Source organism: Sminthopsis crassicaudata, chromosome 6 (genome assembly GCF_048593235.1).
Source record: "Sminthopsis crassicaudata isolate SCR6 chromosome 6, ASM4859323v1, whole genome shotgun sequence".
Taxonomy (NCBI): domain Eukaryota; kingdom Metazoa; phylum Chordata; class Mammalia; order Dasyuromorphia; family Dasyuridae; genus Sminthopsis; species Sminthopsis crassicaudata.
In genome coordinates this window covers 172,417,740-172,994,455 of record NC_133622.1, presented here as the reverse complement: position 1 = coordinate 172,994,455, position 576,716 = coordinate 172,417,740, and the positions used below count along the sequence as shown (strand labels likewise).

The following is a 576,716-nucleotide window of genomic DNA, read 5'->3' as shown; positions in this document are numbered from 1 at the left end:
CAAAACAAATTAATACTTGAAAAAAAATCTGGAATTATATGCAATATAATGTGTGCCACTCCCATGTATTCAAAAGAGGGAGTTATTTTCTTTTACCTTTTCTTTGGGGCCAAGCTTATTGTTTTGCAATATTAATTTTCCATTATTTCATAGTTGTTCTGTCTGTTCTCATTGCTAAAATCATTGTGTAATTGGCTCTGTTTTCTTTCTTCTGCATCAGTTTATATTAAATTTTCCTATGTTTTCATTCACTGTTTTTATCATTTCTTATAACATGGTAAACATGTATGTACCATGATTTGTTTAGCTGTGCCCCAACTGATATGTATTTTAGTCTAATTCTTTTCCACCACAAAAAGGGCTATTATAAATATTTTGGCATATTTAGTCATTTTTCTTTTCATCAATAACCCTTTCCTTCCAAACTCCCCCAAGGTATATATAATTAAAAATAGAATTTTCTGGATTGAGGGACATAGTAGATATTTTGATCATTTAATTTGCACAGAATGATTGTACTAATTTACAATTCCATTGACAATATATGAGTGAAACACTATAAATCAAGCTTGATGTCTTTGGACACTGGGAAGGAGAGGCCCCCATCTAAAAAGCACTGCTTACTTTTCAAGAGACTAAATGTACCCCAATTTCTTCCAAAAGAGCTCTTTATGAACTGAAAACTTTCTTAGGGAATCGTTATTCAGATTGCTTTGACGGTAGGTTGAAAATATGTATCTTCTCCAAGTATATCAGCAAACTTTCCCTCGGGGGCACCATTCATTTTGGACTTAGAGAGAGGGAGGTGCCTAATTCTACAACATGGTGGGCCAATGGAAATGTAAGGGAGCAATCATCATGATAGTGAACTGATCAAGGAAGAGTTCTTGAAGTAGCTGAGTTTTAATACAGGACTTTAAAAAGTTAGTACAATAGAAAGAGGGTTAATTTTGTAATCAGTGGTCTGGATTCAAATCTCATCTCTGAATCTAGTTAGCTACCTGTGTGGTCTTTGGCAGTTTATGCCTGACTTGGGCTTGAGTTTTCTAATCTTTAAAATGAGGGGATTGAATTGTCTGATTTTGAATATTTTTTCTGGCTTTCAATCTATGATCTATGACATATTGGCAGAAAGAACCAGTGCAGAGAAGCTCAAGTAAGGCATGAGATAGAATGGAGCAAGACACATTGGGATGTTGGGGTGGGTTGAAATAAAGATGACATGGTAAAGAGATATGGTCTACTGGAAAGAGAGCCTAAAAAAATCTCTAGAACTGGAAGAACCTCACATACCATCTAGTCCAAGCTTCAAGTGGACAGATAGAGAAATTAAACCATTATGAATTAAAATAACTCACTTAAGGTCATTCTTGGGGAACACTGAAAAAATCAACTTAGATATAAATAGAGAGGGGAGAAAAATGATGACTCAAATCTAATATTTGACTGAGTAGTTTAGATTTGATCCAGCAGACAGCAGGAAACCACTATTTATGATTTTTGTTTTGTTTTATGAGTAACTTAAAAAATTCTTTTTTACATCACGGTCATTTTCCTGTAAATCTTTCTTATGGAATCCTCTCTGTCAACAAAGAAAATATTTAACCAAATCCAAACAACCAATAGACCCTATGTTTCTATCAAAAACAAGAAAAGAAGCCCCACAATTCCATTAGACATGATGGAAAGTGACATCCACATCCAGAGAGAGAACTATGGAGACTGAATATGGATTTTTGTTTTTTGTTGCTATTACTGTTTTTGTTTGCTTGTTTTTTTTCTTTCTTGTTATTTTTTCCTTTTTGGTTTGATTTTTCTTGAGCAGCATGATGAACATGGAAATTTGTTTGGCTTATAATAGATTGTTGTCTTGGGGAGAGGGGAAGGGAAGAAGGGAGAAAAATTTGGAAAACAAGGTTTTTTAAGGATGTATATTGAAAACTATCTTTGCATGTGTTTAGAAAAATAAAATGCTATTAAAAAAAGAAGAGGGAGCCCCATTTGATTCTTGAATAGACTAATCATATCGTGAAAATTGATTCACCATTGTAGGATGAGACTCATGTTGGATAAATATTTATCTAGAATGTGAGAATAAAATATATAAAGGCCCATAAAGCTTTGATACCACTCATATTCTCAACCTCCTCATTTTCAGCAGTTTAGTATGGCACTGACCAAGTTGACTAATTTAGGTAGAATTGTCATTTTTATTATATTAGCTTGGCCTATTCCTGGGCAAGTGATATTTTTAGCTTGACCTATCTAGGCACAATTGATATTTTTCCATTCATTTAGATTTGACTTTATTTGTGTGAAAAGTGTTTTGTAATTGTGTTCATATGGTTTCTGGGTTTGTCTTGGCCAAATATTTTATGTATAGTTATTTTAAATAGCATTTCTCTTTCTATCTCTTACTGCTGGGCTTTCTTAGTAATATATAGAAATGCTGATAATTTGTGTGGGTTTATTTTATGTCCTGCAACTTTGTTAAAGCTGTTAATTGTTTCAAATAGGTTTTTGGATGATTCTCTAGGACTCACTTACATATACCACCATATAAACTGCAAAGAGTGTTTTTATCTCCTCATTGCCTATTCTAATTCCTTTACTTTTGTTTCTTTTTTTAACTTCATTTTCTAACCTGAAAATTTATCCCATATTCCTTGAAACAATATAGAGATGAAATAATTTGCATATTTCTGGGAGGACAATTTTATAAAGCATTTATAAATATTATTTATTAATGTTTCATATACCACAACTTAACTATTTCCCTATTGATGAGCATTCCCTCAATTTCCATTTTTTTGTTCCCAGAAAAGAGCTGCTATGCATATTTCTATAATTATAGGACTTTTTCTTTCTTTTACTAAAATTTCTTTGGGGATATAGACCTAATAGTGCTATAACTAGATCAAAGAATACACATGATTTTATAACCATTTGGGCATAGTTTCAAATTGCTTTACAAAATGTTTTAAAAGTTGTCTTTGACTGGAAAATTATTTTGCCCCGTCCTTTCATGGGTTTTCCAGTGCCAAAAGTTGTTTATGGCATTATTTAAAGGAGTTTGGAAAGGTTTAGGGAGAGCTCAGGCAAGGTAGTGTTTTTTTCCCCCATCTTGACTCCACTCCTCAGAATGTTGGATATTATATAAAATCCTCCCTCTCCCCCCCAAACATGTTGATTATCTTACTTCTTATTCTTTTAAGGAAAAGAAAAAAATATTTCAGATAAAAAAGGCTGAGAACATGGGAAGTAACAGACAGAAACAAAACTGTATGAGCCATTTCTTTACTGTATTTTATGTATCTTTATTCTGAAATCCTGTGTGTAATGAATGATTTATTATATTTGGAAATTTTATTATACTATTTAAATCCAACTTTATGTGATTAGAAGTTATGTTTACCTAGAATAAACAGTTATTCTCCAGGAATTCTGGAGATAGCTACAAGGTATTTTGGTTTCTCTCAGATCCTGAATCCACCTAAAGCATCTTATTTTGGGTCCCTACACCCAAGATTTGTTTTGGGTTCCCTTCATATGATTCATGTGTGGCTTGTTTGTAGAAACCTTTGTCAAATTCAAAAACTTTCCAAAGCCTAGACTGAAGGGAGCCACTCCTTTTTAGCTTGCTGAAAACTAACTAATGAATGAAAAAAACTAATAAATTTCTTTCTAAAACTATTTCAGATTTTTGGGTTGGTTCTCATGAATAATGGATAACCATATATCAAATATGAGTCAGAACAAATGCAGAAAGTCCCAAGATCTTTTCAGCATATGGCGTCAATGCGCTTATTTCATGTGGGTGAGGCAAGATTTTCTTAGTGACGAACACAAGAAAGGCAGTCTGTTTGTTTGGGGTTCCACCACACTCCATATAGTGAGGACATTACATTTATAGTGAGTGTATTTACGGGCAGCACCAGCCACTATCATGGGAGGAGGACATATCAGAGACTTGCCATGAGTGTTGGATTGGGGCAGAACATAGCCATCTAAGAAGACTGTGAGCAAACAGTTTCTTCCATTGCACTGTGTCTGAACCAATCCAGTTATGGTTGGGTAAGTAAGCACAATAAACAACTCACCTTACTTTAGTCTAGAACAGTTTAAAAAATATATATATATGATATCTTTTGTTTTTACATCACCTAATTTCCTACTGTGTGCTTCCCTCTCCCTCTATGAGACCATCTCTTATAATTAAAAAACATGAAGAAATTAAAAAGTTAAGCAAAAGTATGTTTAAAAATCTAATGTAATAGGCAATATTCTATTCCCATAGTCTTCCATCTCTTCAAAGAAGATTTTCCATAAGACTTTCTGTTATTTCATTTCAGCAGATTAGGTATTAGAGATACAAAGTAAAAATGGAAGAGTCTATCCTAAAGGAGCTTAAGTTCTACTGGATGATTTCTTAACTTGTTAATTCATGATACTTTGAAGAGGGAATGAGCCCTAACAGTTCCTTGTAGGGTGATCAGCTAAACTCTGTAAGAGTTGGAGGGGAAGAGCGAGTGTGAGAAAGAGATGGTGAGACGCTGTACAGAAAGGCAAGGAGGTGAGAGATGGCATGCTGGCTGTGGAGAAGGACTGGAACAAGGGGTGTGTAATGTGAAAATAGCCTGAGAGCTGGAGCCAGAGTTAGGAACTTTAAATGTGTCAGCCAAGTCATATGGGACTTTAATTGTCAGAGGGAGGATTGATATTTTATCCTGGAGGCATTCAGGAGCCATTAAAGATTCTTGGGCAAAACAGTGTCATAGGATGGAGGTGTCCTTTCAGAAAAATGGTTCTATATAGGTTAAAGGGTACACATTGGGGGGGAGAAAATCAAATCAGGAGATTAATTAGAAAGCAGTTATACATAATAGTTCAAGCATGAAAACCCCTGGATTGCCTCTTTTCTCTAATTAGGTGTATTCTCATTTTCCATAGGTTTGATTTCTTTTGGGAGCAACTAGTTGATGCAATGGATAGAGTTCTGGGCTTGGAGTCAGGATGACATCTTCCCGAGTTCAAATCCAACTTTAGATACTTACTAGCTGTACAACTTTAGACAAATCAATCATTTAACCCTGTTTGCCTCAGTTTTTTCATCTGTAAATGAACTGGAGAAGGAAATGGCAACCCACTTCAGTGTCCTTACCAAGAAAATCCCAAGTGGGGTTATGAAGAGTTGGACACCACTGAAAATGATTGAACAACATTTCTCTTGTAACATGTAAGCTTTTTTGAAGGCAGGAACTGAGTTCTTTGTATAGCATCCATTTCACACTGGCTAAAAACTCACAAGATGTCTGGAGTATTCTCCCTCCTCCCCTAAGCTTCCTGGTTTCCTTGGCTTACTTTAGGACTCAGTCTAGATGCCATCTGCCTGTACAGGAGGACTTTTCCAAGGCCCCTGGCTCTGGGTGTCTCCCCTCTAAGGCTATTTTGATTCTATGCTATCCAGATACAATTTATTGTTATTATTAGTCTCTTATAGACTGACTTAGCTATCCACATTCACCTTGTTTAAGATGCGAACGCCCTGAATCAGAGATTAGGTTTGCTTTTTCTATTTCCCAGGATTTAGCTTGACTCTTCACAGTCAGTCAATCAATAAATGCACATTGACTGAACATGGAGATACTGGACATGAACATGAAGAATTATATGGCTTTCATAAATATTAGAAGATGCTAAAAGTGAAAGGGATCTCAGAGATCATCCAAATGCCTCATTTTAAAGATGAGGAACTTATGATCCTATAGCTTGAGCCCAGGTATCCCAAAGTTTCTATGGGTGACCCTGGTGTCACATGACCTAAAGACCCCTGCTGTATTTGTTGGAGTCTGAAGGGAGGGAGACTGCTCATTGCTCTCCCTCCCTCATAAAATACACTTACTCTATTGATCCACTCTAGTTGCAGAGTTAAGACCTGGGTTTAAATCCCAGCTTTGCTTTTAACTGACTTTGAATCTGGTCAAGCCCCTTAATTAACCTCTCTGGTCCTTGTATTTTTTTCTGATCAATGAAGATGGATCAGTGATGTACCTTGAGTGACAGAATCTTGACCAAAAGAGTCCAGGGAGAATGAACAATACACTCCACACTCTTGAAGATAGCTACAATCACTTTGAACACAAAGAGATCAGCTATGGCTGATTTCACAAGGCTGAATGACTTGTAAAGTCTTTTCCATTTTTGGCAAGGCAACTGGGGTTCGGTGACCTGGCGAGGGTCACACAGCTAGTAAGTGTTAAGATGCTGAATTTAAACTCAGGTCCTCCTGACTTCAGGGTCAGTGCTCTATCTACTGTGCCACCTAGCTGCCCCTAATTCTACAATCTTATATACTAATAGCTGGCATTTAAATAGCGCTGTGAGCTCAGCACTGTACTAAGTAATTTACAAATAATATATCATTTATTTTCACAATAACCCTGGGAAAGTGGTGTTGTTATTATCCTGCCTAATTTATAGATGAGGAAACGGAGGGAAACAAGGGTAAGTGCTTTGCCCAGGGTCACATAGCTAATAATGTTCTGAGGCTGGACTTAAATTCAGGTCTTCCTGAGTTTAGACAGTGCCCTTTGTTCACTTAGAAATTGAGCCCTTTAAAAAAAAAAGAAATTGAGCCCTTTTTTCTATGCCATGATGTAGGGATCTACTCCCAAATTCTCAAGCACAATAGTGGCTAAAATATTTTGAAATTGTGCTTTAAAATCTCAACTTCATTCCATTAGTGTTACTAAAATTAATTTTAAAGTCCCAGACTCATCTTGGACTTATCTGTTGAACATGAAAAAAAATTCAAGAGAAAAATCCTTATGGAGTCAGTTTTTGAAATTCACATGAAAAATCTCTACCCATCTATGTTCCATAGATTTTCTTCACATTGTCATGCTTTTGTTTGTTTGATTGGTTTTTGGAATGAAACCTTTATATAGCATTAATCACTTTCGAAGTAAAACAACATTCATTCTTGTCATTTCAAGAATTATGTTCTCATCACTCATCACTTATGATCTATGGTGTTGTCACAGAAATGATTATGTCCAAATTGTATATAACATTCTGGACCTCTTTACCAAAGGCTGAGGACCATCATTATTTTCTCAGCATGGGAATAGCACCATGAAAATTTGTATACTGTCATTTGTTCACTTCCTCCTTGTAATACAATCTTGTCACTGATTTTATTAACTTGATTGTCCCCAAAATGGAAGGCTTAATTTAATTAGCCTTATTTCCCCTATGATAAATGGACCATTAAAAAGAAAAAAAAAAAAAACACAAGAAATACTAGCAGGAAGAAGAATGATTGAGGAAAACCTTTAAAACCAAAATAGCTAATAAAAGGCATATGGAATGTAAATATTTAAATAGACCAGACAAATATTGTTGGGCCCCTTTTTGAATTTAAAAGGAATAAAATATAAAGATATATAAATATAAATATATTGATAACTATAGATACATAGAGCCATACATATATACTACAATGTACATTTTCTATTTTCTTTTTGTTGAACTTCCTGTGTGGCCAAGTCCAGGGTACTAATTGCTATGAATGATGTAATGGGTTAGCAGATAATTTATCAGTGAGGAGATCTTCTAAAGTATTAAGACCCATAATTATCTCTTGTTTCACTTTGAATATACAAATGGAATTCCACTCAGATAGAAAGTAGAAAAAACTGAAGGACATGCATAGGGTCCTGAACATCAAAGAAAAAGGTCTATGGCCAGGAAATTCAGGACTGAAGTTGCTGGGTTTTTTACTTCCCTCTTCAAATTCCAGCTCTGTGATTTCATACCAATGTTGCCCTCTCTTACCTTCAGTTTTTTTGTGTTTTTTTTTTTAATCTAGAAGATGGGTGTGTATGGACTCAATGATCTTTAAGGTCCTTTCCATTTGAAATCTGTGATTGTGCAAAGTTTTTATTATTCCCATTTCTGATTCAGGAAGTCAGGATGCAAATAACCCAAAGAGGTCCCTTGGAGTCAAACTCTCCCAATCCTCTGAGAGAAGGGGTGGGGTGGGGTGGGAGGGTGGTAGTTACCTGGGAAATAATATATAGTTTTCTAGAACATTTCCTTTACATGTTTTTTGTTAAAGTTGGAAGGAAACATTGAGTCCCTATTTTTTTTTCTGAATCAGAATTATTAAGTACTATTTATCCTGCTTCAGAGAAAGGGCATAGAGATGTTAAGGATCTGCTAAATCACTTTGCATTTATAAAACTTTTAGAAATTTTTGTATCATCTGGTTCTGTCTATTGGAAACATTTCAAGAGTGTAGGTGAAAACACTGGAAGTTGCTGAATACCAAAAGGATATTATGTTACCTCTTAACTCTTGATATGTCGCATCCTATTGAACTAAAAATTAATGAAATGATAGTAAGATGAAGCTACAATTTAATAATTTAATGGTTTGTTTTAAAGTATGTGTTTCTGGTTTATCTAGAAACAATGTGTGTGTGTGTGTGTGTGTGTGTGTGTGTGTGTGTGTGTGTGTGTGAAAAAGTGACAGAAAGAGACATAGAAACAGACACACACAGAGAAAGAGAGAAAGATAGAGACAGAGAGAAACAGTAAGAGAAGAGAGGGAGACAGAGTGAGACAGAAGATAGAAGGGAGAAAGAAGGGGAGACGGACAACAGACAGAGATAGAGACAGAGAAAGATACACACACACAGGTACAGAAAGACGGAGAAAAAGAGAGACAAACAGAAACAGAGACAGAGATCCCCCCACAGAAACATAGAGATGAGAGAGAGAAGGAGGAAGAAGAGAAGGAAAGGAAGAGAGAAGGGTTGGAAGAGACAGAATCATAGAAACAGAGATAGAGCAATGTTCTGTAGCATCACTACAGAAATTATTTCTTACAGGCAGAGGACTGCACTTATCAATCAGATACTGTGTAATCTTGATCAAATGGCTACCACTTTCTCTGAATCTGAGTTTTCCTTTTGCAAAAATGAGAGGGTTGGATATGAATGGAATGGAATGGCAATGCACCATAAGAAATCATGAATATGAAAACTATAGCATAAATGTAGGAAGATTTGTATGAAGTGATACACAGTTCAGAAAGCAAGTTTAAGAGAATACTAGACACAATGACTAAGATGAAGTAAATGCCAATTATACTAACAAAGAAACTGATGAATTGTGATAAGGAAACTCAAGCCCTTTCTCTCACCAGAAAAATGGGACCTAGGGATGTAGAATACAAAATATCCTGCCAGATCTGGGCACTGTGTGGTTGGCTTTGTTTGTATTTCTCTTATGTGAAGAGGAAAAGGATGAGGAAGAGGAGGAGGAGAGGGATTTTCTTGGCAATGATACTGGAGTGGTTTGACATTTTCTTCTCCAGTTTTATGTAAGCAGAGGTGAAATGACTTTTCCAGAATCGTACAGCTAGTAAGTATCTGAAATCAAATTTGAACTCGGTCCTTCTGACTCCAGACCCAACTACTCTTTTCACTGTTGCTACCTGGCCATCCCATGGTATATGTATATCTATCTATCTATCTATCTATCATCTATCTATAATATATAATATATTGTTATATATAATATTATATATAATTATGTGTATTTGATTTCAATCACATATAAAAAATAAAACATCAAAAAATATATAAATTTGATTTCAAACACTTACTAGCTGTGTGATTCTGGGCACTTCACTTTACCTCTGCTTACATAAAACTGGGGAAGAAAATGTCAATATATATAACATATATAAAATAACATATTATATATTATAATATATTAAATATAATATAAATACATATATATAACTACAATATAATATTCTATTGCATGTCATTATATATAATAGATATTAAACTAAAATTGATAAAAAGCTACTTGAATAGTTAATTTTTTGAGTAGTATTTAAATAAATAACTAAATAGTTGAATAAACTAATTAAACTTAGGATTATTCTTACAGAATTTATATTTTTGAGGGGTTATTGTAAGAAGAAGACCCAAAATTGTGAGTGGGATTGTTGCATTAAGGCTTGAGATTTAACAACTTACAACTTTAACATTTTACAGAGATGGAAATAGGTCCAGTGATGTCAGAGGATCTATGGGACTTAGAACCAGCAAGGATCTTACAGACTGGCAAGTCCAGCCATCCTATTTTACAGGTGAGACAACTGAGGTCTAACAAGATGAGCTAACTATAAATTGTAAGTAGCAGGTTTGAATTGCGGTCCTTTGATTCTGGGGACAGGACTCTTTTCATTGAGCTGTATTGCTGAAACAAATTGCTATTATATTTAAAAGATTTTAAAATTCTTTCTTATGAGATTTAGTGGGGAAAGTGTCTTGCAGTTTTCTTGGGACGGGAATCACAGAAGCTTGAGATGGGATCAATTGTTAGCTGCACGACATTGCATAAGTCCCATAATTTTTTGAAGCCTCAGTATCCTCTTCTATCAAATGAGTATAAGTGTAATGGGGTCCTTTCACTGCCCCCTGAAATCATCACAAATATTTTTTTTACCTAAGGACTATCTTTTTTGCTTCTCTTTCTACCTCTAGAACTTAACATAATATCTTGCATATAACAAGTACTTAATAAATGTTTGTTGATTGATTGATAACTGGAAGCCACATCTTTTTTCTACGAGTTGTGGCATCTTGGATCTTATGGTATTTGGCTTAGTAGCAAATTAGGAGACTCATCAGATGAATCATAGTGGTCAAAGCTGGTCTCTCACTTCTCCCACTAGAAACAAGCTATTATGTCTAAAAACTTCTAAAAAAATTTAATGTTGTTTGTGAAACAAGTATAATAATGCCTACACTTATTACATGAGATTGGGGTGGGGGAAGGCAGAATTGAAGAATAGGAGAGTGATGATAGAATCATAGATTCTTGAAGTATGTAAGTGAACTCCCCAGGAACAAAAGTCTACAAAGAAATGAAAATAAGTCAATAGGCTAGGTGGTATGCTGGAAAGAAGATGATCCAGAAGATGATCAGCAGATCCAGCTTCAAATCTTGAAGGGAAGAGCCTAATTAAGTGGCTAATTTTCTCATCTGGAAAATGAGAGTGTTAAACTATTTGACTTTTATAGGCTTTCTTATATCAAAAAAGAATATAGGATGACTCATAATAGGTCTGCATAGGCTGCAACCTCAACCCAATGAGGAACTTGGAAAAATTGGAGAATAAGATGCCATTAGAAAAATACATGATTAGAAAAAAAGATGGACAGTCATGAAGTTGAATGTGTAGGATACCAGATGGATCACCAACAAACTTGACTGATTGTCAGGAGAAAATGAGGAAGGCATCCAGTATACTGGTTTGAACCCTTTGGGATGAACTTATGAGATGATGTGGGCAAGAGGAATCTCAGATAGGAGAAGGAGGGATACAAATGGATTGTGGCCCACCCTCCTGATGGGAACCATGAAGTTATAGAATCATGTGAGGAAGAATTTGAAACTATTTGAATATGAATTTTTTCCCCACTTTGAAAAAGACCTGAAAATTCCTTTAAAAGAGAATGATGAAGATTATGAGAAGTGTCACATTATAAAGCAGCAAAGGGGCATTGATATTTAAATACCTTTATATGAGACAGTGAATTATGCAGATCTGAAATATTAACACCTAATACTACATAATACTTGCTTTACATATATTATCATTAAACTTCACAACAACACTGTGATATAGTTACTACAGATATAATCATCTCCATTTGACAAATGAGAAAACTGAAACTCAATGAGATTTTTGTGACTAGCACATAGTTGTATAGCTGGTGAGTGCAGCAAAAAGGACTTGAACATGCTGGCTGCAAGCACAGACCTCAGCACTGTGCTGTTTGGCAAACTACAAGGTGCCTTGCTTACATGTACCAAATGGCAGTTTATTGAACAGGATCAGCAATGAAAGGCTTGATTTTTTCCCTATGAGGCACACCTGTGGACTTTCCTTACCTTTGACGTCTCATTCATCCTTGTGGCTTATACAAATATTCTCAAATGTTAGGCAAGTTCTAATTCAAAACCAGTGGCTAAGGAAGAAGAGAAGTCCTAGAATGATAAAGGATCTTTGCCTCTAAGGTTTCTTCATTTTTCTAGTAATTGAATAATAGGATTCAAAAGCATTGCTAAAAGGAATGCTTTAAAAAGCAATCTGACGGGGGGGGGGGGGAGGGGGGGGGAAACTAGATAGCACAGTGGATAAAGCACCAACCCTGAAGCTGGGAGGACCTGAGTTCAAATTTGACCTCAGACAAGTCACACTTCTTTAGCTGTGTAACCCTGGGCAAGTCAAACCCCAAATGCCTCAGGAAAAAAAAAAAAAAGAAACAAAAAAAGGCAATCTGCCAGGTGGATTAAATTAGTCAATTCCTAGAGAGATAGCTAAGGAGTTGGGAGGAAATCTTTTGATTTAAAGCCAAAAAATATGGGGTTGAATCCAATCTCTAGTGATCTTGGACCAGTCAGTTTCTACTTTCTGATTTCCACTTCCTCCTCATTTGTTGGGGTAGAGTGAACTCAACCATTTCTAAAGTTTTCAGCTCCGTAGCTGTGATTATGTTGGTCATAAATGTGCATTAGGTTAGTTAGGAGTATGCAATTATCTTTCTCCAAAGTTTCCTTACTTCTCACAGTCCCTATTTCTATCCATGGTACAATATTGGGGTTTTTTTTCATTTTTTATTAATTTTATAATTATAACATTTTTTGACAGTACATATGCATGGGTAATTTTTTACATTATCCTTTGCACTCCCTTCTGTTCCGAATTTTCCCCTCCATTCCACCCCCTCCCCTAGATGGCAGGCAGTCCCATATGTGTAAAATATGTTATAGTATATCCTAGATACAATATATGTGTGCAGAACTGAATTTTTTGTTGCACAGGAAGAATTGGATTATAACCTGGGAAGAAAAACAAAAATGCAAGTTTGCACTCATTTCCCAGTGTTCCTTCTCTGGGTGTAGCTGATTCTGTCCATCATTAATCAATTGGATCTGAATTAGATCTTCTCTTTGTTGAAGATATCCACTTCAATCAGAATACATCCTCATATAGTATTGTTGTTGAAGAGTATAATGATCTCCTGGTTCTGCTCATTTCACTCAGCATCAGTTGATGTAACTCTCCAAGCCTCTCTGTATTCCTTCTGCTGGTCATTTCTTACAGAACAATAATATTCCATAACCTTCATATACCATAATTTACCCAACCATTCTCCAATTGATGGACATCCATTCATCTTCCAGTTTCTAGCCACTACAAAAAAGGCTGCCACAAAATTTTGGCACATACAGGTCCCTTTCCCCTCTTTAGTATTTCCTTGGGGTATAAGCCGAGTAGCAGCACTGCTGGGTCAAAGGGTATACACAGTTTGATAACTTTTTGGGCATAATTCCAGATTGCTCTCCAGAATGGTTGGATTCTTTCACAACTCCACCAACAATGCATCAGTGTCCCAGTTTTCCCACAGCTCCTCCAACATTCATCATTATTTGTTCCTGTCATCTTAGCCAATCTGACAGGTGTGTAGTGGTATCTCAGAGTTGTCTTATTTGTATTTCTCTGATCAGTAGTGATTTGGAACACTCTTTCATATGAGTGGATATAGTTTCAATTTCATCATCTGAGAATCGTCTGTTCATATCCTTTGACCATTTATCAACTGGAGAATGGCTTGATTTCTTATAAATTAGAATCAGATCTCTATATATTTTGGAGACGAGGCTTTTATCAGAACCTTTTACTATAAAAATGTTTTCCCAATTTGTTATTTTCCTTCTAATCTTGTTTGCATTAGTTTTGTTTGTACAAAAGCCTTTTAATTTGATGTAATCAACATTTTCTATTTTGTGATCAGTAATGATCTCTAGTTATCCTTTGGTCACAAATTCCTTTCTCCTCCACAAGTCTGAGAGGTAAACTATCTCATGTTCCTCTAATTTATCTATGATCTTGTTCTTTATGCCTCATGGCACAATTAATGTAAAGACACTTTTGAAAGACTTAGGAACTCTGACCAACTCAATATCCAACTACAAGTTCAAAGGACTCATAATGAAACATGCTATTCATCACCAGATAGAGAGCTGATAGATTGAAGTATATTTTATTTCTTTTTTCTTTGTTCCTTCCTTTGTTCCTTCCTTCCTTTATTGGGTGAGGTGGGGTGAGGTGGGGTGAAATGGAATATGAACAGTGAGAGAATTTGTTCTGCTTGATTATACATTCTTGTAATAGGTTTGTCTTTCTTGCCTTTTCAGTGGGTAGGGGAGGGAAAGAATTTGGAAAATAAAATAAAATTGAATTAAAAAATAAAATCTCATCTTCTACAAGAAGCCTTTCTAAGTCCCTCTTAATTGTAGTACTGTGTATCTGTTGATTATTTTCAATTTATCCCATGACCTTGTGCTTTCTAGTTGTTTTTCTTACACAGGTATATATGTACAAGGGTTTGCCAAAGTCAGCAGTTGTATATTTGAAACCAAGTATCTGGTGACTTTGTAGAAGATGCAATTTTATTTTTAATATACATTATATATATAAATATATACATACATATGTATTTGTGAAGTACAGAATAAAATTTCATACACATATATGCAAGTACATTAGTGTGAATATGCATTATGTAATATATTATATATGCATAGGAAATATGTATATAAACAGTGAATATCTGAAAATATATACATATGTATGCATGTGAGACATATGTGTGTGTAGGAGTGTGTTGGAGCCAGTATGCTTAGACTCCTGAAAGCCAATTGTTAAATTTTAATGGTATTTACAAATCAGCAATCAGAAAATGTTTCAGATTAGAACTTGTTTTATTGTTTGTTTGTCTAGAGTTTTAAAAATTGATTTAAAATGTTGATAATATAGATTATACTTTAAAATGTCTATGTTTCTTGAAAAGCTGGTTGTAAAATATTTAACAGCTCACCCCCTCTATGTGCATGTTATCTATATCTGTGTTTATATACACATAGGTACATACATATATGCATATGGAATAATCTGAGGTCAGAGAGTAATGGTTTGAATGGACTTTAGAAACATTTTGGGCCAACCTTTCTTTTTTTACAGATGAGATGATTGAGACTCCAGCAGGCTAAATCTTGCTCAGGGTTACAAAACAAGTTTTCTGTTTGTTTGTTTTGTTTTTAGCAGAGCTGGGATTTGAACATAGGTCTTCCAGTTCCAAATCCCATGTTATTTCCCACTGGACTACATTGAAGAAACAAAGGTGGGGAGGAAGGAATGAAGGGAGGAAGGAAGGATAAGAAAGGAAGGAAGGAATTGGTGAAATATTTTAAAAATGTTCAAAGGAGAATAAAAGAAGGTTCATAAGGAGACAGAGACAAGTAGGAGAGCTTTGAAATTAACATATTTAATTATCAGTGTCCCAAATTTGGGAAACCCTGTATAGTTCGTTTAAAACAGAACAAAACACAAGTACATGTAATAGAAAATCATGGTTCCATACATAATTCTTTGGTTTCATTCTTTAAATGTGGAAATATTTGTATATTTTTGTATTTGCCTAGTTTGGAATATAAAAATATATGAAATATTAATAAGCATGTAATTAATATAAATTAATTTATTTTATTAATTATTTTAATCAAGTTAATAAACAAGCTAATAAGTAACATGTCAAAATGAATAAATATGAATGTGTGGAGGACAGGAATTGCTTTTTCATTTTGATTTTTTGTTTTTATATCCCCAGGATCTAAACCAGTGGAGTGCTCATAGTAGTGACTTAATAAGTATTAGTTCAGTTTGAGTTAAGTAAAATATTGAAGAGTATACATTAGCATATTTTATCAGTGGTTATTGCCTTAGCTAAAGAAGAGTAAAAGGAATGATTCAGCATAGAAAGTTGAGGTCAGGTTTAGAAATAGGCATTCTCTCTGAATCAAAATGTGCAAGTTTTGTGGTTACTGTTCCGGCAACATGAGACCATTTTACTAGAAAAAAGCCAAGCTGGCCTCTTGGTTCATCCTGGAAAAATGTCTCTGTGTGTGTTTTTAAAAAACAAATTGTTAGTTTTCATGTGATTGCCTTTTTTAGTATTTAAAATACTCACCATAAAGAATACACCATCTTCCCAGTCCCTTAGATTCAAAACCTAGGAGTCGTCCTGGATTCCACATCATCTCTTGCCCGCCATGTACACGTTGTTGCCAAGCTTGTCTATTTTTTACCTTTTCATTTTCTCTCAAATATGACCTCTTCTGTCCTCTGACATTTCTCCCTCACTGTGGCACAGGCTCTTATTACCTCATGTTTGGATTATTACAATAACTTTCTAGTGGTCTTCCTGCTCAAGTTTTTCCCAATTCCAATACATACTCCATTTAGCCACTAAAGTGATCTTCCTAAAGTGCAGGTTCAATCAATTTGTCATCTTCTACTTAATAACCTCCAGTGACTCCCTATTGCTTCCAGGATCAAAAACCAAAATGCTCTGTTTGACTTTTAAAGTCTTTCACAACCAAGTCCCTTCTTACTTCTTCAGTCTTTATCCTATTTCAAGTATCCTATGATCCAGTGATCTTTGTTTGAATTCCATAACACTCCATCTCTTGTCTCTAAACTGGATATTCTTCCTGTTTAGAATACTCTCCCTTCTCTGCTTTTCCTCCTGGATTCTCTAACTTCCTTCAAGTCTCAACTAAAATCCCAACTTCCACAGGAGAAATTTCCTGTCCATACCATTGTAGTCTCTTTCCTTTGAGATAACTTCCCATTTACCATGGATTGATCCATCTATCCATCCATCCATCGAGAATATGTGTGTACATATATATGTACAAATATACATACATATGTATATAAATACAATACATACACACACATATACACTTAAATATTTGCATGCTATTTCCACCATTACACTGTGAACTCTTTGAAAGCAGGGACAGTTTTTACCTTTCAGCATGTGGTAAGTACTTAATACTTGTTTTCTTGACTTAAAAAAATACAGATTTCACCTTTTTGCTCAATGAACAATACAGTGAAGTTTCTATTGTACTAATCTCTAGTTAAGACACTTTAGAAGCATTAGATCAGCCCTTTCCTGAAGAAATGAAGGGACCCTAACTGGAACCTGAGAAAATTCTTTGGCAGAATTTTCAGATATATGGAGGGTTACTAGGCATTCATAATAGATAATTACCTCGTTTAAGTGGCATTCCATTTTCAGTGGTGCCAAGGTACTTTATGGCATAATATCTGAGCCACATTAGACATTGCCAATGACAGATACTGGTATAAAATGTCCTCTTCCTTCCTGATTTGGTTAAAATATGACCTTTGTAGAATGTAGCCATGATGGTGGAGAAAAGAACTCACCTAACCTCTTCCAAATTCTTCTCCAAACAAATTAATGATGCTTTGAAACAAATTCTGCAGTGGTAGAACCTATAAAAGGATGGGGTGAAACAATCCCCTCACTTCACCAAGACAACATAGAAGGATGGCAGGGAGATCTGTTGCACTGGGATGAAGGTAGAGTGCAGTCCAGCACATAGGGTTTCAATGTAGGACATACCTCTACCAGCCAGAAGTAGAATTTGAGGGTGACTGAATCAACAGCAATGACTTCTGGAGTTCTCTGCCCTCAGATGGCAAGGGAGTATGACAACAGCTTAGAGGGAGATTACAGGGGTTCCTTTTCTTGCACCGGTTGCAGAACTCTATTGCATTGTTCATACATGGATCCTGGGTTGCAATCCAGGAGCAAGGAGGAACACTATCACACCTAAGCTGGAGGTCACAAGGAAGCAAGGACCCTACTGCATTTCCAGGGTGAAAAAGAATGTTTGTGATCACTCACAGACTAGAGTGCAGGCTAGGAGAGGAGTAAAAGCAACTCTCCTTAGGCCATACCATCTTGGAAGAACTGAAAACTTACAGACTCCCAGAACTAGTTCTGAAAACGGCTTCATGAAAAAGAACCCTTAATCTTAGGGCAGTATTACCTCCACCCCAGGAAAAGATCCCAAATTTAATATCAAGTCAAAAATCAAGAAATAGGCTGGAAAAAAATGGGCAACCCCCCCCCCAAAAAAAACCCCATAACCCTATCCTACTTAGTTACTATGGTGAAAGGGAAGATCAAAACTCACAAGAAGACAACTAAGTCAAACTGCTACATAAAGAGCCTCAAAGAAAAAATAAATTGATATCAGATGCATAAAAAATTCCTGGAAGAGCTCACCAAGGATTTCAAAAATCAAATTAGAGTGGGAGAGGAAAAATTGGGAAAAGAAATATAAGAGATATAAAAAATCATGAAAAAGAAACAATAGCTTAGTAAAGGAGGCACAAAAATATTAAAGAAAATAACTTAGCAAATGGAAAAGATCAAATTAAAAGAAGTACAAAAATTCAGTGAAGTAAATTCCTTAAAAAACAGAGTTGTCCAATTGGAAAAAGATATACAAAAATTCACTTAAGAAAAGCCCTTAAAAAGCAAAATTGATTACCTGAAAAAAGATGTTAAAAATTCACTGATGAAAAGAACTCTTTAAAAATACAATTGGTCAAATGGAAAAGGAGGTCCAAAAATTCACTGATGTAAATATTTACTTATAAATTAGACTTGGGCAAGTGGGAGTTAATGACTTTATGAAACATGAAGAAATAATAAAACAAAATCAAAAGAATGAAAAAGTAGAAGAAAATGTGAAATATCTCTTTGAAAAAACAACTGACCTAGAAAATTAATCAAGAAGAGATAATTTAAAAATTATTGTATTACCTGAAAGCTATGATTTAAAAAAATAGTCCAGATATTATCTTGCAAGAAATTATAAAAAAAAACCCTGTTCCTATATCCTAGAACCTGAAAGTAAAATACAAATCGAAACATTCTATTTATTACCTACTGATCCCAAAATGAAAACTCCCAGGAGTATTATAGGCAAATTCCAGAGCTTCCAGGTTAAGGAGAAAATATTATAAGCATAAAGAAAGAAATTATCTACATTAAAGGATGAAACAATCTCACATAAAAGAGATGCAGAAAGAGACTTTACAGTGAAGGTGAAGATGGGAGATTTGGGGGGAATACCTGAAACATACTCTCCTCCGAAATAGATCAAGGAGGGAATAACAAACATACTCATAATGTTTTTTTTTTTTTTAATCAGACCTATATCTATCAGTTTGGTTAATATAAGGAAAATAATGTTGGATGGAACGTGGAAAAATTGAGACACTAATACAAGGTTGGTAGAGTTGTAAACTATTCAACCATTCTTTAGAGCAATTTGGAATTATGCCCAATGGGCAATAAAATCATGTATACCTTTTGACCCAACAATACCACTACTAGATCTATATTCCAAAGAAATAAGAAACAAAAAGTAAAAGGCCTATATGTACAAAAATATTTATACCAGCTCTTTTAGTAATAGCAAGGAACTGGAAATTGAGAGTATGACCATCTGGGAAATTGCTGAACTAATTGTGGTATATGATTGTGATAGAATACTAATGTATTATAAGAAATGACAAGCTGGTGCTCTCAAAAAAAAAACTTAGAAAGATTTACATGAACTGAGGCAGAGTGAAATAAGCAGAATCAGGAAAATACACTATAATAGCAAAATTCTATGATAATTGATTGTAAATGAGTTAGCAATTCCCAGCAATACTATCATCTCAGATAATCCCAAAGGATTTATAATGATAAATATTATCCATCTCCAGAGAAAGAACTGATGAAATCTAAATGCAGATAGAGGCATGCTTTAAAAAACAAACAAAAAAAACTTTCTTCTTTTTTCTAGTTCTGATTTGGTTTTAGTCTATGTTTTCTTTCACAACATGACTAATTTGGAAATATGTTTTGTATGACTGCACATGTATAACCTAAATCAAATTGCTTGTTGTCTCAGAGAGGGGTGTGGGGAAGGAGGGAGAGAATTTGGAATTCAAAATTTTATTTTATTTTATTTTATTTTTTTATTTTTAATTTTTTAAGATGTCATTAGTAACTTTTTTTTAAATTTTATTTATTTATAATTTTTTCACAGTATATATGCATGAGTAATGTTTTTATAATATTATCCCTTGTATTCATTTTTCCAAATTATCCCCTCCCTCCCTCTACTCCCTCCCCTTAATGACAGGCAATCCCATACATTTTACATGTGTTACAATATAACCCAGATACAATATATGTGTATAAATCCCATTTTCTTGTTGCACGTTAAGTATTAGATTCCGAAGGTATAAGTAACCTGGGTAGAGAGACAGTAGTGCTAACAATATACATTCACTTCCCAGTGTTCCTTCTCTGGGTGTAGTTGTTTCTGTCCATCATTGATCAACTGGAAATGGGAACTCAAAATTTTAAAAAAATGTTTAAAATTGTTTTACATGTAATTAGGAAAAATAAAATATTAATATGCACTTATATACATATACATGCATATGTATGTATATTTGTATATATTTAAGTATGTTTAATATATATGTATATTTATATTAAATATATTTTAAACAATGGCTAAAAAAATGCCTGTGCTTAGAAAGCTACTAGTCATTTTAGTTTATGAGGATGTGTCTATATGAAATATTTGAATTTATGGAAAGAAAGTATAACTTAGTGGATAACATTATAGATTTGTTATTAGGAAGTCATGGATTTAAATCCTATTTCTTACTCCTATTAGCTATGGAATGTTCCCTGACCTTATTTTACTCATGCAAACTCATGTTTGAGATTTCTTCCATTTCTAAATCTGTGATCTAATTATCCTATAATAAGGGGAAAATTTCTTCAACTTTCTGAGCCAGTTTCCTCATCCGTAATATGGGGACAATAACACCTATACCACCATTCAAAGTGTGTTGTGAGATTTAAATAGCATTGTCATATGCTTTGCTAACTTTAAAGCACTACTTAGATTCAGTTACTATAATTATGTCTGATTGCCCATTTTTTGATGTTTGTGAGCTAAGAGGAAGAAGCCAGAGGACAAATGGAAAAGGTATAGGGAGGGACAGAGTTGAGCACAGTTCTGGAGAAGGATTAGATTGTAAAGAAGGACAGGATGAGATTTTTTTATCTTCTCAAACTTTCTATGATTGTCAGTTAAAAGTTACCTTTTCTTTTTTCCTTTTTTCCATTGTATAATACAGTGAATTAAGAGAAAAATCAGGACAGTTAGGTCGGAATTAGATAGAGCACTGGGCTTGGAATCAAGAAGACTCATCATCATGTGTTCAGATCTGATCTCAGACTTTTTTTTTTAACTCTGTGACCTTGGACAAGTCATTAACCCTGTTTGCTTCAATTTCCATAGCTGTAAAATGGTCTAGAAAAGGAAATGGCAAACTACTCCAGTACCTTTTCCAAGAAAACCTCAAATGGGATCACGAAGAGTCAGATATGACTGAAAAAATAATTGAACAATAACAAAAACTCCCAATACTACTCACCATTCATATTTTTTTTTTGCCCTGACAGGCAACAGAGAAGAATGGAAAGAACTCTGGAGTTTAAATTAGAAAACCTGAATTCAAACACTGACTCTGATATTTACTAGCTATGTGATGATAGGCAAACCACTTAAACTATCTTCAGTTTCTTTATCTGAAAAATGAAGAGGTGATATTAGTTGACTTTAAGAGTTTCCCTTCCAGCTCTGAATCTATGCTTCTATGACTTTAGAGCTAAAAGACTTCCCCTAAAATATCTAAAATATCCACTCCCTTAATTTTACAAATAAGGCAACTGAGGTTCAAAAAATTATTTTCTTAAGGTCACACTAATGAAGGGCAGAGTTGGGTGGAAGAAGCAAGTCTGCAAACCCCAATTCCTTGCTTTTTTCCCATGTCAAATTTAGAAAGAGCATTGTCTTCTGTAGTCAGATCTTTATTACTTTTTAGAGATTTATTAAATCAGCCACATGACTCAATGAATAGAATTTTGAGAAAAATAGTGTTTAAATCTTATCTTAGACAATGACTAGTTGTGTGACCTAGAATAAGTCACTTAATCTTTCTCAACTTCAGTTTCCTTATCTGTAAAATGGGAATAATAACAGTGCAAATCTCTATTGTGAAGAACAAATGAAATATAATGTATGTAAAATGCTTTGCAAGCCTTAAAGTGCTATATAAATGCTGGCTATTATTATCTTTAGTTAAAATGTTCATGTTTGCTCCAAAATGTTTCCACTACCTTCATATTCCTGCCTTCTCACTCTTAGAAGGTAATATTGCCTCCCATTTTACTTAGGGACTTGAATCTGTAATATATTTGCTCTCAATTTCTTCTTCTTCCCCATTCTTTGTCTACTGCATTCTTCTTTTCTTTCTCCTCTTCCTTCTCCATCTTTTATCTCCCTCCATCTTTCCCTGTCTTTCTTCCTCTCTCTTCCCTTCTTTCTCTCCCTCAATTTCTCTTACCCCCCTCTACTTTTCCTGGCTTTCTGTCTTTGTCTCTGCCTCACCATCTCCTAACTTTTCTGGCTTCCAGCAAGTCCAAATTAAAATCCCAACTTTTATGAGAAGCTTTCCCCAGTCCCTCCATCCCAATGCCTTCTCTCTTATTTACTTCCTATTGATCCTATATATAGCTTATTTATACATAATTACTAACAATCTAGTGTCTACTCCCCTCAGCTTACTTGAACTGCTGCCTTGGAGATGACTAGGGGCTTCCTAAAACTCCCTCTCACCAAACACATGCTATGTGAGGGCTTTTGACTAGATGATGAGGTTGGGAGGGGTTTGGGGGAGGAAATTCAGACAAGTGAGAAATAACCCTCAAGTTGCTGGTGAGAGGGACATGAACTCATGGTTTCTTGCCGTCCTGTGTTTGAAGATACCCATCTCACCTTAAGACCAGCCATATAACAATGTAACCACATCTTAAATTTAGCCACACCTGTATAATCTCAGATTGTGCAGCCTTCCTGTCCAACTGCCTCCTGCTTGCCACTGCCACGCTCCCTACTCCTACAGATGAGCATGACCTTGATAACAACCAAGACAATGAGGGTGGTGGTAGTGCTGTTGGCTGTGTAGAGACTCTTGAGGATGTGGAATGATTTGATGGCAATATTTTCTGAATTGTCTCCACACCTATCACCATAAAACATTGAGGCCAATAGAGATCTGAAGGACAACAACTTGAGTCCTAGACTTTCCCTCATCCTTCACCCTTCATCAAAAGTTACCCGTTCCCATCCCTCAAAGGTTCACCTTTTAAATTAATGATGAAAGTCTTACCAGTGAGTGTTTGATTTTGTTAACCAGTAAAGGGTTTAGCATTGGGTCATAGACACTGTGTTAGATTAGTTGAAAGAGATGTGGGTTCAGGGAAATCTTTTAGAGCCTCTTCAATAATGCTATAATAATGGTCTCTTCTTGGACTCAGACCTGTTTTCCCCTTCCTAAAGTCAGTCTTAATTTCCATTGTGCAGTTCAAAGAACTGATGATGAGATACGCCAGTCACCTCCAGATAGAAACCTGATGAACTGAGAGTGCAGACTGAAGAATGGATTTTTTTTCTCTTTACTTTTCTTATTTATTTTTGGGAGGGGGAGAAATGTTTTACATAACTTCATATGCATTATGGATATCATATTTCTTGCCTTCTCAATGGTTGGGAGAGGGGATTGAGACAGAAAGATTTGGAATTGAAAACAAAAATAAAATTAAAAAATAAACATAAATAGAGAAATAGACATTTCCCCATTAGTAGTTTTTAAAAGTAGTTAAGTCAGGTAAAAAAAATATCATTGTGAAAAAGAAAACTGAAATTACTATCTTTACTGCTCTCTGAATTCAACAAGAACTATGTTTTATCTGAACTTTATTTCTCCCTTGGTGTCTAGTGCAGTCAGAATTCCTCATATCATTGGAACTTGATATACTTTAAAAATTGAATCAAAAATATATTTCTCGAATTTTCATCTTTATGCAAAATATTTTCCACTTTCCATCCTACAGCGTGGATTAAGGTAGGTTTTTTTTTTCCTCTATAAGTAGGCAAATTGTTCTCCACAATTTTATTGGTCTTTTCTGATCACCCAAAGACATAAACTCTAGGTATGTGGAGTCAGAGCCCTTTGGATTTGGCAGATTGCCTAAATCTTTCAAAATTACCATCCCCTGCTCTGATGATCAGATCTATCTCCATATGGAGATCAAGTAGTGGTGGATACCAGTATCCACCCAAGGTAAGTGCTGGAACATCCCTGTTAAGTATTTTTTCTAAGCTATGCTTAAATAAACTTCCTTCTATTAACTATTGAATGACCTATGACTGACTCATTTTGTTCCCTCATTTAGGTTAAGCAGATACAGGCTCAAGTTGGGTCCACCGCTAATACATGGCTTAATCAAGACCAAATTATGCTAGACTAACCTTATTTCCTTTTGTGAGAGGATTACCATACTGGTGAGAAACATCAGAGAGAAAGCTGGCCTCAAAGCCAGGAAGAATTGGATTCAAATCCCATCTTTGTTTATGTGTGACTTTGGGCAAATAATTTTAATTCTCAATTCTATAGACAACTCTTGAAGACTATATTACAGAGAAGATGCATCCTGCATTGGTGGAGAGATTTTCTTCTTAGGAGTCCTTAAACCAATTCCACAGACCAAGTCACGATTCCTTATTTACCAAACTGGTGGGTTAGCACTACTGTAGATGGAATTTACCAATATCAATAAATTCTTTGGCAAAATCTCTCATGCAATCTTTGTGCATGGGCTGACGAGGTATGTGCTTGATAGTTAGATAGATTAAAACTGGTTGAAGAACCTAAGGGGCTATTTAAAAGTTTGATATTCCTGTTAAAGGAAATTATATGGAGGGCTCAAGGAATCTGTTCGTGGCTCTAGATCTTATCAGTCATTGTGACAAAAATAATAGCTAGCATTACATAATACTTTTAGGTTTGCAAAGCACTTTACATATATTATGTTTCCTTAACTATGTACAAATTTTTAAAAATTCATTTACAAAAAATTTGAATTCCAAATTCTTTCCCTCCCTCTTTGACTCTTCCTCCCTCTTTGAGAAGTCAAGAAATTTGTTATCATTTATACATATAAAGTCACATAAGAGATTTCCATATTAGTCATATTGTAAAAGAAAACACAGAAAAAAGCCCAAGAAAAATGAAGTTTAAAGATGTGCTTCCATCTGCATTGTGTTCTTCGGTTTTTTCTATGGAGAAAGATAGTATTTTTCATCATGCAACCTTGGGAATTGTTTTGAATCATTGTAGCTAAGTCTGTCATAATTGATTATTGTTACAATATTGATGTTACTGTATACAATGTTCTCCTGATGCTGCTTACTTCACTTTACATCAGTTCATATAAGTCATGCAGGTTTTCCTGAGAACATTCTGCTCATCATTTCTTATATCACAATAGTATTCCATCACAATCATAGACCACAGCTTGTTCAGTTGTTCCTCACTTGATGAGCATCCCCTCAGTTTCTAGTTCCTTATCAAGTAGTGTGGTAATAAATTCATGGCTTGTGGTACTCTCCCCCACTTCTCTTTCTTGTTTTGTTTCAATGAACTTTAGCAACACCTTTGGCTTTCGCCTTTCACCCAACTCTCACCTGTAGCTCCAAGAAGCTGTAGCAAGTGTGAAAATAAGCAGCTGCTAAAACAGTTTGGACAGATAGACTAAACCAGGTTGAGGGTAACTGACAGACTTTATATTCATCAGTGAGGAAAATGGCTACTCAAAGTGTGTGAAGATTTCTCCTAGTATAATGTTTGGATAAGAACAATTTGTTCCAGTGGCTTGTGGCGTGCTTAGAGCTTGGTCAGAATAGAGTGCTGGGTCTGACCTCAGGAAAACTTCTCTCCCTGAGTTCAAATTCATCCTCATACTTACTAGTAATATGATTTTTGACAAATCATTGTTTTCCTTAGTTTCCTCAACTGTAAAATGAGCTGGAAAAATGAATGGCAAACCACCCACATATCTTTGCAAATAAAACTCCAAATGGGGTCATAAATACTTAGACATGACTGAAAAACAAAACCTGAGAATTAAAATTAACTACCTCAGGGCTTGAAATCTTTGAAAAAACTTAGATATCTATTTATCAGGTGCTAGTTTAGATTAAATTGTCATATAGGTCATTTTGACTCAGGCTCTGAATTTCTGCTACTAGCTTTAAAATGCTTTATAAGCTATAAAATGCAATGTAATTATGAGTTATTATTATAATCATTATTTTAAGTTCATTGAGGGCTGGCATTTGTTGTAACTATCCTTATATCATCCATCTCCTCTTAGCCCATAGCCGGCCCTTAAAAATGTTTATTTGTAAGAATTAACAAGGGGCAGCTAGATGGCACAATGAATAGAGCACCAGTCCTGAAGTCAGGAGGATCTGAATTCAAATTTGACCTCAGACACTTAACTCTTCCTAGCTATGTGACCCTGGGCAAGTCACTTAACCCCAGCCTCAGCAAAGAAAAAAAAAGAATGAGTGAATGAAAAAAATCCCTTAGATTTCTCCATCTGCAAGGAAAATATTCTGTGCTGTTACTCCAGCAACAAGCCAATCAAAAAACTAATGATGACATGGTAGCTCTTGAAATATTCCCCTGCTATAGGGATACTTGCTTAAATCACTCTTGGTTGATCTCACCAAGTTTCAGAATAGCAAATGGGAAATCTTTAAATGAGCAAAATTTAAAAATTTTTAAATGAGCAAAGAAACCTATTGCTCATTGTTACCATCTTATGAAAAGGAAAAGGAGGGATAGGTTTTCTGAAGCATCCCCTTTGTGTGATGGTCCTTAATGCTCCCTTAGAAAGCTCCCATTCTGTCCCTCTCCAGCTTTCTTGCTCTTCATGAATAAAGCTGACTCCCCAGCTCAGGGACTAGAATGCTTCAGACTGAAGGATAAAAGGGTACAGCAGCATCAGGTTTTCCATTTGCCCCTGGAAGGTGCTTGGTTTCCATCTCATTGTTTGACCACGATGGAAGTGTGAAGTCAGTCACATTGTTTACCTGCTGCTAATTGACGCACACAACGTAGTTCTAGAGGAAATTCTAGAACCAAGGTCTTGTCTTTCAGAAGATGCTAGTTCCAAATAGACATAATTGACAAGGTTTCATTGGATCTAATTTCACTGATGTGTACCCCAAAGAGAAAGTGTTTTAGCACTGGTGCAGGTAGGACGTGGTAGAGCTAACTTTCGAATCCAGCCTGATAGCTAGAAGACCACAGCAATGGCCTGACCCTGTCTGCTTGCCTCATGCTCATCACATCCTGCCCCCTGCTTAATTAACTACTCTTTACTTGCTCCTTCATCAGTCACATTGGGTGAAACAGGTTGTCAGTTAGCCCTCATTACTCATTAGAACCCAAGTCCCCGTGGGTGTAGCCCTGTGATGATTAGTCCTCTTTTTGTTTACAAAAAAGTTTCTAGTTGAATAAGTAACAACAGGGACAACAAATTCTTAGATAACTTTAATCATGTATCTGGAATCAGAAAACATGGAAAACACTCCTGATGGTTATCTATGTGACATTGGACAAGTCACCTAGCTTCGATGGATAGCAGTTTCCTCATGGGTAAGATGAGGGGGTTGGATCAGATGGGTGTCTGACAGAGCAAAAGAGAAGAATGAGAAAGAAAAAAAACAAGCAAGCACACAATCTTATGATTCTTTGATCATCTAACATCTAGATGGCACAGTGATAAATTGTTGGCCTATAGTCAGAAAGACCTGAATTCAAATGCTACTTTAGACATTTTCAAAGGGACCCTGGGCAAGTCAGTTAACTTCTTCTTCCTGCCTCAATTTCCTCCTCTGTAAAATGGAAATAATAATAACACCTATTTCCCAGTATTTGTTGTAAGGATAAAGTGAGATAATATTTGTAAAGTACTTTGCAAAGCTTAAAGCTCTATATTAATAAAAGCCATTATTACCTAAAGCAAAAAGATCTTTTTTTATGTAATAGCATTTTATCTTTCAAAATACATGCAAAGATAGTTTTCAACATTCACCCCTGCAAAATCCTGTGTTCCAAATTTTTCTTCCTCCTTCCTCCCCGCTTCCAGAAAGCAAGTAATCAAATATAGGTTAAACATGTGTAATTCTTCCAAACATATTTCCACATTTATGTTGCACAAGAAAAATCAGAACAAAAAAGAAGAAAACTGAGAAAGAAAAAAACCAAGCAAGCAACAACTACAATAAAGGTGAAAATACTGTGTTGTGGTCCACATTCAAACTCCATAGCTTTCTCTCTGGAAGCAGCTGGCTCTCTCCATCATAAGCCTATTGGAATTGGCCTGAATCACCTCATCGTTAAAAAAGAGCCTCGTCCATCAGAATCGATCATCATATAATCTTGTTGCTGTGTACAAGGTTCTCTTGGTTCTACTCATTTCACTTAGCATTAGTTCATTTAAGCCTCTCCAGACCTTTCTGAAATCATCCTGCTGATCATTTCTTATAAAACAATAATAACTTATTCAGCCATTCCATAACTGATGGGCATCCACTCATTTTCCAGTTCCTTGCCACTACAAAAAGGGTTTCTATGAAATTTTATGCACATGTAGGTCCTTTCCCCTTTTTTATGATCCCTTTGGGATATAAGCCTAGTAGAGACTACTGGGTCAAAGGGTATACCCAGTTCGATAGCCCTTTAGGCATAGTTCCAAATTGCTCTCCAGAAATGGTTGGATCTGTTCACAACTCCACCAAGAATGTGTCAGTGTCCCAATTTTCACATATTCCTTCCAACATTTATCATTATCTTTTCCTTTTATCTTTGCCAATCTGAGAGGTATGAAGCAGTACCTCAGAGTTAACTTAATTTGTATTTCTCTAATATCACTAGTAATTTAGAAGATTTTTTCATATGACTAGAAATGGCTTTAATTTCTTTGCCTGAAAATTGTCTGTTCATATTCTTTGATCATTTATCAATTGGGGAATCATTTGCATTCTTATAAATTTGAAGAGGGGAGAACAGAGGAGAGAGGAGAGGAGAAGAGAGGGAAAGAGAAGTGAGAAGTGGAGACAAGAGGAGGGGAGGAGAGGAGAGCTGTAGTTTCAAACTCTGACTACTCCTTACTACCTATGTGACCCTGAACAAGGCACCTCCTCCTCTGGACATCAGTTTTCAAATCTCTAAAATGATGGGGGGAATAATAACTCAAAAGCCCCAATGTTCTTTTTTTATTATAGCTTTTTATTGACAAAACATATGCATGGGTAATTTTTCAGCATTGATATATACTTCAACATATTTAATATGTATTGGTCTACCTGCCATCTAGGGGAGAAGGTGGGGAAAAGGAGGGGAAAAGTTGGAACAGAAGATTTTGCAAGAGTTAATGCTGAAAAATTACCCACGCATATGTTTTGTCCCTTCTTTAAAATCTGTTTGGGATATAAGCCCAGTAGTAACACTCCAGTCCCAATGTACTAAAGGAAAGAGCTTTGTGAACTCTTAAGACCCAAGTACAAATATCAGCCACTTCTGGAAGTTGGCTAATTGCCTTTCATCTTTTCTTTCTATCTCTAGAGCCCAAGAACATGCCTTGCACAAAATAAGCCCTTAATCCATACTTGGCTAGCTGAATTCATGCAACTCCACATTTAAACTATTCAGGGCAATTAATTCTATTTTTGGTTAGTTTCTGAAAAAGTTAATTCTACAACTTTCCTGGGGTTTTATAACCTAGTTTGAAGCTATGGAAGGAGCACCAGACTTAAATTCCAAGTACCCAGGTTTGGATTTTGCCTTATTAGTCTTCTGGCCTTGGGTAAATCACTCCCAGATGGTCAGTTTTCTCCTTTAGATCATGAGGAGGTTGGACTGGATTTTGCCCACAGGCCCTTCTACTCATCAGTTCTTCAGTTGAGCACTACTAAGATAATCAGAAACGCTAGGCTGTCTATCTCTTTGATGCTATCCTGAAAAAATACTATTAGAAAAAAAAATGAAGCCCTCAGTTTTACCTTTAGTCAGTTTTGATTTAATCAGCATTAGAAATTCAGAAAAAGAAAGTTCTTGACACTAAAGTCCTTGGTCTCATCATACAGTTTAGCATCAGAGACTGATAATGATTTAATTAACGGAAATGACAGTACAAAAGATGGATTATTATCTGCCTTGCAGCCACACCCTAGGTACCACTGGCCCTTTCTATCTGACTAGCTGCTGAAATCTCTATATGTATTGTGTCGATACGAATCTCCAGTGCTTTGCACATAGCAAATAATTAATAAATGTTTTTAATAAATTAATCCAATTGTTCATTGTTTCAGTTCTGATTGACTCTTCACAACCTCATTTGGAGTATACTTGACAAAGATACTGGAGTAGTTTGCCATTTCTTTCTCCATTTTATTTTACAGATGAGAAAATGGAGACAAACAGTGTTAAGTGGCTTGTCCAGAGTCACACACTTAGTAAGCATCTGTAGCTGTATTTAAACTCAGAGTTTCTGACTCTCTACTGGACCACTTAGCTGTCCCTATCCATCTATTACTCTTTTTAGTATAAGGAAACAGAATGATATTCTGAAAAGTGTGTTGTATTTAAAGTCAGGAGAGGACCTAAGTTCAAATCTTGATGCTTTTTGGTTGTGTGACTCTAAACAAAACACTTAATTTTTTCTAAGACTCAGTTGTCTTATTTGAACAAAATGGGTACAATAATACTTCATCAGAGTGTCAAGGGATTATGTTTCTAAGCCATTGTATAACTATGTGCTATCTACTGGTGTTCTTTAAGTTTTTATAATTGTTTCTACCAGGTAATCTTACAAAAATGTGTATATTTTGGAGGAAGAGATGCTACAAGATTAATATTATATTTGTAGATTGTATAAAGAATTTTAAGTACCAAGTATTCTTTTCTTTTGATGCTTTTACCCAACAAAATATAGATTAAACTTTCTGCTTTCTAGATCTCTGTTTACTATTATCTAATTATATATATATACATATATATTTATATATATATAGAAAGAGAAAAAGAGAGAGAGAAAGAGAGAGAAGAGAGAGAGAGAGAGAGAGAGAGAGAGAGAGAGAGTTCTGAATCTAGAGAGAAAGACAGATAGGGATGAAATAATATTCTTTTTAGATCAAGTATATTTGTACTTAGCAAAAAATGAGGAAAACAGATTCTTTTACCTTGGGAATATATTTCAAATAATATCCTATTTTAATGAACAGAAAAAATAAGATGGCTACAATTTTATTCAAATCAACCAATATCTCTAAATTCAATTAGGTTTAATGGATGGGGCTTTGGACTTTTCATCAGGAAAACCTGTATATCCTGCTAGAGATACTTATTACCTATATGATCCTGGGCAAATCCCTTAATCTCTCCATGACTCAGTTTCCTCTGCAAAACAGAAGACTTGGACTCAAGGGAATACTTAGATCCTTTCTAGAATCTGTGATACTGTAAAAGGAAGCCACTGCCCTAGATACAAGAATGAAAGTGACACAATCCACTGATTACACATGCAAGAGGAGGGTAAAGGATATATCCAGGCAAAGTGCCCAGGAGAACTTGAGGAGGAAGAGAGCTCTAATGGTGATTAACTAGAATTAACTCATAACAACTTGACCCTTTCTCTGTCTTTCCTCCACCCCCCTCCCCAGATCAAAAGATAGACCAGTAGTAGGTTTAGCCCTAATGCTTTACACAGCTCACATCCCACCTTTTGCTAAATAAAATAAGGATACCTCCAAAGTATGTTTGAAGAAGGCTTCAGCTTCTCTTGTCTGCCAAAAGTCATTTTCCATTCTTTTCTCCCAGAGATGGCCCAGAGCCATAAATCTGACCCTTGCAGATTCTCTGAACATCTTGGGTAGCTAATAGGATCATAGATTTAGAACTGTAAAAAGACCTTAAAGACCATGGTGTCTAACCTCATAATTTGACAGATGAAGAGATTGAAGGAGAACGTTAAGTGGCTTAGCCAGAGTCATGTGATTTTATAACAGGATTTGAGCCCAAGTTTTTCTAACTCCAAGCCCAGTGCCCTACTGACTACGCCCAACTAGCCTATTGATACATACAGTTCCTTAAAGGTGTCTGCTACAAATTGCCTTGTGTTGCATTCTGCTCTAACATGACCTCCTTTTTCCTGCTTCCCCAGGCTTTCTGTTCTTTGAAAGCTTGAAAAGGTTCATCTTTGTTTGCCTCTTGTTTGAAGGGGAGGCAAGGCAGGCTGATCCCACATGATTCTGGAAGCTTTTCATCACTGGCCAGAAGGAAGGAAGAAGAAGAGAGGGCTAAAAATGAATATCAATGGCAAGGGTGGGTGATACAGAAAGGTTAAACCAGAAACACACATCCCTTTAAGTGGAAATGACCTGCCTTAATTTACATCATACTTAGCCCCTTCCCCTTTGTATGTGACAAACTTCTCTCCCATGTGGTTTATTTGTTTTTCTATTTTGGTTGCTGTCCTTGTGCTTAAATCAAAGCCTTCTGAAATCTAACTCATTAGGATAGAACTTTTACTCAAAGCTTCAAGAACAGTCAGATTGAACCAGCTACACTCAGCGAAAGAACTCTGGGAGATGACTAGGAACCACTACATAGAATTCCCAATCCCTCTATTTTTGTCCTCCTGGATTTTTTATTTCCTTCACAGGGTAATTGTACACTATTGCAAAGTCTGATTCTTTTTGTACAGCAAAACAACTGGACATGTATACATATATTGTATTTAACTTATACTTTAACATATTTAACATGTATTGGTCAACCTGCCATCAGGGGAAAGGGGTGGGGGGAAGGAGGGGAAAAGTTGGAGCAAAAGGTTTTGCAACTGTCAATGCTGAAAAATTACCCATGATATTATCTTGTGAATAAAAAGCTATAATAAAAAAGGACAAAAAAAAGAACAGTCAAATCCATAAATTGTATTTTAATATTGTAATAATTTAATTATATAATTGTGAAATAATAAAATAATTGTAATAATTTAATTGTACTTTCTGATTATATAATTAATTATACAATTGAATAATTTTCAATATTAAGATATTGAATTCTATTTCAACATAACTGGGTTCCTTTGTAATTCTAATTTTATTTTATGAATCAAAAACATTATTCTGAAAAGGGATCCATAGGTTTCACTAGGGGGTTTAGAACACAGAAAAGGTTCAGAGCTCTTGATCTAGAGTCACTGCTTTGTCCACTGTACTGCCCAATGAGCATTTATAAAATTCTTACTCTGTGCCAGGAACTGGCCTGAGTGCGGAAAATATAAAGACAAAAGTAAAACGTCCTAATTTCAAAGAGCTTAATGTTCTAGAGGAATGGTGATTAGCAGACACACAGATAAGTAAATACAAACTCTGTGTAGCAAAAAAAAAAAAAAAAAAAAAAGTAAAATAATCTAGAAAGAAGAACTACTAACAATAAGAGGTCAGGGTGTTGGGTAGAGGGGCTATTTCTTCTCTTAGAGAACATAAATTGAAATTATGGAGGCTTCCTAGATGAAGTTTAGGTTGTTTAACAATAAAGACAAAGGTAAGTCTGTTCAATCTTAGGCTATTGTTGTTTGTCCTTCTTTCTCAAGGAAGACCAATGGCAACATGAGGGTGATGTCTTTACTTTTGAGTGAATTGGATTTAAGAGAGGCAGAGCTGCACATCAGATGGCAACATTCCCTTATGTTGTCTGCTAAGACAATTTTAGGATGAATTGGTTTAAATCAAACCTGTTTTAAATTATTGTGCCAAAGAGATGAAGGTTTTTTGGTTGGTTTTTTAGTGACTTTCCACTCAGATAAGTGGTATGTTTTGTCTTTGAAGTCAAGAATGACCAGGTTGTTTAATCTCTCAAGATCCAAAGCAATGCTATTAAGATTAAAGGAGAAATTTGACATCTGTATATATGGAGGATATTTTCTTATCAGGAGTTCCCTATAGAAATGAAATCACAGGTCTAGGCTACACTCTCCACTCTCCATTTCCTCAAATATAGATATAATTTTAAATAATAACAAAATGAATTAAACATTTACTTATAAATCTATTCATATTTATGTATTTTTCCTTTTAATATGATCATGGTCTGTGGGTACTCTTGTCCCTACTTCTTCATGTTGTTTCTTATAAATCTTTCTAGATTTCTTTATGTTCCTTATACTTATCCATCTAAAATCACATTACAGCAACACATAGACACACATACATACATACACATACAATACAGCTACTCCCTAAATGTTAGGCATTTTGGTTGTTTGCAGTTTTGTTTTTGTTTTTTGTAATACATAAAATATGGCAACTAATTCTTTGAATATATGACTTGAAAATACTAGTTAGGATATATATATATGTATATGTATGTGTATATATGTATATATATATATTTAATGATAGGATTACTAGGTCAGTTGAGTATATTATTTTTGTTAAGTTTCACAATGTAGCACCACACAGCTTTCCAAAATAATTCCACTATCTTACAATTCTAACATAAGTGATTATTTCTCCATAGTCACAGCAATATGTAGTTTTGTTATTTTATTTTTACCCTCTCAACTTTTTCCTTCCTTTCTTCCCTCCTTCCCACCTGCAAATTTCAGAACGACAGTCAAACTAAGGACTGTGATAATCTATTTCTTTCTGGCCCCACTTAATCATCTTGGTAATTTTCTGGGCCAAAGTCACTCTCTTTGACCAGCACTACTCTATTTGCCTTGTGGAAGTCTATTAGAATGTATGCTTCTTAAAGGCAGTTACTATTTTCCTTTTTTATTTGTATCTCTAACTTAGCCCAATGTTTGACACATAGTAAGTACTTAAATGCTTTTGCATTCGTTCTTTCATTTTGATGGGTAAAGGGTGATATTTCAAAATTGGTTTAATTTGCATTCTTCTTTTTCAGTCTCTCAGGCTTGCAACCTCAGAGTCACCTTGGACTCCTTACTATCTCTCACCTCCTCTCCATCCCCTATCCAGTATCGTTTCAGGGCCTGCCAATTTCACTTTTACAACATATCTCTGACACAGTCCCCATCCTGGTATGGGCTTTTATCACCTCAATTTAACAACTCTTCTCCCCAACCTATTTCAGCTAACTCCAGCACTCCCTCGTCTTGGTGTGGATTTATATATCATCATCAATTAAACATTTATTAAGTAATTAGTATTTGCTAGGCACTATTTTCAAAAAAGAGGTAAAAGACAATTGTTAACCTCAAGAAACTTGTAATCTAACAGGGAAGACAAGATGCAAATAAATATATATAAATTAAACACATCCATTGTTCCAACTGTTGAACCATGGCCAGGATAACCTGTCTTCTGAAGGACTCCAAGGCTCTATCTTTGACCCTTCCATCTTCTTGAATGGTTAGCTCCCTGCTAGCCCCCCAACAAGACCTGGTTTCATGCCCCATTTACTAGAGATTTCATTGACATCAGTCCCTGTCTCTAGCACCTGGTCTCACCTGGTCACCATCTCTTTTCACAGACCCCTTTCAAAAGGTACAAGATTTTGGCTTGCTCTCTTGGTGTAGCCCCAATGACTGAGCTGAAATTTTTTCTGACTTTGTTTTTCTCTAGCTACAATGTCCACAGGCTTACCACAATTTTCTGTTACAGCCCTGGACTGTATGGAGGAACTTGTGGGTGTTTTTTTGTTTTAGTTTTATGGAATGCTTTTTTAATTATTATAGCTTTTTATTTACAAAGCATATGCATGGGTAATTTTTTAATGTTGACCCTTGCAAAACCTTCTGTTCCAACTTTTCCCCTTCTCCCCACTTCCTCTCTAGATGGCAGATAGTCCAATACATGTTAAATCCTTTATTAAATGTTTGATTTGTCTTTTTTTCATCTTTACCAAGATGTTTCTTTGGAGCTGGATTAGGCTCTGCCATCTAAGCACTAGGACCATCCTGTTGTGTCCCGTTCTACTTCAATTTAGAAGTAGAAGTAGCACAGACACATTTCTACACTACAGCTGCTTCACGATCTGTCTTTGAGACAAATTTTGAACTGAGTAAATTTTACTAATAAAAAACTCTGGTAAGGCCCTCTTCTAGGAAAGAGAGAGAAGGGAGAGAGAGAAGAGAGAGACAGAGACAGAGACAAAGAGAGAAGAAAAAAAGATTTCAAAGAACTGAAAATAACAACCAATTTTCTTCTCATTTCAAAAAATTGTAAAAACTACTCTTTAAGGAGACTGACATGCCATATTTTACAGCTCAGTTAAAGAGTTCTTTGATATCCTACAATTAACCATATGGTTTGATAGTACTAAAGAAGTCCAGGAAACTTTTAACATTATGAAGTTTTTATTTAGATTTAGAGTTAGAATTGGAAGTGACTTTAGAAATCTAGTCCTACTTATTTTACAGAAGGGGAAACTGAAGTCTGAAGAGGGAAACTGATGATGTTCATGGACAGAGAGACAGATGGATAGACAAATAGATAGATGGAGGAAAAAAAGAAAGGAAGGAAGAAAGAAAGGGAAGAAGGGAGGAAGGAAGGAAAGAAAGGAAGGAAGGAAAGAAGGAAAGAAGGAGCAACCACTACTGTCATCTCATACTCATAGTCTACCATGTTTTTATTGAGTGGAAAATTGTTCCAGCATTAGTTATCTGAAAAAAAAATATTGGTCACCAAATTTGATATATATTCTGTTATCTCGATAGAGCTAATCTGTTGCTAAAGTTTATAGAATTCACTTTTGGACCTTTTTTCATCCATCCCTCCTCCTCTCCTCTATCACTGCTACCACTCTGATGCTGGTCCTCATCACCTTACACCTGAACTATTGCAATAGTTGCATGACTTAAATCAGCTTGCCTTAAATCTTTCCACTGCAGACTATTCTCCAATCAACTGCCAAAGTGATTTTTCTACAGTAGATCTGATCATGTTTTTCCCCTTACTCTATAAATTCATTCACTCCCTATGGCCTCCAGATGCAAATACAAACTGCTTCATAAGCCTTTCATAACAATTCCCTTCCTACTTTTCCAATTTTCTTACATCTTACTTCCTGAAACATACAGTTTGATCCACAGTTAACCTATTCTCATCAATTTAGAGCCTTTCCATCAAATATGAGTTATTAAAATGACAATCATAAATAGCTAGTTTACCTATTTTCCATGTGAGCAGTAAACGGAAATGGTAGATATAATGGTAAATGAGCTCTTCATCTGGGAATAAGATAAGATTTTAGCTCAATCAAGAGAATGCTTTCATTAGGAGTCTCCTCTTAACAACCAATATGGTTGTAGAGAGTAAAAATTACAAGACATGTGGGGAGCTTGTTTTCCCACATGCCTCATGCAGCTTCAGGAATTTTCTAGTTCACTATTCAAAAATTCACATTAAGCATCTCCTGACCTCTTTCCTTTGATGTGTTTACTCCTTGAGTTGGTTTGCAGCATCATTGTCTTAAAGGTCTATAAACCAAAGGGGATCATATCTTTTCTGAGGTGCAGTAGTGGAAGCACCATAGGTCTGACCTTGTCATCGCTCTACTCAAAAATATTCAGTAGATCTCTATTGTCTAACTTTCAAGATTTTCTATTATCTGCCTCTGTTCTTCCAGATTTGTTTTATTTTCTGCTTCCTCATTGGAGAAAGGATCAGGAGAAGGAAAAAAGAGGTGATTAAACATGTAATTGTGGTCAGAGATTGACTTGGGGTGGGGGAGAAATTGGGAGAAATTAAAGCAAACTTAAAGAAAAATAATCTCCAGATCTGTATATTCCTCCAGGTTCTACTTATTGTAATGTTCTGGTTTAACTTGTTGTAGGTCTTTGGACCAGCCTTCATTTCAGCAGAATAATTACCATAAGAATAGTCAGGTGATAAAGGTCAAAAGTCTTTATTGTCTCTTTCACAGTTTGTCTTTTTGCCTGGGGTCTGGCTAGCTTTCTGGAGACCCTTCAGATGAGCCTTGGTCTCAATGGAGAAATGAAGGAGGACAGGCTAGCCCCCATGGGGGTGGGAGATGGAGTGAATGTCTCTCGTCCAGTCCTTGCTAGCTCTTATATACACGCTATTATAATTATATCACTGTAGGTATGAATTTCTTAGAATAGGTATCTATCTTGTAGAACTATTAAGTACTAAGTACATGTACTGAATTAGAGAACTATTAATCACCATGCTAAACTAGATAACCATTGTATTATCAATTCCTCTGAGTTAACATCTTGAAACAAGATGCTTCTCCAGAGTTTGGCTCATTACATATGCTTTCTTTTGTTTTAGAATATAGGTGGTCACACCTTCTCAGAAAAGGGGGTGAAAACACCAAAAAAGGAGGTGATCACACCCTCCCTGATGTCTCAGGAAGGGAGCTGAAAGCACCAAAAGGGAAATGGGGAGTCAAACCAGCTTAGCATATTTCTGAAGGGTCTCAATTGAAACAGGTGTACATAAATCCATCAACATGGGAGGTATAGCAATACATTACAGGCTAGTAGTGATGTAACAAATGACATGAATCCACATGAGGAATTATAAGTCCTAGAGATAGTCCAAAATCAATACATTGTCCATTACTTCATGTGTCAGAGAATCCAATGATTCCTGCAAGTTTTGAAGTCCTGCAATAGTCTCATCATATGTCTGGGAATCCAATGATTCCTGCAGGGTTTGAAGTCCTATATCAGTCTTATCATATCTCAAGGAATCCAATGATTCCTGCGAGTTTTGAAGTTCTGAAACAGTCTCATTGTCAGCCATGCTTTTTCAGCGTCAGATGTTTCTTAGGTCTTTTTTTTTGGTTTGTTTCAAGGTTTTTTTTCTTTTTCTGTCTTTTTCCCAATGGACAAGGTGAATATGGCTCGTTGGCACCCATCTGATTAATCACCATGCTAAACTAACCATTGCTTATCAATTCCACTGATTTAACACCTTGTTTAAATCAATCATCCTGCCCTTTACAACTTATGGCTTCTTTGAGAAATTTTTACAGGAAAAATGTTAAGGAGAATTAAGAAGAATCTTGGAGAAGTAGGACCTGAGGAGGAAGATTCAAGAAGGAAAAATAGAAGGTAGTTGGCAAGGCAAAGGAAAATATGAAAAATAAATGGAATAATTGGAGGGTAAAGAAAATGAATAGAGTGGACAAGTAAGGTAGATGAAGTAGATAGGTTTGCTACAAAGGGTTAATATAATAGAATATGGATTGAGAGTTGCTAAAAGTAATGGAAAGGAAGTTGAGTGGGGTAATAGATGATAATCTACTAATTGACTAAAAAGTTTTGACCAAGTGCTAAAAACTGAGGTGTTACATCCTAAAAAGTTAAAAAAAAACAAGACTGAACATCTCAACCAATATGGAAAGTAGGGGAAATTATACAACAATTTGTACTAAGTATGTGACATTTATATTTTTACCACAGTTGGGTGGCTATATTATTTATGTTACAAATATAGACTGATCTTCCTAAAGAAAAAGAATAAAGAGGAAAAAAATTATCATTTGCCAAGAGGAAAAAAGAGTGGTATTACAGGGAGAAGAAAGAAAGGGAAATAAAGCTTGAGCTTAATGAGAATTTGAGGCTTTTCCTGAAGAGCTCATTCTCCAAAGACAGAAGTATAGAAGCTCTGAGGTGAGAGATCAGAAACAGAGGCAGAAGAAAAGAATAGTTGCTGATACTGAGGAAGTTGAATTTTGATCTGATAACAATAACAGAGTTCTTTGTTGACTTCCTATATCAGGTATCCAAACATAAGAGGGAACCTCTCAAGTCTTATTTAAACAAATGGCTCCTTCCTACTTCTGGTGATACACATGAGTAGAATGATAGTGGAACTTGACAAATGTCAGATTACAAAAACTTGGACAAGAAATTGAAGACCAAAGCAGTTCTTCCATCTTGTCCATCAAAGACAAGGAATATAAAAAAGGAAAATTGATTTGAAAAGGGAAGGGTTGATCCATCTCTATCAATTGCCAACTAATACAGAGGCAGGCTAGCCTAGCTGAAGCAGCAGGGTATCCTGAGGGGATGCTTGGAGGCAGCATGTGCCAGACAAGTCTAGCCATCCTCACCGTCACCACTATCTCTCCCCAAATGGAACTCAAGAATCTTGGAAATAGTTGTGCTTCCAAATCTAGTGCCCACAGCCATTATTCTAAGAAGCAGCCCCTGTAGAAATGCAGCCTGGTCACTGCTCAGGCAGGAGCTAAAGCCAAAGTGACTGAAAACTCACACACATGATGCTCAAATATATTTGTTCACCCCAACCTCTCTCCTGCCTTGGATCTAGTCTATGATCCAAAATTTCTTTTTGGATTTCTCAAACTTAATATTTTAGACATCTTAAATTTAACATGTCTAAAATTGGACTCAGTATTTTTCTCCAAAAACCCTCTCCTCTGCCTAATTTCCCTGTTACTATTTTTCTTTTCTTCCCCCCTTATTACTGTTGAGGGTACTACCATCTTCCCAATCTCATAACCTAGGTGTCATCTTAGATTACTCATTCTCTCACCCCCCCTTCCCATCCAATCAATAGCCAGGTTCTGCCATTTCTACTTTTATAATACTTCTTATATATGCCTCTTTTCTCCCTTATTACATTATTCCCTGGACTTTTATAATGGTCTTCTAATTGTTCTCCACGCCATAAGTTTTTGCTTTTCCCTCCCTTTCCTTCATGTTTGGAATGCTCTTCCTCCTCATCTCTGCTTCCTTCAAATCTCATTTTAAGTCCCTTCCTCAAGTCTTCATAGACAAGAAATTCTTCCTATTGAATTAGACATGGTTTTGGGATCAGCCCAGTCACTTTTCTCTGTGCTCTTTAAAATATATTTGCCCAAGGCAGAAGCATATACTCATGTTTCCTACTTGGCTTTTTTGCAGTAATGTGATTAACATTTTCTTTATATGGTTTGAGGCCACATTTAAACTGCTCCACATTGGTACTGGCTAATCCTACTGCCTGTTCTAGGTCATAAAGCCCAGTCCCAGCCATCTCTTGGGGCCTTTAATCAGAGAACACCCACTCCACTTTCCTTTGGTATGCTTGCCTAGTGGGACTGAGTTGCATACAGGGAGCCTTGGCAGTTTTTACTCTCTTGAGCTGTGGGTAATAAACCTTTACTTCTAGAATTCAGTGTGTCTTTTATTTTTTAAAAACTTTTCATTCTTTTGATTTTCTTTTGTTGTTTCTTGATGTTTCATGGAGTCATTAGGTTTGACTTGTTAGTACTATTTTTTGTCTTTTTTTTAAATTGATATTTAATTGATATTTTTCTTTTTTTAATTAAAGGTTTTTATTTTCAAAACATATGCATAGATAATTTTTCAACATTACAAAACCTTGTGTTCCAAATTTTTCCCTTCTTCCCCTACCCCACCCACTTGATGGCAGGTAATTCAATATATGTTAAACATGTTAAAATATATGTTAAGTATAATATATGTATACATATTTATACTATTATTTTGCTGGCTAATACTATTTTTAAGAAATTATTTTATTGTGAGATTACATTTCCATTTGACCAATTATATTTTATGGGATTTTTTTTTCTGTAAATTTTTGACCATATTTTCTTTTTTTAATTTTGTTTGTTCAATTGGCCAATTTTGCTTTTTTTTTTTTTTTAAGAAAAAGCTTTTTATTTTCAAAACATATGCATAGATAGTTTTCAACATAAACCTTTGCAAAATCTTGGGTTCCAAAAATGTTCCCCTCCCTTTCCCCTATCTTCTCTCTTAGATGGCAAGTAACCCAATATATGTTAAACATATACAATTCTTCTATATATAATTCTATATTTATAATTATAATTATAATTTCCATATTTGAAAGAAATATAGTCTTAATGATCATTGGAACAAATTGTTCCCACCTACCCATTCTACTAGGGACAGTCTGTCCCTATGGAAATATGCTTAAAAGAATTGCACATATTTAATTTATATTAGATTGTTTGATATTTTGGGAAGGGGGGATGAGAAAAATTTGGAACACAAATTCTTATAAATTGAATGTTGAAATATGGTAGTGACACTATTTCTGATGATTCTTTCAATGGTTCCCAAGTTCTTTCAAGTAGGTAGGCTTAGACTATGGAAGAAAACTGTACTCTGTGTTTTAGTCAAAGACAGATTTAAATATACAAACATTCCTGATTGGAGAGAGGTCCAAATGGGGAAGAACTTCTCCCAGCTCATTTGAATTCTCTTTGTCCTAAATGATTTCCACATATCTTATAGTAATTTCAAAACAAAAGACAAAATTCTACAGCAAATTAAAGCAACAGTCCATATTTATGACAATAATTAAAGTATTAAATGCTTTCTATGTATCAAGTACTGTGCTAAATGCTAGGAATACAAAAAAAAGAGGTAAAACAATCCAAGTTCTGGAGAAGTTTACAAACTAATAGAGGAGAAAATATGCAAACATAAAAAAAATCCATCTATATGACAAGATAAATAGAGGATAATTAAAAGAAGGAAAGCTCTAGAATTAAGAAGGGTTAGAGAAGGCTTCCTGTAAAAGATGGAATTTTAATTGGGACTGAAAGGAAGCCAGAAAGTTAGTAGTCAGAGCAGAGGAAGGAGAACATTCCAAGCATGGGAGACAGCCAGAAAAAAATGCCCAGAGATGAGAAATGGAAGGAGTTTTTGGTATCATAGCCAGGAGGCTGGTATCACTGGATCAAAGAATACATGTTAGGGAGTAAGGTATACGAAGACTGGAAAGGTAGGAGAGAGCTAGGAGATGAAGAGCTTTGGATGCCAAATAGGATTTTGTATTTGATCCTGGAGACAATAGGGAGCCACCAGTTTATTGAGTAGGAGAGGTGAGGTTAGATTTTTTTAAATTAATTTCTGAGACTAGTCATATTAATTACTATTAATGCTGAAGCTATACCTTTGTTTTCCTGAAAAATTTAAAGGGTTCCCTCTTTAGATTAGGTTCATGGTAAACAAAATGTGATCTGTCTTGATTTGATCCCTGATTAATTAAGGGACACTTTCTTGGGTTAACTGAAGAGCATTTCCTCTATTGTATTACTTGTTCTGATCTTAATCTGAATGAAGTAACAGCCTCTCTTGATAAGCACCCTGATTCAAAGGTGCCAAGGAAGGTGAGAAACACAAGACAAAAGACACTGTTACCACTTAATTCTTAATATTTTATAACACAGCTGAGGCCTTAGTGCATAGCCTCCAATGGGGGCATCTACTGTTTGTTTTGTTTTTTTCTCACTTAATAGTATTTTTTTTCTAATTACATGTAAGCATAGTTCTCAACATTCTTTTCTATAAGATTGAGTTCCAGATTTTTTTTTCTCCCTCCTTTTCTTTCCTTCTCCCTCTTTAAGACATCAAGCAATGGGATATAGGCTTTACATGTATGATTATGCTAAACATATTTTCATATGAGTCATTTTGTAAAAGAAAAATCAGGACAAAAATAAAAACAAAAGAAACAAAAAACAACAAAGAAGTGAAAATAGTGTGCTTAAATCTAATCCATAGTTTTCTCTCTGGATGTAGATAACATTTTCCATCACAAATTTATTGGAGTTGTCTTGGATTAATGAGGGAAAGGAAAGGGGGAACCCCATTTCTCGGCACATAGATAATCCCATGAGGCGCAGTGTCCCCTGTAAAATGAATTTACAGGCCTGAAAACCTGGATTGATGAATAAAAAGGTTTATTGTAGGAATTTGGAAGTAAAGCTCAGTTAGAAAGACGCCAGGGCCAGAGGTGGCCGCTGGGCAGGCAGGAACCCCTACGTGGTCTGAAGGATACCATGTGTTGGCTGGGAGGGCTCCTGCAAAGAGGGCGTTCCAGCTCACCTCTTTTATACCCAAAAGATTGTGGGCGGTACCCCTAAGTTCTCGGCGGGCTTTTCAGTTAGCCCACATCAGATGAGGGCTGGGGGAAGCTGAGCTGATAGTGGGGGCTGAGCCTGGATATTCAAAGGGTGCCTTTGACCAGGATTTGTGAATCAAGGTCAGCCATGGGTTGGGCCATTAGAAAGGAATCTCAACCCCCATCAGGATCACTGCATTGCTGAGAAGAGCTATCATAATTGATCATCACGAAATGTTGTGATAATTGTGTATAATGTTCTCTTGGTTCTACTGACTTCACTCAGCATCAGTTCATGTAAGCCTTTCCAGGTTTTTTAAAAAAGAAATATTCCTGTTCATTATTTCTTATAGGACAATTGCATTCCATTATATTCATATACCAGTTGATGGGCATCCCCTCAATTTCCAATTCCTGGCCACTACAAAAAGGACTGCTACAAATATTTTTATAGATGTGAATCCTTTTTGTATGGTCTCGTTGGGATATAGATTACTAGTGATATTGCTGGATCAAAGGGTAGGCATCTATTATTAAAGGACACTTTTAAAAATGTATTAAAATGTATTTTTAATACACATTGCTTTATGAATCATGTTGAGGGGAAATCAAATAAAAAGGGAAAAAGGGAGAGAAAAAAAACAGAAAAATGAAGTAAACATAGCATGTGTCGATTTACATTCAATCTCCATAGTTCTTTTTCTGGATGCAGATGAAATTTTCTGCCCAATGTCAAAGAACATCCTTGAGCCGAGCTAAAGGATGAAAAAATTGCCAACATAAAGCTGAACAGAGTGCTTATTTCATAGTGGAAAGTACACTTACTGTCAGTTAGTCAGTCACTCAAAAAGCATTTATAAAGTGCCTACCAAGTCCAGGAACAATGCTATGCCCTAGGGATACAAAAAGAGGTAAAAAAGCAATAGTTCTTCCTCTCGGGCATCTTACAGTCTAATGGGGGATAGAAATATGTAAACAATTAAAAACAGGATAAATAGGAAATAATCAAGGGGCATTGAGAAGGAGGGATTTTAACTGGTATTTGAAGGAGTTTGAGAGCTCTCACTTACCATCTGTGTGACTTTGGGCTAGTTATGTCACTTCATTGAACCAGTTTCTTCACTTATAAAATGAGAGGATTAGATTAATTGATCTGTGAGGTCCTTACCAGCTTTAGATCTGTGGAACTATGATCCTATGACTTAATTGCACTGAGGGATTGAGGTCTGCACTGGCAAAGGGGACACATATATTTATAAAAACGTATGGCCTTCAAGTGTTAGAGCTAGTTTCAGCTGGCTCAAGAGAGCCAATTGTTAACTTTTCAGTGTGACCATTTACATGTTGGAATTCACAAATCAAAAACTGGTTAATTGCTTTGTGGATTGCCTAAACTTAAGAAAATTAGAAAGAAAAAAAAAATTTTTAATGCAGATTAAACTTTAAAGTGCATTGGTGATGAGGGGTGGGGCTTTATTTATCACTGCATCACTGACTCTGAAGGAAGAGTAGAAATTACTTGTTACCGTTGTATGCCTCATACTTAGCCCTGTGTACCATAGAGTGGAAAAGATGTGGACTTGGGAATCATGTATGTGGATTCAGATCCTGCTTCTGCCACTTCTGAAAAAATGAGCTCGAAAAAGTGAACTAGATGGCTGCTGATCCTTCTCCTTGCTATAATCATCACCATCACCATTTATTTTAATTATTGTAATAATTAAGATAGTTTTATTGTAAATAGCTAGTCTTTTTCTAATTTGCAATGTAATTTATCAATATTACCTCATTTGAGCCCGCAATATCCTGAGAGACAGTTGCTATTATTTTTGCCTTTTATTATTATTATTTATTCCCATGAGGAATCTGAAGCACAGTAGTAATTAACCTGCCCAAGATCACATGGCAGGAAGTGTCTGAGGCTAAATTTGAATAATTTGTCTTGCTAACTCCAGCTCTGATGCTCTATCTACTCTACCACCTGGATGCTTTATATTTATAATCGTATTGGCAAAAAATGTTCTACTGAATCAATTTCCCAGACCATTAAACATTCATAAAACCCCAACCATAATTATAAGAAGACATTATAAAATCAACTGCAGTGAATGGAGATGATCTTGTAAAAGATCAGCCTCTCTCTCTTGCCAGCTGTAGGGATCAGAAGATTGGGAACTGAGGAGCTTTCTCCCATAAATCAATAGATCCAAGGAGATCAAGGAGGAGTCAGGACCTGTTAAGGCCATGAAAAAAGATCATACAATCAAAAGATCTTAGTTCTAGAGCTGGAAGGTTCTTTTCCTCCCCTTCACCATTTTCATTCAATTCCTTGTTAAGGAAGCAGGCAGAGAAATTAAATGGCTTGATTTGAACTCAGGTCCTCTGTCTCCAAAGCCAGTGTCTTTTTTCCCACTAATAGTATTTTCTTTTTATAATCACATATAAGATAGTTTTCAACATTCATTTTTGTAATTTTGAGTTCCAGATTTTTTCTTCTTCCCTCCCTTAGCTCCCCCTCTCCAAGACAACAAGCAATATGATGTAGCTTATACATGTATTAATATTTAACATATTTCCATATTTGTCAGGTTGTGAAAAAAAATCAGGACAAAAGGGAAGAACCATGAGAAAAAAATCAAATAGAAAAAAGGTGAAAATAGTATGCTTCAATCCTCATTCAGTCTCCACAGTCCTTTTTCTGGATATGGATGGCATTTTCCATCCAGTCTATTGGAATTATCTTGGGTTTTGCAAGGGTCAATGCTGAAAAATTACTCATGCATATATTTTGTAAATAAAAAGCTATAATAAAAAAAGGACTCAATGGATTGCTGAGAACTAAGTCTATTATAGTTGATCATCACAGTCTTGCTGTTACTGTGTACAATGTTTTCCCAGTTCTGCTCACTTCACTGAGCATCAATTCATGTAAGTCTTTCTCTTTTCTGCTTATCATTTCTTATATAATAATACTATTCCATTACATTAATATGACAAAGCTTATTCAGCCACTCTTCAAGTGAGGGACATCCTCTCAATTTCTAAGCCAGTGTTTTTTTCACTAGAGGAGGCTAGGGATGAAAGTAGACACTGCTGCTAAATAAAACAAGAAGAGCTCCAGAACTGGACTCAGAACTGTGAGAGCCATGTAGAACATTGCAGAGCCGCAAGGTGGGATGCAGCCTGGGTCTGTGGATGCTCCAAATCGGGGTTTCAGGGAGATTATTAGCTGTGTCTGTCTTCTCCTGTAGTCTCTGTCCCTCTCTGCCTTTTTGTATGGAGTTTGCCACTGACTTCTGGGGGTAAATTACAGGACCACAGATCAAGAGCTAGAAGGGACTTTACAAGACATCTAGTTACAGAGAAAGAAACTAAAGCTTTTGGAAAGGAAGTGACTGGCTTGGGCACACAGCCACTAAGTGCCTTTTAGGTAGGTCTTCTCAAACTGTAAGTGAAATGGGATGCCTCAGAAAGTCATTGGTTCCCCTTCACTGAAGAGGGACTCTAGGGCACACCACCATAGAATAGCACACTAATAATTTATGATGTAGGAATTCAGGTAAATGGCTTGCTCCAAATCTTTTTTAAGCTACTCCCATTATAACCCTTCTTAGAGTCAACATTCTAATACCTTCCACTTAAGGAATTGTAATAGTGCTATCTTACATTTGGTTATAATAACTGGGCTTAATGGCTCAGTCTCCTGTTATAATAATAAAAGTCCATATTTTCTTATAAATGAGAAGCAGACACATGGAACATTTTACAAATATGTATTTATTTAATATCTTATTTTTTCCCAAATACATGTAAATTTTTTTAATATTAATTTTTAAATTTGGAGTTCCAAATTTTCTCCTTTTCTTCCCAATCCCCTAAATGAGAAAGCAAACAATTATACATGTGAATATTTCCATATTATTCATATTGTAAAATAAAACATAACCTAAAAAAATTAGCCCAAGAAAAAAAAAGTTTAAAAAAAAGTATGTTTCAATTTGGTTTTGGACTTCATCAGTTCTTTCTCTGGAGGTAGATAGCATTTTTTATCATGTCCTTCAGAGTTGTCTTGTTATCATTGTACTGCTAAGAATAGTTTTAAGTCATTTATAGTTGATCATCTTACGATATTGCTGTTACTGTGGTCAATGTTCTTCTGGTTCTGCTCATTGATTTTGTATCAGTTCAAGTAAGTCTTCTAGGTTTTTTGGAGAGCATCTTGTTCATTGTTTCTTTCAGTATAATAATATTCCACCACAGTCATGCACCGAAATTAGTTCAGCCAATCCCGAATCAATGGACATCTCCTCAATTCCCAATTCTTTACCACTAGAAAAGAGTTGTTACAACATTGTTGTGTAAATAGTCTCTTTTCTGTTTAGTTTTTTATTTCTTTTGGGTACAGGCCTAGTAGTAGCATTTCTGGATTAAGGGCATGCATAGTTTTATAGACCTTTGAGCTTACTTCCAAATTGCTCTTTAGAATAGTTGGATCAGTTCACAACTCCAGCAATAGTATATTGACATATTTATAAGACACATGGAATCTTCACACTAGGAAGGACCTTAGAGATCATCTTGTTTAGATAATTATAGGCCATGGAGATTGACAAATTGGAAAGGATCTCAGAGAATATATAATCTAGCTCTTCCCTTAAAAGAATCTCCTCAACACTCTGTCCAACAAGTGGTCATACAGCCTTTGGGTTTTCCTCCAGAGAGGCTTACTCCATTCTATCTGTAAAAGAGAGAATTTTCTATTTTATGGAATAACTCAAAGTTTTAGAAATTCCCCATCCCCCACTGCAACATACCCAGCATACAAAATCTATCTTTCTTCAATATTTCCCATTGCTCCTAGTCCTGGCCTTTGAGGCTGTCAGAACAAGCTATGAGTTCATAGGATCATTGACACACAGCTTAAAGAAAATCGTAGAGGGCATCTGGTCCAATGTTATAGAAGAATCAAGGCCTAGACAGGTGAATTGTAATTTGCAGGGTTCTCAAAATCCAGAATAACCCTTCAACTGTAGTTTTTTTAATCTCTTCCTCATGAGAGCATTTTGAATTCTTGAAGACAGTAATGAATTCTCAATCCCTAAGTGTTCCGTTCTCTAGATTAAGCATTCTAGTCCTGCTAAGTGAAGTGAGTAAAACCAGGAGAACATAGTACATGGCAACAGCAAGATTATACAATGATCAGTTCTGATGGACATGGTTCTTTTCAACAATGAGGTGATGCAGGCCAGTTCCAATGGTCTTGTGATGGAGAGAGCCATCTGCACCCAGAGAGAGGAGTGAGGAACTGAGTGTTGGATCACAACATAATATCTTAACTCTTTTTGTTGTTGTTTGTTGCATTTTGTTTTCTTTCTTATTTTTTCCCTTTTTGATCTTATTTTTCTTGTGCAGCATGATAATTGTGGAAATATGTAAAGAAGAAGCAGACGTGGTTTAACCTGTATTGAATTGCTTGCCATCTAGGGAAGAAGGTTAGGCAAAGAAAGGGAAAAATAATTGGTACACCAGGTTTTGCAAGAATGAATGTTGAAAATTATCTATCATATGTTTTGAAAATGAAAAAAAAAGCTTTAATGATTAAAAACAATTTAAAAAATTCTAGTCTCTTCAGCCAATCTTCTGTTTTTGAAGGACATTGAAGTCCTTCACTGCCCCCAAGTCCCTTGTTTCCTTTAAAATTTCAATTCTGCTCCACCCTCTGCAGGAAGCACAAATGTTTGCTCATCCCTCCAGTACTGGTTAATACCCTCTCCTCAGCAATATGCTGGTAAATGTTTTACAATTGGCTCTCTGGAAAAGATATGTATATTCATAATATACTCTAAATTTTTTCTCCATCACTTTCTTTGGTCTAGACACTCAACAACTTTATAGACATTCCAACTGGTTTATACACTTCCTAAAATATGGATGTGATAAGATTTACTCAACATTATCACCCTTAAATGGAGAAACTGAGATTCAGAGAAATTAAGTCACTTTCCCAGAGTCACACAGCCAATATCTGAGGATTTGAGTTCTTGTTTTTCTGGCTCCAGTTTCAACACTAGGTTATGATTTTGTCGAAGAACAGGTTCATGGATTCAGAACCAGAAGGGATCATTTAACTCACTTTCTCATATTAGAAATGGGAAAACTGAGGCTCAGGAAAGGATTTTTTCAAGATTACAAATCAAGTGCTTTTCCTACTACACTATGGTTGGCGAATCACTTTGGATGTGAAGACATTCTCTTCAATATGCCCTGGTTCATTGTCTTTACAAGCAAGCTTTTGCAACCCTGCCAACACTCCCTGGTATCCTACACATCTAAGCACATTTCAGTTAGACCCAGGTCACACCATTCATGTAGACTCAGCAAGTTGTTCATCTATGGGTCTGTGGTTACATTAATGGAATATAAGAACATATGTAGGAGGGCACCTTGTCAGCACTTGTACCGGACAGGTCCCATAGGGTTCTAGCAAAGGTGTCTACAGTTATTTGATAGTGTGTTCAGTGCACATGCAAACATTTCAAAGTAATGAAAAAAAAAAGTGAAGACAAAAGCCCTCTCTTAATGGATCATTCATTAATATCTGAAGTGCAATCCCCTTACATAAGGGGAAATTCTACTCAAAATGGTAGCATTTTTTCTCCTGCTCCAGCTATCAAGTTTATTAGAGTAACCAATGATGCAAGCTAGATCATCCTCCATGCAGACATTCATTGTGCCCTCATGTGTTGAGCTGGCCCATCTTCTAAGGTCTTGGTTGTAACCCAAAGCTTCTCTCTAGGCTTTCTGGAAACTGGAAGCCATGTATGGGACTCCCTCCTGGGGGGGAATACTTCATTTTGGAGCTGCCCATTCTCTCTGAAGAGAACCATACTGGACTTTCCCCTTTAGATCTAGTCATGGAAAAGAGCAGTAAATGGAAACTTAGGGAGACTAAGGCTTACCCAAGGTTACATAACCAGTAAGTACCTGAAGGATTTGAATCCAGGTTTAGTTAAAAATCCCACCAAAAATTAGAAGTTCAAAGTCAAGGGATTAATGCACTCTTCAAAGGATCATAAATCTGGAGCTGGAAACTCAAAGGATGGCACGTCTAACCCTGCCATTTCACAGAGAAGAATTTTGACAGCCAAGAAGAAAAGTAACACTCTTAGATTGCTCAGGTGGTCAAGTGTTGCCTTATGTCACCATTCCATTCTGTTCAATTCAACCCAAAGTTCTTTAGCTTTTATTCTCTGTAAGACCCTGAGCCAGGATATTCAGGGATGGCTTCCTGCAGGAGCCGGCATCTGACATGTTACCTCAAAGGACATGAAGAGGACAGAGGGGCAGAATGTGGGCCAGTTTGATTGGAACATGGAATAAAAAGTAGAAGACAAAGCTTCATCAGAGGTGAAGAGGCACAAGATGGGCTGGAATACCATGGTCAGAAATGGGAAATTGGGAATCTCTGAAGGGAAGAGCTGGGTTTGGAGGGCTGCTTTGTGGAGGATGAACCGAAAAGAGACCATTGGCAGGAAAGTCTGGGAGGTAGCTGTCACAAGAGCCCCAGGCAGGCTCTGAAGCAGAGTGGAGGGTTATGGGAAAAGAATAGGAGGTGGGGAGACGGCATTTAAGAGATACCATGGAGGTAAAAATGACAAAATTTGGCAGTTAACTGTTTGTAGTGGGGGAGGGGAACCAAGCATGCTGCCAAGTAAATTATGAGCATAGGAGCCTGGGGAGAATTAGAGGGCAGGACATAGACAGAAACAGGGAAGCTAAAAGGAGAGGCAGCTTTTAGTCAGGGGAGGCAATGGGTGCTGGCAAGGCATCCCAGCAGGAATATGGAAAATGAAGCCCTGAGAATAAGTTTGGGGATAAAAATCTAAATGCTGAAGCCATCTTCACTGAGGTTCAGAATGTGTGGGAGCTAGCTCTTAGCTTTGGAAAACTGGTAGATATTTTCTGTGGTAGCATTTATATCACGTAATCAGCAAAAACTACACATCCAGGCTTGACTTATTGTTTTGTGGATTGTCTAGACTTAAAAAAGTGATGGAGAAAATTACATTAATAATGTTAATATTTAGATTAGTAATTAATACTGCAGATTCTTATGTAACTTTTTTTTTCTTACACAGCTAGTTGTTAAACATTCACCAGCTCAGCAAACCACTGGAAATGGTTCATGAAATCATAGAAGGGGATTGATGAGAGGAGAGATACTGAATAGAGATGAATCTTAGGGTACACCCCACTTGGAGGGCCCAGTCCATTACCTTTCTTTAACTCTCTTCTCTACTATCTCCATCTTTTTCTCTTTTTTCTGATTACACATGTAGATTTTTTTACACATTTCCTTATACATCATGTGGGGGAGAAAAATCTGAATATAAAGGAAAAAATCGTGAAAGGAAAAAAAAAAGTGGACATAGCATGTATTGATTTACACTTAATCTCTATAGTTCTCCTCTCTTTTTAAAAGACCTTAGGAGTTGCACTCCCCAAGACACGGTTTCCACAAATCGTGGTCTTGCTGAATTCTGTTGAGTAACACAACAGCCTGAGGTTCTTGTGTGACTCATCAAGTTGGGAGCTGGCCGTTTCACAGGCCCAGAGCAAGGACCGTGTACTTCCTGCAGTTCCCTTGTGTAGGTGTATGATTACCAGAAACTTGACACAACTCCACATAGTCATCTGTCTCTGCTTCTACTGAAATGACGAGGATGAAAGAAAAGGAAGATTTTATAACAAAGAAAAATGGGTACTTTTTTATGTTTGTTCAAACAAGGAAATCCTTTTAGTGAAGAGAGAATGTGCTGCTCAGAACAAACATTTAAACCAATTTTTGACTCATTGTCTTAAACCTAAAGGGATGGAACCTGACTGAGTTTTTGGCAGATCCTCAAGGCCTGACTATAACCATTATTCATGTTTTCACACCTTCCAATGGGATAGATAGATTTAAAACAAAACAAAACAAAACAACAATCATGTACCTAATACTGGGAAGAATACCCTATCTTCTCCAAGTGGGGGAAAAAAAATATAAATGGCAATCAAAACTCTTCAAATAATGAAATAACATTTAAAAAGGTCTTAGCACCGCTCCTGTTATAAAATAGGCACTTATTAACATGTGCATTCCTTAAATATATTACAGATATTCTGTGGGTAGAAAAAGGGGAACTTAGAGGATTTGTCCTGATCCCAACTCCTCCTGTTTCGATACTACTTTGCCTTGGCCCAACATTCACACAGCTGTTCACATTTTTATGTGAACACAGTTTACAAGCAACTTACACTTTCCAAAGTAGTGTAAATATGATTACTCTTACTTTACAAATGAGAAAGCTGAGACTCAGAGAGAGTAAGTGAACTGGCCAATGTCATGAGTCTAGCCAGTGCCTCTCCAGCTCTCCTAACTGCAAGATCTCACTTTTCTATGTTATACAGATTGCTTTCTCTTTGACATCATACTGAGTCAAAGTGAGTCATAAGTGAGACTGATTGCAAACTTGAACTACAGTTATTTCTTCCATATATCATAGGTTGGAGTAAAAAATTAAATGGGAATTTGGGGGAAGATTTCTGGAAACTGCAAATGAAACATAAGGGTCAGCAGATGACAGAAAACAAATTTAGAAACTCAGAAGAAATCCAGTAGATCAAAGTTCCAATACTGCCTCAGATACTTGGGATCTGTGTAAGTCGGAGTAAGTCACTGTTTCTTTCTGAGCTTCAGTTTCCCCACATGTAAAATGAGGAGGTTGGACTTGATGGCCCCTAAAGTCCCTTCCAGCATTTACATCCATGGTAACTGAGTGAATAAATTAATGAATGGGGGGGATGTGGGTGGAAGCAGGGCCAGTGCATGGAGATACGATACTATTATACTCTAACAGTATTATAATACTATTACAGAGTTCTTAAACATGCCATGGACACATTTGGCAGTCTGGTGAATCCCACAGACTTCCTCTCACTAATCTTCAATCTCTCCTTCTTGATTGGCTATTTCTTTGCTGCCTACAAACCTGATCACATCTTTCCCAGCCTCAAAAACCTCACTTAACTGTTCCAACCCCAATAATTAGCCTCCTGTATCTCTCCTCTCTTTTATGGCTAAATCCCCGAGAAGATCATCTACGACAATTCTATCCCTAACTCACGTCTGGCTTCTCATCATCAGCTGAACCCATTCTCTCTAAAGTTGCTAACAATCGCCAAGGCAATCCAACCTCCCCTCAGCTGTCACATTGCTCTTCTTAAAGTCCATCTCTGATGATGCTACTCCTATTTAATAAACTCCAATGGCTTCCCATCAAGCGATGGATTTGAATTCAGATTAGCCTGATTCTAAGTCCAGCACATTATTCATTGTTCTGATTATCTACAAATAAGCACGCTTCTTGATCGCATTGAGATATGGACTTATATTAATTGCTATAGTTGATTTAAATTAGATAATAATAATTTCATTATATTTTTGATAATCAGAAGAAAAAAGAGACAGTTTAAATATATTTTACACACAAACATATGCTTAAATATATAGGAAATACATAGGTATATTACCATGTATATAGATATATACATATGTGTGTGTTAACAGAACGTGAGTTAGGGATAGAATTGTCATAGATGATCTTCTCGGGGATTTAGCCATAAAGGAGAGGAGAGATACAGGAGGCTAATTATTGGGGTTGGAACAGTTAAGTGAGGTTTTTGAGGCTGGGGAAGATGTGATCAGGTTTGGTGAGTAGCTGGAGCTGTACAAAGCAGGCTTAGAGATGGTTTTAAAGTTTAAGTAGTAGTTCAGTGTGAGAAATTCAACGTGCAAATTGGAAATAATTCTTAAGTGATTGTTTCAAATCATGGGGGCCATTACTTGGTGGGGACAGGACCAGAGTCCTGTGATGGGAACAGGTTCTGCAATCTTTGATTCATTTCACTTAACATTCACTTAACAGGAGAGCTTTGCCAAGAATTGACTGATCATTTCAAGTTATATTCTAAGATTGACTCCTAAGCCAGAAAAGGCAGTTCTGAGAAATCTAAATTACCAGTATTATGCACATTATATTGATAATTATGATTTCCCTGCATATTTAGGTATCTTACATGTGCATAAATGTATTATATATGTATATATGAGACATAGGGCTTTTTCATCTTACTTATATTGATCTATATATATCTGAAAGTTTCTACATATGCATATATGTATATACATTTATGCATATACAGGCATATGTATACCTGCACATGCAATTCATGTATAATAGCTCTATAATTGAAAATATGGGGCCCAGATCCAAGTACTTTCCACGAATAGAAGGCCCCAAAGTTACAGAGAAAGGAAAAGAAAAGCAAAAAATGAAGAGGGGAAACTAGGAATAACGAATAGACAAAAACACATAACATCTTGAAGTCAATTTCTAAATATAAGTAGATGTAACCATGTCTTTAATTGTTTTTTTAAGGTTAAATGTATAATAATTTAAAAAATACAAATCATGTTACGAAAATCTTCCTTTCTTATAACTATAAACTTGTTAAGTATCAACAGAAATGAGTATTTTCCTAGAACAGAAAAAAAGGGGCTGCTCATGAAATTGTTTATCTCGACTACCTACAGTTTGGGATTTTTTTGAAGTACATTTCAGATTGAACATATTAACTTCAAATTTCCTTGCTTGTCTATTTCCCTTTCTGAACTTCTTTCTATTCTCAAAACAACAACGTAACGCTACTCTTTTCTTCTTTTTTGGTGAGGAGAGGGAGAATCACTATTGCTACCTCAATACAACCTCGTATTTCCCCTTCTCCTCTAAAAATAAAAGGTTTTATTTGTAACAAATAAATATAGTCTATCCAAAGAAATGCTTAACATTGCTATATCGCATAACCTTTCTCATTATGTACTTAAAATCTATCACCTGTCTGAAAAGGAGCAGCACTCATTAGCAGTTTTTTATAGTTGTTACTGATAATCAAATCATTCATGTTTATTTTCCCTTTCAATGTTGAAAAATAATGAAGTCATTGAATAAATTGTTCCCTTAGTTTTGCTTACTTCACTCTGCATCAATTCATACAAATCTTTACACATTTTTCTCAAAATCACTGCTTCATCATTTCATATGGTAAATGATATTTCTTTATACCTACATACTATAATTTGTTCAGTCAAACCCTAACTTTATTTCATTTTGTTTGACACAACAACAAATCTCCCTAATACTGCTATAGTTATTTTTGTACTTTTAGATCATTCTAATTTTGAGCTTTCATGGAGTAAAGAAGAGGGCAGAGTTAGAAAGCTAGTAGCTACTAGATCCAAGTATACAAGTTAATTATTTGAGGATAAAGTTCTAATTTTTTTTCCAGAATAGTTGTACCATTTTGTAGCTCCAAAAATAATGCCTTAGTGTGATTGTTCTCATATAGCCCTTCCAACAATTGTTATTTGGGGCTTTTTCCTCCTCACCATCTGAACAAATAGAATGAGTGTGAGATGGAACCTGCATTGTTTTAATTTGAATTTCTCTTATTATTAGTCATTTGGATTTTTTTGCCTTTATTCTTTTGGAAGCTGCCTTTTATGTTCTTTGACCATTTATTTGTATTTGAATCAGTTCTTTATATCACAACGTTATCTGGAAAACTTGCTGCAAACATTTTCTGCAGTTAATATTTTCCTTTCTAATTCTAACTGCATTGATTTTGTTTGTGCAGAAACTTCTCAGTTTGATATACTTTATCTTCTGTGATTCTCTATATACTTTGTTTAAGAATTCTTCTTCTAGGGCAGCTATATGATGCAGTGGAGAGAGTGCTGGCCTTGAAGTCAGGAGGACCTGAGTTCAAATGTGACTTCAGACACTTAACACTTGCTAGCTGTATGATCCTGGGCAAATCACTTAATCCCAATTGCCTCAGGAAAAAAAAAATTCTTCCTCTATCCATATTTGCACCTCAAATTTGTGCATGAAATTCATTTTTATCTCTAGATCATTTATCCATTTGTATTTTTTTTTTATGTAGGATGGGATTCTGTTCTAAAAACTGATTTACTATTACTAAAACTGCTTTTCAGTTTCCTAGCAGTTTTTTTTTGGGGGGGGGCATCAATTGCAGAATCTTTATTTCAGTAACTACTGACTTTGAGTTTATTGAACATTGTGGTATTATGGTCATTTGTTTCTGGGTCTTGTATGTCTGATCAGTTCTACTAATCAACTTCCATTTTTCATCTAGTGCCAAATTATTTTGATAATTACTTCTTTTGAAGAGATCTAACAATATTTGGCTCCTTTCCTTCCCATTTTTTTTTCATTATTTCCCTTGAGATTCTTGATAATCTCTTCTATCAGACAATTTTATTATTTATTCTAATTCTATAAAGAAACATTCTGGCAGTTTGATTAATATGACATTGAATTTCTAAATTAATTTAGGAAGTAAGTATGCTGATACTTATTATACTATCATTGCTTAAACATGGACATGAGCAAATATTGCCTCTCCAGGTATTTAATCCTGACTATATTTCTTTAAAGAATGTCATGTAGCTATGTATATACCTGTGTGTATGTATACATATATGTATATGTACACATATGTAGTGTACAATCTTGATATTCATTGATACAGATTCTTAGGTAATATTCTATCAATATTTTTATATCAATCTTCATTAGCAATATTGGTCTATAGTATTTTTTCCTGACTTATTTCTCCTTGGTTTAGCTATCAGGATCATATTTTCTCATGAAAGGAATTTAATAGAATCTATTATTTCCTTATTTTTATAAACAATTGCTGCAATGTTATAATTGTTTTTTGGATTCTCTTGTAAATTCATCTTTTATTAGGAAAATTTTCTTTTGGAGTTATTTTATGGTTTTTTCATTTTCCTCCCCCACGCTAGAGAAGAAATTATTTAAACTTTCTATTTCACATTCCATTAATTTTGGTATTTGACATTTTGTAAACATCCACCCCTTTTATTTATGCATTCAGCTTTAGTATATGATGATAATGTATTATATTACATTTTTTATATATTTAATACAATAGTTTCTAATAGTTTCCTTTGTTTCTTCATTCCTCATGAGTTTTTCCTTTTTCATATTGGCAATTTGATCTCTTTTCAGATTAACTCATTGCTTATCTATTTTTACTAGTTGTTTTTCTTTTTTTTTAAGCTATCAATTCAATGGGGTTTTTGTTATTGTTACTATTTTTGTTTTCACTTCTGTTAATCTCTTCTTTAATTTTCAGAATTCCTATTTTTATTTTTGGTTGAATTTTAAAATCTTTTTTTCTAATTTATTTTACTTACATTCCATATTCATTTTTTATTCTTTTGGTTGATGAAAATGTTTAGAGCTATGAATGACTGGTTTGTCTTCATCTCAAAAGTTTTGATATATGGTCTCATTGTTGTCATTTTCTTTCATGAATCCTTTATTCAAAGGTCCTTTACTGATTATAATATTTATTTGCTTATGTTTAGAAAGAGTATGAGTTTAGGAGTTCTGCTTTTCTGCATTTGTTTATGAGGTTTTTATGCTTTAGAATGTGCACAGATGATCCTGAATCCTTTGTATTTATATTTTGTAAACATTATAGATCTATCATATCATCTAGTTCTTCTAAAATTCTCTTCAGGACCTTAACATATTATTTATCTTTTGTTAAATTTGTTTGGGTTTGAGAGGGGTATTATTGAGTCTCCAGATGTTATCTTTTTGCTGTCTAAATCTCCCTCTAATTTGATGAACTATCCTTCAAGTACAGAGATACTATTATAGTTGGTGTAAAGAAGCTGGAAAAGGGTGACAAAGTGAAGAACCACTAAACAATTGGAGTTGGGTAATAGATTTAATATTTTTTTTCCTATTAAGGGGAAGCTGGCTAAGGAATGATGGAGTGGAGCCATGGATGTTATCCAGGGAGGGTTAGAGGAGGAAGTAATAAGCACTGTTTGGAGACTCACTGTTGAGAGCTACCAATCCAGCCATTTGTGGGCTTGGGATTTACAAGCTAGAGGTCTGCTTTTGTTTGGGCACATATAACAGGGATGTGTTGGAGAACCTAAGAGATACAAGGGATACTCTGTAACGAGCTGTCGTCTCCAGAAGCTGCTGGATCGCTCTCTGGGAAGAGATCTGCTGTGTCTACTCAAATCTCTCAGACAGATTCTTCTTCCTGTAGTGAACCGTTGTCTCCAGACAGTTGCTGTTAACTCTTGTCCTTAGAAGTGACTTCCCTTCCTGCAGGGAGCCCCGTCAAGCCTGATGCAATGCAGAGTCTTCTTCTATCTCTGGGAGTCCTGGCTCTGAATCTCCTCCAGCTCTTATCCTTCTCCAGGCCGATCTGCTCTCTGGGCCCAATGCTGTCTCTTTTATCCTCCCAGAGAATGGGCGTGGGATAATGCAAGGGCTTCTGGGAAGAACCACTTCAGCCAATGAGCCTGCTCCTTCCATCAAGTCATCTTGAGTTCTCACCTTGTAATTGTCCAGACAACCTGAATTCTCACCTTGTCACTGTCCAGACAACCTGAGTTCTCACCTAGTAATCCTAACAATACTCCCCAAAGGAACCTAGAAAGTATTGCTAGGTATTCTTGATGACTATCAATGGAGGTAGAAATCAAAGTGATATTGCCATTTAAGAAACCAAAATGGCTTTAGCAGATGTATATCATGCTAGAATAATATTTTCATTTTTATGATAGTTACTAAATAGATGAATTGACATTTATCCAGTTTGCCTAGTAAAGCATCTAACAGCATCTCATACATATTGTGTGGGGAAAATGGAGAAAAGTAAACTAGAGAACGTGCTACTGGTGTGTAGAAGGGTCACTGTCGGAACACTGGACACAAAGTGTAGATTCCCTGGCATTTTCACAGGTGTTTTCCAGGGGCATGGCCTAGGTGTCTGGGCTTGGTCCTGTCTTGTTTATCATTTTTAGCACTGACTTGAATGAAAGCTGAGAGGGATCCCTGTCAGAATCAGTCTCCAAGATCTTAAATAAAATCAAGATGAAATCAGATTCACGAGTACAGATGGGGGAGATGTGGTAAGACAGCCATTTGTTGAAAGAGACCCGAGTATTTCAATGGATTGCGAGAGCCAACTGTGAATAAGCAGTGCGATATGTCTACTAAAAACCATGTACAGTTTGGGGCTTCTTGAAGAGAGGCCTGGCTTCCAGGAATAAGGAAGTAATGGTTCTTCTGTACTCTGACCACATCTGAAGTACTGTGTTCAGCTCTGTGTATCACAGCATCAGGAGGACATCGATAAGCCAAAACACATCCAGGGGAGGCTGCCAGCCATTAAATCTATATTTGAAGGGCTGTTCAGAGAAGACTTGGGGAACACGTGAGTTGTGCTCAAGTACTTTATGGATTGTAACATGGAATAGGACATTAGACTTGTTCTGGCCCCAGGCAGTAGATGGCAGGAGCAAAGAGGTAGAGGTAGGAAAAAAATCAAATTTTGCTTCCTCAGGAAAAACTTGCTAACAATTAGAACTCTCTGAAAGGATGATTTTCCTTAGGAAATGGCTTCTTTTCCTTGAAGGTCTTCACACAGAAATGCTTGGCCACTTGTCAGGCATGTTTATTATAAAAACTAGCCTAGCCTAGACGAGACAATTCTTGTGAGGTCCCTTTCCAATCTAATTCTAGTCATTCTGATCCACTCTCTGAGGATTCTGTGAAGTGCATTGTTGTTGGAGGGAGTAACTGTTACTCCACAGGTGGTTTTTTTCACTATGGTACTCTGTGCTCAACACTAATCATCTGTATTGTTTTAATTGGAGTCTCAAGACTTAAACCATCCTAGTCTGGACGTAATCAGACGACTTCCAAAATAAAGCACCTCATCTCCCCTAGTGCTGCTCCATAGAACCCTCATTTTTTTTGTAAACTGCAATAGTCAAGTCCATTAGAGAGTAAAGAAGGGTGCCTATCATTATGAGATTGCATCCCTGTTCATTGCCCTGGAGGACTGGAAAACAGCAAACCATTCATAAAGTTTCTCAGTCCTCTGGGCATTAATCTTCAGGGATGCCTTCTGAAGTTTCACCAGAACCCCAGCTGAAGAAATTCTTAGATTCCTGCAATTGCAGTTACATTTGCATGAAATAACCTGTTAAGGGCGTGCAACATTTGTCATTTGATGATATGAGACGAGACAAGTGGGTAAGAGGCACTGGAGTCAGGGAGACCAGCATTCAAATCCTGCCCCTCAAATGTCCCAGGACCCCAGGCTACTATGACAGTACTTATGAGCTTCCAGATTGTACCAAGGATGGATGTTTCCATACTGGAAATGCCCTGTACAAATCAAATGCACAGGTCCAGACCAGTATGTATGTTTTGTGTGTTTCCAAGTAATAGGCCTTGGACCAAATGAGCAGTCATCCTGAAAATATAACTTCTGAAGTCTAGATACAGTCATTTGGGACCAGGTAAGTGTATACGGCATAGTAAAGAGGATACAAACTGGAATGATTTATACTACGAATTCTACCAAGTTTGACCATCATATTCACACTAATTGGGCCCCAGCTGTATGCCTATATCTACAGGTTCCCTATACCAGTGAAGGCACAGGTGCAGTTGGACTGGTTCTCCCAGATGAGAAAACTCCCATTACCTATGTAGGGCAACACTTTTTCTGTGACTACTCGAGTTGTCTAGATCTCTTAATATGACGACTTTCCTCGAGTCACACAGCCAGGATGTGGCAGAGGACTACTGGAACCCAGATTTTCCTGCTCAGAAGCCAGGTTTCCATTATCACAGTCATGCTCTGATAATTCCTTTCAGATTGATATTTTCCTTAAGCATGTGACAAGGTATTTTATAGATGAGGAACCCCCCATTCACATTTCTCCAAGATGGGATTCCAATCCAGGTCTATACACACTTGCCTTCGATGTGGCTCCTATCTAGCTCGTTTTCATCACAACTCTAAAGCTTGTTGCTTGGATTTCTGAGATCTACCTAGTGTCCCCAATTTCTCTGATCTAAGTCACGCAGACCAGCCCCCTCATTTTGCTAGTATGAAGATGAAGGTAGGTGACATGTCCAAAGTACAGCTGTGTGTATCATTTGAACTTAGATCTCCGGCACTGCTGGCCAGCCTGAACATGAACAGAGAATGATGTCACCTGTAAACAACCAATATAGATCACTGAGGAAAAAATGGAGAGGTAAATAAGGGTGGAAAAAAGAGCCTTGTATCTCAAAGCAATTTATAAAACAAAATCATTTGGAAAAATCAAGCTTTGTGAACTTGGATATAGTGAAGTCCTCTACTGCCTTCATCTCTTAGGAGCTCCCACAAATAACAGTGCCTGACATTGACCGCCTAGTTATATGACTGTAGGAGAGTCAATTATCCATTCTGAGACTCAAATTCCTCATCTGTAATATTTCAGATATGGCTATAAAACATGTCAAAGGTTCTTTGTAGTCTAATATTTTACAAAACTAAGACAATTGGCATGTTTTCTCCTATGGAGAAAAAGTATATGACTGAACATCAGTGCTTATTAATGTCCTTGCAGAAACTGGAAACTGAGTGGATGCCTATCAGTTGGAGAATGTCTGTATAAGTAATGCTATATATGAATGCTACGAAATACTATCGTTCTGTAAGAAACAACCAGCAGGATGATTTCAGAGAGGCCTGGAGAGACTTACAGGAACTGATGCTGAATGAAATGAGCAGGACCAGGAGATCATACACGGCAATAACAAGATTATACAATGATCAATTCTGATGGCCGTGATGATTCAAACCAATTCCAATTGTTTAGTGAGACGAGAGCCATCTATAGCCAGAGAGGGGATTGTGGGAACTGAATATGGAATACAACACAGAATTCTCACTGTTATTTGCTTGCATTTTGTTTTATCAATTTTTTTTCCTTTTTCTTCCTCCTTGATCTTTCTTGTGCAACAAGATAACTGTATAAATATGTATACATATATTTCAACATATTTAACATGTATTGGAGTACTTTCCAGCTAGGAGAAGGAGTGAGGAGGGGAAAATTTGGAACAAAAGGTTATGCAAGGGTCAATGTTGGAAAAATTACCCATGCATACATATTCTTTGTAAATTAAGAAAAAGATTATCCTTGCAATAATAGTTTTATTTCACACACTTTACAAATGGACTACTATTTTTAATGAGAACAAAAAGATCAGTGTTTACTTTTAAATTTGTGCAAAGGAAAAGAAGTGGAAGTTCATTTATTACTTGGGGAATTTTGTTTGGAAGTCTTTTCTGGCCAGTTAGCACTTATAACCCTGAATCAGTGAGATGACAAAAAGGGAAGAAAGTTTTGTATCTTTACCGGAATTTGAAAGTTAGGCTTTGCAATTAATCTCAGGTCCAGTCAAATCTTCTTATGCCTCCAGGGCTAGCCACAAAAGTAAAATGCTGTTGGGAAAATCTAAAAACTGAGGTGGTCAACATTTAGGGATTATAGAACAATAAAGATGTAACATCCTTTTGGACACAGTTACAAAAGAATTAGCATTAATAAAGAGTGGTTTTTTTCATCATCCTCAAAAACTCTTGCTCATTTATTTCTCCGTCTCCATCCCGATCAGCTTCATCCAGCATTTCCTGTAAAACAAAGGCTTAATTTCAAAATCTGAAATACAGCTGGGTCAGCCCTGGAGTCCCATAAGCTCAGGACTTGGCTCTCGGGCTCCCCCTCGTGGCTCTTCATCATTGCCGTTACCACCTTGTCTCTGGACCCTTCCCAGCCAACGCCACCCGACTAGACAAATACATGGGCCTTTTCTCCTTTTTCTAGGAAAGAGCATCCTTTCATAAGAGACAGACACGTATCTGGGTACATATAACACACATGGCTAGACGCATGCATACGGGCACACACACACATGCCCTGACTCTCTTTTTTAGGTTTACTAAGGGTTAAAAATTATTTAAGTTTGGGAGGAGAGAAGGAATCAAGACCTGTGACATTCCTGCCTTGAGGTTTACATTCCTTAGGAATTTAATTTAATTAATGAGATTTAATTCTGTTTTAGGAAGGCTTTATTCTCCAAATAAGCTCTAATTCTAGCTTGATTTCAGACAAATGGATCTCTAAAGAACAAGGATATGTGGCTAGTGAAGGAAAACACTTACTTGAAGTTCATCATCTGATAAGTTTTCTCCCAGTTCCTTAGCAACCCTCTTAATATTTTTGAGAGTGATACTTCCTGTACAGTCATCATCAAATAATTTGAAGGCCTTTAAAATTTCTTCTTTTTCATCCTTTTCACTCTTTAAAAAAGAAAAGGTAATCAAATAAGAGACCTAAATCACCAGAACAATGCTACTTGTCCTTGCTTTAGTTCAGAAATATGCTGGGCTATCACAAGCGCAAAGCACAGAGAGGGTAAAGAACCAATTCTGGCCTATCTTGCTGAGCCCTGACCATTTTAGTCTCGTACTCACTCCCCCTTCCCACTCCTTTCCTTCTCAGGGCTAGGCGGAGGGGTGGGTTTGTGGGTGTCATCAGGAGGTTTCTATTCTAGGGCTGGCACTTAGGAGCCTGAGACTTGACTTGTTGAGGGACACGACTGGTAGGTTCCTGGAATACCAGATACCGCTTGAGCCATATCCCACCCATCCTATAATCTAGTCCATCTCCCGGATATGTCTTGTGTGTCTATCTGGTCTCCTCCATTTAAATCGAAGTGCTTTGACGGCATGAATCCTTTTTTGCTTTTTAGCAGAATGCCTGGCACATGGATAGCAAGCTTGTTAAATTAACTGCTTGATGTGCTGTGCTAGATCACAGGATAGAGACAAAGATAAACAAAGTCCAGTGGAGTGTTTCAGAAAGAAACAAAGACCACAAATGTGTACAAGAAGATCATTGCAGCTGCATACTGACTTTGTTCAAAAATGGAATATTGTCTAATGATAATTTTATTTACTTTATTAGATATTTCCCAACTGCATTTTCGTCAGTTAGGGCCACACTTGAAGGGTGATAGGCCATATGCATGCTTTAATCTAGATCTACCCTCAAGGAGATTGACATCTAATAAGGATGGTAAAACATGGAAAACAAGTACATAGCACTCTGATTAGAACCAAGGGTATGAAGAACAGAAAGTGTGGTTTCTTATTTTCTCCATTTTTGTTATGGGGCACGTGAATAGGAGCATAGACAGCAGAGGGAAGGAATGATCCAGGATTGAGGGTTGGCAGCCAAGATTGGAGATAGGAGAAGAGGGACCAGGGAGCCAAGAGCAGAGGCCAGCCCACAGGGGAACCCAGTCACTGAAGTGTCAAAATGAGCAAAGGAGGAGAGCTCCCAGTGCAAGATGACAACCTGGGAAAGAACTGAGGGCTGGGGAGGGCTCAGTGAAGACAAGAGTCGGGGGTTGCCAGAAAGGGGGAGAAGTGGGATAACAGCTGATTATGATCAGATAAGAAAACCTCAGTTTGAAAACATGGAAGTGGAACATTTGTGGGGGAAATCAAGAGTTGGTTTTTTTTTTGTTTGTTTCTTTCTCAATGGTAAGAGGTGGGAGGAATAGAAAATGCTTATTAATTTGAAAAACAAAAGAGAGCAGAAGGCAAAGGAGACAGAGCAGAGTTACAAAGATTGGGCAGGACTCCAGATGTGAGAAGAGGAGGCACTATTATAGAGTCAAAAGGGCCAAATTGGGCTACCCCTGTTGCACATTAAACAATAAAATAGGTTGGAGGTGATGGTTGAAAAAGTTCCTTAGATTTGCTAAACTGGAGGTCAATGGTGGGTGCAGGGACACAGATAAGGGCCTGAAGAGCTAGGAGGCTGTAAGGAAATGGAGGAATATTATGAAGAAACTTCTAGAAACAGGAGCAGAGAAAAGGAGAGTTTGAAGGGAGGAGATTGGGAAAGAAAGGGGGTTTGGTTAAATGGAGGAGAATAGGGAAGACCCAAGATGGAGGGGAAATTGTCTTTGGGGAGGAGAGATGAACAAGGAAGGGATACAGAGGCTCCAGAGGAAAAAACAAGATCTGGACATCTGGGCTTCTGGGGCTGAGCCAGCATCATTTGCCCTGGCCAGCCAGGAGAGTCATCTCAGAAAGGAGAGAGGTGGTGATGGGTATGGATAAACCAGCACAGAAAAGAGGGAGTCCAGAAAGCACTTGTTCTGATGCAGCCTTGACTGCAATAAGGAGGCCAGCTCAGAGTCAAGTCTCTCTTCCTAAGGACAATAAAGACTTGATTCCTCTCTTCTAAATACCATACTGGAGTAGAAGGTTGAGACCTTGTGATAATCACGGTTACTATGTCAGGCATCTCTCAAAAACTCATCTAAATATATAATCTTTGGGGTCCTGTCCTCCCCAAATATAGTTACTTCTGGAACAAGCATAGATTTACTTCTTACAACATTTATAAAATTTAAGGAGAATATTTTGTGAATTGTTTTTATTTCTTCGTTTGAAAATAGTGTTAATCTTACCATTTTCACGCTCATCATGGCGAAAAAGTCTTCAAAGTTAATGGTGCCAAATCCTTCTCGGTCAATCTCTGCAATCATTTTTTTGATTTCTTCTTTCTTTGGCTCAAAGCCTAATGCCCGCATTGCAATCTGAAATGAGAAACAAATGGCTGTATTGAATCATATTTTTTTGAAATTAGCTACTTAATTGCCATAACAATCAAACTGCCAAAAATTACTTTATAAAGCTAGAAAAATATAACAAAATTCATTTGGAAGAACAAAGGATCAAAAATATTTTAAGGGAATTAATGAAAAAAAATGCAAAGAAAAGGTGGTATGGGCTGTACCAGACCTAAAATTATATTATAAAGTAGTAGTCATTAAAACCATTTGGTTTTGGCTAAGAAATAAGAGTAGTAGAGTAGATTAGTGGAAGAGATTAGATACACAAGACACAATAATCAATGACTATAGTAATCTAATGTTTGATAAATCCAAAGATTCCAACTTTTGGGATAAGAACTCACTAACAAAAATTGCTGGAAAAATTGTAAAATAGTATGGCAGAAGCTAGGTACTGACCAACATCTAACACCCTACACCAAAATAAGGTCAAAATAAGTTCATGATGAAGACAGAAGGGGTAATATTGATACCTCTTGCCTGTTCAAATTAGCAAATTGGGAGAGCAAGAAAGAGTCTACCTGTCAGATCTTTGGAGAAGGGAGAATTTATGGCCAAAGAACCAAAGGACATTATGAAATGCAAAACGGATCATTTGATTATATTAAATTAAAAAGATTTTACACAAAAAGCAATGCAGCCAAAACTGTAAGGGAAGCAAAAAGCTGGGGGAAAATATTTTACAAAGAATGTTTCTGACAAAGATCTTATTTCTAAAATATATAGAAAATTGACCCAGATTTATAAGAATACAAGCCATTCTCCAAATGATAAATGGTCAAAGGGTTTGAACACACAATTTTCAGATGAAGAAATTGTAGAGTCATAGGGAAAAAATGCTCTAAATCATTAGTGATTAGAAAAGCACAAATCAAGACAACTCTGAGTTACTATTTCACACCCCTCAAATTGGCTAAGACGATAGGAAAAGATAATGTTGGAATGGATGTGGAAAAACAGGGACTTTAATCCATTGTTGAAATTGTGAAGAGATCCAACCATTCTGGAGAGCAATTTGGAACTATGCCCAAAAAGGCTAAAAAGTTTTAATCCAGCACTGTCACTACTGGTTCTATATCCCAAAAAGATTTAAAAAAAAAAAAAAAGAAAAAAAAGGAAAAGGATCCACATGTGCAAAATGTTTGTCGTAGCCCTTTTTGTAGTGGCAAGGAGTTAGAAGTTGAGTGGATGCCCATCAGTTGGGGATTGGCTGAATAAGTATGTGAATGCAGTGGAATGTTATTGTTCTTTAAGAAATGATGAGCAAGCTGATTTCAGAAAAGCCTGGAAAGATTTATATGAACTGATGCTGAGTGAAGTAAGCAGAATCAAGAGAACATTGTACCTAGTACAAGATTATGTGATGATCAACTGTGAAAGACTTGGTTCTTCTCAACAATGTGGGGGTGATTCAAAGCAATTTCAATAGATTTGGAATGGAAATTGCCGTACGCATCCAGAGAGATGGAAACTGTGGATTGAACCATGGTATTTTCACCTTTTCTGTTTTCTTTTTCTTGATTTCTTCCCTTTCATTTGGTCTGATTTTTCTTGTACAATATGGCAAACATGGAAATATGTTTAAAAGAATTACATGTTTAACCTATATCAGATTGCTTACTGTTTTGGGGAGGGGAAGGTAAAGGAGGAAGAAAACAATTGAAACACAAAGTCTTACAAAAATGAATATTGAAAACTATATGTTTTGGAAAAATAAAAATACTATTAAGAAATAAGAGGAAATGGAAATTACCTGATTTTTATTGACTTGAAATTATTTTTCTCTTTAAATAAAACCTTTGCAGACAGAGGTACACTCAATGTGGTCTTGTGGATCTAGCATTTTTCAGTTGTTTTATCAATAAACAACTCCTTCACCCAAGGAGATGATGATTTCCCCTCTAGAGCCCAGGAGTGGTTGTAGCCAAACATATATCATGCTAGATTTTACTTAGCAATGATGCCTATTCTAAAGTGTCTTACTTCAAAGAGGTGGTGGTGACAGTGAGTCCTCAAAGTATGGCAGCAAAGCTCTGGTGTGTTCTACTAACTGGGAAAAGATTGAATGATGAAGTCTGGGACTGGATTATTTTTCTGACTGAGGCCTGGCCACAGCCATTGAGTAATCATTATTAACTGGATCTAGCTCAAGATTAAAAAATGGCATGAGTCAACTTGGATACTAGTTCTAGTCTGCCCCTGCTTTACTCAGCTGAATTTGGGGAGAAATCATTGAGCTCAGGATAGATTGTTCTCACCTGTGAAATAGGAAAATAATGTCAAACAGTTTCCAGGAAGGCTGTATATGTTAAAGAAAAAGTTGCCATTAGCCATTAGGATTTCAACATACACATTTGTAATGTTTAAACAATAAAGGTAGATTTGAAAAACACTACAGTTAATGAAAAACTTTTTCAGAATTTCAGGATAGGAAAAAAATTTCAAAACCTTCAATTCCTTCACGTCAATGCTTCCAGATCCATCAATATCAAATAAGTCAAAGGCCTCCTTAATTTCTTGTTTCTGTTCCTCAGTCAATTCGACTTTTATATTAGGCTTCTTCCGCTGACCAGTACTTGGTCTATAGTTAGATGCCTATTAAAAAAAAATACATAGGAATTAAATTTAAATCAAATTCCCTTCATTAGAGATGCATGAAAAAGTTAAATAGTAAAAAAAAAAAAAAAAAGGTTCTTTATAAATCAAACAAATAATGTTCAATGATCCCTGCTTCTATCAAAAAGAATCACTGTTGGAACAGGATTCCAATTTAAATTAATTTAAGTGTTAGATTACTGACAATGACACTACTCCCACATATCTATGCCTTTGGGACATTCAGAAGATCATTTAGGAGAAACTAATGAGGGTATCCAACCACCATCACGTTGATTCTTCTCACAAGTGACACATTTCAACCAAATAATCAAACTAAGAGGAGATAGTGAAGAGAAAGGAAAATGGAGAAAGAAGATTCTAGGATTCTCAAACCTTTTCTAACACTTCTCACTTGGATCTAAATTTCTGTCTCTTGCTTAGATTGTTGCTCTATGGGTAGAGCTTCCATGTTTAGTTCTGGTTAACATGCTGTTCACTTAGTACTTAAAAGACACTTTGAGACTGAAGAATTGCCAGGTTGCTTCAGGCAGTCCCTGTGTGACTCAACAAGGAAGGATTCGATGCTGGGGAGAGGAAGGAGCTGTTTCAATTTGTATTTATTTAATAATGATTTAGAGCATTTTTTTCATGTGACTATAGATAACTGGTTTGTCTGAAAACTGCCTAATCATATCCTTTGACCATTTATCAATTAGGGAATGAATTGTATTTTTAATAAATTTGACTCAGTTCTCTACATCTGTGAAATGAGGCCTTTATCAGAGGTAAATTTTCTGTTTTCCATATATTTTTTATTATATGATATTGCTTATGCAAAATCTTTTTTAATTTTATATGATTAAAATAATCTATTTTATATTGTGTAATGCTGTCTTCATTCTTCCTAAATCCTTCCCTTATCCATAAACTCATGTTTAAACTATTCCATGCTCTCCTAATTTGCTTATGGTATTGCCTTTTATATAAAAATCGAGGACCCATTTTGACCTTATTTTAGTATATGGCTTGAGATACTGGTGTATACCTAATTTCTGCTATACTAAGTTTTCCCAGCAGTTTTTCTCAAATAATGAGTTTTTGTTCCAAAAGCTTAGGGGTTTATCATGTAATAGATTACTATGGTCATTTACTATAATATAATTTGCACCTAACTTGTTCCACTGATCAACCAATCTATTTTTTAAGTACCAAAGTTTTTAAATTACCAGGCTTTGATAAGAGTAAGGTTTGTTTTGCCCAACATCACCCATATTCCCTCCTCATTATACTAGCTCTTTCATGCCTTTTTTATGTGGGATAATTTACCCCATTCAATCCCCTCTTCTTTCCATACAAATTTCTTTCTTACCCCTTTATTTTGTTTTTGGGGTATGAAAGATATATTTTTTTTGGCAGGTGATTCTTGGTTGTAATCTTAACTCCTTTGCCTTCTGGTATAACATATTCTAAGCCCTCTAGTTTTTTAAAGTGGTAGCTTCCAATCCTGTGTAATCCTGGCTGTGGTCCCACAGTATTTGAATTGTTTCTTTTTGGCTGTTTGCAGTATTTTTTAATCCGGGAGCTCTGGAATTTGGCTGTGAAATTCCTGGGAGTTTTTGAGATTTCTTTCAGGAGGTACTGGTGGATTCTTTCAATTTCTATTTGGCCTCTACTAATAGGTCAGTTTTCTTTACTATTTTAAAAGATGTTGTCCCAAGTTTTTTAATAATAATCTCATGTGGATCTGTTTTGTAGGTCAGTTTTTCCAATAAACAATTTTACATTTTCTTCTATTTTTAATTGTTTTTATTATTATCTTCTTGTCTCAGATTATTAGATTCTACTTGTCAATTTTAATTTTTAATGTTTTATTTTCTTCAATGAGTTTTTTTTTAATGTCCTTTTCCATTTGGCCAATTCTGTTTTCCAAGGAGTTATTTTCTTCAAAATTTTGTTTATCTTTCCCATGCTACTGACTTTTTTCATGATTCTTTTACATTACTCTCATTTTTATTCTACTTCTCTAAATTTACTTTTTTTAAATCCTTTTTAAGTTCTTCCAGAAATTCTTTTTGGATCTGAGACCAAATTACCTTTTCCTTTGAGACTCTGTATGCAGCCATTTTGATACTGTTATCCTCTTCTAAATTTATCTTTGAGACTCTGTATGTAGCCATTTTGATACTGTTATCCTCTTCTAAATTTATGTCTGCTCCTCCATAGTAGCTTTCTATAGTGGAGTTTCTTTGCTTTTTGCTCATTTTTTTTTCTACTTTTTTGGTGACTTGGTGTTTTTATGAGAGTTCAGGACTCTGATCCTGCACTCTTCCAATATTTCTGTCCTAAAGCTCAGGGTGTTATTACTGCCTTTCACTGGACTTTAGGGCTTAGCTTCTTGCTCACTTTTACTAGAGGTAGATTTTCCTTCTGTCTTGTACAGGGATGGACCTCCCTGTAGGTCTCCCCTTGGTGGGGGGCAAGAGTAAGCTACTGACCTGCTCCAGGGACTTTGCTACTGGGTTGCTATGGTAACAGTTTCTGGTAGCTGTCCCTGGAGAAGGAATCTTGTTTCTGGTCTGGCCCGAGACCTACTGCTTGGTTGCTATAGAAACAGGGCCTCTCTTCTACCAGACCCTAATCTTTATTGCTGGTCTTTCTCAGGGGTGGATTCCCTGCTCCTTGGTTGCTATGGAAACAGGATCTCTCTGCTGGCAGGGAGGTAGGGCCTCCCTGTTGACCAGTCCTATGGCAGGGCTTCATTACTGGTCAGCAGTGGGGTCATGGAATAGCTGGTGCCTTGTATTGGAGGTGGGGCCTTGCTGTGCTACACAGCCGGCTCACTTGCCTAGAAGGCTGCTGGTTTGCAGGACGATGGGGCCTTGCTGTGCAGGCCTCTTGCTGTGAGGCTTGGCTGCTGTTAATGCTCTTGGACCTTGATCCCCTTCTATCCCAGTGCAGACCTTTTCTGCCATGCTGGTAAACTGCTTCTCTAGTCCTTAGGTGGTTTTCTAGTTTTTTGGATGGGAACTTGTGGCGGGAGGGCTTCAGAGGATTCCTTTCTCACTTTGTTTACGAGAACTGGAAATTCTTGGTTTTTGGTCTGTGCCAGCTTCATTTATTGCCATGCTCTTGGAGAAGACTGTTACCAACTGTTAGGAGATAAGAGTCAGAGATTCCAAGGCCTCTGAGTTCAGCAGACCTGGAAAATGTATTCTGATGATTTTAATTCTCTATCTCCAGACAGAATACCATTTATTAGTTGTGCTCTTTATATTTCTGTGATGAGCATGTGGGAACCTTTTGAAATTAGCATTCTAATACTTGACCCATCCCTGATTTGCATTTTACAGGTAGTGCCTTTCCCAATTTGGGGGAAACCCTAGACTTAGAGCAGAACCTAATCTTGAAGTAAACCTGGGAAGGGGACAGGGAGAAAGACAGAAGAAATGGAGCCGGACCCCAGTTTTAGGCAAGCAGTCAAGCTCTTCCCCCACCCCCTGCATGACTAGCTCAGGAAGAGGCAAAGGTATAGTGTAGTAGTGGTTCTTAAGATTGAATTCATCAAGCTAGGGCTGGAAGGGACCTCAAAGACTACCTAGTCTTGCTATTTCATTTTGCACTTGAGGAAACAGCCCCAGAAAGGGCCTTCTGTTTGGCTGGGCATAAAGCACTGGGGGAGGATTGGGACCTAGTTGCTCTGTCACTAGACACTGCTCCGTTCAGTCTCTTCTGGTCTTCTTAGATCCAGTGACACCATCTGATAGTCAGGGCAGACTGGGCACTGAGCTCCTTCCCTGATTGTTCTTCTCCCATCTGAGGTCCTGCAGGCCCCATCGAATTCTCCTCTTGTGTCCTGATTGTTTGTGCTCCTGCTGTCTCTCCAATGACTGCACCCTTCTCTTACTATTCACTCCCTCTAAAATAACCTGCGGATGTCCTCTGTCCGGAGCCCCTGTGCTTCAGGTGAAAAGTCCCTCCCTGGGTCCCTTAGAGATGTGTATGTGTGTGTGTATGTGTGTGCCTGTGTGTTTCTCTCTCTCTCACTCACACACAGGCCCTTGACTCTGACATCCCTCTTAGAGCATGGACTCCAACTTCAGGGGCCTTTACATGTGCCCTGCAGCCCCTAACCAAGGCTGGCCCTCCATGGGTACAGCAGTGTTGCCGACCCTCTAAGTGTTCTCTTCTGCAGGCTACTAGCTCCCGGTGCCTGCACACGCCCTTCCCTGTGCCTTCTCACCCTCCCTATAACACTGCACCCAGACGAGATACTGGGCATGGAACCATTTCATGCTTTCTAGGGCCACCCAGCCAGTGATTGAGGTAGGATCTGAACTAGGGCCTCCTGGACTCCAGCACCCCACGAGCACCAACGCTCCAAAAGTAGCCAAACACTAAAGGCTGGCTTTGGGGAAGGAGCTGGAGGCCCGAGTCCAGCCCCGGCCATAAAAGGAGGGACTCGGGACAGCTGAGTCAGGGACACCTTCCTGAGTTCAAATCCCGCCCCAGACACTTGCCAGCTGCGTGATCCCGGGCAAGTCACTTCCCCTGTTGGTCTGTTTCCTCACCTGTCAAGTGAGCTAGAAAAACAAACGACAAACCATTACGGCGTCTTCGCCAAGAAAGCCCCAAAGGAGAGTCGATCGTGACTGAAACGCCCCCCAAAAAGGAGGGCTCTTCCCCGCGCCCGGACCCGCCCCCCCGGGCCTCAGTTTACCCGCTTTCAGGTTTTTCCCAGCTCTGGAATCCAGAGACACCACGTTGTGGAGGGAGACGAGACCGTGTCTGACTTAAGTCCTGCCTCGCTTCCCTCTCGTTGCTGCCTCAGTTTCCCCTACTCAACGCCTTCCCCCCCAGTCCCCCGCCCCTGGCTCACCATGATGCAGGAGATTGAGCCGGGCCCCGCTCAGAAGCGGCTCCAGCCACAGGCGACGCTGCCGCCGCCGCCGCCGCCGCTGCCGTCTAGTCTGCAGAAGCGCCACAACCGTTGTCAAGGCTAGCTCCTTCCTCGGCCCCGCCCCCGAGCTCGCGCGGCTATCATCGGGCGGTCCAATGGCAGGACGTCTTCTTCCTCGGTCCCGCCCCCTCCGCGAGATCTAGACTAATCGAACGACCGTTCCTCCGCCACCTCCCACCCCCATCCCGGGAGTTAACCGACTCCGTAGAGTAGGGGCGTCTCCCGGTTGCCTAGCGACGGCTCTTCTCCCCTGGACACATGCGCAGTTAGAACCTAGGGGGTTGGTTGCTAGAGCGGTGGGCCTGGCGGGAGAAGGGACCGGGCTGAATCTGGAGCTAGCGTGGGTAAGGTCACCCGGGGACACAGAGGGAGAAACGCTGCGTGACCTCAGGTCTCTGCCAGAAGAGGCCTTGGGGAGGCCGAGGCCTTGGCAGTGAGCACCCGTTAGGCTCTGGCTGTCTGGATGTGCCCATGCGCATGTGTGTGCGTGTGCCCCGTGCATGCCAGACCTTAGGGAACCCAGGCGGGGGGGGGGGGGGGCTGCCTCAAAGGGCTGCCAACCTGCGGGCAGCGGCACTGGGAATGGACGTGTAAAGAACCAGCCTTGTACAAAGTGTGCGTGCGTGCGTGTGCCCCGTTCATGCCAGACCCTGGGGAACCCATGCTGGAGGGGAGGGGGCTGCCTCAGAGGGCTGCCAACCTGCGGGCAGCGGCACTGGGAACGGACGTGTAAAGAACCAGTCTTGTACAAAGTGTGTGCGTGTGCGTGGGGGGTGTGCTTGCGTGCGTGCGCGTGTGCGTGCGCGTGCGCCTTTTATGTATGTGTATCAGTCTTTCTGGCTCCCTTTCATCTACCTACATATTCATCTAGTTACCTATCTACCTACCCCTATCCACTTCCATCTCTTATCTGTTTGACAAAGAAATAAACTGAGGTACAGGGAGATTAAGGCCTTAGGGAGACCAGGGTTTAAATCCCTTTCCTAGCTACTATTTTCCTGGGCCTAAGGAGATTGATCGTGCCTGGGATATAGTAGTCATTCAGTAAATGTTGATTGATGGATTGGGACAAGTCACTAAATGCCTCTGAACATCAGTTTCTTCATTTCCTAAGTAAGGGCTTAGTCCAGATAATCTTTAGTCTCTTGTAGTACCGTATGTGCATGTAGTCTCATGTATGCATATGTAAGTAGACATAAACCTAGCTCCTTCCTCGGCCCCGCCCCCGAGCTCATCGGCGGTCCAATGGGAGGATGGCTTCTTCCTTGGTGACTAATGTCATGTAGGAGCCAATGCAATTAGCGGTTTTTCATGCTCATTTCCTCTTAGTCCATTGATTCATTTGAATTCATTTGAATAAATATTGAATAAATATCTTTACTTTTCCTTTACAGAAAAGAATATTTCACCAAAATGTAATCAAGTCTGCTTATTGAACCCTATCAGTGGAAAAGACTGTCCTGTGGAAGGAGCAGTGTACCAGCAAATTGGTGGAGCATAAGATAATAGCGTCTGCCATATGTGTATTCACATTGTCAGCAGGATCTTAGCTGCTCCAGACAATGTGAAACAGCCTGTTTTATAACGAGCATTAACATTGGTCGAGGGCAAGGCGTGGCTTTTATTTCATTGGGAGTTACTGAATCATGGTCATGGCTTGCAGAAATATAAACCGAAGGAAGCATATCGGACTTCAGCAGCTTTCCTCATTAACAGAAACAGGACGAAGTTTCCTAGGCCCTATAAAGTCATCCAAGTTCATTATAGGTGAAAGATCTCATGAAAGTGTGTTAACCTGTTCCATATTGAGGCTTCTCGAAAATCTGGATTTAAATAGTTCTGTGGGACAACTTCTTTATGAAGCAGTGCAGTCACAGAAGAATGCATACGGCACTGGGACCAACACCCTCTTGTTCCTTGCTGGCGCGTGGAGCGCTGCTGCCCTAGAATGTCTGCAGCAAGACATCCCTATTTCAGTCATAGTGTCAGTGATGTCAGAAGGCCTGAAGTCCTGCAGGAAAGAAGTTGTTTCTCTTCAGATCTCTCTACACGATATAGTTGACAACACTGGAGACACAAAGAGATATCCTTTTCTTGGAACCCTGAGTATCATTCCCAGCCCCCTCGTGCAGATTCCAACAGAGATTCCTTGGATACAAAGAGAGCAGCTCATGAAAGATGTGTCCTCCACTCCTTCATTTTCTTCCAGGCCTTCTTCTGAATTTTCTTTCAGGTCTTCTTATTCTCAATCTGTACCTAAAGTGATGTTGCAGGCTCCCCAAACCAATCTGCTTACAAATAGGTATACCAGCAAATCAAGACTAAGCCATAGCCGGCATTTCAATAAGTCAGAAAATATGTCTCATCAGACAAGCAGTGAAGAACATCAGAACTCTCCTATTCATACATGCAGTGATTTGGTGCAGCTGGCGGTGGGCCTGAGTCATGGAGATCATAGCAGTATGGCATTAGTGGAAGCAGCGGTCAGATGCCAATATCAGAATGCACGGATGAGGAAGAATTCTACGGTGCCATTTAGATTTGATATTTCAAAAATTTCCACTTGCTGTTTACCAGGCATACCTGAAAGCTTTTCTAGTATCTACTCTGGATATATTACTCTAATATCAATAAACTATACAACTATAGTCAGAGAACTCCAGAATCAGCCTTTGCGGGTAGTTCTTATTGATGGTGACTTCAAAGAGAATTACCATCACTTAGGATTTAATGGACTGGGGAATGTTAAAACTGAATTGGAAAGTGTGCCATATCAAGAGAAACAATGGGTGGACTATATTTTGGAGACATTAATTCAGTTAAATGTAAAACTAGTCATGGTGCGAGGAAATGTGTCAGAAAATTTAATGGAAAGATGTATGCATAGTAACTTGCTGATAATTGGGCCAGTGAGTCAGCATGTGTTGCAGGATTTTGCAGAGGTCACTGGGGCAGTGCAGGTCACCTATGCTACACAGCTGAATGAAGACTGCGTGGGGAGTGGCGCCATTGTGAGCTTGTGGAGAGCAGGCCAACTGAACTCCAAAGAAGTGAGCAATAAAGTCACTGTGATAATAAAAGCTGAAGGAGTGCTTTTGGCTACAGCTGTGCTCACTAGCCCCATCATAGCACAGATGCAAGCCAAGGAAGATCACTTCTGGACTTGTGCTTATCGCTTGCACCATGCTCTAGTGGATGAGAAGGTCTTTCTTGGAGGGGGTGCCGTGGAAGTCTTATGCCTTTCTCATCTTCAGGGGCTGATAGAACAGTCGCATAAAAAGGCGGACCCGGATTGTTCAGCACAGCTTCATACGACTTCGTGGGTGGCCTCTTCCCAGGAGCTTTATAGAACGGCTGTACTTAAAGCCTTGGCGGGGGGATGGCACAGGTACCTTTCATCAGTTGTGTATAACACAGGCACTTGCTCTTCAGAGAGTGAAGCCAGCACATTCGTTCAAGACTTTCTCCAAAAAATCACAGGCTCAGGTTGTCCCCTATTATACCTTCAGAAAGAATATAATAAAGTGACTAGTGGTGTTTTAAATTCAGGTATTCCCAGTAAACTGAAGGAACTTTCAAAGGTTTATGATGTTGTTACACCAAAGATGGAGGCATGGCGCAGGGCATTAGATTTGGTGTTGCTAGTGCTTCAGACGGATGCTGAAATTATTACTGGGGCTGAGTATACACAGTTAAACTCACAGGAGACTGAAGAATTGTTGTTACTGTAGTTCTGTACCATGAGAAAATAATAATAAACACCTTTAAAGAAAATCCAGGATTCTCTCCAAAAGTAAATAGTAGCCACTATACCATTCTATGTTGAATACAGATGTAATAAGTACCAAGAAGAAAAAAAAATTAATGCCTTTCTCTTCCTAACAGTAAACAAGAAATTTGAGATACTTTTGCTGCTTAATATTGAAAAAACATTATCAGAATTTAGCTAAATATGTTCTGGACCTGGATCTTGCCTACGTGTTCTATTAAAGAACTTTTCAGATTTTAGCAACCTACCTCCTATACCAGGAGTAAGACAAAAAAAAATTTTTTTCCAGATGAGAGGCCAACATATGCTGGAAAAAAAGTAATTGGCTTGTCAAAATTTTCCTTTTATTTGGAGAAAGAAGAAAAGAATGTATATGGTTCAGTGTGACAAGTGAATTTGTCTTATTTAGTGATGGGTTTAAACCTATGTCATGTGAAAAAAATTTACACATTTCATTAGTTTAACTTCATTTCTTTTTTTTTTTTTTTTTTTTTTTGTTGTTGTTTGTTTGTTTAAAGATGTAGAGACAGAATATTATGGATTAAAGTGGTTTTTGAGAGAAGGTCTGCACTTTTTTGTATACACTCAGATTTTGTTTTTTGGTAAAATATCCTTGAGATTTTATTATCTCTAGTATTAAAATACATTTTACTTTGTCGTACATAATGTACTTAAGTATTTATAAGCTGAATTTTTAAATTGCATCATTACATGTAATAAGAGAAATCACTATGTAAAAAGTCTATTTGGTATAAAAAAATCTCCCAAATTTTAGATTTTATAAATTCGCATTTTTGTATATTGGGTTTATATGCCAAGTTATCTGTATGTTATTAAGATATTTTCTAAATCTTAAAGTTATTGAGATAAATTTGCTTTTTAAATGTGTACAGTCACAATAAATTTGGTCTTTATTATTTAGATACTAATTGTTGTCAAGACAAGGAAGATGATCTCCAAGTGTCTCTCCTTTTTGACTACCTAGTGAAGACAAAGCTTATATATAGGATCTTACAAGATTAGGCTATGCAAGCACATAGAGTACAGCTTGTTCAGTAAGTTCTATAAGCCAATCAGTTCATACTTCCTATCAGTCCCAGGGCAGAAAAAGCAGCTTTATAAGATATATTCCAGATGTTGTTGGTCATTCCAGTTCTAGGAATTACCTCAGAATAAAACTTCCAAACAAGATAAAGCTCCCTCCACACCAAAGAAAACAAACTGTCCTTTCTGTAAAACATAGATTTGGTTCCAATTACCCCCCATTTATGGATCTTGTTCTTATCACTAATATCTAAGCTTTTGTACCTCTCTAAACGAATATGTAAATCCAAAGTTTTGATATTTTGAGTGGAAACCTTTAGTAATCTTAATCCTGACATTCAGAATATATGGAAGATAGAACATTTGAACCTGAGATGCATCAATGTATTGCATTTTCTTTTTCTTTTTTTTTGGGGGGGGGTTAGTGTTTCATCAAATTCATATCATATTTGCTCACCTTTTCGTTCCTGGGCAATCAGTGGACATGAGGCTAATATCTTTATTAGCTTAAAAACTGTAACAATGCATTACATCACAACCACCCATGCTTCCCAGTGAAGAAATTAAATTGATTCCATATAATTTTATAATTGATTCTACTCTAATTGATCCTATTCTGTATTGCTGACCTATTCTGTGTGATTGCTCAAATCATAGCTCTTTAACTGTGAACTAAGTTTAGAAGTTTAGTTCTTCTGCTAATCACTTTTATTTTTGCCTCAAAAGAAATCTGTTATCCTTGAGCTATTCAAGTGGACACCAGGAAATCTGGTCTAGGATCTTTATATTACCACCAAGCTCTTCAAGATGGCTGGTTATATAAAAAGTCTGATCCTTTATCTCTGAATTTGCTGGTAGACTCAAACAACAACTATTTCTAAGTCACAGAAGAATGGGATTGTTGCTAGCCCCCCATTCCTAATTTCTAACCAATAATACTGTCTTCACCCCCATGAAGCTGCTAGCCCTGTAGCTAATTGCATTAATTTCCTCACCTATCCAGGTTCTTTATTCTATGCTTATGTAAAGGAACTGTGCCTTCTCCTATGGGTCATTGGCCTAATTTGTTTCCTGCTATTAAATTGATGAAGCTCAGAATTCTGCTCCTCAGTTTACCTTTATTAAATTCTATTGAGCCCCTCATGCCCAGGTGGTTAAAGTTTGCATTATTTCCCTTTCATCGTGGGTCTTGTAGGTCCTCTCTATTATTTGGTCATTCTTTAGTCATCAAGCTCAGTTATCAGTAACCTGAGTTTCTTATTTACCAAATTTTGCTAATAACCCATGATAAAAATACAGAAAATATTATTCTTTTTCCCCATATAAATTGCTAAAGATAAATATTGGATAATCCATAAATCAACATTATGAAAGAAAAAAATCTGTAGTCAGTACTTCTTTTAAACTCAGTGCCTCTTATGTCTCTAAGACACGTGCATAACCACTTGGAACTAAAGTTGATGAGTAGAGACTTGTCATTCCTTAAATTATTCAATTTCTAGAATATTTACATATGATGAAAACACCAGACTTCTTGCTGCTATCATCCTGACCTCTATTACCACAAAACTTGGAGATGTTGTTTAACTGAATTTGGTCTCTGATCAGCAAATAATGCATAGAAGGTACCATTCCATCAGTTTCTCATTAAAATTGATTTCCAAGAAGGAAAAAAAAAAGTAAGAAAGGAAAACTTAACTGGCTTTTTTTCCTCAAGTTCAATTCCCTGGGCTATTCCTTCCAATCTACTTTTCAGCACTCATATTTTGCTTTTTCCTTTCAGCATTTCTTTAGTCAGGACTATTCCAGATTTCTGTAAGTGTCCTTTACTTGATTTAATGTGGCTGCAATTCTGCATATCCAATCTTCAAGGGAGAGAATTTTTTAAACTATTTATGGTTACCTTCCAGAGTATAGTGAACATGTTAGGATTTTTTTAATTCTCTGGCTTTTGATTTTTATTCACTGCTACATTAATCAATTTCTATTCCCCTATCATTAAGTTCTCAGGCTCATGACTGGAGAATATGAATATTTTTAAAATTACCTTGTAGAAAATAAACATCAATTCTAATTGATATGACTGGCTCATATATGAAATATAACTGATTTTTCAAATTTCATCTAATATTTTCTTCCCCCCCAATTACATGTAAAAACAATTTTCATCAACTATCTTTTAAAATTGAGTTCCAAATTCTTTCTCTTCCCCACACACCTCTATTTGGTGTGTGTAGTCATACAAAATGCATTTCCATAATATTCAAATTGAAAAAAAAGGTTCAAAATCATGACCCAAGAAAAATAAAGTAAAAATTTTCTTTAATCTGTACTCAGGATTCATTAATTCTTTCTTTGGAGATAGGTAACATTTTTCCTCATAAGTTTTTAAGAATTGTTTTAGCTGAATATCTAAGTCATTCACAATTGATAATCTTACAATATTGCTGTCAGTGTGTACATTATTCTTCGGGTCTACTTAATGTCAATTTGAATCAATAACAATTTTTTAAAAGTCAAGAATTCTTCCATTAACCTTTACTATTTCTGAGTATTTTTGTTCTCTTTCTTGGAGAGTCATCACTAATCCACCAAACATTCTATCACCTCTTCACCAGAATCCCCACTCTTTCCCCAGTCTTGAGAATGGCTAAATGAAGTCTTTTAGAAAAATGTAAAGTTGTATTTCTTTCTCATTATTTTCAAACCTACCTTTCCCTGGGTAATTCTTGTGCTTCTGTTTGCTTTATTTGATATTTTCTTTCCTCATGAAAAAAAATTGCTTCTTATAGCTGTAGGTATTCTCTTCACAGAATTCTGTATAATGATTGAAAAATTGCTGATTATTCTACTTCTTCCCTTGTATGTCTTCAAGAATTTGGTTTCAGATTTCTGGTTAAGATGAGAATGTGGAAGGTCCTGGCTGAGAACACCTCACTTGACAAATGAAACAATGATTAATAATCAATCACTATGCTCCTTCATCTATTTTAGGATTACACAAGAAGATGGTATCAGGGGGACAGGAAGCCAAGCCTGATTTGGAGCAGGCAAAGCTTGAAGTTTAGCAAAAGTTCAACTCTAATCTCCTAGATGGACAGCAAAAGATAGAACTATCTTCTGCTGTCCTTCCAGCAGGTTATTGATACCTAAGTGGGTCACCACAAAGGTTGAGCATCCTTCAAGACACCTGAAACTTCAGGAAGAAAAAAGGCCAGCTTTCAGTGGGGGGATGCATGAAGCTCAGCATCCATGTTAGGTTACTGGGAGACAGAAGAAGTCATGATTCAGGACGGAGGATAGGTCCTGGTTTCTAGTCATCTCATTTAGAACTGTGTCAGAGCCTCAACAGTGGCATCCACATTTCAGAGAGGATTGGAACACGAAGTATCTCCCTAATGATAGCTGAGTGTGTGTGGGGGAAGCAGACTGGTCCTTGCACAAATATACAGTCTTAAGAACTGGGCTTAGAACTTTGAATAAGCATAAGAGAATAAATATTGTGGTTTAAGAGAAGCCCAAGACCCAGAGGAGAGTAACTACACCATAAGAACAAGTAGAACCTGAGAGACAAAGACACACACAGAGACAGACTCAGAAAGACAGAGAGAGACATACAACTGACTCCAAGAGTTGTTTGGAAGGTTTTTTTAAAAAGAGTTCTTGAGGGGAAAATGAAAGACTAAATGGCATAAAAAGGAGGGAAGCAATCAGAGTGGATTTCCTGAAAAAAAATAGAATAAAGTGAACAGAACAGACAAGAAATGTTAGAATAAAGGCTGAAAAATTAGAACAGATAAGGTATAATTTTAAAAAACTGACTTGAAAATGAAGTGAAAGAAAAATTGGACTCCTTGGAAAATAACACCAGGAAAAAAATCTATATACTATATTTCAAGAAATGATAGGGGGAAAAATTGCCCAAATCTATTAGAACAAAGAATATAGGGAATCCACTTGTGATATCCTAAAAGAAACTCTAAATTGAAAGTATCCCAAAATATTACAAAGTCCAGAACTTCCAAGTCATTTTTATGTATAAGAAACATACAATGCATAAAGATTCACAATTAAAATGAAGGATTGAAGTTAGAACAATCTCTCCCTCTCAAATAAAATATTAAAAATTCAATAATCTCTATCTTGCCTCAGTTTCTCCGGCATTACAAAAATAGGTGCTAAAAGATATAAACAAGGAAACTATATCATGTTTAAACATCCCAGAGACAATGAAATACTACATATTCAACAACCATGACATTTAAGTGCTTAGAGGAAAAGATAATAGAAGACAAAAATAGTAGCACATACTTTTTATACCACAAAGCAGAAATAAGACAAAAAGCAGAAATGAAATATGTATTATGTACATATGCACAATTATATGAAAGAAAATTATGATGAAATAGCCAATCAAAGTTCTGGGATGTAATCAATGTAGTCCTCAGAAGAACAATCCTACCAACATACATTGGCAAAATATAAAAATAATAGATTAATATTTATTTCATTAACTCTTATTTTTGTATTTTGCCAATGTGTTTGTACACACAAGAAGTAAAATCTAAAATAAGCAGAAAGGAAAAGAAAATTAAGAATAAACATTTATCAAGTACTTATTATGTGATAGGGCACTTGGAATGCCCTATTGCCAATCATTCTTTTCCAAATCTCAAACCTGAAGCATCTTTAACATTCTCGGTTCCTAGATCCCTGAATAGCAGTGGAGGAAGCCACACAACTGTGCTAATTCTACCCACTGCAAAGGGATGTCCACTGGACCCTTAATGTTACAAACCAATTCTTTTTTACCTGTTGTCTTCAATCTCTGTCCCAAATCTATCTTTCTCTCCTTAAGTCTCCCACACTACCGTCTCCTTTTTCCCTCTCTGGAGAATGTTTCTCTGAAAAAAAAATTGAGGCTTTTGGGAGTTCTCCCCAACTCCACTGCAAATTACTTTGACATTATCACCAACTCTATCTTCCTTCCTTCTAGTTTCAGAAAGTGATGGCCATTCTCTTCTAATCCCCAAGATCTCCACTTGTGCCCATTATTTCATCTTCTCTTGTCTCTTCTAGAACTTTGTCCTTTTCATCATATTTCTTTTCCCGGTTTTTAATCTTTATGCACCAAATCCTTCTCTATTGCTTACAAACATTTTCAGATCTCCCCTATTCTTAAGAAGCCAGACCCCTTATCTCTTCAGCATTTGAGTGAAAACAATGCTGTAACAGAGAAGAGGTCTTCCATCCTCTTTATCTGAGACTGGCACATAGCCTATATATACACGCATCTGTAATTTTCCTCTTTCCATTTGTTTGGTCCTATTTTGGACTGAAGAATGATGAAGATGGCTGCAAACATTGAGAACTTTGAAAGGTCAGAGAATGAGTCACCAGAAGTCTGGTAGCAGAATTCATGGTGAGATTTCCTTTCAGCCAAATAGTGATGCCCAAACCCAACCCAGGTCAGCAGAAGCAGAGAAGCATGCTCATCTATCCATTGGCCATGCCACATTTAGAAGTGAACTTTGTGAGTCAAAGACAACTTAGAAATTGTGTTAAGTTTGAACCTATTCTCCTTAGAGGTTGAGATAGTTTAGGGGAGAGTGTGCCCCAAGTATTGGGGGAAGGGGAAATATTTACATTTATGTTCTTATTATCTTTCTACACTAAAAAAATGTTAATTGGTTAAAAGGTAGTAGTGCATCAAGCACTACTAGCTAAAAATATTGTGTTGGGATGGATGGGGAAGGTGGCCTTCAAGAATGAAGGCAAACACTCCCAAACCATCAAGGATACCTCTAGGATGCTGAGGAGGAAACAACCTCTCTCATTCTGGGAAATTGAGCTGGGAGTCTACCAAAGAGATATCTTCAGCCTCCTCTTAGGATCAAAGCTTCGAAGGATCATAGCTCTAAAATTCCAACTTTCATTTACAGAGAAGGAAAATGAGTTTCAGGAGGTTACCTAAGTTGTCTAATAGGGACACTCAGATTCTAAGTATCAGAGGCAGTATATGAACCAAGGTTGAATCTATTCAATGGTTTTTCCTCTTTACTGCCTCAGTTGTTCATCACCAACTGCTAATCTAACATGTCCACAACTAAACTTATTTCTCTTGCCCTATTCCTAAATTGTCTATTTGTGTCTAAGGCCCCATTGTCCTTTCAGTCACTCAGGTTCATCACCCGAAGTGATCCTGTTGTCTTCCCTTTTAGTCACCGCTCCCATCCAATTAAGGCTCCGGTCTTGTTGATTCAATCTTCACACATGTCACTTCCATCTCCTCTTTACTCACATGACAGCCACTCTAGTTAAAGACCTCCCCATGTATATGAATGAAATAATTCAATTGAATCTGAATTTCTTGAAAGCAGGGAGAGTTTTCCTTTTTCTTTATATTCTAAGTGCCTGTTATATAGAAGGTGCTTAATAAATGCTTAGTGATTGATGGATCTATCTTGCTTAGACAATTATAATACCTATTAATTGGTCTGTACCCTACTAGTCTCCAGTCCATCCTGCCCCCAACTTTTCAGTTACACAAGTCTGTTCACACTTCTTCTCTTTCTACTTCTGTGATACTATTATTATGCTGAGAATGACTACCTTTCCTAGTTTCTTGTATATTACTTTACTTCATGCATTCTACATTCCAGTAAAAATTACCTAATTACTGTCCTTCATATTCAACATTCCCAGTTCCATCTGTGTACTTTTGAAGAAGCTGTCCCCCATGTTTGGAATGCATTCCCTTCCACCTCCATCTTTCAGAATTCCTTCCTTCATGAAAAGCTTTAGAAGTAAACTTTGTGAGCCAAAAACAACTTAGAAATTAAGTTAGGTTTGAACCTAGTCTCCCTAGAGGTTGAGATAGTTTAAAGGAGAGTATGCCCTAAGTATTGGGAGAAGGGGAAATGTTTGCATTTCTGTTCTTATTATCTTTCTACAGTTAAAAAAAATGGTTAAATGGTATTAGTGCTGCTTCCTACAGGAAGCTTATTCTAATCTAAGTCACTATTACTCCCCCTTCCCTTCTTCTTCCCCCATCCTGAAAATTACTTTGTATATATTTTGAATTAATTTCCTTGTCATTTCCTTAGGAAATAAAAGAGTAGAAGGAAAATCTCATTAGAATGAGCAAGAAGTGAGCAAGCAGGATGACATTTAAATTGGTTAAGCCCATGACAAGACCACAGTTTGGGGTGAGTCAAGAAGGGGACTATAGAGACTGAATGGGATTTTTTAAAAATTTATTTTTGTTGTTGTGATGTTGAAGTATCATGGCTATTGTGATCGCCTGCCAGAATTCTGTGGGCTTCAGCTGCCTCTGCCTTTGGAGGCCAGATGGGACAATTTAAGGGGTCGGCAAAGCACAGTCAATGACTCCTATCTAGCCTCCGTCTGTTTTTTTTTTTGTAAGGAGAGATTAGAATGTTTTTTTACATTTAAAATACATTTATTTTAAAATGTAGAAATCATTTTAGCTTATTGAGCAATTTGGGCTTCAGGCCACAGTTTGCTGACCCTTTGATCTAAGGCACCACATGTCTCGCCTCCCACTATCCCCATCCAAGAAGGAAGATACCAATTCCAAAGTTTTCCTATTCTTTAAAATTTGTTCCCCCTTTCAGTTTAATCCAGATTAATGCTGGCTAGACACAAATATGTCGTCCTGTTTCTTTCTGTGCACTTCACTGTTATGAAAGGGGAAACCTTTTTGTGTATTGTCACCCAGGTATACAAAAAGGAGTGAAATGGGACCAAAAGCAGAGACTTTAATTCTTTGGAGTTCTATCTCAACTGGGGGTTTCCTGATTTAAATGAAAAAGAATTTCATTAATTGCTATACTTTGATGATTTCCTTTAAAATAAGGAAAGATCAGATGGTCTTATGGATCTGGTCCTCTTTCTTCCTTATACTAAAACTGGGCTTAAAAATAGCTCTCTAGTGAGGCTGGACTATCCCTTCATTGTTCCTTTCCACTTAGGATCAAAAAGATGCTTCTTTCGGGTGGAGCTAAGGGAGGTATTAGAAAGTAGGTCTAGACTGGTAGGGGAAAAGGGATTGACTGGAAAAGACTGGTGATGTCCACATTCCAAAACTGGGAGCCACCCAAGAGGGAGTGGGTGTCTATCCTGTTGACCTTATATAGTGAACCCTCAAAGACAACCTGTTACAAAATGGATTATTATTTTCTTCCATTTCATTGTATTACTTTCTATTTTTCCTCCTCTTCGGTGCTTACAATTTATTAACAAGATTTTTATTCTTAGATTAAAAGATTTTCACTTGCATCCAAACATTGAGAATTAAGTTCTTTTGTTTTTCTCTGGATAGGTCAGTTTTGCCTTTGGCTTTCATTATCTTTATCATCCCTTTCTGTACTCCTTAGTATTAGACGATGATGACTTTTCCCAGAAGTTCACCAGTGGTTCCAACTACTAAAATTAGTTCCTGAAAGCACAAATGTCTCTTACAGTAACCCATTAATTAACAATTATTTCTCTAGCAAACAAAACAAACTCCCCTTGTCTTTTTTAGTTTAAAATGCCTTCCTCTATCTTTTAAAAGGGCTGCAATGTGATATAGTGCATAGAGCATTTGGTTTAGAAGATTCATCTACCTAAGTTCAAACATGGCCTCAGACATTAGTTCTGTGATCCTGGGCAAGTCACTTAACCCTATTTGCCTCAATTTCCTCCTCTGTAAAATATGCCGGAGAATGAAATGGCAAACCATTCCAGTATCTTTGCCAGGAATACTCCAAACAGGGTCACAATAAGTCACATGACCAAAAATGACTGAACAACAACAATTCTTCGCTCAATTTCCTTAACTAATCTAATACTATTACTATCTTTATGACTCTGGAAAATTAACTTTAATTCTTTAGGCCCCAGTAACCTTGATTGTACAGTCCCTGTTCTGTTTATTAGCTATGCAATTTTGGGCAAGTGTCTCTGAGCTCAATTTCCACATCTGTAAAGAATAGAAGGTTAGACTGGATGAATCCCAAGACCCCATCCAGCTCTATAATTTATTTGATGAAAAATAATTTTCTAGACTTCAGTGTACAAAGTAGGGAAACTTTCACTGGAAAACAAGGTCTCTTAAGGAAAGGGAGACTGGACAAAGAATAGAGTAGGTTAGGGAGCCAGATCCCCTCTTTTCCTCCCACTTTTCCAAACATAGGTCCAATAATATTAAACAGATGGGGAAAAGTTGATGAGCCCAGAAATCGTCAGTGCTATGGGTGCAAAGCCCTTGTTGGGATCCTGCCAAACTTCCAAGTCTGAGTAGAAAAATAAAATCTGTAAACAAGGGCCAGATAATGAAACTGTCTGTGTACTAAGAATTATTTTCCCGTTAATTTATCCTAAATGTCATTAAAACATCCAGCTAAAGTAGAAATCATTTTGTATTCTTATGAAAATGTTTAAAAGGCACATAGTCTAGCCAAATTGGATGACTTCCCAGTTATCCTCCTCCACTGTGCTCTCCTGCCTCTGGATCCTAACTGATGCTGTATCTTCTAGAATGCTATCCTTCTCCCTTTTTTGGTTTTTCTTTACAGCCTAGGCCAAACCCCATCCCTTTTAGAAACTTTACTTGATTTACTTACCCTTCCTTGGAATCTTGTTATAAACTGTTTTATTTTTCTCTAATGCACTTAGTATTATAATTCTACTCCATTAACTTATTAACATAGAATAAATTAAGGCTCAGAGAGACACAGGGATTTGTCCAAAGTTATAGAGGTATAGGATAAAACTATACACTTAAAGGGAGTGGGGAGTGTCTGAAAATCTTTGACATGCTCTTCGACTATCCAGAGTTTAGGGGAAAATGGGCTTAAGTTTGGGGAGCACATTTATCAAAGGGACAGCACAACTTTGAAGCCATTTTATTGGAGTCCTGATGGTCTTTCCCTTAGGAATGATGTTGCTTTTCTGCTAGACTTCTTATTAGAGACTCAGAAATGCCTCTGCCTCTCACAGCCAGTCTAGTTTATCTATCCCCAACTCCCAATGTAGCTATTGCTATCAATGTGGCTGTTGCCATCCTGGAGGAGCTACTGAGGCACCAATGGAAGGAAGGTCCAAATCCTCTCATCCTCCAGAGTTTATGGGATTCTTCTCTGACCATAGGTAGAAAGACTGAGGCTGAGGTGGAAGCCAAGGCAATCTCCCCCTCTCACCTGGGCCTGAGTTAGAGCTTTCTACCAGGAGGCTACAAATGCTCGGATCCTCTCTTCCAGATCAGCTGGTTAAAGGATGTGATCAGATAGTTCATCCAATACAAACAAAATTCCTGTCATATTTAGGACTCGTTTACTTTGTGAGCAAACAAAACTACTTTCTCACCTAATAAAGATATCAGATATTTTGTCACTGTAAGTGGACTGAGGTAATTTGATTGGCTAAGTCAATTTCATATATATATATATATACATGTATGTATGTATTTGTGGTTGTTCAGTCGTTTTTATTCATGTCAGAATCTTTGTGACTCCACTTGGGGATTTTTGTGGCAGAGACACTAGAAATACATATACACACATGCACAAATGCATAGATATAAACATGTATATAAAGATACATGCACACATTTTTATGTCTCCCTCATTAAAATGTAAGATCCTTGAGGAAAAGGATTATTTTTATTTTGTTTTTGTATGTAAAGCATTTTATACAGTTCTGAGAATATAGTAAGTGCTGAATAAATGCATGTTTATTGACTGACTGATGAACTAGCCTATCTTTCTCAAAGTTAAAAAGCTTGATGTAATCACTGGCTTCACTTAGTCTTCCTTTGACAGCTTCTTTTCTCTAGGCTCTGTGAACATATCTAGAACTCAGCCAACAATTCAGCCTTCCTTGGCTGGCCTAATAGATATTTTATTCATATTGAATTTTGCATTAGTTCCTGCAATATTTTTTCTTCCATGGCTTTCTTAGAATGATGGTTTATATTTTTAGGAAAGTGACAGCAACAAGAAAGTGATATCTGCTCTTTACATCTAGAAATGTGACCTCATATTCTCAACTCACTTTAATCAGTCTCTTTATTAAGACAGCCAGGGGGCACAATGGATAGAGAGCTGGATTTGGCATTCAGAGTATCTGGATTCAAACCCTTCCAGAAATATTCATTAGCTTCATGACCCTGGGCAAGCCCAAAAAACCTCTCTACATCTCACTCTTCTTATCTGTACAATAGAAGTCATAATAAGCACTTCAGTTTTTGTATGGATCAAATGTTTGGTAAAGCACTTTGCAAACTTTAAAGCACTATATAAATACTAGTCAACCAGTCTTTGTTAAGTGTATCATATGTATTAATTACCACTATACTAAGAACTGTAGCAAAAAAAAAAAAAAAAAATTAAGTTGCCGACCTCATAAAACTGATGTTTTAATGGGGAGGAAAAACAGATCACGGCATACAGGCGGCATATTGGACCAGGAATCAGGAAGACTAGAGTTCAAATTCTGCCTCAGACACATATAGGATTCTTCACAAATCACGTAATCACTTTTTGTTTGTAAAAGGATTGGGTGGTCCAAATACAATTCTTCCTTTGCAACAACAACAACAAAATTCGGTTCTGCACATATATATTGTACCTAGGATATACTATAAGACATTTAATATATATGGGAATGCCTGCCATCTAGGGAAGAGGGTAGATGGAAGGAGGGGAAAAATTCGGAACAGAAGGGAGTACAAGGGATAATGTTGTAAAAAAAAAAAATTACCTATGCATATGTACTGTCAAAGAAAATGTTATAATTATAAAAATTTAAAATTAATTAATTAATTAATTAATTTTAAAAATTACCTATGCATATGTACTGTCAAAAATGTTATAATTATAAAAATTAATAAAAAAGAATAAAAGAAAGAAAGAAAGAGAAAGGATCTTAAAATTAAAAAAAAAAAAAAAAGATGAGAAAGGGACCTGTATGTGCCAAAATGTTTGTGGCAGCCCTTTTTGTAGTGGCTAGAAACTGGAAAATGAATGGATGTCCATCAATTGGAGAATGGTTGGGTAAATTATGGTATATGAAGGTTATGGAATATTATTGTTCTGTAAGAAATGACCAGGAGGAGGAATACAGAGAGGCTTGGAGAGACTTACATCAACTGATGCTGAGTGAAATGAGCAGAACCAGAAGATCGCTGTACACTTCAACAACGATATTGTATGATGATGTATTCTGATGGAAGTGTGTATCTTCAACAAAGATAAGATCTAATTCACTTCCAGTTGATCAATGATGGACAGAAACAACTACACCCAGAGAAGGAACACTGGGAAGTGAATGTAAACTGTTTATCTTCGGAATCCAGTTCTTACTGTGCAACAAGAAAATTGGATTTACACACATATATTGTATCTAGGTTATATTGTAACATATGTAAAATGTATGGGATTGCCTGTCATCAAGGGGAGGAAGTAGAGGGAGGGAGGGGAAAATTTGGGAAAATGAATACAAGGGATAATGTTGTAAAAAAAATTACTCATGCATATGTACTGTCAAAAAATTATAATTATAAAATTAATAAAAAACCCCACAAATAAAAATTTGCAGTATTCAAAGGGAAAAAAGTTTTTGCTTATAAAATAAAGTTTGTTAATTAAAATTAAAATTATAAAGATTTAGTTTGAAAAAAAAAGAATTGGATAGAACTTGATGATCTCTAAGGTACTTTTCATCTGTAAATCTTTGATTCTCTGTATATAAATAAATTCACCTTTCTGATGTTATTGGTCCTCTTCTAGAACAAAGGACATACAATAATCTGTGAATAGTAGTAGCTGCCCAGTCGGATCCCAATAGGCCAGTTCCAATTGGGCAATTCATCCTCCCTGCCCCTCTCCCTTCCTCCCTCCCTCCTTCCTTCTCCCCTCCTTCCTTCCCCTCTCCTTCCCCCCTCCCTCTCTTCCTTCCTTCCTCCCTCCCTTCCTTCCTTCCTTCCTTCCTTCCTTCCTTCCTTCCTTCCTTCCTTCCTTCCTTCCTTCCTTCCTTCCTTCCTTCCTTCCTTCCTTCCTTCCTCCCTCCCTCCCTCCCTCCCTCCCTCTCTTCCTTCTTTCCTTCCTTCCTTCCTTCCTTCCTTCCTTCTTTCCTTCCTTCCTTCCTTCCTTCCTTCCTTCCTTCCTTCCTTCCTTCCTTCCTTCCTTCCTTCCTTCCTTCCTTCCTTCCTTCCTTCCTTCCTTCCTTCCTTCCTTTCTTCCTTCCTTCCTTCCTTCCTTCCTCTCAGCCGTGCACATGGGAAATCATGCACTTATATGTGGGTGTTCTGCCCAGGGGAAAGTAGATTTCTTGAAATAGAGTTGTGGAAAAATTAGGCTTTGGTGGAGCTATTTAAGTATTTCTTAAGTCCAAATCACTCTGGCTGTCACTGGTTGGCCAATAATAAGTTCCACCCCAAACCTCTGTTAGCCATTGTGTGGTTCACAGTGAGTATAAATAGTCATAGTTTCTGTTTTGGTCAAGAACAGTGAAGGCCTTCCTCTCCCAGACGGATTTTTTTAACTAGGTAAAAGAGTCTTTTGCTTCATTTCTTACCTAGCCTTAGTCAGTGAATGTCTGTTGCCTCAAACTGAGACTTAGGAAAGATCTTAGCTTTAAAAGGCAAGATCTCCCATTTCATTTGGGGCCATCTTTAATCATCCTGATCTATAACTTGCCATGGACCCAGATGGAGGAGAGAATGAGTCTATTACCTTTGCACATACCTGCCTCATTTAAATCCAATTTGCTTGATAGTTGAGATATTGCCTTTCTGATGTTATTGGTCCTTTTCAAGAATGAAGGACAAACAACAAAGAACAATAAATAAACTCACAACTAATTGAAAGTCTCTTTAGCATGGAAGGTAGAAGGGATGGGAGGAGAGAGAGAGAGGTCTCTGGCAGAAGATGGAATTTGAACTGAATCTAAAAGAAATCCAAGGATTCCTAGAAGCTGATGTGAGGAGGAAGGGCACTCCAGGGAGAGGGGACAACCAGTGCAAAATCATGGAGGCAGGAAATTATGTGTCATGTGTGAGAAATAGCAAGTATGCCTTTATGGTCTTACCTAGATGCTCTGTTTTAAAATTCTTCTTGGAGATGCTTCACCCTATCACTGATCTCCCAGAGTTGCCTTCTTGGCCAGCCAGTCTTCTACTAACTGAGACTTTCATTTTCTTTTCTTTTTTTTATGGTTACAGCACATTACTGTCAAGCCCTAATACACAAAATCACCTAGTCATCCTCACTTAGCCAACTGTCTATATATTCTTTCTTAAGTCACTTAGTCATTCTTTCCATACTCTTGAAATAAAAATAAAAAATGACCGTGATGGCTCAAGAAGAGAAAGGAAACATGGCCTTTTTTGAAAATCCAGCAATGTATTCCTAGCTTCCTAGAACTGAAAGAATTGGTTCTAAAGAAAATCACTCATCAGGAGAAAAACAATAAAAGGCAATACATACCCACAATTTTGATGTTGCTCTTTTTCATGCAGATGGTGGATCTGCCCTTTAACTGTATTATGATCATAAGACCAATGTATATATCAAGGGTGGAAAATATGAAGAGGCCATGGAAATTTTTCAGAGTCCTAGAGAGTTTACAAGAGGAAAATGATATACATCTGATTTCTCTTAGCAGTTCTGCAAATAATGGTTTAAAATCTACAAATAAGGGTGGTGACTTAGTAACCACCCCACTTAGAGAACATGAGAGGGCAGAGAGAGACACTAGCCAAAGCTTATAATAAATGAGTTGGAGCTCAGATAGCAGCTTCCTTTAATAAATGTCTTCAGAAAACCTTCAGTTTTCCCTTTTCTTCCCATTAAGCGTGATTCTGGTGATATGCCAAATTGATGCCCTTGCTGGTCACACATATACAGTGTTTATTTTGACTTGAGCAAGGATTTCCTAATCGGTAAGTGAGGGACCTTTAATTAGTGCTATTTTTTCTGAATCTGTAGGATTTTTTTCTCTGAAAATGAAAAATTGAACAATTTTTCCTATCTGCCATTGATGCTGGTAGCAAATGCCTCTTCAAATGAATGATTTTATGAAAAATCAAAATCCATACAAAAAAGGAGATAATTTATATACATCCAAGCTTATATATTCAAATTAGTTTTGCTAATCAACTGATACCCTTGGCATCATTGGGGTGATGGTGATGAGGAGGGTGGGTAGAAATACCAAAGATGTTTTCTCAGCTTTCTTCTCTTTCATGGAAGAAAGCTCCTGGTTCTTGGAGGCCATGAGGTACGGTAGAAAGAGAACTGTTTGTTGGTCCTTGTTTTCAGTTGTGTTTAATTCTGCATGACTCTCATTTGATCATTTAGGGTTTTCTTTTGAAAAAATACAGAATTGATTACCATTTACTTCCCCAGTTTATTTTTACAGAAGAGGAAATTAAAGCAAACAGAGTTGTGACTTGCCCAGAGTCACTTTGCTAGTAAATGTCTGAGACTAGATTTGAACTCAGGTCTTCTTGACTCCAGGCCTAGCATTCTATCCACTGAGCCGTCTAGCTGCCACATCTGACACATAACAAATACGTAATAAATGCCTATTGATTTATTAGTTGATATTCAGTATACAAACAATTCTACTAACAACAAAATTAAATCACATAAAATGAATTGTGTCATTCATAAAGTAGCTGGTTCCGATACAATTCTTCCTCTGAATTTTGTAATGTTTTAGGAAAGTTAATCCATTTTCATTCACTTCAGAAGCAATGATCCTTTTAGATTAAAATGGTATCTCTTGCTGGATGGTTACCACCACAAAGAATCAGACTTAGAAGGATTATAAGTGGCCCCATACTCCAAACCATAATTGAACATTTATCTTTTCTATAGTATTGCCAAAAATGATGATCCAGCCTCTTCTGAAAACCTGAAAACTCACCAGTGTGTGTGTGTGTGTGTGTGTGTGTGTGCGTGTGTGAATAGTGTTCCAATTTTCTTCTTCTCTGAAACACTCAAAATCATTTCTAATTTTGTCCACATATATTTCATCTTTGAAAGAGATCCCATATCTATTCCATTTTCCTCCAAAGTTTTTTCTTCTCCAGGCAAAACAAATCCTAATATGGCATGGTCTCTAGTCTTTGTTTCTCTCCTCTGTACACACACTTTGGGCGGTCAATGTCCTAAACCTCAATGTCCTTCCTTAAATATCCCAGGCAGACTCACGAGTTACAGAATTTCAGATGATACCTCCAGGGCAGGACTTCTACACTTTCCCCTTCTAAAAACACTACCTTTCTTAATGTAGTTTGTTTAATATTGAGCTTTTTGACTACTAAAAGTCCTCATATCTTTTTCATATCAGCTGTTGCCCAGCTATACCTCCCCTCCATCCTTTACTTGTTCAACTAAATTTTTGAAAATGTCCCCAAAATCTCTGATCAACTGTGATGGAGTTGGCTCTTTTCAACAATACAATGATTCAGTCCAATTCCAATAGATTTGTGGAGAGAGCCATCTGTATCCAGAGAAAGGACTATGGGGACTATTTGTTGTTATTGTTTGCTCATTTGTTTTTGTTTTTTTCTTTTTTATTTTTTTCCCTTTTTGATCTGATTTTTCTTGTGCAATAGGATAAATGTGGAAATGTGTTTGGAAGAATTGCACATATTTAACCTGTATTGGATCACTTGCTGTCTAGGGAAAGGGGGGAGGAAGGAAGAAAAATTTGGAATACAAGGTTTTGCAAGGGTGAATGTTGAAAGCATTTTTGAATGTATTTTGAAAAAATAAAAAGTCATCATAATAATAACAATAATGAAAAAAGAAATGACTACATTGATGAAGTGTCATTGATCCTCTCTGACATCATACCCTCTTCTCTCTTCTTTTGGTTCTCCATCTGAGTGCCCCTTTTTGATTTCCCTACTAATTCCCTACTAATAACCATAGCTCTTCTTTGGAGCTGTGATTTGGAATACTTTTTCTTCTTCTATATTATTTCGCTTGGTGATCCCCTCAGCTTCCATGGATTCAATGATCATCTCTATGCTGATGAAAATTTACTTACCCGGGCTCTCTGCTGACTTCCAGCCACATCTCCAACTGCCTACGAGATATTTTGAACTGGATGTCCTGTACATGTATTAAGTGCAACATGTTCACATCTCTATTCATTATCCTTCCCACTAAACCTTTCTCTTTCCTAGATTTTTTTTTCCTTTTCTGTTGAGGGTACCACCATACCCACAGTTCCTCAGGTTCACTTATTGGATGTTCATCAATAAATGTAATAATATCAAGTACTCATAATCTCCTACATGGAATAAAATACTTTCAAAATATAGAGAATAAAAAGAGGAGATGATGCGTTGTCATAGTCTTGGGGGTGACCCAGTGGAGACAATGCTGGACTTAGAATCAGGAAGAGTTCAAGTTCAGATAGTTATTGGCTATATGACCCTGTCTTAGTGTCCTCATTGGCAAAAAGAGCAGAAGAAAGACATGGCAAATCACTCTGTGTTAAGAAAGCCCCAAATGGAGTCATGAAGAGTCCAATATGACTCAACTCAGTGACAACAAAAATTTCTATCTGAACCCCAATAAACAAGATAATAATAGCATAATATATGCTTCGTATTCTCATTGCACATGAAATAGGAATGAGACCCCACCTGCAATGAGATACTTTTCTTACTTGTAACAAGGATTTTTTCCCATCATTCTCTACATGTCACAATCATGATAATTTTTTCCCTTCTTCCCACTGATCTAGCCACCTTCTCTCCTGAGCACATCTACCTTTCTAGCAGCAGGGGGCAATGCAGGGAAGAGCAAAGTCAGAAGCCCTTTCTTCCTGCAGTCAGTTCTTCCATGCAGCAGGTGGCAATGTAGACTCTGAGGTCTCTTCTGAGATTTGATTGAAGGTCTATTCTGAGATCAGCTTTTGAGTAGAATTCTTTTAGAATTGAGCTGAATTGACACTATCAGTCCAAGGATGGGTCACCCACTTGTATCTCTTGACGTTAAACCAGAATCCTCTGACATCAATGACATAACTAGGCAATATACACTTGTCCCATAGTTACCAAATAATTCTAAAAACTGGTTTCCTGGATATTGACTTGAAATTGACATGTTAATTGTATGCAAATTAGATGCTGAAAAGACAATATAAGAATTTTGTTTTTGAGGGGTTCTTTTTTTTCTGTGTTTTTCTCACAATTACTGTTTATTCTGCCCCTTTCCTTGACCAAAATTATTCATATCTGAAAAAGTTATGTTGTCCCTGCCCATTAGAATGTGATCTCCTTGAAAACTTGGGCCATCTCAATTTTTTTTAAGTATTCCCAAAACTTAGTACAGTACATACTGTACATATTAAACATTTAATAATGCTTTTTCTATGTTATTGCCTTTATGCTCAGAAGCTGCCTAGAGTACAAAAAAATCTAATTAATAATCAACACTAATTTATATGGACTAGAAAAATTCCCTTTTTTCCCCTGAGGGGGTTAAGTGACTTGCCCAGGGTCACACAGCTAGGAAGTGTTAAGTGTCTGAGACCAGATTGAGAAATTCCTTTTCCAATAAGATTTCCCTTTTCTCTTGGTTTCCAATCTAAATTTGTAATCTTAGACAAATACCAATATTATTAGGCATATTATTTATTTAAAATAATGAACAGCAAGTCAGGGGGTACAGCTGTGGGATAGAGCATTTGATAGCAATAACCAAAAATATAGATACTTTAAATACTTCAAAATATTTTTAAGCCTTGACATTAACTATGCAGACCAGTTAATATTGACTCAAAAACAGAATAATTCAAAATGTTGGCTGTGAGAAAAGGCACAGCCAGTTACCTTTCACCATCAGCAGTATCTGCTTACATCTCTCAAAACATCAGAATCTTAGATGAACAATTCTGTTTTTTCAAGTTAGATAAAGTTTCTTTGGAATTCTTATCTTTTCCAAGAACTAGAATGAAACTCAGTCCTCTCAAAATCTCTCTTCAAATTCTCAATAATAGTCAACTATCCAAGTTTCCTCAGGAAACAAAAATTCTCTTAGGGATCTCAGTGCCTAACATAGACTAGACTCCTTCAGCTGTGGCAGCTACCTACCTCTCCCCCCAAGGTTCTATTCCCTTTCTTTTGAAATTACAATAATAGAGGGGGCAGCTAGGTGGCGCAGTGGATAGAGCACCAGCCTTGAATTCAGGAGGACCCGAGTTCAAATCTGATCTCAGACACTTAACCCCAGCCTCAGGGGGAAAAAAAAATAAAAAAGAAATTACAATAATAGTAACCCAAGTACCTGTAAGAAGGGCTATATAATCTAAGTTTATAATAGTTAACTTTATAGTAATAGTAATGCTTTAATGCATTATATCTCAAAAACCTTGTAAAGTAGGCAATATAATAATATTTTATAGCATTTAAGGTTTACAAAGCACATTACAAATATTATTTCATTTTGATCTAAAGTTTCTCGGAGGCAGGTGTTATTATGTTCCTATTTTTACAGGTGAAGGAACTGAGGCTAACAGAATTTTTGAAGGTAGGTCACACAGAAGCTGAGGATTTAATTTAGATCTTACTGATTCCATCTCCTTGATCCAGGCACTTTCATTGGTTGTCCTTCTTGCCTGAAATTTTCTCAAATCACAAATAAAACACCACTTAAAAGAGAAACTTTTCCCAATCCCCCTTAATACTGATGTCTTTCTTTTTTTTTTTTTTTTTCTTTTTTCCCTGAGGCTGGGGTTAAGTGACTTGCCCAAGGTCACACAGCTAGGAAGTGTTAAGTGTTTGAGACCAGATTTGAACTCTGGTTTCCTGAATTCAAGGTTGGTGCTCTATCCACTGCGCCACCTAGCTGCCCTCTACTGATGTCTTTCTTCTGTATAAAGCTTGCATATACATGGTTGTTTGCCTATTGATTGCACTATTCTTGAGTTTAGAGACTGTCTTTTGCTTTTCTTTGTATCTCTAGCACTTAGTTTAGGGCCTGGAGGATGATAGACATTGAATAAATGTTGAATGACTGGCTGCAAGTTCAGTACACCCTCCACTATACTCCCTAGCTGCATCATCATTATTTTTATTATTATTATTCCCATTTGATAAATAAGTAAAATAAGATTGAGTGATTTTTTTCAAGATCTAAATTTTGTAGTAAGGATTTTAATTCAGTTTTCCTAACTTCAAATCCACTATTCTTCAAAGAAAAAGAGTATTTGAATTACATAAAAGGGTTTGGGGTTTTTTGAGTACTTTTTTGAATCGTGTACCCCTTTTATAGTTTGGTGAAGGCTTTGAACCAGTTCTCAAAATTGTATTACTAAATATATAAGATAAAATACATAGGTTTACAAAAGAAACCAATTATATTGGATTACAATTATTAAAATGTATTAAGTTCATGGACCTCTGATTAAGAACCCATGATTCAAGGGGATTATTATTTTTCACCCTGTCATGTAATGAAGTCATTTAAAAATTAGTTTTTATTGATGTATTCTATTTCTTACATCATTCTAGTTGTTCCAAGTAGCTTTCTCCCTCCCTGTCCCAGAGCACCATCCCATATAACAAATGATATTTTTAAGGAGGAAAAAAATCAGTACAAGATTATTGATATATTGAAAAAGTCTAACTACATGTGCAATGTCTGACACCTGTTCACCTCCCGCATCCACAAAGGGAAGGTTGAAAATGTCTTATCATATTTTTTAATGAAGCCATTAAAAACACCATAGTGGTCTCATATTATATTTTTAATTAAAACATGGGTATCCTTCAGTTCTATGGGACAGCTAGAAGGCACAGTGGATAGAGTTCTGGTCCTGGAATTAGGATACTTACTACTTGAATAACGTGGGCAAATTACTTAACCCTGCATGCCTCAGTTTCCTCATCTGTAAAATGATCTGGAGAAGCAAATGGTAAATCATTTAAGTATCCTTGCCAAGAATACCTTAAAGGAGACATGATTGGACATAACTGAAAAAAGGCTCATTAAGAAAAAAAAAAGTTCTTCACTGTCACCTTTCCTATGATGGACTGTTGGTTGAAATAATTGTGTATCTGTGGTTGAAAGAATTATGTATCTGTATGTGAAAGTGTTTTAGAGTGTCCAAGTAGCAAGTATATAATTTGAGCTACACAGTAGCAAGAGATTTGACATCCCTCATAGGACCTTCTGCTTGATTCCATTGGTCTCCCTTTTTAATTATGTTTTTATTGTGATTTGAAAAGCTATAAATTGTGAACTATGTACACAATTCTCCCTTTGAGTCAATGTTCACACAAATATTAATCTACCTAGTTAATTCCCAGGAGCTCTGTGACTAAAAATATAAATAGCAGAAATAAGAATGAAAAGGAAAAGTATTTTGAAATGCAAGGTGACTAAATCATTAAGCAGAACTTGAGGTGGGGGTGAGAATGAGAAAAGGAAAGGACTGGATTACCTTAGCTATAGCTCTATCAATATATTCGGCACTTGCTGCACAATCCAGGGGGAGTGTATGCAGAGACACATATAGGAGGTTAAAAGCTCTAGAACTTCCTGAAAACTTTTTAAAAGAAAAATTCATTCTCTTTTCAACCCCCATTACATAGATGACAGAACCATCATCCAACAATCTTATCCTTCTTTTTATCCTCCTCTCTCTTCCTAGCCATTAATGCCATCCTTCTGAGGTTTCCTTCTATTTACTCTATAAGTATCTTTTATGTTTGTAGCTGTTTGTATTTTGGCTTTCCGTTAAACTATGAGATCCTTTAGGACAAGGACTGCGTTTCTGCCTTTATATTCCTTTAGGGACCTCTGTCAGTCATCTTGACTTATGTTTTGCCACTGAACTCCTATGATTCTGGAAGAGTCAGATTGATGACTTTGCACAGCTCTGTCTCACTTAAATCCAATTCATATGCAAGTAAAGACATCATCTTCCTGATGTCATTGGTCCTCTTCCAGAGGATGAACAACAACAATATTCCTAGTTCTTAATACAGTGCCAGACATACAGTAAGTGCTTAAAAAATTCTTGATTACTGATTGACTGATGACCACCCTTCAAAAATACTTGAAGACAGCTAGCTGTCCTCCCAAGAATCCTTTTTTTTTCTCCCAGGCTAAACATTTCCAGTTCTTTTAGTTGAGTGTCATATGGCATAGATTCCAGACTTTTCAGCATCATACCTCTGCTAATCATTCTCCTCCCTAAAACGTGGTGTCCAGAAAAGAACTTATTATTCTCATTGTGGTCTGAGCAAGTCAGCAATCCTGGAGCTGTCACCTTCTTTCTTCTTTACTTTGCTTCATTTTATTTTTGTACTGTGATCATGGTGGGTGAAGAAGGGGAAGGGAGATTTTTTTATTGCTATGAATCTTTAAAAATGAACAAACCTGAATATTTCCCTATGCAAATGTAACCCACATGTAACACAGATGGGAAGCATGAGAATGGAAGGAGTTTCATGGAACATCCATATGATAGGCAAAGTCCATATTGTATTTGACCAACTCCACATGTAGAAATAAATAGAAAAAGAGGAATGGAAAAGAAATGGGAATGCAATGGGGAAATCCCTTCTCTTCTTTCAAACTGGACTTTTGCTCTCCAACAATTATAAACTAGAATTATTTAAGGTAGGCTCCTTAGACACCTCCTATTCCCAGTGGTCCATGGTTAGATTTCAGGAGATCCATAATCTTGACACTTAATATTTTAATACCTGCATTTTATCATAGTTGACCAATGAAAAAAACTAGAGGTAAACCAGTAGCCTGGAAAACACTTCCTAGAAGTAAACATAACTAACTGACATTAGCAGATACACTTCCTAGAGCACCCAAATAACATACAATCATAAAAAATCTTGGTCAGAATCAATGGATTTATTTGGTTTTCTTTATAATCATATGTAGTTTATATTATGCATTTAAAATATTATTCTGAGGTGAATGCATTCCCAGAATTCCAAAAGGAGTGCACGGCACATAGAAAAAGGTTATGTATCTCTGGTGTAGGAGAAACTTGTGGTAATTGAGGAACTCAAGTATATTCTAGAGCGTTTCAAAACTACACTCCTATTCCTATTAAATAATTCAGTATTTGCCTAGAGGAAAAGTCTATGATTTTCATCAAGTGCCTAATCTAGTCTGATTGTTTGGATGAGAATTTTATGGCAGAATTGGAAAATAATTTGGGGCTCAGCATTGTATCTATCATATTACCTAGCTTTCTTTAAAATCCATATGATAGTAGTGGTGCAATTTGAACCTACTTCCACAGAAAATGGAGCTTAAATCCAGTACTTAGGGTTCTCAGACATATTACCTCTTTGAGAATATCTCTACCAGGTAATTAGAAATTAGGAATCCAGATTGATCCAATTATTCAGATCAAGACATTTTTATGGTTATGTGTTATTTGGGTGCTCTAGGAAGTGTATCTGCCAACCTTTTTTTTTTTCTAGGAGATGCTTTTCTGGGCTACTGGTCTACCTCTAGTCTTTCATTTGTCAACCACAATGCAAATATTTATATCTTGTAAAAGAACACTGCTATCTCAGATGGGAAATGAAGTTATGATTTCAGCTTAGATAGCTGTGAATTAGTCAGGGAGTCATCAAGAATCAAATCTTATAAATTCTTCTAAAACTGAAAGTCTCCACATGGTTTGTCTTATTTTCCTTGCCTAATTTTTCTGATCCATCCTGAAATTTACATTAATTTTTTTCCTACTATAACTGTACTGCTGACCTGGGATGATGCCCCAGGGGAGAGAAAAGTGTTCCCTTTGGTCCAAATCACTCAAATTTACAAGGGATTACTAGACTATAAACTTCTTGATAATAATTATCATAGCCATCATTTATACAGCACTTTAAAGTTTGCAAGGCACTTTGTAAATACTATCTCATGTGATCCTGACAACAATACTGGAGGTAGGTTCTATTATTATCTTCATTTTACAGACATTGAGGCACATAGAGTGTAAGGGACTTTCCTGGTCATATGGCTAGTAAATACTTTAGGCCACATTTGAATTGAGGTGTCCATTATTCCAGATACAGCACTCTAATTGTAGTAAACATCAAAGGCAAGATTTTAATGTCATTGGTGCTCAAAGAATGTTGGATGTAAACGCATATTATTATAGTGGAAAAATACTGAACTTTTAGTCAGAAGATCTGGTTTCAAATTCTGTTTCTACCACTTGATACTCTCCTGACCACTAAATAAGTCATTCCCTAGGTCTCAGTTTTCTCATCTATAAAATGAGTGACATCTCAAAATCTCTAACAATGTTTGGCTTAGTTTATTCAGTACATCTGTGGAAGGGTGGTTCAGTAAAATGGAGAAGGAGGAGGAGAGGGAGGAGAAGGAGGAGAAAGAAAAAGAGGAAGAGGACAAAACTGAAAATGACTAAACTACAATAAAAATATATCAATATATCATACTGATATAAATATAGGATGCTCTCACATGTAATCCAAACTTCTCTGAACATTTCTCTGAAATGAAATGTGTATGTAATGTTTCAGTCAAATAACAAAAACCAAGTACCATGCAGACAAATGATTTATTTAGCAGTGTGTATGGTTTCAAAACAAACAGGATTTAAAGCTCTTGGTAACTAAGGACCCAGGACTTTGTTTTTAACCCAGCTAATATGCAGTTTGGAGGGATTAAAAAAAAAAAAGTTGATGCCATCTAGGGGAGGGAATGGGGGGAAAGGAGGGAAAAATTTTGGAACACAAGGTTTTGCAAAGGTGAATGTTGAAAATTATCTCTGTATGTGTTTTGAAAATAAAAAGCTTCAATTAAATAAAAAGCAAGTTGAAAGGATTAAGACACCTCTATTTTTATTGGAAGAGGAGATTTTTAGACAATGAAGTGAAGGGGAGGATTGACTGGAGGGATTTGAAAGAGAATCAGGAGATACTGAGGAGAGAAGGAAAAAGGGTCGTTTCTTTAAATCAAGTAACAACAAGTTATGGCTGGGGGAAGGGCAAGTAATATTATGATTTCTCCAAACTCAGTTGACTTTGATACATTAGTTTCACAAAATAGTGAATAAAAGCAAAATGGAGTCACTAATGATAATTCAATATTACAACATATAAAATATATGTACATAGGTATTATAACCTATATAGTATAATTTTAAAGCTTATAAAGTTTGCCTTAAGAGAGTTAAGATTTAAGTCATATATTTGAGCCAAGAAGAGACTTAATGGAACCCATACTTAGTCTAGAAGTGATTAGTGCAATGCTGAATAAAATGATAGATGGCATATATTTCTTCTTCTTCCTCCTACAACCTATGCTGTAGTGTCAACTAAACTATATATATGCAACAGAAGTATTCTTGTGTCTGTATACATCTCTGTCCACAATAGCTTCTATGTTTCACTCCCCCTCCATATATATAAATGCACACAAATATGTGTATATGTAAATATATACATTGTTTATATATGTATGAATATATGTGTACATAGTTTTATATATATATATGTATATATATATACACATATATACACACACACACACACACACACATATATATATATATACCTTCTTATTTTGTACAACTTGGTGATTTATTGGTGATTTATCCATGTAATCATTAGTGTATTTGGCCAAAGAGGTTAAAAGAAATCCTACCTTTCCTGATGATTTAACAATCTTTGTACATGTTAGACACATTTATTATGGAATTAGACAAGAGCTAGAATTCAAGATTAGGGACAAGATTAGGGACCCATTGGAAACTGACCAATCAAAATAGCAAGTGACCTGAACTGGCTGGTGTTGTCCTTCTGAATACTTTTTCTTCTAGAAAAACTAAAAAAAAAAAGGGCAGCTTTGGTCTCCTAGACCAATACAGTAGCATATAGTGAAAAATAGGTAGACAAATTACCATTTAAATAAATATGTATTTGCTATGAACCTTTTCTATTTATTCTTTCAATTCAAATAAAGATGATATGTTTATTTTTATCATCATTATTTTTTTCGTTTTCTTTGTTGTTCACTGGCTTTTTTCCAAGCTGCATGAGAATATAAAGTGCCATCTTTTTTTGAACCAATATTATAGTCACACCTATTACCAGAACGACATTTTATTTAACACATTCTACTTATTGTAGTTCCAAAGTCATTCATGAATAAAAAAATCTTTTTTAAGATTTAGGTTAAAACTTAGATTTTCATAAATGGATTTTTATATTCTTAGTAAAAACACAGCTAGCTCTAGTGGAACACTTTTATTGTTCTGTCCTACTAAGAGTTCACTTTCACAGCCCAAAGGGTTCTTTAATTTTGTATGAAGTGAGGTAAAATGATCTGATCAGAACCAAAAGAACAAGATACACAATGACTACAAACATGTAAAAGGATGACTATTCTAAATGACAATAAAAATGACAGATAAGGATTGTACATTCATTCTTTCAAAAAAAGGAAAACTACTAAATCATAAGCTTCCATGTACAACTATCCCCATTATTCTTCTTTGTTATTTTACCTCTTTTCGATTTTGGTGGATTTTGGTGGATTTGGTGGAAAGCATGACTGAAATTTGTATGGCATCTTCAAACAAAATTTAGCAATAATTTTTTTAATTCAAGGAATTAATTGCTTCCTGTTTCGTTCTTTATGCATGAACAATACTAATTGACTGCAGAACAAATCCACTTACAAGTCTTTTTTTTTTTTTTGTTATTTAATTAAAAATGTGTAATATGAAAGCTTTGGGATCAAGCTGATTCCATTCACTGACTCCTACACACATCTGAAGTCATGATCTTACTTGATTTATGGGTGTCCTTGTAAATTTTCCAGCCTTCTCCATCTTGTTTCTCATCTCTCCCTTTCCCCGTCAGGGAATTAACATTCCTTCAGCATGGAGAAAAGATAGATTACTATCACAAGTGTGATGGTTTCTTTACTTCTAAGTGTAGACAGGACCTCACAAATGGTGTGACTAATGCTTCTTTGTAGATTTTCTGCTGCCCACACACTGATGTCATATGCAGAACCTAATATCAGTGAGGTGAATGTGAGTTCATATTGATGCTGGTTCCAAGAAGAGTGGAGCTAGAAAGTGGAATTAGAAAGAAAGGAAGGAAAGAAGGCAACTTTTGAATGGGCTACATAAAAGGAAAAAGGTGAAGTTCAAATTCATTCCTTAAGAATATAATGGATAAAATAAGATAACATATATCAAGTGCTTTACAAATTTTAAAGTGTTGCAAATAATTAATAATAATACAGCTAGCATTTATATAATGCTTATTGTTGTCCGGTCATGTCTGATTCCTCATGACCCTGTGGACTATACTATCCATTGAGTTTTATTGGCAAAAATATTAGACTGGATTGCTATTTCCTTCTCAAGGGGTTAAAGGCAAACAAAAGCTAAGTAACATGCCCAGGATCACTCAGCTAATAATTACCTGAATCTGGATTTGAACTCAGGTCTTCTTGACGCTAAATCTAGCACTCACTCCACTGAGCCATCTAACCTGCCTTTATGTGGTGTTTGCCACTATCCTAAGAATTTTACAAAAAGTATCATATTGAGATTCTTACAACAAATCTGGGAGGTTGGTGCTAATGTATTTTATTCATTTTACCATTGAAGAAACTGAGGCAGAAAGTGGTTAAGCGACATGCCCAGCATTACACAGCTAAGAAATGTCTATGGTTAGATTTAAATTTGAGTCTTCCTGACTCCAGCCCCAGCATGCTATCCACTGTACTGTCTAGCTGCCTCAATCCTAGCATTCTTGTTTGTTATTATTATATCAATCACTTCTATTTCTAACTCTTTTTAATCTACATAGCCCAACCAAAGGCTAAACTTAATGTTCATTTTCAGAGCAAGAAAGAATATTCAAAAAATTATTATTGGGTTTGGGATTACATATCCATTTCTAAAATGTATTTAGGTCAATGATTTTGTTTTTATCAGAATTATCAATAAGTAGAATTGGTAAAAGTAGAATTAGGTCATGAATTTTACAAATGCCAGAAACCTTCCTATTTCAGGATAATTTGGATAAATAAATAAAAAATAGTTGGACCAATTCAAACCTCCATCATAGATCCCAGTTCATTAGTATACCTATTTTCCCCTCATTCCTGCCAGCATTTGTCATTTCTGATATGTGTGAGGTATACTTCAGAATTGTTTTAAATTGCATTTTTTCATCAATAGTAATTTGGAGCATTTTTTCATATGACTTTAAGATGGCTTCAATTTCTTCACAAAATTGCCTGTTTATATACTTTAGCCACTTATCAATTGGGAAATGGTTTTTGCTTTCATAAATTTGACTCAATTCTATCATTAGTTCATATTTGAGAAATGAGACTTTTATCAGAAAAAGTTGCTTTAAATTGTTTTATATTACTTTATTACCCATGGAAACTTTCAACAAAAATTCATTTTCCATAATTACCCTTTTATTAGGTCTATTTTTGCTTTTGCTTAATCTGCCTCTCCCTTTTTAACTTCATCTGAACCCCTTATTTTAATGTTATGTGTCTTTCTATTTCAGGTGTGTCTTTTGTAAACAACAGATTATTGGATTTTCTAATCCTTTTTCCGCTTCCATTTTATGAGTGTGTTCATTCTATTTACATTCACAGCTAAGATTGCTATATACTTCCCTCTATCCTATTTTCTTCTGTTCATTCCTCTCACCTTTTTATCCTATTCCTCCTTAAAATCTGTTTTACTTTTGACCATTGCCTTTTTAAATCCATTCTCTCTTTTCTCACCTCACTTCTTTATTCCCTTCCCCTCCTATTTTGCTGCTGAGCATGTAGGATATTTTTCTCCTTTTGAACCAATTCCAATGAAAGTGAGGTTCAAGCATTGCCCAACACTCCATCCATTTCCCCCTACACTGTAAAATTTCTTTCTTCCACACTTTTGTATGTATGTATGTATGTGTGCGTGCATGCTTGTGTGTGAGATAATTTCCCCCATTTTTCTTCTCCTTTCTCCCTTCTCCCAATACATCCCACTTTTTTACCTCTTCATTATTTTTTGAGATCATGCCAACATAAGTTATTCACTCTCATGCCCTCTAACTGCTCTAATAATGATAAAGTTCTTAGAAGTTATAATATCATCTTCTCTTAAAAGAATATAAACAATTTAATTTTATTGAAGCCCTTATGATTACTTTTTCATGCTTACTTTTTTGTACTTTTGAGTCTTGTGTTTAAATGTCAAATTTTCTATTCAGTTCTGATCTTTTCTTCAGAAATGCTTGAAAGGCATTAAATATTATCCCCTCCCCACCCCCTAAAGGATTATACTCGGTTTTGTTAGATAGATTATTCTTGGTTGTGATCTTAACTCTTTTGGCTTTCAAGAATATCATAGTCCAAGCCCTCCATGCCTCTAATGTGGAAGCTGCTAAATTTTGTGTAATCCTGACTATGATTTCATATTTTTTGTGGCTTGTAATATTTTCTTTGACTTGGGAGTTCTTGAATTTGGCTATAATATTCCTAGGACTTTGTATTTTGGAATCTCTTGCAGGACATTGCATTGCAAAGCCCTTCATCATTGTTTTAAAAATCTTTCATGTTCAAGAATATTTCCGGAATAAGATTAATCACATTAACCCACAGCTAGTAGATTCTAAATTCTTTTTTTTAAGTAAAAACAACATTTCTCCAATTCTGCAGTACCTCTAATATATTTTTCACAATCTTTCAAACATCACCAACCTATATATTAGTAATCACATCCTACAGTTCTTTTCAATAACCTGAAATATAGTCATCTGATTCTGGCAAGTCAAATTTATTTTTCTATATCCTCAGCCCTTGGCACGGTGCCTGTTACATAGTAACCACTTATTAAATGCTTATTGAATTTATCTAATTGAATGTCGGTCAATTAAGTGCTTTCTTACTATTTATTTAGTTTGGTTTTTAATTTCTTAGTAATCACCTCTGTTGAAAGGCAAGACAGTGCAGTGAAAGGTGTGCTAGATTTGGAGTCTTAGAACCAGGTTTAAATCCTATTTATGCCAATTATTGTTTTTGTGAATCAGGGCAAATGATTTAGTTTTTTAAAGCCTTAGTTTCCTCAACTGTAAAATGAAGAGAATTGACAGATGACCACTAATATACCTTTCAGCTCTAAAATCATGATCCTATGATTCATCTCTGTTCTTTCTAGTCCAAAGGTGATGATCCCCGGTGGAAAAAGTAGAAGCATAATGAAAGTTGATAATTTTGTCTTCTTTTTATCTCTATTAATCATCATCTCATGAGTCACAGACAGAAGATCAAGCCTATTCTTGATTCATATATTTTCCTCAATAAAGTTTATTCTAATACTTTTTTGTCTGCCAACATCAGTTTATTCCAAACCTTCACATCACTAAAAATGGACCATGTCACATATTTATATTCATTCTCCATTCCATGCCTTGCTTTCATATTTTGTACATATATGTATATATTACATTCTTAATATATAATGTATTTCATTATGAACTTGACAGTCTGTATCAATGAATATGAACATTTTCAAATTCAAGAGATAAAAAGAGGATTTCATATGAAACTGTGAGTCTACCATATGTTGATTGTTTCTGTGTGTGCACATCTATCTATATATATTTATATCTGTATATCTGTGTATCAGTATTTATAGCTGTATATCTATCTATCTATCTATATAGGAAGAGATTTATATGTATATGTATATATGTATATATATGTATGTAAGTGTATATTTGTATATGTATATATATATATATATCCCTTCCAATGTGGTAGCAATAACACTGCCTTTTTTGTCTGTGCTAACTTCTGAACTTCTTTGTGCTTTCTTCTGAATTGAGGCAGCCAGATGGACATAGTAGATAGCATGTTGGATTTCAAATCAGGAAGACCTAAATCTGAAATTGTGGTAGGCTGTGTAATCTTGGGGGCCCCTGGAGCTTTCTGGACCTTAGTTGCTCATCTATAAAATCAAGGGATGGACTGCATGGCTTCCAAGATTTCTTTCTGCTCTAATTTATGATCTTGTGATTTTTTAATTTGTTTGCCAATGAGGCCATGGTCTGAATTATGTATATTGTTTTGGAGATTTTAATAAATGGAACACATCTTCCTTCTTTACAGAAGGTAATATAGTATAGTGAATAAAGGCCTGGCTTTGGAACCCAGGTTTGAGTACTATATCTGACATACATTGAAAATGTGACCCTACATAAGTCACTTAATTTCCCTGTGTTTTAGGCAAATCCAAAAGAGGAAATATTGATAGAAGGTGAAGATGTCCTATACCAATGAAATCACAGATCTAGTCCCCACACAAAGGATGATTTATCTCTTCTAAAAATAATGAGGATTTTAAGTTCTGGTCAACCTTGGTTCCACTTTTTTTTTTTTTAATAAGTCTTCATTTCTTAATTTGTGGATTTTTTGTGTGAAATTCTAACTTTGACAATAATTGCCATGAAGAGAATGTTTCCATAGCTCAGATGTTCCTGGGAAGGTCCTCCTGACCACACAGATGAAATAGCTCTTTACACCCCAGTGGGCTGATTGCTGAAGGTCAGGCTCAAGGTCAGTGACTAGAGGGAGGGCGGAAACAAAGTCATGGTCTGGCTGAGTGCACCGTCCACTTTGGCCCATCAGCAGCAGCTAATGCTTCTTCAGTGACGAATGAAAAAGGACTCATCTCACTCCTTTGCAAACAAACAAGTCTTAGCTGAAGTCTTCTGACCTTTGCAATCAGATTTATGTAACTTCTAAGTTTAGTTCATACTGTTGTGGGTGCTGCCTGATGTCTGCTCAGGAAAATTCTCTGGGAAAACACCCATCTTTTAATAAGAATTAGGAAAGGATCAGAGAATCATAGGACTGGGAAGAATTTCAGTTTCACAAATATTGACTTTAGTCATCCATGATGCATAAAGTACTAAGGAAAGAAAAAAATAATAGCCATTTTCAAGGAACTTACATTCTACTGGAGAATGGGAAGGGGAGTTGTTGGTTAAAAAAATGAGCACAAATAAATATGATGAAGGTGAAAAAGGAGATCCTCAAAGACCCAAAATAACCCAAAAGAAGAAAAGGTCAAGGATCTTTTGGCTCCATCAGGTTATTTTATGGAGCAGGTGACACCTGAGATAGGCATTGAAAGGGAGGGATTCTGAAAAATGGAGATGAAGAGGAAATAACTTTCAGATTCTCAAAAGGAAGTGGTCAAAGGATATCAATAATCAATTACATTGGGGCATATTGTGGAACCCTTCTAGGCACTGGAGATTCAAAGATAAAAAATAAGCAATCCCCATTCTTAAGGAACATTCTATCAAGGGACACACCATATGCATTCATAAATATATGTAGACTAAACAGAAAATAAATTCAAAGTTGTTTAGAGAGGGAGGACACTTGCAGTTTTGGAAGGTTAGTAAAGATTTTGCTAATTTAGAAGATGGTTTTGAGCTGAGCCTTGAAGAAATTCAGGGATTCTAATTAGATGGTAGTGAGGAAGGAGATCTTTCCATATATGATGAACAGCCATAGCAATGGCACAGAGATGGAAGTTCTAGCTTCTTTTGTGAGGAACAAGAAGCAAGAAGACCAGCTAAGCTAAATGTTAGGTTGGGATGACAAAGGAGAGGGATGATGTAAATAGTGAGGGTAGAAATATACATTATAGCAGCTTTTAAAAATCAAAAGACAAGATTTATATTTGATTCTAGAGACAACAGGGGTGGGATGGGGGAATGGAGTCTTGAACAGAGGAGAGGCATAGACATATATACTTAAGGAAAATAACTTTGGCAGCATTATGGATGATGGATTGGAGATGATACTTTGAAGTAAGGAAATCAATTAGGTCAGTGCTAATGAGAGTTTGAAGTAAGGTAATACCTTTTTCCCTTTATTGAATCAAAGTGACAGAAAATTGTGTCATAAAATGGAAATGCTGTTTAATTCTTATTTTCAGTAAAGTAAATGTCTGGGACAAAATTTGAATTCAAATTTTTGTGATTCCAAGTTCAACACTCTCTTACCTATCCTATCTAGCTGCCATGATGACCTCAATAGAAGTAGAGAAATTTTGAAGAAGGGTGAGTTTAGGGATTTAATGAATTCTGCTGTGTACATATTGTTTGAGAAGACTGTTATTTTGGGACCAGGATGCTTTGATGCTCTATACTATGCTGCCTCTCTCACACAAAAAGCATGGAAAGAGTGATTCATAAACCTCATCCCTGGAGAGAATTCAAAAATTGATGAATGTATGGATTTACTCCATATTTTAATATTAATAAATGCTATTGATGGTATATGGAATAAAAATATCATGCCAGAAACTTCTAACTATGGTCATAGAAACACAGATTTAGTACTAGAAGTTTCCTTGGAAGGTTTTGAGTCCAATCCCCAAATTTTAAAAATGAAGAAATTGAGGTAGGAAATTGAAAGGGGCAAAGAGACTTGCTTGACTCACACAGATAGAAGTGCATGGGGTAAGACTTGATTACAGTCCTTTCTGACACCTCAAAGGACTGACTTCCTCAAAAGGAGCAAGTAGAGTAATACATGGATTCCACAGAATATTCAAAGACTTAAATATGTTGGACTTATCATATAATCTCTGCAGAGGATATTGGCCAAAATCACATGGGATGACTTGTGGATCAGTCATGATCTTCACCAGTGGAGCAAAGAGGCTCATTAGAGAAAGTACTGATTTGGAGTCAGAAAAGACCTCAGTTCAGTTCAGTTGTTTTTACCCTGGTCAAGACACTAACTTTGTCTGCCTACATTTCAACTATAAAATGGGGATAATACCAGTACCTATTTCACAGGGTTGTTGTGAAGATTATATGAGATAATTTTTGTAAATTGCTTAATAAATGCTTGTTCCCTCACTTTCCCCTTCTCTGCGTTGACATCTTGGACCTCTTCCCTGATGAATATGAACTATGTGTCTTTTAAAGCAATGTGTTGGTCTTTTACATGAAAAAATGAATGATGTAAACCCTGGTTATTTGATATTCTTTCAAGAGAAATCTCAGAATAGGATTTAACATTGAAATAATCAAATCCTAAAATTACCATTGAGGAAACTGAGGTCCACAAAGAATAAATGACTTTCTTGAGGTCAGTAATAGAGCTGGGGTTAGAAGCCCTGTTCTCAGATTTTTGAACCACTTCTCATTTTATTACAACACCTATTAAAAATTTTAGATAGGATTTTGTCTGTGAGATCGAGTGAAAACATGGGAATAAATGTTTTCACTAGTCTCCATCTGTACATTTTTCCCATATTAGAGATTGGAACTTTTAGAAAATAATTTTCCTTTTCCCCTAATTTCTCTCTTCTTTGCTCCTCCTCTTAAACATCATTTTGTTTAAACAAGAATCACTGGGCCATGTGGGATGAGCAGAACACATTTAAGAGAAGCAGTTTTTTGATACGTCATGTGTGCTATTGTAAACTAAATATTTAATAAGTGATCCTAGTATCTGAAGGTAGGAAACAAAGTAATCCTATATCCTAAGTTTCCAAAAGATTTTTTCTAGGTTTCTTTTTTTCTCCTTTACATTAATAACATTAAAAAAAGTTAAATCTACTGCACTAGAAAAAAAATCAAGTCTAGTCCTAGAGAGAAAATTCCAAACTTTTTGGTATGCCATGGATCATTTGGATAGTCTAGAGGAGCTTATGTTATCTTGTCAAAATCATTTTTCTAATTAATGGAAGGAAATGCTCGGTTTCCTGAGCTAGAAGTTAGTGAAAATAATGATATAATTTTTCCCATTCAAGTTGATGGATCCCCTGAAATCTCTCAGCTGAGCCACTGGGGTTCATGGACTCCAGATTGAGAACTTCTGTTCTAGTGCATGTGTATGGGCTAAAGGAGGACAGAAAGTCACATTACCAAGGCAAATTTAAAGACAAATTTATAGAGAATCTATTTCAAGATAGAAACATATATAAAGTCATTCATTAGATTATAAATTCCTTGAGGGCAGGGACCCTTTTTTGTATCTCTGGAACTTAGTAGAACTGATGTAGTTGTTCAGTCATTCTAGATATGTCTGACTCTTCATTACCCCATTTGGGGTTTTCTTGTTACAGATATTAGAGTGGTTTGCCATTTCCTTCTCCAGCTCATTAAACAAAAGAGGAACTGAGGCAGACAGGGTTAAGTGACTTGTCCAGAGTCACACAGTAAATGTCTGAGGTTGAATTTGAACTCAGGTCTTCCTGATTCCAGGCTCGATGTGCCACATTCAACAAATGCTTGTTGAATGATTTACTGATTATGAAACTAAGAACAAAAGAACAAAGATCTCAATAGTCTGGTACAAAATCACCTAAAGAACAGCATAGAAAAAAAAAGCATAATGAATGGACACATGACTGATGAGTATTCCCCAATGGGGATGCAGGACTAGACAAAGAGTAGTTGAATTTCAAAGAATCAGTATTGGAAAGTGAAGTGAGTGACAGGGATAAAATTATCCTTCTCCCACAAAATGATCAGAATGACTCCATAAACAACTAGATAACAATAATTTGATTCTAAAATATTATCATCAAGATACAAAGAAAAACAACTATTTTCTATCATCAATATGAACAAATGCCCGACAATGGGACAATGGGACAATGCACAGCATGGTTGACTTGGAGCCAGCTCTAGACAAGTCACTTAATCTCTGCTTCAGTTCCCTTATCTGTAAAGTGGAGATAATTAGAGCACCTACTTTACAGGCTTTTTGCTACAAATTGGCTAATATAACAAAAAGGAAAATGATAAATGTTGGAAAGGATGTGGGAAAACTAAGACACTAATGCACTGTTGGTGGAGTTATGAACGGTTCCAACCATTTTGGAAAGTATTTTGGAATTATGCTCAAAGAGCTATAAAACCGTGTATACATTTTGATCTAGCAATAATAGCACTCTTAGGTCTATTTCCCTTAGGTCTATAAAAAAACAAAAAGGAAAAAATATTTATAACAGTTCTTTCATGGTAACTAAGAACTAAAAATTGAAGGGATGCTCATCAATTGAGCTGAACAAATTGTAGTATATGATTATGATGGAATATATTATTGTGTCATGAGAAATGACAAAAAGGATAATTTCAGAAAAACTTGGACAAACTTACAAAAATTGATACAAAGTGAAGTGAGCAGAACCAGGAGAACATTGTACATAGTAATAGCAATATTTTTTAAACGAATTATGAATGGCTTAGCTATTCTCAGAAATATAAGAATCCAAAACAATTCCAAAGATCTCATAATGAAAAGTGCTATCCACCTCCAAGGAAAGAACTGACGTTTTCTGAATACAGAAAGCATACTATTGTTAACCCTAAAACTTTTTTTAAAAAGAAATTTTGAAAACTATTTTATACATAATTGGGGAAAATCAAATCAAAATGAAGACCATTAAAACAAACCATCAAAGCAAAGCCCATTAAGGTGCAAAACTTTAAAGCACACTATAAAATGCTATTATCAGTATTAGTAGTGTGGTTATTTCATGCATTCAAGGGGAGTATTATCTTATGGCTCATAGGAAGCCATATTTATTGGAAAATAAATGATGGAATAAAGCTTGGATATATTATCAAAAAATGAAGCAAGATGAAGGTTTTTCTGAAAAAATTTGGTATTAAAAGATTATTGGAGAGACTTGGTAATCAAATAAAAACATGCAAAAAGGTATCACATATGTACACACACACACACACAAACACACACACACACACACACACACACACACACACACACACACACACACACACCCCTATAACCATTTATTCAATGGCTGTAGGCTAATGATGTTGTAGGAAGAAACAGAAGTGATCACTCATGAAGGCAGATGTTATTCTTCTTACTTTATATAATATTACTTTGCAGATTGTGATGTGAACATGGGGGGTAGAGAGATGTCCTCTCAGAATCAGAAAGATCTAGGTTCAAATATGGAGTGTTCTAAGCAATCCCATGCACCTATAAATAACAGAGAATTAGTCATTAACTTATATGAAGTGTTATTAATATATTATATTAATATTACATATTATTATCACCCACCAGCATTAATAATATAGTTTCTTCAAAATAACGATTTAGCCTATGACTTCTCAGACCACCTCTCTTTACTTTGCCCTATGCTGTTATGGGTAACTTCCTCTACCATCTCCCACCTCTCATATTTCTCTTTGTCTTTCATTACTACAATATAAGCTCCTTGAAGCCAGGAAATGCCATTTTTGGTTTGTTTGTTTTTAGTCTCATGCCTATTACTTAGCACAATGAAGAAATTACTTAGCACACGGAAATTATTCTATGTTTTATTTGTGTTGGTTTATGTTATGTTATATGTAATATTAATATGAATTTGATGCACCCCTAAATGGTTTTCTGGGACTGAAACTGTAACACCAACTCCAATAGCTTCTCCCAAAGATACAATAAATATTGTTACACTGAACCACTAAGATTCAATGGAATCTTGGACAGTAACAGTTTATCATTTTATAGAAAGCTGTCAGAGGAAGATAGAGTCATTCTAGAGGAAATGTTAACAGTAATGGCTCAGTAAGTAAAATGAGATTGTTTCTTTATACAGCTCAATCTAACTCTTATCTTTTAAAGAAACATGAAGAGAATTTTCGATAAAGACCTTAACTGTCATTCTGACAGAATCAAATGAAGAGACTGGGATTTTAGAATTGAAAAGTCAGTGATTGCAGTGAGGATGATTAAAAGTGATTTTTTGTTGTGATCTTTCTCACAGCTTACAAAGTTCAAATAATTGTTTATCTTTTTTGTTGTAGGTCATTCTGTTTTTTAAAAAAACAGCCTGACCATTACTTTGATATTTATTTAAGGTTATTAGTAAAATAGGGATTTTGAAATAGGAAGATATATTAGAAAAACTATGGGAAAAGATTTTTTTTCCAGTTTAATAAAAAAAATTACCAAAATAGAGTGGGGGCTCCAAGCTAATTTACTAATGTGACATATGTTACAATTTTAATAATCAATGAAAAAATATCAGAATATGTCCCTGGATTGCCTTAGAATTCAGTATGTAATACTGAATAAAGAAATAGCAGCAAGAGGTATAATCAGCCCCATTCGACTCTACTTAAAATATGCAGTCTTAAATCCCACTTCATGACATTTTTCTTTTTCTCCTTTCCATGGTAAAAATACTGAAACTTCAGCTGATTTTCAGAGTTTTTCTCTTGGCTCACTGTGGTCTAGGGAAAGAAATCTTTATTTGGAGTTAGAGGACTTGATTTTTAGTTATTTTACTTTACTACTTTGATTTTTGAGCACGTCACTTTACATCTCTATATCTGTTTACTATCTGAAAAATGGGGGTAATAATAGCATTTAATTGCCAGATGATTCCAAAAGGTGCTTTCCAGCTACAAATCCCATTGTTCCAGAAGCCCAAGAATTTTGTTCACCAATATGTCTCTGTATCAGCGGATTGTTTTGAAGGAGAGGATTTCAGGACAGACTTCCAAGGAAAAGCACTCCCATCAAGAAGCTTCTTCTAACCCAAACATTTTTAACCGAGGTCTACGAATTTCCAGAGGTCTGTGATTTGGCCGGAGATGGGGGGGTTACCTCTTTATTCCAATATAATGGATTTCCTTTGTACCCTCTGTATTTTGTGCTTTGTATTTTAAAATGTTATTTTGAGAAAGGTACGTAGATTTTATCAGACTAAGAGTTCACGATACGCGTACACACATTAAGAGCATTCTGTTTTCCAGATGGGGAAATAAACTTAGCCAAGGATAGAAGCAAACACCAATAGAAGTTCCTGGAATGGATCGCTGAGGGCCCTGGTATCATAGCTTAAATGCGTGTGTGGACAGCAAGGAAATAATTTCACCTCTCAAGTGTAAAATGAAGGGAAATTTTAGGCTGTTCTGTATCTAAGGCTCAGTTGGGCAAGCTCGGGCTCCTGCCTATCCGCGGAGCAGCTCCGCATCAAAGTAGCTTCTCTGAATTGAAATAGAGGGGAGAAAGACGCTCTGGAGCGAGATTGGGTTTAGACTTTCAAGGCCCAAGGAAAGTTTTAACCAGTGGACATAGAAGTGTACTCCAGGCGAGAGGAAAGGGGAAAGGGGGCCAGAAGAAAGGGGTCGTCTTTTTCTTTTGTTCTTTTCCTGCAGTGTCCGTGCTCCCGGAGCTCGGCCCGCAGACGTCCCGGGGGCAGCGCAGGATAGCGGAGACTGGCGGGGGTAGTAGCAAGGGGAGCCGGGCGGGGGGCGGACTGACGGGTCCAGGGGGCGGGGAGGGAGGAGAAGTGACGCCGCGCGGCCGGCTCGGGGCATGGACACAGCCCCGGGACAGCCCCGAACCTCCCTCCCTCCTTGGCCGGATTCACTTTGCAGCTTGCGGTGGGTGCGTGGAGCTGGAGCCGTAAGCGCGCAGGACCCCGAGGCCGCTCCGGACCCCCATATCTCAATAGTCTCAGTTGACTGCTCACTCAGCGGGGAAGGTGGGAACAGAGAAGCCAGGAAGACGCCACGGCGGGCTTCTGGGGACTGCCGAGGGGGGATGGCGTGTGTCTGAGTGTATCTTGGGCCGTATGCTCTTAGCTGGAGGGCGTGACTATGTTTCTGTGAGTGGGCTAACCCGAGTTTTAGGGGGAGTGTCGCTGGGAGGGTGTGTGCTAATTTTAATGTGTTCGTGTATATTAGTGTGGGTTTCTCTGGTGGGGGGAGTGTGTAGGCAGTGTGTTAGCCTGAGTGTGTCAGGGTGAAGGTTGGGGTGAGTGTTAGCGTAACTGTTACTGAGTGGGTGTTATTCTGAATGCGTTAGCTTCTCAGGTGGGCAGTGTTAGTGTGGCTGTGAGTGCGTGTGTTGCCGTAGTCTGAGTTCCTATAGCTCAGTGGGGGAGAGCGTGTTGAGGTGTATGGGGGGGAATCGGGAGTACTGCGTGCCAGTATGTTAGTTTGAGTGTGTGGGTGTCGGTGGGAATGAGTTGGTTTAAGTAAGTTCGCGTGTGTGCGTGTTCCGAGTCCGAGGCCTCGGGGCCTGCGTGCAGGGGGCGGAGGAACCGGCGATCTTTAAGCCGAGAGCCAGAGCGGGACCCCCCAGAGCCTTAGTACAAGCGTAGTGGGCCTGGGAGGGAGGCTGGGGGGCCGCGGACAGGGCGGGAGCCAGCTGGCCGCTAGGCTGGGGGGCCGCGGGAGGGGCCGCGCCCCTCTGCGGCTGGCAGCTCGGGGGACCGGGGCCGCGGCGCCAGGCCCGTCCCGCGGCAGCGGCATGGCCGCGGGCAGCATCACCACGTTGCCGGCCCTGTCCGGGGATGGAGCCAGCGGGGGCGCCTTTCCCCCGGGCCACTTCAAGGACCCCAAGCGGCTGTACTGCAAGAACGGAGGCTTCTTCTTGCGCATCCATCCTGACGGTCACGTGGACGGCATCCGCGAGAAGAGCGACCCGCACAGTGAGTGCCGCCCCGAGTCCCTGCCTGCGCGCGTCCCTCTCCCTTGGGCTCCTTTCTCACTCTCTGAACTCCCGGGGATTTCCAGCTTTGAAGAGAATTTAGGGGCATCTAGTCCCCATCTCAGTCTTAAGAGGAGTAAATTGCGGACAGAGAAAGAAAAGAACTTAAGATCGCATCTACTAAGGGAGCACGACCTACTTTGGACTTAAAATTCAGTGCTTTTTTGCTTCTCCATCCTTTCTCCCCTATTTTTTTTTCTGTTTACTTAACCGCTATCTTTATTCTCTCTCCTGCCCAGTTTGCTCTCCTCCGTTATTTACTCGCCCAATCATCTCCATTTCACTTTCCTCCTGAACGATATGTGATTTCTTTCCTCCCAGACCTTCGGGTTTTCAGGTTCACCACCTCCCTCCCCCTTGGTGGCTGGGTTAGACTGCCCCTTCTGCTTTGTGGTGTGCACCAGTTTCCCTTGGTAAACCAGTTTCCCAAGTCCCTGGAGCCCAGGGCAAACTCAACTAACCTCAGCTTCTTGGAGACCACTTCTGAGGAGATTACCTGTTGCCTTCAGGAATATTCCCAGTTGATTATATCTCACCAAGGGGGTAGCATGCTGCTGCTTTTTACTATCATTTTCTTGGGTGGTCCATTTCCCAAGCCTGTCTAAGTTCCTAAGCTTTTAAAGAAAGGAAGATCTCGATTTTTTTCTTCATTGGAAAAATACTTTCATAGTTATCGTCTTTTAAAAACACTCTGAAAGTTGAAGCCTTAAGGAATTGGCAGCCTTGCTTTGGTCCTTGTACAAGTGATTTTCTGTTTCAAAGACAGAGTAAGTTGATGTTGATTCCTAGCCCTGTCTTTTGAATTGTTGAAAGAAGAAAGAAAGGGGTAGGGGGGAGATGGACTGTGATGGATGTGCACACTTTATGTTGTGGATTTTTTTAAACAGAAAAACCATCTTTCATTAACGTCCAAGAGATAACATTACTCTAAGGAGAAAAAGGAAAAGAAATACGTCACATTGTTTTTGGTATTGATGTTGTTCAGTCCGGACCCTATATGGAGTTTTCTTGGCACAGATTTTTGCCTTCTTCAGTGGGTTAGGGCAAACAAGTTGAATGACTTACACAGGATCACAAAGCTATTGTCTGAGGCTGAGGATTTGAACTCAGATCTTCCTGACTTGGAGTCTAGACCCATCTAGCTACTTCCTGGTATTGCTACTGGAGTAGGATTTGGGTAGGGAACTATGTATGGAAGGTATATATATTGGCCTGTTAGCTAGAGATCCTGCTATTCCCTGTGGAATATCTCAAGTTTTGGGTGAACTTTTTTTTGGGGGGGGAGGTAGAAAAACCAAACATGTTCCCTACATTATCACATTATTAAACAATAGAAATAAGTTTTTTTTCTTTTGTCTGTATTTCTTATTTTATCTAACTTCTCTATTACCACCATTGCAAGTCAGCTATAATTTATATTTTAAAGAGCTGTCTGGGGTAGTGAGAGGTCAAGTAACTCTAGTTCCTTTCCCTTTCCCCACTCTCCTCTGAATCTCTTCATTTTCAAAGTGGAAGAAAGTTCAGGGGACATCTGCTCCCTATCCCCTTCTTTTGGTAAGATCAGTAAATTGAGGAAAGGGAGAGGATAGAACTTGCTTAAGATTGCAGTTTATCATTAGCACGACCTGCGGCTCACTCTAAATTCAGTATTTTTCCACTTTGATCGAAGACTTGACTTCAGATCCTCTTGACTACTTGGCTCTCTATCCACTACATGGCATTGTCTTTTAAGCCACATAAGCTTTCTTTTGCATTTGTTCCCTCCCACAAAGATTTCTGTTTGGGCTCTGTTTCTAGAAGGAAATTCTAGCAGTGTGAGAAATCTGCTGCCATATTGGTATCTGAAGAGTCCTTCAAAGGTCAAGAAATGCTTTGTACTCGAATGGATGCTACCAACTTCTATGGAAGTTTTATAGGAGCTTTATTATTATTAAGGAGCTGGCTCTGGATTAAAATCTTACCTGTAGAACTAACTGAATGCCTTTGTCCAAATCACTCAATACCCTTGGCTTTAAAATGTCAAAAATGCAGAGTTGGAATAGATGGTCTTCAAGGTTTCATACAATTCTGTTCCATGATAGTATGATTCTGCTAGGGATCCTGAGCTGTGATATATTTAAAGAAAAGGATTCTTCTCAGTGAGATCTTTATTATTTCCAAACTTACAGCAACAAAGATATTTTAAAACAAATGTTTTATAGATAACTTTGCATGTTAGTTCAAGAATGTCTGACCTCTCAGAACTTTTAATATCTTATCTTTTTTAATTAAAGCTTTTTATTAACAAAACATATGCATGGGTGATTTTTCAACATTGACCCTTGCAAAGCCTTCTGTTCCAAATTTCCCCCTCCTTCCCCTCTACCCCCTCCCGTAGATGGTAGGTAGTCCAATATATGTTAACTATGTTAAAATATATGTTAAATCTAATATATGTATACATATTTATACAGTTATTTTGCTACCCAAGAAAAAATTGGATCAAGAAGGAAGAAAAAACTGAGAAAGAAAACAAAATGCAAGGAAACAATAACAGAAGGAGGGACAATGCTATATTGTAATCCACTCTCAATTCCCATGATCTTTTTTTTTTTTAACCAGCTCTATGAATAGAAATGGTGCATATAATATAAGCTTGAGAGTTTGCTAATTCCTTATTGCTATCAGTCTGTCTTGGCCAAGTGTTTGATGCTAAAAGAGCATGCTGCTAGGGTTGCAGGTCCCATCCTAGCATGAGACATTTAGTTTTGTTTTGTTCTACACACTGACCAATTGTTTAACAAAAGTATGACATTTATCAGAAGCAGTAATCAAGTGAGAATATGTAAGGTTTAGGGCCAACTCATCACCACTACTAGGAAGAATTAAAACCTTTTCTTTGACTTGTGATTTGTGATGCACTGATACTGATATCTCTGCAAAAGAAGGACATACCTTTCTTCTTTGAGATTTGCAAGAGTCATAATTTTCCCAGATATTGGATTAGAGAGAATAAAATTGACCCAATCAGCCCCCTTCTTCCTTTCCTAGTCTATAAAAAAGACCTTGTTGAATATCTCTGATCAGCTTGACCTTGGTTCTCATTGATGACTAGTTAACTTTAAAATATATATTTGCTTCCTAGCACTATATCAATCATTCCACAAGCATTTATTGTATTCCTAACAGTGGCCTGGCATTGCATTAGGTTGGGGGTACAAATATAAAGTGAGACAACCCTTTGCCCAAGGTGATGAATGATATCTGGCTAAGGGATATAGCATATATCAGGACGTAGTGACCAGGGAAAGAAACTTTAGTCTAGACAGACATATGAATGGTGACTGCAGAAATGGGACAGTAGGTTTTTACATCCTTTCTAGTAGTAATAGTAATATTGATTTGATTAGTATTCCTTGAGCAGGAAGCACAAAGTTAGACCAAGAAGAATAGTCATGTATAGGTGGACAGAGGGATAATATAACTATTCTAGCAATACTATGGTAGATGCCTAGATAAGATGAGGCATGATAAGGGTTGACTAGATATTAAGGGGCAAAGTGAGGTTTGACTCACTCACTCTCCAGTTTTTGTTAGCTACGTCCCTGGGAGAATCCTAAAGCTTAATGGAATGATGCTCAAGAGTCGAGGTAAGGCAAGGCTAAGTGAGGAGGTGATCAGCTATTTGTTACCAGTGAGAAGGGAGTAGCAGCAGAACTGAAGACAAGAAACTGGTGCTGGCTAGGTCCTGAAGTCTTGATAGATATGAATTTTTATCAACAGGAACGATGAATGATCATAACACATTTGAAACTCCATTTATTTCCTTGAAAACTCAAGGGAAATTACAGAAATCCCTCAGCACCTTGAGTAGTACCTTATGAGAGGCTATGGCTGCATGGATGAGCTGAATTTCCCTCCCTGGGATCAAAATCACAGATCCTCCTAGGCATATTGTTTGTTTTTCTTTTATCATGGGATCATCAGTCTAGAGCAGAGAGAAGGGACCTAAGTGCTCATGTAACTCAGCTTCCTCGTTTCACAGATGAACAAACTGAAGATGGAGAAAGACAAAGTGACTTTCCTTAGATCATTGGCAAGTGGTAGAGCTGAAATTTGAGACTAGCTCCTCTGCCTCTAAACCCACTGTTCCTCCTAATGCACATATAGTCACATGGAAGAAAAATTAAACTTGGTTTTGCTTGGCCCTAGAGGGCAGAGCAGTGAGTAGAAATTGCCAAGAGGCAAATAAAAGCTTAACATCTAGAGGAAAACCAACTTCCCAACAATGAGAGCCATCCCAGGATTGGAATGTTGTAGGAAGACTTCCTTCTCAACTGGGGTTGGATTGGATGGCCACCAAGGGCTTGACTAGCTCTGAGATTCTATGCTTCTTGGTAATTCTGGGATTCTCATAGTAATCAGATGACATAATTCATGCTAGTGGTGATCCTTATCTTTACAGGTTTGTGGGAATTACAGTGGGGAGAAGGGATGACCCTTCAGAGACCATGTAATTGAACATCTTCATTTTTCAAATGTAGAAACAGACACAGAAAGTCCATAGAGAAGGAAGGATAGGGACCAAAGGGTGGAGGGAGGCAAAGATGGGTAACATAGGGAGTCCTAATAAACACAAACACCCTGAACTTCATTTTCAGAATTTTGCCCAGGGCCAATTCAGCTTGGCTGTGGATAATCCAGTGAGCTCTTTCCTCTCTGGGATCAGGTCCCAGCACTTTCCTCTGAGGCCTCAAGAAAACCTGGCAGGTTGACTTGTGAAAGCCTCAATGAGGTTATTAAGAGGGGTTGCCAAATCCAGGTTATTTCCCTGAGTATAACAGTCTACTTTTATTATGGCCTTTCCTACGTGGTCTGCATGACAGCCAGGGGAAGTAGCTTATGCTGAAGTTATTTACATCTTTTTTGCACAGATGAGAAAACTGAATCTCAAGTAGTCAGTCATTAAACATTGAACAAGCATTTGCTATGTGTCAGGGGCTGTGCTAAACATGAGGATTCCAAGAATGGCAAAAGCACAGTATTGTCAAGAAAATATCTTTCCAAACATACAAAGAGGAAGAAAGATAAAGAGAGAGGGAGAAAGAAAAAGAGAATGAGATAAAGAAAAGGAGAGAAATGGAAAGAAAGAGGAGAGCTATGGAGAGAAAGTCAGAAAGACAGATTCGAGAGAGGAGGGAGAAAAAGGGGGAGATATAGTCAGAGACATAGACACATAACACACCATACACACACACACACACACACACACACACACACACACACAGAGAGAGAGAGAGAGAGAGAGAGAGAGAGAGAGAGAGAGAGAGAGAGAGAGAGAGAGAGAGAGAGAGAGAAAATAAAGAAACAGAAATAGCTAGGGAAAGAGAAAGATATAGAAAGAATAAGAGAAAGAAGAAGGAAGGGAAGGAGGAGGAGGAGGAAGAGGAGAAGGAGAAGAAGAAGAAGAAGAAGAAGAAGAAGAAGAAGAAGAAGAAGAAGAAGAAGAAGAAGAAGAAGAAGAAGAAGAAGAAGAAGAAGAAGAAGAAGAAGAAGAAGAAAAAAGAAATGGGAAAAGACAGAGGGAGAGAAAAGAGAGACAGAAACAGAGGGGAGGAGGGGGAGAAATAGAGGAAGGAGAAAGAGAAAAAGAGAGAGAAAGAGAGAGAAAGAAAGAGGGAAAGAGGTCACTATATATTAGGCACTGTACTAAACTCTGGGGAAACAAGAAGCAAGCTAGTCCCTAAGGAACTTGCTTTCTAGTGGGAGAAAGGGAAGGTGAAAAAGGCAAGGAAGGAGTGAGATATCCTAGTTTGAGAAGGCAAAAGACTAGGCTATCTAAGATGGGAGATGGAGGGAGCTAGAGGATGCAAGCTAAGACTGGAGTCCTGATTCCTGGTGGGGTGGGGTAGAAATGGTTTAAGGGTGAGACCCCTGTGGGAAGATTGCAGAACGCCCTCCTTCCAGAAGCATGGAAGTTGTGGCCTTTCCTGTCCTGGCAGGTCTCTTCCAAACACATATCAGTTTTATTAATGTAAAATATAGCACTCCTTCTGTGTCCTAAAATTTCAAGTCACATAGAGCCATTCAAATCAGAGAACATTTTCTTCTCACCAGCACGTAAAACATGCAGTGACAAGGGTAGTAAATGAAATGTGTGCTTTGTGTGTGTGCCTGTATGCACGTGTGCACATGCACATGAGGGGAAGTTGAGTATTTAATGTGTTCCAGATGTCCTTGTTTAGGAACAAATAGAGTCAGTAAGAAATGCTGAATTAGTCTTTGCACCTCTCCTGGGGAGGTACCTAGGGACCCTCAGGAGTGGAACTCATGTCTATGCTAGAGCCTTACTGCATGTCCAGACTTTCTAGCATGTGCTCTCGGCCTGTGAAAAGGGCCCAGATCTGCAAGGTCCTTGTCTTGTAGGGTCTAGAGCTACAATGAAGTCTAGATCTCAGCAATCAGCTGGCTTTTAGGGTTGATAAAATTCCCAAATTCCTGTGTATTTTTCAAGATGTGCTTGTGCCTTAAAAAATCCAGTCTGGTTTGGGACTCTTACAGGGTAGCATTTTTTGAGTTATTTTGGCTACCTCCTATGACCTCTGAAATCCAGCCTGATCTGATTGGGTGTTCATTTATGCTTGTAGATCATATCTTCTGTTCAGAAGTGAACCTCTGACTTCTAGTTCAGAAGCCCTTTCCAAGGGGTTCCCCTGGCACTCCCTAAACTATAGAGACAGGCCATTTATCATCTTTGCTATGAGAACTTTGGTTCTGTCAATGTCCCAGCTGCAAGCAGTCCATTGCACTTAATAGTTCCTAGTGGTTTCTTTAATTACTTCCTTCTGAGGGTTTTGCACTTAACAGAAACATGAGAAATGAATCAACTCTGCTGGAGTCCCCCACATCCTATTTAATCCCCTATGAAGAACTTAAGTTTCAAGATCTCTGAATAAAATTTTAAGTTAAAGTTCTTCATCTCCAGCAAGAGAAGGCAGAACAAAGAATAGCAAAATTGATGGGTGGAATTTTACTCATGTTCCCTCTGTGTTTCTGTGATATTTGATTGGTTATTGTTGACATTGTAGTTGCATGAAAGCAACCATCAAAGGTATCCATGACTCCTGACTTAAAGCTTTTGCCTTTTAGCTCATTGCTATTGTTACTGTTGAGCTGTTTTTGTCGTATCAGATTCTTCATGACTACATTTGGATTTGCTGTCAAGTAAGAAGAGAAAAGGAGTTATTTGCCATTTCTTTCTCCAGCTCATTTTACAGATGAGGAAACTGAGACAAATAAGGTTAAATGACTTGCCCAGAGTCATACATCTAGTAAGTGTCTAAGGTCAGATTTTAATTCATGCTCTATTTACTTCATCACTCAGATGCCCCCAGGGTTTTCATAGTGCTTTATAAATCACTTGATCCTCACAACTCTTGAAGGAAGGTGCTGTTATCAACCCCATTTTATAGATGTGGAAACCAAGGCTGAAAGGTCACAAAACTAGTAAATGTCTGAGATAGAATTTAAACTCAGGACTTTTTAAATTTCAGGTCCAGTGCTCTGAGCCACGATAAATATTTACATAATTACACAATACATATTCATATACACATATACATGTGCATATACACATGCACATACATATGTACACACTTGTGATGTGTGTACACATATACACACATCAATAATTGTCTCAATGTGACTTAAAAAGGGGCAAGAATAGACATCTCTAGCATCTCCTCTCTCCCCCCCACTTCCCACTCTTCTTCAAGGGAGACTTTGATTCCTATCAGAGAAGAGAGGAAGAAGTTTAGGGCCTGAGGCTAACCCCTCTGCTCTCTTCAAAAAGAAAGGATATGAGGCTACAATTATATATATATATATATATATATATATATATATATATATATATATATATATATATATATATATATATATATATCTTCTCTCTTAAATATTAATAGTTTAGGGCACATTATTTCAAAGTTCATACTAACTAAATCACTCTGACCACCATTATATAATAAGAGAGGAAGGCCTTTCCTATCAAATACCAGTTTCACAATGAATACACATAGTATATGGCAAAGAAATTCAATTATCTAAGTCAAAAACGAAATGGAAATCAGAGAGAATACACACATGAGAATATATATCAGACAATATACAGATAAATGAGCTTTTCCATTGAGGGTAAGATAATACAATTCAATTGAGGGAGATCCAGTTCTCTATCCACTAAACTACTTACTATTTTCAGATTCTTAATTTATAGCAAGATGGAAATGACCAATTGCAATACCATTTAGGGAGATTTGAGTAATTACAAGCACCTAGGAGCAGGACTTCCTTGGTGGATGAGAGAGAGAAAATGTAAGGTAGAGTTTACCCATCCAAGATGGTGGCTGTTGTTTAGTTACAGCAGATTAGGAAGTAATCTTTAAACAAAAGTTGCTGGATAAACTCATTGAAAGCATTGTAAAGGAAATTCTGAGAAACAGGTGAATTGAAAGGATCAGATCTCAACCCAAAGAGAAATTCCTTGAAGTCCCTAGTATAGCAAGCTAGGAATGGAGACTTCTGACTCCTGTCATATCAGTTTCTTCCTGGAGTCTTTCCCTCCCTTTAACCATCAGAGGAGAGATTGACATCACAGTTTGAACTCACAAAGATGAGTCTCCTTGACTCCAGACTGAGCCCTCTATCCATTGTACACTTAGCTGCCCAGCCTAAAACATAATGAGAGTGAAATGCTATTGAAGAAGTCCTTTCCCTCTCTGAAACCTGCTCATGCTTCTCACCTGGCTATCCTCTGTTTAATTCTGATCTCCTTTCCTTTTCTATTAGCAACATTCCAGAGGAAACACGAGATGCACAAAGTTAGAAGCCCCAAAATGTCTATATGAACAAACTATTTGTGTCTGATCTATGACAGAGCATTCCAAGATTGTATTATTCTGATCAGTCACAGCGGACACACTGGACCTCCACTTTAATATAGTGATGTCATTTTGGTCCTCTTCTAGTATAAAGGACAACAGATCAACCATTAATAACATGGAACTGCTTTTTCCTGGCTTCATTGACCCCTCCGTGTATATGTATAAATGCACATAATTTTATTGTTGCTCTTGTTGAGTTATTTCAGCCATGTTCTCTTCCATAACACCATTTGGAGTTTTCTTGGTAGAGATACTGAAGTGGTTTGCCATTCACTTCTCCAGTTCATTGTACAAATGAGGAACTAACCAGCAGTATTAAGTGACTTGCCCAGGATAATATAACTAGGAAGTGTTTGACGCCAGGATTTAGATCATCTTGTCTCTGGGCTTGGCGGTCTATACACTGTGCCACCTAGCTGCCCTAAATACACATAAAATGCTCATATATACGTATATATGCTTATTATATGTATGTGAGAGGTGAAAACATTAGAAAATTGGGGAAAACCTAGGACCTCACTTCTTTGGGATCAGCATGGCAACCAAACCACCACGAATGCGTCACAGATATTGCCACACCTTATGTGCGTTAGAAGGGAAGTTTGATGCCATTTCTTAGCTGAAGTCACTTGGCACATTTCCGCCGGACACACCCTGAAGTGCTTTTGTTTTGCTTATAAAACCTCCCTGAGTAATTATACTCAAACAATGGTGAAATAGAATGGCTTCACTTTGTTGTCTACTGCCATTTAAAAATGAATGTTTCTTATTTTGAAATTTAATTCAAGAATAAAGCCTTTTGCAGCTACTGCAGGGTTCAGATCCAAGTGCCATAGATTATTACTATCATAAGATCTGAATAATTCCGATTTAATTTATCTCCACTTTAATTCTCAGTAACTACCACTCATTTATTTTTTATCCAGACCTTTGATTTCAATGGTGTGGGGAACTAATTCCCAGTGAAAGGATTCTCTCCATCGATGCAGATTTTTTGTTGTTGAATCATTTCATGACTCTTAGTGATTCCATATGGAGTTTTCTTGACAAAGGTATTGCAGTCATTTGCCGTTTCCTTCTCCAGCTTCTTTTACAGATGAGGAAACTGAGGCAAACAGGATCAAGTGATTTGCCCAGGATTACATAGCTAAAAAGTGTCTAAGGCCCATTCGAACTCAGAAAGATGCATCTTTTGCGGGTTCCAAGCCCAGTGTTCTATCCAGTGTGCCATATAGCTGCTCATTTGATGACGGTTATCCATTTCAGCTATAATTCTCTTCCTTAAGGACATGGAAAGTCCTAGGACCTTGAGAGGTTAAGTATCATAGTTTCACAGATAGTATGGGATAGTGACAGAATTTGAACTCAAGTCTTCTTAATAGAGGCTAGTCTTCTATTGATTGTTAGGTTCTCTTTGAGTTATTACTCAACTTCCTAGTAATGGTTCACTAGATAGTTGAAGATAATTCTCAGCTGAATAAGCCTTCTCTCAGTGTTATCTTTCATATACAAAATGGGAAGCAATTTGACAAATATTTATTAATCATATGGTCAGAGCTGGGGGAGACTTAAAAGGGCATCTAACCAACTCCCTTCATTTTGATGTTTTCTTGGCAAAGATATTAAAATGGTTTGCGATTTCTTCTGTAGCTCATTTTGCAGATGAAGAAACTATAGCAAATTAAGTGATGTGCTCAGAGTCACACAGCCAGTGTTCAGAGGTTGAATTTGAACTCAGGAAAATGGATCTGACTCAAGGTCCAGCCACTCTTTCTATTTCATCACTTACCTGCTGTACCAATTTGTTACTCAATATTTTTCAAACTCCTCTTTACATTCTTCCATTCATATTTTCCTGGGACCTTTGTTTGGACAATGGCACACCTCTTTAAAAAAACTGTCAAAGATCTAGAGCAAAAAGGAAACCCATATGCCTTTCCACTAATTTTTACTGAGACCCAGAGGCTTACTCAAGTTCATACAAGTCATAACATACGAGCTGGGGTTTGAACCCAGGTCCTCTGGTTCCCAAGTCAGTGGTCTTTTCTCTGTACCAAGTAGCATGCCCCCACAGGCAAGGCTGGTATTTCCCACTTCCACAGTCTGCTCTCACAAATGGGGTCTTGCCTACAGTTCCCAGGAGAGGAGCCTTTGAGTTGGCATTTGTAATGTTCTTGAATTGTGAGGGTCTGGTAGTCTGCTCAATTATAATCCTTCTCTGGGAGGAGATCTGTAAAAGCTTTTCCTCTGTGTGCAGGTTTCCTGGGAGCTCTGAATCTCCTCCAACTCTTGTCCTTTCTCAAATCAGACTGGTCTCCTTTCAGCCTGCCTGGCGTCAAGACTTTATCCCAGAGTCGATTCTCTCAGACCCAATGCTGCCCTTCTTTTATCCTCCCAGAGAATGGGCGTGGGATAACTCAAGGGCTTCTGGGAAACATTACTTCAACCAATGAGCTCGCTCCTCCTAGAGTTCCTAAGGTGTTAACTCCCTTTAAAGGCCCGAACCAAAGGTCTGAGCCAGAGAACTGTCAAGTCAACCTGAATTCTTACCTTGTCACTGTCCAGACAACCTGAGTTCTCACCTTGTAACTATCCAGACAACCTCAGTTCTCACTTGATAATGCTAACATCTCCCCCTTTCTTTTGATTTAGAACATAGGGTAGTCATGACCTTGAAACATAAATCCATCAATATGGGAGGTATTACACATAAGTACATAAATTACATAAGCACATAGTAACATAGTAACATAACACATGCTAGAAGTATATAACAAATAACATGATCAAATAATCATAAATTGAAAATTTATAAATGTCCATAAGTCCATTGTCCATTAGTCTTATCTTGTGTTAGGAAGTCCAATGATTCCTACTGGTTTTAAAGTTCTTTAACAGTCTTCTTATTAGCCATGCTCTTTCAGTGTCAGATGTTTCTTAGATTTTATCCTTTGTTTTGAGGTCTTTCTCTTTTTCTGTCTCTCTCTGATGGACAAGGCGAATACGACTCATTGGCACCCATCTGATTCCTTCTCCATCTGTGGAGATACAAGCAAACCCTCTCCCCCAGGCAGTTAACCTATCTGGTCCCTTCCATTCACCACTTTCTGGGTCTCTCCACATCACCTGGCAATTATCTAAGGACAGTGGAGCTGCTCGCACTGGACACTGCCCTTCTGGTGGGTTATAAAACCTGTCTGCCAGAGCCAGTGCATCTTTGTCAAAAATTTAAAAATTAATGGTATAGAGAACTAAATTTAGAAGTTCTCTAGGGTTACCCGTGGCTCCCCCTTTCTTTTGTTTTTGGAGGAGTGTCTTAATATCTCTGTTTCTTCTCTCTACTATTGCCTGCCCTTGAGGATTAAAGGGTATGCCCGTGGTATGTAAAATCTTATATTGTGCACAAAAGTGTGTAAAATGTTTGGACCTATATGCAGGTCCATTGTCTGTTTTTATTGCTTGTGGCACACCCATAATTGCAAATGCTTGTATAAGGAATTCAGTGACCACTCAGGCTGTCTCTTTTGCTGCTGGCATTGCAAATGTGACTCCTGAAAAGGTGTCTACCACGACATGAATAAAAGATAGACGACCAAAAGATTTATAATGGGTCACATCCATTTGCCAGATTTCATTGGGTCTCAAACCAGGAGGATAATCCTAACAGGCATTCATAATTAAAGCCATTCATTTTCTGGGACAGGAATGGGACCCTACAGGGAGCCTCCAGGCTCTTAGCATAGTTTCCTTCACCAAGTAACTACTCAGGGATGTTTATATAAACTTAAGGGGGAAAAAAAAAAGTTTCCCCTATGAGACTTTATTTATATTCTGAGAAGCTGACATCAGAGTGATGGCCCTTTGTTGGCTGGGCAGAGGTTAGCCGCTCTCCTCCCCTTCCTGTTTCTCAATGCCCTCTCTTGGCAGTGCTTAATCTTTGTGTCACCTCTGCCTTATTTTCCTCATGCAGTCACCACCGCTGGCAATTGAGCCCCCCTAACCCAGGAGAAGGGTCACAGAAATCCAGCTGGTTCCCAGCAAACCTCACCCATGGAGGTCTGAGGCATCAAGAGCCAGCCCCCTTTAGCTTCTCTGAGGACACATGTATGTCTCTATGTGTATATATATACACACATATATATCTTTAAGATTTTCTTTCCTAATTATAATAGGAAATATACATGTATATATGTATATGTGTATACATGCATGCATATACATATATATCTTTAAGCTTTTTTCTAATAAAATAGGAAATACATACATATATGTATCTAAATGTATAGATATATACACTTACATATATCTTTAAGCTTTTCTTTCCTCATAATAATAGCTAGTATGTTTTCTAAGTGTTAATGTTTTCTAAGGTACTTTACAAATACTCTTCCTTTTAATTTTCATCACAATCTTGGGAGGTAAGAGCTATCATCATCCCCATTTTACAGATAAAAAACAACAACCTGAGTAGAGGTTAAGTGGCTTGCTCAGACTCATATAGATAGTAAATGTCTGGGGTGAGAATGAACTCAGATCTTCCTAATATCAGGTCTAATATTCTGTTCACTCTGCCCTCTAGTGCCAGGGCAGGGTCTTTCCATTATCTCCTCCAATACCAATTCTCCCTTTTGAGCCAATAAACATTGAGGGTTTGCCATGTGTGTACTCTGATAAATGCTGAGGACACGTTTTAGACCTCTGATGTCTTGGTATGGAAAAGGCCCAGAAGAACAAAATTCCTCATCTTTATAAAAGATAAGGCTTCCATTTCTTGGCAATATCTCAGCCAGATTTTCTTCCCAAAGAAGAGTGATTTAGATTTTCCAGAAAGGGAGAAGAGTAAATCTAGCATATCAAAAAGCAAGTTCTATTTTTTCTTCCAACCTGACTTTGCTCCAATGGTGTGCTAGATCCAGCTCTTATGTGGGGAGTTTTCAGTGTGAACAAAACCAGGGTATGATTTGTTGTTTTGTTGATTGTCTAGACTTCAGTTGATATAAAAAATGCAGATTAAACTTAAAGTCTCTTAAGTACATTTATTTTGGAGATCTAGTTGTTTAACATTTATTGACACATCCCTGTTTTCCTTCCTAACTTCCCTTCTTCTGGTATTGTTTCTACCATTCTCCTTTCTTTATGGATCTTAGAATTCAGTTTTTCTCCTCTTTTTCCTGCCTCATGTTCTACAAGCTAACAAATTCTGTTCATTCTGTCTTTGAAATCTTCTATGCATTTGCTCCTTCCTTTCCAGTGCCTGGGTTGTCACTTGGGTTCAACTATCACCCCTTAATGCCTAGATTACTGTAGCAAATTTGTACTTTAGCACCCTCCTTTTAGCGTTGCCCCCTGGGTCATATCCTGTATAACACTGCTTGATTAATCTTTGTGGATGACACAAAGAGACATACATAGACTTTTAAACAGTTATTTGCAAAAATTTACATGTAGGGTTGACTGTTACTTACAATCTCAGATGAACTTGCCCTTTCAATGTAGAATAAGTATGCTATATAATTTATAAATTCATACATTTTACAAAAATATTATAGAACTAGATTTTTCAAATTATGATCATTTTCCTAAAATTCTAATGTACTTAAATTAACAATAATGATGGTGATAGTGATGATAATTACAATAATCAGCATTTCTATAATACTTTAAAAGCATTTAAAAATGTTAACTCTTTTGATCCTCAGAGTAGCCCTGTGAGATAAAAGCAGTTTAAAGATAAGGAAACTGAGGCACAGAGAGTTTAACTTATTTATCATACCTAGTAAATGTCCTGAGGCTGCAAACATACTCCTGTCTTCCTGACAGTGACTGCATTGCTCTATTTAGAGTTAATGATAGATTTTTGAAATTACAATTCCAAAAACATTGAAACTTCAAATAAAAACTGGCAGTGTTCTGAAGGAAATATGTACCCCCGATAAATAGTACACACACATATAAGTATGTCATATATTTCCATATATATTCCATACATGAGCAGATACATGTATATACATATGAGTATATCCATGCATACATATATATATGTGTGTGTGTGTGTGTGTGTGTTTGTAGATTTGTAGATGTATATCCACACATATATACATATCCTGTCACTACCACATATACACAAAGATGTCATCAATTTAAAGCATGTATCATAAGTAACCAGCTTATAGCTAAAATACAACTCTAAAATCCTCTCATTTTGTGAATGATGAAATCTATCTCCCCATGAAGTCCAGTACTTTGTGGTAATAAATATGGACAGAAATGGCAAAAATCATGAAGAAAACCCACAATATGCCATCATAGTTTACTACATACTTCTCTGATTGCTCTTCTTTTTTCTTTGCTAACTCTCCCTGCCTTGTTCTGTCCCTCCCCAAATTCACCTTCTATCCCACATAACCAATGTATTCTTCCATCATTCAATCCTGATATGTTACTCTTTATATCATTGCTTCTGTAGCTCTTATTCACTCCCACAACTATTATTTTTCTATTTCCAAATCAATCTATCAATCATTCAATCAGCAAACATTTATTGGGTGCTTACTTTATATCAAATCAGTCTTCTGGAATTGTGACTAATCATTGCATTAACCAGAATTCTCTTGTCAATGAGATCGTTAGAAGTACTGAATGCTTTAAATTTGAAATCATTTATCTCTGAATGCAATAAAGGGAAGAAGAAATCTTCTTATTTTATATAACAGTGAGATTTGGGGCAGAAGAGAACTGTACTGATAAAATCACTTAACTTTGAGGACATTAGAAAATAAATAATGGAAATGGGGGAAAGTTCTCAGGTTTTTTAAAGATGTGTTTTTCTTGATGATATTATTGTTTGGTTGTTGTCCTCGTTCTGCTCACTTCAGTCTGCATCCATTTATACAAATCTTCCTAGATTTCTTGGCAATCATCCCTTTCATCTTTTTTTTAACAAGACAATAGCATTCCACCACATTTATATACAATAGCTTGTTCATCCAGTTCCTAGTAGACAGATATAACAAAAATATCCAGAGTATATTGATTGGGTAATCACCAATAATTAGCCAGAGATGTAAAGAGATGTAAAATTGCAGTTTATTCAGAGTGACATACCATCAAAGTTGATTAACTTGTCTTGAAATTTGGTTGATGATATTTATACTATAATTTTTGTTGTGATTTGTCCTTTCCCAAAGAGAGCTATGACATCAGGGAAGTGGTGTCATGTCACGCAAGTAAATTGGATTTAAGTGAGGGAAAACTGAGCAAAATCGCCAGATCCTCTGTCTCTTTCTGTCTCTGTCTGTTTTCTTGTGTGTCCGTAAAACAATTAGAGGCCAAAGGGAATTTCTGGAGAGCACAGCCTGATGCAAATTGATCCTGGGTGTAGCAACCTAACAAAATGGAGTTTGTCATGACAACTCTCAGACTTAGCTATCCAAATTCCCCTTTCTATAGCACCTACTTCATTGTTGTTTCTTTGCTGTAACAACAAATGCTGCTATAAATATTTTTGTATATGTAGGTGCTTTCCCTCCTTTAATCTTTGGGCTTTTAGTCAATGGCATTGCTGAGTGGAAGAATATGTACAGTTTGGTGACTCTTTTTATAGTTCAAAATTGAACTAAAAAGTTTCCTAGAAGTTGAACAAATACACAATTCTACCAATAGTTTATTCATAGCTTATACATCCACACATCTATAAATGATGAGGAAAAAAAGGCATCAAGAGTGGTAAATAGAAATAGATTCGGGGGAACAATAAATTATAAAATGAATATTATATAAAATTAGTACAAAAGAGATTCAGTTCACAATATGGAGCATCTATGACAAGACATCCGTTACAAATTACAAAGATTTGTTACTTATTATGTGAATTAGCAAGAGGGAAAGATGAGTTTCCTAATGGAATTCACAATTAATGAGGAAGAAGAAGCCATTAAAGGGATGAGTTATGAGGTGTCCACCTCAAAGCAGGCTTAGTCTGGAAAAGGAGTTAGCAAGGAAGGGGGTGCTATTTATCTAGGTAAATAAATTCACATGATCAAGCAGTTACAAGGCAGAATCATAAATAAATTAGCAGTTTACATTTTGGAGTATGCAACTTTTAAAGTCTTAGAGGAGCAGAGGCAGGATTTATGCAGTAAGGAGAGGAACCAAGGAAGAGTTTGCTAGCTCAGAGGAAGGGATCAAAGAGAATCTAGGGGGAATCCACTTGGCTGACCAGGTCCCAGTCCTGTTTAAAGATATGATTCTCAAGATCTCAGAGATTATTTAAAGATGCTAATAGTCTGTGAATATTATGGTAATAAGACATATGGGAAACTAAGTTCCTAGAATGAGAATTTTAGCATTTCCTGGTTAAGGAAGAGAATAAGCTGGTTTCAGAATTCATTCAATAAATATGTATTTATGTATGCAAAATAGATATTAAATAATTTGCCTAGAGTCATGTAAGCTTCAGGTCTTTCTAACTCAGACGTCAACTCTGCACACCACACTGCTTTTCATATATTTACATCTACATTTGATTAAAGTATTAAAGAGAAGTTAATGGTTTACAGCCACATTTCCAGATGTGTAGCATCTGTAAGAGGAACTAAATCAAACACTGTTTTTGTGGGAGGAAATGGAAAGGAAGTAGGAAACCATGGATGATTTTTTAAAATATTGATTGATGTGGATGATGTAGATGCTAGATGATGATAGGCACTATAAGTTGGGGTTTGGTCATGTGAAGAATTCACAATGGTCATTCTCTTTGGCAAAAGATAGATTTATTTGGGGAAGAGGTTACAGACAAAATTAAGTTATACAATAGACACCAGGAATGGTGAATATGAAATAGAGTTGGGAGACCATAGAAAGACAAGTTCCTCTGTGGAATTTATAGTTTATCCAAATAAGTGGGAGTATCCCATGAGGTTGGGACATGCTCATAGCTGACAGGCTAAATCCTGAAAGGGACTAACCGTAAAAGAATTAATTGTAAGTAGGAGAAGTGGGATTGAGAAGCATAGTGCAGTTAGGAGAGATAACACATGGCATGGGGGAGGGGTAAGGAAAAAGACACCACAAGGCAGAATGTCCTGTTGGACTGATCTAAAGGAAAGCAGCAGCCAAGAAATGGTCCATAAATAGATTTTATAGAGAAAATTTAACCTCAGGGACCTAACTGGGTTTTTTGACAGAACATGGCAAGGTGAGACTTCTCGAGAGTCCTATAGGGGGTAGATCTCAGGGGTTGGACATAACTTGGATTTCTGACTGGACAACATCTCCAGAGGGCGAGACTGTGTAGCTAAACTGATCTCTATCAGTGCCTTCTCCCTGCCTGCCTCAGAGATTAAGTTTTTATTATTTTCTCTGCTAACCATACCCAACACTGAAGACCTCATCCTTGATGACTTTTTATTTCTTTTTTTTTTTTTTTACATTTTTTTATTATAGCTTTTATATACAAAACACATGCATGGATAATTTTTCAGCATTGACCCTTGCAAAAACTTCTGTTTCAACTTTTCCCCTCCTTCCCTCTACCTTCTCCCCTAGATGACAGGGAATCCCATTCATGTTAAATATGTCAAAGTATATGTTAAATACAATATATGTATACATATTTATATAGTTATCTTGATGCACAAGAAAGATAAGATTTAGAAAGAAGGTAAAAATAACCTGAGGAAAAAAAAAACAAAAATGCAAGCAAACAATAACAGAAAGAGTACAAATGCTATGTTAGGCTCCATACTCATTTCCCAGTGTTCTTTCTCTGGGTGTAGCTGGTTCTGTTCATTACAGATCGATTGGAACTGATTTGGATTCTCTCATTGTTGAAGAAGGCCATGTCCATCAGAATTGATCATCATATAGTATTGTTGTTGAAGTATATCGTGATCTCCTGGTTCTGCTCATTTCACTCAGCATCAGGTCATGTAGGTCTCTCCAGGCCTTTCTGAAATCATCCTGCTGGTCATTTCTTACAGAACAATAATATTCCATAACATTCATATACCATAATTTATTCAGCCATTCTCCAATTGATGGGTATCCACTCAGTTTCCAGTTTCTGGCCACTACAAAGAGGGCTGCCACAAACATTCTTGCTCATACAGGTCCCTTTCCCTTCTTTAAGATCTTTTTGGGATATAAGCCCCGAGTAACACTGCTAGATCAAAGGATATGCACAGTTTGATAACTTTTTGAGTATAGTTCCAAATTGCTTTCCAGAATGGTTGGATCTGTTCACAACTCCACCAACCAGTTTTCCCACATCCCTTCCAACATTCGTCATTATCTTTTCCTGTCATCTTAGTCAATCTCACAAGTGTGTAGTAATATAGATGACCTTTTATTTTGATATAACTTCCCACCAAAGCCAAACATTTACTTTTTGTAAATGTATTTACAAACTATATTTCATTAAAGGAATAGAGTGTGATTTATTCTTTTCCTTTGTCAGTGTAGTACTACCATGGACCATTGTATTTGAACAGAATTTTGTTGTTTTTCTTTGAAATATTATTTCTGAATTTTCTTCTGCTCCTTCACTTCAGTCTAGTTTACTTCCTACAAGCCTTCTCATATTTCACTGAATTCTTTATATGCATCATTCCTTCAGCAAGTATTATTCAGTTATATTCATATGCTATCTTATTGAGAAATTCCCTAATAATTGAACACCTACTTTCTTTCAATGAGAAAAGATTAAATAGTAAAAATGGATTACTTTTCAGTAACTGTTCTTGCTAAATCCCTGCTAAAATTTGACTTCAGATCTTGCCATGTGGCATGGTTAGGCTGTTTGAGATGTTCTGCCTTCTTGTTTTCAGAAATATTCCTTACAATCTTGCTTGTATGTAGAGATTCCCTACATCCTTGTAACACTGTCTTTTGGAGTTTTCTTGGAGATATGGTCAACACTCAGAAGTCACACCAAGTTCCAGTTTTTGTTGTTCAGTCATTTCAGTCATGTCTGACGCTTCATATCCCCTTTTCTTGGCAAAAATACTTGCCATTTTCTTCTTCAACTGATTTTATAGATGAAGAAATAGAGGCAATCAGAGTTAAGTGACTTGTGTCAGAATCATGCTGTTAGTAAATGTCTGAAACTGGATATGACTTCTGGTCTTCCTTCAAGCCCATTGCTCTGTCTACTGTGTCACCTGGCTGCTCCAGACTTTCCTTCATTAGCTTCTCTTTTTCAGGGCACTCTAGAACTGATAGTGTCTTTTGATTCCTTTGGAAAGAAATGATAGGAGGCTGAGGATACCTTCTTTGAGAGAAGCTTCTTCCTATTTTCTTTGTCCCAATGCCACTGTTCAGCTTAGTTGTATGAAAATGAATCTAGGAGGTCCAGAATAGTGTGGCTTTTATGCAGGGTTGTGCAGGTAATGTTTTTTGAAACAACCAATTCTCTATGAGAAAAAAGGGCTCTTTAAGTTTAATCTTTGTTATTAACATTTTCTCCATCACTTTCTTGGAGAAAAAAGGGCACTCTTTAAGTTTAATCTTTGTTATTAACATTTTCTCCATCACTTTCTTAAGCTAGAAAATCAACAAAACAGTAAATCTAATCCTCAGAGGGTTTATCTATTTCTGAGGTAAGGATGCTCACACTGAAAATTTATTGTTCTTAGATCTAGTAGGAACTGATTCTAGTACACCCCAGTGTTTTTATCCCATTTGGAAAGTTATGGAGTATAAAATCAATGACTCTCTTTCTTTGAGCTCTAGAGCCCCCATTCATAATAGTACTGAAACTTTCCACAGAGATTCTCTTTTCTGTGTCTCCTCTCTCTTTGTGTATTCCACCCTTCTCTCTCCTCCCTATTTCCAGGTCATGACAGGTATAGAGAGATGTGGCAGATCTGTGGAGTCTGCTCCGACACCAGTCATGTCAGCTTTCCCTCTGTGTTTTACCCAATCTCTGGCCTGTCTTGTCTCACTGATATCTCTTAAGAATTTTCTCCCAGTTCTTATGCCAGTGGTCTCTGATCACTCTTACACCCCTGTTCATAAATTTTGCCTTTTACAAGAATTCTCTTCCAGGGTAAGAAGATATACTGTAGCTTTTAGACTCAGTTCCTCTTTTAGTTATTAGATTTTCACAAATGGAAGATTTCTGACTCAACTCACAAGCTTCATTCTCAGCATGTATATCTCCCTGGCCAAAGAGATAGAGAGGGGGAGTATTCTAGGCAGTTAGAATAGAAAAACAAGAAAAAAATCTATCTTCAAAAAACATATGTCTTACTGGGAGGAGAATATGACATACATGATGCAGAGAAATTAATACAGTGACATTTGAGGGAGGAGATTCTCTAATAGGAATCAGGAATCCTGAAGAAGATGAGCCTTGAAAGAAGAAAGTTTAAAGGGAAAAAAATCAGTCTTAAAATGCCCTCAATGAATTTGAAGTTTTTTCTCATTGCCTCATTCAGCAGCAGTTCAATAAGCATTTATTGAACACCTGCTGTGTACCAGGTATTGTATTAGAAGCTGGGTATATAAAGACAAAAGGAAACCACCCCTGCTCTCAAGGATTTTACATTAAGCTGTTTATCAGTAAGCAGACAGGCAGCAGAGGCTAATGCAGCAGGTCCACAACTTTTTGGTCCCAGGATACTCATAGTGTGTTTTTTTTTATAAATTATTAAGGAATCTAAACAGTTTTTGCTTATGTGGGTTATGTTTACTGAAATTTGCTATGTTAGAGATTGAAATGTTACGATGATGATACTTGTAGACCCTCTGAAAAGGCCTAAAGGATCCCCTGAAATCTCTGTACCATACTTTGAAAACTGCTGATGTGATAGATTGCTGTGCTTTCAGTTATAACTCTTTAAAAAATAATAAATTTTTATTTCCAAAATACATGCAAAGATAGTTTTTAACATTCACTCTTATAAAACTTTGTGTTTCAAATTTTTCTCCCTCCCTTCCCCCCACTCCCCTTTCCTAGATAGCAAGTAATCCAAAATAGGTTAAACATATACAATTCTTCTACACATATTTCCACATTTATCACACTGCACAAGAAAAATCCGATCAAAAGGGGAAAAACCAAGAAAGCAAAAATAGACATGCAACAACAACAGAAAAGGTGAAAATACTATATTGTGATTCCCATTCAGTCCCCATAGTCCTCTCTCTAGATGCAGATGGCTCTCTCCATCACAAGTTTATTAGTATTGGGCGGAAGGGTCTCATTGTTGAAAAGAGCCAAATATGGTTGACTCTTTGTGACCCCTTCTACCATCTACCATTTGCTGAAGTCCAAGGTCACATAAGTTGCTTCCATGATACTGTTTATCTATCTCATCTTTTGCCATTCCTTTCTCTTTTTGCCTTTAGTCTTTCCCAGTGTGAGGGTCTTTTCCAATTATCCCCATCTTTCCATTGTGTGGCCAAAGTATTTATGCTTAAGCCTTAAAGTTTGACCTTTGGGGTTTTTTCCAATTATCCCCACCTTCACATTATGTGGCCAAAGTATTTAAGCTTCAGCCTCAGAGTTTAATCTTCCAATGAATAGTCAGAGCTAGTTGTTTTTTTAAGACATGCTGTCCAAGAAACTCTCAAAGGTTTTCTCCAGCACCACAAATTAAAAGTGTTAATTCCAACTGGCTTCAAAGTCAGGAAAACTTGGGTTTGAATCCTGTCTCTATCATGAATGCACTGGCTATTTGATCTTAGCAAATCATTGAACTTCCAAATGATTCAGACAATTCTTTAAGATCATGAATTTCAGAGAAAGTGCAGACTTGCACTGGTCAAAGTTCTTCCTTCACTGTACTGATAAAGTGGGTCTTATCTTTATTATTATGATACTAATACATTCTTTAAAATTCTATCTGATTTATTTAAATAACTTCTTTTAAATTTAATAATATATGTCAATGTCCAGAATTTTACATGGCAATTAACTTGTAGTAATTAATTTGATATTATTGGTTTGCTAACTTTAAATTGTAAATCATCATCACCTTAAAGTAGTGATATGTTAAACATATATTGTGATTTTTTAGATTAGAAATTTATAATTATATATTAGAAATACATAGAAATTTATATATATATATATATATATATATTTAAAAATATGTAAAAGTATATATTAGAAATATATAGAAATTTAGAAATCCAAGTTATAGGGATAGTCCTAGAAAGCAAAATTAGAATATTATTTTAGAATATTAAGTTAATAAATTAAATATAATAATAAAACTTAACAAATTAAAAACAATAACAGAAATTGCAAAGTCATGCATAGTAACTTTAATCCTATGGAATCCATTCAGGGGTATCCTGTGAATTGCCCGATTTATGAGATCATACAAAATTAGCAGATACCTTAAAAGTAAGGGAATTGATTTGTACAATCAGAAAGTGAAATTGATGAATCATATGGTGAACTTAATAAAAAAGAAGGCCTGGCAGCCAAGAGACTGAAAAAACATTGGGGATGGAAAGGGACAGCTTGCCTATTAACTCTAAAGCTAATAGAAGAAAGAAATACTTTTCTGTTTGTGAGGTTGGAGTTAGAAGTCTGTGAAAGTTAGTAGAATGGGAAAGTATCACTAAGGGGACAAAGTGAATTTTGGGATATCCTTGAAATGAGAAAGTTCCAATAAGTAGATATTAAATCTATAGGATCTTTCTGGATTTAAACTAAAGCAAGAGAGTTAGTCTGATAATACAGGCTTAAAGGCAGATGTTTCTAAGAAAACTCTGAAAAGATGAAACAATGGACAAAATTTTACTTATGTAGATGAAAGACCAAGAGAATTAAGGTCACAGTTTGTTGCAAGAGTGACCATGGATACAGTACAAGTGAAAAAGAAATCTATCTTCTTTTGAAACTGGAGCCTGGATGGATCCAACAAGTGATGTAGGCTTTTGAGATGAGAAATAAAAGTAAGAACTGGGATAGAGATCATCCTGGACCTCCGATGCAGTAAACCTAAGCTCAGAATCAGTGAAACCACAACAATTATGTAAGAAACCACTCTCAAGATACAATCAGCAAAGCAGGAATGAGTCCTCTTCCAAATGAGAGCTTCATGGTCATAAATATGTTAAGTGCACTCTAGGGGAGAATTATCACTTCATCAAGAGGAAGCAAGTGCCCAAACAACCCGTGTCAAAAAATAAGTGATGCCATGAGACCTGATTTTGTTTTCACTTATTTTTTTTGCTCTTTTGAAGATTTTATGTAGCACTTTGACATGTGCAAAGTATTTTTCAAATATTTTTTTGATCCTCACAGTTACTATTACATATACATATATATAATATACATATGTATGTATAAAAAATATTACACATCATTATTTGTAAAACAGACATGATAATTATATACTTATGTATGCTGTGTTATATAAATAATATAACAATAATATAATTATAGCATAATGAAATCCAATTGTATTAATATAAAATTATAATTATTATTCATGATTATATAATTACATATTATATAGTAGAATATAAATCATATAGTAATATATTATAAATATATAATTTATATGTAATTATCATTTTATCTAATTTAAATAACAACAACAATAATAATAGAACAGCTAGGTCATACAGTGGATAGAGTGCTGGATCTAAAGTCAGGAAGTCTCAATTTCCTGAATTCAAATCTGGCTTCAGATACTTTCCAGCTGAACAACCTGGGCAAGTCACTTAATCCTGTTTGTCTCAGTTTCTTTATCTATAAAATGAGCTAGAGAAGGAAATGGCAAATCATGGTATCTTTGTGACCTTCAAGTGATGAATCAGAAAGAGTTGGACAAGACTGAAATGATTGAACAACAACAAATAATAGTAACATTCATAACTATGTTCCAGAGACATGCTTTACAATTACTAAATGCTTTACAATTTTATTTTATTTGATCCTTACAACAGCCCTCTGAGGTAGGTGCTATTATCATGCTTACTATATAGTTGAAGAAACATGGAAAGTGACTTGTCCATGGTCACACAGCTGTAAGACCTGAGATCAGATTTAAACCTGGATATTCCTGACTCTAAGCTCAGTGTTCTGTCGATTGTGTCACTATCTACTGGATGCAAAAGAACTTTTAGAAGATTAACCAAAAGGAAACTCATTTCTTGAATGTGGGCAGTTTTAAGGTGAGCTTGCTTAGGTTGCTTCCCATTCCAGCCAAAAAGCAATACTTTTGCTGAGAAAAGCATTACTTTGAATAAAGAAGACATGTAGAGAAAATTAACCTCAATTTAGACAAGAGGAAAAAGCTGAACATATGGACAACCTCAGCTATAGCTTCCCCTAGACTAAAGAAACAAACCAAAGTTTAAAAGCAGAGGAGGTGAGTCCATATCATCAGCAAATTTCAGCAGAGAAATAGAAAAATGAATAATTCAAAAAAAGAAAAAAAAAGAATTGGAACTTAGAAATAGTTTGAATTATGGTATAATAATTTAGATTATAATTATGTAAAAGAAGGGGTTAATTCTTAAATTATACATAATTCATATGGGATAACATGTCATATGTAATGTTGTTTTGTTCTTTTATAAATATTATAAATGTGTTATTATAATTAGCATTGGATTGTTTTATTCTTCATCATCATTATTGTTACTCATTATTGTTATTCTATTTCACTATTATTGTTAATATTATTGCTATTATTTCTCTCCTTATTTAAATCAGGTTGTCAAGTGGTACATTGCTTTGGCATGTATCTTAAATATTCTCATTATATTGTATGTACTTTATGGTAACGGAATAGGACTGTATATTCCTGTTAGAACAATCATAGTACTATATATTCCTATTAGGACAATAGTAGCTTTTTTATAAAGTTTTTCTGGTTACTTTGGCCCCAATGGATTTTGATCTCAGCCCTTCATAGGATGTCTTTGTCCGAATCACATATTTTGTTACTTAAGGATCCTTTGTCTTCTGTTCTTCTTTCATTATATTGGTGCTGAATGTTGTCTTTTTGACAGTGGCATAAGTTTTTTTGAAAATATAGGACATATTTCTTTTGTATCATCTATTAACCCAAGCACAGTGCTACGCAGGGAATAAGCTATTATTACGTGCTAGGCACTATGCTAAGTGCAGTTACATTGAATGTAGGTAGTTGGGCTTATTTCCCATTCAGCCGAGAGAGTTACTGAGAAAGATATTTTAAAAAAACACACAATAATTTTCTCTAAAACTGAGGAAGACTCAGTTCAGAGAAGAAGAATGGACTAAACTTGTGGGCAGCATCTTTACTGCCTCAGCTATATAGCTTCCCCTAAGCTAAAGAAACAAACCAAAACTTTTAAAATTACAGGAGGGACTATTATCTCTACTTTCCAGTTGAGGGAATTGAGGTAAACAGATTAAGTGACTTGCTCAAGGTCACACAGCTAGGAAGTGTCTGAGACTACATTTGAAGTCTGGTTTTCATAACTCCAGGTCCACTGCCTCACCAGCACCAGAACAATATTTTGAGAATCGAATGAAAGATCCTTTAAAATCTGCTTTTAAAATCCTTGATGAAACCCATGAATCATCAAGTCCTTCTTATGTTATATTTCCAAATGAAATTATTTAGAGCTTGCAGGCCTGTCCTGTAAGGAGGATTAAAACTATGATGATATTTTCTCATTTTGGCATAGAATATAGAGATGGAAATGACTTGGATTGAGTCCCTACATTCAATGTGATGAGCACATCAATATTTGTCCCCATCTATTTCTTAACTCAGAAAATATGCCCTGCTAAGTGATTTTTTAAAATTTTTTAAACATTTTGCTTTAACTGAGCATGATTATTTTGAATGCTGCCTAGTTTCTTGGTAGATCCAGGCCAAAGAATGCTTTTAAAATAAGTGAACATTTAGGAATGAATGATTCTCCATTGTTCTAATGGGCTTCTGTTTTTATAATGATGATGTAGTTTAGAGAGGAAGCAAAAAGGATGACCAAAGAGGACACTGGTCCTGAGGATGGATGGAATGAGAGAAATGAATGTGGGGGGAATAATTTGCATGAAAACATTTGTTGCCACTTTTTGAGAAAAATTAGAAGATTGTTTCAGTGTTGGATGGCATCTTCAATCCTATGACTACAGAGGGAGTTTTCTGTGCTCAGATTTGATTATTACTTTGAGAAATCTCTTGTAAATTCATGTGACTCACTAATTCTCAAAGTAAAAAATCTTTAATGATTATGACATAATAGGAACATCCAGTTTTATTTACTAGAGACAATCTACCAGCAGCCTAAAAATAAGGCTACTTGACTTTGTGATACAGGAAAAAGTCACAATATCTGATATGTTGGCCAATTTGAATTAATTTTAGAAATACTCCACTCAAAAAGAATCTCTTAATTGATGGTGAAATTCCAGTTAGTCATTTATTACTTGGTACTAAATCTTACTCTTTCCCTACTCCTCTTTTAACATGAGAAACCTTCTGGAAGAAATCCTGTATCTTACCCTTAACAGTTTATTCCAGAGAGTTTTAACATCAGGGGAACCTGGATTCAAATCTTGGATTTGCTGCTCACTGTTTTTGGAACCTTGGGTACCAGTTCCTTAACCATTGACATCTTAAGTTTGCTTATCTGGGAAAGACAATGAGAGTGATAAACTGGATGACCTTGAAGATTCCCAGTGTGTTGCTTTCTGACCTTTGGGGCCACTGTCCACATGCTAGAAGCTTTGATTCCTTTCAGCTCCAGAACTCCCGCTCTAGGAGCCTTGAGTTCTGATTGGCAAACGCTCCATGTGTAGTCCATTCTATTATTCTCCTCTAGCCATTCTTTGTTTTTCTCTTGTCATCTTCCCATTAATCACCTTGCCACTGAATATATGTGCTCTTGACATCATTCTCCTATATGTAGTCTCTCCATTAGAATAAAAGATCATTGAAAACAGAAAGTATATTTGATTTTCTTTTTGTCTTAGCTAAATTAACCTTTTTTACACATAACAGCACATAATCAATGCTTTTATATTCCTTTCATCCATCTGTCCATCTGTCCATCCATCCATCATTGTAATGTTCTGGTTGGTTTTCTGGAGGTCTCTATTCCAGCCTTCATTTCAGCAGAGTAATCACCACAAAAATAGCCAGAGATGAAGTCCAAATTCTTTATTATCTCCTTCACAGTCTTGTCTCCTTGCCTGGGGCTCAGCTAGTTTTCTGGAGATCCTCAGGAATGTGTCTTGGTTTCTATGGAAGAAGCAGAGGACCACCACCATGGTCTCTGTTTTGAAGTCTGTCTCAGTCTGAGAGCTTGTGCTCCAGCCTCTAGTTCTCTGTCTTCTCTGAGTCTATCTCCTAGCCCTTTTGATCTCCCTCTAGGTCTGATTCTGATCTTCTTAAATACTCTATTACAATTAAATCCATTCATCATATTGAGTATAAGCCAATTATTATATCATTAGGAAACTATTATTTGTTGTAAGATTAATTAAATCATACTGAACTAGAGAACTATTAAGCACGATGCTAAACTAGACAATCATTGTCTTATCAATTCCACTGATTTAACACCTTGTAAGAATCCTTGTTTCAGAGTTCTGGCCCATTACACATAATCTTATGCCTCTTTCTTCAGTCTGAACCAAACACTCTAAGTCCTGCAATGGGACCCAGTTCTCCTCATTGGTAACTAACCAAAGAAAAAGTTTTCTGGCTTTCTTTATTTATGCATGTTTCTACAAACAACATTCCCTACTCTGCCTGTCTCCTTTGGCTCTTGGAAAGTAATCAAATCAAAGCTTTTATTCCTGAGGAGAATGGATCAGCCAATTAACCTATAATTCTATTCATTAATCCTGTGACCTCCCACATCACTCCTCTCTGACCACAGACCCCCCATATGTATCTTCTCTTTTTAGAATGTAAATTCCTTGTGCAAAGACTGTTTTCTATATTTACATTTCTGATATTTAACACAGTGTTTGGCATACTGTAAGCACTTTATGAAAACTTTTGATTTATTCATTTATATTTTAATTCATTTAAACCACTTTATCCAGCAAACACATGACTATTTTATTAAACAAAAATACTTTGACTAAGGACAAGGCCACTTAAAATATAAACTCATTTTTTAAAAAATCACAACACAAAAGATTCAGGCGTTATTGTCTTGTAAGACAGCAAAGAAAGATGAACATGAAGCTGGAGAAAGCTTTACATGAAAACCAATTAAATCATATCTTCCCTAGAGCATTTGGAAATGACCCTGGGAGAACAACAACAAATAAATGAAAACTGAAAACATTTGCCAGTGTTTTTATCATGACCTATTTCCATCATATGTGACACTGGAAAGACTACATTGGGATTCTAATTTGGCAGTCCAAGAAGTTCTGTAAGGTATTAACAGCACTTAAGGAAATAAATTTAGAAATAATAATAGCTCCCATTTATGTAATGCCTTAAGGTTTGCAAAATGCTTTAAAACATTTTTTTTACTCTGAAATAGGCAAATGCTAATGTAAACAGGAACTTCCACGTACACAGTTTGTTTTTTGTCCTTCATTTCTTGAAAAGGATCAACAACATCATGGGATGATGTCTTGACTTATAGATGAATTTGATTTAAATGAGGCAAAGCAAGTAAGTCATCAGTCTTTTTCTCTCCTCCAGAATCATTAATGTCCAATGGCAAGATCCAGGAAAACAGAAAAAGTACTTAGTATATGAAACTAGAAACCTTTATTACCTATAGATGTAAATATATATATATATATATATATATATATATATATATATGTATACCTTTCTTTTTTAAAATATATGATAAATTCAACATGTAGTTTTCAAAGCTATCCTGATCATCTGTACTTCCTTCTGACTTTTTTGCATTCTTTTCTGTGCATTCAAGAAAAGTGCTTAAAGGATTCTTTTTTGTTTCTTTTCTTTTTATTTATTTGTTTTTTTAAACAACAGCCCTATTTCTAATTTCCCATTTCCTTCCAAGTCAATTTCTCTCAAGTATCTGCCAAGAAAACCCTAAATGAGGTCATCAAGAATCTAACATAATTGAATGACTGCAACAAGAAGAAATATAGTGATGTTCTGGTTCATTCTCCCAAAGGAAAACCAGCTAAATCTCCCTTCTGGGTTCTAGGATTTCCTGATGGGTTCGGATATCTATCTCTAATGCTATAAATCAAGTTCCCTTTCTGATGTCTTCGCCTCTTCACTTGAACAAAGTCAGATAGCAATGGGGACCAGTCTTGCTTTGGATGGTCAGTGCTTTTTGAATGGCCCCTAGATCTGGCTCTAGCACACCATAACTAGTTATGGGATAATCTGTGCACGCTCCAAATCACAGAGGAGCGTCCTCCATTACATGTCATTATGTCCTTCCTGAAGCAAGGTACTCAGTCTCTTCCATGCAAGATCTGTATCAGCCAAGGACATTGTACTGGCTGGTCATTATGCATATATAGCTCTTCTCATTTACATGTGATGCTTTTGGCTGCAACAGTAAGTTTTCTGTTAAGCAGTTAATTACTTAATACTTGTAAATACTTGGCTTGTTTTAAGTACATTTTCAGGTATTCACTGACATGACATTCTATAGGGAGTTTTATGCAATTAAATTAGCTACTATTTAAAAGCAGCAGGGTGAAATGTTTAGAAAAGCAGCCTCAGAGTCAATAGCATCTGAGTTCAAATCCTGTCTTAAATGCTTACAAGCTGTGTCACCCTGTGTCAAACACTTACAAGCTAGTCCATTAACTTCTGTAAAATGGGGTTCTGTAAAATGGACTTCTAATGACCCCTTCTAGCATTAAAACTAGGATCGTATATCAGACATCTGATTATTTAGTCTCTCAGTCTTCCAGACAAATCTCTAAGACTGTAAATTATAGAGGAATGGAAATGCCCACTGGGTGGTGAGAATTTCCACCCCAGTCATTGCCTGTAGCACTGAAATGACAGATTAGCACCAAAAAAAACCCCAAAAAACTAAAACCTCAAACAAAAAATTTTAGTGTCAAGAAACAAAATCTGCAGAGTTCCATTATATTCTGATTATAAGTAACACTCTTCATACAGCTGTTTTTTAATTAACTCTGATCTTGCTTTAATTTTTATCAGCTTGTGACTTTAGGCAGTGGCAGTAGCAGCATGCTCCCCAAGTTGCTTGTTTATCCTTCTTTCCACAGCTGCTGCACAGGGGCCCCTCTTCTGCTGTTATCCCCATCTGTCTCCCCTTCTTGCTTAGTCCATCCAGCATAGGTCATGCAGGGGATGCAGGCGAGCTTTCCTCCATGGGGCCTCCGCAGAAGTCTTGGAGAGGGGCCTCGCGCTCTTGGCTGGTGCCTTAGTTTTCCAAAGTAGAGACGGCAGTAACTCTCGTCATTGATGGAGGGACGTGCTGCTTGGACCTTTTTCAGAAGAGACACATAAAACTCGCTTTTGTCCCGGGTCTCCTCTGAAAAGTGTTTTTCTAATGATTATCCCCATTCAAATAAAGTGAGAGAAGGAAGAGGAGGTGTGCTGGAATGCTAGGGCTGCCTCTGCTGGCCTTCCCTGAAGCCCCTCCTCTGCCAGGCTCTCATACACAAGATGCTCTGTTTTCTGTGCTGGAGCAGCCCAGACTATGTGATTTTTGTAGATGAATGTGAATTCTTCAAAGCAGAATAGAAGTTCTGGGAATGGGAGGCCCTACCCCCTTCTGCCTCTTGGCCTGTTGCCCCCTTGGAGAGGTGGGGTCTCATAGGGTTAGCCCAACTAGCTTCCTTTTTTTTTATGGGGCACTTTAGTGTTGGGGGAAGCTTCAGATTCCCATAATTCTTCCAAGAAATGTTTCCAAAAGGGGAAACAAAGAGCCAAGAGTAGGCTGTAGCCTAGAGGTGCCCAATTTTCTGGGGATGCTGCACAGATTTTCTTAAAACACTTCTTGGCCACAGTTTTAGCTTTTGGCCCTGGAACTATAAAGTCATCCTGCCCTCCTAGGTTCTCTGTTTTTAATGGAGACCCTATTTAGCAACTCCTTGAAGATATTTTGAAATCATCTATACAAGTTAATCTAATGTTCTCTAAACATGCTTCTGATACCATGTAATCCTGGACCTCAGTTGCTTTCCATGTAAAATGAGAGTTAGACTAGATGGTCCCTTTCCAGTTCTGATTGTAGAAGTTGTCAAGGATTTTTCAAGTTAATTGATTGTGCTTCTACTAATAGGGAGATTATAGTTTTAGAGTTGTTAAGGACACATTTGCATCAGAGACAGGATTTAAATCTAGGTTCTCCTAATTTTGAATCCAATTCTCTGTTCACTACTCCATATTGCCTCTTATTTGTTATTTTAAAATTAAAATATAGACTCAGCAAGACTACTTACACTTAAAAGTAAAAAATAAGGACAACGTTTTAGGATCATTATATTAAGATTGCAAAGAAACATCAGAGATCACCTAGTACAACCCTCATTTCCAGGGGCATGTACACAAATGCTTAACAACCAGATCTCTGGGTGGAAAATGTGCCCATGATATGCCAAAAGTTTAATTTGCTTTATTAACATTTTTTCCATCACTTTCTTAGGTCTAGACAACCAACAAAAAATTAAGCTCTGATTTGTAGTGGATGCTGATTTCTAAGATGTAAAATTTCACACTAAAATTTAACAATCAGCTCTTTTGAACCAGTGTGAGCATAGCGTTGGGTACTATCTTACAAGGGAGGAAACTGAGTGTTTAGGTCACTTGTCCAAGGTCAAATAGAGAGGAAATAATAAAACAAGTTGTGATTTAAATCCTAACCTTCTCTAGATTGTATTCTTTTCATTGTAATTTTCCAAAGAAAGGAAATGGCCTAAACTTTAGTTATTACTTTCAACCTTCTTTACCATTGGACCAAAAAAGCAATATATACATGGAATATAATAATGTAAGTAAAGAGTACCTGAAATGATGCTGAAGGTTATATAATTAGAGAAAAGTATGAGTGGGGTCTCGTAATATTAAATACATGTCAGACAGGCACTAGTGTTTGTTTTCACCTAAATTTTTCTTTGTGACAAGGAAAGGCTCATGTTTAGGGATGGAACTAATTATGAAGTAAAAACATAAGGCACAATTATAACTTTAAAAAATATCTTTTCTGCTAGCAAACATTTACTTTGACTATAAAAAAGAAAATTTGTTTTGTTTTAATTTTACTTTCTCCCATAATACCTTTACCTATTAGAGAAATATAGTATATACCTCAAAGCTGGGAAGAAATATCAAGTTGGAGGGGAGATTTATATGAGAAAGAACATCTCTCTTGGAAGAGAAGTGGTAGACTGTGGATATAGAATAAGACATGCATTTTCAGATTCAGTCAATGTATAGATAAGTTTTGTATTGTTATCCTTATTTATTTAATGGGAGTGAATCAAGGAAGAAATGGGTGTAGTGATAGTAATTTTTTTTTTGCAATAGTAATATAAAAACATGGAAGAATAGGAAAAATAGTGTCAATTTTTAAAAAGTACATGAACCAGAACTAAGCAGAAGGAAAGTCAGAAGTGAACATAAACAGGGCAATGTTATTACTATTAAGTAAAACTTAATACACAATTTAAAAAAATTCCAAACTGCATAATTGAAGTCCATAGGTTCACTTACAATCTTCTTTATTTTAGGAAATGTTTTTGCAAACTTATCTTTTTGTATTCTTTAAAAAAAAAAAAAAAAAAAGAAAAGAAAATTTAAGCTAAAAGCCAGAATCCTAGATAATCTGCAGGTTGACCAATTCACCTCTGAATAATTGAAAATGTCAGCCAGAGAAGATTAGGAAAGAATTGTACTGTAGTGGTTCTTTGGAGGATAGTTTCAAAGAGTTATTCATCAACTCTCAGTCATTATACTGAGATATTGAGTGATATTTTAAAATTGTTAGGTCCAGGGGGCTGGGATACTGAATTCACTCCCTCTCCTTATAGCATTCTTCTGTTCTGGACCCATGCTATCTAGACTATATTCAGGCCTGGGGGAAGCCTATCCTCTGGTCTCCTTTTCCTTGCATTGTTTGACTTTCCCATCCTGGCATACTGGAGACCAAGTATTTAAAAATAGGTTTTGGCTCATGTTTAATTCTCCTCAAAAGGCTAGGGGAAAGAGGAGAAAAGCAATCAGTGGACCATATCAATCAGGTATGGGGCAGGCATTTATTTCCTTTCTTTTCTTTTTATTTTTTATTAAAGCTTTTTATTATTAAAACATATGCATGGATAATTTTCAACATTCACCTTTGCAAAACCTTGTACCCCAAAATTTTCCCTCTTTCCCCCCAACCCCTCCCCTAGATGGCAAGTAATCTAATATATTAAACATGTGCAATTCTTCTATACATATTTCCACAATTGTCATACTGCACAAAAAAATTCAGATCAAAAAGGAAAAAAAAAAAGAGAAAGAAAACAAAAATCAAGAAAACAACAACAAAAGTTGAAAATGCTATGTTGTGATCCACATTCAGTCCCCATAGTCCTCTCTCTGAGAGCAGATGGCTCTTTTCATCACAAGACCATTAGAATTCGTCTGAATCACCTCACTGTTGAAAAGAGCCACATCCTTCAGAACTAATTGTCATATAATTTTGCTGTTGCCATGTACAATTTTTCACTCAACATCAGTTCATGTAAGTCTCTCTAGACTCTCTAAAATCATCCTGCTGATCATTTCTTATAGAACAATAATATTCCATAACATTCATATACCATGACTTATTCATTTCTTATAGAACAATAATATTCCATAACATTCATATACCATGACTTATTCAACCATTCTCCTACTGATAAACATCCATTTAATTTTACAATTTCTTGCCACTACAAAAAGAGCTGCTAAAAACATTTTTGCACCCATGAGTCCTTTTCCTCTTTTATGATTTCTTTAGGATTTAGGCTCAGTAGAGACACAGGCATTTATTTCCTACAAACAAAAGAAATGTTAAAAGATAAAAAATATACCTGCATTAGCAAAATAAGTTAAAAAGAATTTATTAATCTAATTTATGACTATTATTATAATCTATTGGTATTTTCATCTAAACCTGATGCAATTTCCAGGGCTGATGATTAGCCATTTTCCTTTTCACTCTATTTCTGCCCTGTCTCTCTCAAATGTCTTTTGGAAAGTCAAACTACAAATTTGGTTTCTTCCTTTTGATGGTGGTCATCTCTGATGAAGATGCTTCCCTTGTCACTATTCAGATCTACTCACTGGATCTAGGAATCCTAGTTGTCTTGCATTCACAAGGTCACTTTTAGTCTTAGAGTAGCTGCCTTAAGAAAAAATTTTAGTTGCCAACATGGGGAAGGAAACACAAAGCTGAAAAGGCAGTGAAAGACTCAGAGATAAGCTCAAATACCTAAATCCATGCTTCCCATGGGGAAGGTTCACCATCCAGCATCCCTTGATCCCTCATTGGGAAGTTTATAACTATTTGTTATATAGAAGAACTGTAGAGGAGAAAAAGCAGGAAGCTATTTTCCTTTTTAACAGTCTGCCAAGTCATAGGCTCTTCCATCATAGTAGCTAACGAAGAGATCAATTTGTCATTCCAAAGTACTCGTGTCTTTCACATGGATTCACACACATGGTTGGGTCATCTTCAATTCATCCAAGTACTGAGCCAACACATATGGTGGATTGGAATCTGGAAATGCCCAAATCAACCATGTTTCATTCTTCTCCAGTCTATACATAGGATTTTCTCTACCATAACCCTTCACTGAGTATCTGTATGGCCTTCTCAAACCTATTCCCCTCAGTGTGCTATCTTCCCCTATTAGAATGAAAGTCCCTTGAGAATGGGCACTACTTGTCTACTTTTATTTGTATTCTCCGTATTTGACACAATTCCTTGCACATAGTAAGAATTTAATAAATAAATGCTTGTTCCCTGATTTATTGTTAGTCAGTCATTTTTCAGTTATGCCCAACTCTTTATAACCCCAGCAAAGTTGCTGGAGTAGTTTGCCATTTCCTTCTCCAGTTCATTTTACAGATGAGAAAACTAAGGCAAACAAGGTTAAATGACTTGCATAGGGTCACACAATTAGTCAGTGTCTGAGGCAAATTTTGGACTCAGGAACATGAGTTTTTCTGACTTTAGGCCTGTTTCTTTTCAGTAAACAACCTGGATGTTCTTCTTTCCTAATATAATTAATAATACATTTCCAATTAAGAAGTCAGATGAATTTTCCTTGAATACTAATGATGTCATCCAAGCAGCTAAGTTTATGGAATTCTAGAATTGGAAGGGAGCTTCAAGGTCATCCAGTAACTAGTATACATGTTAGTATCCAGTAACTAGTATACATGTTAGATATGTTATAGTATATCCTAGATACAATATATGTGTGCAGAACTGAACAGTTCTCTTGTTGCACAGGGAGAATTGGATTTAGAAGGTAAAAATAACCTGGGAAGAAAAACAAAAATGCAAACAGTTTGCACTCATTTCCCAATGTTCCTTCTCTGGGTGTAGCTGATTCTGTCCATCATTGATCAAATGGAACTGAATTAGCTCTTCTCTATGTTGAAGATATCCACTTCCATCAGAATACATCCTCATACAGTATTGTTGTTGAAGTGTACAGCGATCTCCTGGTTCTGCTCATTTCACTCAGCATCAGTTGATGTAAGTCTCTCCAAACCTCTCTGTATTCATCCTGCTGGTCATTTCCTACAGAGCAATAATATTCCATAACCTTCATATACCATAATTTACCCAACCATTCTCCAATTGATGGGCATCCATTCATTTTCCAGTTTCTAGCCACTACAAAAAGGGCTGCCACAAACATTTTGCCACACACAGGTCCCTTTCCCTCCTTTAAAATCTCTTTGGGATATAAGTCCAGTAGTAGCACTGCTGTATCAAAGGGTATGCACAGTTTGATAACTTTTGGGGCATAATTCCAGATTGCTCTCCAGAATGGTTGGATTCTTTCACAACTCCACCAGCAATGTATTAGTGTCCCAGTTTTCCCACATCCCCTCCAACATTCATCATTATTTGTTCCTGTCATCTTAGCCAATCTGACAGGTATGTAGTGGTATCTCAGAGTTGTCTTAATTTGCATTTCTCTGATCAATAGTGCAAATCCCTTACTTTAAAGCTGGAGAAACTGATTCTCTGAGAAGTCATAGGATTAGCCTGAGAAGAAACTTAGCAATTGTTCATCCTTTTCATTTTATGGATTCTGAAATGGAGACCTACAGAAACCAGAGTTTGCCCTGTATCATACAAGTAATAAGTAGCTGGCCTATTCTTTTTAGTTGAAATATCCCTTCTTCTTTTCCAACATTTGCTGATTTTGTGAAGACGAGTCTATTTGGAAATGATCTAAATCTGATAAATCTTAAACTAGCTTTTGCTCTTGTTTAGAGCTGCTGTACCAAATAGGTACCAAGAGATTTTGGGGAGACCCAAACAGCTAAAACTTCAGCAGACATGCATAATCACAGATCACCACTACCCAAGGTTGGCAAGATGTCATGGTTTCATTTAGACTACCTCTAGGTTGCAAGCCAGGGAAATTCTCTAGAGACCAGGTGAGTCAGATCCATCATGCAGTCACTGAGAGATGGAGAACCTTTGCAGAGGGAAAGTCTTCTTGTCTCCACCCAACCTGCTGGAGCCATCAGTGGGAGAGTTCTTGGAATCCTGCTTTCTCCCTTTTTCTCCTCCCTAGTGCTCTTGGATCCCTAGCAGCTACTGTGCCTGCTGTGTAGCAGCAGAGACATGGAGAAGACTTAGCTTCCTGTATTACACCCTTGAGCTGAAATGTCACAAAGTGCCAGATGGGCAAAGAGAGTCCCTACTTTTCCATGTGCTATCTGTCTGTCTTTCCCATCATTCTTGAGTAGGCTAGCTTTGGCATTACAGCAGCCTATCTGTTGAATGGGGTTGGCTGAATGTGCCACAGAGTATGCTCATACCTGTCTGTCAGCCAGAGAAAATACTTTTTAAGTTTGTGAAGTCATAAATCTAGTGGGGGACAGGCTTTAGAGGAACAGGAAGTGTGGTAACTGGTTGTTTTTATGGACTAAAACTGCCTGTGGCTGCCCTGTGTTGGCAGAAAACAGCAGTCATTCATTAAAAAGAATTATTTAAAATTGTTCACTTTGAGATGGTTTGGCTTGGAGGAAAGAAAGATCTTTGGCACACCGTGGGGACTGTGGTAACAATGTTATGTATTTATTTTAGCCAGTCTTATGAAATGCAAACAAAGTCTCCATTCTTAGAGTAAGGATAACATTTCTATTTTACAAATATGAAAACTGAGGCAGAGAATTAAATAGATTGAAATTTGGTTAATAAGCCAATGCAAATGGCTCCCAATCTTCTTGAGTCTATCTTTATATTATCTTTCTACTGCATTACCACTCTAATTATCATTTCTTACTTGGACTACTGTAACTTTTTTGGCTTCAAACTATCCCCTCTCAAATATTCAGGTCAATTCATTAAGCATTCAACAAACATTCTATGTGCATCTGTTAAATGCCAAATAGTATGGGGAATGTGGTGAGAGAGAGCAACATAATATGAATAAACAGAATCTACATATGTAATTTCTTTTATAGAAATCCCTAATCTTTGGCCTTAGAGAGTTTGATTTAGGGGCACTCCTAAAATGTCAATATCTCTTAAAGTTTCTTATTGTTCCTACCCAGAGTTTACTCTTAAATATCTTTAAATCAATGTATCCATGTTTCTCTCTATATTTTGATAAACATAGACATTTCTATAAAAGTGTCCTCCGATCCTGTATAAACATTTGAGGTAACAAATTTGTATTAGGTGAAGTTCAACTTTTATTTTATGTCCCAGAAAATTCCAGTGATAGGATGACAATAAGAATGATGATGATGATGACACAATTGTTTAAAATTTTTTAGGGTCAGTTAAATATTGGAATCAAGGATGAAATGTACACTATTTGGCTACTGCATATGTTGTACTGTTTCTTTAATTGTATCTAAGATTTTTATAAAATTTTGATAAATTAATTTCATCTAAATAAAAGTAAGGAAATCATTTTCATTGATGGAAGATGTGACTGAGAACACAATGGTTTTGTAATAAAAAAGGGGGGCATGCCTACATACAATTTGAAAAATCACATCATATATGAAGAGATCTTCATCACCTTTTCATGTGATATTGAATGAAACTGGAAATAATCACACAAAAAATCATGACTGTGTCAACTACAAATGTATGTTTTCTGATTTATACTCTGACTGTAGCAAGACAATGATTTTACTCCTCCTTAGAGAGATTTGAGCCTCTCCACACTCTCCATGATAGCTATTCCAAACCTTTTCTTCTCTCTTCAAAACTTTCATAGCTCTTATCTCCTCTGCCTTCTCAACTGAAGTATACCTCATACTTTATTGAACTCAGATCTTTCTCAAATTCACTCTATTCATTATGCCACCTAGTTGTATCTTTTTAGAGTAGAAATGATCTTGTGTTCTTGAAAGCAATTTCAGTGAAAGATCCTTTGCAGGTTCTATTATGCTGGAAAAACTTTGATTACAAATTCAGTGGTCATATATATATATATACACACATACATACATATACATACATATATATGTATGTATATATATATATGTGTGTATGTATATATGTGTGTGTGTATATATGTGTGTATATATGTATATATATGTGTGTGTATATATATGTATATATATATGTGTGTGTGTGTGTGTGTGTGTGTGTGTGTGTATATATATATAAAATGTGTATATGAACCAGACTAGGGAAGTTAAGAGAGTTTGCTTAACAAATTGGTATTGGGTGATGGATTTTTTTTAAATCATAAGAAAATATGGGAAAATGGAGGAAGTTGACCTTTGTTTTTTTTTTAAATCTCACTAATAATGCATAAACTGAATGAGAATCCTCTTAGTAGGAGAGTAAAAGTCCATTCAATCACTTTTCTCTCCCAACTTAAATTAACTAACAAGATGCCATATATACTAAAATATTAGATGAGAACATCTCTATTGATTTAATCAATAGAGGCATTAATTAATCAGAGTGCCAACAATCTAACTCATGATTTTTGAAGAAATGAAAGCCATTGAATACCCAAGTATATTGGGATTGGTTGAATACATTCATTCATGGCCTGTGTATCTTGAAAGAAATAGTGAGCAAGTAGAACCTAAGTAGCTAGATGAAACATGGACAGAGTGTTGGGCTTAGCATCTTGAAGACTTATTTTTCTGAGTTCAAATCCGGCCTCAGACATTTCCTAGCTGTGTGATTCTGGACAAGTTATGTAACTTTGTTTGCTTCAGTTCCCTCATCTGTAAAATGAGTTGGAAAAAGAACTGGCTAATCACTCCAGTATCTTTTCCAAGAAGATCACAAAGAGTCAGACATGATTGAAACAAGAAAACAAGAGAAACATAGGCATTCAAATATAAGTTCCAGTCTAGATAGAGTAGTCCTTCTAAGGCTCTGATTGAGAATCATTTAGGATATAGAAGAATTTCTGTCTCCCCTTTCCACCTCCACCAGAGGATAACCTTGTCAACTTAAAAAAAAAATCAGATCCTGGCTTTCCCATTGGTATTGTAGCATGCCCCTCTAATAACATTGTCGGGGTTGAAAAACTAGGTTCCCCAAGGAAAGGGAACTTGAGGACTCTATAAGAATCCCAGCAGAGCACGATATCATGCCTTGGGGAGCTCAGTGAGAATTCCCCAAAAGGACAAAGGGATTTCTGGGAGCCAGGAGCTGAATAATCTCATGTGTTTTCTGATTAATCAAAGGCCAAGTAGGAACAACCTAATTAATCAATCTGGAAGGGATGAAAGCCATTGGATACTTGGACTCAGTGTGTATTTGTGTAAGATATAGCCCTGTTTTTGTTATGATTGTTGTTTTGCTTGTCTGTTTGCTTGTTTGAAGGTATAGTTGGAAGGAACTCAGTTCTTCCTTTTTGGATACCTCCTTGGTTTTTCCCCGTGACTTTCGCCCTCTGCCTTCCCATTTTATTTCATAACCCTCTAATATATTCACTCTAACACTCTGAAATGTACAATCTCATGCATGTGACTGTGATTTTTCCCTGGGAAAATGCAAAGTGAAACTCAGTCTTGCCTGCTTGTCTTGTGCTGCTTTCACCAAGGTTTTAGGATGCCCAGCATATGGTAAGCCTTCCTGAATCACCTCAGACAATAAATATTTAAATATCTACTGTGTCAGGCACTGGATTAAGCACTTTACAATTACTATCTCACTTGATTCTCACAACAATCCTGGGAAGTAGGTATTATTATTATTTCCATTTTACAGTTTGGGAAAAGAAGCTGACAGATTGAACAACTTGACCAGGGTCTTCCCAAAAATAAGTGCCTGAGGCTGGATTTGAAATTAGATTTTCCTGACTCAGACCCTCATAAAAACCAGGCCTATAGCATATTAAACACTAATCCTCTCCTAACACCTACTAAAATAGCTTATTTGAAGACATGAATTTATTGGATGATTATGCATCTTTAATTAATTTTCTTTGGAGTGTTAATTGCTGTCCCCATGCTATAAATATAATCCTTACTTAGTGAGAATGAGGCAACCCTTAGATGTACTACATTTTTGGGACTTGATGGCCGAAATTTTTCCTTTCTGTGAATGCCTGAAGAGGTAGTTTACATCATTAAGACAGAATTTCCATGGACTGGGGAAACCATGCTGGATTTCCCATTAACCCACATAATTATGATGGTGCATACTGAGGGATGTTTTATTATTTTCAGACAGCAGGCCAAGACTGGTACTCACCAGATTAGGCACAAAAGGAACTAAACTCTTTTGTGCTTCAAAGGAGAAGGTTAGTTTGTCCCACAGCTGTCTTCAACAGTTGGCCAGTTCAATAAATTGCTTCATTTCCTGAAAAATGTAGAGAATGCTTTACATCATTCCTCTGTTTCTAGGGGCGGGATTAGATTAGACATTAAAAAGATCTTTTTGACTTCTAGTCTTTTATGATGCCCGCATCTATAAATTGTATTAATAAAATAGTTAAAATTTACTAGCACTTTAAGATTTGCAAGATGTTTTACTCATCTCAGTTGAATCTCTCAACAACGCTCTAAGATAGATGTTATTATTATCTCCATTTTATAGATGAAAAAATAGGCTAAAAGGTATCAAGTGATTTGTCCTAAGTCACATAACTCGTAAGAGTCTGAGCATAATTTGAACTTGATTTTTCCTGACTGCACGTATGGCCCTCTATACAATATACCATCTAGTTTCCATTCTTTTATATACTTTCTTCCATGTTAAAGTGACAGGCAATTTAACTATTGAAAGACCAAGTTAAATCATAATTTTAGAGCTGGAAGGGATCAGAGAGGTTATCTGATCCTATCTCCTCATTTTATGAAGGAAGGGTGAGAAGAAGAGAGAAGATAGGAAAGAGATAGAGGGGAATAGAGAGAAATGGGAGAGACATGAACTAGACAAAGAAAGAGGGAGGGGGTAGAAACTAAAAGAGAGAAAAAGAAAGAGAGAAGAAAGGAAAGAGGGAAAGATGGAAGAAAGGAGGGAGAGAGAAAGAGAAGGAGAATGAAAGAGAAGAGAAACAGAAAGAGAATGAGGGGGAGGAAAAGAAAGACTGAGGGAGGAAAGAGAAAGTCAGAAAGAAGGATTGAGAAGAAGGAAGAGAAGAAGGATGAGAGGCATGGAAGAAGAGAGGGAGGGTGGGACAGATAGAAAAAGAGGGAAAAGGAGAGAGACATGAAAAAGTAGGAGAGAAAGGGAAAATGGAGAAAAGAAGGGAGAGGAAAAGAAAGAAAGAGTAAAAGGAGGGAGGGAGATATGGAGAGAGAGAAATAAAAATAGAGAGGCAGAAAGGGGAGGAGAGGAGTCATTTTTTTATTATTCATGTTTATAAAGGGAAGCAAAGCCATGGATAAAATAAAATTTGACATTATTCCCAGTAATTTATATTTAGCACTAGAATTCATTTTCAGTACAATAATGACCAAATTAAGGAGGAGCTAAAAAGTTGTCCATCCCATTCTCTTGGCAACTTTCCATATTCTAACATCATGTCTGAAATAGTCAGAAATATATTCTTAGATGTATGCTAAGTGTAAGCTTAAGCATTGCTGCCCTCTTTCAAATCTTGGAGCAGATGGTTATATGAGCTCTCCATTAGGAAAATTTCTAATATTTAGGAAGATACTGGACTCTCTGCCTCTATTTACATTTCTGTTTATTTCTAATTACCTCTGATCTCTTTGTGGTTGGGACCAAATTCAGTTTATTTTAAATATATGAGTAGTGAAATAGCAGGTATTAACAGAATTTTATTTGCGTGGTCTCTACTGAGAATGACCAGAAACAAAACAGAAGAGATAAGATTCAGGAGTATTGACAATCAAGTAGTGATTTAATTTAATTAATTTCATAGTGAAGAATTAAGTTTGCAAACCTTTGAATTTTTCCTGAAAAGGAGAAGGTCCTTCTGCTTAACTAAAGATGAATATATAAATATATAAATAATATAAATCACAAATGGGAAGAGGATTACAATATAATTATTTCCATGGCTCAAGTGGTTTCTACCCAGAAGTAAAGGACATACAAGTATTCTAGAGACTTGTGGGAACAGCTCTTGAGTTGATTATCTCAAGTCTTGGGGTAATGATTGCTTATGAGATATAGAACCAGAGTTCTATGACAGAAATAACTCTTATCTTGGTAATCATTCATTTTGCTAATAAATAAGGCCATATACAGTACCTCTAATTCCTTGCTGTAGGAAGAGATTCAAAAAATAGGTGTCTTCCCTCCATTCTATAAGTCTTTTCATAATCCTCAATCGTATTTTTTTTGCTATCCCTTCTTCACTTTGCAATGAAGTCATCAATTATTGAATATATGTTGATATCCTTGACCAAATTTTTATATAAATTTCTCTACCTCATCCCAAAAGAGATTTTAAAAAGGAAAAGGATAAACAAAAATGTTTATATGTACAAAAATATTTTAGCAGCTCTTTTCTCAAGACAAAGAATTGGAAATTGAGGAAATACTTATAAATTGGAGAATGGCTGAATAAATTGTGATATGTGGTATTATGATGAAATGCCATTGTGCTATAAGAAATGATGAGCAGAATACTCTCAGAAAAACCTGAAAAGACTTCCATGAACTCATGAAAAGTGAAATGTATTGTATATAAAATAATAGCATATTATAAGATGATCAGCTGTGAATAACTTGGCTATTCTCCGCAATACAATGATCCAAGACAACTCTGAAGAACTTGTGATGAAAAATGCTACCTACATCCAGAGAAAAACTGATTGCGTCTCAATACAGATTGAAGCATATTTTTTTAAAGTTTATTTTTCTTAAGTTTTTTTTTTCGGGGGGGGGGGGGGGGGGGGGAGATCTGTTTCTTATGTTTTCTTTCATCACATGATTGACTTCACATGTGCCTTCTCAATAAGTGTTAGGAGTGGGAAGAGAATTTAGAACTTAAAGTTTAAAAACAAATGTTAAAATTGTTTTTACAGGTAACTGGGGAAAAATAAAATACAAAATAATCAATAAAATGAAATAAAAAGATAAAAAAGAAATTTCTTTACCTCTCTTGTCTCTATAACAAAAATTGGCATAAAGACTGCATTTACTTTCATGGAAATATTGGCTGTTTTTAAAAAAATGCTCAATGAAGGTATTCTTTTCTTTGTATTAATTCTTATCCTTCTTGACTTCTTTGCAGCTTTTGACACTTTGGATCATCCTCTTCTCCTGGGAATTTTCTCTTTTCTAGGTTTTAGTGACATTGCTCTTTCCTGATTCTGCTCCTATCTGACTGACTCTCTCCCCCTTCTCATTTCCTCCTTCTGGTTTCCCTGGCATCAGCTTTCAAGATTCAACTCTCATCTCAAGAGGCCTTTCCTTCTCCCCCTCTGCTCCACTGTAAGTGCCTTTCCTTTGAAATTATCTGCCATTCACATAGTTTAAACCTTCTATGTACACAGTAATTTACACAATAATTCTCTCAATGAATTATGAATTCCTCAAAGCTAGGGACAATGTTTTTTTTTTGCCTTTTTCTGTATTTCCATTGCTTAGTACAGTCCATGGTACATAATAGGCACTTAATAAATGGTCATTGACTTACACTCTGTCTGGATGCTTGTTAAGACCATCTCTGCTTCTCTAAGAAAACTCTTTCAATTTAACTACAACTTTTTCTCTCTCTTTGGATTTCATTATATATTAGGAATGATAAGAATGTATGATTCAGCTTAAATTAATGTTGATAGGATAGCCAAAAATAATGTGATTCTTAACCCTCTCTTCTTTTTTTCTAATACTTGCTGACCTTCAACTTTACAAATGGAAGAGGTAGCACAGAACTGAGGGCTATTCTGTGTTCTTCTCTTCTCTCTTCCCCTCCTTGTTTCTCTCCCCCTCTGATACCTCCTCCCTATTCCTCACTCCTTCCTCCTCTTTCTTTTTCTCTTCTGCCTTTCTCACATTGCTATGGCCAAAGATCTCATTACCAATAAGCCCGTATTGAGCTAATTTGGTCATAAAAGTAGACAATCTGGGGCAGGAACCATTTTGAGAGCCCCACCTTCCCTGTAGAACCTTCTGGAGTTTACATGTTGCTAATGTAGCCTTAAGGACTATGGTCTTAAGGACAGAAGGGCCCTTCTGTGTTTTGAAATGATGTCAGAGTTGGCTTTGTGAACATTGCCTATAAATAAACACACAAGTGCACAAACAGATGAGAGATCAGAAGGGACTCAGAGTAAATGTTGATAAGTTGATATTGCTAATATTTGTATTAACATTTAAATGTTGGCTTTCAAAATATGAATACTTTGGATTTGAAGGATTTAATTGAGGTTTTTAATCTTTGTTTTATTTAATCAGTGACATGTTGAAATCATTATGTTGTTAAGAAAAATGTATTAATTAAAAAAAGAAATGTGTACATAGTGGTGTAATGTTTTTGTATAATTAATATTATAAGTGAGAATGTGTGGACTAGTTTTAGACTTAGTCATCATGTATGTGTAATGGATGCTTTTGGAAGTCTGGTGAAGCTTATGATTTCCTTCTTAACATAATGCTTTTACATGCTTAACACAATGTAAATAAGATTGCTAAGGGAACCAATTATATCCATAGTTTCCGTGTTCCCTTAAAACTTTATTTTAAAATGTAACAATTATTCTTGTTCAAAAACTGTATAAAAATGGGTCTGTCAATCAATGATTAGCTGGGGAGATAAAAAAGACAGAGAGAGAAAGAGACAGACAAAGACAGAGACAAACAGAGATTGAGAAAGATACAGAGAGAGAAATGCCAGAGAGAGAAAAATAGAAACTGTGAATTACCAGATGAACCTTGTATAGATACTCTCCCCAGGAAGGAGAGGAGAGAGGGAAGCTCTAGTCATTTCTTCATCAGTTGCATTGGACATATCTATCTTTATATCTATCTCTCTGAATGTCTGTTCCATTTGTCTATCATCTATCTATCCATCCATTTATTTGTCCATCTGTCTTTCTGTCTTTGTATTTCATCCATCCATCTTTCTATCTGTCTATCCATCAATCTATTATCTTTCTTTTTAAAAAATACTTTTCCTCTCCTTCCTTCCTTCCTTCCTTCCTTCCTTCCTTCCTTCCTTCCTTCCTTCCTTCCTTCCTTCCTTCCTTCCTTCCTTCCTTCCTTCCTTCCTTCCTTCCTTCCTTCCTTCCTTCCTTCCTTCCTTCCTTCCTTCCTTCCTTCCTTCCTTCCTTCCTTCCTTCCTTCCTTCCTTCCTTCCTTCCTTCCTTCCTTCCCTTGTCTTTGTTTCTTTGCCTTTGTTTCTTTGATTTTTCTTTTTTAGTTTGTTTCCTTCCTCTCTATTTATATTTCTTTCTATTCTGTCTATTTATCTATTTATCTATTGATCAATTGATCTATATGTTGATCCATTTATAATTGGTATAGCAACAGCAATGGTCTTAATGATCCCTAGGAGTTCCTCTTGTTCCTTTGTATCTGTTATGCTTCCAAACTTTATCTTCTCCTAAGCCTGTTGTTCATGTCTCACCTCTTGTGAGATTTTGGTTTCTCTCTATATATAAAAGCAGGAAATCTCTGTTTTATTTTCAGGTACTGACACATTTCTAGGTAGACTTCCTATGTGCCTGCAATCTCAGTTCTCCAGTGCCCTCCTCCAGAAGGTGCTTTGGTTGCTAGGCCAAATAGGACAATCAATATATAAGGAAAGGAATTAGGCACAAAACATCATTCATTCCATAAAATTATCTTTTACAGTTGTGAAGCTAAAATCAGAAGAAAGGAAGAAAGGAGGTGAATGGAAAGCCAAATCACTATCTAAGACTAGGGTTCTTAGCCTGGAAATCTTTCAGTTTGTCTTTCTTAAAATATTATTTAATTAATTGTTTTCCTTTGTAATAATCTACATTTTATTTTACACATTTAAAAATATTATTCTAAGAAGGAATCCACAGATTTCATTAGCCAAAAGAGTCTGAGCCCCAAAGATTAAGAATACCTATTTTAAGGAGAGACAGTGTAGGGTACTTGAGAGAACACAGGATGATTTGAAATCTGAACTCCTGGATTTGCATCTGGGCTCTGCTGCCTGTGTGACTTTGGTCAAATAATTTCCTCTGGGCTTTAGTTTCCTCCTGTGTAAAAATGAGGGGATTAAACTAGATGTCATTTTCGTCTTTTTCTGTATTACTATCCTATAAATAAATCATATAACTAGTTAGTTGCACTCAGGAGTATGCTGATAATCATTGGATTTTCCCTATAAGCATTTATATCTCAGAGATGGTTGTAATTTAATTTATTTTGGTGATTGGTTAGACTTAAGAACTTGATAGAGAAAATATAATTAATGATTCAGGTTAAGATTAAAAATGTGCTGCTTTTTCCCCTGAGGGGAGATAGCCAATTTCCCCATGGTTGTATTTCATCCAAATAGAAATAGCTAACTGAGTGTAAGGATTCTGAGTCTTGAATCTCAGAAAAATATTGTATTTTATTACCCTTTAATTAAAAAAATTTCCACAAAATTAGGAGAGAAAATGTTGGTACTGCTAGGTGGTGGAGTGGCATTAGAACAACTGAGTTTTAGTTCTGGCTTTGCTTTTCAAATCTGTGTGATATTTGGTAAGTCCCTTCTTGTTTATGGGCTCTTGTTTTCTCCTCTGTAAAGTACGGGAGTTGGGTCCCTTCCCTCTCAGAAGCCTAGGATGGCATCAGGGCTTATGGTACCATTGGCCCTGAAGTCATTGCCCCCCTGTTGTTTTTCTCTTTTCACAGTTAAACTTCAACTTCAGGCAGAAGAGAGAGGAGTAGTGTCTATTAAAGGAGTTTGTGCCAACCGCTATCTTGCTATGAAGGAGGATGGCAGATTACTGGCTCTGGTAGGTAATAATTCTTATTTTTTTAACAAATGTTTTACTTTCTATGTTCAGAATAGCAGCTGTCATGATACACAAAAAAATTTACTACCAAATTTTGAAAGTTTTCTTATACTGAATATTAGAATTTATTTCTGTGAATTGTGTGGAATGCACAATCTGTGGAAATGCCAGAAATCAGACCAGCTGCTCTGATTCTCACAGAGATCATGAAAAAGTGAAATAAAGAAATAGACATTGATGTTTTCCAAGTGAAGAATAGTAAAGTGAAGAAGCTCTTTATTATCATTAATGCTTCCCTTAAATGCTTTCTTACTACAATATTGCTAAGGAAACACAAAAAGAAAACAAAAAGTAGATAAATCATTCAGTATATGAAGAGACTATGTGAAAGTTGGGTTCAATTTTAGCATTCTCAGACAAATTGTCCTCCTATCCAGGCAGGTGGCTTTATCATTCTTGCAGATCTGTTGTCATCTGCTTCAAGCATATCTACTCCCAAAGTTTCCTGGCCTCCACCGGTCAATAAGCAAACTGAAATGGGGGTTTAGTGCCAGGTCAGAATGACATGAATTATTGCAGATTAAGGGCAGGATAAAAAGGCAAGAATGCCTGGGAAGGTACGGCTTGGAATATAGCAAGCTATGCACAGGCTAAGCAGGTGTGATTACCTGGGAGGTCACAGATTGGGTGGGAGGGGAGAGATGGAAGGAAGTGTTCCAGACTGATTCCATTGGCATATAGAACTATACCAATGAAACCACCACACAATGAATCAATGAACTATATACAATTTCCAGTGTGGAATTTTCCTCCACTAATGCAGATTTGCAACTGGCTGCTATAAAATCTTACAGAATTGCCTGAGGCAACAAGAGTCTAAATGACTTGACTAAGGTCACTCAGGTAGTATATGTCGAAGACAGAATATGAATCCAAATCTTTCTTATTTAAAAATTCTGTCCATTAAACCATGCTACCTTTCAAAGGAGACAAAGCTAACTATGCTTTCTAATTAGCATGAAGGTTTTATCTTTGAAGTTTAGTAAACTATACACTTCAAAGTGAATAAATGATTTTCATTTTTATGAGTTTAAAAATACAAATAGGAAAAAGACTACTCTTTGTTATATTTTAAGTATAACTATTTTGAATATATATGAGAGGAACAAAACATACAGTTGGGAAATTGGAGGCAGCAAGGTGCTTTGGAAAGCACATGGTTCTGAGGACCCAGGTTTGAATGCTGACTCTCATTTATTACTTCATTTCCCATGTATGGGGCCTTATTTTCTCCATATATAAAAAGGAGCTGAATTAGTGATTTCCAAGTTCCTTCTAGTCTTTGACTATTTGGCAATAAAGGAGGAGAGGAGCTGTTTTGTATCTTGTTCCTGTCTTATGTTTTGGTTAAGCAACTCACCTTCTTATACTTTAGACTTTATATTACTATATATAGTACTGTGTGTATATGTGTATACATATATATACATATGTGTGTATACATATATATACATATGTATACACACATATATACTTAAGTATACTTTAGAACTACTATATATAGTATATCTAAATATATATATATACATATATATGTACATATATATATATATATATATATATATATATATATATATATATACTAAAGTATACTTTATACTCTAGAAAAGAAGTCAGTGAAAGATTATTCCATACATTGTTGCAAGCTGTGACAGGAGGAAGTAATAGCTGGTACCCTTGGATGTCTTTATAGAGCAAGTGGGCCTTTGAATAGGACCCATTATCCGTAGGTTGAGTTGCTGAGTAGTTTTCCAGCTGTTTGAGTCTTTATGACCCCATTTTGGGTTTTCTTGGCAAAGATATTGGAGTGCTTTGCTCAGGATCACATGGCTAGTAAGTGTTTGAGACCAGAATTGAACTCTTGAAGACAAGTGTTCCTGACTTCAGGACCAATGCTCTATGCACTGTACCACCTAGCTGTCCCTTTCCAACAGTACTGGGAGTATACAGAAAGCATATTGTCATATGAATTTACAGTCTCAGAATCAGTATTGCTTTGGGAGCATTAGGTTGTGTTTAAGGGAAGGGAAGATCTGTCTTGGTTATTGTGAGATCATAGAGTTTAGTACCCTACATTAAGAATTAGAAGGGATTTAGAAACTATTAAGTTGACATTCCCTTTCAGACCCTTATTTTTTCAAAGAAAGCAGCTGAGGCACAGAGTGGTTAAGTGATTTGTTCCAGGGTTATATAACTATTAATGTCAGAATTGGGATTTGAATCCATGTCTTCCAGCTTCTTGTCTAGTGCTCTATTCACTATCCTATATTGCCACTTCATAAAAAAATAGGGTAGGGGGAGATTAAAGGAAGGCAAAGGGTGGGGCTAAATGTGAGTGCCCACTTAACACCAAAGTAGAAGCTGGTATTACTCACTGTCAAGAAGGGAAAATTCTGTGTCCCTGTTTCTGTCACCACAATGACAAATATTTTCCCATCCATGGGAAGCTCTGCCTGCCTGATATCTGTCTGGAGGAGGGGGAACCCATTTGCTCTTGTGTTCAGAGTGGCGGGGATATGGCAGCCTCCCATTAATGGTGCTTATTTCCCAAACCAGAAGTGAAACCATCGTTCATAGCTAAATGACCACAGTGAGGCAAACTAGGATAAACTGTATCCTTCACAATGAAATGTTTGTGGGCATAAATCCATAGGAGGAGTAAAAGAAATGAAACCACAATTAGAGCCTGGATCCTGAGAAGCTAGGAGGGCTGTGCAGAATGTTTATGCATCATTATAGAGATGTGTCCAAAGTACCAGGAAAGCTCTTGTTTTAGTCCCATCTTTTCTGTCATTTTCATTCAGACTCTTCATATTGGACTTCTAAATGGCTTCCTTGCATGCCAGGGGTTCTCCTTTGGCAGTTTGGTGAAGCTGATAGGATCCTTCTCAAAATCATGTTTTTAAATGCATAAGATAAAACACAGAGGATTATAACAAAAATTGATGAAGAAAAAAAAAAAGATTTAATTTTTCCCAAGTTCACTGAACTCATCAAATCTATCCACAGATTCTTTAGGGGTCCATGGACCGCAGGTCAACAAACTCTTGTTTTAGATCCTCATCATTATGCTCAAGTTGTAGGATAAACTTGTGATTGATGACTGCAGTTTTCCTTACCCAGCAGCCTTTGCGAAGGGCTGTCTTTTTATCAGTATGTATACATCACACCACAACTAGGCCATCTAATACAATCTTATAAATGTTGTTTAAATGCTTTTGTACAGAGCATTTTTAGAAGAATTTTAAGGACCTTTGGTCAGTGGTATGGGAATGTTCCTCTCCTGAATAGATCACAATCCTTCTATAGTGTCATGAATTGCTGTGGATGAAAAAATAATCCCACCTGATGTAGCCAACTTGGAGATGGGCTTTTTTTAAGTTTTGATGAGAAACAGTCCATCTCTGAACCCATATTCAAGAACATAGGACTACAGACCATAAATTTAGAACTGGAAAGAAACCAATCCAATCCAGTAGACATTTATTAGACACTTACTATATGCTAGACAATGGGCTAAGCCCTGGGAATGCAACTAGCAACAAGAAAGACAGTCCCTGCCTTTAAGTTGTTTATAATCTAATTGAGAGGGGATGAGGGTGAGGAACACAATACATAAAAGGAGGCAGGCAAATACAGGGGTAGGAGTGCAACTATAGGTTATCTTGTTCCTTGGAGTTGAAACCAGACAGAGGCACAGAGGCAGTTTTAGAGAATAACTTTGGTATTGTATTAGCTGCCTTCTTTAGCATTTAATTTACTGCACCCAATGTGAGGAAATAGCTTACATGGGAAATTGATGGCTTTCATAAATGATTTGTGGCTCTTGTTTTTATAAATTTGTAGTGATAACAACAATAATGATTTGTTAAGTAATAATAATTGGTTCCCCAATTTTATCCTTAAAATTAGTGGGTAGCCACTGTCACCACTACTGCTAGTTTCTAGGGAATATTCCACTCAACTTGCCTTAATGTTCTAGAATGTTCTCTTTCCTCACCTCTGCCTTGTATAACCTCAACTTTCCATCAGTGGTGCTCTCTGTTTCATTCCCGGAGAAATGCTTTCGATCCCCTTGCTTTTGGATCTTGGATCACAACTCTTATACTTTCTCCATCCCTTCTTCTCTCCCTCTTTCCTTCTCTCCTTTCCTCCCCCTTTCTCTCTCTCTTTCTCCCTTCCTCTTTCCATCCCTTGCTCACTGCTTTTCTTTCTCTCTCTCTCTCTCTCTCTCTCTCTCTCTCTCTCTCTCTCTCTCTCTCTCTCTCTCTCTCTCTCTCTCTCTTTCTCTCTCTCTCTCTCTCTCTCTGTCTCTCTCTCTCTCTCTCTCCCTCTCTCCCTCTCTTCTTCCCTCTCTCAGATTATAGAATTGGGAAGTCCTTAGAAATCATCTCATTCAGTTCCCTCACTTTATTTTTGTCTGTCTCCAATTTTTATATTATTTTTATTGATTTTTTAAAATATCACCTTCATTTATTTTTTTAAAGTTCAAGTTTAACTTATATTCAGGTTTGTATTCTCACTTCATCAAGAATAGTTCATCTCAGGTTAACCTTATTTCCTTTTTTTCAGCATGAGAAAGGTATAGGTTAGACAAGAATATAATCAGATAGATTGAGAAATAGTCAGGTGCCCAGACTCATGGGACAGTGATGTGCATTCTGCCAGGATAGGCTAGAACCATGTTCATGGTTAATATTAACATGGCATGTCTCCAATAGAGTACTCCAAGGATCCGTGCTTCACCCTGTGCTCACAATTTTAACCAGTTGATTGGTTAAATACATAAGTGGAATGTGCATCTAACTTGAAAAAGACTTAAAGTTGGGAAGGATAGCTCATAATATATCTCACAGAGTCAGGATCCAAAGTATTTTGATGGGTTAAAGCACTGGGCTGAATCTAATAATGTACACTTCATTAGGAATAAAAAGAAACTTGTGCACTTGGGCCCAAAAATCAATTTCACAAGTGTTAAATGCATGGTTAGACAACTACCACAGTAGTTCTAAAAATAGATTTGGGGGGGTTAAATGGATTCCAAGCCCAACATGAGTCAGTAGTGTGATGGGTTGCCAAAGCTGCTAATGAACTCTTGGGTTGTATGAAGAAGTACAAAGATTCCAGGAATAGGGGGCAACACTGTCCTAATCCAGTCTTACCTAGACTGGACTTAGAGTTACTTGACCTGTAACCTCAAAAATCTAGGGGATCCTGAACAAATTATTTAATATTTGTGCTTAGTTTCATCATTTGGAAAATAGGTTGAATTTAAAGGCCTCTAAACTTTTTTCTTGATGTAAATTTATGATTCTATGATACTAGAAGAATCAAAAATAAAAATGAGATCCCTGTCCTCAAACAATTTATATCTTATAGGATACAGTGTATAAGCCGATAATTAGCTACAAGATAATTTGAGGAAAATAGAGCAAAAAGCATGAGATAGCAACACAATGGATAGAATGTTGCTGGTCCTGAAATCAGGCAGACTCACCTTCCCAAATTCAAATTCAGCTTCAGACACTTACTAGCTGTGTGACTCTGGGCAAGGCACTTAACCCTATTTGCCTCAGTTTCCTCCTTTGTAAAATGAGCTGAAAAATGAAATGAGCAAACCATTCTAGGGTATTAGCCAAGAAAGTCCTAAATGGGGTCACAAAGATAGGATATGTCTGAAAAATGACTGAAAAACCACAACCATAAAAACTTCATATTTAATTACAATGAAAGAACATAGACGAGTATTTTCTATCCCAACAATCATTTCAATTGAATAAACATTTATTAAGCACCTACCATGTACCAAGCACTTGTCTTAAGTATATTTTCTACAATGTGTTACCTAGACTAGAAAAGAGCACTGAATTTGTATCCTTAAGGCTTGACTGTTCCTATTGTTCCACCCTTTACCACTGGTGATAACTTGGACAATTAATTCACCAAACCTTTTGGTCTTTAGTTTCCTCATCTGTAAAATGTGGAAATTGGATTAGATGGTTTCTTCTAGATCTAAATTCTGGAATTACTGACCTACCCTAATCAGTTTGTTACAAGATTCAATTATTGGAAAGCTGTTACAAACACTATTTTGCATCTCAGAGAAGTCCTTTTTTTCAATTTTTCTGGACACTGCAAGTAGCAAGTAATATTGTTACTGTTGGACTTTCTATTCTTCTCAAGCTATTTTGTATTTACCCCCATATTTTGTAAAGTCCTGTTTTGTTTTGTTTTTTTCTCTTTGCATAATCAGTGCCTGCCACATAGCAAGTACTTAATCAAAGCTTGCTAAATGACTTAAAGTGCTTTTCAAATTTGAAGCACTAGTCATATCAATGTCAGGTCGCTTATAATTATAAATGCAATCTATAGCTCAGTGGCTTCCATTTTTTTTTTTTGTCCATTTCAAGGCACTTTTTCCTTTTCCTTTCTCTCTTCTTTTTAACTACCTACATTTTCTTTAGTCAGCGTTCCTTACTTGCCTCCAGAACGTGCTCACTCTTCATTTCCCTTCAGAGGGAAAGATTCCCTTTAGTCCTCCCTTCATCTGTCTGTTCTTGACCCTGATCTCCACTCTGCATCCTGACCCACTATGATCTCAAGGATTCTCTGAAAGGTTATTGGGAAACAACCAGTAAAGGGTACAATGATAAAAGTGACCAAGGTGGGTAGACTTTTGAATGCATTCTCCCCCCTTCCAAGGAAGTGAATCATCCATAAACTGTTAATGCTTTTGGCATGACCAGGAAGAGAGAAAGGCTTGGAAACTCAGGATGTGACAAAACACGGAGGGTGAATCACGATGGTGTACATCCCAGCCCTCTTTTGGCCCCTGTATAGTAGTGGGGAGATGAAGGAGACACCCCACATAATCTTCTCCCCCAGAATGACTTAGCCATGCTGTGAATTATTCATTATGCTTTGAAAACTACTGTCTTTTCTGAGTCTGGATTTCACTTAATGGTTCTGATTCTTTTGGGATCCAGTCATTCTGTGTCCTGTCACTGAACTGTCATCCCGTGAGTTTCCATTGATCATGACAACAGGGACTGAGGTCTCAGTGTCTCTGGGTGGGGGTTAGTCATGGATGGGACTGGTCACCTTTTAGGATAGGAAATGAATGAATGAATGAATGAATGGACATTAAACTATTATTATGTGCCAAGTACTGGAGATATAAATAGAAAAGCATAATAATGAACCCAAATCTCTGTAACTTTGTGGTAGGTGAAAGACAAGGATATGGTGGCTGCTGCTCTCCCGGATAGTATACTTTTGAGGCCAAGAAGCAATTAGGAAGAATTATAGGTGGTAATGCAGGCAGCTAGGTGGCCCAGTGAATAGAGCACTGGTTTTAGAGCCAGGAGGACTCATCTCCCTGAGTTCAAATCCAGCCTCAGATACTTCCTAACTGTGTGATTCTGGGGAAGACTCTTAACTTCTCTGGGTCTATAAAGGGATAATCTCTGTGTCTCTTTCTAGCCCTAAGTCTATATTTTGGTGCCATTACAAATAGGTTGCTGCACCAGCCCTGAAGTCAGGAGGACCCGAGTTCAAATCTGACCTCAGATGCTTAACACTTCCTAGCTGTGTGACCCAGGACAAGTCACTTTTAACCCCAATTGCCTCAGGGGAAAAATGGCTTACTGCTATCTGTGTTGGTAGAGGGAATTTCCACACTAAACATATAGTCCTTAACATATTGATGTATCAGTCAGCCAAACATCCTGCTCAGGTGTTATCATTGGATTTCAAAATAGGGAACTGATAAATTTTAAATGTCTTTTTGCCTGTCCCTTCTCTTGTTGCCTATTTCTGATGCAACGGACATGTGGAAAGTCACTGAGCAATTCCCCCATTCTGGAATGCTCTCCCCTTCCCTGCTGACTTGCCTGCTTCCTTTAACTCCCAAATAAATTCCACCTTCTATAGGGAACCTTTCCCAAACTTAATTCTACACCCTTTCCTCCATTGATATTGATATATTCTCTCTCTCTCTCTCTCTCTCTCTCTCTCTCTCTCTCTCTCTCTCTCTCTCTCTCTCTCTCTCTCTCTCTCTCTTTCTCTGTCTCTCTCTTTCTCTCTGTGTCTCTTTCTCTGTCACTATTTCTCTCTTTACCTGTCTCCCTTGTTTCCTCCCTCCCTCTTTTCTTTCCTCCTCTTCTTCTTCCCCTCTCTTTCCTTTTCTCTGTCTTTCTTTCTCTCTGTGTCTTTCTGTCTCTGTTTCTCTTTTTCCCTATCTCCCTTGTTTCCTTCCTCCCTGCTCCTCTTCCTCCTCCTCTCTCTCCCTCTTTCTGCTTCTCTTTCTCTCCTCCCTTTCCTTCTCTCTCTCTCTCTCTCTCTCTCTCTCTCTCTCTCTCTCTCTCTCTCTCTCTCTCTCTTTCTTCATTTTCTCCATCTCTCTTTCTCTCCCCCACCTTTCTTTTTCTCTCATTCTAGGCTTGGAATCAGGAAGCCTTATGTTCCTGAGTTCAAATCTGGCCTTAGACACTCATTAGCTGTTTGATTCTGTGCAAATCACTTTACCCCGTTTCCCTCAGTTTTCTCATCTGGAAAAATATTTGGAGAAGAAAATGGCAAACCATTCTAGAATTTGTCAAAAAAAAAATGCTCCATTGGGGTCATGGAAGAGTCAAACATGACTGGACAACAACAAATATTATGTTTGTACACAATCGTTTACATATTTTCTCCTTGCTTTTATTGTAAGTTCCAGGGAATAGGAACATGTTTTTGCCTTTCTTTATATTCTCAGAACTCAGCACAGTGCTTGGTATATTGTACATGCCTAATAAATGCTGGTTGACTAAATGAGCTACAAACTCAATTTTGGGGAAGCTTTTAAACAATTTATCTGGATGATGGTCACATCTCTGCTGTGTGTGTGTGTGTGTGTGTGTGTGTGTGTGTGTATGTGTGTGTAAGTTGGAAATTTTAATAGGCTTTACCTCCTTTGAAGAAGGAAGATCCCAAATGTTGTTAGAGTCCTTTCTGCCCCTCTCCAGCTCCCTCTTTTGGGGGTCATCTTAATTCCCTTCCCAAGTTTATCCCACACTCTTATAATGCTGTATTCCCTGGCTGGCCTCCACACCACAGTAGGCAACAGTCTGGCTTCTCTCAAACTCATCTGTGTTGATCTGGGTTAATCTTCAGATGAAAAACCCTCATTCCCCAGAAAACCAAGGGAAGTGGTAGGGGTGGTTGTGGGTGAGAAACACTTCTGAGTCAGGCATACATATAGTTATGGGCCTGGGGTTGCCCACAGCAGCAGCAGCAATAGCAGCAGCAGCAGCAATAGCAGCAGCAGCAGCAGCAGCAGCAGCAGCAGCAACTTTAAGAAAGAACTCAAAGTTCTTATTGGTAGATTAGGACTCTCACAAAAAACCCTGGAAAAACCAACCAGCCTTGAGATGATGGCATCCTGCCAGAGACTGGATTCTTTCCAGTTGTCCCTTCTCCCTCTGCATCTCCCTTCAGGTGCTTGTGATTAGTAAATTTGGTATTGCACAGATGGGCACCCTGATAAAGCTTGCTTTTCAGAAGGAAGGATGCGTTAGGCACACAAGGCAGTGTGGTACAGTGGAGAGTACTGATTAAGGAGTCACAGGACCCAAATCCTCCATCACTGGTCTCCCTTGGTGGCCATTAAAGTTCCATCCAGACCTACAATTATGATTCCATGATCCCTTTTTTATCAGAATAATGCTTGAGTTTTTAAAAATATATATACCAAGAAGATGACATATATGTACATGTGATGATTTTAAAGCTAACCTTGACTTTCCCTGGTACCTTTATATTATTGTGAACCAGGAGTAGAAAACTTTCAGGCAAAGGGACTGACTTTTCATGGCTTCAAAACATTTCTTCAGGGACTCCCTCAACCTTTTCACAGTCAGAAAATTTTTGGAAATGTTAAAGCCATGATGATATTTAGCTTCTAAGGTCTTTATTTGGCATCTCAATTTAGGGGATTCTTGGATGCCTTCTCTTCCTCCATTGTGGAGCCGAATAAAATTATTATTATCCAGGCCATGGGCATAAATGCTAGGATTTAGGCTTTCTCAAGTATGTTCACCCAAAGATTGTTTTTTCTATTCTTGATATGAGGAAGTTGTTAATATTTTCTTTTCATTTTAAATTGTTATTTTTCAGATACCACCGCTACCATTTCTTTTGCATCTGTCCTTTTTACTCTGTACATATTACAGCCATGCTAATCCTCATGTGCTTTAGGTTTTACCTGTTTAATATCCTCAGCCTGGTCTTTAAAACCCTCAAGAACTCTGCTGTACTACAGGGCTTATTATATAAGCGTATGGCCACTGCTGTCTGTGGGTTCCTTACTGAGTATGGTTGTTTGCCCTGGGGAGGTGGGGTCCCTCGGTCTAGAATGCAGAACAGCGTCTCTGCAGAAAGGAAGTTCCTTTGGGGCTTAAGTGGGTGAAGCAGGAAGTCAGATAATCTGGGTTTTTATGCTGGCTCCATTCCTGACCAGCTTGGATGACCCTAGACAAGTCACTCTTTTTGTCTCATTTTCCCCATATGTGGAATGAGGTGGTTGAACTAGAAATCTCCAAAGTCCCTTCTGATTCTACATACTTAGCTGTAGGAGGAAAGGGGGACCCAATACGTTTCGCATTAGCAGTACAATCCATACAATCTTAAATTTGTCATTTTAATATAAAATTTGCTTTATGATGAATAATAATAAATCACAATAATAATAGCTAGAATTTTTACAATATTTTAAGTTTCGCAAAAGGCATATGTGTTATCTCATTTGATTTCATCTTCCCAACAGCCCTTTGAGGTAGGTGCTATTTTATTAATCTCCATTTTACACAAAAGAAAATACTTTCCCGGGGTCACACAACCTGGAAGTGTCTTTAGTCACATTTGAACTCAGATCTTCCACAATTTGACCCAGTACCCTAACTACTAAGCCATTTAGCTTCCTAGAAATTACTTAATTGTTGCTATTTTGCATGGGTGCAAGAAGGGAAGCATTCACACTGGGAATTCCCATCCCTATGAAAAATCAATTCTGAATCTTCTTTGTCCCTCCAAAGACCACATTTGGCAGGACCAAAAAGAATCTTATTTTTCTATAGCTCAGTGGCTTCATCTCCTGAGCAAACCAGAAAGCTGTTCGTTCTGCCTCCCACGTTCCCCATTGTCTATGGCTGAATGATGGGAAATTCTTTTATTAGGAGCACACAATACTATGAAGTCACAAGATGGATTTTCTCCTTAGGAGAAACATCTGCTGTCTCCTTTAAAGAATACCAGGCTTGTTGGCCCGGGTCTTAGTTAGAAACAAACAATGCTGACCCCCTAGGCATTCAGAATTAGGGAGCTAATTCTGTCCATGCTGTGAAATCTCAACACAAGAAGATTAAGAGATGGGATGGCTGCAGCTGGATTAAAAAAGGCTGCATTCAGCAGGCACTGGGCTTGACTATGGCTCCAGTATTTATTAGCTGTGTGACTATAGACTTTCTCTCTGTAGACCTCAGTTTCCTTATCTAGAAAATAGAGATAAGAATTCTTTCCTCTGGTACTCCTATATGCAATGTAAGATGATGTAAACTTCCACAATATCCAGAGATGTGAATTATTATTAACAACAATAATAATCATTATCTTTTTTTCCAGAAATGTGTGACTGAAGAGTGTTTCTTCTTTGAACGGCTAGAGTCCAACAATTACAACACTTATCGCTCAAGGAAATACTCCAATTGGTACGTGGCACTGAAACGCACAGGCCAATATAAGCTTGGATCCAAGACTGGACCGGGGCAGAAAGCCATCCTTTTCCTTCCCATGTCTGCTAAGAGCTGATTGCCATGGGACTCTCTGTTTCTTCTTCCAATCCAAAAGGAGGCAGAAGATGGAAAAAAAAAAAAAAGAAGATAGAAATATGGGCATGATGGTCCATTTGGGATGACTGACTAAACTGTAATCTTCACTTTACCCCGGGGTGAATTAACTTATTGTGTCACCTAAATGACTGATGTGTCCATTGTGACACTGTGGTGAGCCTTACTGGGAAGGAAGTACCCCTCTTTTCCTTATTCTGGCTGCCTCTGTAAAAGAAACTTTTGAAGATGTGCACATTTTAAAACGCATTTATCCTGAAAGAATTAATGTAGAAAGACAGGTCTAGCAATCACACTCAAAATCTATTATTCATTCATCTGACCCAATAACCTTTTTTTAAAATTATTAAAGGATGTCAATGTGAATTTTAATCCATTCTAGCTATATTTTCATAGAGCTCTGGCAACTCCTTGTGATAGAGTTTATAGAACAGCCCTCTGTGGACAGAGGGGAGCTCCCTCATAGAAAGGTCGATCTTCTCAAACCCTTCTCTGTGTCCATAGAGGAGCAAATTAGCGACCCTGCGGGTGATCGGAGTTGTGTCGTCTGCTTCCGCAAGGTCTGTGAGATTCATCCACTCACACTTCAGGCACTCGTGTGGACAGAAGCTAATGTGGAAGGAAAGTGGCTTCAGACGGCAGATGATGTACATATCAGACTTCCCAAATGCATTTGGGGCCCCATGTTGCTGCCGGATACTCAGGAGGGCTTTGAATTCTGACTTGATGCCAGTCTCTTCCCAAACTTCCCGAATAGCCGTGTCTCCTAGGGAGAAGAAGAAAATGTATAACAGCTCACACTGGTGGGAACACATCCTTAAGGAACTTTCTGAACTGAGGGACCATGATCTGTAATTGCTACCCAAAGACCATATTCTCATTGCCAACAAGGCAAAGTCTTCACACATCCCCTTTGGAGACATCCTGAAAGGACAAGACCTACAAATAACTTTTTTTCTCTTTAAAACTTTAATATTTTATTTTTCCCCAATTTCATGTAAAAACAATTTTCAACATTCATTTTTACAAATGAGTTCCAAATTCTCTCATTAAGAAGGTAAGCAATTTGATATAGATTATACATGTGTAATCACACAAAACATATTTCCATATTAGTCATGTTGTAAAAGAAAACATAGACCAAAATAAAAACCCCAAAAAAGTAAAGTAAAAAAAATATGCTTCAATCTATAATAAGATTCCATCAGTTCTTTCTCTGGGGATGGACAGCATTTTTCATGATAAGTCCTTCAGATGTCTTGGATCTACAAATGACTTTCACAGAAAAGGATTTCATAAGAAAAGATGGATTGTATAACTGGGATTCTTTTCTGAAGTGGCTGATCCAGTGAATCACGGAGGAGTCATCTCTGCAGGTCTGGAACTATTGAGTGGGGTCCTGACTATTAATTTTAATGCATGAGGATGAAACACCCACCCAAGCTTGGATCCATCTTGCACACTGAAGAAAAAAAAAGAACCAGTTTGTCCAGCTTTTATGAACACATTCCTGTCCTCATGGGACTTTAAAGCTGGAGAGGAATTTAGAAACATGGTCTTAGCCCACTATTTGACAGATAAGGAAACTGAGAAGCACAGGGAGGAAGGAACTTTTCCAAGGTTATGTATGTGAGCCAGGGCTAGAAGCAAAGTCTTCTGGCTTCTAGCTCAGTACTGTTTCTCCCCACCACAAAATGCTGCTGTTAAACTATTGAAGAACTATTCTTCCCTGATAGTCTGTTCTAACACCTGGGGGATGTCTCCATACTTGTTGGACAGGGAAGCCAATGTTTTTTCTGTCTTTGATTAATGGCAGCTCCTGCTTCCTTGTGCCTCATGTCCACCTCTTACCCCAGGTTCAAGATCCCAAGGAACCCAAATGGACTTGACTAAGACTTAAAGTCGCCATTTACTACTTAACTTGCTGTTCAAATTCCTTTTTAGATAACAGTGTAAGTAATGAGCACTTTTCAAGTACAACATTTTTTCCTAAAACGCTTTCTGGAGTAACTGAAAGTAAATATGGTGGACTTCATTATTAGAATAATAGCTTTAGTGCTAGAAAGAATCCCAGAGTTGGTCTAGTCCAATTCTGGATAATCAGAAATGAAGAAAAATTGAGGTTCTGAGAAACCAGTGATTTGCCCAGAGTCACACAGGTATACAACATCAGAACCAGAAGGTAATTATTTCACTCCTGAGTTTGAATTTCCCCTTGTCCTGCACATCCAATCTAGTAGTTAACTACCTTTTATATGCAAATATTTCTGGGCTAGGTTTGCCCACTTCTCTTGACTGTGACCACTCAAGGACCTTGGAAATCTCTTCTCAACATTAATCAATCCTGTCATAGGAACCTAAGAACTAATGTTGGGAAGGGCTTAGGAGTTTTGCTTCTCTTGGGCCTCATTTTACTTATGAGGAAAAAGGGGATCAGAAGGGAAATGAATATAACAGCTAGTTTGTGGCAGAATCCCCTCATCATCATCCCCTTTCTTGATTCTCATTGGCTAAAGGCATCTGGTTTCCTTTAAAATACTTTTTCAACTGCTTCCACTGTTGCTGGCTGTCAAGCAATAAGGTTATTGGAAGGCAGGCATGGAAGGGAGTGGAAGAAAATGTCTCACTTCCCAGCATCTCCCCATGGGCTCTTCCTGGAAACTATCTTTCCAGCTCCCTGCCTTCCTTATTATTGGTCTCTTGTTTCAGCATTACTGGCAGGGGGAAAATTTAAGGGAGTCAAGAGGATGTGGAATTTAGTTCCCATTTATTAAATGTACCTGTAAGTTCCTCTTCATTAACTGCTATAATTGAGAGTTAACCATAGGCCAGACATAATTAGATATTACATTCATAAAACTGAGGGGAAAAAAACCCAGAATGTAATTGGGAAAACTAAGTTCATTTTTTAATGAGCAAAATGGCTGAATTTTCTTTCCTCATCATTCAAGTACATTTAGTTTGATCTGGCTTCTTGTGGAGTTTTTATTACTTAAACAAATTGAGATTTTTTTTAAGCAAAACTCTCTTAAAAGTATTTTAAAGGTATAGAATCCAGTGTCTTAATTGGCCTTTAATATTCCTTCACAGAGAAATTGGCATTGAGTGTATAGCCTTGGTATTATATAACCTGAAAGGTGAGAACTCCCAGGTCTTTGATTGTCTAAACAACCAACATTCCAGATGATCAAGAGTCAGTTCTTTAACCAAAGTGATAGCAACTGGGAAAATAAAGAAAATCAAGTGTTTGGATATCTACGTGTGCATGGCTAATGCCTAAAGTGTGGAACTCATCTGGGATAACGAAAGGACGAAATGACCTCCATTGGGAAGAAACTTCTCCCACAATTAATGTCACTACAAATTTCAGTTTTGCTTCAAAGTACATTCTGTGATTTTCCTGTTCTGCTGTTGTTTGTATCACTTTAATGTACTGTAAGTTAACCAGAAAGAACAGGTTGTGAGTCTGAAGAGCAAATGGAAACCTGTTTCCTACCATTATTATTATATGGTTGTTGTTCTTTTGTGTATGTAAGGTGAAATTATCTAACTATGTAATGCCCTCTACAGGACAATGCTAAAATGATGATGACTGCTGTTTGTGTTTTGTGATGTGTATTTTAAAATGATGGGAAAAGAGATTGGTAGAATATTTGTTTGTCTGGGATGAGAGCAGCGAGGGGGTCCATTTGTTTTATGTGTACTGATATTCTTGTCCCATCTGTCCTGGATGTTGCCTCATAAATCCAGAGGCCTCCGAGACAACAAAATCCTTAGGGTTACTTTTTCTTGGCATTTCTCATCCTTAGCTCATTAGAATTCCATTTGATTTCCAGATTATTACTATATTTCAGAACAATATATAGAGATAGGGGTTTGACCTGTAATTTTATAGATACAGAGAATTCAACTCCCTCTACCAATCAATGAAGATCTTTCTAATTTTGTCTTAAACTGTAGTTGCCTGGAGTCTTGGGAAGAAAGTGACCTGTCCATGGTCTCATGACATCTCTCCATCCACAAAATCATGTTTCCTTTTTTAATGTTCTAACCTTTTTCATCTATTTATCTGGTGGCCTAAAGGAATGAAATGTCTTCTTGCAATAAAATTTCCCCCCAGGTTTTTTATTTTAAATGCAGAAACTTTTTTTTTAAACTGAAATGTTCCTAAAACATATTTTTCTGATGTTTTCCTAAAATAATTCTAAGTCTAAGTTATCTTGTTCCCCTATTTTGAATGGCTCAGAGTCATCTTCTTTCCCATCAGTGCTGGTCCTAAGAGTTAAATAGGGCTGTGTTGTCTGACTTTATGACCCAAGGATGGACTCTCAATTAGAAAGTCAAGTGCGATGGCCTTATGAGAATTTTTTATTTCTGAGACATTTTTTTCCTTTACTCTAGATTAGGAGTTCTTAACCTGAGATTCATAGACCCCCTGGAGGATATGTAAATAGATTTCAAGGGTCTGATAACTCGAATCCTATGTATTTTGTTGTATGCAGTATTCAGAGAAAGGAACCAAAGGCTTCACCAGACTACCTAACATGTCCATGGCACAAATAAGGTTACAAGCTTCTATTCTAAAACCTTAAGCTCAGATGCCTATTTTCTGGAGGGCTGTTCTCTGGCACAATGATCTATCTATGGCCAGCTCTTAATTATCTGGGCTAATAGGAGGACTCAGGACTATTGAAAATGCAAAAATCACTCTTGCTTTTGTACTTCTCTTTGGATAATAATGAATCATATTCTAGGCATTCACAATATTCCAGATGAAATAATAAATAAGACTGTTATATATCGATAGGAGAAGCTTGAAAGCTATTCATAATTCAATTCAATTCAATTCAAAGAATCATAGAAATTAAAGAGACTTTTTGACCTCATTTTGCAGATAAAAAAACTGAGGGATAAAGGGACTTTCCTGCACACAGGTGACCTGCTACAGAGAGACAGAAAGTAGAGGATGCATTTGAGGCCTTCTACCTAGAATTATACACCAGATTCACCCTGAATGACCCAAAGAAAGGGGTCTCAAGCAGAGGTGACCTTTTGATGGGCCTTGTTCATACATTTCTTAGGGCTGACTTGGGGCCAACTAAGTGTGTTGGTGGCAAAAATCATCCTCTCTAAGCCTGTTGCAGGGTTGGTATCTCTGTTATATTAATAAAGAGTTTTAAGAACTGAAACCCAAAATTGCCTTGTAAACCCTCCTGCTTGTGAGCTGGATGAGTCAAGCTGGGTGACATGTTGTTTTTGGAGCAGTAATAAAGAAGGAAGCAGTTTTTCAAATGAAATTAATTTTAGGAACTTTTATAAATTGAGGTTGGAATTTTTTGGCTTGAGAGAAATAATAACCAATGGATCCCTACAATTTTCTACCAATGTATTCTAATTAGGATCTTAGCTCCAGGTCTGACCTAGAAAGTGGCCCTGGTCTTGAAGAGTGGACATTTCTATGCAGCTATCTCTTTCATCAGGATTCCACTGTCATTGCTCTGGATGTTATTGGAATGAGGGATGCTTTGCATGGAGCCTGGCACACAATGGGAGCTGGGCAACTACTGGCTCAGTTGGACTAATTTGCCCATCTTTGATTTCTGAGGGGAGAGTTGTGTTTTCTCACAGATAGCCTACATGCCAAATCTTTCTGATGGCTTTATCTCTATTTCCTGACTACCTCTCAAGCTCTTCAGGATTCTTTTAAAGTCTGCTTTTGGGTGGGGAGATCTGAACCATAATAAGTGAAAAAATACTAATAAATTAATATACTCCAAATGGACCATGGATTAGGCAAAATGATTAAATGTAATATCCTAAGATCTTAAATCCAGAGCAAGAAGGAATATTAGGGATCATTGAATCCAAGTCTCCCATTTTGCAGATGAGGAAAGTGAGGTAGTTAGAAAAATTAAGATTTACCTTGAGTCATAATAGCTAGTTAGTGTCTGAAATTTGAATCTAACTCCTTCTTACTGTAAGTCTAAGGTCTAATTCACTAAACTACAGCCTTAACTCTAAGGGCAGGAACTATTTTTGTTTTTTGCTGTTATATACCCAGAGAATTGGGCACAGAACTTGGCACATTGTAGGAACTTAACAGTGGTTACTGAATTCCACAGAATTTGCTTTTCCTTTTACCTCTAATCCAGACCTAACTTCTCCATCATCTTAACCAGTTTGCAACAAACTGAAATTTCCAAATCATTTTTACTAGCTAAGCAAACCGGATGGTTTCTGCTTGGATTTCCTTACCTCATTCTAGGCCATTAAAAACAGAACAAGACATACCAATATCTTCTCCAGGTTCTGACAAACCTCCTGGAAACTTCCATGTATTTTTCATCTGAATTTTTAAACCAGAAAACAAAACATAAAAATTAATATACTATACTTTTCATGAAAGCAATGGACCAAAAAATACATAAAATTCAAATCCATCATCCATTGGTTAAGATACCTGGGGGTGCTTGGTCCTTTGAAATTTTCAACTTTTTGACTTTTTTTTTGATCCTTTTAAAAATAGAAATAGATATTTTTGAGATGGGGTCTTTGTATCTTAAATAGTCTAAAATTGCAGCAGCCAATTCTACCATGCCACCTCTTCTTGCCTTTCCTCAGACAGCCCAGAGACCCTGGACTTAGTATAGAAGCCAATCTGCTTTCCCCCTTCTGTAGCTCAGAATTTCTAAGCTCAAGCAATCCACCAGCTTCATTCACCCCAATAGCAGGGATCCTAGGCTACTTTTGTTAATGTGATAAAAATTCTGGTATGACTGAAACCATGGAAAGAAACATCTACTGAATGTTTGCAGTGATAGTTATGTATATATATCAAGATTGCTGCTAGTTGACTAGTTAAAGAAACAAGGAAATCTTGAGGCTGCTATAACTAAGTAGTTTATATAATGTTAGATGTAATAATCATCAATGTATGCGACTTTTAAATGCCCCCTTAAAATACTCTTATCATATATTCACTAAAAATGCTGATAATATGATGATTACTGTCCTATACTTTAAGTGATTTTATGTACAAGCATATTTGCTTCTTGTGGGTGGCACAAATAAAACATTTATTATTTTATGTTTGTCATATTGTCTGTGATTTCTTCCTTGCTTTTTTTTTAGGGGGGGGGAGTAAATGAAAGGGGACAAAGTGAAGGAAGGAGAAATGACGAAGATTGGAAGAGAGTAAAAAATAGTGACCAGGATATTAAATCTGGAATCAGAGGAACCTGATTTAAATTTTGGGTCTCTTAATTACTGAGTCAACAGCCAAAGTACTGTCAGAATATGTGGCACTTACTAGAAGAAATAAACAGAAATGAGGATTCTGTATTCTGGCCTTGTCAGGCGCTACTTGGGGTTTTATGCTTAGTCCTGGGTACCAAAGTTTAAGAGGGAGATAGTTCTGAAGGACTTATGATTTTAAAAAATCCCACTATCCCCTGACAGAAAAGAACTTATGGAGTTTGAATGCAAATTGAAACAATTTAAATAAGTTTTTGGGGGTCATTGCTAATATGTTTTACATAACTTCATATATATATAATCTACATCAAATTGCTTGCCTTTTCAGGGAGGTGGGGAAGAGAGAGAGGGAAGGAGAGAATTATGAACTCAAAATTTTTATTAGTATTTTATTTTTCCAAATACATGTAAAGATAATTTCTAACATTAATTTTTATAAAACTTTAGTGTTCCAAATTCCATTCCTTACCTCTTCCTCTCCAAGACAGCAAGCAATCTGATATAGGTTAAATATATGCAATCCTTTTAAACATATTTCCATATTTGTCATGTTGGGCAAGAAAAATTTGCTCAAAGGGGGGAAATACAAACAAACAAACAACAACAACTACAAGATGAAAATGCTATGCTATGATCTACATTCAATCTCCACAGTTCTCTCTGGATATGGATGGTATTTTCCATCCCAAATCTATTGGAATTGCCTTGATTAATCTCATTGTTAAGAAGAGCCAAGTTCATCACAGTTGAAAAAATCACACAATCTTGTTACTGGGTATAATGTTCTCCTGTTTCTGCAGCAGTCCATGTAAGTCTTTCCAAATTTTTCTGCTCATCCTTTCTTATAGAACAATAATATTCTATTAACTTCATATACCATAATTTATTCTGTTATTCCCCAACTGATGGGCATCCACACAATTTCCAATTCCTTGCCACTACAAAAAAAAAAAAAAAGAAAAGCTGCTACAAACATTTTTACACATGTGGGTCCTTTTCACTTTTTTATTATCTCTTTGGGATACAGACCTAGTAGTGAGACTGCTGAATCAAAGAGTATGCACAAAGGGGATAACCCTTAGGGTATAGAGGAACTCAAAATTAAAAAAAAAAAAAAAAAAAAAAAAAAAGAATTTAAATTTTTTTACATTTAATTGAAAAAAATAAAACATGGCAAAAATCTATGACAGTAAAAAATGACAGTTAAAAAAAAAAGGATATGGATGAGCTGGACAGTACCCAGAGATGGCAGACGGATAATATGAAGGGTCTTGTATCCTTAACATAAGCAGATCTAGTAAAGGAATTGGCAATGGGGAAGAAAAGTCTTGAGGGAGAGGGAGATGGCTGGCTTCAAGCATTTGAAGGATTATCTTGGAAAGAGGGGTTAGCTCTACAGCAGAAGCAGTGAGTGACCAGAGAAGCAGGTCTAGAGTCTGTGTGGAATGGTAATGGGATCATACAAACTGGCCTGTCATTGCTCCTAAATTAGGTGATACCTAAAAGTTTCATTTGATCTGGGTTTCTAACCCTAATTTGGTCCATGGTCTCACTAGTGCTTGTGTATCCTTTGTGGTCAAGTAAAGCCTTTTTTTTTTTTTTTTTTTTTTTTTTTTTTTTTTTTTTTCTGCACCAATCTGTAACTTTGTGGTTTCTTTTTAATATGTTCTGAACCAGAAAGTTTGGCTCATTGACCTAAGGCATTCTATCTGGAGATCTGGCTCTGAATTCCAAATCTGCCACTTACTAACTATATATCTTAGACAGGGCACTTTATAACTGTGCCTAATCTATATAATGAGGGAATTGCATATCATAGGATCTTTATATTTTTATTTGAGGTTTTGAGGAAGGGATGATGAGAAGGAGATCTGGAACCAAATTTTTTTTCCTTCCATCCTTTCATGCTTCCCTGAACCACTATTGGAGGGAAGTAAAGGATAACAGAGAGTATATTCTCTTCATGACTGTTGTGGATCAGAACACCTGTATAATCCTCATTAATAAGCCAAACTTACAGACTTTTAACGAATATGTTCTATAGCTAACTTATTCATTTGAAGAGTTCTGAAAGAATGTGCAATTTTTTCCAACTATGTTGGGCTGGTGAGGTCATGACATTACTCCTACACAATTGAGCGTTGAATGAAGCTGAAGAAAATCACGAAACCAAGCTGAATGGGTCTACTACACAATTATGCTTCATAATCTCAGGCCCTCAATGCAGCAAAACAATCCTTTTGGATTTTCTAGCCAACTCATAAAGTTGTTTTTCAAATGTTATCATTCCTTCTCAAAGCTCCCAATCCCCTTCCCTCTACCTTCTCAGACTGCCTTATATTTCACTCAAAAAAATTACTGGAACATCCCTCATCTCCATCACTCATATGTTTTCTACTACTATTTCCTCCACCTTTTCTCCTCACTTGAAGAACTAAATCTTCTTGTCAAGGTAAACCCTTTTACATGCACAAATGATCCGATTCTAACTAATTTTCTTGAACATTGCTCCCTCTATTATCCCCATTCTCTCACTTATCTTCAGTTTCTTCCTATGTCTTGTCCTTCCTCAAAAATCCTTTCTTGACCCATCCATCCCCCATAGCTATCATTGCATATCTCTCCTGCCTTTTGTGGCTAACCATCTCAAGAAACCGGCCATCACAATCAGTACGTCCACTTCCTTTCTTCCCCTCTCTTCTCTTGGCAGTCTGACTTCCAATTTCCTCATTCCACCAAAACTGTACTCCCCAAAGTTACAAATCTTATTTGCCGTTTCTAACAAATCTTTTCTCAATCCTCATCCTTCCTGCATTCTGACACTGTTGATCATCCTCCTCTCCTGGATAATCTTTTCTCTTTAGTTCCTTGGACACTACCCTATCTGGGATTCCTCCTACCTCTCTGACCACTCCTTTTTGCTCACCTTTGCAGTCTTTTCATTTTGGGCCCGACTTGGTAACTGTGGGTGTCTCCCAAGGCTCTCTCCTGGGCCCTCTTCTCTTCTCCCTTTTTCCTGTTTTGTCCACTCAGCTCTTGTGGATACAATTATCATTTCTTTGGAGGTAGTTCTCAACCTGTTTATCTAACACTAAATGTTCTCCTGATCTTCAGTCTCACACATCTATCTGGACATTCTGAATTGAAAAAGTAATTTGGAATTATACACAGAGTATGTCCTTGGACCCAACTAAGCCAATGCCAGCCCCACAATGAAAAGAGATCAAAGAAAGAGGAAGGGATCTTTTGTGCACAAAAATATTTGTAGCATTCTTTTATGATGGCAAATCTCCCCAAATCTGGAAACTAAAGAGATTCCCATCAACTGAGGAAAGACCTAATAAGTGTGGGATGTGAATATGATGGTACATACTGCTGTGATATAAGAAATAAAGAAAGAAATTATTTCAAAGAGGCATAGGAAGATTTGTATGAAATGATAGAATGAAGTGAGCAGATTCAGAACAATTCATGCTATAACATCAGTATTTTGACATAGAGCAATTCTGAGGATTTGATTAACTGATGAATTAATTCTGAACAGAACCAGAAGCACAATTTATATAATAACAACACTATAAAACACACAACTCTGAAAGCTACAAGAACTATAAGTAATACAATGATTTCAGAGGACCAATAATATGCCATTTGTGACAGTGGGTGATAGATTCAGAGGGCAGAATGAGACATATTTTTATGTATAACCATTGAGGGAATGTATTTTGTTGACTAGGCATATATATTACAAGCCATTTTTTCTTTTTTTCTTTTTTCAATGGTATGGAGTTTCTCTTAATTAAAATAAAAAGATAGATGGGAGGCAGGGGAAAGTTATGGATATAAAATGCTTTTTCAGATAAGATTATTCTATTATTAATTTTACTTAACTGCTTTAATTTGTTTTGAGACCTCTCATGAAATGGAAGTAATCTATAAAGGTTTATAATATAAAAATAAAACATCAATAAACTTTAAAAATTAAAATAAGCACGTCTAAAATTAAACTTATTCTATTTCTCCCTAAACCTTTATTTCTGCTTAACTTCCCTATTACTTTGGAGGATATTTCCATCTTCCCAAGCACCTAGGCTCTCAATCTAGGTTTCAACCTTACTCTCATTCTCTGCTCCTTTCTCCCCGAATATCTAATCAGCTTCCATTCTATCTTCATAACACTCCTCCTTTGACATTGCTATAAAGTAGGCCCTCATAACCTCATTCTTGGACTAGGGAAGTACCTTACTGGTGGGTCTGCTTGCTTCAAATCTCTCCTCACTCTAATCTATCCTCTATACAGCCACGAAAGTGATTTTCTTACAGTTCGGGTCTGACCATATCACCTTTCTACTTAATAAACTCTAATGGGTTTGTGTGGCCTCCAAGAGCAAATACAAAATACTATTTACCATTCAAGGCCCTTCATAAACCACCTCTTCCTACCCTCCCTGACTTACACCTTATATTATCACAGCCTCTTGGCTATTTCACCAAGACGATACTCCATCTTGGCTGCAGATATTCTCTCTGTACTACAAACCGGAATGCTTTCCCTCCTTTGCTCTGACTACTGACCTCTCTCGCTTCTTTAAGTGCCAATTAAAATCCCACCTAATACAAGAAGTCTTTCCCAATCCTCTCTTAATTCCAAGCCTTTCTTCTGTTAATTATTTCCTATTTTTCTTGTACATAGGCTGCTTCGTGTTTATGTATTTGTATGCTGTCTCCCCATTAGATTGTAAGGTCCCTGAGGGCAGGGAATATCTTTTTGCCTCTTTTTATATGCCCAGGGCTAAACATGGTCCTGACACATAGTAGGCATTCAATAAATATGTATTGATTGACATTACAGGCATTGTGAAAGTATGGTTTATTTTTTTTTTAAAGAAAAGTAAAGACAGTCTGAATTTCAGGAAGACCACTTTGACAACAAAGTGGAGGATGAACTGGAGTGAGGAATGATAGGGCAGGGAAACCACACAGCAAGTTATTGCAATGGCATGAGGACTTGAGTCTAAACCAGCATGTTGGCAGTGTCAGAGGGGAGACAGAAAAGTTCAGGAGAGATGCTATGAAACAAAATCAACAGGTCTTGGCAACAAATTAGATTTCAGTCATCAAATTGATCTTTCTAAATCATAAGTCTGATTATCTTCAATTCCCCTCATTTTCCCCTTTCAATAACTTCTAATGACTCTTTATTAACTCTAAGATCACATATGAAGATCCCCTGTTTGTCTTTAAAGTCCTTTATAAATTGCCCCTTCCTACTATTCCACACTTCTTCTGTCCTATTTCCTTTTATGTATTCTATTATCCAATGACATTCACTTCATTAGTATTCTTTGGAAAAGACAATTTATCTCTTAATTCCTTGCATTTTCCCTGGCTATCCCTGTGCCCTGGAACTTCTTCCTTATGTCTATCTCCTGGCTTCCCTGGATTTCTTTAAGTCTCAGTTAAGAAACTTTTCTCGAGCCTTTTTAATTCTAGTGTCTTCCCTATGAGATTGTCTGCAATTTATCTTTTTATAACTTATTTATACATGGTTATTTGTATATTGTATAATTGGACTGAGATCCCTGAGAGTAACAGACTATTTTTTTTCTTTTTTTGTATCCCAGTGGTTAATATAGTGCTTGATACATAATAGGTACTTAATAAATTCTTGTTGGTCTGAAGTCCTACTTCACATCTATCTGATTAGCTAAGATGACAAGAAAAGATAATGATAAATATTGGAGGGGGTGTGGGAAAACTGGTATGCTAATACATTGTTATTGGAGTTCTGAAATGATACAATCATTCTGAAGAAAAATTTCAAACTATTCCCAAAGGCTATAAAACCGGGCATACCCTTTGATCTAGCAATGTTCCTACTGAGTCTGTAGCCCAAAGAAATCATAAAAAAGGGAAAAGAACCCACACATGCAAAAATGCTTTGGCAGCTCTTTTTGTAATGGTAAGAAATTGGAAATTGAGTGGATATTCATCAATTGGGGAATGGCTGAATAAATTAAGGTATATGAATATAATGGAATATTATGTTCTATATGAAATGATGATCAGGCTGATTTCAGAAAAGCCTGATAAACTGATGAAGTGAGCAGAACCAGGAGAACATTATACACAGTAACAGTGTAAGGAAAATACTGTATACAGAAATAGTAAGCAAGGATATCTGATGATAAACTATGATAGGCTTAGCTCTTCCCAGCAATTCAGTGATCTAACACAATTTCAATACATTTGGGATGGAAAATAGTATCTATATTCAGAGAGAGAATAATGAACACTAAATGTAGATTGACAAAAAGTATTTTCATCTTTTTGCCTGTTTCTTTGTTTTTTTTTTCCTCTTTTGGTCTAATTTTTCTTGTACAACATGACAAATATTGAGATATGTTCAAAAGGGTTTTACATATATTACCTATATTAGATTATTTCCAGTCTTGGGGAGGGGAAAGAGAAGAAAGGAGAGAGAAAAAATTAGGGAACACAAAATCATCCAAAAATGAAATGCTGCAACTATATGAATTTGAAAAAAAAAAGAAAAAAAAACAACAAAAAATAAATGCTTGTTCACTTGTTTCCCTTCTCTATAATTTATTGAGCAGAAACCAGCCTTTCTAATCTTTTTTTGGCTGAGACTAGGGACTAATTTTCAAATGTAGACATATAATTACTTGTGCCACCAGCAGGTGTCACTATGTGGTAAGGTTTGGAAGTTTTAGGATGAAAAATGGAAAGCTTTGTAGGAAGAATCCCTTGCTCACTTGCTCTTACTCTCCTCCACTCTTCAACTTTTCTCCCCTGCCCCAACTCTTCTCCTGCCCTCCCCACACATACAGAGAAATGTGGGTAAGGCTGATTCTTTCCAAACCATATCTTTTTTCTTCCTAATGTGCAATACCAGAAGTGTAATCAATGCCTTTATTCTGATTCTTACTACAGAGATAAGAAACTTCTCTGACTTGCTTACCAGTCCTTGCCACTTCAATCTGACTTATCATTAACTGCATTAGTCTACGAGTGGAGAGTATTAAGTCATGTGTTTATCTGTATTTGCCATTGAGGATCTTGTAAGAATAAACAATAAAAGCAAAACCATTAAATGTCATCTTAACTGGCCTAGACACAGCTAGAGACAAAACATCCTAACATTCTGGAAGAAATTTAAATCTCTGACCTATATATTTCTGTGCATACAAAGCTTGTTCCCTTGTATTCCCCCTTGCCTGCAATTAATTAAGAGATGTGAGTCACAGTCACTTATGATCATGGTTTGTTTATTTGGGTCACTATAAACAGGCGACAAAAACCAGGAAAATAGAAACTGCTTAAGGAAACAGTTAATCATATATAAAATGCCTTTCTTCAAGAGGTACCAGGGAAAGGAAGAGAGTAAAACTTTTACTGTGCTCTTATAGATCTCAAAGAATGGCCTCATTTAAGTTGCATAGTATATTTTATCCAGACAACTCAGAGGTTTTTGTTATAGAGAACAGATTGCTTGAGGCTCCTTAGTCTACAATATTCAACTTTGACTTTCTGATAGGACATTACAAAATGCTTTCAGGGATTTTTCTCCTTCTATTCTCAATTGTACTGTGGCTATCACAGTTCCACAATGCTGCCTGATGCTCCGATCTCAGCTGCCATGAAGAACATTTCTCTCTCTTTCTCTGTCTCTCTTTCTCTTTCTCTTTCTGTCTCTGTCTCTGTCTCTGTCTCTGTCTCTGTCTCTCTCTCTCTCTCTCTCTCTCTCTCTCTCTCTCTCTCTCTCTCACACACACACACACACACACACACACACACACACACACACACACACACACCCCACTACCCACCCCATACACAGTCTAGTTAAACTACTTTATTGCCACAGAAGTCCATAATCAGCCCTGAACTCAAAATGTCTCTCTCCCAATAGAGGGAGAAAATGGTGCTCTCTCTCTCTGACATTACTGTTCCCAAGACTCACAGCCTGGCTTCAGAACCTTTTGCTGCCACCAGAGAAAGTTCTAAAATTGGGGTTTTTTAATATTAATATCAGAAGTACATGGACTCTGTAAAACTAAGAAAGTACTGGGTTTCTGGTTTCACAGAGAAAGGGAGTTCCAGGAGCCTAGTTTCCACAGAATTCCCTTTTTTGAAAGTCTCACCACAAACCATTTTCCAAAAGAGAAATTGTATAATGAGACAGGAAAATCAATTCCTTTAATTTTTTTTTTCATGCCATTTGATTTCAGGCTGATTGCAATTTTCAGTCAGTCTATCTTAGGATACTTTGCATTTGGGGACTTACGCTTTTTTGGGTAAAAGAAGAAAATGTTATAGTGGATAGAAAAAAAAGATTGAATTTGATTCAAGTAAAATATATTCGAGTAATTGCATAGGTCCTCTTCCCAGTGCATAATGAAATAGGAAGAAATATTTTGGTTTAGAAAACAGTTGTGATGTTCACTGTCATCTCTTTCAAGATGTTTATCTCACTAATCATTATTAATTAGTGCTCAACTTAACCTTGGTCTTATAACCAGATTTGACTTAGCACACAGTAAGTTCTTTGTAAGTGGTACTTGTCTGACTGAATTATTTTGGAGTCAAAAGACTGTCACTTAAACTTGCCTCAGTTAAACAGACCAATCTCTCCTTGAAAATATAACTTCTGAAAACAATTCAGAAGTAAAAGTGGAACAATCTTAAAAGCAATTCCTTCAGAGCATCAAATAATGGTGAATGGGTTAAAGCCGAAATGTCAAAAAATATTGTCAGAATCAGTTTAAAGTATAATTGGGTAGCATTTGATAAAAAAATAAAATATAATGAAGCATTGACAATGCTGATCTGTTATCACCAAAGGCACACAGGTAGTGTCAGAGACCTTCAGGATTTGAACTGAGGTCCTGCAACTCTTTGGAAATATTCCCTGAGCTCCTTAAAGTAAATCAACTTTAGTTATGTTAGGGATTCTTGGAAAGGGTCAAGGGGCAGTCCATGTACTGGATGTCCTCTCCCTTAACTCCATCAGATAAATTTTTTCCCCAGAAGCTGTACCCAGATTTGGCATTGGCAGCTGAAAACTTGTACCCAAGAGGTTATGGAGACAAAAAACCTGGGAAAATGAGAGAATGAGACTTGATAACTTTAAATCACTTCACATTTGAAATTATATAGTCTCAAAGGCTGGACTTGAACTCAGACTTTCCAGACTCAGAGCTAAGATATTCCAGACTTTGAATATAGCTTTCTATAACAATTCAATCAGGCCTTCCAAACAGAAGACTAGAGAGTTTAATGAATTGGGAACAAGTCCAGAAAATGTGTTGAACAGAACCCTTTGGATACTTTGACCATTCAAAAAATAATGTTTCATCAGTTTTGCAAGTTCCTTTCAAGGACATGTAATGCTAAGTGAACCTTAGCCCTGGGGATTTGTCATGTCTACATCTGTGTCTCAATGGCCTTAGTTGCTTTAATATATCTTCTAAGACAAGAGGACCCTGCTAGATTTAAAGAGAGGCCACCTGAGTCCACATTCTAGTTTTATCACAATCCCTGTGAGATTTTGGCAGTCACTCATTTCTCTGGTCCTCAGTTTCCTCATCTGCAACATGAGGGAACTGGGTTATATGATTTCTGGGCTTCTTTCCACCCCTAAATTTAAATATATACAACTCTTTTATGAGCCGAAAAACCCAGCTCAACATTGAGCCATCTTGGTCTAGAGTGAGCCAGGACTATCCTGGCCACTGGGGATTTTTCTTAGGATTTGAGTCACTCTTTCATGACATGATTTAGACACAGATTTATTTTATGTGAATCTCCATGTTTTGCTAAAGGTGTAATGACATAAATTCTTGGCGGGCTGATCTGTCCTTGGAGTCTGGGTAGAATGGAACCAGTTGTGGCAGTGAGGTGGTCTGTCTCTGGGCGGCCTGTCTCTGCTAAACTCCCCAGTGAAATGACATTTGACAAAGTCATTTCCCAGGCAGAGTGGCTATTTTTAAACCTCAAAGGTCTATATTTTTCTTTAAAACAGAACAAAATACCCATAGCTAAACAGACTAATGCCCCATCCTAATAAGGAATTTGGTATAACTATTTTATATCATGAGACAGACATGAAAATGCATGTGATAAAACAACTCAATTTGTCATTTTGTAAAAGTACTCCATGAGACTACTCTTATACATTTTTTTTATTATTATGAAACTGATAAAAATCAATAAATATGAACCAAAGAACAGAAAAAAGACTAAATATAAAACCAAACATTTCTATAATATTTGCAAAGTATTTTATAAATCTTAAAGCACAATGTAATTGCTAACTTAAATATGTGCACATAAATGATATTTTATGAACTTTGAATAAACTTATGAATACTTTAATCTATGCTATGAATTTTGAGATATTGTGTGAAGATATAAATGTGTGTATGTATGTATATATATATAATATTATGGATATCTAGATACCCAAAATATTTCAAGTCTTAGCCCTTTCCTTTTTGACCAATCCATCTTGCCCACATCCCACATAAGTAATTTCAGATGAATAACTGGAACTTAAGAGCAAAACCTTGGTTCTGCTTACTTGTACTATAGTGAAAGCAACAGTGATAACCCTTTAGACTTTCCCTGGAGAGGCTTGGAATAGATTGTCCCAGAAAGTCTGAGATTGCCCCTCATATACCCTGTATTCAGAGAAATAAGTCTAGGGTTCATTCTACTGTATCTCTCAAGTCCTTAGTTAAGGCCAATTCGATTAGCATTTGGAGGGATCTGCAATCAATCCTGGTATCTAATGTTTAAAATGAATGTCTCTTTAGGACATTAACAATCCAAGTCAGTCCAGGGAAGGCCAGTGCATTTGACAGCAACTTGTGTTTTGTTCACCACATACTCAGACACAAAACACAGAATTATCTCTAACAAAGGTCATAATTGGATACTTTTAGCCATCCAGTGAGGCAGTTACTACACTGGAATACTTTGATAAATTAAATAAATGGATGGGTCTATTAAGAAATAAGTTATATGCTGGAAAGAAAAATATACACATCCTTAACTATTAAACTGGAGTTCTTAACCTCCAACCCTCAAATTTATAAATATACACAAATATGCATGTATTCACTATTTACAAATTATTTATACATAAATAGATACTTAAAACATCTAATGGAAAGCAGTACTGGTGCAGTGGGTAGAATATTAGACCTGGAATCAGGAAGATCTGAGTTCAAATGTGGTCTCACAGACCAGCCAGGTGACTCTGAACAAGACATTTAATCATGTTTGTCTCAGTTTCCTCATTTATAAAATCAGTTGAAGAAATAAACAGCAAATCACTCTAATATCTTTGCCAAGAAATTCCTAAATGGAGTCACAAAGATATGATTGAAAAATATTTAAAACACATATATGCAAATAGGCATGTGAGCATAACACATATATAACACATGGACTTGTGTACACAAAATACATATGCTTGTATATAGATAATGTGTATGTTTTAATGCATAAGTCTATATGGTTTATTAATGTATAATTTAATATATATGTATAGTTTTATCTAAAAAATTAATAGTTTAATTTGTGCTGTGACTTTTTGGTATTGAGTATCTAAAAGTATATATGGCTATGAATATGAAGACAGCACATATATACATATATATCTTTGTAAGCATGTATACAGTCACACAAATATTTGTGCACACATATATTTATATATGTCTAAGTACTTCAATACAATTGGTTTTCTTTGTATACATACAAACTATACATGTTTGTTCTTTATATGTTTAAAACCATTATCCTGAAAAAGGGTCCATTATGTTCACCAGTTTACTGAAGAGGTCCATGTTACAAAAAGGCTTAAGAATACTTGTTAACCCTACAATCAGAACTGAAGCTATCTCAAACGACTGAGCTACAATAATGATACAGAGAAGGGGAAAAATCTCAAATAAAACATATGGCAAAGAAAATGAGAAAATGAAAAAATGAGCTGAAACTTTTTTATTTCAAAGTAAAATAACTTTATAATTACTTCTATTTAAAGTACATTTGTACAGGTAAGAGAAGTTGAAGCAAATTATCATAAAATCATAAAAGAATTTTTTAATGTCAATTGATGTGTTTGGTCCTTCTAAAAGGTCTTTAAAAAGTTAACCCCAGTCAATGGGTACAGTGGCATTTCTTACAATAAATATTAAGATTTCAAATGTTCACAACTGAATGAGTTAATATTTTTCCAATGACACACACACACACACACACACCCCTCCCAAATTATTCCAGATAACAAAACTCTTCAGGTATTTGAATTTCCTTCATTTCCTAATATGATGTCAGAAAAGTCCTCTGTTCCAAACATCTTTTTTAGTTCTAAGAAATTCTAGATTCATCTGAGAGACACGTTGGTTAGTAATATGCATTACTGGGATCTTATTCCTATCCCTGGACCTGAATTTTCTGTTTGTTTAGACCTGTTCAAGCGTTTAATTGTGCCTGACTCTTTGTGACTGTGTGGACTACAGCACACAAATACTGCCCATGGAGTTTTCTTGGCAAAGATATTGGAGTAGTCTGTCATATCCTTCTCCAGTTTATTTTACAGATGCATAAACTGAGGCAGATTTAAGTGACTTACCTAGTCTCAAAGCTAGTAAGTGTCTGAGGCTAGATTTGAACTCAGGTCTTTCTCACTCCAGACCTAATGCTCTAACCACTGAGATACCTTATTTAGTCTTCAGAGTTCCAAAATATTAGCTGGAAGGAACGCTAGAGTCTAATTCTCATCTGAAGTTGGATTCCTTCCATAACATCAGCAACAAGCGGTCATTTTGCAAACCCTGAAGAGTTACACAAATGCTATCATCATCACATCTGCTACCAGAAGACCTAAGGGCCAGGGAGTTCATTACATCTGAAGCAGCTTAGTTCATTTCTGTGCAGATCTAATTAGGAAATTTTTCCTGATAAAGAGCTGAAATGCAAGGATTATAGAATCCCCAAAAGAAGGCATCTAGATATTTTTTAGTCTAGCTGCTATATTTTAGAGGTGAGGAAACTCAGGACTAGAGAAGTTAAGTGTTTTGCCCAAACTCACATTGGTGAGTAGCATTTTCCTGGAGCTTCATAAATGCTTGCTGACTTCAGGGACTTTAAAGAAGTCCTTCCAAATTGATACTGAAATCAGTTAATCTTCCAGTCATGCAATCAGTCAACTAGGAAAAGTGTCTATTAGTTGTTGTCTTTCATTCTCAAAGAAGCCCAAAATGACTCCACTAGGCTAGGGTAAAGGGGCAGTGTCCCTTTAATATCCATAAAGTGTCCAACTGTGGCTGATGAAACATGAGCATGGATTTGCTACATTTAGAAAAACAAACATAAGTATGTTGTTTACTTTCTATCCAAATTCTTGAGAAGGAAAAAATGGATCTCTTGCCTAAAAATCAGTATCAGTAACTGTCTTCCCTTTTAAATGTAACATATATGCTCAGGTCATTACAACAATTGACAGCTAAACTGTAGCAAAAACAATCCATTACTTAAATTATTCATTTTTAAGCCTATGCAATTTAGTGGTATAGCTTTACTGAAAGCTTACTGGCTCATTGGAAGAGAGATGAATCATGATGCTATTGAGAGAGCTCTATGGACTTATCCTTTCTAGCAATAGCCTGAAAGAGGTGAAATCTTTCAGGAATTCTTATTATCTTAAACTGAGAGAGAGAAACAGGAGGAATGAGAGATATTGATTCTCTTTTGCTATGAGAAAAGTTATGACTTTGCAGAGAGCTGATTGGACAAACAGAATCCTTTGCTATTTGAAGAGCTAACTGAGGAAAGGTTATGTGGCCACTAAAACTAGCTATAAATTAAGAAGTAAAAACTCTTCAGAGTCCTTGAAAAAATTTGAGTAGTTTGACAGTTCTCCAATTAAAGGGAACTTTAAATCCTGAAAGAGCACACTGCTTCAGCAGCCTGAGAGTAGCAGAAAAAAAGCTATTCCCAGCAGGAGACATATGAGGATTGTAAAAGGAGCAGAAAGCAGAAAGTAGTTGGGACAGATTATTTTCTAGAGAGATCTAGGACATAAAGCCTTGCCACTCAGAGTCATGAATTGTCTTCCCTGAGAACAAATTTCCCTATTCATGTATTTTCCTGTTAGATTTCTATAAGTATGTGCCCATTTCTTTCCCAGATCACTATGGATTCGTGGAAGAATAATTATTATTGAATAATGGATTATTATTCTTTGATTATTCCTCTTCTTTTGTTCTAATGAATAAATGTTATTCCTGTTTTTGTCTTACCATTTCATAAATGTTTCCTAGTGTGGGGTAGCTAGGTGGCGCAGTGGATAGAGCACCAGCCCTGAATTCAGGAGAACCAGAGTTCAAATCTGGTCTCAGACACTTAATACTTCCTAGCTGTGTGACCCTGGGAAAGTCACTTAACCCCAGCCGGGGGGGGGGGGGGATGTCAATTTTTTGTCAATGATGTAAACATGACTGATTTTATTTATATGAGAAATATATCTGTTAGGACTCAGGACCTACAGAGGTGAGCTACTCTCAAGATCTTGATAGAGCTGAATAGTAGCCACGAAGCTATCACTTTAGGAATACCATCATGACATGACAATGTAGATGCAGGTGGATGAGACGGGAAGTCCCAGTTTTGGGATAGAACCTGGGGACAGTTGGAGATCAGTGCCATGTGTGGATTATATATAGACCTGTTTATTTACATGTTGTTTCCCTCATTAGAAGGTAAATTCCTTGAAGGAAAAACTTTTCTTCACCCCTCCCTCAATCTTTCCTTAGAACTTAGATCAGGGTTTGGCACATAATAAGCATTTAATTAGTTATTGATTGATTTTTTTCCAAAATGTCTCTTTATTAGTATCCTATAATTTATGGACAATGATAAATTAGGCAATATAAATATAGAAGACATTGTCTTTGTTCCTCTAGAATAATCTGAACATTCAGAATTAATAAGAAATCACTTACTTTATTTCGATCTTGTACAACTAGTACTTTTCCAGTGTCTTCATCAAATACAGCACCTATTAGGAGGAAAATGTAGATTAAGAAAAATTAATTTTAAACTCCTTCAGTTCTCTGCCATACTAAATTCCTAATTACTCTTTATGATCTAGCTCAAAGCTTACCTTCTCCAAGCAGCCTTATATGATCACTTCAATTTTTCTTCCTTCTTTCCCTTTTCTTTCCTTTTTCCTCTGTCTCTGTCTCTGTCTCTGTCTCTCTCTCCCTTCCTTCTCTCTTTTTCCTTCTTTTCCTTTCTTCCATTCGTCCCTTTGTTTCTCCTCACCTCTATTCTCTGAGCTTCTCCAGCATTATGCTTGTATTTCTCCTTTGGTACCTAGCATTCCTTATGTCATGGTAACCTCCAAGCAAGCTTTCCTCAAAGGAGATTAAAAGTTTCCAAAGAGCAGAGAAAACATCTTATCCATCATTATATTTCTCCCAGAATATCCTTTAGAATGCAGGAGGATTGTTATATTCCTTCCTGCTTGCCTCAAGGAGTAACTTGGATAGTGATTCAAATTCTCTCTTGTCAATACCCCACCTAGCTACCAAGGAACAAGGACCCAGGACCCCTTCATGCCCATCTAAATCCATGCTGAATCCTTCCTGAATCATATTTTCACTGGTTATACCTTACACCTAGAATTCTCTTTCTTCATCTCTATCTCCTGCCTTCCTCAAGTGTCACCTAAACCCCTATCTTCCAGAAGATCCCCCTTAATGAGGGCATATGCCTTTGGTTAATTATGTCCAATTCATCTTCTATATATCTTGTTTGTTCACAGCTGTTTGGGAAGCCAGGTGGTGCAGTGGATGAGAGATCTAGGCCTGGTCAGGAAAACTCATTTTCCTAAATTCAGATCTGACTTTAGACACATATTAGCTGTGTGACCCTGGGTAAATTAATTACTTAAACCTGTTTAACTCAGTTTCCTCATCTGAAAATAAGGTAGAGTAGGAAATGGTAAACCACTCCAGTATCTTTGCCAAGAAAACTGAACAAGGATTCAACAATAACAATACATAGTTGTTTAAATTAAGTTGTCTCTCCTGTTAGCTCCTTGAAGGTAGAGACTGTCATTTGTCATTCTTTGTATCCCCACTGCTTAGAACAGTGCCTGGCACATAGTAGGTACTTAACAAATACTTGTTAACTGTCTTGCTGAATCATTTTATTCAGGAATTGGCTCCAGTCAGGCCTGGCTCACAATACTCATGGACCATAAAATTCAATAAAAACAAACATACATACAATAAGATTAAAATGCAATTTACTAAAAATAGACGTTGTTTTCTGCATTTGTCAGAATGAAAATGTTGGGTCAGAAGGACATTTCTCAGGGCAATGAGAATTCCACTATACTTTAGGAACATATATTTCTCAATGAAATGGCTTTTTTTTCCCCCTCCAGTCCTTTGAACCAATCAAATCCTGAGAGCAATCTCAGGCAACAATGTTGAACTTGGAATCAGAATAATCCAACTTCAAATCCTGTCTTTTACTAGCTACATTACCCTGAACAAATCACTTAACTCACAACCTTAGTGTTTCATCTATAAAATAGGAACAATAGTATCTACCTCATGGGGTACTGTTATGAACAAATGAGACTTTTAGACCTTGAAGTATTATGTAAATGCTATTATTATCATCATCACTATTGCTATAATTCTTCTGGCCTCTATAAAAGACATTCTCCTCCTGCTCCTTGATGCCAAGGTTCCCCAAATCAATCCAGGGTTACTATCACCATGTAAATCACCTTGAGACTCTTATTAAATGATTTTGTGAACCCATAAGGGGATGGTCACAAATCCATGGAAGCTTCTGCTGAATGGCTGTCCTTTCTTCAGGGACTAGAGGAAGATTCTATTTCACCTTCATCCAGCAACTCAGATTGTCACCAAGTAGACCAGAGAATCCTCTTTGTTCCAAGGGACTACATATCCCTTGATTATGGGATTATTATGATTATGAAAAGAAAATGTCTCTTTCCCTTTGAGTATGAAAAGCAAAGCACCTCCAATTGTATCCCTCAGTTTTTCAAATCCTTTCTGATATAGTTGTCCAGACTATCTTGAGGAGAGGATTCCTGTCAGGGGAAGGTGAGTTGACACCTCAGGATGCATAGAATTGTCTTTAGGAACAAAAATTTCAAGGTCGGAGTAGCTCCATACAGGGACAGAATAAGGAAAACAGTAAGGGATCAACCCTGACTCTGTTCTACATAGTCTGTCCTTATTATAAGTCTTCTTGGGGGCTGGATTTAAGAAATTGCTGGATTATAAAGGCCCTTCCCCTTCCTAAAGTATTACTAATTGCACATACAGATTCTGGGAGCTGGGACTCTAAACTCTGATAATCAGAGGTTTGACAATATAATTTTATAATATATAATATAATCAATTTGTCCTTTGCCTCCAGAAGCAGTTCAAGAACTAGATGGGATCATTCTGTAAGTGATTTTTAAAGGTATGTTTTTATATTTCATAAGGTGATTAATACATATGAGTTTATATGGATAGGGGAAAATATCACGTAAATATGTAGCTACCTGCAAAATAACTCACAAATTAGATGGAGGGTACTGGCACAAGAGAGACTGGGAAGGGCTTTCTGTGTACAGTGAGATCTGAGCTGATACTTGGTGGAAACCAGGGATTCTAAGAAGAGGGGGTGAGCCAAGAAAGCATTTCAAGCTTTGTGGACAGCCAGTGCAAAGGCACCAAGATGGGAGATGGACCAGAAAGGATTTCAGTCACCATATTGTCCAACCAGATCTCAAAAAGAATGATAAACCTGTTGTAAACCTGACAAGCGATTCTTCTTCTGTTTGAAGGATGAAGGAAGAACTTAACTGCCTCCAGAACCCCTTCCCCATTTAGTGAGTTTTGACTCTACTGGGTAATGTTCATAAGAGGCAATTGGCACAGTGCATGTAGTAAGCCCTTACTCTTGTTGTTGGGTTGAATTAGTCGTGAACTCTAGTGGAAAGAACACTTGATAGGGAGGCAAAAAATTGGATTCAAGTATCTCTTAGTGACTGTGTGGGGTTGGGTAAGTCTTCTAAGCTCTTTGGGCCTGAAAGTCTCCCAGTAGAAATGAGAGGAAAGTACTGGACAATTTCCAGCCTCTAAAAGACATGATCCTACAAATAATATGAAACAGAACTGGGGCAAGTACATAGAAGAGGCATGAATAAGGCTCTATAAAAGTTTATGGTAGGAAGTTACTTTTGGATGGAGGATTAAGAAAGTCTTAGAATCAGAAAGACTAGACTTCAAATCCTTATTCTGACATACTATCTGTATTACTGTGGATAAGTCAGTTAACCTCTCTGAATCTCAGTTTCTTCATTTGTAAAATGGGGAAAGACTTCCTGAAGTATATACTTCAAAAGATTGTGTGAGACTCAAATGAGAGAAAACAGATGATTTACAAATTTTAAAGAGTCATAGACATGCCAGTTATGCTTAACAATAAGAATAACACACCTTCATACTTTTTACAGTGTTGGGAATATTTAGAAATGGACTCCCTCTTTGAAATTCTATTAAGAAAATGACTAAAATGTCCAAACTCTTTGACACACATCTCTTTGCTGGGCATATACTCTGAAGAAATTAATGACAAAAAGAAAGGACTTATTTATACCAAAATACTAATAGCAGCACTTTTTTGTAATAGCAAAGAACTAGAATACATGCCCATCAATTTGAGGAATGGTGAAACAAGTTGTGGCAGAAGTGGAATATTACTGCATTTTCAGAAACAATGACTATGAAGAATTCAGAGAAGGCCAGGGAAATTCATAAGGATTGATACAAAGTGAAATCAGCAAAACCAGGAAAAAAGGACTCTAGTTATTATAATATAAATTGAAAGAATAGCAAGCAACTAAATAGTAAGTAAATGATAAAGCTTGTTGCTGGAGTTAGGATTTGTCTCCTGATTCCAAACCCAGTGCTATACTAGGTAAAATAGTTTTTTTCTTAAAGAAAAACAACCTGATTTGTATCATTAAAGTAGTTTTTAAAAATATCATTAAAGTAGTTTTAAAATTTATCATTAAAGTAATTTTAAAAAACTATCAAGGAATCAATAGTGAGATTGTATGTTCTCTATCAGAAAACATGCTTTCCATTCTATTTGGCTTTGCGTTGATGTTTTTTCCTGGAGGAAATAGTGTTAGCAAAATACTAAAATGAAGACATACTTTTAAAATTCAGCAATCTAACATATTTATCAGATGGTCAAATTTTTAGTTCATTATTGAAGGTTTTAAGACCTAGGGAAAAATCAGGTAAGTCAAAATGTGAGCTCCCCCTGGTGGTCCTGACTTGAAAGCTAAAGGACAAATACTGTATAGTAACCATAATTAGAATGGTATTTCTATCTCAACCATGATGTTAAGATGATTTCAAGGGACTAGATAGAGACATATCACCATCATCTAGACAAAGTCAATGCTTTTGGGTCTATAAGTGTAGATGGGGAAAAAATTACAGCTTGATTTTCACTAATTTATAGTTGAAATTTAGTTCTTCCTTCAGTTATTTAAAAACATTGTTGTGAAAAGGGATCTGTTGGTTTTGTCGGATTGCCAAAAGGTTCCAAGAGAAAAAAACAGATTAGGAATTCTTGGGCCACCTAATTTCTGCTTCCCTTCCAAACTTTTAATTTACCATTCTATAATCCTAAATGTCCCAAAAGTCTTCAGTGAAGTTTTAGGTACTTAATCTCTTAAAAGTTATAAAGAAAAAAAAAATTAAAAGCTTTCCTCAACTGAGTATTATATTTTCTGAGGTAGAAGTCTTAATTGTTCCATAGGAAAGTTAAAGAGCTTGGAATAAGGGTTAGGGCTGGCTTACTATAACCCTGTATTTAGCCAGAAAAGTCAGGTTCTTGGACACACAGTAATAGACTGCAGAAGAGGTGACAAACTGCTGTTCTGGTGTGTCCCACTCTTGGTAATTCCATGGATCAGACTTTTCTAAACTACATTATCTCTGAAAGTCTGTCCAGGTTCACATTCATTGTTTCCATGACACTATTTATCCATCTCATCCTCAGTTCCCTTTTCCTTTTGCCTTCAATCTTTCCTAATATCAGGGTCTTCCAATGAGTCATATCTTCTTATTATATGGCCAAAGTATTTAAGTTTCAGTTCCAATCCTTCCAGTGAATAGCCTAATATCTTTTAAGTATTGACTAATTTGATATTGCTGTTCAAGGGACTCTCAAAAGCACAGATTCAGGCTAGGCTTAAACATCAAATGGAAAAAGCCAATGCCATTTTCTGATTGCTGATCACTAATAATTATTCATTTATTTGATACACTCCCTGTTACCAAGTTCTTTCATGAGCTAGATGGCCTCGGAGTAGGTTTTGTGGTTCATCACTAGTCAAGGAACTGAGAGCAGAAAAATTAGAAGCTTGGATTCTTTGGGGTCTATATCCATCCATCAAACTTGCTAGATAGAGGTAGCATCAATTTACTAATAAGTTTTTACTGAGAAACCATTCTATATACAAGGGATATGCTGGGCATTATGGGGGAAAGCAAAAGGCTTAATGAGATCACACACAAATACATTCACAGAGAGAGATAATTAATGGCATAATGCAAAATATGGCAACAATCAAATGGATAGTGCAAGCTAATAAAATCAAAAAGATTCAGCCCCAAGAGTATGTTGATAAATATTTAACAACCAGCTTTAATTTCATTATCAACATTTTTCCATTATTTTCTTAAGACGAAACAATCAAGAAAATAATATCAAGCTCTGCTTGGTAGTGTTTGCTGATTTCTGGGATACAAATGTTCATAATAAAAATTGACTATCAGCTTTCACTAGTCAATTTGAGCTGGCTCCAGGACAGCCATGGTTTGGCCTAGAGAATGAGTTTATAAATTGGCAAAGGTAGAGTTAGGATTAAATAGAGGGTCTGTTAGAGTTTAGTCTATAGAGTTCATCTAGTGCAGGGGCACATTGATCAAGCTTCCATGGAAAGACTTCTGAAACTCTGTATATCTGAATGGGAAAAAAAGAAAATCTTGATTTACTACAATTGTTTTCTATTACAATCCTATGTATTTTTATATATTTGAAAATATGATCCTGAGAAAGGGTCCACAGGCTTTACCCTACTGTTAGAGGGAGCCATAACACCAAAAAGATGAAGAATCCCTGATCTAGTCAATCATTCTCATTTTGAAGATGAGAAAACTGGGATTAAAAGAGAAGGTCTTTCTCGAGTTAATATAGTTAGTAGAAAGACTGGGATTTGGACAAGGGCAGGGGCTAGAAGGTTGTCTTTGGAGGCAGGAAAACTGATACAACCTGGCCAGACAATAACCTCAGGCTATCAGAAGCAGACCTACACAAGTAGATGGATGGTGTTTCTCATGGGGGGCTGCCATCAGTGAAATCTCAGATCTCCATTTCTCTTTCTGCAGCACTACAGCCAAAGTACAAAGTGAGGTTTCTAAGAATGTGGATGAAATGCAATGATGAACCCCACTGACAAGTTTAATCTGTATGAGGCCATGCTGATCTTTCTGTGGGGAGGGCAAGTATGTCGGGAAACAGACCTTGCTAAATGCCTTGCAATTTAATGTGGTGAGGAAGGAAGATGTTTGGGCACATGCCATGTGGAAGTTGTTAAAGTGTCATTATTATAATTATGAAATTACACTTTCACAAATGAAGTAAATGAGCTGAGATTTCTAAGTGTGATTGTTGATGTCAACAAAGGTAGTGGAGGCAGAATAATTACGTTAACTCTATGATTTGGTACATAAAAATAGAGTAATTTACTCAACTGCGGCTCACTCTTGAACAAGTGTATTCATTAGTTAGAATTGGCTGGTCTGCTTTAAGGGTTCAACATTAACAATATGAGGTATAAAGGGATATATTTTATTCTGTGACTTATGGAAGTCTTCTTGTCTGTGCTATTAAGTGCTAAAAGGGTTAAAATTAGTAGGATGAAAAAGTTACTAAGAGATTATATTTAAGAAGTGTGGGAAGTGAACAAATCACAATTGACTTTGATGCTTTAAGCCTGGGAAAAAATGATGGTCAACCTGACAAAAAGGAACAGTTCTAGAGAGCATTGGTCTCAACTCCATGCAATAAGGTTCTTTTCGATGGTACTTAACATTATAAAAGGCAGCATCAATCCATTTATTGGTACTAATCCAGTAATTACTGAAGTTGTGTCCATTCTCATCTAGGTGGAGATGGGAGAAGCTGGCTGATGTCCATGTGATAACTGGTAACCTCATTCTGCAATGAGAGTGCTAGCCACACTCCCAAATCTTCACATGTACAATAGAGAAATATTTAAGGATTTGGATACATTTAATCCATCCAGGCTAGTCATAATTACAGGGTCTAAAGACCACAGGTTCAAATCTGGAAGGATTCTCAAAGGTGATCTAATCCTAGCCCTTCTTTTTACAGATAAGGAAACTGAGGTACAGAGAATGGCTTATCTTGTCCAAGTTCGTAAAAGTACTAAGTGTCAGAATCAGAATTCACACCCAGTTCTCTGATAATATACCTTTTCTTCTGCAGTATCATTAATCAACTACATGAATACTTACTGATTAAAGGACTGAAAAGGATGGATTCAATCAGGGTAGATAAAAGTTTAGGCTAGCATTATCCTCTTCAATCTCCACCCTCAAAAATTATTTATTGTTGTTCACCTGCTTGCTTTTTCAGTCCTGTCTGATTCTTCATAACACCAAGAGGGTTTTCTTGGCAAACATACTGGAATGGTTTGCCATTTGCATCTCCAACTCATTTTCCAGATACCTGAGGTAAATGCGATGAAGTGGCTTGTTCAGAATCATACAATTACTAAGTGTCTGAGGCTGTATTTGAACTCAGGTCTTCTTGATTCCAGTCACAAAGGCTCTATCCACTTTGCCACTTCACTGTCCAATGAATTACTAGGTATCCTTTAAAATTTATAATTTGTTAAAAGGGAAGTCTTCTACTCAGAGTTTGGGTAAAGCTGGGAGGTGAGTTCATGACAAGATATTTTTTTAAAGCATCAATAAAACACTTGTAAAAGATACTGAAGGGGGGAAAACATAAATAGAACCCTGCTACTACCTTGACAAACAATATATACATAGCATCCTTTCTGGACTACTTCTTTAAGTCCACAGTATTAGGTTTGTAAGTTGAGTCCCCAGAAGAATGTCTATTCTCAAATATATCACTGGACACTCTAGAGTGTTTCACACTCCTAAAAATATAACTCATGAGCTTCTCTTTAACAGACAGAAAACAGAAAAGCAAAAGTATTTACTAAGATGGCATAATTAGAACAATAGCCACAAAACATTCTTTTTTCCTACTTCTCTCCCTCCCAAATCTGAAACATATAGGCTCACTAAAACACAAATCACTAGATGAGTGGCCAACTTAGATTACAACTAGGACCTGATTAGTGTGAATAACAAAATTTAGGAAGTGATTATATATTATCTTCCTCTACTCCTCTCCCTCCCAACTCTGAAACATATTGGCTCACAAAAACACAAATCATTAGAAGAATGGACAACTTAGATGATAAATAGGACCCAATTAGTGTGAATAATAAAACCTAGGAACTGATATATTTGAATCTGCACTCTTCAAAGTTATAAACATATATAATATGTAATTATATAACAACATATAATCTACAGGGTGAATTTGAATAATGAGATTATTTCAAAGAACTTATCATTCATATTAATCATGGCCTAGCTATAATATGAAGCACACACGATGAGAACCCATGAGATCAAGCCTATTTATATTTGGTTAGTGTTCTGATGTCTTTTTTGCTTTCAATGTCCTCACATTGCTCATAATCTAATAGGGGAGATAACAAGCAATTATAATATAATATTTTATTAAATAATGACATATACAACCACATATAATATAAATATTATGATGGTCTATATATAGTATTTTATTATTATATTCTATTATAACATATATATTGTTGTTATTCAGCTATGTGTGACTCTTTGTGACCTCATCTGGTGTTTTCTTGGCAAAGATACTGGCTGGAGTGGCTTGCCATTTCCTTCTCCAACTCATTTTATACATAAGGAAACTGAGCCAAATGGGATGAAGCGACTTGTTAAGAATCATACAACTAAGTGTCTGAGGCTGGATTTGAGCTCAGGTCTTCTGACTTAACTGTACAATGCACTATTCTTGCCACTTAGCTGTACAATGAATTATTAGCTATCCTTTAAAACTCTTAATTTGTTCAAAGGGAGGTTTTCTACTCAGAGGCTGGGGGTAGCTGGGAGATGATTTCATGATAAGACTTTTTTAAAAGCATCAATAAAATACTTGTAAAATATACTGAAGGGGGGAAAAAAAGGACATAAATAGAACTCTGCTACTACCTTGATGAACAATACATACATAGTATCCCTCCTATATTACTTCCTCAAGTCTACACTCCTAGGTCTATAGGTTGAATCCCCAGAAGAATGATTATTCTCATATGCTACAAAGGACACGCTAGGGTTTCACACTCCTAAAACTATAGCTAATGAGCCCCTACCGTGAGGCCAGAGATACAATTAGTTCAAAGTAAAAGTACTTACTAAAATTGTAGAATTAGAACAGTAGCTACAAAACATTTTCTTTTCCTGCTCTTCTCCCTCCCAAATCTGAAATATATTGGCTCACAAGAACACAACTCATTAAGAGTGGACAACATCTTAGATTACAACTAGGACTTGATTACTATGAATAACAAAACCTTGGGAAGTGATCATATACTTGAATTTATACTTTTCAAAGTTATAATTATGTAAAATATGGTAAGGGCTCCAGACTAATGGAAATCTGCAGAGTGGATTTGAGTGATGAAACTACTTCAAAGGATTCATCATTCCCATTAATCATGACCTAGCTGTACACTCACTAAGAAGCATACATGATGGAAACACATGTGATCAAGCCAATTTACATTTGGTTATAGCGTTCAGATGTTTTTTTTGCTCTCAGTGTCCTCACACTGCTCACAATGTAATAGGGAAGATAATAAGCTAAGTATATAATTACAACATAATATATAATATTAAATAATGATATATTAATATACAACCATATATAACATTACAATGGTATATATTTTTTATTAAATATCCTATTATAACATATATAATTTTTCAGCTGCATGCAACTCTTCATGACCCCATCTGGGTTTTTTTTTGGCAAAGATACTAGAGTAGTTGGTCTTTTTCTTCTCCAGCTTATTTTACAGATGAGGAAACTAAAGCAAATGGAGTTAAGTGATTTAGCCTGGGTCATACATCAAGTTAGTGGGGGAGACTAGATTTGAATTCATGAAGATGAGTCTTATTGACTTAAAGCTTGACAGTCTATCCACAGTATCACCTAGCTACCCAATATGTTATTATATTATGGTAATATGTGATAAATTAATGTAATGTTTATATATGCTTCTTATTTCCCATTAGAGTGTGTTCTTCTTGAGAGAAGGGACCATCTTTTGTCTCTCTGTATTTGTCTTTTTGTATTAGCACAGTAGGTACTAAATAAATGTTTTTTGATTGACTTAAGTGGCAAAATCAGGATATGAAGACTAGTCCTTTGATTCTAACTGTAACCTCCTTTCCACTGTCCTACCAGGATTTGGACTCAGAGTTTCTGACCTCAAATACATTGGTCTTTGCACATCACAGGCTACTTTGCTAATGTAGAAAAAAATCCTGTTAAAGCCTTTGGCACTGTGAGAATCTGTGAGCTGTTCCCTGAATGAAAGTTGCTCCTTCAGTAATCTTAGCTCCCAAAAGCTAGAAATCTGGGGATTTCCAGTTCACCAAATTCTGCAAAAGGTGAGTTTGAGGAAATTGCTGGCTTGGACACTGACCTGCAACTCCTACTTGATGGGTGGCATAGCCTGGCAAGCGGCTGGGTCCTTCCCCAAGCCAGAGGGTCATCAGGGATGCATCAGACTCTGCGTGGTGAAAACGAAGGCCCAGGGAAGCCGCTGGATTTATAAACTGGCTTTGGAAGATAGGGATATGCAGCCAGATGGCTATTCTGCCCTCTGCTCGCCATTGCTGGATTGAGGCTGAAATTCAGAAGGATGGAACAAAAATAGTTGTAAAAATTCATTTTTATTATCTTTTGTTTTCGAGGCACCTGTATTTCCCAACTAAGGTCTTTAGCGGGTCTCACTTTGATTGAGGCAAAGCCCATTTCAGCCATTAAGGCTAGGTAAGAATTAGGCCAAGAATGGCCTGCTTTACCAAGTCAAATTAGATTAAAAGATAATCTCTTGGCCAATCCTTAGGGGAAAGTAAGATCTTTTTTATTCAACTCTACGGCAGACACGTTCCTATTTAATTCAGAGTTGAGTTACAGAAGCGGGGAGAACAGACATTTTCCCATTCTGGGAGGAATGCGCTATGACTAGATTGCTCCATTTCTGGAATGTCAACCCAGAAGTGCGTTGTCACACGTCGTGACATTCTTCCTTCAGGTTCCTGTATTATTAGAAATCTTTTGGGGTCTTGTTGGAAAACATAGTGGATTCTGTTTAGATGTATCTGTCTCCAAGATAAAGGTTATGTGTACATATATACATTGTATATATAATAGTATACTCTATATTTATGTGTGTAATATGTTAATATAATACATGGCCCTGCTGGGAGTGAGGCCGCCGGCGCAGGCCCAGGCTTGGCCCGGGACAGCGCCCGCACGCGCTCGGCAGGTTGGGGAGGGGCGCCGCACTTGCCCTGGAGCCACGCTCGGAAGGTGGCTGGGTCCACGCCGTCCGCGGGTCGGAGCCGACCCAAGTGCACAGTGACGCCCCCGAAGCGGTCGATCTCCCCTCGAAGGCCGCCGGGGCCGGGACCGCCGGACAGAGCGCGGGCGGCCTCCTGCGCCTGTAGCAGCCGCAACTGTAGCAGCGGCCGCCGCCTCCACCGCAACAGCCCCGGCAGAAGCTGCAACTGTAGCAGCGGCCGCCGCAGGCGCCCCAGCAGCAGTCCCGGCTGCATCCCGTCTGCGGGCGGTGGAAGCCTCCGGGTCGCAGAGGGGGCGGGGGCGACCGTAGACCTTCGAATATCAGCGCCGCTCCGGGCTCAGGCCTAGCCAGGCGGCGAGAGCCGCCAGGACTGCTGCTCACTCAGCCAAGCGCTCAGGGGCAGCCTGGCTCCCCGTGCACTCCTTTGGGAAGGAGATCTCCTGCAGGGAGGTAGAGCCTCTGGCCTCCGTTTCCTCCCGTGTGACAGGAAAGCGGCTTTTCTGTTCCCCGGGGCATGCTTCCTCCTCTCTATCCTCTGCCCCAGTACAGTTCCGGAAGGACTGATTAAGCACCTATAGGAAGACGTAGGGATGGGATAACTAGATCCCAGGCGGGAAGGACCCGGCACAGCCACGCTGCAGCCTCAGCAGCCGCGCTTGCAGGGATAGGGTAGGCCTTCGGCTCAGAGGCTTTCGGCGGGGCGGGGCGGGGCGGGGCGGGGGCGGAGTCTCGGCAACCTCTGCCCGGGAAGTTTTTCTCAGCGCTCACGTGGTGGCGGCGGCCCGGGGCTCCTCCTGCATCGGGGCCGAGTCTTCCCTCCCGGCATGTCCTCCAAGAAAAGCAGAGCGCGGCGGAGCCAGGGCGCCGGCAGCGCCTCCCCCGCCGCCTCCCCCGGACCCCCGCCCGCGGGTACCCCCGGCCCCGGCCCCGGCTGCCTGGTGGTAGTGGATCTGGTGGAAAAAGGTAAAACTCTATGGGAGAAAGGGCGGGACTGGCCGAAAGGGGCGGGGGCTGCGACCACGTGTGTGCTACTGGGAAACCCTTCCAAGGCTTGGGAAAAGGGAGCCGGTCGTGGGGGACGCGCGACTTCCCCGCCTCTGCCGTTCTCTAGTTCCTCCTCTGAGACTCAGTTTCTCTCTCTGTCAAACGCGGGTGGGCCTAGAGGGGCCCGGTCTGACCCGTGTTCTGCCACTTGTCGGCTCTTCCTGTTGTGAATGAATGAAAGCGGAGCAAAGGATTTAGGGGAACTGTGTCACGTGAGGGAGATAGACTATCCCCGTGACGTCATTGCTGGAGGGAATCCTTGAGGAGGAATCAGCGCCTCCTTTCCTGCTTCTGGTCCAGGAGCTTGCCTAGAGATTTTCGGGGTGTCCCCCAACCTTTTATTTGGAATCCTCTGAGGCCTTCTTGATTTATAGTTGGGGAAACTGAGGCCCTGAGAGGGGCCGAGCCTTATCCAGATCCACTCCCCTAGTAAGTGGTAGTCAGGAGTCAAACCTAGTTCCATTGCCTACAGTGTCATTGCTGAAGGTCAGTCCCTCTGTAAGCTTTTATTAGTTATCGGCTACCCAACAGGGGTTAAAGCACGGAAACTCATCTTAGTGAGTTCCGATTCAGTCTTAGGTATTTACTTGTGGGACCTAAGCAAGTCACTCAGTTTCTTAAATTGTAAAGGGGGTAAGAATGGCCCCTCCCTCCCAGAGGTTTTGTGAATTTCAAATGAGTTAATAACTGCAAGGCATTTAGCACTTTGCTTTTTTACTTAGCATTTAATAAATGCTTTTTCCTTTCTCCCCACCTCATTTCTATGTGCATTAACATGGCCAATGTGGGGAAACTCTTATGTATTAGACAAATAGATGGTTTTTGTAATTGAATCCCAACCATATAAGTAGTCACTTTCGTTAAAGTACTGGAGAAAAAAATGTGTTTTTTTGGTTGTTGTTGTTTTTTTCTTTTATAGCAGATGACCCTGTCCCCAAAATATTCCAGAATTTCTTTTCACAACTTGGCCTTAACACGATGAAATCTGCCAACCTGTGCATTGGCCGGCCAGCGCTGCTTACGAGTGGGGCTGGACAACAAGAGGTGAGAGTTCTTGAATTTTGCCAGTTTATTTTCTGACCTTCTGGAGGAAAGGTGTGTGAGGGGATTAATGGCTTATGTTTTCTTCGCTGGGTGCAGGTCTGCACCTCTTGGCCTGTGGCAGGATTTCCTGGAAGGAAGGTTGGCCTGAGTGAAGGGGTTCAAAAAAACCTGGGAGTGAAACCTGGAGATGGAATCCTGGTGGAGCCTCTTACGGGGACACTTGTAGCAGCTGAGAGAGTGGACCTGGTGCTGAGGTTTGGATTGGTTTTCTGAGGGATGCTGGGGAGGGACTGGGTAGTCATCATTAGCATGGCCTGGCTCCATTTCAATTTTACAGTGTGGTCAGTGCAAATAAATTTTTTAAAGTTATTATTCTGAAGAGATAATTATTATTATTCTCTATACAAAGATGAACAGAAAAGGAAGCTCATATTATAGGACCCCAGTTCTCTTGCTTTTTAAAAATGTTTACAATAAATTCAGTACATTTATTTCAAATGTCTTTGATTGTCTTTCTTTCTAAACTTTCTGTTCTGTGCATTAAGAAAAAAATTCTCCAATGACTTTTTTTTGGGGGGAGGTAATCACTATTTTTTAGTATTTTACTCTCAACAAAATTAAAAAAGAAATCCTTACTTATTACAAGTGAACGTGATTGATGGGTTTTAATGGCTTGTTTGCGGACAGGCTGGTGGGTTATTTTTAGGGAGTAGAAAATAGCATTACGAGATGTCAGAGCTAGAAGGACTTTAGAAATCATCAGGGTCAGGTATTCTTAACCATTTTTTGCTTGTCAAGACCCCTGTGACAGTTTGGTGAAGTCTATATGGATTGATCTCAGATAATATTTTTAAATAGTGGAAGGATTTGCTAAATTTCAGTTAGAAGTTAATAGCAATAAAGATGTGATTTCTTCCTTCCCTTCCTCCATCCAAGTTAATATAACCCATGAAACTCATGGGCTCAGGGTTATAAACCCCTCTCCTAGTCCAGCTGAGGTCCCTATACAGAAGTGACTGGGTCTATCCTAGTCCTGATTCTTACTAGCTTTGTCATATCTTAGGCAAGGGGCAGCTAAGTGGTTCAGTGAATAGATTGTGGGGCTGGACTCAGAAAGTCTTTAGTTCAAACCCAGTCTCAAGCACTTACTAGTTGTGTGACCCTGGTTTGCCTCAGTTTCTTCATCTGTAAAATGGTCTGGAGAAGGAAATGGTAAACTACCTCAGTATCTTTGTCAAGAAAATCCCAAATGGGGTCATAAAGAGTCAGACATAACCGAATGACAAAAATCTTAAGGAACTCATTTCTTTTCAGGTCTCAGTATTTTTATCTGTCAAATGAGAGCTTGGACTAAGTGATCTTTAATGTCCTTTCCAGCTTTCAATCTTGTGTGAATCTGATATTTTCCAAATATGAGATTCTCCTGAACATTTATAAATGAGGCTAGGAGGATGGGGACGGAGGGAGAAAGTGCAATGGATAGATCTGTGGGCCTGGAGAAAAGCCTAAATTCAAATCCAGCCTCAGATACTTACGGCACTTAACTTTATCTGCCTTAATTTCATTACTCATTAAAATGGGGATAATCATAGCACCTACCTCCCAGGACTGTTGTAAGGATCTAATGAGACAATATTTGTAAAGTACTTTGTAGCCCCAAAGTTCTATGTAAATACTAGTTAGTTCTCCTTCTACTAATAATTTGCCTTATAGTACTTTTGAAAGGTATGTTTGTATAGGATTGTTATCTGGGAAAACAATTCTATCCACCCAGAGAAAAGATGAAATTTGTATAGGAAAATCCCTATGTGGAAACTCCATTCGTAATGCAGAATGCTTCTACAACCTCTATATATTCACTTAGCCTTAGATACTTGGAGCTCCCAAGAGATTAAATGACTTAATTATACAGCTAGTGTCAGAAATTAGATTTGAATGGAGGTCCTCCTTAATTCAGAGACCTGAAATTTTTTTGGAAGAGGCAATATGTCCATTAGAGCTAATAATGGAAGAAGGGGGATATGGGTTGTACCTGCCTTTTTTTAATTTAGGGAACTCTTAAGAAGAGAAAACTCCCTCTCCTGATGCAGATTAGCCCTTTCTCTGCAGTTATCTTCTCATGGAGAGTTGGCCTATGGTGCTAAGAGTTGAAGTCACTTACTCAGGATTATATGGCCAATGGGTGTCAAGCAAGCCTTGAACTGAAATCTTGGTTCCAAGGTCATCTCTCTATCTACCAGACTATAGAGAGGGCCCTAGCAGTTGAGAAGATCAGGAAAGGCTTTATGTAGTAGGTGATATCTGAGCCCTCTTTATAAAGACATAAAGTGTCCTGAGAGATAAAGGTGAGGTGGTATTGCCTTCCAGGCAAAGGGAGTGGGACCCAGCTTGGGCAAAGGCATGAAGACTGGAAATGCCATATCATCTGGGAGGATTAGCAAGCAATTTTGACTGAACCATAAGGGACAAAACCAGGAATTATTAGTAATAGAGCTGGAGAGGTAATTTGTAGTTACTCGATAAAGATCTTTAAAATCCAAACTGAGCATTTTGTATTTGCTCTGGGAAGTAATAGGGAGCCATCTCAGTTTCTTGAGCAGGGGAATGACATGATCAGATTATTGCTTTGTGTTCACCTATAGCATTAGTACACTTACTTCTCCTAGGTGTTTCCTCCTTCCCTTTGTCATGACAAGGTCTGGAGTGGACTCCTCCCCCCCCCCCCCCCCCCCATGGTCCAGGCTCTGGCAGATCCTTTCCAAGCTAGAAAGATTTCTGTAAGATGGGAGGTAAACTCTTAAGTTTGACCTCCAAGACAGCTATGGTGAGAGAGAAGCATCATCACTAGACTGGACCTGGCAAATCCCAGCTCATCAGCCAAGGCCCAGTGAGGCTGTGGTCTGCTCCAGTGAAGGGAAGACCCTCTGCCTCTCTCAAATATAGCAATCAACATCATTAATTAGGAGCTATTTTGCCCAACTGTATGCTAATAAATCTGATGATTTAAGTGAAATGGATGAATACTTACAAAAATGTAGATTGCACAGATTAACAGAGGAAGAAATAAATTACTTAAATAATCCCATTTTAGAAAAAGAAATTAAACAAGCAATCAACACATCATCCTTCCAATACCAATATATGATCCATTTAGTCTGTGGCTCAATCAGTACCTCACCTAGCATTAATTAAGTCCCTTCTGAGTATCAGGCACACCTGTGTTAAACACAGCAAAGACAAAATCCCAAACTCCTTATTCTCATCAAATTTAAGTTCTAGATATATACATATCAAAATTTATTCTTAAAACAAAATGATGTGGTAGTTAAAGAAACAGTGGTTTGGGTGGGTGGGCGGGTGCTGAGAGTCGGAAAATTAGGAAAGGAATCATTCAGAAGGTGATGCTTGAGCTAAGCTTTGAAGGAAATAAGGGATTCTCTAATATGGATGGAAGGGGAAGGGGGAACAAGCATTCATTAAGCACCTACTATAGGCTAAGTGCTTTGCAAAACTCTTACTTGATCTTTATAACAATGCTAGAGTAGATAGATGCCTTTGTTATTCTCATTTTTCAGTTGAGGAAATTGAGGCAGAAAGAAGAGGTGACTTTTTCTGGGTCACACAGCTAAGGACATGAGAAAGGAGTGCATTCCAAGTATGAACTAGTCCATAAACTAAAATGGAATGCTATATGAGAAGACCAGAGAGAAGGCCAGTGTGACTGGACTGGAGTGTACAGGAAGGGGAATAATAAGAGATTGGAAAAGTAGGTTAGTGCCAGATTATGCAGGGAGTTAAAAGTTTGAGGTTTTGGTATTTTATCTGAGAGGCAGCAGGGGACCAGAGGAATTTTGGAGTAGGGGAATGAAGTGTTCATTAGGAAAAACTTTGGCAGCTAGATGAAGGAAGATTGGAGAGAGGAGATACCTGAGTCTGGGACCAGTTGGGAGGCCATTGAAATAGTTTAGGTGAGAGGTACTGAGGTTCTGGGCACGGGGATAGCATTTGAAGTGGAGAGATGAGATATTGTGGTAAAAATAACAAAATTAGGCAGCTCATTGGATGTGTGGGGTGAGGGAGGGTGACAAGGTCAAGATATCTCTAGAATTATGGATCTATAAGCCTGGGAAACAGGAAAGGTTTTGGTGGGGAAGAAAATAATGAGTTCATTTTAAATTTAAAGTATCTATGTGATGATATCTGGGGGCACTTGGGTGGAGCAGTCAGAATGACCACAGTTCAGATCTGCCTTCAAGACACTAGGTGTATGACTTTGGGCAAATTACTTAATCCTGACTTGATAAGTCCGATAGGGAATTGGTAATTTTTGGGGGATCAAAGTTTTAGGTAGAGACTGAGATTGGATGTATAGATATATGAAACATCTGCAGAGAGATGGGAACCAGTTAAATCCATGAGAGATGATGTAGGTGGAGAGACACACATACACAGAGACATAGAGACAGAGAGGGAGAAGGAGAGACAAAGACTAGAGAAAGGGAAAGAGAGAGAGAGAACTAGAATAGAGAGGAGCTGAGAAGGGGTCCCAGAACAGAGATTTGGGGATAACACACATTTAGGGATTGTGAAATGGATAATAAGCTGGGAAAAGACTGAGAAGGAATATTCGGATAGGTAGGAGAAAGAGATGAGAGGGAGTAGTGAGGGTCATGAAAACTAGAAAAGAGAGTAATTCTGGAGAAGGTGATTATTGATGAGGAATGTAGCAGAGAAATTAGGTAGGATGAAAGTGAGAAAGGTCAGACTTGGCTGTGAAGTGAATGGTCATTGCTAATTTTAGAAAGAGAAGCTTCAATTTGGTAATGTAAAATACCAGATTGTAAAGGGTTGAGGATTGAAATTCCTAGCTGTGTGACCTTGGGCAAGTTACTTAATGCTATTTGCCTCAGTTTCCTCATTTGTCAAAGGAGCTGGAGAAGAAAATGGCAAACCACTCCAGTATCTTTGCCAAGAAAACTCCAAATGGGGTCACTTAGAGTTGGACATTTCTGAAACAATTGAACAAGAGTAAAATAGAGAAATAAAAACAATGGGAAGCCAACTTCTTAAAGGAGTTTTGTGAAGAAAGAGGAGATAAGGATAGTAGTTTGTGGGCATGGAAGGGTCTAGTGAAAATCCTTTTAAAGATGGGGAGTCTTGGAGGGGGAATTGGAAGGCAGCAGGAGAGGAACAATTAAATAGGGAAAGGTTGAAGATTATAGAGAGGGGGTATGACTGAGGAGGCAGTCTGCTAAGAAGATGGAAGGGAAAGGTACATTCTTGGTGTTGGCAAAGGGAAGGGCCACCTTATCAGAAACTTGGAAAAGAGGTGAGAGTGGAAGATGATGTCAATGGACTTTGGGATGAAGAAAAATGAGGGAAGAGGGAGCTTGCAGGAAATGATATAGTAAATGGTGTAGTAAAATAAAAATTGGGGTCCTCAGCTAGAAGAGTGGGGACAATGCTAAGGGAGAAAAGTGTCTGGAGTAAGAAGGAAAGAGATTTTCAACAGCCCTTGGGAAACAAGATAGTGTTAGGGGATGGACTAGGGAAGGATAAAAGGATTGTCTTGATTCTCCAAGGAATCTTATTGAGGTACCACATCCATTTGTGCTGCTTGGCCAACATGGTCATATAGTTGCTAGTAGCTTCATTCATCAGTCTTTGAGTTGGCTAAGGGGAGAAATACAGAGCTGAGTTTTGGCAAGAGATGAATTGAGAAAGAACAAGTGAGTGAGGGACCCCAGAGATAATGGGGAATGAAATTGTTTAACTTTTGGAGTATAATTGGAAAGGAAGGTCAGTGAAGTCTGAGTATCAGTAACACCTCAAAAAAAATCAAGGGGTACAGGGATTGGAGATCAGAGTGAGGTTAAAATATAAGTGTAGGAAGGGTGAGAGGTATAGGGAAAAGATTATTGTCAGAGAAATGTGGAGCTTTTGATTGTTGGGGTCATTAAATTATTTGACTATTGGCAAGACTGCACGTGAGAAGGATCATGCCCTGCAAGGATCTCACACACACACACACACACACAGTTTTCAACCTTAAACTTGACAAGTTCCCCACTCTCTGCTTCAGTTTCCTTATCTGTAAAATGGAGATTAATAATAGCACCTTGTTCCCAGGACTATTGAAATCAAATGGGATAATATTTAGAAAGAGTTTCGTAAACCTTAAAGTTTGATATAAATGCTAGCTCTTTTTATTAGTGGCTGTGGGTAAGTCATTTGAACTCTTAATATTTGTGGCAACTCTTTAAGACTCTTACATTTCAGAGAAGATACTGCCTGCAATAGTGGAAGGAATTTCTCAAGTAGGAGTTTCCTAAACTAGTGAAGTAGTAGGTTCTATCCCTATCTCTGTCCCTCTCAATTTTAATGTCCCACTTATGATTCAGGGATGTCCCTATTTCCCAAGTTGGACTTATCTCTGCTTCTTATGTTTAAGCTTCTGGAAAAGGTAATGAATTTTTTTTTTTTTTTAACCTTCTATTATAGTGACAGGGATGCAGAAATTAATGAGGAAGAACTGGCTACTTGCCTTCTGAGAAAATTAGGTGAGCAAATGTTTTATTTTAATTTTTCTTGATTTAGTAAAGAAGATATATGTGAAGATGTTTTATTAAGCATTAGAACATAAACTCCCAGAGGTCAGGGGTTGGTTGTTTTGCTTTGGTCACGTTAGTAGACTTGTAGTTTGGTGGTGCTATAGTGCATAGAGCACAGGGCTTGGAATCAGGAAGATTCATCTTCCCAATTTCAAATTTAATCTCAGACACTTAACAGTTGTGTGACTCTGGGCAAGTCATTTATCCCCATTTGCCTCAATTTTCTCATCTGTAAAATGAGCTGAGAAAGAAATGACAAACCATTCTAATATCTTTCAAAATATTAGAAAACCCCAAATAGGGACACAAAGAGTCAGATATAATTGGAAACAACTGAACAACAATAAGGTTTGTTAAATTGAATTGAATTTTATAGCTTTGCAAAAAATCCTGGGATTAAGAAAATCATCATGGAATTGTAGATAATAATAATAACTCACAATTATAATGGCAACAACAACGAAGATAGCAAGAGTAATAGTAATATTTATGTAGTGCTTTAAGGTTTGCAGAAATTTACAAGTATTATCTCACTTGATCCTCACAACCATTATGGGAGATAAATAACATTTTCCCCATTTTACATTTGAAGAAACTAAGGCAGACAGAAATTAAGGGATTTGCTAAGGATCACACAGCTAGGCTGAGACTGTCTGAGACTGCATTTGAACTCTATTTTTTGCTTACTTCAGATTTTACCTAGCTCTCTGTGTACTGTGGTGCCCCCAGCTGCTGCTTAGCATGGCTATTATTGACATAGAATACATGAAAGGGTTTAATATGAACAGTTTTTAGAAACTAGAAAGTAGATATCTCTAAATGCTTGACTGATGCTTGATGGTTTATTTTGGAGGCCTTAAGAAGCCACTGGAGAGTTTGAAGCAAGGAAGTGACATGGTTAAGTCTTAAGAAGACGATTTCAATGGTTTTTTTTTTTTTTTTTTTTGGTGTGTGTGTGGGGGGAGTGGAGGTGGACCCTAGAAATAAATAATCTCATTAGGGAACAGTGTTTGGAGAATAGTCCAATGAAAAGAACATTAGCTATGAAGTGGGAGCCAATCTTCACTTCTGATTATTAGCTATAGAACCTTAGATAAATTACTTCCCCTTCCCTGAGCCTTAGTTTCTCCATCTGTAAAATGAAGGGGTCGGGTCAGGAGATCCTTGAGGCCCCTTCTAGCTCTACTTCTGTGGTGTTAGGGTGAGAGGAGGAGGGTTTGGGGTAAAAGTCACTTACTCTGGATGCAAAAGCAAATGCATACTAAACACTTTTTTTCTAGATGGTAAAATTGTGCTGCCCGGCAATGCTCTGCATTTCATTTTCTATGGAAGACCATGCCAGTTGAGTGTGACATCTGTAAGAGGAGCTGATGGCCTCACCCTGGAAAGATCTGCAGGGAGTTTGGCTGGTGAGAAGCAAGAACCAGCCTCTGAAACATCCAACCTTGAAGCCAGTACTGGGGACTTGTCTTTGGAGCTAAGCCAGCTTAGCCTGGGGTACTCCCAGAATGGAACCTCCACCAGTACGCCGTGTAAACCTGCAGACAGCAGCTTTGCCCCAAAGCCAGGAGATACCTCCTTGGAGGCTGACCAGCACCTTGGGGAAGGCGATGGCCTAGGAGAAGGCCCTGCTCTGGCTGATGGCTCCAATCCTATGGGTGAAGGGACTGCCCTCCAAGAAGAGAGACTGCAGCCCCCAGCCCAAGTGGGAGCCTACAGCAGTGCTGACACATTCTACTATCTCTCTTCCATTACAAAATTCAACTTTGTAAAGCCCCAGACAACCACAGAAGAGGATGACAGCCCACGGAAAGTCACTTACGACCTCATTGGCGGTTTGACCAGCCAACTGAAAGCCATCAGAGAAATGATTGAGTTACCCTTGAAACAGCCAGAGTTGTTTAAGAAATACGGTAGGAGCCCCTTCTTCATTTTATTCCAAGGGTCTTACTTACTTAACAGATATTCTGTACCTTTGATTAACTGGTTCTGGGCAAGTTGGGTTAAGGAACAATGACCCAATCTCTGCCCTTGATGAAATTTAAACTGATGAGTAAATACAGATCCAGACAACATCATACCTGGGGGAGGGGGGAGAACTAGCAGCTGGAAAGGTCCATAGAATGGGGTACCCCAATTGAACTTTTTTTTTTCCCCCTGAGGCTGGGGTTAAGTGACTTGCCCAGGGTCATACAGCTAGGAAGTGTTAAGTGTCTGAGATCAGATTTGAACTCGGGTCCTCCTGAATTCAGGGCTGGTGCTCTATCCACTCCAATTGAACTTTTAAGGAGCAAGGTGACTATGAAGGAGTGTGTTCCAAGTAGGGGAGACATTCTCTGCATGAGCTGGAGAGAGAGAGCATTAAGCAGGCCGGCCTGATTGAAGTGTATTGTCCATGAAGGGGAGTAATAGGTCTTCATTTTCCTAGGAGAGGTTGGAACAAGATAGGAGAAAGGATAGAAATGCTGTAGGGCAGTTTGTATTTTCTCCTACAGGCAACCGGGAGCCCCTGTAACTTCTTGAGTAGGGAGAGTGATATGATTAAAACTATAGAATTTTAATAGTATTCACTTAGACAGCTGTGTGAAAGATAGCTTGGAAAGAAGAAAAAGCAGGGGACCAATTAGTAGGACACTAAAATGGGATGCTAAAACCCTCACAAAAATTTCATATGATGATCTTCTTCTATCCTCTTTGCTGAAGGGTGGAGATCCTTCTAGTTGGGGATGCAGAGAGGATCTTCTGGGCCATGGATCAGTGATGGCTCCTCCCTGCTAGGCAGTCCTCAGCATGGGCTGGGGTTCTGTCTGCTAGAAATACCTGAGGGGCCTTTATCCTGCTAAATCTGCTGTAAATTAAAAAAAAAATCAATCCAAATCTCACAGGATCTACAGGTGGGAGGGACCTCAAAGGTCCTCTTCTTTAACCCTTTCCTTTTACAGGTAAGGAAACTTGAGACCCACAGAGGTCACAATAGCTGTTTGTAGGTTTTACTTAGTATTTATTTAGCACTTTAAGGTTTTTATTGTGCAGGAGGGAAGTATTGTTATTACCCCCATTTTACAGATGAGTAAACTGACTTGCCCAGAACCCCAGCTAGTATCTAAGGCAGGATTTGAACTGGGAGTCTGTCCATTGTATCATTTAGTTGCTCAAAAAGAGACGAAGATCATCTGCTGGGATTCTGATTGTTAGCCCCAGCCTGACAGTTGGTCCCAGCCCAAACCTGTCTCCTGCCCAAACCCCACAGAAATCCTTAATCACCCTCTGGAAACAGGCTAGCATGCTCTGTGACCACATCAGATATATTAGAGATACCACAGAAATCAACCAATAGGAAAGTAGCATCAAATTCAACCACAAACCTCAAAAACTTTCCCCTGATATGGGGCATGTGCATTATCCTTCTTTGCTGTCTTTTGGGTGAATTTATACTTCACTCAGCCTAATTATAATATCATTGCTATACATTAATACCACAAATCTCTCCTTCTCTATGGGCTTTTCTGTATGCATTCTGGCTAACTACACGTGCGATTCCATCAAGATTTTAGGAGGACTCCCTATGTTAGCAAGAGGTTACCTCTTGTAACCTCAAAATCTACACTACCTTATAATGGAACCAGATTCCCTAAATATCCTTGTCTTGCTTTGCTTGGGTGCTACCTCCTCTAAAGAAGCATAATCCACTCTGGGCGTGTGATTAATGATAAACTAATGATAAATGCCTTTACTTGATTTGGAGATGGTCTGAGTCCTGAATTTTTTCAGAGGCCACAACTGAGACACACGTTCCATATCTTAACACATCTAGTTCTACTCCCTCATTTTATAAAGAAGGATACTGAATCCTAGAGAGTTAGGCCCTCACTGCTAGCAAATGGCAAGACTTCCGGCTGCCATACCAGGGCTCTTAATAGTAGATCATTCAAATGAACTCTTGAAATCATCCAAAACTGTTGGATGATGATCCTGTGAGGAAAATTGTCCTGAGTAAAAGGTATGCAAAGGTCTACTTTGACTAAGTGGGAGCTCTGGGCCTTGCTTGGAATCTGCTGAATTCTCCTTTCTTTTTTCTTCATTATCCAGCCTTAAATACAGAATATGAAATAGTCAGCTGATGAATGATCAATCAGCAAGCATTTATTAAGTACTGACTGTGTGTGAGACACAGGGGATACAATAAAAGTCAAGACCAGCTCCTGCCCTCAAGGATTTTATTCTCCAGTGGAGAAGATAACATATACATAAAATGTATGGGGCAGATGGCCTAACAGTTGAGGGGGAGGATTGGCTAAGGCCTCCTGCTGAGGGGAGGGGGCTGTACTGGAGAGCTCTGGGGACTTGAGTGAGCTGGTGATCTTCCCAATATCCTCTTGTTCCTCAGCCCTGACTTGTGCTTGGCTATCTCACATTGTAGCCAAAGTGATGGTGCAGCTATTTGGGGTCAGAAGAGAGAAAGTTCTGGGGATGATGGCCACTGCTGGGTGGCCAGTCCTCATCTCCCCATAGCCTGCTCTCCTTTGGGCCTTTCTGGCCTCTGGGCCTTGGGATTGTGTCTTTCTGAAAGATTGGAATCTTTGGTGAAATTTCCATGATAAGGACTGGACCAATTCATTCTCTCTTTCCAAAGGTATTGCTCCTCCCAGAGGAGTGCTACTGTATGGCCCGCCAGGGACCGGGAAGACTATGATTGCCAGGGCTATCGCTAACGAAGTGGGAGCTTACCTTTCCGTCATCAACGGTCCTGAAGTCATAAGCAAGTGAGTTCCTTATCAAGAGGCACACCAAGAAAACTAATCTTTATAGCTTCAAATTTGTGAGGAAAAGAATCCCTTTGTTGGATTCTTAGAGGAGATTTTATTGAGAAAAGTGTTTGATATGACATTACTCTGAGAATGCTGTTTTTACTGACTTGTGATTTTAAAACTTAAATAATTATTATTTTTTCACATTTAGTTGCAATGAAGAGTCACTGAGGCAATCTCAGCACTGAGCCCCGTCTTTTCCTGATTTTCTTCCCTCACTGAAACGTCTTCCAGCTTGTGCCTCTAACCATAGGTGTTTCAGGGTTCTAGTATGGGTCTTCTTCTCTTTTCCCTCTACACTACTTCACTTCATTTCTCTAGTCATCCTGATCTATATTTGGCCACTGCACCCAGATGGCTCTGGTGGAGGGGAAAGTAAGGCAGTTGGCCTTGCCCAGCTCTCCTTCACTTAAATCCAATTCACTTGCATATTAGGGCCACACCCTTCTGATGTCATGGTCCTCTTGGAGAAAGGACAAACAACAACTTCATTTGGTGATCTCATCTACTCTCCTGCATTTAATTACCATTTCTATGTTGATTCTCACATCTACCTTTTTGCCCCAGTTTTCTCTGCTGACCTCCAGTTCCTCATCTCCAGCTGCCTCTCAGGTGTCTCCAACTGGATTCCAGTAGACGTCCTAAACTCAGTATGTCCAAAACTGAATTCATTATCTTTCTCCCAAACCCTCTTCACCTCCTACTTTTCCTATTACTGTGAAGAATAACTCAGACTCCAATGACTCCCTATTGCCTCCAGTATCAAATACAAAGTGCTCTGACATTCAGAACCCTTCATAATCTAGACCCTACCACCTTCACAGGCTTCTTACTCCCCATGGTCTCTTGGCTGTTCCACCAAAACCATCTATTCTGAGCTCCAAGCATTCTCTCTAGCGATCCCCCATACCTAGAACACCCTCTCTCTTCTGTTCCAACTACTAACCTCCCTGGCTTCTTCTAAAATCCTGTATCCTACTGGAAGCCTTCCCTAACCCCTCTTAATTCCGGTGTCTTTTCTCTCTTAATTATTTCCTATTTATCCTGTTTGATTTGTACATATTTGTTTGCCTGTTGTCTCCTCCATTAGTGTATAAGCTTTCTTGAGAGCATGGCCTGTCTTTGATCTTTCTTTGTATTCCTAGCACTAAGCACAGTATCTGACACATAGTATGTGCTTTATAAATGCTTATTAACTGACTGATGCTCAGTTTAGAATTTGCTTTAAGAAACTGATCTTCTAGCTGTTTTCCATTCACACCTTCTTTTCTCCTGATTCCAGCCTTAGTTCTCATCATCTGTCATGTACCTTTATCTCTTAAGACTCCCTAGTTTCCTAGAAAACTCAGCGTAAATGCTGTCCTCCCATTCCAAGTTTTTTCTTATCTTTCTAGCTGCTGATACTTTCCTCCAAACAATTGTTTTGTTGAATTTTGATCTAGTAGACAGAGCTGGTCTTGGAGCCAGGAGGAAATGAGATCACATCCCCGTGGAATCATAAAAGCTGTGTCACCATGGGCAAGTCATTTAATATCTCATTGCTCTGCACTCCCAAAGACTAAGATGCAGACAAGATGCCAGTCTAACTTGGTGGAGGGAATATCTTTACTTAGGAGTGAAGTCATGGGTCCTGGTTCCATCCCTACTCCTTTCCTTATGTGGAAAAATAAGCACAGAAAAAATTTTTTTAAAAGTTACCTGAAATATTTTGAAAATTTTTGAGAATGCAAGATGTTTTCCCCCCAAGGATATTTCTACCCTAAAAACTTAGCTGCTGTTCTGCTGGGCACATGACAATTTTTTTTTTTTTAAATTTCCTTTTTCTATTTTTTTTCTATTTTGTTTTTTCTTGTTTTGCATTTAGTTTTAAATAAGTATTTAGAAAAAGGATAACTATCTTTTTATGTAGCTGGAAAAATAAAATGCCTGTTGGAATTTTGGAGAAAAGACAGTTTGTAAAGTTAGGAAAGTTTTAATTTTAATGGATTTTTTTTGTTGTAGATTTTATGGTGCTTCGGAAGCAAGACTGCGGCAGATCTTTGCTGAAGCCACTTTGAGGTACTCCTCCATCTTTGTAGATCCCTGTGCTAAAGATGTTCTTTGCTATATTGACCAATCCCTCCCTCTACCTAATGTGTAGTTACTTTCTCTGTCCTATCCCCTCCTTGTCCCCACAAGGAAGGATGTTATAGGTTGATGACTAACAAAACTTCCTATTTCGTTTTAGGCAGCCATCGATTATTTTTATTGATGAGCTGGATGCCCTTTGCCCAAAGAGAGAAGGGTCTGAGAATGAGGTTGAAAAGAGAGTTGTGGCTTCTCTCTTAACTTTGATGGACGGTATTGGATCTGTAAGTAGAACACAGACTTGGAACAGATTCAGTGTGTGTGTGTATGTGTGTGTGAGTGTCTGTACCTCTCATTTGTACAGGCATGTGTTCATGCGTGCATGTATGTGGTGGTGTGGGAGGGCATAGAGGGAACTTTTTATTTTTAAAGTGGTCTTAGGATCATTGTTGTAGAACTATAGCAATGTTAGATCATCTAGTCTTAACCTCTCATTTTATAGATGGGGAAATATGTCAGAGATGGCACTTGCCCCAAGGTCTCTCTTCCTAGCCCTAAGGCCAGGTCTCCATCCAGTTCTTCCTCTCCAGCCTCAAGAAAGTCTTCACTTAGGATCCTAGATTTAGAACTCAGAAGGTCCATTCAGGGGCATTTAATGGCTTCATTTTGCAAATGGAGAAATTGAGACTGAGAGGGCTGTGTAACCTGCTCAGGATCACCTGGGCATTAAGTAGCAAGACCAGTATTTGAACCAACATCTTTTGATCCCCAAACCAGAGCTCTTCTCACTGCATGGCACTGTCTCCACATGAGTCTTATTTTGAAACAGGGAACTCAGAGACCGTTTGATCCAAGACATCCGTGAACAGTTACTCGTTAAAAAGCTTCAAGTTAGTAAGTCTATCAGATGCTGATCGCTGGTTGTGTTCTTAGACAAATACATAAAAGTATCCTTGCCTTTAGGAAGCTGAGACTTTCAGAGGAAAAAAACACAACAACATAATTTTTCTAGAGGGATAGAGATAGGGCCTGTGATTTTGGAAATGGAGAAAATGCCAAATAAGAAAATGCAAATTGATGCCCTCTGATGCTTATAGAGTCTTGGAAAGATGCCTAACGTAACAAGTGGTTAATTGACTTGTCTAGAATCACACAGCCAGACTCAGAAGTAGCTTTTGAACTTGAGTCCTCTTGGCTCTGTGGCTAGCTTTGTCCCATCCTTGCATCTATTCTACATGGCCATTTTCTGAGGGAAAGCATGACAGACAAATGAAAGCCTAATCTAAGGGAGAAAATTGGTGCTGAGTTTCCAAGGAATCTGGGGATTCTAAGAAGTAAAGGTGAGGAATTGATGCCTAGAGGACAGTCCTTGCAAAGGTTTGGAGTTGGAATATCATATGTGAGCAAAAGCAAGAAGGCCACTTTAACTGAATTGTAGCATTGGTGAAGGAAGGAAATGTAAATTGGAACCAGATTATGTATAGTCAAGGTCAAATAAATGAGTATGCTCTTTATGGGGACAAGAGGGAACCACTGGGATTTCTTGAGCAGGGAAGTGACATGGTCAGACTTATACTTTAGGGAAATCATTTTTCCAGTTGTCTGAAGGATACATTAGAAGTTGGAGAGGATTGGGGGGCAGTTAGAAGACTATTAAAATAATCTAGGTTAGAGATGATGAGGGCTAGGATGAACTAGGATAATGGACAAGTGAGTGGAGAGAGTGGACAGATACAACAGATATTTCGTAGACAGAGATGACAGGATTTAGTTACTGTTAACTATGTGGGGTAAGGGGAGAGAGGAGAGAGGGCAATATTGAAATAGTTCTTAAAATCAGGATTTTGAAATAAGACAGGAAAGAGTGCATGTGAGGAAAGTGAGGAACTGAACAAATTTACTTCCAAAAAGAAGACAAAGTTGATGTTTTTCTTATTTTCTTTCCTAGGAAGGGAGTGAGGGGCGGGTTTTGGTTATTGGGGCTACAAACCGCCCTCACACCTTGGATTCAGCCCTCCGAAGGCCAGGCCGCTTTGACAAGGAGATTGAAATCGGGGTCCCTAATGCTCAGGACCGGTTGGACATCCTCCAGAAGCTGCTTCGGGGGGTCCCTCATGGCCTTCAAGAAGCTGAGTTGCTTCAGCTTGCCAACGGTGCTCACGGCTATGTGGGGGCTGACCTGAAGGCCTTGTGTAATGAAGCAGGTGAGACTTTTCTACTTTTCTCTCTGGAGAGGGAAAGTGACCCTAGTAACCCAGGGGACTTCCCAAGGCCCTGTGGTCTTAGACAGATTTGTCTGCCTGTCTCCTTGGAGAGGGAAAGTGACCATAGTAACCCAGGGGACTGTCAGAGGACCTGTGTTCTCAGGTAGACCATAGTCATAGACTCAGTGGACAGAGTTATCAGGTTGGCTGGGTATTTTATGATTCTTATTTCATTTGAGCTTAACAACAAGCTTGTGCTGTAACAATTATGAGTATCATGATCTTCCTTTTATAGTTGAGGAAACAGGGTTATGTTACTTCTGTGGAGTGAGCTGTGATTCAAACTCTGGCCTTCCCTACACCAGGTCCCTTCCTCTAATCACTACTATGTTTTCTTTCTGCATTCTTTTGTGATGAACAGCATCATCATCATCATGGGATCCCAGATTAGACCTCTCAGACCAACCCCTTCATTTTACCAATGAGGAAACTGAGTCACAGGGAGGCTTGTGACTTGCCTATAGTCTCACATAGCTAGGAGTATCTGAAGTGGGAAGTCCTGTGACCCCTTTCCTCCATCACATTGTTAGATTAGGAAGTCATCTATGTGATGTAGAAATAACATTGGTTTTTATTTCAAAGAATTTACAACATCCTCCAAGCTGGCACTTATTTTATCCATGCAGATCCCAGTCTGCCTGTCCTTTCTTAATCCTGTTTCTTTTGTTCATCTAAAAAAAATAAATCTTTTGTAAAAGAGACCTCCTCATCCTAAAAGCCTTCCTGTAGGTAACCTGTAGGGAACCTTTTTTCTGCCAAGAGTTTTTTGGATTTTTATTTATAACATCATTTGGGCCATACAAAATTATCAGCTTACAGAACACTGGGAGGCTGTTCTACCCAGCCTTAGGCTCATCATCATCTATGATTGATTATGTAAAATAATTTTAGTCTGTTGGCTGGAGGTTCCCTACCCCTGCTTTAAACCAAGGGACCTTAACCTAGACCAGGGAATCTAAAAAACATTTTTTTGGGGATAATTATATTTCAGTATAATTGATGTTCTTTGTGATCCAATGTATGTTATTGTATACAATCAAAAACATGATTCTGATGAGCCTACAGCCTTCCTTGGACTGTCAAAGTGGTCTTAGCACAAAGGAGGTGGGAATCCCTGCTATAAGCTTTTCCACATTTATTGGCTGCCTGGATAGGTGTCTCTGCCATTCCTTGCTGTCATTGCTTAACCAGCCAGCCTCTTTTTCCAGTCCCATGTGCCCTTGATGAAATCTTGTATGTCACTTCATTGGTAATATTCAGCACCTATTATGGCCATCAAGATTCTTTCTTTTGTTTTGTTTTGTTTTTTTTGAAATAAAAAAAGAGCTCGTTTTGTGTGATATAGAAATACATATCGTTACAACATTTCTATGATGTGTAGATAATGGATATTGTTGTTTCATTATTACTATTGTTGTTGTTAGGGAAACATTATGGCATAATGGAAATAATATTGCCTCTGGAGTCAGAGGCCTTGTTTTTTTATTTTTTATTGTAGCTTTTTATTTACAAAATATATGCATGGGTAATTTTTCATCATTGACAATTACAAAATCTTTTGTTCCAATTTTTCTCCTCCTTCTCCCCACTCCCTCTCCCAGAGGGCAGGTTGACCCATACATATTACATATATTAAAGTATAAATTAAATACAATATATGTATACATGTCCAAACAGATGTTTTGCTGTACAAAAAGAATTGGACTTTGAAATAGTGTACAATTAGCCTGTGAAGGAAATCCAAAATGCAGGTAGACAAAATTAGAGGGATTGGGAATTCTATGTAATGGTTCATAGTCGTCTCCCAGAGATCTTTTGCTGGGTGTAACTGGTTCAGTTTATTACTGCTCTGTTGGAACTGATTTGGTTCATCTCATGTTGAAGATGGCCACGTCCATCAGAATTGATCATCATATAGTATTGTTGTTAAAGTATATAATGATCTCCTGCTCATTTCACTCAGCACCAGTTCATGTAAGTCTCTCCAGGCCTTTCTGAAATCATCCTGTTGGTCATTTCTTACAGAGCAATAATATTCCATACTATTCATATACCATAATTTATTCAGCCATTCTCCAATTGATGGGCATCCACTTTAGTTTCCAGTTTCTGGAGGGCTGCCACAAACATTCTTGCACATACAGGTTCCTTTCCCTTCTTTAAGATCTCTTTGGGAAAAGGCCTTGGTTTTAAAGCTCACTTTTGATGTTTATAAACAGTCTGATCTCCAGGAAAGTCACTTAACTTCTTTTGAGCCTCAGTTTCCCAATATGTAAAATGGGAGGGTTGGACCAAATGGCTTTTGTGTTCCTTCCACTTCTAAATCCATACTTGAGATCTAGTCTGCACTATTTCTCCAGGGCATAGGTTCTATAGACTCCTTTGATGAGCACATAAATATCCTACTATCTGTCTTTATTTAGGTCATTTTGCATTTTTCATCCTTTTTTTCATTCTGATTATTCTAATGTGTGAATAATATTTGATCAAATGAGAAACAATCAAATTGAGGGGGCTGTTTGGGAGAAATGCCTAGGTAAGGGACCTCTGAAATACTTCTCTGATTTGGATAAACATTTGGGCTTTTGTCTCAAGGAAGAATGAGTCTAGTAGAACTATCCTTTCCTACTCTGCATCTTTGTAGCTCATAGATGAGTTGTAAACCAGAGACCCATAGAGCATCTGCATTGGAATCATTGTACTGGGTCAAATCTTCAGACCATCATTCTCATCCTTATGAACAGAGCTGATGTTTTATGGAGCAATTTAAGGTTTGCAAACCCACATATACTTGAGTTTAGCCATGGTCTTGGCAGATAACTACAAGGAACTCACTCTCTTTGTACAGGAAAATTGATAAAGTGACTTGTCCAGGGTCATGTGGTTCTAAGTATTGGAGGCAGAGTTTGAACTCAGCTCTTCCTGGTCAACATTCCAGTGCTGTAGATATTCAAGGCCATTTTCTCCTGACTGTGACATTGCCATTGTCTAAAAGGGCATAGTATCCTGCCTCACATACTTATCAGGGGTGAGGACTGAGCAAAGCACTCTATTTCTGTAAAGTGGGGATAATTATAGCTTCACAGGATTGCTTGAAGATGATGATCAGAGAATGCTTTGAGATTCCAGTTAGATGTGACAGAACATCCTTCAGGTCTTACTGTGCCATAGAAATAACTGCTGTTTTTATTACAAAATATATGACTACTCATTCATACTTTGCTATGTCTTCCATCACAAGATCTCTCACTGATTAATTTATTGAGACTATTTTTGCATGTGCTTATATTGGTAGCTCTGGGAACTCTCTTGTTTTGCTTTTATTCACAGGCAGCTCTTTCTAATTCCTAGGACACTAGAAAGGTTCTTACTTAGGGCCTTCTATCTTAATTGGCTACCTTGTGGCCCAGGCTGTGCTGATCACAATTGTGTAAGACAGAAAGAAATGAGGTGAGCAGGGACTGGATGGGGTCAGCATCCAGCCACCTCTGGGGCAACTTATAGGTCTAAGGCACTTTCCCATCCCCTTCTAGACACCAGTGTAGACTTAGCCGGGCTTAGTCAGGATCCAAAATGGTTTTTCATGGCACGTTCCCAACTGTGGTAATCCATATACTGGGTTTAAAGCAGGGAGACCCTTTGTTTACAAGTGGGGACCATGAGGTAGATGGAAGCCAGGCCACTCATCCAAAACCACCCAGATAGTAAAATGCAAAGTGAGATCTGAATCCAAGCTTTAGAGCTTGTGAGTGTTGGAGGTGGGAATGAACCCAGCTCTGTCCAGATCTCTGTTTCCTTCTCACCTGTGCAGCCAGCAGTCAGTCTGCTTGTGCAAAGTGAGGCAGATCAACATCTGTTCCTGTTTGGTTAAAAGAAGTCATTTTTATTGGATTATCTTTAAAAATGTTTCTTCTGAGACAGGACATCCTTCATCATGAATTGGTTTTTAAAAAATACATATATATAAGTATATATATATATATATATATATATATATATACATATATATATATATACACACACACAAGACGGAGACAGAGACAGAGAGACAGAGATAGAGACAGAGAGAGATAGAGACAGAGAAAGAGAGACAGAGAGAGGGAAAGAGAGACAGAGATAGAGAGAGAGAGAGACAGAGAGATAGAGACAGAGACAGAGATAGAGACAGACAGAGACAGAGACAGACAGAGACAGAGATAGAGACAGAGACAGACAGAGAGACAGAGACAGACAGAGACAGAGATAGAGAGACAGAGACAGAGAAAGACAGAGATAGAGAGACAGAGACAGAGAGAGAGAGACAGAGGCAGAGACAGAGAGAGACAGACAGACAGACAGAGACAGACAGAGACAGAGAGACAGATAGAGATACAGAGACAGAGAGAGACAGACAGAGAGACAGAGACAGACAGAGAGAGGAGATAAAAAGAGAGAGACAGAGACAGACAGAGACAGACAGAGAGGAGATAAAGAGAGACAGAGAGAGAGAGACAGAGAGAGACAGAGACAGACAGAGACAGAGAGAACGAGAGAGAGAGCTGGATTTCCCCAAAAGTGATTTCTTTGTCTTCCTCAGTAGTTTATCCTTTTAAAAACCTGACTCTGAGCCGGGGCGCAGATGCTTCCCCAGGCCGCAGATGCTTCCCCAGGCCGCCCCCGGGGCTGGGACACCCAGCTTCCCGGGGCATAGGTTTTCCCTTCTGCCTCCGGTTCTTTCCTGCCGTAGTCACTCATTTCCCCCTGGCCCTGTTTCTTATCGATAATGTGAATGGGAAGGATCGGAAAGGGGAAACCCGGGCAGAGGAGCGTGTCTCACCTCAGGCACAGACCCGGTGCGTCAGTTACTGCTGGCCTTTGATCCCCTCTGGTGGGATGGGCTGTTTCCTTTCCTCGGCCGCCCTCTGGTGGGAGTATGTAGACACTGCATAATGCAGAAAGGGGCTTCTGTAGGTATGTGCCTATAAAGTAAGCGTTGGGGCTGCTGCTCCATCTGAAGTGGGCGGAAACCTCGGCGTTCTGCCCCAACCCCCATTTTGCAGATGAAAAAACTGAGGTCCAGGGAAGGAAGGAGACTTTCCCACCGTCACCCCCCTAGCAAATGCCAGGGATTCACAAGCTTGTGAGAAGCGCTGTACTTTGTAAATCATGTCGGTCTCTGCTTTGTCCAGCGCCTGTTCATCCAGAGTTGTAAGGAAGGCACCGTGCGGGCGAACGCTTACTGTGAATGGGGCCAGGCCTCACGTCTGACACTCGATCCGTGAATGGGCGACCCCTTACCATTTGTGAGCCTCGGTGTACCTCTGTGGAAAATGGGGGTGCTTCCTTCCCCTGGCTCGCTCCCATAAAACAGTGATGTATCTGTTAGCATCTTACGGCCCCCAAGGTGTTTTACAAGTGTCGGTTGAGGTTCACTTGCTTTTCTTTGGTGTAAAGGTGCTGATTACTTAAGACAGTATTTTATGAAGTGCGCCACGGCCGACGTGGCGGGCTGGTGGTGTGCCTGGGAAGCTGGTCTCGGGCCAGGACACTGACCCTGCGCACACTGGGTGTGACTGACTGGAGGACTCAGCCACTCTTCAGCCAGGAGGCGCGGGGGATGGATTGCTGGGTCAACCTTAGCTCAAATCCAGCTCGGTCACTCAGCAGTTATCTGACTTCGAGCAAGTTCTCTAACATTTGGCCACCTCAGTTTCTCCCATTGTAAAAGAGGGATAATAATAGTATCTGTCTCCCAGGATTTTTTCCCCCTCTTTTTCTTTTTTTTTTTTCCCCTGAGGCAGTTGGGGTTAAGTGACTTGCCCAGGGTCACACAGCTAGGAAGTGTTAAGTGTCTGAGACCAGATTTGAACTCCGGTCCTCCTGAATTCAAGGCTGGTGCTCTATCCACTGCGCCCCCTAGCGGCCTCCTTTCTCCAGGGTATTTATAAAGACCAGATGAGATTGTAAAGCTAAAGCATTCCTGGTCCCTAGTAGGTGCTTCACAAAAGCTTCTTTTAAAAAAAGCGCCGAGTTGTACTAGTAGACGGGACTTTTCCGTACCCCGAAATCCAGGTCTACTCCTTATTCTGAAGATGTTCCAAAAATGTTAGAGTTAAAAATACTTTAGAAATTAGCATTATTAAGTCAAATAAGAGCCCGTCATTATTGTGCCCGTGCTTAAACATGTTTAAAAAAATCATTGGTTAGAAAGACTCCAGTGTTTTTTAGAAATCGAGAGGGCGCTTTGAGTTCATTGATTAAATCCACATCTCCATCAGAGCCAAGGCATGTTAGGAAGTGTGACTTCTGCTTACGGCGAGGGGCAGGCCAGAAACCCCAGGAGGTGAGACTTTTGGGGGGCCCTGTCTACCAAGGTGGGGAGAGAAGTGTGGGGGAGGGGAGGATTTCCAAAGTGGACCCTCTCTGGAACAGTGGCATGGCTTGTGCGCCACTGTGTGGCCACGGGTGGTAATTGCACCTCACCCCACTCACTTCAGACGGAGCATCAGAACCATTTTTCTGGTGTAGATACTGAAAAAACCCAGAATAATAGATAAAATCAAAATAATAAGCTCAGCTTTGGAAGGAACGTTGGTGGTAGCTCTTGGGTATTAGTTAATCTCTTCCAGCCCATCCGCGTGAAGTGGTCACTATGTCTCCGGCAGCTCGTTCCCTCCGGCGGCCCCTCCCCTGCCAGCGAAGCCGAATCCCGGGACCCGGGACGAGATGGTGATCGTTGTCCCTCTGCTCAAGTACTTGGGCCGTCTGCGGAGCCAGGGGGAGCACCGGGGCCTGTTCCGGAGGGCAGGGTCGGTCTCCCATTTCATCAGGCAGAAGGGACGAGCAGGTGCTGGGCCTGGACCTTCATGGTACCAGGAACTCCTGGACGCAGAAATCCCCTTGGCCCACGCCCCCTGGCAACGTCTCGGTCGATGATGGTCTGAAAGATTTGTCCAGAGCAGACTCAGACCCTCCGTGGTTCGCTGACCAAATGAAAACTGGCGGCCAGGTGGAGGACCGGGGCACTGAGGGAAGAAGGGACGGTTCACAGTCGTACGGCCGCCATAACCGGGGCTTCTTGGTTCGGATGTTGGCTGTCACTCTAGCACTTCCTGGCTCAAATAGGCATTCGATAAGTGCTCCTCGTCTATGCCAGCTCTCATTGATTCAGGCTTATTCCATGTTTGTGCTTCTTCCATCGCTGTCCCTGTCTCTACCTCTCTCCCCTTTTCTCCACCTCCACCTTCCACTTTCTCCCTTCCTCCTTCATCTCCTTTTTCCCTTTCTTTCTCTCCCCCTTTCCTTTTTTCTCCCCCTTCCTGTCTTCCCTCTCTCTTCTCTCTCTCTCCATTTTCATTCCTCCTTCCTTTCTCCTTTTTCTTTCCTTTCCCCCTTTTGCTCTTGTCCTTTCCTCTCTCCTGCCTCTGTCTCCTTTCCTCATCTCTTTCTTTATCTCTGTCTCTTTTTATCTCTGTTTGTCTGTCTGTTTGTCTCCTTCATCACTCCCCCCTCTCTTTTTTCTTTATGCTTTTGGTCTCTCCTCCCTCTTCCTCCTCTTTCTTATCCTTTGCTCTCCCTCATCTCCTTACTTTACTCATCTCCCCTTCTCTCCCTTCTTCCTTCCTCTTTTCATCTCTCCCCCTTCTCACCTCTTTCTTTATCTCTGTTTGTCTGTCTGTCTGTCTCCTTCATCATTCCCCCCTCTCTTTTTTCTTTCTCCATGCCGTTTGGTCTCTCCCTCCCTCTCTCCTCTTCCTCATCCTTTCCTCTCCTTACTTACTCATCTCCCCTTCCCTCCCTCCCTCCTACCTCTTTTCGTCTCTTCCCCATCTTTTTCTCTTTGTCTCTCTCTCTGTCTGCTTGCCTCTCTCTACATGTTCCTCCTCTCCATCCCCTCATCTCACCCATCACAAATGCTTTGCTTTCCTCCAGCCCTAGGCTGTTTCTTAGGGTTTCCTCCTTTTAGGAATGGCGGGTGGAAGATGCCATGGGTTTGTTCACTGGCATTCAGCTGGTGTTTTAATGGGGGATCTTTCTGTCCTCTCTGTGCAGGGCTGCACGCCTGGCGGCGGGTCCAGAAGCAGCTGCCTGACCTTCCTAATGGTGAGATCGGGGAATCGGTGAAGGTGACTCTTGGTGACTTCCTCCAGGCCATGAATGACGTCCGGCCCAGTGCCATGAGGGAAGTGGCCATCGATGTTCCCAATGTAAGTCATACCATGTACTGCATCATCTTTGTTCCAATTGCATTGTCCTCATATTCTATCTCCCACCTCCCAACCTTTGCCCAGGCTGACTCTCATGCCTGGAATTCTGTTACTCCTTACTTCTTGGAACCTCTCGCTCCTCCAGGACTCAGCTCATATGCCCCCTTTTTAGGGGCCCTTCTTGTCCTCTGATGCCCCATGCCAGTGTTAGGAATCTCTTCTCTTAGATTGTGACTTTTTTTAAGCAACCATTGATTTCATTGATATGGGGAGCTCCCAGGTGAGGGCACTCCCTCTGTCATTAGACTGTAAGCTCCTTGAGGTCAGGAGCTGTCGTCTACCTTTTTTGTATCTTCAGTGCTTTGCATGGTACCCGACACATAGTACGCAGTTTTTGTTGTTGAGTTGTTTCAGTCATTTGGGCTTTTCCATGAGGGCTTTTCTTGGCAAAGGTATTGGAGTGGTTTGCCATTTCCTTTATCCAGCCCATTTTACAGATGAAACAAATTGGGTTAAATGACTTGCCCAGGGTCACATAGCTAGTAAATGTCTGGAGCTGAATTTGAATACGTGAACAAGAGTCTTCCTGATTCCAAATCTAGTGACCTATCCACCGCACCATCTGGCTGCCCCCAGTGGGCACTTAATAATGTTGTGGAATTGCATGGAGTCTTAAAGTGTTTCCTGTTATTTCCTGAGGTTAAATGTTTTATCTAAAGTCACACAGCCACAAGCAGTATGTCAGTCAGTCAGCAAGCATTTATTAAGTTCCTATTGTGTGCCGGTGCTCTCGGGGGGACACAACGTCTAAGAACCACAGACAAATGGGATGCACTGGTGATCATTAACTGAGGGAGGTCTTAGCACTGAGAGGCCTTGGGAAAGGCTTCCTGTAGAAGGTGGGATTTCAGCAGTGGTGTGAAGGAAACCAGGAGGTGAAGATGAGGAGGGAAGAGCATTCTAGGTGTGGGAGATGGCCAGAGAGAAGACCTGGCGTCAGGATGGCACGGGGTCTTGTGCCACTGGAATGCAGAGTACTTGCAATGGAAACTACCCAATAATTGACTGGAAAGGCAAAGGACCAGCTCAGGAAGAGCTTTTTAAAAACCAATCAAAGGATCGTAGGGGTAATCAGGAGCCACAGGAGTTCATTGACAGTATGAGAAGGGAGGGAAGTGGTCAGTCCTTTTAGAAAGATCAACCTGATAGCTGAGAAGAGGACGAATTGAGGTGGGAGAGCCTTGGAGGAGGAAGAGCAAACATTTATTAAGTGCCTGCTGTGTACTGGCTATTGTTTTAAGTTCCTGGTATACATTTTTGAAATCACAAAAGTGTGACTTCCAAATCTGCCTGTTACTTATTGACTGTGCCCAGAGAGTTTGTGTCTGTGTGTGTGTATTGTGTGTATGTGTGTTGAATATATATTACTGAATATGTTTATATATGCTGAGTTTGGAGTCAGGAAGGCCCAAGTTCAAATCTGGACCCAGACACTTCCTAGCTGTGTGACCCTGGGCAAGTCACTTAAGTCTGTTTACCTCGGTTTCCTCAACCTGGTTTCCTCAGTTTCCAAATGAGCTGGAAAAGAATGGGAAAGCACTTCAGCATGTTTGCCAAGAAAACCCCAAATGGGTTCATGAAGAGTGGAACACAACTGAAATAACTGAACAAAAAGATAAATTGAGGACTGAGAAGAATTTGAGACTTTGGGAGAGTTTTCCCCCAGAGTAATCCCCCATGCTGGAAAGACCTCATTCATCCCACAGTTATGAATCAATCAGTCAGTGACTTGTGCTTTTGCATTGAACTCTTTTCTATATGTTTGTTGGCAGCAGTTTCTTACCACTTTTATTGGAGTAAACATTGGGATAAAAATAAACATAGAGTGGAAGATTGGAGCTTGAATCTTCATTCACCCACTTTACACCATAGACAAGTAAATCCTTTCTTGAGAGTTGATATAATGAAAGGAATCTTAGATTTGAAGTCTAAAGTGACCTGAATTCAAATTCTGTTACAATTCTATTATTCTATTATGTTCTATCTAATCTAGTCTATTATTCCAGACAGCTAGGTGTCCTAATTGTTAGAGTGCTGGGCTTAGACATAGGAAGAGCTAAGTTCAAATTCTGCCCTAGACATTTACTAGCTGTGTGATCCTGAGCAAGTCACTTAATCTCTGTTTGCCTCAGTATCCTAATCTGTAAAATGGAAATAACAATACCATTTACCTCCCAGGCTGTTGTGAGGCTCAAGTAAGATAATAATTGTAAAGCACTTAGTCATGTGTACAGCATGGTGCTTTGGCATACGGAAAATATTATATAAATTTATTTATTATTATGGTTATTATTATGACCATCATCTCCCAGAGATGTTATGAGGATCAAATGAGGTATAAAATATTTAGCCCAGTGCCTGTTTGCTGAGCACCATAGAGTGTGTTGGAGATAAAGGAGGCGTTCGTACAATGTTGGCTTGTATGACAAAGTGTCTCATCAGGGAAACGCAAGAGTCCAAGCAGAGAAAAAAAAAATCAACAGATGCTAAATTAGCCATCTTCCACTCATGGACCCTTAAGGACTTATATGGATGGTAAAGAAGGCAGTGAGAGACAGGAACAGTTGGGCACATGTACACACACTCCAATGGGACCCATGGACTCCCATGGAAGGACTCCAGCAAGAACAGGAGCAACACTTGTATTGGTGAGAAGATAAAGCTGGTGCATGGTTGATTTTCAGGGATTCTGATTGCACACCAGTGAGACTATTTCATAAAACGCTGAGCCTTCAGCCAATATTTAGAACAGACACAAGTTGATAGAGCCCATTGAAGTATTTTTAGATTTCATTGAGAAATGCAGAATAGACTCATGGGTATGTATGTGTATATGTGTTTGTTTGTATGTGTGTGTGTGTGTGTGTGTGTGTGTGTGTGTGAATTCAGCCAGAGAAAGGCAGCCACTCTTTCTACCTCTGAAGGATTGTGGATTGGGTTCTTACAGGAACAGCAAGTCCTCCCTGGCTCACACACTGTCCTGGGCTGGGGAGCCATCACGTCATTGACCTACACCTTTCCCCGGTAATCTATGTGTCACAGTGTTGTTTTTTTGGATGAATGACAGGCAGGTCTCTTTGGTCACCAGAATGGAACTGTTAGGGTGGATTGTTTATTAATCCTGGCACGCTCATATTTCCTTTGTGGCTTTTTGAGAAAAGGACCAGGAAAGTTACCAGCCCTGAAAATTCTGGCAGAAAAAGAAAGCTGGCTGTGAGGAGGTGGGGAGAATCAGCTTTTCTTGTGGCTGACTCAATGCATGACACACGGTGGGTGTTTAATGATATTCTTTGAATGAATTGGGGTGACAAAGATGAATGAATCTTCCAGGGAAGAAATAGTGGACAGAGGAGGATTCCGACTTTTCTTACATGAGCCTGGGGAAAAGACCTTTAATTTCTCATAGCCTTAATGTCCTGATCTTTTTCATAGAGTTTGATCAAATGGAGTTATAAGTGAGGTGCTTCCAAAACCTTAAAATTCTATACAAATATTAGATATTAAATAATAATGTATATTTTACAATTCCATTAATATTAAATTTTATAGAGTACTTCTCAACAACTTTTGTGAGGTGAAGGGTAGGGTATTATTATTTCCAATTTCCAGATGAGGAAAATGAGATCATAGTTGGCTGATTAGTAAATTTTGGAGTTTGTCAGGATTTGAACATGAGTTTCCTAATTCTCAAGTCCATTGGTCTTTCTAGTAGACCATGGTTCCCATATTCATGGCTGCCTAATTAGTGTTAGGGAAGCATAGACTCTGTTTGGATGCATGTCCTCTCTATGAGTTCTATGACCCAAGATGCATTAAGGCCAGGGAGAACCCTTTGATAATGTATTGACCAACAATTCTCATCTGAACATAATTATTTTGTAAACATGTAGTTAGCCTCAGGTCAGAGGGGGAAACCCCAGAATTTCTCTTTATTGGTAGAGTCCATATAATTCTGGGGAAACTTATGTGATTTAGGCTGTGGTAGGAGCAGCTTTTTGCTGAGAGCTTCTTTCTCCTTTTCCTCATTAGAACCATTACTGCTAACTAATGGATTAGGAAGCAACTATTTGAGTGCCTATATAAGTCCAGGGTCATGATCATGAAAATATATTAGTTCTATAATTGGAGAAGTAGCATCTTGAAAGCCGAGTTGCATAGGGTAAGGCATTATAAGATATACAGGATTTAAACCTATAATTTAACTATGGCAAAGTTATGTAATAATTATTACTAATATCTTTTGAGAAAGTCATAAAGGTTATGGGGTTGACTTGAAATCAATTTTTGGGGGTTTGATTCCTTCCTTTCTCGTTTAGGATTTAATGAATACAGGTTGCTCAAATGTATGATAAGGGGGAGGGCAACCGTATAGTCATTCAATATTAGTAGTGGTTAGTTCAACAGAGGAAACTTCTCGTTTTGATGCAAAGGCTTCTCAGATGATGAAAATTATTAAAATGACGGCAGTGATGGAGATAAAAGAACCAATAGAAGATAGAACATTTCATGCTGTGTAAGCATGTGCTCAACTCTGGGACTGCAAATATAAATGGAGAAGAGATTTGTCTTATAAGCCGGCATTGGTTTTTGGTAGCAATTAGTAGTCTACTTCATTCCAAACAATTGGAGTAGAATCATGTAAAAGAAATTTGTTGAACAATGAACCCACAGGATAATACCTGGAGCATTGGAGCTGGGATGAAGGGGATATGAATCAAGATAGGATGATGGGGTTGGAACAGATATTTCACCTATTCCCCCATTCTTGGTACACAAGCCTGCCTGGGGCTCAGTATTGCTGGTCTTGGTTCAGCATAATTATATTCAAATCATTAAATGCTATGGAGTTGGGGGAAAAAAGGTGGGGGGGGGGGCGCTACCTAAGAGCCAGGGATGGAAATCAGCATTATCAGTGAGAATGCAATTGGACAATTATGGGAGAAGGTTGGAAAACCTGGACCTTGGACCTCAGCAGTGAAAGACTAATTCAGTGTTTTAGTCAATCAATTAGCATTTATTAAACCCCTACTATGTGTCTGGTACCTACTGTGTGCTTGGTTAGGAGAAAAAGCAAAATATAGTGCCCGTCTTAAGGAGAACACAATCTAATGGGGACAAACAAATATGTAGAAACAAAGTTTTATACAGAGTAAATGGGAAGTGATTAACAGAGGGAGGATGCTAGGATGAAGAGGGGTTGGGAAAAGCCTCCTGTAAAAGATGGGAGTTTGGGACTTGAAGCAGTCCACCCAAACTAAGTTTCCCAGGTGGCCCAGTGATGAAGGGACCATCTTGAGAAATGATGGATTTTCCTTTCTCAGAGGCCTTTGAGCAAAGGTTGGATGGGGCCAGCCAAGAGGAGGAATTCTGGATGGGGTACAGAATGAGCTAGATAATCTGGGAGGCTCCTTCTGACTGCTCCGTGGTCTTCTCTGCTTAGACCACATCTGGAATTCTAATCTTGTTCATTTTTAGAAAGGGCATTGGAAGACATGAATTTCTGCAGAAGATAGGGCACCAGGATGGTGAGGATACTGAGGATTTTGAAAGACTTTGTCCCCTCAAGAGAATGTATTGGAGCTCTGATTACTTGGTAAAATGGAAAGGACATTGGCTATCAAGCCACCAGATTTAGGTTCATATCCTACCTTTGACCTACCTGTGTGGCCTTTGACAGATTTTTAAATCTTCTCTGATCTCAGTTTTCTCAATAATACTATTAGATGGTTGGACTAGATGACCACAGGGCCCTTCCCAAACCTAAATCTATGATCCTTCAGTCTTTTGGCGTTACTAAACTGATCTTATATGTCCTAAGGAGTTCCACAGCTCTCTTGTTAATTGAGCTCATGAAAGACTTTCTTAATTTTTATTTGATGCTATATTATATATGGATTGTGGATTGTATAATCCACAATGTTATGCCATTTTTTTGGGGGGGATTTCATGAGGTGGCAGCTGTCTGTGGTGCCTGCAGTGTCACCTATGAGCTCAGACAAGATGAACACAAATTAGGAGATAATTTTCTGTAGCAAATTTTAAGAGAAAAAAGTCCTGTGACAGCAACATTGCTATAGGTAGACTCCTCTTTTCCTTCCCTTGCTATGTCTTGGCAAATGTGTCTACAAGAAGGAGTAGTGTGTCAAGCCATCTGAGTGATTTTGCTTAGGAGTGTTCACAGGTGGAACCATTATTAAGACCCACTTCAACCAAGTGGGAGAGGACAATGCGTATTTCTCTTACTTTTGAGGTTTCAGGTGGCGGGGATCCAATGTGTGCTGACAGTTTAGTCTACAAGGAATGGAATGTCCCTGGATGAGCAATGTTGTCAATTTAGAACTGATCCTTTGGTGTTGAAATGACATATTTTATTGTTTGTTTTTGAGTGGACAAGGATTTTGTTAAGATGGAACTTGGTCATGTTTGGACTTCCCATGTGGTGGACATATAAGAATGTCCCAAGGTCAGCTTTATTCACTTTTATCTGAGTGAACATTTGTCTAAATAAATGTGCACAAATATTCATTGTTTTATTCAGTAAGCATTTATAGAGTGCTGACAGTGTACTAGGGATGAAGAGACAAAAATAAAATTTTCCCATTCTGGAATAAACTTACTGAGGGAAACAATATATATATAAAACATATTAAATTTACATAATAAATATATCCAAAAATATTTTGTTTAGAATAGGCGTTCAATGCCTTTTTTGTTTCATGGATATATATTCACACACACACACATATATATATATATATATATATATATATATATATATATATATATATAACAAAATTTACATAATAAGTATATACAAAGTAAATACAAAAACTATTTTGTTTAGAATAGACATTCAATGCCTTTTTAATTTCATGGACCTTTTGGTCAGTCTGGAGAAACCCATGGATTCCTTCTTAAAATAATAATTTGCTGTTTCTACTCATAATTGAAGGAAATGATGCTGTTTCAGGGAGAGGTTATTGAAAAGTTCACAAAGTCCCCTAAATCATTCCCCACAGGTGATCAACTCCTTGGATGTAGAATCATATTTCTCAAATTGCTGTAAAACCCTTGCATTTCTACCTGATGGAAATCTGGCTTCTGGGAGAAAATGTTGATGCCAACAGTATTTTGGCTACTAAAATATTAAGTATTATTTTATGTACTCAGTGATATTGATCATATCCAGAAATGTTTCAATATAAAAATAAGCTTACTTCTTATTTTTCTCTAAAATTTTTATTCTGTGATTCTTTTGATATCTTGGGATTCTTTTAGACTAGCCCTAGTGGGGCTTGTGAGTCTGTACTTAATCGTCAAAATATCCCATGATATTCTGGTTTGGGAGATGTCTGTTGGATTCCTCCTGGGATGTAAGACAGAGAGCCCCAGAATTGCCTCCTCATCCTGGCATGAAAACTTCCTGTGTGATTTTTGATAAGGAACATAGCCTTGTGGGCTTCACTTTCCTTGTGTATTTAAAAATAGATGGTTGGATCTGGATATTGCATTTATTTCCTTTCCTTTTTTCTTTTGAATTTTTTCCCTTACAAACCTAACAAACATAAACATTTTGTTTAATAAAGAACAGAAAAAGAAGATGGTATATAAATCATGAATCTCTACTAGATGCAGCTTTCTGAAAAATTACTATTTGTTCCTTTTTAAAATTCTTTTTTAAATGGGCTAGTTTGGGGAAGCTAGATGGCACAGTGTTGGGCTTAGAGTTAGGAAGACATGAATTCTTCAAATACTTAATAACTGTGTGCAAATCAGTTAACTTCCCTCTGCCTCAGTTTCCCTATTTGCAAAATGGGGATAATAGTAGCTACCTCTGACAGTTATTGTGAGATTCAAATAAGATAATAATTGTGAGGTAGTTTGTTAGGATTACTAAGTGAGAACTGAGGTTGTCTGGACAGTGACAAGGTGAGAATTCAGGTTTTCTGGACAATTACAAGGTGAGAACTCAGGTTGACTTGATAGAAGGAGCAAGCCCATTGGCTGAAGTGGTTCTTCCCAGAAGCCCTTGCATTATCCCACGCCCATTCTCTGGGAGGATAAAGAGGACAGCACTCCAGGAAGAGAAGAAGACTCTGAATTGCATCAGGCTTGACGGGGCTCTCTGCAGGAAGGGAAGTCACTTCTTTGGACAAGAGTTAACAGCAACTACCTGGAGACAACGGTTCACTACAGGAAGAAGAATCTGTCTGAAAGATTTGAGTAGACACAGCAGATCTCTTCCCAGAGAGCGATCCAGCAGCTTCTGGAGACGATAGCTCGCTACAATAAATCTTAAGGCTCTATTTAAATCCCATTATTAATATTTTTATTATTGTTTCATTTGACAATAATGTTAGATTCATTTCCATTTAGCATGAGTTCATCAGATTCCACATAATCTGTCAAAGTGACCTTTAAACTGTAGTCTTTTAACAATTTTTATTTTTTAAATTAGTCAAGCATTTATTTCACACACCTTCCCTCATCAAGAAAAGGACAAAACCCTCTGAAGAGGCCAATATAGTCAAACAAAACAAATCCCCACATTTTTTAGTCATTCCTGTGGTTTCTGATTCTTTGTGATCACAGAAAGAATTGCTGTAAATATTTTTGTAGCTCTTGGTTCTAAAGAGATTCTATTGATCATATTAAGGAGATGAGCATTTCTTACTTCCTTTTTAGTGTTTTTTTGTTTTTGTTTTTGTTTTTAACTAGTAACAAGCATTGTGTTTTGTAAAGAACTTTGTATTGATATAAATGCCTGAATGTGGACCCATCAGAATTTATCAGGTTTTGAAAATTAATATTTAATATTCAGAATTAAGATTCTGAAAGATCCGATAGAAACACCACTTAGGAGGGAAGGCAGGCAATATGGACCCAGGTAAATCTGGGATCAGACTCAAGGACACAGCTGAACATGATGCTTATATAAAGAGGTTAAAGAGCCAGATGGAAGATCTTTTAACAAAGATCACCACTGAAGAAGAGCAGGAAGCTTGTAATCAAGCTCCGAGAAGGCTATCCCCACACCCATTAAATATAGCTCATAGAGGGAGCAACCTAGAGCTAATGTGTTTGTATGACAGTATAGAGTATAAAATTCGACAACTAGAAGTTGAGTTGAAAATAGAACGACAAACAATTAAAAAAGAGTTACTGGAATTGCAGGTTAAATTACAGGTTGAGGTAGAGAAAGAAGAAAAAACTAGGTTACTACACTTAGAACAGGAAGAGTTCAAACCAGTGGCTGAAGATAAGGAGGGAAATAAACGAACCACATGGACTTCAGTTGGAGAAATTCTTAGCGTTTTGTTGTTTTACCTTGTGCATTATTGTTTTAAGGAATTTATTGATTACTCTTCCATTGAGAAGAAGTTTAGTTCTTTTTATGTGCAAAGCTCGGGTTGGATTCTAAATCAGCCTTTGGGGAATTTTCCAATTCCAGACCCTCTTCCCTCAGCCTCACCTTTGTGGGCCAAGGGAGAAGGGGGAGGAGGAAAAGGAAGGGCAATAATATCATCAGTATTGCCCATTAATCCATTCAAAACTCCTGTGTCTTCATTTCAAAAGACTGGAGTAGGCTAAAAGGAATTGTGGTGTATTGACTATAATCAGAAAAATTTTTTAAATACAGTTCGGTCAATTTCAAAGAAACCTTACAAGGATAAGATCTTGCAGTTAGAGAAAGTGGAGTTTTATACTTATAAAACTGCTAGGATCGTCTTTGGAGAGTTGGAACTCCTCTTTTCTTACCTCATGGATTCACTTCCATAGGTGGGCTTGATTTCCCAACCCCCTACAAGTACTTATAAAACAGTGTTTATTTTTAGAATGGTTTGGGAAATTGCTGTTTTAATCACTAGAATAAATAGACAATGTGTGATCTTTGACCCAGGAGGAAAAGTACTATCAGATTTATTGATTCACACTCCTGAAGTACAATTCGGTGTCAGAAATTCAAACTTTGATTTTAGGCAAAAGAATTCAGGGATATTACGGACTGAAGCTTTTATAGCCGAGTGTCCTTTTTTTATTAACTGTATGAGTGGCAGACCACTGAAAAGGTATCAGTTCTTTTAAGAACTTCGAGCGAGTGAGAAAGCACTCAGATAAATATTATATCCTACATGTACATTTTCAGAGTGGACTTTCAAATCATATCTTTTATAATCAGGCTGATAGAGCCTTATCTTTGCAAATTGTGATAACTAAAGAAGCTAGGAGCATGGCAGAAGGCTACACAGTTTATCTTTCTTTCACTCTCCTATATTCCCTATAGGACAAAACCCTTATGGTTTGAAATTTAATGTTTTAAAATCAATGGACATTATGGCTTCATTCCAATATGGAGAAGCAGCTAGACATGTGATCAACCATTTTTCCATTGTAGAAATTTCACATGCATTTAAGACAGTTTATGGATTGGCTTATAAATATTTTGCTTTTAGATGTTTTTGCATTAAATTTGATTTTGCCCATTCCATTGGCATTTCTTATAATCCTACTAGTAAAGTCACATGATTTTTATTGAGTTCATGTATATCTTGTTTCATATCTTTTCTGATATTATATTTTATCCTTTTCTCAATTTGAATGTTTTGCATTTTTGACAGTATTTGTCTTCTTGTCTCAGTCATGTTTCTTGAGTATATAATTGGTTCTTCTCTTTAATTTATATGTCATGACTTCTCCTTTTTTCACTTGGTAGATTAGTTTTCCTCGTTTTCTTCCTCCCTCTCTTTCTTCCCCCTTACCCTCTCTCTCTTTCTCTCTCTCTCTCTCTCTCTCTCTCTCTCTCTCTCTCTCTCTCTCTCTCTCTCTCTCTCTCTCTCTGTTGCTATGTGTGTGCCTATCTCAAACAAACAAAATAGCTGATCTTTTTATATCTAGAAGTCTACTAGTCTTTCAGCTCTGCATCTTGAGAAGCCCTTCTAAGTGGCCCATATGTAGAGGTGGGATGGTCACTGTCCAGGGCTAGGGAAACCAGGACAATAAAGAATATTGTTTTCAATGCATCTGAAGACCCTTTCACTTGGACAAAGGTTCCATGAGTCTGGACAGTGAGGAACTTTGGCTAGTTTGGTTTCCTTTGTCTCAAAACCCTCCCCACCAATCCATTCTGAACTTAGCTGCAAGAGTGATTTTTCTAAAACTAAACATCTGACTTTCTTACTCCCCTTCTCAATGAGCGGCACTAGCTCCTTATTTCCTCTACGTTCAAATATAAAATCCTCTGATATTTAAAGTCTTTCATAATCTACCCTCTTTCTTCCTTTCTAGACCTCTTGTACTTCATTCCCTCCCTCCCCCAACTATAATCCATCTATAATGGCTTGTTTGCAGTTCCATACACATGACATTTCATTTCCTTTCTTTTGATACCATGTTTTTAATCTATGTCTTCATGCTGTTTTTCTGTTTGATGCATTATTAACTGGAAAGGGACCACAGGGAGCTTTGTTGTTACTTGTGGGCTGTGGAATATTATCATTGGTGAGAAAAGTACTTTCTTTAGGAAAAAATATGAGGGAAAAAATCCATTATAGCAAACTTTCTTCTAAAGGTTCCCTTCCTCTCTATTTTTCTCTTCCTTCCTTTCCTTCCTTTCTCCTTCCCTCCCTTCATTCCTTTGTTCCTTCCTTCCTTCCTTTCTTTCTTTTTTCCTTCCTTCTTCTCTTCACTGCCATAAATTATACAAGTATTAGATATATGAGGAAACCAACAGATTGATTCTATTAGGCCTGAGAAGGCAGAACTAGGAGCAGTAGGTGGAAGCAGAGAGACAGAATTGGAATTATTGATGTAGGAAAATCTGTTCTAATGATTAGAGGTGTCCACTAGGGATATAGGCTGTCCAGAAAGTTGTTGGTTCCACCATGTCGGAACCAAAGACTGGAAACCTACTTGAGGGGGTCACAGGGGAGGGAAATGTTTTTAATCAAGTGTGAGTTGTGCTAGATATCCACTGAGTACCCTTTGCACTGGCTTTCCTGAGTGACTGCCAGGGTTTTTTTCAAGGTCTCAATCCTGTTATCTCTGATCTTGTCAGTTCCTCAGATTTAAGGATTGGCATCTTGCAGATTTGTTAATGTATATCTAGTACCATCAGCTAAATAAATCTTCCTCATTCTCCCTCATTTTAAGAAGTCAGCAGCAAGGTTCCCTGTGATCTGAATAATCAAAAGCCTGTCTGTTGCATTAATTACATATTCAACACTTACCTCCTTATTTACTTTTTTTCTTCTGGCATCTTTTCAGATGAGCCTAGAGCCTTGGGATGTGGTAAGTCAGCCTGGTTACAGGGGATGAGCTCATTAGTGGTAGATTTCTTGGGCAATGATGGGGGAGGGGATTAAAATTGGCATTTAATTGACCATAATTAAATTCCCTCCTTAAGACACCCTCAGGATGAGTAGCAAGGATCCCTCATGCCAAACTTTCTGTTTTTCCGAAGAGCTTATTTTTATTCTCTGGTTTCTGCAAACTCAATAGGTAGAGGCTGTGAGTGTCTGTCCTTGAACAAAAAGGCTGATTTTGTGAAGAAGTTATTGTGGACTCTGGAAACATACTTAATTCTATCTTGCTGTTTGGCAAAACTTTGGAAAAGAGCTTCATTTGACCTCGTTTCTTATATAGACCAGTGGCTGGTAAACTTGTGTTTGTATACTCCAGAAGTAAAAACAGACAGCCAAAATAAAATCGAGTACATAACCCCAATATTTGAATTTACTTATTTTTAAATCACTTGTGCTATTGTGCTATGGAATCTCTGTGCTCATGGTGAGACCTTTACTAGGTTAAAGGAACTTAGATCTAATATTGAAAGGGATCTTGGAGGCCAACTAGTTCTAACCTCGTCATTGTACAGATGAGGAAACTGAGGTGCAAACAGACTATATGACTTGTTCAGGTTATACAGCCAATCTATATTTATGGCTGGACTTGAATCCAGGTCTTATTTTAAGGGCCAGCTCCTTTTCCCCAATGCCTTGAGAGCTTACTACCTACAGTAAAGTACATAATAAATGGTTGTTGAATTGAATATGATTAAAAAAGAGAGCAGGATGATTCAAACTGGTGACGGTCTGAATTATGTGGGAATTTGAATCAAATAACATGTAGGGGAATCTATAGTTTCTCCACTGTGAAGGAGATTTGCAAGAAGGCAGGCCAACAATCCTGATTCTGCAGCCTTTTATTATTGTTGTTATTTTCGGTTTTTGCCAGTGGCTTTGGGCATCCCATTTGTTCTCTTCCCCCTGCTCCCCCTCCACTTCATCATCTCCACATCCTTTTGAAATACATCTCTGGTCTTAGGTTAAGACAAGATCAGGATATGAAATGTTCTTGGCAAGGGTTCCCACGGAACACAGGAAATAGCTACCCAGGATCTCTGTTTCATCATGTCTCAGGAAGGTTCTGTCGGCTTTCAGACGGCACAGACAAGCAGCCTGTCTGGGGGACCCTTTGTTTGCCAAGCTTACTTACGTGCCAACATAGCCAGCGCCTGAGCAGTGCAATCAGCCACTCCCCCCTTCTGCAGGAGATGGGCTGGAGAGACTTGTAAAACTTGGGGAAACTTAAATCATAGGGCTCTGGAAAGGATCTCAGACCTGGAGGGGGCCCAATCTTTTGTTTTTACAAATGAGGAAACTGAGGTCCAGAATGGGGAAAACTTTTGTTAGGTATACTAGAGCATCATATTTAAAATAGGCTTCTGTTAAGTTTTTATTTTTTTTTAAGCAAAGTATTATTTTGTAATGTTTTTGTTTAGTCTAGCTTTCTCTCATATCTGACACAGGATGGTCTCTCTTTTGTATATTCTTAATTCCATATTAAATCTGCAAGTCTGCAAGTCTTTAATTAACTGTGCTCATGTATCAGCCAGCCCAAGAAATGCTTTCAGATTTTTTTCTTGTACTTTCTTTTAGTACATCAAGATAAAGGTGGGAGAGTAGTAGAGGGATGAGGAACATGGCAGAATTGGCACAATTTCTCCAACTCTTAGTAGATAACTGAATGTATTCCTTTGCTTTAAAGTCATCAGCTGATGGAAATAAGACTCTGAGAATAAGATTCTGAACCCACTTTCCTGGGTGAAGCCCTCCTAGAATAAGGAATTAGTACAAGGAAGTTGTTTAAGAAAGCAAGGTCCAAGGTGACAAGAAGTTTGCTTGTTATGGAATAGTAATTTCAGAGAAAGATAAGACTTTCATGGAATATCACCTCTCTCAGTTGACCATTGTGCTTGCTGGTGGCTAGGAAAGATACCATATAGCCCTCCTTTCTCTGACTTAACCGGCTATTCCTCCACTAGCTGCTCTAGAGCAGAAGCAATTGTAGTAGCAGATTGAAAGCAGAACCCAGACCCAGATTCTGTTCCTCACCACCTACAACAGCCATTAGAGACTGAGTTTCATTGATATTATTGTATCTACAGCTTTTCCATTGTGTTGGAGGGCCAAAGTCCTGATACTGTAGTCTTTTATTGTTATTATTTTTGGTTTTTGCTGGGGACTATGGGCATCCCGTTTATCACCTACTGTTATTCCAACGTTATCTCTTGTTTCTTTTCCTTTCTCTGTATCAATTCATCACTGGCCATTTTGGGAAAAAACTTTATCTCTAACCTTCACATCTCATTCTCTTATTTCTATCCTCTTCAACCACATCCCACACCATCTCCTACCTCTTTCACTGTGCCATTTGGGATTCCTGTTTCCTAAGGAACACTGTTCCCTTTATTCTGAATTTCTTTCTCTCTCACTCTGTCTACTTTTTGAGAGCAAGAATTGGGAAGGAAATGAGCCTGAGCTAATGAGAACATGAATTCATTGAAAAAGGAGGTAAACATCCCAGAGATTGATAGTTAATGGCCACCAGAATCTGGATTGGCTGATAAATATGGATAGGGGAACCTTAAAGGTGGAGAGGGTGTTGAGTGATGGTGTAGGGTAGAGGGAGGCAAGAGGAACAAGGAGTTTTCAGATGGTGACTTGGGAGGTTTGAGAATGCAGCCAGTATTGGAAAGGAGAGCCAGGGATATAATGTCATCCTTAGGAGTCAGGTCTTCAGTTGGAGGTGGGACATGCAAGGCCATTTACAATGAAACTTTGGTAGTTTTACTGTGGGCGTCTTAGGAGGCACCGTTGGAAGGGCAGCCCGATCTGGAAGAGGACATGGATAGGGTAGGGCTCAGGTGAATGGGGGGGTGGTGGATGAGAGAGGAGACACTTATGGAAGCCGAAAACCATTTTGATATATAAAAATTTCCTCAAAGCCTTGTGTCCCTCTTCTCTTTTCTTTTATTTTGAAAACAGTTGGTGGGTATATTTTTCTTTATCCAACCCTCTATTTGTCCTGGCATTGCTGACATGGAGCAAATGGTTTGCATTGTAGGTATCCTTGTCGGACATTGGAGGACTGGAAGACATCAAACTCAAATTGAAACAAGCTGTGGAATGGCCTTTGAAGTATCCAGAGGCCTTTGCCCGGATGGGGATTCAGCCGCCCACAGGAATCCTTCTCTATGGGCCTCCTGGATGCTCAAAAACAATGATAGCCAAGGCCCTGGCCAATGAAAGTGGACTTAACTTCTTAGCTGTGAAGGTAAGTTTCTTTTTTATGGCTAACTTCTCCCTCCTAGTCCATCCTAATGGAAGGATTATAAAGGAGAGGAAGGGAAGAGAGAGAAAGAGAGAAGGAGAAGGGGAGGGAAAGAGGGAAGAGAGAAGGAGAAAGAGAGAAGGAAGACAAAGGAAAAAAGGGAGAGAAAAATCAGAAAAGGGGAGGAAGAGAGAGAAGAGGAAGGGGAAGAAGAGGGATGATGAGAAGTAGGGAAAAGGAGAGAGAAATAAAGAGAGAAAGTCAAACAGAATGACAGAGAGAAGGAGAGAGAAAGAGAGACAGAGAGAAACAGAGATAGAGATAGAGAGAGAAAGAGATAGACCGAGAGACAGACAGAGAGAGATAGAGAGTGAGCAGTTTAGTTTCTGAGTGGCAGAAAATCTTTGTTCAATCTCCTGGGTTCAGCCTTTCTAAAGCATAAGTCTGAGACAGAGGCGCCTCCAGAAAGGTGTCTCCTTCATTTCCGAATGCATGAGAAGGCCTTGGTTGGATGCCAGTTTCAGGCAGTTTGAGTCTGGATTCCTTCCCTCTGAACCACAAAACATATTCCCATCACTCCACAAGGAACATGAGGCCAGCCTCCCCAGACCTCTCCATAACTTCATAGAAATGTGAACCTTTTTTTTTTTTTTTTTTTCTAAAGCTAATTTGTACTCAATGAAATTGAAGAATCAGATCAATTTTGAAAATTATCTCTAGATGTTGTTTTGATATTGATTCCAGGGACTTTTTTGTGGGACAAGAAGAGTTTTTTGTCTCATGATATGTAATTCTCTGGTTTTTAAATGCACACCTTGTTTTCTAGAATTTACCAGTACTTTTCATTACTAATCCTTTTAAAGACTGATGTTTTAGTATATTTAAAGGTCATTGCTCTTGAAGAAGGCTAGGAACTAGTCCTGTGACTTCATTTGTAAAGTGACCTCCCAGTGGAAAAATCTCCCTTCACCAAAGCCAAAAGCAAAGAAGTACCCAGAACATGGAGAGTTTATATAGTTATTCAGAATCTCATAGACATTTTGTGTCAAACGCAAGATTTGAACTCAAGTCATCCTAGGTCTGTGGTTCATGGTCCTAGATCCAAATTTCTATCCTTTTGTCACAGTTGCCTCTTGAAAAGTACTTATATTCAGTTTCTTCCTCTGATGCTTAGTTCTTACATGATCTTGGACAAGTCATTGGGTGATTTGATGGGCCTTTCCTCTGATGGTTGTGCACAAATTATCCCATCTCTGCCTTATTTGTACATAGTTGTGTGATTGTTGTCTTCACCACTAAACTGTGAGCTCCTTGGAGGCAGAGACCATCTTTTGTCTTTCTTTGTAATCTCAGCATTTAGCATGGTTCTTGTTGCATAGTAAAAGCTTAATAAAGCTTGTTAATTGGCTGATTTAGCTGAACTTGCATTTTTAAAATGAGGAGTAGGACTGAATGGCCTTTGGGGTCCTTTCCTGCTATCTCAAGTCAGGGGTCTCCAGTGCCATCATCAGAACCAACCCTTGATGTCTCATATACCTTGGGTCTTTAGCTCAGAACATCTTAGAGATAGCTGTATGTACCTCATGGCTACTATGAACCATTTAGTAAGTGCTTTCTCTGTCCAGGGTACTGGGCTATGGATTGGAGTTCTATGGTTTAGAGCACAGGTTCTCAAACTACGGCCCGCAAGCCCGATGTGGCCCACTGAGGACGTTTATGCGGCCCGCTGGGTTATGGCAAATGGGCAGAGGGGCGGAGAGAGAGTGTGAGCTTTTGTGTTTACTATAGTCCGGCCCCCCAGCAGTCTGAGGGACAGTGAACTGGCCCCTATTTAAAAAGTTTGAGGACCATTGGTTTAGATGAAGTACAGACCTTGTATTGAGGTAGTTTGTAGTTAGTTGGGGAATAAGGAACTCTGACATATCACTTTATAAAAATATAATAATAGGTGACTTTTGCCTAGCTTTGCAAATTTAATAAAGAATCCAGCCTATGTGACCATATTTGATGCTTACAGCCTCCGTCTGAGGTGGAGGTGCTGTGGTTTTCACATGAAAAAACAAAAACTTAGCTCAGGTGTTTTATCTGTAGTCACACAGTGAAGTATCTGCAGCAGAATTGGGATCCAAGTCCTCCTTATCACAAGTCCATTGTTCCAAGGCCTCTGCTGCTCCAAAAATAGAATATTGAGGGCCATGGGCCTTAAGAATTTTTTAAAAACAGAGTGTTGAGAGCACCAGCCCTGAAGTCAGGAAGACCTGAGTTCAAATCTGGCCTGAGACACAACACTTCCTAGCTGTGTGACCCTGGACAAGTCACTTAATCCCAATTGCTTCAGCAAAATAATTGTGTGTGTGTGTGTGTGTGTGTGTGTGTGTGTGTGTGTGTGTGTGTGTGTGTATGTATATAAAAGCAAGTAAGCAAGCAAATAAATAAATAAAGCCAGTGTGTTGGGGAGCTCCAAGAGGTGGGGTGGGGGTGAGAGGGTCAAGATTTTGGCATGTATCATGGAGGAAGCAGGATTGAATTGACTTTCTAGACTTAGGTTAGACTGGGGCTCTGTTTCTACCCACGTATTTGGGGAAAGTCTGCGGCTTTATGTTGGGTCTATTCAGTCTTTCCCCCTTATTTTTACCTCTATCTCTATTCTATGTTTATCTCTCTATCTTTATATCTATTTTTCTATCTCTAAATCTGTCCACCTATATCTTTCTGTCTGTCTTTTAACTGTCTATCATGTTCACTAACACTGGGTCACCTCCATTTTGAGCAGCTCTGACCAAGGATGATGTCTGTCTTCAGTTGCTTACATTGCTATTGTTTTTAAGCTGCTGGAGATCCAGACATGGTCAGTTCAAACTCTTTTGGTTGAGAATACCAAGGAAAGCCATAGAAGTTTTCTGCCATCCTCCCTACATGATGATTCAGTTTTCCCTGTTTTTGTCAAAGGGTAGCATCATCCTTCTAGTCTCCCAGGTTCAAAATGTTAGCTTTATCTTAGTCTTATATGACTAACTGGATATGAAATCTCCCTATAATTTAATTTATTTTTCCTTCAAATACTTAAATACTGTGCCATCTGTTGTATGATAAATATGCTGATATCCATGTATATGTACATATCCACATACAAATTCATATATACATATGCATATTTATACACAGAATTATAACTTTCACTTATCTCAGTCAAACTGTAGTCTTATTAACAATATAGCAAATGAAAAAAATACATTTAAGTATTTCACTGGTACATAAATAATGAGAAACCTCATATTGAGAATTATCTCAAATCGTCAGCTGTAACTGCTGATAACTCTATGGATTATGGCTCCATAAGCCTGCTATTCAGTTCACTTTGAGTATAACTTGAAAGTTAGCTCAGGGAAAAAAAAAAAAAAAAAAAAAAAAAAAAGGCTCTTAGGTCTTTCCCTCAGTATCTCTCACTATGAAAAATTAAGTGAATTCTCTAGATGGGAAACCATCTCTACTCAAGATTCCCTCTTAAAGATATAGTATTAAGGATTTGCATGGGAGGCCTATTGCGTGAGTATTAATGGGTGTTGTACAACACTTTTGTCAAAGGCCTTTTCTTAATCTATTGATATAATCATGTGGTTTGGAGTGTTTTTGTTTTAATATCATTAACTCTGTTAATTGTTTTCCTAACACTGAGTCATCTTATATCCCTGATGTAAATCTAACTTGGTCATAGTAAATGATTGTTTGGACACATTGCTCTGCTCCTCTTCCCCCATGTGGATGTGTTTTGCTACAGGTTGTTACACTTGACAGTTGCTGAAATTTCGTTTGTCATCTGGGTCACTTACGTCAGAATATTTTTCACTGGTCGTTTCCTCTCTCTTTCCTCCCTTGCTTTTGGCTTGAGCCACTAAAGGGGATTAGCGCATTTCAGATGGCAAGAACTCTCCCGGAGTTCTGGAGGAAGGCTGGACTGGCCTCTGGCCAGGGTTTTCACCAGGTCTCCTGTTAGCCAGATTAGGAAGCACTGGGATGAAACGAGCTCAGTACATTCTTGGCTTCTTGAGAAAGGCTTGGTTCACTTTTGTATACTGGTTTTGTAGAGAAACTGAGCTGCATATGTTTGAAATACAAAAAGCTTTCTTACTTTTTTGATATGTCCCAATTCTAAAAAGTTAGCACTTCTCTGAAGATAGCCTTTTATTCATCCGTAATGTCAAGTCATGTGCTCTGTCTGTTTCAAGCTTTTTTTTCCTCATGATAAATCAGTCTGATCACCTCATTTTGTTATTTATTGTTTTATTTTGTTTTATTTATGACCTTTGTTCTTATATCACTGTCATTGCCTATGACATTTTCCTCCAGAATGTGCCCTCTGTTGTGACAAAGAAAAACATTTAAGTAACAACAGTCAACACTAGTATAATATATCACCATCATCATTATATTAATAATACTAATTTATATAGTACTTTAAGATTTACAGAGCTTTTTCCAAACAATGTCATAATCAATATTTATTGGCCAAAATGGAAAAGTAAATTTTGAATAATATAGATTCAAAAAAAATTAGAAAACTATCATCAATTTTATTATACCTATTATTATCCCTGTTTTATAGGTAAGAAAATTAAGGCAGACAAGGCAAATAGCTTGTCTAGGCTCCCAAAACTAGGAAGTGTCTGAAATAAGATTTGAACTGAAGTTTTCCAGACTCCTGGTCTGATATTCTATTTACTGTGATACCTGTCTGCTCACCCTGACAACATATGTATATATGTTGTCTGTGACAATCTAGCCAAGGCAGCTAGTGGTTAGAACTCTAGATTTGGAATCAAAAAGACTTGAGATTCAGATCCTAACTTAGACATTTAGTAGGTATGTAATTGTGGATAAGTCACTTAGCTTCAGTTTCCCCCTCTGTAAAATGGTTATAATAATAATTCTTATTTTGTAGAGTTTTTGAAGATCAAATGCAACATGTTATATAAAGGGATTTGCAGATTTTAAAGCACAATATACTGCTACTATTACTGCTTATTGTTATTGCTGTATCCTAGCAGCCTCTTTCTCTTCTGCCTGAGAGATAGAACATAAAATTTTTTTTAAAATCTCTTTTCCCACTTTTGTTGATTTTTTAAAATTGACTCAAAGTTTAACTTCCTTTTAGTGACTCTTATTTATATTGTTTTCATTATTGTATATATTATTCTCTTGTTCTTATTTTTTAATAGTTCAGGAAGATTTTTTTTTCAGAACTCCTTTTATTTGTCATTTCTTTCTGTACAATAATATCCCACTAAAATCATATACTACATTCTCTAGTTGATGGGGCATCCATTGGTTTCAAATTCTTTGCTACCTCAAAGAATGTTTCTATGAATACTTTGATATAAATTGAACTATTATCCCCAAGAATTCAATTTTTCTTATCTTTGAACTCTTTCAAGTAAATACCTGATAGTGCCCCTTCCACATTTTACACAGTAGGCAATCGAAACCCAGAGAGTGGAAATCATTATGCCCAAAGTCACAGGGGTCGTGAGCAGGTCTGAGATCTGAATCATTTGACTCCAAATATAACATTCCTTTATATTTTCATTTTCTCCACTTGATATGGACTTTTGATTTCAGGTAATTGAAGCAATGTGGCATTATAAATAGACTTGTGGTCAGAAGGACTTAAGACAGATTAAGCTTTTCTATTAAGTGGAGATCATAATAGTTGTGCTTCCAATCTTGCAAGCTTCTTATGATCCTAAAATGAAATCATGTATGCAGTGTACTTTACATATTATATCTTTAAGTGATTTATAAATAAAAGCTATTATTTTTCCTGAAGATAAATTAATGTGGTCATCTTTTAAAAATGATTTTAAGGCTTTTTATTTTCAAAATATACGCATAGATAGTTGTCACCATTCACCCTTGCAACATCTTGTGTTCCAAATTTTTTTCTCTCTCCCTTCCCTCCACCCCCTCTCTTAGATGGCAGGTAATCTAATATATGTTAAACATGTGCAATGCTCCTATACATGCTTCCACACTTATCATGCTCCACAAGAAAATTAAGATCAAAAAGGGGAAAAAATGAGAAAGAAAACAAAAAGCAAGCAAACAACAATAAAAAAAGTGAAAATACTATATTATGATCTACACTTTCTGGGTACAGATGGCTCTCTATCACAATGGACATCTTTCTTTATTCAACTAGGCTAAAATGTTCTGTTTATTGAAAGTGTTCATTTGGGTCTGTGACTGAATGAATTATCAGTCCAGGTAATATTTTTATATCCAAGATTGTTTTCACATGAGTAGTCTTAGCAAACACATTGGGTTCTTACCAGCTCCAAACTAGTTCACTAGGTAGTCTTTGCAAAAATATTTGATTAGGCTTGTGTTCAACCTAGGGCTACGGTGGAATCAGGATTCAATTTTGGCACAAGACCAATATTATCTCTCCACAACTCATTACCTACATCATCTTGGACAAGTTACTTTTCCTCCTTAGCTTCCTCCTCTATTAATTGAAGGGATCAGAAGCAATGACTTCTGAAAGTCCTTTCAAATTAAAAAAATCTATTATCTAAAAATGACCCCTCTCTGTTTCATAGATCTTGGTGTCTTGCATGGGAATATTATATGCACTAGTTTTTTTTTTTATTAGATTTCATATTTTTGAATCATTAGTAATTGTGAAAAAGGAAGGATTTTACATAAGAACAATGACCAAAAAATATAATATTATTAAACAAGAGATATTAGTATTAGTATTAGCAAATAATATTAGTATGACTACTCTTGGTTTTTTCAAAATTTGCAGAAAAAAACCTCAACCATCTCCACTATTCAGTACTTTAATACTTTTTCTTCCTTTCTCAATCAAACTCCTTGGAAATAATATTGTATATGGTTATATCTTCTCACCCCCTTTCAATGACCATTGCTCTAATTGAGGGCTTCTTAGATTTTTTTCCACTCCTGACTCTATTTTGCCCAAGAAATTTTTATACAACCAGGTATATAAAATAGGAATACAAATCTAACTTTCTTAATAATAAATCATAGTTTTGCAACTCCTTCATTTAATTATGTGACCCACAATTTAGGAAGCTTTCATCTATTCAATATTCTTCCATCATCTGTGAAAGAAAAGAATGAGATATTTTATTACAAGATTTCCTAAAATCTAGGTAAGCTCTGTCCACAGCATGTGCTCCCATCTAACAATTTATTAATCTTGCCAAAATAGGAAGTGAGATTGTTAGCCATGACTTATTCTTGGTGATGCCATGCTGGCTTTTTGTAGCCATCATTCCCCTTTCTAGTTGTTCACCAGGCATTATTTTAATAATCTATTTTGGAATTCCCCTAGGAATTCAAGTAAAGTTTACAGGCCAAGAGTTTTCAAATTCTGTTGTCTTTCCTTTCTACAAAATTGGGACAAAATTTTCTAGCATGGTATATGTGGCATCTCTCCCATTTTCTATAATCTTTTAGATATTATTGGTGGAGGGGCAGCTAGGTGGCGCAGTGGATAGAGCACTACCTTGAATTCAAGAGGACCCGAGTTCAAATCTGGTCTCAGACACTTAACACTTCCTAGCTGTGTGACCCTGGGCAAGTCACTTAACCCCAGCCCGTGGGGAGGGGGGGTTATATTATTGGTGGGTTACATTACATTAATTATTACATTAATGTCTCAACTGTCAGCACCTGAGGATAGGATTCATCTGGACCAGATTGACCAAGAACAAGGAGTTGCTTTATTATTGTCTCCTTCCTTATCTTTTGTATCAATCAGTACTATCTTTAGCTATTTTTTTTTGACAATTCTATTACAAATGTCATTCATTCATAGCAGAAAGATAAGAAATAAAGATTTTTGTTTTCTCTCTCTTAAATGTCATTGGTCCATCCACTCTAGTCAGAGTTTCTATCTCTTCTTTTAATTTCCTTTCTCTCTAATATAGGTTTTAAAAACCAGCTTTTTACAGTTCAGCATAGATCAGTCCAAGTTGTTCTGGTAATGAGAGAATTTGAAATTTATTTCTAAAACAAATGGGGACTATCTAAGAGAGATTTTCTTGGCCTGCCTCTATTGCTAGGATTATCACATTGTGACAATGAGGAAAAATTAGTGGAACCATCTTGGAAGCTTAGGAAGGAAAGGTTCATGTAGGCTGGGATTTGGATCTGTTTCTTAGAACCTAAAGGAAGATCTTTCAGCATCTTGGATGGCTTGATGAAGAATTGGGGAAGGGGCCAAAATAGTGTAGTATTAGAATGCATGAGATCAATGGTGACCTGTAGTTCTGGAGGAAGTGGCCAGAAGTCCATTGAAATATTAAAGTCTAGTTTTTCTCTCTTCCTTTCCATTACTTCTTATAACTTTTTGCTGTTGTTCATAACCTGTTTCTAGCATAATCTTCCTATTCTACACTAACTAGTTAAAGAAAACGTGACCTAATATAATAACTGGAGAAGACTGTGTGGAAATTATGTTATAGGGCCTCATATATTTCATATGAGCATGTTAACACCTACCTATTCTCCAGGTTGATTCCCTTTTTCTCACCTGCTCTCACACTGAAAAGTCTAGTTTTCAGGGTAGGACTACTACCTTGTGTTAAACTCAAATTCTCTCAGGATCCTACTGGAGGAATGTAGTTCCCTACTTGTGACTTTAGCTCTTGAATCCAATTAGATTCATTTCCACTAATGCAAATTAAACATAGTAACACATATCTTAACCATAATTATTTACTTACAACAAAGGAAAGGAACTCACAATTGCATTATATGTATTACTATATTAAAACAAATGCAGTGAAAATAAGTACATTATGATCCACACATAAATTTGTGTTATATTTTCTAGTAGGGCACTCAATATCCCTGGAGAGTGAACTTCCTAAAGCCCACGAGGGAGAAAAATTTGTAGACCCAAGGTAGTTTAAAACTCTGGACTAGAAGCTTTGACACACAAAACTACTTTTTTGTTGTTTTTTTATCCTCACACATCTCCAGCTTTATTCCGAACTGATATTCACTTATAAATTCACTCAAATTACAGTCACTTTTAAGGGGATATGGAGAAAGTGTTATGTCTTAATTTTTAGAGCAGCCAAATTGCTACAAAGCTCATCAAGCTGGCTTTCTCTGAATAATATAAGCTAGCCCAGCTTGGTATGACCAGGGTGCTGTATTGTCCAGTTCAATTACAATAAATAGAGCTTCATGCACAATAGCTTAGGTTGACTTCCAAGCTCTTCAGTCACCATGGTTGGGAATCATCCCTTTAAAGCTTAGCATCTCTTCCTATTTAGTAGCTGCACAACTTGTTCTCTGTCTTTTTGTGGTATTCTCAAGCCAGAGGGAACAACAGAAATTACCAGTCCCTTGTAAGTACTCCCAGGGACAGCTGAAGGGCTATTGGAACTATCAGGCCCAGTCCTCTGTGGTTGTTGCTTCCCATGTAGCTGAAGCTTTCTGTTAGCTCACTGTTTTAGCATCTTTCCGTCCCAATAAAGCTGATTTTGATCTTCTCCTATTTTCTTATCCTTCCCTTTTCTGCCCCAGCTGTTTATCCTTTTTAGTGGCTTACATCGAAGCCTCTTAGAGCTCAGCCATTAATTATTTTTTTCACTTCAACAACCACATTTTTCTTATTATATCAATGGTCTCTTAAAAACTACACTCCAGTTCCAAATAATTGTGTTTCTCATTTTTTTGTTTTACTTTCTTATTTCTTAAAACTGTTATATGCAAATGAACTAAAAGACCTTGAGATCTTGGGGCTCTAAAGTGCTTGAAAGGAAAACACCTTCTCATTTTGTGGCCTTGAATCTATTTCTATATACTCTTGTATCTCCAGTTTATAGAAAATAAAAGTTTTTTTCTGCCTCCTAAGCTATCAAATTGCTTTTATACAAATGAGACAACATCCTAGATATTTCACAATCTCATTTTAAACAAATGAGGTAATATTTGTAAAGCTCTTAGCATAGTGCCTGGCACCTAGGTGCTTAATAAATGCTGGTTTCCTTCCCATTCCTGTAAGTCTTTATTCCACAATACTTTTCTGTCCCAAATTGCTCAAATCCTCCTGAAAGCTCTTTCTTTATAAATGTTAGCAATTTTTTATTAAAGCAAAGTTCTTTTCCTACTTTCAGGCATCAAAATGTTCATTGGACCGAGCCAATATCTTACATCCTTTCCCATTTAATTTCACTCTTTTTTTATACAAAGGTGCTTTTCTTGCCCCTTCATACACGAAACTGCTCTGTATAAAAAGAACAGTCCCTTAAAGGGTACCATAGTTTATGAGAACTCTGTGTCCAGAGTGTAACTTTCCTTTTGAATGAGGGCCCGAGGGTCTTTCCTGGTACTAAAGGGTACGGGCTTCAGTACACCCATGTTGTAACATCTATTTTGGCTTCTGAGAGACCTCTGTGGTTTCCTTCTTGGATCCTGACGTATTTCAGAAAGTTGATGTTTCCAATTAAGTAAACTTTAGATGAATGAAGTATTTCTCTTTTCGTTGAGGTTGGGAAGAAAAGACCAGGGAATGCTTATCAAGTGCGCTTTTACCTCATACAGAGTGATGCCATAAGAACCAATATTTTTCGAGTTGTGGTTTTCAGAATTTCTTGCATTCGGGGTCAGATGCCAAAGAGATGTTTCCAGTCTTTAATCTCGTGACCATACTGTGTGTATTTAATGGGCACCAGCTTCACTGTAATATATTGAAAAATGTAGTAGTCCATGATATATACAGTGTCATTACTCTAAGGCATCCCCAAGGCCCAGTGGAAACAAAATACCAACAATTTCCCTTCATATCACAGGAAGGAAATGTTTGAACTTGTAGATCCTAACCATTTAATGCTTTCTTTTCTTGCAGGGTCCTGAATTAATGGATAAATATGTTGGTCAGTCAGAACGAGCAGTCAGAGAGGTAAATGGTGCTAATATTTGTTTGTCTCTATATTTTTTCTGATTGATCTGGACTTGTGATTTCATTCCTGTGAAAAAGAAGGAAGGAAGGAAAAGAAGGGAGAAGGAAGGAAGGAATAAGGGAATGAAAGAAAGAAGGAACAAAGAAAGGAAGGAGAAAAGGAAGGAAGGAAAGAAGGAAGGACCGGAGGGATGGAGGGACAGAGGGAAGGAAGGAAGGAAGAGAAGGAAAGAAGGAAAGATGGATTTAAAAAGTCCTTAATATGTGCTAAGCATTTTGTTAACTCATTTAATCATGGTTATTACCTTGGGAAGGTTGGGAAGTATGTGCTATTATTATCCCTATTTTACAGTTGAGGAAACTGATGTAGACAGAGCTTATGTTTCTTTTCCAGGGTCACACAACTAATATGTATCCCAAGGCTGGACTTGAATTTATGGGCTTCCCAACTCCAAGCTTAGTATGCTATCCCATGGGCCACTTAGTTGGCTCTTTTTATTTGCTTTGGCCATCGATCATGTTTCTATCAATCCTTTTTGAATTGACATCAATGGCCCTGCTCTCTTTGCCCACAAATGGTGTCCTGAATTTCCCCTAAGCAGATCTGGTTTTACTTTGGACCTTTGTCCCTTCATTTTGGGTCTATTTCTTTCTTTCTTTCTTTTTTTTTTTTTCTGTGTGTGTGTGTGTGTGTGTGTGTGTGTGTGTGTGTGTGTGTGTGTATGTGTGGTTATCCTTTCAGTCCTTGATTTGACTTGCCATTGACCATGGCTGTGTTTTTCATTGCTGCTATATTGCACACCTTGGAAGTCATGTGCATTTTTTATTGTTGGGTGTGCAATTTTTATATATTTAGATACCTCATTTTGGTAGATCCCAGTCTCTTTCTATTTTTCTAAGTATTCTGAATGGAAACATTTTGTGGCTTTTTTTTTTTTTTTTTGTCTAAAATAACTCCTAATTAGAATGGCATGAGACAAGTGGACCTCTTTGATAGCCACACAATAATCCTAGAGGAAATTCTGAAGCACATGGGGTAAAGCATGGTGGAGAATTCAGGGAAGTTATTGTCAAAGTCATAGACAGGTTGCTGATTACATTAATTTCAAAAAGTTCATTAGATTCCTTACATTCATTATAATGTAAACTTAAAGGTCTTAGTCTGTTTTTCTTTCTGTTTTTATATTCCTAGTCCCTTGTACATAGTTGAGATTTAGTCATTCATAGATTTGAATGGGGAATAAATCTCTGAGTTCAAGCATCTGCCTTGGCTTTAAATATTAAAGTCATACTGTGGAGTATATGGTGGTAGAGTAGAAAGAGGAATCAAAATATCTGGGTTCAAATTCCAGCTCCGAGACTATCTCAGTAATTTGGGGCAAATCACATTTTCATTCCTTGACCTGACTTTCCTTCTTTATAAAGTGAGGGCTAGATGAGCTATGAAATTCTATGTCCACAGCAGCCTAAATACTAATTTCACTTCCTGACTACAACAAAAGGCTACTTATGACTTTAGTTTCCATGCTAAAAGCTAGGTCCAGCAAGCATTTATTAATCTCCTACTGTATGGTAGGCACTGTGTGTATGTGGGGGGGAGGTTTGAGTTTCAGGGTGGTGAATGGAGGAATGTGACTGTCAGAGATTCTGGCTTAATGTTTGAGCTCACTGGAATATCTGTTCTAGATCTTCAAGAAAGCTCGAGCTGTGGCGCCATCAATTCTTTTCTTTGATGAGCTTGATGCCTTAGCCGTGGAAAGGGGCAGGTAAGAAATGCTACTGTTGGGTCTTCTCATGGTTCTCTTTTTGTAACCTGTGTTTCAAGATGGTGGTGCATTAAATGAAACTGTGCAAGGAGGAGCCCTCATGGAATGCTCAGACTGGGGACATAGCGGTTAGACATGAAAAATAAAATTATAAGGGAAATAAGAGCTAGGAAAAGGAAAAAAGTGGAAGGAGAACCCTGAAAAATAACATGGACTAAAACATCTTAGCAGTAGCTTCCTGAGATAATAAGAAATGTTAGAATGAAATAAGATTTAAAAAACTGATTGGTAAGTAGGTTGAAGAAAATTAAGAATTATTAGACTCCTTCAAAACCATTGTTGAAGTAGGGAAGGAACCCCAAAGGTTGGGGTCATAGACTGGGCCATAGTATCTCCAAAAAATTTGCAGGTTTGAACCTGTTTTCAAGTCAAGGGGTCAGAGTTTATTGTAATTGTGATGTAGTTGAAGCCATCTAAATTCTGAGAGAATTTAGCAAAGAAACAGAAGCAAAGATTACATGGATGTAATATTTGAAGAAATCTTGAAAGAAAACTCTTTTGAACTATTTGAAACAGAGAGCAAAATGAAAATAATCACTCCAGGAAAAAAAAACCCAATTTGGAAATACCCAGGAATATTGTTTCCAAAATTATAGTTTTCAAGTTAAAGGGAAAAAAAAAAATTACTGTAAGCAATAATGCAAGAATTCAAGAAACTAGAAGTCCTAGTCAGGATAAGCTTATACTACAGCTATCATAAATAGGGAAAATCTTGAAAAACAACATTCTAAATGGGAGGATTGGTAGAGCAGGTACCGCTCAAATGAGATCAAATGAGGTGGTATGTATAAAATGCTTAAGTGCACTTTACATATATACTTATATACACATATACATATACTTAGCATAGTGTCTGGCACATAGTAGGTACTACATAAATGATTATTCCCTTCTCCTATTTTTTTCCAGAAATATTTTAAAAATGGCAATAGATGTGATCTTGGTACTTCTAAGAAAATGGCATTCCTTTTTCAAGATATTCTTGGGTTTTTTGAAGGCTCAGACTTAGGTGCTCCTTCTTAAGTGAAACCTAATCTAGCTATAGTATCTCTTTCCTCAGAAATTATTTTGTTTATTTTTTTTTTATCATATTTTGTTTATTTGTTTATTTTCCCCCAAGTACAAGGCAAATTCCTGGAGGCATTCTTGGATAGAATTTTCTGTATATAAATATCTGATTAAGAAGCACTTTTCCCTAAGAAAAAGAAGCAGAAACTACCTACTTGAAATTCATTCTTTAAAATTCTCTTGTTGTTGTTCAGTTTCTTTATGACCTCCTTTGAGGTTTTCTTGGCAAAGATTGTGGAGTGGTTGGCCGTTTCCTTCCCCAGCTCATTTTACAGATGAGGAAACTGAGGCAAGCAGGGTTAAGTGACTTGCCCAGGACACATAGCTAATGTGTCGGAGGTCATATTTGAACTAAGGTTTTCCTGACTTTAGGCTCAGGGCTCTATCCACCATGTCAGCTAGCTTGCCTATAGCTAGGATTCTCCAAATTTTTTTGAATTACTAAAGGGTATTTTAAGGAAGGAAATGGCTCAACTTAACCTCACAGATCAGGAAAAAGAAATCACCCACCAGACTTTGCTTGTTCGAGAAGTGAATATGGACCCCTGTCTTCCTGATCCATTGGAGACAGTTGTTTTTAGAACCTGAAAAAGAGCAAATATGAACCAGATGTGAGAAAAATGCATACAGCAGAACTGTCATATGAAGCATCTAACTTTAAACATTATGGGAAAATCAACAAGGCTCTTGTTAGAAATAGGACCTGGTTTGCACTATAGACAAATGCATCCAAGAAGCTGACCATCTGCAGTCCTTTGAGACCAATTTCCTGTGTTCATACTAATCATGCTAAAACATTCAAGTGGACACTTGTTTATGTGATTTGTCCTTTTCCCTTTGTGACTTATTCAAGGTGAGTGCAAAACTTTCCAGATGACTTTCCATGATTTTAGTCTCTCTTGTCTATTTCTTTTAATGACAGCATTTCTAGAGATGCTTTTCCTCTTACTAATTGATAGCTCTGCAAAGGGGAGAGATATAAGCGGATGATTTGGTCTCATCTCATGTACTATGAGTCTTAAGTAGGGACTTGTAGAAATTTCAGGGGTGTATGTGTGTGTCGTGGTGTGTGTGTGTGTGTGTGTGTGTGTGTGTGGATGTGTGATCTAAGAAGAAGGGGTAAGGTAATGCAGCTCATAGACTGCTAGTTCCAGAAGATTTAAAGTTAAATTTAACTCCTATTCTTATTAGCTATATGACCCTAAACATGTCACTTAACCCTATTTGCCTCAGTTTTTTCATCTATAAAATGAGCTAGAGAAGGAAATGGCAAACCACTCTAGTATCTTTGCTGAAAAAAACCTCCAAATGAGGTCACAAAAAATTGGACATGACTGAAAATGATTGAACAACAACAACAACACAAACTACAGTCAGACCCAAATCCCAGACATAACTGTTGCCACAATCATCCAGACATATTTTTTTTAGAAATTTGATTTAATTTAAATTTTCTTAAAAACTTAAAAGGTCTTTTAGTAGATGTCATTATCCTTGTTACTCATGGAATAAAAAGTTTTCAAAATACAGAACTTTCTAGTTAAGAGAATGAAAATCATGTGGGAAGATGAAGTACATATTATCCTTCTTGTCCTAGCTACTATCAGACCCATCCTGGAGATGCTTTCTTTGAGCAAACAGAGGATATGCTTACAGCCTAATTTTTTTGTTCAATTAAAAGAAAATCATCTTTTGTCTTCAGTACAATGATCCATGGAACCTCAAATGTAAAAGAATAGTCATTTGTCTCCAGACAGTGTAGAGATCACTGGTAATTTTGAAGAGAGAAGTTTCACTTGAATGATGAAGTCATATTTCAGAGGGTTTTGATTTGGAGAGTAGAAGTAAGGACTAGGAGGTAGTAGGCAAGTGGTAGGAATAAGTAGCTTTCTAATGAAGGGTTACCTGTGAAGAGGAAGAGAGCTGTGGGCCAATATCTACTGGGACTGATTGGATCAAATGAGGGTTTTTAAAGATAGAGGAAAAGACAAGGGCACCTATTTAGGCAGCTAAGGAGTCATTAGGTAGGAAGACATTGAAGACTAAGAGAGAGATTAGGGATTGTGATTATGAGCAATCAGTTGGAGAAGACAGGAGGAAATGAGTTTTAAGGATTTATGTAGAGGGGTTTGCCTTGGAATAAGGGCCACTTCTTTATGTAATGGCCTCATTTTTTTTTAAGCTAAAAGTGAGGAAAGATCCTTAGCTGAGAGGAAGATGGAAGAGGAATGCTATGAGAGGTATATAGAGGGATGAAATGTTGAGTAGGGTAAAAGAACTGCCTTGCTGCAGTGAGGACTTGGGTGAGACTGTGCAACAAATTGCAGTGGATCTAGTAAGTAGAGTTTCATGATCTTGTTCATGTTGATGTAGCTTTTAAGAATAGGAGTGAATGAAGCCATAAGAGTGAATTCAAGGCTGGGGCTTGGCAAAGCATGATTGGCAGTAAGACAAAAGGTTAAGAAATTCAAATATATAGGAAAGAGTTTACTAAGGGTCAAGGGGAGGAGAGTGTTGCCAGTCTGGAGGTCATGGGAAAAGACCCGAGGGATGGAAGGATTGGAAGTCATGATGTAGATGAAGACGATTGAGAGTTGTATGCCAGAGGGGAAGATGGAATGATAAAAAATTAATGATGGCAAGATGAAGGGTGTGACTGTCTCTGTTCTAGCTGGAATGGAGGAGTAGGTCATGGGAATTGAGAAGATTGAGGAAGTGAGTATCAACATGTATGTTGAACTCTCTCCCTTAGTATGAAGGTAGGAGTTAGAAAGGAGAATAGGACTAGAAGCCAAGTGATTGAGCAAAGAAGGAGAAAATCAAAGGAATTAGTAAAGATGATGGTCACTAGAATCTGAATTAAGCTACAAATTTATATTGTTTGATAGGTCGTTCTCAAGAAAAAAAATTCTCTAAAAGTCCCATGAAAAAAAATGCCCCAAATTATTACAATTAGAAGAATGCAAATTTAAATGATCCCAAGAATCTGTTTCCTCACCCATCAAATTGGCAAAGATGACAAAATAAGAAAATGATAAATGTTGAAGGGATTATGGGTAAACAGACACATTAATGCCCTTTTAGATGATCTGCAAATGGATATCACCATTGTGGAAAGCAGTTTGGAATTGTACACAAAACATTGCTAACCAGTGTTTGCCCTTTGATCCAGATACATCATTGCTAGGCTGAAACCCAAAAGAGATCAAAGAAATGGGAAAAGGCCCTATATGAACAAACATTTATATCAGCTCTTTTTGTGGTGGCCAGAAAACCCTGGAAACTAAAGGGATAGCAGTCAATTGAAGAATGATTTGTTAGTTGTGGTAAGTGAATATGATAGAATAACTCTTGTGCTGCAAGAAATGAGGAAAGAGATGACTTCAGAAAGACGTGGAAAGTCTTAGATGATCTGATAAAGAATGAAATGAGCAGAAACAGGAGGACAATTTATACTGTAACATTAACATTATAAAAGTGAACAACTTTGAAGACTTATAAACTGATGTAGAATGAAATGAGCAGAACCAGGAAAACAATTTATACAGTAAGAGTGAAAATAAATAACTTGGAAACTCTAGTCAACAAAAGGACCAGTCATGATTCCAGAGGAGTGATGATGAAACATGCTTCCCACCTCCTGACAGAGTGGTGATGGATTTAGGGTGTAGAATAAGACTAACACACATATACACACTAACACACACACTTTTTTTCCCCTCTGCAACCAATGAAGGAATTTGTTTTGCTTGACTATCCATGTTTGTTACAAGCAATTTATTTTCCTTTTATCTCTTTTCCTCTCTAGTGAGGTGGGGGTTGGAAGGGAGAGAAAATAGATTTCTGTTAATTAAAAAAACAACATTTTAAAAATAGAGAGGTCGGGAGTGGTATTGCAGATGTGGAAAGTTGTGTAGTCTTTCAGATGAAGTCACTATATTGTTAGTTTTGCTTAATTATTTTACTAAGTTTTAGGAGTCCTCTTGGGGAGTGGAGGGATGATTTGGAAGTGTTTGTAATTTGAAAAGAAAATGCATTACTTGGATTTCAAAGAAGGTGAGTTTGTGAAGTGCTGATGGAAGGTATATTATGTTTTTTAAAAATATTCGTGCTGAGTTTTTCATGGTCATAACATTTTCTGGATTTCATAAGACAGTGATGAGCACCAAGGGGATTCTAAATTCCCCAGGCACTAAATGAATTTTAAATATCATGGAAAACCAGATGGATTGGGAAAACATACAAAGCAACAAAAACAACACAAAGGAAATTTCTGACTAATATTAGGCTGCTTGATGAGCCATGGGTTTCATTTTTTAAAAAAAATGCCACGTCCTCTTGAAGACTTCCAGGAAAAAAAAGATCACAACCAGATTACACCCATATGACCAGTCCTAAAATGACACTATCTCAACACTGAGGGATGTTTTTTCGGACTAATCCTGCTCCCCTTTTACAAAGGGAAGGACTTTTTCAAAGGTGACTTCTGCAAAGCACTGTAGGTTTTTGGTTCTTATACAAAACTTCATTTGTCCTACTTGCAGATGAGGCCTGAAGAAAGAGCCTGTTTAGTGGAGTTCTAAGGGATGTTTGACCAGGACTTTGTATAAATGCATCATAACTTGTCTGCCTCTGTTTAACTTCAGAAGTCTGTGCACCTTGGAGAAGGGACATAGTTTATTTTCCTGGGGACAGTGCTACTATCCCCAATGCTCTTTTAGCAAAATGTCTAATAGAATCCAGTTGAATACTTTTTATGAAAGGATTTTGAAAGTATTAAAATCATCCTGAAAATAGTAATAAGCATAGCTCTCATTTCTGCGTTGCTTGTGAATTTTCCTTGTGCTTTAGAGATACCTCATTTTAGTTTCAGAAAAAATCCTGTAGGGTAGTTGTTATTCCATTTTATAAGTGAGGAAACTGAGACATAGAAAACTTTAGTGAATTTTCTAGGGAAATAAATAATAGTAATTGACTGAATTTGAACCCCAAGTTTTAAATTCATTAATATATCTATTATTTCAATCTGCCACTAAGATAAAATATTGGCTGTTATAATCTGTAAAATTGAGTAAAATCTAGTCATTTTTTTATTTATGGAAGCTTTTATGAATTTCTTTATACAAGCAAAATTAGATTTTGAGAAATAGAGAAAACAATTTTGTCTTTTTTTTTTAATTAGCATTCCTAGGATCAAAAATTGAGAGCTGGAAAATACTTTAAAGGTTACCTAGGTGGTGCCATAATGCATAGAACTCTGGGCCGAGAGTCAGGAAGATTCTTCCTGGGTTCAAATCTAACTTGGTCCTGAGCAGTCATTTGACCCTGTGTACTTCAGTTTCGTCATCTGTAAACTGAGCTGGAGAAGGAATGGTAAACCATTCTGGTATTTTTGCCAAGAAAACCCCAAATGGGGTCACAAACACATGCTGGAAAATGATTTAACGACAACAGCAACACTTATATATCTAGAGGTGAAAGAGTCCTTTCTACTTAGATGATCTTGGCAAAGTGAATTTCACATCTTTGAGTTTCAGTTTCTTCATCTATAAAGTAAGAGATTGCAGAAATAGTTTGATCCTTTGCAATAGGAAATGCTGTTAATAATATTGAGAGAAAGAATATGTATAAATGCATTTCTGCCATTCATAGATTGACACAAACCAAGGAAAGCTGCTTCCATAAGTTCTAGGATAATTAGTAATTTTAGTAGCAGTCTCTTGATATAGCTATTTTCTGAAAACACTTTGGAATTGCTTGTCATTGATGTCTGTAAGTGGAAATAAGCTTAATGGAGCCCAACCAGAGTCTCTTCAGAGCAAGGTCTGGCCAGGGATCTTTGATAAACTCTGAAAAGTTTTAAAGTAACCATAACAATAACAATAATAACAGCAACAACAATAACGGCAAAGGAAGTGAAGTAAGAAATTGCTTTTGAATTTTGCTCTTTACTCACATTTACCTAACCTTTGGTACTGCCCTCATCATTTAAAAGCATAGGTTTTATTCATATATTTTGTATTTGTGTCATAGATTTTGCTGAAGGAAAAGGGGAAAAACTCTACTGTGAATGAACTCTCCCTTGTGAAAAAGAAAATCAAAATTATTTGATATAGTCACTTCATTTGACAATGTCATATAACTTTCTACCCTAGCAGTCTGCTCCATTTCTCAGCCCCAGGACCAAAAAATGTTCCAATATTTTTGCTTTTTTAGTCAAGAGTTTTTCTCTTAGTCATAATTGTGAAAAGTTTCACCATCTTCTTATTCTCTTGTATTTTCTTACTTTAAAAAATGGTAGTATCCTTTATATTAATGTGATGGATCAATTTTGAGCTTATTGTGACATATAAGCTGTTATGCTTTTGTGTAGCTGATAAGAGTTATATGATAAGACTTAGAGTTAGGAAGATCTGAACACAGATCTTATTTTAAACTTTTACTAGCTATGTGTCCCTAGGCAAGACATTTAACTCTTCTTGACCCATTTCTTTATCTGTAAAAGTAAAACCAATTATAACACAATGCTTTGCAGGGTTGAAATAAATGTGAGAATTAAGTATATTCCTTTTTCTCTCTCTTTTCTTCTTTTTTTAATTGCTCATTACTCTTTTATTATGGTGAACAACAACAAAAAAGGGGTGGGAGAGAGCATCTTTAGTACAGTTATGCTAAAATTGATGAGTATCCAGGTGGTTGGACCAGAGGTGAAAGGCAATGGGACACTTGAAACATATTTCAACATGGTCCAGGGACATTTCTCTCACTGCCACAGAATAGAGCAGGATTATAAAATACAGTAGGATGTACTTGAAGTTAAGGAAATCTTTTAATGTGGTTTGAGATCGCTGATGACTACCAAGTGGGGCTGTTTAATTTAAAAAGCCACTAATAACCAGTCTGGAAGGGTCTTTTGTGAAAACAAAGCAACAAATAAACATTAGAACATAATCTCAACTTCCCAGATCCATTTTTCTTGGGTTAGAGAGGAAACATCCAAATAAGACTTCATGATTTGTTAAATTTCCACCTTGGGTTATAGGCAGCTTCCTACAACAACCTCTGAGAGGGCTGTCCTACTGGCAGAACTGACTCATAGGATTAACTGAAACAATTTCTTTCAACTCTCCACATTGGTCACTTCTTATATGTCCCTGTCACTCCTAACCAGGTCCTTATTGAGCCAAACCACCCAGGAGGCATTTTGACTAATGTGGTTAAGGGGAGGGGCATTAGGAGAGAAAGGGATTGGTCTGAAATAGGAAGAAATGAAAAATTCTTGTAATTTTTTTATTTGTTTGAGAGGCAATTGGAGTTAAGTGACTTGCTCAGGGTCGCACAGTTTAGTAAATGGCAAGTGGCAAGTGTCTGAAGTCAAATTTAACTAGTCTGCCTGACTTCAGGACTGGCACTCTCTAGCTGCCCCTCTCTTTTTTTTTCAAGCATAAAAACATACCAAAAACAAAACAAAACACTACTCCCAGACACTCTCTTTATTCAATTTAATTTTCTCTGACTCTTAAAAAAAATTAATGTTCTAAATAGACCCTTTTTTTCTTCTCTCAGTAGAAAGTAAGTACCTTCCAATTGTTCAAATATTAAAGTGTGCTAAAAGGGACATTTTGTGTTTATTTTCCTAGGTTTCTTATCACTCATGTATGAATTTCAAAATGTATATTTAAATTCTTCTCTTTTCATGAAGAATGTTTTAATACTCTCTTTTGTAATACAGATATATTTCCCATACTCTTTGGATTATCGTCAGTTTTGCAGGTCTTTTTCTTGGTTACTGTAAGCCTTTTGTCATTTGCCTGTTGGAATTATGGTCCAAGATTTTTTTTTAAGCCTATACGTCTTGAATGATGCCAGCTGATCCTTTTGGTTCCTTGTGTTTTTTTTTTTTTTCTTTTATTTTTCATCTTTGGCTTGGGAGTTTTCATTTTGGGGTCTTTTTTGAGGAAGTCATGGTAGATTCTGTTTTCATTTTTCATTTCATTTTTGTTTTAATAGATCTGGGCAATTTTCATTTATGATTCCTTGAAATCCATGCTTTTTGTTTGGTCATGAATTTCAAGAAATCCTGCTCTTGAATTCCCTTTTCTCAAATTGTTTACTGGGTCATTTTGTTTTGTTTTATAATATACATATTTTCTTCATTTTTTTTCCAACCTTTTGAATTTGTTCTAGCATTTCTTTTTTGTCTCATGGAGTCATTAAATTCTATTTGTTCCATTCTCATTTCAATCAACAAAACAAAAAATAAACATTTATTAAGTGCATACTACATGCCGGGCCCTGTGCAAATTTATGGAGAATTTCCATTCTAGTGTTTAACCTTTTTTGGCCAAAGGTTTTCTATCTTCTATTTTGTAGTATTTTCTTTTTTTCAGTTCTTTAATCTGGAGCCCTTATTCACTTTTATTTCTTTTATTAAAATCTCTTTCTTCATATTCCCCAGGAAATCTTATACTCCTTATGGCCAAATGTTTTTTTTCTGGCTGTAAAGCTCTTATTACTGTTGTGAAGTTATTCTCTTCTCCATTTACCTCTTGGGTTTTTCTTGACATAAAATATTTCTTCTGAATGCTCTGTATCTTCTTCTGTGAATTCATATTTGTAGCTTCAGTCCTTGTGTCAGATTTCATCCCCTCTCCCAATGGTCAAGCTGTGTTTGGTCTTGACCCTTTTTTTATGTGCTTTTGTTGCCATGTTGTCCCTTTCCTACTGTGCTTGAATTCACAGTGCTGGCAGTTTTAGTCCCCCTGTTTTGTCTGGTTCAGATAAGGGTTTCCGAAACATCTCAAGTCAGATTGCTTATATCCCTTGGCTAGAGGATTAGTAACTCATAGCTTGCTTTTCATGTCTAAATACTTTTATTTCTCCTCTTCCTCTCTCCCATCACAACTCTTCCCATCAATCTTCCTCTTCCCTTGTCTGATTAGCTAATTTCACTCTTCTTGTTCCTTGAACATTTCTGGTCTGAACTCTATGATCTTTCAACCCTCTGCCCTGTTATTGTCAAATGACTGAGTTTCTCAGGCCCCAAGGCTTCCCAATTCATGATTTCAGGACTCTAATCTTCATTCTTGTCTGTACTTTGCAAGCATATAGGCTTTGGGGACCTTTGGACAGTTTCTAAGCAGTGTTTACTTAGATCCAGTTTGGTTTTCCTGGTGGGATCCTTTCCCCAAACTGTTAGATTTTGGATTTTTTTTAATGTTGATATATATAAAGTATCTCTTTGAAATATTTTATTAAAACTTTTTATTTTCAAAACATATATATGGATAATTTCTTTGGATTTCTTGATCTTTCTTTAAAAAAAAAAAAAGCTTTTTATTTTTCAAAACATACACATGGACAGTTCTTCAACATTAGCCCTTGCAAAACCTTGTGTTCCAATTTTCTCTTCCTTCCCCCACGCCCTCCTCTAGATGTCAAGTAATCCAATGTGTTAAAGATAGCAGAAATATAGGTTTAATCCAATATATGAATACATATTTGTACAATTTTGATCATTATTTATATGGATGTTGTTTGTTTCTGATGGATATATGGGAGAGTGGGCCTTATCTGCAACTTTTCACTCAGTCATCTTCCCTATGTCTTTATTTTGATAACTATTTACATAGAATTTGTTTTCTTTGAAATTCTATGTGTTTTATTTTATACATCTAAACATTATTCTGAGAAGAGGCACTTAGATTTTTTCAGGTAGCCCATGATACAAAAAAGGTAGAGAACCCGTGATTTAGAAAGTGGGAAGACCTTGGAAGCCTTGGAATCAGTATGTTGTTTATTAAGCAAGCCAAGAATATGGTTACCCCTGCCCTTAGGGAATCTCTGGCAGCCAAGTGAGGGGATGGGTTGGAGGAGGGGAGAGAAGTGAGGCAATAAGACCAATTAGAAAGTCTTTAGGATTCCAGATGAAGGTGGGAGGAGACACAAATGCCAAGGGAAGACTCGAATCAGAGTCTCCAGATCCTGAACCAGTGTCTTTTACAGCATGCTATGCTGAGGGAAGGCCTGTTATTTATTTTTATATCTTTGACTCACCAGGGCAGATTTTAGTACTAGCACAAAATAAAAATTTTATGTTTATTTTAAAAAATAAAATATTATTTTATTCAGATCCCATTTTTATTAAATGAATTAAGTTTATTTAAATAAATTTATTAAGTTTATTTGAATAAAATTTATGTAATTGCTTTGTTTTCTCTTGATTTTAGTTTTATTTTTTATTTGTTTTTTCCCTCAAAAATTCTTCTGTCTAGGTTATTCTTTGACTTTTTAAATTTCTTTATAGCAGTGGTTCTTAATATGGGGTGTGGATCCCCACGAGGAATGAGAAGCTTATCTAGAGAATAAGGGACATTAAGTAGCTGTATGATTCTATTTAAATTGACTTATTTTATTTTTTCCCTGCCTATCTACAATAGATTTCCTTTCTTTCATATTAAAGAGGAGGTTCAAGAAAGCTTTCTGAAACCAAGGGAATATGGATCTAAAAAGAGGGGGATCCTTTGATTTATAGACATGAACATTTTTCTTCCACAATAAACAGAATCTATCTTCAAGGTCATGGCTTTCCTACACAATTCTCCCTAATCAAGAGAGAGTGATTATTTTCACATTTATTTAGCAAGTACTGAAGACTATATTCTAGGTGCTGAATAAAATTCTCAGTTTATAACACGTGATCCATTGAGTTGTACTGTTAAGTCAACAAATCAAGTCAAAAAAGCATTTGTTACTAATCACTTACTTTGTGCCAGGCACTCCAATAAACCCTGAAGATAGAAAGAAAGGCAAAAACAATCCTTGCCCTCTAGGAGCTAATGAGGGGGAGACATCATATAAACAATCTTCTATAAACAAGTTGTAGACAGATAAATTAAGATAATCTCAGGGCAAAGGAACTTAGATCAAGGCAGCCGGGGAAAGTCTTCTTGTAGAATATGGGATGTTAGCCCATACTTGAAGGGAGCCAAGAGAAGATGAGGAGGAAGAAAGTTCTAGCCATGGAGGAAATGGAAGGAAGAACTTTGAGGCTCTTTCTACTTTAGAATCTTTTTTTTTTTTTTTTTTTGTACACCTAAATAAATGATACTTAAAAGGAGCCAAAAACAAAAAGATGAGGAGGGAGAGAGTTCTAGACATGGAGGTCAGGCATGGAAAATGCATGGATTCAGGAGATAGGACAGTCAAGAAAGCCTGCTTCTCTAAATTAAAGAGGTCATGGAGGAGAATTAAGTGTAAGGAGAAAAGCAAGGAACAAGTCTGCTGTTGGGATATGTGAGATGGTAGTAATGGGTGATAGAACCGCCGTTTGCTTCTGTGTTTTTTCATGATCTTTGGATTGGAAAAGATGAAACCAAAAGTCAACTAGGGATCTCTTAATAGAAATTATTTATTTATCTAAGGTCACAAACTTGTGAATCGAGGCAAATATGAACAAGCTAAAAAGGCTGTTGTCATGCTAACTTGTTACCTCCAGGTGGGGCCCGAGGTAAGGATATGAAGAGAATTTATAAACCTCTCTATAGTATCAGGGAATTTCCTTCTTTTGTTCTCTCTGGTTCGGTACATCAGGAGGAGGGTGGTTAGCAAGGCTAATCTTCAGAGAGGGGTCCTAGAGATGCTGCTCTGTGGCTCTTTCATTCATCCCTTGCCTGACTTAGCTCCTCATCTTTAAGCATCTTTGCCTATCTGGTGTCCTGAGCTTTGTGCTTCAAGTGCTCCAGTCCAAGGTGACTTCTTGTTACATGACTTACTTTGGAACCATCCAAATGGATGAGCCTCGGATTCAGTGAACCATTTCTGACTGTAAATAATGCTCCATTGGAGAAACAAGTTTCATGGTTTTGTAGTCTCATTTGGCCCTGTCGTAGAGCTGTGGAAAAAGTCCTGCCCCTAAAACCGATTCTTTATTCTAAAGCCCAGCATGGTCCAAAGTGGAAGGAAGAATAGACTCTAAGGTCTTTCTGCTCTAAAATCTAATCTTTTTTTTACATACCCAAGAGTATGGTTGGTTGGAATAAATGAGGGACTAAATAGGTCAGAATTGGTTTTTATCAGAAGAGAACAGATGTACAGAAAGTATATCAGAAAAGACATAGGGATCCCTTGAATTCTCTCTCTCTGTCTCTCTCTCTTTTTATGAGGCAATTAGGGTTAAGTGACTTGCCCAGGGTCACACAGTAAGTGTTAAGTGTCTGAATCCAAATTTGAACTCAGGTCCTTCTGAATTCAGGGTCAGAACTCTATCCATTGTGCTATATAGCTGCCCCCATCCCTGAATTTTCTAATATATTGACTAAGTTGGGCTCCTCTTCTTTTTGTATAGATAGTGAGGTGTCAGGACAGTTGAAGTATTATTCTGGGTGCTCTGGCTATTTCAAATGTAACTATAAAATGAGGGTGTGTAAGAGATTACCACAAGATCTAGTGCTATTCCTCAAATTTTAAATAAATAGTCATGATTTTGAGGGATTTAATAGTGAGATTTGGAGTGATTTATCTTAGAATTTGTTATTTAGTTATTTTTCAGTTGTCTCTGACTCTTCATGATCCCCATTGTTTTGGGGGGGGACAAAGATACTGGAGTGATTTGTTATTTCCTTTTCCAGATCATTTTCCAGATGAGGAAACTGAGGAAAATAGGCAAATCATTTGCTCAAGTCACACAACTAGTACATTTTTCAGTCTGGATTTGAACTCCTGAAAATGAGCTGACTTAATTCCAGGCCTGATTCTGATTCATTGCACCAACTAGCTGCCTATTTGTGGATTTAGTCTTTATTTAAAAAGAAAGTTTTATTGATTCTTTTTGTCTCTCATTACCTAACCTGTCCTCCCTTTCCCATTGAAACTGCTCTTGTGACAGAGAAAAAGTCAAGCAAAACTTCCCCCAAAAGACAGTGTATGTAATACTTGATACACCCATAGTCCTTTACTTCTCTATAAAAAGTAGACATATGTGCTTCACCATTTGTTGTTTAGGAGATTCATAATTGCAGGGGCCATATAGTCTTGTTTCATTCATTTATTAATTGTGCATCTTGTTCTCCTGCTTACTCTGTGCCACTTAATATGTTCTGTATTCTTTAATAGTATTGTCATTTTTCCATGTTCCATGATCAATGGGTACCCATTTTGTTTCTGGTGAATTGTGGATTTATTCTTGTTTGGTCTTTAGAGGCAGCTTATAGCCCACTGGATAATTGGTGGAGCTTAGAGTCAGAAAGCCCGAGTTCAAATCCAACCTCATATATTTCCTAGCTGTAGGACTCTGAGAAAGTCACTTAACCTCTTTCTCCATTTTCTCAATTGTCAGATAGGAAAAATGACAGCATCTGGCTCCCAGGGTTGTTGCTAGGATCCAGTGGGGTGATATTTATAAAGTCTTCATTTACCTAGCGCATAGTAAGTGCTTAATAAATACGTGTTCCTTCCTTTCCCCTTTTAGTTTTAACATCCTATTATAGTAACGATCTTAAAAAAAAAAAAAAAAAAGTTCCACAAAGAAAAGCTGTAAATAATTAGATATTGCAAATATTGTGATGTTCCTCATACACAGCAAAAAGGCCTTGGTTTAAGGTTGAGCCAAAGGTTACAAGACTGCAATGTGAAATGATGGGACTTTTATCATCAGGTGGCATGAGTCCAAAGGGGAAATGATAAAACAGAGTTTCTCTGCTCATTTCCTTGCTTATCCCTGGAACAAGAATTCCCATCTGCCTAATAAGGGTCCCAGCACACATAAAGCAACTCCAGGAAGTGACCCCATCCACTGTGGTTTTGCCAGACTTTTGGATCTGGAGAAAAGAAAGGTGTGCTGGGTAGAAATAATCCATCACTTTTAATCATTCCATGCTCTGTGTTTTTCACTAACAGCAACTTATCCAAAGACCAAAAGATGTTTCAACTTTGGAACAAACTAATAAGGTTAAAATACAGAAAAAAAATCATGTTACTGAAGGTATCTTTTTCCTTGTTTTATAGAATATATGATGGCTAAGTGATCAGTCCAAAGTAATTCTAGTCAGCAGGCATTTATTAGACACTACTGTGTGTCAAGCACTTTGGTAAATTCCTGGGTAATCCCTGTTCCCAAGTGACTTGTGGTCTAATGAAGAAGACAGCCTATGTCCCACTTGGTACAACAGATCTGTTGGAAATAATTAATAGAGGGAAGGGTCTAATAGTAAAGGAGATGAAAGGGAATGAGTAGAGTTTTCTTATAGAAGGTGGGATTTGGGTTGGGACTTGAAGGAAGGCTGGGAAGCCATTGTGGATAATATGGTATGAAAGAAGTAAACCAGGCTATAAAGGAGTTTGAACATCAAACAGAGGATTTTGTTTTTGACTACTAGCCTTCTAGTGTCTTAACTTCACAACCTTAGTGCCCTGTTCTTTTCTTCATGCTCATTCCACATATCCAGTCACTTGCCATATTTTGTTTCTGTCTCCCCACAAACTCCTCTTTCTCTCCATTCATTCTCTATCCATCTTCCTATCATTATTTCATGTCTGAACTATTTAATTAGCCTCTTAATTGAACTACCTGACTCAGGTCTCTTCCTACTCCAATCCGATTCCAAATTGCTTTTTAGAATTGCTAGATCAACTCACATCTCCACAGTTGTATCAGTATGTTGGTTTTTCCTATATCCTCTTCAATAATGATGATTTTAGCTATCATTTATATAGTGCTTTAATGTTGTGTATGTGTATGAATAAACAAATATATGTGATAAATATATATATATACATACATATATTTATGTGAAATTTCATTTTATTTTTACAACAAACTTGAGAAGATGCTTCCCCTCTCCATCTCTCCACTGGGAATCCTGGGTTTCTTTCAAGACCTAACTCAGGTCCCTTTCCTAAGGAGGCTTTCTATGACCCTCCTCCCCACCAGTTGCCAGGGTCTTCCCCTGTATGTGCTATGTATATATCCTATGTATTATACATATATATGTATGTGTTGTCTCCCCCATTAAATTGTAAGCTCCCTGAGGGTAGAGAAGGTTTGACTTTTTTCTTTATATCTCTGGTGCTTGGTATATTTCCTCTCACATAGTGAGCACTTAATAAATGGTTGCTGATTGATTGATTCTTCATTTGGTATTTTTTTGGCTCTCGCGCATGATTCCCAAGAGAGTTGGGGAAATGAGATTTTAAATCCTATTTCCTGCTTTGGCAGAGATTTTATACATTTCCATTTTCTTCCTTCCTGGCCAGTAATGGATTATGACTAGGGGGAAAAATGTCCAGCAAGATTATTTTACAAAACTATGAACGTTTGACTTACTTGTTTCAGAGATGATGAAAATCTCTTCCCCATTTTTGGATGCAGATATGTTATTTACATATGCACTAAATTTTAATTTTTTTAATTTAGCTCTTCAGGTGCCGGAAATGTAGCAGACCGTGTTTTGGCTCAACTTTTAACAGAAATGGATGGGATTGAACAGCTCAAAGATGTGATTATTTTGGCAGCTACCAATCGCCCAGATAAGATTGACAAGGTAGGAAGCACTGTGATGCTGTTGCATATGCACTACCCAGGGCTCCCAGAATCAGGGTTGGTCTTTTTTATCCAAATGATTTACTGATTATTTTTTCATTTAAGGACTGAAGAGAAAGGATCAGACATTGTGTGTGATTTAATATTGCTGAAAAAGTTTGCTAACATGCCTTTGAGTTTCTCTTCTATGTCTTTTTTATTTCAAATGAACTCTGTCATTTGTTGTGACCAATTTCTTTTTTTTTTTCTTTTGTTTCACTGCAACTATTCTAATGCACTGACCCATATGTTTCCTAGGCTTTGTGCTTTACTGATTTATTTATTTTAAAAGAAAGGGAAAATTGTGTAATAACTCTTAAGATCTGGATTCCAATGCTACATTTGACAGAAATTAGGTGGTCCAATGAATAGAACACTGGGCCTAGAGTCAGGAAGACCAGAGTTCAGTTTTACCATCTGGCTGACTCTGAACAAATCACATAATCTTTTTCTGCCTCAGTTTCTTCATCTGTAAAATGGGAATAATAATAGCATGTTTATTGCAGAAATCAAATGAGATGATATTTGCACTTTGCAAACCATAAAGCACTATGTCAGTGCTCGCTAACATTATTATTAATACCATTATTATCACTAAACTTTTTAGCCAGCTCTGTGACCCTAGGCAGGTCACTTCCTTTTTATATGCCTAAAGTAGCTCTATGGTATTTATTACTAAATCATAGATCAACTTTAAACTGTGTTGGCAGAAACTTCTCCAGGTAGATACTCTCATTTTCCCAAAAAGTCTTTGTTGAGTATCTCCTCTTTTATATCTAAAGAACATTAGCTTTTGGCCTTCCCAAGATATTAGTAATAATAATGAGAAGAAGGATGAAGAACATGGTGATGGTGATGATAGCTGGCACTTATAATTTACAACGCACTTTATTTGTTATCCCATTTGATCTTTGAATTAACCCTTTAGGGTAAGTTCTATGATTATCCCCCCTTTTACAGATGGAAATATATAAAATCTCTGCCAAAGCAGGAAATGGGATTTAAAATCTCATTTCCCCAACTCTCATAGGAGTCGTGCACGAAAGCCAAAAAAATACCAAATTAAGAATCAATCAATCAGCAACCATTTATTAAGTGCTCACTATGTGAGAGGGTTAAGTGGTGTGGCCAGAGTCATACAGCTAGCAAGTACCTACAGCCTGATTCAGACACTGGGCTTCCTGTCTTCAAGTGTAGTGCTCTATTTATTGCAGCACCACTGCTCCTGATAAAGGAGATTCTGAGGTTGGATGGCACCTAACTTAATCCCCTGGTGCTTTCTGCCCCAGGGCTGCCCTTTCTGTCTGGAAAAAGGGAATTGCTCAATATCCAGGATTGCTGTCCAAAGGCTGCCTGTTGGGTTTCACCATTATTGCTTTTCCTTCATTCCTTCCCGTGTTTTCCTTCCTAGACTGAGACACATGGGATTACTTCTCTCATAGTGTAGCTTGCCTTAAGGCATTTGCTGGCTTGTATTGGATTTCAGTTTTTGGAGCTTTGGGTCTTGATGGTTTGTGTCCTTTTTAAAAAAAAAAAAAGGAGTGATATTTCATTTTAGAGATGTCCAGAAGTTAGCACAGGACGCAGTAAGCCCTTAATAAATGCTTGTTGATTGGCTTTTCCCAGTTGGCTGACTCTTTAGACATCAGGAAAGACTTTTCAGGTGAATGTAAGTGTAAAATCTGTTCCTGCTTGGTTTGAAACAATGAGAATGTCATGGAAGAAAGGGAACATTGGAAAGCTTACCTTACGTTGGACAAACGGGGGATGTTTCCCTTGGACAAACAAAAACTTCAAAAGTCCTGGTAGCTGCCTTAAATTAAGATTTCTGACACATGTCCATCCAACCCCCATTATCATCAAGTCACTTTGATCCCTGTGCCCCTAATTAAGCCATAGCCATGTAGCATAATGGAGAGAGTTCTGGACTTGGGAGTCAAGAATCCTGGCTGAGAATGCTGCCATAGAAACTTAATACCTATAGGATTTGGGACAGGTCCTGTCTGTGCCTCAGTATTTCCATCTATAGAATGAGGGGAGTAGACTGAGTGGTCTCAAAGATCTCTTCTTGGTCCGGATTTGTTATCCTAAGTCAGTTAAGTCTCTAGCTCATAATTCCCTTGCCTTGTTCTTCTTGGTCCCAGAGGGATGCTCTTGGAAAGAGGGGAATCAGAGAGAGGTAGTCTTGCTCTAAGAACAAATGCGTTAATACTTAGAACTTCTCTAAGGTAGAATATATTGCCAGGGTGATGTTTAATTTCTTTTCATCAAAATTCTTCAAGGGGAAATCAGATAACTCTGGTTGAGTTTGTTGTAGAGAATTCTTGTTTGTAGATGCCGGGCTTCTGGTAACTTTCCCAACTCTGGGACGTTCTGAAAGTGGTTCTGGGCCTGTGGAGATTGGCATCTTCCTTTATTAAGAGGTCTGTAGTCATTTTTCTTGCTCCAGATTGCTCTCTGTTATTTCAGGATTTGTACTAATTCTATCTTGCTTGGATTCTCCAGAGCTAGTCTTTTTTTTTTTTTTTTAAAGTGGAAAAATTGATCTTTATTCGTACTTTATTTTTCCAAATACATGCAAAGATAGTTTAATATTCATCGTTGCAAAACCTTATGTTCCAAATTTTTCTCCCTCTGTCCCTCTTCCTGCCTCTCCAAGACAGCAAGCAATTCATTATAGTTTAAATATGTGTAATCCTTGTAAACATATTTGTCATACTGCTTAAGAACAATCAGAACAAATGGAAAAAAATCATGAGAATGAAAAAGCAAACAAATAACAATAACAACAAAAAGGTAAAAATACTAGGCTTTGATCTACATTCTGTCTCCATAGTTGTCTCTCTGGATGCAGATGGTACTTTCCATTACAAGTCTATTGGAATTGGCCTAATCACTTCATTGTTGAAAAGAGCCAGGTCCAAGACAGTTGATCATCACATGATCTTTTTGTTACTGTGCACAGTGTCCTCTCAGTTCTAGTCACTTCATTTAGCATCAGTTCATGTAAGTCTTTCCAGGCTTTTCTGAAATTAGTCTCCCTAGAGCTAGTCTTATGGATTTGTGTTGAATTCTTGAGCTGGAGTCAGGGAGAACTGAGTTCAAATCAAATGAGTCCTCATCCTTAAAATCAGTATATGTGCCTGTTTTGCAAAGTTACTATAAGGTTCAAATAAGGTAATGTTTATAAAGGAAAAGTGATCGCAACTGGAACTATGATTTTATGGGGAATGAGAACTCTTCCACCAAATGTAGTGACAATTTTTCTGCAACTGCTGGTTTTAGAGAATTGCCTCGGGTACTTAAGCTTATGCTATTCACCCGAGGTTATTATTTGACATATTTATTTATCTTCATATGTGCTTGATCTCCCTAGTAGAATGTAAGCTTCATGAGGGCAGGCCCTAGGTTTCTTTTCCTCTCCATATCACCAGTCCCCAGCATGGTGTCTTTGATACTGTTAGAGACCTATCAGACAAATATTTTCTGAATTTCTTTGAATCTACATAATTCACAAATCATTCTGATTTTGGGTCTGCTAAGAGCTGCTCCTGCTTTCCTACTCAGAGAGGTGGATGAGATCTGAATGAAGAGTATCTGCCTCTACTTTTAGAATTGGATTTGCCAAGAATTGAGGCCTTTTTTGTCCCTAGCTCCGGTTAGCAATCATATGTAGAGTCTTGGAGAATTTTTTCCATTATAGGAGGTATTTTGTTGTTTGCTTTTTTTCCCCCTCCTGTGTCAAAACAGTGTGGAGACTATCTTATACTTAACAGCAGTCACACGAGAGCATCAGTGCAAGTAGACCAATGGCTACCTGCTTGTGGAAACAAAACCCCTTCAGAGACAATCCATTAAACTTCCTGTTTTGAAACCAGTCAGCCCAGTTTTTGCCACCTGGTTTGACTGAGGAAATTGCAGAGGGGGCAGGGGAAGCAAAGACTTAAACGTGGAAATGGAGACCAGCAGGATACAGTGGAAAGGGATACTTGCCAGCTTTTGGATCCTGTCTCTGGCCCCTGCCTTTCTCACTGTTTGGGCAAGTCCCTTCAGTTTTTTAGCCTCAGTTTCCCTCTCTGTTCAAATGAGGGGGTTGGAGTTCAATTTCCAGCTCTAGGTTTATATAATCTCATGATTTCTTGACTTTGCTATCCTGGAATGAATCTATCTTGACAGAGTCCAGTTTAGGCTCTGGTCTGGTCGGGAAGGTGAACGGAAAGGGCTTTCAATTTCTTTCTCCATTCATTCCTAGCTCTCCCCTTTCCCCCTCCCCTGCCCACACACTCCGACACTTGGGAAATCATGAGCCTGAAAGCATGTGCCCAGCAATCATCCGGGGAATGAAGTGGCTTCCCTGCCTTGGCTGCCAGCTGCATTTCCATTTTGCTTAGCCAGAGGGGCCGATGGTCCTGGGTGACTGTTCCGAGCCCTGAAATTGATACAGGGAGCTAAAGAATCAGATTGTTTTACCTCATGCTGCTCTCATTTTTGAATGTCAAACACATTGACTCTGATGGGAAACACAAGCCAAGGAGAGGGGAGTGATGGCTTGGGGGGCCCGGGGGAGGCAGCCCTGGGGGGCCTCATAGGCCCCTTCCCCTTTGCCCCTCACATCCTGTCTTGAAGAAAAGTTGCATCCTCAAATGTCCCATTTGCATAAGAATGACAGGATGTGATCGGACAAATGAAGATTAATGCGATTACGTGATGTCAGAGTGACCCATTGTCTGAAGATTGATGACAGGCTGGATTTCTTCAGAATGGCATAAAGCAGGGTTTGGAGTTTATTGGGTCTTTGTTAAGGGTGGATGCCTATTGTAGCCATGTGTATGGAGACGTGGCCACATGGAGCACCTCGGTGGATGGGGGGTGGGTTTGTTTTAGCACTGCAAGAAAAGGAAGCCTTGGACCTCTCTCCTGCCCAGGTGTTTTTCCCATGAATAAAACCTTCCCCTCCGCCATCCCCACACATCCACACACATGGTTTTCTTCTTTGAGATGTGGTTTTAATTTTGATGTAGACACTGTCAAATTGACTGTTTTAAAGTCATTCAACTGTAAAACGCTAACACTATCCTATCCTTAGTCCAAAAACTCAGACTTTGCCTTTGTGTTGTCTACTAAAAACCATTTCTAGCATTTATGAGGGAGTAGAATGGAGCAATGGTTAAAGGCCTGATCTTAGAGTCAGGACTCTAACCTGAGTAACTGAGCACGTCTTAGCCTCAGATGCCTCTGTTGTAAAATGGGAATCTCTTTCATAGAGTTTTGTGAGGATCAAATGAGATAGAGTGGTACTTTAGAAACTATAAAGCACTGTTTGAATGTTAACTCTTATTAGGAAACATACATACACATATATCTGAAAGGGAATTAAATTTTACCTTTCTAGTTTATGATATGTTTTGGATAGATTTGAGGCCATGGAGATTTGTTTTATTCAAATTACTTAATTTATTTTACTATTATTATTGTTTTTTGCAAGGTAATTGGGGTTAAATGACTTGCCCCAGATCACACATCTAGTAATTGTTTGAGGCTAGATTTGAACTCAGGTCTTCTTGATTCCAGAGCTAGTACTCTATCCATTGCACCATCTAGCTGCCCATAATTTGTTTATTTTTAGAAAAAAGAATGTTTTATGGATGACTTTTATCCATCACAGTTACATACTAGCTTCCCCTTCACTCCCACCCCACTTCGCTTTCCACTATCTAGAGAGGTTTTTCTTGTAACAAAGAAGAAAAATTTAGCTAACAAACTGATAGAGAGCAGTGTCCGTCAATATATGCAATATTTTGCATCCATAGGCCCTCCATCTTCAAGGAAAGAGCAGAAATAGATATCCTTATCTTTTTTTTTTTTCCAAAGCAAAAATTGGTCATTATCAGTATTTATTAAGTATGGACTGCGTGACAGGAATTGTACTCAGCATTGGGAATACAAAAAGAGACAAAAGTCATATTCTGTCCTCGGGGACTTTACAATCTGGTTGGGGAGGCAACATGCAAATAAATGTGTACAATCTACAGACAAGATAAACAGAAAGTAATGAGCAAAGGGAAGGCAGTGGATTGAAGAAGGATTAGGGAAAGGCTTCCTGTAGAAGGTGGGATTTTTGTTGGAACTTAGAGGAAGCCAAGGGAATCTGTACAGTCAAAGGAGGAGGGATAGTGTTCCAGAGAAAATGCCCAGAGCCATGGTGGAGGTGAAATAGTAAGAGGCCAGTGTCACTAGATGGAACAGTGTGTGAGAGTGTTAGATATAAGACTGGAAAGGTAGAAGAGTGCCAGGTGATGAAGAACCTTGAAAGCCAAAGCATTTTGCATTTGATGCTGGAAGTAATAAGGAGCTATGGGAATTTAGTGAGTAGGAGATGATATGATGGGAACTGCTTTGGAAATCATTTTGGTGACTGAATGGAGGATGGATTGGATTGGGGAGAGACTTGAGGCAAGCAGCATCGTCAGTAACTATTACAGTATTCCAGGTGTGAAGGAATGAGGGCCTGAATCAGGTTGTTAGAGGAAAGATTATGATTATATAATGTTCAATTTTTGTTTTAGTATTTTTCTATGTTCTTCATTATATATATATATGTGTGTGTGTGTATATATATACATACATATATGAATGTATGTATGTATGTATATATTTTCCCCCATTCCTGCTTATTTAAGTCAGCATCATTTGGTGTAAGTTTTCATGAATCTCTGTGAATTCTCCATGTTTGTCATTTATTTTATGTCTATTATTATTCCATTATATTGATATACCACAGTGTGTTGAATCAGTGCTCCTTCAATAGGTGCCAACTTTGTTCATCATCTTTACACCCACAAAAAGTGCCACTGAATATTTGGGGAATTATGAGACTTTTCTTTCTCTCTTTGCCTCCTTGCCATTCTGCAACAAATTAAAAAAAAATTTTTTTTTTTTTTTTTTTGGTAAGAAAAATTAGACCTTTGGGGAGAACTCAGATAATATGAATTGCTTGCCAGAGCCAGTTAACATCTGGTGCCATGGAGCCTGGAGTCCTGTTTGTGCCCAGAAAATAGTATAAGTTTGTAATTTAAAGCAGGCCATAAAGGATGCATGGGAACAAAAAAAGAGCTCTGATGGTCAGATTCAAAAACTTTCTTCACAAAAGCAATTGTAATCCTTGGGTGGCATAAAGATAAGAAAGTAGTTAAAGATCGGCATCAGTATGGTGAGTGCTGTGAATGGGAAGTCATCAGGCTACCCAGGGAAGTGGGGGACTGACCCACATTGGAAAATCCAAGCAGGTTATAGCTTTCAGCCTGATTGGCATTAGGCTCTGACCCAGGTGTGGCCACTGAACTTATGGGGAGATCCCTTCGGAAAATTATATAAATGCTGTGAAACTCCTAGTGCTTTTGAAAGCATTTCTCTGACATAGAGAGCAAATTTAATGAAGACAGGGCCCCAGTGTCGACAGAGATTTTACAGGCAACTATTACAATATTCTACTTGTGAGGTGATAAGGCCCTGGATCAGGGTGGTGATTGTGTTTAGAAAAAAAGACTATGATTATATAGTATCAGATTTTTGCTTTACCACTTTCAAAGCTTTTCCCCTCCTAACTACTTGGAGAGATGGGTAGCCTGGATGGAAAATGTACTGATTTTGGAGTCTGAGAACCTGTGTTCAAATTCTGCCTCTTCTACTTACTATCTATGGCCTTTGCTGTCTTGGGCCTTTGTTTCCTTACCTGTAAAATGGGGAAGTTGTGGTAGATAGATTCCAGTTTTAAATAAATAGTTCTTTTTTCCTCCACAGCAGGAAAAAATTCCCTAGTGCTAGTATCCTAATTCTAAGACCAATATCCTTCCCATTACAATTTCCTCCAGTATTTTAAAATACATTTATTTATCCTATCAATACAGAAGTGAGATTGTATTGCACACTTTGCAGGACTCGGCAGTTTATAGCTGTCCACCCTAGACAAGCCTCTCTTATTGCCTTGGGCTGCTGTGCCAAGTCCACCAGAAATGTCTAAGAATGGGAGCTCTTTCTTATTTCCCTAGGGCCACGCCAACCTTCCCTATATCAGAGCTGGGCCTGTGCCTGGTGCCTATGTTTGTTTGGAAACACCCTGCCTTGCAAAGGCTTTCTGGGTCATTTCTGACCCTTGGAGGTGGGAGTCGCCATCAGGGATGGCCACATACAGTAGCATCAGATCCCCAGGGCCTCGAGGAAATCTGGGTGCTCTCAGGGAGTCATTTGGGCGGGTAAGTGGCACAGTGGGTAGAGCCCCAGTGCTGGAGTCAGCAAGCCCTGAGTTCAAATGTGGCCTCAGCCACTTAATAGCAGTGTGATCCTGGGCAAGTCACTTAATTCTATCTGCCTCAGTTTCCTATCTGTAAAATGAGCTGGAGAAAGAAATGGCAAACTATTCCCAGTATCTGCCAAGAACACCTCACAAACTTCTGGGGCCACAGAGAGTTTGGCTGAACGACCATAGTATGTCATCCATCCAGAGGCCTTATTTAACAGGAACTAAAGAAACCTTTTCTGGTTCCCCATTTTTCTTTCGCTAACCCTTTGTTCTTCTCCCTTCCATCCCTCCTTTCTCTCCATTGAAACACTGATACTTAGGTGGAAAAAAGAGGACATCTTAACTATGAGCATCCAATCCAGGAAGCATTCAGTGCCTACTACATGACAGGTGCTGGGCTAAGCATTGGGGGTACAAATACTAAAGACATCAAGAAACTCACAATCACAAACATCAAAGGAGGTAGGAAAAAGAGGAGAGCAGGGAGCAGCTGTTCCAGTCAGAGCAGGAGAGGCAGAGTGAAAAGTGCCAAGTCCTCTTTCTGCCTTCTATAAAGAAAAGCATTGAGCAGGTTAGTATCCCACCCTTTCGCCCTCCAGTCAGGGGAGAGGAGGCTGAGCATCAGAGATATGTTGCTTCTGAGATGTCCAGAGGGACTCTTGGGGCTCCAGAGGCCACAGACATTTTTGGTGATGAGGGAAAGTCTCTTCTCACATTTGGTATTATTTTAATTCAATTTTAGTTTTTAAATATCCATTAGGTATTAGGCACAAATTATCCAAAGAAGAAATAACAGCTTTTGCCCACAAGAAATTTACTTCTACTGAGCAGAAACACTAACTACCCAAATCTGGAGTGTGTGCAAAAGACACAGAAGGTGATTCTGCAGGTGGGGTAACTCTGACCACACAGAACATTGAGAAAGATCTCTTAAAGAGCGTTATAGGCAAAGGTAAGGAGAAAGAAAGCATGTAAGGCCTGTGCAAAGGCAAGGAGGTGGGAAACAGGAGATGGGCCGGAGGAAGAGGACATTCTCTCTGATTGTCCCCAGTGCCTGAAATGTTCTGCCTCCTGACCTCCTAAAGTCCAATTCAAACCCCTTCTTTTATTGGAAGCCTTCCCCCACCCCTCTTAATTCCAGTGCCTTTCCTTTGTTCATCATTTTCTATTTCTCCCATTGATAGCTTTCTCTGTGTGTATTTGTTTGCATATTCTTTCCTCTATTAGATTGCAAGCTCCTTAAAGCAGGGGTTATCTTTTGTTCTTTATATATTCATATTTATATATTTTGTTCTTTTTTTATGTAACAGTGTCTAACATATAATAGGTACCTAATAAATGTTTATTGATTGGTTGCTATGGAATTTTGTGTATGGAGAAAAAGACTAGTATGACTGGAGTGTATGGAGTGCAAGGAAGTGTACATATCTGTGAAGGATAAGGAGACCTCTGCCATGAGATTCTCATCCTTTTGAATTTTAAGACTACATCCTGGTAGAAAAAGTTTACTGATAGTGGGTTTCATTGAGTGTGAGGGTGTATGTGGTACTAAATTGAGTATATTCATGGAGAACATATATTTATTGAAACGACAGTCTCCGGACTCTGCTTCTTGGCAAAGATAGATGGCATGCAAGGTCACCACACTCAGCTTAGACTTAGGTCACCTCTGAACTCCCTTCTACCTGCTCATCAGGAGGGACCCCAGAGTCACACCTGATGAGGGTTGATACTAAATTAAATGGGAAAAGCATCAGAAAAATCATTCCCTTCTGAGGCCTCTTGGTCCCAGGCTCTCCAGTTACTGAAAAGTACTTCCTTTAAAATAAACCTTGGCAGGTGACTTTTGGTGTCAGAAAAGGGGAAAAGCTGGCCCCAAGATGGGAGGCAGTTCCTGGACAGAGCTGAAGAGCAGCTCCTTGTTTATTTTCATGTTCAGTTTCTTTCTTTTGGGGGTAAGGGAAAAAAACCAGGAGGAAACTCATCAAATTATGGGGTTTTTTTCTTATTGCCCAGGGGGAAGGTAGAGCTGGAGTGGTCTGATACTTGTGAGTGTCATGGAGAGCCTACTTCTTTTGGGAAGAAATCACTTTAAATGGCTGTGGAAATAGAAAGGGAGGTCCAACAGTACCTTTACTGTAATCTAGTGGTTCTGAATGTAATAGCAATTTCACATGGTCCCAGGGAGTGTGGTCTTTGGTTCCAGTCCTAACGCTGACACTAGTTCTGCTTCTGTGAATTTGGGGAGGTCGTCTTCACTGTTCTGCCCCTAAAGGCCTCATCTTTAAAATGAGAGGGTGGTCCACATGGCCACTGAGGTCCCTTTCACCCCGACACCCAGGATCTCGTGAGCTGTTGCTCATTTTTGGACAAATCATTTTGACTCAGACCAAAAAAAAAAAAAAAAAAGACATAGAGTGAGAGAAATATGAATGGAGTCAGAGAGATGAAGAGACAGAGACAGAGAGAAACAGACAGAGACAGAGAGGCACAGAGAGAGAGAGAAAAAAAGATAGAGGGATAGATAGAGACAAAGAGAAACAAAGAAAGCTGATTCAGAGAGAGAAAGAGACAGGGACAGAGAGGTACAGACAGACAGAGACAGAGAGAGAAACAGGCACACAGAGAGAAAGACAGGGAAATAGGCACAGTGACAGAGACAAAGACAGAGACAGAGAGAGAGGTGGGGGAGGATGAACAGAGAGGGAAGGAGAGAGAGAGAGATGTATTTATAGAGAGAGATGGACAGAGACAGAATGGGGGGTGAGAGCTGGGAGAGACTACCACAGAGACTCTTCTGCACTTCTGCCTTGTTAGTGTTTGGGGGATCTGAACTGAAGGACGAAGTTTCCACTCACCTAAGTGAAGTTGTCGCTGCTTTTGGGGGAACTGGACTGAGGGGTTTTCAGAAAGCAAAAGGAGAAAATGCATCAGAATGTCAAACCTTCTGCCTCTCTTGTGCAGGGCACCTTCCTGGGCACCTTGGGGCTACACAGAGAAAATGGCCTTCTACTCTTGTAGTTATACAGAGAGGTAGCTCAGTGCAGCCAATTCTTCTTCTCAGCCCAGGGCATTCCTGACAACAAAAGGTCAAACTGGCATCGGGGTGTCCAATTGTCTTTCCTGCTCCCTTCCCCGTCCTTCCCATTAAAAAGGAGGAGGTTGCCACCATTGTTCCATCTCACCATGAGGTGGCAGCCATGCACCTGCAATGTGGGTTACATTTAATATTCCTCCATTATCAAAGACTGAAGAGACCTGGTTAAATCTGTGAGAAATGCTGAGTCTCTCTCCAGTGAGCGGATCCATTGTATGACAGCAGAGGCCGGACGGAGGCACCTGTATCCCATCCAGCTTCTGCTTTACCTTGTGGTTTCCTGGGTAGAGGGACCACGGAGATAGCCTGTTCTAGACAGATCACAGATAAGAGTGTAGGAAGCAGGAAGAGCCCAGTTCGAATCCCATCCCAGGCCCTTAACTCTATGGCTTTGGGCTAGTTATATAAGACTTGGCCTTAGTTTTCTCACCTATAAAATGGGCTTGATGACCTCAGCAATCCATTGTAGCTCTAAATCTGTGGTCATTTTATGAACAAGGAAGTAAAGTAACAGAGATACATTGGTAGTAACAGGTGAATCCAATTCCAGCCTTTTTCCCACTGCACCAGGATTCTCAGAATCACAAATGACAGGAAAACCCAGAGACAGTCTATTCTCACCCTTATCTGAGCAGGAATCCACACTTGAATGAATGAATGAATGGGTGAAGGAATGTTGACTTTTGTTTCCCTGGAGATCTCCAAGGCGCCATTTCTTGGAGAAGTTTTATTCATCTATTTTCCTGCTTATTTATTTATTTGTGGGTGATCCAAGTTAACTCTAAGTGACTTGCCCAGGATCACACAGCTAGTAAGTGTTTGAGATCACATTTTAATTCATGCCCTCCTGGCTCCCAGGCCAATGTTCTATCCACTCCCCTACCAGCTGTGCCTTGGTGAGTGTTTTAGAGAGGACTCTGGGTCACATAGATAGTGATGCCTCTGAGGTCCCTTGCAGCTCTGAGATTTTATGTGTAACTCTATGATCCTCTGCTAATTATGAGCAACATATTAATGAGGTCTCAGGAGGTAGCAAGCTAGACATAGAATGAATGAAGATCTAAGTTCAAATATGTTCCCTTACATTTACCAACTCCATGTGACTCTGGGCAAAGTGGCTTTATTCTTCTCAGACTGTTTCCTCATCTGTAAAATGGGGGCAGCTATGGCACTTATTTCACAAGTTGTTATGAAGATAAAATGAGATCTTTCTAAAGCACTTTGCAGAACTTAAACTAGTGTATAAATGCAAGTTATTTTGATAATGCTAGTTATAATTTTCATATAAAATTTTACAGTCATCAAACTTGATGGGTCCTTAGATTCCATAGTAATTAGGAGCTTAGCTTGACCACTGGGCTTTTTAGATGATTTAATTTCCATGCCTTCATTAAATAAGAATTTAATAATAGTATAATGATTAAGAAGCCTTTTTTCTTTTCTTTTTTTTTAATTTGTTAGTCCAGATTTTTTTCTTCCTCCAATCCTTCCCTGACTTATCGAGAAGACAAAAAAAAAAAAATGATACTCATACATTAGAAGTCATGCAAAATATGTTTCTACATTAATAAGTCAACCAAACAATCAATACATATTTATTAAATCCCTATTATGTGCTGTTAAAGAGGATTAGCCAGGTTTGGTGGAAGGGAGTTTTTTTCAAAGAAGATATAGAGTTGAAAGGGTCTTTAGAGGCCATTTGATTCCAACTCTTTTATGTTACAGATAGGAAAACTAAGGCACAGAGGCAATTTTTCCCCCCAAGTGAATTGTCTTAGGTAACATACTAGTAAATATTTAAAGCAGAATTTGAACTCAGGTCTAATGCTAATACTAAGCATAGTATTAATTTCCTTTCATTCAGGAAATCTTAGCATTTTAGGGATGGGCAAGATCTTAGATACCATACTTAATTTGAAAATTGACTACTAAAAAATCAACTGACATTTTTTTCAAATTAATTTTTATTGCTATTTTACTTTTTTGTATCACCTCAATCTCCCTCTAATCTAGCTTTCTAGACTGTTTTGTTTTCATTTATTCATTAAATAAGCATTTATTACACACCTACCTAATGCAAGTGCAATGCTCCCACACAAGGTCTTTTTTCTGATACATCTCTTATCAGGATTTCCTTCTTTGGCCCTCATTCTAGCCAGTTACTATCCAAGCAAAGGCACTGATGTTTCTGATCTATATTCTCTGACCCTGTCCTGCCCCATTTCCATCCCCCATGCATTGGTGACTATGTTTCGAGGTCAGGCGACTATACAGCCTATGTAATTTGCAGAGTTTGTTAAAGAGAGAGAGAGAGAGAGAGAGAGAGAGAGAGAGAGAGAGAGAGAGAGAGAGAGAGAGCGAGAGAGAGCGCAATGACGACAGCCAAGTTTCCATGGGTTGATATTTTAAATCTACATTTCTGGCCTAAAGAATCTTTCACTCAGACAGTGAGAAAAGCCAAATGGTGTTTCCTAAGCAGCTGGCTCGAACTTCACGTACAAGACAGAGATATGAGAAAAACAAGGGTCCAAACAGCACTCTGACACATTTATTCCTGGTAACAATAATCATAATAGCTAGTATATAAATACTTATATAATGATATGTGTATATAATACATATGCACACATTTATTTTATATGTGGGCATATAAATATTATATGTATGTATATATTGTGGGTATATGTTTATATTATATGTGATATAGATTTTTATGTCTATATTATATGTATATATACATATATATATATATATATATATATATATATATATATATATATATATATATATATATATATATATATATCTGCAAAAACATGAATCAGATGCCATTTTCACCTCTATTTTGCAGATGAGGAAACAGCCTGAGAAACATTAAGTAGCTTGCTTAGGCTCACACAGATTGTAAATTATCTGAGGCAGAATCTGAACTCAAGGTTTTCTGGCTGCCAAGTTCAGCACAATTCACTGTGCTCCTCCTTGAAAGCTGTTTCCTGGCCACCGTTTGCAGAAAGTCTCATTAGAATGCAGAGCAGTGTATAAAGCAACTGTACATCTGGCTTTCTATAAAATGTGTCCTTGGACTAAGTAGGTATTGGAAGAACTAACAGGCAGTTGGTGAAAGGGGAGGAGGAAAGATAGCATGGGGAAAAGGGATAGAGAGGAAAAAAAGAAAGAAGAGGAGTAGAGAGAAAAAGAGAGAAACAGAGGGAGAGAGAGAGAGAGAGACTGGATACATATATTGAGGAATCATCTGCATGGAGGAAATAAATGAACTTGTGGCAGGTGGTAAGGTCATCAAACCAAGGAACTCTGGTAGAAGAATTTTGACTGACATTTGTGTTACAGACCCTTTTATTAGAGACTGGAGAACTCTATCTCTGAATAATATTTTTAAATAATTGAAGGAAATGAAGGATTTTGAAAATTTGAGGAAAGTACTCAATATGAGTATCTTGCCCAAAGATATGTAACTGGAAAGTATCTATGTTTAGGATTTGAAGTTTGGTCTCTCCTGATCTCAAGTGAATTGGGATAATTTTAGGGACCTATTCGGATCATTGAAAAGGGGGAATTAATTGATTATTCCTCTAAATAAGTGATTTTTGTGATCAACTATGTGCTAGCCTCAAGGAGTTAAGAGACACAAGCATAGAAGTAAGCCTAACAAGATTTGTTCAGGAATTATTTTAGTCAGTAGAAACTCAGAGAAGTTGGGAAGTTCCTTGAGCTTGGTCCCCATTAGCTATCTAGGAAGTACAGAACCCATGTGGTTACAAATGTGGCTCTTAGACTATGACTTACAGCTTCATAGAGGACAAGACAGCACTTTGGCTGGGGAGCCATCACCAAGGAGGGTTTATGTGTTTTCTTTTGTAATCTCTAACATAGGCCATCATGCTTTCAATTTTATAGTTCCCAGGCATTAGAGTCCCAGATTAGCCAGGTGGGGTAACAGGCCCGTCTTTCTTTCTTACCTCCACCCAGGTTGCAGAAATCTGCTACATGTGGAAACCAGGGTGCTACAAAGAAACTCTGCTTATTTGAGCTTAATTTTGAGATTCAAGAATTACATTAAATTAGAGAGATCATTTCACGAGTTTAGAGGCATAAGGCAAAGTAGTGAAGTTGCCTAGATATTTCAGGACAATAAACAATCAGAATGTATGAGCTCTGAACAGAGCTCTCTACTGTGTTATCTCTATATAACCCTGACTACTGCCAAGGGGATTGGCCTTGAGATATATTCCTTTGACAATACAATAGGGTCTTTGGTTTATGGAGTTAGAGTTTTCCCTTGGGATTCTTTATCTGAATACTAGCCTAGGGATTCTAGGAGAGCCAAAACCTCAGCATCTTAATATGGAGACAAGACCTCAGCTTTTGCATGCATAGACAGAACATTCTGCAGTAAGCAATATCCATTTATTAATGTTCCCTGAGATAGGATGGCACTTAGAGTTCCAAAAGCACTAAATAACAAACACATCAGAGTACATGTAAGAGCTGTTTGGAGGGTTCCAATGAATTCTTCTTGGGGTAGAAGTTGCCTAAACCCTCACTGGAAATTATGGGGCTTAGGGGTTTTTTTCCCTCCTCTGTTCATAGATTGGAAGGTGGTTGATGGAACTATCTCTCACTTTGGAAAGCAGGGCAAGATTACACTTGCCAGGCTTTGAATGAGTGTCTGTGATGGGAGTCAAGAGGAGATGCAGAGGGGTGAATGGCAGAAGTGGATTGTACCAGGAAAATGCCTTTCATTACCTCTTCCCTTTCCCCCCTCTCTTCCTTTTTCCCCCTCTACCCATCCCTTCCCTTTTTCTTTCCTTCCTTCATTCTTTTTTTTCTTCCCTCCTTCCCCCTGCCTTCCCTTCCGTCTATCCCTCCCACTCTTCTTCTCTTCCTTTCCTCCTTCTCTCCTTCTTTCCCTCTCTCCCTCCTTCCATTCTTCCACTCCCTTCTTTCCTTCCCTCCCTTCCTCCCTCTCATCTTCCCCTCTCTTCCCTCCTCCCTTCCTCTCTCCCTCCTCCCCTCCATATAGAGAGGGCATTCCACGTGGAACCCTATGCACTTTAAAAATTGACTGACAGAGAATCCCAAAGAAAGGGTGCTATGGAGAGAAAGCTGCTATAATTCAGTGCATTTTGGTAGATTAATATGAACAAACAGCCCTTGTGTTTGGATGATAACAGAAAACTCCCATGGGACACTAAGTCCCTTTAGGGAATTCCTCCTCTCAGTTGAACTTCTGTGCTTCTCACTGAATTCTGGCACTGTCACAACCAGGAGCGGCCCCGAGGCCGTGGGATCAGTGTTTAATAGGTGTGAGGTGCTGTGTCCCCTCAGTGTGCTCTGGCAGCCCAAGGAGCTCACCTTCCAGGATTCATTCTGTGACAGAGCTGCCCACACTTTCCCTCCACCTCAGACATTAATAAGATGAGGAATGACAGCAGCAGCTCTCACTTGTGGAGGCCTTAAAATGGTACCTAACAAAGAGCATCCCCATTGAGCTTTATAACCACCCAGAGAAGCAGGCACTCTGTCCCTGTTTTACAAAATAAGAAATTCAGGATTAAGAGCATCAGAGATCTTTTTAGCTAGAACAGAGCATGTTAATTTTACCTGGCATTTTTTTCTTTAAACAGAAGAGGAATCTGATTCCTTGAGAAGACATTACATGAGTTACACAAAATCATACAGCTAATGAATGTCGAAAGCAGGATCCCAACCTAGGATTTCCAGGCTCTAAAACCAGTAGTCACAGACATGTATAAGCACAAGTTTAAAAGGCCAGCACCCTGATAATGATTTAATTTTATTTTTTTGCTGAGTCAATTGGGGTTAAGTGACTTGCCCAGGGTCACCCAGCTAGGAAGTGATAAGTGTCTGAGGTCAGATTTGACTCAGGTCCTGATTTCAGGGCTGATGCTCTATCCACTGTGCTACCTAGCTGCCCCCTGATAATGATTTTAGCACAGAAATCCTGGGCTTCAAAATTTTCCTTCAAATACTTGGCTGCACTTTATGCATTATGCAGATCCCAGCTACTTCATATTACAGAGAACCATAACTAGCATTTACAGATGAGGAAACTGAGGCACAAACATTAAAAAAGTCTGTTCTTGACATCAGCTGAGGACATGATAACAATAGCTAGTAATCATAATGCTTTTAGGTTTAGTTGTTGTTTGGTTGTCTCAGTGGTGTTAAACTCTGTGACCCTATTTGGGGTTTTCTTGGCAAAGATATGGGAGTGGTTTTACCATTTCTTTCTCTAGCTTATTTTACAAATGAGGAAACTGAGGCAAATAGGGGGAAGTGACTTACCTAAGGTTTCTCAGTTAATAATAATAAGTGTTTGAGGCCAGATTTGAAATCAGGAAGATTGACTTTTTTACTTCAGGCCCAGTACACTTCCCATTACACCTAAACCAATAGTTCCAGGTTCCATACATTCTTCAAGTTGTGTTTTGAACATATTCAATATTACTGACTGCCCTGATTCCATTTATTGTAAGATATTGCAAGTATTTGGGGAAAATAGAGGTCAGAAATATTCTTTTTTTTTTGAAAGTTTATCTTATTTTTTTTAATACACATTGTTTTATTAATTTATATTGGGAGAGAAAAATCAGAGAAAAAAGAAAAAACATGGAGGAGAGAAAAAAAAAAGATCAAAAAGAAAAAAGAAAAAAATCAGCACATAGTATGTAGTGATTTACATTCAGTCTCCAAAGTTCTTTTTTTTGGGTATAGATGGCATTTTCTGTCCAAAGTCTATTGGGATTGCTTTGGATTTACATTAAGAAGAACAAGTCTTTCATAGTTGATCATCACACATTCTTGCTGTTACTGTGTACAGTGTATTCCTGGTTCTCTTTGTTTTGCTAAGCATCAGTTCATATAAATCTTTCCAGGCCTTTCGATAATCGATTTGTTTGTCATTTTTATAGAACAATAATATTCCATTATTCATATACCACAACTTGTTCAGCCATTCCCCAGGTGATAGGCATCTGCTTATTTTCCAATCCTTTGCTACCACAAAGAGATGCCACAAACATTTCTGCATATGTGGGTCCTTTTCCCTCCTTTATAATTCTCTTGGAATACAGACCCAGTAACTGCTACATCAAAGGGTATGCACAGTTTTACAGGCCTTTGGGCATAATTACAAATTGCTCTCCAGAATGGTTGGTTCATTTCACAACTACACCAACAATGCATCAGTGTCCCAAGAAATATTCTTAAGTGAGGAATAAAACACCTCATAATTATAATTCTCATGTTGAAATACTTTCTTTCTTTAATACAAAAAAATGTCATGGACCAGAAGTATAATATTTCCTCTTGCTTTTGTAAGGTGAAACACTTGGGATGGCTATACATGTTTCCCTGTAATATGAAGTGTTCCCAGGGATTTTTTGGAGACCATTTCCTTCGTTTACTCCATCAACTTTGAAATTGGAGACTAAAGCTGTTCTTTGTCTTGTAGACAAACATACAAACAAAGCTGTCCACATCCCACTGAAATGTCAACATGACTATCCAGAAGGAAGAATTCCCAGATTCCCGATTAGGACAGAGATAAGATGTTTTCATGAGTTCTTGAGGGAAGCTGGAGGATCTCTCTTCCTAGCAGAAGAAAAGACACAACTCTGTTCCATGTAATTTTCCCCATTTTCTTCCAGTTAGTTGATCATCTCCCTGTTCCTGTCTGGTCCAGATCCAAAGCTCTGGAGGCTGTGTCTAAAATGCAAAATGTTCTTTAATATATTACTTTAAAAAAAAAAAAAGTGTTTTGTTGATGCCATTTGCCCTTGATATTTCTGGAAAAAAGATTGTCCCTATTCATATCCTCTTACAACTTCTATCCAGAATGGGCTTTCTTTGTAAATATACTACTACTACTACTACTACTACTAATAATAATAATAATAATAATAATAGAAAAATGTTAACTCTATAACTTCGTATGACAGGGTATAACAGTCTGCCCTAGGAGACTTCTACTCTACATGAGTTGGTTCTATACTATTTCTAGGATCACAATGTTATGTTATGACTATCACAGCAGTGTTATTAATTTGTTAATTATTATTATATTATTAAAGTGAGATAGCAGAGTCACAGAATAGTAAAGAAAAAAATGACTTTTGCAATCAGGACAAACCTAGATTTGGATCCTGTCTTCTTAGCTATCTGAACACAGTAAAAATGAGGAAAGGGATCCCCAAAGTGCTTATTTCATCATGCGATTTTAAAGATCAAATTAGAAAAGGTCTATAAGGTGCTTTATAGGCATTGAAAGTAATGTTACAATTATCCCTTCTACATGATAATTGTGGTTTTGATGTATTGCAAGTCAGCATAAGAAATTTAAATGGGGATTTTTGGCAAGTTTTGTAGATGCTGCAAATGTCATGTGAAAGCTAGCAGATGACACAGAAAAATGTTTAGAAACTCAGAAATGCCTAAAATATAGAGTATTATATAATTATCAACATATTTTATCTTTTAATACTATAATGATTCAGACTTCTTCTCTGATAGGAAGGGAGGGCCAAAAATTTTTACATGGATTTTCTAGATCTCTGGGGATTATGCCCCACCCTCACAATGTAGAAGGAATAACTGTATTCTCCTTTACCAGAAATGGAAACTGAGGCTTCAAGAAGCAAGGCACTCACACAACTATTGATAGTCAAAGCTGAGATTCAGAACTGTAGCTCCTGGGTCCCAGCCCAGTTTTCTTTCTACTATATAAGTACTCTAGTGCACTGATTCTAAGTCCACAGAACCTGGAGCTTCCCAAGATCCTGAAAAGGTACCCACAAGGTCAAAACTGTTTGTATAATAATACTAGGCTGTTTTAATTTCTAATAGGATAAATATCAGTAGATAGAATCTACTAAACAAAAGCTTTTTTGGGGGGGAGTCCTCAATAATTTTTAAGAGCATAAAGGGGATCCTGAAACCAAAAACATTGAGAATTGCTGCTATCAGGCAGTTTTTGTTATGGATGGTGTAGTTTGTTCCAGATGTCTTCATGTACCCATGACCTACAAGGGTTATGATTGCTCTTGTTTACACATGCTGATAGCAACACCTTCAGGACCATCATCTTTGATTACAGAAGGGAAATGGCCCTTGATTATAATTATACATAGATTTGTTTAGGACTGGTTTGGAAAAAACATGAAGCTTGAAGACAGATGGAGCCATCTCTTGGGGCCAGGCAGATGGATACACTCTAGGCTGAGGAAGGTTATATCAAGTGTTTTCCAAGTACATTTACAAACATTAATCTAACTATCATTCTTTTTTGGAATAGTTAGCAAAACCAATTTAAGGAGGAAATTGAGACCATCTGGCAAGAAATCCCTAATATACCCCCATCTTCACCAAGATGTAGCACTCTTTCTAAATCTATTCTATAATTCTTTTTTTCTAAAGAAAGGGTTTTTCTCTTCCTCTCTTAATGATAGGCTTTTTTCTAGTCCTCAGCCCTTGCCTTTACTCTGGTACCTTGTCTTTCCCCTAGTCTCCACTCTGTGGGTTCCTACCTTGCCACCATGTTGAGTTCCCCCCAATCGGAAGACCAAAGTAAAGTGCCTTCCACTTTTTCCAATTTTTCTAATTCCATTTCTTGACAGAATTAATTAAAGAAGTGGTCCATACTAAAGGTGTCAAACTTGGTGCCATCTCCTAATTGAGAAATATTTAACAAAATAAACAAAACCACAATACAATATAAATAATGTTAATTTTCAGTTTTGTAAGTTAATATGCAGAGCAAGGACCCACCCATTTATATTTGGGTTTTAAGGGTGTTTACTGTTTCTCCTTCTATTTCCCTAATTCCCTTAATTGGACTTCTGTCACTCTCCTGAGTCCAAAACCTTGGTCAGCAAGGTCAGCAAGAATCATCTCCCTAAATCCATTGCTTTCTCCTCTGTGACTCTCCTTGGTCTCCCTGCAGCCTGTGTTATTGGACTAGTTCCTCCTTGAAATTCTGGCCTGCCTTTTTTCCATGACCCTTTCGTTCCTAATTTTTTGTTTCATTTGAAAAACAAACAACTAAACTTCTATATTCTTGTCATTGTGTTAGATGTTACAGATACAAACTCAATAACAAAACTGTACCTGTCCTCAAAAAGCTAATATTTTACTGTGGGATAATAACAGCCAGCCTTCATGTAGCAAGATTTGCAAGTGTTTTTAACTCTTAGCACAACCTTTGGAAATAAATTGCTATTATTATACCCATTTTCCAGATAATTAAATTGAATATAAAATAGACTAAGTGACTTTTCCAGAGTCACAAAGCTAATAAGTGTTTGAGGCAGGATTCAAACATGGATTTTTCTGACTTTAACTCTGTTGTGGCCAATAGCCCTTCCTTGGCCTTGGATTGTCCATTTTTATCTGCTCAATTAAAAGACTATAAGCTTCTTGAGGCCATCAGTCATATCTTCAGTGTACAAGTATTGTAGGATACTTAGCCTTCCATGGCCTCAAAGAGCTTAGTAAATACCTACTTACCAGGGCATAGAGATGAAGTGTTTGAGTTTCTGGCCTCCCTGGAAAGGTTTCCATTGAGGAGGCTCACTTGGATTGTCCATTTCAGAATGAGAACTTTAGAAATCTCACAGGACTGTAAGAGATGGTCTGTGACCAGCAGTGTTTGGGAGAGCCAGTGTGGATTGGCTTTGACCATTATTCCTATTTCAGAGTTTTAGGGCAGTCAACCATACTTTCATCTTGTTTCTTCTTAGGAAGCCTCCCAACTTTACATAGGAGGGAGCAGTTGGCTATTCTATAGCCAATTGATGGGCTTGTCAAGTCAGGGAAAAGAGTTTGGGAAGCCTTTCCTCTGCCTTAGTTTTTATTTCTTTTGCTACTTTTGATGTAATTTATTAATTTTTAAAATTGTGATTCATTTTCTGAAATATGAAGTGTGCTGGACATTCTTTTCCTCAATTTTTATTTTTGATGGGAGAGATTGAGGTCTAGTCTTGTGAGATTGCCAGTGCGAGATACTTCCTGTGTGGAAACACCCTCTATCAGTACAGATCAGTGAGTCACGATTAATAGTTTTGATCTTGACCAGAAGCATTAAATGTCCAGTGATTGTGATCATATGTTTCAGGCAAAGGTTAAGCCCGGTTTCCCTGACCCAAGAACTTGTCCTCTATCTATTACACTCTCTTTTTGTTGTTGTTGTTCAGTCATTTCTGTTGCATCCAACTTTGTGACCCGGTTTTGGAGTTTTCTTGGCAAAGATATTGGAGTGGTTGCCATTTCCTTTTCCAGCTCACTTTACAGTTGAGGAAACTGAGGCAAACAGGAGTAAGTGACTGGCTCAGGGTCACGTGACTAGTAAGTGTCTGAGGCCAGATTTGAACTCACAAAGCTTATCTTCTTGATTCCACATCTGGCACTCTGCCTACTGGACCACTGATACCGCCTCTACTTTTCACTTCATTTTGTTCTCTAAGTTTGTCCTTCTCTAGACTTGCTCATTTGGGAGGCTCTGGAAAAAGCTATGGTCTTGGAGTCAGAGACCTGAATTTCTATCTCTTCTACTTGCTGCCTTTTAACTGGAGGCAACTGACTTGTTCCTGTAGCTTCAGTTTCCTCACCTGTAAAATGAAGGGGTCAGACTGTATGATCTCTAAGGCTTCTTTGTGCTCTTAAACCATGGGATCATTCCTATGACAGCTAATATATAGGGCTCTGCAGCTGGAGTTGGAAAGATCTGAGTTCAGATTCTTTTTGAGGACCAAGTTCAGACAGTGCCTAGCTGTGTGACCCTGGGCAAGTAACTTGACCTGTGTTTTAATTGTGAGGATCAAAAGAGAAATTTGTAAAGTCCTTTGCAAACCTTATATTAGTGTCAGCTATTATGATTGTCATTATTATTTAATCATTATAGGGTCCTACTTGGGGATTTTGTGTTCTACTTAAATATAGTTTGGTTATTTGTGTGAATTTTAATTATTTACACATTATTAATTTTGCAGAATACACGAATGTTTTCCCCTATAGATCTTTTTTAAGAGGCACTGGATAGTGGGCTAGATCTGTGATTTCCTCAGGGTAGGGAGCTCCCTCCAGCTCCAGGGTAGATGGGCTCCTTCTCTACAACCTTGAACGCCAGTAGTTTGATCCCATACGGGGTCTCATAACTGAATGTGGGGATTATAGAATGATGATTTATTATTCACAAATGTTTAATTTCTATACCTATTTTACATACCTATATACCCTGGGGCATGTAAAAATTTCTTGGACAAAAAGAGGTCATGAGTGGAAAAAGTTTAAAAAGCTCTGGCCTAGACTACTTAAGGGCTAAGAGGCTTGCCCAGAGTCACACAGCCAAGGTAGGGTGCTTTGCATGCAGGCTCTGAGTCTCTCCACTCTGGTGCTCTAGGCATCATCTGCTACGGGGGTAACAAGGACCCATCTCAATCACAGTGTGATGACAGAACCCTGGGGAATCTCGGCTTGGTCTTTCATCCTCACGTTCCCAGTGATGCTTTCTTGTGTTTCTGAACTGCTAAGTTTCTGACGCACACCCACTGTGATCCCCTCCTTGCAAGCTGACCTGAGAATGTGGCTGTTTTCTCATTTCATGTATCAAGTCATGGATTGTTCTTCTCCCTAGTGGGATGGCCAGTGTTTGCACCCACCTGTCCTTTCCGTTCCCCCTCCTTCCCACAGCTGCTCTCCTTCTCCAGGAGGTGAACACAAGAGCAGAGTTTATACTAAACAGTATTTAACCTCCCCTGCTGCTATTACTGTACTTCCTGTTTTTTATCCACAATAAGGGGGTGCTGAAGATCTGTCTGTGTACAGAGCTCACTGCCATCCTTGACAAGTAGCTTCATGTCCCCCCGTCAGCACCACAGAACCAGCTCCACATTGGAATGCGGCTGGAGAAGGAAATCTGTTTGTGTCCCAGATACAGGCTCCCTCCGCCTTGTGCTTGTTTTTCCCCTCCTATGAGTCACTGTGTTCCCCAAGAGAGAAACAGAGACAGAGAGAGACAGAAACAGAGAGATAGAGACAGACAGACAGAAACAGAGAGAGACAGAGAGAGAGACAGAGAGACAGAGAGACAGAGAAAGACAGAGAGAGAGAGAGAAGAAAGACAGAGAGAGAGACACAGAGAAACAGTGACAGAGAGAGACTGAGATAGAGAAAGAGAGAGATAAAAGGAGGGAGAGGGAGAGGGACTAATGATGGATTTGAACTGTATATACCACATGATCAATAGTCTACTCCTTTGTCTGAAAGCTTTCATGATACAGCAATCCAGTTTATAAATAAAGAATTTGGATAATTTTCAGATGAAGATATTAAAGTCATTTCTGGTCATATGAAAAAAAATGCTCTAAATCACTAATTGATCAGAGAAATGCAAATTAAGACAATTCTGAGTTACCTCTACATAGCTTTCCAGTTGGTTAAAATGACAAGAAAAGATCATGATAAATGTTTCAGGGGATATGGGAAAACTGGAACACTGATGCATTGTTGGTGGAGCTGTGAAAGGATCCAACCATTCTGGAGAGGAATTTGGAACTATGTCCCATGGGCTATCAAACTGTGCATATCCTTTGATCCAGTAGTGTCTCTGCTGAGTCTGTATCCTAAAGAGATCATAAAAGAGGGAAAAGGACCCGCATGTGCAAAAATATTTGCAGCTCTTTTTGTAGTGTTAAACTGGAACTGGAAACTGAGTGGATGCCCATCAATTGGAGAATGGTTGAATAAGTTATGGTATATAATATTATGGGATATTATTGTTCTGTAAGAAATGACTAGCAGGATGATTCCAGAGAGGCCTGGAGAGACTTAACATGAACTGACACTAAGTGAAATCAGTAAAACCAGGAGATCATTATACATGGCAACAACAAGACTATATGATCTATATGATGATCAATTCTGATGGATGTGGCTCTTTCCAGCAATGAGATGACACAAGCCAGTTCCAATGATCTTGTGATGAAGAGAACCATCTACACCCAGAGAGAGACCATGGTGACTGAGTGTGGACCACCACATAGCATTTTCACTCTTTTTGTTTGTTTGCATCTTGTTTTCTTTCTCCTTTTCCCCTTTTTGATCTGATTTTTCTTGTGCAGCATGATAATTGTGGAAATGTGTGTAAAAGAAATGCACATGTTTAACATATATTGGATTACTTACTCACTGGGGGAGGGAGTAGAGGAGAGGGAGGGAGAAAGATTTGGAACACAGGGGTTTTTGCAAGGGTGAATGCTCAAAACTGTTTTTGTATTTATTTTGAAAATAAAAAGCCATTATTTTTAAAAAGATCAGAATTTCTCTAAAGAACTTGTTAAGCTTTAAAGAACTATATTGGTGTCATTTCTCATTATGTCATTGCTTTTAATGATTAGATGGATTTATGTATTGGACAGATAGATGTAGAACAAGAGAGCTGGCTAGTTTCAGGCTCTGGTCATATTTGTCAGCTTTTGGACCATGGTCTTCCTTTACCCTCCTCTCTGTACAGGAGTCTGTTATGCTCTCGTTGTTATTATGGAAAAAGGCCCTGGTAAACATTAAAGACTTATGATAATTTTTTTTTTCCCATTTGTCCTAGGTTAGTTTTCAGTCCTTGAGGTGTAAATATGGGGGAAAACATTCAAATCTTCCTGCCAGGAAGTTATCTATAAAATGTGGTTTCCTCTGAAATTACTAAGGATTGTTCCTGATAACTGTTGGAATTGATTTTTCATTGGACTAGCTCTCTAGTTCTTTTTGTCACCAGGTTATCACAGGCATTGCTGGGGAATATTTGAAGGGAAAAGAAAGCTCATGAAGGGCCAGTGGACTTAGGGATACCCAGGTCACTTCATTTCATTCTTTTGGATGTTTCCCTAATCCCCCTAACAACACTCCCATCCAGGCCATATTTTTCAAAATTCTCCGCAAGGATATCATTAGACTTTCTCAAATGTTTTTGGGTTAGGGAAACAATTGATTGGTTGGAATCAAGGAGTAGCATTAATAGCTTGATGTCAGCTTCCTTGTCAACCCAAGTAAACTAAGTTCTGTTTTTGGCATCCTATTGTTGTTGAGTCATTTTTCAATCACATACCACTCTTTGTGGCCCTGTTTGAATGTTTTGCATTTTCTTTTCCAATGTATTTTACAGATGAGGAAACTGAGGCAAACAGGATCAAGTGATTTGCCTTGGATCACCCAACTAATAAGTGTCTGAGGCCAGATTTGAACTCAGAGAGATGAGTTTTCCTGACTTTCAGGCCTGGCCACTTAGCTGCCCCTCTGGATAGACATAATGACCTCTAAAGATGTGGAAAATTCCTAGAGAAAAATAATGTCATAGAATTTAAAGCATAGAAGAGACTTTCACCTAATCAACCTGCGCACATCATTTTATAGTGAAAGAAATAGAAAGATTGTCGCTTCATAGCATCTTCCTCAAAGAGTTGGGAAATCTTCCTACAGTATTTTTGATAAGTAGTTTCTCAATAGCCCTGCAAAAACAGAGAAGACTCTGCTTCCCAGGGCAGCCCACTTTAGGCGGTTCTCATTTTTAGAAAGTTTTAACTTTGGCCAAGCTGAAATCTGCCTCTTTGTAATTTCCTCCTGGTTTTGCCCTTGGGAACCAAGGAAAATAAGTCAAGTCCCTCTCTCTCATAATTTAAAACAGCCACCATACCTTTCCTCCCCCAGCTTTCTTATTTTCAGTTAAACATTTGAAGTTTCTTCCACCAATTCTTATGAACAAAAGTGTTGAGTTTCATTACCATGTTGGTCAATGCCCTATGAATACACTTCAGTTTGCCAATTTGCTCCCTACTTTTGTGGTGTCCAGAAATCAATGCAATCATTCTAGTGTGGTTTAACCAGGATCCTCTTCTTCTCTTAGTTTGGTTCCCAAATCATTTCACTATCAGACAGACTTTGTTGGGGCACCATTTTGAAACATGCTCATGGCCTTTTGGCCAAAACTATTAAAAATGGTTTTCCGTCTCTTCTCTCCCTCTGTTTCTCTGTCTGTCTGTCTGTCTCTTCTCTGTCTTCCCCTTCCTCCTGAATCAGAGGATCAATAAGTATGTTCATATAGTGTTCATGAAGCCAGGCACTCTGCTAAATACTGTTTATACCAAGAAATATATGCAAACATAGCCCCTGCTCTCAAACAGCATACATCTTAAAAGGGGGGAAACAGCATGTAAAAAACTTGGTACATAGAAGAGAAAGGTAATTTGAAATGGGAAGTCACTGGTGAGTTAAAAGGCATTTATTAAGCACTCTACTGGGGACAAAAACATTACCTGCCCTCAAGAAACATACATTATATTATGGGAGAGGACAGGTACACATGTGAGTACCTATGCAGATGAAACACAAGGTAGTTAGGGAGACCACTGACAGTTGGGAGAATAGGGAACTTGGGCTCCATCTCAATGGAAGTTATATATCCTATAAAACAAAAAATAAGGAGGGTGGGTCTTTCAGATATGGAGACGGCTAACAAGGAAATGGAATACCATCTTTCAGAAATAGAGTCTAGTTTGGCTGAAGAGGAGAATGGAGAGGGGGGAGCGTTACAGAAAGTTAGTTTGGGGTAAGCAGGTAAAGGCTTTTAGAAGTTAACATGAGGAGTATTATGTTTTTATCTTAGAGGCAATTAGGAGCCACTGGGGTTTATTGAGTTAGAGAATAACATGCTCAGACTCGTGGCTAAGGAAAATCAGTTAAGCAGCTGTGTTGAAGATAGATTGAATTGGGTAGGGACTCTAGGCAGGCAGATTAATTAGGGGGCCATTGCAGTTGTCCAGGCAAGAAGTGATGGGGTCTGAGTTAGGATGGTGGCTGTCTGAATAAGGAACAGGCTCAGTTGTGATGAATAGGTGAGGAGAATAACAGGTAAAAGGTGTGCTAGCTCTCCAGGGAGCTCTGGTGGCCTGTGCGTTGGACAGCTCTTAACTGATGGTCTTGGTGAATGCCCACAGTGATGTTGTGGGCAGACCTTTGGCAGTGGGGCAGGCACTGGTCTGCTCTTCCCCAAGGGACGATGGGAACATCATAGAGTTAAGGATCTGTGATTGTGGAATTAGAGCTGGAAGAAGCCTTAGCAGGCCATGGAGCCCAGCCCCCTCATTGCTTAGAGGATGAGGTGAGACCAGCTGCAGGAAAGGAATGTACCATATAATGTCATACGTGCTTGCTTCAGTGGTTAGATTTTTACTGGTTTTCCTCATTATGGAGTGAGGTACACTGGTGGTAATGGTGAGGTGGGATAATATTGGGAAATGATTATGCTGTAAAAACAGCGGGGAGAGAGGAAGAGAAAAAAGGGAAAGAGGAAGAGAGGTGTGAGAGAGATTAAAGAGGGAAAGAGGAAAAAGGAAAGGAGAGAAGAAAGAGGGAGAGAAAGATTAAAAAGGAAAAAAAAGGAAAGGAGAAGAAAAATGAGGGAGAGAGAAGAAAGATAGAAAGAAGGGAGAGATTCAAGAGATAGAGGGAGAAAAAGGGAAAGAGGAGAAAGAGAGAGAGGTAGAGAGAGGGAGAAAAAGGAGAGAAGTATGAGAGAGATTAGAAGGAGAGAGGAAAAAGGAAAGGAGAGAAGGAAGTAGAGAAAGAAGGGAAAGAGAAATTAAAGAGGAAGAGAGAAGGGAGACAAAAAAAGAAAGAGGAGGAGAGAAATGAGAGAGAAAAGAGTTAGAAAGAAGGGAAAAATTCAAGAGATAGAGAGAGGGAGGAAACAGAGGAGGGAGAATGAGAGAGAAGATGGAAAGAAGGGAGAGAGAGAGAGGAATGAGAAAAAGAAAAAGAAGATAGAAGGGAGAGAGGAAGAAGGCAAGAGAGAAGAAGAAAGGAGTGAGGGAAGGAGAGAGAGAAGGAAGAAAAGAAAGAAGTCATAAATTCAGTGACATGTGTCCCTCCTTGGTCCAGTGTGTATCATACAAAACAAACCCAGCCTATTACAGGAGGTGCGGCATGCAGGTGAGTGCAGGACTGTTTGGTGGCTAACCTGTTGCTACAAGAGAATGACTAAATGAGGAAATCCTCATTTTAGCAGCCACCTCTTAAACACTTCGTAAACAGCTACACTTTCCTGTTCTGCAGAATAGAAGGGCTTGGAATATAATATTGATTGAATACAGAAAGACAGCTCTTGGGTCCGGCTTCTCTAACTTCCAAGCCAACTGTCTGGTGGAGAGCTGGGCCCTGGGTTTTGCAAATGATTGATAGCAGATAAATCGAGCATATTTACCGAGTCAGCGTTCCACACCTGCTCTGTGTCATAACAACTTCCTCAGAGGGAGGATGGAAAAAATAAAAGTGAACTCTCCTCTTTTCTCACTATGCCGAAGGCATTATAAATCTCCAAACTGGAAGGGGGAAAACCTGAGGCAAACACTGCTTTGCCTGTAAAGCTGTTCACAATTAACCCTTTGAGTTCCTGAAAGTTTGCTCATGGATTGCCTGTGATGATGTGGCTTGGGATCCCTCCATGAGAAGTCACAGTGGAGATGTAGCCCTAGACATTGACTTAGGGAGGTCTAGGATTGAATCGTTTATTCCTGCAACAATCAACAAGCAAATGTGCCAGGCACAGTGCCAAATTCTGAGATTACAGAGTAAAGCAAAAATAGGATCTCTCCCCTCAAGGAATTCCCATTGCAGTGTGGGAGCCAACATGTGAACCTCTAGGTACTCACAGCATATGGCAAGAGTAGATTGAGGAAAGGTAGGCTGAAATGGGGATACATTAATCAGCTGGGAGAAATGGGAAAGGCCATGTTCCTCGTGAAGTCACTTCCATCTTTTAGCCTCAGTTCCCTGATATGTTAAAATGAAAAGCTCAGAGTGATTTTTAAGGTCTCCTCTAACTTTAAATCCTTTGGTTTCCTTTTTAAACCAGGGATTATGGCTGTCTATAATGTCAACAGATTTAATCAGTGCTGCAGCTCAATTTATCAAGATTGAATTTCCCAGGGATCAAGTTGAAATATTTAATTTTGGTTTTTAAAACTCTCCTGAACATATATTGGGGGTGTAAAGATAGCAGGGCATGAGGGCATGATAGCCTCTGTGACCCTGGATAAGTGTTAGACTTAGACTACTTCCTGGGAGTCTAGCTGGAGCTAGACTCTAAACTCCCTTTTCATACTAATATTCCATCATTATGCTCTTGTAGACTAAAAAGCTCTGGGGAAGGAGTAGTCTTAGAAACTATTTCAGTGGATCCCAAACAGTGGTTCTTATTATTTGTACCCATAAGTGTAAGAACCCTTTTTAATTTCATAATCCCCTTAGTAGTTACCTACTTGCGGTGGTTTACTTAGGGCATCTGCTAAATCTTCAGTGGCCTGTGAACTGTGCTGATAGAGAGGTGATCCAAGGGAGCTCACACATTAGGTATAGTTTCATGTGATGGGAGCCACATTCATGGAAATGGAGGGGATTCCAGAATTAGCATAAATCCAGAATGGACAGGAATACAGTCCTTACAAGTGCAGAAGGTGGAATTAGACCCAGAAGGCACAATAAATTCCTATTACAGAAGGAAACAAAAGCTCAAGGGTTATAGCATTATTAAGGGCTAGGCCAGGATTTGCACCCGGGTCTTCTACCTCAAGCTCTTTCCACAACTTCCTGCTGCTCTTTTCTTAGGTGAAATTATTGGGAATAGAGCAACCAAATAATAAGAGACCTGCAGCTCAAGTGAGGAGCAGGAAACCATATGCTAAGAGGAGGAGCTGAAAAAGGAGGCCTGGAGGAAAGTAGACAAATATTTGTCTTCAGATTTTTAAGGAGGAGCCAGACTGGCTTGGAACTGAACTGGAACCAAGAGACAGAAACGACAAAGGCAGACTTTGGCTTTGTGGAAACAAGAATGAGCTGATGAATAGAGCTGTCTATCAGTGTGACTGGCTACATAGGGAAGCCATATGACACGGGAGGGCTGATGGAGACCAGGGCGCTAGGGTATGAACTCCTGATGCAGCATGGGACTAGACCCTCACTTTCCTTCTCATTCTAATATTCTGTAGTTATGCTCTTCTAGGGCATCCTACAGAGGAGAATGGGAAGTGCATGACTTGAGAAATGACCTCCTTCAGTGCATCCTAAACAGCTGTTGCACTGTTTGTACCCATATGGAAGTTTGAGGACCCCTTTTTAACATTAAATATTTCACTACTGCCTCACTTTTTACCCAGGGCTTTGCTAAGGGGTATAGGGTATTTTATATGCATTATATCACTTGACACTCATAAGAAATACAGGTTATTATAATCTCCATTTTACAGATGAAAATATTTAAAGAGGAGAATGATTTGCCTGTGATCAAAAGCAAATTAGTGGGGTAAGTCTTCCTTCCAATTCTCTATTCACATGTAAGAGTTATTGTCTTTAGTGTCCAGTGATTGAGAAAATTCACAGCAATAAAAATTGACCATAATTTAATTAACATTTCAGTAAATTTTTATATTCAAATCACAACAGTATCTGCATACATTGGATAGGAGCAGGGACTGCTCTTTCCCAATGCAGATGAGCATATTCTCAGTGGTCTTAACAGAGATGTCTCACTATCTCCCAGCGTGCACACACAGAGTTAAGTTTCTGACCTAGAGTTACACAGCCAGACTTGAACCAAGATCTTCCTAGAACCAGCTGTGGTACATCTCCACATTTGAACATCAAGAAACTATTTGTATAGTGAGTACCTGAGCAGCCGGTTGGCACAGTGGATAGAGCATGGGGACTGGAGTCAGGAGTACCTGAATTCAAATCCAGCCTCAGACAATTGCTAGCTTGTGGGACCCTAGGCAAGTTACTTAACTCAGTCTACCTCAGTTTCCTCATTTGTCAAATGAACTGGAGAAGGAAATAGTATACCACTCCAGTGTCTTTGCCAAGAAAGCCCCTAAAAGGGGGTCATGGAGAGTCAGACAGGTCTAAAATGACTCAGCAGTCACAAATATTAGCCACCTCATTTGTCCTATCTTCTAAGGGGATGCTTGCTTATTCATTATTCTGAGACATGTGGCATGTTTTATTGGAACTAAATAGAAATCAAGATATAAACATGTGTACTTGTGGCCCTTGGCAATAATTCTGTGACCCTCTTCCCCAAATCTGTGGCTCTTCCTCCTCATTTTATAGCTGAGTGTTGAAGCCAGTGTTGTGCAACTTTACAGAAGTCACAGATATTAGAATTTGATCTCATTCCAAATCTTTGGAATCCAGATCTGGATCTCTTTCTTCAATAATTGCTTCCTCTTTTTAGGGAAATGTAGATTTCTGGAAGATAGAAGATGGATAACCATGGAACGCTTCTTTCTTATGAGAACCTAAGTGTGATCTCTCCATCTCTCCTCTCTGGAGTGCTCAGGAAGGACCAGCACCTCCGGTGAGAGGGCCCCTTTCAGGGCTACTCATCCACCTTTGGTGTCTACCTGTCCTCCAACTTTAACTTTTGGCTCCAAGAAGCTGTAGCATGTGCAGTCTTACACACCTGTAAAATTGTCTTGGCAGACAGACTAAACCAGACTGAGAGTAATTGACAGGCTTCAAATACATCAGTGAGTTAGGGGGTTGTCTATGCCATACATGTGAAGACTTTTCCCTGTGAAATCAGCAGAGAATAGTTTGTTCCAGTAACTGTGAAGGTGGCTGAAGCAGGTGCTGTGGAACACTTAGAGCTTGGTCAGACATCAAAGACCCTAAGGTCATCCACTGCATCCTGAGCCATTACCAGTCTTTCTGACTTTTGTCTTGCCACTGGGATTCAGTGATTCTGGAAGAATGAGGCAGATGACTTTGTATAATTCTACCTCACTTAAATACCATTCACAGATGATGTCATTATTCTATGATGTCATTAGTCTTCTTCAAAAATAAAGGCTGAACCACAATAATATAACAGAGACCCAGATTTAAGTCCCCTTCTGAAGTCTCTTATGTCTGCAAATATCATTGTCAGTTTTTTTTTCCCTGGATGATTTAATCATTTTATTAATAATTCCAGGATTTTAATAAAAGGATAATCATTTGGCTATCTCTCTTAGACCAAAGACTCCTAGTGGTGGTAGATTCACAGTTTATATGCCCTGGAAAGAGCAGGTATTCCCAAGGGTGGCAATCAACTCTAATTGGTTAACTATTAGTGAAAAAGTGAATATTACAATAAGAGGATGGGGCATATTACAGTCAAAATCCTGGGATATGTGACTTGGGTCACCCAAATCTTGTCCAAAGAGACTTATAATTTCCATGTTACCTGTTTGACAAAAGGGAGAATCAACACTTCCCCTGACTTGTCTGAGTAAACACAGTCGTTAATTTTCAGCCACCTATTTTTTCCTACTGTTCTGTCTTGACTAAGGAAGTACCTTTTCATACTATTCTTTGTCTCTCATCTACACTGCTTTCTTCTTCCTTCACTTCAAGACTAGCCAAGTGGTGCGGTGAATAGAATATTGAATATAGCATCAAGAAAATCTGAGTTCAAATCCTGCCTCCCTTTTTTACTAGCTGTGTGATTCTGGGTAAATCACTTTCTCTAAGGCTTAATCTCCTTATCTGTAAAATGGGGATAATGGCACCTCCCTGACAGAATGATTGTGAGAAATATATATGAAAATATATTATATTTTGATCCATATTTAGTCTCTGTAGTTCTCTTTCTGGATGTGGATGGCTCTTTCCATCACAAGAATATTGGAATTGACCTCAATCACCTCATTATTTGAAAAGAACCAAGTTCACCACAATTTATCATCACATAATCTTGCTGTTACCATGTACAAAGTTCTCTTGGTTATGGTGACTTTACTCAGCATCAGTTCCTGTAAGTCTCTCCAGGCCTCTCTGAAATCATCCTGCTGGTCATTTCTTATAGAACAATAATATTCCATAACATTCATATACCACTTAAGGGCATCCACTCAATTCTAGTTCCTTGCCACCACAAAAAGGGCTGCTAAAACATTTTTGCACATGAGACCTATGCTTTTATATTGTAATCACAACAGTGTCTACATATATTGGGCTCTCTTCTCTTCTCCTTCAGTGTTATTTCCTTTCATTTCCATTTGAGGAAATGCGGGTTGCAAGCCTGGGTGACTGAGAGGTTGTCAGTGCCCTTGACAGTAAAGTAGGGGAGAGGAAAAGAAAATGAGCTCAGTTTGAACATGCTAAATTTAAAAGGCCTTTGTGATAACCAGTTCTGGATATCTAATGAACAGTTGGAGATAGGAGATATGAGGTCAGGAGATCTTTTTATTTGGGATTCATCAATATAGTGGAATTCATGGTGTTTTTGAAATCATGAAATGAAATAACTTCAAGGAAGAAGAGAAAAGGGTCTGGGACAGAGCTGTATTGGACACCTATGGGTAGTGGACATGAGCTGGATGGAAATCCAGCAAAGTAAATTGAAAAATAAGCAGACAGGTGCGGAGCCAAGATGGCAGAGAAGATACACACGAATTTGTAAGCTCCCTTCTTCCCTCATTACCAATTAGTTAAATCAGCCTCTTAAATAATGCTGGACTGATAAAAAACCACAAGGATTAGAAGCACAACTTACCAGCTGAAGAGAATCGGGAATTTCAACAGAAAAGGTCAGTTCCAAGGGGAGGCAAAAAAAGATCAGCACAGACAGGGTTAGGTGCTAGCACACTGCTGATCTGGCTGGGGAGAACTCTGGGATCAGAGAAGCCACTGAGATAGAGGAATCTGACACAGGCTGATAGCTCTTCTCTGCTTATAAAATAGCATTTCAGAAGAGAAATCAAGCCACTTTAAAATATAAAGCCAGATCCTAGATCCACTCCAATCCAGAAGTGACCTAACACCAATCTCCACATGGCTGTGCAGAGGCCTTCTGCTGCCCTGGGCTTCTTCTTGGGGTAGTTGAGAGCCTGAACAGCAGGGACATGGCCAGAGGCAGCCTTTAATCCACATAGTGCCGGGCTCAGCCTGAGGCAGTGGAATTCTAGCAGCAGTGAAATTCCCAGAGAAGCGGAACTCCCAGAGCAGCGGAACCTCCACTTTTGGGCAGTGATTTCCAGGCAGACACTTCTGGTTTGAGCGCAGGGGCTTTTCACATCAGCTGCTAATATCCACAGCCCCAGGGGAGGCTTTGGCTGGTATTTGTGACTTCACTGTTCAGCATTAAACCTCAGGGCAGTCTCTAGGCCACACAGCGGGTTCCTTCACTGAGCACTCCTTGAAACTGCAGCGGTGCTAATCACCTCTGAGGCATTTCTGGGGAGGGGAGAGGAGGAGGGGGGGAGGGGAACTCTCTCCCAGAGCTCTCTCTTAGCCCAGACACAGGATTGTAGCATCCATCCAGTCTGGGAGGAAGCTGATAAATTTCTTACCCCAAGGGCAGACCCCTACAGATTTTTAACAATGAGTAAGAAGCTGAAGAGAACTATTGACACCTTCTATACAGAGAAAGAGCAGGTATCCAACCCCGAGGGGGCTAACAGCAGAGAGTCTCCAGATAACACCTTAAAGGGGAATGATACCTGCCCCCCATAACATAACTCTCTCCTAGAAGAGACTATTAAAAAGTTAAGAGAGTTTGAAGAAAAATGGGGAAAGGAAAGAGAAGCTATGCTAGAGAGTAACAACGTCCTGAAATTTGAGTTGGAAAAAATAAAGAATTCACAGGAGGTACAGGGAAACAAAATTTGTGAATTAGAAAAGATTAAAAAATCATAGGAAAGTAGGATTTGTGACTTGGAAAAAGAAAATAACTCACTAAAAAAAATAGTGAAATAGAAAAAAATTCAACAGAGCAAAATAATTCATTTAAAAACTCAATTGGATATATACAAAAAGAACTAAAAAATGCGAATGAAGAAAATAACTCATTAAAAATCAGGATGGAACAAATAGAAATGAATGATTCATTGAGAAACCAAGAATCAGTCAAACAAAAAAAAAAAATGAAAAGCTGGAGAATAATGTCAAATATTTATTGGGAAAATCTATAGACCTGGAAAATAGATCTAGGAGAGATAATCTGAAGATCATTGGACTTCCTGAAAATTATGATGAAAAAAAGAGCCTAGATTCTGTTTTACAGGAAATCATCAAAGAGAACTGTGCAGAGATAATAGAAACAGAAGGGAAAATAGGTGTTGAAAGAATTCATTGAACACCTAAAAAAGACCCTGAAAAAAGAACTCCACAGAATATTGTGGCTAAGCTGCAGAACTACCAAACTAAGGAAAATATATTGCAAGCAGCTAGGAAAAAAACAATTCAAATATCAAGGGGCCACAATAAGGGTCAAGCAAGATCTGGCTGCCTCCACATTAAAGGATTGAAGGGCTGAAAGGCAAAAGAACAAGGATTACAACCAAGAATAAACTACCCAACTAAGTTTAGCATTTCCTTCTATGGAAGAAGATGGTCATTTAATGAAATAGAGGAATTCCATTTGTTTCTAAGAAAAAAAACAGACTTAAACAAAAAAAATTTGATCTACATCCACAAGATTCAAGAGAAGCAGAAAAAGGTAAAAAGAACTCTTGATATATCTCTGAAAATATCTCTGTTGTGTATGTACAGAAAGTCTGCATGGATAATTTGATTTTACTGATATAATATAAAAAAGGGAAGTAGTAAAGGGAAGGGTATAGTATCAGAAAAAGGGAAAGAAGAGAAAAAAAGAGGGAAACTACATCCCAGGAAGAGGCATAGAAAATACACCATATCTGAGGGAATTTAGAGAGGGGGAGAAACATTGTGTGAATCTTACTCTCATCAGAAGAAGCTCAAAAGTAAATAATTGACATATTTGTTTTTCAGAGAATTCTCTCTCACCTCATTATAAGGGGGGAGAGGAAAAGGAAAAAGGAAAAGGGGAATAAGGGAAGGGTACAAGAAAAGGGAAGGTACTTATAAGGAGGGGGAGGAATACTAAAAAGGGAGGGCTGTGTGTCACAAGTGGGGTCCATAAATTAAATACTGGGGAAGGGGTTAAGGGGAGACAAGGGGGGGGGGAAGCATAATCAGGGGATAATATGATGGCAGGAAATACAGAATTAGTCATTTTAACTGTAAATGTGAATGGGATGAACTCTCCCATTAAAAGGAGGCGGATAGCAGATTGGATCAAAAGTTAGAACCCTACAATATGTTGTTTACAGGAAACACACTTAAAGCAGGGAGAGACATACAGAGTAAAGGTAAAAGGTTGGAGCAGAATCTATTATGCTTCAGGTGAAGCCAAAAAAGCAGGGGTAGCCATTCTTATCTCAGACCTAGCAAAGCAGAAATTGATCAAATTAAAAGAGATAAGGAAGGAAACTATATCCTGCTAAAAGGTACCATAGACAATGAAGCCATATCAATACTAAATATATATGCACCAAGTGGTATAGCATCTAACTTCATAAAGGAAAAGTTAAGAGAGTTTCAAGAAGAAATAGACAGCAAAACTATAATAGTGGGAGATCTCAACATTGCACTCTCAGAATTAGATAAATCAAACCACAAAACAAATAAGAAAGAAATTAAAGAGCTAAATAGAACATTAGAAAAACTAGGTATGATAGATCTTTGGAGAAAACTGAATGGTGATAGAAAGGAGTATACTTTCTTCTTAGCAGTTCATGGAACCTATACAAAAATTGGTCATGTATTGGGACATAAAGATCTCAAAATTAAATGCAGGAAGCCAGAAATAGTAAATGCCTTCTTCTCAGATCACAATGCAACAAAAACTACATTCAATAAGAAGTTAGGGGTAAATAGATCAAAAAGTAATTGGAAACTAAAGAATCTCATCTTAAAGAATGACTGGGTGAAACAGCAAATTATAGAAACAATTAATAATTTCACCCAAGACAATGACAACAATGAGACATCATACCAAAATTTGTGGGATGCCGCTAAAGCAGTAATTAAGGGGAAATTTTATATCATTAGAGGCTTACTTGAATAAAATAGAGAAAGAGAAGATTAATGAATTGGGCCTGCAACTTAAAAAGCTAGAAAAAGACCAAATTAAAAACCCCCAACCAAAAACTAAATTTGAAATTCTAAAATTAAAAGGAGAAATCAATAATATTGAAAGTAAAAAAACTATTGAATTAATAAATAAAACTAAGAGTTGCTTTTATGAAAAAGCCAATAAAATAGATAAACTTTTGGTAAATCTGATCAGAAAAAGGAAAGAGGAAAATCAAATTGTTAGTCTTAAAAATGAAAAGGGGGATCTTTCCACCAATGAAGAGGAAATTAGAGAAATAATAAGGAGTTACTTAGCACAACTTTATGCCAATAAATTTGATAACTTAAGTGAAATGGATAACTACCTCCAAAAATATAGGGTTCCTAGATTAACAGAGGAGGAGGTAAACTGCTTAAATAATCCCATTTCAGAAAAAGAAATAGAACAAGCTATTAATCAACTCCCCAGGAAAAAATCCCCAGGACCAGATGGATTTACATGTGAATTCTACCAAACATTTAAAGAACATTTAGCCCCAATGCTATATAAATTATTTGAAAAAATAGGGGATGAAGGAGTCCTACAAAACTCCTTTTATGACACAATCATGGTACTTATACTTAAACCAGGTAGATTGAAAATTAAGAAAGAAAACTATAGGTGAATCTCCTTATGAATATTGATGCTAAAATCTTAAATAAGATATTAGCAAATTATCCCCAGGATAATACACTACAATTAAGTAGGATTTATACCAGAAATGCAGGGCTGGTTTAATATTAGGAAAACTATTAGTATAATTGACCATATTAATAATCAAATTAATAAAAACCATATGATCATCTCAATAGATGCAGAAAAAGCATTTAATAAAATACAACACCCATTCCTACTAAAAATGCTTGAGAGTATAGGAATAAATGGACTATCCTTAAAATAGTCATGAGCATATATTTAAATCCATCAATAAGCATAATATGTAATGGAGATAAACTGAATCCTTTCCCAGTAAGATCAGGAGTGAAACAAGGTTGCCCACTATCAACATTACTATTCAATATTGTATTAGAAATGCTAGCCTCGGCAATAAGAGTCGAAAAAGAGATTAAAGGAATAAGAGTAGGTAATGAGGAAATCAAACTGTCACTCTTTGCAGATGATATGATGGTATACTTAGAGAACCCCAGAGATTCTAATAAAAAGTTATTAGAAATAATTCACAACTTTAGCAAAGTTGCTGGATACAAAATAAATCCACATAAATCCTCAGCATTTTTATACATCACCAACAAAATGCAACAACAAGAGATACAAAGAGAAATTCCACTCAAAACAAATGTCGAGAGTATAAAATCTTTGGGAATCCATCTACCAAAGAAAAGTCAGGAATTATATGAGCAAAATTACAAAACACTTGCCACAAAAATAAAATCAGATTTAAATAATTGGAAAGACATTCAGTGCTCATGGATAGGCCGAGCGAATATAATAAAGATGACAATATTCCCCAAACTAATCTATTTATTTAGTGCTATACCAATCAGACTCCCAAGAAACTATTTTAATGACCTAGAAAAAATAACAACAAAATTCATATGGAAGAATAAAAGGTCGAGAATTTCAAGGGAATTAATAAAATAAAAAAAAAAAGTCAGATGAAAGTGGCTAGCTGTACCTGATATATAAAGCTATATTATATAGCAGCAGTCACCAAAACTATTTGATATTGGCTAAGAAATAGATTAGTCGATCAGTGGAACAGCTTAGGTACACAGGACAAGATAATGAATAAAAATCGCAATCTTGTGTTTGACAAACCCAAAGATACCAACATTTGGGATAAGAATTCATTATTTGGAAAAAACTGTTGGGAAAACTGGAAATTAGTAAGGCAGAAATTAGATATGGACCCACACTAACACCATATACCAAGGTAAGATCAAAATGGGTTCCATCATTTGGGCATAAAGAATGAGATCATAAATAGATTAGAGGAACAGAGGATAGTCTACCTCTCAGACCTGTGGAGGAGGAAGGAATTTATGACCAGAGGAGAACTAGAGATCATTATTGATCACAAAATAGAAGATTTTGATTGCATCAAATTAAAAAGCTTTTGTACAACCAAAACTAATGCAAACAAGATTAGAAGGGAAGTAGCAAATTGGGAAAATATTTTTACAGTTAAAGGTCCTGATAAATGCCTCATTTCCAAAATATATAGAGAACTGACCCTAATTTATAAGAAATCAAACCATTCTCCAATTGATAAATGGTCAAAGGATATGAACAATTTTCAGATGATGAAATTGAAACTATATCCATTCATATGAAAGAGTGTTCCAAATCACTACTGATCAGAGAAATGCAAATTAAGACAACTCTGAGATACCACTACACACCTGTCAGATTGGCTAAGATGACAGGAACAAATAATGATGAATGTTGGAGGGGACATGGGAAAACTGGGACACTGATGCATTGTTGGTGGAGTTGTGAAAGAATCCAGCCATTCTGGAGAGCAATTTGGAACTATGCCCCAAAAGTTATCAAACTGTGCATACCCTTTGACCCAGCAGTACTACTACTGAGCTTATATCCCAAAGAACTACTAAGGAAAGGAAAGGGACCTTTATGTGACAAAATGTTTGTGGCAGCCCTTTTTGTAGTGGCTAGAAACTGGAAAATGAATGGATGTCCATCAATTGGAGAATGGTTAGGTAAATTATGGTATATGAAGGTTATGGAATATTATTGCTCTGTAAGAAATGACCAGCAGGATGAATACAGAGAGGCTTGGAGAGACTTGCATCAACTGATGCTGAGTGAAACGAGCAGAACCAGAAGATCGCTGTACACTTCAATGCTATATGAAGAGGTATTCTGATGGAAGTGGATATCTTCAACATAAAGAAGATCCAACTCACTTCCAGTTGATCAATGATGGACAGAAACAACTACACCCAGAGAAGGAACACTGGGAATTGAATGTAAATTGTTAGCACTACTGTCTATCTACCCAGGTTACTTATACCTTCGGAATCCAATTCTTAACGTGCAACAAGAAAATTGGATTTACACACATATATTGTATCTAGGTTATACTGTAACACATTTAATATGTATGGGATTGCCTGTCATCTAGGGGAGGGAGTAGAAGGAGGGAGGGGAAAATTTGGAAAAATGAATACAAGGGATAATGTCATAAAAAAAATTACTCATGCATATGTACTGTCAAAAAAAATTTTGTAATTATAAAATCAATTAAAAAAAGAAAAATAAGCAAATTTAGTCAATAAGTTACTATCCATTTATTAAGTATTAATTTTTGTGGCATTACCAGAAATTCAGTCCTGCTCTCTGGGAGCAGTGGTGGACTTTTTTTTTTGCTTTCATCTCTTTCAGGAGTACTACTAACCTTTGTTAGTTATAGAGAAGAAAGGTGCAGGTAGAGGGAGATTTTTCACCTGCCAGCTACCTGCATCAGTGACATCTTGAGTTATTCCTGTGGGAAAACTTAAAAATAATAATAATAATAATAATAATAATTCAACAGTCTACTTGATCATTTAGACAGTTTGGTATAAGGGTGGACTAAATTAGGATTCAGAATAACCCAACTTCAGATTCTACCTCCTCGCTGTGTGACCCTGTGTGACCCTCAGCCAGAGTTTCCTCATCTCTAAAATGTGGGTGATCCTACCCGTGGCCTTCATTCCCAGGATTGTTAAGAGACTTAAGAGAGATAATGTGGGTATACCACTTTGCAATTAAAGCATTATATAAATGTCTAGTCTCATTGTTACTGTGATTATAAAAAAAGAAGGGGTTACTGAAGTAGAAATGGCAAGAACATTGGATATTCATCTCTCTCTGTCATAGAGTTCACAATAAGGGAGAAGGAAAGTTTGGCTTTTTCTAGCCGGTCGCCATACCCTCAGCCTTCTCCTTCCTAGCATCATGGTCCCTCATTGCTTAAAGGATTCTTCTTCCTCACCTCCAGATTGTAGCATTCCTGCCACAGTGAGTAGAGCACTGGGCCTGTAGTCAGGAGAACCTGAATTCAAATTCGGCCTCAGATAATTGTGTGATCCTGGGCAAGTCCCTTAACCTGCCCTCCTCAATTTCTTCATCTGTAAAATGGTCTGAAGAAGGGATTGGCGAACCACTCCAGTCTCTTTGCCAAGAAAACCCCAAATGGGGAGTCAGAGAGCATTGACTTAACAACAACAACAGCAACCACCACACCTCCCTTCAGGGCATAACCCAGGTGCCACCTCCAACCTGAGACTCTTTCCAATGCTCTCAGTTATGAGCGCTTGCAGTTAATGTGTGCACGTGCATTTGCCAGCAGACGCGTGTTTCTCCCAGCTGAGATCTGGTACGCTTCTGATTTTTGTTCTTGTCTTGGTAAATGTTTGGGTTGAGCTGGGTTTTCACATGGGATGCTTCGCATCTTCATCATTAGTGTTTGTTGCTTTGCCATCTTTCGTGGTCGCTGGTCTGCCAGGGAGGAGGGGAGACAGCAGCCTCTTGGAGAGGAGGTCATTTCCCTCCCTGTACCCCGGTTGCTGCAGCCCCAGAAGAGGCACAATTTGACTCCTTTCTCACCAGCAAGGTCAGCCTCATCGCCTAATTAATCGTCAAGACATCCTATGAAGTTGGTAAGTGCCAATTATCCCAGTTTTACAGATGGAAAAACTGAGGGACAGAAGGTGTTAAGCAATTTGCCGGAAGGCACTGGGTGAATCAGTGCAAAAGGGGTGGAGCGTCATTGTGGCCCCCCGTGTTTGAAGTAGGCAACCAGTTGCTCTGGGAAGCCTTGGCATCCGTTCGGCTTTAATTACAGCGCCTGAGAAACAGGAGGGAACGTTTGGTAAGAGCCCCTCTTCTTGCTGGTGCTGAGACTGTATATTGGGTAGTTTTCTTTTGAATTTTGCTCTGACCAAATCCCTTTCACCCTCGCCCAATAAAGGAAAATTGTTTTAAGCCAGAGGCAAAGAAAGCATTCCAGAGGTAAAGCTGAGCTGGAAGCATCGAGTGATTAAGGCAGCAAATAAGGTCCCTGCTTTCAGTCTTGCATCACCCCAGCAGAGCACGCTGGTGTAGACACGCTTATTACACTGGGAACCAGGTGCTAGAGCTGCCAGGGGAGGAGGTGATTGCATCCGGGAGGACGGATCTTAAGTAGAGAGCACAGACACATTCCGAGGATAGGGATAGGTATGGCCTCCAAGAAATTATAAAGCAGCCATGTAATTACCAAAGGGCATCTCTTCTCCGCTCGTGTGTCAGCTATCTAAGTGTTAGTCTCAATCAGTGGCAGGAAAAGAATAAAATGAAGGGGGCTTTATTGAAATCATCAGAAAGTTCCATGTTATTAAACCATGAAACTCTTGTCTAGGTCTTCCCATAAATCCTTGCTAAGGGAATTTCAGGGGAGTCCTTCACAAGCTCTCTGAGTTGGAAGGTCCCTGGGTGCCCAAGAAGTCAGACATGGACTTGAGGAGGAATGCATAGAATCAGCTATTCTGTATATATCTGTGTGTGTGTATATATGTGTATATATATATATGTATATATATATATATAGAGAGAGAGAGAGAGAGAGAGAGAGAGAGAGAGAGAGACAGAAAGAGACAGAGAGAGACAGAGAGAAAGAGAGGCAGACAGAGACAGAGACAGAGAATATAGATATATTCTATATCGGGATGATCGATAGAAGCCCAAAGTAGGCCGAGAGTCAAGGAGATCTGTGTGTATAAGTAGTAATATATGTACATGTGTGGAACAGATACATATATACATATATCTTACATACATATACATACCTTATCTATCTTATATCTTATCTCTCATGTGCTCACCTGGGCCTTTGGGTAAAATTCTCCATTCACATCCTAAGGTAGCCCATTCCACTTTGAATGGACCAAAGGATTTTAAATGTGAGTCAAAACAATAACATTTTTCTGTTAGATGCAATAGGGAGTCAGTGAAGATTCTTGAGCAATGTACAGGGGAGAGATGATGGGGGCTATGAGAGTCGAGGAAAAAAAAACAGGTGGTTGGAAGAGATCTTATAACAGTAAAGTAGATTAGACCTGGCAGTTGTTCATCTCCACAAGCCATCATGGTTTCATTTATTTATTATTTATTCAGTAGAGGATATAGAACTTTTTTTTACTTTGGCTCTGTAGTTGTTGGCCAGAAATTTTCATTGTAGGGGAAGAAGTTGGGTTTTAATAGCTTAAAGCTGAAGTAAGACTTTTGGGACACAGTTACATTCTCTAGTATCTGCCTAAAACTTAGAATTTTCCCCAGAACACTTGAAATATTAGATGTGTTATTAGGACTGAAAATATAGAGAATTTAAGGTTTGGATTCATTTTATCCTTTATCTAATAGCTTGATAACTAATTACAATTCTAGGAATAACCCAGACTATCTTATGATTTCTAATTTACAAAGTGCTTTCTTTAGGGCACACCTGTGGGTATATAACAATAATTATCTCCATTTTACAGATGATGATATTGAAGATCAGAGAGGTTTATTGGCTTGTTCCTAGTCACATAGCTTATGAATATCAAAGTTAGCATTCAAATCCACATCTCCTGATAATAAAAGAAGAAATGATTAGTTGTCAGAATCATAAATCCCTATGAACGAGTTGTTCAACATCAGGAAAATAATATAAATAATCATATTAAAAACAAGAATGTATGTGAAATCACATGATTAGATGCTGGAAAAAAAAAGACAAAGAGAAAGGAGTTAAGTTCTTTGAAGTCAGGGACTGTCTTTTACTTGATTAGCATTGATACATAGTAGGCATTTAATAAATGTTGATTGTTGGATTGCATCTGTTTTTAGTGCTTAACATTGTACCTGGTTCATAGTAGGCACTTAAATACTTGTTGATTAGTTGATTAATAGCAAGGAATTAACAGTTTGGGAAGGTGCCACTCTTGCTTGGATATAGTTACTGACAAAAAGACTGAATATCTCACTTTATGAAAAAGGCTTTTGCCCCCTGAGTTTGTTTTCCAAAAAAGGCAATTGTGTATTCATGTGTCCTAGACTGTATGAACCTGTCAAAAGGAAGTAGAAACTGGGAGAAGAAGGTCCTATGGTGGCTGTTTCTTGTTCTTTTTGATTCCAGGAAGTAGAATAATGAGCAAAAGGTGAAAGATGTAAAGAATGAGACTTATTAGCCTTGAAGTCAGGCAAAACTTCCTGTCCATGACATCTGTCCAAAAATGCAATGGACTGATTCAGAAGGGACGTTTGTCCGAGGTTCCCGGCCATTGGAAGCCTAGTGTGATGTAAACAGGATTCTTGTTCAGGAATGGGTCAGAGGAGATGGCCCTTCTGTGAAATTCCCACGTTTGGGATGGCTTTTACGTACCTTCTTTGTAAACAGTACTCCACTATTTCCTGTACACATTTCTAAAATTAGAGAATCAATCATCAGCTCCCTCCCAGCTGTTCTTGATTCTTGACTCTCTTTTTCAGAACTGGCCCAGAGTACTGAAGGGTTCTCAATATAGTTGGCTGCAAACAAGTTGCCCCTCCACTCCACTGCCCCCAGCTGCCCAGAGCTCTCATTCCCATCAGTTGTCAATTTCCTTTCCTCCTTCCTGGCTGGATGCTGATTCCCTCCTTGGATAGAAGCCAGAATCTGCAGTTTATCCTGACTCTCAATCTCATTTTCTGAGACTGGTGGGCTATTGCCTTTCATGTTCAGAGACCTCACAGCACCCTAAGGCTAGCCTTCCACCTTAATGCTGACTATATCCTTCCATAGCTAGGTTGCTCAATGGTTTTATCCAAGATTTTATTCTTGGGCCAAGAAGAAGGAAGATCTGAATGAAAATTCAATCTCAGACCCTGAATAAGCTGAATATTCTGGAAGAGTCTCTTCATCTCTCTTTCAGCTGCAAAATGGAAGTAAAAATAGTGAGGATAAAATGATATATTCAGAGCACCTAGACCAGGGCCTGGCATAAAGTGGGAGCTTAATAAATGCTTGTTTCCTTTCTTTTTTGTGATTTTACACCCATCCTTCAACTGAAGCCTCCTATCTATGATGTCTTCCTAGTTACAATATGATCTCTTTGAGAGCAGAGACTGGCATACTTCTTGGCACATAATAAGCACTTAATACATTTTTCCCAATTTCATCCATTTATTTTCAACAATTAGCATTTATTAAGGGCCTAATGTGGGCCAGATATGATAGACAGTGGGGATTGAAATATAAAATATTCTACTGGAAGATATGGCCTATGGGCAGATAAATGCATAACATATTCAGCATAAATACAGAGTGATTTCAGTGGGATTGGAGCTGGAAGATAACAGAAGAACTCTTGAAGTAGGTGGGACTCAACTAAACGTTGGGAGGAGAAGGCAGGTAGGCATTCCAGGCATGAAGTACAGTCAATCAGTACCCAGGCCTGGAGATGGGACATGGACTGTTTGATGGGTGGGTGGAGCAGGAAGTAGGCTAGTTTGCCTGGAGAGTGGAGTGCCTGGGGAAACAATCCTGGATGAGCCTGGAAAGCTAGTTTGTCTCTATAGGTAACATTTAGGTAAGCCCTTTAATACAGCTAAATGGATGGTTAATGGAATAATCTAAAAGGGAAAACAAATGGGTTACCAGTCGGGCAGTAAAATGAGCAGTCCCCAACGTGGGTTGAACTCTGCCTACAGAAGTGTGTGTTTAGGAAACATTTCATTCTGCAGGGTAGACAGTAAACACCCACACCTGCCTCTGGTTTAGGGAATGTTGCTTTTCATAGTGTCAGTAAATGGGCAGAAGGGAACTTCTGAGTGCAATTAGATTCAAGTTTACGTTCTGATGATTGAGTATATTTAGTTTCAGAATGAAATTTTGGACTGTGTCCTCAAAATTGTCAATAAATATTTATTATATTCCTATTGTGTGCCAGACACTGTGCTAAGGTTATAAAAAGAGGCAAAAAAGTATCTATCCTCAAAAAACTTACAGTCTAATGAGGGAAACGTCAATCCATTAGCCTTTATTAAGTACCAACAGTGTTACTGCCAGACTATGTGCTAAGCACTGGCAATATAAAAAGAGGTAAAAGACAGTAAGTACTCACCCTGAAGGAACTTAGAGGGAAGTAACAATTGATCAATAAATCTTTAGTAAGCACCTGCTTTGAAAAGATCACAAAAAGTTACAGAAAAAGTAATAATGCTCTTAAACTATACTTCCTTTTCCCATGTTTTGAAGATTTTTTAAAAAATCTGTCTAGTTGTAACAAATAATTTACCGGTTTCCCTTCAGCATTCCATTTTCATAAACATTTCACCTTTCATGCTTTCCTCTTTCCTATACTTATTTGAAAACATCCCAGCACTAGAACACATGTCAGAAGCCACATGAGGATGGAGGCTCTACCTGCCCAGGGATCCCTTCAACCACTTACCTACCAAGTGGTTGTTTAGCTTTTCTCAAAATACCTTCAATGAGGGTTAATCCATTATCTCCTGAGGCAGCCCTTCCTTCTGCCTGAAAGGTTAAGAAGGGATTTCCACACACAAATTTATACACATGCAAGTTTAATTCTTCCTGACTGCATCTTCTACCCTTTGCTTTTATCCTATCCACTGGGGCCAGGCAGAACAAAGTTAATCCCTTTCCAAAATGGTGGCTATTCAGTTACTTAAACATGTCTCTCATCCCTCCTACCTGCTTTTCTTCTCAAAGCTAAGCATCTCTTGTTTATGACATGTGAAATCCAGGGCCCTTAAGAGAAAATGAAACATCTCCTCCCTGTATCTGGAGAATTTAAAAATCAGTTTAATTTTTTTTTCTATCGAGTTTTGTGTATCATTTCAGCAGTCTCATCTCTCACTGAATCTCTTTACACTCTTTCTCCCTTCCTTCCTTCAGTCCTTTCTTTCCAAATGATGTATCCCATAAGTTTGTTTACTTAAGTGCCATTTCCATGGAAACCAACATACATCCACTGCGTTTGGGTCATTTCTTTTTATTCTATTTTGAACATTAAGTTGCCCCTCTCATGTTCCATCATCCTCTCTTGTTGAAGTAGGTAATTGTTTTCTTCGGTAACCAAGGGAAGCCTCTCCAGACTCCTATCCCATCTCAAGACTATATAGTGGATTAGAAAAATCTGTGTGTGGGGTAGCAGCAGGCCAGCTGACTCAACTCTTGTTACCATAGAAACTCGACCCATTCCTCTTGGCAGGAAGTTAAAAGCATCGAAGGATGCAGCTAATGACATGTATTAAAGCATAATGAGGCAGTTGCTGCAGGCTGGCTAAAGACCAGCCCCATTATCCTCTGCTCTGTCTTCCTCTTACAGCTTTCACCTTTCTCCCTGAAATATTTCCAGAAAGCAGTTAGTAACCGCCCACTCCTCACCACTCCCCGGAAAAATGACATTGTTTAATTTTAAAGGTATTTCCCCCGCTTTTCCCCCCTGCCAAAAAAGAATTGGAGGTCTGGTCTGGTCTGGACTGGTCTGACTTAGGGAATAGGAGGATTTCTGAGCAGGACTTAGAGGCACTGAATGTGCCCCCAAGAAGAAGGCCGGGGTCCTCCCTGCTCCTATCCATCCAGGTAGCCTTTTTCTTGAATTAGCCTCCTCTGTCACACAGAATATGTGCCAACAGACTTAAAGAATGGCATTCATTTACATATTCTGATGGCACCATTCACTAAAGAGACCTATTCCAGTGACAAGCTTTGTTGTAACAAAAATCCCCAGAGAGAGGAAAAGTGACTGAGGGCAAAGAGTTATATTCAAGGTTGTCAAGAGATGAGGTTCTATTACAAAAACCATATGAAGCTAAACAAAAAAAGAAAAAAGTCAAAGGTGAGAGGATGTAAGCATACCTCCTGCTTCTGGGAATAGAAGGAAGGAAAAGGAAGGCTGGGTCCCCAATTTCAGAAGAGATCAGTCCAAATGCCCTTCCAGCATTCATGGGAGGTGGGGTGGGGTCAACCTTTAGATTCTGCAGGAAAATGCAAAAAAAGTTTGTTTTTTTATTTATTCTACAAAAGTTATCTCTGACATTTATTAGCCATAATTTCCCAGGTAAGTCAGGAAGGATGAGGTATTATCAAACTTAGCTGGCAGGGCATATTGATTTAGAAAACCACAGATTAACATTATCTATGCTACATTGTTTTTATTTATTTCATTACACATTTCTAGTTACAGTTATCCCCTCCTTATCATAGGTATTAAGGACAAGGCACACAATCTTGAAAAGTGATTGAAAATTTTTTGGCCCTTCCTTTGTACCAGAGAAGATCTGAATTATTATGTTGTTAAAAGATAAACTATATTGATATTATACAAGGCTATACACATATTTGATGCATTTCTCAATTTATAATTTTTTCCTGTGTCATCTGTTGGGTTTTACCTGTCATCTGTACCTTTTGCAAAACTTTCCCAAAAGTCTCATTTTCTTTCTTTCTTTCTTTCTTTTCTTTTTTATCTTTTAGTTTATTTATTAATACACATTGTTTTATGAATTATGTTGGGAGAGAAAAACCAAAGCAAAAGGGGAAAACCATGGGAGAGATTTAAAAAAAAATAGAAAAAAGAAGTGAACATAGTATATGTTGATTTACACTCAGTCTTCTTAGTTCTTTTTCTGGATGCAGATGGCATTTTCAATCCAAAGTCTACTGGGATTGCTTTGGATCAGGGAACCACTGAGAAGAACCAAGCCTTACATAGTTGATCACTACACATTCTTGCTGTTATTATATACAATGTATTCCTGATTTTTTTTTTTTTGCTCAGCATCAGCTCATATAAATCTTTCCAGGCCTTTCTATAATCATCTGTTCATCATTTTTTATAGAATAATAATATTCTATTACCTTCATATACTACAACTTATTCAGCCATTCACCAATTGATGAGAATTCATTCCTTTTCCAATTCTTTGCAAGACAAAAAGGGCTGCTACAAACATTTTTGTACATGTGGGTTCTTTTCCCTCTTTTATGATTTCCTTGGGATACAGACTCAATTGTGGCACTGCTGGGTCAAAGGGTATACACAGTTTTATAGTCCTTTGAATCCCATTTTATTTCTTATATACCTGTGATATATCTGAACCTTGATGGGGGAAAATCATGAAGTGGAAGGGATAACTGTACATTTTAATCTTTGATTGGCAGCACCCAGGAATTTTGCAGCTTTGATGAATTTGACAGATCTAATTAATGTAGCAGCATTTGGCGGTGTTCTAGACTTAGAGTCAAAGGTGCTGGGTTCAAATCTCCTCCCCACTGCTTACCATATGATCTTGGTCAATTCTCTCTCTTTATCTCTATGGTCTTCCAGACATAAACCTGTGGTTCTAATGATTTCATCCATGTATATCCCTTTACCTGTTTCCCCTTCCCTATAATTTATTTTCATCTTCTTTTTTAGAGGGAACCTAATTATCCATCAACACAGACATTTCAATGTATTGAAGAACAAGAAAGTGTTGAGTTGTGTAAGAAGTTATGAATCTTTTCATGTAGCTTGTTTTTTAAGAAAAAAAAAAACATCTCAAATATAACTCTTTATATTTTCTCCATTACTATCTGTTTTCTTCTGAACATTAAATAATGAATTTTATGCATCTTTTTATTTGCTTATTTTATACTACTACCAAGCTTCCACCATAAGGCTTCTGAATAGAAGGCCTCCTTTGAAACAAATATGTAGTCAGGCAAAATCCTCAATACCTATGAACATTTTAATATGCAAAGGGCAAAAAAAGGAGAAATATATAGGAAATTATGCACTTCCATATTCTATATTAAAACTATTATATAATTTATATGTATATATACATATACATATACATATACATATACATATATATATATATATATATATATATATATATATATATATATATATATATATATATATATATATATATATATATAGTTTAGCACAATAGTATTAACAACACCTGCTTTCTTCCTTGGAATTTTTTTCTCCTCTTTTCTGTGTATGTTTTAGTTCTTTGATCCTTTAAAAAAAAAAATCAATGTCCCTAAAATCTACTTATTTCTCTGTCGCTTCTCCCCTCACCCTCCGTAAATGCCCTATTACCAAATAGTTTTAATGGTCACCATTTTGGAGAATAAATTGAGATTTGTTATTGCTAGGGAATTTTAGTCTGACTTTTAAAAATTTTCCTTTGAGATTCTTTACTTTTCTTCTAAATAAATGCATTTTTTTCTTTTATTTAGTTTTATAACTATAGGCAATAGTCTCCAGAAATGTATCTCTTAATGAAAGAGCTAACCTTCATTAATAGAGTAAGTTTCATTAGTCCATTCTCTATCCTTAGCCCTTTAAGGGAATCTTTGAATAGCTTAACTGGGTATGGCAACTAATATATGTCCTATTATTTATATATTCCTTTATTTTGTAATGACTTTTTTTTGGAACTATTTATATCATTTCAGTGTGTATTATTAACTAGACTTCTAGATATTTTGTACATTTTGTAGTGAATGTAAATGAAATTTCTTTCTCTAGTTCTTCCTTCTGGGTTTTGTTAATAGTATAGATAAAAGCAAATAATTTTTCTGGCTATATTTAAAGACTACTCTATAATAAAAGTTATTAGTTGTTTAGGTAATTCTACTTGAATTTCAGGTTCACTAAGTAAAATCCATAGAATTTGTAAGTGGTAATCATTTTATTTCTTTGATCTTTCTTATACCTTTAATTTTTTTATCCTACTTAATTTCAAAAGCTAGCATTTCTAGCACTAGATCAAACAATAGTGGTCACAAGAGATCTCTTGGCTGTATCCCTGTTCTCGCTGTAAAGTCTTCTAGTATTTTCCATTACAAATAAATCTAGCTGTTAGATTTATTTAGAACAGCCAATGCTATATTTAGGGTAACCAGGTAATGCAGTGAATAGAGCATATTGAGGCAATTTTGAGTTTTGATGTTTTTAATGTGTCTTACATTTAATGAAAACTTTTGTGCATCTACTGACATAACCATATCAGTATCATTTTAAATAATTATATTCCTTTATATTTATAATTTTCCAAGTATTAAACCAACTCTTCATCTCCTAGTATTTAATCCAGCTTGATCATAAATGATATCTTTTTAGCTCTGCATTTTGATGCAAGCCAGTAATCTCTACTACTTGGGAGACTGAGCACCGTGGATCTCCAGGGCTAGGGAATTTTGGAACTGCAGTGGGCTAAGCTAGTTAGGTGTTCAAATTAAGTCCAATTTCCATATAGTGATCCACTCAGAGCAATCAGATCCAGGTTGGAAATAGAGCAAGTCAAAACTACTGGGTCAGTCTCTGGGGATGTGGCCCATTAATGGCCAGCCAAGACAAGATAGTCACTTTCCCCTAAAAAAAGATCAGTCTTGTTAATATGTTGTTGTATGATCTTTTCAATATTTTTGCTTCAATATTCATTAAATTATTAGTTTGTAGTCTTTTTCCTTTTTATTATTTATTATTTTATTTAATATAAAATATTTAATATTTTATTTCCTTATTTTATTATCTAAATATTTATTATATTTTATTATTTTTATTATTATTCCTATTTATTATCTGTTTATGAAACGAAGGACCACATTTATCTTATAGGAAGCTGGTAGGATACTTACTTTATTTTTGCAAACAAATTATATTAGAGTTCAATTTCCTTGAATATTTGGTAGAACTCTTTTATAAATCCATCATGCCTTAGAATTTTCATTTTTGGAAGTCTATTTATGAATTTAATTTAAATTATTTCTTTTGAAATTATGTCATTTAAATTATTTCTCACACGAAGAATCCAGGTAGTTTGTTTTTTAATTCTTGCTTTAAAAATATGATCTATGATTTTCCTTTGTTTCTTTCATACATCATAAATTCCTTTTCTGTTTGATTTTGATTATTTTGATTTTTTCATTTAATTTACTCTTCCCCCCAGAATTCCAGGTTCTAATTTTATTTGACAACTCAATGTTGCTTTTTAAAATTTATTCTCTTATTTTCAGAATTTCCATTTTGCCTTTATCAAGGTTTTTTGATTTGTTTATTTGTTTACTTTGGGTATTTTTTAACTTAAGGATAAAACAGCAAATATGACAAACATTCCATATGTAAAGGAGGACAAAATGAGATGATTGTATATAAAACTGTAAATCTGTATTACATATGAATTTTTATTTTCACATGTTATTTTTCAAGCCATCTTGCTTGTCTGTGTTTCCTACTGACCTCCATTTGTTCTCCTCATTTAAAAAAAAAATTACTTCTCTTTATTTTTCTTTTGATAATCTTATCAGCAATCCCTTCTCCTCCTTCATCCTGTTGAAACAAAAGGCTAGTCTCAAATATGCATAATCAAATAATGCACAAAATAAAATTGTGTGAAAATGCATGTCTCCTTATGTACCTTGAATTCATCAAGTCTGTTTTCATGTTTCATCAAAGGTCCTCAAAAACTGGAATTGGTCTTTTAATTGATCAGAGTTCTTAAGTCTTTAGTTGTTTTCTACCTTCACTTTCTCAGTTCTGCTGTTATTGTAAAAATGGTTCTTTGGGTTCTGATCATTTCACTCCTTATTCCTACATACAAGTTTTTCCAACTTTTTCTAAAACCATCCCTTTTGTCCCTTCTTAGAAAGCCAATATTATTTCATTACAGTCATAAACCATATATAAGTTTTCAGCCATACCCTAAGTGATACACAAATGTTGTTTCCAGTTCTTTGCCATAAATAAGAATTGCTATAATTATGTTTGTACATGTGGATCTTTTTCTTCTTTAATGTCTTTGAGATATAGAAATGATAGTTATAATGTTAGGTAAGAGGGTATTATTTAAGGTCTCTTATTTTATTGCTTTTCACTTTTTTTCTTTGATGACCAATTCATTCATCTCTTAGAAATATTAATTTTCTCTTAAGAACTATTTCAGTATGTTTCTAAAACTTATAGTGTGTCATCTTGGAATTTTTCATTGATAAAACTATCCTTTCTATGATTACTGCTTTAACCTATTCTTTAAGACTATTATTTACTAACTCTATGGACATGTATACATATTGTATTTAACTTATACTTTAATATATTTAACATATATTGGTCTATCTGCCATCTGGGGGAGAAGGTGGAGGAAAGGAGGGGAAAAGTTAGAACAAAAGGTTTTGTAATTGTCAATGCTGAAAAATTACCCATGCATATGTCTTGTAAATAAAAAGCTATAATAAAAAAAATTATACCCACAAAAAAAAAAAAAGACTATCATTTACTCTCCATTTCAGTTTGAAATGCCTCTCATTTTTGTCTGTCCTTTGGTGAATGGCTGAACAAGTCATGGTATATGATTATGATGGAATGCTATTGGGCTATAAGAAATGATGAGCAGATGATTTCAAAAAAGCTTAGACATATGTGAATTGATGCAAAGCAAAGTCAGCAAAACTAGGAGACCATTGTACATAATAATAGCAATATTGTATCAGTAATCAAACTGTGAAATACTTAGTTACTTTCCTCAAGATAATGATCCAATTCCAAAGGACCCATGATGAAAAATGCTATCTACTTCCAGAGAGAGAACTAATGAATTCTGAGTACAAATCAAAGTGTACTTTAAAATTTTTCTTGGAGTTTTTTGGTCTGTATTTTTATTTCCAAAATGATTAATCTAGAAATATGTCTTGAAAGACTGTATGAGGGCAGAAGGAGAGAAATGGAGAGAATTTGGAATTAAGAAATTTTAAAGACCAATGTTAAAAATGGGTTTTACATGTAATTGGGAAAATAAATATTCAAATTTTCCTCATTGACAGTAATTTTTGTTGTTGTCAGTGAAAAATCTTCCTGTGTTTGGGGGGAAACTAGGTAGATCTGGAGTTAGAAAGGAACTGAGTTCAAATCCAACCTCAGACTCAGGTATATGACCCTGGACAAGTCAGTCAGTCTCTGCTTCATCTGTAAAGTAGGGATAATAAAAGCATCTAGCTCCCAGGGTGATTGTGAGGATCAGATGAAATAGTATTTGTAAAGTACTTAGCACAGCGCCTGGCATATAATAAGAGGTTTGTAATTGAGGCGGTTATTATTATGGTTATCTGTACAAATTCATATGCCCCAGCACATGACTAGTTTTTAGAGAAATATGCCTATTCTCCTTATAGTTTTCATTCAGGAATACCCAGAGGTCTCTTAATGTTTGACTTATCTAAAATTTTGTTCAAATTCTTAACTTGTTTCTTGTTTGTCTTTTTTGCCAAAATTTTCTAGGTCTAGAAAGGGCACATTGAGCTCCTAGCTGATATTGTTTTACTGTCTTAATTCTCCCTAGAGTTTGACTAATTTTCCTTTAAGTAGTTTGATGTCATGCCATCTGGTACATATATATATAATATTGATGTAATTTCATTTTTATGCCTTTAGCATAATGTAGTTTTCCTGTTTATCACAGTTAATTATATCTATCTTTACTCTTGCATTGTCTGAGTTCTTGATTGACAGTCTTTCATTTTTTACATTTGTCTGAGACATAACAATCTAAGCTTGCCCCTCATTTAAACTGTATTTCATCATTTCAATTGTATTTCCTGTGTTTTCGAGGAGGACCAGTGACATCATGGAAAAATATCTCAGTTGTGTCTGAATTGTTTTTAAGTAAGGCAGAATTGCATAAAGTTCTCAGCTTCATTCTTTCCTCCAGAGTCATCAAAATCCAGTTATAGGAAAGAAGTCAAGATGACTATTAAGTCACACTTTGGTAGATTCTACTTTCTAATACATTGTGCTGCTATCTTCTGTAATATCCCATTCCCATTTATGTTTCAGGTTGTTAGCTGTATTTTTCCTTCCATCATATCCTATTATTGTTGATCTTCCATCCCCCAAGTCATTAAATCTCTTAGTGCTCCAGGCACTGAGAAGGTGCCAACCTGCATTGGTAAAGGGAATTTCATATACCAAGGAAATCACATATCTAGTACCTATCAGTATCCCATTTTTGTAGCACCAAATTTTATCCATATTTATTCAGCCAGAGCACAACTGTAGAAAGGACTTATTCTTGGTTCTTTTATTTTGATAAAGAAGAATTATGATCTAGATTTAACCTGTGGCCTGGGAATTAGATTTTGTCCAGAAGTGAGAGCTGCTAACGCTGTCATGTTGGTAAATGCTGCATTGTGAGTTGTCCTTTGTACTTAATTATAACATGCAAAAACTGATTACAGGTACCTCTTGGTTATATTTCTTGGCATGTATAACCCTAAACAAAGCTGCAAGCCCTACCTAATTCCCTCCCTTTTCTTATCTAAGTGTTAATATGCTTTTGAACTTGGCAAGTTCAAATCCTTGTTGCCATTTTCTCCTTAAGACACAGTTGACTTGAGAATTGGGAATTTTTTTCCTTTTGGTCATGGTTTCATGGATACCCAACTGAATTTGAGAAATAGGAGGAACCATTTAGGCTAACCTATAGAAGAAAGGAATCACCACTATAACATGTCACTCTAATGCCCATCTAGTCATTTTCATTCATTCAGAAAGCATTTATTGAGTGCCTACAAAGTTCTACCCAATTTCAGGTGTTGAAAATGCAAACACAGGCAATTTCCGTTTTCAAAGGCTTTATTTATTCTATTAGAGAGGCAAGGGAGACAATACGTGGAAAGATAGACAAAGTAAATACAAATCAATATTGCTGTGAAGGAAGACCCTTAACAATTGAGACAATCCAAAAGGACCTCCTGTAGGCTCTTGAGGTGAACCTTGAAAGAAGGAAGGAGAAAAGCATTTAGGTCATCATGAAAGGCCTCAGGTGAGGGAAGGAAGGAAGGAAGGAAAGAAGGAAAGAAGGAAGGAAGAAAGGGAGGAAGGGAGGGAGAGAAAGAGGGAGGGAGGGAAGAAGAGTTTCTAAAGGAAAGTAATTTGTAGGAATTCTGGAAAGAGAATCTAGAAATGGATTGTGAAAAGTTTTTAATTCCCAGCAGAGGGGTTTTGATTTTATCCTAATAAAAGGGTTCTTAACCCTTTTATTTTATTAAATAATTATTAAATTATTTTGATAATTTATTATTATTTTATTAAATTAAAATTATTTTAAATATTAATTAATATTAAAATAATTTTAATAAATTAAAATTATTATTTTATTAAATAATTATTAAATTATTTTGATAATATCAGTATAATGGCTCTCTTTTATACTCACATGTGTAGTGTTTATTCATATGAAAACGGTATTCTGATAAGGAGTACCACAGGAGTCCATGATTTCCCTGCCTTTCTACCTCCAGCATTTAACCCAATGCCTGGCACATACTAGAAGCTTATTGGCTTACTGACAAGAGGTTGTTGGGAGACAGCAGCTTCTTGATCAGAGGTATGACATGGTCAGATTTGTGCTTTGGTGTATTAGGAGAAACATCCCTTGATCAACTGTGATAGACTTGGCTCTTTTCAACAATAAGGACTATGAAGACTGAATGTGGATTACAGCATGTATTTTCACCTTTTTTATTTGCTTTTTTTTTCTTTCTCCTTTTTTCCCTTTTAATCTGAGTTTTCTTGCACAGTATGATAAATGTAGAAATATGTTTAGAATTGCACATGTTTAAACCTATATCAAATTACTTGCTGTCCAGGGGAGGGGTAGAGATTAAGAGGAAGAAAATTTTGAAACACAAGGTTTTGCAGAGGTGAATGTTGTAAACTATCTTTGTGTGTATTTTGAAAAATAAAAAGCTATTTTTTAAAAAAGTATCCTTTAGGGAAGATTGTGACAGAAATAGGAAAAAGTGAGCCCAAACGCCCCCAAACCTTGTTTTCCCAAGAAATTCATCTGTATTGGTTGGTGTTGAAAGTTGTGCCTCACTGACTCAGTACCCAAATTGTGCTGCATTCCTGTCCTGTCCCATGAGAAATTTTCTTAGTTCTCCATTTCTAATGCAGAAGAAAAGGGAAAGTCAGGTTTATGTTAGTTAAAAGAGAGGTGATTATTTGGATTACAGGAAAAATCTTTTTTTTTTTTTTTTTTTTTTTTTTTAATTTTTTTTTATTATATATATATATATATTTTATAATATTATCCCTTGTATTCATTTTTCCAAATTACCCCCCCCTCCCTTATTCCCTCCCCCCGACGACAGGCAATACCATACATTTTACATGTGTTACAATATAGTCCAAGTACAATACATGTGTGTGAATATCATTTTCTTGTTGCACAATAAACATTAGAATCCGAAGGTACATGCAACCTGGGCAGACAGATATTAGTGCTAACAATTTACATTCCCCTCCCAGTGTTTCTTCTCTGGGTGTATCTACCTCTGTCCATCATTGATCAACTGGAAGTGAGTTGGATCTTCTTTATGTTGAAGATTCAGGAAAAATCTTTTAAAATAAATCTTGAGTAGGAGATTTTTTATTGTAAGAATAAGAGGCCATTTTAGCTTGTGAGGATGGGATTTGGCAATTTTCTCTCATCTAAGGGAAAGGGGTAAATTCATAGTAATAACACAGAACCACTTATAGAAAGCAACTTAGATTTTGGTTTTGGTTTTCTTTTAGTTTTTCATAGAGAAAAGATTTGACTTGTCTGCTTTCTACATTAAGGTTTGGAAGCATGCTACTTTATCCAGTATATGAACCTCTTTAAAATGCCTTTAATTCATTATTCTAGTTAGGTAAAGGTGTTAAAGGAAAGAAAGGAGAGAGGAAATAAAAGGATGGATGGATGGATGTCTGAATGAATGGAGGGATGGGATGGGTAGAAAGATGGAGGAAGGCAGAAGGAGGGTTAATGGAAAAAGAAAGAGCCAGAAGGAAGAACAGGCTCAGCAAATAGGAAAAAATAGATGTTTCATGCAAGGAGGAGAAAGAAAGAGGGTAGAGTCTCCCAGACAGAGGAATATTTTAAGAATCTTTTATGGGATCACAGGATTTAGAGCTGAAAGGGACTTCAGAGATCATTTAGTCCTACCCCTTTATTTTATGGATGAGAAAACTGAGGCTGGGAGAGAATGACTTCTCAGGGCCACACAGGTAGTGAGTAGTGGGTATCTTTCCCCTCCACTATCTACCTCTTTCTTTGTGCAATTATAGTGATATTGGGGAGCTTGCTCCTTTAAAAAAAAAATATAGGGAAGATAAAAATAAATTTAATATGTTGCTTATCTAAATAGGAATAAATAATAAGGATGTGAATATTCCAAAAAAGAGTGTATGTTCCATGTAATCCTTCATCTGAAAATGTGGTAATTGTTTTTTTGTGTTTGTTTGTTTCCTTCCTTTCATTTCCATAAATGAATTTCTGTCCATTTGACTGTTATAAAATTTTGTCAGAGCTTCCTGTGTCAAAGGAGATCAGTTAAGAATACCAAGTGGTTAAAGAGCATGCCTTGGTAAAATTTTAAATTTTACTAAGCTTGAAAGTTTTAACACTCATAAAAAAGTAAATTACTAAACCTCAGGTTTATTTTCTTGGACATATCTCTCATATTAGTCAGTCAGTCCACAAGCCTTTATTTCTACCTACCAGATACTAGGTTATCAGGATACAAATAGAAAACCAGTCTATATGTGAACAATTACTAGCATCTCCTATGTGCCAAATCAAAGAAATCTCCAAGCAATTAGCATGCATCTTTTATGTTACAGGCACCATGTTGTGCACTGGGCATACAAAGACAAAAAAGAAAATAACCCCTACTCTCAAGTAGCTAACATTCTGTTTGGGGGACTACATATGTACAGACATATACAGATTCTCAGGAAAATACCATTGATTTCCTTCAAAATATTTAGGTCAGGGCATAATTTTTCATCATGTTCATTTGTTTTCTGAAGTGAAAAGTTCAAACAAAAGGAACTAAAGGAGGAGAAAAGCTTAGGATGGCATCCCATGGCTCTTTATCTTGGTGATTGGACCCCAGTTTAAAAAAAAAAAAAAAAAAAAAGAGTAGTGAATATTTCTGTTTCTTTACTCCCAGGTGCCCAGAGGCATGTTTATTCCCTTTTCCCAGCTTAGGAATGTTATGACAAGCTCCACTGTGAGTTCCCGGCCTAGCTCCTGCTGTGACTCTCTTTGCCCTTAAGCAGGTAGCTTATCTTGGTTCCTGTTTCCTGTTTAAAAAAAAAAAAAAAAAAAAAAAAGGTAGTAATTATTCTTTCTATTCTAGAGGATAAAGCAGTATACTTGAATGAGGGAGGGGGGAGGGAAAGAAACCTAGTCAGTAGGAGATAAGAGTGTCTGATTAGGAGTCAGAAAGACTTTTGCTTTTAAATCCTTGCTCCAACATTTAGGAGCTATGGTGTCTCAGCAAATCACAATCTCTCTGGACCTCCATTCCTCATCTGTGAGGTGAAGAAATAGAGATGGAGAGAAGCAGAGAAACAGGTCAGAGAGAGAGAGAAAGATCCATGAATAGGGAAGGAGGGAGGAAGGGAAGGAGAGAGAGAGAGAGAGAGAGAGAGAGAGAGAGAGAGAGAGAGAGAGAGAGAGAGAGAGAGAGAGAGAGAGAGAGAGAGAGAGAGAGAGAGAGAGAGAGAGAGAGAGAGTTAGATAGCTGTTAAATAATAGATGGGTATATAGATAGATGGATAGGTAGATTGTAGAGATTATAGAGGGATAATAGATGAACAGATAATAATAGATGGCTGGCTGAATAGTAGATGGTAGATAATGGATGGATAGAAAGAAGATAGGTAGATAATAGATGACTTGAAGAGAGAAATGATTGATAGATGGATAGGTGGATGATGGAGATGATAGATGAATAGATAATAATAGTTGGCTGGAAGGCTAGGTACATAGATAATAGAGATAATAGAGATGATAAATGGATTGGTAATGATAGCTGTCTGACTAAATAGATAGCTAGATAAGCAATGTGCTAAGAGTTTTTCATATTTCTCAGGACCTATGATTTAGGCCGTGGTATTATTACTTGATCAGCATTGTTGAGCAAAGTAAGGCTGGTTAATATTTTGGGGCCTGGCTGCAAGAATAAATAGCTAGAAGCCCATCTACTTTTTTCTCAACAGTTCATCAAAATGATTGCACTCTTAGCTTACATTACATAAATGGATTAGATTAGATTTTGAGCTAGCCAGAAAGGAGGCCATCTAGTTGAACCTCATTTACAGATGAGGAAATTGAGGACCACTGAGATGAAGTGAGACTGACCTAAGGTCACATAGAGCTGAGATTTGAACCCATGCCTTCTGTACCATAATGCCTTTATGAAGTCATTCAGTTCTACAGGCCACAGGGGAAGCTCACTGTGATAACCTATTCTACTGCACACAATTTTTTATCACAGATTTGACCATTTCATTTCCCTGCTAAGTAGCTCCATTGATTCCCAATTACTTCTAAGAAAAGGATTCTTGACTCCTGAACCTTTCTGACTGTCTGTAAAAGCCTTTGGCCTTCTCAGAATTGTTTTTAAATGAATAAAATAAAATACATAGGATTCCAAAGGTTGTTATTAGCCTTACATGATAGGTGAAGAATGGTATTTCTCCCATGGTAGTGATCCTTTTCTCCAGTGCAAATCATAACTCCTCTTGGTAGATACTCAGGAGTTGCTGGAGGCCAGAAGCCTTCCCCAGTTTTTCCTTGTACTATATTAATATCAGGGGAGTGAGAATTTAAATTCCTCTTTTCCTGACTTTAACACCAGTATTCTATCCAAGATTCCAGGGCTGTCTCTCTTTCCTTAAACTTGTTCAGAAAGACTAAGTGAACTGCCTAGCAGTGTCTTTTATAACTTTTCGTCCTAGTGCCATGGGTAAGGAAGCTTCTTTCATATAAAAAGATGTACACAAGCAAGTGCTTTTTAGAAAGACTACTAGATAAAGAGAAAATTTTTACATATTCTCAGAATACAAAAGTCACAAGAGGTGAATAAAGGAAATTATTAGAAATTATTTTGTGTGATTATATTCTAGTGGAAGTGATAGTAAATGAAAACAAAACAAAGAAATATAGAATTTTAATATCTCAACCTTAGGAAAAGAAATTAGACAAGCTAGCCAAGAAGTCCTCCCCTACTTTGAAGGAAAAAAAAAAGAAAAAAATTTCCAGGACCAGAAGAATTTACAAGTGTATTCCATCCATCATTCTGTGGCAGGTAAAAGATTAAATGACTGAGGAAACAAAGGTTTGATCTTCTAAATATAATGATTTATTAGTCCTCTCAAGTTCCTCAAATCAAAGAACAATTATTTTCAGTATTATATAAATTATTTGCAAAAATAACTAAAGAAGGAATCTAATATAAAAATCCTTCTAAAACAAATATGCTAATATTTAAACCAAGGAGAGAAAAAGCAAATAAAGAAAGAAAACTATATAGTTGAATAATAATAGCTCAACATCTAAATAGTAGCAATTAGATGGTCCAGTGGATAGAGCAATAGGATTGGAGTCAGAAAGATTCATCTTTCAGAGTTCAAATCCAACCTCTCTTACTAGCTTGTGATCTTGGTCTAGTTAAATGTTAGCCTCAGTTAGCTCCTCTATAAGATGAGCTAGATTTAGACAATATCTAAAGCATATTGATGCTGAAAAAAAATAGTTAAGAGAGTACAGCAAAACATTAACTGTGACCATGTAAATTTATATCAGTAATAAAAGCTTGGTTTAGTATTAGGAAAACTACAAATACAATGGCCATTTCAATAACAGAAATAATAGAAATGACAGAATTATATTAATAGATGCTAAAACAGCTTTTGACAAAATGTAACACATTCATGTTTTGTTTTGTTTTTTTTTAATGATAAATCATAGGTATAATTGGACCTTCCCTTAATATGGTAAATATTACCTAAACAAAACAAATTATCTAAAACAAAGATATTGTATTATCTGAAATGGAGGAATGCTAAATCTCTTTTTTAAAGTGTGTTTGGAAGTAAAGTAGAAATTTTCATTGTCACCATTATTTGCTATAATTCTTGAAAATCTCACTATAGCAAAAGAAATTGATGAGATAAGCAGTGTCAAAGAGAAAACAAACTTATAGCTTTCTTTTTTTAGCAGATAATGGTTTACTTTGAGTATTTTGAATCCCTAAAAATTAGTTGAAACAATATACCTCAGTAATATGTTGGAATATAAAATACTTCTTTCCATTCCTGTCCATCTTTAGCTTTGCTATTTATTAGTATCAATGAGATTTTAAAATCCCATTCAAAATAGTTACAAAATGTATATAATATGTGAATCCAGCTACAAATACATATATCTAAGAGCCTTATGAATATAATTACAAACTACTTTTTACTGAAAAACAGTCTTAAATGATTGAAGGTGAGGTCATAGCTCATGGTTGGACCATGCCAGTAATAACAAAAGTGTCATTGCTACAGAAATTTATTTACAGATACAGTGTCATATCACACTGGGAAAGGCTTAAAGAGTCAGACAAAATAGTACCAACAATGTCAAAGTCTCTCCAAGGAATTAATAGGGGAAAAAAGGAAAGGAAGTCTTAGTAGTCCCCATATTTTAGATTTAAAATAAATAGATGAATAAAGGAATGAATGGATGAACAAATGAGCAGATAAATAAATAAATAAGTATGTATAAGTAAATAAAGCAATAATCAGCAAAATTATTTAACACTAGGTAAAAAATGGGAAAGTTTGTCTGGAGACTGAGGAAGAACAGCCAGAGAGATAGAACATGAACATAGGAGAGAAAGACTGACTATCTAAAAACAAAGGGTAGTCATCAGAGTCAGATATAGCACATAGGTCAAGGATGAAGGTGATCAAAACAGATTACATTATCAGATTTGACTATTAAGAAGTCACTGGTAACGTTGGAGAGAGCAAATTTAACAGTGATGAGGTTCGAAATGAGATTACAAAGGCACTGAGAAGTCAGTGAAGAAGGGAGGCAGAGGGGGCTAGGAGAAAACTTTTTTTCAACTTGTTTGGGAAAGAGAAGAAAGATCTGAGGTCACATAGCTTGAGGGGGTCCTAAAATCTAGAGGAAAGGTTTTTTTGTTTGTTTGTTTGTTTTTAAGCATATTGGAGAATTGAGCATATATGAAATGTTAGGGAAAGAACCAGTAATTCGGAAGAGGTTGAAAAATGAGAGAGGATGAGAGACAAAGTCAAATGCACATGTGGAAAGCATGGTCTTGGTAAGGAGGACCACCTATTTGTCAGTCCTGTGAGTAAGCAAAAATGTCAAGGGGTGATGAAATGAAGAGATATAAATATAAAATAAATCAAGTGTTTAGAGCTTGGAGAGTATTAATAATAGAAGAAATCAGGAAAAACTTCCCATATCCCTTAATCTGAACCTTGAAGGAAGTTAAGCATTCTAAGGGATGGAGATGGTCAAGAGCATTCTCCTAGGAGGGAACAGTCTACCTCTCAACAGAGCATCACTTTGCCCAGTGGGAGGGTATCAGTTGGCATGGTCTTAGCAGACCTGGCCATTTCCTCCTTGCTTAAAGAGATGATAATTAAAACTCATTGAGTCCAAACAGTCTCTAGAGCGTGAAGGGATTTATTTAAATGGCAGTACTGAGAGTGAGGAAGGTAGAGCAGGTTGAAGTCTCACGAGACCTGGTATTCATCTTGTTCACACTGTGTTGAATAGACTAAAGGAAGGATTGCCTTCATCAAGAAACCTTTCCTAAAATTATATCATTCCCCTGGCAGGAATGAGCGACTATATCGCCAACATGTTATTGCTTGTTGAAATTCAACCTGCCTGCCAGTGTCAGACAAGAACACACATATTTCATGTGGGAACTTGACTTCAAACTCACAAACACAACCCCAAATTCATCTTACTTCAGGAAAAAAAAATCGATTTTTTTTACAAATTAAGAAAAATTTTATTTATGACTTGTAAAAAACAATTGCCTACATTGAATTATTGTATCTGGTATCATATTATCCCGAGTTTTTTTCTTAATGCAGGAAAGAAATTTTAGTAGGGTTGAGGTAAACTTTATTTCCCTTGAAGAAGTAGAGAGGAAACAAAAGACAACAATAAAAAACTTATTTTTTAAAAAATCATGCTTTTTAAAAAATAATTTTCACCTGAAACTTGAGTGAAGGATGACTCCATGAGGCTGCAAACATGGGGTAAATGGGAGCAGAGTTGGTGGGCTTCTAACACTTGGTTCATTTTCCTTCCTATTATATTTGCAGCACATTTCTTTGAGCCCTCTAATTCTCATTTTCTCCCTGTTTACAGGATCTTTGTTGCTTTATCTGCTTAATGTACTGGGCTTTTAAAGCTTTTCCTATGTATTTGATTAAGGCCTTTTCTCTATACATTTAATGTTTCAATATTTTGTATTATTAATAATAATAAAATCTGGCATTTTTATAATACTTTAAGGTTCAAAACCACTTTCCTTACATATCTCCTTTGCTAAGTGCTATTATTATCCTCATTTTATACGTGAGGAAACATATATATATATATATATATATATATATATAGGAAACAAAGACAATTTGCCCAGGCTCATCACATATGTAGAAAGTGTCAGAGATAGGATTTGAAGTCAGATCCAAGCCCAGAGCTGTCAGCCCTAGCCCTAGACTCTACCCACTATGGTTAATAGAACCCTGCAGACAGATGGTATATACCAGGGCCAGAGTCAGGAAGACTTATCTTTCTGAGTTCAAACTGTACCTCAGATGCTTAATAGTATTGTGACTCTGGGCAAAGCACTTTATTCTTTTTGCCTCAGTTCCTTCATCTGTCAAATGAGCTAGAGAAGGAAATGGCAAAGCATTCAAACTTTTGTGCTAAGAAAATCCCAAATGGGTTCAATAAGAGTCGGACATGACTGAAACAATTGAAGGAGCAACAAGACCAAACTTAAGCTTGGGCAGGGCAGATGTTATGACCTGGTGGTCCTCTATCTCACCTGAAGGAAGAGAGCCAGGAACTTCTATAGATCATAAACTCTTTCAACAGTCCAACAGCTTGGTGAGAAGAAGGCAATGGGGAGAGGGTGCCCACAATTAATGGGCATGGCATTGAGGAAGATTCAGCAAAGGAGACTGAGAAGGAACAGTTCAGGTAGGAGGAAACCTGGGAGTGTGAGCCATCACTACAGCCTTGAGATCATCTTAAAATGTAGATTTCAGTTCTGCTTTTAACAAATAGTAGCAAGGTGACCTCGGGGAAGATATTTCTCCTCCCAGTACCCTCAGCCCTCAACTCACTAAAACTATTAGGATACAAAAGCATCATCAAGATGATCTTGGTAGATGGACTTTCCTTGAGTAGCATTCTCTACCCTAATGAAATCATTGTTCCAGGACCTCTTTCCCCTCTCCCCAAAAATTCAAGAGAAAATGTTTAGCATCAATAATACATCTGTTCAAATTAAGGATTAACTCCCTGTGAAGTCCCAGGCTTTAATTATCTCACTAGTTTTGTTCTACAGCCAAAAAGACAATCCCTTCTGTATTCATATGTGGTTTGTTTTATTTTTATTTCTCTATGAGACTAGGTTTCTCTGATCCCAGCTAGAAGTGGAGGAGATATCCACTCTGGCCAACCCGGGGACTTTGAGTGACTGGGAGTCAGCTCAGCTTGGAGTTTGGTCCCTGTTTCCCACCTGGGCAGATTGGCCTGGTGACCCTCCTACTTCCACTGGTCCCCTGTGTGAATGCTGAACTTAGTGTGAACTTATGATTGGCTGAGCCCACTGGAGCCCGGAACTCCTGAATGTTTGGGGGATATACCCAGGAGAACAAGGCCCTTGCCAGCCCTTAAGGAGTTTGCCATCTAATGGGGCCGTCATGGTTCTTGGCTCTGCTATTTATTGGCTGTGGGAGCTAAAAAACAAGTCACTTCCCCTTTCCGAGAGGTGCATTTGCCCAGGGTCACACAGTTTATAAGGGTCTGAGGGAGGGAGTCAATGCCAGCTCTGTGTCCTGACCTGAACTCCAGCCCTTCCATGTCCACTTGAAACTCTGGCATTTTTGCAATAATTTATAATACTTTAATACCTGGTATGGCCTTGGGAAGCCCAGAACCTCTTCCACACCACTGAGAGGAATTGTGGAGGAAGGATTTCATATCTTTTCAGAGCTGAGAGAGATGTCTCTGAGTCAAATAGGCACTTCAGTAGATTAGAGCACCAGGTCTGGAGTCAAATGTGACCTTCGGATACTCACCAGCTGTGTGAAGCCGGCAAGTCACTTTACCCCGTCTCTGCCTCAATTTCCTCATCTGTAATATGGAGATAATAATAGCACTTACCTCCCAGGACTGTTTTAAATGCTATAAAAATATTAGATATTATTATTGTTGTAGACCACAAGGCCCAACCTGCTCATTTTACGCTGAAGAAACAGACCAAAGGAAAGGAAGGGAAGGGGAGAGGGGATTTATAAAGTGCCTACTATTTGCCAGGCACTGTGATAAGCACTTTACAAATATCTCATTTCCTTTTTATAACAACTCTGTGAGCTAAGTGCTATGATTGCTCTCATCTTAAGATGGAGAAAACTGAGGCAAATAAATCAGGCCACACTACTAATAAGTGTTTCAGGCTATATTTGAGCTTAGGTCTTTTTAATTTTAATAGACTTTTTAATTCTAGAGCCAATACTATATTCATTGCACTGTTAGATACCTTGAGGACAAGGATTGTTTTTGCTTTTCTCTGTTGGATCTAGGCACCACCTAACTGCCCATAAATACATAAATGCAAATCTGTTAAATATAAACTGGCAGTTGGAGAGGTCAGCAAAAGTTTCACATGAAAGCTGGTGTTTGAGCCATGCTGGAAGTAAAGAGAGAGGGCAGGCTGGGCAAAAGAGGAGGGCTGATGGCAAGAAGGCAGGCTGGGCAAAAGAGGAGGGCTGATGGCAAGAGACAGAGATGGAGTGTGATGTATGAAGGTCAGAGAAGGTCGATTGGGCAGCCCTGTGGACAGCCTTCATCCCTTTGCTCCTGGACCAGAGTCCTCATTGCAGTACTCTAGTTGGTCTTTCTGCCTGAAGTCCATCCTTTACTCATCCTGAAGCACAAGCCTGGGGAAGTGGGTAAGACACTCATAAATTAGGGAGATGTTAGAATTTGAGAGAGAGGAGGAATGAGTGAGTCTTTGGTCTCTGGAAGGAGACCTGAGGAAATGGGATAGAGGGCATCAGTAGGACAATTGGCCTGGGCTGGAAGAAGGGCCACACCTCTTTTGATTAAGGAGGCAAATAGAAAAAGCTTTTGTTCCATTGAGAGCCAGGCAGGTTGTTTCTGAGGAGGTCCCCAGCTCATCCAAAGGGCTCTCTGCTTTGACCATTGGTGGACACTCCTAGTGCAGCCATCAGGGTAGGGACATGTGCTTGCAGAGCTCTGGTGAAGGCACTTCCTGGCATGTGAAAGGTGAGAAGGTGAGTCTGAACCACCTGAAAGAATGGCTTGGCATTCCTGTGGCTGAGAGGAGCTGCTTTTGAGGAAAGAAGAGAGGGCAGGGAGGGAGGGGTTTGGACTTCAGGACGAAGGCTCCGAAAGAGGAAACCACTTGCCTTGTTTTTCCAGGTGCCTCTTTTGTAATCATTGCTTTGTAGACAGAGTCAGGCAGCAAATCCCATCATTCAGAAAAGTAAATGACCGCAAAAGGGATTTTGCCCAAGGAAAAGCAGTGTATCCGAAATGAAAAAAGAAGGAAACAGATGGGGTAGGAAAAAATGTTTGTGGTAAATATAAAAATCTGAACTTTCTGAATATGCAAGTGATAAAAGTCAATGGGAATGGGCGTTTTTCAAAGGAGGAAACATTGCCAGTATCACCTGAAAAATTATCCAGGTTCTCTAATATATAAACAAATGTTTGTTAAAACAACCTTCAATAGTGCTTTGCACTCATTAAGTTGCCAAGAATACTTCAGTCAATCAACCAACAAGCCTGAGAATGCCAACAAATGGGCCAGGCCTGAATATATCAACCAGTGGGCCAAGGCTTCAGAAGGAAATTAAGGACAAAACAATCTGCCCTCAAAAAGCCTACATTTTAGTGGAGAAAAGCAACATGTATATCACATATACAAAATGAAGAACATCTGTTTCTCCTATATATAACATTCCATTTCCCATCTCCATGCCTTTGCAAAGGCTATTCCTCATGCTTAGCATGGTTCCCCACTCACTATCTCTGAGAATCCCTAGCTTTCTTCAGAGTATGGCCCAAGTACCACCTCCTATAAGAGGTTACAGATCCCCCTCGTTGCAACTCCTCCCCACTCCAACTTATTTATAATTTTTAATACCTTTTTTTCTATATATAGATTTTTCTTCTTCCTCCAAATAGGTTGTAAACTTCTTGAGCTCTGGGGCTGTTTTATTTCTGTGATTAGCCCCAGAACAATTTAAAGGAAAAAAGACTCATTATTAGCAGGAGATACATTGTTGATAGAAGTACTTCTTATGTTGTTGGTAGAACCATAATTACTTACAGGTGTGGAAAGGAGAGGTTTTTAAATCTTCAAATAAAAATAAGAAATTATCTTTAGAGAATGAAATCTTTTGAAAGGCCATCTGGTAATATTTCCAGGACAGTTTCAAAACTGATCCTTCCCTTTGATCCCATGATTCCATTGACTTCTGTAATCTCATTAGATCCGATTGGAAATTATCTATACCCTTCCATTCTATATGACTCATGTCCAAAATGTTCTCCCTTGGAACCACTGAGTTGGGACCAGGCTTTGCAGAATTGGAATAAGGGCTTCTTGAATTCTGGGAATTTAAAAACTGAAGGACATGTTTTATCCGTTTCTCCCTCCCATTTTCACTACTTCATTTTGTGACAAATGATTGAGAAATATTATGGTTGCTCTGAACCTGTATTAGGGAGGCATCCAGAACTCTACATATGACTTACGTGTCCATTGAGGGCTTATTAAAGGGTAGTCTTTACAATTAGCTGGAGACTGGCCTCAAAATCTGTATCCAAAGTTGTACGGTGCTATGACCACTCCAAGAGGGATTCCTAGCTTTCCCTTCTTGTATAGGAAAAGTGCCGCCTCTGACATATGTTTGAGATGCCTCCTTCTTTTTGGAAGTTCCAGAGACTTGGGGGCGAAGGAGAGTGTTGTCTGCTGCCTCCACTCCCAGAGTGACACTTGGGTTGGAGACTGGTTGAGGGGGATGAGATTTATAGGAGTGGAATGTTCCTGATTTGTTGGAGTCTGGTTAACAAGTGGAACCTGGAGGCTGTTATCTAGGATGCCAGCTGCAGTGGGGCCCTCAGTCCAGATGGACCCTTTATCTCCAAGGTTATTTTTATTATTGGGCAGAAAGGAGGCCTTCTCAGATGACTTTAGGGGTGAAAAGAAAGGGCAAGGAACAATTAACACTTAACAAGACACATACCGGTTATCTGGCAAGGACCAAGAAAATGGCCTTGGATCATTCTTTCAAGTGAAGAATCAGAGTCCTCCTAGAGATATTTACAGTTTTTGTGTGTTTTCTGAGTAAAAGGTTTAGACTACTATCTTATTCATATTTGCCACCTCCCACATACCACTTCTAGCACATAAGTCTTCGCTGCACATGAGTGAATTACATCCCATCTGGGCCCCTTGTTTGGAGAGATCAGCAATCTGTGGCCCACAAGGACTGTGGCCTCACAAACAGTACAAAAATAGGCAGTCGGCTGGATTTGGCTTACAGGCTATAGTCTGTCAACCCCTGTATTAACCCCTTGGATTGACTGTCCTATTCTGTTATGGTCGAGACATAAGATGGGAATAGGGCACGACCCATTGGTTTCATTGTTAGAGGCGACTCCCAGGTGAGGAAATTCTCTTTACCAACGCAGGTGGATATCTTCTTGGCAACTTAAAGTCTAACAGCAAGAGTTCCTGTTATGGGCCTTTTGGGTAGTGTGGTCAAGGCTATGAACCTTTCTCAGAATTATATTTTTAAATGTATAAGATATATAGGATTATAAAAGAAACCTATTTTAATTAAAGTACAGTTCTCAAAACATTTTTTAAAAAGGTTATGGACTCCAGGTTAAAAAGCCCTGTTTTGTAGAGTTATCTAGGACACTGAGAAGTTAAGACATTTGTCCCAGGTCACGTAGACAGTATGTAACACACCTAGAAGAACCCAGGTTCTCCTGACATCAAACCCTAGCATTGAGTTACCTCTTCTTGCACAATATGTACTTGGCCCTCTCCAGGTTCATCTCACAACCTCAGCTTCTTGAATGCTCTTTTGCCTTTTTTATAGAGTATATCTAGGCTTGAAGAGGTGTCCATACCATAGATAGACTAAAGCTCATTGGTGCAGTGGATGAAACGTAGGTCTTGAGTCAGACTTGAATTCAAATCCTGCTGCTGTGTGAACTTGGACAAGGCAATTGTCCAAAAGTAGAACTGAGTAGTATCCAGTCTCAGCCAGTTATTAGTAATGAGACTTTGGATAAATCACTTAAACTCTCTTATCCTCAATTTTTTCATCTGTAAAATGTAAATAATGATACCACCTAGTTCCATAAGGATTATTATGAGGATCAAATGAGATAGTGGTTTTTAAAGTGTTTCTTAAACTTTATTATTATTATAAATATAAGCTGCCTCTTATCAGCGATCTTCGTCAGGCAAGCTGTAGCCCTGAATCATTCCTGCCATCCACTGTTTTGTTCCTATACACATATTGCTGAATAAAGCCAGGAAAAAATAAAACTATGCTTCACTACTTTGATATTGTGTGTGCTTGTGAGAAGGAATAAAATAGGTTTTTAAGAGAGACATTTTTATTAACTACCTTTACAATGTTTTGTGAGCAAATACCTTTGGTAAAAACTAATTTAGACTACTGGGCTATTGCATTGGTCAATCAGGACCTACCTGCAGTAGGAGAAATTTACTCTCTGAGTATTACCTCAGGAACCCTCCCTGAGAGGAAGAGTAGTAACTCTCTGAGGAGCCAGCCTGCCAATTCAGGCAGAAGTTGGGGAAGTCTACCTTTCTAAATTAACAGCTGAGGTTGGATACTATTCAGTTCTTCTTCTGGATAGCTGCCTTGCCCAGGGTCACACAGCATTAGGATCTGAATCACCCACTGCATTGGGCCATTCCAAGTCTTGATTTTGCTTGATTGACACCGAGGTTAAATGCTTTCTGACTTAGATACTTTCTGGGTGGTTCCGGCCACCTTACAATAGAGATTGCTTTACTTTTGTCTTGGAGCAGATTTCACTAATCTGGTGCCTCATTTTGGGACATTTCATGGTTTCTCTAAATAGGTAAGGTTGAAGGTATCATAATTATTTGTAGGACCTTGGAATTGTTGTCAGAGAACTGGAATTTACAATTCAGCTTTAATGCTACTTCCCCTAAGAAATCCCTTCATATATATTGATGATTCTTTGATTATTTAGCTGTAATACAAAGAGAATATAGCAGTGGAATCAGGAAGACGTATTTCAAATCTCATCTCTGGCACATATTAGTTATATCATCCAATTTGATCTATATAAGTTAACTTTACACTCCAAGCAACTCTCTAAGATTCCCAAAGTACAGAAAATGAGCCATTCTGAGATGGCTTGCTTTTGAGAAAGTTCCTTGCTGGGATTCATTATGTCAGTGAAATCTCAAGTCTGTCCCTACTCCCCTCAGTAGTATTATTTGTTGTTATTATTATTATGGGTGTTTGTCTCTCTGCTTCTAAATGAGGATTTTTAAACCTGGAGGTTCCTGAACTTTAATAAAAAATTGATATTGTTTCAATATAATAGTTTTTCTTTGGAATCTGTATTTTATTTGATGCATTTAAGAATATGATTCTGAGGCAAAGTCCAGACTGTCAAAGAGATCCATAATATAAATGAGGTAAAGAAACCCTACTTTCTTTCTTTCTTAGCCTCTCATTGCTCATGACAACTAAGTAGGTTAACTGCTAAAATGATATTGATATGTACTGACCAAGGAAGAGTTCTCACCTACAGGTTTTCCATATTAGTGAAGGCACAGGTCCTGTTCCTATCCGCCCTCATCCCCCCAGTCTTATTCATACATGTAGATGTGTAGGTATTGATTTGAGGGCCAGGTTGCCAGTACTTTCAAGAATACTGACCAGTGTTATTGTAAAAGTGGTAGGAGACGGTCCAGTAGGTACATAGGGGCAATTCCATGACTTGGTTTGGCATTGTCCATTTGGCAGTGTTCCAACTGCAAAGTACTCAATCTTATCTGTTACTGATTGTAACAGTGAATTTTGAAAAGAGTTAAAATCTTTCAGAAAGATGTTGTAACTCTTGGATATGGGAAAAGAAAATTTACAAATATTAGGGTTTTTTGAGGGTTTGGGTTGTATGTGTGTGGTTTTTTTTGTTTGTTTGTTTGTTTTGTTTTGTTTTGTTTTTTTTCCTGGATTACTGTAACATCCAAGATATCAGGGACTTTACATGAGTGCCATGTCAGATGTGGTGGTCAGGCATCTGTCTTTGCTCTGTTGTTTTTCTTCATCACAGGGGAAGAGTTCAGTGGGCAGAAGGAGGGGTAGTGTTGAAATGTCTATGAGCTAGACTAAAGGCATCAATAAAAAATATTTTTTAATCTAGGGTAAAACTATTGACAGTTATAATTCTTTTTTACATACAAAGCCGAAAAAGATGTCTGAACAGATTTAAGTGTTGAAATTTGACTACTGGGTACATGCTTAAACCAGTCTTTCTCTCCCAGAAAGAATTAGATGAATTGCTTCATGTTTCCTATATTCATAAATTCTCTTTTGTTGTTCAGTCATTTAAGTCATGTCTGACTTTTTGTGACCCCATTTGGGGTTTTCTTGGCAAAGACACTGGAATGGTTTGCCATTTTCTCTTCCAGCTTACTTTTTTTTTTTTTTTTTACAGATGAGGAACTAAAGCTAATAGTGTGATGTGACTTGCCCATTGTCATTGGTAAGTGTCTGAGTTGTCGGCATTTGAACTCAGATCTTCCTAACTCTCAGCTTGGCACTCTATGCATTATGCCACTTAGCCACCACCTAGCATATAAATGCTTATGTGTAAAATCTGGGCCATTTTTAATGGGCCAGCCATTCTTCAGATTGGCATCTTAGATCTGCTAAACCACAAAAAAGATTGATGTAAAATTTGAAAAACAGACATTTTTAAAAAAGTATTTCATTAAAGACATTTAAGTCTAATTAGCCCAATATGTTTGTCTTTCTCTTTGTAAACAAACATTAACTTTTTCTTCAAATTGACGATCTGAATGATGTAAAATTTTTTTTTTTTTTTTTACATTCTTACATATGGAGTCCAGTTTGCATCCATTTGGCCAAATCCTCCTTGCCTTAGGCATGTCTATGTTTGCATGTAGACTTCAGGGAAAACAGGCTTTGGTGGAATAACAATGATAATTGACATTTCCAGAGATACTATAAACATTTTTCTGAGGAGGAAACAGATTTGATCAGATTAAAAGATCTCTATAAGGTGAAATAGGGTAGGATTTGAATCCCAGTCCCTCTGATCCAAGCCAGCATTCTGCCATGATGCAATGTATCCTTATTCTCTCTATAGGAACAGATAATGACAGCTTTTAAGGGCATCCCTAGTTCTCTAATCCCACTTCCTTATTGCAGCCTATAGGTGAAGTCACTTGAAGCCAATTTCAGATCAGGATAAGGGAAAGTTTCCTCTTGAGTAGAACTCTTCATCTATAAAATAGGATGCTTTAAGATGTAGAAGGAGGGAAGGAAGAAGGAAAACCCCGTGGTCTTTCAAGGCCATTTGCTGGTAAGGTTGTAGTATGGCTCTTTTTATGGATTCATCAATTCAGAGCTGGGAGGACCCTTAAAGGCCCTCAGCTCCAACTGTTTATAAAGATGAGAAACTGAGATCTATATCATCCAGGCTCATTTCTCTTTCTAATCTTGGTGTGAGCCTTTCCAATTCTGAAATCCTGTGGTTCTGGTAGAATCTGTAGTCTTTGCAATGGACCCGAAAGGTGAGGAACAGAAATATTAACCCTACTATTCATAAGATGATACAATTAGAACTGCAAAGTCCCTTAGAGGCCATCTCATTCAGTCACCTCCTTACACAAATGAGGAAATAAAAGCCCCAAAATACTGTAACTTGCCAGTGCTTGAACAAGCTAGAAGGCAGAATTTAAACCCATTTCCTCTGAATCCAAATCTTTTCCCAACAATGTTACCCGTGAACTTATTTATTTTCATTTTATGAATCCTTCTGTCATCTTCTGTTCCAATTAAGATGAAGTTTCCCATACAGGGAAACCAGCCTCATTATATACAATCTGTTTCCATTTTATTATGAGCTGGACCAATAATTTTTAATCTACAGAAGGAATTCCCATTGTGCAGATAAGCAATTCCTCTGGGGATTTATAAATAGAATTTGTCTTATGATCTCTTAAATGATTTGTCTATGGGCACACAATCAGAATTTGCCTGAGGGCAGTGTCTGAATCCAGTATTTCCTGACTCCCAAGGCAGTCTTCTCTCCACTAAACTAGGTGGTCACTCCTTAATATCCTCAGTCCAATCTCCACTCTTGGTTATTCTTTGTAAGGATGTATATTGTGTGGAGTATAGTACAACACCTTTCACAAAATGAATGTTTAATAAATAATAAATGCTTATTTATTGTGTATGTGTGTTTGGAGAGGGGATAGAAGTTTAGTTTCATGAAAATTATCCCAGTTTGAAATACACTTTTTGCATTTCTTCCATAGCAGTAGATGTTAAATCGCAAATTGATATATACCTCCAAACAAGAGGAGAATTGATTTAATTTGTAAGAGCATATACCAAGGGAGAGCTAGGTGGTACAGTAACAAGAGCACTGACTATAGAGAAAGGAGGACTTGATTCAAATCTAGCCTTAGATACTTAGTAGTTATGCATCCCTGGGCAAGTCACTCAACCCCTAATACTTCCCAACCACCCCCCAAAACATATATTAGGACAGAGATTCATAAGGAGGCTGTTTCCTCAGTGTAAAGTAACCTACCACCAGCTTCCTGGGCTCAAACAAAAGCCTCAAATTCAGATCAGAAATGTTATCACTCAGTTATCAGAAAATCCTTCTCTCAAACATTTGATAAAACAGACCACACATAGCACACACATGCATGCCTTCTTAAACTGAGCAGGACTGAAAAGGAAAAAAGGGGATTTATTGGTAGCAGAATTGAATGTCCTTAGTTGCCAGTTCCCAGTGTTCCCTCAAAGAAAGAAAGAAAGGTTCAGAGAGGAAAAAGAAAAGGAAAAAAAAAAGAAATTTACATGATAATTTTTACATATATAAAAGGAATAGTAAATTGTACGTAATAGATTTGCAATTTCATGTGCGATCATCTTTTTTATTATGCTATTGTAGAAATGATTGTTTTATTTCATAAATTAAAAATACATAAATTAAAAAATAAAGATGGATGATTTTGGTGGATGGACTTTGGTGAACAGAAACTATTTCTATTTGGGGTGTGTTAAGTTTGAGATGTGTGAAATATTTTATTCAAATGTCAAATTAGGGGAAGAGAAGAAGCATTTATTAAGTGCCTACTGTGCACTAAGCACTGTACAAAAATCTCAGTTAGGCAGATGGGAAAGTAGGAGCTTAAGAGAGAAATGAAATTTTAAAGTATAGATCTGAAAGTTATCTATATAGGATACTAATTGAATCCATGGCAGCTAATAAAATGTAGCTAACTAGAAACTCAGGAGAGAACTTTGGGGGGTAACCCCAAGCACAGAGGGTATGATAATAATAGGTGTGGTAATAATGATTCAGTAAAGAAAACTGAGAATGAGCAGTCAAATAGATAGGAGAATCAAGAGAGGGTAAGGTCAAGAAAAACACAAAACAGGAGAGTGTACAGGGGAGTGTTGTAGTCAACAGTGTCACTTATGACAGGTCAGGAAAGATTATGAAATTTAAAACAACCATCATATGTGAAAATCAAGAGATTACTAATATCTTTTTAAAGTAAAAGTTTCATATGAGTTATGAGGGTTAAGGAGATTTCCAAGAACTGAGTAGAGAAAAGTCAAAGGTGGAAGCAACAGGTATAGACATTTTTTTTTTCCCCAAGGAGTTTGGTCCTGAAAAAGAGAAGAGCTGTGTGATGATAGATTGGGGGATAATAGAATCTGGTAAGAAGGTTTTTGATTTTTTTTTTTTTTTAAGGAAAGAGAAGACTTGGGCAAAATGGAAAGAATCAGTAAGTACAGAGACATTAGATTAAAAATTGGCTAGAGTAATTATGGAGGCAGTCTGTTGAAGAAGATGAGATGGGATGGGATCCAGGTACATTAGAGGTATTGGTAAAGAGAAGGACCACCTCTTCATCAGAATAAAGGGAGAGAATGGGACATAATGTCAGAAGGATGTGAGATGGAGAGAGAGGGAAAAGAGGGACTTAAGTTATATGGCTTCTATTTTCTCAGTAAAGTATGGCAGGATCATCAGCTGAGAAATTGGATGGAGGACTTGAGGAGAAAGAATACGATTTAGGTTAGTAAGTGTGGATTGACTGATGACTTTGGTTAGAGTGAGAAAAGATAAACAGAGGGAGGTTGTTCAGTGATAATGGCAAGAAAACCTGGAAATAGAAGTGGGGAACAAACTATATTCCAGCTCCTTTTTAAAAGTCAGTGAGTTGGAGGCTATGAACAAAAGTACATCTAGTAATAGAAAAGCATGATCCTAGATCCAATATCATCTGGGAGGTGCTTCTTGGTTCTGTGAGCAAGAGAAAAATGGTATAAACACAAGAGAAAGAGAGTTAAAATAAAAGGCATTTTATAAATTATGGAATGGGAATTCCTAGTGTACAAGATGGATGAAGTGGCAAGATCCAGAGTGGGACAAAACAGGCCTAGAATTGATGTGGTTTAGGGTTAAGAGTATAGGAAATAATACTCTTTATACTCTAAAAGAGTATATATACTCTATAGGAGTTGGTGATGAAAGGGGATTCAGTGTCTTTGAGTCTAAAAGGAAATAGGATTTTGCTAGCCATCTTAAAAGGACACAGTTCAGATGAGAAAAATGTTACTAATTAGTAGATTCCAGCCTATTTTGGGGAAGTGGAAGTCAGAGGTGGATGTGGGGAAAGTAGAATATAATTCTCTCTCAATTTATGCTTTAGTTGGTGATGAGAGTGATTATCCATCATTCTCCGAAAGGACCAAAATGATATCACTGTCTTAGTCAAGTTAGTGTGTCCGACTGTGGCTGACCAGAGCTACAAAATAGGAGCACAAAATGCTCTGCCACAGGTTGAACACAAAAGGTTCCTTTGAACATTTGGGGTCACTTCTCTAACTATGCACATTTAGACATTTGTTCTGAGCTAATTCAATTCTGCTTTGCTCCCAGAGCACAGCACCTTCTCTGATGAGGGCTCCCCATGCTGGGCCCTGCTGGGCTATTGTCTTCCATGTCATATAGTCAATTCCAAAGTTCTTAAGAGATAACTTGAGAGTGTCCTTGTATCACTTTTTCTGACCTTTCAAATGCTTTCCTCATTTGAGTTTTCCATAAAATAACCTTTTTGGCAAGTGTACATTTGACATTTGAACAGTGTGGCCAGACCAACAGAGTTGTGCTCTCTGCAGTAGAGTTGGAACACTTAAGTTCTTTAGTTTGAGAAAGGACCTCAGTGTCTGGTATCTTAATCTGCCAGGTAATCATCAGAATCTTCCTAAACAATTCAAATGGAAACGATTCAGTTTCCTGGCGTGAGGCTGGTACACTGTCCAGATTTCACAGTCATACAACAATAAGATGAACACAATAGATTTGACAATAATGAAGTTGTCTTCTGGATTCTTAGTTAATGATCAGAAATTTGATATACTGCTTAAAATAGAAAACTTCCCCAATTTGGTGAGAGAGCCTAGATTTCACTCATTCATTCATTTACTTGTTTATTAGTGCTCTTCTATCCTGTAAGAGGCTGATTCTTTTTTATCAAAGATAGAATTACCACCAAACTACAGAATGCTGTTTGGAGTCAGAGTACCTAGGTTCAACACTTCCCTCATTTGTCATTTGTCATTTGTCATTTATCCTCTCTGATAGCTTAGTTTTTTCTGAAATGGCTAGTTCTACTTCTAAATTTCTAACCTTGACTTCATAAATGATCTTTTATCTGATATTTCAGAGTGGGTCTCAGAGCTCAGACTTCAGTGCTTTCATGAACAGTGTTAACTTAATCCATCTTATTCTCCTATTCAGTATGACTCTTATGGTCCTGATGATACTGTGATTAATTGTGTGGTATCAAAAGGTCTTATTTTCCCTAATAGAGAAAGCATTGAAGAGAGAAGTATAAAATTAAGTCTTAGAGCTATGACCTCATTCTCCTTGGGTTTAGTTTCCTTTTCTATGAAATAGGGGAACTGGGCTAAAAGATCATTCTTGAATTGGTTAAAAAAAATGTCTTACTGCCTCCAAGGAGTTTACAGAGTATGGGATAAACACACATACACACATGCCTGTGTGTCCATATACACAGTAATTTGAGGAAGGACACCATAAGCTGGAGGGATCAACAAAGGCTTTGGTAGTTGGTTGTCCTTGAGCTGACCTTGTAAATCAGCTTCAACCAAAAGGAGGTAGTGAGAATGAGTGGTGATGAGAAAAGCTTGGAGAGACAGTCACGGCCAAGGCCTGCTGGTGGAAGCTGGGATGTTGTAAATAAAGAGCAGCAGTCAGCCCAGTTTGACTGGAAGGCAGAAGAAGGGAAAAGGAAGACAGAAGGAAACAAACCTTTATTACATCTGCTGCTGCCAGACACTGTCTAGCAGTTTACAAATGCGCTCTCATTTGATCTTCCCAACTACCCTGAAAGGCAGATGCTATTTTATAGGTAAAGAAACTGAGGCAAATAGCCCAGGGTTACACAGCCAACAATCATCTGAGGCCGCATTTGAACACAGATCTTTTTTGACCAGCACTGCCTCTCCTTATAAAAGTAGTGTAATAAGTATGGAAGGGTGGGCTGGAGTTGTCTTGCTAGGAGCTTTAAATGACAAAACAGAAGGTTTTTTTTGTTTGTTTGTTTTGTTTTGTTTTGTTTTGTTTTTTAATTGTATCCTAGAGGCAACCAGGAGTAGCATCTCCAGGGTGGTCTCCCTTCCACCTCTGAAGCCAGTGATACTGTGTAGATAATGGCCTCTCATCACGATCTTTCCCCCCATTAAGTCTGCATCACTGGCATTTGTGGGGGCAATCAAATTGGAAGAAAGATCAGAGACTCTATAGTCCAATCCATATGTACAAAAGGGAACAACAGGTATCTTTCAGCCTTTGCTTAAATACCTCCACGGAAGCAAGACAAATCATCAAACTACTTCTGTTTTTCTATATGATCTTACAAAACAGGATTGCTGCCTGAATATTTTACCATTCAGCCCATTATTGAGGATTCTACGTCCATAGACTGAGTTACAGTGATATGTAATGCGCTTCGGACTGGGATTCCCATCAACATTTCTGGTGAATATTATTCTGTGGGCTTGAGTTAATTCAGCTTAATTTTTTTTTTAAAAAAAAAGCCTTGTGACATGGATTTTATTTCCTGCCAAACAGATCTTAGTAGAAAGTCCCTGAGAACAACTGATACAATGGATGCTTTCTGGTCATAATTGCCTCCTTTTCCAAATACTCCTGAGGAAGACAACTTTCCCTTGTCCCAAGGCAAAAGGGAGAGGAAGTGAGGAATGCCTCAGTGGGGGATGTTTCACAATCCCACATGTGTACAAGGAGGGATTATCGATTTATGTAGGGCAGATAGTTAGATAGGTTTTTGAGGCAAGATCACATACTTGATATCCAATTGGAGTTTAACAAAATTGCTTATTAAGATAAGAATCTAAATCCTCTTTGAAAGGCATAAAAGCCTTGTAAAGCCTGGGTAACAGGTTTCTTTCAATGCTGAACTCCAAGGTCTTCAGACCAAGTTCCCCAGTTGATCCTGTCTCCGTGGCCCTCTGTCATATTGAGGAGGAGAGCACTGTCCGTGGCGACAGCCAGTCTGATCCCTCTTGAAGCCAGAGGGCCCTTCCCTTTGCCAGCCGGAAATGCCAGTCATCAATTTCACCTCCTTGGCCAGCTTTATTTCCAACACAGAGTGCTCCTTTCACCTCATTGACCTGCCTCCTGCCTAGATAGTGGGTCTTAGGCCTGCCTGGTGACTCTGAGCAGATTAGTTTCATTAAAAATGAGAATCAAAATTATTTCAAAAAAAAAGGGGGGGATGGACATTTGGGCCCTAGGAATAAATAATGTGGACAATGAGTGAATGAATGAATAAAAGAAAACATGTTTATTAAGCATGTGTTGTGACAGGCAATATAATAGTCCCCTTCATGTCTAGATGGAAATACATCTGGTTATTAAAGACAGGATAGCTCATGTGATCTTCAGTGACACTATTTTTATTTATTTATTTATTTGTGTGTTTATTTAATTTTATGATTATAACTTTTTTTTTAATAGTACATATGCATAGGTAATTTTTTTTTTAACAACATTATCCCTTGTACTGCCTTCTGTTCCGAATTTTTCCCCTCCTTCCCTCCACCCCCTCCCCTAGATGGCAGGCATTCCCATACATATTAAATATCTTATAGTATATCCTAGGTACAATATATATGTGCAGAACCGAATTTTGTTGTTGTTGTTGTTGCAAAGGAAGACTTGGATTCAGAAGGTAAAAATAATCTGGGAAGAAAAACAAAAACAAAAAAATGCTAACAGTTTACACTCATTTCCCAGTGTTCCTTCTCTGGATATAGCTGATTCTGTCCATCACTGATCAATTGGAATTGGATTAGCTCTTCCCTATGTTGAAGACATCCATGTCTATCAGAATACATCCTCATACAGTATCATTGTTGAAGTGTATAATGATCTCCTAGTTCTGCTCGTTTCACTCAGCATCAGTTGATGTAAGTCTCTCCAAGCCTCTCTATTCCTTGATCATTTCTTACAGAGCAATAATATTCCATAACCTTCATATACCATAATTTACCCAACCATTCTCCCATTGATGGACATCCATTCATTTTCCAGCTTCTTGCCATTACAAAAAGAGCTGCCACAAACATTTTGGCACATACAGGTCCCTTTCCCTTCTTTAGTATTTCCTTGGGATATAAGCCCAGTAGTAGCACTGCTGGATCAAAGGGTATGCACATTTTGATAACTTTTTGGGCATAGTTCCAGATTGCTCTCCAGAATGGTTGGATTCTTTCACAACTCCACCAACAATGCAGCAGTATCCCAGTTTTTCCACATCCCCTCCAACATTCATCATTATTTGTTCCTGTCATCCTAGCCAATCTGACAGGTATGTAGTGGTATCTCAGAGTTGTCTTAATTTGCATTTCTCTGATCAATAGTGATTTGGAACACTCTTTCATATGAGTGGAAATAGTTTTCATTTCATAATCTGAAAATTGTCTGTTCATATCCTTTGACCATTTATCAATTGGAGAATGGCTTGATTTCTTATAAATTAAAGTCAGTTGTCTGTATATTTTGGAGATGAGGCCTTTATCAGAATCTTTAACTGTAAAAATATTTTCCCATTTCCCTTCCCTTCTAATCTTGTTTGCATTAGTTTTGTTTGTGCAAAAGCCTTTTAATTTAATGTAATCAAAATTTTCTATTTGTGATCAATAATGATCTCTAGTTCTCCTTTGGACACAAATTCCTTCCTCTTCCACAAGTCTGAGAGGTAAACTATTCTATGTTCCTCTAATTTATTTATGATCTCACTCTTTATGCCTAAATCTTGGACCCATTTTGATCTTATCTTAGTATGTGGTGTTAAATGTGGGTCCATGCCTAGTTTCTGCCATCAGTGACACTATTAAGACCTGGGTTCAAGTTCTGACTCTGACACATTTGGGTTGCCAATGTGCATTGGTAGATAGTTTCCTCATTCAGGAGGTCCCTGCAGCAGTGAAATCATTGTTAATCCCTATGCCCTTTCCCTTACTATATGCCCAGTCCTGGAGGTATAAAGCCAAGTGCAACATACTCCATGCCCTGTGGATGCTTTTATTGTTTAGGAGAAGAGTACATATAGATAGATTAGGTATAGATTTAAAACTAGATTAGGAAGGCAAGCCCAGGAGGGATGCAAGAAGGATGGTTGCTGGACCCAAGTCACAAGCATGGGAGTTTGGTTTCCTGGCAGGCAGAGGAAGAGGGGGCTGAAGCTCTGGGTAATACGGCATGCAAATATCTAGCAAACACAATTGAGGGTGAAAATGTTTCATCCGGAATCCAGAAGACCTGCCATATGCTTCTGCTCTAATCCCAGTTCTTATTTATGGGATGAGTGATTCCAAAATTGAGCTAGAATGCTCCCTAAAGGCCCTTTTCTATAGACTGTGATTCTGCCAGTGTCATAGCAGCTCAGATTAAACTCTTGCTGCTTTACAGAAGAAGCATGATGGGACAGATAGAGAGGGCTAAGGTCCAGAGAAGCTGAGTTCAAATCCTGCCTGGTGTTCTATTTTTGGTAATAAAGAGGTGATGCCTTTTGTTGAGAAAGATGGGATTTGTATCATGGAGAAAGCTGACAAAGTAGTTGTCCTGTAATTCCTGGGCCACTGTGAGGTGAGCTCTGCCAACTTTCCAGTTTTGTAGAGAAGCCAATATCAGTCACCTCCCTTGATGTAACCATTCTGACTCTCATTAGATTCATGGTAAACAAACATTCTTGTTTATATTTGATCAAACTTGGATTCCATTTTGTTGGACTTCCTAGGGCTACATGCCTTGTAGAAATTCCCCATGTTTTCCTTCTTTGGTGACTTTCTGTCCTTTCTTTTCTTCTTGCTTCTCAAATTTCTATAATATAACTTTTGATATTGAATTGTACATGCTGTTCTATGTACTGCTTTGATGCATTGTATGTATGACCACAGCCTTTTGGTTTTCATTTGCAATTTTTGATTAAGGTCACCAAAATTTTCTACTCTCATCTTCCCTTCTCTCCCACCCTTCCTCCCGTGATTCCATTATTTTTCTTCTTTACTGCCTTTACTCAGACTCTTTGGTGTTTGTGCTTTTAAAAAACAAAATAAAACAAAAACTTGTACCAGCCAGATATTGATTGAAAAATGTGCACAAATTACATCCAGATCTTTAATAGTTCTCTCAGACTACTGCTTGGTATTCTGAAATATTTATTTTAGCCTTTCATCTTATGGTTCTTACTGTGGCATTAGCCATAAAATATGTTGTTGATATAATCAAATCTTAGAATGTTTTTGCATGTTGTGCACTATGGTGGGAAACAACATTAGTTCATGGCAGGGATGGCAGATGCCATCTTTTTTTAAGTAACCAGTGTTAGTCCCCTTGGGCTGATAATACAATTTGTGCCATAAGACTTTAAAAGTAACTTTTCATAATTCCATTCTGATCATATCTATTTCCTTTTTAAAAAAAAAAAAAAGTTTAATTAAAAAATTTTAAGATACATGTAAAAATGTTTTGATATTTGCTTTTCACAATTTGAGGTTCCAAATTTTCTCTCTCCTACACCTCCTTTATGCCTTAAGACTTAGGCAAGCAATATGATTTTAATTATACATGTGAAGTCATGCACATATTTCCATATTAGCCATGTTGCAAAAGAAAACACACATACACACATACAAACAAGAAGAATAAAGTTTTAAAAAGTATGTTTCAATCTGCACTCAAGAGTTCATCAGTTCTCTTGTAGATAGATATTTTCTATCGTGGGTCCTTTGTATTGTCTTAGAATTGTCTTGGATCATTATCTTGATCAAAATGGTTAAACATTTTACAGTTAATCATCCTTATAATATTGCTGTTACTCTGGTTCTGCTCAATTCACTTTCATTAGTTCATCTAAGTTTTTACATGTTTTCCTGAAACCACTGAGTTCATTGTTTCTTATTGCACAATAGTGTTCCATCACAATCATATAGTACAACTTGTTCAGCATTCCCCAATTAATAGGCATACCTTCAGTTTCTAATTAATTCTTTGCCACCACAAATAGGGCTTCTGTAAATATTTTTTGTACAAATATGTCCTTTTCTCTTTTCTTTGATCTCTTTGGGATACAGACTTAGTAGTGGTCCATTTCCTTTTAAAAATCACTTGCCATATGTCAGCATTCTTTTCATGATCTGTTGAGCTATGTAGACCTCCTAGAGTTTCCGCCCAGTGTAGATTTTTCATTGACTTCAGGTTCTTTTTGGCCTTTTCCTCTTCAGAGTAGAATTACAAAGAAAACCAATTATAGTGAAATGCAGTTATTAAAATATTTTTTAAAATCACAATCCCCTGGTTAAGAATCCCTGTTTTATAGTTATTATAATTGCATTAATTAGAGAATATTTATTGAACTGGTAGTGTTAATTTAGCCTTATCTGACTCTTGGCTTTATAATTACTAATTTCTTACTAGTCTATAAGCCTACAAGCCCTAAATCTATGTAGCATGGAAGTTTATCACTCCCCCAGATGTTGTTGAAAATGGCAGCTCCTGCTGTCACTGCTCCCCCATTCCCTTACCTCCAGTTTTGGCTACACATACCTTCTCCATGATAGTGACCCTGTGAATCATTGCTTCAATAAATGAAAGAGAAAATCTCCCCAGAATACTCTCCCTTTCAGCCGAGTACAGGAAAAAAAGGAGAAAAAAAGAGTAGGAAAAGTAGGACAGAATATCTACAAATGTATTCACATTCATCAGCACAAAGTAGATCCTTGTTCTACAAGTGCTGATGGAGGAACTCATTATCCAAGGGCATTAATTGAGCTTTCCCAAGTCAGCTCCAGAGTGTTGGATGTGCCAGGCCTCATCAGCAACAGCACCAGTAGGCTTCCTCTCAGAGATAGGCAAGATTACAAATGAGAGGAAAGCTCCTTTTATTTTCTTGTTGAGCTCTGTGATGTTGGAACAATTGGTGGCTATTTTTCTATAAAAATAAGAGGGTAGAGAGATCCTTCTGAATAATCTATGGCCAATTGTAATAGGGCTCCTGATGGGCTTGCTTGTCCCTTTCTTCCCCTTCGGTTCCACATCTTCATAGGATTGTAGACCCAAATTTAAAGGGACCACAGAGGACCATCAAGACCAAATCCACCATTTTATTTTATTTTATTTTACTTTATTATATTTTATTTTGGATTATAAATTTATTTTATTTCTTAATATGTTTTATAATATATATTCTGTATAATATATTCTTATTATATTTAATTTTGGATTATAAATTTATTTTATATTTTTATATTATATTATATATTTTTATATAAATATTTTATATTTATGTTATAAATTTATTTATATTCTGAAACAAAACAAGCATTTCTATAACTAATACAATAAAAAATATGATTGTATATGAAACTACAATTCTATCATGCACAACTTGCTATTCCTTTCAAATGTACAACAAAGTTATCCTGTAAATTTCTTTTTTTTCCCTTTTTTTCTTTCCTCTCTCTCTCCCCTCCCATGGCTATCATTAGACACAATAGGCATATATATGTAAAATTATTCTATACATACTTACATTTATAAGTTCTTTCTCTGGATGCAGTAGTGTTTGTATTCATATGTCCTTTATTTTTCATTTGTATATTTAAATCAAAAAAGACTTAGTTGTTCAAAGTTGTTCTTAAAACAATGTTGCTGTTACTATATACAGTATTCTCTTAGTTCTGCTCACTTCACTCTTCATTATTTCATGCAGGTATTTTCATGCCTTTCTAAGATCACCAAGCTCATCATTTGTCAGCTTGTTCAATCATTTCCTAATTGATAGGGATTCTTGCATTTTCCAATTCTTTGCCACCTCAAAGAGAGGTGCTCTGAACATCCCATTCACATTCAAGGTTATAATTACTATTTGTGAATTTCCCTCCATCTTATTGTTATTCACTGTTTTCTTTTCTTTCCCAGCCTTTTTTTTACCCTATCCCTACACCTTAGCTTCTCCCACCCATCACTTCACCCACTCTTCTAAGACTTCCCCCCTTCTTTTCCCTTACCCCCCAGCTTCAATTCACATATCCTTCTAAAAAGTCCTTTGCCCCATCCTAGTTTTCTTACTTCGGTACAAGTTGAGACTTCTGTACCCTTCCAGATGTATACATTGTTTCTTGTTCAATCCAGATGAGAGGAAGGTCCCAACATTACCAACCCTTCATCCCTACCTGCTTCCTCTGCATTAGTTCTTCCTCTCATGCTCCATTTTTAGAATCCTTAATTTTGTAGATGAAGAAACTGAGTCTCAGCTTCTTCAAATATTTAGTGGACATAGAGCCTTTCATCCACTTCAGTTAAGTGATCACATTCTTCTGTGTGTTTTTGCCCCTGTAATAAATGAGATAATCATTGCAATGCCCAAATTACAGTTCCTGGCACATAATAAATGCTTATTCCTTTCACTTTCCTCCCACATTTTTGGGGCCTATGGGGAGAGCGCCATTGAATCTCTCCTTGGTATGTAGTGAGGACTTGTGTGATTCAGTTTAGTTTGGGAATGCCCTTGTAGGAAGCTTGGTTGGAAGCTGCTCCCCCAGATGTAGTATAAAAGATGTTGGGATGGGAGTCAGAGGTCCTGGGCTTAAACCCTACCTCACAAGTTCTGTGAGTTTTGCAAGTCTATTCACCGCCATGGGCCTCAGTTTCCTTATCTATAAAACTGCAATATTAAACCATATGGCCTTTGAGATTTTTTTTTAGATCTATGCTCCTAAGTCACTTCACCCCTATGGGCTTCCGTTTCTTCATCTATAAAATGGGGCAGTCAAACTGAATGACCTTAGAGGTTCTTTCCAGCTGTAATATATGGCCTCCTGCTCCATTCCATGAACTCAGTGGCTAAAATTATGCCTTCCAGTTATATTCCATTTCCTGAAATGTTTGCCTGGCAGGAAACCCTGTTTCCGAGTAGTGGCTTGAAATGAACCTGCCCCAACGAGCAGGCCCCAGGATCCTGTTCAGGATGTTAGAAGGAGCCTTGAGCTCTCTAATTGATGGTTGGTGCTGTAGGGAACTACAAAGATGGGGGAGGAAGGAAGAAATCACAGATTGGCTGGCAGGGCAAAGCCAGTGTACAGCCAGTCCCAGAGAAGGCTCCTATTTCTGTTTAACTCCCTTGTCTTTTAGGGATGTGGTAAAGCACTCACTTCTTCAATCATTCTGAGTTCTTTCTTTATTCTGTTGGTTATTGAGCCTGACTTGGAGATGAGGTAACACAGTATATTCTGGTAGAAAATATATCAGTCAGAAGCTCACAATTTAGCATGATATCATCAAAGTACAGCTATTTGTCCTAAAAGAGAAATGTTTCTCCTTTTACCCTAGGAAATGACTCCAGATACAGAAGCTGAACAAAATAATTCAATTAGTATCTAAGTAAGCCCCAGCTCCCTCATTCTAAATCCTGTGCTTCTATTATAAAAGCCTATTGTACCATGCTACTTTTTCAACATAGATGGAACTTGATGTTCACTGGATCCCTTGGATCCTTTTCAGCCAGAAATCTTTGTGGCCTAAACTAGAACATAGACACTCCTAACAGGGAAAGAAGAAAATTAATGATGAACAATTAGAAAGTAAAGATTCGTGTATAGTTCCAACATGATCCATAAGGAAATATGTATTTTAAAAATTAATATACATGTATAACCGGAAAAAGTAAAACCATTAATAAAAGGGGAAAAAAGGAAAAAAAAAAAAGATTCATGCATTGGGAAAGTTTGTAAATCTTCATTTCTGGAGGGAAATAAAAGCATTCTCTTCAGTAAGAACTTGGCTTTCATTGTATTCCAGTAAGAATAGTGGTGGACAGTCATCAGAAAGTCTAGGATTGAAGTCTGATTCTGCTTCAATACTGGGTGACTTTGAGGTAGTTATTAACTCCCTAGGCCTTATTATCTCCATCAAAGTCATGGCTTTTGTACTGCAACACTGACTTCATTTTTAACTCTTGTCTTCCTCATTTTATGGATGAGGAAACTGAAGCAGATGGCAATCAGTGACTTGCTCAGAATCATGGAGTAGGTACTTAACTGAGAAAGCTTTGAGCTCAAGTTTTCTTAACTTCCTCCATCCCTATCCACTACATAGGACTGATCCACCAGTTATTATACTATCCTGATCTATGGATGATAAACAAATGGTGGAAAATGTGGTCTGAGAACCAGGTAAAAATCTGTAGTTTCTTCCTGGTTCTTTTACCTACTATCTATGGGACATGGAATTTAATCCCTCTAACATTCAGTTTCCCTATTTGTCAGATTTGTTGTTATTCAGTAACATCTGACTCTGTGACTTTGGGAAGCATACTGGAATGATTTGCCATTTTCTTCTCCAGCTTATTTTATTGATGAGGAAGCTGAGAAGTGAGTTGCCCAAGGTCACACAGTTACTAAATGTCAGAGGCTAGATTTAAAGTCTTCATAACTTGAAGATGCATCTTCATAACTCCAGACCCAATACTTTATCACTGTGCTACCTAGCTGCTCCATCTGTCACATGGAGATCATGATAGTTGTAGTTTGAAAGGTTGTTTTGGGGCTGAACACCCTGAAAACTGAAAGCCCTATACATAAATGTTGGGCATGAACCTGGCTGCTGCCAAAGTTGGCTTCTTTTGTATATTTTCCAATAGCTTGGGCCCTCTTGTTAATGTCTGTTTCCATTCCTCTGCAAAAGCAAGTAGATTTTAACCAAAAGCTTAAGTACTCTGTGCAGTCCTTACTACAATGAGTCAGATTTTTGAGATTGGAGCATAAACTGCAGGTTTTGGGGTGCATGTGCTGGAGGTAGAAGGAAAAAGAAAACTTAAATTTTGGGGGGATCTTTAGATATGACATGCATCCGATGTGTTCATGGAACTTGTTAGAACATTCATGGGAATATAGTGGGTAGAACAGTATACTTACAGTCATTAAGATTTGAGCTCACATCTATCTGTGTGACTGTAGGCAAGTCCTTCATCTCTGCCTGCCTCAGTTTCCTCTTCTGTAAAATGGAGATAATAATAGCACTTATCTTCTAGGATTGTTGTGTGGATCCAATGAGATAATAAATGTAAAGCACTTTCCAGATTCTTATTTTTCCATCAAAAATGGCTCTGCTTGGTTTCTACTCCATGAAGCATTCTTATTTTTCCTTTTTTCCCATTAGGGCAAGGTCACGATTCCCTGAAACCTCATCATTATGAAGACTGTGTCAGCTTTTGTTATTTAACCCCTTCTTCACTCCCTCATTGCTTTTCCCTTCTGTTGGAAGGCTGGGGAATAGAAAATAAACTTCCCCCTAAAGCCTTCCTTTATGGAAGGCTCAGATCAGAACTTTCTGGGTGACTCAACAGCTCTCAAAACACATGTCCCTATACAAGAATCCTCCGCAACCCTCTCCCCTTCCAACTTCCTTTAGTCTGCTGTCTTCTCTGATTAGATTGTAAGCTTCCTGAGGACAGAGACTTTCTCTTTCTCTCTCTTTTTTTTCCCTCTCCTTGTTTATATCACCAATAATTAGCCTAGTGCCTGGCACAAAGTAGGCTCTTAATAAATGTTTACTAGACTGAATCACACATCTTAAAGCGCTATCTACATGCTGTTACAGATATGCTGCTGACATCTCCCAAGGACTGGCCACAGTTTTGGTATACAAGGTCTGGTGGAACAGAATTTTTTTTTATCTTTTATCTGAAGTTCATTAGTTTAAGCCACAAAAAACAAACCAAGAAATCAGAGCTGTATAGCCACACAGAGAAGAGCCAACTCCACGTGAACATGCTTTTATTTAGCTTTTGCATTTTAGGGAGGAAGGATGGGAAAGTAACCTGAGAGCTCCCTTGGATGTGCTTCGCAGTAGGGTTTGGCCGGCCTCCAGGGCCCTGCACCTAGGAGCTGTGTCATGCTCTCCAGAGATAACCATCACTGGGCTCTTTGTGCAGCATGATCCAGGCTTCAAGGGAACATGTTCTGACAGCAATGACATGAGAGAGAGGCCAAGCTGGTTTCCTGAAAGGGAGCATGCCGTCTTTATCAAGCATGGCTAAGACCTTACCGCTGTTTGACAGCTCACCTTTCAGATGGATTTCCCTTTTCCATTTGTTTCCTGCAGGTTCTGCCTGTCAAACAGTGGTAGGTGCCTTGTCCTTGGTATCCTTATGGCATTGCCCCTTGGGCAGCATGGCCTTTTATTGGTACAGTTCTGAGCTGAGCATCTTGGCAAATAATAACAATGATGATGATGGATTCCCCTTGAACCTGTAAGATGCTCACTCCTGGAGATAGCCCCGAGTTCAAGTAGCAGAGCCAGATTTTGAACTCAGTTCCTCTGATTCAGGGTTCTTCTCCCTATGCCACAGTTTCCCAGATATTATTCAGATATTTGTTCATTTATTCAACAAGTAAATTTTTGAAAGTGCTCAGCATCATGATGCCATTTTGGTCCTCATTTTAGCAAGACAAATATCAAATAGTCTCTTCCCTCAAAGATTTAATGTTCCATTGCACAGTTATATAAAATTTATGTACAAAGTGACTTTGGCAGAAAATAAGGAAGGAAAGATGCGTACTAAAAATTGGGAATATTAAGATCTCCTAGCAACTCCAAATCCTCAAGGCTCTCTCCCCAAGAACAGCAGAGTCTGACTTTTCTGCCATTTGTCTTGAATTGCATGCTATTTACTTTTCCATAATATATTTTTACCAAATTCTTTTCAAGATTTTTGTAGAATAAAACATACAGGAATTTTAAATATCATTCAGTTATTGATGTAAATGGGATCCTTTATCCAAAGTCCACAATTAGCTGCAAAAATTAATCAGCATGGAACTTTCTCTTAACTAAATTATTTTTACTTGGGTTCTACAGGTGGAGGTTGAAGCTTTGTGTAGTTTTGAGAGGCCTTTTATCAGGTTTCTCATCTCAATAAACATTAATATTACATTTGATAACTGAAATTCACAGATTAAGCAGTTGAAGAAAACTGAGAAATAACATAAATAAACATACTATATATCCTAATTTATTCTGGCACTGTTAAAAAAGAAAAAAAAAAAGGAACAAAATTTAGGAAGTTCAAAAGCCAATTCAGATCAACTTCATTGTTAAAATATATCACTGTACATTTGGTAATGAGATTACCATGATTCACATTAAAAACATTGAGCTGACCATACAGGAGCAATACTTTAGAAATGTGATAGCAATATTTAGCTTTTCCATATAACAGAAATGTCTGCTTAAAATTATGGTAATTTGTGTCAATGTCATTTCTGATGTTTGTTACTGATTTACATATTTCAGGGTGGTAGTGTTATTGAGTCATTGTGTCTTCATGTCCCCATTTGAAGGTTTTTTTGGTTGTTTTTTTTTTTTTGGCAAAGATACTGCGGTCATTTCTTTCTCTATCTCATTTTACAGATGAGGACACTAAGGAAAATAGGATTGAATGACTTGTTCAGGGTCAAACAACTACATCATTTCAATTGCATAATTAATTGGGTTTCTTATTACTGTTCTTCCTCCTTGTTTTTTATTCCTTCTAGTCTTTGCTGTGATTCATTGATGTTCTGACTTTATATAGAGTGTGAATTCTGAGGTAGCTCCCGTCAGTAAATGTATAATGTTTTGTTTGGTTTTTTTTGCTGTGTTGTTTGGTGCTTGCCTTTGTGATGCCTCTGAATTCCATTTTTCAAGAAAGTGTTCATAGTGTAAAAGCATGAGACTTCTGTGTACTTTATACATATTTTTCCTCTCTCCTTCTTTTCTCCTTCCCCCTGCTTTCTCATATATTTCTCTCTATCATCACCTTTGCATCAAAGTCACTGAATATTAGAGGGTATGTTGTCTTAATTTGTTGGCCCCTCCTAGAGTTTTGCTTAGAGTTTCTGTTTTACTTTATCCCAAGCAACTAATATCAGTGCCTAAGCAACGATTATTTTTACAATGGTCTTTTTGCAAATAATTGTCATTGTACTGTAGTAGGAGATGATCAGATATCCTGTGAAATAATGGTTCTTGTTTCCATTATACATTTGGCAAAATCATCTCTGCCAGTTTGTTTCATTCACTCCAAGGAATATCTGTGAATCATCTTACTAACTCAGAGTGGCAACAAATTTCATTTTTAGATATCTATAAGCTTTATGCTGGGGGGAGGGAGAGAGAAAATGCAGAGAGAGAGAAAGAGGAAGCAAGGGAAGAAGTGAGAGAGAGAGAGAGAGAGAGAGAGAGAGAGAGAGAGAGAGAGAGAGAGAGAGAGAGAGAGAGAGAGAGAGAGAGAGAGAGAGAGAAAGAGGGATAAAGAAAGAAGAGAGAGAGGTGAGAAAAGAAGGGGAAGGGAAAGGAAAGAGAAAAAGAGAGCAAGATAAGAAGTCAAAGAAAGGGAGAGAGAAAAAAAAAGAAAAAGGAGAGAGCCAGCCCATTTATCCCATGCTTACATGGTTTTAGGTATACAGACAGAAGTAAGCCAGATAGCTCTTGCCTTCAAGAACCATACATTTTAGTAAGAAAAGACAATCTCTAAAGGGAGATGGAAGGTGAAGTGTAACTCTAATGTGATCCTAGCTTGTAATGAACAAAGAAATCTCTTGCTGGAGTAGCCTTGCTATATCAGTCTTGATATTCCTTCCAGTTTTTAAAAAATTGCACTTTTTAAAAAAGAGAGAGAAAGGAAAGTAATCCAATAACTTTCACAATTATGTTATACAAGAGATTTCTTAAATAAGTGATAAAGACAATTTCAAGGACATAAAATTAAAAAGGCTTTTTCATAAATAAAATCAATGACAGAATATAAGAGAACCGTTAGAATGTGGGGAGGCAGAATTGCATCACATGTGTTCAGTGAAAGAAACATGCATACGTTGTACAGGGAAATTAACACATTTGGAAGACCATGAGCCATTTCCTGGAACATAATTAGTCAAAGGATGTGAACAAACAGTTTTCTTTAATGGTGTGCAAACTGTAAATGATCACATAAAACACGCTGCAAATAATGGAAATGAAAACAACTCTGAGGTTTTACGTCATCCCACACAAATCAGTTCCTGCCCCCAAAAAGAAAAGAAAAATGAAAACATTTGTTTGGGCATTTGGACAGGCTGGGGGTGGGGGGTGGGGCGGTGATAGGTACTCTGAGTCCCATGTTAGAGCTGGGGGATGATCCAGCTATTTTGTATTTCACTTTAGAAGTAAAATGGCTCAGCTTTCTTACAGTCTAATTAGTGGCTGTGTATCCCCAAGGAAAGGAAAACAGACAATTTTCAGGTACAGACTAAAGTGTTCATCTTAACACTCTAGAGTAGAGAGTGAAGTGCCCCCTTCCTGGGGGAAAAACGTCCAAATGTAAGGAATTGTGCTGTAAGAAATGATACCTAGGAAAAAACCAAGAGAAGCGTGAGAAGATTTGTATAAACTGATGCAGAGCAAAAGAAACAGAACTAGCATAAAAATGAGGAGGATAAGTGTTTATATAGTGCTTACTGTGTGCCTGGAACTGTGTTAAGCATGCTTTACAACTCTTATCTCATTTAACTCTTACAAAAATCCTGGAAGGTAGATGCTACATCATCCCCATTTCACAGGTGAAGCAACAGACAAATAGGGTCACACACTAAAAAATATCTGATGCCAGATTGGAACTTGGATCTTACAGACTCCAGACTCAGTGTTCTCTACCTATTGCACCTGAAACCAACTCTCATCCTCCTCCAATTTACACATTTACTTGTGACTTGGCAAAATTTTTAAAGTTAAATTACACATTAGGGATCATAAAAGCAAGGAAGGGCCTTTTAGGATATCTAGATCCAAGCTTCTTAAACTGTAGTTTGTCACCTCATATAGCATCTTGTAATTGAATGTAGGGGCCATGAAATTATAATTTATTATCAGTAAAAAAAAATATAAATTTTTGTATACCTATTTTATATACTTGGGATCATATAAAAATTTCTCTGGCAAAAAGGATTGCAAATGGAACAAGTTTTCTTGTTCTATAGGAATGGAAATTAAAAGATCAACAGAGATCACTATTTTGAGAACTGCCAAATTGCTTTCTTTAAAAAAAAAAAATAAGATCTAAGTGTGTCGCCCCAATATTAAAAAATTTTCATTGGTTACCTGTTGCCTCTGTTGTTGCTGTTCTCGCAGAGGGCCATGACATTAGGGAGGTAATGCCATGACATTCAAGTACATTGGATTTGAGTGAGGGCAGCCTGTGTAAAATCAGCAGCCTTATGTTCCCCTCCAAAGCCATCTGGGTCCAGTAGTAAGATATAGATCAATATGATGAAGATATACCTGTTGCCTCTGCAATAAAATACAAAGACCTCAATTTGGTATTGAAGGCAAGTCCACAATCTGGTTCACACTTGTCTTTCCTTAATAGTCTAGTGAACCTTATGAATGCCTTCTCAGAGTAATGCTTTTAAATGCATAAAATATATAGGTTTACAAAGGGATTTAATTATATTGAAATAGTTATGAAAATGTTTAAAAAAACAAAACAGAACACAGGCCTTAATTAAAAATGGGGAGGAAGCCTTCCTTGAACAGGAAGGGGTTGGGGGTTGGGGGCAGAGCCTCATAAGTGATGATGTGGGACACATCTTGGGTCCACCTGTGGGTCTCAACCATGGGGTGAACCTTCCTAGAACTGCCTTTCAGGACCTTCTTTTATAAGTGCTAACCCATTCACACTCATGGGTCATCTTTAGTATGTTAGCCACGGCCTTTTGGAAAACAGTTTGAGGTTCTGCTGTATTTCCACCTCCCCCTTCTCCTTGCCCCTATTGAGTGAATACAGGCAATCATCCCAATTTCCAAATTCCTCCCCAAGATAGAGCTCTGTAACTATTCGCAGCTGTGTCCTGAGGGGCCCTCCCTGCTTCCTGTGGCCTTGGGATCCACTCAGAATTGATAGCATCAGACTTCCGCCCATGATATAAAATATGAACTCTGAAATGATAGGAGTTCTGCTGTGTACAAGTCCTTGGGGGAGTTGGTGAAACATGACTTTCCAGAGAAAGAAATGAGACAGGCAGCAGGGGGAAGAGAGGGTTTCCGTTTTTAACTTTTCTTTCTTTCTTTTTTTTTTTTTAAACTAGAATAGTTTTAAGATAATTTTTTTTTTACATCTTTCACTTTTTACTCTTATTTTTAGACATATTCATCCCTCTCCCAGATTCCTCAGTGACATACTCTTTATAAACTGAATATTTTCTTAAAATCATACCACTGAAAAATTGTGGGTTTCCCCCACAAAATCTGTGATTTTACCATGGAGAGAGCTTGTGGTGAGGAAATCCCTCCTCCAGTGTAGATGGGCACCTGGTTTTCAACTGGAAATTGTCTGAGGACACAGAAGAGAGAAGGAAATAGTGAGACTTGAATCCTTTCTGACTGCAAATACTGCTTCTCCATCCATTATTCCAGGCTGCCTTTCCATATTGAACAGTATTGGAAGGAAGGAAGAAAAGAAGGCAAGGGGTGATGATGGCAATAATTATAACAAAAAAACCCAAACCATCAACAGTCTGAATATAGAGCTTACTATATGCCAGACACTATGCTAAGAGCTTTATAATCATCATTTTATTTAGTTCTCACATTAGCCCTGTGAAGTAAGGGTAACAACAATAACTACTGCAACAATAATAATAACAATAACTAGCATTTGAAATGTATCAAGCACTAGCTGAGTGCTTTCCAGATATCTCATTTGATCATCACAACAGCCCTGAGAGATAGTTATTATTATTATCCCCATTTTACAGATGAAGAAACTGTGCTCAGAGTCACACAGATAATAAGTGTCTGAGGCTAGATTTGAACTCAAGTTTTTCTGATTCCTGCCTAGACAATGTGCAAGGCAGAGAGAGGGAGGGAGGAAGAGAGAAATGGAGGAAAGGAAGGAAAGAAGGGAGGGAGGAAGGGAAAGAAGAGAGGGAAGGAGGGGAAAGGAAAGAAGGGAGGAAGGAAGGAAGGGAAGAGAGGAAAGGAGGAAGAAAGGAAGGAAAGAAGGGAGGGATAAAGGAAGGAGGGAATGGAGGAGAGGGAATGGAAAGACAAGGAAGGACAAGGAGGGGAGAGGAGAGAGTATGGAAGAAAAGGGCAGGGAGAGAAGGAAGGATTAAGTGGTTGGTATCTACCATACAATATGTTTATCAGATAAATTTACTTAATAACTACTAACATTTAAATTAGTCTTTATGAGACTGGTTAAGTGGATCAAACTAGACTTAAAGTCAAGAAGACCTGAATTTAAATCTGATCTCAGACACTCAGATCCTCAGTTTTGTCATCTGTAAAAAGTGGATAATAATATTGCCAGGATTGTTGTGAGGATCAAATGAGATAATATTTGTACAGAAGTTACAAATGCTTGTTGTTATGATGTATTATTAATTAGAAGATAATACAAAAAATATATTTAGGGAAAAAGGTTGGCTGGTCACTTAGCAAAAATAAGAGATGCTCAACCGGACAGTCCTTATGCTGCATTCTGGCCATGTCTATTAGAATTTTCACAATGCCACAATAATCTAATGGGCCCAATTCCTCCAGATCTAAGCTTCTTTTTACAGTGGAAGTTCCATTGGTTCAGAGAGGTCCATTATAAAAGCAACTTCATTTTACTCTTATTCTTTCTCTTAACTTCCAGTTCCTTTTAAGAAATACTCTTGTCTTGGAATGGAAAGATGACAGTTGTGTTCATGGTCTTATTTGATCACTCCTGGAGTCCCCCCCCCCCCCAAATTGATAAGTAGCCTTTATGTCGAGCTGTTTTAACCACACCTGTGGGAGAAGAAGAACCCAGTATATAGAGGTGTGTCTGTTCTTTGTTTTTTCCAAATCTTTCAAGCTTCCTGGGTTTGGTTAGTAAAAAGTGCCTGGGTCTCATTCCTGGAGTTTAAAATTTTTTGTATTGATTTTTTTTCCCACCAGGCTTGCTGTGGAGGCCTGTAGCCTCTGGGGATTCCACAGGAGAGTTTGCTGTTATTCTCTGTGCACTTCCCACACATGGCTTCAATCTTTGGTGCTATGGCCTTTTCACTCTGTCAGGGGACTTCCTCCAGGACTCCAGCTGGCTGTTTCTGAATGTTGCTTCCATAAATGCAAAAAGTCCCCCTTCCCCCCACTCCTTATCCCAGCTACCCCCCTGCTTCTTAATTCTTTGCATGCTTAACAGTCCCCGAGAACTAACTGACAGGGAGCAGGGCTGGCTCAGGCAAGGTTGTACCAGATTTTTCACCTGTGGCTTCCTGCAGGGTATTAGAAGCAATATTAGAAGCAGTTGTTCACTTCCCCTCACACTGGGTTTCCGTTTTCTCATCTGTAAAATGAAAGATTTATATTTGATGGTCTGAATTCACATAAATTCAACAAACATTTATAAAACACCTATGTACACGGGATAGAAACAGCTCTTTTGCCCCATAGTTCTAGGATTGGCTTCCTATGTATGGCTCTAGATTTTGCGTGTGTCTATGACATAAGATTCTGGATCTTAAAGGGATCTCAGAAGTCCTTCTCCCTCATATTGGCCCACACAATGAAAAGGTCTGAGTTTATTAGCAAACCCTGGATTTCAAGAGCCAAAGAGGGCCCATCTAGGCTTGTTTTCTATCACAATTCTTTTCTTCTCCCATTGTTTCCTTTATATTTATTTGAAATCTCAATCAACTACACTTTATTGACTATAATTTCTATTTCATTGGATTAAGTAGTCAAGTAATATCCCCCTTCCTCTTTTCTCTTATTATTTTTAAAAATTTCACTTTCTGTCCCCTTTCCTTTTTTAAAAGTATTTTTTTATTTTTCCAAATACATGCAAAAATAGTTTTCAACATTGACCTTTGTAAAATCTTGTGTTCCAAATTTTTCTTCCTCTCCCCCCCAAGACAGCAAGTAATCTGATGTAGATTTAACATGTGCAATTCTTCTAAACATATTTCTATATTTGTCATCTTGTGCAAGGAAAATCAGATCAAAAGAAAAAAAAATATGAGGAGAAAAAAGAAGCAAGCAAACAACATTAACAATAAAAATGGTGAAAATATGCTTTGATCCACATTCAGTCTCCATGGTTGTCTCTCTAGATGTAGATGGCACTTTCTATCACAAGCCTATTGGAATTGCCTTGAATCACTTCATTCTTAAAAAGAGCCACCTCTATCACAGTTGATCATCACAGAATCATGTTTCTGTGTATACTCTTCTCTTGGTTCTCTTCACTTCACTCAACATCAGTTCATGTAAATCTTTCCAGGCCTTTCTGAAATTATCTTGCTTGTCATTTCTTTTTTTTTTTTTAATTTAGAATTTTTTTCCACAGTATATATGCATGAGTAATATTTTTTTTATAATATTATCCCTTGTATTCATTTTTCCAAATTATCCCCTCCTCCCTCTATTCCCTCCCCTTGATGACAGGCAATCCCATACATTTTACATATGTTACAATATAACCTAGATACAATATATGTGTGTAAATACCATTTTCTTGTTGCACATTAAGTATTAGATTCCGAAGGTATAAGTAACCTGGGTAGATAGACAGTAGTGCTAACAATTTACATTCACTTCCCAGTGTTCCTTCTCTGGGTGTAGCTACCTCTGTCCATCATTGATCAACTGGAAGTGAGTTGGATCTTCTTTATGTTGAAGATATCCACTTCCATCAGAATACATCTTCATAAAACATTGAAGTGTACAGAGATCTTCTGGTTCTGCTCGTTTCACTCAGCATCAGTTGATGTAAGTCTCTCCAGGCCTCTCTGTATTCCTCCTGCTGGTCATTTCTTACAGAGCAATAATATTCCATAACCTTCATAAACCACAGTTTACCCAATCATTCTCCAATTGATGGGCATCCATTTATCTTCCAGTTTCTAGCCACTACAAAAAGGGCTGCCGCAAACATTTTGGCACATACAGGTCCCTTTTGCTCTTTGGGATATAAGCCCAGTAGTAGCACTGCTGGATCAAAGGGTATGCACAGTTTGATGACTTTTTGGCATAATTCCAGAATGGTTGGATTCGTTCACAACTCCACCAACAATGCATCAGTGTCCCAGTTTTCCCACATCCCCTCCAACATTCATCATTATTTGTTCCTGTCATCTTAGCCAATCTGATAGGTGTGTAGTGGTATCTCAGAGTTGTCTTAATTTGCATTTCTCTGATCAATAGTGATTTGGAATACTTTTTTATATGAATGGAAATAGTTTCAATTTCATCATCTGAAAATTGTTCATATCCTTTGACCCTTTATCAATTGGAGAATGGCTTGATTTCTTATAAATTAGAGTCAGTTCTCTCTATATATTTTGGATTTCTTGTTCTTTAACTCATGACCCTTTTGCTTACTTAGTCCTTCTTTAATCTTTATATTTCTCAGCTAATTAAAGTTAGCTAAATAAAGCTCTTATTTTAGGTTCCTTCTAAACACTTCGTGTGATTGCCATTGTAGGTCTTACCTTGGACTTCCTTCTTTCTCTTGTGCATCACTTTTAGTTCCTGCATATGATGGAAAGATTTTGACCCATGGTAGGAATTTCTGATGTCCCCAATTGCACAGTTTATCCTCTATAATAATAATTAAGTAAAATATTATTATTAGTTTGCCTTTTGCCTTGAAATCTATCTCTGGAAAGAAGAAACAACACATATACATACATATATAACATAGAAACTATATGAATATAACCACATAAATAAAAAGTATTTACTTTTTTTACACAAATAAAGATCTAAGTAATTGAAATAATATTTATTGTTCCTCAGTAAAAAATGACAACTTAACCTAACCAATCTTTAACCTAATCAATCTATTTATGTAATGATATCCCAATTAAATTACTAAAAATTTTACTGAGTTAGAAAAAAATAATAACAAATTTTTTTAAAACAAAGAAACTAGGGGTTGAGGGGGTAGGGAAGATATAAAGGAAGAGATTCAGTAGTATCAGATCCTAACCTATATTATAAGGTGAGTACATTGTTGAAATGCAAAATGATCATTTTTATTAATTTTTTTCTTGTATGATTAAAATCTTTGCAGCCAAGAATAGAAAGAATACAGAAAAATGGGGGGAAATTTTCATAGACAATCTCTCATATACAGTATGATTGGGTTGGAATACTGCTGTGGCCTTGGAAATGAGTGTGTTGACATAGAAAAACATGAAAAGGCTTGGATATGTGAAAGATGATGCTATTCACCTCTAGAGAAATAGATAACAAGAAGAAATAAGCATAATATAGTCTTACACATATGTATTTATGTATGTTTATAGATATTCATGTATTTGTAGATCTGTATCTTTGTGTGCTTATATACATATATGTGTGTATGTGCCTGCTGCCAGAATGTGGTGGTCAGGGGAGATGTTGAGTAATGCATTAGGAGTTAGAAATTATCAATCGTCTCTGTTGTTAGATAATTGGGTTTTTACCTTGCTGTGTACTTGATGTCCAAGATTATGAAGACAGCTGAAACTGCTCCATCGTTGTTGCACAAAGGTCCATTTTGGGGGATATTAGAGAGGTCATAAGGATATGAGTATATGTCTAGTCTTCCATCTTCTTGGTCACATAATTCAGAAGTCTTTGTATTGCATCATGGTCAAAAATAGATACATTTCCTGTTTCTTCCCATACTCCCACCTCAAACATAATAAACTTATCAGAGATAATTAGTTGCCTTTTAGAGGCATCATTAACAAATAGGGGAAGGCAAAAGATCTAGTGTTAATTCAAGAGAGGAGCTCTAGTTTGTGTCCAGAATAAGTTTTGTTTCTGTAAATAAAAATCTAATTGCAAAGAAGAGAATTAAGCAGTCCTTTTGACTGTGTAAAAAAATCTGCCTGCCTATCAGGACTTTACTCAAATCTTGAGATGATTCTCTGAGATTTAGATGGCAAATATCTGTCTATATCTCTGCCTATGTCTGTGACTATATCTTAGTCTATATAGCTATGTTTATAAGTGCATTTATGTGATGCACTTATGTGTCACTTATTTTCTCTATATCAATGTCTGTCTATATCTACATCTACAACTATTTTGATTGTCCCTTTTTTAGAAGTAAGGAATCCAGAAGAGAAAAAAAATTAACCAACAACTCCATCCAATCTGATAGCACTTAGGTCCTCCACTTCTGTAATGAAGGGAGGTGTGCTTTTGTATCTTGTACTCATTATCTACATTGTTCTCCTGTTTCTGCTTACTTCACTTTGCATTAGTTCATGTAAATCTTCCCATTAACAAGCATTTATTGTCCTGATTACATTGTAGTATCCTTTGCATGGATGAGCCACAACTTGTTGAGCCATCTAAGGACATTGACTTTTTTTTTTCCTCCCCATTTTTTTCCCACAACAAAAAGCTATTCTATGTTTTCACACCAATTTTTGGCCCTTTTTTAAATGGTGCCTGACATTTTCGAAGTGCTTAACTGAGAAGTGAGTCTCCAATCCTGGTCACACCCTGACTTTAATTCTGTAGCTCTTTCCATAATACTCAAAATCTTATGCTTCAGTGATTCTGTGAACTGTCAAGCATCAGTTGCCATGCATAAAAATCGATTATCCCTACCCTTTGTCTCATGCTGAAAATCTTGATAACCAAGAAAGTCTCTTGTCATCCCATTTACCAAACACAACTGTCCTAAATCAAAAGAACATGCAAAAAAATTAAAAGACAATGACCTGTAGCCAGAGTGTGCCATGGAATAAGCTGAAATCAAGTCCATGTTTTAAGTCACTGAAAATAAGTTGACCATTTTGTAAACTACTCTATTCTACCCTGCTAATTTAATTATTAACAGGGTTCTGTTTTTCTAACCTTTTACTTAAGGTTCACAAAATCTTAAAAGGTTACAAATAAAATTTGCAGTGTACTTCCCTCACAGTAACCCTGTGAGGCAGATGATGTCATCTTGGTGTACAGATCAGGAAACTGAGGCATAGGACAAGGAAGTGACATACCTAGAACTGCACAGTCTTATAACACTTAGACCAATGTTTCTTCCCCTTTACCTCACTGCCTAGCAAGTGGCTAGTGACCCAAATTAGCTACAAAAAGGGCTGGGTTACCTATTGTGACTGACTTTTTTGCTACAGCTTTCTGTATTTCTGGTAAAGACATGTATTGTTTGGGTGGAGTTCAGTTTTTATTTTCATTTTAGGCCTTCCCCCCTCCCCCTTGCCCATGTCATTCTGGGGTTATTCAGCAACATCTGTCAAAGCTCCAGTAACCTTTGTCATCCAGCTGTTGCGGTCATGGTATTTTGCTTCCTTGATGCAGTTGAAGGTGGGATGGGGCGGGAACCAACCCCCTCTCCTTTTACATTGAGCCTTCAGGTGGGACAGGGAAATGGTTCTAAAGGCATCTCTCAGCACAGTGGTCTCTTGCCAAGCTCAGTGTTTGAGTTGGACGTCAGGTCTCCTCGGCTGCTTGAAAACAGGAAGTTCCCCCGTTACGTGATGGATAGCCCTGGTTAGCTGGGAAGAAAGAAAAGAAAAAAATTACCCCATCTCTAGGCCAGCAAATGAATTCTACAGTTGTTTAAGACACGTGGAAGACATCTCTTTCACGGACTTGTCTGTGGCCTTGCATGTGCCCGTGCCTGACTTTATGACACTAGCCCAGCTCCTGTCCCCCTTCTCGAGACCTCACTATGTGTTCCATCAGATACTGTCACTTCCCAGGGCGTCAGTTTCCTCCGCTCCTGTGGTAGTTTGTCTATTCCCAGGGCTGCTCCTGCTCTTGGTCCCTCCTTTGGACATGAGCCCTCCGTTTGGATAGTCTAGGGCTCCCTTATCTGAGTATAATATTTATCTTTCCATCTCCCTTTGCCTTACTCAACCTGAGAATCAGGGCCAGAAAAGACTTCACCCTCTTGGCACCTCTGCCTTTGAAAGAATGAAGTTGTTGATGAAGGAAAGACAAGGAACCATAAGTTGCTCTGCTTTGGCAGATGCCCTGATCATTGAAATCTCCCATCACTATTATATCACACTCCTAGACCAAGCTTGTGATCAGTTTCCCAGCACCCTTATCTCTTGCTTCTCTCTGTTCGAATAATGGGGAGTATGATCCGATGACAGTTTCACTTCTCTGTCAGCCTTCATATGCCATCCTTACCCCTTCTGAATCCTGTCTTTCCTTACAAACATCCGACTTGTTCATGTACCGTGCTCCTCTCCCTCCCTAATTTTTACCTCTTCTCCTTCTCTTCAATGTGCTATTTACTTTCTTAGCTACCCTGAAGCTAGTCTCCATTCTGTTCAGTCCCCATGATCTCTATGAGGCCTTATTTATTGCCTTGATGTGTTGTTCATCTTGGTTTTTACTCATACTTAGTAGTAGTAGAAGTAATAGTAGTAATAGCAGTAGTAGAGTAGCAGTAATAGTGAAAGGCCATGCTTTTTATTAATATTATTTAATGAAATTTATATTATATTATATTAATATAGGGCTTTAAGGTTTGCAAAATGCTTTATAAGTCTTATCCTCACAGCAAGCCTAGGAAGCAGGTACTATATTATGTACCCAATTTTATAGTTGGGAAAACTGAGACAGAGATTAAGCATCTTGCCCACAGTTACACAGCTAGTGTCTGAAGCGGAATTTGAACTCAGTTCTTTCTGACTCCAAGCCTAGTGAGTGTTCTAACCACTGCACAACTAGCTGCTTGTGTATCTATATATTTACAGAGAGATGCCTGAGGGCATAAGTGCTTTGCCTGGCATTTTTCTTGGATCTCATCTCCCAACTTTTTCCCTTTATGCTGTCATACCTTTACCATGGTATACTTAAAGACTTTGGAAATAAGTGATTACATCTGTCTGAATACTCCCTTCAACAAAACAGATCCCCAGTTCCATATCCATCAGTTTACAGTTTGAGGGAGTTGTGTAACATTACATCACTAAATTCATCAACTTTGCAGTGAGCCTCTTCAAACTTAGAACTGGTCCTCAGATGGCTGAAATAGCCCATCATTGGACATTCAAAGTTCTCTAGTTTGGTCGGGACTTTTAGGACTTGAACTCCACAGGCATGATCTTCAAAATCACAACTTCATACCATTTAGAAATATTTAATGGAAATATTATGGCTTATGAGCATTGTAATTAATAACATTATTGTTATCCTAGATATTTATAAAATTTGATTTCATATGAAGCCAAAGATTTGCACATTATCAGCCATTGGTCATGATCCATATTCTTTATATAACTTTATTTTCCATGAGATCTTATTATATTCGTCATGCCCTGTTAACAACGATCATCTGTTGATAGTGGTGAACCCCTCCAAAGCCCACTTGCCACCATTTTCTCCCATCCCTGACTGATATGAGGTGTTAGAAAGGATACAACTCCATTGCTGAAGAAGGAAATCACCCTGGCCTCCATGATGGCAAAAACCCAAAAAGTCATCATTCTCCCCTTCTTTAGATCTGAAAAACGTCCTATGAAGTCCAAGCCATTCTGGGTGTGTTAGCCATTTGATGTGGTTGAATAATGAGCTGTGAGAAAGAGGTCAGTCAGGTAGTTGTTTTAAGTCATGGCATTTGAACGTCACCACCACAGGAAATGCTTCTGTACCCATTGGCCTTGAACCCCATAAACTTACTCATTTGGGAACCCCCAGTTCCCTTCTTGCTTCAGTCTAATGGCTATGAATTACAGGCTCTTTTGACAGATTCAATTTTGGTTGTAAATATTGTTGGCTCCGTTAAGGGAAGGAGATTATTTGACTGGCCTGATTTGTAGTCTGTTCTGCTTTGATAATTTGGACCATAAAGTGAATGAAGCAGGTGGCTTTTGCTCCTGAATGGCTCCTGAAGGCATTCCCTATCTGTACCATGTTTCCAAAGAAGACATTCTCTTCTCTCTGGAGTCAATGCTGTTCTCCTTCAATGGAAGCTCCTTAGAAGCAGCTCAGTGAAAAAAAAGGATCTGTGAAACCAAGACAAATAGATTCCTTTAATCTGCCTATGCCTCAGTTTCCTAATAAGTAAAATTTGGCATTTGGAAGTGAGGTTACAAGGCCCTTCTAGTTTATCAGAGTTTGTAGGAGGTGCTGAGATTTCATGAAGGACTAGAGTGAGAATTTCGTTGGTCAAGGTTCTCTTTCCACTGGAGCTCTACAGCTCCCATACCTGATTCCTCCCAGCCAGCAGACAGAAGAGCTGGAGAGGGCTGGAGTGTGAGTTTGCATGTGATGGTTTCTTCACCAGTGGGGGATGTCTCCTCAATCAGGCTGCTTTTCTCTGCTTGGATAGACCAGGACAGTCTTTTTAAAGAACTTTTAGGAAGGGTGTTAGCACCATTGGGGTTCCTCAGGAAGGAAACTGCCTTTCCTACTATTTTTCAGCCGAACTTTCACTGACAAGATCAGGCAGGAAAAAGCCTCACTGGCCATCAGCCCAGCTCACCAGGCAATATTTGTAGCAGACTAGAATTCACCTTGCATCGCCCATGGTCAGCTGTGACTTTAAAAATAAACTGGATGTCATGCTGAGCAGTATTCCCTGAAGCAAACAATGGAGGTGGTGTCCATGTTCCACCCTCAGACACAGTCACACACGGACAATGGTTGCTTAAAAATACCCTATAATTTCTGGACTTTTCCAAATGTGTTAAAAGGGATAAGAATAGTTGCCAGACCTGGTTGTTTTTTCTTGGTTTGGAGAACTTCTGGAGAAGGAAGCAGATGATATCTTAAAGTATTAGGGAATTGCCCAGGGGCAAGGGGAGGTCACTGACTTGTCCAGGATCACTCTGAAACTAGCTCTATTGATTACAACCATGCTGCCTTTCACTTTCTCATTTGGCTTTCCTAAAAACCCTGAGACAAGTATGACATGTAGTATCAAGGGATATTTAATCCTATCTGGTATGCCCTAGATCACACAGTTAGTGTTGAACCCAATTCTTTTTATTCCCAATTATTGATCCTCCAGTTATTAGACCTCCTTTCAGTCAGTCAATAAATAGTCATTTGTTAAGTAAGAGTATATGCAAGACACTTTGCTAAGTGCTGAGGATACATAGAGAGACAAAAGATAGCTCTGGCTATCACAGAGCTCACTAATATGGATTTCCAAGAATTAATTCACAATCTAGCTCTTTTCCCCTCCCTGTCCCTTCTTACGTTTTCCCTTCCCCTCCTTTGTCCTTCTTCTTTTCAGTGCCCTCTTTGAAGTAAAAACTTAAAAGTTTCCATTAATCAGTCCACTAAATGCTGGGACATGGGGATAGGGATGTAAAAATAAAGTGATCTCTCATCTTGTGGATCCCATACTCCAAAAGGGGGATACAATATATGAAGGGCTCTATTGGCCAAGGAAAGGAGTTTTAGTCTAGGGCTGTGGATTCTTATCCTGTTTTGTGTCATAGACCTTTTTGGCATTTTGGCAAAGCTTATGATAGTTCCCTCCTCAGAGTAATGTTTGAAAATGCCTAAAATAAAATTCCTAGGATTATAAGAGAAATCAATTATGTTGAAATATGGTCATTAAAATATTTTTTTAAATGAATTCATAGATCCCAAGTTAAAAACCCCTGATCTAGACAGTTAAATGGATTGTGGAAAAAAGTAATAGATTGGGATACCCTTTCAAGTACTAGAGGTAGGTTTTAGGCAATAGAGATGTTATTTTTTTCTTAATCATAAAAAGCAACAATACTTTAATGGTGACCAGGACACTCAAGACACGAACTCAGAAGAAAATAATGACTTGAAAATCTTTATAAAGTCTCAAAGAAAAATGCAAATTAGAATCAAGTTCAACAAGAATCTCTAGAAAAAAACTAAAGAAAGAAATTTTAAAAGGGAAAAATATTTATAAAAATCAAATAAGAGTTAAAATGGGAAAAGAAATGAAAGTAATGCAAGAAAGCTGTAAAAAGAGAAATATCACTTTAGTAGAGGAGGTTTAAAACCTCACTGGGAAAAAACAAAACTAAACACTTTAAAGCTCAGGTTCTGCCCCCCCAACCTACCCTAACCCTCCTGCCATGATAGGATATAGGAAAAGGATTTCAGTAAAACAACAATACAACAGCAAACTTTACTATTTCCTAGATAACTATTCTAAAGGAGTATAGCATGATAGCATGTAGGCCACTATTTTAAAAATTTATCCAAACCTTAATTTTTGAAGTGAGTGGGTGGAAGGGGGACATAATTCAACCAGTTTTTCTATAAAAAGATAACTTATACATTATTTATCATACAAGATAAAGGCGACGTCCTTTTTTTGAGGTCGGTTTTTTCAAGGAGAGGACACAGCACCTAGAAAGGAGACAGGTTCTGCAAAGTCTTCTTGTAGAAAGTTCTGCATGAATGAGTATGCCTGGAAGCTGGAAATTCTAAGAGGTGGAGGAAGCTCATTCCAGGCACTTAACCCATTTATTGGTACAGGGACTGATTAAGGCCTGATAGTCTAATGCTCTAAAAGTTAAACAGAGAAACTTGGATTTGATTCTAATTACAACGGGACAAGACTACTGCTGCTGCTGCTGCTACTACTACTACTACTACTACTAGCATTTATATAGTGCTCTAAGATTTTGTAATTTAATTTGGAAGCCTGTAGGTTTTTGGTACTTCCAAGTAGTATGACCCAGGAAAAAGTCTGGTTTTTGTCTTCCTGATCTGCTCTCTAGTCCTTAATTCACCTCCTCAAAACCACAATGGTTCTTTTCTACCCTGGAACTGCAACCCAGAACTATATAATAGGTTATAGAGCCTCTAAATAGTATTGAATCCTGTGTTCAGGGCTAGCCCAGGGATCCTTTGGCATCTTTGACTAGATGTTCAGTCCCCTCACCATCCTTGAACACTGGGTATTCCTAGGGCTTCTACCATTGCCATTTTCCATGCTCCCAGTCAGCTTCCACCCCAGTGTCTGCAGACCTCTATTTTGTCTTCCTAGGGCTAGAAAAATGATTTACTTAGAATTTGGTTTAGCATTATCTATGATTGTTTTGTAAGTGAGATTTTGAAGAGACATTTAGCAGGTTGTCCATTTATTCTACCACTTTTCCCTTCCTGTTAGATTAGACTTAATTTCTGTCTGTTTTGTTGCTACATTCAAAGATCTTCCTAACAGTATATTTGTAATTTGAAATTAGAAAATAATCACATATTTTTTTATATGTGAATCAGTCACATCAAGAAGCCTTTTTAAAAGCACTTTCTACATGTTAGGCACTGTGCTAAGTACAAGTGATACAAAGAGGTTGTTTTTTTTTGTCCTTTGTTTTCAAAGAGGACCATGACATCAGGGAGATGATGCTCACATTCAAATTAATTGGATTTAAATGAGGAAGGGCTATACAGGATCACTTGCCTCACTTTCCCCTCCAGAGCCATCTGAGTCCAGTGACCAGATACAGATTAAGAAAATTGGAGTGATACACAGAAAGACAAAAAGAACACTCCCTTCAAGAACCTCACAGTTTAATGGGGGAGACCACATGGATATAACCAGGTCCAGAGTATATACAGAGGAGATGGAAAGTAATCTCAGAGGGAGGGTGCTAACAGCTGAGGGACCAGGAGAAAACTCCTAGAAAAGAACTTTGAACTGCACTGTGAAAGAATCCAGAAGATAAAGTGAGGAAGGAGAGCTCTCCATTACAAGAGGGATGGGAATGGGCAGTAAGAACCTCTGGGACAGGAGATGGAGTAGCTAATTATATATGGAGGGTAGTAATGGATGAGAAGACTCTGATGGTAGGAAAGGGACAGGCTCCAAAGGGCTTTCTTTTTGTTTCTTGTGATGGAAGTAATTGGGATCCACAAGAGCTTAGTGAACATGGAAGTGACATAGCTTTTACCTATTTGTTGAGAAATAATGTTGCCAACTGAATGAAGGGTGATTAGGAAAAGGCAGAAGCTTAGGGCAATGAAACCAGTTAGAAGGCCATTGCCATGTTGCTGAAAGTCCAAAAACATCTTCCTTATTTTACAATTCCTAGCACAATGAGCTAGAAAGATGTAACATTTGCAGACGTGCAACCATTGTACCTTTAAAATGTTGGTGAATTTCCACTGGATCTAAGCCCATCTGAAGGCCATTTCCTCCAACAAAAACCCAGTGACTCTCCATACAGCTGGCTGCCTTCTGCCTGCTCAGCGCCGCTAAGTGTTCCATTAAAGAGTCGGGTTGTAGAAATACTTTCCTACACAAGGCAGATTATATGAGAACAGCACAAACCCCATGTCTAGAGTTTCATTGCCATGGCCTGTAGTCCTTCACTGTGTAACTGAATGCCAACCGTGCAAATGTTTGCATCTGAGAAAGAACAGATATTCACCTCCATTGCTAATAATTACTCAAGCCTAGTGAACTCCTAATTTGAAGTTTGACTTTTTTTAAAGGATTAAAAATGTAACTTGGATGCATGGTATTATTTCCCTTTGATTTATTATTTTCCCAAGATGACGTACCAGTCTGAAAGGAAACCTGCTGTGAAGGATAGAGGAGGCAGGAAGACCCAGGTATAAGTTTTGCCTCCAACACGTACTGACTTTGTGACTTCAGGCAGGTCACTTAGCTTCTCGGTGTTGCAGATGAAACTCTAAGGCTGCAAATTACTGAAAGATTACTGATTTATGTCAGCAAAAGAAGTTTCTACATTGAGATTTTCATTGGATAATCTACTAAACCTCTCTTAGACTCAGGTTACTGTTTTAAATCTAAATTGTAGACTGTTTACAAGCACAAAATCAAGCAGCTATTAAAAAAGGCATCATCACGGCCTGTTTTTAATAATAAAAACAATGATGAAGATGATGGTGATGGGTGATGTGTCTATAGCACTTTAACTTAATTCTCCTCACAACAGCCTTGAGAAGTGGATGTTATGGTCATCTTCCTTTACAGATGAAGAAGCTGAGTGACCTGGCCAGAGTCACACAGCTGACATCTCACAGCAAATCTGCTCTTTTATCTCACTTCCCCTATAGAGTCCCGTGATTCTGGAATGTCCTCTTCCCATTTAAGCGGCTCAGCCTGTCTTCTGTTCGCTCTAGGCTTTGATGCGGCCTGGGAGATTTGATCGGATCATCTACGTCCCCTTACCTGATGCAGCCACGAGGAGGGAAATATTCAGGTTGCAGTTTTCCTCTAAGCCTGTCGGTCCGGATGTGGACCTGGAAGAACTCGTTTGTCAGACAGATACCTACTCAGGGGCTGAGGTAAGCTGAGCCTTCTCTTCCCTGGGAAATGAACATGGGGAAATAACTGGGGGCTTTCTGGTTGACTGCCAAGATATTTGAAATTACTCTACAGAGCCTGAGGTTTCACCTCATACCAGGCAAATTGGCAAAGATGATTAAAAAAATGGGAACAGTCATTGCTGGAGGGCCTGTGGGAAGACAGGTATGCTAATGTGTATGGGTGGAACTGTGAAATGATCCAACTCTATCAATTTAGAATTATACAAGAAAAATGAGGATCTTACTTCAGGGTAGATACCCCAAAGAAGTTCTAAGACAATAGGATCAGAGATCTAGAATGGGAAAGGATAGAATCCACTTCCTCTAACTCCCTCATTTTACACATGAATAACCTAGCATCTGGGGAGATTAAGTATGGTGGCCATTGTCACACATAGTGATTATCAGAAATGTAACTTGAACCTGGGTCCTCTGCCTCTTTCCATTGTAGAGTTCCATACTGTTCCATCTGTCCTACAGAGATCCTAAATATACATAATAATAGTCTATGGTAACCAAATAACCACAATCTGGGAGCATAGTGGTTGCCCCTTTAGTGGGGAATGATTAAATCAATATAACAGAATATTACTATTCAATTAAAAATGTGAGGAATTCAGAGAAATGTAGGAAAACTTGTGTGAACTGATGTAGAACAAAAGAAGCAGAACCACAAGAACATTATACACTGAGTATAATGCAGAAGAGGAGAAAACACCCCTAAATAGAACATTATACACTAAGTATGAACAGGAGAAAACATCCCTAAATGGAAGTCAAATATTAAGTAATAGAAAAAAGCCTTGAAGGTCCCAGAAAAGAGGTGATGAAACATCTGGGGCAAAGTAGGCTAAGAAATAAATACCCATTATGTAGAAACAAAAGATTCCTATGAAATGCTTTTTTAATTACTCCTTTGAGAAGCCATCCCTGCACCTGTAGTCTTCTCTGATGTATCCTTGTTAAATGGAGGTTACCCTGAGTTCTTGAAGGTTGCTTTCATTATTCCTGCCAGGCCTGACAAAAGATGGTAGACTATCTTATTGGAGGGCCAGCCTAGCTGTATTTGAAGAATCATCCCCAGACTGACCACATAAGGAAAATGTTTGGATGCAATAGCTTCCTTTTTATTTTGATCTTTTCAAAAATTATATTTTTTTTTTATTAAAAAGTGGGGGGGGGGACTGGATTTTCTTATCTAGACCAACTTAGAAGTACAAGAGTCACTTAGGGGCTTGGTCCTATTGCTGATTGTCACGAGAGCTTTAATCTGCTCTATTTCTGCTTGGACTGGTTTCTTTAGACATTTTAGAGAGGTTGTTGCCATACCCACTTCCATTTTCTCCTGCTTCTGGGGGTTCTCCAGAGCCAAACTGATGCCAGATTCAGTATGGATGTCCAGTTTCATTGCCTGTTGTATCTCAGAATTCCTGAGCTCAAGATCTGTCAGCATCAATCTTTTTAGCAGGTATCCCTGTACTTCACTGAAGTTTTGCTGCATGTTGCTTTCAAAAGTAGTCCTTCAAGTCATAGAAATATTGCACTCTTTCTAAGTGTATTTGGAGAACCCACACCAGAGAAATTATGCACCTTTCTAAAGTAAAGAAAGGTGGAAGAGGAAGGAGTAATCCTGAATCCAGAGGAAACTGTTCCTTTTTTTTTAAAGCTTTTTATTTTCAAACCATATACATAGATAATTTTCAGCATTCACCCTTGCCAAATCTTATACTCCACATTTTTTCTCCCTCCTTCCCCAAGACAGCAAGTAATCCAATATATGTTAAACATGTGCATTTCTTCTGTACATATTTACACAATTATCATGCTGCACAAGAAAAATCAGATGCAAAAAAAAATGAGAAAGAAAATAAAATGCAAGCAAACAACAACAAAAAGAGTGAAGTTATTATGTTGTGGTTCACACTCAGTCCTCATAGTCCTCTCTCCAGATACACATGACTCTCCATCACGAGACCATTGGAACTGGCCTGAATCACTTCACTGTTGAAAAGAGCCAAGTCCATCAGAATTGGTCATCATGTAGTCTTACTGTTGCCATGTAATGTATTCTGGTTCTATTCACTTCACTTAGCATCAGTTCGTGTAAGTCAGAAAACCATTCTGGCCCCATACTTGACAGAACTTCAACAAAGCTTCAAAGCAGAGAGATGATGAGGCAGACATAATACTGAATTTGGAATCAGAGGCTCTCGATTCAAATCTTCACCCTTACTAATTATTATATTATGGTATTATAAGATCTTTGGCAAATCCTCTAACTTCTAAGGTCCTCAGTTTCCTCCTCTGTAAAAGAAAAGGCTTGGACCTGATGACTTCTAAGATCCCTTCCAACTCTTACATCTGTAATGCTAATGTCTACTGTCACCCAAGGATTATCTCTCTTAAATACACAGTAAACAAAAAAGCAATATTGTCTACTGAAATGAGTCAAAGACCAAGTTTTAATTGTGGCACTACTGTTTATTGTGTTGACTTTGACATTTTCCTTAATGATGCTTTACCTGTTTATTTATTTGAAAAGCATTTTCCTATGTGCCAAGCACTATACTTAATACTGGAAATTTCAATGTTTATATTCTCTTGGGAGGAAATATATAGATAGAGTCAAGGAATTTATATCCAAAATAAATTCAGAATATTTTCAGAGGAAGGGAATTCTCTAAACCTTATTAAATGATGATGATATAATGGTGATGATATAATGATATCACCACCTGAAACTCGCCAGCTTTAAAATCCGTACGTTACTTTTACTTGTAATGGTTTCTGTCCTTGGCTCCATACCTTACCTAGTTCTTCAAGGTTCATTCAACTCAATTAATGATTATGCCTGTTGATACCTTTCTTCTTACTCCTAGTTATTGTTGCTCCGTCTTCCCAAAAGAAAAAAGTTTGTAGTAATTCTTTATATAATGTGAATTTACTTGTCTTTGTCCATAAATTAAAAGTCTCTTGGGGACAAGGACTGCTTTGTTTTTATTCTTTGTAGCTTCAGTGTCTAAGGGTGGAAGCAGCCATTTAATAAGTACCTGTCAATTGCTTTGCCCCCAGGGTTGTGACCATGGGGCTATTTCTTCTTTTTGTTCCACATCTATGGAGAGTTTTTTCTCCATTCACTACATTCCACTACATTCAGCCTGCTATCTGTGAACTTTTTCCCATAACATATTGTCAGTATTTATAGAAACACAAAGTAGAATTAAAACCCAACCAAATACAAGTCTTGATTTGAATATAACCCAGTGCCTGGCACTTAGGCACTTAACAAATGCTTATTGACTTATTGAGGAGCAAAAATATCTTTTGATGTTGAGTTCTTCCACTCACTTGTTAGGTTTTTTTTTGGGGGGGTGTACATAATTTATTTAGTTCAAAATATAGATGGCGAGGTAGATAGCTTTCTGGACTTGGAGACTGGAGAACCTAAATTCAAATTCAACATCAGATACTTCCTAGCAAGCCTTGTCCTCCCTCAGGAAAATGAGACGGTCATACTCCATGGTTTCTGAAGTCCCTTAGAGTTTCAGATCTATGATCCCATGATTTCCAATTAAGAAGCAGTTTCCACAAAGAGCCCTTTGCAAAATGATCCGGAGTTCAAGTGTGACCTCAGCCATTACTAGCTGTGTGACTCTGAGTAAATTATTTAATCCCCAAATGCCTTGAGAAAAGAAAAGCTAGTGTCTTCTAGCAGTTCAAACAAATGTTTGTGTATTTCTGTTCTGAGTGATTTGGTCTTCTTTTAGGATAAAGAAGAAGGAAAACTCTTAGCTGACTATTTAGTTTACCGGATGCATTCTTTTAATCTTTTTTCTTTATAATATTATTTATATTATATTTTATTTATTATTATTATTATTATTATTATTTTGACTGAGGCAATTGGGGTTAAGTGACTTGCCTATGGTCATATAGCTAAGAAGTGTTAAGTGTCTGAGACCAAATTTGAACTCAGATCCTCCTGACTTCAGGACTGATGCTCTATCCACTGTACCACCTAGCTGCCCCTTATTTATTTATTATTATAAATTCTTTCTGAGAGTCATTGTGGTGCTCTGTACCACCTATCTGCCTCCAAATATGGAGCAAATTGTCCCAGAAAATACTTGGCTTTATCTCTTTAAATGATGACTCAAAATCATGAGAAGACATAAATTATAACAATAGCACAGCATTTCAACTAGGTTCTCTTCCAGTTCAGTCTTTGTACTTAGAAAGTTAGTCAATACAGTGGAGTTCAGTGGTATCAAACCCAAATAGAAATGAGCCCTGAAGAGCTGCATGTTAACTAAAAAAACATATTTTCATATTATATTTTCTTGTATTTTGATATATTTTATGAAGTATTTCCCAAAAATATTTTAAGAGGTCCATGACACCCTTCCAGTTTAGAGGATAGAGAAAGTTCCATGGAGAAGTTCAAGTATCAAGTTCAAATATCAAGATTCAAGTTCAGATATCCTGCCTCTGACACTTAAGAACAATTTATCCTTAAGCAATCCATTTCATTTGGACTGGGGGCCTCCACCACGGAGCCTCAGACTACTCTCAGAGACAAAGTTATTGATAAGATACTATCTCCTTCTGTAGAAGGTGGTCCTATGGTGGAACTTCCTATATGGATGAAATCACACATTACTGACGTAGAACTATCTTACTATCAGGCGCCTCTGATATATTTGGTATAAGGATTTCTCCTGTGTCCTGTTGACTTTCAGAGGTCCCTTGCCTTTGGTGAGGTGGTTTTGTATCAGGTGGTGGGGCGTGCCCTTTTTAGGCCACTGACCACATTATGACTTTCTGGGTACCCTTGTATTCTTCATATCTTTCAGCCTTGATTGCTTACTCTTCCCACCATCTTGGAAATGGGCCTTCTGGTGAGATCTCAAAGCCAAAAAAATGTAAGATTTAAATATAAAAGACAAGAAAATAAAGCAGAATTTAGTTTTTGTTATTCTTGGGATGAACGCTCCAAAACAAGGTGCCTCTCATCTTGTCATAGGCTCATGAACATCCCCAGCAGTACTTTAAGATCACTCTACCCTTAGATTCACTTTCTGCCATCAGAATGAAATGATCACTCAGCTGAAAACCCAAACTTCTCTTATAGTCTTTCTCCATTAGAAATAATATGCAAATTAGTTTAAATATAGATAGATAGATAGATAGATAGATATATGTATATATATATATATATATATATATATATATATATTTTTTTTTTTTTTTTTGCCTTCTACTTAGATGTGCATTTGTCAAGATTAATGGGACCTATGCTGTTGACAACTTGTCTATTTTTAGGAATGGTGATGTGAGGGAAAAAAATAGTGGTATGGAGCCTATAATTTACAAAAATATTTTCTATCCTTGGGGATTTATAGAAAGAATACCTTTCTGTAGAATCTGGAGGAGGGTAAGGTTTGAACCTTACAAAGATAACTTAAGGCTCTCGTATGATTTCTGCCTCATATCTTTGTGTCATAGTCCAACCCTAAACTTAGATACTAGAGATTGCAGTAGCCTTTTTGTCCTTCTCTACTCCCCTCTTCCCCAAAGAATATCACAGAAAATTCTTCTTTGCCCTCCACAAAAGGAAAAAACAGCATAGAAAAAAGTATGTCACCATGTGGGAAGAGAAATTGTCACTGAGGTCCACCTACAAAGTGGGGCTTGAAAGACACACATAATAATACATCATCCTACACTCTCTGCTCCCTTCCCCTGATTCCCTTAGGCATTGTCTTCTGCTGGATTGTGGTTCCTTGCCCATGGAAAAACATGTGGCAATTAATGTGTAGTTAGAACTTCATTCATTCTAGGAGAAAGCAAGAACTTTCTATGGATGAGCAACCTTGTTTGCTTTCATTTAGATTTTTTTTTTTGCCTTTAAAATTATTCATAGCAAATGTCATTTTGTTCTATGACTTATTTATTTATTCCTTCATCAATTCGTTCCTCTTTCATGGAGTTGCCCTGATCTGTCTCAGGAGCTGTCAGGAAAACAACAATGAGAAATACATATGTGCATAAAAGTCACAGCTGGGACCAATTCCATCGGACTGTGTGTGGAGAAGAGCAGGAAAAATGGAAAATATAATACATTAGTTGGACATAATAACTATTATGTTGCCATAAGCTAAAGGCGCCTGTCCATGTTCATTGTTTTTAGTGACAGCATAGCCAAATGAGAAGAATAAACACAGGTGCTTAGGCCAAATATCAATTATACATCTGAATGATAGAGACCATCTAGTCCTATTACCTTATTTTAAACATGAGGAGACTGAGGTCCAGGAAAATGAAATAACTTGACCAAAATCACATAAGTATTAGGTAGGATTTGAACCCAAGTTTTCTGATTCTAGTGCCAGGCTGCCTTCCTAAACCTAAAGTACCTGTTGTTCTAGCTATGTGATACCCAATATGTGGACCCTCGGGGTGTGATACAGGGCACTTACATCTTTGACCTAATTTAATTAATAAATAGGATTGTTAGGTGTCTCTTTTGGCCTAGGGGCCCCTTGCAAAAATCACCAAGACACTAAGGGTGCCATGAGCTGAAAAAAATATGGGAACCATTTTGTTCTTTGTTAAGAAATAGAGAGATTGAGTAATGGAACAGATTAAATAGCAAATTAATCCAGTAGCCTAGTGTTTGATAAGTCCGAAGAAACTAGTGATTTGGACAGGAACTCACTGTTTGACAAAAACTTTTGGGAGAATGGGAAACTAGGCTTATATTAACATAACATGTCACTCTGTATGCCAAAGATTTAGACATAAATGGTGATTTCATAAGTAAATTAGGGGAGCGTGGAAAAAGTATCTGTCAAATCTATGGATAAGGGAAGACCTCAATAAGATGTGGAGAGTTTCATAGGAGGTAAAATAAAGAGTTTTGATTTGGGGAAATGTATGGAATAAATATTTATTAAGTGCCTGCTGTATGGAAGTTATTATACTGAGTGCTTCACAAATATTTCCTCATTTGATCTTCACAACAATTTTGGGAGATAGTTGATATTATTGTCTCCAAGTTAAAGTTGAAGAAACTGAGGCAGACAGAGATGAAATGGCTTGCCCAGGGTTGCACAGCTAGTATCTGAGGCTGAATTTGAATTCAGGTCTTCCTGACTCTGGACCCAGCACTCTTATCTATCACCTAGCTACCTGATTTAGTTTTTGCATATGTACTTAAATCAATACACTTAAAATTAGAAGAGAAGACAGGGGAGGGGGGAAATCTTTGCAGCAAATTTCTTTGATAAAGGTCTCATTTCTAAGATATGTAAGGAACTGATTAGAATTTATAAAAATAGGCATTCTTCAATTGATATTCAATTGATAAATGGTTGAAGACTATAAATATGCAGTTTTCAGAGGAAGAAATACAAGCTATAACATAGGTATGTGAAAAAAATGCTCTAAATCAAAGTTCTTAAATTGTGGGTTGTGACCTCCCATGGAGTCATGTAACTGAATGTGGATGTCACAGAATTATAATTTATTATCAGTAAATGTTTAATTTGTATATCTATTTTATATACTTATGTTTGCATGATGTGTAAAAAATGTTTCAAAAAGGGGTTGCGAGTAGAAAAAGTTTAAAAAGCTCTGCTCCAAACCACTAGAGAAATACAAATTAAAACAACTCTGAGATACCACCTTACATCTATCACCATGGCTAACATGACAGAAAAAGAAAATGACAGTTGCTGAATGGAATTAGTAGAGTTGTGAACTGGTCCAACCAATCTGGAGAATAATTTGAAACTGTCCAAAGGATTATAAAACTATGCATACCCTTTGACCCAGCAATATTGCTAAAAAGAAAAAATAATGCTCAAGAGGTCAAAGAAAAAGACAATTTAACTGCATATAAAAATAATCATAGCTTCTTTTTTTGTTATTGGCAAATCATTGGAAATTGAGGAAATGTTCATCATTTGGGGAATTACTGAATAAATTGAAGAATATGCTTATTATAGAGTACTATTGTGCTATAAGAATGATGAGTAAGAAGCTTTCATAAAAACCTAGGAAGACTTATATAAACTGATACAAAGTAAATTGAGCAGAAATAAAAGAACAGTTTATTCAATAAGAACAATATTATAAAGTTTAATCAACTTTGAAAGACTTAGTAGCTCTAATCAACACAATGACCAACCACAATTCCAAAGGATTCATGATGAAAAATGCTGTTCACTTTCACATAGAAAACTGATAGACTCAGAGTTCAAAATGAATGCAACTTTCTTCTTCTCTCCTTCCCTCCTTCCCTTCCTTTCTTCCTTCCTTCCTTCCTTCTCTCTTTCTTTTGCACTCATATTTCCCTCTCTTTTTTGGATATGGTCATAAAAATTTGTTATATGTAATTACACATATCTGTAATGGGTTTTGTTTTACTTGCCTCATCAGTGAGTGGGAGAAGAAGAAAATTCAGAACTGAAAGTAAAATCAAATTAAATTTTTAAAAATTCTTTACATTGCCAAAATATTTTTTAATATTTATTTTCGGTTCCAAATTCTCTCCCTTTCTCTACCATCTCCCCATTTATTAGGAAGGAAAGGAATATGATGCCCGTTTTAAATGTGAAAAAAATTTTTCAAGAAAGTTTGGAAAATGCTTCCTGCCCTAGGCAATCTCCCCTCTAAGTACCAATGGCACCTGACCCTGCTTAGTCTCCAAGATCAAGGTGGTCTGGCTTTGTTGTTTTCAGGGACATCAGTAAGTAACCTAAAGCTATATCTATTCCATCTGTGTAACACATGACACTGTCAACACACACACACACACACACACACACACACACACACACACACACTCCCTGTTCCCTTTTATGCAACAGATAACACTGAGTGAGCAGATGCTGCCGGGCTGAAGCTGGCAACATGGAGATTGTAATTCTGATTACCTGAAATCTCTTGTCAATGAGATGTTTATACCAAGTAGAAGCATCCTCTGGAACATCTTGTTCTGTTATAACTTCCTGTTGGGGCTGACTCAGTGCCAGCTGCTGGCTCCTGGGGAACATTAACCAGAACAGAGAATGATGCTGGATAGGGGCTGATGGACAGGAAAACTCCAGCCACCAGTGTTGGAACCTTCTCCAGAGCTCCAGAGAGGCAGACCAAGTTTATTGGACCCCTCTGAGCTGGTTCTCCACTTCCCTCTTAGTCCAAATAGCATTTAGCCAGTGCCCGCACAGGTGGTCCCCGGCCGTGGTATCAGAGCCCGGGAAAGGCCTCCAACCAGACCTTGTACCTGGCACCTAAGGTTTCACAGGGAGTAAATGGCCAACTCAAGATTCAAACCCAGGTCCTCTGACACTGACTAATGGGAGACAGTAGAAAGAGTGGTTTGAATTTGGAGAACCTGAATTCAAATTCTGACTTTATAATTTACTATCTGTAAGATATGGACAAATCCATTAACCTCTCTGAACCATAGATGCTTAGATGGAAAGTTAGAGTTTGGCCCTTTGCATCCTTTCTACTCTAAATTTGATACAGGTCGGCATCTGTAGAAAGATTCTGGGAGGTCCATGAACTTGGACTTCTTAATATTTTTGATACCTTTATATCTATATCATTGTTTTCCCAGGTAATACTTGTGTGTTTTATTTTATGCATTTGAAGACTTTGTTCTGGGAAGGGGTCAGACTGCTTGAGCAGTCCATGACACAAAATATGTCTTCTTCTAGGGCTACTATTTCCTTCTGCTGAACATGTGGGCCTGTGGATGCACATCTCTCTATCCTAACAGGCCAGTTTCTTTTTTCCCTTTAAACAATTGACTTCCTTCCTTGTGTCCACCATATCTTCCATGGGTCCTTTGATTTTTCTGTCCCCAGTATGTCCCACAGAAAAACTTTACCCTTCGCTAAATCATTTAATACTCACTTAGCACAGTGCCTGGTACATAATAGATAAATAAATTTTAATTAATTGCTAACAAACTTAGCTGTGTAACTTTTGGCAAGTCATTTTTACCTGACCAGACTGACAATGACACTATTATCCTAGAGCCTGGTTGATTCAGCAAGGATTTGTTAAACTCAGATTTTGTACAGGGCACCATGGGTGCAAAGACAAAATGAAAAACTGTTCCTTTCCTCCCTTGCCATCTCATTGGGGGAATCATCTTGTGTCCAGATCAATAAATGCTAGACCATTTGAGTAGGGAGAGAGTACTAACTCCCTTAAGGGTTTCAGGAAGCGCTACTTGGAGAAGGTGGCACATGGACAGAGTCTTGAAGGATGCTCAGAATCCTAAGAGGAAAAGGTGAAAAGGGAGCCAGCTAGGTGGCTCGGTGGATACTGTTCTGCAGTAGGAGTCAGGAAGATGTTGATTCAAGTCCTGCCTTAGGCTCTTATTAGCTGTGACTCTGGCCAAGTCACTTAACACTTTTTAGCCATCTGCAAAATGAGCTATAGGTCTCAGTGACTTTAAAAGTCCTTTCCAGCTCTAAATCTGGGATTCCCGTAAGTACCTGCCGAGCATGGGGAAGAGCTAATGCAAAGATTCTGAGGTGGGAAGAAGAGTCATGCATTCAGAGGTACTTGTCTTGGGATTTTGGGAAGGGCATATGCAATCACCTCAAATGCCAAAGGAAGGATTTTCTATTGGATCCTAAGAGCACTAAGGAGCCTCTGAAGGATTTTGATTTAGCACTGGAAGGTTCATCTATTCCAAACTCTCACTTTCCATCTGAGGCCCTTGAAGCCCAGAGAAATTAATGGACTTCCTTACACGGTTAGTAAGCAGTAAAGTCAGAATCTGAACCTAGGTCCTCCAATACCAAATCCATCATTCTTTCAGAAAATTATTGTGCTACCTTTGGGACATATAAATCTGAGAGGGGAGAATCCCAAAATAAAATGCTATGATCTCCAAGTCCTCAACACTAGAGTAATAATATACTTCTGGTAGAGCCACGAATTGGTCTAAGAGACCTGGCAAAGCAGTTTGGGATTGTGTGAAGATGTGACTAAAATGTCACTTTAATTCAGAAATCCCCCTACTATGCATTTATTCCCAAAGATGTCCAAACTGGGAAGAAAGGGCCAATTACAGATGATGAACTAGATAGAGCTCTGGCTCTGGAGTGAGGAAGACTCATGTTGAGTTCAAATCTGCCCTCAGATACTTACTAGTTCTGTGACTCTGAGCAAGCACTTAACCCTGTTTGCCTCATTTGTTAAGGGAGCAGGAGTAGGAAATGGAAAACCATTCCAGGATCTTTGCCAAGAAAACCCCAAATAGGGTCACAGAAAATTGGACATGACTGAACAATAGCACTGACGCATGATTATATCAATGTTTTCTATAGTAGTTAAGCACTAGAATAGAGTAGTTGCCCATCAATTAGGGAATGACTAACCAAACTGTGGTATCCTCAGTGTGATGGAATCTATAAGAAACTATTAGCATGAACATCCTTCCCGGTGTGTCTCCAGTCTCCTTTCCAGCCCTGTTCACAGTACAGCCAAACTGGCCTTCTGGCCTGTCCTGATAGTGCCATAGCTTTTTCCCATCTCAGTGGCCTTTGCCCAAGCTGTCCACCATTCCTGAAACACACATCCTCCTTATCTCTCTTAAAAGTCATTATTTTCTTCAAAACTTAGCTCCAATACCACCATACCTTTGAGACCTTTCCTGATTTCCCTGCCCTGAATTGGCAGCATCTCCCTAGAATGACTGTTACTTCTTTTGTATATGTATGTGTGTGTGTATATACATATATATATATATATATATATATATATATATATATATATATATATATATATATATATATATGTATATACATACACATATGGATTTTATATATGTGTGTATGTATATGTATATATGTGTGTATATATATATATATGTACATACACACACATATATTAAACCTATTTGAATATAAGCTCCTTGAAGACAGGGCTCATGTTGTTATTATATTTGGACTATCACAAGCACTTAATAAATATATACTAATTATCTTATTCATTGATAGGATGACAGAAAGGATACCTTTCCCCAGGCTGGACAGGTATGTCTGGGTTGTGCTTTAGAAAAGAAAATGTTTTGAGATCTTAAATAGATCAGAGAACTGAAGCATCCATCATTCCTCACTTTCTGTTAAGGTTTTTCTACTTTTGTCATATCCTTTTACTCTCCAAGAAAGTAGGGACTATCCTCTATTAAAGTTTTGTGTCTCCCCTTTTGGCAAGCCTTAGTGAGTATTTAGTTAATTGTTTGATGAATCTCAATCTCTCTCTCTCTCTCTCTCTCTCTCTCTCTCTCTCTCTCTCTCTCTCTCTCTCTCTCTCTCTCTCTGTCTTTCCCTTCCTCCCTTCCTCTTCCCTCCTCTCTCCCTCCTTCCCTTCATCCCTTCCTCCTTCCTTTTGTCTCTCTCTCTCCTTTCTCCTATCTCCAAGTCAAGATCACACAAGGACAATTAGGACTGAACCTAAGTCCTCTCACTCCAGATCTAAAACAGTGATGTCTGTAAAATTCTTAACACAATGCCTGGTACATACTAGGTACTATATAAATAGGTGCTAGTGATGATGGCAGTGATAAGATGATGATGATAGTGATGATGGTACCACTGTGCCTGCCACATTAATGAAATCAGAAGTCCAGGACAGCCCACCAAATTATATTAATACTGCTACTAATAAAGATGTTTTGAAGGAGAAACCTTTATTCTCTTTCCTTTAAAAATTTCATAAAAGTCATCATCTATCCCAACCCATGAATCAGTGGGTTCTTCCTTGGCTTCCAGCTCCATAGCTAAGTGGTTCCAATTCCCAGCCCATAGCACCACTCGGAAGCCAGAATATTTCCAGATTGTCCTTCCTTTGCTTCTGGGCTGCAAATTCCTCTGTAAAATACAATTTAAAAAAAAACAAACCCTTAAATGTTCAAGCAGCTTTTTGGCACCCATACAAGACATTCTTTTGGCAGATGCAAATGGGGGCAAAAGTAGCCCCTTGACATATCTTTATTCACCTAAAAAGAATGCTTGAGGAGTGGTTTGGATTTAAAAGCAAGAATTATGTTCAATTAGGCAAGCCTCTGCTTTCTTCTTGCTAGAATTCATACATGAAAAAACCCTCTTAAAAGTTGTTTTAGGCAGAAAATTACCAGTTCACGGTAGTTCTACCTGTTGGAGCCAGGAATCATTGAAAACCTAGAGTACCCATTGAGGAATCCTCAGTGAATATCTTTCCTTCCTTCCTTCCTTCCTTCATTTATCTGTTCACACAATGCTGAAATTTCTTTGAAAGGGAAGTTTGAAAGGGATTCCAAAGTCTTGATATAACCCCTACCTGGTAAAAAGAGTCCTCACTCATACATTTTTCATATGGACTCTGCTTAAAGACCTAAAGAGAAGGGGAACTAGCCCCATCTCAAGGAAGCCCATTTCACTTCAGGGCAGTTTTAATTGTTAGGAAGTTTCTCTTTGCAACATCTAACTTTTCCTGCTAGTTCTGGTCCCTGGGGACAGCTATTATACGTCTATTCCTTCTACCATGTAGACTGCCCTGCAGTTACTTAAAAACAGCTAGTATTTTTCTCCTAAACCTTTACTTTTCCAGATTAAACATTCCTTCATTCAACATACATTTATTAGACACCAAATGGCAAGCCCTGGATTGGACACCAGGGGAGGTAAGAGTTTGGATAGTGGCCAACTTGTGCCCTCATGGAACCCACAGTTCACTGTGGGGGCTGGGGAGGAAGAAACACAGTTAACTCCAAACTCAAACAGTGCTTTCTTTATATTCAGCTAAAATCACCAGTGTTATCAGATCCTAAGGTTTCTCTGATCTGGTGCATGGGTGGTTTCTGTTTGATCAGCGTAGATAACTTTTCCTTTTTCTGAACCTTACTAATATACTTTTGGGGAGAATTTACTTTCATATCTGTAGGTCACATATGAAAAGTATACATGGAATCTGATTTTTCTTCCTTTCCAAAGTCAGAGGAGGGACAAGGCAGGACCTACAAGAGGCAGAAGCAGCCCAATAATAACCATCTGGTGATGGTGGTAATTGTTAAGAGCTAACTGCTGCTTGCTAGCATTCATAGAACACTTTTTTTTCTTCAATAATATTTTATTTTTCCATATACATGTAGTAGATAGTTTTCAACATTTATTTTTAAAAGATTTTGTATTTCCAATTTTTTCTCCCTCCCTCATCTTCTCTCTCCTCAAGACAGCAAACAATCTGATACAAATTAAACATGTGTAATCCTTTGAAACATATTTCCATATTTGTCATGTTGTGCAAGAAAAATCAGACCAAAAGAAAAAAAAGGAGAAAGAAAAAGCAAACAAAGAAAGATGAAAATTTTATGCTTCAACCACATTCATTCTTCATAGTTCTCTCTGAATGCAGATGGTATTTCCTGTCCCAAGTCTATTGGAATTGTCTTAGATTATCAAGAATCAAGAAAAACTAAATCTGTCATAGTTGATCATCACATAATCTTGCTGTTACTGTGTATAATGTTCTCTTGGTTCTACTCACTTCACTCAGTATCAGTTCATCTAAGTTTTTCCAAGTTTTTCTGAAATCATCCTGCTGATTGTTTCTTACAGAACAATAATATTCCATAACACTCACAGACCATAACTTATTCAACCATTCACCATCTGATGGGCATCCACTCAGTTTCAGTTTCTTGCCCCTACAAAGAGGACTGCTACAAACATTTCCTGTCTTTTATGATCTCTTTGGGATACAGATCCAGTAATGGCACTACTGGATCAAAGGGGATGAACAGTTTGCTCTCCAGAATGTTTGGATCAATTCACAATTCTACCAACAATGCATCAGTTTTCCCACATCCCCTCCAACATTTATCATTATTTTTTCCTGTGATCTTAGCCAATCTAAGAGGTGTGTAGTAATACCTCAGAGTTGTCTTAATTTGCATTTCTCTGATAAATAGTGATTTAGAGCATTTTTTTCATATTACTGTAAATGGCTTTAAAGAAACAAATCTTGAACGTAGAAGATATCTCAAAGGCCCACATTTGGTTCAACCCACACTGGAAAAGAATTCTCTACAACTCACTAAACAAGGGATTGACCTTTGTTTTCATGCTTCATGAGGGGAAACTTACTATTATAACTAGGTGGACTAGTGACAAGAGTACTGGGCCTAGTGTCAAAAAGACCTGAATTTGAATCCTGCCTTAGATACTTTGCTGTTGTTTCATCATTTTGGTCACGTTTGGCTCTACCCCATTTGGTGTTTCTTGGCAAAGACACTGGATAAGTTTGACATTTCCTTCTCTGGCTTGTTTGTACAGATGAAGAACAGAGGCCAGCAGGGTGAAATGACTTGCTCAAGGTTACACAGCTAGTAAGTGTTTGAGGCTGGATTTGAGCTAATGAGGATGAGTTTTCATTTGACTCCAGGCCCAGCATTCTATGTGCTATGGCACTACTTACTGCTCTCAGATTATTACTTGCCATGTTACCCTGGACAAATCACTTTTTTCACATGTGAAATGGAGATAATTATAGCACTTCCAGGGTTGTTTTAAGGACCAAATAAAATTAATATATGTAAAGTACTTTGCAAACTTCAGAACACTTTATAAACAGTAGCTATTATATTTTGGCCATGGGGCATGCCCTGAATTCTACTCTTAGCCATAACTGTATGACTTTAGTCTATTTCTAGGCCTGTTTCCCACTCTGTAAAAAGGCATGGTTCAAATAGATGATTTTTAAAACCAACACCCAGCTTTGAAATTGGATGGTCCTGTTTTTATACATGTGTTGTACCCTCTGAACTAGATAGAAGGAAATCTTCCCAAAAAACTGATGCGTACCTCAGGTAAACTGAACTACAGTGGTAAAAATATCCAAACCCTACTGTGCCTTTTTCCATGGGGTGGCCTTCCCCATCTCTTGGTACGTGTCTTGTTTGATACCCAACCCACTGAAAGATTGAGAACATTCCAACATGGTGATTTTCTCTTGAAGAACTTCTCCAACCTGTTTTGTTTTGTTACCTCCTGATAACAATTTCTTTTCGACATTAGTCGCTAAATAAAATTTTGTTGTCCTCATCCCCCAAAACAATAATAATAAATGCCAACTATTATTGTTGTTCTGGAGGGTTCAGCCTTTGCTTTAAGGTTCACAAATCATTTACATCTTCTCCTAAGTATTTGCACTAACTACCCTTCCCCCATCTCTTTTATCCCTTATTTCCTTTAAAAAAAAAAAAAAAAGCCTCTTTTAAAATGATACCCTCTTCATTAAGCCTTTTAACTGGCTTTTCATCATACTTGGAATACTTTCCTTCTTCATCTCCATTTCCTGGCCTCCCTGGCTTCCTTCAAGTGCCAGCTAAAATCCTGCCTCATCTAACAGGTATTACAAAACACAATCCATGGCTTTATTTATTTTTATTTTTAAATGAAGAAACCATTCTTAGTTTGCAGGTCGTACAAAAATAAGCAACAGGCAGAATTTGGCCACAAACCATAGTTTGTTGTTCCTTGTTGTCAGGGAAGCTCCTCTTTATGGCTAATGCCTGATTTTTGTTGTTTATTTCCAATTTATCTAGAATATAACTTCTTTGTGTATTACCCCTCCTGCTAGACTTACTGAAAATGGGGATTTTCTGTATATTTTCAGCACTTAACACAGTGCCTAGCACACAGTAGGCTTAATAAATGCATGTTGCCTTGACTTCAGCTTCCAGCTGCTAATGTCCTCCTGTCTCCAACAGAAGAATACTTTACAATTTTATTTTGGGTATGTATGATATTTTATTATGCATATATAGTCACTCTTAGTAGAAGGTAATCCCCTAAAAAGAAGAGAATATTTCTTTTGTGTCTTTTTATCCTCGGAGCCTTAGGCAACAAATGGCAAGCCCTGGGTTTTATATCAGAGAAGGTAAGAATTTGGACAGTGGCCAGACTGTGCTCTCCTGGAACCCACAGTCCAGTGTGGAAGCTGGGTAAATACTTAATAATTAAGTATATAGATAGACCTCAGCTGGATCCCAAAGTATATTATTACATAGGCCTTAAAATTCTTATTCTGAAAAGAACAGGTTGGACTCTCTAAGACGCCTTTCAGCTGTTGTGTGTTAGGTGATCTTTTTTTTGTGCATCTCAAACAGCCCACATGCACAAATGTCTCTCACAAATGTACATACCCTGTCCCCACGCTCACAGCACACACACACACGCCAAGAGACATACACACACATCACAATGAAAGGCCAGTCTTCATCATTCCCATGGAGCACAGTGTGGTTTCCTGAGGCAAACAAAACCTCCTTAGAGATGGAGGGACAGAGGTCAGCAGGACCAGATGCCTTTTCTCCTGACACAGGCTCTGCATGAAACCAGTTGTGCTTTCACACTAGGACCCCTCTGAAAAGGGAAGGGCTGGAAACCCACCTGCACCTTTATACATGATTAGTTCTAATGAATGAACTCTTGGCTTGGCCTTTGCTTATTTTTATTTTTTTTCTTTTTGTGTATTCATCTTTGATTTCATTCTGGAGCATGGAACTCCTAGTATGGAAGCTACTTCCACCAGTGCATATCTGTCCACAATTTAGAGAATGGGGAAGGAATCAGCCATGTATTAGCACCTACTATGTGTCAGGCTCTATGTTAAGCATTTTACAAATATTAGTTCATTATACAACATTCCCATTTTGTACAAGAAGACTCAAGTAAAAGAAAAATGAAAGAAAGAAAATGAAAAATAGCGTACTTTAGTCTGTATTCAGTCAATAACAGTTCTTTCTCTGGAGGCAGGTAAGATGTTTTATCATTAGTCCTTTGGAATTGTCTTCAGTGTATTGCTGAGATAAGTGACAACTAGTAGTCACCTCTTTCACAAATACTCGACTCTACACACTTAATAAATTCTTACTGGTTGATTGATATAAAATTACAGAAAAAAAACTCTCACTGCTCCTGCAGAGCTTGCAGCCACAGCCACTTTCTCACTCACAATTCTTCATTGAACAATATTGTTATTATGCACAACATCATCATTCTTTTTACTTCATTATGCATTATCCATGTAAGTTTTTCCATGTTTTTCTGAAATTATCCTGCTTGTCATTATTTATAGCACAAAAATATGCCGTTACAATCATATGCCACAACTTGTTGAGCCCCAATTAATGGACATCCCTTTGACTTCCTATTCTTAACCATTACAAAAATAACTGCTATAACTATCTTTATACGAATAGGCCCATTCTCCCTTTTTTGTATGTCTTTGGGATGTAGACCTACTAGTAGTATTATTGCATCAAAGGGTATGTACCATTTTGTAGCTCTTGGGGCTACAAAGAGTGATTCTTAATGATTTATCTTAATAGGCCATGATTCACAATGTCAGATTCTCCCTCCAGCTTCTGACTTGAGGCAGACCTTTCCCTCTAACTCTTGTCTCCCTACCTGTCCTTGAATGAAGGGATGAATAAAGCATTTATTAAACTCTTACAAGTCAGATAGTCTCTGTGCTCTGGGAACGAGGATCCCAGTGAGGGAGACAGTACATAGGGAAGGTAGTTAAGTTAAGTGGAAAGGCCCTGTGGCCCTTATGGTTCCTCCTTTCATGTCATCTCCACTGACAAAATCCTATAAGTTTCTGATGTTGAATCATTTGGCAGAATTGAGGTCTTAGGAGACAAGACCTTTCTTTCCTGGGTTATAGAAAGTGGCTGTGGCTGCAAGCTCTGCAGGAGCAGTGAGAGTTTTTTTCTGTAATTTTATATCAATCAACAAGTAAGAATTTATTAAGTGTGTAGAGTCAAGTATTTGTGAAAGAGGTGACTACTAGTTGTCAGGGTCAGCAAAGGCTTCATGAAGCAGCTCTTGAAGGAAGAGAGGACTTCCTTGAGTCAGAGATGGGAAAGGAGGTTGTTTCAGAAATGGAAGGAGATCTGTACAAAGTTATAGAAATGGGAGGTGAAGAGTCATGTATGAACAGAAGAGGCTCCTTTGTCTAAAAGCAGAGTCCACAGCAGGGATCAGTGTCTAGTAAGTACTAGTACTGTTCCAGTACATAGATGAGAGGACTCACAGAATTTCTGGAAGCATAGTCTATATTGTGAAGGAACGTATTGATTGGTTTGCCTACTGCTTTTTAATATCACATCTTTCATATTGTGAGAACTACAGATCACAATTCCTCTTTGACTTCTTCTATACTTTAAAGAAGTAGAGACAGATGAAATAGTATAAACTATGGAATACAGACCACAGCTCTTCCCTGTCTTTGTACTGGTCTTACAGAGATCCTATGACCAAAAGCTCCATTATCTAATAGCCAGTCTGGTGACTACCTCTTTCAAGCTAGCTAAGTTAGTCTTCAGAGCCTGATATGTGGTAGGAGTCTCCAGAGCTTGTGTTTTATTAACAAAGTCTTCAGGAACCCAAGGACGTTTAAGAAAAGCCATGTGTGCCCATTTTAACAAATATGGGCACTCTTCGGGGATGGACTGCTCTGGATGGCCTATGAGGCTTTGGAGGACCATAGATCATGGATTAGAACTGGAAGGGAGAGAATGTCCTTATCCCTCTTTTTACAGATGAGGAAACAGGCCAAGAGAGATTAACGGGCTTGGCCAAAGTCACAGGTAGTAACTGGCAAAGCCAGCCTTGAACTCCATCTCTAATTTGTCACCACCATCAAAGCATCTCATATGTGACTCCTTCTCTCGCTGTCACTGTCCCTGCTCTGATGCAGGCCCTCATCATCTCCTATCTAGATTATTATAGTAGCCAGCTGGGGGATCTTTCTGCCTTATCTTCACCATTTGAGTCCATCTTCACTCAACCACTAAAGGGATTTTCCTAAATGATATATCCAAGCAGATCAGTAAACCCCAGTAGCTTTCTTTTACCTCTGGGATCAAATATAAAATATTTTCTTCAAAGCCCTTCACAGCCTACACTGTTTTTGCTACACTGTATTTGCTATATGTTTTTGTGGAGTTTGAATCTTCCAGCTCTTCATGAACCCATTTGGGGTTTTCTTGGCAAAGGCACTGGTTTGCCATTTTCTTCTTCAGCTCACTTCACAAATGAGTAAACTGAGGGAAACTAGATTAGTGACTTGCCCAGAATCGCCCAACTCGTAACTATCTGAGGCAAGATTGAATTTAGGAAGAGGAATCTTATTGCCAATAGGCCAGGAATTCCATCCACTGACACCTAGCTGCCCTGCAAAAAAATAATAATAATAATAATAATAATAAATTAATTAATTAAATTTTTTTAATTAATGATTATTTACTGTCTATTTGGAGTCAGAAAGACACAAGTTTGAACTTCGACTCAGTACTTCTTAACTATGGGACACCTAGGAAGTCCCTTAATTTCTCTGTGCCTCAGGACTCGGTGACCAGTAAATTCTCTTGGCTAGCTCTCAAGCTGTGAGACTTTGAGATTGACGTTTTAGACCCTGAGTGACAGCTTGCATGTTAGCTCTCCCTCCCAGCTGAAAAGCTGGTGTACAGATGGGAATTTCATTGCAAATGGTTTGTTTTCTCTCTTGAAAACCATGAAATGTGATTTCCAGTTGAACAATGCCAGTAACCTTGGGATTTCCTCCAACCATAATCCCAGCCCCCTTGCCTCTTTTGCCTCTTTCAGTGGTACCCAGTGAGGAATCCAGGATGTGGAATGTCCGGATGCTGCCCTCTCCCTTCCCGGAGGCAATGCTTTCATAGGTATTGCTTCTAGACTGGCCACTGAGTTATAACAAGCCATAGAAATATAGTGAAACTGAAGATTTTGGTGCTGACAATAAAAAAGAATAGGATCATAGCATAGGATTGAGAGCTGGAAAGAGTTAGGAAAGGCAGCTAGGTAGTATAGTGGGCAGAGTGCTGGGTCTGGAATCAAGAAAACCTGAGTTCAAATGCAGCCTCAGGTACTTACTAGTGACCCTGATCATGTCACTTAACTTCTGTTTGTCTCACTATGTCACACAGGTTTCTGGAGTCTCTCAAGGACCAAAAGTAGCTTCTTTTCTTTAGGTGCTTGCTGACATGGACCAAAGACCTTACTTTATATGACAGGCAGCCCAGTGTCTCTTTATATCATTAAGCATATCGACAAACTTACCCGAACGTCCATTAAGTGAAGATATTTGTTGATCTTAAGTTCTTCTTTTGCCTCAGATTTTTGTTTTTTGCTTATTTTACTTATTATGGACTTAGGGAAGAAACTGTCATTGTATAGCTGGGATCTGTGGACATTATCGGCAAAAAGCAAGACAAATCTTTTGCCTTTAACTAGTGAGGTTGTTTCTAATTGTGTGTATTATTCAAATACCCACATCCTCAGTCTCTTTCTTCCCTCCCCCATGTTTCACCCACTTGGTAGTTAGTGCCACTTGCACAGAGGTATTTCTGGTATATGGAGAATTGATATTTCTGATTTGTGCTCATGTTTATTACCTTCTGATGGTACCACAGACACTCTTGAGAATTGTCCTCTGGGCTAAGCTGATTCTCCACACTGTTTTGAGAAGGTTCCGCTTGCAACCTCATCCCATCTGGGTCTTTGATTCTAAGAAGCAGTTATGCTCCACTGGCCAGACTCAGTCATTGATATTGCCATGGGCCAATGGACCAGCATTTCAAGAATTCCTTCAGGCCATTACTGGTACTTCTAACAATCTCACACACCCAAATTCCTCACTACTACATGAGACCTTGGTTAATATCTTGATACTTTGTCCTTGCCCTCCCCTTCCTCTTATGACATGGTCAATGGCTTATTCTTCAAGGGATTGTTTTGTTTTTATTTTAGAAGTCATTTTCATCTTAAGATAGAAACACTTCTGGGACAAGTCTACTCTACAGTTATTTTCATTTTACATTAAATGCTCTACAAACTGTTGGATAGGTAGATAAAATAACAGGTTTTTTTCAGTTGAATAAAAGCATGAGGATATGAGCTTAACTGATATACGTCCATCCTTGGTTGATCTAACTATAGAGGGGATAGATGAGGGACACCATACACTTCACCCTCTTCTCAAATGATTTTGGTCTCTTCTAATTCTCTATTTTTGAAAACTTGAAAAATGTGATTATTTAGCACGGCAAATATTAAAAGTGTTGTTTTTTAGGGTTTTTTTGGATCATTTATGTCCAGATGACTGTGGACAAGATATCCAACTGAAAAAACGCTGTTATTTTATCTACCTGTCCAACAGTTTGCAGAACAAATTCCTGTTCAGTTGAATAAAGCATTAACATAAGCTCGGTGCCTGGCACATAGTAAACACTATATAAGTGCTAGTTATTATCATTATTATTGTTTTTTGGTTGTGTTCTCTGGGATATTTTTAAGTATGTAGTGCAACATGAGATTTTATTATCTTTCAACCCATGAAAGACAGTAGATTTCTGATATATAATTTTGCCATCAAGTCATGTCTTGACAGGTATTCATTAGGCACTACATTTTTATAGCAGGCAGTGATTTGTTATACATGGTTTCTACTACTTCATTGCAATAACCACTAAATCCAGAATCTTTAAGGTTAACCCTTTTGTAATTATATCAGTGATGAGCTGGTTGTGAATTGCCATCAGGCCCATCTCACTCCCACCCCTCTACATGACTTGCAATTTGTTTGCTGCATCTTTGCCAACATATTATTATAGATTGGGCTCGTGCAGCTATTGCCCATGGGAGGGCCTTTTGATTCTACTCTTGAATTTTAGCCATTTCACAAGCTCCCTTCTTATGAAATAACCGATACTCATATACATTCATCAAATCCAATTGTATATTCAAAGAGAATGCTGATAAATGTTGAATCACCAGTTCTAAGAAAACAATGTACATTTTTAAGGTTAATATGCATTGTCTAACTTTTCTCCATAAATCAACAAAACAGTAAGTCAAGCCCTGATTTCTGTCATTTTTTTTGTTAACAAAGTATAAATGTTCACAATGAAAATTTAACAATCAGATCTCTAACCCCTTGCAGATGTCTCCAGTAACTCTCTATGTACACCTGTTATTAGCCTTTACTATTTCTCATTGCATTGGTGATGACTTGTTTCTTAAATTTTCTATAGATTTTTAACCAGGATTTACAAATGTCTACCAATACTTTTCTCCCTTTTTGTCAAGGAAGTTTTATCTTTCATTAACTGCTTTAGGCCAAGGTTCCTGTTTCCTTAATATTGTATGAAGTTTTATTAATAAATTTTCCAGAACCATGGTGGTTCATTTTATAGCTCCCCAAAGTGTACATTAAGACCTGTATTATGAAGTTGTTAATTGCTTTAAAAGAGTTCTTCCTGTTCATCTTTGAATTCAGGATGTTTTAAAATATTCAGCTGTGTTCTTATGACTACCATTATCTTGTTCTCATCTTTTTTTGATAGAGTTCCATTAGAAATGATCCTGGAACATATCACTAACCTGTTATTACCATTTTATATTTATTTATTACTTCTTTATTATTTATTTATTATTTTATATTTATTATTCATATTCATTGTTCTGCAGACAACTGCTTTTTATAATGAAATAAAAGTATGTGAATGTTAGCTTATCCTCCATATGCCCCTGGAAAGAATCCTTGGTATGACCCCAACAGCAGACAATCATAGGAACCTATACTTTAAAACGGTTTTGTTCCATGTAGCTTAAATATTATATTTAGTATGGTTTCATTTACTAAAAAATATTGTTCTGAAATGATTATTATTGCTGCAGTGCTGTAACATAATGTTGATGATATTCGCCATCTTTTGAGGCATTAAGGAACCATTTGACCATTCTAAATGGCTCTAATCTATTCTTTATTTTGAATTCTTGTTTCTGTATTTTTATTATTTTCCTGCCTCTTTTCTTATAGCCAAGCTGTCTACTCTGTCACTCTGCCTCCTGTTAATTGCCACTACTATAACAGTTTCTTTTGTCTTTCTAATTTCTTATTTCTAGGCTAATTGGGCTAGGTTAATTTAGCTAAACCAATTAGCTCAACTAGTTAGAATTGTGTCCAAGTTAAGAGCTACCTCTGTTTTTCAGTCTTTTCTCATCTTTTTTCTGACCTCCTCCTCCAAAGTGATCAATGATGTCTTCCTTGCCAAACCCACTTTTTTTTTTTTTTTTTTTTTGGATTCTTATTCTTCTTGATCCTTCTGTGCTATCTAATACTGTTGATCTCACCCTTCCCCAATATTCTCTCTTCTTCTCATGTTTGTGTTTTGATCTGATTGGTCTGGATCATCATCAAAACACAAGAGGACTCCCAACTGTGGGTTTAACCTCATGGTTTTGTCTTGTTCATTCCCCTTCCCTTATCCTTCCTCTTTCTCCTTCTCCTCTTCCTTCTCCCCCTTCTTCTTTCCTCTTTCTGTATCTCTGTCTCTCTGTCTCTCTCTCTCTCTCTGTATTTCTGTCTCTCTTTTTCCCTCTCCCTCTCTCTCCCTCCTTCATTCTCCCTCTCTCCTTCTCCCTCCCTCTCCTACCATCTTTCCTCCCTCATCCACAAATGCCTCCTGAATGTCCTGAAAGCTTCCAAGTCACCATCCTTTTTTCAGTTATCTAGTTCTATAAGAATAAAAGAAACCAAGCATTTATTAAGCACCTCCTGTATCTGGGCATTGTGCTAGGTATTTTACAAATATTATTTCATTTGATCCTCATAGCAAACTTGGAGGTTCTCTTTTTATTCCTGTTTTATGGTTGAGTAAACAAGAGACTTGCCCAGGATCACACTGCTAGAATGTGTCTGACTGGATTTAAACTAGGTCTTATCCAGGGAACCACCAAGCTGTCTCTAACTTTTTTTGTTTTTAAATTTTTAAATTCATTTAGTTTTTAACTTATGGAATAAAATAAGTATTTTTATAACAGTATAATAAAAGAAAGATGATTGCATGTGAAACTAAAAATTTATTTACAACTTGCTATTCCTTTTAATATATAATAAAATTATTGTGTATTTTTTTTTCTTCCTTTCCCTTTCACCTCATTTTAGAAATAGTTACCCTTAGGCACGGATATGTCTGTGTGTATGTGTCTGTGTGTGTATGTCTTTCTGTCTGTGTGTGTCTGTGTGTCTGTCTGTGTAAAATCTTTAACTCCTACTCACAACTTCAGTATCCTCCTACACTTTTCACACCCTGCCCAAGAGTTGCCAGTTCTTGTATTCCTCTACCTTGTCTTTCCTACACGCGTCTATGGCCGCCATTTTGGGGCTGATCACCGCCCCCTCCTCCCCTGTAGTCCAACCCTGGCATTGCAGGACAGGCTGGCACACATTTAGTGGCATGCAGGACCTTTTCGGGGTTGGGGGGGGCAGGCCGTGGGCTCCGCTGTGGTCTGGCCGAATCCAGACCCCGACAAGGCCTTGCCTTTGTTTGCATTCCAGGGCCTCTGTGGTATGCAGAGGGGACAGCATGTGCTTGTTTCCAGAGGACAAAATGCAAGCGTCTCAGCTTGCAAGCGGAATACATTTGGAGGTGATTAGACATGTTATAGAAGGGTTTTTCACTTTGTAACATGATTTGCCCGAGTTTGTTCTGGGAATGAGCTTCCATTTTCCTTTATCTCCTAGAATTCTTTCTGGCCTTCTGGCGCAGGTCAGTGCACTCATTGGGTCCTGCTAATTTGTGGACATGTAGTCCTCTCCTCCCCAACTTTAGGCTCCTTTCATCTTGGTGCCCTTGGTACCCTGCTTAGTTAACACTTTCTTTTTTTTTTTCCTTTTTGAGGAAGGGTAGTCAGACCTGTGATTGCCGCCATGTAAAGAACTCCCAGCAAAAACTTTGCCACTTGGAAGTTATTGCCCCCCCCCCACTTCCCCTACCACCTGTAATAAATAATTTCATTGCCAATAGTTGGCATGAGGCAGCTGGCCAAAATGGTAGATAATTGGGTTTAGAATCGGGGAAACTCTGAGTTCAAATTTGGCCTTAAATACTTAGTAGGTGTGTGGCACTAGGCAAATCATTTGACTATCTTCTCCCTTATTTTTCTCAACTATAGAGTGAGATAATAATATTAATACTAATTAATAATTTATAATAATAAATATTATTTGTTTAATATTTATTTTTTCTTAGATATTTAATATTATTTAAAAGATAATAAATAATAATAAATTATAGGGTTATTGAGAGAATCAAATTAAACAATAATTGTAAAGTGCACAGAGTAGGCACTCGACAAATATTCTTTTCTTTCCATTCCTTTCCCTCTTCCCTTCCCTCTTTCTTCTCTTCCCTTCTTTCTCCTTTTCCCTGTTTCCTTCCCTTCCCATAATCTCTTCCATTTACAGCCACCAGCCCTAGTTCAGACCCTCGTCACTTCTGACCCACACCAGTCCAGTTGCTTCCTCTGAGATGCCTCCCCTCTAAACCATTCTCCACACTTGCCAGAATAATTTTCATCAAGCACAGATTTGAACACATCACTCAGGAAGCCAGGGGGGCTTCTTACTTCCTCTAAAACAAAATGTTGCCTCTGGTTTGGCATTTTAAGCTCATCACTGTCTGGCTCCATCCTAAGATTGAAGACTTTTTTCTTACTCACTGTCCTTCCTATCCAGTCTCCAACCGCCCCCCCGCCATGTACCTTTGCCCAAACTGGACTGCTCTCTGTCATGAGAGCACCCACTTTGCAGAGTTGTTATGAGGACCAAATGATATGTTATTTACAAAGTGCTTAGTACAGTGTCTTGTACATTGTTTAGCTATATACTTTTTTTTAGTTTTTTTTATCATCATCATCTTTACATAGCTTATCTCACTTAATCTCTATAACAACCCTGAGAAATAGGTGCTCCATTTTACAGTTGAGAGGACTGGACAAATTACTTTCCCAAAGTCACATAGTAATTTTGGAAGGCAGGATTTGAATCCAGTGCTCACTAAGACCTTTAGTCTTTCTGCTCATGAAAAATGGCCCATGTGTTTTAAAAGACCATATCATAGTGGGAGTCTTCTTTGTATCTAGGGAAAGCAACTATCTGGAAAGGAAGTGATCTCTGTCTGCCTTCCCCAGATGCCTAAAACCCAGGGACTGGTCAGAATCAAGTTGACATGGTTTTTTGGTTATTGATTCCTCCATTAGAGCATGAGCTCCTTTTGTATCTTTCCCAAGTGCCAGGCACACAGTAGGTGCTAAAAGAATACTTACTGACTGAAAGTAATTTTTATGTGATTGAAAACTTCACAGAATTTGCTCATTATGTTCGGTGGGTGGATTGGGTAGAAGGCATGTTGTTTCTCCCTTTGTAGAGTGGAGTCAGTTTCAAATTAAACCTCCATATTGGACTGCCCCGAGAAAGCTTGTTGTTGGATCATATATTTCTACCCTTGATTCTCTTTTTCTGAGCAAGAGACGCTTAATGAATTTTTGTGCCTCCTGGTTTCCTCCTCCCACTACCCCCACCCGATGTGGATTGTATTTGAATGTAAACACCACAGACAGCCTTTCTCTGGGAAATATCCCCTTTCTCCACTCAAGTATCACCAGGCCCTGTTTCTGGTTAATGACATTTGGGGCCTGAGGAGGTGAATCCCCGGAGGTTGTGCAGATGAGTTCCCAAGCAGTGTTTGTACAAAGTCCTGGTGGCCTCTTATTTCCATGTTTGGTTTGTTCTCTTAAACATTGGCTTAACTTTAAATATTTCTTTCATTAATTGAGATTCTTTGGGGCCAGAGAAATGGCCAAAAGAGAAAGAAAAGTGCTGCTGCTTCTCTGGTAATTGTCCAATTAATGGGTCTCACCATTTTCTTGCTTTCATTTTGGCCTAAAAATTGTACACTAAGCCAATCAATGCAGTGATCCACCATGATGCCAGAGGACCTTTGATGAACAATGGTGCTTTCCTTCCCCCTGATGGATTCAGGGTGCCCACTGAGATGGGCGTCTTTAAATGTAGCTTATATAGATTTCATTTGGGAGGTAGGGGAAGGTTGACGATGTTTATTTGTTATAAGGGTTTTGCTTTTCCTTTTTTTTTTTTTTTTTTTTTTTTTTTTAGGTGAGGATGGTAAAAGAGAAAAATAAATGCTTGATAATTTAAAAGATTAATTTTAAAAGTTTTTGAGGAATTATATGCTAGTAGAAAATTAAAAACTATTTTTAAAAATTTTAAAAAGAATTACACACTAGGAAATAACAGTTAAACTCACAATGCCAAATATTGGTGTTTGGTGAGTTTTCCATGGCAAATAAAGATTCATGCTATGGACCTTTTTTTAAGAAATAAAATTGGGGGCAGCTAGGTGGCACAGTGGATAGAGCACCAGCCCTGAAGTCAGGAGGACCCAAGTTCAAATCTGGTCTCAGACACTTAACACTTCCTAGCTGTGTGACCCTGAGTAAGTCATTTAATCACAATTGCCTCAGCAACAAAAAAAAGGGAAGTTAGGAAAAATTTAACTTATATCTACATATTTACAAGTAAATGGTGCTATGTACCATCATAGAAGTTTTCAGGGCCCCTACGAAACTGGGCAAAGAAAACCTGAACTTGGTCACATTTGCCCTTGAATGCCATTGAATAATCTGGAATTGGAAAGAAGCATTCCATAAGGGTCAGGGCAAAGAAAAGTTTTGTGTTAAACTTTTCAGTTTTATACTTTGTACTCCATTTCCCAGCTTCTATATTTGACTGACTGTTTCCCATACCTAAAGTGCTCTCCACCTTCATCTTTGCCTAAGGATCCACTTTCTGCAAAAAGCCTTTTCCATATGCATGCTACTTCTACTGTTAGCCTTTGAGAATAGGAACTCCAATGATTTGGTTTTATTTGTAATTTGTGTTTTTGCCTATATTTGTATCTCTAATGCTTAGCACAGTGCTTAGAAGATAGTAGATACTTAATGATAGTTTTTAGTTGATTGATTAATCTTAGGCAAGTCACTTGCCCTCAGAGATCTTCATTGTCATACTTACCTGTAAAATAGGAGAATTAAAGGAACTCTCTGGACCACTCTAGCTGTCTGTTTCCTTCCTGATGAACTTAGAGAAACAACTGTAAGAAATGTAAATTCTAGCCATCCATATTTAGATATTCACCCATTGAACTTATCTTTTGGCTTTGACTTACAGTTTAAAGAGGAGTTTAATACTAGAATGTTTGGAAAGAAATAAGGATTATAATTGGTGCTGACATTTATAATAGCTCATTTTCAATCTATCACTCAAAAAACAATATTGGAAGGAAGCATGCTAGGTGCTGAGGAAAGATAAAAAATGAAACTGCCCCAGTTCTCAAGTAATTTAACTTTTTATCAGTTAAAAAAAAATGTGGATATAAGTAAATAAGTGGGGGTGAAAGATTCTTCTAATTTGTGGGAACGATCAGAAAAGGCCTATCTATTCCTCATGAAAAAAGTGGCAGTTGAAGTGAGCTTTGAAAAAGGAGATTGGAACTTTGAAGAGGCAGAGAGATACTTCAATCTGTGCCTGTAACAATGGACAGAAACAGAGGATGGAGGGGTCTCCAGTGAAGAACAACAAGAAGGGCACTTTGGCTGAGCTTTAATGTTCATGAATAGGGTACAGTAAGTCTGACAGAGCTTTTAGAATTTATGTTTGATCTTAGTTTTAATAGCAGTCTGCTGGAATTTCTTATTAAGCAGGAGAATGACATACGTGGTGTGACCAATGTTTTGATATTACCTTATCAGCTGTGGAGAGGATGAATTAGCAAAGGGAGAGGCATGAAACAGGGAGACTGCATAATAAAAGGGATTGCAAAAGGCCTGCAGAAAAAATGAGAATCACACATACTTTGTCAATCAAAAGCTAATGATGAGGGCTCAATATGGGTGGCAGCTTTGTGATTGGAGAGCAGTTGGATGGGACAGATATTGTGAAGTAAAAATATCAAGATTTGGTAAATGGTAGATACACTCAGTGAGGAGGATTGAAGGGTGACTCTAAGGTTATAAACCAAGGTGGTAAGAAGGAGGATAGTCCTCTTGACTAAAATGGTGAAATCAGGAAGAGAGGATGAGTTTATGAGGAATGATGAGTTCAGTTTTGGAAATGATGGGTTTGAAATGTTTATGGAATAACTAGCTATTATACATGCATATATAATCCACACATGTACATTTGTGTGTGTGTGTGTGTGTATATATATATATATATATATATATATATATATATATATATATATATATATATATATATATATATATATATATATATATATATATATATATATAATATAGGAGTCAGTTATATACAGAGGATAATTGAACCCAATTAAGCTGTTCAGAACACTGAGTGTAGATAGAAAAAAGAAGAGAGTCCAGAACTGAGCCTTGGGATACACCTCACAATTAACAAATGACCCTTATGATTATGACTCAACAAAGGGAATTGAGAAAGAGTAATCAGACAGGTGGAATGAGAATCAGAAGAAGAAAGTAATGCTATTAAAAACCCAGGAGGAGAGAATATTCCAAGAGATGATCAGTAATGTCAAATGACCAAGAGGTTTAAAAAAAAAAAAATTAGACTTGAGAAGCAGCCAATAGATTTGACGTTTAAGAAATCAGTGGCAACTTGGGAGAGAGCAAATTGAGGCAACAGAAAATCGAGTCCATTTAGCTTGAGCTCCCCTACTACTGACCGACAGTTGGCCCTTCTTGCTCCATGAACATCTGGACCCTTGTCCTGCTCTCTGATTCAGTAAACTTCATCTTCAACTATCCTTTGCTTTTTTTTCAGCTTCAGCCTTTCCCTATCTATTAATTCTTTCCCACTTATTTTCAAACATATCAGGTCTTCCCTATCCTTAAAAATAAATAAATAAATAAATAGACCCTTAAGCTTACCATCTTCTCAAGATAGCATACTCTACTTCTCCTTTCTTTCTCAGTTAAACTCCTTGGGGGGAAATTATATTTGTGCTCATTGCTTCCACTTCCTCTCCTTTCACTTATTCCTCAACCCTTTTCAATCTGGCTTCCAGACTTATCATTTGACTCAGATTTCTTTCTCCAAAGTTATCATTGATCTCTTTATTGCCAAATGGGATGTTCTTTTCTTATTATTCCTTGTTCTTGACCTGTATGCTACATTAGACATTTTCTTTTTGCTAACTTTCAATTTTCAGGCATCAGTCCAAACCGATCATCTGCTTGTTATGAAAAAATGGCATCCAGCTGTCCAGTCCTATTCCCAAACCTTGATGAAGAGAATCAGACTCTCAAAAGATGGGAAAAATAGGCTGAATCTTATAAGATGAAGTTCAATAGTAACAATAGCCGTTTAAGAAAATTGCAATATTTGGGTAAAAAAAAAGTACTTGGCAAATAAAAGATGGCTAGATAATATAGCTAGAAAATATTTCATGTGGGAATATTGCTGGGTTAAGTGGATTATGAGCTCAATAAGTGTTTTGTTGTTGTTCAAAAGTGACTAATTATAGGGAGCATAATGTCTAAAACCAGGAAGGTGACAATCCCACTACATTCTTAACATTTGTCAGTCTACATTTGAGATATTCTTTTTATTCTAGTCACCATCTTTTAGGAAGGACATAGATACAGTGGAGTTCATCCATGAAGATCATCCTGGTTACTACTCAGTCTAGCATTCAACCTAGTAAAAGGATTATAACCTATGACATACAAAGATCAGAGAAAGGAACTAGTGCCTGCTATGTGCTAGGTCTTGTGCTAAACTCTAAGGACACAAAGAAAGGCAAAGAACAGTTCCTTCTCTCCAGAAGCTCAAAATCTTATAGGAGAGATAGAACGCTAAGAAATAGGTACAAACTATAGAAAGGACATATTTAGGACAGGGAAGGCACTGGAATTAAGAGAAATTGAGAAGATGGGATTTTATAGAGTTAAAAGAAATCAGGGAAGACATTGGGCAGAGAGGAGGAGAAAGAACATTTCAGGCCTGGGTGACAGCCAGAAAAAATGCCCAGAGCCAAGAAATATGGTGGGGTGTCTTGTTTGTGGAACAACCAGGAGGCTGGTATCACTGAGTCCTAGAGTACATTATAAAATATAAGATGTATAAGATATACTATAATAGCAATATAAGGTGAATGAATAAATAAAAATATAATTTATGATATTTATATATAAATTCATATATTATATAAAATCTATATGAATAGATATTGTAAATTATATATTTATATATTTATGTCATATTAAATATATATAAATATATGTAATTTATATTATAAAAATTAAAATAAATAATATAAGGTGAATAAGTTAAAAAAACTGAAAAAGAATTGGAGAGATAGGTTATAAAGGATTTTGAATGCCAAACAGTATTTTGCATTTGATCTTGAAGGCAATAGGGAACCATTGGAGTCTACTGCATAGAGGTTGACATGATGGGACTTGTTCTGTAGGAAAAACACTTTGGTGGCCAAATGGAGGATGAACTGAAGTGGGGAAAGAATTGAGTCAGAAAAAGAGTGATATTATAAGCAAATTAGAAGAACATAGTATAGTTTACCTCTCAGATCTATAGGGAAGGAAGGAATTTGTGACCAAAGAAGACCTAAAATTCATGACTGAACACCAAATAGATAATTTTAATGGTTTTTATTTACCAAATATATGCATGGGTAATTTTACAACATTGACAATTGCCAAACTTTTTGTTCTAATTTTTCCCCTCCTTCCCCTCCCCAGATGGCAGGTTGACCAATACATGTTAAATATGTTAAGTATAAATTAAATACAATATATGTATACATGTCCAAACAGTTGTTTTGCTGTACAAAAAGAATCGGATTTTGAAATAGTGCACAATTGGCCTGTGAAGGAAATCAAAAATGCAGACAGACAAAAATAGAGGAATTGGGAATTCTATGTAGTGGTTCATAGTCATCTCCCAGAGTTCTTTCACTGGGTGTAGCTGGTTCAGTTCATTACTGTTCTATTGGAACTGATTCGGTTCATCTCATTGTTGAAAATGGCCACATCCATCAGATTTGATCATCATATAGTAACCAAATAGATAATTTTGATTATATTAAGCTAAAAGGTTTTTGAACAAACAAAACTAATGCAGACAAGATTAGAAGGGAAGCAATAAATTGGGAAAATATTTTTACATTTAAGAATTCTGATAAAGGCCTCATTTCTAAAATATATAGGGAATTGACTTAAATTTATAAGAATTCAAGCCATTCTCCAGTTGATAAATGGTCAAAGGACATGAACAGACAATTTTCAAAGGAAGAAATTAAAACCAGGGGCCACTAAGTGGTGCAATGGATAGAGCACCAGCCCTGAAGTCAGGAGGACCTGAGTTCAAATCTGGCCTCAGACACTTAACACTACCTAGCTGTGTGACCTTGAGCAAGTCACTTAACCCCGATTGCCTCAGCAAAAAAGAAAAGAAAAGAAACTAAAACCATTTCTAAGCAAATAAAAATGCTCTAAATAACTATAGATCAGAGAAATGCAAATTAAAGCAAATCTGAGATACCACTACACACCTGTCAGATTGGCTAAGATGACAGGAAGAGATAATGACAAATATTGGAGGAGATACGGGGAAAACTGGGATACTGATACATTGTTGGTGGAGTTGTAAATGTATCCAGCCATTCTGGAGAGCAATTTGGAACTATGCCCAAAAAGTTATCAAACTGAGCATACCCTTTGATCCAGCAGGGTTACTACTAGGCTTATATCTCAAAGAGATCTTAAAGAAGGGAAACATTTGTGTCAGCCCATTTCATAGTGGCAAAAATCTGGAAACTGAAGTGTATGCCCATCAGTTGGAGAATGGCTGAATAAGTTATGGCATATGAATGTTATGGAATATTATTGTTCTGTAAGAAACGACTGACAGGATGATTTCAGAGCGGCCTGGAGAGACTTACATGAACTGATGCTGAGTGAAATGAGCAGGACCAGGAGATCATTATACACAGAAACAATAATATTACATGATGATCAATCTGATGGACGTGGCTCTCTTCACCAGTGAGATGATTGAGGCCAGTTTTAATGATCTCATGATAAAGAGAGCCATCTACACCCAGAGAGAGGATTAGGGGAACTAATTGTGGATCACAACATTACATTCTCACTCTTTTTGTCATTTTTCACTTGCATTTTGTTTTCTTATTCATTTTCTTTCCTTTTTGAGTTCATCTTTCTTGTGCAGAAAGATAATTGTACAAATATGTTTACATATATTAAATCCAATATATTTTAACATGTATAACATATTGGATTACTTGCCACCTAGAGGGAAGGGTGGGGGAAAGAAAGGGAAAATTTGGAACATAAGGCTATGCAAGAATCAATATTGAAAAATTATCCATATATGTGTTTTAAAAATAAAAAGCTTTAGTTTAAAAAAAGAATTGAGTCAGGTGGACCTTCCCAGCAGTTACTACAGTATTCAGGTGTAAAGTGATGGAAGCCTATACCAGTGTCAGAGAAGGAAAAGGGGTATAATTAAGAAATGCTGTAATGGTGGCAGTTTGGATATGGGAGACAAAAGATAATGAGGAATCCATTAGGATTCCTAGTTGTGTGCCTGAGAGGCTGGGAGGATGGATTGGACAGTCTTGGGAAAGATAGAAGGTATTGAAGATATTATATATAAAAGGAAAGAGAGTGAATTCCATTTTGGGAATGTTGAGTGTAAGATGTCTATTAGACATCCAGTTAAAGATGTCTGAAAGAATTGAGGAAGTAAGATTGAGTCAGCAGAAAGGCTGGAGAGGAAAGGTAAATTTGAGAATCATAGATGTAGAGATAGTCATTAAACCCATGAGAGCTGACGAGATCACTGAGCCTCGTAGTGTAGAAGGAGAAGAGAAGATGGTTCCAGGAGGGAATCCTGCTGGGTGCTTATGATTAGAGACATGATGTGGAGGAGCCTGCAGCAAAGGAGGAGAAGTGGTCAGATGGAGAGGAGGAGAACCTGGGAAGAGTGGCAGACACTGCATTAAGTACTATGGATAGAGACCAAGTGGCCCAAGGAGCCTCCTTGAGGAACTCCCACAGAGAAGCTGTCTGTGAGAGAAGCCGCAGAAATCCAGAGTGTGATCCCTGAAGATCAGCTTGTTGTTGATGTGTAAGGAAAACTTCCTTACTATTAAAAAACTCTTTTACTCTAGATCACATCACCTGTTGAGCTAGTGAACCAGTTGGAAGCTAAATGCGCAGACCCCTTTTGGAAGTCTATTGTGCAGATTTATACTTGAGTTAGCAGTTAGCCTCTTATAGCCCATTCCAGTCTCTGCAATGTTTTATGATTTCCAGCCCTTCTCCAGTGAGACAGGAAAGGAGAGTGTTTTTGGTATTCATAAGAAACCCTGCTGTTTAAAAAATGAATTTGCTTAAAACAGTAATATCCTGTTCCTGCATACCATGTGTGGAAGAATTACGTTTATTTATGTCTTTCTTGTTTCAGGGAAGGACAGCAGTGGGGAAGGGGGGGAGGCAGGGAGGCAGGGGGAGGGGGTGATGCTCCACAAAACCTTTGTCACCAGATATGTGTATTCTCATCAAGACATCCTCCCTAGTCATCATCTCTGCATTTCCTAGAGAAAAGCTCCTCATCAGTAATCCCAGATTAGCACAAAATGGCAAAAGAGGTTTATTGGACTGTATTAAAGATCAGTGGAAAGAAGACTAAACATTAGGGAGCATCCTTGATTCCTAAAGACTGTTTGCTGTGAATGTTTCACCTTTGGAAGTCCTGGCTCAGACAGGATACTTCTCTAGAATAAGAGGGAATATCATCTTTTTTTTTTTTTTTTTCTTTCCCAGGATAATGTGAATAAAGCAGTCTGTTCTAGTGGAGATAATACTGGATTTGAATCCCAACTATGTCACTTAGGGCCTGTTTGTCCCACTATGTACCTCTCTTTCTCCATATGTAAAACAGAATAGACTAGATGACTCCTAAGTTCCCTACCATTTTCTAAAGGTTTTGGATTTCAGGAGCCACAGTTAATTAATTTTACCATTTTCCTTTACTTTTAAATTTGGAGTAATCTTTCAATTTCAGTAAATTTCCAATGAAAAAATTCCCTAGGCCAATGAAAATAAGTCTTAACTCCACCACTTATACTCTTGGGAATTGCATAGATCATGAAGAGTTAAATGACTACCTCAGGACCACTTTGCCAGCAGATATCAGATATAAGAAACGACTGACAGGATGATTTCAGAAAGGCCTGGAGAGACTTACATGAACTGATGCTGAGTGAAATGAGCAGAACCAGGAGATCATTATACATGGCAACAATAATATTATATGATGATCAATTCTGTTGGACGTGGCTCTCTTCAACAATGAGATGATTGAGGACCCCATATCTTCCTCACTATGAGTCTGATTCTTTATCTACTATATCTTGCTGCCTCTTTTGCAATCTCTGTCACTAATTAGTTCACCTCGTGAGAAACAACAATAACAAAGATGGATTTTATCCCAGATTTATAGCAAGGCTAATTTTTAGGAGATCATAGAATCTTTGATTTAGAATTAAAATTAGACTAATTACTTTAAAATGTAAGGTTCATTAAAATATAAGGTTCTTGAAAAAATTATAAAAACAAATAAACATTTTAAACAGCAGTACAAGCTTTTTAGCAATGGAGATTGTTATATCTCCTGAGTCTAACATGGTGCGTGGCACATAGAGCGTAGTTAGTATATATTTGTTAATTTGTTGACTGGTTGAAGGTTCCATTGTCTAGTTCAGATGTTCATAATCTTTTCTATGCCATAGACCCCTCTTGGCAGACTGCTGAAGTCTATGGATACTATTTCAGAATCATGTTTTTGTTTATTTTTAATTTTTTATAATAGATTTTAATTTTCAAAATACATGCAAAGATAGTTTTCAACATTCATCCTTGCAAAAGCTTGTTTCATATTTCCTCCCCTTCGCTTATCCCCCTCTCCTAGACAGTAAATAATTCAATATGTTAAACACATGTGATTCTTCTATACATATTTCTACAACTATCATGCTGCGCAGGAAAAATCAGATCAAAAAAGAAAAAAATGAGAAAAAAAAAACAAGCAAACAACAACAAAAAAGATGAAAGAATTATGTTGTGTTTCATATTCAGTTCGCACACCCCACTCTGGATGCAAATGGCTCTCTCCATTACAAGTTTATTGGAACTGGCCTGAATCACCTCATTGTGGAAAAGAGCCACATCCCTCAGAATTGATCATCATATAATCTTCTTGTTGCCATTTATAATGTTCGGTCTACTCACTTCACTTAGCATCAGTTCATGTAAGTCTCTCCAAGCCTCTCTGTATTCATCTTATTGATAGTTTCTTATAGAACAATAATATTCTATAACATTCATATACCATAACTTACTCAGCCATTCTCCAATTGATTGGCATCCACTCAGTTTCTAGTTTCTGGCCACTACAAAAAGGGCTGCCACGAATATTTTTGCATATGTGAGTCCCTTTCCCTTTTTTATGATCTCTTTGGGATATAAGCCCAGTAGAAACACTGTGGGATCAAAGAGTATGCACAGTTTCATAGCCTTTTGGACACAGTTCCAAATTGCTCTCCAAAATGGCTGGATCAGTTCACAACTCCACCAACAATATATTAATGTCCCAGTTTTCCTGCATCTCCTAGAACATTCATCATTATCTTTTCCTGTCATCTTAGCCAATCTGAGAGGTGTGTAATGGTACCTCACAGTTGTCTTAATTTGCATTTCTCTGATCAATAGTGACTTAGAGCATTTTTTCATATGATTAGAAATGGTTTTAATTTCTCCATCTGAAAATTGTCTGACCATATTCTTTGACCATTTATCAATTTGATGTCATTCTGAGTGGTCTGTGTTAGTGTCTGCAAAAATAAAATACAAAGTATTAAAAAATGGAATATATTGAAATGGTTACGCACACACATACCTCTTTCCTCTACCATCCTTTTTTTTCCTGCCTCTTGGGAATGTTAAAATCCATGTTTCTTCCCCATGTACTTAATTTTCAAGTTAAAGGCTCACCAACCATTCCATTTCTGACCATCCATAGAAAGTTTCTTGTTAATATGTGGCTCTATTCCTAACCTGCTTGAAGTTTCCCTTCATTATTGAGAATCACTTTCACGTGGGGCTGAGGTTCCATTTTGTTTCTCTTGGCATGTCACCCCCCCATGGCAGACATTTCCTCTCTGACTCGAAAGGACAAAGCGATGTTCAGCTGTCTGGGCTCCAGCCCAACATTTGATTTATACATTATTTAATTTCCTTCAGTAAATTGGAAGCAGGACTTTGAGAAATGGAAATCCATATTTTTCATTTGTTCAAGAACTCTTTTAGGACTAATGTAATCATCAAGAGGGAGTGTTGGTGTGATGTGGGTGACCTGAGGTAAAACCAAGAAGATGTGGCCAACAGTAAACAAATGGATAAAAAAGGTGTGGCCATTTCAGCCAAGAACAGTACAAGGGAGTAACTCCAAGTTGCACAATTTGGTTTAATAGATGAAAAATCTAAAAGGCCCAGGTTCAGATGCTACTTCTGATTCTTACTTATGTGACCAACAATATACAAGTTGATTCATCTCTCTGAGTAACTTTGAGACTAGAGGCTTCATTGATGGAAGCCCTTTTCACAGTGATGACGTCATAATTATTAGTTTCCATAGGACTATAAAGTAATGAAGAAGCTGAGATCTAGGGAGGTTGACTTTTCCAAGGTCACATGAGTTTGTTAGGAATTATTTATTTGATTTTTTATAAATATAAAATCAGTAGACTTCTTCATCTGCCTTCCTTCTTCCAGAGCAGAAAAGTACGGTAGGGTTGTTTGGGGATTGCCGGAGTTCCTTGAACTTTATTTCAGTATTGCCTTTTCAGAGAATGTTGGTGATAGTAGCAATTGGGCTGAAGGTTTCTGCCATTCTTCTATCTCTCCAGGTCAGTCACCACGTGGGGTCTGAGTTCTGGCACTTGTTGAAAAGCTCCCAAGTTAGGTAAAGTCAGGAAATTGCAAACTAACTCAGGAATGGAGATCAAGTGAAGCTTGGCAGCAACCTGTGAACAATTTGTCCTTTTGAGGTGAAAGGTGGCCTCCTCCCCAAGAGGAAATGTGATCACTGGAGTGTCAGTTCCCGGAATTCTCAGAGGCCTGGGAACTGATTGAATGCCCTCATGTTGGCTCAGAGGGGATGGAGTGCCGTGGGGGAGATATTTGTTTCATTCTGGAGCAGATCTTAGTACAGCAACGTCAGGATCTGTTACGGCCCTGGGACATACACGTCTGATAACCTTGAAAAATACCCAACAGGATTTCCTTCCATTTTCCCACCATCGTTTTGGAGCCATCTTTGACCCATCCTTCATCCTTTCTCCTCAGATTCTGTCCATTTATTGTCTCCAGCATCTTAATCTGCCTCCTCCTTTCCATCCTCCCAGCTACCGCCTACATCAGGTCTTCATAACCTCATGTTAAGAAAGTTGTCATTTTCCTAACCAATCTTCTGACTTCTGATCTTTTCTTCTCACAAACTTCTACCAGTCTGTTCCCCCCCAAAAAAGATGTGTATGTAAAAGATAGAGACAGATAAACAGATAGAAAGACCCATGGCCTAATGAAGGGGGCCTTCCACAAAAAGTTCCCCCTTCTGGATTACTAGACCTGCAATAAAGCAGATTCAGTCCCAGGGCAGCCTAGTCCCAAAAAGGGACTCAAGCTTTTTCTTATACTCTTTGGCTCATTATCTGACTCCAGAGTTCTAGGGAAAATCTCTTAAACATATCTTAAAGTATAACTTATGTTGTGTCTCCCCTAAAAAAAAAATCCCTTTTAGAAAAAATTCTTCATTCTTGAAGAGAACCAAAATGACATCACTATCTTAGAGTCAAGTCAGTGTATCCAACTGTGGCTGATCAGATTAATAAAATCCTGGCTCTCTCTGCCATAGGTTGAACACAAATAATCCCTATGAACATTTGGGGTGGATTCTTTAACTTTGTGGATCTCACGTTACTTCTGAGCTAATTCAGTTCTGGCTCATAGAGCACAGCACCCCTCTGATGAGGGCATTCATGCTGGGCAGCCCTGTGCCAGTGTCTCCCACGTCATACAATCAATTCTAACGTTCTCAAGAATGTCCTTGTATCACTTTTTATGGCCATCTTGTGACTGCTAGCCCTGTGTGAATTCTTTATAAGATAATCTTTTAGGTAAGCATTCAAACAATGTGGCCAGTCCAACTGAGTTGTGCTCTCTGCAGTAGAGTTTAAATGTTTGGCAGTTTAGTTTGAGAAAGGACCTCAGGGTCTTTTTCTTCTTTGAGGTTTTGTTTTGTTTTTTGTTTTTGTTTTTTTTCTTTTTCCTGAGGCTGGGGTTAAGTGACTTGCCTAGGGTCACACAGCCAGGAAGTGTTAAGTGTCTGAGACCAGATTTGAACTCTGGTTCTCCTGAATTCAAGGCTGGTGCTCTATCCTCTGCACCACCTAGCTGCCCCCAGGGTCTTTTTCTTACCTGCCAGACGATCTTCAGAATCTTCCTAAGACCATTCAAATGGAAGAGATTCAGTTTCCTGGCGTGGTACTGGTATACTATGCAGGTTTCACAGGCATTAAATAATGAGATTATTATAACAGCTCTGTAGTGTAGACCTTTGAGCTTTCCTAGTCACCAGTGTAGTAAAACAAGGCTGTGTGCTTGCTTCTATGCTTTTTAGCATGATACTTTCATCCATGTTGTCAAAACATCCTCAATGAGGACATAAACATGGCATCAAAGTCAGGTATGATACTGCTGATAGAAAAAGCATTCAGTGTATAAAGTAGCTATCAGATACAGGACAGCCACTTCCTCCACCACTAAAGACATATTTAAAATACCAAAAAATCCATTCTCCCACTAGAATGTCTTCTTTTAGGGCAGGAACTTTCTTTTTGCCTTTTTTTGTAACCCCAGAGCTTAGTACAGTGCCTGGCCCAAAGCAAAGGATTAATAAATAAATACTTGTTGGTTGCATCATTTATTATCTAGAAAATAAAGACAAAATTGGAGAGTCCATCAGATAATTCATATTCACATTGGATCTGTAGTATTCTAGCAATTCTCAATCCTGCCTCAGACTTGCTTTCTATATGATTTTCTAGTGTGTGACTCCAAGTAAGTCCTTTGGGATTCTCTCAGCCTCAGGTTCCTTATCTGTAAATGAGAATAATAATAGCACCTACCACTAAGATTGGGAGAGAATATTTGTAAAGTACTTTGTTTTTAATATTCATTCTACTCAGAAATCTTCAGTGATTCCCCATTGCATACAGGACTAGACTTCTTAGCCTGACTTTCAAGGTTTTTGACAATGTGATTTTAGTCATCCATTAGTTCACATGATTCAAGTGGATGTTTTCAGATAAATGAAAGCAGTTAGGTATCCTAATGGATGGAGTGCTAAATTGGGAGTCAGAAAATCTGAGTGTGAAACCTGTAGGCCTCAGAGACTTGTTCATTTGGAATCCTGGGCAAATCTTCTAATTTCTTAGCCTTAGTTTTCTTATCTATAATAGGAGACTAATCATAGCATATCCTAGGGTTGTCGTGGGGATCAGAGGGCATATGTATCAATAAAGCACTTTGCCAACCTATTCATCACCATAATGGTGATGGTGATGACAATTTGCTGTTGCCTGGATGTGCCTTCCTGTATTGTTCCCTGCACTTGAAATGCACTCAGTCCACACCAATTTCTTGATATCCTTTCAGACGTTACCATCTATATGCATGCAGGTTTTCCTTAACACTCCCAGCCAGATGGGACTTTCCTACTCCCTTGGCCAAGATCTGAGGGTATTCTGTCAGAGTCACAGACACTTAGAGCCGGGAGGAATCTCAACTGTTGTAGCTGACCACCAGTTCCCTCTCTAGCATATCACATAAGTGGACAGCTAGCTTTTGCTGGAAACCTTCCAATAAAGAGAACCTACTACATCCTGAAACAACTTATTCAACTTCAGACAGTTCTAGTTATTAGCAGGTTTTTGACTCTTGACAAGGCTCTTAGAAATGAATACAGGGTCCCCTGTGTGATCTGTCCAGAGCTGAGGATAGAGGAACTGTCACCTTCATTCTAGTAGCTCTGTCCTTTCCCCCCTCTGTGCCCTTCATCTCTTTATAACTAGAAAACCCTTAAACTGCCAACTCTAAATCTTTTTAAAAAATCTTTTGTTGTTATATCATTTTTATTTCCAAATGTCTTACTTCTCCTATCCAATGAGCCACTTTTTGTTTTAAAAAGGGAAAAAGAGTTCAGGAAAGCTAGCCAATACATGAACTGAATGTGATGTGTTCTACACCCAAAGAAGAGAAGTTGTGTTTTCTCATTTCTTCTTCAGGACAGCATATACCTTTCTTAATGCATCCTTTTTTTACTTTTTGGCTGCTACCTCACATTGTTGACTGATGCTGAGTTCATTAGACTCCCTCTACTTTTTTAGCTAAATTGCTATCTGGTCCTAAATCCCTTATATTTGTACTCAAGAAGTTGTTTTTTATGACCAAAGCATAAACCCATTTATCATTATTGAATTTTATCTGATTAGTCAGATCAATGCCAAATCTATCCCCTCCCAGCTTTTGTAGGTTTCATGAGTTGACAATAACTCATTTTTAATAATTATTTTTATATTTAGATTTATAATTTTTTATATTTATAAATTAAGTTTTGTTTACTGACACTTAGGTCTAGCACTTCAAGATTTTTTGTAAATCCAAACTCTGATATCCCAATGTTAATAATAATACCAGCCTGCTCCCCAAGTTTATTATGAGGATTAAATAATATTTGTAAAACACTTTACAAACCTTAAAACAATATGCAATGGCTAATTGTCATTATTAATCTGCAAATGAACATAGAAAACATTCTGATTCATATGATAGTTATTTGATTTCATATCTTCTCTCCCTTACAAATTCCTTGAAGGCAGACACCAAGGTATCTTGATCTTTGAATTTTTTTGATTCTTGCACATGGTAACCATTTATAAACTTGACACTTTATGATATTTGCCTTCAATTCTAGGATTCCTAAATAGTTTCTTATTTTGAAATAGTACCACATATCTGATTCATTAATAATTGTTAGTATTCAAATATTTTAAGGGAGAAGAAAAAGCATTGACTATTCAGACCATAAAAATGTGAACAACAGTGAAGACTTGAAACCAAATAACACTTTTCTCAGTTTTTCTTAGTCCCAATAAATTATATTGTAGTTTATTAAGATGTGTTTTTTTATAGAAGAATATTTTTTGAAGATGAAAAATACAGATACTCTTTACATAGTCCAGTAAAAATTTGAGACAAAACTGCAGTGCTACAAAGGACTTAGAAGTTTTATGAGTCTATTACCTCATTAGGTTAGATTGACTATCCTTGTTTTGACCTAGTTCTGAATATTTTCTTTGGAAATAGAAGAGAAAGTTATGCTGTTTTATTAAAGTTTAGCAGTGGTGGGATAGTCAGTAGAGTTTTTTACTTACTCCTTCTTGTCCTTCACTCATATTACTATTAATTGATTATTTATACAGATTTCCCAGTATAATTCTTTTTTGCTTCTCTGGAAAGTTGTATAAATGTATCTGTATGTCTCACTATCGTTTTAAGCTCTGAGCTCCCATCTTGTGTTAATACTTCTGGCAAAACACCTCAGCAATGTAATTCTGTCTCTCTCTCTCCCCCAGTTACTTTCTCTAAGCTATATTTCCAGTACATCTACCCAGACTAGCAAATGCTAGTGGATGGTATAATTTATAATTGTTATTTAAAAAGACAAAGTAAACATTTTAACAAGCATAAAAAGACTTTCTGCATACCCAAAGTAAAGGAAGGAAGGATCCAAAGGAAAAAAAAGGGGGGGGAGATAATAATTTTAGGACATCCTGGAGGAAGAAGCAACATGGTTTGTGTCTGCTGTCACCCAAATAGCCTCCTTGAAGTCCTGGTCCCACTGCCAGTGGTGGCTGTCTCCCATTTCCACTCAGCTTCTTGTTGCTTCCCCTTCTACCTGTCTCATATGAGTAGTTGAGTTTCTTTTCTTGTCTTACTTCAGCTTGAACTGACTTTTTGAAGACCACTTAGAAGGCATAGTTTATCATTGGTCTTGTTCCCTTTCTGATTCACTCAGGGAACTTGTTCCAACCTCAGAAAGGAATCTTTAAATTCTCCTTTTTTGCAATCAGGTTATTAGCCCTTCGAAGACCAACTTCTTTACAAAAGTATAATCCTGGACCAGTAATTTAGAGTCATCAACTCCAACTGCCTATGGAGTCCCCACTCTAATTGGTGAGGAATCATGCACAGTAAATAGCAAAAGTTAGGGATGCTGACTGACCTAGAATGAGAGAATACACAGGTTTGACTAATGAGCTATTCCTCCCAATTAGATTTCCCAGGAATACAAAAGAAATACTCACAGAAATTAATAGGACATTCATATTTATCTTGACCAGCTTATACTTGAATAAGAATTCCTCAAAATGCCTTTGACAAGTGGTTTCTCACTACCCCTCTAAGACCTCCTGAGACTGAGTTAGAGTCTTACCCTGGGGCAACCTACCCTATTTCAGGACAACTCTAATTGTTAGAATGCTTTTTTTTAATACAAAGCTGCACTCGCCCTCTCTTCATTTATTCAGGCATTTTCTTCTTCCCTCTGGGGCAAAACAAAACCTTCTTCCTCTATTTGAAGAGGGCCATTGTGTCTCCAAGACTTCTCTTTTCAGGGCCTAGTAGACTGGCTCTGACAGTGGTTTCCAGTCTCCTCCTTTTTCTCTTGTTTGGGACATAATTCAATTTGTGGGAGACCATCCTGAAATGTGGTACCAAGACCTGATTGTGTGAGTCCCCATGTGATATTCGTGGAGCTACACACATTGCAACAATCAGTTCCTTCATTCTGTTAATGGAGCCTCATGCCCTGGATTCATCTTTGGAGCAATATCTAGGTCATGCAAACTGGACCTTTTTTTTTTTCTTTAAAAGGCATTGAAACCATACTTGGGATTTAACTATGGCAACTCCTCATTTGCCACTGGCTGTATTCATTCTGGATTTCTTTGACTTCTTCCCTAAGTCCCCCAACTACTATTTTCTTCTCTTAGATTGTCTTCTATCTACTCTGTATATAATTTGTACATATCTTTTAATTTTAATATATCTGATCTAACTTTGGTCTTAAGCTTGACTATAACCAATCAGTTCTTGTACTGTGTGCTAACAACTGCTTTGAGAAATGTCTCTTCCCTTTTTAGGTACCATTTGGGGACGGGTTCTCCCTGCCCTTCGGTCTGTACCTTCTCCTTCTGCTTGAGGAAAGCATTCATGATCCACAGATGTGAAGCTGTGAAATAGTCTCTAGGTCTTGGGCCTCTTTCACTTATTGATCCTGAAGTATACTGCCCAGTTTATTTTTCTCCATCTAGCCCTACCCATCCCATTCAATCTGTTCTGAATATCAGTGACCTTTTCTTGGATCATTTCAAATTGTCTTTTTGAGCTCTTTTGGCCTCTTTCCTTACATTTGCTTGTATTTTTTAAATCATAATTCTCCCAGCTGTCTTTATTTAAAAAAACCCATATTGGGACCTACGTGACCTGACTTTGAACCCTTGTTTTATTTCTTACTGTCCTTGGGACTTCAGATACTTCTTTTCTCTTCTCAATTTTTTTCAATTTTTTTCTTCTGTGAAATGAGAGGGATTGGACCAAATGGGCCTAGGGTCTTACAGCAGACTGCCTGCTGCCAGGGATCTTTTTACCTTCTTTTTGTATCACTGTTGATGTTGGTTTTTTCATCATTCTCTCTTGAGATTTTTTTTTTTTTTTGGTAGCTTGAGTTCAAATCTTTATGACCCCATTTTGGGTTTTCTTGGCAGAGATACTGGAATGATTTGCCATTTCCTTCTTCAGATCATTTTACAGATGAGGAAACTGAGGCAAACAGGATTCAGTGAGCTGCTTAGAGTGGTCCAGTGGCAAATATCTTAAGACAGATTTGAACTCAGGAAGATGAGTCTTCTTGACTCCAGGCCCCTCACTCTATTTACTGGCTCCCTTTTAATCACTTATATTTATTAAAGCCCTACTGGGTATCAGGTTCTGGGTTAAGCACTAGGGATACAAAGAGACAAAAGACAATGCCTTCCTCCAAAGGGTTGACATCTGCTCGTGGCTTTGTTCCTCCCCTCCATGCTCTCTCCTACCCAGCCAGTGGTGGATTACCTGAGTCTCTTGGCCCAACTCAAGCAGAACTTTGAGCAGTGCCCAGAAATTGCCAGATCTGGCATTTTTAACCCTGAAGTTTCCTCGTGTATGCATACAGTCTCAGGCTGTCTCGGTGGTTCTGTGTGGGATCTCAGCATCCACATTGAAGCTTCCCACTTCATATGTTATGGGGCCCATGGACTTGCCACCAAAGTAGAGATGAGCTGTGACCCTAAAGCCTCATCTGGGAGGTAACCATGGAGAGGAGGTCCCTAAGAAAAGGTACTAGGGAACAGCAGGCCCAACTGCTCTCTGCAGCCCCAGCTCGGCACAAACTATCTCACAGTATTAGGTCAAAAGGCTGAGCTGGAAGGGTCCAGTTTCTCATAGACCTTATTATTTGCCTAATTGTCTCTCTCCTCACTTTTGCTCCCTTTCTTCTCATTTTCTTCCTTCACCATCCCTCCCTTTTTTCCTTCTTCATCCTGGCCCTAACCTTTTCCTGCCCTCCCTCTTCCTTTCTTCCTCCCTCCCCATCCCTCTTCTCCTTCCAAACCTTAACCCTAACCTTAATCCATCTTGCTTAGAGACATTCAATAAAAAGAAAACAAGAAGAGCTAGCTATCATCAAAAGTAATCTACCCTCCTTAGTGTTTTTTTTTAAAGGTTGGGAACATTTTTTTTTTAAAATAAAACCTAAATTTCTTATTAAAACATTTATGTAAAATTTTACCACGGCCATGTTAGCCAGACAGACCACCAAAGATTGCACAGAAACATTTTTTGTGTGCATGAGTACCTTTTTATTTTTTTTAAAGTCCCACAAAATATCACTGAGACCAGCATTTGGCAGAGAGAGATCTTAAAATATTTTGTTCCAGCATGTAAATTCTCGTTTTGTTGCAGAATCCTTTTGTTAATGTGGTAGCTACGCCAGGTTCTTGCCAGAGTGAAGGGCACACTGACTTAGTATATTTCCAAAAATTGACTAAACTCTGGGCTTCTACCTACTTTTTTGATCCTAAGCTGAAAAGAGTATGTTTTGAGATACAGATACTGACTTCTTCTCATAAATTGTATGTTTACATAAACACACACATGCACATTTAACCTATATGTACTTATGTATGTATATTCATATGTGTATATTATAAAAGCCATATTTTATAATATATACACATAAGATATGTATACAGATGTATAAACTGTGAATATGCACACTGTGTGTGTTTTATAATATGTATGTATATAATACATATTTGTAAAAATGTTTATGCATGTACATATATGCATATGTAGAAAATAAATATTTACAGTAATTGTGGGGTTGGAAGGAGGGAAGGATACAGAAAATCTTTACCACCAAAGTCCAGATTTCTCCCCTGTGCTCTTAAAGCATGTTAGCATTCATAGAAAAAGAGAGAAAAGCTACTCTCTCACAAACTGTCCTGAAGGTGGTCTGGGTCTATTCCGAGTTGGATGTCAGTTTGTGAGATCAGAAGCTTCAGTTGCCAGGCAGGGACCTACCTGCAGTCCCCATTGTTAAGTCTGCTGATCAAGAATTCCAACCCTAAGAGGAAATTCTTGGCCCTTCACTCATTCTCCCCTCTCGACATTGTTGGGTGATTTTAGGCACACACAGTGTCATTCATAATAGTGGATGCCTTGGTTGAGATTGCAAAATCATTCCTATTGTGTAGTAATCCCCCCCTGTTCCCACAGTTGGCTCACAGCTTTGTCAAAACTCTTTTCCCTTTAGCTAGAAATTTCTACATTTGGTGGAGTTCCAAAGACCATTTTTTTCCCCTAAATTCAAATTCTGAGTTCAGGAACTGTAAGGCAGTGGTTTAAAGTTTCTGGATAGAATCCCGGGGTTAAAGGCATAACACAGATCTATGATTCATTCAATGAAAGTTTATTGAACACTTGCTAAATGGTTCAAGGTGCTGAGCAGGATGCTGAAAGGGCTATCTCAGGAAAGCAAAGCTCATGATCTGTGGAGCAGCTGCCGCCCATGTCCGTCTCTTGTGAGGACATCAACTTTTCTCCTACTCTCTGACACACATAAAAACTATGAAGAACCCAGGCTTCTAGGCTGGTGGTGTTGCCAGAGTCATGCCCTTCTGGGAATTCAGACGGATAACTGTGTTTGTGAGTCTCCTACGTTTCCCTGCAGGAAATATGGTACCTGGAGCTATGTTTAAACTGCCTGCAGTCTTCATTTCAGAATGCACAAAAGGGTTGGCCAGTGATTTATGGGAATCCCATGTGTCTATGGACATCTCCCAAAACTCTGTCCCAAAATTTCTTTTTTCACTTCTCCCTCTCCCAGGGGTACATGAGGTCCCATGGATTCAACTACTGACCAGGAGACCTGAGCTAAGATCCCACTGCTGACATTTATTACCTTTTTATTCTTGGGGAAATCAGATAATCTCTTCCTTATCTTACTTGGAAAAATGAGAGAATTGCCCTGCCGGGCTCTGTTATCTCCCTGATGCCAGTCTCTTCTGAGCTCCATTACCAACACCACCATTGACACAGCTTCTCTTTTTTCAGGCCCCAATTACCCAATTTTTTGCAGAAAAAGTGCTAACCTGATAGAGGGAATTGGCGCATCTGGGTCTGCCCTTTAAGTAAGAAATCATCAGTCCGGTCCTTAATCCTATTGACTAAATGGTCCCAATGCTTTAAATTCTTCTCTGTGGGGCCTGTGGGGCAGGGGCCATGTTTATCTTGGGCATATATTCAAAATTTAATATTGATTTTTCTTCCCATGAGAAAATCAGACATTGTTCTCATCCTCAGCGTTTACAAAGATCCCAAGAACCAAGCTCTGTGACAAGATGGGAATTATGTCTATACTCCCCAGGTGCTTTCTTTGCCACTGCCACAGAGGAGTTGCTTTTTTTAAAGGGCCACAAATGGAGGAATCCCTCCTACTTAACCAAGTCACCCCCATCCCAGTTCCATTTCTTATACCCATTAGGAGAAAAGAACATATTACATTTTATTTAAAAAAACAACAACAACCACCTTTTGATTTGTGCTTCTTCAGAGAATAAGAAGGATTAGTTAGAAAATATTGGCTAATGTTCATATAATATTTTAGGATATACAAAGCCTTTGAGATAGAGGCAGTTAGATAATTCCATTTTATGGATGGGGAGACTGAGGCATGCAAGGTTAAGCCACTTGCCCTAATTCAAACAATCAGTATGGGAGACAGTAGTTGAACTCAGGACTGTTTCTCACTCCAAGTCCAAAGCTATATTCACTTTACCACCTGGCTGTCTCAGCTCTGTCTGTGTCCATTTTTAAGACTATTCCGGTTTATTTCTTGTAAACCTTTATGCTCCAGAGAAGGGAAGTTATTGCTATTTTACATATACCTGGCTAAGGCTTATTAAAGCCTTTAAATAAATGAAGCAACAATTTATGATCCAGAGGCTATAATAACAGCTGATAGTTACAGAGCAGTTTATCCTTATTAAAGTCCTAGACATCAACTGTGCATACTTGATCATTGTCACTGATATACTGTTTTTTCTTTCTATATTGAGCAATAGAAAACTTTTATTAATGTTTGTGGTGTGCCAGGCACCATACTAAGACACTGGAAATGTAAAGACAAGAATAATATCCCTGTCCTCAAGGAATTTACTTTTTACTTAGAGACCTTGTTGTCTTTTGTTTGTTCAATTAAGTTTTTCAGTAGCATCCTGAGAGATACTATTTTACTAGTATGACTCCAAATGGCCAGGCCCCCTCTTCTCTTTCCTCCTCCTCCTCCTCCTCCTCCTCCCTCTTCCTCCTCCTCCTCCTCCTTCTCCTCTTCCTCCTCTTCTTCCTCCTCCTTCTCCTTCTCCTCTTCCTCCTCTTCTTCCTCTTCCTCCTCCTCCTCCTTCTCCTCCTCTTCCTCCTCCTCTTTTCTCTCTCTCTCTCTGTCTTGTCTCCTTCTCTCTGTCACTATCTCTTCCTCCTCTGTTTCTCTCCCCCTTTCTCCGTCTCCTTCTCTCTCTCTTTTTCCTCTCTCTGTTTCTCCCCATTTGTTTCCTTCTCTCCTTCTCTCTCCTTCTTTCTCTCTCTCTTTTCCCCCTCTCTCCTTTCCTTCTCTCCTTCCTTCCCTCCCTCCCTCTCTCTTTCTCTCCTTTCTTCCCTCCTTCTCTCTCTGTATGTCTCTCCTTATTTCTCTGTCTCTCTCCCTTCCTTCTTCCCTCCCCTCCCCCCTTTCTCCTCACCAATTTCCATTGTTATCCCTATGTCAGTGATACCCAGATCTATACATCTAGCCCCTGACTTTGCCCTGAGTTTCAGTCCCACATCCTCAACTGTCCATTGGAATATTTCAAACCAGATATCATAGACATGTCAAACACATGTCCAAAATAAAGCTCATTGTCTTCACCCCCCCCCAAGCCCATTTCCCCTCTAGAATTCATTATTCCTGTTGAAGATACTACCATTCTTCCAGTCTCCCAGATCAGTAATACTGCTTGGCAAATAGTAGGCACTTAATAAATGCATATTGATTGATAGTGCAAGTCTCAACTCCTCAATCTCCCTCACTCAAAGATGTTATTGTTCAATCGTGTCTGACTTTTCATGACCCCATTTGGGGTTATCTTGGTAGAGATACTCGAAGTGTTTTTGCCATTTCCTTCTAAACTGGAAAAGATGAGGAAACTGAAGTAAATAAACATAAATGACTTGTCCAGGCTCATACAGCTAGAAAGAATCTGAGGTCAGATTTGAATTCAGGAGGATGTCTTCCGGACTCCAGGGCCAGCACTCTAGCCACTGTGCTGTTAAGCTGCCCTCATACTTAATTACTTTGTATTTATATTTGTATGTAGGTACTTATTCCCTGTGTGCTTATTTTTGTACCTGTCTTCCCCATTAAAATGTAGGTCATCTCTGCCTTGTGAATAAGGATAGTTTTACTCATTCTCTCATCAGGTATATGTCCCCAGCACTTAGCACAATAGGACACATAGTAGGCCCTTTACTTAGTGTTTGATTATTTGAGATGCATTCGTCCCATGGCCAACCAGCTGGTCGACACTTCACTAGCGAGGCTACCTCTGGTCACGTGTATATTTCTGCAAGCATTCATATTTCCCAACAGGCTCTTCTATGCAATGTGTCCCCCAAAGCCCCTGTCTGACATCTTAGATCATCAGAGCAACAGAGTCTCTGTTCCTTGAAAGCATGAACTCTCCATTTTTCCTAGCCCAGTTCTGGGTAGCTCATGGCTGGTTTAATAAAACGCTCGTTGATTTTGCATCCACAAACAAAGTTGAATAGTTGTCCAAGCATAATGCATAAGCTCCTTGTCTTGTTGAACCAACTGGAAGATGCTTTCAAAACCTAACGATGAAGGTTCCTGATATAGGTTAGTAATCAGCTAATAACCCATTAAAAATCAGCTTATCCTCTTTGAGGGAATGGGACAAAATGGTGGAAGGATTAGTGAAAAGCTTCCAAAATATCTTTCTGTCAGAGACATTAAAGAGCTCACTTGGCCCAGCATCTTCTTTCTAAATAAGTTAGTTTTAAATTCCAGACCCAATCTGTAATTCAAATCCATCCATTCATTCAACCACGCTTTTTCCTTGCAAGCTTCATTTGACTACAGGATTATTTAGCTGAATTCCCTTATCGCCAACATGGTTCCTTCTGATACCGTCTGCTTTTAAATATGGTAACAGGGAGTGATGAAACTGTCTGGTCCCTGGACCATATGCTACAAAACCATATGCCTGGGCAGGGTATTCAGTAACTAGTGAAGGTGAAAGGGAAGGCCGCAGTGTTCATTGTGAAGTTTTCACTGCTGACAGTGGGGTTGCCATTAGCAAATTTTCCTGAAAACAAGATTTACTCTTTTGTCACGGGACAAAAGAGATGCATTCTCTTAGCTTCCCTCTGCCTTAGTTTTCTCATCTCTATAATGGGGGAATAGGAAAGGGAGAAGATCTGGCTGCATCTAAGGTCCTATAAAACTTCAAAGTGAAATCCTTATATGATTTCATATCTCTGGTGATCAAGGAAACAGTCTTCAAAAGTAATGCATGTACAGTGCTCCTTAAAAAGGTTCTCCTGCCTCAGAAAGGGATGCCAAAGAGCTGGATTCAAATTCAGACTTGATCTTTGCTAGTTATGTAACCTCGGGCCTGTTTCTTCACCAATGGAAAAAGTAGTACAACCAATCCTCCCCTTACCGTCACTCTGAAATTTATTACAAAGGAAGCACTTTTAAACATTAAAATCAGTCTTAGACCCATTTTAGAGGCTGCTGGACAGACTGCCACAATTCATTTCAGAGTGTCTGGCTTGCAGTCTCTCTGACCTTTTCTTATCATGTGTATGTTTAGAATTTTGAATGTGCCGTCCTTCCTCACTCTGAGGAATGTCAGTGAATCAATATTGCTTGCTGTCGAATATAAATCTAGCCTTTGTTTCAAAAAGCCTTTCCCTACAGGGGTTCTAGAAACTCTTATTGGCTCTTTAAGAGCAAAGACAATATTGATAAAAGGAGCTTGTCCTGTCATTTTGGGGTCAGTTAAAAAAAAAAAAAAAAAAAGTCTAGCTGTGAGTCAGAGAGAAGGGTTGTGTTTTACCTGGAATCTGAGCACAAAGTTCTTCCCCATCAGAGCAATCCTACAGTGATAAAGAAACGCCAGAGAATTTTATAAAGAGATTTCTGAGGAACTAGCAAAGACTGTGCATTCTGAAAAGACTCTTTCCGGCACTTATTGAAGAAAAGGGGGGAAAATGTAATCATATTGAGAAGAAATATGATAAAAAATTCCGTAGTGACTTTAATCAGTATCTGGACTATGTTTTGGACCGTTTTCAGACAAGTAATAAGTCATCGACTATTTTGTTGAGGGTTTGACGTGATTCTAGCAGTGATGTTGATCACAAGCAAAATGGTGAGTAGTTATATAGATATTGTAAATTCTGTTTGCTCATAAATTGTTAATAAATAACAATTATTTAATGAACCAAATAAACTTCTTTCCCTAAGATTAATAAATTTTGCTTTTCTGTATTTAAATAGAAGCCAAATTTATTGGATATTTATAATTTGTTACCAAATAGAATTGATAATAGATAAAATTATTCTCAGTATTTTTTCATATGGTAAATATCACTGTCAGAATCTTTTCAATAGTGACCCATTGGAGGTTTTCTTGGCAGAGATACTGGAGTGGTTTGCCATTTCCTTCTCCAGTTCATTTGACAGATGAGGAAACCGAGGCAGACAGAGTAATTGACTTGACTGGGATCACACAGCTAATAAGTGTCTGAGGCTGGATTTGAACTCAGGCCTTCCTGACTCCAGACTGGGCTCTTTAGCCACTGTGCCATGAAGCTGCTTCTATTTAAACTGCACATAATTATATTAATAACTAAAGCCTTTCTTTTCCTGTTAGGGTCTTTGTAAATTAGATGTTTCTTTCCTCTTCCCTTTTGGATCTAAACAATATTTCACATGCTAAGTCTGTGAGGGAATAGCAACACAAACAACTGTATGAGGCCTTTAAGCCCTGGGTCAAGAGTTTTGCCATTTTGCAGATAATTGAAATGGCAGAAGACCCTGAGAAGATTTGTGCTCTTTGTTACAAATGTCATTAGTATTTATGCTTATACTCCGACTGCCAGCTGAAAGAGTCTCCAGTATTCTAATTATTCCAATCATAACCTCAGAGAGAAAAGAATCCGTGTGTGTCCCCATGGCCTCAGCATACCTGGCTTCAAGAAAAACCTTTGACATTCTCCTTGTTAACCAGTTTCCATTGGGGAGGATTCTACCTCCCTCCACACAAAAAGTCCCGGGACCACCAAAAAAGAGGGAGCTGCCCTAACACACAACAGGGGAGGAGCTTTTTCTGCATAGAAAAGGAAAGCTTGGAAGCTATCTTAGGAGCAGCCAGACCCTTCCCTCAGATTTAGACATGGATTTGGCCTGCATCATCCTGTTCTATCTCCTGCCTTCCTGAGATAACCATGGGCTGTTCTTAGAGTGATAATGATGATGAAGAATAGCATTTTATTTTTTCTCAATTACATGAATTCAGATCTAGCTTCAGACTCATGCTAGCCATGTGACCCTGCCCAAATCACTTAACCCCAATTGCCCCCCCCAAAAAAATACATTATTTCAAAATTTATCTTAAGGGCCACCTCCTACCTATTCTATACAGAAATGCAATGAAGCAGCTAGATGGCTCAGTGGATACAACACCAGGCCTCAAGTCAGGAAGAACGAAGTTTAAATCTGGCTTTACATAATTGTATAGCCCTGAACATGTCACTTAATCCCCCTGTAGCTCAGTTTCCTCAAACATGGGAGTCATCATAGCACCTGCCCCTCAAGAGTTTCTGTAAGGATCAGTTGAGATATTTGCAGTGTTTAGCAAACTTTAAAATGCTACACAAATGCTAGCTATTATTATCAATAAGCCTGCCTGATTCTTCCTGTAGCCCAAATTATCTTGTATTTATTTAGTCTGTATCTTCTGTACATTTTTTTTTATTTGTACACGTTCTTTTCCCCTGCAGATAGTATGCTCTTTGAAGGCATTTTTGTTTTTGTATCATCAATGCCAACTCTAGACCAATGGTTCTACAGCCCTACCATGGAAGAGGAAAGGAACAAGCATTAATTAAGCACCTACTGTGTGCTGGGTATTATACTAAGCACTGTACAGATACTATTTCCTTTGATTCTCAGAACAGCCCTGGGATTTGGGGGTTTTTATGTCACCATTTTACAGATGAGGCAGACAGAGATAAAGTGATTTATGCATGTTCACACAGATAGTAGGTTTCTTTGGTCTGTATACCTAATAGTAGGTATTCTTGGTCTGAGCTCAGGTGTTCCTGACTCCAAGTCTAGAGTTTTATCCATAGTACTCCTGGCTCTCACTACCACTTTTGCATCCTTCCCATTCATTTTCTCCCTTCCCTCATAGTTATATATACTGTTTCACATAGTGGAACAAAATGCTCACGTCCTGCTGCGCTCTGTGAAGGATGGCCAGCCCCAGTCACAGCAGCAGTCCTCTGGGGGACTCGCTGTCCCGGAATCACAGACCTTAGAGAAAAGGGAGAAGATTCCCTGCCGTAACATTCCCAGTGGCTGATTGATCGGTCATGCAGCCCCTGCTTGGAGACTTCTAAACAAGGGGAATATGTCCTTATTTGGAAAACCTAAACTTCCTCCCTCCAGTTTCCTCCTCCTCTCTCTGCTCTTGGGGGTTAAGTAGAGCAAAGCTGACCCCCCCCACTGGGGCCCAAGCCATCATCTCCACATCCACATCCCACTCCTCCCATCCCCTACAATCTCTAAGGCCATCCACCCAACAGAGACATGAGCCGAACTCAGCCACGGATGATCAGGCAATAGTTTCTCCCAGATTTCCCCTCCATCTGTGACATAACTTAAGAATAGGTATATTTTAGAGTGCCTAGTGTTTTATGGGCTTATATCATGCTTGTTAGATTTATGCTTTACATATTAGCTCCCATTTCTATGGCACTCTTTGGCCCACAACAGCTTTTTGAGGCAGAAGGCATGGATGATATTTTTATTTCTCCAAAAAGGAAACGGTTCCAGTGAGTTTGAGTACTTTCCCCAGGACTGCTCACCTAGTAAGTAGGAGGGACTGGATTGGAATCCAGGGTTCTGAGTCCAAGTTTTGCCCCAGTCCTAGGAGTTTGTGGATGTGGCTTTTTTTGTTTAGAAGGCTCCTCTGTTCTTTCGGGCTATTGAGTTCCAAGAAACCCTTTGTTCCATTTCATAAAGGAGGAGATTATGGACCAGAATGGAAGTCCCTGCCAGCCGTAGGGCCCCTGCTCCTTCTTGACTGTGATGTGGGGGACTGTTTGGATGGTCATTACAAGGCCCAGGGCTTTGGCTGGCTTGAGGCCTTGAACTCCATGGAAAGTCAGCTCATCACCATTCCTGAGCAGGGCTGGGTTTCCAGGGCGCGATAACCTTCTCTGTTTGTTAGAGGGACCCGGGCCTCCCGGGTGTATTGTGGTGACTTAACAAAGCCTTCCAAATCCCTGCATGTTTTTGTGTGAAAGCCCCCTGAACGCATGGCTAAAGCCCCTGAAATCGGAGGCGCATCCTGGACAGCCGCCGGCCCCGCCTGGGCCGGGCAGCTCTTTCAGCAAGTGAACAAACAGAGGAAATCTGCTGAATAGCTGGACAAGTGGCTTTCATTTACAAACACCGGGCACCATCGTTCCCCATCCCTGCTTAGCCTGCTGCCCTCAAAATCACAATCCCTTTTCATCCCACCAGCCCCTTTCACCAACCGGCTTCCGCCCTCTGAAGGCCCATGAGCTGAAAAATGCATTTCAGGATTGGGAGACCTTCCCCTTGTTCCCCTTCTGTTGTCTCCAGCCACTGAGCTCCTTCTGTCCCCCCGCCCCCCCCTTTCTCTCCTCTGAATTGATTGTCCAGCTTTGCCTTCCCTCTGAAGAGCTAGATGAGAAACTAGTCTGCAGGAGCTGATTTTCAAGGTCAAAACTGGATTGATGCTACTAGCTCAAAAGGAAATCTTTTTAGATTTATGTAATAGATCAGGTCAGGAGCTGATGTGGAAATATGGAACCCAAGAAGGTGTGGGGTGATGGATTTCAGGTCCCTTGGGATTAACTTAGGTCTCTAATGAACTTGAAATGAGAAGCAAAAATATCAAAATGGATAGATCTTTGAATTCAAGGGCGTTGAATATCTGTGAGACCCCTCACAACTCAGGTCCATCCCAAAGCCAGGACTTCCTTTTACTCTCCTGACAAAGAGTCAAATATTTTTGAGTGCAGGATGACCTTAGAGGTAATTAAGTATGGCTATTCCCCAACCCATAGTCATCCCCACAATTTTCAGTTCCTTGCTACCACAGAGAGCTGCTATAAATAATTTAGAACATATAGGTTGCTTAATTGTTTTGAGAAACAGACCTAGTAGTGGTGGGGTCACAGGGCATAAGCAGTTTAATAATTTTGATCATAATTCCAGTTTGTTTTCCAAAATGGTTAGATCAGTTCACAATTCCACCAGCAGTGAATTAGGATCTCAATTTTTCCACATCTCCTCCAATTGTTGCTTTCCCTTTCAGTTATTTTAGCCAACCTGTTAGGTATAAAATGATATCTTGAGGCTGTTTTAATTTGCATTTCTCAGATCAATTATGATTTAGAGCATTTTTTCATATAACTATAAATTGTTTTGATTTCTTCATCAGAAAAATTGCCTTTTCACATCCTTTGATTAATCAATTGGGGAATGACTCATGTTCTTAAATATTTAACAAAATTCTTTATATAGCTGAGACATGAGGTTTTTATATGAGAATCTGTCTATAAAATTCCCCACATACATAATTTTTCTGTTTTCTTTCTGATCTTGGCTACATTTGTTTTATTTATACAAAAACATTTTAATTTAACTTAATTGAAATGATCACTTTACACCTCATACTGCTCTGTGACTCTTGTTCATTCACATTATTTGCCTATGCATATTGATAGGTAATATGTTCTATGTTCTTCAGAATTTCTTGTTATTACTCTATATTTAGATCATGTATCCATTTTGATCTTAACTTGGCAAATCGTAGAAGATATTGATCCATGCCGTTTTTGCCACATTGCTTTCCAGTTTTCCCAATAATTTTTATCAAGTAATGAATTATAATCCCCAAAACTTGTCTTTATACTTGTATAAAGTATACTCATATACTTTATTTGTAGGTGAAAAAACAAAGGTCAAGAAAAAGATTTCACAAACAATGACTGGCATAGTTGGGATAGACACATAGGCCCTTTGACTCCAAATGCAGTATATACCCAGACATTAAAACTATCATTTATATAGTGCTTTATGGTTTGCAAAGCACTTTACAAAGGTGATCTCATTTTAGCCTCACAGCAACCACAGAAAGGATTTTTCATTTCAACCCATTTTACAGTTAAGAGAAGATTAAAGTAACACTGATCTCAAGTGTCTGAAAATGGATTTGAACTCAAGTCTTCTGATTCCAGGTAGCAAATATGTGATTTTCTTTCTCTCCTCTGTTCATTTACAGATCACAGCAGTCTGTTCAGAAGCAGGCCTCCTTGCTCTAGAAGAAAATATACAAGCCAAATATATCATGAAAAGGCACTTCGCAGAGGCCTTGAAAATCGTGACCCCAAGAATCCCCGAATCCATGAGACATTTTTATGCAGATTATCATAAGAATGGGTTACACACATGCTGAAAACATCATGGGCCCTAATGTAGTCAATTCAGACACTTTTTTGAAAGAAAAGTGAATTTCTTATGTACAACATGACTTGAGTAGCCAAAATGTTCCTTCTTGTAAATGGAATGTCTGAAATCAACTTGGGTGGAATTGAGAGACTGCTGATGTTCCAATAAAGACTGAGAGAGATGGTTTGGGTCATGTGAGTTCAATGGAAAGAACTGGGGGCTGGGTTTTACAATGAGTTGTTGTGATCTGTATTTTGTTCAAGTCTTCTGGTTTAAATCAGATTTTAATCTAGAAGTACTTGCCAGTATTTTCACAGATGCACTGGCAACTTGGCTGTTTGTAAACCTCAACTTCTTCTTTCCCCATCCTTTGCACTAGAAATCCTTCTCGTTCCCTTCTAATGCAAGAGAAGAACTATGATCAAATATCACTTTTATTAGTTATTTGCTGTGTGATCCTGAGGGAATGAGTTAATCTTCTGAGCCTCAGGTTCGCATCTATAAAATGGTTTGGACAAATGGGCTGTGAGTTTGTTTCTGGCTCTAAAGTTCTGACCTCATCTCTTCCTTGGAGAGCCCTTCACTTTCTGGAAAGCAGAGCTCAAGTGCAAGCATTCCTACCTATACTTTCTTAAGCTCCCCCATTTTGAAGTCCTCTCTAATTCTTGAAGCTTCTTTATATTTTATCATGTATACTTTATATTCACTTCTTAGCATTTCAGTAGACTGAAAGCCTCTTGAGGACAAGAACTCTTGTTTTTTTGCTTTTCTATCCCTAGTTCAGTGCGACGGATATTATAAATGCATTAATAGATAGACAGAAATTATAAATGCCTTTTTATACACATGTGCATACATTTACATGCATAAATACATATATACATAAATACATAATACATATATACATATGTGAGCTAGGTGGCTACATAAATCTGTGAAACTGTGAAAATCCAAGCTAGACTTGCCAAGTTTGCAGTTAGTCCTTTGGCCAAAGATGGATTTGTCCATATTACAGCTGTCATTTCCAATCAACCTTCACCATCTTTACCTGATGGTGGCTTAGAACAAAGAAACACATGAAATTCAGTTTCACTGGCAATATGGGCCCATTTCAGTGTTTGAAAAGTAAGATGATTGGGCATTTTATTTTCCCTTGTGGCCCTTCTTTGGGCAGTTTACTGGATAAATTGAGTACTATCAATAAGTACTATGGGGGCTGGCAAACCTTTTTTAGTTGAAAGATTATGCTCTGAAATATTATCATGCCTGAGCTCCTTAATATGAATGCTTAGCTTATCATTTACCCTAGGTCTTCTTGTCATGTTCATGGTCATTAACCACATTGGAGATAGGTATGGAAAACAAAGCTCTTTTTTCCCCTTCCAAATTCAAAGCCAGCAACCCAGACTCTATCTCAGTAACTCTTCACAAATTCCCAGAACGATCATTTCTGGGAAGGGAAGAAGATGGGCATGTTAGGGGGGGGAAAAAAAAATTTAATTCCCAGGGGAAAAAAAAAAATTTGACCCAGAAATATCTAATTACAGGCTGAAATTGTTAAGATTTGTTTTGGCAGTTAAGATAATATGGGTGTATTTCTTAAATATTTCTACCTTTGCTTGCTTCTCAAAAAAGTTTTGAAATTATGTTTCTCAGCCCATTCTTAGTGTACCAGGGGAGTGCTCAAGATTTATTGACATTTAAGTAAATGAAGTTTCCAAGATATTCCTCATTTTTAAATTAGGGGGGATTTTTTTTTTAAACTTCCCTTTTGGAGAATTGATGAAGAGAATTATGGGAAGGGTAGCACTTGGAGACTGACTTTAGGGACATTACACAGACTGACATACAACAATCCTTGTTCTGCATATCAGTGGACACTGCCAAATTCATGTCATCTCTGTATCCCAAGCTATGTATGTAACCAGGAGTACTTTGATTTCTCTAAGCTCATCCCCAAAGCATCAAAAGCCATGAGGAATGCTAGAGTTGGGCATTGTAGGGAGAAGGGAAAAGAAGTTTATATAGGAGAAATTGATTTGGGGAAGTTTGAAGCTGGGGAGCCATACCTTTTTAGGTGAATGGATTTAATAATCTTTAAGCCAGTATTTCTGAATCCTCAGGGGGTTAATCCAAAAGACTGATTTCTAAATGAGATCAACAAGACAAGACTTTAGGAGTATTTTGGCCTGTTTCCAGTCTGCAAAAAGCACAGATTTAGACTGAAAGAGACTGTTGAGGAAAAGTAGTCCAAACTCATTATTATATGTGGAAGCCAAAGTCACCCAAATAATGAATAGCAGAATCAAGATTTGAACCCAAGGCCACTGGGGGGTAAAAGGAAAATGCATTTAGGACTGAATATGTAGTTTTGAATTCCAACTTTTCCCCCTTACTAGCTGTATAACTTGAACAAGCCTCTTATCCTTCCTGGGCCTCATTCTTGTTGTCATTTATAAAATAAGTCAATTCGTCTAGATCCTAAACTGTGTTTCTTGACTCCATCTGGTATCTCATAACTGAATGTGAGGGTCATGGAATTATGATTTATTGCCAGTAAAGGTTTGGTTTGCATTCCTATTTTCCATACCTATATGCCCAGGGTCACATAAAAATTTCTCAGGCAAAAAGAGATCACAAGTAGAGAAAGTTTAAGAGGCCCTGATCTAGATGATTCGAGATCTTTCCCTGCACAAAGTGAGTCTGTTCCTCTCTCCTCACACCAGCTGTAGCCTGCCTCTCTACAAAGGTTATTCAGACAGATCTGTAGCTATCTAGTCGTTATCACCACCGGTGGTGCAGCATTTCCTTCCCTAAGTGTCTCCTAAAATAGGACATGCTCTGTGGGTGGATTGAAGTTATCCTAGCTGGAAGTCGCCTTAGGGAAATCCTTCAGGTCAAACTGCATGATAGGTATGAACAAAGACTTGTGGGTCATGGGCAAGACTTCCCCAAGGGGACAGATGCTGACTCCAGTGATTCCATTCTCAATCCTGAACTCCTCTGGTAGGGAAGGACTTTTTTATATAGTCCTTCTGAATAAGTTCTAGGTAATAGAAGTTCTATTATCTATAGGACTTCTAGATAAGAATACCACGTGATAGATCATGGAAGGACCCAGTTCTCCCAGCAAATGTCCAAATAGTAAACATGAGTCAGCAACAGTAATGAGTAAGCTCTTCCCTCTGCTCGGGGACTGCACAAGCCTGTGGGTACTTGGCAAAGGCTATACCAGGAAAGTCAGCATGCACTCTAGTAAATGGCCTGTGGGCAAGTTAAAAATGGACACATCAGTGGAATTCAGTGACAGCCCCAGCTCAGGGCAATTGGGCTTGAAATCAAGGGGCTTTTGCTCTTGCCTGTCAGGACAGAAATAGGGGGCAGAACCAAGCTGCATAAGGTAGGGAGACAGCTTGGCTGGGGACTTCTGAGTACCAGGAGCCACAGCTAGAAATAATCAACTCAACACCACATCCTCTGTGCCAGAGACCAACGATAACTCCAAAAAAATGGAGCTTTAGCAGGCCACACCAGGAGATGGGACCCACTTGGAATTGAGGCTTTTATGAGGGAAAACAAAAGCCAGCACCAGGACCTTAGATTAGCGTCAGAATCCAGGGATTCAGGAAGAAGGGGCCAAATCATCCCTATTCCATAGAAAGGCAGGATCAAACAGGTCCTGCCTCATTCATCCAAGAATGGACGAGTAGATGGGATCTGGCTCTTTCACAAAGCCCCAAGCCAGGAAATGAGAGTAACAGAAGCGAACGCCTACTGGGATCATGAAGTGGCTTATGAGGAGGTGAAGAAGAGATAACTCCACAGTGACAAGTGGCTTAACCATAGTACATGAAGCCACAGACTGGCACACATTTACACACAAAACAATAATAATAAAAAAAATAGCCTTGTAATTCTGGAGGAAAAAATAGAAAAGAGACTTTTTTGTCCACTCACTGCAGGCCCTTAATTCTCTCTTTTTTTTTCCTGAGACAATGGGAGTTAAGTGACTTGCCCAGGGTCACACAGCCAGCAAGTATTAAGTGTTTGAGGTCATATTCGAACTCAGGTCCTCCTGACTTCAGGGCTGGTGCTCTATCCACTACACTATCTAGCTGCTCCCAGACCCTTAATTCTGTCACAAACACACACATGTTCAGACACCTGTTGCCCTCCCAGGAGCAAGGCAAACGTGAGAAAGTAGCAGGAAAGCTTGTTTCTTGCAAGCAGAATGAGAGCCCAAGAAGGGGGCCTAGCTTAGAAATGATGCTGGAAAATATTTATCTTACAGTGGACTTCCTGAAAAATAGAATGGAACAAACATCTCAATGGTCCCATGGGTGTAGCAGGAGCAATGTCCTGGCTCCATAACTCTCGTGCCTGACAGATTACTTTTTCCTTAAAAGGATTGAAATCTTCCTTGAGACTTTGTTGGTTCAATGGACTACAGGCTCAGGCCCTTTGATGTCCTTTCCTCATTGTCCAAGTACCAGAGCCAAAAGAGACCTAGGGCGCACTACTCCTTGGTTGCTGGTTCATGAGGTATGACTCAGGCTGTGGAGGTCAGCCCAGCTGAATCAGCTTGAGGTATCTTCAGTGCCCATCCTTGTTCCAATTCTCCTTCTATGGTTAAGTAAACTTCTTTTTCTCAACTGTTAAATGACCAACAAATACTTTATTTTATTTCCATATCAAACCTAAACTGACAAAGGGACTGACTAAGACAGAGACAACAAGAAGCATTGGAATAAAGTCAAAAGATTGAAAAAAAAGAAGGAAAAAATGAGTGTGGATGTGACTGAGGTTCTCCTGGCTGCAGAGCTCTAGCCATTGAGCAATTTAGCTGCCCTGTGGCTGGTGACAAAAGGTAAGTTCAAGGGAACCTGGAAGGATTTGAATCAATAGATAACAAAATGAAGTAGGACCAGGACTACATTGTAAAAAATATAATTGTCACATTGTAATCAAGATAATTGTGAAAGAACTGTGATTCGGACAATGACCAATCACAACTCCAGAAGGCTGACAGTGATTCATGTTTCCCACGTCTTGTCCGGAGATACAGAGTGAATCATACATTTTCAGACATGGCTAATGCATGGATTTGTTTTGGTTGACTGTTTGTTGTAAAGGAAAGCTTTTTGTGAGGTAGGAGGTAGAGGTATGGAAGGAATTATAGGAATCTAGTGATTGTGATACCCCCTAAAAAAATCCTGAAAAAATAGACCATCAGTTAAAAATTTTTTTAACTTATATCAATAAGAATACAATGAAATTCACAAGTGGACACTGACATGAAGTGCCATGTTGGAACTTCCATGATAAATTTAACATGTACTTTTTCTTTAAAAAATCAAATAAGCTGTGTATAATCAAGTTTCATAATGTCCCATACAGTCTCTTTTTCTTGTTGTTTTTGTACAAGGGAATGTTTGTTTCTGTTGATGCTTGTCAAGTTCATAATAGCGAAAAAGAAAAATAAAAAACTGAAAAAGAATGTACAGTCAAAAGAAGAGTTATAGTCCTGAAAAAAGTAAACTGAGTTCCCCCTCCACAAAAACAAACAGACAAAAACTCCAAAGAGAACTAAAAAATATGCCAGACAGACCTAATTGGAACATCCCAAGGGAAAAGAAATCACAGTAAGTCATTTCTGCAGAACAGCACATACAGAAAGGGCCCCAGTGAGATTATGTAACAAGTTTATAATGGACCAAATCAGGATACATTTCATGATTTTCTCCAGCTTGAGTGATGGTATCAGCATCAGATGATGGTAGTGATCCAAGGCTGAGGCTCGATAAGACAAGGGGGACAAGGTTTTTAACAGGATAGTGTAGAGTTGAACTGACTTGACTTGAGCAAGATGGGGAAAGGAGAAGAGTGTGGCTAGTATACTGGTAAAAGCTTAGGATTAAGAACTAAGGGGTTGAGGTATTGGAGGTCGGTGTAGAAAAAGAGCAAGTTTTGGGTTGTAAGGTTGAAGGAGAGGTAGAATAAAAACAAACAAACAAAAATCCAAAGTTCATGAACATAGAACTGGTCTGTGATGGCAAGTTTGAGTATATGACCATCTTTATGTGTAGCTGAAGTAGGAAGGAGGATGAGGAGAGCAAGTGAAATGAATGCATTAAGGAATTATGAAGTCAGAGCATTTGACGGAATATCAATATGTTGAAGTCCCCTAGTATGAAGGCAAGAGTTGAGATAAAGTCTGTGAGTAAGTGAAGAAAGGGAGTGAGTGTCCTGTGTCCTGCTGGTTGATAGAGAACAGCCACCAGGGCTTTGATTTAATAGATAGGGATTGAGTGAACATCCAAAGAGAAGTTACTTAGTGATGGTAGAAATGGCAGTAGAAAGCAAAAAAGAATGGTCCAACTTTCCTGTGAGCAGAGGAAATAAGTGAGAATGAAGCTGGTGCTGGCCAGAAAAGCTGTGTATTCAGGAGGGAGTCAGGTCTGTAAGAATCAGAAGATGGAAGCAATGGGAAAGGAAAAGATTTAAGATGAAAGTAAATTTGTTGCCTTTTGGATCAAACATTCCAGAGAACACAATGGAAGGGGTGGGTAGCTTTAGTGTGGGACATTGGGATAGGGGAAGGATTCAGGGGAATAAGGCACAGGGAAGTAGGAGACAGGTTTGAATGACGATTAGGGATTCAGAATCACTGAGATGGTGAGGGTATGGCTGGGGTAGAGTTTGTTAATCTTGGAGGAATGAGTTTAAGTTGGTTTTTTATCCTTGTGATTTGGCCTCTGGATGGAGGACGTTAGGCAGTTCAGACCAGGGGATTAGTTGGAAGCTGAAGGAATAGTGTTACTCTCGTTCCCCCAAGGCAGGTGACCTGGCTGGAGCCATGATGGAATGGTCTTTTTCCTTTTCAAATGGAAGGTGTCTGGTGCTCCATGGAATGCAGTTGAAGAGAACTTCCTGAAGGAGACAAGAGGGAGAGAGTTCCTAAGCAAAATAATCTGTAAATAACCGTGTTCAAAAATAAATGATCATAGCTTTTTGTGATGTCTGAGATGAAAGAATGCCCATCAATTGAGAAATGGTTCTACATCCAGAAAAAGATCTAAGAAGACTGAATGTAAATCAGCACATGCTATGTTCACTTTTTTCTTTATTTTTATCCCTCCCGTGGTTTTCCCCTTTTGCTCTGATTTTTCTCTCCCAACATAAAGCAATGTGTATTAAAAATAATTGGGAAATGGTTTGCCAAGTTATAGTATTTACATACATGTGATGTAAAACTTGGGCAGTAAGAAATTATGGGGATGATTTTTGGAGAAACCTGCAAAGACTTGTGTGAAATTTTGCAGAACCAGGAAAACAATTTATACAATGGCTACAACATTGTAAAAACAAACAACTCTGATCACCATAATGCCCTACCACAATTCCAGAGAACTAATGATAAAGCATGCTGAGATATGAAGGACATCAGAATGCAGAATGAGGAAACACTTTTTTTTTTAAATATATGATCACTGTGGAAATTGTTTTGCTATATACTACATGTCTGCAACACAAGCTTTGTTTTTCTTTCTTTTTCACTTGGTGGTATGAATGGAAGCAATGCATAGTTTTGCTGATTTTTTTTTTTTTAACTCAAATCTCACTTCTGAAACTTAGCTTTATGTGACCTTAGGGAAATCATTGACCTCAGCCAACTCAGTACAGGGAAGGGTGCCAGATTATACATCAGAGCATGGATTTAATTAGAGGCTCCACCATTTACTACCTTATGATCTTAGACAAGTCACTTGCCTCAGTTTCCTTCTCAGCAAAACAAGAGACTTGAATTAACTGATCTCTAATGTTCCTATCATCTTAGATTCTATAATCCTATGATCTACTAAACCATGGATTTATAAATTTAAGACCTGAATTTGTTCCCTTTTGGAGAGTTTCTCACATTGCTGAGATCCTAAGAAGAGCATGTGATAAAATATATCTACTTTTTAGTATGTTATCCAGCTTGTCATAGCATTTTAAAAAATTAATTTATAGGGGGCAGCGAGGTGGCTGCCCTATCACAAACACATACCACAATTTATTCAGCTATTCCCCAATTGCTAGGCATCCCCTCAATTTCTAATATTTTTTTCCTGAGAAGAGAGCTGCTATGAACATTTTTTGTAAATATAGGTTATTTTCCTTTTTTTTTTTCTGAATTTCTTTTGGTTTTCATGCCTAATAGTGGTATTGTTATGTTAAAGGATATGCATGAATTTGAGCCCTTTGGGCACAGATTATATCTTTTGATCATTTATCAATTGGGATATGGCTCTTATTTTTTATAAATTTGATTCAGTTCCTCTGTGTTTGAGAAATGAGGCCTTATCAGAGAAACTTGCTTTGAAAATTTGTTTATAATTACTATTGCTAATTGTGTTTCCTTATTTATTCTCTCTCTCTTTTCACTCTGTCCCTCCTCAAAAGTATTTTGTTACTAAGCACTCCCTTTCCCAACAAGACCTCTCTTTTATCATCTTCCCCCCCTTCCCATATCCTATTCCATTCCTATTTTCCTTCAGGGTATTATAGATTTCTAAACCCCTATTGAGTATGTATGTTATTTCCTATTTAAACCAATTTTGATGAGAGTAAGATATACTCACTCATTCTCTTCTCCCTCTCTTCCCTTCCACTGCAAAAGCTTTTTCTTGCCAATTTTATGGCAGATAATTTGCACCATTCCACTTCTCCCTTTCCCTTTCTCCCAGTACATTCCTCTCTCATCCCTTAATTTCATCATTAAAAAAAAAATATCCCTTCATATTTAACTCATACCTGTACCCTCTATTCTCTGAGATTCTGGAATAACACAACATTCAATAACTCAAGAAAGCAGCAACAAGACCAGCCCAGACCTAGAAGTACACAGAGCTCACTCATAATATCAAAGCTAAAGTCAGGAAAGTAAACTTGAAAAATGAGCAAACAAATAAAAAAAAAAGAAAAAGTTATTATGGTGACAGGGATGCTCAAGACAAAAATCTTGAAGAAGAAAATCACTCCAAAACATTTATAAGCAAAGCTTCAAAGCAAATTACTGTTTTGACTAAAATTCAACTAAAATTTCTAGAAGAGATAAAGCAAAAGTTTAAAAAAGAGGATTAGAGGGAAAAATGGGAAAGAAATTAGAGCTATGAAAGAAAGAATTAAAAAAGGAATTAATTTCATACGAGGCTTTTCTCAAGCAGCAAAACCCCCTGAAGATTAGAATGAACCAAAATTAAGCCAATGACTCCATGAAACAAAAAGAAATATTAAGAATCTTTGGATTAATCTGAACCAAATAGCCTTAAAAAGATTCTGATATTCCAGATATGTGGAGAATAAACATAAATATATAAAACCAAGAAAGCAATAGTTCAGTGATCAACAAACAGTTCTCAGAAGAATTACAAACTTCTTACAGCTGTATAAATATGGCTTTGAATCATTAATCATATGAGAAATGCAGATTTAAACAAATGAGGTTTTGCCTCACATCTTGAAGAATGGCAAAAAAAAAAAAAAAAAAAAGAAAAGAAAATAGAAATAGTCAATGTTGAACGAAATATAGGAAAAAAGGCAGCTAATGCACCCTTAGAGGGTCTGTGAATTTGAATAAATTCATGTCTTCCTCTGTGTAGACACCTGAAGATGATAGGATTGGATTGTTCTGCAGAACCATCACAGATTTGGGTGGAAGCTCGGTTACATGTAACAAGGGGATGATCATAATAGCACTTCCTTCACTCAATTGTTTTAAGGATCAAATGGGATAAAATAAGTAAAACCCTTTGCAAACTTTAATTAAAGATATGAATGCTAATTGGTAGGAAGCTGGGAGACTTCAAGTATAGAATGTTGTATACACTATCCGACATTGTAATTGGGTGAGTTAAATGTTTTTAACTTTTTAAATTTTGTCACAATGGTTGAGCCATGGGTTTGGGGTGGAGTGTATACCTGTCAATGACCATGATGTATATATAAAAAACATCAATAAAATTTACTTTTTAAAATAAAATTCCAGCTTCTGCAAATTTACTAAAGGGATAAAACACTACACAATTAGCTATAATATAAAATATTTATGATATAGACATTAGAAAAATGCAAAACATTTTGCAAACTTCTTCAAGGCTCCATGGTCTATGTTATAACAGAACAAGACTGAAGTGTACATATCTCTTATGTGTAATAGCCACTTGTTCATACAATCCAACATTTGTTAAGTGATTGCTAGGTGTGTGAATATAAAGATAGAACAAAACAGTGCTTGAGTACATATATACTTGGGATTTACAGAAGCAAGATAAATGTATGACCAGTATTTTTAAAATGAGTTAGATAGGTAGATATTACCCTAATATTACCCTAAAATTAGGGTAACTAATATACTTCATTTTGCAATCTCAAAAGAAAGCCAGGAAGACCTTCAACATATTGCATGTACTTTTGACAGAGAATTTGTGGTAGGACAAGGACAAGAATTTCACAGGATGAGCTGAGATCTCTTATCTTTAAAAAAGGTATCAACAAAGTAATTGCAGTAGTAGAAAAACAAAATCCGAGACCCAGTTGTAATGATAAATTTAGAGCTGGAAGCAGCCTCAGATTTCATTGTTATTTACTACCTGTGTGACCATGGGCAATCATAACTTCCTTGTGTCTTAATTCCTTATCTTAAAATTGAGGGACTTTTATGCAAGAACTTGGGATGTTCCCTTCTAGTTTTAAATCTGTATTCCTGTGATAAAATGAGATGATCTATCTAAAGTACTTTGAAAAAATGTAAACCATTTCATAAATGTCAATCATTATTATAAAGAAGCAAAGTGGAGAAGTGGACAGAGTATCCTGTCTGGATCCAAATCCACCTTTAGATACTTCTAACTGGGTTACTCTAGATAAGTCATTTAACCTTGTTTGCCTCAGTTTTCTCATATGTAAAATGAGCTGGAGAAGGAAATGGCAAACCCCTCCAGTATCTTTGCCAAGAAACCCCCAAATGGAGTCAGAGTCGGAATGAAACCTTTTCCCCCTTCTTGCCTGCCTTCCCTATTCCCTCTTTACCATGCCAGTGTTTGAACAATAATAGAGTTAGGAATTTAATTCCCTCCCCAACCTAATATCCAAAGCTGAGATTTGCAACTCATCTCAAGGAGTGATGTGGCATAAAAGTCAAAACTTGGGCCCATATGCTATTATCTGGAAAAACTTTTCTTCATCCATGACACTGAAACTTTCATTTCTGGACAATGAGAAAATATAACTGACTCTAAAGAAATAAAAATAAAGAAACATCAGAAATATAACTGACAATACACAACAACTCTGTGTAATGTATTATTATTAACCCCATTTTACAGAGAAGAAGACCGAGATAAACAGAAGTAAAGTGACTTACTCAGGCAAGATTCAAACTCAGGTATTCGTGGTTCCAGATTCAGTGTTCTGTCTAGTACACTAACTTGCCTCTCTATAGCAGAAAATATCTTTACAATCAGGCAATTGACCAAAAGGTATGAGAATATATTTGGGGGGAGTTATTTGTTGAAAAAAAGATTTTTTGTATGTTTTTATTCAGGAAAGCAAAATATTGCCATAAGATCTATTGTCTGAGAAAGTTTCTCTCGTAAATATTAAGCACAATTACAAAATACTTTTCACATAAATAAAGTTACATCTACACATGGAAGAATATCAATTGCTCATGGATAGGCTGAGCTAATAATAATAAAAATGACAATTCTACCTAAATTAATCTATTTATTCAGTGCCAAGACAATCAAATTGCCAAGAAATTACTTTACAGCTAGAAAAAATAAGAAGAAAACTCATCTGTAAAAACAAAAAGTAAGAATTTCGAAAGAATTAATGAAAAAAAATTAATAAGGTGGCCTAGCTGCACCAGACCTAAAATTATATTATAGAGCATTGGTCACCATAGATATGTTAAGTTCATGGAAGATGCCTTAATAAGCATCCTAGCTGTGATGTCAGAGACTGTTTGTTGTCTGAGGATCAACCCAGCTAAATTCAGAAAAGCTGGTCATCATCAGGTTGCTGGCAGATGAATTGTTCATCCACAGGGACCTGGGGAGACCAGATCCTGAAAACATTAATATGTTCGGTACTTTACAAGTCACAGTTCGATAAGGCAATCCTCATAAATGAGAAATCTCTGGGGTTTTCATTACTACTTCAAAAGGGAATGGAAAAACTTTTAATTATTTGCCAAACTTGGATTTCACATAGCATATAGCAAATATGCTGTATGGATAGACATGTCAGCAAGAAATCTGTCTAATTCTTCATCTTACTGGAGTAGAGGAACTCTCCTTTGTTTTTTGCTCCAGACTAGTTCTATTCTGTTTAGAAAGCTTATGTTTCACAATGTCTAGGCTCGAGACCATTCTCTTGGAATATCTCAAGAAAATTATTGAGCAAATGTTTTCAAGGTGACTTAATCTTTTGATTTTCATTTTTAGAATTTAGAAATTCATTTATTTTCAAGTACTTTTAAAAAACTTTTTATTGATATCATTTTGTTTTTATGTCATTTCATTTCCCAATATGGCCCTCCTTCTTCCACTATATATTCATTCCTTATAACAAAGAATTTTAAGAAGAGGGGGAAAAAAAATCAGTTGAGCAAATGGAGTTACCTAAAAGGTTCTAAGATGTTTATAATAAAGCAAAGCTTTGAGAAAGTGTATCCCTCCACTCTCCAGTCCTCCAGTCAAAGAAGAGAAACAACTGAAGTAGTGGGGAAAGTACTAAGATATCAATCTAACCCTACAGTTTGTGTAACATCCCTTATCCAGAGGCTCTTATATTTCATCAGCATTGTAGTGAACAATTATATAGCACTTTAAGGTTTGCAAAGAGATTTCCATATTATATCTTTTGATCCTTAAAACAACATAGGGATGAAAAAATGATCCCCATTTTACAGATAAGGTAACTGAAGCATGGGATATTGTAAGTGACTTGTCTAGGGTTACACAGAAAGTAAGAATCTAAGGCTGAATTTGAACTCAGATCCTCCAGACTTTAAGTTCATCACTCTATGTGTTGCATCATTCTGAAATTAAACTTGGTTGCTATATTTTTTTTTTGTACCACATATTTTTTATTGTTGTTGTTACTGTTCTTTCTACTTGCATTGTTAGAGGCCATTGTTTTCCTGGTTCTACTTTACTCTCCATCTGTTTGTATAAGTCTCCTCAAGCTTCTTGATATGATTGATATTCATCATATTCATTGTTTCTTACAGCTCAGGGATGTTCTTTTATATTTATATACTACCATTTTTTTTCCATTCGAATATGGGGATCTTAAGGAGGGTGATTCCCTCTACCAATGTATACGGTTATTTTCTCTGCAGTTTTAATTTTAGAGGTTTCCTGGGGCACAAGGATTTACAGTGACTTGTCCAGAGCTATAAAGCAAATATGTGTCAAAAAGTAGAACTTGATTCCTGGTCTTCCAAAGTCCACAGCTGATTATTTCTGCTTCTCTCAACAAATACTTATCAAATGAGGAGTCAGCACTGTGCTAAGCTTTGCTTACATATAAAAAAGAAGAAACACTTGGTTTCTTTCTTTTTTGTTTTTGGATAATTCTAAATATGACATCATATCATGGAATTCCAGAGTTTGGTGGGACCTCAATGTCCACCTAGTCCAATGCAGTCCAGGAAAAGAACAATCTCTACAAGAATCCATCAAATGGATATTCAGGCTGCCAACACTCCCAAATGGACTGAAATCAGATTAAAATATAATTGGAAAATATTTAATAAAATAAAATATAAAATATTTAACAATAAAATATGTAAAAACAAAAGTTTAATTCAGTTCAATAAACATTTATTAAGTGCCTACTATGTGCCAAGCACTAAGTTGAGCATTGGGGATATACATAAACAAACAAACAAACAAAAAGATAGTCCCTGTCCTCAAGGAGCTTACAATCTAAAGAGGGGAGACAGTACATAAAAGGAAGCCAAAAGGGTTAGAGTATGTCAGGACACAATGTCCCACGGAGTTGAAAGAAGCAGAACTGCTGGTAAAAAATGGAGAGTTACCTAGAAAGTTCTAAGATGCTTATAATAAAGAAAAGTTTTAAAGGCTTATTGCTCCACCTTTGAGTTAGAGGAGAGAGGCAACCGAAGGAGCTGAGAAAGTGCTGACCATCAAAAACTGAATCAATTAATGTGGCAATGAGATTTCAGGTGATCAGCTTATCCTGGAAGGAACATGATGCTTCATGCAATCAAAACCAAGAGTGGCTGGGAGAATAAAATATAAAATTAATATGTGATTTTCTAAGTCAATGTATGGCCTGCAGGGATTCTTATGTGTGGCTTAATGGCCCCATTTCTATTTGAGATCATCAGTATTGCTCTATAACACATCCAGCAAATGTTGGACTTGACACTTGACACTCAATCTGTGACTCCAAAAAGTTATATAGTACGTGCAGCAGCTAAATCCTGGTTGAAATCATCCATGCTGACAGGCTACAACAGATTGAGGGTAACCAGCAGGCCTCATACCCATGAGTGAGGTAGGGGGGATGTCTCCCCCAGGTATGTGAAGACTTCCCCCAGTGGAATGGCCAGATGAGAACAATTTGTTCCAATGGCCATAAAAACAACTGAAGTAGGCACTGTGGAATATTTCAGTGGTCAGACATTAGATACATCTGCATCCCAGACCATCTCCTGTTGTCTTGATTTTTGTCTTGCCACTGAACTCTGGAAGTTGACTTCTGTGACTCTGGAAGAGAGAAAAGTTGATGACTTTATGCAACTCTATCTCACTTAACTCAATTCACACACTAGTCAAGACATCACCCCAAGGTGCCTCTGGAGCTCTTCAAAAACAAAGTACAAATAAATAACAACAATCAACTTATGAAGAACTCTAATCGTCAACATTAACTTATCTGTATGTAGCGTCCACTGTTGCACCTTGTTCTACCCTGGACCAAATAGAACAAGTCTGATCAGTCTTACATAAGACAATTTATTAAACATCTGAAAAGTGCTATCATGTCATCACCCCCCTTGACCCTCTCAAAATTTTTCTTTTCTAAATTTCATATTCACACATTCTTCAATCAGTCCTTACAAGGCCTCTCACCATTCTGAATGTTTTTTAACTTACCGATAAGCTTATTAAAATATAATATCCAAAAAAAAAAAAAAAAGTGATAGGAGGTCAAAGGACAGAGCCATAAGGATAGCTGGGAGAACAGGCAGGAACAGTAAGCTCACCTTTTTTCTCCTTTCTATAGATTCCCCTTAATTTGTGAGCTTGACAGGTTTCTTAGTCCATCAGCCCTGGGAAAAGAGCTTGTTTGGGTTATATAGTTCCCAAACAAGGAGTAAGTTTACTGGGAATCTATTAGCTTATTACATAGAAATAATTTCTAATGATCGGTTTTTACAGCAAGACAGGTTTAAATTCAAGAAGGAGAAGAACGCAAAACAACCAAAAGATGTTAAGTGAAATCTCTTATGATTGTGAGGCCGTTAAACTTTGTTACTGTGAAAAGACTAGTTTAAATTGGTTGTATTAAAGTCACCTTAAAGAACATGTTTTACTATTTTAAAAAAAAGTGACAACCAAAATTTAACATACTACTCAAATGTTCAAACCAGGGTTTGGAATCCTGTAAATCTATATGTCTCATTATTCCTTTTGAAAAATGTATAATTTCCCCAGTTACATATAAAACAACATATTGTGTGATATATATATACACATTCATTTTTTATATATTTCCATATGAATCATATTGGGAAAGAAAAATCAGAACTAAAGGAGAAAACCATGAGAGAAAAAAATAATCCAGAAGAAAAAAAAGTGAATATAGCATGTGTTGAGTTGCATTCATTTTCCATAGTTCTCTCTCAGTTTGCAGACGGCCTTTTCCATCAAAGGTTATTGGGATTGCTTTGGTTCAGTAATCCCTTAGAAGAACCAAGTCTATTGTAGTTGATCATCACACAGTCTTGCTGTTGCTGTGTACAATGTTTTCCTAGTTCTGTTTGTTTCACTCAACATCAGTTCATGAAAATCTTTCCAGACATTTCTAAAATCAGCCTGTTCATCATTTTTTATAGAACAATAATATTCCATACCATTCATATACCATAACTTATTCAGCATTCCTCAATTGATGAGCATCCATTCATTTCCCAACTATTTTCCACCACAAAAATAGCTGCTACAAACATTTTTGCACATGTGGGTCCTTTTCCTTCTTTTATGATTTCTTTGGGATACAGACTCAATAGTGGCAGTGCTGGATCAAAGGGTATGCACAGTTTTATAGCCCTTTGTATGCCTCATTATTCCTAAAAGGTATTTCTCTCAATGCAACCCAAAAGTACATTAGTTTTTGTGTGTGAACATGTGGTGTGGGTATGTGTGTATGTGCACTACATATGTCTGAACCTGTAACTTTCTTGACATAGCCAAGTAGAAGAATATCCCAGGAGTATTCCAGTATCATCAGCACAGAGATGAGTAACACAAATAGCCACTACAAAAGACTCAAGCTTGAGGAAATGCATCATCAATCATAAAGTCAGCTCCTCCCATATACCCAATACAAAAGAACAAATAGCAACAACAACCCAATATAAATGAATAGGTGAAAAAAATAAAAAGCATTTATGCTTACATAAATTAATGTTTACATTCATGGTATTCCAAGCACTGGGGTTTAGAATTAGGAATAGATATGGGGAGGAGAGGGAAGAGAGTCCCTGATCTCAAAAAGCTTATATTCTCCTAGGAAAAGACAACATATAGAGAAGTAGTGACCAGGAAAAAAGGTTTTAATCAGAAAAATCATAGGGACAGTGAGTAACGTCATTGGGCAATTGATTGGTATGTTGTTTCCAAGAGGGGTATTATTGATTTAATTGTTGTTCAGTTGTGTCTAACTTTTCATGGCCCTGTTTGGGGTTTTCTTGGAAAAGATTTTGGAGTGGTTTGTTATTTCATTCTCCCGCTTATTTTACAGATGAAGAAACTGAGACAATAAGGTCTTGTGAATTGTCCAAGGTCAACTAGCTAGGAAGTGTCTGAGATCAGATCAAGATGAGTCTTCCTGATTCCAGGTCCAATGCTCTATTCATTGTACCATCTAGCTATCTCCAGTGAGAGGTGGGGAAAGGGCAGGGGGAGGAGAGGATCCTCTCATGATGGTAAGTGATGATGATTCTATCCAGGGAATAGTGTGGTGGGTCTAGGATAACCTAGATATGTTGAATGCTTATCACTCAGGAGTCCTTGGCTCTAGGATGGGAGCAGAAATGTCAGGCAGGAAGTAGAACCTGGAGCATATGACTAGCATGGTGGTCTATGTATGCTAGATAGGAGAACTCTGGTTCCCAAGTCATTAAAGGCTTTGTGACCTGACTTTATATAGTTATAGTCAGTTTTCCTGGCCATCTAAATCTCTTTGATTTTTGGCAGTCCAAAGAATTCCTGTTAACAACCTGGTCTAACCACTTCGGGCTCAGTCATCTGGGGTAATCGACTAAAGCCAGATAAACTATGTAATTCTTATCCTTATTGCAGTAAATAAAGCTTTAGGGTTGCTGGACCACTGACATCCAAGCCTGCTCTCCAAAGGTGAGGTGTCCCAAGCATAAGTTTCACTGCTTATGTGCCTCACTGAGGAGTTTCTGTACCTAGAAGGAAGGAAGCAAGAAACAAACAAAAAAAAATGAAATGATAAATGGTATAAAAGTGCTGAAAAATAATTGGAAAGATGATTGGAATGGTATAAAGATAGAGCAGAAAATAGGAAACTCCCCCAAGTAAAACACTCACTCAGTATTATAATGAAGCAAACAGAAGTCAATGACTACATGTGACAACTTGAAATATTTGAGAAGAATAAAAAAAATTGAAGAAATTGTACTTTCAAAAACAGCTGACTTAAGAATTAAGTTAAGGAGAATCATTAAGCTTCCTAAAAATGACAAAAAAAATCCTTGTTAACACATTTCAAGAAAGCATAAAAGAAAATGGACCAGATCTATTAGAACCAGAAGGTAAGATACACAAGAATCCATTGATTACATTCTGCAAGGAACTGGAAACTGGAAACACCCAGGAATGTAGTAGCCAAAACCCAGAACTCCAAGGTCAAAGAAAAAAAAATGTTTCCAGCAACCAAGACAGAAAAATTTAAATACCAGAAAACCTCAGTCAGGATGACAGAAGACTCAACTGTAATAATTACAACTGTAATAAGGGAGATAAAATCTTAAAATATACTGTTCCAAAAGGCGAAAGCTAAAGAAGTACAACCAGGAACTACTCATCATGCAAGATTGAGTCTAATTCTACATGGGGAAAAATGGATACTTAGTGGAATGGAAAACTTTCAAATATTATGATGGAAAGACCAAAACTGATAAACTTTGAAATGCAAACATAGGAATAAAGAGAAACCAAGAACAAGCAATTGCAAAAGGAAAAACAATAATTAAATACTTACATTCTAATAGGAGTGGAAGAGATGTATTCCTTAAGAATCTTAATGTTTTCAAAAATCATGGAGAGAGATAAATAAGGAAAATGGAGAGCCTCGTTTTTTGGGCTTTTTTTGGTGTGTTTTGATGGTCTTAAAAATAAAGAAAAGGGAAGAAATAGGAAATGTGCTAGGGAAGAAAGATTAAATAAATAGAATTTACTAATTCACATAATTAGGATGGGCAAACAGAATAAATATAGAGGACAGGGGAGGAGGAATATTACATTCACCTCCTTTTTATGTGAATAGAACAGAGGAGGATTGAACAAATATATATACAGAGTATAACGTAGAAATAAATTAAACTTAATAAGCAGAGTCAAGGAGAGGGTCAGAGGTTTTTAAGAGTAAAAATAGGGGTAAGGAGAAAATGAATACAGACAAAACAAATTTCAACTTCATCTTCAGAGAATATGTCATAAAAGACAGAAGTGTGAAACCAGCGAGAGGGGGAGGGGGGCTATTTGAGGGCAAGAGAGAATCATTAGTAAGTAAAAGATCATTTCAATTCTAAATCACCACCCTTAATCACATTTTACTTATTTTGTTTTTTTTCTTCTTTGAAAAGAGAAGAATGAGGATGGAGCAAAAGAAAAAAAAAAAAGGAAAATAAAATAAAAGGAAAAGAATTAGCAACAACAATAATAATAATAATAGCAATGAAGATGAATGGAATGAATTCACCCATAAAATGGAAGAATATGGAAGAATGGATTAGAAAACAGAATCCAACAAAATAACTTCTATAAGGAACACACTGAAAACATAAAGATTCACATAGGGTTAGAATGAAGAGTTGGAGGAAAATTTATTCCCCAGAAAAACTCCAAGAAGTAGAGATAAAATGCAGATAAAATTTGAAGAATTAAACAAATATTCCTCTAAAAATATGAAAAAGCAGAGAGATAAATGGGCCTTTCCTCAAAGTGGTATGCACTATATCACATTATGAACTAGCATTAAACATATTAGAAAAACATTAGAGGTTTTTCCAGTAGGATCAAGGGTAAAGTAAAAATGTCATTATAATTATTTTACATATGCACAGAAACATACCAATAGCAATAAGGGTTCACAGGTTCAATCCAAGGGATTATTTTACTTATTTAGAAGACTTGAAACAAACAGACTCCATCTTTGACCATTGTTGGGGGTCCCTGCTTCATCACTCCTCCACTAAGGCCAAGGACTGGGGCTGGTCTCAAGATCCTGCAGAGAGCTAGTCTGGACAGTATATTTTGGCACCCCAGCATTGGGGACTCTAGAAAGCACAGTATATTTTGGCGCCCAATGTGAGGCTCTAGAAAGCACACTACAGTCACGTGTCAGCTATTGTATCCAGGCTGTGGAGCATGGATGCCTCCACTTGCAGAACTGGCTTAGCATCCAAAGGGACAACATGATACATGGAGATGGAGGACTGCACTATTATAGCTAATTCTTAAACAGCTCTGGTCCTCCATAAGTGTTCACTGTTGCAAAGCACTGATTTTTTTGTTGTTGTTGTTATTGTTTGTTTGTTTGTTTTGTTTGTTTTGTTTTGTTTTGTTTTTTTGTGGATTTCCATACAAAAGAGGAAAAACATGGATATGAAATGTTATAATCAGAGTTATAAGTTAGAAGCAGAATTAGAACCAATATAGGCATCTACCCAGTGGCCCGTGGGCTAAGGTTCCAGGAAGTTGAAGGTCATATTTGTGGCTTGCCATGACTCAAGACTAACTATCTTAGTACCCATCTTTCTTTGAAGAAGTTGTCTCAGTGGGCCACAAGCAATTGCTTTTTCCCTGAATCTCTAATGACTTTCATGACACTATGGGACTATCCTTCCTCACTGATGTTGAAATGATTTAGAACCTATAGTTGTGTGTTAAATGATTTATTTTTCAGTTTGTTTCTCTTTTTGGCTGAAGTGACTGTTACTGAGAGGGACAGACTAATTTTTTTGTTGTTGTTGTTGCTGAGGCATTTGGAGTTAAGAGACCCAGGGTCATACAGCTAGGAAGTGTTGTGTCTGAGATCAGATTTGAATTCAGGTCCTCCTGACTTTAAGGCTAGGGCTCTATCCACTGCCTCACAGATTAATTTTTTAAAAATGATTATTAATTGAAAAATTGGGGGAAAATTTTAAACTAATATTTAAAATGTCCTCATTCTCATTCTTAGTGAAAGTTGGGGAAGAGAAAATATAGAAGGTGGAGTCACAGGGTCAAGGATTTGGAGATAAAAGAAATCCAGGAAGCTACCAAATCAACCTTCTTGAAGATAAAAGAACCAAGACTTGAGAAAGAAAAATGACCTTGCCCAGGATCCCATAGCTAGAAAGTGGTAAATACAAGATTCAAACCTGGTTGGAAGCAGCTGTAGAGATAATGTATAGAGAGTTGGTAAATCAGGAAGGAAGCCTGACTTTAAATCCTGCTTAAGATACTCTCAGATTCAGTAATTACATCTATAAAATGGGGATAATAATTGCACGAGGTGTAATATGGCAAAGGGCTATTGTAAGGATCAAATGAGATAACATATATATAAAGAACTTTGTAAATGTGAACATGATGCAAAAAAGCTAATTATTGTTATTAGTAGATCTAGGTCTTTTCTGACATGAAGTCTAACTTACTTTTAACTGTACATAAGAGAGTGGAAGGAAAGAAGGAAGGAAGGAAGGAGGGAAGGAAGGAAGGAAGGAAGGAAGGAAGGAAGGAAGGAAGGAAGGAAGGAAGGAAGGAAGGAAGGAAATAAGGAAATAAGGAAGGAAGGAAGGAAGGAAGGAAGGAAGGAAGGAAGGAAGGAAGGAAGGAAGGAAGGAAGGAAGGAAGGAAGGAAGGAAGGAAATAAGGAAGGAAGGAAGGAAGGAAGGAAGGAAGGAAGGAAGGAAGGAAGGAAGGAAGGAAGGAAGGAAGGAAGGAAGGAAGGAAGGAAATAAGGAAGGAAGGAAGGAAATAAGGAAGGAAGGAAGGAAATAAGGAGGAGGAAGAAAATAAGCATTTATAAAGTGCTTACTACATACCAGGCACCACACTAAGTGTCCTACTGTTACTATTATGGCCTCTAAGTGGAATAGTAGATAGAATGCTTGTCCTCAGAATAAAAAAGGCTTATTTTCCTGAGTTCAAATCTGACCTCAGACACTCACTAGTTGGCTGACTCTGGACAAGTCACTTAACCCTGTCTGCCTCAGTTTCCTCATCTATAAAATGAGCTGGAAAAGGAAAAGGCAAACTACTCTAATATCTTTGCAAGAAAACTCCAAATCATATCATAAAGAGTCAGACACAGCTCTACAACACTTACAGATACCTTTTATATACCACTAGCCTATGTATGCCTGGCAGTGATGGGGGTTGCGGTCCCTTTAAGATTCCTTTCTGATTTCCCAAGCCCCATGGCTGACCTTGATTCACAAATCCTGGTCAAAAAGCACCCTTTTGAATATCCGGGCCCAGCCCCCACCGGATCTGAGCTGGCTTAGGTTTTTCAGCCCCCACTATCTGCTCAGGTTTCCCCAACCCCCCACAAACAGTTTCTTCCTTATCTGAAAAGCCCGCCAAGAACTTGGGGCATCACCATAAGCCTCTTTTGAGGTATAAAAGAGCCAAGCTGGAGCTCTCTCTTTGCAGGAGCCCTTCCCCCCAAACATGGTATCCTTCCGGCCATGTAAGGGTTCCTGCCCGCCCAGAGACCACCTTTGGCCCTGGCATCTTTATACCTTTACCCTTACTTCCAAATCCCTACAATAAACCTTTTTTTATCAATCTAGGTTTTCGGGCCTATAAATTCATTTACAAGGGACACTGCGCCTCATGGGATTACCTTACTATCTTTGCGCCAACCAACGGGGTTCCCCCTTTTCTATCTCTCAGCAGCAGCATACTAAGCATTTTACAAATATTATTTCCTTTGATTCTCACAACCATCCTGAAAGGTAGGTCCTATTATTATCTTTATTTTACAGAGGAAACTGAGGCAAACAGATTAAATGACATGCCCAGGGGCACATAGGTAGTGTGTGTGTCTGGGGCAGGATTTGAACTAAGGTTTTCCATACTCCAGGCCCAGTCCTCAATCCATCGTGCAACTTAACTATTTCTATGATCATAGATTTAGCCTTGGAAAGCATCTGAGAGCACATGGAGTCCAACCTCCTCATTTTGCAGATGAGCAGAGGCCCAGGGTGCTCGAGTGATTTGCCCAGACTCAGGAGGTAGTAAATATCTAAAACAGGATTTGACCTGAGGGCTTCCTGACTCCAAATCCAGGATTCTCTATTTTTTTTAAGTAAGAAATACCTCTGTCCTGGCTAGTGAGTCATCCTGTCCATGGCTATTCATTCATTCACAAGCGTTTATTAAGTGCCCACAATGTGCCAGGCATTGTGCTAAGTGCTGAGGATAGCTAGACCAAAAATTAAACCTGATCCTGCCCTGAAGAGCTCACATTCTACTGGAGGAAACCACATAAACCCAAAGAATTAAATACAAAATTTGTACCAAGCAAAAAAAAAAAAAAAAAAAAAAAAAAAAAAAAAAAAAAAACAAACAAACAAACAACCAAAACACCAAAAAACCCAAACCCAAAACCAAAACCAAAAAAAAAAAAAGAAAGAAAAATTAATAGGACACTTGCAACAACTTAAGGAAGGACTTGGAGTTTGAAGGGCTTGGGAGAAGGGATTTCTGGAGCTCGGAGGTGGAGTTGGATGCTTCCCTCTTTCTCTTCTGGACAAACTCCTTCCTTTCCAAGGGACCTAACTGGCAAGTCCAGTGGACTAAAGGTGAGTTTCATGGGGAGGCCTGAAAAGCTGGGGCACCCAATCACGAGCCGGGGCTCATCCACCGTGGATCAGAATGGACTTGTTCATCCCCTCCCCAGTGTCTGCAGAGCATTAATGAAAGCTTGCTGAGATCTTTGGAGGTGCCACGGGAGCCTGGAGCTGTATTGTGGAGGGATTATGTGCACAAATACAATGCCAGGAGCCAGGATATTGCTAAAAATAAAGGAGAACTTTCTGGGAGGAGAGGAAGGTAAGGAAGGAAATGCCTTACCAAAAAAAAAAAAAAGGAAAAAAAAAGCTTCACTGTCTTTTAATACAAATGCTTGGAGTGGGGGGTAGGAGGGAATGGGGGATCAAGGAGGGGAGGCAACTATAACAGCAAACCTGCGATTCTATTATAAGAAAGGATTATGTTTCCTGGGCATTGTCAAAGTCCTGGGGAACATAACAAATGGAATGATTTATCCCCAAGGAGGGCGGGAGCTTTGGCTTAAGAAGTGGGGGAGGAAGCATCGCTGAGGCTCTAGGGAGTAAGAGGGGTGATGTTGGATGGTGGGAGGGAAGCCCAGGTGGATGAAAGCAGGGGGAAAGAAGAAGGGTTTGAGGTGGGAGGGGAAGGTCTGGAAGTGGAGAGGAGGGAGGGGGATGCCCCCCCCCTTCCCCAAGTCAGCTCTGGATAGACTGCAAGGCCAAAGGAAATGAGATTGCATTGAATTCATCAGGCCTACAAAAGACATTTCTGGCCAAGACACGGAGGCCGAACTTGTGTCAAAAGCTGAAAGAATTTTTCCATTTCTTTTCCTCAGTTCAGCGTGCTTTAGGATGCAAGTATCAAGAGAATACTTTGGCTTTAAAAAGGCAGATGCACATATGGTCTGAATTCTGAACTCAGAAAAGATGCTCAAGTTAATTTTTTTCTACTTTGTATATACTTCAAGATAGGTGGCTTATACTGAATGCACAGACGGGCTTAGTTGATTTGTTTGTTTTTATTACAAACTAAACAAACCTAAATAAAACGGGCATTTTCACAAATGTAATAGAGTAGGATGAGAGGCCTGTATGTGCAGTTATCTCTTTCACATCATGTGGGTTTAGGGGGACAGTGATCTGGTGATCTGGAAAATCCGAGTAAACTTTTTGGCCCTCCCTTCGGACCAGAGAAGAAGTCTGCATTGTTATGGTATTAAAAGATAAAATATGTTGATTTTATTTATTTCTACAATGCTATACATATATTTCATGCATTTCTGAGTTTCTAAACGTTTTCTCTGTCATCTGTTGGCCTTCAAGTATCATATCCAGCTTCTGCAAAACTCTCAGAAAATTTCCATTTCATTTCTCATGCTCACTCACGGTATATTGAAACTGTGGGGAAAGTCACAAGTCACAACATAGAAAGGATAACTACGGGAAACGGCAGATTTTTAATATATATAGGTTGTTTCTTAAGTATATAATTAATTCAGCCTGGACCTTTCAAAGCTGTCTTTCTTGAGCGATTACCTTTGAGAGTGTTCTAAATGCTTTTGCTGAGGGGGTTGGAAGGACCTCAAGACCAGGAGTCAGGACATCTGGAGACTACTCCCCACTCTGCTTATGATTCCGTTATAAAGTCTTGAGAAGAGTAATAACTAGGTTGGGACAACTAAGGCTTTGTCCAGAGCACCAGATACAGAGACCATTGGCTACATTCTCAGTCTTTTGATGGTATTGAAGCAACAGAGTTTAGAACCTCTTTACCATTCATAATTTAATAGGACAGGAAACTCCCTGATGACCAGTAAGGGAAGGCTCCTACAAGGTTCCTCACTCCTGAAGCAGCCTTCCCAGTGCCATTTTTCCAGACTTCTCTCCTTCTCTGCCCCTCTTACACACACTCCACTATTTATTTATTTGCCTTTTTTGAGCCTAGGAGAAAGGGAAGATTTTTTTTTTTTATCTCAGTTGCTATCTGCCTAAATCACTGAATGGGCACAGCCTCAGTCAAAATGAGACCTGATGAAGATCTTAGCTTAAAAAGACCAAGGTCTCGCATTGCATCCAGGGCTATCTCTAGTCTTCCTGATCTATATTTGGCCATTGGACCCTGATGGCTCTGGAGGGGAAAGTGAGGCAGGTGACCTCACACAGCTCTCCCTCACTTAAATCCAATTCACTTGTATGTCATGGCATCCCCTCCCATATGTCATGGTCCTTTTGGTGAAGGAAGGACAAACAATAACAAAAACAGCTTGTGACATAACCTCTGGGTTTCAAAGTAGATTAGGAAAAAAAAGGACATGTTTTGTGCTGCTTGCCCTATGATATTTGCCTTGAGTTCCTAATTAATCAAGCAAGCAAACAGCATTTATGAAAAGCAGTACTCCATTTATATTCATCAATAGCTGCCCATAAGGGGGAAATATGTAAATAAATAAGAACATGCAAGATGCATACAGAAAGATCTCCTGGAGAAAACTGCATTTAAACAGAGTATTTAAAAAATTTAAAAATTGAAATAAATTTAAAAACAAAGAAGGCTAGATTTTAAGTAGTGATGAAGAAAGAGGATTCCAGGCATGGGGAACAAAAGTGCAAAGGATGGGACAAAAAAAACAGCAATTTAGCCTTGCTCAAACTATAGAGTACATGGAGAAGAGGCAGTTAGATGTGCCTTAGTGCATAGAATACTGGACTTCAAATCAAGAAGACTTATTTTCATGAGTTCAAATCCAGGCTCAGGCAATTATTAGCTGGGTGAGCAAATCATTTAACCCTCAATTTCTTCATCTGTAAAACGAAGTAGAGAAAGAAATGACAAACCATTCCAATATCTCTGCCAAGAAAACGCCAGATGGGGTCATGAAGAGTCAGGGAAGGAACCAGGTTGAGAAGAAGTTTAATTGCCAAATTGAGACTTTTATATTTGATTCTGGAGATAACACTGAGCCAATGCAGTTTTATCAGTTAGGAGAGTGCCAGCTTTAGACTGTCCTAGAGGGTTCCCTTTGCTGGGTCACATCTGTAAAATATAACGATCCAACCAGATGATCTCCAAAGTTCTTTTCCTTTTCCTTTCCCCACTAAAAACTCATTCCACATAGAGATCAGTGGAGCTCATTGCAGACAGGAGTGAAAACCATGTTTTCCTCTTCCTTCCTTCCATATGCTTATTTCCCCTACTATCCCCATCCCAGCCCCCTCCTGCCATTATTTTGTAATAAGGCCCCTGATTTCTGAAGTAGATTAGCAAACAAACAAATCCTTTAATGTCATGGAATGCTTTCCACAGCATAAACGGGATTAATGTGCCAGCCCAGCAAATTCTCTATTTCAAAAACCTCGGCAGTAGGATAAGCAATTTCTTCCAAACCCCTCATTTATGCTCCAGAGGTCATCTTATTGTAACGTGTTTGCCCTAATTGGAATTTCTTTCTTAAGTTTCTTCATTTTTATCTTCTTTCTCCTCCTTTCCTCTTTTGTTACTCTCTTTCTTTCTGGTGAGAGAGAGGAAAAAAAAGTCCTATAGGTAAGCCTTTTGCTTTAGAGAAATGACAATAGGTTAGAAACATTGGCTGGTTATCCTTCAAAAAGCTTGTGATTTGAAAAGGAATTTCCCTTAGCCCCATGCAAAATATCACCAAGGGGAGAGGGAAGGTTGCTTTGCTGCTGGCTAAATATAGCCGTAGAAAAACACTGGAGCTCAGAATTATCAACGACAGGTTCCTGAGATAGCCACTGCTTGATCAACAAAGCTATAATTGGTAATAATAAGAATAAGCCTGATAGGGTTTAAAGATGCTAGCGAGATATCGCAGTTTGATCATTCTCCACCTCAGGAAGCTAATGTGCTTCCAAACTGCCTAGAAAATAAATATAAACCCTTTCTTTTGGCATTTAGAGCCTTCCCGCAATGTCTTCAAGCTATCTTCTCACACTGATTTCCCATTTTTTTTTTTTTGTCAAGCATTCTATATTTTAGCTAAACCTGAAGTCCTCTCTATAGAATGTTCATTTCTTATTTCAGATGGCTGGACTTCATTCCTGGAAGGTTCTCTCACCTCAACTTTGCCTTTTGGAATTCCTAACTCCCTTTAAAACCCCAGTCAGATGCCACCAACAGAAGCCCTTTTGGTTTGATCTGCTCCTGCTTCCCCCAATTATTTGAATTATTTTCTATTTACATATTTGTGTCCATGCTTTTCCTTTAAGAGATAATAAGATACTTGTGGACAAAGATAAATTCATCACATATGTGTATATTATGTACGTAATACCTGCATATATTATATGCATGTATACATATACATACATATATACACACAGTAATTTTATTATATATACATTTCATTATACATACACGTGTGCATATTTATGTATTGTGTATAATCTGCATGTATTTTGTATGTATATATGTACATACATTACATACATATACACTTCTAGTGCCTACTCAATAAAAATAATACTACAATAGCAGTTATATAGTATTTTCAAGGTTGCAAAGTTTTCTTCATTTGTTACTTATGAAATCCTTTCAACACAACTGGAATGACTCAACAACAATACTATATATTTGGACTGGTCCCTGGGGAAGGGGCCCTTGGTCTGGAGAGTCCCAAGAATGGTGAATTTTCCTTAACTTTCGAATTGCAGCACAAAGAGTTACTTTTCACTCTAGCCTATGATGACTGAGAAGCAAGCTGAGACACTGAAATGAATTTAATAACATTGAATAGAGAAAAATGTAAAGTCTCATGCTAGAAGTTCATTAAAAAAAATCAATGTCCCAAAAAAAAAGATAATTAAAACAGTCTGAGAAAGAATTAAGAAGGTGTTCTTAACTGAAGACCCAGGAACTTACATTTTTTTTTTCATAATTGTACTTCCATGTAATTTATTTCCTTTGCAATGCTATGTATTATATTTTATGCGTTTAAAAACATTCTTCTGGCAGAGTATTTTCACTTTTTTTTCTTGTGGTTTTTTCCCTTTTGGTTTGATTTTTCTTGCACAACAAGACAAATATGGAAATACGTTTAAAAGAATTATATATATTTAACCTATATCAAATTACTTGCTGTCTTAGAGAGGGAGGAGGTAAGGGAAAGAGAAGAAAAATTTGGATCACAAAATCTTGCAAAAATGAAGGTTGAAAACTATTTTTACATGTATTTGGAAAGTAAAATACTATTGGAAACATTAAAAAATTAAAATAAAAAATCAACACATTCTTCTGAGAAGAGATCTACATACAGTCTTTACCAGATTGCCCAAGGGGTTCAGGACACAGAAAAAGGTTAAAAACCTCTCCTTTAACTGGCATACAAATTCCCCATTAGGCTACAAAACAAATGAAATCTCAGGCTTCAGTGAAAGAGAATTGTTGTCAAGTGTGCTGGTAAAATGTTTAACCAGCAGCTCTTCCAAAATAATCATGTGCCCTTTTCAGTTTAATCTACATTATTGACATCAGTTCACTTTCTTATGTCTCCAATAAACCAATTCTTGGATTTTTATGGTTTGCCCATTTCTGAGGTGTATACTTTCATAACTGAAAAGTTAATGATCAGCTCTCAGGATGATTCAAGCTGGTTCCCAGCACACCCACTGGTATTGCAAGATAGCCTTCCACAGAGCACCTAATATTAGATAGTTCTATGCTAGGGAGGTTAAAAAGGTGTATTAAGCTAGCTAACTTAGCTTAGGTGGAGTTTCATAGGATTTAATGCTATAAGGGACTTCAGAAGTCATTCCATCCAACCCTTTCAGTTTACAGAAGGGGAAACTGAGACCCAATTTTCCTCAGGCAGTGGCAAATATGGCCCCAGAGCCCAGGTCTTCTGACTATAGACCCGTTTGGAGAAATGCTGGTCTATAACCTTGGCTGGCTTTGTCATAGTTGTGCACAAGAGCATTGTCGTACAAAGCCCTGGGTGACATGGAATTGGGGGAAATGCCATGATTCCTTGGAGGATCAGGGCAGGAGGAACCAAAGGAGGCTTCTTCCAGGTTTGTAGGAAGGTATTAACAGGCTGAGGAAAGAGAAGGACATTTTTGAGAAACTTCCAAGCACAGGAATAAAAGGGATGTCAGGGTGTCCAGCTCTGCACTTGAGACCATGAGTCTCCTGATAGTTGTAGGACCATGCATTGGAGCTTATGGGGTGCTTTCAGTTATCATGGGAGAGGTGAAAACTGAATCCCAAGGGATAGGGAGCCCCACAAGTGGATGACAAATGGGTGTCATATGGCTCCTAGCCAGGCAACAGCTGGTCAAATGCACTTACCCTAGGACTGGTGAATTCCTGCTGCTGGGATCCCTGTACCCACGGCTGGACCTCTGACTCCAGCCTTCTGCCCAGCTGAGTCTCTTTTAGTTGTCCCCCACTGGCACCCTCACTCCGGCGTGTCTTCACATGCTGGAATTGGGACTTGGTTTGAACCTGTGGGTTTGGTACTTGTATCCTGTTGGCACTCTCCCCCTGGTGAGTCAGCTCTCATTTCTAGACCATCTTCCATCCCTCTCTCTCTACCTCTGGCTCTGCCCCAGGACTTCCTGGCTTTCTGAATCTTGTCCTCCCAGACTCTGGACATGTTATCATCCTGTTTCCCCTGCCCTTTGCCCTCAGATCCAGGCTGACTTCTGACACAACATGCTGTAGCTGGATTTAAAGTCAGGAAGACCCGAGACACTTACTATCTGTGTGACCCTGGACAGTTAATACCTACTCTGGTCCTCAGTTTTCTCATCTGTACATGGGGATAATACTACTATTATCTATTATTAGCATCTGTGAATCACTAGCTGCAGAAGCTGGAACAGGTGGATTTTTCTCTGTGATTCTTCATTTCCTCCTCTGTAAAATGAAAGGGATGGACTGAATGACCTTTAGGGTTTGTTCCAAATCTAAGTGCTTTCATTTCTCTGATCCCTACCACTTTCTGTTTTCTCCCATCCTGACCTGATACTCCCCTTCCACTGATTCCTCCATCTGCCTTCACTTTCTTCCTTTAGATAAGTGATTCCCTTATACCAATTCCTCTAACCTTTTCAGTCTCAAGGTCTTGACTCTTGGAATATTAGTTTCTTACTTCCTTTTCTCCTGAGTTCACAGATTTCAAGGAAGGGATTTTAGGAGCTAACTAATGAAACCCAATTATTTTACAGATAAGGAAATGAAGGCTCAGAAAGAAGAATTGACTAAAGTCACACAGATAGTAAGAAGGGAAAGAAAGAGAACAAACATTTATTTAGAACATTTATTTAGTACCACTTTGTGCCAGGTACTGTGCTATAACTGCAAATATGATCTTACTTGATTCTTACAACAATCCTGGAAGGCAGGTATTATTATTACACCCATTTTATGGTTGGGAACATGGAGGCCAACAAAAGTCAAGTAATTTGACCAAGGTCACATAGAAAATAAGTACCTGAAACTGGATTTTAGTTTTGGTCTTCCTGACACCAGGACCAGAAATGCAATCATTTTGCCATGTAGGAAAGGAAGGAAGGAAGGAAGGAAGGAAGGAAGGAAGGAAGGAAGGAAGGAAGGAAGGAAGGAAGGAAGGAAGGAAGGAAGGAAGGAAGGAAGGAAGGAAGGAAGGAAGGAAGAGAAGAGAAGAAAAGGGAAGGAAGGAAAGAGGGAAAGTAAGAATAAAAGGAAGAAAGGAAGAAAAAAGGGAAGGGAGAAAGAAAGGAGGGAAGGAAGGAAAGAGGGAAAGGAAGAATAAAAGGAAGAAAGGAAGAAAAAAGGAAAGGGAGAAAGAAAGAAGAAGGGAAGGAAGGAAGGAAGGAGGGAGGGAACAAAGGAAAGAGGAAAGAAGGAATAAAAGGAAAGATGGAAGGAAGTAGGATGGAAGGAAGGAAGGAGGCAAAGAAAGAAAAAAAGGAAAAAAAAGAAAAAAGGGAAGAAAGGAAGAATGAAAGAAAAAAGAAGGAAGGAAGGAAGAAGGAAAGAAAGAGGGAAAGAAGAAATTAAAGGAAGGAAAGAAGAAAAGGAAGACAGAAAGGAAGGAAGGAAGGAAGGAAAGAAGGGAGAGAGGGAAGAAGGGAAGGAGAATGAAAGAAAACTGGGGTCAATCTTGTTGCTAGATAGAAAAATATAAAGAGCTCTAGGTCAATTAGTTATTTGCTTTAAACATTATCCATATTGCTTCTGGCTCACCCCTCTCTCCTCTCAGTGCTTCCTTTCTTCCTGTGCCTTTACCCTCCCTCCCTTTCTTCCTTTCTTCCTTCCAAGGACTTACATTTTTTCTCCTAGATCCATTTTCTTGGTCAGTTTAGTCATTTGTTATGTCTGACTTTTTGTGATCCCATTGGGGATTTTCTTGGCAAAGATATTGGAATGATTTGTTATTTTCTTCTCCAACTCATTTTACAAATGAGTAACTAAGGTTAAGAGACTTGCCCAAGGTTACCCAGCTATTAAGTGTCTGAAGCCAGATTTGAACTCAGGAACATGAATCTTTCTGACTTTAGGTTTAGCTGTCTATCTGCCCAATTTCTTTTCTGGGTCAATTGTGTTTATTTCATAGTCTCTCTTCTTTCAGTCTTTTTATTTTGTATAACTATTTCTTGGGATATCTTTTTGTCACTAATGTTTTATGCCTCTTTTTCTAAGTTATTAATTCCCTTTTCATATCTTTTATTCCTTAGCTTTTGCTTTTTTCACCATTTTCTCTTCTACTGTTCTAATTTAGTTTTTAAAAATCTTTTCTTTAATTTTCTTTTTAAAATTCTTGCTTCAAACTCTTCTAGAAATTATCTTTGGATTTGTGTCCAAACTGCATTTTCCTTTGAAATTTTATTTATAGAATTTTTTGGTCATTCTCTTCTATGTTTACATCATGAATTTCTCTTTCATCATAATAGTTCTTTATGTCAGATTCGTGTTTTTTTGTTTTGTTTTGTTTTTGCTTGCTCATTCTTCCATTCTGACTTCAACAACTTTAGACATGTTAGTATTGAACTGTGATGGGGTTCTTCTGGAACTTCTGGAGGGGAAGGGATGTCTGGCTTGGGTTTCTCTTCTTTTATAACTTGCTGCTTTCACAGCTCAATCTGGGGGTCTGCAAGTTTTTAAAGTGCCCCTAAAGTTTTGTGATCCTGAGTGAAATCTGTCCACTGCCTTTCTGGTCTGAGAACAAACTCCTGATGTAAGTTTGTCTCTATCAGCTTCTTTCTGATTTCTTATGACTGTAGCCACTAGTAACCTGGGAGAAAGTCCTACAGGTCCAGAGCATCTTTTCTGGCTTGGAACCACTCTCCTGGTTATTCCATGCTGGGCTGGAGGGTAAAACTGAATCCTTTCTCTGCTCTTAGGATCAGAACTACCTCGTTATGATACACTTCTGAAATTTGATCATTATTCCTTGCATGCTTGGGACTCTCTTTGTGACTGCTCCTTTCCACTATGGATCTATGACCTACAACTGGATATTGGATAATAGAGCTGCCAAGTAGCACCCATTCCTGCATCTAGCACTAGTTAAGGAATCCCCATAAGAATTTTTGTCTCCTATTGCTTTCTGCCCTCGTGTCCTGTCTTGGTCCTCTTTATGTCTCTGAGTACTGAAATACTTGATACAACATAGTTGTAGCTAGACTCTGTTCCCCTAGTACAAAATATCTCTATCTAAGCAATCCTGGGTTAGAAAAATGACAGTGGCTTTTTCTTGGCTTTCCTGATTAGAATTTGCTCTGATGTGTTTTCTAGATCTTTGTGGAGGAGATTTAGGGGGAACTTAGGTTCACTCTGCCATCTTAACTCTACTTCCAACATTCTTTTATATAGTGCTTTAAAGTTTGCAGAACATTCTATATAAATGGGATGGCCCAAAAATCTTAGTTCAGCCTTAATCTTCAATAGCTTAAAACATTAATCATTTAAATAGGTTATTATTAATCCCGTACCTGATCCTCTTAATAGCAATGCAAGATGGGTACTATTGCTGATGTAAAAACTGAGGCTGAGAGAGCTTAAGTGACTTGCCCATGATCATACAGCTAGAAAGTATCTGTGGAAGGATTTGAACTCAGGTTTTCTTGACTCCAAGCTAAGTGCCATTAAATTAAATTGACTCTAACTTACTCAGAAATCTTTCTGCTAACATTAGAGTTGATTTCAAAATACCATAGGTCTAAAGCTACAGGGAATAAAATTTAGATTTTATATACGTATAACCTAGTCCTCAAATCTGTCCTTGCTCCAGGGGGTTTGGGAGTATCCAGTCATTTTGCCATTGGTTCAAGCCCTCACTTATTGTTTCCCCAACTTTTAGAGGGCAGTGATGTGGTACAGTGTATAGAATACCGACCCTGGAGGCTGGAAGACCTGAGTTCAAATACAGCCTTAGACACTAAATAGGGCAAGTAACTTCCCCCTATTTGCCTCATCTGTCAAATCATCTGGAAAAGGGAATGGTAAACCCAAATGGGGTTATGAAGAGCAAGCCTAAGAAGATTGAAAAACAGCAAATTTTGCTAAACACTAAAGAATGACTGAGGTACAAAAGTTTGAGTCTCATTCTGAGAAGATAAAGGTCCAGATATTGTTGCCTGAGGGGTGAAAAATGCTCTCCATTTTGTTTATGGAGTTAGCCTAGATCTCTTTTCTGAAACTTCCTACCCACGATGACCTTAGATTGTAATGAAAAATCTCTGTAAAGGCACAGTCTGGTTGTTGTCCTTTGTTCTCAAAGATAACCAAAATATCACTATTATGTTAGAGTCGAGTTACAATGTGCTCAACTGTGGTTGATCAGATCAATACGAAGTCAGAATGTTCTGCCAAGGGTTGGACACAAATAGTCCCTATGAACTTTTGGGATAACTTCTCTATCTTTGCACATCTTGCATTTCTTCTGAGCTACTTTGATTCTATTTTGCTCATAGAGCACAGCATCCTCTCTGATGAAGGTGGTCCTGTGCCAGTGTCTTCCATGTCTTGCAATCATTTCTAAAGTTTTTAAGAGAGAACTTGAGAGAATGCTAGTATCACTGTTTCTGATCACCTTGTGAGAGCTTACCCTCTGTGAGTTCTCCATAAAATAGTCTTTTGGGTATTCAAACAACATGGTCAGCCCGACAGAATTGTGCTCTCTTCAGTGGAGTTTGAATGCTTGGCAGTTTAGTTTGAGAAAGGACTTCAGAGTCTCCGATCTTATTCTGCCAGGTGATTTTCTGAATTTTCCTAAGACAATTTAAACGGAAGTGATTTAATTTCCTGGCATGGTACTGGTATACTGTTCAGGTTTCACAGTCATTCAATAATGAAGTCCGCACAATACCTCTATAGACCTTCTGTTTAGTAGTCAGTCTAATACTTCTTCCCTCCAACACATTCCTTCCAAGCCTTCCAATCAATGAGCTAGCTCTGCCAAATGGATGAATTAATCTCAAGTGAACTTATCCACAGCATTCAATTTTCCATTTACTATACCCAACAGTTCCCACATATGGATGGATGACTGATGAGATAACTGCATTTTCTTGGTATTCATTATTAAGCCAAAAAATTAGTACAAGGAGAATCAATCCATCCTTTGTTGCATCTCTGCTTCAGAAGCTGCAGTGAGTGCACAATCAACTGCAAACAAAAAATCAAGCACCATCACTCCCTCCACTTTAGATTTGGCCGGTAGCTTTTTCAAGCTGAAGGGTGGTAGCTGACCTTAATGCCATGTTCTTCCCCATTGAAGACATTTAACAACATGGTTGAAAATATCATACTAAAAAGCATAAGAGCAAGCACACAATTTTCTTTCATTCTCTTGGTGACTGGAAAAGTGCAAGAGCATTGTCTGTCAAGAATCCAGGCAAGCACACCATCATGAAATTAATGTTGTATATTAATATATTAATTACTTAATAATGAATTAATATTATATCTCAGTATTGTATAGTGATAAACTTTTCTGGGCAACCAAATTTTGATGTAATTTCCCATAAACCATCATGACTGACAGTATCGAAGCTCTTGGTCAGATCTGCAAATGTTGTGTACAGACTTCTGTTCTGCTCCTGACATTTCTCCTGCATTTGTTACCATATAATTATTCCTTGATCCTTTCTAAAGCCACACTGGCTCTCAGGTAGATGACCTTCTTCCAGGTATAGGATAAGCCTATTCAGATGAATTCTAGCAAGAAACTTGCCAACAATGACGAGGCACCCCCTTCCCATTTGTCACAGGACAGTCTATTCCTTTTACCTTTATAGAGATGGAAAATGGAGGTGCCCTTGAATTCCTGGACCATAACCTCCTGTTGCCATATAAGCTGGAAAATTTCAGTCAGCTTTTATATGAAAAATGGACCCCCCAGGCTTGTAAATCTCAACTAGAATAGAATCAGCACCAGGTGCTTTGCCACATGAAAGGAGTCTAATGGCATTTTTCAGTAAGAACTTTAGCGAGGGAGGGATTGATTTCAACCTGAGTCTACAAGGACAAAGATGTCAAAGTTTATTTTTGAATTTTTCCATTTAGCTATTTATTTATTTATTTTATTTTTGTTTAAACCCAGTTTCCCAGAAACAGGTGACAGTCATTCAAGGAGAGATCTTTTCAGCATTTCCAGTACTGGAATGTTGTCTCCTGTCAAGAAGTCTGATGGACAGTTGTCTAGGTTTATATTTAGACACATTCATAAATCCCCCATTTATAAGAACATGCAATTCCTAATGTGGGCTGCTCTGCTTACTAAATACAAATGGACATTTTGACAAACCCCACTATTCACATTTGAATATTTAAAAATCTTCATTAATGAGAGAAAGAATATCGCTCTTTCAGACAGTCTTGCTATGCTATTGTCCTGATTCATAAAACAATCAGCATTCTGATCAAGAATGATCTCATCTCCTTCATTAATTATTTATTTACTAACAATTATCTAATAGTTTATAAAAAAACATTAATTACTCATTCATGAGACATGAATCACACTATGTCACCCTCTAAAACAAAAAACCCAACCCTTACACATAATTTCCAAAATCACTAAATTTAAAAATCTCATAAAACATAAATCATTTTGCCAGACAAATAACATTAATTTAGTTGAAGACATCACCAAATCATCTATAGGAAAAATTAATTCTATTCAATTTACCAGTTCTGGCATTCTCATCTAGTAAATTCAGAGATCACCATGGAGTAGCTATCACTTTTTCTTTCACAGCTATAAAAACGTACACCACAATTATCATTCAGAGCACGAATTAGCTATACTATGAATAAAAATTATCTCCAATTAATTGACTTTTCAAATTATGTTAAATTTCTTCTACCAGCAAAAATAGTCTTTTTTTTTCCTTTTCACCCCAATACTTTCCCCTTCCCCAACTGAGAATTAAAAAATAAAAGAAGGCCTTGTTACAATACTGTAAAATCAAATAAAACAAGTTTCCATATTGGCCAAATCTAAAACATTATTTGTCTCATTTTGTTTTTTTGAGTTTTTTACCTTTTCTCAGGAGATAGGTATTATGTTTCATCAATAATCCTCTGGAATTGTGATTGCTCATTGTGTTGCTCAGAGTTCCTAATTCTTTCAGAGTTGTCTTTACCATATTGTTGTATAAAGTGTTTTGGTTCTGTTCACTTTGCTCTGTATCACTTCATTCAGGTCTTCCCAGGTTTCTATGAATACTACCCCCTTCTTCATTTCTTACAGCATGATAGAATTTCACTACATTTATATGCCATAATTGCACAGTTATTCTCCAATTTATGTCTCTCCCCCTCAGATTTCTGTTCTTTTTCATCTCCAAAAGTTCTATAAATATTTTTATAGCCTTAGTTATAGTTTATTTTTCTTAGGATTAATCCTTCCCTTAATCTACCCTTCCTCTAATTTCCCTTCCCTGCCCTCCCCTTTCCCTCATGTTTCATTCCCTTGAATGAAATGTTTTTTTGTACCCAACTTGTCTATATTCTTCCTTCCAGATGAGAGTGAGATTCATGTATTATCTATTCCTCTCATCCCCTTTTCCCAGTTTGTCCTGACTTTGAGAGAGAGTTCTGGTGTTGGAGTCAGGAAGACTCATCTTCTTGAGTTCAGATCTGGCTTCTGAAACGTTAAAGCTGTGTGATGCTGGTCAAGTCACTTCTTTTTGGCTCAATTTCTTTATTTGTCAAATGAACTGGAGAAGGAAAAAGCAAACCACTCTAATCTCTTCCAAGAAAACCCCAAATATGATCACAAATAGCCAGGCAGGATTAAGTCATTCAGAGAATCCTATTATGGCCTAACAGAAATGAAGGAAAATTGTTCTTTCCCTTCATTATTTTATTGGCATCTTCTAACCTAAAGATTCCTTTAATGAAGGAGATTTAAAAAACAAAACAAACAAACAAAAAAAAACAAAACACTAATATCACAATTAGCTGCTGGGTAGTTTTTAAACATTAGATAGGGCTTGGTTTCTAACTGGAAGCTGAAAAAAAAACAAACAAAACCTAAACCAACTTTAAAAAATTTTCTTTTGGGCTGAGGTAAGTGACTTACCCAGGGTCACACAGCTAGGAAGTGTTAAGTGTCTGAGGCCAGTTTGAACTCAGGTCCTGCTGACTCAGGGCTAGTGCTCTATCCACTCTGCCACCTACCTACCTACCCCTAAAAAAGTTCTTTATGCTATTTTATTTTTCCAAATATATGCAAAAATAGTTTTCAACATTCTTCTTCACAAAATCTTGTGTTCCAAATTTTTCTCCCCTCCCCAAGATACAATCTTATATAGATTAAGCATGTGTAATTCTTCTGAACATATTTCCATATTTGTCATGCTGAGCAAAAAAAAAAAAAAAAAAAAAAAATCAGATCAAAAGGGAAAAAACACAAGAAGGGGGAAAAAACTACAAGCAAGCAAACAAACAAAAACAACAACAAAAGATGAAAATACAATGTTTTGATCCACATTCAATCTTCATAGTTCTCTTTCTGGATGTGGATGTCTCTTTCCATCATAAGTCTGTTGAAGTTGCCTTGAATTATTTAGGAAAAACTTTTAAACTGATTTCAGTTCTATTTATGGACTGAACACTTTCCTCTCCCAAATTGTTCAAACAACATTATACACACACACACACACACACACACACACACACACACACACATATATTCACCTATGTATGTATAGGGCCTAAATGCCAGGTACTGGGTTAGTGCTAGAAACAGAAAAAGAAACCTACCCTCAAAGAGCTCAGAGATATTAATAAAAATTCACAGAAAAGAGAGAGACAAATATTTATTTTTGCTAATAACATTCTTTCATTCAGATAACCAGAAATCCATAAAGTACACTCAGTTTAAATTAAACAAGAAGTCTTTTAAAACAAACAAACAAACAACTTTAGTCAAATCATTTTGTCCCAAAATGGGCATGTTTCATTTCTCTAGTGGGGGAGATAGACATGCTGGCTTTTGTAGGATAAGACATTTTAAAATACTCTTTCCTAGTCCTGCAACTTTCCCCAAATTGGACACTTAGTAAAGATCTTCTGTCCCTTATGGAGGATCTGCCCTCCAAGTTCACTGCCTCTCATAACTCCTTAGAATCCTCTAGATTAGAGAGCTTGGTCTTTTCCCTGAGCACAGAGGCCTTTTTAGCCTTGCTTCCCATTGCTGAGGACCCCTGACCTTAGGCAGTAGGGTCTCTTGACCAGTTTTGATCAAGCATTCTAAAATGACCAGAAGGATCTCTGCAGCACTTTTGGGGGAATCTTTGTGTTATTGTGGAAACACACCCTTTTGCTGGGGACAATCTCGTTTCATTATTAGTCACTCCCTTAGGCTTCTATTATCTCTAAACACAGAACAGATTGATAGATAAAACAAGCCACAAAACAGAGAAAAATACCAAGCATTACATCTTTGAGTGTTTGACTAAGCTCTAATCACTCTACAACACCTGCCCCGGCCACTTTCATGGCTGTTATAACAAATTGTTCTGATCTGCCCATTCCATGGAGGAAGTCTTCATATGCTTGGGGTGGACATCCCCCAATTTATTGATGGGTTTCAGCCTTTGTAACTGGTTTACCGAGGTAACTGCCCATGATATAGTTCTCAGAGTAAAAATTGGGTGAACCAGGTGGACACCAAAGTTGGATGATCAGTACTGAAAAGCACTGGTCAATTTCTCACACCGGAAGTGCTAGTCTTCCCTGAATACTCCATAATACCCACCCTCGCCTCTCTTTAGTTGACTGTAGAAGTCTATGGACTAGACTTGTGGTAGAGTCCTCTAAGCTTATACTGGTCTGATGAGTTACAGTCAGACATACTACCTTGACTCTAATACAATGTCATTTTGGTTCTCTTTGGGAACGAAGGGTACCAATGAACCAACCACTAACTATGAAAGTTTTTCAAAGACAAACAGTCCTACGTCCATGTTGGTTTCTTTTAAGTGTCAAAATACAAATAAACTGCACCAATACTGTTGAAGAGAAAATGCTAATGCTAATAATGTACTCTGAAATTTAAGCTTTTCTGCCAGACACAATTCTTTTTCATTTAACATTTATTTATATCCATGCCATATTTAGACTAGAGAGAGATGTCTAAACTGGTATAGTCCTTCGTGTCTCCTAATATGACTTTGCCCCAAGACAATCTGAGGTAACCTTTATAGGAATCTTGAATAAAGAAAAAGATCATATTATGTTAAAATACAGTTGGGGTTAACATTCCAGAGCTCTTCAGTTCCTGGATTCCTTCAGTTCCTTCCTGTGGGCAATATCTTAACCTGGAAGGCAAGTTAAACACTTCAGATGGGTGGGGAGAAGACAATCTTATCTAAACTAAAGTTTGCTTATCATCATTAATCCTTTTCCTTAAGCTTTTATTCTACTCCCTTTCCCAAAGTGATAAGTTTGGAAAGGGTTTTAGCTGGAAAAAGAGTATTCTTTAATATTTCTGGAGAATTTAAAAAGGAAGTTTAAAAAATATGCTTCCACATTACAAAGAAACAGAGTTTCAAGGTCACAGAATGAGACATAAGTTGAAGATGTAGGGCTGCCACAGGGTATTCTCGGCTTACTTGCAAGGGTAAGACTACAAAAATGAACAGTCATAAAGCTATTTAGAGACTGAGGTATGATTAAGTAAAGCCTTTAGATTTCATGGGGAAATCTGGTGAGTTTTCAGGTTTAAGTGAAAGGTGATTTTGAGTTCCAGAGGGTAGTGATTTAAACCATTGCTAGAAATAGAAAGCTGAGGTCTTCACTCTTTGACTGAGGTCAAACAAAGAGTAAAGAAGACCCCAGTAAGAAAAGATAAAGAAAATAGAAGAAAATCCAAAGGAGCTTTATGGAAGAGTGAAGACACAGTGAAAGGGGCTTCAGCTACAGGATTCCTGATTGGTTGGAAAGAGGTTCAATCTAAGTAAATCAGAGCTTCATTTCTAGATTTTTTTTTTTTTATTTTTTTTTTTGAGGCATTCAGGTTTAAGTAACTTGCCCATTGTCCTATAACTAGTGTCTGAGGTGGGATTTGAATCCTTCCTGACTCCAGAGTCAAAGCTCTAAGCACTGTGCCACCTAGTTACCTCCCTAGATATTATTCTTCAGAATCCTTCAGAGAGCTCAAGAGGGTTAAGAGGTTTCAGAAATCTCTTTACTTCTTGCTGTCCTCTTTGGTTTGAGAGGGAAAAAAGGAAAGATAGGTTATGCAGCTGCTTTGTTGCATAGAAAAGTGAGGAGTAAGTGAGGAGGTAGTTTACCTTGTCCAGAGATTCAATTTGAATTTTTTTTCAATGAGTTCTATTTGCTACAATTTGATTGGACAATATAGTATCATTGTAAGTGAAGTTCATGGGGCATCTAGATGGCTAATGGATAGAGCCTTGGGTCTGGAGTCAAGGAGATCTGAATTCAAATTCTGTTTCCAGTGATTAATAGCTGTGGGATACTGAACAAATCACTTGATTTCTGTTTGTATCAGTTTTTTCCTCTTTAAAATGGGGTAATAACAGCCCCTACTTCTAAGGGCTATTGTGAGAATCAAATAAGATAATAATTATAACACACAATAGCACAGTCCCTTGGCCCATACTAAATACTATATAAATGTTAGCAGTTATTGTTATTAGTTGGTTGGGTTATGCTCAGCACATTGCCTGGCACATGGTAGGAATTTAATAAATGTTTATTGATTTATTTGCTGCATATACTGTCTAGAGATAACCAGTCTGATGATTTGTTTGACATTAAGAAATCTGCTTTTTGTTGTTCAGTTGGAGAGTTGTGTCTGATACTTTATGATCCCAATTGGGTTTTTCTTGGCAAAGATACTGGAATGGTTTGCCATTTCCATCTCCAGCTCATTTTACAGATGAGGAAACTGAGGTAAATAGGCTTAAAAGACTTGCCAGGATCACACAGCTAGTAAGTGCAAGAGACAAGAATTGAACACAGGAAGATGAGTTTTCCTGATTCTAGAGCTGGTGTTCTGTCTGTTGCAGTGCTACCTAGCTACTCCCTGAATAATTTGATAGGATATAATTGGCTAGATAAATCAAAGCAAAATCATTTAAACGATATTAAGTCTATGTGACACATTAGCAAATTCTTAAGAAAAAAAATTGGAAATATTTGGCATTGCCTAGACACAAAGGGACAGTGTGGTGGCTGGTACCTTAACTGTCCAAAAGATCTGCTACCCAAACCTTTTAAAGGGTTATTGGATGGTAAGTCAATAAACAGGGGAGCAGATTTGCTCAAGAGGAAACTGGTCAGGAGAAGCAGACAAGCAGTTTCATTTGTTGTGGATATTCCTGAATGGAGTGATAGCATTGAAGTTTGCAATCTAGAGCTATGAGTTACCTGAAACACCCGTGTTTTTCTCCCTTATGTACTTTCCTTCCAGGTTTCTATAAATGTGAGCCCAGTCTTTTCCACAGATATTTTGAATTTATTAAATTGATATTCATATAAAACAAATTCCTAACCAAAACCACATCACAATGATTCTAATCAGAAATTTCTTAAGAGAATATAAAGTAATGCATAATAGTAATACATGATTAACAAAAGAAACAAAAATCTTCGTGCACATATTAAATAAATATCTGCCTAGAACACAAAGCCAATCAGGGAGTTGACCCTACAAAATGAAAAACTTGCTTTTCCATTAAAAGAGATCCAAACAATTATATCTTACTAAATTAATTTAAAAAAAAAAAGATTTAGCACTCTTCATTTACCCTCATTGTATTTGCTGTCTCACAATTGTAAATTAAATGCTTATTCCAGCTGATTGTGGCAGTCACTTAAACACTGTCTGCCTCAATTTCTTTTACTTTAAAATGGGGATAATAATAGTACCTACCTCAGAGGACTGCTGTAAGAATCAAATGAGATAATGTTAATAAAAATTCTTATGGTGGTTGACATATAGTAGATGCTTAATAAATATTTATTCTTCCTCTTTCCATTATATCCTTAACCAGTGGAGTCAACCTGAAATAGAAACAGAATTAGTAAACCACACTGATTTAGAAAATGACATATTGTTAATATGTTTTCTATATTCTACTGTGTTTGGGGACAGCTAGGTAGCATAGTAGACAGTGTCAGGCCTGAAGTCAGAAAAACTCATCTTCTGAGTTCAAATCTGCCCACAAACTAGCTATGTGATCCTGGTTAAGTCACTTAACCTGTTTGCCTCAGTTTTCTTATCTGTAAAATGAGCTGGAGAAGGAAATGGCACACTACTCCATTAACTTTGTCAAGAGAACCCCTAAAGGAGCCACAAAGAGTATGACATGGCTGAAATGATTGAACCAAAAAAAAAAAAAAATTGTATTTTTATTTATTTTAACTGTTTCCCAATTACATTTTAATCTAGTTTTCTTCACTCAGAGTATTGTTGGCAGGATGTTTGACACTTCTGTCCTACATCATTAGTTTTCTAATGAGGGTAGCCTTTCTTTGGATGATTTTTAATTTAGAAAATGGTCATTCACCCATCCAACTTCACAAAGTCCCCCAATTATTGTGTTACTATACACTCCATGCTTTCCTTGACTAGAGGAAATTTTTTAAAACATTCTTTTTAATATTTTTCTTTTTAAGTTTTAAATATTTTTCTTTTAATATTTCTCCATTCTGCCAGATCTTATTGATACTAAAGCAGAGCATCTATTCTTGAAAGGTACAGTGATGACAGTCTCAGTGGTGTTCTTTCAATTGAAAACTACTAGTGCAGTTGATGACTTGTTCTTTCCATTGATGGAAAAATATGGCCCAAGTTTTTGTGTAGACTGTAATATATTTTTTTATAATATAGTTTCTTTAGTATATGAGTTCCTGTTGAGTTATCATTTTCATTATATTATGCTAAATCAATAGTTTTATTTAAGATAAAAAATTGTCAATGTTGTAAGTGACTGGTTTGTGAAAATGAAACCATTTTCTACCATGACTGCCATGAGTCAGTACATATCCTGAACCGTGATCTACACCCCAGAAGAGACATCTGAACTTCCTTGGTTTTTGCCTGGTCCTGTTTGATCCAGATAAGAACCACAAGAAAACCCAGCCATGCTTTCCCTACACTGGGTGCCCAACTCCATCTAGGACCCACTGGCCTTTTCTATTTGTATCCATCCTCCTTGGCCACTCCTACACTATATGGATATCTCTATTCCACAAACCTTGTTATCTGTGCATTCTCTCTATCCAGGCCCTTTTTGAGCTGCATTTTGGGATTATCTGGGTACATTCTACCTCCCAACCAATTAGTATATCTCTTAAAAGAGAGAGTCCTCTTCTAAGATCATAACTAGAGACATACCCATTTTGCAAGTTTTTTTCTTAGGGAATATGGCAAGTAAAGGCTGAATTGTAAATTATGTGCCTTGTAGTAAGACCTCCCTTCTTCTTTCCAACACCAAGGCTGTGACTAGGAATACTGGCCTTGTGTCCCTATGCTTTGTTTCCTTGGCTATAAGTGGCAGATTACAGAGATTGTTGCCTTTTCCTGCCCAGTACTTTGGACTTCAAACCTCCCTGAACCTGAGTCTCAAAAAAGGATGCACAAACACTTAGCTCTGGATTTGGACATGGATATATCCACATATGGATATCTAGATAGTCTCTGGAATAAGACAATGGAGATAGGCAATTGCCAAGAAAGTGTAACCCTGAGCAGAAGGGCTGCTTTGCCTAAACAATTCCCCACTACTCCAAATTGCTGCTCCCAGTTCCTTCCATTAGTGTCACTCTTTTGGATCAGTCGATAAGCATTAATTAAAACTTACTATGACCCAGGCTCTGTGCTAGGCACTGGGGGTACAAAAAGAGGCAAAAAGCAGTCCCTGCCCTGAAGGATTTTACAATTCCATTAGGAGACAGCAAACAGATAAATCTGATCAAACAAACAATATGCAGGATAAATAAGAGATAATTAGCAGAGAGAAGACTCTGGAATTAAGAAAAGTTAAAGAAGGCTTCCTGTAGAGGATGAGATTTTGTTTGGAAACCTTTGAGGTCGGCTGCTGAGCTGGGGTGGGAGAGCATTCCAGGGCTAGGGGATAACCAGAGAAATTACCTGAAGGAGAGAAAAGAAGGGTTTTGTGGAAAGAACAGCTAGAGTGCCAGAGTCACCAGATCAGGAATACATATGGGGTAGTAAGGTGTAAGAAGACTGGAAATGTATGAGAGGACCAAATTATAAAAGGGCTCTGAATGCCAACAGATTATTTTGTATTTGATCCTAGGAACAATAGGGAACCACTGAAGGTTATTGAGTGAGGAGTTGTGGGGAAGTAACATGATTGGACTTTTGCTTTGGGAAAATCACTTTTTTGGTTGGAGGATGGATTGGAGTGGGGAGACACTTGAGGCAGGCAGATGCACTGGAACACTACTGTAATAATCTAGACATGAAATGAAAGGGGCCTGGGTGGGGAGGGTAGGTTTGGCCACACTGTCAGAGGAGATAAGATGTATTTGAGAGATGTTGTAAAGGTGAAATCAGCAGGTTTTGGCAACAGATTCCAGAAGACCCTTGAATAGTGGGGTAATTCTATCTCACCTATGATGCATTAACAGGCCAACACTGATTTATTTATAAATGTATCATGCATCTGGACCCTAGAGATCATGTTCTCAGCATACTCATTTTATCATTGAGGAAACAGAGGCTAGAATGAGCCAAACTTATTCAAGATGACCTAGGTAGTAAATATCAGATATTTAACACAAGTCCTCTTATTTCAGAGCTAGCAAACAAAACCCTGAGGGAGCAGAACACAGGATGGATCCCTTTTTTATGAGACTATCAAGCAAAGACTGCCAAGGGGGATGCCCGTGTAGGGCAGACCACATGTGGGACATAACCACATAATCCTGGACAAGCAAGGGACACAAGGCATTATGCACATGCCAAGCATGAGGGTGGGGAGTAAGCTAGAAAGAGGAGCACAGGAGCAGAACACTGCATTTATTTCAATTTAAGAACTATGAAATTTAATCCATACTTGTATGGATGCAACCTTGCCATTTCCCTGAGCTGGGCCTCAGTTACTTTATCTTAAAATGAAGGGAATGAGTCTAGACTAGATCATCTCCAAAGTTCTTTCCAGTTCTGCCATTTTATAATAATTATAGGAAGGGATGTTCTGAATGAGGCCGTAGTATGTTGGCTTGAGTGTTGGAAGGGAATGTAGAGATCATTAGTCCAACCTCCCCATTTTACTGATGACAAAACTGATGAGTTCTCTGGGTAAAGAGAACTAACTAGTGGTTTACCCTTTATCAACATACTCCGAGGTCAGTCTTTGCTTGCCATTCTTTGTGTATGTGTATGTGTATGTGTGTGTGTGAGTGAGTGATTTTTTTGAGCTCTGTGAACATTTTATTTTAAAAAAAAATTAATAATAGCTTTTTATTTTCAAAATACATTCAAAGATAGTTTTCAACATTCACCCTTGCAAAATCTTGTGTTCCAAATTTGCCCCTTCTCTTTCTCTTTACTCCCTCCTTTAGCCATGAGGTGATCTAATATATGTTAAACATGTGCATATTTCCACAATTATCATGCTGCACAAGAAAAATCAGATCAAAAAGGAAAAAAAAAAAAGTAATCAAACAACAACAAAGGTGAAAATCCTATGTTGTGATACACACCCAGTCCCCATAGTTGTCTCTCTGGATGCAGATGGTTCTCTCTATCACAAGTCTATTGGAACTGGCCTGAATCACTTCATTGTTGAAAAGAGCCACGTTCATCAGAATTGAACATCATATAATCTTGTTGCTGTGTACAATGTTCTCTTAGTTCTACTAAGTTTATTTTTTGCTTTGTATTCTTATATAAAATGGATCTATCCTGTGTTCTGCTCCCTCAGTGGTACTGGAGTAGGAATTACTCTAGAGTCACTCTGGGCATGTGATTCGCTTCACAAAAGGAATATCTGGATTTCAAGAAGGAGAGCAATTATTTCTAACAAGGTATAGTCTTAATTTTAGTGTCCATTTTAAATCAGCTGGGTTGACCTAAGTCAGTGGATAGAGCTTTGGGCCTGGAGTCAGGAAGAATTGACCTCTTATCTGGCCTCAGCTACTCCTTAGCTATATGACCCTAAGCAAATCACTTAATCTCTGTTTTCCTCAGTTTTGTCATTTATAAAATGGAGATATGCTCCTATGTCCCAGGGTTGATCTGAGGATCAATAATTGTAAAGATGAGCACAGTGCCTGGTACACATACAGTAAGTGCTATAAAAATCCAGTTTCTTCTAATTGGATAGTTCTAAGCAAATGATAAATCTTCCTTGCTTAGATTCTCTAATCAGAGAAAGAACAGACACTTCAGATATGTAAAATTTGAAGTTAATTTGTTCCCAAATATTTTATGTGTTTTGACTAGAGAAACATGGTAAGAAATGATTATCCTATCAGGAGGGAACCTTGAGACCAAGAAGACTTTTTCTTTCTATTTTGAATAGTGGATATAGTTGGTTGTTTGTTTTTTTAAAGGACAAATTATAAATAATTTAGAGGCTGTGATTTTGTGAATGTGTCTGATATTTTCTATGTATGTATTAAAAAAATGAACTTACAGGCACTAGCTATTTGTTATTTTCTCCTGTTTTATCTATGATCCAGTAACACTGGCTTCCGGCTCTTCCTTTTTGATTTTCCCAACCCTAGGCATTTTCACTGGCTGATGCTATGAGTGGAATTCACTCACTCTTTTTCTCTGCCTTCTCTGATTTCCTTCAAGCCTCAGGTAAAGTACACCATGTACAAGAAACCTTTCCTGGTAATCCTTAGTACCTTCCTTCTAAGACTAGCTTTAATTTGTCCTATCTATACACAATTGTTTGCATGTTTATTTCCCTATTATATTGTGAGCAGAGATTGCATCTTTGTTTTTCTTTGTATCCCCAGTGGTTAGGACAAAGACTAGCATATCAATAAGTGTTTAATGAATACTTGTTAATTGAGTAAGTGATTAAATAATTTGCCCAAAGTCACAGGTAGCAAACTATAGAGGACCACTTGAAACCTGGCCTTAAGTTCCAAAACAAGGTTTTTCCTTTGTGGTGAAGGTTAAAAGAGTGACGGAGCCAGTGTTGCTCTAAGCAAAATAGAATATAAGTCTCTTATGGGCAGAGATGATTTAATTTCTTTTTTCTTTAAATCCTCAGGTCCTCAGGAATTAGGTATTGAGACATAGTAAAACAACTATTATGGTTTATTAGAATTTTTTGATTTCTTCATTAGGACAAATTCCATGAGTCAAAAGATAACCTTGACATAGTCATGCTTAATAAACGTTCATTAAAATTTCCTCCTCTTCCTCTTTCTTCCTCCTCCTCCTACTTCTTCCTCTTCCTCCTTTTCCTCCCTCTCTTCCTTCTCCACCTTTCTTCTTTTCCTCCTCTTTCTCCTCCTTCTTTGCTTTTCCTTTTCCTTGTCTTTCTTTTTTTCTTTCTCTTCTTCCTCATGGGCCAAAGGGCAACCTTGCAGTTGTCATCCCTTGCTTTGTCTGCTTTCATTTCTCCACATCTATTTTCTTGCACCACAAGCAGCACGATGTAAAAAGATATAACTCAGACTTCCTTCTCTCTTTACATGCCCAGTGTTAGGATAGTGTTTGAGTCCTCACAGACTCCAAACTATAATTTATTTGCCATTTTCTTTGGGTCAGTGGGAAAGGACTTGCTCTAGTGATTTTGGCCAAGATTCAGTTCTGCCTGAAAAAGGAACATGGATTTAACATGTTATATAATCATTCTCAAACCCACTCTGGGAAATGCTCCAAGACCAGTGTGTCAGTTTCTATTGTGCACAAGTCCGGACACAACCTTTATGGGAAGCACTGCTTCATAGGGTTGGGTGGGGAGATGCTGGGAGAGACAGCTAAAACTAGCATTTAATTGTAGGCTGGTTTCATTAGGATGGCACTTAAGCTTAAAGGCAACGCTTATCTTATTGTGAAATCCCCCTGCCGTGGGCAATCCTTGTTCAGGACCCGGATGGAGTGCATCCTCCCTGAACACTGGATGATGTCTTACGAAACCATTGTCCAATAGTACAAAAGATTTTGGAAGATTTTAATTCTACCAATCCTAGACTTACAAATCTCTGGGTTGTAATGGACCTCAGAAAGAACTTACTCTAAACCATACTGAACAATAACTCCCTCTCCAACATGCCTTGCAAGAAATCACTCAGCTTCTGTTTGAAGACCTCCAGGCATGGGGGAGCTTATTATTTCTTAAGGTAGCACACTCCACTTTGGTATTTCCTAATCATTAGGATGATTTCCCTCTTCCCCCACCCCCAACAAGCCTACATGTCTCTTTGCAAATTCCTCTTGTCATAAATCTTTCATGGAAGACTTATACTACTAGTGGGGAAATGACCAGATAATGTCCCATCCTGTTGGCCCATGTCATGGTGTTTCCAATGTTGTGGCAGGCTAGTACATGTGTAGAGTGCATCTGATGCTATTCCTCACATGGAAGAGGCTGGAGAACCTGCTTCCAAGAGAGTTGTGATGATATATAATGGAAGCACCTTGAAGTATGCATAGGTATTCTATAATTGGTTCCACTTTGATGAATGGCAGTCCGTTTGACTAGCAAAGATTCTAGAACTGTCATGGAATTATCCCTTCAGAGGTCTTAGCTGGTTTCTAGCCTGTCTCTTGGTACTTCTTTACTCTTGGTCTGATTCCATGACAGATGGAGTTGGAGAGAGACAATGCTGCTTTTTTTTCTCAGGGTCCTGTGTGTGATATGTAGACCTATGAAAACAGACCTCAGAACTCTTCTTTAGTGTTTGTTTTTTGCTGAAGGAGATTCATCTGGAGGCCCTGGCTTGCTGAGTTTTGAAAAATCAATTCAGTTTGGGTTTTTTTTTTTTAAATTATAGTTTTTTCTTTTCTTTTCTTTTTTTACCCGTAAAATATTTTTATTAAAACTTTTTATTTTTCAAAACATTAACCCTTGCAAAACTTTGTGTTCCATTTTTCCCCCTCTTCCCCTAAATGGTAAGTAGTTGAATATATATTAAACATGATAGAAGTGTATGTTAAATCCAATAGATGCATACATATTTTGCTGCACAAGAAAAATCAAATCAAACCAGGAAAAATGCATAGCTTTTTATTTTCAAAATATACACATGGATAATTTTTGACATTCACCCCTACAAAATTCTGTGTTCTAATTTTTCCCCCTCCCTTCCCCTTCTTCCCCCAGTTGGCAAGTAGATCAGGTCAGTTTTGAAAGCTTCAAAGAATCTGGAAATTCAGTAGTCATAGACTTATAGACATGAACATTTGTTATGCATTTAGGAAATGTGGTTAAAAGTGAAAATCTGAAAACAGCTGAAAATTGCAACATAACAGAAAGCGATTATTTTTCAAATAGATTTGGTAATACAGTTTACAAGTTTAAATTTCAGTTCTCTGTCACACATCTCCTGCTGTGTGTCCATGTATTTGACTGGCATGTATTCTGTAAGACTCAGTGAACTGGGTGAATTAGCAAGCCACCTATATTCCTATGTTCATTTAAAAAACTACACAGTTGTAAAAAAGTGTAAAATGCATTTTTGAATAGCTTTTAGAGGTCATCATCCTTAATTTTCAGAGGAGGAAATAAACACTTAGAAAAGTCCAAAGTAATGATCTGAAGGGTGCCTTTGGTTGCTCATCATAGCACAGTAGAAAAAGTGCCTATTTAAAATAAAGAACTAGGAATCTCATTTCTGATGTAATTCTGATATATTTGTATAAGTTTAGGAAAACGGATTCATTTCCCTCAACCTCAGTTTCTCTAATTGTGAAATGAAGGGATTGGACTGAAAGTCCCCTGAGACTATGACTCCAAAAAAATACTTTTAATATCTGTTAATTGAGAAAATGGGGCAGCTAGGTGATACAGTGGATAGAGTCTCAGGCTTGGAGTCAGGAGGAATCATCTTTCTGAATTCAAATCTAACTTCATACATTTCCTGTTTTATGACTTTAGGGAAGTCATTTAACTCTGTTTGCCTCAGTTTCCTTATCTGCAAATGAACTAGAGAAAGAAATGGCCACTTCAATATCCTTGCCAAGAAAACCCCAAATGGGGTCACCAAGAGTCAGACAAAAGTGAAAGGAATGAATAACCACAATAAAGAAAATATATAGTGACAGAAGGTTCAACATTTGGCTAGTGAGTTTACAAATTATTCATCACAATGATATTGTACTGCTACCGGGTGTTGCAATGGAGAAAGAGTACTGGGCCTGGAGTCTGGAGAACCTGAGTTCAAATCCTGCTCATAATTTATTAGCAGTGTGACACTTTGCCACTTTGCCTCTATCTGCCTTAATTTGCTCAGTTGTAAAAAATGGAGATCATAACGGCACTTCTTTCTGGGAATTTTTGTATCAAATGAGAAAATATTTGTAAAGACCTCAGTGTTTGACTCATAGCAGGTGCTCACTAACTACCCATTTCCTTCCTTATATGCATAAAAGATACATATGTCCGGCACTTCTGGCACAATGGATTCGGTCAACAAAAACAAGCATATTTGCTTATGCATTCCACTGAATTGTCTAGAGAACAGGCTGGTAATCTGAAGCTTTCAGGGGTTGGAAAGCTGATGGAGGGAGTGAGCTTCTCAAACTAAGATCTAGTTACATTACAAGCAACTTTTTTTTTTTTTTTTTTTTTTTTTAGATTTCAATGTAACAAATCCAGAATAGAGGGATGTATGTATTTGCAAACCTCTTGCAACAATAACACTGTAGGCTTTTGAGGTCTTGAAGATCACAAATTGGAAGTGATCAATGATAGGAAGTCATAATGACTTACTTTCCTTCTTTAGGAGGAAAGTGATACAATTAACTGTCTGATACCTGAAAGAGTTGGAGTGTTGATTGAGTCCATCAATCAGTAATCCCACCCTAAAGTCACTATCAGAATACTCTAGTTTGTATACCTTTATCAACATCGCAATGAATGAATGAACTAATTAATGTATTTTGCACTATACCCTGTGGACCTTCTATAAACTATCTAGATCTGAATTTAGCACTTGTGTATCTGGCAGCTTACAGGGGAGAGTAGTTCCAGGTAAGCTTAGGGAAGAGAAGAGGAGGAGAGTCTCTGCTTCCTCTATCCTTCCTTGATAAAAGGACAACCTTTGGAGGATAAAAGGGTTTGGACTTTTCATTGCTATCCTAGCAATAATCCAGGAATGATAGAGGCTGGAAATGATATGTCTCAGGAGGTAAGAGCAAACTACACACAGTGAGGAAAGATAGCTTTCTAATTCTATAAGGAGCCCCCCCCCAAAAAAAAAATATACCATGCTTAAGGTGCCTATGGGATACATCTTAAGACCTACAGAAAAAGGGTTTCTGGGAACTATGAATTACTTCCTATTTTTCCCAGGTGCACTAAGCTTGAGCCTACTTTCCCCTGGACTCTCTCTCTCTATGTTCTTGTGGGATAGTATGTTTCCCACAGATGGGGAGTATCTGTACTAATTATTCTTACCATATCACTTTAGTAAATAACCATTTCTAATTAAGTTTGGCAGACTAATTGATACCTCATAGTTGTGTGTGTGTGTGTGTGTGTGTGTGTGTGTGTGTGTGTATGTGTGTGTGTGTAAGCACACCAGTAGGAGTTTATGAGCTATAGTACTAAAAAAACTACTTTTAGCAGTTTTTAGGAACTTTCCAGTACAAATGGCAATTTCAGATAACCTAAGCATGAGTTACATATGATTTCCTTGATAACAAAACAAAACAACCTCCTATCATTTATTGATTTGGAGAAATTCTCTTTAGCTTGTCTTTTTTTAGGCAATTAAATTATCTGGAAACTCGCCTTCTGGAATTCCATTGATTTTTGTACTTAAACTTCATCAGTACCCTCAATAGGGCATTACATGTGGTGCCATTGGCAGTTGTCTTGTCACTGGACTCCCAAGGAGAAGGTAAGGCTGTTGACTTTGTACAACCCTGTGTCACTGAAATACAATTCACTTGGAAGTCAAGACATCATCCTTCTGATGTCATTGCTTCTCTTTGAAGAATAGGATGAATAACAATCTCCCTTAGTAGCATCTGCCCTTCTGATTGGAGGGCTAGAGGGCAGAGCAAAAAACCCCCAAAACCTGCATTTAAAGAGGGCTTAAAGAACTCACAAGTCAACAATTTTATAGCAACTGCACTCTTGGATTCTGCTTATCTGTTGCCCTTCTTTCTTTTTAAAGTATCTACCCAGGACTGCCTTCTAGTTTATAGAAGTTCCCAGGGCATGGTGCAATAATACATTAATTTAATGCCTTTGATTAACTGATTAATTTATTGAAATGGTGGTAATGCCTAGAAAGATTCAATGAAAATGTTTATCTGCTAGAAAAAAGAAGTCAATTTTGTTTATGTTTGGCCTACAAAATTCATAGTTGCCATCATCAACATAGTCCCTATTACTCTTTGCTTTTTATTTTCAATTTTATTATGCTTATTTTCCCCAGTTACATGTAAACTAACAATTTTTTGGTTATACAGGTTCATTCATTTTTCATGTATTTCCATATAAATGGGAGAGAAAAATCAGAAAAAAGGGAAAAATCAGAGGGAAAAAAACAGTGAACACAGAATGTATTGATTTGCATTCAGTCTCCACAGTTCTCTCTCTGAATGCTGATGGTATTTTCCGTTCAAAGTTTATTGGGATTGCCTTGGATCACTGAACCATGGAGAAAAACCAAGTCTGTCATAGTTGATCATTGCACAATCTTACTGTCACTATGTACAATGTTTTCTTGGTTCTGCTTGTTTCACTCAGCATCAGTTCATGTAAATCTTTCCATGCCTTTCTATAATCAGTCTACTTATCATTTTTTTGGAATAATAACATTCCATTACTTTCATATATCATAACTTATTCAGTCAAATGATTATCCAATTGATGGGCATCTACTCATTTTTCTAATTCTTTGCTATCACAAAAAAAGCTGATACAAACATTTTTGCACATGTGGGTCCTTTACCCTCTTTTATGATTGCTTTGGGATACAGACCCAGTAATGTTCCTATTCTTTTTTTTTCCCTTAATAGCTTTTGGTTTTTCCAAATACATGCAAAGTTAATTTTCAACATTTACCTTTGCCAAACCTTGTGATGCAAATTTTTCTCCTTTCCTCCTTCTCACCCCCTCGCATAGACAGCAAGCAATGCAATACAGAATAGACATGTACAATTCTTCTAAATACATTTCCACATTCATCATGCTGCACCAAAAAAAAAAAAAAAAAGATCAAAGGGTAAAAGAAAAAAATGAGAAAAAAACAAGCAAGCAAACCACAACAACAATAAAAGATGAAATTGCTATGCTTTGATTCAGATTCATTCTCCATAGTTCTCTATCTGGATGCAGATAGCAGTTTCCATCACAAATCTATTGGAATTACCTAGAATCAGCACATCGTTGAAAAGAGCCAAGTCCATCACAGTTGAACGTCACATAATCTTGTTGAGGCTGTGTACAATGTTCTGTTGGTTCTATTCACCTCCCTTAGCATCAATTCACACAAGTCTGTCCAGGATTTTTTAAAATCAGCCTGCTCGTCATTTCTTATAAAACAATAATATTCCATTACCTTCATTTATCTTAGTTTGCCATTCCCTAAATGATAGACATTCACTCAATTTCCATTTTTTTGCCACTACAAAAAGGGCTGCTACATATATTTTTGCACATGTGGGTCCTTTTCCCTTTTTCACAATTTCCTTAGGATAGACTCAATAGTGACACTGCTGGATCAAAGGGTATGCACAATTTTATAATCCTTTGGGCATAATTCCAAATTGTTCTACAGAATGGTCTGATCAATTCACAAATCTAGCAACAATGCATTCATGTTCCAGTTTTCCCACATCCCCTCCAACATATCTTTTTCTATTATCTTAGCCAATCTGAGAGATATGAAGTGGTACCTCAGAGTTGTCTTAATTTGCATTTCTCTGATCAATAGTGATTTAGAGCATTTTTCATATGACTAGTAATGGCTTTAATTTCTTTGTCTAAAATTGTCTGTTCATATCTTTTGACCATTTATTAGTTGAGGAATGGCTTATATTCTTATAAGTTTGAATCAATTCTCCATATATTTTAGAAATGAGGCCTTTAACAGAGCCCTTGGATGTAAACATCTTTATTCCTAGATTTCTGCTTGTTTTCCTTCTTAATACTGTCTACATTGATTTTATTTGTATGAAAACTTTTAAATTTAATGTAATCAAAACTATCCATTTTGCAAATTAGTTCCTTGATTTTAATTTTTTTCCTTCTCCACAGATCTGAGAAACAGTCTATCCCTTGCTCTCCACATTTGCTTATAATATCACCATTTATATCTAAATAATGAACCAATTTCAGCCCTTTGTTGGTATAGGGTGTTAGATGTTGATTAATGCTTAGTTTCTGCCACATTATTTTCTAATTTTCCCAGCAATTTTTGTCAGATACTGAGTTTTTATCTCAGAAGCTGGAGTCTTTGGGTTTATCAAACACTAGCTTACTATAGTCATTGACTATTGTGTCTTGTGAATCTAATTTATTCCACTGATACTCTATAGTTAGATTACTCTATCTCTTAGCCAATACCAAATGGTTTTGAGGACCACCACTTTATAATATTATTTTAGATCTAGTACATCGAGACCAGTTTTCTTTGCATTTTCCCCCCACTAATTCCCTTGAAATTCTTCATCTTTTGTTCTTCCAGATGAATTTTGTTATTATTTTTTGTCTCTATAACTAATTTCTTGGCAGTTTGATTGAGATGGCACTGAATAAGTAGATTAGTTTAAGTAGAATTGTCATTTTTATTATATTAGCTTGGTTATCCATGAGCACTTGATAGTCTTCTTTGCTGCTTTAGTATAAGGAAGGATTTTAGGGAGTAGAATGCAAAGAGACAGAGGCAAGAGACGAAGGAACAGGTAGTTAGTAAGACAAGGCAAGATAAGGAAAGGCAGGGGAAATATTTGGAGGGATGAGCAAACTGATATACAATTGCGGATGGAAGGCAAATTGGTGAAACAGACGAGGGATTGGTGCAAGGATGAAGGGAAGATGGTTGTGGCTAAGGTTGTGGAATTGTTGAGACAGAGGAAAGGAATTTGACTAGGACTGTCAAGTTATTAAGAGGTGATAATTGACTATAAATGTTTTAGCCAGGTAGTTAGAATTGAGGTGTAGACAGCCTTAAGTGGTTCAAAGAAGCCAGGCTGAAAATTGCAACCTCAAACATTATGAAGAATAGGGGAAATTGTATATAATACTGGCATTCAGTGTGCCATGTTTATAGTTCTGCAACAGCCAAGTAATTGTTATTTTGTTGTAAGCATACATTGTTTCAAGAAAGGAGCAGGAACAAAGGAAAGGAATGGTTCCTAAGAAAAACAGGACCAAGGCTTTGATGGGGGAAAAGGGACTTGAGGTAGAAGAGGGGGAACTTGATTTTGTCAGGATGATGGAGAATGAAAAAGTATAACAGGAGAAAAGGAAGGAAAAGGATAGTTGCATAACTGGAGTATCAAAACAGCTTTGCTGTACTTCTTGAAGAGGAGGGGGAATGGATGCTCTAGGGAAGGAAAGATACTGTTTTTTCTCCCCCCCAAAAAAAATAAATAATGTTTTAGTAGATATATAGTATCTAGCAAGTGAGATCATCCAGAAAGGGTTAGAGGAAGGAGACAGTGGAAGTAGTTGGTAATTCCTTGCTCAAACATCCTGAAGCAACTACATGTTAACCTCATAACAACAATAGAGAAGTCTGTCTCTTCCCAAGACATGTATGATTTCAACAATATATAATAATACATCTCCTAAGGCATCAAAATGGATGATGACTACTCACTTTCACAGATTCACATAAGTACAAATGATATTCCAGAAGGAACCTTAAAAATATTACCAATTAATTATCATAAAGTCTTAGGCAAGAAAGTAGAGACCACAGGAGCATATATTGCATATCCCTTATTGTTACCCTCTGAAGGCATGCAGAAGAGAAAAATTACTGGGAGTAATAAACAAACTGTCTAGGAAAGTGGTGTCTGAGAATGGGATTTAGATTTTTGAATGAACACTAATAACAGTATGGGGATGGAAATAAGACAGAAGGTTAATGGGGTCAGAAAGCATTTTATATTCACAAATACAAAGTTGCTTCTATCTCAAATTAGGACTTCTCTATTCAATTCTCAATTGATGTCATATTCACTCTTTTATGCAATACATATAGCTGTAGATAAGGAATAAAATTCACACCCTATGACATCTCAACTTATTATAAAGTGGTAATTATCATAATTATCTGGTATTGGTTAAGCAATGAAGTGGTAGATCCATGGAATAAATAAAATACGAAAGATTCAGTAGTAAATGACGTAGTAATCTGAGTTTGATAAACCTCAAAAATCTCAGCTTCTGGGATAAGAACTCACTATATGACAAAAACTGCTGGGAAAGAAATGATGAGCTGATGGATTTCAGAAAAACCTGGAAAGACTTATATGAACTGATGCTAAGTGAAGAACAGAACCAGAATAGTATATACATAGTATATACAATAACAGTAATAATGTATAATGATTAACTGTGAATGACTTAGCTATTCTCAGCAATGCAATGTTCCAAGATAATTCCAAAAGACTCATGATAAAAAAAAAATGCTATCCATCTCCAGAGAAAGAGCTGAAGTCTGAAGGCAGATTGAAGCATACTAATTTTTCTTTTTTTACTTTCTGAATGCTTTTGTGCTTTTTTTCCCCTTTGGTATGTGTCCACTTCCACAACATGACAAACCTGGTATTTGTTTTTACTTTATTAAATATGTATAAGCTATTTTAAATTAGGGAAAAGAAGAGAAAATGTGTAACTCAATTTTTAAAAAAATTAGTGTTAAAAATTATGTTTACATAGTTTATATGTAACTGGGGAAAATAATATATTAAAAGATAATAAAGTACAGGGCAGCTAGGTGGTGCAGTGAATAAAGTTCTGGGCATGAAGTCAGGAAGAATCATCTTCCAGGATTCAAATCTGACCTCAAGAACTTACTAGCTATCTAACCCTGACCAAATCACTTACTCTTGTTTGCCTCAGTTTTCTCATTTGTAAAATGAGCTGGAAAAAGTCATTGGCAAGCCACTGTAGCATCTTTGCTAAGAAAACACGAAATGGGGTCATGAAGAGTTGTAAATGACTCAACAATAAGGTCAAATTCACTCTTTTATATAATACATATAGATGTAGATAAGGAATAAAATACATGCCAGATGAGATCCCAATTCCATTGCCAATTGTCAATAATGACAATTATTATAGTGTAAAATACAGATAATCAAATATAAAATATAGATAAAAGAAACTATTAAAATTTGCAATGTGTGATTAGGAATATACATCACATTTCAGCAAACCATGGGACCCTTAAAAAAACAACACAAAATTCCCTGTTAACATAAAGCTCTACTACTGATTTCCTCTAAAATAGGTTATGGCTTTTATTGAAATGACTCGGATATAATATAACTCCTCAATAATAGTTTAAACAAATGGAAGTTTAATCTCAAATAAGAAGCCATTTTTTGACAATTATCAGCAAGAACAGGGGGAAAAAAGCCATAAATTGCAAAGCAGGCTACCAAGTAGGAAATATATTTAGTCTTTCTTCTAGGCGTGAGGCATCTGAGAGTCCCTGAGAAAAGACACCCATACAGGTACCATTTCTAAAGCCAGAACATTTTTTTTCAGCAGGAACAATAGAAGCTTTGGCCACTATAGCACTGAAATGTCTTTGAGTAAAAACTATGAAATCACATCACTTGGTGGTCAACTCATTCTCCGGTAAATGTCCTTCTACTCCAATTCAAAAATAAAATAGGCATGGGATTGGGATGTGATCTGCAACTATATAATATTCCAATATATTGTTAAAAATAACAAAAATATCTCCTTATAAACACTGTCCCAATCTTAGCTTTTTACTGAGAAAAAAAACCATTCTTTATTTGTGTTTGGCTCCCAATCTCAATACTGCTCCATGCTTTCCTAGTCAAGGACCAGAGGAAATAAGTTTCTGGGAGCCTCTAAAAATCCTGCCAATTCCCACTTTTTCTTTCTTACTCCCAGCTAGACACTTTCATCCCCTTACAGTGAATCCAGAATCTTTGTCTAGTTCCCTCCAATTTTATCTCCCAATATGGATAAGCATTTGGAATCACATCACTTAGACAAGCAATGAATCAGCATCTTCAAATCCTCTGGTAAAATGGAGGACATTGGGGCCTTTACCATCTGCCTTGAATCTATCATCCCTTTTCCCAGTCTTCTAGTTGTTGCAATTAGCTGGCATGTCCTTGAATCTCATAATACATAATTTCACCAAACACCTTTCCTTTACTATCCTACCTGAAATGACTTTTCTGTAGTGGAATACTCTTCTATGTGATATTTCCCCCAATTAGAATGTGAGGTCCTTGAGAGAGTAAATATCTTTCTTTTCTGTTTATATCTCTTCTGTTTATCACAGTGCTTTGCACATAGTACGCATTTAACAAATGTTTTTTCATCCATGTATTTATTTATTCATCAACCCATCTATTCCTTCTTGGTTGAGTATGTCTATGCACACCTGATGAAATGATCAGTCATCACTAAGATATGCCTTATGTTCCTGTTATTTCTTTCCAGGGAAAGAAAGTCAGTGTAGACAAGCTCTAAAGATTTATCATATACTATATATATAGCACAAGTTGGTAGCATTGATCACCTTTCAAACTTTTTAATGACATCCACTGCCAACTTAGTCTGATAAAATCTATTTCTTATTAACTTTAGTACTTTCTTTCATCCCGTATGTATAAAACCACCATGCATTCCTTTCATGTTCATCTAGACATGTGCTTTTATCCAGTAGCAACCACTTCTTTAACCATATGTGAGATTGATTATTATTTTGCTTGTTGGATATTGACATGTTTGGTTACTATCCATCATAGTTCTCTGTTAAATAGCTCCAACTTCTCTCTTGATCACAACAGTAAGGTACTTTCTAGAGAATGGACCTTAATCCTTTAGTTTCATTTCCTTGTATCTTATCTTATATCATTTCTCACAAATCCCTTCATCATCTCTCTATTCTCATCCCTAGTCATTTGTGAATACTTCAGACTGTTCAGATCCTGTGAGGTAAGAGTTCCGTATCTTTAACTATGCTTCTATTTGATTGTATTAATGTCTTCATTCCTTTCTTTGGCATTATATGGTTCTTGGGACAGAGCATTTTTTGTCCAGATTAATTTTCCCTGGCTAGTAACATATGGTAAATTCATAAAGGGTAGTTGCCACTGTCTATCTCTGGCAAGGACCACTTGTCACTGATCAAAACATAAACCAGGAAACTATTGTCAGTTCACACTTGAAATTTAGCTTCTGCACAGAATCTGAACTTCCCAGTGACAGGCTGCCTGAAGCCAAGGAATCTCATTTGTATATGAAGTGTGAGTCTCATTGTCACTAAGTCATTTGCTGACACATATGATGGGTTTCTAGTAAACATCATTGTCTTGCTACAAAACTGTTTCCAAGCCCTCAAGGCTAACATCTACATGAAGGCCAAATAGCTTGCCTGGATCTTATGCATTGTGTGGCAACTGACTGAAACTGAAAGCTTGTTCACATTTGATCACCCATCAATCTCAAAATGGCTTTGCAGAGTTGAGAGTCACTGGATTCTGTTTTGGCTTTCTGTTTCTGATACTCTTCAATGATATATTCTTGAGTGAAATCATTCAGTGGTTCAGTAGTGGCAGCATAGTGTTGAGTAAATTTACAATAGTAGCCTTCAAATCTTAGAAAAGTCTTTAAATCTCAAGGGTTTTTTGGAGGTGGGTAATTCCAGAGTATCTTTCCTGGGTTGGAGCTCATATTTTTCTCGGACACTGTGATCCACATTATTGACAAGCGCTATATACAACTGCCACTTGTCAATGGACAATTTTAGCCAATTTCCTCTAGCTGATCCAACATTTTCATCATTCTCTCCAGAGTCTCTCAAAAGAAAGTGAGGCTGACTTGTATCCTGATACATTATGTAATTCATTTCTCAGGCAATTTTACTAACCATTGGTAACTGATAAATGTCCCTGAAATGCCTTGGGGCATATACTTGACCTAGTAAGAACCAGCTGGGCAATTGAAATCAGGTTTCTTTTTGTCTTCCTCTGCTACAGGGATGTGATAATATCCATTGTGTAAATCCAATGCTAAGAATCACTGACTGCCTAGCAGTGCCCATAGCACTTTGAACTCTGCATGATTTATTAATCAGATTATCCTTTGTTGTTCAGTGTCTTGTGATCTATATTCATTCATATCTTTGTATTCTTCTCCCATTCCAATAGTGTAGATGACACATGTGGGCTCCTGGAGATTGTGAGGATGCTGTTAGCCAGCAATTCTTTTAATGGATATCTGAAGTCTTCCATCATAGATAAGAAAATCTTTCTAGATCATACCTGGAATTGTCAGGGGTCAGTGAGATTGATTTTATAAACAGCTCATCCCACATTCCAATCACACAATGAAGATTCCCCTGTGCTCAGATCAAAGTTCTGACTCAATGGATCTGCCAAGTTTTCTGGGATTAAAGAGCCAAATTTCATGGTATCCACTTCTGAGTTTGGAAAGCCAGTGCTCTCATGGGGTCTTACTCACCTCTGTCCTACCAAAGTAATCAAAGTGTGTAAGCTGTGAATCCTAGCTTCTAATTTGCAGTTTCCTGCTACTATTTTAAAGTAATAAGCATTGGATCCAATAAATATTAACATTCCAGTAACGGTGGCTAGATCCAGACAGCATAGTCATGGTGTCCAGTCTTTTGTTGACACTAACATTTACATAGCAGAATTTGAGAGTGGGCAGGGAATCCAGCATCCATTGAGCCCAGCCCATAAACAAAAGTAGCTCTATCTAAAGTGTAGCCAACATTTGTTGTTAAGTGTTAATTGAAGACCTCCAGGAAGAAGGAAACTCTACTTAACGCAGCCCCTTCCATTTTTGGACCCCTCTCATTATTAAAGAAGTTTTCCTGATATTGATGAAATTGTCCCCTTTGTAACTTCTACTATCTAAGAATAAATATAGTAAGAGTAATTGCCCCTTCATGTGATAATCTTTCAAATAGTTATCACTACCCCTGAGATTCTTCACCATCTTTTTCCTCTACTGCTTGGCATGGACTAATCAGGCCAGAGAGCAGAATACTGGAAGCTCTACCCATCTTATGCACCCAAATCACATTTGTTGTTTTGGCTGCTATATCACACTGTTAATTCCTAAGTTTGCAGTTTGAGATTCCCAGATCTTTTTCAGAACTGCTATTTAATGATGTTTCCCTCATTATATAGTAATAAAGCTTATTTTTTGTAGGCACATGTAAAACATAACATTTATATCAATTTTTATTTTATTTTTGAAGTAAAAATAAATATTTCTTAAGGTATTTTGTTTTTAAATATGCTAAATTTTCTCTCTGTGCCCATCTCCTTCTTACTTTCTAGAGAAGTATCCCATATAACAAAGATTATTTTTTTTTAAATTAAAGCTTTTTATTTACAAAGCATATGCATGGGTAATTTTCCAGCATTGACCCTTGCATAACCTTTTGTTGCAAACTTTCCTTTTCTTCCCCCAACCCCCTTCCCTAGCTGGCAGGTAGTCCAATACATGTTGAAATACATGTTAGATCCAATATATATGCATATTTATATAGTTATCTGATTGTGCAAGAAAAATCAGATCAAGAAGGAAGAAAAAAAAAAAACTAAGAAAAAAAATGCAAGCAAATAATAACAGAGAGAGTGAGAATGCTATGTTGTGCTCCACCCTCTGTTCCCATAGTTCTCTTTCTGGGTATAGATGATTCTCTTCATCACTGCACAAATTTGAATCATCTCAATGATGAAGATAGCCACGTCTGTCAGAATTGATCATCATATCGTCTTGTTGTCATGTATAATAATTTCTTGGTTCTGCTCATTTCACTTTGCATCAATTCATATAGATCTCTCCAAGCCTCTCTGTATTCATCCTGCTGGCCTTTTCTTACAGAACAATAGTATTCCGTAGCATTCATATACCATAATTGCCATTTAATGATGTTTCCCTCATTATATAGTAATAAAGCTATTTTTGTAGGCACATGTAAAACATAACATTTATATCAATTTTTATTTTGAAGTAAAAATAAAGCAAAAAATTATTTTTAAAGTAAAAACAAATATTTCTTAAGGTATTTTGTTTTTACATATGCTAAATTTTCTTTTTGTGTCCATCTCCCTCTTATTTTCTAGAGAAGCATCCCCTATGACAAAGATTATTTTTTAAAGAAAAAAATGAGTAAGAATAAAAAAAAATTAATTAGTAAAACTGATCAATATATTTTTAAAAATCTGAAAATATGTGCAATGTTCTGATTCTTGTGGCCATCCCATCGCTACAAATGAAAAAGGGAAGTCTTTCCATATCTCTTTTTTGGATTCAAGCTTTTTCTTTGTAATTTTCCAATGCTCTCTCTTAATTGTTTTGTGGTTGTTCTTTCCATTTGAATCATTGTAATATATATATATGTTCTTTCACTCTGCACTGGTTCAAGTCTTTCCATGTTTCTCTGTATTCATCATATTTGTTATTTCTTATAGTAAAATAATATTCTATTACATTAATATATCAGTTTGTTTAGTCATAGCTCCACCTAAAATGCAATAGTGTGATTGTCTTTTTTTTTGCCTTAGTTTACTTTTTTTTTTAATTTATTTAGAATTTTTTTCCACAGTATATATGCATGAGTAATTTTTTTATAATATTATCCCTTGTATTCATTTTTCCAAATTATCCCCCCTCCCTCCACTCCCTCCCCCCGATGACAGGCAATCCCATACATTTTACATGTGTTACAGTATAACCTAGATACAATATATGTGTGTAAATACCATTTTCTTGTTGCACATTACGTATTAGATTCCAAAGGTATAAGTAACCTGGGTAGATAGACAGTAGTGCTAACAATTTACATTCGCTTCCCAGTGTTCCTTCTCTGGGTGTAGTTATTTCTGTCCATCATTGATCAACTGGAAGTGAGTTGGATCTTCTTTATGTTGAAGATTTCCACTTCCATCAGAGTACATCCTCATACAGTATTGTTGTTGAAGTGTACAGTGATCTTCTGGTTCTGTTCATTTCACTCAGCATCAGTTGATTTAAGTCTCTCCAAGCCTCTCTGTATTCCTCCTGCTGGTCATTTCTTACAGAGCAATAATATTCCATAACCTTCATATACCATAATTTACCCAACCATTCTCCAATTGATGGACATCCATTCATCTTCCAGTTTCTAGCTACAACAAAAAGGACTGCCACAAACATTTTGGCACATACAAGTCCCTTTCCGCTCTTTAGTATTTCTTTGGGATATAAGCCCAATAGCAGCAATGTTGGGTCAAAGGGTATGCACAGTTTGATAACTTTTTGGGCATAATTCCAGATTGCTTTCCAGAATGGCTGAATGTATTCACAATTCCACCAACAATGTATTAGTGTCCCAGTTTTCCCACATCCCCTCCAACATTCATCATTATTTGTTCCTGTCATCTTAGCCAGTCATTGTCTTTTAATAATTTCTCTAATATTGATCATTCTCATCTTTTGTCCTCTTTGACTCTCTTGTTAAAAGATAAAACCTCAGAATTGTTTTGATTTTCATTTCTCTTTTAATGTTTTGGAACATTCTTTCATATTGTTATTAATAATTTTCAATTCTTCTGAGAGCTATTCATATTCTTTGACAATTTATCTATATTTGGTAATGGCTTTTGCTTTTATGGGCATTTTATATTTATTGGATTCAACCTAGTGCTATATATACAATGTATGTAAAGAGAATGCATCCAGTGCATTAGTTTTTCATCCCAACTTTGCATTATCTGCAAATTAATAAAAATATTATATTTGTCTTTATCTGAGTCATTGATAAAAATGGGTTAAGGGGTCAAGGGTCAAAGAATTAAGTCCAAATCACTGATTACTCTTCAGGAGGCTTCCTGACATGCTAATATTGAGCTATTAAGTTTTACACTGAATCTGGTCATTTAAACAATTCTGAATCCTTTTAATTATATTGCCATCTGGTACACATCTCCCCTATATTCTCGAGAATAATACTATGGGATAATAAATCACATTGTGACCTTTTCTTGATGCAGCCATGCTAGTTTTTTATAATCACTAGTATTGCCTTAGTCAACTGAGACCTGGAAAACACTTTTTTTTTTTTTTTTTTTTTTTTTGCTAAGGCAATTGAGATTAAGTGACTTGCCCAGGGTCACACAGCTAGGAAGAATTGTCTGAGACACATTTGAACTCAGGTCCTTCTGACTTCAAGACTGGTGCTCTATTCACTGCACCACCTAGCTGCACCCTGGAAAACACTTTAATTGAAAAAGCCAAGGTCACCCATTGCATCCCAGGTCATTGCCAGTTGTCTTGATCTTTTTTCTTGCCATTGAACTTCAATGACTCTGGAGGAGAGAGTGAGGCTAATGACTTAGCAGTTCTGCTTCACTTAAATCCAATTCATGGTTAAGTCAAGACATCATCTCATGATGTCATTGGTCCTCTTCCAGAATGAAGGATAAAATCTTGAAACTCTTCACCCTTCCAGCTGCCCTTCTCTGGATACTCTTCAGCATATCAATGTACTAATATAATATATCACACATAATTTGACTTGATTTAGCTTAACTTTTGGTCAACTATTTTTGTTCTATCCTTTCACTCCAGAGTTCCCTTTCTTGGAAGAGAAAATAAACTGTAAAATGTCTTTTGTCCATTTCACTCAGATGCCACCTCTTTTGCTAACTTTCCCCAGCCACTTAGCTGGAAGAGACTCTGTTTCATCCAATGTTATGTTTCCTATCAATTCTCCATGCTCCTTACCTAACATAGAGAGGTGGAGAATAGCCACTTAAATGGTTGATAGACAAATGAATCAATGAGTGAGTGTTTCACCTAAGGGAGAGGAATCTGAAACCACAAGAAAACTCCCTTCTTGCACCTGCCTATGCAAGTAGAAGGAACTGTTTCTTTTCAAGGAACAGTGACACATAATCCATATATGGTCATTAAAATTAGATCTATCACATAAAAGATTATCAAGCTTTGTAGAGGAAATAAACAAATGAACTTGGGCACTTTAATTAAAGAGAAATCCCAGACTTCTTGTTTGTAAAGTAAGAGCATTGGATTAGGTGACTTCTAAGATGCCTTCCAGCTTTGAGATTCAGTTCTCCCAGAGCACTTGATTTGATAATATTCTATGGCATTTTCACAGTACATATCATATCATCTTAAATACTTTATTTATCTGAGATGGTGCATTTCCTCCAGTTGGTATTCTTTTACTAATTTTTGAACTCTTTGAGTCTTTTAAAAATTTCTATGTTTCCTAACATCTAGCATTGTAAATAATTAATAAATGTTTTAAAATCACAGAATTTCAGGGAACATAGGGTCTAATTCACAATTGTGCAAGAATGCTATTTGTCACATCCTTAGTGAGTTTGTTCAAGTTTTGATGATTTCTGGTGACTTAGAAGAACTCTTTGACTCAGGAAGTTCCCCATTCTATTAGCGTAATTATTAGTATAAGAAACTTTTTTCTTTCATCAATCTTAAAGCTACCCCAATGTAACCTTCACAGACTAGTGGGAAAGAGGACAGCAATTAGAGGAAATACATTGACTTTGAGAAATACAATATGTAATATTGCATAAGTGCCTTTTGTTGTTCAGTCATTTTGTTCATGACCCCATTTGGAGTTTTCTTGGCAAAGATACAGGAGTGGTTTGCCATTTCCTTTTTCCGACTCATTTTACATATAAGGAAACTGAGAGTTAAGTGACCTACTCAGACATCATGCAGGAGGGTGTCCAGGATCACCTGTACAGTATTCTATAAGAGCTGAAGCTCAAAGATGGAAGGAATCTTAGAAGTTCTCCAGGTTCTGTTTCCAACTCTATAAACTTTCCCTTATCTTCTCCCCTATTCCACTGACTTTTCAGTTCCCTTTTATATGTTGTCTTCTTTTATTAAAATGTAAGCTTCTTGAGGCAGAGGCTATCCTTTTTGCTTCAATTTGTATTCCCAGAATTTAGCGCCTAATGAATGACTGTAAAATACGCAAGTAGAAAATGTATCAGACTAGCTTGATCTAGTCTCATTTTAATCTAGGAATATGCTAAAGTTGTTGGTGGTGCTGTTGTTCATTTGTTTTATCTGACTCTTTGTGACCCCATTCAGGGGTTTCCTTGGCAAAGCTACTGGAATGGATTACCATTTCTTTTTCCAGATCATTATATAGATGAAGAAACTGAGGCAAATAGGGTAAAGCAACTTGTCTAGGGTCACCCAGTTAATAAGTGTCTGAAGCCAGATTCAAACTCAGAAAAATTAGTCTTTCTGACTATCCATTTACTGTGCCACTTACTTGCCTCCTGAAACTGCCAAATGTGAATTCATACTATTCTACCGTGAATTTGAATACAGCATTACATCTTTATGACACAAATGGAGGCTTCAGTGTGGCCTAGTGGAAAGAGTACTAGTGTTAATTCTGTTTTTTGTTTTTTGTTTTTTTTTGGTCCCAAGTAGCTATGTGATATTAAACAAGTCATTTAACTTTGACAGATTTTAATCTTTAAAACAAGAGGGTCAAAATAAGAATACCTTTATAATACTTCCAGGGCTTTAATTGCAAATAATTTGCCTCCTCCTCAAATCTGGTCACTTTAGAGGTCAGGTAGTACATATTATAGATATTATAATTCATATTACCGATGAGATAAAGGATACTAAGATATCCTCAGATGAATAAGTGATATTCAGGAAAAAGATATTGAGGCAGAATAACGGATTTGGTAACTGATTGGACCCATAAAATGAGAGTAGGGAGTTATTAAGGTTTTGAACTTAGATAATTAGAACAATAGTGATGCCCTAGGTAGAAACAGAAAAGAGACCTATGCAATGGATACCATTGTATTATATACATCATGCTGCCTTTTGTTATGTGGATCTTCATAGAATGTTCATCATTTTGGCCCATTTGTCTTTTAGCTAACTCTTGGGCTCACTAGCTAAGCTTATCACCCCTTACCTTCAGGAGCCACCCTTTCCCTGGGGTAGCAAGCCCATGCTTTCAAGCCTATGGTAACCATAGACAGGGAGACATGTGATATGGGTGGAGGAGAGTTTCTCTTTGGTTTTGTTTTTCTTGCAACCCTAAATTCAATATTTCCATTCTTAGCTCTAGATTTAGAGCTGAAAGACCATCAAGTCCAACTCCTTCATTTTACAGATAAGAGAACTGAGGCAAAGAAAGGTTAAGTATTTCATGAAAATAATAAGTGATAGAACCAGGATATACTTTGTCTTTTAATGCCAAAGGAACTTCCTGAATGTTCTGGAACCTGTAATCTAGACATCTAGTAAAAGAAAGATTAACAACAACAACAACAAAAATAACTAACATGTCTATAAGGTTTACTTTGTGCCAGACACTGTGCTAAGTGCTTTACAATTATTATCTCATTTCATCTTCATAGCAACCCTGTGAGGTAATAATAGCTAACATATAATAACAGCTAACTTACTGTACTGTGCTAAGTACTTTACAATTATTTATATCAACTGATCTTCACAACAATACTGGGAGGTAGATACTGCCATAATCCCCATTTTACAGATGAGGAAACTGAGGCAAGCAGGCATTAAGTGATTTGCCCAAGGTCATACAGTTATTAACCATATGAGGCTTTCTGACTCTAGCTTTCTATCCACTGAATTACCTAGCTGATTTCTTAAGCAATGGTCTTGGGAAGCAAAAGCTTTGGGAGTTGCCTTTCTAGCAGTCTCAAACTTGAGATTCTTGGAATTCAGTGTGCTGTTGAGAAGGTAGCTCCTGAATAGAGTTAGCATCCAAAGCTGAGAGGAACAATAGCAAGGGATGACATTTATAATATGAGGAAAGAAGGGATCTAGATATTGTACCCCATTGTTAATAGGAATCCTTTGGATGGCATAATCCAAATGGGTATTGGTGTCCTCTCTTTAGTAACTGTGTTTCCTTCTATAGGAGTTCAATCAGTCAGAATAGTTCTGTGAGACTAGATACTTGTACATCTCTGTAGAATGGCTTGAAACAACATGGTGCAATGGAAAAAGCACTAGACTTGAGGACTACAGGACCTGAGTTTGAATTTTACTACTTGCGTGATGTTGGACGCGTCCTTTACGTTCTATGAACTTTACTTTCTTTATTTGTAAAATGAAGGGGGTGGACTCAATGATTTCTGAGCATCCTGCTAGAGTAGAATCATTCAGTGAATGATATCTATTTATCAGCCTAAAGTATTTATGATATACTAATGCAAAGTTGCATGCCGGTGGGATTCACCAAAATGTTAGTTATCTTTCTAGAAATTCCTTTTCCATTAGCTTTTCTGAAGAAAGACTAACTGCAGACTGACACTATGGACCTATATAAATTCAAAGTTCAGTATATTGTTTATATATATTTGTTACTGGAAAAAATGTTATGGGAATGGAAGGTAGGGGAAGTGTGATAAATCAGGAAATGTTTGTGTTGCTAAAATAAAAAAAAATAAACCCCCAAAAGCATCATCACTAAAACAAATAAGCTAAAAAGTACAACACAGTGATGTTTTTTTTTGTACTTGGCACCAAAGAATGCAAAAATAAATGAGTAAACTTGCCACTATGACACAGTCAGTTTTCTGTAACAATGAATGACTCATGAATGACATTCAATGACAAGTCTGATTTATTTTGAGAGGTAGCTTGGTTTAGTGGATATTGACCTCAGTGCCAAAAATATCTGGGTTCAAGCTTTTCCTCTGACAGATACTGACAGAATGATCCTAGCCTACTTCCTTAACTTCTCTATGTGCTAGGTCACTCTTAAACACCAATTCTGATAGAGAGATATTTTTCTGGATAGAGTTTCCAAAGCACAGTGAAACCATGGGTCTAGTCACCATTAGTGCTATTCATTATTGCAAATATAATTTTAAAAATATATGTTTTCTTAAAAAAGTCATCAACTCTATTTTCCAAAATCATCTGTACTTTATTCAGAAAAACTGAGTTATTATTATTATTTTTTTTAAAAATGTTTAGTGCTCCCTCTCCTGGCTTTGCAGTATTGGTGAAGTGATTGCATCTCTCCATGGCTATGGTATACACTGAATATGAGATTCAAAGATGGGCTGAAATATTTCTTGTTCTACTAATAACAAATTTCAGCTCAGTGGAAAGTTCATAAACATTTGTATGTTTTTGGTAAACAGAAAAGGAAAATACTTCCATCAATCATTCGTGTGATTAAAAATCATTAAACCTCTTAAAGATATTATGTCTGGATTTCTTAAGTATGAATGATGGGCCAGAACTTCACTTTGTATACATTCAAGATACATCCAAGAATTATGTCCACTCTGTCCTATTGGGGAGCAAGATTATTTGGATCCTATTTTGAGCGATTTGAAAACTGTCTCAGCTATGGTTCCCAGAGTAAAAACTGAAAAATCCAGAAGAATAAGTACCATTGTCATCAATATCATTTGCTGATGATGAATGAAACAACTTATAGAAAAAGTTAATGTAAAAAAATCATCAACTATTTATTTGAACCAAAAATTCCCCAAATTTGACTTTAGATTTAAAGAAAAAATTTAAAAATAAAATGAATAAGTTTGGGGTTTTTCTTTTTTGTTATCATTGTTTTTGCCTGATTCTAAGCTTTCTTGATTTCTGAAAGCTGTGGGGGAGAGGAAGTCTGTTTTTATCAAAATATACTTTTTTTTTTTTTAAATGATGAAATAATGACACTGTGACCTTAAGTTTACCATGAGAAATATTTCCTTATGGGAGTGAGGTGGAGTGGGGGAGGCTAGATTCTGACTGGGGGTAAGGAAGGTTTTGAAGTCTAAAGTTACCAGAGAATTAAAAACCAGTCTCATTTATACATGCAAAAAATTTTTTGTAAATCTTTCAGTGACCCATATCAGATTACTAAGGACCATGAAACTCCACGGGCTATCTGAGGGCTTTGGGGTTACATTTCTTATAAATAATACTACTTTAGTCTTACAAAATTGCAAAATCTGTGGTAAAGGAGAGGACACAAGATTTTTCGTTACTTTCCTTTGAGCTTGCTTCTCAATATATTTGTTTTCAGTCTAGGAAATTATACAGTGCACCTGCCCTTTGAAATATCAAAAGTGTGTGTGTGTGTGTGTGTGTGTGTGTGTGTGTGTGTGTGTGTGTGTGTATGTGTGTGTGTGTGTGTGTGTGTGTGTGTAATTCTGGTTTTCTAAAACACTGAGTTTACACACCAGGTGGCTAACGAGGCTCCAAGCATTAGATGTCACACCTCTCTCGTAGTTTTGTGAAAGTTGGGAATCTGCTGGATTCTATTAAAATTGAATTCTGCCCTGAAATAAAGGGACCTGGTTTCAAACCCCATCTGTGATGCTTACTACTTCACTGGTCGTGGGCATATAACCTAATCATTTAATCAGTCTACAAGCAGCCATCAAATGCGCTTAACGCTGTCTTAGAAATAAAGAAAGTGGGGGAAGTCCCTGGCCTCAAGAGGAGTACATTCTAATAATAGAACAGAGAGTGCATGCAAATGACAGGGTACATAGAAGATGACTTTACTTACAGTGTATGGGAGTACTCGGAAGGATGTGTGTGTGAGTGTGTGAGTGTGTGTGTGAGTGTATGTGTGTGTGTGAGTGTGTATGTGTGTGTGTGTGTGTGTGTATGTGTGTGTGGAAAGAAGTGGGGGAAAGGGATTAGCTACAAAGTTCTTTGCCCAATTAGTATTCCCAGAGACCAGCTAGCTCGGATGTGCAACTTTGTCCTTGCTTTGATCCTTCCCAAGCAGTTTCCACGGAATTAGAAAGCCTGTCTCTGTCCTCTGTCATGTCTGTCTTTGTCTCTCATTCCTTCCCGTCCTCTGTCTCTTTCTCTCTATGTTTCTCTCTATTTCTGTATCTTTCCGTACCTTCTCTGCCCCCCCCCCCCCGCGTGGCCCCTCCCGCCAGGCTCTGTGGACCCCCTTGGGCTGAAGCGCAGGGAAAGGGCTCCAAGTAGGGCAGCCTGGCTGCCTGCCTCGGGAGACCAAACGTGCAAGTGCATGCCTGCCCCCGGTCCACTTCTGTAAACAGCACGGAGGAAATGCCTGTCAGAGGAAATCCTGTTCCAGGTTTTCCAGCAGTCCCCGTGATGGACACATGATATCATTGGAGGCGGGCCTCGGCACGGAGGTGGAGGTGGAGGCTGAGCGCTGAAATGCGGCTTCGGGGCGTGCGGGGCTGGCTTCTCCGAGGCAGGCGGGCACAGGCGGCCGGGCGGGCAGGCAGGGCGCGCGCCGCAGGTCCAGCCCCGCTCCCGGAGTGGTCAGGCGGCAAAAGCGCTCGTCTGGAGAGCCCCTTCCAAGTCTTGGCATTAGGTAGGAACCGTTTCCTCGCTCTGTTTCTCGGGGCTCTGCTGGGGAGGGGGGAAGCCCGGGTGGAGGGGCTGGCCTTGGCGGAGAAGGGCAGCGCTGCTTCTCCGCGCCCGCTCCTCCGCCAGCCTCCCGCGTGCGAGCAGCCGGGACGGACTTCCACCTCGGGCCCACCCCCGAGGTGCTGGGGCCGTGTGCGGTGGGGGAGCCTGGGTCCGCCCGAACTGTGGGCTCGGATTCCGGGGCGCGGACCTCCCCCCCTCCCCTCCGGTGGGAGTGGGGGCGGTGGGCTGGAGAAGTGTCCCCGGAACCTTCCTTTGCAGCCCCCGCTGCCGGATCGAGCGGGGGGCGTGGGGGGCGCTGGCTCCCGGGTGAATGAGCTGGCTGACATGCATGCCTACGGGGCTGCTGTCAATCACCCGGAGAGCAACAGCAGGCACATGGTAGGCAGGCAGGCTGGCTGACTGCCTAGCTGGGGGCAGAAGGAACGGGAGAGGGAGCCCCGGCCCTAGCCCGGTCCCGCGTCGCCCGGCCGGAGAAGCACAAGTTTTACTTAACGAGCGCTCTCTCGCCGCTCTTTTCTCCGCAGCGAAGCAGGACCGGACCTGGAATGCCGAGAGAACAGGCTGACGCTGCGCCCACCGCCTGCTCCCTGGGCCTGAGCTGAGCCGAGCGAGCTGCGGGCTGGCACGTTGTGCCCACCCCCGAACTGTTGCGAGGTGAACGCGGCGGTGTGACAGCATCCTAGTCTGCCCAGGACGAAGTAGAAGGACTCCAACCACAGGACCACATCCTGACGCCGAGACCTCTTGGGCCATTCAAAGTCCCACCCCTCACTTAAAAAGGAAAAAAAAAAAAAAAAAAAAAGGTGTGTGAGTGGGGAGAGAACACTTCCCAAAGCGAAATTCACCGAGATTCTCGAGAACTTTCCGAAGGGGGCCTGGGGCAGATTCTTGCCGGACCCTCCGTTGCCAACCTCTCCTCCCCGCCAGCGGCGTTTCTCTTTGACTTAGCCAGCTGCGCTCGGCTCCTCTTGGCATCGTTGGAAGTGACTGGGAATGCCGCTTTGAGATCCACTCTTTGCATCCAGGGCTTGAGACTGTTTGCTCATTCTTCCCTCCACCCCGCCCTGTTTTGGTATTCTCAGCATCAGAGCAGCGGAGATTTGAAGGCTGAGAAACCTTTCCGTCCCAACCGCCTTTAGATCCGAGGACTTTGCTCTCGCTTCTCCCTTCGTGTTTTAATCCTTTCTCACTCATTACCCCTTCCCTCGTCATTTTCCCCTCCCCTCCCCCCTCTCCTTCTCTTTTTTCCCCTCCCTCTCGAAGTTTCCTCGGGAGACACTTGACAAACCCCGGGGGAGGACGCTACCTGCAGAATCCTTGCTAGACGGAAGTTCCCTGGAAGGGGGTGTTATTGCTCTTTGCGAGCCCACTCTGGTGAGAGCCAGAGAGCTGGACTCCAGAGAGTTGCAAGCAAGAATTCTCTCCTGCAGCCAAAAGGGGGCCGGGGGAAAGGCTCCTTCCAGCAGCCGCAGCAGGAGGAGGAGGCGGAAAGAGGAGGGAGGGGGAGTCCTCGGGTTCGCTAACCCTCGCCTCGCCTTAGTTCGACTTTTGAGGGGATGCCGACCGCAAGCCCCGGTTGCGCTGTTTAATGCTCGGCGCGGGCCCTCCGACGCGCAGTGGGTCTTACCTGGAGCGGGTTGGATGCATTCGCCCCTGGTGACCGCTCCGAAATCGGTAGGTTGGGAGTTTTTTTTTTTTTTTTTGCGGGGGGGAAACCTTGTAATATTTTGCTTTCAATCTTTTTTTGCGGGGGGAGGAAGGAGATCGAAGGGCACACCTGAGCGAGGGTTATCTCCGTGGTTTGGAGAGAAGGGCTCAGTGTAGAGAGCCAACTGCGTTTTCCAGAAGGAAGGGGGAACTCCCCCCAGCAGGTGCAGCCCACCCCCAGACTGGAGGATAAGGCCAGTAGCTTGGCCTTGATACCTGCGCCGGTGACGGACCACCTCACCTTGACTTTCAGCCTTGGGTTGTCAGCCCTAGGTACGGGGGTGGGAGTGGGGGCTGGAGGAAGATTGCTGGACTGCAAAGAGCTCAATTGCTGGTGTGGAGGGAGAAGGGAAGGGGAAGAAAGGAGAGGTCAAGGGGTAGGAGCGCCCCGGGAAAGCGGCTCAGCCCCAAAGTGAGCGGACTAGTTTCCTTCTGGCCAGCACGAGTGGGTTGGGACTGATCCCCCCTAAAGTCCCTCTTAGCTGCCCGGGATTCAAAGGGCTGCCCTCTCGTCCCCATCCCCTGCCGGAGGAGATAGTAGGTCATTCTTCCTGAAGGAAAAGGGATGACTGCACTGTGCTTCTCGGACTCCTCTGTGGCCACTTCTCGCCTCGTTTTGGAGGGGCGGTTGGGTTGTGCTTGTGGAGTGTTGGACATATCCGTAAGGTTGGGAGTGGGGTGGGAAGTGGAATTGGTCTGTGTGTCTCCTCCTGCCTGGCGCATCACCCTGCCGGAGACCCTTAGGAGGGAACGTCTCCGAAGGGAGGAGGTTTTCTTTCCGAGTGAGAAAGAGGAGAGAGGTGAAAACAGTTGTGTGGGTGCCCGCGTGGGTGCCTGGGGCCTACGTGTGTGCGTGTGTGCGCATGCATTTGTGCATGTATGGAGCGAGCCCAGCGCAGCCTACCCCTGTACAGAGCACGACTGTAATAAGATCTGCACCTAAGCTGTAGTCTGGAACCTCCCCCACCCCCTCCGCCCCCCTTTCGTTTGCCAGGGCTGTACTTGTGGAAGTGGGAAGAGAAGGGCGGAGGAAGGTGCGGCCACTTTAAGAATTGGCACGCCAGCCCGACTGAGGCAGTGCCTCTTCTCCTTTGCGAAAAGGAGAGAAAGCCGATTTTCATTCATAACTCTTTCCCCTTCCTGACTTTCTTCTTTGGCCTTGTCTTGTCCCAGCTGTGCACCCAGAAGGTGCAGGGCTCCCTCCCCGTGCTGCTGCTGGGATACTTTACAACTCCCAGACCCAGTGGATGGCCAAGACTCGTTCTGCTTTTTGGAGTGAAGTCAACCTCTTTCAAATGAAGCTCCCACAAGTTTCTGAATCTGTGTGTGTGTCCCAGGGCCCGTTTTTGTGCACATGCTCACCCAGGCCTTTTTAAATATCTGCTTGGAAAAAATTTTTCATTAACAGCCCAGCTTGCTTCTGTAGTTTGGTTGGTAGTGATAGGAAGCCCCGGTGGGACGGGATTAAAATTATCCTGGAAAATCCAGAGGGCACACTCCTCCCTCCCCCCATGAGCCAGAATTGGCTAAAGATTTTGTCCTCCTTTTTTTCTCCTAGGAAATAATCAGGAAATCATTCATTGCTTGAAAATTGTTCCACCCACAGATTCCCTGCGCCCTTTTTTGTTTTGTACTAGCCTTTAAAAAAAAAAAAAAGTAATATTATATAATATAATATGATGATAAGATTTGACCTGTCTCCATAAGTTATAGCCTTTTAAAAATGGAATTGAAGGTGATCCCTTGATAAAGAATGGAAATGATGAGTCCTACCCTCTCTTCCACCTCCCAATTTCTAGTCATTTGTTTTCTTTCTTATTTCATGGACTTCATATTTTGGCTTCTTTGTTTTTGCAAAGCCTTTTCCAAAAAGAGTGGAGAGTGTAGGAGTAACTTGAAATATTTTTAAATAGTCCTTAAGGACTTTAGAGCTAAAATGCAGCAGGTTATGAATCTGTCCTCCACGTGTGCAGAAAAGTTAATTTAAGGGGGTGAGGGAAGCATGGCCTTGGATTTACAGGAGAATGAGTGGAGGTGAGCTCCAGTGAGTTAATTTGACATTTACTCTCATGGACATTTAGTTATAACTCAAATATACTTCCTGTTATGCTTACCATTGGAGTGTCTCCTCAAACTTCATTCCCCTTTCTTGTGACCTTGGCACTCTGCCCATGGTGCCTTTCTTCTCTGCTCCACCCCAGATCCCTTCTGGAATTGGGATATGGTTAGTGGTGTTCTTGGGGTGATGAACTTCTTTCCAAAGAAGTTCACACCAATCTGAAAAAGGAAATAGAGTGGATTCTGGTGACATGTGTGCCAGGCAAATTATAAAGGAGAATTCTTTTGCCAAGGATCAGAGAGCAAATGTTTGGTGATCCCCCAGAGATGGCAGGGTGCTTGTTTCCTTCCTTCTATAGTTCTGAGTGGGCAGTCTGGTAGATTGCAAGCTCAAGGTGCCTGTCCTTTATTATTTTTCTATGTTTAGAAACATAGAAATAAATGAAACAGGCAAGAGTTTTCTAGAATGAGTTTTAAAGTCTTTCCAAACATTTGTTTTTTATTCAAAAAGCATCCCATCTCAAAGACTTGTATTTGTACTTTTTAAAAGACTCTTTCCCAAGAAAGACTTGATTACAAAGGATTTGGGATGACTTTCATAGACTTGTGCACTGGATTATTTTGAGAGAACTATGAATACCATGCCATCTTTTGCATCTGGCTTTTTAATTTCAAAATTGTGAAGCAAAATGTCCTCTGGTTTTGAGAGATGTCTTTTTAGTTTGGAACTTTTGGGGGGCTGTATAATGAAATGCGCTGACTTTAAGTAATCTATGGACTAGGGGAAGGCATAGACTCTACCTATAGAGGGAAATGCCCACAGGTCACAGCCACTGAAGTCCATTTCAGTGGAATTTCTTTACGGCATGAATCCAGAGCTCCTAAAAAGCAAAACTGGACAACAACAATCTTAATGTATAAGCATAAAAATTTTATCTTTTAATTGTATAAATATGTGTATATATATATATATATATATATATATATATATTGGATTTAACACATATTTTAACATATTTGACATGTATTGGATTACCTGCCCTCTAGGGAAGAGGGTGGGAGGACGGAGGGGAAAATTTGGACCACAAGGTTTTGCAAGGATCAATGTTGAAAAATTATCTATGCATATGTTTTGTAAATAAAAAAACTTTAATTAAAAAAAATCTTATCCTTGATGCACATAATTGATTAGTAGGGTATCCAAGAAGTCTTAGTAAAGTTTTAAACTTTAATAACTTAAAATGACATGAAAACTTTTAGGATATAGATCTTCCTGTTCTAGCTTCTCTGGTCTACAAAGGGTCACATTGGGATTGCTTTCTTTCTCCTTCAAAAATGGAACAGAAGTCTAGTTTTTGATGGCGTAGGGGCTCCTGCCTCCTCGCCTCCCCTGTGATGTTGTGCCCAGACTCTCCTGAAGTTGGACTGTAGCCAAGACCCCTGCTGCAGGAGAACATTGCCAGGTGGTTCAGACAACTGGCGACTTGTCAGGATCTTTTCCCCCCTAAAATGCTTCCTGTCATTTACTTTTACTCCTTTTTTTTTTTTTTTTTTTCCTTTTCACCCTTGATCTCCTTTTAGGATTTCAGATGCATGCCAGGTTTCCAGTGAATGCCAGAAGTCCAGCTCACTCCCGATGGATCCTCCAAATCCACATGGAAGTGGTGGGTCATTTGTGGTGATCCAGCAACCTTCCCTGGATGGCCGGCCACGATTGGACCATGAGAGGGAAAGCCAGACCACCACTATCTTGTCCCTGGACCAGATAAAGGCCATCAGAGGCAACAATGAGTACACGGAAGGGCCTTCGGTGCTCAAAAAGCCTGGCCCCAGGCTAGCGCCCAGACCAGAGAAACATGAGAGGACTCATGAAATCATTCCCCTTAACGTGAATAACAATTCTGAGCACCAACCCTCAGGCCATGTGGGGTTACCCATTAACTCCAGAGTTCCTGTGCTGAGCAGGTCCACCAGTACCGGGAGTGCGGCCAGTTCAGGCAGCAACAGCAGTGTGTCCTCCGAGCAGGGCCTGCTGGGAAGATCCCCTCCATCCCGACCAGGTCCTGGCCGGCAGGTGGATAGGGCCATCCGGTCCCAGCCTAAGCGGATCTCCTCCATCACAGAGGACCTGAAAGTTTCCTTGAAAGAGGAGCCCATGACACAGCACAAGTTCATCTGTGAACGGTGTGGGAAGTGTAAATGCGAAGAATGTACAGCTCCCAGAGCCTTGCCCTCTTGCTTGGCCTGTGACCGCCAGTGCCTGTGTTCCGCTGAAAGCATGGTGGAGTATAGCACCTGCATGTGTCTGGTCAAGGGCCTCTTCTATCATTGCTCCAATGATGATGAGGGGGACTCCTGTGCAGACCACCCTTGCTCCTGTTCCCAGGCCCATTGCTGCTCTCGGTACCTATGCATGGGGACCATGGCCCTGTTCCTGCCTTGTTTACTGTGTTACCCCCCAGCCGAGGGATGTCTGAAGCTCTGCCGGGGCTGTTATGACCGGATCACGCGCCCGGGCTGCCGGTGTAAGAACTCCAACACTGTTTATTGTAAGCTGGAGAGCTGCCCCTCTCGGGCTCAGGGCAAACCCTCATGATGAGGGGAGGTGGACTCAATCTTGGCAGCGTCTCAACTTTCAGGTTGTGACTGGGTTTTTTTTCTCTCTGCTCCCTCTGACCTTCATTCATCTTTTCTCCTCCTCGGGTCCCACCTTCTCATTCCTCTGCTTTTGGATTTCAATCCTGGATTTCCTCCCTCTCTTTCCTGTGGATGACTCCCCCAGAATTTCTTGAAAATACAAATGTTCTCCTTGGAGTCATGTTAGCTGCTTGTGGCCCCATCCTCCCATCTATTCGATCTCAATTCCTTCCTGCTATACCCTCTTCATTCCCTCCTTCCTCTTTCAGTGTCTGCTGTCATTGAGGTCACTTTGATCACTAATCTGGGTGGTATTTGTATATCTGAGTTGTCTTCTGGGGGATCCAACTCAAAATTATCTAAAACGTGCCTGGCTCCTATTCTTCTGCACCCTCCCCACACCCAATCCCCACCATAGAGCTGCAGGACTGTCAAGTTGAACCCTGCAAATGAGCAGACTGATTCTGACCTGACCCAGGCCAGCATTGCCTTAGCCACACGTTGTGGCCATGTCTTGTATATTGTATGTATAAAACACAAAGTTGAATTCTGACTATTTTTAAGACAAAAGTCTGTTAAACTTTTTTATTGTAAAGAATATTTATTATGTGAATCTCTATTATTTTATGATATTTATTGCAAAGGACTGTTGAAATGTACTCATGTCTGAATATAACAAAAATAGCAGTACCTAACAAAAAATAAGGGTGGCACAAAGAAAGTACCTATGTTAACTATAATGCAGAAAATATATTAATTAATGAAAGGGTCTCTTCATTTCTTTATTGAGCAGCTTGTGTGGTTAATGGCAATTTTGCCACTGTGTGGTTAAAGACAATTTTGCCAAAGTGCAGTATTGGTTTCGTGATCGACCCAGTCCTTTAATGACAAATTCAGTCATAGTCACAAATTGGGAACAAAAGTATCTCAGATTACATATTGACAATTGCATTAAAGTGTTTAAATCCAGATTTTACAAATCAAATCATAACTCAATTGCTTGCAATTTAAAATAACCTCATTATTAAGTGATTTATTTTTTAATGATCATTTTTATTATTTTTGTAAATTAAAGAGTCCTGGTAATTGAATAGTTACTCAGTACTTTAGCTATGTGGTAAATGTAAGTGGGAGGGGGGAAAAGAGTTTTTTTAAATAGATCAGAACTTTGAGTGGTCCAGGCCAACCAACCTTTTTTACAGATGAGGAAACTGAGACTTAGAGAGCCTCTGATTTACTCAAGTTTGTAAATTGCAGAGCTGCCATTTGAAACCAGGTCATTTGACTCAAAGTCCAGTGCTTGCATTATCATCTGTATATGTTGGATGTCTTATAATGGGGATTTCTCTCATGTATAGATGGGTACATGACTGCTAACTGAAGGTTTCCTTCCAACTCTCAAATTCTGTGGTTCTGTTTTTAGCCTATACAACCTTCCTTCCTTTAAGCAGAAATAAAAATTTCCACCCAGGAGGTATCAAGTGCTGGGTATGGAAGCTGGAAGACATGGATTTGGATTTTTACCTGTAATTTGTGATTAGCTTGGTGACCCTTTAACCTCTAGGAACTTCAGATCCAATAGGTAAAGTTTAATTAATGAAGGGTTTTAGAAAAAGAAAGTAATCCAAATTGCACCAACTCCCAATTATATATAGCACATTGGCACTTGGAAAAGTACTTTGTGGGAGGGAAAACCCCTGTGAGGTAGTTATAAGTATTATCATCCCCATTTTACACAGGAAGAAACCAGCTCAGAGACTTGGGGTCACATAAGTAGATGTGTCTATGCAGAATTGGAATCCAGTTCCCTGACTTCATTCTTGAGCTTGATCCAACACTTGCTACTGTGTTATGTCAAAGATCTATTTTGTATCCATTTACAGATGTTTAATGTAGCTTAACCAGTGTCAGTGTAGAGCCATGCACTTTTTGAATCAAGCTTCTGATATAAGAAGGATTTAAGTCTTGATTTAAGTCATGATCATACAAGAAAAAAGTGCTAAAGTCAACATTGGGACCCAGTCCTGAACTCTCCCCAATATGTGATCTTTACCTTTTCCCTTGCTGCCTCCTTCTGGTTACTGAAAGATGTGTGTTTTCCCTATAAACAAACTTGGCATCTGTGTAAATCATTAGTATTGGAGTCAGGAAGATCTGGACATTTTCTATTTTTGGTATGTAAATAACCATTACATATTATGTAACTATTATAATAATAGACAAATCACTTAACTTCTCAGGGTGTCTGCCTGCCAGGAAATTTCCTTAAGATTAGAAATCGATTCTCTGTAACAGTGAAGGGCATTCCCACACCTGGAGACACTTATTCAGAGGAAATAACAAGATTCAGATCGACCTCAAATTGGCTTTGCTATTGAAATGCTACATGGGGGCTGCTGATAGAAACTCCTGTTAATTAACATTAGTGGAGCCAGCTGCCGATGCTATTAGCTGGGATCAGAATAGGACATCAACGTTTTTTCCATTCTCTTGATGACTGAACGTATTTTTGAAGTGATCAGGGGATGGGTTTTCAGGGAAGTTGGAGCTAGAAGAAACTTTAAAAAGTTCTCTGAGTCCCAATCCTCTTTTTCATGAGTAGGAACCAATCCCAGAGAGATAAAGAACCTTGCCTAAGGTCTCCCAGGGACAGGGCTGGATTTTGACTCTTGCCTCTGACTAGTTTTAGAATCCAGACAATAGATTAAAAGGATGTATCTTGAGATTTCTTTTAAAAGTTTAAGGTTATAAGAAGAGAAGTTCAGGTTTTTAATGGATCTTTGCTTGGAGGCAAAACAGATTCCAGTGAACCTTCTGCTACTGACTTTGGCAAGTATCTTCCCTTATGGGTGTTTATTTCTTTACTTAGGAGTAGATAAAGGCAAAAGTAGCTTCAATGGTATCATTATCATTGCCAATATTAAACTCAAGAATTCAGAAACACATGGGTTGGGGGGAGCATTCCTTTGCCTTTTTTACACTATAATGGCAATTAGTGTGAATGGAAAGGAAGGAAACAAGCATTTATTAGGCACTTACTGTGTGTTATGCACTCTGCCTAAAGCTTTAAAAGTAGCTCATTTGATTCTCATAACAACTCTGGGAAATAAGTGCTATTATTATCCCCATTTTATAGTTAAGGAGACTAAGGCAGGCAGGGGTCAAATGACTTAGCTAGCAAATATATGAGTCTAAATTTGAATTTAGGTCTTTTTGATTTTCAGTCTATCCCATGTGACACATAGCTTTAGAGATGACTAGTTAAGTTTTAGAAGGTTAGATCTGAAAACCACTCTTGGAGGAGGAGAATGATGTTATATGGTGTTCTTTCCCATGTTAGCTTACTTAATTCTAAGATGTTCTTAAAGGTCATTTTAGGGGACAGTGGAGAGAATCTAGAATTTAGAATGAAAGGAACTGGGTTCAAATTCCACCCACCTTTCATGCAATCTCAGATGAATTTCCCTCTGGTTTAAGCGTCTCATTTTTATTTCCAAAATTTCTCAGTTTAACAGGCAAGGAAACAGATTTAGGGGGAGGTGAAATGATTCGTTCAAACTCACAGAGTCAGTTAGTGGAAAGAGCTTAGAATAGAGCCCAGATTCACCTCCCAAACTCAGTATACACTCCATGGGGGCCTAAGGACAGCTATCTTAAGGACGGAACTCTTCAGAGTTCTGGGTTGAGAATCATTCTGAGTTCAAGGCCAGTCTAAAACATTTAACTTTAAGCCTCTGAAGAAGTCACTTCACACTGCCTCGGTTTTCTCACTTGTAAAATGGGGATAATAGCACCTATCTCCTAATGTTATTATTCTGAGTTTCAAAGGAGATAATACTCATAAAGGACTTAAGAGTGCCTGACACAAATAAGTGTTTAATGAATGTTCATTCCTTTCCCTAAAAGCTAGAGAAGCGTTCCACACCCTCAATCAATAAATGCTCTTCTAGCCTTTCTTGGAAAAGGTAATGTAAGGAGCATCTATTTTACTTATGTGAATTTGTAAATAATTTAATATTATATTTAATATTAAAACAAATAATAATTTAACTTGGAACCTGGGATTTCCTTCAGCTAAGTGAACATGACCTACTTGACTTGGTCAATTCAGTAAAATTCAGCTCAATAAACATTTTTAAAGCTTTTTTATTTTCAAAATATATGCATAGATAGTTTTCAGCATTCATCGTAGCAAAACTTTGTGTTTCAAATTTTTTTCTCCCTCTTTCTACCAAGATCTCTTCTAGATGTTTAGTAATCCATGTTAAATGTGTGCAATTTTTCTATATTCTATTTTCACAATTATGCTGCACAAGAAAAATCAGATCAAAAAGGATTAAAAATGAGAAAGAAAACAAAATGCAAGCAAATAACAAAAAAGTGAAAAGACTATGTTGTGATCCACAGTCCCCACAGTCCTCTCTCTGGGAGCAGATGGCTCTTTCCATTGAAAGGCCATTGGAACTGGCCTGAATCACCTGAATGATAAAAAGAGCCACATCCATCAGATGGATAAACATTTATAAAGTGCTACTATACTAGGCACTGTGCTAAGCACTGGGGAAACAAAAGGAAGCAAAATAAGTTCCTGTCCTCAAGGAGCTTATACTCAAAAACCAGCTAGTTATTTGACATCTCGCTTTAAAACCAAATTGAACTTGTTTGGCTTTTTGAATTCATTTTCTGGGTACTTTAAAAAGTAATCTTAGAGGTGTAATGGTTGAAAATCTGCTTCTTCCTTTTTGCCTCACTTATTTCCTTGAGCAAATTGCCTGAGCCACCTTGACAAATCACAGAAAGCACTTTTGTTGAGCTTCCCTCAAGGAGATTGTATTCATTTGGGAGGTATAGTAGATCAAGAGCTGAACTTGGAATTTGGAAGACCAGAGTTCAAATCTACCTCATACACTTAATAATTGTGTGATCCTGGGCAAGTCTCAAGTTCCAGATTTAGTTTTTTTATATGTAAAATGAGGATAAACATATCATCTACTTCACAAGGACTAGAAAGATCAAATGAGATATATTCTAGGGGTAACTAGGTGGTACAGTAGATGGAGGACCAGCCCTGAAGTCAGGAGGACCTGAGTTCAAATTTGGTCTCATACTTTATACTTCCTAGCTGTGTGACCTTGAACAAGTCACTTAACCTCAGTTGCCTCAGGGGGAAAAAAAAGATAATGTTCCAGAGACTAAAGTATTCTATACATTCTAGCACATGCACAGAAAAAAATATGAAATATAAAAGTAATTTTAGGGAGAAAAAATATTCAGAATTAGGGAAGTCAGGAGGTCCTCCTATAGGAGGTAGCCCCTGAGCTGTGTGCTTTGAAAAGAAGCTAGAGATTTTTGGAGCAGTGGATAGAGTGCCTAGTCGGGAAGACTTGAGTTCAAATCCAGATTCAGATACTAGCTATAGGATCCTGGACAAGTCACTTAACCTTGTTTATCTCACAGTTTCTTCATCTGTTAAATGAGATAGAAAGGAAATCACAAAGCAATTCAGTATCTCTGTCAAGAAAACCCTAAAAGGGGTCATGAAGGGATGGCCATGATTGAAAAAAATGACCAATAATAAAAAGGAATTCTAAGGAATGGAAAAGAGGAAAGAGCATAGAGAATACCAACTGTGAAGGCAGAGAACCTGAAATCATATCTTGCCTCTGCACTTCCTACCTGTGATTTTCCTTAGATGGCTTTGGGTCTTTGCTAGTTGCCTTAGTTTTGTAAAATAGGAGAAATAATAGCATATACCTCTTAGGATTGTTGTGAGGATGTAAAGTACTTTACGAACCTTATAGTTCTATATACATGATAGCTCTAGAAGGATTATTTGAGTGCTGAAAACACATTATAGATATACATATAGGCTTACATCTACACCAGGTGTCCTCGAACTCTTAGTGCAGTTTTTGTATTAGGAATTTTGAGAGCCACCTCTCAGTTTTGGGAAACTCAGAATTGATCTCAGTTGAGGAAGGAGCACAAAGACACAGATGATCTCATATAGAGTAGAACTGCTTGATAAACTGAGTACTGTGGGCAATGAACCCTAGAAATTTTTTCACTTTTGACATATCCCAGCTTCTTGAGCCAAAGTCTAGGATAGAGGGAAAGGAAATGTTTTATTTAAGGATACAATCCCCACAATAACACAAAAATCTCCCCCAAACCAATTTAGCTATTACGGATTATTAAAGGTTACTATAAGGAAAGGTTTTGTTGATAGTAGTGAATGGACATTTCATGGTGCCCAGAGTTAAGTGAAGTTTATAATTAAGCCTCTTCAGTAAAAATGTTTTAATACAGCAGTTACTGCACTGTCCAGAAGAAAAAAAAATCATCTTTAATAATGGAAAGGAAGCACTTGCTCCAAGGGTGTGTGGGTGGATAGAAGGAAAGGAAAAAAAACGAGAGAGGGTTCCTCCAGAGAGGCAGAGTGACTTACTATCAGCCATATAAGGGAAAGAGGATATTTTTAGAATCTTTAACTTGTTTTTAAGTTAATGAATTACCAGCCAAGAAATAAATTTAGAGCTGATAAATATGTAGGGTTTCTTAACTGAATAAACTTACTCAGCTAAGATTTATCTCTTGGGAAGCTCAGAGAATTCTGAAATCATCATTTGCTGAATGGGGGGTAGAGAATGGAGGAACATGGGAGAGGGGGCTTTCTTCCAAATACTTTTCTTGATTTGTCACATTTATCATTGGTTGACCAATTCTAGGAGTGAATTAGGGAAATATCGTCATAAAAACTGGCCATTTGGGACAATTAAAAAGGGAGATGGCCTAAAATTTTACTTGGTGAGTTCCTTCACTTGGTATCTTTTAGAGGACTATGGGATTTCATTTAAATTTTACTCTTCTCCACTAACAGGTACCATAAGACCAATGAATGATGGGTGTTATTCCTTAAGAGAAAGGCATTTTTCCTCCTTGGGGCTATCTAGAATCTGGCTTCCTAATACAAATGAGAGTCTTATCTTTATAGAGAAGTAAGATCACAGATTTAGATTTGGAAAGGATCTTGAAAAGATCTACACTGGATAGATCTCCCTCATTTTTCAGATTTACAGATGAGGAAAGTGAGAGTAAGAGAGGTTAATTGCCTTTAAGGCAAATTTTAATCCTCTCAGAGACTTGGCTTTATAATTATTCTGGACTTTAGCTGACCCAATCATCTGTTTTAAGAAAGGAATTTAGTACGTATTCACTGTGTGCCAGTCACTGAGCTAAGAACTTTTCAAATATCTCATTTAATCCCCATAACCATAATAGGTATTATTATTATCCCCAGTTTATAGATGAGGAGACTGAGGCAAACATGTAAAGTGACTTGCTCAGTGTCATAGTTAGGAAGTATCTGAAGTTGTATTTGAATTCAGGACTTCCAGATTCCAGATAGGCACCCCTGCCTGGTGGTAGGTTTACTGAGACACAAATAATCATTATTGATAGAATGAAAAAGAGTGCACGACTGCTTAATCTATGTGAAAAGTGCAATAAATTGACTGAAAAAGCTAAGGATTCCTTAGTGGCAGTAAAAAAGGCATAGTGGGTATACAGGAGGCAGTAGCCCCATGCCTTTCCTCTGCCCCATTCAGCTCATGTAAGGAGTGTGAGGGTCAGTTCTAAGTTCCTTCTTTGAGGAAGGATATTGATGGAGATGAAAGGTATCCAGAGAGCCATGAGTAGGAACTCTCCTTCCTTCCATAGCCAGAGTCCTAGAAAAAGCCTATCTGCCATCTTTGCCTCCACTTGTGGGATTCTTGCAGTCTTGCTATCAATCACATCACTCCAAAATTTGGCATTTAAAGTTCCTCCTACCTTGACTCTAATCTACCCTTTTTTTTTAACATTAAAATATATTTCTTGCTTTCATACACACTGTGGCCCAGACTGTGCCTGAAATACATTCCTTTATGTCTAAACTCGTATTCCTCCACATCCAAATTTGTATTCCTCTCAGGAAATCGTCGGCAGATATGTATTTTCCATTGGATCAGAGACCTAAAGATATCCACACTCAAAATGTAATTTGATGGAGTTTTTCTTTCCCTTTAGAAAATGTCCCAGCTGGAACATGTCTTTCCACCATGCTTTCCCTTGCCTGGTGCTATCATCAGTCCCTTCTGTCACAGGGATGAAGTGACAGTGTCATAATGGCAAAGGAACTTTCTTATACCTTATGGGCTCAGGTGATAAGATAAAAAGATGAACAAGATTTTCTTCAAATAACGACCAAGAAGAAGCATGAACTCCATCTTCTGCAAAGGGGTAAAAGAATGTAAGTAAGATTTGCTTTCAAGTTGAATGTGTCTTATTAACAAACTTTCTCAATAGTCAACAAAAATAGTAAATAAAGCTCTGATTTGTAGTCTGCCAATTTCAGAGGTATAAATAATCATAGTTGAAAGTTTAATAATCATCTCTCCAGGCTGAATCCAAGCAACACATAACAGCTTCTGGACCTTAATCTTCTGTACCCTAGGCTCCCTCCATAACCTAGGATGGCAGCATAGTGGTACAGATAAGGGTGAAAGTTAGGATTCAGGATTGGGTTTGAAATCCACCCAACACATGGGCAAATCAAGCCATTCTATAAAAAGTAATGATTTTCTGAACACTAATGACACTAAGGATTTCCCTTCACTTAAGAACTAGAATTTGGTGATACTAACTGTGTGATCCTGAGTAAGTCACTTAACCCTGTTTGCCTCAGGTTCCTCATCTGTCAAATGAGCTGAAAAAGGAAATGACAAATTACTCCAATATTTTTTGCTAGGAAAATCCCAAATGGGATCATGAAGGTTTAGACAAAAATGAAAATAGCTGAACAACAAAGGAACTAGAATGCTAGAATTTGAAGGAAACATTGTAATGGTATAGTAAATATAAATACACATGCACATATATAAGTATGGTAGGGTCAAAGAGGCTGAACTAATGTAGAAATTTACACAATAGAGACTAACAGTTTGAATAGGATTCAGGGATTTTAGTGTCCTGAATGATGCATGGTAGTATGGTCTAGGGGAGAAAGAGCTGGCCTCTGATTTAGGAAAATCTGGGTACAACATGCCTTTGACTTGCTGTGTGACTTTGGACAAGTCATTTCTCCTCCCCTATGAAGTAGATTGAAGGGGTGTTGACTTGTATAGGTAGAGGGTTTTTTTTAACCTGTGAATTTAATAAAAATCATATAGCCAAGCCCTAGGCTTACTATGAGTCAGTAGTATGGTGTGGCAGCCAAATGAGCTAAGATGAAGGCATAACTTCCAGGAATAAGGAGGTGGCAGTGATATTCAGTGATAAATTGGAGATTCTCCAGGGGGGTGTCAGCTATGAAGCCTTCCTCAGCCACCTAAGATCAAAGGGATTATGCAGAAGCAACCAGGATGGTTTGAGTTGTGCTCTGAGATCATGTCTTGAGCCTTAGTTGAAAGAAACAAGGATACTTATTGTGAAGAAAATATATGGAAAGTGAGAATATTTTGGAAGTGGAAAAGGGAAGGGATGTCAGCTACCTTTAAGTATTTAAAGGATCCATAAATAGAAGAGGGATTATACTTTTGTTTTGGTTTTAAGGTCAGAAGTAGGGGTCATAAATAGAAATGATAAAGAGGCAAATTTAGACTGACTCAAATATTTCAGGGAAATGTTAATAATTAGGAGCAGTCCAAAAGTGGAATAGATTGCCTTTAAAGGTAGTGTGTTTCTCTCTATGGAGAGAAGTAGAGGCCAAATGATCACATGTGAGGACATGGATTGGACAAAATGGTCATTGAGGCCCTTCCAATTTCAAAATTCAGAGATTCTATGATGTAGCAGCAGGCTTCTATCATTTGTGTCCCATTGGGTGCTAGATGAGGAGGGAGGGGAAGGCAAGACAGGCAGCTACCCAATACTTGGAAGGGGCACTATTAATATGATTTTTTAAAAATAAAAATTCATCTGTTTCAATACAATGGAAATTCCATCTTCTGTGATATGTTATAATGACTGTTTTTTTTTTTTTTGGTTTTGTTTTTATTTGGCAACACATAAAACTCCATGTGCTTTAGTAAAGGCTCAAAGCCTCCAATGGATAATAGCATCCAGGTAGAGTCACATTATGGTATCTTATCCTGGATCTGTCCTCATTCCTGGTTTAACAAATAAACATATTTCTGAAAAGTTAAACGCAGATGCAGGAAGTCAGGCCGATTCATATATTGTTGATGGAGTGATCAATTAGTCCTATTATTCTGGAAAATAGAAAAATCAAAAAAAAAAAAAAAAAAAGAAAAGAAAAGAAAAGAAAAGAAAAAAAGAAAAAGAAAAATCCTTAAACGTTTGAGTCTAACTTTTTTGGCTCAAAAATTCCATTGCTTGCTCTATGCCCCATGAAGGCTAAAGATAAAAGTGAAGAGATTCTACTTTTTTTTTTTTTTTTTAAGTTTTTATTATAAACTTAACAGACATCGACAAAAAAGAATCAGAAAAGATTATGTCTGAAATTCTGAAATTTTGTTGTGTACAGTTTTAGGTGGTGCAGTTAATCAAGTGCTAGACTGTGAATCAGGAAGATATCCTCCCAAGTTCAAATTTGAACTCTAATTGGGTGACCCTGGGCAAGTGACTTAATTGTGTTTCCCTCAGTTTGCTCATCTGTGAAATGAGCTAGAGAAGGCAAACCACTCCAGTATCTTTGTCAAGAAAATTCCAAAAATGGGGTCATGGAGAGTTGGACATGACTGAAATGACCAAACAATAACAACAATATTAAATTAAACATGGTAGTCCCAACACAGTGATTTTAGTGATCTCCCTCCCCCCCAACCCCTTTTGAATTTCCTGCTGCTATTTTCTGAATATTTTTAAATTTTTCATTGGTATGTTTTTCTTCTTTATTTTTTCTCAATTACACATAAACAAAAATTTTTAATATTCACTTAAAAAAAATGAGTCCCAAATTCTGTCCTTTCTTTCTTCTTCCCCTCTCCTTGATAAGGCAAGCAATTTGCTGTAAAGTATACATGTGCAGTCATGCAAAGCATTTCCATGTTTGCCATGTGGCTAAAGAAAACACAGGTCAAAAAACTAAGAATAAAAAATAATTAAAAACACACACACACACACACACACACACACACACACACACACACACACTAAACAGTATCCTGAAATCTGCATTTAAACTCTATCAGTTCTTTATCCTAAGGTGTATTTTTATATATCTATATCTTTATATCTATAGACATATATTTGTGGCAACAAAAAACTGGGAGGAAATTGAGTAAAAATCAATTGGGGCCAGCTGATCAAATTGTGGTGTATGACATAATGGAATATCATGACACTATAAGAAAGGATAACTATGGTGAGCCCAGAAATCTTTAGAAATCTTGTTTGAACTGATGCATCACAAATTATCCAGCCCCAAAGGAACATTTTATATGATGACCACAACAATTCAAAGGAAAACAGGCCTCAAAAATGTAAGAACTCTGATCTGTGGTGTCTAATTGTGACTTTAAAGAACTCATGATGAAGTATATCCCCCCCATTTTGGACCTGAGTTTGACTCTTTTTAAAAGTTTAGATCTCCTGCTTTATTTGTTTTAATAATTTTCCCCAATTCTATGCAATCTTTAAAATTATCTTTAATTATTAATAAATTAATTTAATTAATTATATTAATTTTAATTTAAAAAAAAATTTGAGTTCTGAGTTTGAATCTTGTCTCAGATCCTTGTTTAAGAAAGTGACTTAACTTCTCTAAACTTCAGTTTCATCATCTGAGTTAGATTCAATGATCTGTAAGGTCCCTTTCAGCACTAAATCTATGGTGCCAAGTTTTTTTTGGACATCAATCCTAAATCTGCCTAGTTATGACTTCTACCCATTGCTCCTGTTTCTTCAAATGGTAACTTTGTAATAAGAAGTTTCAGTTACATAATAAAATTGGAAACTAGATTGTAAAGGGCTGAGAATTGTATGAGAGGAGAAGGATGTAGAAACAGAGGGACTAGATAGCTTTTTCTACGAGTTTGACCATCAAAAAAAGTTATAATAATCTGAGGGGATAGTGTGGTTTAGGGAGGCTTTTTTTTTTTAAAGAATGGGGTGGCCTGTGCATATTTGTAGAATACAGGGAACAAGCCTGTGAATTAGGAGAGATCAAAGAACAGAAAGAAGAAATAATGTATTAGGAGAGATAGGAAATGACAGGTATATTTAAAGGGATTGGCCATGATGAGGAAAAGAACCATTCACAGACTGGAAGGAAGGAAGCAAGGATTGGGGATGCTATAAAAAAGTTTGAAGTAGAGAGCAGTGGAGGAGAGGAAGCTTCCAGGGAAAAGGCCTCTATATTTTCAATAAAGCAAAACAAAATCCTGTACTGGAAGGGTAGAGGCAGGGCAGGTTGTGAAAGGTTTGAAGAGAGAGGAAAAGGCTTCTCTAGGTGGAGGGTTATAGAAAATCAATTGGGGGGGGCAATAAAAAATTTCTTCCATGCAGGGAAGATCCAGTTGGAATTAGTTTCATCTGTGAGCTCATTCACTTGGGAGTCCCTCCAATGATGCAGATCCCAACTCATCCCTGGCAGTCCATCTACGGTGATCCTTATCCTCATTGTCTTCAAAGTTCTTTGTAGGAAGATTTGTTTAATATACTGAAGGTTTTTATTTATTTCTCCCAACAATGAAAGAGAACAGATGGAATACTCTGTTTTTTCTATCTGTCATTCTTGCCATGGAACCAACCTGCCATCTCATCATTCTTGCCATAATAGCATCTTTTTAATGTTAAACATGTTAGAATATATGTTAAATCCAATATATGTATATATTTATACAATTATCTTGCTGCACAAGAAAAATCAGATCAAAAAGAAAAAAGTGAGAAAGAAAACAAAATGCAAGAGAACAACAGCAAAAAGTGAAAATGCTATGTTGTGACATGATAGCATCTTTTTGTTACTATTATCTTTTGGAATTCTTTATTGGTCATATGGCACAGCTTGATTAAAACTCAACATGCACCTCTTCATTGCTCTCAAAATTATACCCATCTTGACTTTTCTAAAGGCAGTAGAAATCAGAGAACAAACATTTATGATGGATCCAGTCACTATATCTGAATGATTCCCTCTAGCAATTTAGCAATAGATAATTTGGAGCAAGGAAGTGGTTGTTTAGATTAATTTAGAATTGGGCTTTGTCAAGGAATAAGTCATGATAGGACAATGGCAGAAAGGGTTTCAGGAGTTGATAACAACTTAACCCTGAGTCAAATTTGGAAAGGGAGAAAAATGAACTCAGTTCCAGGTGCTCAGGAATGATTGAGAAATAGAGGGACTGAGGTTGCTGGTGAAAGTGGAGAATAGGTTTAGCAAGAGTAAAGAGTTAGGGGAAATGTGATGAGAGATTAAGATTGCATAAAGGAATTCAGGATTTTCCATTGTGGAAGTAGAACATTAACAGTGATCATAAAATTAAAGCTGCACAATAGAGTGGAGAAGAAGGTCGTATAAATGGAAGACCAAGGTGTTTGTGGAATCAGGAAGACCAAAGTGCAAATCCCGCTTTAGTTATTTGCTAGTATGGCCCTGGGCATGTCACTTTAACCTCTCTGTGCCCCATATTCCTCCTCTGTAAATGAAAATCATAAAAATGCATTGTATGGACTTATTTTTGTTGCTATTGTCACCAGAAGGCATTACCAACTCTAAAGCTTGTAAGATAGCTTCTGTTTGTGGACACACTTATATTAGGTCATAGTGGGAAGCTCAGTGAATAAAAGCTGAGTCTGGAGTCAGGAAGATTTGACTTCAAAATATGGCCTTAAATACTAGCTGTATGATCCCTGGCAAGTCACTTAACCCTGTTTGGCTTCAGGTGCCTCACCTATAAAATGGACTGGAGAAGAAAATGGCAAACCTCTGCAGTGTCTTTGCCAAGAAAACCGCAGATGGGATCATGACGAGTTGGATACAACTGAGCAATAGCACATTAGGTGATGATGAGTTAGCGTTTTCTCTCTCAACTCCCATTAGATTTGGGCTAAAGTAGCTTGCCCATGGATGCTCACACAACTGAGTGTCAGAGGCAGGAAATGGATTCTGGTCTGCTTGACTCCAGGTCTAGCTGTCTCTCCACCTCATTATTGGTGAGGCTGAAATCACAGCTTCATGCATTTATCAAAGCACTTCGTATTCAAATATTATAGCATTTCATCTACAATTGTAATACTTTCTGGGAAATGTAATCTGGCTGGAATTTAATAGAAGATTGGTCATCTTGATTCCAGGGTAGTGTTCTTGCTGTCAAATGAAATGTTGAGTGTCCCCCAGTTGAAGTTATTTTGGGGGCTTTATCGACAGCAGGACCCCCCTTTTTTTTGTCAGATGTCTGAAGGGAACCAGGCCAACCCTCCATAGGGTGGGCTTTTGATGAAAGGCCCTGCTTGCCAGTCTGCCTGCCCTCTTCTCATTAAGAAGGGCAAAGAGCCTGCTTGTTGGGTTCCTGTTTGGGAAAACTGGGCAGCCCAGAGAGAAATCTTAATAATCACTTTGCTCTCGGGCTCGGAAACGAGAGCCAGATCCCAGGGCCTTCTCATTCAAAGCCTTTATTTCGGCAGATTTTTTTTTCTGTGGTCCTCACAGAACAGATCAGCCTTGGGTTTCTCTAGGGGGATTGGGGAGCAGGAATGCGGGCTTTGTCTTCATGAATAGCCAAGCACAAATTAGGGGGATGCCAATTTCCGGTGGCCTTTCAGGCCTGCAACTCGAGCCCTGCACGCTCCTGGCCCTTGCACAAGGGGAAACAATGGGGGACTTCTTTCAGGTTTCACTTCAGGGCTCCCAGAGACCAGGGAAGCAGCTAAAGCCCTACTTTACAGGTAATTAACACTAGATAATGTTGGGTGGGCATTTTTTGGATAGTTGATAAAAGAGGGGGGGAAAGCTTGCAGCTCTGGGATCTGGATACTCCACAGAGGAGGTGTTCAAGGAGGGATAAAAGAAGCATCTTAGCATTAATAAGGAAGATGGGATAGGTGGGCCAAATGTACTCCTCAGTGCATGGCCTTATAAGCTATTATAAAAGAAGAGATAGGACAGTATTAATGTTCCAAAGGAAAAGTAAGAGAGAGAATGGCATTCTGCTTCTGAAAAGGCTAGTGATGTTAGAAGACCCAGTTCAATTTGATGGATAGGATGCTGAGTCTAGACACAGAAAGGATTCTTAGGGATCTTCTGGTCTGACTCCTTTTATAGATGAGGAAACAAAAATCCCATGGCAGTTAAGTGACTTTGAACTCATTTAAGTGACTCTAAAACCGATATTCTTTTTCACTGAGCCACAAGCATCCCTTATGCTGGGTTTGTAATTAGGAAGTTCAAATCCCTATGTGACCCTGGATGAGTCAATTAACCTGTTTGCCTCATTTTCTTTAATTTTAAAGTGGGGATCCGAATAGTACTTACCTTCCAGGGTTATTATAAGGATTATGAGATCATATTTGTGAAGCACTTAGCACAATCTGGCACACAGGATATGTTATATAAAGACTCATTTCCTCTTTCATCCCTTGCTATGGCTAGGTACTATGTAAGGGATCAGGAATCAGAAGACAAAAATGAAATAGCCGAAACCTTCTTGGGGCCTGCAATTTATTTGATTTGTACATACATAATACATGTAATGGGGGTGGATCAGGGAGTTGATTTTTCTCTCTTCCATTTGCTTTATTTGGAGCATAGTCAATGGATCACTCATTGGAGCTCAGCTGAGTAAGGTCAAGTAATTTCAGAAGATAGAAAGGGGTCCCACACTCTGTGTGTGTGTGTGTGTGTGTGTGTGTGTGTGTGTGTGTGTGTGTGTGTGTGTATGTGTATTGGGGATGAGGAAAGGCCTGAGTGGTACTTGGAAGGAAGCTAAAGATTCTAAGTTATTAATCCATTTACTTTGTCTCTGAATCTCTCTGTCTCTGTCTTTCTCTCTGTGTCTGTTTCTGCCTCTCTGTGTCTCTGACTCTCTCTCTCTCCTTCCTCCCTGTGCCTCCATCTCTGTCTCTCTTCTGTTTATGTTTCTCCCTCTTTCTCTCCTATAATACATTAATATAGAATATATATTTGAAGGAAGGAAGGAGGGTTGAGGGGAAACCCCTATCGGTTGAATATTCCAGTTAGTGAAGATAGTAATAGCTAACATTTTGAATGATGGCTAATCTGTGCCAGGACTATATGAAGGGCTTTATAGTTATTATCTTATTTGATACTCACAAACAGCCCTGAGAGACTGATACTATTACATTCTCCCCATTCCCCATTTTACAGATGAGGAAATTGAGGTAGAGAGAATTTCAGAGACTTGCCTAGGATCACACAGCTGGGACTAAGTGTCTGAGGCTAGATTTGAACTCAGACAAATGAAATATTAAGGTTTTTTCCCCCCCTCCTTTTTGGCTTTGAGAGTTTGTATTGGCCCTTAAAACCTGTAGTGGCTCACATCCTGAATATCCTGTTCACAGATTCTGAAGAGTAAGAAATAGGGAGTAGCCTATTCATCACTTGTAAAGTCACCATTTATTCAGCTTTTAATGTGTACCTAAGATATGCTAAGCCTAGGGACATACATACAAGCAGAATGATAATTTCTGCCTTCAAAAATTTATATTTTAATGCAAAACCAAATCTAAACCAAACCTAAGATATAAATGTGGGCTGAAAAAGGAAAGGAGAGAAGATATGTTTCTTTAAAGTCTACTTGAAGAAAAAAATATCTTTATAGAAGAAGTGTTTAAACAATTTTGTTCCGTATGGAAGAAATTCTTTAATCAAACATGATGAAATTAAAATTCTAGCCATTGGCTTGTAGCATATAGAGGCAATTGGATGGTGCAGTAGTTAGTGCTAGACCTGAAGTCAAGAAGAACTGCGTTCAAATGTTCTCTGACTCACTTAATAGCTGTGTAATCCCATGGCTCCTGTTTTTCCTCTCTGTAAAACGGGGATCTTATTAGCACCTAAAGATTACTGTGAAGATAAAATCTGTGCTTTGCAAACCTTAAAGCTATATAAATGCTGGCTATTATTATTTCTGAAGGTTGAACCAGGATGCTCTACTATTATACTTCATATATTTATCTATTCTTCCCATTAGCATTTGTGTTCTTGTGGGAGAGAGCAACCCATGTTTAGGTGAGGAATACTGCTCATACTCTGCCATTTTAGTAGGTTTGATCTAATTGTGACAACTGGGTGATCATTAAAAACAAACATATCACTGGGCTTGGCTTGGGAACTATAGTTTTAGGAATATAGAACCACAGATAACCTTAAACCTGTTACAGCTTTCCCTTAGGAAACAACAGGTTGAGTCGAAGAGCTCAGTGAGAATGCTAATTATATTCTATATTAACATATGGGAATAACACTGACATGCTCAAAATGTCATGAGACATTTGGGTGAATCCAGTCTGAATTCTGCCTCAGACACTTACTAGCTGTGTGACCTTGTGCAGGTCACTTGTTCTGTGCTTCAGTTCTTCATCTGGTATCGATAATAATAATACCTACTTCCCTGAGTTGTTGTGAGGATTAAATGTTATTGGTAACATATATAATATGCTTTGCAAAACTTAAGGCATTGTATAAATATTAGCCATTATTCATTCATTCAATTAAAATTTGGGTGCTTGTTCTCTTAAGTCATTCTTCCTTCATCAAAGAGTTCTCCTCTGCCCCCTTGGGTTCAAACTTCAAATGTTTACATCGATGTCTGCTCAAATTCCCATACTGCTTAGTTTATCCACCTCCTCAGTTGTATTCTAACTCACACATACCTGGAAGTCATACTCTCAATCCTATCATCACAGACAAATGTTCCAGTTCCATAATCCATATCATTGAAATTCCTCTAACTTTGACCTTCTGTCCTTCCTGCTCTCCTTTTCCATCCTGTTCTTTTCTTTGCAACCGCTGGTCCTTTTTATCCATCTCAGCTTTCTGAGACCATCAAGTCTGACTAATCCTTATCAATAAAATGCTCTTCAAAAATCTTGATCCAACTTTATATTGTCTTTCACTTGAGTCCCCTGTCCTATACTGCTTCCTTTCTTCAGTGAAACTAGAGGTTACTCCCACCGCTAGACTTCTCTTCTCCTATCTATTTGCTGAACACTGCTGGAGGAATCACACAACTGGAAAGGTTCAATACAAAATTATGTTATCCAGCTGCAAGTGCTTCAGGCTAATTCTTTTATTCCTTTCAAATTGACTCTACTGAACTTCACACTGGATGTTCAAATTCATCACTTTTTGTTTTTTCTTCTTAAGCTACCTAGAGATTTTTCTATACAATATCTACTCCCTGTATCTTGAGCTCCTTCTCCCTACTCAGTTCTATACTTCAAATCACCTTGATATCATTCCTAATCCATTTTCCTTTTTGTTGTTTTATCTCTGTCTGTCTGACTCTTTATGATCACAGGTGGATATTTTCTCCTTTTTTTTTTTTTTTTTTTTTTTTTTTTTTTGATTTCTTGACAAGGATTTTGGAGTGTTTTGTCATTTCCTTCTTCAGCTCATTTTAATGGATGAGGAAACTAAGGTAAAGAAGGTTGATTAACTTTCCCAGGATCACATAGCTAGTAAAGTCTGAAGCCAGATTTGAACTCAGGAAGATGAACCTTTCTGACTCCAGGCTTAGCACTCTCTCCACTGCAGGACCATCTGTTTGCCCCTCCAAAACTCTTATGATGCCGTTTAGGGTTTTCTTGGCAAAGATACAGGAACGGTTTGCCATTTTCTTTTCAGTTCATTTTATAGATGGGGAAACTGAGGCAAACAGGGCTAAGTGACTTGCCACAGCTAGTAAGTGAGGCCAGATTTGAACTCGGGAAAATCAGTGTTTCTGACTCCAGGCCTGGTGCTCTACCTGTTGTGCTTCTTCACTTTAAAACAAAACATTTTGGATCTGGGAGTTTCCATCTCTCTCCTGTTGGCTTCCTTCTCCGTTTTCATCCTGTATCACTCCCAACTCAACCCACTGAGCTTCTGTTTTTTTCTACTGTCTTCCATAGTCCAGTATCCCCAAACATCCCCTGTCCCCGAGATGATCCACATCTCGCTGGCTCAGAGTCTCTTCTGATACCCTCAGAATATAGGTCTTCCCTAAGTCTCCACAGATGTAGGAAAGTAGTAACTCTACTTATCAATTCCTATATGGCCTTTTTTTCATCCCACAATGCTTCTAGCACAAAGAACTTCCAGTTGCCTATAAAGATTTGATACAGTACTTCTTCCCATGCTGTTGAACTTCTTCCCACTTCACCCTGAGGACCTGTCTGGCCTTATAATATTATACAAAGGGCTTGGATTCCCCTCAGAAGGGAGAATAAATGAGATTGTTAGAAAGGTAACTCACTGATATTCTGGTGTGTGCTACTTTTTACTTCAGGGACAGACAGACCACTGCAAGGCCTTTATCTTTCAGACCTGCTGGAAGACCTTGGTTTCACCTCAGCAGGGATATGGATTTGGGGCTTTCAGAAAGGCAGCTCTTTTCCCATGGGATGGACACTACCACAGCCCACCCCTGACGCTACAACTCAGATCTGAGTCAGAGAAAGTTCCACTCATCTGTCATCAGCAGCCAATCTGTTCTCATCTACTTCTACCAGAAGCTAAGAAAATGTCGATTGCCTACAGAGGGAGTTTCCAAAGACTCTGTGTCAAGAACCCTCTCTGAATTCAAAAAAGATCATAAAGTCTTAGTAATGCTAGTGGCTAAACCAAGCAAACTTTGTTAGAAAAGGCTTCTGCAGGAGCACACCCTGTTTTGCTGAGAAAGCCATGGCCAGTGGATTGGCTGGCCAGTTCTTTCTTCTTTACGAGCCACATTAAAACATTTAACGACTTCCTATGAGCTTTATCTCCCCAGGTGAACGCCAGAGCTCATCATTTTCTGGACAGTAACTGGCTTGGGATTAGGTAATCAAATTTATGGTGTCTCCTGTCAAAATCAGCAGATTCTCATTCAGACTATACAAGAAGCACCTTCAAAAAGATGGCAACATGTGTATTTTGTGAAGTTATTAAGCATTTATTAAGCACCCACTATTTGCAAGGCACCAGGGACAGAAGGAACAAATAAAAGATTTATTGATTTAGTTTTGGAAAGGACTTAGCCTTGTTATTTTACAGGGGGGAAACTGAGGCAGAGACTTATCACAGCTCACCTAGTAAGTAATAAAGCTAGGAATCAAATCTAGGTTCTCTAATTCCACATTTAACATTTTTTCTCCTTTGCTATCTTGTTTTTCTTACTCTGCTGTCAAGGACTTCACACTCTCCTGGGAGAGAGAAAACATAAAAGTTAAGTTTATAAAGATGATTTTGAGAGAGAGCACCATGCTGTGGGGAAAGAATCTGCGATGATGATCATTAGCAACAGAAGCAAACAGTACCTGGTACAAAGTTAGTGCTTAACAAATCCTTGGCTTAGAGAAGTATTTTACTTTCACTGTTGTTCAATTGTGTCCAATTCTTCATGAATCCATGGACCATATTGACAATATATCCATGGGATTGTCTTGGAAAGACACACAGTGGTTTGCCATTTCCTTCCCTGTTAGATTAAAGTAAACAGAAATTAATTGACTTGTCTCTGGTCATACAGCTAGTAGGTGACTGAGGCTGGGTTTGAACTCAGATATTCCTAACTCCTGGCCCAGTGTTCTATCCACTATACTACCTGAAATAGAGTGGTCCAACTATACTACTATACTACCTCTTTGCTCTCACTAAGTGACTTTAAATGACCACTCATGAGCACTCTATTTGAGTTAGTTTCTTTATTTATAAAATGAGCTGGAGAAGAAAATCGCAGACTAATATCTTTGCTAAGAAAACCCCAAATGGGTTCAGGGAAAATTGGACAGGACGGAACAACTCCTCTATTAAGGTGTAAGTTTTTTGAGGACAGGAATTGTTTTTACTTTTCTTTGTACTTAACACAGTGTCTACAGAGCATATAATTAAATGATTAATAGAATGAATGAATTGAAATTCATTGAAATTCAACTCTATTTGTCCAGTATTCTATGTACACAGAGGAAGAACCAGTCTATTTTAGTTGATCATTACACAATTTTTCTTTTGCTGTGGTCCTGGTTCTGCTTGTTTTGTTCAGCATCAGTTCATGTAAATCTTTCCAGGACTTTCTAAAATCTAAAATCAAATCTTTTATTTGTTCCTTCTGTCCCTGGTGCCTTGCAAATAGTGGGTGCTTAATAAATGCTTCCATTACTTTCACATGCCATAACTTATTCAGCTATTCCCTAATTGATGGGTGATGCTATTTTAAATAAAGTGTTTTTTGATGGCTTCATTAGACCAGCCTCTTCTGTATCACCTTGGGACTGAACACAGCTGGAGAAATACAGTTGTTCTTTTCTTTTCTTTTTTTTTTTTTTAATAATATAAAGCAAATTTCCTTACCCTCCTGTCCCCAAGTGTCACCTAAACCTATGATCTTTTAAGTCAAAAAAGGAGGATGGAGAAGAGCAAAAATTGTTCAACACTGCTTCCTTCTCCAACCACGCCTCCTTTCCCTTCCAAGCTGCCAAATATGCCATTTCAATTTTTAAAAAAAATGCCATAGGATTGATAAGAGTAGAGGACAAAAGCTGTGGAGAAATCAATGCAATTGGAGTCAGAGAACTAGTCTCTGTAGGTTTCATTTTCCTGTAAAATATGTGAATTGAACTTATGGGGAAAAAAAAGTTAATGTTGCTCTTTGTACTTTAGACACAAGTATATCAGAAACGTTCTGATAACAAATCATAATTTTGTGACTCCCTGCCCCCCCATATTCAGTTATGACACCTCATGTAGAGTTGTGAACCACAGTTTAAGAAGTTAGGATTTAGAGAAGCTGGAATAGTTTTCTTTTTAAGTTTTGGTTACCATTATTTGGTTACTTTTTTTTTTTTTTTTTTTTCTGAGGCTGGGGTTAAGTGACTTGCCCAGGGTTACTCAGCTAGGAAGTATTAAGTGTCTGAGACCAGATTTGAGCTTAGATCCTCCTGACTCAGGGCTGGTGATCTATCCATTGAACCACCTCGCTATCCCTAGTTACCATTTTCTTTGTGAAAGACCTCTTTAAAAATTAAAATAAAAAAAGCTCCAACAACACATTTTATTAATTTAACATTAATCTAATATTTTTCTGGTTTAGAGAAAGAGATGGCCAAAATGGCAGATTTTGCCCATGTTCTCCAACATGGCTCTGCCTCAAGACAATCTTAGGTAACATTTACAGGAAACCTGAAGGGCAAAAGTCATAACATATAAAAATACAATTTGGGTTAACATTCCAGAAGAATTGAGTAAGGCACCATTCTATTCACTTTGAGACCACTCTTCACAAGCAGTCTAGGAAATTCTTTTCAGAGTTGATATCTGAGCATTTGGTCTTGGGGAGATCTTTTGAGTGGACTAAATGACAATTTCTTTGGGTAGGTTCCAGGCCATTTCCTTCAAAGGACAGAGAAGAAGAAACTGCTTTTAGATGATTATATTTTAAGCATTTAAATTTAAGCTATAATATTATCTAAACCCTGGCTTCTCAATTTTTTTTTCTTGATCCCTTTTCACCAAATAAATTTTTAAATGACCCTATATCTATTGGTATAAAAATCAAATATTAACTGATAATTTTACAACCCCTTCATCTTCAGTTCTGAGGCCGCATATGGAATTTGTGAATCATGGCTTAAGAAGTTGAGATGTACAATGATGGACAGAAACAACTACACCCAGAGAAGGAACACTGGGAAGTGAATGTAAATTGTTAGCACTACTGTCTATCTACCCAGGTTACTTATACCTTCGGAAGCTAATACTTAATGTGCAACAAGAAAATGGGATTTACACACATATATTGTATCTAGGTTATACTGTAACACATGTAAAATGTATGGGATTGCCTGTCATGGGGGGGAGGGAGTAGAGGGAGGGAGGGGATAATTCGGAAAAATGAATACAAGGGATAATATTATAAAAAAAATTACTCATGCATATATACTGTGGAAAAAAATTATAAAAAAAAAAGAAGTTGAGATGTAGACGAGAGTATTCTTTTTTTTCTAAAACATATAAGTAGGGCCATTTTGGAGATCCTTTGAAGGACAGACAGGCTGATGACATTGTGTACTATTGGGGAGGTGTCAGAAATCTTAGCTCAGCCAGTGGGGAAAACTAACTCGCCTAATGTGTTTATTCTTATTACTGTATGTGGGAGATACAGGTGCTGGGAATCAAAGAACATATTAGGATGCCCGATTTCCCCCAGTGCCTGCCTTTCCAATGGAAGGATTCTATCATTTGTCACTTAGTATCTCTCATCAATCATCTTGTCTTTTTTTTTTTTTTTTTTTTTCTGCTTCACTCTCAGTCAATCAAGTGTCATACAACTTACCATTCACCAAGTCTTAGAGCTGTTATTTCGGGGAGTATGAAACCTATTTTGGAGGGGATACATTCACAGACACAAATCACAGTTTAAACAATTTCATCTCAATTTCATTTCACAATAACTATATAAACAGTCCCTCTCTAAAGCCAGCTTATTTTGTCCCCTTCTGTCTCTGTCATCCCTTTTTCCATCTGGTTGACAGCAGCTTTAGAAATCTCCCAATACCAAACTCAAGTCTCTTAGAGAGAGAGAGAGGAGAATTTCCAGCAAGGTAGAGCCTCATCTCATATCTCTCAGCTTCACCCTTTTCCCTTCTCTCTAAATCTCCCCCCTTCCTGTTTGAATTTCTTGTTAAATATAAATTAGGATTGTATATAAGAGGAACATTAGTCATAGAGATCTCTCAGTTCTGATGAAAAGTCTTCACTACCCACCCCATGCCCCCAGCCTGGTGACATTGTTTAGGGAATGCCAATCATAAGTGCTAATAACTTGCAATATTTGCACTTGGGGCAATTCAGTTGAGGGTGAAAAGAGACTCCGGGGATCACATGGAGCTGCTTTTGCCATGGAATATGTGATAGTGGGGTAACAAGGCAAAGGAAAAGAATACCATCTGGAAACTTCCTGCTTTAGTTAATTATTCTGGCTACCAAGCTGCTAAGTTCAGTTGTTTCTTGCTACAGAAGGAATGCAAGTTCTGGAAACACCCTGTAAATTTTGGTGCCTTGGGGAAATGCTCCGAATTGCCCCGCCCTAGGTACAGCTTTGGTTTTTAAAAATCATGTTAAAGGTATTAGACAGTGTATGTGAAAACTTGTCAATTAATCAACATTTATTAAGTGTTTACTATGTGCCAGGCACTGTGATAGTAAGTACAAAGAGTGAAGCAATCTTTACTTATAGTGAGCTTACATTCAAAGAGTGTAGGAGGGAAGACAATAACATATTGAAATCATGTTCCTTTTTCTTTACTTCTGGGAAAACTAGAGAAAAAAAAAAGTAAGTTAGAATTGACCTCTGAGAGCGTCATTGTATCTCTTTGTGGGACAGAATTGCTTTGCATGGAACCATAATAGTTGCCATTTATATTGCTTTTCTAAGATTTGCAAAAGTCTATACACACATCATCTCATTTGATCCTCATGCTGAGGTTTTCTGGCCCCAAGGCCAGAACTCTCCCCTCTCTGTACACTGATGCTCCTTCCAGTAAAATCTTTCATTGGGTTGAGCAACTGATCTCAGTCTGATCCCAGGTTCTCAGAGTGGGCTACAAGCTCTGGTAGGTCTTACCAAGTTTAAAAGGCTATGAATACGGAGCAGGAAACAACTGTCATCTGAAGGAGGAAAGGAAGAACATTTTTGGGAAAGTAAATAGCATGGTCAAGGAGCATGAGTTGGAAGAGAGCCTATTTAATCCAATCAGGGTAGCTAAGTGGTGCAGGGTGTGTGTCCTGGGCCTAGAATCAGGAAGATTCAGCTACCTGAGTTCAAATCTGGCCTCAGACATTTACTAGCTAGGTGACCTTGAGCAAGTCACTTAACCAGATTTCTCATCTATAAAATGAGTTGGAGAAAGAAATGGCAAACCACTCCAGCATCATTGCCAAGAAAATCCCAATGGGGTCGTGAAAAATCAGACACAACTGAAATCAATATCATCATCATCATCATCATTAACAACAACAACAACTGCCAATGATTAGATAAAATAGAACCAGATTATGGAAAACCATTGGTAGAATTTAAGCCCCTTGAAGATAGGGACCAGTTCATTATCTCATTTTTTGAGTAAAAATGAACTGAGCACCAGCTAAGTTATTTAGAGAGAGTTCCACATTAGAAGATTTGCTCCTTAAAGAGCCAGTAAAAGGGTATGCTAATAAATATTTAACAACTAACTCTCCTACCTCACTCCCCAAATGTTTGCACAATCAGCTTCCATCCCTTTCTTAAGTCAAGATAATGAACAAAACATAAATCAGATATATATTATATATTAATATATGAACTCAGATTTCTTAACTTAAAAAAGTTTCCTATCTCTGTATCATCTGGCTGTTTGTTGCATCCCTGGGGTACAGAAAGCTTTATAGTCCTCCCTGAACTACACCTGTCTTTACTTTAGCTAGTTTTAGCTAAAGCAGATCTGGATGGATAATGCAACTCTACCAGGATTTCATATTCATTATATATAAAGCTTGACTTCTATTATTATTTAGTCATGTCCAACTTCGTGACTCCACTTGAGATTTTCATGGCAAAGATTTGTTTTCTTCTTTAGCTCATTCAGGAACTGAGGCAGACAGGGGTAAGTGACTTATCTAGTAAGTGACCCAGATAGTAAATATCTGAGATTGGATTTGAACTCAGGAAGATGAGCAGTTTTGATTCCAAGATCAATGTTCTATCTGCTCTGCACTAGTTAGTGCCTCTAATAGTTCCGTGGGTTTTGTAAGACAGGAGAGGAAAAGATTGCTTATTATGTTATTTCACCCTACAACCCCTGTAAGCGTGACAATCTAGTTTTCGGTCCCATTATGCCAATAGGAAGGTGACTTTTGGAGGACATAACTGATGGCAGTGAGATGTCACAATGGAGCTGAAATAGAGGCAAGAGATAGAAAATTGATTGAAAAACATCAGTGTTAAAAGGACAGCAATTTAGGGCCATGTGCTTTAGGGATGAGCTGATCCAAACAGTTGGGCTGTTTTGCAATATCGGATGTTCATAATGATGGCCTTGAGTCATTAAGGAAGTGATGGGTTATAGTCAATGTGGTCTGATGAAGAAGGCATGAAAGCGTATGATACATTTTAGGAAGGTTTGATACATTTTAGGAAGGTTTCCTTCAAACAAGGCCAGAATGAAAGTATTTTGGTCATTAAACAGTCAAAATTGAGGTATTTGGGTAACTGAAGGGGCACACTATTATTTATATTATTCTTTTTAATTTTTGACATGGAATAAAACAGGCATTTCCATAACCTAATACAATTAAAAAGATGATTGTACATGAAACTATAAATCTACTATGGACAGCTTGTTATTCCTTTCAAATATATAACAAAATTGTCTTGTAAATTTCTTTTTATTCCCCCTCATGGCTATCATTAAACACAAATAAGTCTCTATGTATAAAATTATTCTATACATGCTTTTTTTGGCTATTACTTTTTTATTTGGATGAAGATAGCATCTTTCTTCACATGCTCTTTATACTTAATTTGGGCATTTATAATAGATAAAATAACCTATTCACTCAAAGTTGTTCTAAAAACAATATTGCTATTACTATATACAATGGGTTTTTTTTTTGTTCTGCTCATTTAATTTTTCATTATTTTGTGTAACGTGCTCTCCTGGCAGTTACAATTACTAGTCTGTCCTAGACCCACCAGAGTACCTTTGACCACTGTCCTTTGCAGTGTGAGCTCTACCCGGCTCGCCTCCTCTGAGGCCTTCTAAGGTCTCTGGCCACAATCTCTTGAATCTATAGCTTAATAACCAGTAGCGCACTCAAGAACAGCCACGTGTAATCTTAAAAGCCTTTATTATACCTACTCACATAATGCCCTAACTGATGCCCTGACTTGTTGGTTCCCTGGTGAACACCTGGTCAGAAGACCCACGTGTTCACTACCAAAATCCTTACCTCTTTCGGCTACCCATCTTGGCTTGGCCACCCAGGCTAGGAGCCAGGGTGAACAGCAGGAGGTTAAAGAGCGCGGTTGCTGCCTGCAGTGGGCTTATATAGGGCCTGTGAGGTCACACACACAGCCAATCAGCGAGAGAGTCACCCATTACGAAGCTATCTCAATATGGCCAGGATCCCGCCCAAGGGCAGTCCTAATACCCACAGAAATTATTTCTGGGCCTCAATCTCCCGATGCACTGTGTCCGCCCATTTAAAGGGCCCTTACAATTTTGTGCAAGTCTTTCCATGTATTTCTAAAATCATTGAACTTATTCCCAGAGATGTGGAAAATGTGTTCATTAAGTTATTATGTGCAAAACATAAAACAAAAAGAAACAAAGGAAGACATCAAATAGTCCTGATTTTAATGGACTTGATTTCTAGCACAGTGTCACTTTTCCCATTCCCTTTCCCCCAAAAAGACTGTATGGTTTTGATGGAAAGTAGGTTCCTGCATCTTTGTCAACATTTTTGCTTTCCTCTGTTGTGGAATTTTTCTGAAAACACGCCTCCTTTTCACAGATGAGTTCTTAGAAGAGCTGTCTATTCTTATTTAACTCTCCCCTGTCTCTTTTTCCTTACATCAAGTTTTTGATTATACTATTCTATTGAAACTGCTTTCTTCCACCTTGGCAATTATTTTTTTGACTGTCTAATTTAATATCCTTTATCTTTCCTGACCTCTTGGCAAGTACTGACCCTGATGACCTCTCTCTAGTTTTATCCACTCTTCCTTACTTTGGATCCTGGGATGCTGTTCTTTCCTGGTTCTCTTCCTCCTTGTCTATTTTTCAAAAGGATCTTTTGGGTAAAGGGGAGAGAATGCCATTCCAATGGGCCAGTTTTTTGCCTTGTCTCCTATTTCCCTTGAGAAGAGGAAAAAAAAAGTGTTATTCTGTCACACACTAGTCTTTTGATTTTTGAAGTAAGGGGAGAAAATGCCATTTTATCTCACCAGGTCTCTAATCTCCCACTGGAAGAGGAGAAACACCATTTCATTGAGCATCAGACTTCCTCCCACTTAGGACTTCTGTAGCTAATCTGGGCAGCTGGCTGCTTCTCCAACTTTCTAGGGGGATATTCTGCCTCTGTCTTTCCATAAGACACCCAATGTGCTTGGAAATCACTCCTTCTTCATTCCTGCTCCTCAGAATCATTCTCCAATTACATTAATTTATTGTTTTATTTTCTTCATGAAGTTTTCTCATGAATCCCTCAAGTCACTGGTGCTTTCTTCCTTCTCAATTCACTTTGGTATGTATTTATCGGTGCATGTGTTATTGCCTCCTCCTACCTCCAGTTGGATGAAAGTTTCCTGAGGACAAGAACTGTATCTTTTTTGGTCTTTACATTTCAGCATCTAGGGTTCTAAACATACTTTCAAAACATTTTTTGAATTTAATTGAGTTGTCCCTGAGGGACTGAGCTCAGTGATTGATTTTCCTCTAAGAAGCTGACATCTCAAAATTGGTTTCCTTTCTTTAGGACTTTATGCTAGGTCCAGCAATTCTTCAAGATGTTCATACAGAATTAAATGAGCAACAAATGGAGGCTCACACTAAGTTGCCTCAGAGAACAACAGCCAAAAGAAAGAGACAATTAGGCATCGCAGGATCATAGAACCATAGTTTTAGAACTAGAAAAGACTTTAGGGATTATCTAGTTCAACATTCTCATGTTAGAGATGAGGCAACTGAGGCACTAGGGAGTTAAGTATCTTGCCCAAAATCAAAGGTAGTAAGTATCAGAGGCAGGATTTGATTCCTTCATTTTCACTGGATCGAGTTACCTCTCTTATTTCCTACAACATTTGTCCATTGATCTAATAGATTCTTATATCTATAGCTGGAAGGAACCTGAGAAGTCATTCTAACAGTCCTAACCTAGGATTTACAGATGTGGGAAGCTCAGGGAGGTGAGGTTATTTGCCCATATAGAACAATAATATGACCCGGAGCAATTTACTTACCCATTAACTCTAGGAAGCTCTTTAAGGGGTTCTTAATAGGAACTTGTTTTTATTCACACAATGCATGTATGTATAACATATACATACACAACAAATATTTACACACACATGTCTGCATCATGCATACATATACACGTTTATAAAATGTGTAAAGCTGTGTGTAGATATATGGATATGTATGTAGATATATGTACATATGGATTATAAAGGAAACTATAATGAACAGTTATGTATCCATATATCCACACACACGCATGCAATGTACCCTATACATTCATGTCCGGTGTTCATCCATACACAGTTATATATACATACAGAATGTTCCCAAAGCCTCAGTTTTAAGCTTAATTAAACTTAACCTTTCTGATCACTCAAAATGTACAGTTCTCTGGCTCTCTTATCTGTCTGTTATTTCACTGTAGTTTCCTTTGTGATGCATTTTACAAACATTTCTTTGCGAAGCATCCAAAGGCTTCCTCAGCCCAATGGTCCATGTTGCAAGAAAAGGTTTAGAATCTCGCTTTCAACGCTGGAAGTAGCGGGGAAGATGCCGTAAGAGGGACGCAGGTTGCAGGGGGCCTCAGGGCATTCGCCACGCCACCACGTCGGAGGGACACGTCCGCCATTCAACCTTAGCCAAGTTCTATGGAGGGGTGGGGGAGATCCTCCCCCTGGGCCCCCGTAGCCCCCACCTCCTGCACATTCCCGGTTCCTGGGAAAGCTGCTCTTCCTATGCAAACTGGGCGGCCCCCCACATGGCTCCTGGAAGGGGGCTGGAGCCCGGGCCAGCCCTCGCGAGCAGCCCCCGCACCCGCTCCCGCCAGCTGGTTCCCGTCTGCTACCTTTCTTCAATGCGTGGCCTCCCTTAGCCCAGCCCCGGAGCCCCCCGGTCCTCCTCCCGCCCGGCCCTCTCCCCCCGGGCCCGCCCCTCGGGGCCGCCCCTGGAAGTGAGCTTTTCTGGCCCAGTTGTTCGGAAGTGACCTCTTGCCCTTGGCTCGTTCACCCCAGGCTGGATCGGGGCCGGCTCCGCTGCCGCCCGGCGCTGCTTTGTGTCTGCTGATCCCGTGTCAAGGCGAACAATGCGGGCGGGCGTGGGCAGGGCCGCTGGGCGGTTCGGGCCTTCTCGGGTAGGGAGGCCCGGGAGGGTGGGGGGCCCAGGAGGCGCGGGGAGCAGCCACAGTCCCCCAGGGCCCCCCGGCCCAGGTGGGAATCAGCCATTCCGGGCTTGCCCTAGGACCCGCAGGATACTGGAGCCAAGTGCCGTGTACCCAGAGTCCCAGCCGCCGTGGGCACCGTCTCCATCGCCGTGGGCACTGCCCCCTACCTGGCCTCTAGCCACTCCCCTCCCTTCACTGCACTCACCTGGCTTCCTCCGAGGCCCCGGAGGAAGGAGTTTCTCAAGGAGCTTGGCTTCCACTCAGTACTGACAAGAGTTAGAAACCAGACAGCAGCCTTAGGCACCCACATTCCAGCACAGTTCTCAAAAATTGGTGCATATTTTAAAGAACAAACTTTTTTTTTGAAAATGTAAATCAATTTTCAAATTAATTATTTTGCTCTCCTCTTTCTCTTCCTTTTTGAAAAAAAGAAAAAAATGTCATCAATTTTGTAACAATAGTATTGTCGAGCAAAACAAAATCCCAGTTGTTCAAAACAATGCAAATCTCATTCGGTCAGTCCAATTACATTTGTTAAGGACCTACTATGTGCCAAGAATTGCTTCGGGATACACAGAAAAGCAACAAATCCAAAATACCCAGGAACTCCAAGTTCAAGGGCTTCATCTTAGAGTCTATGGCTTTCTCTGGTAGGAAATGGATGACATTATTCATGATTAGTTCTTTGGAATCATGCTTGGCTGTGGCCTTGACCAAATTTGGTTTTATTATGATTGCATAAAATGGTTTTCCTGGTTCTACATCAGCTCATACAACTTTTTCCAGATTTATCTGAAGCCATCCTTTTTCTTCTTCTTTTCAAGAATCATTTCTGTCCAGTTTTTTGGGTTATTACAAAAAGAGCCCCTTTTTGTAATAAAATAAGGGAGGTTATTACAAAAAGAGAACTGAGTTCAAATTCAATTCCCCTCCTCCCCCTCCCCCCCCCCCACTTATAAGCTCTATGACTCTGGGCACGTGCCTCAGAAAGTTTCTTACCTTGAGATACCTTGAGTATCTACCACCCAGGGTTGTTGTAAGGGTCATATGAATCATGTAAAAGTTAGCTATTATTATTAGAAGTAGTACTGGTGGTGGCAATAGTAGTAGTAATGGATCATTTCTCTTTAGTGTAGACAGTAGTCTCAGTAGTAGTATCACTAGGTCAAAGGCTGTTCACAGTTTGGTAATTGAATGGGCACATTTTCTTTCACATTTCTGATTTCAACATTATGAAATAACTTCCTTGGTTTGTGCTCTTACTGAACCAAAAATGAAGAAATTCCATGCTTGGGATCCTTCCTACTAGTCCTCAGGGCTTCCTAAGAACTCTAGTTCCCAGACACATCCTCTGTTCTCCATTCCAAATAGAAATTCACTATGGGACTGACCCTGTGCACTGGGTAAAGGTTGACACTGTGTCCTGGCTAAAGTTCAAATGTGGAAGAAAAAACTCTGCATTTTAGCCAAAATCTGTCAGAGACAATTTATTAATATACTGTCATATCTGCTTGGAGAAAGGTCTAGACCAGTAGAGTTTCCTTCTTCTTTCCCCAATTAGAATTTTCTCTGACATGAACTTTATATTTTATATAACATGAAACAAGAGACAAATGCCACAGCAAACAAAAAGGTGAAATGCTCAAATTTAGGTTTAAAAAATTATCTAAATGGTTTAGATATAGCTCACTAGGGCATGATTTCATTGGTGTGGGCAACTTAACTATCAGTGAAGGTCAGCACCTTCTTAGAGAGCTGATCAGACTACTCAGAGGCTTTAGTGACAGTCTCATCCAGCAAATATATTTTAAAGTCAAAACTTAAATTCAGTTCTTTTTTACTGTGAAACTAGCTCTGTATCCAGTCTGCTAGTAATATCAATGCTGGCACATACTTAGAGAAACTATATTCCTGAACCAATCCCTCACTCATTATTTATTAATTTCAACCTAATTAAAAGTAAACAAAGAAATACTTCTGTTAAACCTTTTTTTTTTTTTTTTTCCCCCTATTATTTGTCAGTCATCATAAATAAGAGGAGTCTATTTCACCATCAGGGAATCAAATTCTTTGTCTAGAGCAAAACCACTTAATCAAACAAGATTCTTTTAGGTTTTTGATTAAAGGACTATAAAGTAGGACAGTGTAATTAATCATTTTATTTTAATACGTTATTCACAAAGGAGGCATTAATGATATATATTCTTCCATATAACGCAACATTACAGCTTCGTTGTCTGTCTTATTTTTAAGATATCCAGGCTCATGTCAGGAAGAAAGGAGGGAGGATAGACAGAGCTCATCAGGGTATCAATCAGGGAGGAAGTTTTTTGCTTTTTGTTATCTAACAGTCTAAGGGGGAAGATAGAAGTACCCAAAGCTTATTGCTTATCCTGTTGCTCAAGCCCAATTTTTTATTTGCATTTTGGTAGAGTTATGTTGCACCCAAAGTCTCTGATGATCCTGTACCTCTGATTTCAGGAACAGTTTCTCAATTTGTTTTAGGTGAAAGTGAATTGAAGTGACATTTGGCCGTAGAAAATTTACCTTTGCTCTCTTCTCTACAGAGGTGATGGACTGGTGTGAATTATGACATTAGTGGTCAAAATTTGGTGGCCTATAGGTTGATTTTATTAAGCTATTTTTTTGTCCTTTCTTTTAAAAATTCTTTCTTAGAAATTATGGCTCACTGGGTAAGGAAATGGGGAGAAATATATTCAGAAAAGAAAGTGACATGAAAACAAAAGGAATCACTTTAAAAAATGGTGAATCGTGGGATCTCAGACAATATTTCATGGCATCAAAATTTTAGGATCCAGGCAATGTGGTATTATGGAAAGTGTCAGAAACTCTCAGTTCACTTCTTTTATTGAAAATAATTTTAATTAAATTGTAATTAGTAAATGGTCTATTGCCTCTTCAAGGCTATCTTTCTCAGTGTAAATCCATGGATATCTTTCCTCATCAGTTAAATGAGGTGTGATAATTTTTTCTTACCTGCCACATAGCATTTTTATGAGGAAAGAACTTTGTAAAAAGTGCTCTAGAAATGTGAGCTGGAAAAAACTCTCTGGGCTATCTATGCTATGTATTTCTTAGTATAATGATCAATACATTTATCAGGAAAATGTTGCATGCTGATCACTCTTGGTCTTGGTAGAGAGACAAAGTTTAGGTAAGGCATGACTTTGCCCACATAGAATTTATGACCAACAAAGAAGATGGTGAAAGATGCAGCTGAACATTATAGAACAGCCTGTTAAGTGAGGTATGAGAGAGGCTGAGGATTGAAAGTACACAAAGGAATAATCTTGTCTTACACAATGTATATAGTCAATTCAATTTGATTCAATTACAAAATCATTAAATTCCTACTCTGAGCTGGGTATTATGTTAGATACCAGGGCTAGAAAGACAAAAGGAAAAATAATCCTGTCCTCAAGAGTTTCCATTTTTCTGGGAAGACACAACATGTACATAAATAAATAAATGCCAAGTAATTTAAGGAGGAAGAAAACAGGAAACATTTCATGCAAGACCTGATTTGTGAAGAAAGCTAAGGATTCTTTGAGGAAGATAAGTAGCAGAGTGTTACACAGAGAGGAGGCAGGAGAATGAATATTGGCTTGGAGTCAGAGGAACTGAGTTAAAATCTTATTTTTAACACTGTGAGACTTTGAACAAATTATTTTATTGGCCCAGGACATAGGTTCTTCATCTGTGAAATGGGCTGATAAAAGGTTAAGTGATTATCATTTCCCTTTTACAGACAAGGAAACTGAGACTAAGAAATTTTAAGGAACTAATCTGGCATCATGTAGCAAAGGAAAGAATCTGAGAGTGGATTTGAACCCATCTTTCTGATTCCAAGTCTATTGTTCTAGGAATCGGATCACTTAACTGCTTCAATTTGTAAAAGACAATCTCAAATCTAATGCCATCATTCATTTCTATTATTCTCTGACAATGATGACTATAGAATAGAAGCAGGGATGAATGTGAGACCTCATTGGCCATCTAATCCAACTCATACTTAGATAAGATTGTGATAGATAAAGACAAGTGATTATTTAACTGTCCCTTAAGGTAGCCTCCTTTTTTGCTTTTGAAGATAAACCAAAAGCATACTATAAAGATTTAGAGACTCTCTTGAATTGTTGAAAATTGAAAAGCTTAAAGTTGACAGTTAAAACTTATTTGGCTCGGGGTAAAAAGGAGACACAAATAAATCCATATAATACCACATCTCTCTAGACAAAGATCCTAGAGAGTGGTTTGGAATCAAACAATCCATCATACAAGGGAAATTTCTACCCTAATGAAGAAGTCTGGGAAATGGAAGACCAAAGTAAATGAATGAATAAAAGAAAGAATGAATGAAACATTCATTAACATTTATTACTAATTAAGCTCTGTGCTAAGTACCAAGAACATAAAAGCAAAGACAGTCCCTTGTCCTCAAGTTTATATTCTAATGTACAAAGGGCCTGTGTGTGGAAAGTGAGGTGGAGGGCTGGGAACAGGGGGAGGGGGAAAGAGTGATCAAGGAGGAACACTTGTCCAGAAAGTTACAAAGACAGTGAGTAGAGCCATAAATTCGTATATCCACACACTCTATCTAGGAACAAAATTAGAGTTAATTTAAAGATAGTCCCTACTTCAATAGTTTCAGAACTGGAGCAAGATAGGGAAGAAAGGTATTTAAGATAGTGAAGTGGTTGATGGAGGTAGGAAAGGAAGGAATTAAATGGCATACTGTTGGGCTTTCTTGAAATAGTGCTCCCAGAGAAACAGTCACTAATCAGAGCGTGGAGGGTCCCAGAGCAGAAACCCTGTTACATATTCTCTGGTGAGGTTATCAAGGGTGCAGATTTGGGGGAGAGGAAGGAGTGAACTTTTTTCTAATGATGATTTTCTCCATGGAAACATTGCTAAGGATCTTGCAATTTTTTGTTTTTATAATACTGTAGTTTTTGTACACATTCTCTAGTTTCTGCTGATTTCAATCTGTATCAGTTCATAAAATATTCATTCCTATGTTTCTCTGAATTTATTCCTTTCATCATTTCTTTCTGCTCAATAGTATTCCATTAAATCAATATACCATAAATTGTTCAGTCATTTTCTTATAAATAGGTATCCACCTTGTTTCTAGTTCTTTTTTAATCAAAAAGTTCTGGTTTAATAATATTTTTATACATGAGTGCTTTCTTCTTTGTTTTATCTTTTTTGCTTTACAGAATGCAGATTAACCAACAGAAAATTAAAATCTTTTCACCATTCCTCCAACAATCACCATTTTTCTTTTTTGTCTTTTTTGCCACTCTGATGGGTGTGAGGTGGAACTTCTGGGTGATATGGAGTGGTGTTATTGTTGCTGTTTTATTTTGTACTTGGAACTGATAAAACCAAACTTTAAATCTTGTCTCTGACAAATAATGCTTGTGTAACCCTAAACAAGCCATCTTACCCTCCCCCCCCCCCCAGCTGCCTTCCCTACCCTGATTTGATCTGGGCAACTCTTAAGACTATGAATTTCAAAGAATGGACTGACCCACATTGATAGAAAGAATTTATTCACTTGAGGAAATGATAGGTTCAGTTCATATTCCTAGGATTCTTTTAAGCCTGATGAAGTTTTCCTGCTTATATTTTTCAATTAAACTATTTTTATTGATTCCTTATCTGTGATCATGATTGCTTTTTTGAATTCATTTAAAGTGCCATATATTATATCCCAGTCTTTCATTTTTATTCTATATGAACTTTTGTGACTTAAATGTGTGTTTTGAAAACAACACACTGCTTGCTTTTGCTTTTTTATTATGAGTGAGTTCATACCATTCATGTTTATTCCTATGATTTTCTTCCTTCCCTTTTATGCCCTTCTTTATAAAGAAGGATAAATTGGACAAAGCAAAAGACTGATCAATACTAATAATCTATAATTAAATTATCTGTTCCTATTACATGATTCTTCTTTTCTTCACCAAATTTACACTCTAATTTCTGTTTCTTAACTTTTTTTTTTTTTTTTTAATCCTTTATGTTTATGTTTATGGTTATATCTTTCTTGACTTCACCCTCCATTTTATCAATCCTTTTCCTTATTTTCTGTTCTGTTTCCTCATTAAATTGAAAATATTTCTGAATTATTTATGTATGAAAGTGTGTGTGTGTGTGTGTGTGTGTGTGTGTGTGTGTGTGTGTATGTGATTTTATTTTCTGGTTCAATTAACAGTGAGATATTGAGATATCTGTTCTCACCCCTTTCTCCATGTTTGAATTCTTTTTCTTATTCAATCCTCTCCCTTCTTCCTCATTTCTTCACTGGAATATTTCTTTTCCTCTTCATTTTCTTTTTTTTCTAAAACTAAAAAAATAGAACAAAACTACAACCAGATCTTATGTTAGTTGTACTTAATTCCCTCTTTTGTCTTTGAAAATATTAGTACTCTAAAAGGACACTTGTTTTCACTCTTATCCCCACCAGTGTAAGGATATCATCATCTAATATTTTCTAATTACTTGCATATTTCCCTTTCTAGTTCTATTTGATTCCTATATTTGCATTCCAAAGTTTCTACCCAGTTATGATTTTTCTTTCTAATCAGGAATAATTGAAAGTTCTATGTTGTATTAAAGTTCTATTCACCCCGTCCCCAGGTGTATACTCATTTTTTTCTGGGTAATTTATTCTTGGGTGTAAACCTTTAACTTTTGCCTTTTGAATGATTTATTCCAAGACTTTCTCTTCCTTTAGGTAGATTCAACATAGTCTTATATAATTTCTTTTAAGAAACTCTTTTTTCTGGCTTTTGCAATGTCTTTTCTTTTACATGGAAGCCTTGAATTATGGCTATAATATGCTTATATTTTTTGATTTGAGGTTTCTTTCAGGAAGGTCTTCCCTTCTTTCAGGAGGTGATAAGTATATTATTTTATCATGTTGGCCTCTGATTCTAAGAGATTTGGATAGTTTTATGATTTTTTTTTTGAAGAAGGAGATCAAGGACTTTTTTTGGATCATATTTTTCAAAGAATCCAGTAATTCTTAAGTAATATCTTCTTGATCTTTTTCTAGCCCTAAAAAAATTTAATGCTTTGCATCTTCTTCTCTCCTTTTTTAATCTTGTGCTCTAATATTTTTTGTTGTTTCATAAAGTCATCAAGTTCTGCTTGCTCTATTCTGTTTTGGGGGATCCCAATACTTGGGTAAGATTTTATACTTTCTGTTCTAAACTATTTATTATCCTCTCAATTTTTCAAATCAAAATATAACTTATTTATAATTTACTTAAAAAATCTCTTCTTTTAGTTTTTCTAACAACTTTTAATCCTTATGGCATATTATTTTTTTTTCACTGAGACTTTTCTTGTAGTTGTATATACTTTTTCTTCTGGGCTTACCTCTTCAGCCTATATTTCTTGATTGTATTCAATGTTTTCTTCTGTTTTACTTAAATTTTAGATCTAAATTATTGGATTCAAATTTTACATTTGTCCCAGTTCACTTTTATGCTCATTGATATGTGAGATAGATCTGGTTTATTCTCGTCCTCTTTATATTCTGAAAGCCCCTGAAACATTAGGCCCCCATGTTTGCTTCAATTCTTGTTATCTATCTCAGTATCCTGGTAATATCCTTCACATTTTAGATTTGAATGTTTTATGTCTTTTTTCATAATTCTGAGTAAGAGTTGGTTCCATCTTTTGATGTGGTCCTGAAGGGTTCTAGTACAATGTTGAAGATCTTGCTGCTCTCAGTCCTCCTGCATATTAAATGAAAAAGGAATGAGCTTTGTTTTATTTGACTTGAGAGGGCAGAGCCAAGAACAATGGGCTGAACTGCCAAGGCAAATTTTGATTCCCTATCAAGACTTCCTAATAATAGGGCTATACAAAAATGGGATATGTTGTCCCAGAAGGCAGAGGGTTCCTCCTCATCAGAAGTCTCTAGGCAAAGATTGGATGGTCTCTTGATTGGAGTATTGTAGTGGGTATTATTATTTTTATTGGAGGAATTGAACCATATAGCTTTCAAATCTAAAATTACATGATTCTGTTCCCCCTGGCCATCATCTGTGCCAGTGGCATAGTTTGGGCATGACTAAAACACTCACTAATACATATCTGTGTTTTAACTTGAGAGGATGGAATGGAATGGGGATTAACATATCAAGTTGCCCCTCCATTGAAAAAGTTATATAATATTTTAAAGCAAGAAACACAGTAGAAAAATCTCAAGGAGGTTAGGGAGTCATGGTAACAGAGGCAATCACAGTTACTGAGCTGATTAGCTCATTGCTTTATGCCTGAGTTCTTGGAGGAAAAGGTAAAACAGGCAAAGGAAAAACTGATTCAGCTCAAGGTAAAAATTGGAGTATGATACAAGCATATATTATTGAAAAAAATTAGGCCTATATGAAGTCTTGACTGTTACTAAATAATAGTTTTATTTTTTTTTAACTTCTTGTCCCTCCCATAAGTCAATCAACCAGAACTGTACTTGAACTAGAGAAACAAAGATAACTTTTTTTTTTTTTTTTCTTGCAGTATTTCCTGCCCTTAAGGGATTTAGATTCCTTTGAGGGTGATAAGAGTTATATACATATACATATACACACTCACATGTATACACTTACATACACACATAAATATACATGTGAGTATGAACACATGTATGTATATATACAAAGGTGTATAACATGTAATATATATATATATATATATATATATATATATATATATACATACACACATATTATTGAATTGAATCTGATGAAAATAAAATGCTATGGAGATTAAAAAGTAATGTCTTACTCTTGAGTTCAAAAATTCAGTTTCTTGGACATTACTAAATTGTCGGTGGAGTTGTGAATTGATCCAACCATTCTAGAGATAGCTCAAAGAGCTATCAAACTGTGCATACTCTTTGAACCAGCAAGGTCTCTACTGGGTCTCTATCCCAAAGAGATCATAAAAAAGGAAAAAGGATCCCATGTGTGCAAAAATGTTTGTGCTAGTCTTTTCTGTAGTGGTAAAGAACTGGAAACTGAGTGGCATCAGTTGGAGAATGGCTGAATAAATTATGATATACGAATGTTATGGAATATTATTGTTCTATAAGAAATGATCAGCAGGATGATTTCAGAAAAGCTTGAAGAGACTTACATGAACTAATGCTAAGTGAAGTGAATAGGCCCAGGAGATCATTGTATACAGCAACAAGGTTATATGATGATCAATTCTGATGGATGTGTCTCTATTCAACACTGAGTGATTCAGGCCAATTTTAATTGACTTGTGATAGCGAGCTATCTGCAACCAGAGAGAACACTGTGAGGACTGAATGTGGATCACAATATAGTATAGTATAGTATATAGTATATAGTATAGTATATAGTATAGTATATAGTATAATATATAATTGTATACAATATAGTATATAATAATATAGAATATAATATAGTATACAGTATAGTATATAATAATATAGTATATAATAATATAGAATATAATATAGTATACAGTATAGTATATAATAGTATACAATATAGTACACAATAGTATAGTATGGTATACAATATAGTATACAATATAGTATATAATATAGCATACAGTATAGTACACAATAGTATACAATATAGTATATAGTATAGTATATAATTGTAGACAATATAATATATAATAATATAGTATACAGTATAGTATACAATATAGTATATAACAGTATAGTATAGTATACAATGTAGTATTTTGACCTGTTATTTGCTTACTTTTTGGTTTCTTTTTCTTTTGTTTCCTTTTTGATTTGATTTTTCTTGTGCAACATGGTAACTGTAGAAATATGTATAGAAGAATTGCACATGTTTAACCTATATTGGATAACTTGATATCCAGGGGAGAGATGGGAAAGGGAAGGAGAAAAATTTGGAACACAAGGTTTTCCAAGGGTTAATATTGAAAACGATCTATGCATATATTTTGAAAATAAAAAGCTAAAAAATTCAATTTCATGAATAAAAGATAAAGGAGGTATGTTTAAACTGCATTTAAGAAAAGATAAGAGGAGTTTAATAAGCTGGTTTCATTATGAGTCAACAGCGTAACATGGTGATCACTGCCTCTATTTCCTCACATTTGATACATTGAAATCTAGCTCCCATTTTGGCCATGTCCAGAGATTTCTATTTTTATCCCTCTGTGCATCTAGTTTTTACTTTAGGGACATCACCATTTTGATTTTTCCCTCTTTTTCTACTGTTTAATTAAAGAAATTCTCTAATTTTTTTTAAAAAGTTCTATTGATTACTTTGTTTTCATGCTAGTTATTTCTGGATGTACATCTTCTGGTCTTATCCTTGTAAGAGGAAAACCAGAACCAGCACAAGCCAGGAAAAAAGGAAAAAAGGAATGGACTCTCTCTCCTTGGGGGACAAACACTACCAGAAGGACAATTTGCCTGCAGACTAATGAGGAGCAATTCATCCTACAGTTTAGCAAGCAGCTAAGTAAGCATCTCTGGTGAGGGCTTGCTGAACCCCTCTTAAGGCTGCTCATCTGCTTTTGGTCTTCACCCAGCACTCAGCTCTCATCTGTGGCTCCAAGAAGCTGTAGCATATATAGCAGCCACATCCCCCAGTAAAATCATCTTGTTATGTAGGCTAAACCAGAATAATTCTTGACTCTCAAACTTGTTGGGGAGTTAAGAGAGTGTCTATCCCAAGTGTCTATTCCCTGATGAATGGATACATGAGAACTATTTGTTCAAAGGCAGCTGGAGCAAGCATGGTGGAGTGCTTAGAATTTGGTCATTTGTTGCATTCCAGGCCATTGATGAACATCTTGACTTTTGTCCTGATACTAGACTTTGATGACTCTAAATGAGACAGTGAAGCAGCTCTACCTCACTTAAATCCATTTCCATATCACTGATTCTCTTCAAAAATGAAAGGCAAACAACAATATTAAGCCCTGACTACACCAGGCACTGTGCTGGCTGTTAGGGATGCAAAGACAAAAAAGAAACAGACCCTGATTGTTATATATTTCCCTTTTCAAGAGGTCAGAAGACATGACTCTGCAGAAGGGACCAGTACTTATGCACAGTTCCTTGGGAAGTGCACTGATTTGCCTCTGCCCCTGGATAAGGAAAATGCAAGGAAGAGTGGGGATGTGATTTATCCAAGATCACACTGTTTGTAAGTGGCCGAGTCCAGGAAACTTAGGATAAAAGTCCCATTGCTCGCTGGCTTGTATACTTTTTAGACCCCTGAAAATTGTAGTTGCTCCCATTTTGGACACCTAACCTACAGGGTGGCAGGGTGAGGGGAGGGGAGGGTATAACTTAGATGACTTTAAGCAACTTATTTCCTCCTTTAAATCTTGATTTCTAGTGATGCAAAATAGGAGGATGGAAAGAGGAAGATCTGTGAGCTCCTGTCCAGTTTTAATTGCTATGAGTTCTTTGTGGTTGTTTTATTGTCTTAAAGAACTCTCTTGAGCGTGATAAGTGACAGACAAAAACCAGAATCCTCTCCCTTGCTGTTCTCAATGGGCAGCGAGCTTCCCACCAATTCAACATGTCTAAAATTGCCTGTGGGTGAGAGCCAGGCCCAGATCGATTTGTATTAGTTTGCCATGGAAATGTCAAGTGTGACCTCATTCTTGTCCGGGTGTCTAATCCTATTTTGAAGCCCTGTCATGCCCCTGCTGAGGGTCAGTGCACTGGTGAATAGAAACCCCTGCACCTGCTTCCCCCTCTGGCTCCTCCTCTTCTGCTTGCCCTTTGGGGCACAACTGAAGAAGAGTCCGATTGGCAAACAGGCTCCCCCCACTGCAGGAACACTAAACAATGCCCATCTGGGGGATTTGGTGGAGGGTGATGTGAAGCCATGGGTTAAATAAGCATGAAAAGCAAGCAAGTGCCTAAAAAGGGGAAAGACCCCAGCAGGGATAGAACAAAACAGAGTTCTGTCACACCTCTCAGAGCCAAAGTCTGGCCTTGAACTTGGCCAGACCATGAAAAACACTGAATAAAACTAACCTCCCCAAAACAAGGATTTCACTGCTGGCTCATGGCAATGATATTTCATTGATAGGACAGATATTGGCAGGAAA

The 576,716-nt window shown here is 37.8% G+C and overlaps 6 protein-coding genes and 2 long non-coding RNA genes across 14 annotated transcripts in view; 6 read left to right on the top strand and 2 right to left on the bottom strand.

The window, feature by feature from the left end:
- Window positions 1-22,233, top strand: part of LOC141546843 (uncharacterized) — a 193,709-nt gene extending 171,476 nt beyond the window's left edge. Inside the window, exons 1-4 of one of the 2 annotated variants that reach the window (XR_012483434.1) lie at window positions 3,928-4,074; window positions 10,073-10,167; window positions 19,191-19,268; window positions 21,518-22,233. This is a non-coding gene — a long non-coding RNA (uncharacterized LOC141546843). Of the gene's footprint in view, window positions 1-3,927; window positions 4,075-10,072; window positions 10,168-19,190; window positions 19,269-21,517 lie in introns of those variants that run through there. The other variant, XR_012483435.1, reaches the window with a different exon arrangement.
- Window positions 22,234-63,048: 40,815 nt separating this feature from the next.
- LOC141546842 (centrin-4-like) lies at window positions 63,049-74,372 on the bottom strand. The gene is made up of 5 exons (XM_074274975.1): window positions 74,040-74,372; window positions 69,014-69,160; window positions 66,401-66,529; window positions 64,077-64,214; window positions 63,049-63,545 (listed from the first exon to the last, which is right to left on the bottom strand). The coding sequence occupies exons 1-5, from the start codon at window positions 74,040-74,042 to the stop codon at window positions 63,456-63,458; spliced, it is 507 nt and encodes a 168-aa protein (XP_074131076.1). The 5' UTR covers window positions 74,043-74,372; the 3' UTR covers window positions 63,049-63,455.
- Window positions 74,361-78,810, top strand: BBS12 (Bardet-Biedl syndrome 12). 2 transcript variants are annotated; one of them, XM_074274973.1, is made up of 2 exons: window positions 74,361-74,464; window positions 75,515-78,810. In XM_074274973.1, exon 2 carries the CDS (start codon window positions 75,767-75,769, stop codon window positions 77,849-77,851), a length of 2,085 nt encoding a protein of 694 aa, XP_074131074.1. In that variant the 5' UTR covers window positions 74,361-74,464; window positions 75,515-75,766; the 3' UTR covers window positions 77,852-78,810. The 2 variants fall into 2 exon arrangements, with proteins under 2 accessions (XP_074131074.1, XP_074131075.1); XM_074274974.1 differs by lacking the exon at window positions 74,361-74,464 and adding an exon at window positions 74,908-74,938.
- Window positions 78,811-119,114: 40,304 nt separating this feature from the next.
- On the top strand, window positions 119,115-186,931 carry FGF2 (fibroblast growth factor 2). The gene is made up of 3 exons (XM_074273702.1): window positions 119,115-119,463; window positions 167,801-167,904; window positions 179,623-186,931. The coding sequence occupies exons 1-3, from the start codon at window positions 119,283-119,285 to the stop codon at window positions 179,806-179,808; spliced, it is 471 nt and encodes a 156-aa protein (XP_074129803.1). The 5' UTR covers window positions 119,115-119,282; the 3' UTR covers window positions 179,809-186,931.
- Window positions 178,624-214,699, bottom strand: NUDT6 (nudix hydrolase 6). The gene is made up of 5 exons (XM_074273701.1): window positions 213,982-214,699; window positions 213,109-213,312; window positions 202,136-202,191; window positions 186,138-186,192; window positions 178,624-180,612 (listed from the first exon to the last, which is right to left on the bottom strand). The coding sequence occupies exons 1-5, from the start codon at window positions 214,244-214,246 to the stop codon at window positions 180,215-180,217; spliced, it is 978 nt and encodes a 325-aa protein (XP_074129802.1). The 5' UTR covers window positions 214,247-214,699; the 3' UTR covers window positions 178,624-180,214.
- An 11-nt stretch (window positions 214,700-214,710) lies between these two features.
- AFG2A (AFG2 AAA ATPase homolog A) lies at window positions 214,711-455,540 on the top strand. Of its 5 annotated transcripts, none has more exons than XM_074273696.1 (16): window positions 214,711-214,956; window positions 215,957-216,081; window positions 216,178-216,335; window positions 222,583-222,641; window positions 223,973-224,605; window positions 227,326-227,455; window positions 229,502-229,558; window positions 229,728-229,851; window positions 231,516-231,771; window positions 239,863-240,017; window positions 255,483-255,692; window positions 266,578-266,631; window positions 268,318-268,397; window positions 284,938-285,064; window positions 396,637-396,801; window positions 455,192-455,540. In XM_074273696.1, exons 1-16 carry the CDS (start codon window positions 214,818-214,820, stop codon window positions 455,363-455,365), a joined length of 2,646 nt encoding a protein of 881 aa, XP_074129797.1. In that variant the 5' UTR covers window positions 214,711-214,817; the 3' UTR covers window positions 455,366-455,540. The 5 variants fall into 5 exon arrangements, with proteins under 5 accessions (XP_074129797.1, XP_074129801.1, XP_074129800.1 ...); XM_074273700.1 differs by lacking the exon at window positions 455,192-455,540 and adding an exon at window positions 359,404-359,451 and having other exon boundaries at window positions 396,637-396,755; XM_074273699.1 differs by lacking the exons at window positions 396,637-396,801; window positions 455,192-455,540 and adding exons at window positions 316,826-316,881; window positions 317,809-322,429.
- Window positions 455,541-527,625: 72,085 nt separating this feature from the next.
- SPRY1 (sprouty RTK signaling antagonist 1) lies at window positions 527,626-534,429 on the top strand. Its single transcript, XM_074276313.1, has 3 exons — window positions 527,626-527,837; window positions 528,421-529,570; window positions 533,243-534,429. The coding sequence occupies exon 3, from the start codon at window positions 533,298-533,300 to the stop codon at window positions 534,255-534,257; it is 960 nt and encodes a 319-aa protein (XP_074132414.1). The 5' UTR covers window positions 527,626-527,837; window positions 528,421-529,570; window positions 533,243-533,297; the 3' UTR covers window positions 534,258-534,429.
- A 10-nt stretch (window positions 534,430-534,439) lies between these two features.
- On the top strand, window positions 534,440-555,248 carry LOC141547770 (uncharacterized). Its single transcript, XR_012483619.1, has 3 exons — window positions 534,440-537,127; window positions 542,366-542,588; window positions 553,750-555,248. It is a non-coding gene; the product is annotated as an uncharacterized LOC141547770 (long non-coding RNA).
- The last annotated feature ends 21,468 nt before the right edge of the window (window positions 555,249-576,716 follow it).

Bases quoted from the DNA above. Each gene is read 5' to 3' on its own strand.
- LOC141546842 (XM_074274975.1), bottom strand. The intron at 66,530-69,013 runs GTTTTGAAATTT...TTCTCATTTCAG, and splicing joins TTGACGTGAAGGAATTGAAG to ATTGCAATGCGGGCATTAGG. The intron at 64,215-66,400 runs GTAAGATTAACA...TCTTTTTTAAAG, and splicing joins CCATGATGAGCGTGAAAATG to AGTGAAAAGGATGAAAAAGA.
- BBS12 (XM_074274973.1), top strand. From the start codon at position 75,767: ATGGTCATGGCTTGCAGAAATATAAACCGAAGGAAGCATATCGGACTT.
- FGF2 (XM_074273702.1), top strand. From the start codon at position 119,283: ATGGCCGCGGGCAGCATCACCACGTTGCCGGCCCTGTCCGGGGATGGA. The intron at 119,464-167,800 runs GTGAGTGCCGCC...CTCTTTTCACAG, and splicing joins CGAGAAGAGCGACCCGCACA to TTAAACTTCAACTTCAGGCA. The intron at 167,905-179,622 runs GTAGGTAATAAT...CTTTTTTTCCAG, and splicing joins ATGGCAGATTACTGGCTCTG to AAATGTGTGACTGAAGAGTG.
- NUDT6 (XM_074273701.1), bottom strand. From the start codon at position 214,246: ATGCAGCCGGGACTGCTGCTGGGGCGCCTGCGGCGGCCGCTGCTACAG. The intron at 213,313-213,981 runs GCAAGTGCGGCG...TCTGAATTTCAG, and splicing joins CTTCCGAGCGTGGCTCCAGG to CCTCAATCCAGCAATGGCGA. The intron at 202,192-213,108 runs GTCAGTGTCCAA...TCCTCCTAATAG, and splicing joins CCATCAAGTAGGAGTTGCAG to GTGCTGTATTTGATGAAGAC.
- AFG2A (XM_074273696.1), top strand. From the start codon at position 214,818: ATGTCCTCCAAGAAAAGCAGAGCGCGGCGGAGCCAGGGCGCCGGCAGC. The intron at 214,957-215,956 runs GTAAAACTCTAT...TTTCTTTTATAG, and splicing joins AGTGGATCTGGTGGAAAAAG to CAGATGACCCTGTCCCCAAA. The intron at 231,772-239,862 runs GTGAGACTTTTC...CTCTCTGTGCAG, and splicing joins GGCCTTGTGTAATGAAGCAG to GGCTGCACGCCTGGCGGCGG.
- SPRY1 (XM_074276313.1), top strand. From the start codon at position 533,298: ATGGATCCTCCAAATCCACATGGAAGTGGTGGGTCATTTGTGGTGATC.